Genomic DNA, 501,253 nt, shown 5'->3' on the forward strand with positions numbered 1-501,253 from the left:
GGGGAACACATGGGGCACATTAGCACATTAGCTAATATGACCACAAACATGTAACGTACAAAATGGCCTGCACATATAGACATGATTATGCTTTACTCGCGTTGATTTAATAATCATTCTATGGCTTCAGAAAAAAAACTTCCTGTCTCCTCCCAGTTAAACCCTGAGGTGTTCACGTAACCCTAAACTAAAACCACCAACTGCAAAATCCACCTGCAGAAATATAGTGATTTCACATGGTGTGTGTTTGCGGTGCCAACTAGAAATACATGATACACAATTTCACACTCACAATTACTGTGTGTCAACTTGCCGTAGAGACAATGTGAACAGATGCCTGTAATAATATAACGTAGAAATAAAATTGTAACTGTGTACTGCAGACATGTTTCTAAAAGATAATGAAAAAATCATCATCATTTTCTGACTGATTTTTTGAGGGAAAAAAAAAAAAAGAACAAAGATATTTAATTTTCAGCCAACAGTAAACTAAATAAAAAAAAATCAGTTTCCTGAAATGATGAAACAATTAAACATCAAAATCACTGATTTCTTTTTTCCCCATCAACTCATCTTTTAACTGACTGATTGTTCTCACTTAGAACAAGAATATTTGTGCATGTGTCGAGGGAGGAGACACTCCGTCGCCACCACCACAAAAAACAAACAAAAACAACCTTGTTCAATTCAATTGAGAACTGAAATAAGACAAAATGTCCTTTAGCAGTGGAACATTTGTGCCAAATAAAACACAAAAAATAAAACTTGTTCGGAAAAGCATCAAATTGTACTACATCTAAGTGTTTTATAGCAAAAATAGCCACATATAAGCCTCACATTTCCCACAGCACAAAACCAAAAAATCCTAAGACTGTTAAAAATGCAAGGATAAGGTACAAATTAAATTCCACAACACAATTCACAAGGACAGTATAGAGCATGTATTCTAACAGAGATGAACCAAAACAGTTCATCAGAGTGCAGAGTGGTAACACATCAAAGATGTCATTAAAATCCTACACCGAATAATAATTGATGATAATTATCACAATAAAAGGGGAAAACCCCTATTTCAATTTCATCCTTGGGACATTCATCAGATCCCAGGCAGCTAATTAACGGCGTTCAGACTAAAACATCCTTAAAGGGAGGATGACAAACAAGCGATACACCATGATTTACAATACTCCTCCACCACACAGAGAACATTGAGTAGAAAACATTTATCACACATGGAACTGTGTGCTGCGGGATGGTCCGTAACCTCGCTTACCCCCCCATGCACATGTTGTGGAGCCACACAACTCTGCTTAAAGGCTCCCATCATGCTTTGCACATAATGTTCTCTCTTTAAATCTTGCGCCAGTTGTTATTCCACTGTCAGGATGCAAGGCTGCGCAGAGCAGCGGCGTTAACATCACACCACGCTCTGCCCTCCTACACGCTATAAATCTGCAAACTCTACAAACATACAAACGTAGCAGGATTCATTGCAAGAGCTCAGACTCTCTCTCACACACACACACACACACGTAAAGTTAACATGGACAGTTTTGCCACCCACTAAATCCTGTGAGCTTGGTGTGGTCCATCAACAAATTTTTACCTAAATTATGATGTGTAGAAAACACACACCCCAAATCATGCACATTATCTCCTCCTGCTCTGTGATAAAAGTTGTCAAGTGTTGCTTGAACATACAGGAGGAGGAGGGTGATGATGGACGAGAGGTTTACATTCCTCTGTGCAGCTCAACCTGATAGTCACAACACTGTGTGAATGTGTTGGTTTGTTTCCCACCAAACATGATTTCTTCAGTAGCTTGATAGTTTATCTTACAAGTCTCTGGCTTCTATCTGTGGCCTCTTTAAAACAATTGTCCAGATGATATCTGGCTATAAAAAAAAACAGCGACCGCCCATGCGTAGCTCTGCACACTGAGTTTCTACTCTCCACTGTGTCTGACTGTGACACATTGTCTTTTTGGTTCAGTGCCTGTGCCTCAGGAGAGGGTTCACTGACTGTGGCCCACATTTGCTAGTCAAGCAAATAAAAAAGACCTCTGTCTCCATCTTCCTTCACTTTCTGTTCCAAGGGTAACAGCAATACTTTTATAAATGTTTTCCCATATAACACTGTTTGGAGAGATTGCCGGACCTTTGCTTTGCACAGTGGATGGGGATATTTTAATCAAGACCTTCATTTATTATTGCAAGACACTAGAAATAAACTTCCCCTGAGATGCAAGTATTTGGCACTCTTCTGATTTGTAACATCCATGAGCTTTCCAAAAACTTGGAAGAAATATTACATCAGTGGTCAATGAGTTGATGTTATGTGGAGGAGTAGTGGTTTTGAGAGTCTGTTTTATTCAAAATTTGGCTGAAGTGCATACTGATTGCAACACAAATACAGTACTCCTGGATTTTTACTTTTTTTTTTTTACTCTGTTTCTGACACTTTCATGTGATGGGTTTCCAAAACTGATTTTGTAAGAGACAAACACAATATATGACATGTCAAAATCTGGTCCAGTACATTTTCATCAGACAGTTCAGTTACTTTCTCCATGCTTTAGTCTTAAGTAATCAGTTCCATGTACAAATGTAAAATAATTTTTCATAATAACAATACATTGAGAAATATCTAACACATTTGACCTCATAATACACCAACAGATTTATATCATCTCAAGGAGTCCCTGAAGTGTAAAACATACATTGGACAATAAAAAAATTAGGTTACTAAAATTTAGTAACCTAAATTAAAGAAAAATTAAATATTACAGACTCACACACACACACTTATTACTATCTTCAGGCAATGTCTTCTCAAAGATTGCAAATAAAGAACTACTATATTATATTATATTATATTATATTATATTATATTATATTATTATATTCCATCGCAGGGCCCATATTCATATTATATTATGAATGTTCTCATAATGCATTCATGGTTCTGTGGCACCATCTAGCGGTTGAAGGCAGCTACGGCTGTAAACCACCAGAGGGCGCTGTCCAACAATCATTGAACCGTCAGCTCAATGGCTCTCCTCTCGTCTCTGGCACCGGAAACCAGGACAAACCGAGCCTGTTCTGTTGTGTAACTGCACGTTTTGTAAGTAGTTTCTGTTATTGTCTCTTTGACAACAGACCTATTGTGTCCAGCGTCACACGCACAGTTAGAACATTGACCGAATAAATGTTCAACTGTGTTTAGTTGAACTGAAGTTGCTGGTTTGGTCGTTAAAGATGAACAGCTGATGATGTCCGGCTATCTGGTTAGCTTAGCAGGCTAGCCTAGCCACGTAAACAATGGCCCGATGTGAGAGAGTTAAATGTCCCTTTGTGCCTTCTACGTGGATGTTATACCCGTCTATTTAACCGCTTATTGTATGACACCAAAGGCAGGAACTCGGAAATAGTCGGACATCCTCTTCTTTGCTCACTCAAATATTTTTTCACGCATAATAACTAGCTTAAAATAGCTATACATAAATATGACGTATTCGTTAACTACGTAAAGTCAACTCACCGCTGTCATGACATCAGTCGCATTGCATGACTTTTTTCAGTTTAGTTTATGATTATTACAATACGGAGCCAGTACAACGAAATGTGCAGCGTAAGCAACACAACAGGTGCAATATTCACAATGTACTTCGATGCATGTGAAAGAAACAATTCAATGGTAGACAATGTTAATTAAATACACTCATCGGCTGCAAACAGAAATCTGGTTTTCTGCTTCAAGGTTTCAATGTGTTGTGCCATGAGCGTCCAGAGATTGTCCTCTGCATACCTTAGTTGAAACGAGGAATTATTTTAGGAATTACTGGATATTATTTCTTTCCAGACCATTCTCTGTAAACTGTATAGATGGTTGTGTTTGGATTTCCCAGTAGATCAGTACTTACTAAAATGATAAGAATTACCCCAATGTGACCCAACAATCATGAACCAGGGTTTAAAAATCACTTTTCGTCCCCATTCTGATTCTCCGTTTCTCATCTTTGTCATCTTCATCATCTTAAACTTGTGCTTAAATTTATTGGGTTACTGTCGTGATTGGCTGTAAACTATTTTCATTAATAAGCAGTTGAACAGTTGCACATTATTAAGTGATTACTATTGAGTGTAGGGTAAGTTAACATTTAAACTTTTGTTGGTTAACTGGCGATGCATGGCACTCTCTGATCCAGTCATTGTGTCTCTCATGGATAGGGGCTCAGAGTGGACAGTGGGTCTTACTGCAGTGTCTAATAACATCTGAATGACCCCCTGACTGACAACTATGCCTGTAGAGGGTTCAGAGGACCAGATACCCTCCTCATTCTCCAGCCCAGCCAGTGCTGCCCTCACCCCAGGAGGGACAGAGGAGGATGGAGCTGCAGGAGGATCAGGAGGCTGCTCTTTACCTGAAACCACTCAGGGCTCTGAGGCTGCTGCAGCCTATCCTGCCAACACTGGACCCGCAGAAAGCAACAGTGGTGAGCAATGCAACACTCTGCACTCACAGAGTAAATATTGTGAATCAGACATGCTTAAGATTTTATGTTTAACGCATGTGTTGTCGTCTGTGGTGTAGCTGGCAAGAAATCTGGGGCCTTGTTGCAGATCAACCGACAGCGTATCCAAGCAGCTAGTGCCAGCTCAGGAGCAGATGAACTTCAAGGCCTTGGTGTTGCTGTGTATGATCATGACATCCTTGAGCAAGGTGTCCTGCAGCAGGTGGATGAGGCAATACAGGAGGCCAGTGATGCTGCTGCTAAAGCTGAGGCTGCGAAGGAGTACCAGTCTGTGCTCGATGATGTCAGGTAAAAGACAATAAGTGCAGTAATAACAATACTCCTAATTTATAGATCATGCTACTCTTGGCAATGTCAAAAATATTTTCGCTTGTTGTATTAAAAGTTATCACCAACTAAATCTCATAAAATTTTCTTTCAACAATCTCTGTTTCAGATCTGTTACATTATCTCTGAAACAAGTTAACAAGATTATTGAACAGCTATCTCCCTACGCTGCTTCCAGCAAAGATATCAGTAGAAAGATTGAATCTGTCAAACGACAGAAAGAAAATAAGGTAAGATATGCTATACATGATAACATTAACATTGTAATGTTACATAAGTTTTTTCTTCTTCTTCCTTTGGCTTGTCCCTTTAAGGGTTACCATAGCAGATCACCTGCCTCCGTAATGTTACAATCAATATGCATAAATTACATATTGATCATGACTGTAACTACGTTGATTGTATCTGTTTAATTTAGGAAAAACAGCTGAAGAAAGTTAGAGCCAAACAGAAGCGACTTCAGGCCATTCTTGGAGGAGAGGACACCCAAAGGGTTGAAGCTGAGCTTTTGGCTGAGGATGATGAAGAAGAGGAAGGTGAGCTGTTTTTATTTTTGACTTGTGATTTCATTTCAATTTATTGACAAAAGATACTGTCAAAGCATGAGCATGTTTAGCAGCAGAAAAATGATGATCCAAAGAAACAATGAAGACAGCATTAATATTAATTTGAGTTATATTGGCCAATAAGTTTAAACTGCAACATTTCTTGTTTACAGAATTGTCAGAAATCCTTAAATATTTATAACCCCCAATAATAACAATAATAACAGTAATATATAAAAATTAATAATACCACTAATTTTGAGGTGGTTATAAAAAAGCTCATTGGTGGCACTTATCACTCTCACTACCATCAAAATACAAGGTTGTTAAAAAATGGTACTGTCATTTTAAAAAGACTCTATCTATCTTTTGTGTTGTTTCAGAAGCTGGGCCGTCCACTCTGGGCAGCATGCTCATGCCAGCTCAGGAGACAGAATGGGAGGAGCTTATCCGGAAAGGTCACATGACTCCTTTTGGAACCCGAATCCCTCAGAAAGAGGCAAAGAAGGAGCCTCGGAAAGTGATGCTTGTTGAGAATTCGGCCTTTGACCAGTACCTGAATGACCAGGCCAAGTTGGCTACGGAGAGGAAGAAAGTTCCTCCTTTAAAGAAGAAGAGGCCCTCGGGACTCAGTCCTGACAAGGGATCCATGGTAAAAACCAAAAGATATATTTCTTCTCCCAAGGATAAAAAATTAAAGAAGCGTATGCGGAAGCTCCAGATAACTGCTCTGAAGGCTCATCCCAAAGCTCGGGCTAAGGTTGAGCCTCAACTCTCTAAACCAAAGAGGAAGCTTCATACAGAGGGAGGGGAGACTGAAAGTGATGGGTCAGAGTATCTGCCCTCTGATGAAGTTGTAGATCCTGATGAAGAGGACAGAGAAGCCATGGAGGAGGGGTTTGGGGAGGAGGATGATGAAGACTATGAGTTAAAACCGTACAAAAGAAAAACTGAAGGGAGAACGAAGAAGAAAGGCAAGAAAAAGCAGGACAGTGAGGAAGAATACTGCCCCGAGAGTTCAGATGAAGAGGAGGGTCCGAAAGGTAAACAGATGAGATGCAAAGACGATGGAGACGTGGAATACTACAGACAGCGAATAAGGTATGACCCTGCTCTTGCTGCTTATTACCCCCCACTTAAACAAAAATTAAGCCAAATAAAATGTTTGTTGACTTTGTTCCCAATTTGTGCAGTGCAGGTTTTTACTTGGAATAGTGGTCAAATGCAGAGATGGAAAAAGTTTTCATCTGTAAGTCTTCTAAAGAGAATGTCTGTAAATTATGAACACTAGATTGTACCTTTAACTTCGCGTCTCATTTGTAATAGCAGCAGTGCAAATCTGCTATTGTTATTCCCAGTTTGCTGAGAGACAAGCAGTTGTATCCTGCTGGCTCCATAGTGCAGAAGGCGAGTTAATCCCAGATGAGATTGGCAGCTGTTTCTTGACTAAGCAAATTCACTCCCCGCTCTTCTTCCCTCTCTGCTCTCACACTGGCCTAATTATCCTCCTGCACATGGTTTTATACACTCACCCACTCTAATGCTCAAATTAATGGAAGAGCTGCCCTAATGAGATTTCATATTTATAGCTGCCAAATAAATTGTGTTGGCATGTGTCCTTTTTCTGCACTACATTGATTGAATGTCAATTCAACAGCATAGACATGGCATGGATGGTAAGGCAAGCTTACATGAGGAATGATATTATTAGAGCTGGTGGTATTTGTAGTTGGGTGGTGGGGTGGAGTGGGGGCAGAAAAGTGTAATTAACTGAACCAATGCTTAGTCTTGACTTAATTAGAGAGTGTGGTCTCCTAGGCCCAGCTAAAGGACCAGTTTCCGTGGCATGGTGACAGGACCAGGCCCAAATGAAGATGGATTCTTATCCTCTGCACCTCACACCTTTCTGGGGAACTCGCACTACTAATTGTCTGTATCAATCTTCATTTGCTGCATGACGACTGTGCCTCTAACTGCCCTCTCTCCTGCACTATTAAAGTGTTCTCCTTTACATTTCCCTTTTAGTTGTAGATGTTCCACCGCTCAACAGAGAAAAAAAAAACAACTTAAAAGACTTGCTGTCCGTACACCTATGTAGACAACTTAAAATGTATCACTGAGGGCTGTAGGTTCAAATATATTACCTACCCTGTTAAGATTTGTAGGTAATCAAACCTGACATGAATAGGATTGCAAGGTGCTGTAAACCACAAATAGGTCAAAAATGTCACAAGAAAACCAAACTGAAACAGTTTATGTAACACTTTTTTGAACTCTAAAACTAAGCAGTTGTATTTTTACTCTTCGTCTAAAAATTTTGTCAGCCTGTGTTTTACCAATGTTGAGATCTTCGCAGGAAAAAAAAAAAAATCTTTTTATAAGATAGATGTGCTGTAACTACATTATATGTAATTATTGTGTTAATAGGAGATGGAAGCGACAACGTCTTCAAGAAAGGGAGGAGAAGAGGCAAAGAGGTGAGGAGCTCACGGATGACAGTGATGCAGAGTTTGATGAAGGCTTCAAAGTGCCCGGATTCCTGTGGAAAAAACTTTACAAGTAAGTTTGAATCAAGGATTTAGAGATATCTTACAATCAGAAATGTTCTTGAATGGATGGCATTTTAAGAAGTGATTTGTGACCAAGAGACGTAAAGATAACTATTGTGTAATTGATGTAACTGTGTACTTTACTGGTACTGGTATATTACTCTTTGTTACTACGTTACTCCCTTCACTCTACCATGCATGATGAAATGACACTAATTAAATAAACCTTGTTTGAGCAAGACACTATAAACCTCATCTATTGACTAAAACTAATTTTGTCTGTTTTAAAACTTTTTTAATAATAACTCTGGGATCACTTTTAGTATAGCTGAGTTGTTAAAGGAGAACCCAGATTCTAATTTTAATTAAACAGCAATTAAACTCACCTTATGTATTATTATTATAATAATAATAATAATAATAATACTAATAATCTAATACTGAGTTAAATGCTGTACGAAATTAACTTTTTGCTTCCAAGCCAATTTTTTTGATTATTGCAGCATTTGGTAGGTATTGGGAAGTTTGCTCACACTTTTGAAAACTTCAGCAGAATGCTGATCCAGATTTAAGTTTAAATTTGGTCTTTTCAGGCCACCAAGTCAATTGTTTACTCCTTGCTGTCCATGGTTTCTGTTATTGGCATGTGAAGTTAGTGTATACATGTACATCACATTGTCAGGTACCAGCAGACAGGTGTGCGGTGGCTGTGGGAACTTCACTGTCAGCAGGCAGGTGGCATCCTGGGAGATGAGATGGGATTGGGTAAAACCATCCAGGTCATCAGCTTTCTGGCTGGACTGAGCTACAGCAAACTGAGGACCAGAGGATCCAACTACAGGTACACAACACACACGCAAACAAACTGTGGCCAGAGACTGTGTGTCTGTATGGTATGAATATTTGATTAGGTGGATATTTGCTTGAGAGTGTTCGTCTGAATTATTAAACATGTTTCAATTATCAGACTCTTCACTTTCTTACTGCAGGCATCACAGGAAACACTGACACTCTGTATGTGTGTGCATATGTGTGCGAGAAAGAGTGTGTTTGAGTAGAGTCAGTGTCCTCGTGAACACTTAGAGTGAATTTTGGACTCATAAAGTGGAAGCGGAGCAGGTGTGGGGCAACAAATCAACCGTGGAAAATATGAGGAAGTAATTTGTTTTTTTACCCCACAAACGACACACATGCACTTAGAAGGTGGAGCTTCGCTGATGGTCAATACTCTGTCTGCTATAGACGCCCACAAATTGATTGCTTGCAAACTCAATTATGGTCCAGTATCAATAGCTTCCACCAGGCAGAGGTTCATACCAGCCCATTAGTGTCTCTTTGTGTTTGTTTGTGTGTGTGTTTGTGTTTGTTTGACAGAGCTCTTGTAAATCGTCACAGAGGAGCTGAGCATGTGGTCGTGCACCTCCTTTGAGTCATTTGTTTGGTTCAGAGAATGAGTGGTGCAGCAGAAATAGACTTTGTGTTTGGAAAGTTGGCTTCTGCTGTTTCATAATTATACAAAATGCATCACATATAAATTATTAAAAGCCTTTATTTTTTACACATTTCCATGCAGTACGACCGATTTATTCTTGTTACACATCCTTAATTTTGGGAATAAAGTCTCAACTGTGTGTTTGTTTTCAGGTACGTTGGTCTTGGACCTACAGTCATTGTGTGCCCAGCTACAGTCATGCACCAGTGGGTGAAGGAGTTTCACACCTGGTGGCCACCTTTCAGAGTAGCTGTTCTACATGAAACTGGCTCCTTCACCAGCAATAAGGTAGATGCATGTTTGTATGTTGGATTTTCTAATTCATAATTCATTTTTTTTCCCTCTGGGGGGCACTAGAGATCTGTGTATATAGCATTACCCTCTAACCTTCTCACATCTCTGCTCAGAATACATTGACAGAGATGCTCTACATGAAAACTCTTAAAAGCACAACATTTGAGACAAGGCAAAGAAATACACTGATGGTCTCGTTTTTGTTCTGCCTGCAGGAAAAGCTCATTCCAGAGATAGCATCATGTCACGGAATCCTAATTACCTCATATTCAGCTGTGAGAAATATGCAAGACACCTTACAGCGATACGACTGGCACTACATTATACTGGATGAGGGCCATAAAATCAGGAATCCAAATGCTGGGGTTACCACTGCTTGCAAACAGGTACTTTTAACACGCATGTGGTTTAATCACAGCACCTGAAGGGTTCAGTCAGTAATGGCAAAGAAAAGAAGCCGTTTACTGCCTTTCATTCTGATACTGTAAAATAAACTTCCCTCTCTCTCTCTCCAGTTTCGCACTCCCCACAGGTTCATCCTGTCGGGCTCTCCCATGCAGAACAATTTAAAGGAGCTGTGGTCTCTGTTTGACTTTGTCTTCCCCGGCAAACTGGGGACATTACCTGTGTTCATGGAGCAGTTTTCTGTGCCAATCACCATGGGAGGATACAGCAATGCTTCACCTGTGCAGGTACTGGACACTTTTCAACTATGGAGGTGATGAGTAACAGTAAGAAGCACAACCTCACATTAAGGGGACAGTTCAATTTTTTGGTTGTATGTGTAATCAGGGACATCAGGGACATCAGGGACAAAAACAAGTTTCAACCACGTAAGATATCTTAGTAATATTTGTTGCATTTGGATTTACCTAAGAGGCACAAACTTACCAAGCCAGGCAGCAATAGTTTAGCAGCTCCTGTGTCCCAACATTCATTTTCTCTATATGGACTATTTTGCAGAGTAAACACTTACAAACTCCTTCCAGCAGGAAAAGGCTGTGTATCAGTGTGATAAAAGGCAGAGCTATTCTTAAGATATTGTAAACTTAAGCAGGAGTGGATTTTATTTGGCAAACCTTTTGTTTAGTGGTTGAAATAGTTTGTGAGAGTAGGTGGGTTCATGAAAATTCCAGTGTGCCAGGCGGAGTCAGCGTTAATTTTATGTCAATACCTCACACAACCTCATTTCAAAAAACCTGTGCTGTCACTTTTGCATATTTTTATTAGATAATGGCTAAGGAGAACTTGGGTGTTATGACCTACATAATAAGTACCTAAGATACCTAATAAGTAGGATGTGCATATCTCGATCTAATGTTGAAGCTTAAAAGAAAGAAAGAAGTCAGAGTAATAAATAGGCCAAAAAAAACAACATGATTTATTTCCACTGTGGTCCATAGTGAATAATAGAAAGGCTAGAAATAAGATGCATACAACATAGCATCTTCATTTAATATAGAAACTAAAATACTAACCGTAGCACAGGGAGGGAGCAATGAGAGGCTAAAGTGTCACTTGATGACACTATTCATACAAATGCATGTACGCACAATTTTTGAGAGCTGGATGGAAGCAGGTCAGAAGAAGAGAGAGGAACAACAGAGCTATTAAGTGCAGTGCAGGATAATGTAGGTCCATGCAAAGGAACTTCAGTGGATCCCTAGTGTGTGTGAGAGAGGGAGAGGCTAAAATGGAGAGCCAGTGAGCTAAATTGTAGCCCTTTGTCATTAGTGTTCAATCGTTAATAACCCACTGACTGTATGGATTTAATTATTTAAGCCGGCTATTGATGCTTCTTCCGCTGTCGATAATAAAAACCTTTACTAATTATTAATGTTATTAAATGGTCAGAGAGGGCTAAGCTCTGCTGCCTTATTCTCCTCTTGAAATTGTCAGGGCAGCAAACAGGCCCTTGGCTGATGTTCCTGTGTATGCATGAGCAGATGTGTGTGAAAATGTGTGTGTTTTTGGGTGGGGCTGGGTGAGCATGTGGGTGGGGGATCAATTAAAGAAGCGTGCATTTGCACCCCCATGTGAATCCACTCAGCAGCTTGTGCAGGGATGTACCTGGATCATCTGTTGACCTCCTCTCCTTTTCCACACTAACCTCCACTGAGCCCTAAATCCCACCATGATATAGTCCCCTCCAGCTTTGCTGAGGCTGTCTTTGATCTCTCTGTGGACCCCCATTGGGTTAATGTTTAAAGGCTAACTGGACTTTAGCACTGACTCTGGATAAGGTGTAGCAGGTCATTTATAGTGGGGCTCCTAGCATGGGGTGGGGTTGAGTGTTTCGAAGACTCCCCTTCTGTTTCCTACAGAGCCAGCCAGTAGTAGTGATGAAAGAGGAGGGCTCTGTCCCTAGAGACCGACAGCACTCCGATCAATGTTTAATGGCTCTTTCTGCTGAGAGGGACAGTCTTAAGGGATGTGATGATAGAAGGCAGAAGAGGGGCTAAACGACAACTCTGCCTCAAGAAACATGCTCGCTGATAGGTGTGAGAGCTTCTTGTGAATCCTGCCTTTGTTTCAAAGCGGTTGCTGTGCGCTAAAACTGCTGTTGATTTTTCCAGGTCCAGACAGCGTTTAAGTGTGCATGTGTGCTGAGGGACACCATAAATCCTTACCTGCTCAGAAGGATGAAGGCAGACGTCAAGGCCAATCTCTCCTTACCTGACAAAAATGAACAGGTATTCATCACACTCTGAAGACATTTGACCCTGTTCTAAGTGTTGTACAGCCTCTCACGCCGGGATCTCTTGACTGGGGAGGTGTTTATCTGATTGGATGTGACTTTATGTGCCATGTCTAAGGAGTATTTGATGAATGTGCGTGGCCCCTGTCAGGTGAAGCCAGCTAATAAAGTCCTAGTAAAGTAAAAGGAGCAGGTATTCATTAAGGTGGCTAGTCTCTGGTCTATCCCCGTGGCTGACGCTGGTTGACTCCTCAGTCCACTTCAGCTCATTAAGTTAGTCCCTGAGGAGAGCAGTGGCCCCAAAAACACAAAGCTTCCCTCTAATTTCTCCTCTTCACACTGCACTTCATCAAGGGGCTTTAAAACGGATGCTCACTTCTCATTACACACTCGCATGTTTACACTTCCCTGTGTTTGTGTGTGTGTGTAGGTCTTGTTTTGCAGATTAACAGAAGATCAGCGGCAGGTGTATCAGGGCTTCTTGGATTCCAAAGAGGTCTACCAGATACTAAATGGAGACATGCAGGTAAGCCTTCATAGTTAAAGCATATTCATTTGTACTTCATCATCTGTGTGTTGAGGCAAAACTCCTTATTCATTTTTACTTCCCTGACTGTTGATATTTGTGTATATGTGTGTGCACTCTTGTATACAGGAAGATGATCATTGGTATTTACATTTCTTTGCCATGTTAATTTTGTTCAACTACTAACTGCGTGACTTTAGTATTCTTTAAGCCGCTCTCTTTAAGAGGGTTGTGCAGTTTGTCTTCTCACATTAGCCAGACCCTGGAGAGAGACTTGACCATTTATCACCACTGACCAAATGGATGTGGTTTGAGAGCTGGGAGTCACCACACCACAACACAACGCACACACACCCTTACAAACATATTCAGTGGTCACTCTCAGTCCATTAACCACCATTACTAATGCAGTGACCATTGGGCCTTCATCTAGGAACACAGCCTTTATTGTCCGTAAATAAATTATGTAACTCCTTCCTGTACGCTAAAGTAAATGAGTTTATTTGTTTAAAGGTGTAATGCTATAAAATGCACTAAAACCTATCAACTTTTCACACCAGTTTTGTGTCCATGAAAGTACTAACCTTGCCTCCATTTTCTCATATTCTTTTGGTGCCGTTTAGGTATTTTCAGGCTTGATAGCACTCCGTAAGATCTGTAACCACCCCGACCTTTTCTCGGGCGGCCCCAAGATACTGAAGGGAATCCAAGAGGACCAGCTGACTGAGGAGGAACACTTTGGGTTTTGGAAACGCTCAGGGAAACTTATAGTGGTGGAGTCACTGCTGCGTCTCTGGTTCAAACAGAACCACAGAGTCCTGCTCTTCACTCAGTCAAGACAGGTCAGGAAACATTGCTCTGATTCACTGTAATATACACATACTGTGTATTTGTGTGTATTTTCTGGCTTACTACAATCCATGTGCTTGTAAACCATGTGTGTGTGTGAGAGAGTGAGTGGGAGAGAGAGGCCCCAGCTGTTGCAGTCAATACCAATGAGATTATACCTCAGAGGAAACCTGAGACCCTCCCTGTCGGTATCTCTGTCCATGTAATATTAATCTGCTCTAATCCTTTTAGCGATAATCCAAACCTCAGCCCGTCTTTCCTTCTCTCTGTCTTTCATTTGCTCACTGTCTGTTTATTGTCTCCTGTCTTTTCCAGATGTTGCACATCTTGGAGGTGTTTGTGAGGGAGAATAACTACACGTACCTGAAAATGGACGGCACTACCACGATAGCTTCCCGACAGCCGCTCATAGCTCGCTACAACGAGGTAAGGATTAGTCATCCCTAATGGCTCTGAGTGTTTCCCATGAAAATCCTATCCTGAGGGACGAAAATGCTTCATGAAACCCTCCTCACCCTGAGGTGGAAACACTCATTGATGACAATCTGTTGTTCAAACAGAAAGATCCTTTATTGTCACAGTATTTAAATGCACATATGTTGTAACATTGCGAAACAATTTGAATCAGGGGAATTACTGTGTAATTTAAAATCAAATTTTACGATGTATAATATCAACTTGATTTTGTTTTACCTGTGGGCCGGCTCAAATAACCAAAAATGTATTTTATTATATTTTATTTTATTTTATTCACCTGGTTATGTGACCCTAAAGTGTTCAAATCAAATTGATTATACAACTATGGACAGTTATTATTCATTAATAACTGACTTTTGTTCCCTTTGCCTTTTATTTCCTTCAGGATAAATCCATATTTATTTTCTTGTTGACCACTAAAGTTGGAGGTCTGGGAGTCAATCTGACAGGAGCCAACCGAGTCATCCTCTATGACCCAGACTGGAACCCCAGCACTGACACACAGGTCAGACATGCATACACACTCACAATAATTAAAATAAAACATTTATGTGAGCATAGGGTTATTTGTAAGATTGCATTTCCCATTTTATTCGGTGGGTTTTAAGGTTTTATGTTTAAATTAATTGTGTTGTTTGCAGGCAAGAGAGAGAGCGTGGAGAATTGGTCAGACACAGCAAGTGACAATTTACAGACTGCTGACTGCAGGGACCATTGAGGAGAAAATCTACCACAGGTCGGCCAACGGTTGTTTTCATGTTTGGATTTGCTTCTGTACATGTGTTATACATTTAATCACAGAACTTAATAGGAAAGGAGAGATTTAAATAAATCCTTTGCTTGCTTTTGTGCTTTCTCTCACCCATTCTTCCATTTTATTTGCCTTTCCATTGACTTAACACATTCATGAATATTGGTAACCATGTTCATTGACATGACTAATTGCTCACATCACTGTTGTACTTCCACTATCCCAGTTCTCAGTAATTGAAAAGCTTTCCTGCATCATTAAATGGCCAATCTAGGACTTCTAAACCATCGCTCTGTTTGGTTTGTGTCTGCAAAGTGCTTTCAGAAAGCAAGTTGGAGGAACTGCAGGGATTCTATTTTGATACCTACAGTTGTGCGGTTAACTAATTTTCTCATCCATCAGCTAAACTACTCTGTGGTGGCACAAGGATTAAAGTTGCCTGCTGAGGTAAAATGCCAAATTATACACAAGCATCTAATTCTGTATTTTATATCTTGTTTTTCAGGCAAATCTTCAAACAGTTTCTGACCAATCGTGTTCTGAAGGACCCCAAACAAAGACGGTTCTTTAAATCAAACGACATCTATGAACTCTTCACCCTGACTGACCCCGATGGATCTCAGGGAACAGAGACCAGCGCCATATTTGCAGGTTTATACGGACAAATAGCCACAACATTAATACCTGTTTGTTTGTATATCTCTCTTAAGTGTATATATTTCCCACAAAAATAACAATAACAATTTACCATTCTTTTATCATAAACAGGTACAGGTTCTGATGTCAAGGCACCTAAGAAAACAGAGAGACCAAAGCCATCACACACATTGAACCATGCACATAAACACTCCTCAGCTACCTGGAGTGAAAGCGGTGCAGACAGCAGACACTCCTCAGCTAACATGACTGCACTAAGGGATGGAAATCCCTCTCTGTGCAGTACAAGCTCTCAGGGTAAACTGAATGTCCCGGCAGGAAGTCAAAGCACCAACCAGAATGCTGTGGATGTAAACCCAAATATCTCAACATATATGCAGCGCACAGGACAAAATAATAGAGAGTGGGGTGCAGCCAAAGCAGCCGTCAAGAACTCAAACTCTACCAGAGACTCTGCTTTGACTAGTCCGCAGAAACACAGGGAGAAGAGGAAGCACTGTGACTCCGCCAACAAACACAAACACAAGCATAAGAAACACAAACGATCTCATGACGCTCGGTTTGAAGGCCAACGCATCTCTCACTTGGTGAAGAAAAAGACCTTCAATAAAGCAGAGAATGAAGACAATGGTACAGGAGAGGAGAAGAAATCGGACGATTATGTCTTAGCGAAGCTCTTCAAGAAATCTGGTGAGGTTTTGTTTGTGCACCAGCCCCATCTGTTAAAGCACATATCGTTTCAGTCTTGGAAAACAATGAGACAATATTGTTGTTGTTGTTTTCTTCAGGGATCCACAGTGTAATGCAGCATGACTCCATCATCGAGTCCTCTAACCCCGACTACGTTCTTGTGGAGGCAGAAGCCAACAGGGTGGCCAAAGATGCCCTGAAAGCTCTTAAGGTTTCTCGCCAGCGATGTAGACAGTCCTTCAGTAGACCGCCTCCTCCACCTGCGAGGTACACAGTCATTCCTGTACTGGCATTGTTGTGAGCTTTACTTTTCTCAGTAGAAATAATAAATACCCCTCTCAATTGTATTCGATTGTTTAGAAAACGGTTTGGTCAAAAGAAGAATTCTCTTCTGGCTGCACCCTCTGTGCAGTCTGCCCCTCTGCCCACTAAATGCAAGGTAACAGTATTCTTATTAATAAAATATGTTCTGTGTATCGTACGCATTTGTAACGTGATGATGATTCAATCTGTTTCTTCCCTCAGGATGCTGCTGTCGTAAAAAAATCAGTGTCAAAGAAGCCTGGTTCAGGAGCTCTCTTCAGTGGGGAGTGTACAGAGAGCGGCTCAAACTCCACCCCACTCTCCTCCTCCTCCCTGCTGGCCAAGATTAGAGCCCGCAATCACCTCAGTATGCCCTCGTGCCAAAGAGAAGAAGAGGAAGACGAGGATGTGTCCGCCGCTCCGGGAAGGAGCTCCCCTCCAGCTCCGCCCACCCAGCATGACGAGCTGCTGGTCGATCTGCGCAACTTTGTAGCCTTCCAGGCGAACGTGGACGGACAGGCTACGACTCAGGAGGTGCTGGGGTATTTCCAACCACGTCTCACCAAGGAACAGGCTCCTGTCTTCAGAGAGCTGCTCAGGAGCATCTGTGACTTCCATAGGACTTCAGGTCAGGAGGGAATGTGGAGGTTGAAGGAGCATTTCCACTGAGTGAAACACAGAAGGAAGTGGAGCAAAAGACTCGACTGTGACTCATATGTACACATGAGCCAGTCGTGTTCAAGCTAACGATATCTTTGTCAGCATATGTCAAATGAAGAGCTGTATAAAAATGCAAAAAATGAGCCACACAAGGATCAAATGGATACTTTGTATATTGAAGATTGTTATTGATGAAGCCAGTTTACTGTCAGGTTAAGCTGATTAAGTCATTAGTTAATGATCTATTTACTGACAAATTAAGGGAAAACCAGTTGCAATGACTAATTTATTTCACCTTGTTTTGAGTTTCTGTTGAATGTACTTGTTCATACTTGAATTATCTTCTTTTTTATTGTTATTTGTCTCCAAGTTAAATCTAACCTGTAGTTCTGATTCACTCCATCATACGTTTACTTTCCAACAATGTCAACTCATTACGAAATCACATGTCATAGTGTAAATATGACCAAATCACCTCAGGGTTGGTGGATTTTTATCATGACTGACTTTTCTTTAACTGTGAACCCTAAAGTATTTGTTAATTCACTATTATTGTGGAGGGAGTTAATGCCAGGTGTAGTTATTTAGGAGCATATTTTATAAATATATGAAAACAAAATGAAATTCACTGAGGTGGCCTGCATATGTTATATGCAATAAATCTTTAAAGCTGCCAGTATGTTCTCTCTCTGTTTTCTTTGAATTACAGATTAGGAATAGAGTCAAATATGTAGTTGTTAAAGGAGAAGTAAATGATGAATTGTGTGTGTAAATGTCAGTATTTACTGGTAACGGTGCAGGGAACAATAGATATTGACGTTTAATTCAATTTCTTATATTAAAAGATGATGCTAACTCGGAGAGATCTTTTCACAATTTCATTTGAGTGTGGAGGAAAAAAAGATAACTGTTGTAATCATGTTGCAGTGGGACCTAAAACCTTAAAAAAGTTGTATAATTGTAACCAGTGGAGATGAGACGGTGTTATTTCATTTATTCATTTCAGTAATCATCAGAGGGAGGAGAGGAAAGGCGCTGACAGGAGACACACACACACACACACACACGCACGCACTTCAGGCCTGCACTCTTGTCAGAGTTGTCTAGACCAGATATTGGGATAAAGTTATCAACCGTTATTTGATTTCAATTTTCTCCACGCACCTCACCGAGGTCATAATAACAACTTTATTTTCAGTGGTGCATAAATTAATTACGCGCATTTAATAACTAAAATATCATTATATTCCCCCTTTAATAACATAAACGCTGCACGCCAGGGAAACCCTTAATAGCGCGGGGCCCTGTAACTGGCCATTATCCGCCTGTAATGATATTACAGAACCAATTACGCGCCATTAGAAGGGATTTTCTGCACTTTATGTGGTTTAGTTCAATCCCGCACTCCTCTTCTAAATTTCAGCTGCTTCTCGAAGCCTCATTTTGCCTCCACCTCAGAGACGCATGGCGTCTGCGCTCTTTCGTCCCAGATGCGCTTTAAAACTAATTGAAAGGGTCCCGCAGCACATCATTTATCTGAGGAAGCGTAATAAATCGCAGGACCCCTTGCTGTGAACAAAATCAAAAATTTGGCCTTGTGAGTGTTCAACATGCGCAACCCCTTGTAAAGTGGACCCCCTAACACACCCTGACGAGCAATTAACCCACCCGACAGTCAATCTAAAACCCAAAAGCAGTCATCCTCCTTTTTTTAATATATGAAAGAACCAAATAAAAAAGTGCAGCGAGTATGTGTGCGCGTGTTTATGGTTAGGGAATATGCCTGACTCTGGAATAACAATCACTGGTGATGAATTTTTTTGGCACCGGAGCAGAAGCTGCCGTTTGCCACCCTGGTGTATATCTCTCCCTCATATCCCACTCTTTTTTTTCCTTTCCTCTTTTTGTCCTCTTTTTCTTTCTGTTTTATTCTCTCTCTCTCTCTCTCTCTCTCTCTCTCTCTGCCCCACACACACACACACACGCGCGCGCGCACACACCGGGAGTTGGGGGATGACAGAGACAAAGCCATGATAATCCGATTAGGACCAATTAGACGTGAGATTCTGCGACACTAGCTGAAAGCCTTAACACTCTGTAGACAGTTACACAGTTATAGAGACATCTGGACACTCCCAGAGACGTGTGTGTGTGTGAGAGAGAGAGAGAGAGAGAGAGATGTGGACACTCCCAGACAGTGTCAGAGAGTCAGTGGAAGTGCAGAAGCCACTTCTCTCCTCACTCACATCATCAGCTTCTCATCAGCAGGTACATGCGCGCGCTCTCCTCCTCCTCCTCCTCCTCATCCCCATCTCTGAATCTCTGAGTCCCGCTCTGCCGCTGCGCTGTTTCTTCTTCTTCTTCCTCTTCTTCTTCTTGGGACGATTTCCTCTCTGATCAGACGTGTTTTGCACCTGCAGCAGAGACAGATCCGTTGAGGCTTTGCCCTGAAACTTTTTGTGTCTCTTCTTCCAGGTTCAGTTTTTGTCGGCAGCAGCAGCTCAGACTCAGACTCACAGACGCGTCAGGATGTTCTACTTCCACTGTCCGCCTCAGCTGGACGGAGAGTGCTGTCGCTCCAACACATGTAAGTTTACACTCGTATCTTTCTTTTCCTAATGTCTTTTTGTTTGATTTGCTTTTGTGTCTTTCTTTCTTTTTTAAGTGCGTAAGTTGTGTGTTTTGGCCGCATGTGCGCGCACAAAGTGTGTGTTGCCGACAATAGGCCCGAGCGGTTTTTCCCCCCGCTTTTGTTTCATAGTATATTTTATTATAATGTTAAAGTATTAAGTCAATAAATAAAGTTTATATTATATTTATAAAAGTGCTAATAAAAACCAAACCAGTGAGTAATAAACGACATTTCCCACAAATGTGATACTTAGTGATTGCATCTCTGGGAACATTTTCCCCTACCTTCACAATTTAAGTGTATATTTAAAGGGTTAAAGGGTGTGATTTCCCCTCTGCTGTGTCAATCTGCCGCCTGTTCCGCTGAAAGGCGCTGGTGGTTTGGCCCCAGGGCAGAGGAGGGCGTTTTGTCCCGGGCACAGATGTTGGGTGTCATGGCTCTTAGTCCGTCATGGTTCCCTTCTGACGCCCAACATCAGTGTTTCATACAACTAATGGACACAAAAAAAAGAAAAGAAAAGAAAATGTGCCAGAGGAAAAAATAAATCACAATGACCAATATTTGACCCATATGTTGTTGTTGTTTTAAATAATACAATTTACAAATGTATGACTTAAATATAAACACATGATGATGAACATTTTATTCAGACCATTTTCTTTCTGATAAACTTCTTTATTTCAGTGAATTCAAGCGGCTTTGGCAACCACGCCCCAGCTGATTTTGATGATGGATTTCTACGCAGAAAACAGCGCAGAAACAGAACAACGTTTACTTTGCAACAGGTAAAACAATATTATATAAGACAAAAAAAACATATGTACAAAAATAAGAAAAGCTCTTAAACTTCACTCAAAGCAAAGAATTTATTTAACTGCACTGAAAACAAATAATTAAGTTTATAAATTGAAGGACTTCAGGGCCTTATTGTTTAAGAGGCTGAAAGAAAATAACACTGTTCACACACTTTTAGTTTCTTTAAAACAAAACAAAGTATTTGTTTAATATTTTGAAGATAATGTGTGGGCATACATTTATGTGTGTGTGTGCGGTGATTTGGATGTGATGAAGGCCAAGTATTAACATTCAATGTGGCTCTTTCATTTTCAACTTTCACTTTTAAGGAAGGAAAGAAAGAAAGAAAGAAAGAAAGAAAGAAAGAAAGAAAGAAAGAAAGAAAGACGGAAAGGAAGAAAAGTTATAGATTTTATTTTTTTTTTAAATGTCTTTTTCTTGTGTGTGTTGACAGTTGGAGGCTTTGGAGGCTGTCTTCGCTCAGACTCACTACCCGGACGTGTTCACGCGAGAGGAACTGGCCATGAAGATCAACCTGACCGAGGCCCGCGTGCAGGTAAGGTCTGCAGCCACACACACACACACACACACACACTCGTGTGTCCTGGGCACGTTTGACCATGCGAGAGAGGGTAAATTAAGCCACTCTGTCATTCCTGCGATGCACTTTAATAACATCAACATAATGGTGAATATTAGATTAGCCTGATTAATCGGTCATTCATAATTAACCAGCGATAATGGTCCTCGCTAATTTGTCCACGTCTCAAAGGTAAGGGATACATCATCCGGTGCAGATCGAGCCACCTTTTTCACGACAGGAAACCACCATCATCAGCCTCTAACTCTCTCTGACTCTGACACACACACACACACACACCAAAGTAATAATGAAATAATAAAAAATAAAGCATTTTCCAATTTATATTCCGCTCCTGCCCTGGCGCACATGTGCGGTTACAAACTTGGCCAGATGTAATTAAGTTATGTGTCCTGTATGTAATTTCCTGCATTCCAGATTTGCTTTTGGGTTTTTGTTGTGCGCGCAGATCTAATTGTGGGAATATAATAGTTTGCCTTTTGTTCCCCAGGGTCATCTTACTATCGCTTAAACCCAATGGCGGCCCTGATAATGGAATCCGGCGCTGTAAATTAGGGATTGTAAACAAATTATTCCCCTCCTAATCCGATTACCGCATTCCTATTATTAAATCTGAACATGAATCCGCGGCACTATGCAGGGGATATTAAACTTACATTATTATCAGAAAATAAATTTCCTTTCTGTTGTAGTGTTGTTGCCCCCCCTTTTTGTAAAGTGTCAATGGGCCTCCCCCCGCATTAAGAGCACACCGCAAATTGAGATTAATGGAGCAATTATAGCCCATTCAGAGAGTGTGTGTGTGTGTATGACTTCTAGCTGGAAGGTGCAGGGGTGAGATAAGTCCATTGGTTGTATTGTTGTCCTGCCACCAAATCGTTGTCCTTTTCTTTATGCCGAATGAATGCATGAATGTGTTTTGTTTGGCTGTTGACATCATTTACACCTCGCCATACAATGGCAGGGATGCAGAGCACATGCACACACACACACACACACACAGGACTCTAACCTCCATTCACACACACATCATGATTAATGCCTGCCAGAACCAAGTCCTAATCGAATCTGATGTTGTCAAACAATCACTAAATAGGGAAATAAACGACTTCATCATAGCTGCCTCTCTCTCTCGGGCTGAACAACTGTCAGTGGGAAGTCATTAAAATATGATAATGAAAAATTGCTCAATTAAATGTTGTTATAGGCAATGACCTTCATTCAATTAAGATACAAGAACCTGGCTGTGTCTTCTCACCCAAGTGTGGATGGTGAAGTTTTGGAGATAAGTCGCTGACTGCAGTGTGTGTGTGTGTGGGGAGAGAGAGAGATATCAGAGTGCTGCTCTGATTCAAATGAGAAAAAAGATGAGAGAGATGTGTTTGAGTGAATCTGTTCACAAGACAATAAAGAAGGAAAATTATAAAATTGGCTGAAAAAAAACCTCTGCACAATAAATAGAAAATCCAACCGACACAGTTGAAGAGACGCAAACTGCCAAATGTGTCAGGAAATGCAGCATCAATTTTCCATCTTTAATTAGATATTTAATGTAATCGTGTGGTGTGTTTTTTTTCTTCATCTTTTCTTTTTCATTTTTTATTAATGCAGGTTTGGTTTCAGAATCGCAGAGCAAAGTGGAGGAAGACGGAGCGAGGGAGCTCAGACCCTGAAGGAGGGAAAGAGCAGATAAGTGAGGGCACTCCACCTTCTCGCAGCATCAACTCTCAGTCCCCCGTGGACCAAAGTAGAAAACAGAAAGAACCGCTGGACATGCAGCAGAGGTGAGGCAGGAGGGAGTGGGGAAGGTGTGTGTGTGTGTGAAGCAGATGGATGATTGTGGTGGCTGTTAATGTTGTGAAACAGTATCTTGTTGGTGGAAGACAGAAAGGTTTGCTGCAATCTGAATGCTTGAAATAAAAACTTTAAAATCTCCACACAGAATTAACATTGGTAGTGGAAAAAAACAAACCCCTGCATATTTGTACAAATATATGTGTGTGTGTGTTAAAAAAAGACAAGGATTTCTCAGTATATACTTTCCACTAGATAATTGGATACAGTATGTCTGTTTTCCCCAGTATCAACAGGACTGTGGGTCCTGGTGGCCCCTTCTTCCCATCCTGTCTACCAGGGACGCTGCTAAATTCTGCCACCTACGCCCAGGCCCTGTCACAGGTCGCCACGCTCAAAGGTAAATATGATTCTCATCGAATATAATTACAAATTGGTGATGATTTTTGTTTGAGGATTTGGGGAATTGGGCTTGTGAAGGGACGTTTGACTCCTGGGACAGGGCAAGGTATGTGATATAGGGATGTGTTGAATGCAGGAATTTGTGTGTGTTTGTGGAAATATATGAAACGAAAAATTCTAATGTGCCATTTTTTGCTGTTTTCCAGGTAACGGCTTGTGCTCCTGCTGCGTTTCTGACCCCATGGGTTTGTCCTTTCTGCCACCCTACGGTTGTCAGGGCAACCGTACAGCCAGCGTGGCCGCCCTGCGCATGAAGGCTCGTGAGCACTCAGAAGCCGTGCTGCAGTCTGCCAACCTGCTCGGTGCGGCAAACGGGCCCGGTGCCAGCGTGGGATTGCTGTCTGGGGTCAGCGTGAGCACAGCCGGGGTGTCGAGGCCCACGGTGGGTCCTTCCATCGAGGTGCCCGGCGCCGTGGGACGAGGGGTGGACAACTCCAGCCCTGGCCCAGCTACCAAGGGCCCGGTTCTGGGCAGTGGCTCTGACAAACACCTTCAATGCTCCAAGGATCCACTGGAGAAAAAGTGAGGCATTGGACATGGACATGGATACTCTAAATCTGTGTGACTGTGCCTGTTATCACTTCTCTCTCTCTGACTGAACTCTGGTCCAAGGAGCAACTAAGCACAAGTACTGAGTGACTCCAGAAATAGTCGTGGAAAAGACTTTGCTAATGTTTCAGTGTGTGGATGCAAAAAATAAACATTTAATTGACGGTGAATTATTGCTGTTAGTGAGAAATATTTGAATATTTGGGGCCTTGTTAGCCCCATGAAAGCACAAGTTTTGGATCTATATTTGTCGTCATGCACTCATGGACTCTATTTGATGGACTAACGTAGATGTGTGCAAAAAACAACAACAACAACAACCTATTTGATAATGTGAATTCAAATAATCCTAATACAGTTGCTCTTGTTTTCATTGAGAGGACAGATGCTTACAATGTGAATGTTAATGCATGTAAACTGTAAGTGTAAAAACTGTTGGCAGCACAGTGAGGACTTTGCAGGCGTTTGGCAATATTATAATATTTCTGCCACTAAGTCAGTAATAGGCTCAAACAATCGAATGTTGAATTTTTCCTTCTTCTATTTTTTTGATTTTAAAGTGAAAGTGCACTTTAATATTAATCAGCCATTTTCAGTGTAAATGTGTACATGTGCCAGAATACAGTACGTCCGTGTGTGACTCCGCCAAGGCAGGACGAAGCAGGGACAGAGCGGTGGTGTGTCCCCCGTCCACTCTGTTAGCACATCTGTGGCGCCAGCAGACAGGCAACACACTCGTCCTGTTGTGACATGTTTTTTAAAACAATTAAAGATGTAGCTGCTCATGTTCCTCTCCTGTTGCCTCTCGCTCCAGCCATCTGTTCTTATACATTATTTATCAGTGGGAGAGCAATTGTGACGCTTATTATTTATTTACTTTTAAGAATGCTTGCCCCCCCCCCCCCACCCCTCACTTCCTCTCTCTGAGCAGTTTTTAATAAACCCCATTAAACATGATATATGCTATTTATTAATATTGAATTTACATTTAAAAAGAATATAATCTATCACCACCTCAGGGCTTGATTCACAGCAGTTCATCACAGGCAATACATTCCCTGATTCATTATTCCTAAATATGTGTCCTCACCAGATTGACCCCTGAATAAATGATCAGCTGATCACACTGAGAATACTTGACCACAGAGCACAGAACCAGTAGTTGGGCTGATTCAATTTGCGTCCTTGAGGATTTTCGGGAAATTACTTTTGATAGTCAATAACACAATTAAGTAAACTACACAAACATTATCATGAATAATTGATAGTAAATTATGTATTACCATGAAGTACTGGTTCAATAATTGATGAGGCAACACCCTGGTGACACCGAAGAGAGAGATAATGTCAGACATCATGCCAGGTTGTACACAGAGTGCCGAGCCCTCGTCCTCTTTTTCACAGCGTTTATGTGAGCATGTTGTAAATACTTTACAAATACTACAATAATATGACACTTTCAGCCTCCTGTGACACGAGCACTTGTCGAGAATTATCATGATTTTTATTGTATTGCATTGTATTGTATTGTGTTGTAAAAAAAAAAAAAAAATTAACACAACACAATAAATGTGGCACCTTTACTTGACTAAATTAAGTCAAAATAAAGTTTCAAAATCTAAACCTATTATGGCCTATTTTTACACAGTGTATTTTGGTATCGTAAACACCACAGGCCTTACAAATATGATATATTTATGTCCAAAATAATATTAACAAAAACACCATTACCAAATATAATGATTTTGCTCATGTTGAGAGAAAACGTTAAGTCCTGTGACATGGCATCTGATGATAACACAATATCCACACACAAATCAGGCCATTTTCCCTAAAATGTACAAATGTGGACAATGAAATCCAGCCAGCCTGAACAAAAGATGTGAAAAACACATTCAGTCTTGACACAATTGAATACAGTAGTTGTGGAATTCAATCATTAGCCAAAACAAAGGATGCTGAAGTTATAATGACTCCGATCATCATTAAGTCCTGCATGGCGCCCATAATTCACATCTTTAATATTTCATAAACAAGTCAAGTTGGTGTTGACATTCAGCTGTGCATGTGGCATCCTTGATAATTTTCTGTCACCTAAAAAAAAAAGAAGTCCTGAGGCAGTTTTTTGTGGTGCATTGTTATATCAAATTAGCTGGAGAGCAGCCAGAAAAGCAGACAAACATGGTGAATATGGGCAACAACAGTTGAACTCTGTTCTTACTGTGCAGTTAATGGGCTTCTTTTGTTGCAGTAATGAAATATTTTCTTTTTTAGGAATGTGGGGAAATGTTTCCTGAACCAGAAAAGATGTCGCTGCACATGCACCCCGGCCACAGACAATACAAGGCCAAGAGAAAAAGGCAATAATATACTAAAGCAAGATGGCCACATACCTATAATTCTTCTGCTTGACACTTTCAGTGTCCTGGTGTCCACTACAGTATCATCCCTGCTTTTAATTCCTGCTACAAAGCTGATCAATACCTCAATCAATTAGAATCAATTAAGATCATCTCTGATTGAAGGTAATACAAACAAAGCATATCTTAATGCAGCAAGTAAAGTGCCTGTCTGCCACATAACCGCAGCTCTCGGCTCCTCCTTACTCAGCAGCACGGGGGAAGAGCATCCTCAGCGTCTGGGATCATCAGCGCTTTCAGCCGTCCTTCACATTTCAACTTTGCAGAACATTTGCACTGTGTTAAAAAAAAAAAATCAAGATAATGTAATTTAATCCAAAATCACAGCACAGGCCAAATGGACTTGCATGTGTGTTCTCAGTTTTTCCACTAGAGGGGCGTAGTGAGCAGGAAACTTGCCCTGCCTTCACACAACAGACTGTATCTCAAAGCTCAATGGGAGAATGGTGGGGGGGAGTGATCTGGGTAAACACGCACTGTGTAGTTTTTGCTGAGGGAAGTATTTGCAAATTACATTTTTATTAATCATTAATTAAAACTATTTGTTTTGATTTTTTTTTTTTTACAAGTGCTGAGTGTTGAAGGCCCAACAGTGAGCAGCAAAACAAGAGGATAATATCAGCAAGTAGCAAATTGTGAGGGGGATGTTTTCTCCATGAAATGTTTATTTCATGGAGAAAATCTAGACGTGATTTTTCAATGTCCAGTATGAAAAAAATTAAAAATAAAATGGCGGATTGGAAGGTTTGTGGGGGTGGAGAGATGTTTAGAAGTTTAGAAGGGAGGAAAAAGATTTGTTTAAAAAAAAAAAGGGATTACCTCAGCCTTTCCGAAAGTTTGGTGAGCTGTATGTGAAGCCATCTTTGTGTGTGTGCGTGTGTTAATGTGGGCGTATATGGAGGAGTGCGTCTCCATTAAGGGCATGTGTGTGTGTCTATCATCCTGCCAGGCTGGCCCTGCACCCGCCAAGAATCCCAGTAAACTATCTGCTATGGCAATCTCCTATTATAGCAGCAGAGCAGTAGGAGAGGAGGGGAGGTCGTGGAAAGCTGGGGGTACTGTCCTGCTGGGGGTTGGGGTGGGGGTGAGTGAGGCTGTAGCCAGGGAGATTAGACTTTCATCCATTGCTTATGTACTGTAATAATTGACTGTATACTCAAATCTGTGGCAATATTCCTCTCTCGCATTCAAAATAACGCTCGTTTTCAAGTGTGTGGTGGTGATAAGAGTCGCAGAGTGAGAACCACTTGTTGACACTCGTTTCTGTTCAACAAAGAGGGGAGGCCACTCCAGTGTGAGTTATTTATGTCTCCCAGTGGTCGCACCCAAACTACATTTACCCACTGACCCCCACCCATGCAGGCAAACATTAATAACTAGAAAATTCCGCTGCAAAATTTCGAGTGGGCCTGCTGTTCTTGCTGCCGATGTCGTCGGGTGCAGGACTTGTGCTGGTTTTGCATTTGGGTGGATTTAACCTTAAAAACTTGAAGTATTTAGACAAAGTGTTATTTTGGTGGAATCACCCTTTAAAAGAGAATTACTCATAAGCCCCTCCCGGTCCCCCTTTCCAAAAATGTGTTTCTAACACCTGCATTATAAAATCTGACAAGTGGATTGAACTTTTAAAACTTGACGTATTTCGACAAAGTGGTATTTTGGTGGAATCCACCTTTAAAACACCAAGTTTTAATGCAGAGAGAGAGAGACTCACAAGCCCTTCTCTAATTCCCCCCCTCCCCTCCTTCTTCCAAGCATGCAAGCACACACGCACACACCTGTGCCAAACTGTCCAACACCTGTATTCACGCACACACCTGTGCTTCTCCCAAACCTCTTAGAAACAGAGCAAACAGCATGTTTTGATGACGAAAGAGATAAAATTTTTGTTTTTTGGTAGTTTAGTATGTCGTCCAAAATGTGACAAAAATGTCATAGTTTAGTATGTCGTCCAAAATGTGACAAAAAGTCATAGTTTAGTCAGTCCATGCAGAAAGGCCCTTGTTCCAACCGGGGCTCGAACCCGGGTCGTTTCACTGCAAGGCTAGAGTGCTAACCACTACACCACTGTGTGACCCTCCATAGGTCAGTATTTAGTCCAAAATGTGACAAAAATGTCATAGTTTAGTATGTAGTCCAAAATTTAGTATGTCGCCCAAAATCGCACAAAAAAGTCATAGTATAGTATGTCATCCAAAATCAGTCAAAAAAGTCATACTTTAGTATGTCGTCCAAAATGTGACAAAAAAGTCATAGTATAGTATGTCGTCAAAATGTGACAAAAAAGTCATAGGTCAGTATGTCGTTCAAAATGTGACTAAAAAGTCATAGTATAGTATGTCGTCCAAAATCACTCAAAAAAGTCATTGTATAGTATGTCGTCCAAAATCACTCAAAAAAGTCATAGTATAGTATTTCGTCCAAAATGTGATAAAAAAGTCACAGGTTAGTACAGTGTCCAAAATCAGTCAAAAATGTCATAGTATAGTTTGTCGTACAAAATCAGTCAAAAAAGTCACAGTTTAGTACGGTGTCCAAAATCAGTCAACAAAGTCATAGGTTAGTATGTCCTCCATTGTACTTTTTTTTTTTGTACCATGGGGGACCTCACGGCTGGAATAAAGCGCCTAAAGGTCCTTCAGTGTATCCATATTCTCTGTTTTCTTGTTCATTACCTTTCAGGGGTGTGAGAAGGTGTCAAGAATTATACAGTAAATATCAGCTCATTGAAGTCAAACACTTTGCTCAAATGGATTTCCAACCTTTTTTCCAACACCTCACATTGAGTTAACACAAATTTCAACACAGATTATTCAAAAGAACACAGATACTGTAATGCAGGGTAAGATTTTTATGGACGAGAGCACCAAACACACAGTGAGCGACTGTGTTTGCTTCATCCGTCGAGTTCTCTAGCATATAAACCTAAATATTTAACTTTCCTCAACTGTTGTGTCACATCTACCCCATTTATTATCGTACCAAATGAATGAATGATATTTTCCATGATGTAAACCCCTGTAGTAGGTAGACGCATCTCTGCTGAGCAAAGAAGCAACTTCGACGTGATGCATTAAATACGAGAGCTATTGTTTTCGAAACAGCAGAGCATCAGGTTTTGAAAGAAAATATGTACCTATTTCAAATGAGCTTGTTCTGTCTCGACTTTGTTCTTTGTTTCTTGCTCAGTTCGTAATTGTTCTCATGCCCATATTCTTCTGATGTACCCAGTTTTGGCAGCATATTAAACGACACAGTGAAAAGTGCATGTGTAGACAAGGTAGAAATAGCTTTGGCCTCTGAATGAGGGCTGCTTTAGTTTCCCTCAGAACTTTTTTCAATGTATTCTTTGACATTAATTGTACAATAGATGGACAACAGATTTGCACAACAGCAGAAGAGCACAGACATTGTTACTATCATTTCTTCTGCTGAGACTCACATCTTTAAAAATAAGTGTTGTTCATTTTCGTAGACAAGTGTGCTAAATAGTATCACATAGAAGTAACCACATCAATATGTCAGTATTTCAGTACACATGCTAAATCCAGAAAGAAAAAGAAAAGCAAAAGATTCCAAAATATAGAAATGATTTAAATGCACAGGTGCCACCGCTAATGGTAATAAGAAATGACAGTTGAGTTCATAAACAGTCTTCTCTGGCCTGGAAAGCTAATGTGCATATGTGAATAACAAGCAACCATAACTGTGTGTCTGTGTTGCCCTCTGTGAGGACACATTCCTCACCGGCCCTGCTGCAGCCTTGTCATACCAAACAACATGTAAAAATGTGACCCATATGGTCTGCCTTTTCAGGAGGGACTGATTGAGCTGTATGGAAATCATAGCCCACCCACAGAATACAAATAAGGAGAACCATATGTGGGGAGATGAATTAGGTAAACTGCACAACATTTTTATTAGATACAATTTCACTTGCCTTGTGGATGGACTGCAACGTGAGACTCTGAAAATAAACTCTGAGCGACAGGAAGAAAATGATCTCTGGTTAACAGAGGGTAAACCTACTAAACCAAACTAACTGTAACTATTGCGTTTTGTATTTGTTTAAAATGGACCAGAGTGTGAGCGTCCCATCAGTCACATGGCGACATGAGAACTGACTGTTACCAGAAACTGTGCACATAAATGAAAAGTCAAACATTCAGCTAGAGTTGTGGGATTACAGTAGCCATCCTGTTAAAGGCTGTGAACAAATGTTTAGATTCATGGTTTATGGATGTGTTTGTGTAAAATCTAAATTTCCTTTCATTTACTATACCGAAGACGTTTGATTTTCAAATGTTCCCAGTCAGAAAATGTGCACACAAAATGAATAACTAAAGTCAAACTACTCTGGATATAGTATAAATGGACAATTACTGACAGATTTAGCCAATTGAAAGCTGGGGTGTGAAAAGTAGGTGACTGTAAAACTCATTTCCCACAGATAAGAAGGTAAATTCACCATATCCCTTTCATACAACTGTATTTATCCCTATAGGGCAAATTTTGTTGAGCAGACAATCAACATTATTCAATTATGTGGACAAATAAATGTGAATCTAAAACGAACAGATTCCATAGAAAGGAACCAAAAAGGGGATCACATTTCCCAAAACTGAAGTAATGCAATAGCATTATAGTCAATGTTACCATCAATATTATAGTTAAGTGCTTTCACAGACTAGTAAACTGTTCCTACATTTCTTGATTTATTTTGTGTTTCACAGATGTTCTTTATGTGGATGGAGACCTAACAGAAAAAGAAGCGAGTTTTGTTCATAAATACTCGTATTGTTAAACGACATCATCACACACACCTCTGTCAGTGACTCTTTACAGCAGCCTTCAGCAGATGTAGTTTTACAGTGTGTGTCGGTGTATGTCCTGCTTTCCTTTTTTTTTTATTGTCTTTGATCATCGAGTGTTTGTGATTTCTGTCTGACAGTGAGTCCTGCCTGCTAAGAGCTTCAAGATTACTAAATATATCACATTTTCTGAACCAAAGAAGAGAACAGTCATGTTTGTGGCTGAAAAATAAACGTTATGTCGTCACCTGGAAACACAACCTGACATAAAACCATCAGTATAACTTCAGAAACTTGATTTCCAGCTTGTTTCATTTTCAAGTGGCCACAGCAAGTGCTCATCTGATGAATGTCAAGGCACCATTGACTCACTGCAGACTGGTTTTGACCACAGGAGTCTCGGAGGAGAAGGGCCCGATTTCTTAATCTGTCCCGAGAATGGCAATTGTTAACCTTTCCTTTCATGTGGTCAGGAGGCTGCTGTCAAGAAGGCTGTGCAGCTCTGTGGAACCTAACCAAAAAAAAGAGCCCATTCATTGCAGCCACAGCCTTACAGAAAAGGACAAAATGTAGTTGAATTGGAAAGAATTCATGATATTAAACAGTAGATGGGATTGTAAAGTGCTCGGAGTAATCATGCCAGGCAACGGGCCACAGGAATGCAAATCACCTCTCAAGCCAAGAGTTAGGTTAGCAGGTGGCCTCTTCTATTCACTGAATGTCAACACTCCTTTTAGATGCAGCCCACATAACATCTGGGCAGGCCAGCCACTGCTTTTAATTAAGTGAAATACAGTCACTCAATGTTCAGCCATGTCAGAGGGAAAAAAAAAAAAGTGGGAAAAGTAGGAGAAGAAAAAAGTGCAACAGAACATATCCTGTGTTCACTGAAGGCCAACACAGTTGTGCAAATAAATATTAATCCTTAACCTAATCCCTACATTTCCAAGACCATTGAAAATCAGCGCGTAACCGGAGAGAATGTGTGAGGAAATAGCGCATTCTCTCACAGAGGTCTGGAAGTTGTGCTTATCCTGAACGAGAAGGAAATGTAACAGCTCGTTTGGTTTAATTTATGGTCTCCACTTTGTTTCCAGGGGTGAATCTTAGCTCTGAGCAGATGGCAAAACTCAAAATACAAGTGCAAAGAATGCAGGGAAGCAGAGGTGTGCCACGCATATCACATAAATCATGTGATGGATAGTATCTTCCACCCATAATCTGGAAGGGATTGGTTACAAAATGATATATATTTCTCTGCTGGTAGCCTCGCGATAATCACCCTTTTGGGGTGGGTTTGGAGGTCACAGCCCTGCTTTGCTGTTAGCACTGCACCACTAGCATTACCACTCCCCAAGAGCATGTCAACAGGCTCTGTGGGTGGACCCCAGTTTATATTGTCCTTCTCAAACATTTATAAATCTGAAACTGTAGTCTGGCAGCACGCCACGGAGCTCCAAATAGAAACAGAAAAAGAACAACCAGAATTTAAAAAGGCTGGAGGAGAGTATAAAAACCTCCAAGATATGCATTTCTGCACCTAGTGTGTGGGGTGATAGGGTGATGCAGCGAGAAGAACTGTGAGGCGAAAGACTGAGATATCAAGTGGTAAAATTTATTGAAATACACAGCACTCTATATTAAGATATACTTTCCTCAAAACAACAACAACAAAAAAACTGGAGTAAGCACCGAGTGTTTGCAGCTCTCATTTCACAGGAGCAGGAGACATGAAAGCTACGTAAAAGATGAGTGAGCAAATGAACAGTTAACATCAGGGTCTCGTTCCAAAAAAAGCACACAATCTTACAGGAGGAAACGAAAAGAAAAAAAAAAGAAAAAATAACTGAAACTCAAAAGGTAAAGCAGTATCGGTGCTGAGAGAGGGTGACAGCTTGAAAATAGCTTGGTGCAGCTTGGTTTATATTAGAGAACACTCACGGTTTGTTTTTTTTCTTTCTCCTGTTGACCTAATTTAACATGTGATGTTCTATCAGAATAACCCTGAGGTTGTGAACCTGTGTATCAGCATTTTGTAACACATGAATCTGTGTATGTGTTGTCTGTAATAGTTGGTCCATTATGAAAACAAACATATCATATACTGACCTCTAAAGTGTGCATTTATGGCACATTTTATCTTGGATAACGGGGAACAGGCAGAGGGAGAATAATCCTCATGTTATTATCATGACTCCAGTGAATAATTTACTCATTAAAAGTGATAATAATAGAGATTTAACAAAGACAGAGTATATGCCAATGGACACATGAGTTAAGAGATAACTGTATTAAAATCACTTTATCTAATCATTTAAATATCACAATATTCAGTGCTATTTAAAAAAAAAAGGCAAAATAAATTAGATAATAAAACTTTATATACACTATAATGTACATCACATCACACCTGCAGCAGATGTATTTTCCAGCGATTCCCATACCAGATCATATAAATTAAAGCTAGTCCACAAAACTAATGGCAACCACAAGACCTAACTACCATATTTCTGTATTTTTTGAGGATAACATTTGAGCTGTCATCAAAGTAAAGTACTGATATTGCATTGAGCTTGGTTGGTGCGCAGCATGGTTTTGGCACATTGTCAGGAAACATTAAATGGACCTATACATGGGAAAATTTAAGAGAGAGACAACAGCAGTGAGTTTTAAATAGATCATATCATAAAAAAAGGCATTTTTACTGCGGTAAATATGTGTAAAACACTCTGAGGATACTCACCAGGGTTTGCACAATTGCATGATTTGTTGCGTTCATGTGTGCATTGAGTGGGAACGAACATTCGCCATCGCAGTAGAAAGCGGCATAGCCCTCAGGTGCAATGATCCAATCCTTGAGAATAAACGGGAAAACAATTTGTTTCCTTTCTTTATGAAACAGGATGTGATTTCTCACTGTCACTACCAAAGAACGCAGGAGGGAAGAGAAACCGTTTACCTGCCATCCCAGATCTCGAAAGCTGACGTAAAGTTCATGCTTCTTGCAGGCTTGCTTCTGCTCACTGGTGTTATAATCTGAAAATTGAAATGATTGATGATGACATAAAACACCTTTTTGCTCACTTAGTGGGGGAAGATAAACATGGCAGTGACACAGACGACTGTAAAAGCTTTAAAATCATCTTCACAGCGGTACAAATCCCAAAATATGTCATGAGATCCAAGCATTAACGTGACACTTCCCAACAAGGAAGTGAATTTCACATTAAATGTATTGCTTGGGAGTGAGATGCTGAAGAGGCAAGATTAATAGCAGATTAGCAATAATTTATCCACCGTTGTGCTGGGTTATTCCTTAAAATGATTAATGATTGATGAACACAGTAAATGTACGACTAAGCACTACAGTCTACTGTTCTAATAAATTCACAGTGGTATTAACTTGGCTTAACGCAGCTGAAATGGATATCATATATATATATATATATATATATACATATATATATACATATACTGTATATATGTATATATATATACATGCCAAATAAAAAGATTTATCTAAAATAAAATGGCTGTAACAATGTAACACTTTTTAAGAAAATGTTTCACAGGAACAAAAGGGAGGTGTTTTTGCGAGAGGAAGCAATGAACAAGAAACTAATTGGGAAGAAATATCGCTGCTGACACTTAAGTTGGTTGGTCAATGCATGGTTAGTTTAATGGAATGTGTGTAAGTGTGTTTAACAGGACAAGCAATTCTCGCATAAAGTGCACACATACCTCCAGCTTTTGGAGTTTTTGCTGCCCGAGATGATTCTTGTTGATTGGTTGATTTATTGCGATTGTGACTCTTTTTCTTCCCACCAGCAGCTCTGACTGAGCGGAGCAATACCCCACTGGCCTTGAAGAAAGCAACCAGGAACGGCTGCTTGGACTGGGGCCCGTTTCTCCCAATGATTCCAGCAGATTTAATGTTGACACTTCGTCCTTTAAAAAAAAAGAAAAACAGAAGGTAATGAAAAGGTTTAATTCCAGACTGAAGACAAATTGAACATATTACAATCTGTTTTGGGGGTGTTTTTTATGACTATGTTTGCCGTGACTCTGAGTCAAGACATGAATCATCTTTGTGGAGTTACGGCTATACTATGTTGCTGATGAATAATAATCTGTCAACTATACATGTCACATTTATCCTGTAATCAAAAGCTGTTTTAATTAAATGCAGAGAATTATCTAAAACAAAAAATCCAGTGAGAGAAAAGTCAATTTCATAGAGAGAAAAACTGAACTCCACTTGCCATCTACAGTCTCCACACAGAGTTGCAGGCCCAAGTTCTGCTGTGGGTTCATCACCCAGTGGTTACTCGTGGCCGTAATGTCAAACACCAGCCAGCCGCCATCAGATGCCTGCACTTTTTTGGAGTCAAGCAAGAAAGTCTCTGCATCTCTGGAGGTAAAAGAGAGAGAATAAACAACATTTAAAACGACGCATAATCAAACAGCTGCTGCTATAATACACACACAACGAAAAAAACATGTAGCATGTCTTTGGATGAATCCAGCCAGTTACTTTAATGTTCGTCTCTGTGGGTACTTTTTGTCACAGTGGTGTCAGTGAAACAGATGGTGAGATGCATGTGGTCGCTTTACAGCTGCATTATAAACAAATTATAAAGCCCTTGTGTCTGTTTCAGTTTATGCTCTGTAAATAAAAAACATCCTGAGCACCTTAATGCTGCATAGCTGCAATGGGACATACACAAAAAAAAAAATAACCATATGCTTCTCTGCGAGCATCTAAACTGATTCCATGAGTAAGTTAGATGACAGCAGATAAACCCGGTATCACTGACTGATCACAAATGGAAGTGTCAGCCCAGTGTCTGTTGCAGAAGCCACAATAAAGTGCATAACTTTATTTGTGTCCTCTACTGAAACGAATAACACAACCCGCAACAATGTTGGTGTCAGGGTTAAAGTAATTAAGTCATTTTCCAGCACCGCTATTGTTCAAGATGCTGTGACATGTATTAAACTGCGGAGCTGTGCGGTAAAACATGTGCCAGCATTTTCAGCTTTTTGATGGGCAAACAGCTTAAGGAATCATGCATATCAGCCCTTTTGTAATTTTTACCATGGACCTGACATAAGGCATCAATCAGCTCTGCGTTGAACAAAAAAAAAAAGTCCTGCTTTGCAATTTGCAATGGATTCCCTTCAGGCAGCAGATCGGATAAGGCCTATTCAGTTTTTGTGGTTACATGCTGCTGGTGGGAGAGAACAAAGATTTTCCATGTGGCCTCAGTGTTTCAGGAACTATTGCTGCGTTTATTACAGGTGTAATAAAAACACAGCGTCGTGAAATTCACACACAACGACCGTCCTTATGAGTGACTTTAGCTGAACTTCCTCTTAGGCATGTATGAAATGTATTACAAGCTTATATCCTGTGATCATTTAATTTCTGTAGGTAAGAATTCACTATTCCACAAGCCACATCCAAAAGGAAAATACTGTTTACCCCTTTCCTCCCCTTACTCTGTGATTACTGGCTGTACTGTTCCATAGAAAGTGAGTTTAACTGAGTGGAGACCAGGGATAAGGGGAAACTAGGTAGTGCCATGTTTTAGTATGTTTTTAGTGCTCATTATTGTCTGTTTCCTCCAAATTCTATTCACATGGCACTATTGTCCATTTGTAACATATATTCAGAAAGATCAATACAGGACGTTGATAGAGTGAAGAGAAATGAGGTCAGGTCATTGACCCTACGAGGGGATGTTAAACCATAGGTTTCAAATTCCTTCCAATCTCGCTGTGTAAACTTAAAAGGGAAAGAAAATACATTTTGCTTGTTTATTTTGACACCTCAACGCTAAACACATGGCACTTCAGTGTTTACAAAACCTATAAAAGTATAAATGAAATGCCAGGATTTGGGAGTTAAAATCTCATACTTCACACTTCATAAACACCGACTTTGATTTAAGCTCATGACAAAATGGAACTTTAGTATTAAGTAGGAAGGGAGTAAGGGTAACAAAACTCTCAGCTGAATGTGAACATTGCTGTAAAAAGCCCCAATAAAGTTGGAAGAAACTTTACCCGAACTATATTAGAGGCTGCGTTTGAGCGGATTTTGTGGAAATTAACTGACAACTCTTGGCTATGACTATTAAGTTTTAACATTTCTCCAGATGTATTAAACAAAGATATGAAAGAATACAGCATGTGCGTCTTTACTAGCAAAAATAACCCCAACTCATATTAATTACTGATGGCTTTTAAAGTTTCGATAATCCACGAAAACAACTCTGATATTGTTGCTAAGCACTGCTTCTTTGTGAGCACTAACTGAAACATACTAGTCCCAATGTGTGTGAAAACCTAAACAGAGCCGTCTTCCCCTTTAAGATGGCAAAGCCCATTCACTTGGACCCTTTCAAAGCCCAGGAGGGCCATATCTCCCCTTCAATCACCCACACACATTTTTTGGCAAGCAAAATGTGGGCCCACTTTTAAATACACCCTTGAGTATTCAGCTATGTCATGGTTTAAACTTCCGGTATATTGTTAAGTCAAGCAGGTGGTGGGCATAACAGTGATCAGGGGAGCACCCGAAGGAGCCTCCCCTAATCTGGGCCCTCATGGTTTCATCTGGGATCCGGCCAGCTTGGCAGGCAACACAAGACGAGTGATAACTGATGGACCTTCTAAGCTTCATAAGTGGCTAACCCGCTAATGGGGCTCTCTTTATCCGAGGACTATATTTGTGAGGCAGACATGGTGCGAATGAAGGAGAACAGAGTTGGAGATAGAAGGACACTCTGTGCAAGTGGAAAGTTTCAGCCGCGCGAAAGACAACAATAGTTGCAGAACAGTGAAATAAGGTTACTGCACGGCATCAAAGCAGAGCTGAAGTAACAGCAATTTCTGTTGCAAACAGGTTGATGCTTGTAGTCTGTTTTAAATAACAGAGAACAGGCTTATTACAAGTCTTTTTACTACTTTATTTGATTTCTCTGGGACTTGTGGGTTTTAAGAGACAAGATTATTTTTTTGTCAAATGTCGGTAACGATTATCTGTTTATTCTCAACTAATCAGTCCCTTTTAAGTGTATTACTGTAAGATCTTTAACTGAAAAAATAAAGTCAGCAGTTGTGTAAAAGGCCTGATATTCATGACTTCACTAGCACTGGCCTGATTACTGAAAAATTATTTACTTTAAAGTCATTTTGTTCCTCATAAATATGCATAAAGAAACATTATATTGTTCCATTGTTTTTTTAAAGTATCACAACACAGAATAATTAGAAGCTGGTGTATCTGCGAAGTAACTAAAAAGAGTAGAAGAATAGAGCACCAAAAAGCACTTTAAAATTGTGTATTTACTGCTTGAGTGTTTGTGTTGTTAGTCTTTGGCACTTACTTGTTTGGATATTCTTTGATGACTTGATATATGGTGACCTTCAGAGTGACATTGTCGTAGCGGACGTGGCTGCGATCCTTATAGATTCGAAACTCTGCAGCAGTCACCGCTTCCCCGTCTGGGATCTGAGTCAGATCGAAACGGAACTCCTTGTAGTGTCTTCGTTGGTGAGAAAAATCTTTATCTTTCTCCACTAGGAAAGAAAAGAAAAGTGTTTTTGAATAAATTTCATTTTTTACTGGCAACAAAGCTCAGGCTGCTCAAAAATCATGGCTTCACCTCGTGAACCCCTACATGCGTTGCACAAAAGACAAAATATGCCAGTGTTAACGCGCAGAAAAGGGGTAATTTATTACATCTTCTTTTACATTCCAGGTCCAATCCAAACATTTTGACTCCCAACAAAAGCACTTTCCAGTTCATTAAATCAGTCAACTGAATACAGGTAGCAGTTCTCAGACAGGCCCTCTACTGTGTGCCGAGCTGCATTCTCTGGCCATGATGAATGGGCTGTCAGTTAAGAAAAACAGGCTGATTTCAATTAAAGACACTTTGGTCTGATCCTCAAGTGAGAGAAAAAAAAGCAGACAAGATTAATCAAGTGAACATCTATAGTCTAACCTAATTTCTGACCTCATGCTGACCTCCTTTATGTTTAATAAAGTGTATTAAAAGAGCATTTAATGACACTTTTCCTTCAAATCTAAATGAATTATCTTGTCAGCCCTACATTTCTTTTTCAGCGTTAACATACGCACATGTAAATGTAATCTCTAAATATTATGGAATGGAAACAAATAAAAGATGCTGTATAATGTCTTTCGCTTAAGTTAAACCTGCAGTGGAATGACTTTTAATAACTGCATCAAAGCGAGCACAGATTCTTTGATGTGACCAAAGTGTCGCGCGCCCCTGATCAGGGACATTTCGGACATCCGCCGCACTATCATGCGTTTCATTTCCCTGATATTTTTATCGTCGGCGAACGCCTGCAGTTACTTAGCACAAAGAGGTCAGAGATCACGTCTGACTTTTACCCACTGAGCGTGTTCCATTATATTAGCCACAGGCAGTAATCTGAAGCAGAAGTGCCACTGAGAGCATGGAGCATTTAACTCTCAAATAGCTAAATATTAAATAGTAAATGATGACCTCACTCCCCGGTAAGGGCGGTGAGCTGTGTGCATTCTTGATGTGTTGCATATTAACTGACTTTGGCTTGGAATCAGTATAATTATATAAGATTAACTGGTGTTTTGCATCATTACATCTTAACTTCTCTCACATTAAATTTCATGTACGTATGTGAAGTTTTTTCTTCTTCTTTTTTAAATGGCTGACTTCTTATTTACAGGTAGAGTAAGGCATATTAAACGGCATGAGGTCTCACGTATATGCTGAGGTCAGTAGCTGTAGTTGAGTGTACAGTACTAAAGACAGAGGCCCATTGAACACTTCACTGACAGTCCCCAGAACGAGAACAGAGCTTTCAAGGCTGACAGTGTACATGCACTGGTATACTGGTAAGTGGAAACAGATGGGCTCAGGCCAAGGTGAGGGATTACACTTCCAGAAAAACTTTGCACACATTCACCTTTACTCGTTTTATTTATATATATATAAATAAAAATGAAATCCTCAAAAACACAGTGCCTACATTATGTGGTATGAAATGTTTCATGCAATTCTGTATATCCCACTTTATGGTAAGTTTCCATGCAGTGTGCTTTATAATTGAATCCTCATTTAAGAACAATAACTACTGCAAAGAACATAAGCACGAGGAATACGGACGACTGCCTCCTCTTCGAGTCACAACCAGGAGAAATACAGGCATCAGTCAATATCACTCCCCCTTTTAACAACAGGAAATAATTAAGACCAATTTTCTCAAGGTCAGACAGTCATCAGATAAGTTTCTGTGAACTGCAGGGTGAAAGGTCGCAGCTACTGAACAAACACAATCATTATACTGATCAGCTGCTGCTAAACACAAAACTGCACAAATTGATAAGGTCAAAATGTTGGGCTTAATGCTGTTAAATAGTAAGTATATAGCACACACGGCTGAAGTAGATCTGAGTCCAGATACATAATAATAAAAAAAAGTGATATGTGATAATATATGACCGTTTTAGTTTTGTTATACAGTGCATTCAATCAGTGATTATTCACATCTGCATTATGTTTAACTATTGTTGATAAATTAGACTCCATGTAAACATTCTCACAACACAACAGACAGTCAAGGTTTATTAAATGTCGACTTGACTCTTGAAAGTTGACTTTTACACCATGTTCTAATATCAGCGGCACATTGTCAAGAAAACCTGCACAGCTATTAGTCTGAATGTTGATAAATTAATGACACAATCAGCTGGACATTTGTCATCTTAGTTGTGGACATTTGTCATTTTTGCTCACTGTGGAAAGCAAGACTTTGGTTGCATCTTTTAAATTGTTACTATTATCATTATTAGTATCATTATTATTATTATTATTATTATTATTATTATTATTGTTATTTGCTGGGGTTTTTTTTTTCATTATAATGAAATCTGAAAAGCCTTGCATCTAATTTTAATTTCATTTAATATTTGATTAATTCTAATAATGAAACCAAGATGATAAATGAGTATAAACTTAAAAAAGGCCACCACTTACCTAAGTTGACAAAGCTCATAACCATGTCAGCGTCATTGAGAAAGTTGGTGTCCTGCGCTGTGGTGAGTGCGGGACTGTGGCCTAACAAAGGGGCCGCTCGGTAAGGCTGAGCAATACGGGAGTAGCCGGCATGCTGAGGGCTGTAGTAGCCTTTCCTGGAGTGCCCTTGAGCCTTGGCACTGAAGCTTTTCGCCGCGCCCTGCTGCGCCCTCTCCTCCTCCTCTTCCACGGTCATGGCGTTGTACAGGTCGAGCATGAAGAGCGGTGCGGAGGACGCCTGCTTCCCGGGAGAGAAGGGCCTCGGACGGTGAGGCAAGCCCAGGATGGAGAGGATCTCTCTCTGGATCTCCCTGCGCTCGTGGTTGCGCAACCGCCTGTAAATAAAACTGGAGTGCACATGGTTGTCACTTAACCCGCAATGAGCGCAGGTCAGAAAACTCAAACAGCTCCACGCAAGTCCAAGTACAGCACGGTTCAAAGGTGTAAGCGCTGTCATCTTGACAAATGGCTCACTCTGGGGTGTGAAGTTGAACTACATCGCACTCTGGGAGAAAAACCAAGCAATTTATAATCGCCGCCAATTTGGAATCATAGACTCCCCATGTCTACCACAGGCACCACAGCTTCCACGCTGGCAAATGAGGAGGGTTTTTATTTATTTACTCTTTTTTTCTTCTTCTTTTACCAGTACACTTTTCTTCAACTGAAGGACCAGCCTACAGACAAGTCGGTGCTACTCTCCAGCGCGCAGTTTTCCTCCAGCAGTACGCGCGCATTCAGGTCCATCCGCAGTCTGTCTGTGCCACATCAAGTATTTATGGAGTTATGACCCCGTCCCTCACCTTATTATACTCCTCTGTGATGAAAAAAACACGTAGGTACGCCCAGAGCGACGAGGGATCACTAAGAGCTTCAGGTGGATGAAATGTGTCCAGAAGTGTCAGAGTGAACAGAGGAGCTCCACTCATGCACTCATACACTCATGCACTCATACACTCATGCACTCATGCCCCTGCTCGCATTTTTCCTTTTTTTCCCCCCTGAGTAAGAGAGAGTTAGAGAGAGTACCGGGGCTTTTGCCCTCTGAGTCCATCCCACACTCAACTTTTGTTTTTGCATCCACCTCTAGCGGCAGCAATAAAACTTCAGCCCACTGCCATGATGAATGTGGAGTGTAAAAGGAGACACTTGAAATCCGAGAGGCCGTTTTAAGCAGTGAAAGAATAATGACAGAGCCTTTTAATCACCTCAACTTATGGAAGACCGTGGGCTGCAGCTGCATTCACCGACAAAACACGAGTCCAGTTGTTTTTTTTATACCTTAAACGACAACATATAAATAATATTAATATTCACAATGTGTGGCTGCAAATACAAGGAGATGCCATAATCCGCACACAGCAATGGAGAGGTTAGAAAAATACCACAAAGATGGATAAGGATACTTCAAATGCAATAGTAACAACCACAGCTCCACTACATGTCGTCTGCAATGATTTCCAACTCCATAATTATGTTGCTTAAATCCCAAAACAGCAAGGGAGTACTTTGAGTAGAAAGGTTAATTTAAGGCAGAACCTTTATGCATAAAGCTTCATTCTCAGAGGAACATTAAGTAAATAGTATGTTGAAGTTAAGTACGCTGTTTTAATCAAAAACATTTAATAGTCAGAGGTCTCCCCGCGTGATGGGTGGCTGCTGTCCAACATGGAGAGGAAAAAAAGGAAGTTCCCACTTAAGTGAAATAACTCATGGACACGATATGTACTGCCACACAGCGACATCTAGTGTACAAACTCATAATAGTTATGTCCCCCATCCTCTCTCTATCTGTAGCCCATTACTCAACATAGGTTCGAATTAAAAACTGTCTTCACAGCAAAAGGCAGGATCACTTGAAAAGTAGTTTAATGCTGAGTTTCATCTGCAAGTTGTTTATTAAAATACAAAACATCTGGATTGTGGCTGTGTTTCCTGTGCATGGGCAAACCGTCTGACTTTATGAAGGATGATCCGATGTAAGCCCAGAGGAGAAGTGTCATTCTCTGCTATGTTATACTGCCATATTTGTGCAGTGTGTACAACACAAACACTGCTTCTAGGGAAGTAATTTTGTGTTTTCATGCTACCTGACGGCAAGCTTAGTTTTCCAACAGATGGGAGCCAAAGGGGATTCAGTTGGATGAATCTTCAATCCAGATTATGACTAAATCCCACACTCTTGGGGTGGGAATCACAGGGTACCTCGCAATATGTGATACATGGTCCACGATACCAATAATATCATGGTACAATGATTCTGTGATAATCAATATATTGCAAGAGAGTCATATTGTGATACATCACAATATTTAAAGCACATAAAGTCTATGTATTGAACGTTGATTGAGCGTCTGTTAACGTAGCTTTCTCTGCCATTATCCCACTGTAAACTCCCTCTTCTTTGGCCAGGGTTCCCTCATTTCATTTGAGCATTGAGCAGCGCCGCCATGAGGAGACATGAAGTAGTGACACCCGGTGAGTGAAACTGGCAGGGAAAAAAACTTCATTTGTTAATTCAAATATCGATATTTGCCCTGGGGTATCGATTCTCTTATTGCACAAGGAAGGATGACGATATATCACCAACTCGATATTTTGACCCACCCCTACCACACGCTGCTACTTTAAGTAAAAGGCTTATCCCCGCTACTTAGTCTAACCTAAACCCAGATAAAAGTCTGACTCTACACCATAACCCTCAAAAAGTGCTTTGACGTTGAGGATGGACCTAAATGTTTTTAAAACACAAAAACCCATGCACACAAATGTGTATTAACCAACACTTTGTCCTCACCATATAGATCAAACAATATCCTCTCTCCTTTTTGGATCTGCAGTCATCATGAAAACATCTCACAGTAGACACCTCATCCAAACTCTCCATCAGAAAGACAAGACTGACAATGTGATGAATTCTTGAAGATGATCGGAAGTTCACACATCATTAACGTTGTTTAATTCTATTTTTGTTTTTGTTTTTTTAAATATATACAAAAAAAGCATATCACAAATAGAATTACAAAAGCTACATGTCACTGCTGAAATACAATTATGACTCATAAATAACAATACAATACCTGCTACAGTAATGAAAAGTAAGCCTTCAATTGTTAACATTTTACTTTGTAAATGAAATAAAATGACACATGGATGAACTTATAATAGGGGGAGGTATTATTTATCTTATATGATACACAGTATTAGCTCACGTAAAAAGGCTTTAAGTGTTTATCAGTCAAACTGGATGCATCAGGAACACAGGCTTACAGCAGCTTATAACCAGCTACAGGAAATCAAACTCACAGTTTTGTGCTGAAAAATGACAAATTCTGACATAATTTATGGTGAAATCACTGAGCGTAGAAGTTATTAAGGATAGAAGTTGTGTTTGTCATTTTCTGTTCTCTGTTTAATAGCACCCATTCACTTTACCTTTGAAAATTGAGGCAGTGACATGCAACAAAGCAACACCAGGGGGCAATATGGTAAAATGTACCAGCCATACTGCACTGAAAGAGATCCAAACACTAATACATACATGAGTCCAAGGTGATCAGAGGAGAATTAACTGGAGCCAATCATTGTTAGTTCTCTTAACACCATTAAAACCTCTAAAGTTATGTTCAAAGACATGAACAATTTAAAAAAAAAAACACACACACAGACACACAAAAAACAAAGGATAAAATGTGACAGGAGTTTTGTTGACAGTCTGAGATCACACACAAGGTGTCACAAGAGGTCCGTTTTGTTTCCATGACAGGAGAGGAACTGTAAGGATGAGATCTTCCTGAGAATAGCTGCTTGTTCCACATCAGCTCTGGACTGGTGCCTGCAGTAACCATGTCAATAGTTTGGCCCTTTGCTGTAAGGATCCCGCCTCATCATGCCACTATAGCACATGGATGGATCACACACTCCAGGCTGGCCCGGGATGCCAGGATTACCACCCTTACCCTCTGCTCCATTTACACCTGGAGGTCCAGGATTACCTGGAGGACCAGGCTTACCATATCCCTGGGGACCCATTGGACCTGTGGGGATAAAATACCAAACAATTATCAGGCTAAAGCAATGGTTCACACCAGTAAAGTCAGACACTAATAATATATCTTTTGGATAAGTGTCACATAAATCAAAGGAGTTGTCAAACCAACAAGAACGTTCTTTTCGCATGTTGAAGTGGAAAGGAGAGAAGACCGAAGAACAGTAACCCTTGCTGTATCCCAAAACATCTAATTCAATCAAGAGCCAGAAATCTACCATGAGGGCCTTCTTAGGAGGTTATTTTTTTTATGTCGGTCATCAAATGCCCCCAATGACCAAAAGCGTTCATGAGGTGATATAGGGAGCAGGGAGGGGAACACTAAAGGCAGCAACATAACAATGGGTTAGTCAAAGGTTACGCAAAACATGATATCAGTGACAGTAGCTTTAATTCACACATGATTTTCTGTAAAAACCTTGGATTATTTATTATGACATTTACCTGGTGGTCCAGGTGGTCCTTGATCTCCCATCCTGGTTGGACCAGGATCCCCCCTCTCTCCCTTGAAGCCTGGTTCTCCTGCAAACACAAGTGTCCTTCTTAGATCTACCCACAAAGCAGTTTTCATAAGATTCTGTTGACTTGATGACTGCGCTTACCTTTGAGCCCGGTCATACCAGGACGCCCTGGCCGACCCAGGTGGCCTGGCTGACCCCTGGAGCCACTGAGTCCAGGAAGACCCCTGAGTCCCTGGGGCCCAGGTAGACCCGGAGTACCTGGAGATCCAGGCCGACTTTGGCATCGGGAGCAGCTACTCTGCTGGTTGCTCATCAACAACAAAGGCAGCTCGGCTAAGAGTGGCAATAAAAAGATTTCAGAATTGTCATGTGAAAACATACTGAAACACATCATTGGTCAGTGCCTGGTGATACTCACCCTGAAGAATATCTCTGCAGATTTGCCGGATGTGACTGTCCGACATGGCACTTTCCTGTGATGACGGATCATATGTATCTCCAGTAAATCTTTATTTATGTCAGTCAATCTCAAACATCACAACAAGAGCCAACAAGTGTCATGCAATGTGTAAATAATGCACATACGGATCTGCCCTCTGGTCCAGGTGGGCCAGCTGGACCAGTGTCCCCCTGCTGGCCCCGAGGGCCAGGTTGGCCTGATTGACCCGGCTGTCCAGGACGTCCCATTTGGCCTTCTTGACCTCTCTGCCCTGGATCACCTGCTGTCCCTTTCTGGCAAAATACAAACCCAGTGTTAACATGGCATATGACAACACAAGCTGTGTTCCAGAAAATGAATGAATGCATTAATCTTAACATACCTCTCCTTTTAGTCCTGTTAGACCAGCGGAGCCCTGTCGATCAGAGTCATGGTAGATCATTAAAAACTAAAGAAAGTAGGGACAACGTAGGCCCTGGATTCTGTTGATGTGCAACATCAAGACAGGTGTGTGACACAACCTTATGCCTCCTTCACTTCTCAAGATCAGCCCTCAAGATGAATCATATAATCACCTGTCTAATGACCTTTAAACATTTCCTTAGAATCTTGAAGACACAAACTCTCCCAGGAATAATCTACTCATTATTATACAGTTTATATTTTCGGTTGCATCCGGCCCTGCCTGGGTTCTTCCTGGCATGGAATGAACACAATAGCTTTCTCTCGGAGTCAACCTTGAAACTAGCTCAGTGTGCACAATAACAAGTTTTCAACAATTCGACTTTTAATTAGCAATGGCTCTATGTTTATAATAAATATATAATAAATCACTGACCAGGGTAAGAAGTTAAGTAACACATTCTAGAACGACAGGGAACATCAAACGCAAATGATGTGAATACAAACATCTTCAAAAACCTAAGAAGTGATAAAATATACACATGTTCACATTTAAAAATGAAGAAAATAATTATATAGGACAAATGAAGTGGAGTTTTTAACTTTTCTGAAATGGTCTATAAATGGCCACATGGTGGCAGTATTGACTGTCAAGATTTTTTATTTATTTATTTATATTTTTTTACCCATTTTCTATTTTTTCTAATTTTAACTACATCAGCATCTTCCATTGATCCTTATACACTGATTAAAAATGTCATCAGAACAACGGTCTGAATTTTGGACAATAACACATTGATTTATTCATGGTAAAGAAACAAGAAACTTCACATCACTGAATAAAAACACGATATGTGATTATTGTCATGTACATCATAGAGTTTACAAAATGTGGTCATTAACAAAGCTGATCAAAGAAACTCACTCGATCCCCCGGTCGACCATGTCCTCCTTTTTCACCTTTTAGTCCCTGGTGAGATTAGAGATTAGATTAGCATCATAACATCACACTTGTAATACAGAGGGTTAAAACAGTCATTTAACACATTATGTACATTTATAATGCATGTACTGTATAAGATTGCACCTATTATGTGGAAATACACTTTCAGTTATGGTTTTCATGACATGACATTTTTCTGGCTTGGATCTTGGATCTGTCTTTAGATCAGCAAACCTATGTTTATTATGTTGATCTTGATTCTAGTGAATCAAAGACAGCATTTTCCATCAAAAACAGGGATTTGCCAATTCGGACTTCTTTAATTACACACTTGCAAAAATGATTTGATTTGAAGTTCTACTGTGGCTTTAACCGACCAGTGGAAATGGGATTTTTTGAGGGTCTTTTTGGAACAAAGTTTCTCCAAGATTTGGTGCAGATACTGTGCAGGCCATGTTTGTTTTCTACCAGATATGTGCTCTTAACCTCTAAGTGCCAGTTATTGGTCTAGATTTAATACAAGCATTACAGAGGTCAGTCAGGTTATTGTGTGATTAGCCTCTGAGAATAACGATGTAGGGTGGCAGTGTGATTTTGGTCTTACCGTCACTCCTCTTTCACCTAGATTTCCCCTTTGTCCCTGGTGAACAGTAAAAACATAGTTTATCATTTTACAGATGTTTTGCAGCACATATTGCTTGTAAAAAACATGCTACAGTCCCTGCCTAAGAAGTGACTACAAATATAGCAATTGCTGTTATAGAAGTTGAGACTTCATGTCAACTTTTTAAAATTTCTTTGGACATACTACAACTTTTCTGTTGCACACTGAATTTAACTCAACCAGCAAGTGAAAACAATGCTGACATTTTCATAAAGGGGTACAGGAATAACAGAAGCGAAATAAATAAATTACCTTGCTGCCCTTTAGGCCTGGCATGCCAGGGTGGCCCGGCTGACCTGCAACTCCTGGTTCCCCTGTGTTCCCCTTTAAAATAATGTATTCATTTAAAGTATTTTAAGGCACCACATGGTTTATATTAGATTATTTGAATGGAAACATACCGAAGGGCCTGGCGTTCCTCGTATTCCTGGACTTCCACTTTCACCCTTATTCCCCTTGATAACGAAAAAAACCATGTCTTACATTACAGAGAACATACTGTGAGAATTGTCCAATTTACACTATATAACATTATTATTAGCTTTTCCTGTTTCATGTTTTAGGGTATTGCAACTGCACATTCGCCATATTGTTCATTGGAAGAACCACCAGTAGCGAGTCTAATGCCTGCTTGTCCTTAGGTTTTTACTTTGAGTGACACGCACCAATACACACACACTGCATTATTACAGGCAAATCGACAAATGAAAAGTGATGAGGAGACAGAATGTCCAGACCAGAAAAGCCCAGACTGCTTACATTTCCACTGACCAATGCAATAGTACCAGATTGTCCCTTAAATGACTAATGCAGGAGTGGCCATGAGTTGTGTTCCAGTGTATTTTAGAAAAACTAGTGATCAAACAAAACATGTTCATGCTGCTGACATACGCAACTTTCGATTAAGTTTCTTGTTATGTTTTTTCCAGGAAAATACAAAGTTTTGAACTAAAAAAAAACTGCTGTGCAATAATGTGCTTTGCATCCGTTGGTGGATGTAGGGCTTGTGAATACAGGATCACACAACATCCATACTTGTTGACAGCTTAAATGTACTACACTGTGCCAAGAGTCAGGATCATTCAGCCTGCAGGTTGTGTAGATTGAACTGCAAAATTCATTTTTTCTGGGTCACAGTTAGTGCCACTGTTCTCACAGGCCCAGCGATGTAGAAAGGAATTAACTTGTGATGTATTTAATGCACAGTTGATCCTTTTTAAAGATATGAAATAGTTTTATATTGTAGCTTGTCATCCCTAATACAACAGTCCAAGGAAGATCAAAGGAAATGTTCCAATAATCATAGCTGATTACCTTATGTCCAGTTGGTCCTGTCAAACCAGGTACACCAGGTAAACCCAGATCACCCTGTGGGCAGAGCAAAGAAGATTGTTTAGGTACATTTTCAGGTTCAGGATTAACACTTGAGTGTTCATCAAACGTTTGCACCAACAAGTCAAACAGCCGATAACTCACAGGAGGCCCAGAAGATCCTTTAAAGCCCTTAAGTCCAGGGGAACCTGCTTCCCCCTTAAATGAGAATCAGTCACATGTTATCATAAAGAAGGAACAAACTAACAGATCAGTGGCCGTTGCACATCTGCTGATAATGTCTTACCTTTTGTCCGTCCAGGCCTGCAGTTCCTGGTAATCCAGGTAAACCCTGGGAACGAGAATACAAAAAAACATGTATACTGTTAAGGAGACAAGGAGACTAAAAGGAACATCAGTGGGAGAACTATAACAGTTATTCATCCATGTGTTAATCCAGCCTTGAGAAATTTCCCAAAACGTGCTTTAATATCCGCTAGAATTTTATACTTCAGTTTCAGTGGTTAATAAAACAGCAGAGAGGTCTGCAGGTTCCATTTTACGTCCTTTCATAGAACGGAAATAATCACTTCACTGTGCCAGCAACAAATGAAGCCAAATGTTCTGTAAAAGCACAAGGTCACTAAACGTGTTTCACAAATTGTAGCAGCTGTATCCTGTTAATAGAATCACTCCAAAGCAACAATAATAATAATAATAAAACAAATAACGATGACATTTCATTTTAATTTTGCAGTCTAAGCTTCATCACACTGAACATTAGGAGAACAAAAGTTGAATCAGCGTGATTATTTACTGATAAATGCAGTGGGATAAACAGTTGCTCTTTAGATGCAGTTGGTAAAAGGACCACAGCAGACACAAATTTATAAATAAATAACACACTTAAGGTTTAATCAGTTAAGCGCAGTTAAACATAGTTGCTTTCTTCTGTGGTAAACACTTGCAGATGCTTAGTGGTTCCCTCTCAAAAAGAAGTTTGAGAAACATGTGTGCAGAGTAAATTAATTAAAGTGGCAGGCAAAGAAACAGCCACCCAGACACACTTGTTTATGTTAAAAAATACTGATAGGATGTTTAGACCTGCTATCAAACTGATTCAACTTAAGGAAGTACAGTACTAATGTTTTTTTTTTTGTCTTGGATACATGGCTAATTCTATTGTTCTGGTGGTGGTGTGTGTGTGTGTGGGGGGGGATATGGCTTACAGCCTTGTGGAGCAACTGACTCATCGCTGTGGATCCATCGCTAACTTTTGGACGGCACTTACAATCATGATACGTGGGGTGGCTGCCCAGTTGAAACACTTTCTTCCTAAAACAGATTTGCCAGAGCTGCACAGCATTCCCTGGATGAGTTACTTTCACTGTGTTAGATTATGGCCCAAGTCTGTTTGTTACATAAGAGGGTTATCCTGGGATGAACTTCAGGGGAAATACCCCTAATTTACTGCCTGTCAGGGGTCCTCTCTATTCTGCTGACACTATGTTAACACACTGCAGTCTTGCTGAAGTGAAAAAGCATGCATCTATTTCATGAATACTTTTTTATAGCCGATCATGCGAGATCTTTGCGGACCTTTAAAGTACCTCGCACGCATTGAACCATTTCACAGTGTGATAGACTGTTTAATTTACTTCATGCACAGCTTGCATTACATTTTGCATAAAATCCTCTATTCTAGGAGTCCAAGTGAAGATCTACAGCAATAGCATAACAGAAAATACCAAACTTTGACATCTGTGTGAACAACTCACAGGATGTCCTGCTCTTCCATCAAGTCCAGGAATGCCACTGGCACCAGATTCTCCCTTTACAGAGTGGAGAAATGAAAGTATTATTATGCATTTCATATTTAACTAAATTTCTATTTGAATATGCACATATCAGCAGCTAACTACTGAAGATGGCATAAAAATCCAGTAGTCTAGTGTTGTCATAGCCTTAAAATACACATTTTAAATGCACTTTGAGTCCTTGCTTAACGGAGGACAACATTTTGTGCTGCCATGTTTCTAACGCGGCAAGAAATGAACAAACCAGCCAAAGCATGCGTTTCACATTTTGAAGTTTACTACACAAGTGAAGAAGAACAACATGCTTTCTGGTATGTGAAGGCCACTGTAGTTCCCTGTGGGAAAGGGAGGAGTGAGAGGAGGAGTCCTCTGCTTGTCACAATACGCATGCAGTACTAACATTAGATGTCACTTATTCTTACATGCTGTGCTTTAAAGACATCTGCGTAAAACATGAAGAACAAACTCAACGTTCAGTTTTCAAATGGGTAGTGGAAGAAAAAGACACAGTCACTGGATGGCTCCATTTTCATGGTCGACAAACATGGACTTTTAAATGTGCCACCATTATTTCCCTGAACTGTCAACACCAACCTTTTGACCAGGACTCCCCGGAAGTCCTTCCTTTCCATCTCTCCCAGGTTGGCCCTGAAATGAAAAGACAGATTTTTCACAGAATTAAAATACAACAAAAGTTCTAGATTTTAACGTGAATGGATTTACTGTATACATACAGGCTCTCCTGAATAACCAGGTGGCCCAGGAGGTCCCACACTTCCTTTTTCACCCTTGGAATATCATACAAATTAAAGCAACGTCACTTCATTGTGTCATCTTCAGTCACAGACTGATTTGAGACATTTGGTTTGTCTGTGTCCTTACCACTTGGCCATGTTTCCCTGGTAACCCTGCAGGACCTGATGATCCTTCAGAGCCCTAGAAACAATATTTAAATGTTAATTTGATGTAATCTAAAAAACAAAACAAAAACATGACATTTATTGTTTGTTCCTGATCTCTTAAGATGTTCATTTAACAGTATCTAATATAGATAAACAATTGGATCACTCATCAGCAACTGATTAACCTTATTTTTTCTTGAAACATAAACATAAAAATGTACATTCGTATGTGTTAAATTCAGCTAAACATAAGGGAATTCACGTTTTCAGAAAAAAAAAATTGTGCTTTTTGTAAAGAAATAGTAAAGTTTATGTGTTTTTAAGAACTTTCTTTTCGAGTCGTGACAACCACTTGAGGCACTTAACACAACAGTTTTGCCACTTAAAACTGTCGTGTAACGCTCTGTGCATAATGTAGTCAACTCCTGATCCCGAGCTACATTGTCTCATCACTGGCTGCTTTGGGGACTTTTGTGGGGAACTGTATTTTTATTTTGGCCTCATGTGCAAAAAATATATTGCATCAAAAGTCCATTGAAAAGATGATGAATTAAAACATTAAGCAAAAAATCAATAAACAGGTCACATGAACATGTCACAACTTGCACTTAGTAATTAGCGTCACAGCGGATCTGTTTGCCATTGACTGACCATGCTGCAGTCAGGACAGTGAACAATGCTGCAGTGCATTTCCATCCTTGCACATGCTAGAACAAGACAATATGGATCTCAAAACTCTCGTCAGTGTTTGCACAAGTACTGCGGGTAAGTTCACACCGTGGAGATCAATTGCAGATCGGTGATGAATGAGTGAATACCACAGCATGTGGGTACACAAACAGCCACTTTGTCGAATTGGCGAACAGTCCCTCTTCCTCTTGTATTCCTGAATTATGTACTTAAGACCTAATTTAGCTGACAGCTCATGTTTCCATTCTCTAGATCCTATGCCAGGAAAATTAGACTGCACCCTTTGGTGGTCTTACAATATGGTAACTATTTGGAGTGTGAGTTTGTAAGATTGTATCCAAAGAAAATCTTTCGACTTTACAAGATAAGAATTCCCCTGAGGTTTCAGAGAAAGTGGCTCCCTGCTGACTGAAGACTTTTGTGCACGTATGCTCTTTAGTGTTCCTTTACTTGCCAAGACACGTTTTTACTTGACCACGATGAATGTTTTATTTCTGCTACTTCCTCAAGGGTTGCTACAATGGGTTTTTCCTATGTATTGTTGATTTGGCAGAGTTTTACACCGGATGCCTTTCCTGACACAACCTTTCCCATTTTATCCAGGCGTGGGATATACAGTCACTCAGGCAATTTGGGGCTACATGTGTTGCCCAGGGACACATTGGCATTTAGACTTGCAGCGCAGTGGAACAAAGCCCACAACCTTAGGGTTGGAAGATGACAACTGGTTGGAGTGACTGTATTATGTAACAGTAACTCACTCAAAAAAAGAGAAAGACATATTTGATCTTGATCAAAGACAGATCCGAAAAGCAAGCAAAAACTTTAACTGACGCACCCAACAGCTGAAAGTGAATCTCTAATAATGAGGCAGATGGTACGGGAGGATTTGCTCCAGGTGCAGACATGTCTGCATGCAGCTGAGACTGTTTTCAAATGTGACTCTAACTCTGACTCTCTCACATCAACTGTTCTCCTCTGGAGCAAAATGGCAGCTGTTGGCCACATTGATTACAAGGTAAGATGATGTGAGAGGGGTGATGCAATCTGGAGAGGATGCATTGCTTGTGTCCCGTATGTCAAACAATGACGCAAAATGTAGCACAGGGCTGTTCACTTAAGAGGCTGCGTTTTTCTGTCTGTGAGCAGCGTAACTCTAAACGTACAGGACAGATTTGGATGACGTCTTCTGGGGATGTAGGTTAGGCACAAGGAAGAAATGATTAAATGTTGGAATTGATCCTTCAATGGAGATTAGGATTTAATTTAAACTGTTGTTAACCTTGCATCATTGGGGAAGTCCATTCTTTGATACTATGTGGAAACTAAGTGGCCTTTGCAGTGATTTGCACTTCCCCTTCTGTGTGATTGGACAGCAAAAAAAAATGCAGATCAAGTTATTGATTTCTTACCATCCTGCTGCTCAGTTCCTGCTTTGTTTTGTCATCATTTATTACCTCCATACTTTTTAATGTAGGTGTCCAAACTCACACAAGTCTTGAATGTGACAAAAGTTGAGCTGTCAATTTTTGACAAATTAAAGACTAATTACAATGTACATTAAATGCATTTAGTGACAAGGAGTGAAATGCAAGTGAAGGGAAAAAACAAAGCAACAAGAAAAAAGTGCCAGTGTGACTTTACTAAGTAAAAGTGCAGAACAAGAGTCAGGAAATATCAACAGATTTAAAAAGTCTCTGATGGCCCTTTGCGCCCCCTCTGCAAAGAGTGCTTGTCCCACAGTATGGAAGGTCCCAAGGGAACTGGGTTTATATTAATACCATATGGTTTCCAGAATGATTGATGCACAAGTGTTTAAACAGCTCAAGCTGATGCATCGAACAGTGTTTTTCTGTCCATCCCTAAATTAGATCTCATAACAAAGAGGATTCACTATATAATATCACCTTACATCAGTCAACACAGCAGCAAGTGGATTCACGCTAAACACAAACAACATGGATCACTTTGTCAAAAACACATGATTTGATATCCCCACCTTCTCTCCTGGTTTCCCGGGTGATCCTTGTAATCCAGGCATACCCCTGGGACCCTGAAAGTACAGACTTGTATTACGACAAGAGATTTTTTTCATGCATTAGTGCCGCTCGCATATAAATGTGACCTTCATACCGTAACACCAAGCCTTCCTTGCTCCCCTTTGTACCCACGTGGCCCAGGCTGTCCCTGGCAGAGGTAACAAAAGGGAAACCAGCTTCAAATCTTCTAATCCTGATATGGAATTTATGGTTGAGGTAGAATCAAGTAACATTTTCTTTACCTCTACTCCTGGTGAACCTGGCAGCCCCGGAGTCCCTCTAATACCAGGGAAACCCTTAAATGTAACCAAAGCAGGATGGGAGAAAATTACATTTTGTTAAACATTTGGATCTCGTCAGCTGTGTCCATGTTGTCTGAGTGTCTCTAGGCTATGGGAGTTGATTTTTCTCTCTGAGTTTTTGATCATGTTATGCAGCAGAGTTTGTGGTTCACTTCTGGTTGATTTTCCCTCACACACACACACTCCCCACTGTGCAGCCACTATTGCAATAATCAGGCATGTTTTTTATCTACACATTGGAAAAACAGACTTATTCACCGCTGTGTGTTGAGTTCTGCGATGCGCTAATAACCACACGGATTTAACAAGCAGAAACTCTCATGACCTAATGGGTATATGAATTCGAACGGGTGCTGCTGTGACAGTTGTGTACTGTATGTTTGTATATTGAACTATGTAGTACTCACAGGCTTACCATCAGCACCAGCAGGTCCAGGCTGACCAGGTTTGCCAGCGCTTCCTTGTTCTCCCTATAGAAAGTGGACGGAGGCAACATATCAATCATATCGTCATGATTTCTATTTTTTTCACATGTTCTCATGAAAAAACTATTATACACATTGTCCTTTCTCAAGAAAAATGACAATTTGCCAGCCAACTCTGGCTCCGGCTTTTTGGATCTATTATTAAATGAAGTAATAGCTCAGCAGATACATGTTTGAAACCATGCACATTTTAATAACAAAAGCGTTTAGTTGCTCAAGGGGAATCTCTCTGAGTGCTGTGTTTGAAAGCTTTCCGTGGCAGGGGCTACTCTAAGCCAAAGCTGGTTTAATACCCTGCGATCAATTAAGAAAGGGATTCTAATGCTTGGTAATTTTCCATTCTGACTAATGTTTAACTTGGTGATCTGGGTTGTTTTCAGCAGCCATAGTACAGTACAAGAGGATCTAAGAGGACTAACTGTGACTCACTCACACAGCAAGCCTCAATTTGCCTAAGTGGAGAAGATAGGCTTTTAGGTGCGTTTCTATTTCATAAAACAGTGTGTGTCCAGCAGCAGAAAGAGAAATGTGTTTAAGCAGTCCACAGTGTTTAAGATCTTTGTTTGCATGATGTAATGACTGTCGTTAAGAGTTAATGTCTCGTTAAAGTGCAACTTCATGCATGTTCTCATCACATAACTATTAGATCACCTGAGCACACATTTAATAGAAAAAAACCTTTGCTATCTTCTCCAAACAGAAGCCAGTTAGGATTCTATGTCATTCCTGAGTTTATGCACACCAGTGCTACTGCTTAATCTAAACTGACCCCTGCTAAAGGGAGTAAATATTTAACTTTCAGCTCTAATGACTGACATGGTTGGTGTTCTTGTTGCAATATGTTCTTATCAGATATATAAAACAACAACAACATGACACAAGACGACAAACAAAACAATGAGACGATAGCGATCAACTGACCTTCACTCCTGGAGGTCCAGGTGGTCCAGCCGGACAAACGCAAGGTTCTTTAGTGGGTTCAGTGTAATCCGGACTGTTAGAGCACTGAAATGAACACATGTAATTAGTACATTTTTATGATTGGTCGTTTATTTGTTGATTATTTGGTCAAAAATGCCCAGTACAAGTCATAAAAACAACATGTCTTGTTAAACTGCTTTACTGTATTTATAATGAACTTTATGGTTCAACTAAAGTTGAACCATAAATATATTTTTCTTTTGAAATCAAATCTTGTGAGAGTTTGCCAAGGAGTTATAATATGTGTCTCCCTTGAAATAGAAATTGATAAAGAAGACGGTGGGGGGGCTGCTTGGCAAACTTTAGTTATATTTTATTTTTTTTTACCTTCTCATCGTTTCTCTTTTGATGTCTTTATCCAACATCTCCGACATCGCGAACACTAATTTGGCACTGGCTTTGTGGTTATGGCAATTTTCAAGGCAACAAAACAACGCGCCACTGCTTCACTAACACCATGTTTGAAGCTGAGCCATGGTTTCCTCTTCCAGCAAATTATGCATAAACAGATGCGCTTTAAAATGTGACATGCTGAGGTTGCATCTTCACTGCGACACTACTAAAACACAGTATAGTGGTGAAATATGAAGCAAGACACCTTCATTTCACGCCGCGCAGCATGAGATATGGAGGTGACTGATAATAAAAACACAGTGTGGCGCGTGTCAGAGCAGAAACAGATGTGACTGGACTGAGTAGGTGAGAAGAAGTCATCAATGTTGCTCTCAGACACTGCAGAGCCAAGCAGACACTCGGACTTATACTTACCACTCCAGGTATTTCACACGCAGTCTCTCGGTTATTCTGCTCCGGGTCACAGTAGATGCGAAGCTTCTGAATTTCAAACTGAACAAAGGAGAGAGAGAGAGAGAGAGAACTTCCTGTTAAAACCCCAAACCCAAACCTGATGGAGACAGTAAACAAGTTAAAAACAGAATAACTGGGCTGCTTTTACAGGATTTAGTTCCATTATATCAGGGCTTTGGTGCTAATGAAATGAAATGGCGATTGTATAACTGGAAGGATAAATGTTCTATTTGGGCTTTAAGCAGCAACATAATGCCAGACCTCCCTTGGTGGTTGAAAATGTTGTGTTGTAACTCTTTTATTCCATTACTTTGTATTTTAATAATGTCGGTTGTAATCTTGCTCCAGTGCTGCTTTATTTCGGTGTAAGCAAAATAAAACAGCACTGCTAATCATCACATATGATTTCTATTAATTCCAGCCAGTGTGACTGTATAAGTGGCGGCAAACATCAGTCTCACTGTGGCTTCATTTAACTTTTATCAGAATAAGAATGCTTGGTTTGGTTTGACGGTTCAAACTAATGATTTATTTTGTTATTCCGTTCAGGTTAAATTGTGAATTTCCAGTAACATGTCCGATTGTATTACAGCGCAGAAGTACAATCACTGTGTTAAGTGCTTTAAAACAAATGATCCCCATAACAGTGGGTCAGTACACACTCAACATATTGGCTGCCATGTAATATGAAATACCACAAATTACCATTTTCCACAAAGAATACTCTATTCCTCCATCGACTATTATTTCTGTTTCTGATTAAGTTATTTATTTGAAGTATATTTTATGTTCTGCCGCTAGACGGACTTAGAGTTGTAGTTTAAAAATGGAAGCATTGATTCATTTTAATTTATTTTAAATGTATTGTATTTCACTGACCATCATTATGACCACAAATGGTCCAACCAATGCCAAACCAGACTTAACTGCTAACATGTGCGTCTTGAGGTATTTTAAATGATCAATGTGCCCTATTGTTTTTTTAACAAAAGATGTTAAATCAAACGGACAATTTGACGAGAAAGATGTATTGCAGAACTGGGTCTGTCTGTATCATGACCTTAGTAGAGGTATTTGTTCCAATGTTCTAAAATTACAACACAGCACACTTTGTTGCACACAAATACAGGAATTCTGGTCAAATTATGCCAACTGAGACAAATAAAGATTAATAAGACGTTGGAGAGAAAGAAATAGAGTTGCACGTGTCTCAGCAGGCAGTGTGAGGTGAGGAACTCTTACTGTTCTGGTGCTAAAAGATAACACATTTTATTGTCATTGTAGTTATACAACAAAACATATATCAACAAACTTACTGGCACTGTTGTTTCCTTTCTGTAATATTTCCCAACTTGGGTTTTTCCATTGATGAAGATGCCAACAGGGGGCTCCAAGGACAGAGTGTCTATTACCGTGTCGTCGACGTAAAGCGTCACGTCCTCCTCAGTGACCAGCAGCCTCAGCTGGTGCCACTTCTCATCAAACAGCTTGTATAGCCATTGGAAATTAAACGGAAATAGGAGTTATTAATATGATGGTGGTGTTCTGACAAAAAACACTGAAAAGCCAAAACAGACAAAAAACAAAAGAAAGAAAAGAAGAAAACACTCGAAAGAAAAGGGTGTGTACTCTTTTGAATGAAACACAAAGCAGATGTGTGCAACTCCATCCAATTAAAAACACTGACCTACTTCTTTAAGGACAAATTTGTTCTCAAGACTTTCTGTTCATCTATTAACATTGTGCAAGCGTTGATCACCCAGGTGACATCATCAGGCTATTTTCTGCAGTACTACCTGTGACGTTACCTTTTCTGTCAGGTGGGAAAACGTAACTGTCTGCGTTCCACTTGGCGCTTCGCTGGTTGTGGTGAACATGACAGAGCGGTCAAACCCATTTAGAGTCACTGCCATTTGTGTCGTCCCATCGCGCTTCTGTATCCTCCACAGGTCCCACTCCTCAGCGGTCACAGACCCTTTATACCTCACCGTGGCCACGAACACATACGACGGAGGCAGGCCATCGGGGAAAAGAGTTCTGGATGAGTGGAGAAGATTTTGAATAGGCTACACCGGTGATGACCAAGAAAGTAGAAAAGCCAGATGATTACCTTGTAGCTTCGCTCAAGTCAAGACGAGGCGTCACTTCATACGCTTTGATGCCATAAAATGCTTGTGTTTGCTTTGCCTTTTTGGCCAAATTTAAATGTAACAGAATATCAAAACCCTTCTCGTCACGGGAATCAATGGGGATTTTTGCTTGACAAACAGTCTCTGCAAAAGAAAGAAAAATAGTGGATACACATCGAAGAGAGTGAAGAGGCAGAATGACAAATGCCACTGCTACTGCCAGGAAAGAGACATTTGATGTCAGAATATTTGGGCAGAAAATCCCTCTGATTTTCACACACACACACACACACACACACACTGATCACCAGTTACTCACCTTCACACAGTTTCTGTCGTATGACCTGTATAATCCTGGAAATAGCCTTGTAGTCCTCGACAGAGAAGACATAAGTTGAAGATGGCCTGTTCGCAATATCCCTCAACTCGGCCTCTTCTGTCTCTGAACCAACACCAATTGCAAACAGAATTACTCCTTTTTTCCTTGCTGCCTCTGCTGCCTTCAAAACCTCATCTTGAGACTTCCCGTCTGTGAGGACAACAGCGATTCTGGAAATGCCTATTGGGCCACGTTCAGAGAGGCCAAACAGTTTGTCTGTTGCAAACTTAATGGCTGTGCCTGTCCTTGTGTTTCCCCCCATGTAATCAATGGACTCCATTGCTTGGATGAGATCTTTGGTGGAGTAGTGCTTCCCCAGAGGTATTTCTAAAACGGGGTCATCGCTGTACTGGACAACTCCAACCTGGGTAAACTTCTGTCCAATGTTGAAGGCTGTTGTTATATTGACGAGCCAGAGCTTTACTATTTCAAAATTGACGTCTGTAACGCTCCACGAGCCATCTAAAATAAAGACCAAGTCACATGGTGCTGTCCTACAACCTGAGGCAGACAGGAAATAAAACATTAGCAGCGTATAATAATGGTTTCCATACATCACATTGATTTTGGTGTAATATTTTAGAACATTAATTCACCTTTGCTGGTTATAGGCATTTGACATTTTTAATGTATGGACAACAAGCATGAGGACAATGAAGAAAATGAAGACAGAAGAACTCTTACTTCTTATGTCTTCATCTTGAGCGGCACTAAACAAATGGAGAAGCATGAAGCACAGGCATCTCAAGACACAATGCATGGATGTCGCTTTGTAACCCATTATGCAGCAGTACCAATTTCCAATTGTGCACCTAAGGGGAAAGGGAAAAACATGCTTTGTATTGCAGGGAAAAAAAAAAGAAAAGGACAATGCAAGCCTTTGTGGCATTTTGTGAAAGAAGTAAATGTCTCGTTTATCTGCGACTTTGTTGCTTTGTGAGGTTTGGTTGCCATCAGTTTGGGCTCATCCTGTCCATTACCTATGTCAAAAACTCGCCCTCACAAAACTACCCCACTCTCTGCAATTGCACACATGAGTCATTAAGAATGGTGTGTGTGGGTGCTCTGAGGTATAAGACAAGGATGTTGGTATTTCAGACTCTGCAGAATATGAATTTATTCAAACAGTAAACAAATTAAGCATTGTGTACACATGCCAATTAGGAGCATTTGTGCTTTGAGGCCGTGTTGTCTCTCTGGACGATGCACCAGAGGTCAACATGACTGTTAGGTGAAGCTTTTTGATGAATACGTATGACTTGAGCGTGACAGTAGAAAGCATGCATACATTCATACATTTCTTTGCCCCCTACATGAATATTCATGTGACTTTGGTCTTAATCCATGGTAATGCACTTCGTTTTGCTCCACATGAATCATTCCGAACAGTCTTCTTGCTTTACAACATGAACAGGTCATGTCTGGTTTAATCTTTTTTTCATCAACTCAAACATGCATTTGGCAGAAGCCCTGTTATCTCCAGGCATTAGTACAGAGAAGTATGCACATACAAGCTCAACTACTGTAAGCATTGCACTCAGGTCAAAGCCTCAGTTAAGCATATAATAGACAAGACAGTCCATTCATTATTTGTAACTAAATCTATGATAGGTAGAAAAGGGCCTGTCAAATGTCAAATCAAATGTTTGTGACTTTGTTTTTTTATTTCCTTGACCATGTAGGGGCAGTTCAGTGGGACTGACACACTAATAACTTGTGTATATCACAGTAGATGAAAAACATTTTGGCATTTATTAACACATCTTACCAAGAGTGTCTGATCAAAATATTTGACTCTTCAGCTCATTAAGTCGTCACCCAGCTGGACAGACAGAACTGCAGATTCAGATGATTACATGATATTTAACATATGGTTTAGTTATTTGATTGACTTCATGTGTAAAAAAATAAATTAAAAAAAATAAAAATACTGACACTTTTCTCAACCTTGCTGACTAAATCATACATTCTCGCACAAATTCGGTATTTTCTAAACCAATAACATTCCTTATTTGCATGCGATATTCTTACATTAATACTGTATCATCCACAGAAATGAGGGCATTGATAATCATTTCTGGCTCATATATGAGGTGAGATTTAGGCACAAAAAGCACCCAGTTAGGGCTAATTAAATCTTTTTTTTTCATCATAACATTGTGGCATTCTGTCCATAAGTGCACACAAAAATGTCTTGAAAACACAGCAGCAGTTTGAAACTAATCTGTGGTTTGGTGTCAGACTGGTCCCAAACTGTGGTCTGCTGCTTCCATGAATTATGTTGCTGATGAGTCCAAAACAACATAGACATCAGCCACACATGATGACATGATAATAAAAAGATGATTCATACAATCTTTTATCTATGATACTAAACCATTGAAAGAAACCCTAGAAGGGGAAAAAAAAAACGTGGTGAGGACTCTTACAAAGTCAGTACTACTCATTAGCCACCTACCATGAACATGATTGAATGACACTGGGACTCACAAGTGCAAATCCCATCAGCCCATGTTTGCTCTTTGAGCTACATTCACTTCCTGTCTCCCACTGCGACCACAGACAGTGTTGCCCATAAATCCCTAACTCACTGGCTAACCACTGATTTATAGAGTCAAATCACTGCATCGCTCCTCCATGAAACACACTCTATCTTTCCTATCTCAGCCTCTGCTGCCGTGCACCTAAGCATTTTCCTGTCAAGCCTCATCCACCGCACGCTCGCATGGCACTGCCAGCTTTGTTAAGAAAACAAGTCGCCAAACCTCTGACCGCAAGCCATGAAACCCACGCTCACCGTTTCCTGTGGGATTATCAGCTGTTTCCTCAAATCTGCTGCCATTTGCCATTCACGGCTTGCCCTTGGCCTAAATACAGTTCACCCCATCAGAAAAGCTTCCCTCCCACACTTTTCCTTCCTGGTGGATAAAGCCAATTGTAATACCTTCCTTCCCTCGTGCACATAAAGTAATTCACTGTCACACTGCTGCTCAAAACACGTAGACTACAGCACTTACATCAACATCAGGTATGTCATTAGTAGAGTGAGATTTATGATACACACTGGCAAAATGTTTCATGGCATGTCTGAACACACTGGAAACTGGGGTTTTGGTAATTTGTTTGCTAAACAATGTGTACAGATGACTAATCTCTTTTGGTCTGGTGCCATTTTGTGTCAGCTCAGCTAAAACGGCTCGACTTGTTCTGATGTTTTGTGCCCTACAACCATTCTGTTTTCTAACTGAATGATCACTCAACCCATAATGATTTTGCTGTGTTCAGCTCTAAGGCCCCCCCACACACACACACACACACACACACACTACGTAACAATATCCGTGCTCTGTGCTGAAATGACTCCCACACGCATCTTAAAAGAAAGATTCCCAAACATATTCTGAAATAACTGTTGAATTAATGTCCGCACACCAAAACCAATTCATTAGTAAACAACCTATTATAACATGCTTATGAAGGACTTGTACATGGTTAATTATAAGGTTATTAACACGTCTTTACTGTGAAGCCTGAGATCACAGTTAAGTCAGCACACACAATTTTATCTTCTTAATCTGTAAATAATTAGTACGATTAAGCAGTATTGACTAATGCTGAGATTGAAGCAACGTGTGGAAGTTGTGTTATAACTTGTCTATACTTGTTTTAGTACGTGTTAACGACCCCATCATAAAACATGTATAAATCATTTGAAAGTCGTGAAATAGAATCAAAATCATGATTTTGTGATCTGACAGTGCTTCCCTTACACATTGGTCAGCAATGAAACCACATCTGACTGACCAGTACACAGACTGCCTGTTCCACTGTCAACATTAGAGGCCGCCGTCATCCCACCATCCACACACAATGACACAGTTATAGACTTTCATGTTCGTCTGACTTTGCATGTAGCTTCACCACGAGCTCAACATTTAGATTTGTCCCGTTAAGTCCAGGATTTAACACAAAAACTGTTGTAACCTAGAATAAAGTTCTTCTTCTCAGAGACACTCCCTTGAGTCGATGCTCACACAAACACAGGAGGACCAGCTAATTGTTTCTGTTCATTTTTGGTGTGAATAGCCTTAGTTCTTAGAACTGCCACCACCTCGTAAATTACAGCAACAAAAGAGAGGCATGTGATATGTATGATCAAACTCAGCGTTTGCATCAGAATATTTGTGCACTCTTCCTGTCACTGCTCTCTTCAATTATCGTTTGCAGTATTTTCCAGCACATGTAAAAAACTAAAACTGCTGACATCTTTAAAAGGGAGCAGTGGCAAATGAAGACCAGATATGCTGCAAACAGTCAAATAAAACACTTGTGGAAGGAATTTCGATTGGAAGAAACTGACCATTAGAGTCGTTTTCTATGTGGGATGTTTGAGGGTCAACATGGCGGCACATGGCCAGGATGTAAGCTTTCCCCTTAATTATGCTTTTATGTAACCCTGTTACATGACTGCATTTTTCTCATGGTGTTAGTCGTCATGAAAACAAACACAGTCGAAGGACGTGTTAAGCTGCAAGCCTATTTCTTCTGAATTTCTTCCTCACTGGAGAGCTGGAGGGGGCTGGTGGAAAACCCCCTCACTGGCAGTGTACGGCCAGAGTGCCTTTCCCCTCAACTGACTTTCCCAAACCCTGAGTATTTCTTCACCTCTGCTCGAGCCACATGGAATTCATTTACACCATCAGACAGTGAAATTCCGGCCGTGGACAGTGACCAAACACATGTAGTCAGAATGAAGGGAAGCAACTTTAATCCAGGAATAAAAACGCAACATTACACATGCTGTGCCGTCCTGTCATGCTTGGAGTTGGAATGGATGCATAGTGTTGCAAAATGAACAGGTGCATATGTGATGCAGGTTAGTGCCAGACCTCAGTGATCCCTGCCCTTACTGGAGCTGCACAGACACTTCATGGCTCCAATAGCAAAACTATAACTCTGGTATGTAGAATATTCGAGTACAAAAAGAAAGTTATTGCGAAAATAACCTTCACATAACGGTTGCTCTGGGTTGGGCCTTTTGTTTGTTTCAATACACTGCAGATTTCACAAGATTTACGAGTCTAATTTTAGCAGCAGTTTACTTACAGCTGGGTATGTTGTTCAGGAAGCTGCTGAACAAATGATTTCTCAAATTCCTGCAGACAGTATTTCACCTGCTCAATGTTGGGCGGACGGCACTGAATCATCACGGCAGTTTTAACCGTGGTGTGAGACCACATATTTTGTACCTTTTCTATTTGTTTTACAAAACGTTTAACTCCACTGAAAATGTCGAAATTATAGATATCCGTCACACATTTGGCAAGAGGAAGTTGTTCCATTCCAGAAACAACAACTGCTGTTCAGCGTGAAAAGCGGTTGCCAAGATCAGTGGGATTCACTGCTGCCAAGTTATTCAAGCAACAGGGGAAAAGCCAAGCCCTACCAGTGTTTTAAATCTGTAAATAATGTTTTTGTAAAATATTAGCTCATAGAAGTCTTATCCCTTTTTAGTCATCATGACCACTTTCAGATGCCTGAAGTCAAAAAGGTTATTGTTCATTGCATGCAAGCAAAATTCCTCATCTTTAAAAGAAAAAGTGCAGTGCTTTCAGGGCTGTGGAGCACAATCCAATATCCTTGCACAGGTTCAAAAAAATGCGTACGAAATATTCATTTGACGAGTAAAAAAAAAAAGTCAAGGGAAAATCTGGAGACGATTCCATTCATTCTTTGCATGACAGTGGAACTGATAACTGAGTTTAGTTAGTTTTCAGTATGCAGCTGCTGCTGTGCAGAGCAGGACAGATAAAGTTTGATAAAGTGCTAATTATTTCCACATCGAAACAGTTCTCACCGTAAAACACAGCACTATCAACTAAATCCACTGAAGTCAGACCAGCAGGTTCACTTTAAATGGCCACTAATAACCCCAAAGACTCCAACTGTGACAGTTGTCTCTTCATGCATGAACATCTGCAAAATACAAATCAGCATTTCTAAATTTCAGAAATACAACATGCAAAAAAAATTATAAAAATAACAAACAGACATCCAACAACCAAGAGAAGAGTTACCGGTAAGCGTCCAAGCCCTTGTCTGAGTCCTTGGTAATCCTCTCATTGAGAGACAGTGATCAATAGTGTTCACAGCTCTGGGTTTCCAGAAACTGAGCATGGGAAGAAGTGCACATGTTTCTCTGGTGAATGGCAGCCTACCTTCTCCAGCAGTTCTCTCTGTCTCCTCCGTTTCTGTCCTTCTTCCTTCTCCACCGCCCCTCAACCACTCACTCTGGACTTTTATTGGCCTGCAGCCACCCTCAATTACCATGGGTGGAAAGAGAAGCAGATAAGGAAAGCATGAAATGGTGAAGCAGACAGCCTATCTCTGACGCTCCAAAAGGAAAATAATTGTAATGAGCACAGCCTCCTTCCAAGTGCAGAGGGTTTGGATTGCGTGAGGGTTGCTCGGGGCATACCCAGAGAACATGGAGTTTTCTGGATGCAGGACAAACAGAAGTTTTACTATAATGAATCACATGTGCTGTAATGTTCATCGCAGCTTCAGCACGACCTGAGAAGCGTTGCACAATGAGCAATTACACTGCTCCTCCGTCAAGCCAACAACCAGCAAGGAGTGAAAAGCTATGCAGTGTGTTTTTACACAAACAGCTGGGAGTTTGTTTAAAAAAAAAAAAAATGCAGCAGTGAATCTGCTGTCAGCAGAGCAGGCAGATCTCCATTTGATCCTCACTAACAAGTTTTATCACGTTTGCACTCTGTGGCAGCGCGCTCCGCATCAACGAACAAGAGCCTCAGTGTTTCCAGGCTCACGTGAAGGCCTGCGAAATCCTGACAGTGTCCTCGACACAGGACTGCAGCACTATTTCATTCCATTTGAAGTGACGGTGATGCAGCGGCACAGAATACAAATGTCACATTAAACCTTTATTTATGCTGGACATCAAGTTTCAGTCAATAAAGCTTTGTGCTTTGGTTCTTCATGTGAAATTAGTGCCAAAGTCCTTGAGTGACATTTTGTATTAAAAATGACACAAATAGCAGCGACGTAACACTACCACTAATTATGTGATCATACACATGCATTCTTAATGCTGAGCAGCTACTTGTTTTGCCTTCAATCCATCATGCCGCAGCACTGAGCGATACAGTGTTGTGACACTTCTGAACACTTTCTTCATTTTGACCGTTGCCAATACCTTTTTTTTTTGTTAACATAGTATTTTGCATTGCGGTTTGGCGTCGTTTCTGTCCAACCTGGCACAATGAACAGCCATCTGTGATTAGATGACAGGTAGAGCTAAAGATGTCATGAGCTGTGGTGAAGGCCGAGCTGCAGGAGTTTCCACAGTGATGGACTGGTTGACCCTGAGTCTCAGCACACTCTGGTGGATCACACGGGCAAATACTGAGAGCCAAGGTGAGGCCAGGCTGCAGGTGACAACACATTTTCTGTTGCTACTTTTTTCTACTAGAGGGAACTGTGGTCACATAAGGTGACCCCGGTTACATTCAGTAGTGACTTAATGAAGAATACATAACAGTTAATACGTGACTAATTAATAATGATTGGTAAGAGGGAGGGAAATAAGGGCTTCTTTGTCTGTCGAGAGCCCTTTCACTTGTCAGAACTTACATCATTAACACCCTATTATGTTGTTGTGATGTTTGTATTCTTAAAATATTTGATCGATTCTTAATCATTATTTTTTTTTTTTAAATAAATAATTCTGTTATTTTATATCTGAAAATGATACAGTACAAATAAACATCACACTATTCTGTCTATAGTGGTGAAGCTGATGCTGTAAGCGGTTGATTTAAGTGTGTGCCATGGATTGCAGGTGTGCATGCTAAGGTGGATCCTGGGAGCTGAAATGTCCTGCCAGGATGTTTTTAGTATAAGAGGCCTGATCCTCCCAGCTGCAGTTGACTTCACTTCTTTTAATAAATGTTTTAAAATAGTTTGTTTAATGTGTTGCTGGTGGCTTCTTGGAAGTTGGGAAGAGGGAGTTTGGTTGTCCCTCGAGGCCTAATTGGAACTATCGGACGTTAATCTGGGTAATTTACCTCTGTAATTTATCGTTTTGTGTATAAATTTAGATGCATTTTTTTGACGTAAAATTTTGCACTTAAATTTGACAGTGATCCTGACAACATTAATGACTCGCAGGGTATTTAACTATTATTAACCTATTTTTCGGAAAGAAAAAGGTTGCATTCACTGTCTCGTATCATATTAGCACTTGCAACTGTTGTTTGACACAAACTTACATTGCATATTCTCAGCGGGTAAAGTTGCTCAGAGTTTTTTTTTTTATTTATGAAGAGGCAACACGATAAAACGCTGTTGCTGTCCAGCGGCAATTTGTTCTGTCAATAAAATAAAACATGTGACTGCAATAAAAATCTGTCAGTATAAACAATTCTACAATTAGACAGAACATCCCCAGCCCCTGCTCACTTTCACTTCTACAAAACACAGCCACACGTTTGGATTATTACGTACATCATGCAGCATTAACAGTATCTGGCAGTTTGTCTGAAATGTTTTAACGAACTGCCTGAGGAAAGCATAAAGCCTCTCTGTCTAATATGTCCTCTGATTCTGTGCCACCACTTTGAAACTCTGCAGCACTGGGGTTTTTTAATCAGCTCACATTAAGCATATTTATCATGATCACTGGTATGGTCTGCCACAGAGATAAATACTGAGCTCGTCTGAAGCAAGTGGTTGAGAGCAGAGAGAAAATTTGGAGGATAATCCTGTATTAGCAATATTTTCCATGACAGAGGTAGCCATAGCGTCCTTTGATGGAACAAAACAGAGCAGCATGGCACACATGATGCTGCAGAGGCGTGGAGGATGATGAGCCACAGTCAAAGAGCTTCAATGAATGGGAAAGACAGTGAGGACAGCCACACATAGAGCTCGCACTGTGTTTTTTTTCAGAGGGGTTTCTCCATTAGATTTGAGCTGTGGAAAACACGTAATAATTTTTACGCAACTGATTTAGTCTGTTCCTGGCAGCAGAGAGGCTGGAGCCCATCCCAGCATTCATCGATCACAAAGCAGGGAAATGCCCTGGACAGGGCGTTGACCGATTGCTCAGCCTAACCAGACAGAAAGGCATGGTGGCACTTCACTCCCTTGAGCAAATTAGATTCTCCGTTCCCATTGAGCAGCTGGTTTCTTATCTGGAAAAGTCCACTCCGGCCAGGAATCAAACTAAATCTGTGCCAAGACACAGCAATGCTACAGCAGCGTCCACCGAGCTGCCATGTCGGAAACAGTGCCGTTAGTGTCATTGTTTGTCCTCATTGCTACAACAAATAATGAAAACAAAAAGTAAAAACTAATGTGGGGTCGTTAACCTTTCTGTTGACATTTAAATCCATTTTTAATCCCAGAACGGAACTTTAAGATTTGAAAGCTCTTCCCACAGCACTTTTGCCTTTGCAGCGAGGACCCAGTGTAGAAAAAGGGCCTTTCTGCATGGAGTTTGCATGTTCTCCCCGTGTGTGCGTGGGCTATTCTCCAGGTTCTCACAGTCCAAAACCATGCAGATTTGGAGATTAAGCAAATTGGACACTATATTGACCATAAGTGTGAGTGTGAGAGTGAATGGTTGTTTGTCTATATTATCATATCTATATATATATATATATACATATATACATACATTTATCTATATTATCCTGTGTGAACTGTCTTTCACACTATGTCAGATAGGATTGACACCAGTGCCCCCACGACCCCCATGTGGAAGATAAAGTGCTAGAGGATGAATAAATAAATGAAGCTCTTACCACACCTTGGAGAAAAGCTAGAAAAAAACACATGTATATCATATGAGGTTCTGAGTCCAATACTTAAATAACAAAACACGATGCATCGTTGCACAACTGTGGTGAGGTAGAATTTGTGCATCAAGTGACACTTTTCCAGAGAGTGACTTTTATATAGTTTTACTGGTGACATTGCTCCTTTAGATGCATCGAGATTAGCATTAGGTGGTAAATAAAACAATATCTGAAATGTGCACCATCCCATCCATCCAGCGTCTACCTCTTTATCCTCCCAGGGTCGTGGATCACTGGAGCCAATCCCAGCTGCTACAGGGGGGAAAAGCAGGGTCACACGCTGGACAGGTCGCCAGTCCATCACAGGGCAATTTAGTGTTTTCAGTTAACCTCGGAGAATACCCGCACACACACAAGGAGAACGTGCAAACTCCATGCAGAATTTTAAATTCAACCAAATAGAAGGAAAGTGTAATATATTCTGTATGGTTAACAACACAATATAGAACAAAAATATCTCTCATTTTATAACAAAAATCTAAATAAAACAAAATCAATGAGTTTTGTGTTTTTATTATAAAGAACGGGTGTTTCAAGACAACTCAGAATGAAATCTATCAAATAAAAATGTTGGTGTTTTTACACAAATGTATTCTGTTACCACTCAAGTAGGTGTTGTCGTTGTCACCAGATGTTCAGTTCGAGTTTTGGTTGCATATTTACATGGAAATGTCAATTTATTTGAACAATCACATATTAACAAGAACATTGTATCGGGTTTTCCTCCTTTAAGCTCACTCTCACTGTCCAGACGCTTGTTCCTCTACGGGCGATTCCTCTGTCTGCGTGGTGGTGGTGGTGCTGATGCTGGCTGAGGTATCGCACTGGGGACGTTGACCTGAGGACATCCAGATGTGACACAGACACCCGGAGGCCCTCTGAGACCTGGGTGACCCCCGAGTCCAGGCTGACCTCTGTGTCCCCTCTCACCCTGCTTGCCTGGCTGGCCATTAAACGCTCTGCCAGCTCGCCCACGTTGACCTGTGATAGAAGAGGAAAGCGGTGTTTAGGCTTCAGACGTCCCTGCTGAGTAAGAGTAAGTTAACACGTGGTTGGTTCCAAGAAAAGAGTCTTTCCTGAGAAAACTGTTTCATTTCTGGCAAATAAGAGACGTCTATTACAGTCACACGTCTCCTCCATTTCTCTGAAACACAGACTCAGCTGAATATGGTTTGAACGAAGTTGCTCAGAACCAGGTTTGGAAACAGTTCAAGACTCATTTTAAATTTAGCTGAGTCAAATGACATTAAATGGTGGAAGATGAAATTACCCTGTGGTCCCTGATCTCCAGTGTAACCAGGTAGGCCATTACCCTTGGCTCCTTTGTCACCTTTTTCGCCCGTGTCACCTAGAAGACAGACAGACAGACAGACAGACAGACGCATACACACTCTTATTTTAACAGGAACGGCAGGCAGTTTTCCCAAGAACACATCTTTCAAGCTGATGAACACAAGTGTGACATCATGTTCACATGTTAGCCAATGCTGCTGTACAGTATTTTAATCAACAGTGTCATATATGTGGTTAATGATTATTTTTTTGTTCCCAGTGGTGGAATACGTTATTCATACCAAATGAAGTATTGAAACATCATGTTTCCGTTATTCTAAAACAAGCTCTGGTGAATTATAGCTAGTTCATAATCATGTTGATGAACCACGTTTGTTTTTCACACCTCTTTCTCCCTTTCGTCCAGTCTCTCCAGCTTCTCCATAGAATCCCTGTGCACCCACTTCTCCATCAACACCATCAATACCAGAGTCACCCTGACAACATCATCAATAGGAAAATACACCATTAATCTCTTGTGTGTTTTCAGTGCAAATATTGCATGACTTTAGATTCCAACAACCTCTGACCAGCTCTGTTAAAAACAAGATTTCTTTTTTGGTAAGTCGGAAAAACATTGCACAGTAATGGTACATCTCTTAAAACACCACAACGTGAGGCTTACTGGCCATAATCTAATGAAGTAAAATATTTATTATAATAATGGCTTTAAGAGCATTTATCAGTGTGACGTTTTCAAATTCGTCTCTACGCTATATAATCGCGTGGAAAAGGCTCCAAAAACCATTCAACACAGTTCAAGTGTCTAGCCTGTGACTCCTTATTTGTCCTCACAGAGACGTGGAAAGTCGTAATGTTTTCATTCCAGGCTTTTGTGCCAAATACTCAAGGCTCTGCTCGTCCAGTCTAGACCCTTGCACTGTGTTTGCATTTCATTCAGCCAGGGAGACAAACACAGACAATGTATGGAGAATTTACTGAGCACCACCAGCGTGTTTTAGCTGAAGGTCTGCAGGAGGAGGAGGAGCCACATGAAGCAACGGTTTTACAAATGCAAAGGCCCCTTGAGTGGAATGCAGGCTGATTATCTTTTGCAACATCATGACTAAAACTATAAAAACTCACAGGAGGTCCGGGGGGTCCTTTCTGTCCCGGGGAACCAGGGGGACCCTTGGGAACGTCCCCGTAAAGAGGGCAAACTGCAGCACATGTCCTCTTCACTGAGTTGGCAAAGGTGGACATCTGCTCCAGCACAACTTTCTTGCAAACCTCGATCACATGTTGCGCAGAGAGGGTCGGACCCTGTGTGACAAATCATGAGCACATCCATCAGTGGAGGTGACCCAAATGTTGCACATGCAGCATTTAGTATTACAGGGCAGGGCCTGCTGGAGCAGTGGCTGCCTCACAGAGGAAAAAACAAATGCATCCAACAATATTTCCTCAGGCTCATTGTGGATTTATAGCCACACTAAAAAAAATCCCTTGCTGTGAGTCACAACTGACTACATGTCTAATGAGAAAGTGTTTAAATGCATGTGTACTGGTCAGCAACATTTCAAGTGCACTTAATTACTCTGCTGTTTCTGTGCCATCCTTCGTGAAGGCAGATGTTACAGCCAGTTGAAGCATAAATTGAGGAGCAGTTCTTTCTATTACAATTAAAGTAAGTATAACTTTAAATGGTGACATCAGCAAAACAAACAAACAAACAAAAAAACATTCAAGGTCTGGTATTTTACTTACTGGTGGTCCTGGGGGTCCCCGAAAACCATCTGGTCCTCCTTCACCTCGATTCCCCTTGACTCCAACACTACCTGAACGTCCAGACAGGCCCGCCGGGCCACGCTTCCCCCGTCCACCCTGGGGTCCCTGCTCCCCCCTGTCTCCAACCTACAGAACAGGTTAACAGCTTCAGCAGGACTGAGTCTCAGGACACAGACATTCAGTCGCACATCCATCAGAAGGCAAAGGGAAATCAGCGTCCAGTGAACTGGAAGACGCATAAGTGTTCAAGTGAAATGTCATTAAGATAAGAATAAATACTAGTTAACACAAATGCCAAGAGGACACAGTGAAATGACTGAGAGGACAAACTTGTAAATGTTCAAGTTAGACAAAAATGAACAATGGAGAAATGTTTGATATTTTGATCCAGTGGTGGGTGTGACTATCACATCTACAGATGCCTGAAATATGTTGGGAATGTCATCTGATGCACTGGTATTAGATTTTTCTGACTATTCAGTCAGACAGTATCACAGCTCACCTTTCCTTTTGGACCCTTCACTCCATTTTCTCCCTATGAAAAAAAGAAATTTGTGTTGAGACAAAAAAAAAAAAAAATAGCCAGGAGGAAATAATGATGAAAGGAGATGATTAAATAAGCAGCACCTACCTTTGCACCTTTGACTCCTTGGGTTCCCTGGATTCCCGTGTCACCCTGTGCAAGGCGGATTTAAAAATACAGGGTTAGGAAACTTGCAATCCTGATACTTGCTATGTCAGGGTTTCACAGGTGTTCTGCGTTATGATTTGTTTCTCCAAAGGAAACATGAGCAACACAATCAACATACTGTAAGTCGCAGTCGCCTCTTGATTACCGATTGTTCACCTGTGCAGTGGATTTTGAAATTTGGATTCTGGATCTGTTATTGTTCCTGTGTCTTTACCTTCTGGATGGAATCATTCATTGTTGTACTTGCAGGTGGCACTTACAGCAGAAGTTGTCAAATCTCCAAAAAAAGACTTACTGATGTGTCTACTGCTCACTCGTAGACGGTGTTCTTTGCATTTGCTAATGGGCCACCAGGAACCTCTCAGTTCATTTTTAATTTCCAATGGGAAAATACATGTCTGGAGACCACGCGGTGGAGATCAAGACCAGTTTGAATTAGTGGTGTGATCCAACCCATGAGTGCATCAGCATGTGAAAACGATCTCCTAATCTATACTTCTGACATTCTACTTATTTACAACAGTAAACATCACAGACAATCTGGATAATTGTGAACTTACTTCCGCTGCAGTTTCTGTTTTTAAATCTGATTTGTTTACTCTACAGCATGTCCCCAAAACATAAACAGCTGAAAAGTGGTTTCTGGGGGAAAAGTTGCCCCTTTAATCAGCATGGGATTCTCTGTAAACACCAAAAACAGGTCCTGGGGGGGGAGTTCAGCATGAGTTGTGACACCCCCATCCAGATGGGCAGCACAGGAAAGACTTACGCTAATATGACAGCTCTTGGAGGCCACCATGAATTATTTATTCTACCACATCACTGTGGTTCATGTGTTTACAATCAGATGACACCGGGTGACAATATAGTGACCAAAGGAATGGCTTAGTGAGCAACATTAAGATATATCGTACGAGACCTTTCATGCTAAACAAGTTCCAAATGTTTGGAGGAAAACACCGTTCAAAAACAAAATTGAAATTTTGAGAGGGCAGCAAATAATGATTGAGTAGCTGCAGTGATGCAGCCATTGACTAATATCAATTTCTATCTTTATTGGCTGATGGATGAGGATGGATTACCTTGGCCCCTGCTTTTCCAGGTACACCCACATGTCCCTGTGAAGACATGACAAGATTTTAAAAAAAGAACACAAAGTGTTTGAAAGAGTTTAGAAAATTCATCTGGAGCACTTACAGTCGGTCCCGGTGGGCCAATAAATCCAGGTCTTCCTGGCTTCCCTGCAGAACCCTTGAAACCTCTTGGGCCCTCGAAGGATAAAACATTTATTAAACCGACCGAAGGGACTGCTTCATTTTTAGCTTTCCTTTAACATGGCAAACGACTTTATGTGCACAATTTATGTGTGTGTCCTGCGTGATTGCAGTGCCTGAAAAAGCGACTTACAGTTTGGCCTTGGGGACCCATTTCTCCTGGTGGCCCAAGGGTGCCTTTCTCCCCCTGTGAAAAACACAAATGGCAACAAGTGAATCCGGCAAAAACAACACATTTTTACATTTCTACACAAAACCAAACACGATCAGTGAGTTACCTTCCTTCCAGCTCGTCCACTTTTTCCACTAAGCCCCTGTGGACCCTGATACGCCTGCGAGCAAGAGATGACACTTACGTTGAGACATGCACACTGTTTTCATATTTTCTTACACAAAGACACCATTATATGCAAAATATAATACCTCTATTCCTGAATCGCCATCTCTGCCAGGTAAACCGGGATCACCAGTAATGCCCTAGGGAGACACTGTGATTAGTATAACACAGACTAATTATGTTATGTGACGCAGTACAGCATGTGAGCCGGAGGTGAATTACCTTCACCCCGATGGTGCCAACTCTGCCCACAGGACCTTGGAGCCCCTAATTTCCAGGCAAAAATGATCAGTCTTTGTATCAACATTAAAAAAGAAAACGTGTTGTTTGAAAATCTTCACATTATTGTGATTATCTTGTGACACATACTGGCTTCCCCTTCTCTCCAGGAGTTCCTCTCTCTCCGGGATCTCCCACAATACCCTGTCAAATTATAATCGAAAGCAACAGAGGTTCCAATTACACATTGGCATCGCGATGAGCAGGCAGCCTTCTTTAATAGCGTAGGTTATCGTTGTGGGTGAAGCTCTTCTTGCAGTGACTCATCAGTGTGCGATATACTTCAAGTCCTCGCGTCTGAGCCAAAATCCAGCCACATGTTCTAACAGTGTTTATGGAGACGGCACAAAAGCCAAAAACATAGCGTCTTTTCCAGTGTTTTGCCACATTCAAATGATTTACTGGCTGTGTGTGGTCACATTAGGGGATTTCGAAGGTAGAATTAAAAAAGTACAGAATTATAAAACTCTTGTTACACATTTGGGAATCCCGGTAAAACCCACCTGCTTTCCTCTGGGCCCAGGACGCCCTGTTGCACCATAAGTCCCTTTATTTCCCTAAATAGAAAAGAAAAAAAACAATGGTGGAGTTAAATTACAGTATTCAAAGACGAAAGAAGACACAGAGAGAATGAAATAGGAATACCTTGACTCCCAGGAACCCAGGAATTCCTTCATATCCTTTTTCGCCTTTAGCACCCTTGATGGAGGCCAAAATGTTAATAATACAGTAATTACATAATCACTTTCTAAAAGGATGCACCGCTAAGTGTGCAAGGTTAACTTACAACATCTCCTGGGTTCCCAGTCTCTCCAATGTCTCCGGGTGGTCCACGAACTCCCTGTCATTACAGTCAACATGTCAACATTAATTCCTTTGAGTTATTCACAAAGTCGTTAGAAAAAAAGTCACCAAACTTTGCCCTCAAATCCAATGAAATGTTTGGAACCTTATTAAACAGGAACCAAGTGGGGATGTTTACCTTGAACCCTGCCGCTCCTCCCAGTCCTTTCAGCCCCTTAGGACCTCTGTCTCCCTGTTAACGCAACAGCTCATTAATACACATGTGTAAGATTTCATGGTAAAGAAAATGATTAATTTGAGCGCAATAAATTACCACTTGGCCCCAGAGTCCTCTCATTCCTTTCTCGCCTTTGATTCCTTCTTCCCCCTGAGGATGTGTGAGTAAAGTTTCATTATGCCCATTGAGAACAAGCCAAACGTACAGTGTGTGTGCGCCAAGACAGTGCAGCATCTACCGTATGGACAATCTTACTTTTGGGCCTGGCTCACCAACGTTGCCATTGTCTCCCGTGACTCCCCTGATCCCCTGCAAACAAACAAAAACCTGCTTGTTTTTTCTTTTGTTTTTTTGGCACCAGCATGTAAAATGTCAACTTAAGAGCAGGCGGACCTGAGCAATTAAACGTTTAATGCATGGACATGTTCTTTAATAACACAACATACGGTCCAAAGTGAACAAAATCGAGCCCCCAGAATGTCTAGTGCTAATCAACACAATCTGTTTCAGCGGCGCACAAAACTGCACCGTAACAAAAGTTGTTGCTTTTTTTTTCCTTAAACAAAGATTGTTGTTTAGCACACATCCCTGCTAAAACCACAATTATTGTTTTTGAACAATGTAAATGAAAGGCAACGAGCTCTAAAATGACCACAGTTCGGTTAAATTGTTTTCCGTCGACACGGGAAAAACACGAAAAGTGAGAAAAATGTTGAGTTAGGTGACACTAATGAGCTTCTGTGTTCCAGACTGTGCGCTATGCTCACGAGCTCCTGGAGCTTTGTTTGTAGTGACAAATCTGCACATCTTAAAACACAAGCTGTAAAAAAAAACAAAAAAACTGCCGTTTCTGTCACACTAGTGGAGAATAAACACCGAACTCTTTCAGCAGGGTTTAAGACACATTATCAATACAACACCATGGCCCAGTACTGTTTGCACACATGCTGACTTCCTCGGTAGTAAAGGGATGAGTGTTTTCCAGATGGCTGTATTTCACTGTCAACAAACAGATCAAACTACACCAGGATGCCTTTGTGTTGTCAGTTTATTTTCTCACCCGACACTGTTTTTAACGCAGCATCAGCTGGACACAGGCTAACCTCAGAAATGGCCGACAGTACGGCGAGAGGCATGACCGTGAACTTTACGACGACTCTACGGCGGGGTATAGCCCCGAGGAGGAGAGAGACCACCCACCACCTGAGATGGCCAGTTGGTATCTGTGCCAGGAAATGCCCTCCGCCGATGCCAGCAGGGGCGGAGATCAACATGTCGGGGCGCTGTGTGATTCACAGCCTGGCAGGAGGTCAAAACTCTAACAAGTTACACAAGGCAGATTCCCAGATGAGCTACAGCTGCAGTTCACTACATGAATATGTAGCACATACAGCTCTGGAAATGTGCTCTGAATGCTCAGTACAAAGCTCTACAGGCACACATTTGTGTATGCTCAGTCAGCATGGGGGACTTCCTTAAGTGCAAAGGGCATGTTAAATACTAAAACATGTGAATTTAAAAAAACACGTCCTCTTGCACCAGGTCTCCTCTATCCTAACACTAACTAATAAGCATCAAAGAGATTAACAAGTTGTGAATTTAAAGTGGAAATAATCAGCAGTCTGCGGCTCCCCAGAGCATGCAAACGTATGTGTAGTTTTACTTAGTTCAGAATACTTTATGCTAATGATCATTTTCTCCAACAGCTCCCCTCTTTCACAATCGGGTTCCCCTGTGGTGAATTAATAAGCCCGATCCATAAAAAAAATCAAACCAGATTTCACACAACAGTCAAGCACTCACAGTGCCACTCGTTGCTCGACCCTTGGAGGGCATGGCTTATTGCTCAACCGCCTGGTTTTCCTGTGTGTGGGATTCATTACATTTGGCTCAGTGTCTTCCGAAGGAAAAGCGAAGCCGCGACAGTTCCTGTGATCCTCCGCCAGTCTGAGTTAAAGTCTATATTCTAAAACAGAAGATCCTGTGTTTGATGCAAATGGTTATTTCAGAACTACAAAAACAAATTTATTGTCACATCTGTATCGCCTTTGTGTGTCTCTTGGCCTCCTCCCTCAGACTTTCTTTTGCAGAGCGCACATGAGATTTCAACCTCTGAAAGGAGCCCCTGTGTTTACTATCACTGATTTGTTTCCATTCTGTTCCGTCTCTGTTGTACTTCCACTGCTACTTTTCCACAGCTTCAGTGCTGTCTCACAAATGAAGGTTTTACAATTGAGTTTGCGTTTCTTACATAAGGTTTTCATATTTGCAGGACTGAGAGGCGTATTGTGTTGTTTGTTTTACCCAGTTTCCTTGTCTTCCTTGCTCTCCGGGTTTCCCTGCAAGACCTATGTGACCCTGAATAGAAGAAAGAGAAGAAAATGTCACGTCAGCTTGACTTATCAGTTGTTCAGCCATGTTCAGCCAGGTTTCACAGTGCAGGTTCATTCACCTTTGGCCCTGGAGGTCCCTGAATGCCGGGTTGTCCGTGCACACATTTGCAAGATGCTCTTCCACCTACGAGACCGATCTCTGCATACCCCCCACACTGGAAAAAGAGATTGGTTTTAAAACGTGAAACATATCTGTGAGAAGAGGGAGGAAAACAATGTTGAATCATAGGTGACTCACCACACTGGAGAGCTCACAGCAGCCCTCCGAATAAGCCTGCTCCGGGTCACATGACACATCCATCTGCTGGAGGTCCACCTAGAAGGACAGCGGAGATCAATTTAAGGTTGTAATTCAATTCAGGAACTTGAACAAAAAAACACACACAAAAAATCCAAGCTGTCAACATACAGACACAGAGCGATCTCCTGCAGCTCGTTTGACAATGGTGGTGTATCCTCTGCGGAGGACTGGCCTGGATTCCTCAATGGCCTCCACACTGACCTCTTCACAGTCTATCAGCAGCTTCACGTGTCTGCCCTTCACACTCAGTGCCAACTTGTGCCACTCTCCGTCAAACAGTTTCCCCACACCGTGGAAGGTCCTCAGCATCTGGCTCCCACGGGGACCGGCGTAGAAGAAGTCTAAAGAGCGCGCGTCGCCGTGGAAACGCAGGCCGACTTGCTCTCGTCCGTCAGGGTCGCTGACCTGCCACAGGTTCCAGGACCGCTTCGCAGTGTCCTTGGTCACCTTAAATGTTGCAATGACCGAGTAGTCAGAGGGAAGGCCATCTGGATACACGTCACTGTGGAACAAGAGGGGGGGTGCTGGATAAAATCATACAGAGGCTGCTTTCTTCACAAAGGAACAGTCACAGGCTTTTGTGGCAACATAAGGGTTTTATTTGAGATTTCATGCTCAAATCCCCTATTGACATGTGATGATTTTTCGGTGAAAATAAATGACTTTATTTTTGGCATTCTGTGTTGATTTATGAGCAAAACACAAAAGCCACTAAACTTTTTAAATGTAATATTTTCAGGTAAAACAAAAGCTCTGTTAGGCTGCATTGCGCTATAGTGTTCATGCCGACACTGCTGTCCACAGAGTGAGGCTGCTATTTTCCCTACAGTAGGGAAACGGTAGTGTCTTTTACAATTGTCATAAAGTCAATGCATTTGTTGGCAAGCCAGGAATATGAGTGAACTCTGAAGCGTGTGTTCTGACCACAACGTTTTATGCTAACATGATTACGTAGTTGTATTATTCACGACATCAGAAACAAAAACTACACAACTTTCCTTTAGAGTCTCGTGTCACAGCGGATCATTCCCAGGCTGTACTGAGGAGGTGTTTTACATCAAGGCTGATGGAGGCGAGGAGGAGCCTCAACAGAAGTTACATACAGGAGCTTTATGTTCTCTAACAGGTAAATGTGGCACGGGTGTTAAAAGGTGTGTGCTTAGACCCACAAGTGACAGTGATGTCACAGTTTATTGACACATTTATTCCTCACCATAGTTTCACTATATAATAACTCATCTCTGTCTGACAGATAGAACTCAGGACACTCTCTCCCAGTTCTACTACTACACTGCGATTTGTTTAGACTAATAATTGCACTAATATACCAGCATTCAGTTTATACTTTCATATGTTTATATATGGTTCTACCATTTAAGGTACCATATATTCTTATGTTCTATCCCTGATGTCTAATGCTGCTGTAACAGAACAATTTCCCAGTCTGAGATCAACACATGATGCGTATGTATCTATAGAGTGAAACACTGTACCTCATGGTCTTGCGTAGATGGATGGAGGGGTTGACGCGGTATGCCACCGCCTCGGGTTGAGAGCCATCCACCCTCCTCACTCCTCTCGACTCAGGCACACGGAACTCTTCCAGGAGATTATAACCTCACAGTACAAACACTGAGCTTAGTTTCACATCGCAGTGATTAAGCATCAAAGGAGCTGGACAAGGTCGAAATCCACATGCCAGCACCAATATCGCCGAGTCTTTAAATAACTGCATCAATCACTGTCATTTACACTGCCGTCTATTCACAGGTATAATGAGGTCCTTTTTCAAAGCCCATTAACATGTATGAAAACAGTGTTTATTTTCCTCGGGTGAATTTGGCTTCTAAATTTAAAGGTTCTGCCGTAAGAATGAGATCAGCAGAACTGTGTTTCCTGTGAAGTCGACATGTGGATAAAAGCTGGTGCGAGTGATTCGAGTGGGGGGGAAAAAAAATCAGTCAATAACATCTCTACAACTGTGACCTAGAGTAGCATGTTATCATTTAGTCTGTCTATGCTGTCTGTAACTGAAACCCACAGTTTTGGCTCAGTGCAAACAAGTGTTTCTGTAATGCTCTGCAGTCAGTGGGTCAGAAATACTCGACTCTATATACAATTTCACCAGTTCACTGAGGGAACTACACCGGAGGTAGAAAATACCTTTTCACTGATGAATTTATGGTAACTCTGTTTCAAAGGCGCTCTTTGAAACTCTCTTCTCTCTCACTCACTCTCTATCTCACACACACACACACACACAGCTTAACCCCAGCATGACCCTAAGCGTGCAGACTGTAAACTGAATGAAGCAGCACTGGGAAATATGACACTGGGTTGTCTGCTGGGAAGACAAATAATAGAAAGAATAGACCATGAACTGACAAACACTGTCATCTGCTGGCTGTGGGGCTGTAGTGTTTGACCCAGGAAAGAGATTAGAAACATAGGAGCAACACGATTACAGAATGTTATAGAATGTGACATTAGACTTAACAATATATATTTTTTTCTGTTAAAGGAAAACATGACAAATGATTTCCACTCTGTTTTAAATGAGAATGCCAATTGTCTTAGTGCTGGTTTTCTTTTGGGTATGGCACTTTGGATGTTGACTGTGTTATTCTGCTTATCTGTTCAGATGATATTTTAACATGTTATTCATTATACTTGCAAATTTAAGTCTAACAGAGTATGTTTGGTGAGTAACGAAAAACGAAATGATAAAGGATAAATATATATATATACACAGAACCTGCATATTGTATGTCTGAAGATCCAGATTTATTTCTAAGCAGCGGGAAATGTGATCAATAGTATAGAGTCCTCAACTGAGCATGAGGGAATCCATATACTTACTTGGTAACTGTTGACAGTGGGTCAGTCCAAAGAAGACAAAGAGAGCTGCAAACACCAGCGAACCTTTCAATGCTGGCATTTTCAAATTTTGAATATCAGGGGGCGCTACAAGTGCCTACAGTATAGAAGAGGAGATAAATCAGTTATTAAATAAACAAGTATATAAAGTGGTTTAGTTGTACAGGTTATGCGAATGTGTTACACAACTCTTCATTTCAACTGTATACACTATAGCTGCAGAAGTAAAGATGAAAGAAACATTGAAGAAAAATAATAATTCTTATTTAAAATAATAAAACCAACCCAATGGGTAAAGATGTTTCATTTGAACTCATTTTAAAAATCAAATATTGTAATTATTTGATAGTAACCATCATATACATTGTGTGTATTCAAGTTATCATTTAAATTATACATACACTAATATGCCATGTCCTGTTTGCTGAGCAACACGACATCATAAGACAGTCTGAATATACTGTATATCATGAGCCACTTATTTTATACAATTAAAAGAGAGCAGAACATTTATTAGAAATACTCACATATTCTTGAACAAAATAAATAAAGAGTCCCGTGGCTCCTGTTTGGATCTCTCCTAGCTCCTGGTGTGAAGAGATATCCACTCTCTAAAGTGCCATCTCCGGGCCACTGCTGGAGCTGAACAGGAGGACCATTCACACAGGAAGCTCTGGATCTCACATGCGCCTGATCCCTGAGCTCCACTCCACCTTTGGTCCCCAAGGGAACTGTCTCTTCTCATAGGTCAGTTACACCTACAGTCAGTGCAGGATACCGCAGTCCAGCCAGCGCTGTCATCATATCAAGGTAATGCAGGTGAACACAGCAGGTGCTTTCAGACTAGTATCTCAAGCAAGTCCAGTCGCCAGCAGGTAACTACAGGAGATCAATGTAGAAGAATCGGTGTATCATGTTTTGTGCAGTGTTTTGGTGATGTTTTCATTCAAGATTGTGTATAATCTGCCGAGTCGCCCTGAGAGAAAGATGTAGTATGTCACATCTAAACACAAGACGCTCTGCAAACATTCCACCCCAGAGAAAACCACACCTGCAATCTAAAGCATCACACTGGATTGGGCTGCAGAGGAAATGTGGTTAAAGGACATGAAACTTTAAAGTTAAAACATTTGAAAAAAACCTGCAAAATGATGTATTTATAAAGCAAAGTTGATTTGATAAGATCTTTCTGACAGATGAGCCATTTTCCATTTACTGAAATCTGTGGGATGTGGTGACTTCTTATCCATTAGCTTGGTGCATTTTAATAAAGTGAAAGATGTTGGAGACAAAGAAGGAGAAAAGGCTGGGGTGTAATTTAACAATCTCAACATTTAACATGATTGACTTGTTTACCACTCTGGCTAAACTTGGTGGAAATAAATTGCTAGTTAATGTGTGAAAATAAGAAACATACAAGATTTGAAGGCATTTTGGTCATAAACCAATACATTCTCACCTGACGGCTGTGCTGTATGACAAGCTTAGGGATTCCTCCTCTAGAAATCTGGAAAAAATCAGTATGAATGTTTGTAACAAGCCATTGAGGAAAGTCATCGGGAAATATTTCACTGGTTGTTAAAATGTTGCTGTTGGCACGAGATATATCAGGTGATCTCCGAAACATCACAGTAATCCATCAAATGTCATTTTCAATAACTGTCAGGAAAGCATGTTACCATTTTTTTTTCTTGTCTGATACAATAACGCTCCAATACAATCATAATTACAGAGAACTTTTTTTTTCTTCTTCTTTACCAGAATTTAACAGACACCAATACTGATTAACAACAGGCTACGAAAGCAGTCAAGCAGAGAGGATTGCGTGGTTCACACCAGTTCCCTGGTGGCTTTCTGCAAGCAGGTTTATTACAAAGTAATGTTACAGTAACAATTTCAGCTCTACCGAAATTAAACACACATTGACATAGATGTGCACGACAACGTCTACGTGAAGTGGCACCTCGTCGAGGCCATTGCACACGCTGCTGCGCAGTGATCAAACGAAACGAGGAGAGCAGCTGCTGACTGACAAACAAACAAACAAACAGGACTTGAAAGCTTCATGATTACGAGGTTTCTGCTACTTGTTTTAAATAGTGTTTTTCAAAGGTTTCTGCAGTGCTTACAGGGGTTTTCTTTGTAGTATATTGCATTGCCCTTTAAATGCATGTTGGCAGTATTATCATAGCACTTAAATAGTTAATTGCAGTGCCTGAAATGGTACCATAATGTACCATCTACTCCAAACATCAGCATACATTAATTACAGTCTATTCAGTAACTCTCAGCACTATCCTGCGTGTTGTCCTTCATTAGTGTGTAGAAATGTAAGTTAACAGTACAACATAGTCATACCCAGGTTTTCTAGTGTTCTTCAAACCTCTACAGGTTTTTATCGTCAATAAAATAAAATACAACAAAATCAAATTGACATTTCTTTTTCACAAAAATAAAATACATGAAAAAAAAAAAACACTATCCATTCTCACATAAAATTAAAACCATATTGCCTCTCGACAGAATATCTTACATCTTCGCAAACAATTTAAATAACACTCAACACATTTGCAGTCTCTTAAGTTAGATATCTCCAGTGTCCTTTAGGTTTTTAGGGTTGTGTTTTCAAGGCCACCGACTATCGCTTGGATCCTTTGGCCAGTTTGCTCGTGGGAGTGGTTCTTCTTTGAGGAGTGGGGATCTTGGAGGGTTTTCCTCCGTGCTGGCGGGAAGCAGAGCGCGGAGTCGCTCTGCTGCTCTCGCCGACCGTCTCGGACACGTCCGAACACACGGACTGGATGTCCGAGATGTCAAAGTCGGAGGCGTCACTGCCTCTGCGGCTGCTTCCTCTGCTTCCGGCTTTACTTCCAGGTCGGCTGGAATTTTTTCTTGACTCTAGAAACAGTTAAACAGAAAAATATTCATTCTTGTTTTCATTTCATTTCATTTCAAACCATGATGTACTGTATATTATTATGTGTTTTATAAAGACATCGTTGGAGATGTGGATGTGTTGTGTCCCTACTACGTCCCTCTTCATTTTATAAATATAAATGGGTCATTTATTTTTAATTTACAAATACTTTCTGTCATTATAATAATAATTCCAACAATAGTACAGTTGTTTCGTACTCACCACCTAGAGTCTGTGCTCGAGCTTTCAGTACGGCAGCACTGATCAAGGTTCCCTCTTCGCTGGATTGAAATCCTTTACCTGACAAATAACCTGGAAGACGTAATTTGCTGCCTTGGACAGGTGTAATCTGTAAAGGACAGACCTTAATTTACTCCTTTTTATATAGAATTTGTAATGATTTGCAGAGAAATGTGCAGAAAAGATGCATGAATGAATGACAGAGTTAGTATTTGAAATACATGTTAAACCTGTAGAATTAGTAAAGCATCAAAGAGAGAGTTCATGCACGAATTTAACATCAACATGTTAATATCACAGCAGCATTAATGAAATAAACAGCCCAACAGTAAGAGAAGACATCAAATATTGTCGACCCAAGTGAAATCAAAGGAACTTAAAGATCAATATTTGTCCCAAGTGTTTCATGTTTCTCATCACAGAATAAAATTACAATCAGGAAGATTAAATAACCACACTCTGTTTTCATAGATATGCAGTAGTTTTCAGTTGGGTCTGACAGTTGTTTATGTGACTATACCTCTGAGGACGAAGTTTGGCTCCCAAAGGAGTCTGATGATTTAAGAGGAGTGGAGGTTTTGCTGTTTGTAAGCCAGGGCTTATCATAATTGCGGGTTATTTGTTGGGGAGTCTGGGAAACAATGGCAAATCAAAAGACAGATATGGATTCTCGAATCAAAAAAAAAAAAAATCACTAGATGAAAGGAGAACACACAAAACAACTGAACATGGAAATGATTGAATAACACAAACACAAAAATAATTAAGGCAGATGAATCAGAGTCAAATCACAGTGAGGGATGACCAATCTATGGAGTGAAAGGAGTAAAACCAAATCTGTCTCTCACGTCAGGGTGGATCCACTTACCTTGGGTGTACTGGTCGCTGCTGGGTTTGCTGGGCAAGGGCAGCTCTGACTGGAGGTGGACCTGTTTGGAGAAGCTCCTCTAGATGACGGCCGAGATCGCCGGCCTCGATAGCGGAAGCTCGCCATCACCTGGGTGGTGCCTTCTGGGAGGATGAACTTCTCTCGCAGCTCCAGGTTGGTTCTGCCTTTCGCTACAAAAATCACACTCAAGATGAGTCATGTTGGATAAATACAGATGAATATTTCTTTTTTTGTGGCGATGATAATAATGACGTGAGTTAACACTTCGGTTGGCTAAATATTTCCCAAAACTTTTCTGGAGGAGTCCTGGAAATAACCATGTAACGTTGTCCACAGGTGAGAAGGAAATTAATGTAAAAGCACTGCTCCATTTTAATGGAGTCATTTATTACAATGTTTATATAAATCGCCCCCCGAAGGTTAGCACTACTGTATGTCACACAGTGTTTTCCAGGGAACGTCTAACTAAAATAATAAGTACATAATCCTACTACTACTAACAACTGAAAAATACGATGAAAACATGTGACTCATGCAGTTCCACATCACATCCATTCTGTTAAACACAACTCCAATTATTGTGCAACAGTAGTGGACTTTTGTTTGTCAGCTGATGAAATGGTTTAAAAATATCTAATTCAATCAATGTGTACCTGAACACCACAATTGCCCAAATCAGAAAAAAAATAAATAAATAATCAACCTTCACAGCATAAACCAGACTTTGCACAAGTGGCTTACATGCAGTTCTAACCACTAACCGCTAAGCAACTGTCAACAAAGGAATCAAAACTGTTTCAGTTTCGTTGTGTGTTATGTAAAAAGTACTTTTTACAACTATATCAATATCTCATGTTTTTTTGATTGTCAAGCAAACCTGAAAACTGCAAAAGAAGCTCAGCTCATAAAAAGCTTGCTACATGCTCAGAGAGAAACCCGTGATATTGTGGGTTTTTCTCTGAAACAGTGACAGCAGGTGATGTGATTTACAGACAGACACAACCGCATGCATGAAAACCAGCCGGCGATGAGTGACACTTGATGATGAGTGGAGCGGGTTCCACGCGTGAGAACGCCATTCACCCACACACAGCTACGGTAGTACACGCCAGAACCAACACAAGCAGCACGCGCTCGGATGTGCAGACACACATACCACAGGTGGGTTCATGGAGCAAGGTGAGAAAGTGAGAGATTTGCCAACCTATAGGAGACTGAGTTATGGAAGAGTTTGATTCCGAGCGCAACATTTTGCTCCCGTGGTGATGAACTAGAAGAATTGATACCATGTTCAGCAGGAGAACGGTTCCACGGGGGGAAGAAGGGAAATTGATCGTTAATACAGAGGACAGCAGGAAACAGATGAGTCACAGACATGTCATACTGATGGCAGATTGGGTAGGAAAAAAACTGCCAAGAATTGATTTCTCTTAAAGGCCAAACTCTAAGAAAACTTAAATGAATATAACTTCAATTTACCTCGACAGGGGTCGTTCTTGACCAGGAACTCATCCAGAGCCATCCAGCCTCCGCCAACCCGCACCATCACCGTGCTGCGTAAAATACGCACCAGGCGAAGCTGCTGAGAGTCTCCGAACTACGTCAGGGGAAGGAGAGCAGAGGAGACGCGTGAAAACATTGACCTGTGTAGAACAGTGCAAGCTGTGCGACACAGGAAACCAGAGTGGTGCTGAGCATCGGATTTATTCCACTTAATTGATGTCATTTTGTGTTGAATAATCAGAATAATCATTAAATTACAAAAAAAAAAATGATACATCCATCAGAGATGCATTCAGTCCGCTTCTGATTTCCTTTCCATGTTGCACACCTTTTTACACGCAGAGAATTTTGACACAACACAAATGTTCTGTTTTCATTGTCAAGGACACAAATTATACAAAGGTCACTCCAACTGGTTTCTATTAGTGTGTGCTGGTGTGTGTGTGTGTGTGTATATGAGAAAAATGATTTTTTTCTAACCTTTTCTTTTATATTTTATAAAAAGACTTACAAAACAATGTCTCTATCTTTACTTTAATAACGATAGAGACATTACCTCACAATATATCTAGATCCCAATCAGGCTATTATGCATCTACACAAAGTAATTATGTGTGAATTTCGATGATTCTGAGATGTAATGTCTATTGTCAGTATGTGAGTTTCGTTTGAGCACAGAAAAAAAAGAAAGCACTTTATTATTCTACCAGCAGGAGGCGCTAGCATATAATAATATTTCTTCACCAAACATGAGCATGCACTTGAGCATGTTATGGATGTACATGGTTCAAGCTGTATGAGGTGACAGGAAACAGACGTCAGCCAGTTGGACGTGACCGTGAACATTAGCACAAACACACGATTAGCACGATCACAGGTGCATGCTTTCTGTCAAAAAAAACAAACAATTTCACATCAGGATCAAATGGACAAGCAGCAATCTCCTGCAGTCCGGGGCACTTTGTTGCATTTTCTACAACTACCACCACTCAAGATACTCAGGATGCATTTGACACTGATGCACATCAGATGCAGCTAGCTCCAATGACACACAACATGGAGGAATGGTTCAAATCATTTCTGTCTAATCCACCACAGAGTGACAACGCACACACGACCAAACACTGATGACCCTTTACTAAGTGCCTGTTACATTACACGGTATCTCTTATCAAAGAAAATCTTGCACTTGTATGATTATCGTCATGATTTAATGCCACTGGTGATTTTAGTGATCAAATACATTAAAGGTGATGATGATCTGGCGGGGAAAAAAAAACGAGGCACAAGAAACATTTTAAAAGTTAACCATTTACCAGAATACAGCTTTCCAACACTGCAACGTGTAGGTGGGGGGTAAGATTTTGATTTTCCCTGTTTGCTATTGTCTCATCGCCGATTAAGGAGTCATGTAAGCAGTGAACCAGACCAAACTGTCAAAAAAATTATTTCAATTCAATTTAAAGTGATACAACAATACAAACTAGTTCATTCGCCACTTCCAGCGCCCCCTGTCCCCTCAAACTAGCATTAATCTGATAAGCTTCAGTGAGCATGTGGCATATGAACCCATATCAGTCATGTATTTGACACTGAAACATGCAATTTTGTCAAAACATAGAATATTAACTTAGTCGCTAAATGAAAAGTATTCATTTCATTTTTTTAAGGCTGCCAAACATAAAAAAAGTAAAGTGTCAGCCAATTTTGCAGTAAATCATTCCCATGACACTGAAGCACCAAAGACACACACGGTAAGCATTATTCCCCAAAATGCCCAGCAGATGAATATATGCCCATGGACCAATAAAAAAATATGGGCTGAAATGATGTTGGCACACTTATATAGTATTCGCTGGAACTCAAAAGCGGATACAAACATTTATATTCAGTATACCTGGATCAGCCTCCATTTTAATAAAGCGAAAACTTGTAAATGAATAAACTAGTGCCTTTAATGCTTCTATCATTAGACATTTTAAATCAAAATTCCTGCCCTGATTGTATTCAGCAACAATTATATTATAGGACCGAATACACATCTTTTTTTAACTTCTACTTCTGAGTTCCAGTCTATAAATATCAGCCAGGAAACTGGGCAGAGAGTGTTAATTGTAAAGCAAAAATGGTACATGAAAAAGAGCGCAAAGGTATTGAACAGAAAGATAAAAACATTCTTATGTACCTGGTTTCCAAGGTAGAACTGGTGATGTGAAAAACAATTAAAAAAAAAAATAGGTAAAGATTAGAGGTTTTATCATCACTATTTTTCATCATAAATTAACACTTACCTTTACAAAAGACCTTCTAAGTTAATATGAGTGTGTATTAGATGAAAGAGACGAGATTTGGCTTCAAAACAAGGTCAACATCTGCTTACCCGGTATTTGTTGGCACCAATTTGCTCCACTTGGAACCGCTTTGGACATTTGCATTTGGCCACTTGACGCGTCACCTGCAAAGAGGGAACCTTTTCTTGAACCATGATCCTACAATGTGAGAATTTCTCAATTCCGTACACCAGAGTTCCCGTTACCTCATCTTCGATTTTGTCTGCATCAGTCAGTGGTTTGTAGGCCTCTTTGTTGGGATGAAGAGCGGCTACAAACTCGTAGTAGTCAATGTATCCGTCGCCGTCTCTGTCAAAAATGTCTGCCACAGCGCTCATCTCCAGACGACTGGTGGGAAATTCTATGGAAGAGTCATAAAGTGTTAAAAAAAAGTGGATTGTGTGGATGCTGTTCAGCAGTGCATTGACATAGTGGACACTTACTGGAGGAGAGGATGCCCTCTATGAACTCCTGTCGGGTCACTTTGCCGTCTTGATCTTTGTCAATGCGACGGAAGAAGTCCATGACACGAGACTTCTTATGGTTCATCCAGCGCATGTAGCGCTTCCGCCACACGTCAAAGTCAAAGTTTGCAAATTCCTTAAGCTGCAAAGAATAAATATGGTATTGCAATATGTTGATAAGAACAACCACAGAGCACTTAATGTGCAGCAAAAACATTGGATTAATAATGAGAGCAGATCCGGATGGAGCTGCATTACCTCCTCCAGTCTGTCTAAGGCATCATTGAGTTTCCTCCTCCTGTCCAGAGCCAGCAGCCAAACGTGCTGCCACTTAGTGACCAGCAGGTTGACCCGGGGGTCCTTAGTTTCAATGGGAGCTTGTGTTGCTGACGCATACATTGTTTGTGTGGGAGAACGTTTTCCTGCAAGTCAAAGACAAAAACCTTCACGGTGACTGTTTTCACACCAAATGGAATAGATTAGCAATTAGATCATTCCAGGTGCTAAAAGAAATGAAGAAGAGGATGTTGATCCATCCTGCAGTGACTCAAAACTCTGCCAGATGGCTCAGGTCATGCACTGTGAGGGGGTTATTAGAGGCATACATACTTCCAGTTCTTCCTTTGTCAAGGACTGGGATCTGAGATTGGTTTTGGGGTTCCACAGCAGTTTTCCGTTTGTGCGTCTTAGTGATTTTGTCAACATCTGGTTGCTTCCTGGTCATTTCCTCCATGAAAGCCTGAAGGGAACAACATGCTGACAGTTTTATGATGTCCTCTAAAGGGAGTAAACTATTGTATGCTATAAATATAAAACACAGTGTCCAAAACAGTTTGAAATGGTTTTAATCAGCGGTTTCACTTTTTCACCTGATGTTCGGCTATGAGACTTTTGATCTCTTCTATCTCCTGCGGCAGCACCTCCTTGTCCTTATCATTGAGGTTGCTCTCAGCCCACTGTAGCCAGGTCAGCAGATTCTCCAGCAGCTCCTGAGTGGTCAACATCTCACTGAGGGCTGTGGTCAGACGCTGCTGGTGCTGCCGGGCCCAGGCCTGCACCTGCAACAGCAACATTACAAACATTAAAGAAAACTAAAAAGAGGCACAGCAGAGGAACACATACCGTTCTGACATCATATGTACAGAGGCATACACGCCACCAACGTTAACAGTTGAAACAAAAGTCATTTGCATGTTTAGTATTTATACCTGTGTGAATGATAGCATAAATGCAGACTGACCTCTTCAAAGCGGGCTTTAATGATGGTGTTCCAGTGTTTGATGGTTGTGATAGAGTCTGGGTGGCAGATGGTCAAAATAGCCTCCCCCATACTGATGGATTTGCTCAGAGCCACTCGTTTTTCCTCCAGTTTCTTCATGAACTCCTAAAATTAGCATAATGAAAAGAGTTGGATCTAACTTCAGCAAACCAATAAAACATCCATCCACCATATGACTGATTTAACAATCGAACAAGGCTCTAGTGACGCAATTACAGAATCTTAAATGTTTACTCAAGCAAAAAAAAACAACTATCAAAATAGTATAAGCTTGATAAAAAATAAATGACTTGCCTTGTGTTGTTCAATAAGTGCCCGCAGTGCCTCCTCATCATCAGGCAGGCTGCCATGGAAACGCAAACTTTGCTCAGCCTCAGCCAGCCATTCCAGCAGGATGTGAACTGTAGAATGAAACTCCTCAGCCTGCAGACAAAAAGAAAACACAGATTGTGTCAGATTTAAAACTCACGGACTCACTTTACCTCTTTTAAAAGTGTGGTAACACGACAGTACCTGACACAGGGCCTGTTCCAGCCGAGCCTGTTTGGACACTGAGAGGTTGCACACTGTCTCCCAGCGAGTGCTCAGCTCCTGCATCTGCACTTTGACCCAGGACGAGTCATTGTGACTGCTCTCAATCAACTCTCTTGCTGAACGTTTGAGGGCCTGAACGCTTACCGTCCTCTTTCCCATCTCCTTCTGGAAAACCTGAACAGGACAATCAGGGATGGACCCAGTCAGACAAACACAACATACGTGCATATAGAAATATTTTAATAGTGAGAGATTACATTGAGTTCACACAGTGCTGAACAAGACTATCAGCTCCTTTTATATCATGACTGGGCAGGCAAGAGGGATGTTCATACAGAACACTATGGCTGAAAATGCCATTCAATCACAGCTGCTGCTGTTTCCTTCACCATGCAGCTCCAATTGTGTTTCCTGAATGCAGTCTGAACAGGGAACGCTACATTTAAAGACGGATATACAACAGAGAGAGAGAGAGAGAGAGAGAGAGAGAGAGTAGGAGTGGATACACAACGCCATACACTATTGGTAATTTCTTAGAAATCCACAGGGGTTTGTGGACAGGTTTTTTCCTCAGGCACATCACAGTATATTTATTCAACTACTAACAAAGTGCAGTGTAATTCAATCATATGTCTGATCCTTTTAATTTTAAATGACAGGAGACAAAGATATCTCCAACAGAGAGTGTGTTGAGTGCAGTTAACATCAAAAACATTGGATCTTTGCTGGACAAAAAACTTTCATGTTCAATAGAAAGCTACAACAATGCAGGTCCTTTTTGTGGTTTACATTTATCGTCTAACCCTCATGCGGTTTATGTGTCCTCTGTCTGCTATTGTGATAAGAAAAACTCTTTGAAGAAAGGAAAAGGGAGTGTTGTTAAATGCAGCAATGAAAACGTGTCTCCTTGCATTTTGAAACTGGGTTTCACTGCTCTGTCACTAACCAGTAAGGGGGGACGGGAAGAGAAAGTTTGGGTACATTGTTAAGGTCTGCAAAATAAGGTAATGGAACACTGCAGATGCCAACTGCCCAAAACACCAAAGAAGAGAGGAATAATTGGGATATTATGGTTTCTTGGTCTGGCATTGTTTTCTACCTTGTGGTTGTCTATCAGGTTGAGAACCAGGTCTATGTCTCCATGTACGGGCTGGTCCTCAGCCAGCTGAGGTTCCACTCTGTACAGCCAGTCGATGAGAGCCTGAAGAGCAACAGTAAACTGGCCCGAGAACAACAAGGCCTCCTCCAGCTTGTTTTGTCTGAAACAAACCATTCACAATGAACGAACAGGTCTTTAGAAATACTGCAGACAATGTGACCTGGAGCTGGTTGAGATTAAACACGGCAACAAATGTACTCATCCATACCTTTCGATTGATTTGCCACAGACTGTGTCCCATTTATCCCTCAGTTCACTCAGCATGTCATCCAGCTTCTGATTATCATCCTGAAGAGATGTCTTGTCTTTCAGGGCCCGTCCTGTTCGAGAGGTGGTGTCGTACACAGAGTGTTTGCTCCCCAGGGATTTCTGGAAGTCCTGGATGAAAGAAGAAATGTCATCATGAAGCTCACGTGTGCATTTGAGTTATGTTTTAAGGACACAGACTCTATCTCTATCATGGGATGCAAACTGTTACAGTGAAGGGATTAGTAGTATTACTACTGTTTGCATGTCAGATTGCATTGTAATCTGTGTGTGTGTATTCTGATTAAAAAGACCATGTTCTGTGAGAGAAACAAAAAGAGGGTCAAAACTGGGTCGCATGTAATGTAAGCAAATTCATGACTAACGCATTCTGTAGATACTATAATTCCTATAAATAACTTTAAATGATGCAATTATTTACTTCCAACTCAAATAAAATGAACTCAAATCATTCTGCATATAATGCAATAAACAGCTGTCGTATTATTCTGGCATGCAGAAAAAAGGTTTGGATATTGAGGTTGATTCTGTCACATAAATTAAACTCAGCTGTCAAGGGTCCACAATTTAAGCCTTTGTTTTCTTTTCCCAGTGAAGTGTGCTAAGACGACGTTCTGTCACCTTGTGCTGCGTCAGCTGCATCTTGATCTTGTCTGGCTCATTAGCAATTTCCACTTCTGAGTCCAGAGTCTTCTCAGATTCATCCAACCACTCCATCAGTTTATTCCAAGTTTCATGGAACTAAGGACGGATAAAGAAACAAACTCAGTGTAAAGCATTTCTTTTTGCTTTTTTTAAATAGGTAAGATTTCATTTGATTTATTACAGAGTCCTGTTTTATGTTCATATGATTAGATTTTCAGGCCCAAGGAACATACGAGACCAGTGCTTATAAAAAAAAACCACAGTAAGCTGCAGCAAGAATAGGAAACTGGATTTAAATAATATTGCCACAGCTTTCCAATGATAACAAAAAAGCCCCGACAGCAGTGAAACAATGTCTATTTCAAACGCAAAATCAATATGAGCAAAAGCAGAGCAGTACCTGTTTGGCTCTCTTCCTGCTGTCGTCCAGCAGTCGACCTCGCTCAACAGACCGCTGCACCAGCTTCTCCCAGCGGCCTTGCACGCTGAGCAGCAAGTTCTTGATCAGCACGACATCCTGCTTCTGGCTGAAGTACTTCAAATGTGTGCCTGTCTTGTCCAGCTCGATGATGTGGTCTCTGTGGGAGTTCACCTCAGTCACAAATATCTGCAGATATACAGAGAGAGGTTTCTGTCAGCGGTAAAAGGAGACACTGAAAGCAGGGGTCGGACCCCCACGGGGGGGGTTTTAAAGCTCCGCGGGGGGCCACAATGCTCGTTTTCATAGGGCTTCCAGCTGAATTACTGGGTCTGGTATCAGAGGTGAAGTTAATGATGGAGAAGGGAAGCAAATATTGAATTTTGCAACAAAAAAAAAAGACAACTCAGCAAATACATTCTCAGACCTCTCAATAATAATAACACAGGGAACAATGTGTTCCTACATTATCTGACAGTTTCAAATATCCAAAGAAATTTTTTTTTAATTTTATATCACTATGGTTCAACGGTCAAATATTCAATTCAACCATTGTTTTGTTTTTTCCTTTCTTTTCTGAAAAAGAACAAAATATAAAGCAAATTTTTGTAATGGGAGGGCGGTCTTCAATGTATACAATCATAAAAATATGTATCCCTCAAAACCACTGGGAACCAGTGATCTAATTCATGTGATTAATGTGCTTAAAGTGCTTTGCTCTGGGAAAACAAACCCAAAAAAAACAGATGGAGTCACTGAGTCACTGTTTGGCTCAATGGCAAAGCAGAATGGATGACGAGTGAAATAGTAAACACCACTGTTATTTGAAATGTGATAGTGATATTATTTATAACTTCTCACTGACTAAAGAAATAACACGCCATCAAAGCAGCTGAATAAAAGCAAAGTTGGATAAACGAACAGATTCATGAACACATAAAAAACACATTTCCCGTCTGCTCCATGAACAACATAATCCTCCTCCTCTGCGTGAAAACATTACCTTATGCTCATCAATCTGAAACATGATGGTCTCCAGAATGAGAGAAGCGGGCGAAACCATGTTGAGCGTCTGCTCGGCTTGGGTGAGCCAGTTGATAAAGTCCTGCAGAGAGTTGTGGAAATCTGTGGCCACCGTCAACGCTTCTTCCAGTTTCACCTGAAGACACAACAAATCATCACGGTCCACATGTTGTGCCTGAAATAACCTTGTTATCCTTTTATCTTTAAACAGAACGTAAACATAAAATCTGGCTGCTATGACAAGGGAGGGATGGAAAAAAATGATGTTTCTACACCTGACTGCAATTTAAACAGAGGAAGCTAACATCATCTGCAGAGACTGATGGTGATACAGAAATGTAGTGATGAGCTTTTAATTGAATAAGATCGATGTCCACAGAGTCTCCACTGCTGAAAAACATCCGTTTGCTAAAGCCAAGGCCTCAGACACAGACCTACAACATGACAACACATGCTGTGTTAATGACATCACAAACATGACACTGCACGAGTCGTAATCTATTATTGTGGAAGAGGCTTACTAAAAATGGCAGTGCCATTCAAGTCATCTATTGTCTAAAAGTATGTGTTTTACTCGTTGCTCCAGAGAAGTGTCACATTGCTGCAGAGAGTTCAGCCAGAAGCTGGGACTCTAAAGTCTACCAGACTTCACATTACCGGGCACAGGACCAAAGTCAATAGGAAAATGCAAACGCAAAGTGTTGCCTGCAAACGCACAGGCGACCCAGACTGAGGAGCTCTATGGTGAGAGAGTAGTAAGGGAGAGATGACTTATCTTTATGTCATGTAAGATGGATGTTGATGTTTACTTAATGCAGCAATAAAAGACAGAATATCTTGTTCTTGTTTGAAATAAGTTTTCAAGAAGAGCAACACAGTCTTTGATTTATCTTCGCTCTCTTACTTATTCAGCGTACTTGTCAACTCCTCACCATCTCAACATATGAGACAAGACCACTGTTGTTCTACACTGAGTCAGACAGCGTATCGCCTGCTGTGATCTAAAATGTGACCACATCCTGTGTGTGTGTGTGTGTGTCTTTACACCATTCATTATCAGCTCTGGGATTAGAGGCTTTCAACAACAGTGTCGTGGCTCGAGTGCATGTCAGCGATCTCTCGCTGGGATGTAAGTCTCGACCTGTGAGTCATTAAGCTGAGGGCAGTGAAAGCCTCTCAGTGACTCCATACCTTTCTGTCAGTGACCTTCCCCTGCACCGCTTCCCATTTCTCCTTCAGGTTCGCGAGGTCCTGCTCCATGTTGCTGTCGGGACCCTCGGGCGTCATCATGAGCAGCTGGTGACCTTTGTTCAACAGCTCCTGATACAGCTCCTCCTTCACCTCCAAGGCAGAACACAACTCCTGCAAGAGACACACACAATGACATGAGGACAGCAAAGCTTCTGTGAAACAGAGTGAAGTACAGTTCAAAACAGCGCCACTTTTACTTTTCGGGCCACTGCAGTGCTCGGTGTGTATGTAATGACTTTGTCCCTGCTTTGTCCAAATCCACTCCAAAAATGGTGAAAGAATGAACATGTCGAGGCACAGGCAGAGTCTCAGAGCCACACTCAAACAAACATTCAAACAGTGTAATGTTACTAATTTAATAAAAAAGTTATTGCTCGTAAGTAATCCCTCTGTTTTTTGGCTCCATTAAACACCGGTGCTGCTTTTAGAGAGAGCTCACTAAAAAGTGTCTGGATTTTCTCTATTAGAGAGAAGGAAAACAAAGCACGGAGACAATCTTAGATTAATTATAGTCAGACGAGCCTGAATCAATTCGAAACACTTTTAAAAGCTTTTTGTCCGCTTCAGCAGGGAGGTGCAAGTATATTGCTGCGTGGTTTAATTTTCACACTTTGGATAAAACACAGAAAAGACATAGTTGTCTCCTTACGAGCCCTGCCATCTGCATGCGGCCTTTCATATTGTTAAACACATACCAGATGGACGTTAAGCTGCTCCCGGGCCGTGTCTGGTAAGCCTCCCACAGCCTTTGATGCCAACAGCTGACGTTCTGTGTCTTTCAGCCATTGCTGCATATCTTCTATCTCACCATGGAAACCTTGGGCCTGCAACACAATACAACCTGAGTCAGGACAAAAGTTGTCACACACAGTCATTGTTCGCAATCTCTGGCTCAGAGAGCAGGATGTCTGAGCTATTATTCCTATATATAAGTCCTTAGATCAATTTATCGATCAGAAAAACAACTTATAAACTATTGCTTTAATTAAAAATGACTAATTTGTAATTACATATATATATATACAGATAGATATTTTAAGTGCTTTTGTCTGATAAATTCTCTCAGCTGATGGCTTTTCCCATTTGTGTGGTAGGGAACCTCTGGAACAAGAGTGGTTTGGAGCAAATTATTCTGGTCAGAGAATCGAACATGAGGACACTTTATTGAGCAGATCCAGGCATTACAGACAGAAAACATGCACGGAGGTTTTCTTCCTTCCACTTCAGCCTGTTATTCATCACGAAGCTTGTTATGCCTGACAAACCAACTCGACTCCCGATATAAGAGTGAAGCTACTGATGCACAATGTCACAACAACTACACCCTTAAATGTCAGCATTGAGAATAGAAACTCCAAAGGAATGAGAAGAGGATAAGAAAAAGAAATAAGCTTCATGACCTTAACTTGTTATGTTTAACGTTATTAAACAACACAAAATAGGCTTAATAACTTTTCATATACCTGAAGCAGAGCACTCTCCAGCTGCTGCTTCCTCTGCTCTGTCTTCTCCTGGATGGCTTTCCACTGCTGATTCAGGTTCTCCAGTTTAGTCTGCAGACTAGAGGCTTCCTCACCGGCGCTGGACTCCACCAGATCATTACCAGCTTTGTTCACGGTCTCTACTGTCGTTTTATGAGCCAACACATCAATCTGAAGAACCTGTGGACATAAAGTGGCCAGGAGAGCAAGATGTTGGGTGGATGGATTTGAGAAACAAAGCCGTACCAGACTCCAAACGTCATCGACATGTTTCGATTCAAGTTGATTTATACTGATAAGCACTTAAATCTGAGTAGAAGATGATGGAATAAAGTGTTTAGCCCTAATGGATTTAATGAAAAGTCAAGTTTTGATTGGGTTTACGATGGATCTGAGACTCATTTGTTCATCCCATAGTTGTTTACTAAGACTTCTCATTTAAATTTGTATGAAAGAGGAAAAAAAAACACTAAATGAGAAGATGTTTGTCATACATGGTGTTTGGCGAGCTCTATTTCGATAGCTTTGGGGTCTCCTCCAGCCTTCCTCTGTTCATTGAGCAGCTCCTCAGTGTGGCTCATCCACGCCAGCAGCTCGTCCAGTGCATGCTGGAACTGGCCCAGAGCCAGAAGGCCTCCCTCCAGTTTGTGCTGGATTAATAACAGATTAAACCATTGAATACTGCATCGAAGGGAAGCTCTTGACAAACAAACAACACAACACACGGCAAAATATTTATTGGCACAGTTTAAAGGTCCAGTGTGTAACATTTAGGAGTCTTTATTGGCAGAAATTAAGCCTTTTTCTACTGCAGCCCAAAAGGCCACCATAATTCCCTAACACGCTTGGGACAGGAATGGGTATGTGGAGGAGTCTTCTGTTTATTATAATCAGCAGTCTCACTATTAGATGTCACTAACTCTTACACAATGGACCTTTAAATAGCAAGTAATAGTTCAAAAGGTGATTTGATTTGATTTTCTGTTATTTCTCTTGTCTGACCTGTCGACTGATGATCTTCTCGTCCAGGTTGTCCCAGAGCATCTTGAGCTCAGACATCGGCTCCTGGATGGCGCAACGATCGGCCTCCTCCGTCACCTTCTTCAGCAGGAGACCTGCCTGGTGGTTGAGGCGTTCCATCTCAATTTGCAGCTGGTACGCCTCTCCTTTGTACGCCTGACCAAAACAAGCACAAACAAGAGTTACACCCACTCAGTCAACTCAGGAGGACAAAGTCATACGGACAATGCCAGCTCCGTGATACGATTGTACGCCAAAGCAAACTAAATGAAAACAGTTTATGGAGTTAGTTTTACAAACCCTGGTCAGAAGAGATTTGTCACTTTTAACACATCTAAAAACTGTTGCTGTTGACAGAGAAATACAAGACTGTACCTTGAGTTCTACAATCTGCTGCTTCACCGTTTCCAGGTCTGTGCCTACAGGTGACATTGAATCCAGTTTGCTCTCCATAATATCCACCCAGTCAAACATTCCCTGTACACAAGGTGAAACACCATTGTTACCGAGACAAAACAAAGCTCAGCGCACAGGGAGTCTGGTTTCACGCTTAGTTTCATGTTATGCAATAAATCTTACACTTAATGCAGCAAATCCATATGCTTGATAAATCAGGCAAACAAAAACAATAAAAAGTAAGAAACAAGACCTAAAAATGAACATTATCATCTTGAAAAGTGTGTGGTTGCAATCTTTACTGCTATAGTAAAATGTAAGCAGCTGTTTTTTTTTGTTTTTTTACCACACATGAATGAAAGTGTGAGCCACAACATAGAAAAACACTGCAGTTAGTGTTAATAGTTTCAAAAGTAATAGGGCGCTCATAAAACGATGATTTAATCAACTGCAATGAAAAGCACTGTAATCTGTGGCTTCATTAGAAGGCCATAAAAACAAGCAGACTCATAAATAGTGCATGGAACACATAAATCCTGTATGTAAGTACTTTTATAATATCCTACTGGTTAAACAATAAAAGCAAAAAAAAAGGTCTGGTGGTAAGTTATCAAAAAAAAAAAATCCATGAATTGGTAATAGGGCAGTATAAAAGTACCTGCAGGCCATCTTGAAACTGCACAGCAGCCTGCATGGCTTCTTCCAGCTGCTCTCCTCTCTCCTTCCAGGTCTTATTGAGATGTTCCCATGCTGAATTCACCTGGAGAAATAACACTAGTGTCACAGCACAAGCTTCAAGCAGGCAAAAAAACCCGGCAAACGCAGTTTTGAATGTAATCCATTACCTCATCAAGACTTTTCTTTATCACAGGTTTATCAGGCTCTCCACAGGCAGTCATAAGCTCCGCCCCTTGGTTTTGAACCACATCAAGCTCTTCCTGCAGCCCGTCAATCTCCTCCTTAAATCCCTGAGGCAATAAAATGTTGTTGAAATAAACATTCTTATGAGAAATTCATTGTCACAGCAATGTCACTTTGGAGATGTGTACCTCCACAAACTCCTGCTGCTGTTTGACGACCGAAGGATCGACTCCGGGCTCCTCCAGCTCCCTCAGCAGGTCCTCGCTGTCTTTGATGGTAATGATGAGAGCACTGTGGTCGCACCAGAACTTGTCTGCCAAGTCCATCACATCCAGCAGCTTCGACTCGCGCTCCTCCAGCAAGGTGTGGATGTCGTTCCACAGGAACACCATCTGGTCCATTTTGTCTTGTACGGCTGGTGAAAATGACAGTGAAAACAAAATGAATCAAACACACATCTCATACGTTCACAACTGACAGGTGTCGTGGAGAAATTGTTGTTTATTTTATTCATTTTTTTTATATCTCCCATACCTTTGGCAGACATGTCCTTGTCTGCCCCTTCTGACCGCGCAATCATCTCCCCGCCTCGCTGTCGCAGTGTTTCATAAGAAGGCTGCAGTTTCTCCAAATCCATGTAGACGGCCTTGTTTTCACTAATCTGCTCCTTAATCTTGTCCACCTCCACTGAGATGGACGGAGGCTGGCGCAGGCGTTCAGCGATGCGTTCCAGTGACTCCAGCATGGGGTCAATTTTATCATGGAACTGGTGGAGAACAAGAGAAGGAAATAATAATAAGAACGCTGTTTATGAAATACATGAATTATACTAAGAAACAAGTACATCAAACTAATTTTGCTTTGGATTGCCAATTTGAAGGGTTTTCTTGCATGTCCTATATAAAGAAAATGATCTACATAAGTATAATCCCTGTTTGAACCTGCTGTTATCAAAAAACTACTTTCCGTAGACCGTCTGTAAAGAATACAATAAAAATAACTAAAATAATATTTACATAATTAATATATACTGTATAAATATGACAAAATTCCTTGGAAAAACAGCAGCTTCTCACCTGAGTGGATTTGGAGATGGCTTCGTCTAGTGTGGCCGCTCTCTGCTTGACGTCGGCCTTCAGGTTGGTGTAAAGTTGGTCAGAAGCTGTGTACTTCTCTCTGATGGGCACTCCCTCCACTGGGCTCAGTTCAAGCAGCTGAGGCCCGGTCTTATTCATCTTGTCAATGTGGGGCTTGTGCTCAGCAATCAGCTCCCTCATTTGCTGGAGAGGATGTGAAATAATTAGTTTACTTTTTCCATCATTGTCACTGATAAGTGTTTGACTGGACATCTTCCTACCCTGAGTTCCTCCTGCTGCTGCCTGAGTGTGTCATACTCGATGGCAGGAGGAGGCAGCTGGCTGAAGGTGGTCATGGTTTCCTGAAGCCATGGCCACATCTCCTCATAGGTCTCCCAGAACTGACTGGCCAGTGACTGGGTTCGCTCCAGCTGGAGACAACGCTCCGAGTTCAGCTGACTCACGACACTGTACTTCTCCAAAAGAGACTCGGTCTTGGCCTGAGAACCAAAAATATCATTTTACTTATGTTAACACCTAAAGTGACTTGAGATTAAGATTTAGGCATTATATACATACAATTCTTAAAGTGGCACAATGTGCCCGTGAGCAAATCCTATAGTGTGTTTACTTTAAAACATTGCTTCAACTTTTACCTCCAAAATGTCTTTCTCCTCTGGTTTTTTGCTGCTCATGATGGCCTTTCCTGTTTTCACGATCTCATCCACAGCATCTTTGTGCCTCATAATGTCCATGGAGAAAATCTGGAGAACCGGTGGAGTAAGTTTGGTTGGATGTTACAAAACAAACCGCTGTTTACTGTGCTTCAATTAAATGGAGGCCTGTGTCTATCCCTACACACACACACACACACGCACACACGCACACACGCACACACGCAGTATGACGGACTAACCTTCTGTGCTTGGAGCTGAGCTGAGTTTTGATCTTGCTCCAGTCTGATCTCACCCATTGACAGCAGCTTTCTCTCAGCTTCAGAGAGCCAGGAGAGTTCAGTATCTGCTGCCTGTTCAAACTGGAAACACACAGATATATATATATATAATGTATCTGATATTGCCCATTCACAAAACATATTTTTACTTTTAGTAGAAGAGGAAGAATGACTGAAACTCTGCTTTACCTGCTGTGACTTGAGAATGTCAGCATTGATCTGGTCAACCTGCTGGGTGATGGTGTCACACACGGCTCTGTATCGCTCGTTATCCTCAGTTACCAGCTTGTCCAGACCCTCACGAGTGTGCCAGGGGATCAGATCCAGGAGGGAGCCGCTCAGCTCATTCAGCTTGTCCACCCTAGATTTGTGGTCTTTGGTTTCCTTTAGCAAGGCCTTGACAAACATGTATGAAAGACACCAGTGTAAGAATTAAAATTGTAAAGATGTTTGGTGTGAGTTGGTGTGTTAATTAAACACATTAAACTTACATTTTGTCTGTCTTGTGCATGGACGAGCTGCTCTCCCACTGGCTCCTGAGCAGCAAAAGCACTGATCTCAGCCTCCACTTTCTCCAGCCAGGAGTTCAGGTCCTCATGAGTGTGTTGTAGCTTAGATGAGAGACTCGAAACATGTTCCAGTGTCTTCAAAACGCTGTCACTCATGGAGCTGATCTCGGCATATTTGCTTTTTATACCATCCAGTTTACCTTGGATAACAACCACCTCGTCGCCTATGAATAGAATTTAAATAACATGTATTCATGAAAGGACTTTAGTGTTTCACTTTTCAACTAATTTTCTCATCTGAATACCCTGAATACGGCAAGAAACCTGTGATGTGTATTTCCTGATGGGAAAATCATAGCGTTTAGACATGCCTGTTGTTTGCTTCAGTAGCTCCATCCCATTGGAGATGGCTTGGTCAACATTCTTCTTCCTCAATACAATATCACTTTGAAGTTCCTGCAAACAAAGGCACAACTTGAAACCATTAACAGCGAGCGACACAAAACTCTCCAATGTAAACAAAAAACAGAACGGCACATGAACCAACTGAAACATGATTGGTGCAACTTAAATAAAAGGAAATCATATGGTTTGGCCTAGGGAGGAGTGTGTACCCGTTGTTCTGCCAGCTGCTTTTCAAGAACCTCTGCTTTGTAGTCCTCCACGGACACTTCACCCAGTCTGGTGTGCACCTCGTGGAGCCAGTTCATTAGAGCCACTTCATCTTCTCCAAACAGCTGGGCGTTTGCCAGAGCCTGCTGCAGCATCTCAGCTTTCCTTCTGCATCGCTCCTGGAGCTCTATGTAACCGGCCTGGGTGGCATCCAGTTTAGACTGAACAAACTCCTTATCATCCACTGAGCTCACAGATTTGAGCATCTGACCCACACTGACGGCCTGCAACAGGTCTTTACTGTGATTCATAATCTCCTCCTCTAAGGCCTTGACCGGGTGGAATGGGGAAAAACGCCATATATGACAAAAACAAACAAAAGACAAACAGAAAATATCAAACTGAAATGAAATGAAACAATGAAAAGACTCAACTTAAAGTAACAAGCACCAATGGAGAAAAGATGAAACGCGACTGAACATAAAAACATCTAGAAAACGTATGTTTATGGAGTAAAATGGTGTATATACCTTGTGCTGAGAGATCTGATCTTTCAGCTTTGATGTCTCCGTGCCGATCGGCTCAGAATTTGCCAAGTGCTTCTCTGTGACAGCGAGCCACTCGCTCAGGGGCTCAAGTGTCTCATGGAACTGCTGGGTGACCACCAGGATGCTCTCTAGTTGCTTTTGCCTGACACACAATGATATATCATCAATAATGATATAATATTAATGATATGAACCTATTATAAAAAACGTTTATTTTCATATATAAAATGAAATGGTGCCTAGGTAATAGATTTTGGTTGGCTTGTGATTGTGTGAAAACTTTTATTTTGACTTGGTTTTTTTTTTGTTGTGAACTGACCATGATTAAAGGAAACTGAGGTTTTCAGAAAAGTTCAATGATGAAATGAATTAGTCTGAATGACAGTATGCAGCTGGTAGCCTGTTGAATTAGTTTATAACAAATCCCTTAATATACAAGAAAATATCCAGACAGCTTTTAAAAATCACAGGAAAAAATGCGTAAAATGCTGTATTGTATTAATGCTGTAATCTTCTGAGATTGAAAACTCAAAACTTTTCCTTTGCACCTGAGGACATTTATAAAGGTGTCCTTATACAGACCTGTTTTCAGCTTTCTTGAGAAGAGCGTCCCACCTCTGCCCAAGGCATTCGATCTCTTTAGCAACCTTCTCCTTATCCACAGAGTCTGCCAGCTCCGCGACCTTCCCTCCCTCTTTTTTTATGAGCTCCACTGTCGGCTTTCGGTCATCCAACAGTCTCTGTAAGAGCTGTCGAAGGAAAACAAAGGCGGAGAGTTATTGGGCGCCTTCAACATGCTCTAACCGCAAGCAACGCTTGGTTGTGAAAAACAGTAAATCTAACAGACTCAAATTAAGTGTCTGTTAAATTGAAAGCTTTGTGTTCCACACTCTTGTTTAACAATGGATGTCAATTAAAGACGATGAATGGCAAAGTCGTAATGTTCTGTTGATTCACTTAAAATAGAAAGATTAGAAAGGAACTGCTGGTGTGTTTGCACCGTGCGACACCATCTTACTTTCTGCTCTTGTATCTGTGCCTTCACCACTTTGAACTCTGCAGAAGGAGGTTTTTGATTGGCCACGAGCTCTTCTGTATCGGTCAACCAGCTGAGCAAGGACTCCAGAGCATCCTGGAACCTCCCACAATGCAACAGGGCTTCGTGCAGTTGGGCTGAACGTTCAGCAATCTGCAGAGCACGTGGAGAAATAAATATAGTCACCTGTTTTAAACAGCTTCACAGAAACCCATCAAAAAGATTACATAACAACAAACAACAGGAACGAATGAGTCATTACACTGCCTATATGGCCTTTTGTTTGTAATACTGCCACAAATAACCTTTTTATTAAGCGTATTCCACTTTGTGTTGACGCCCTCCAGGTCATCCTCAAGCTTCTTGGTGCTGGTGCCTTTGGCAGCGTTTTGGATCAGGCCCTGACTGAGGGAGTTGATGTCTTGAAGCTGTGTCTGCAAAGCATCAATGTGCTCTTTCTGGAATGCCTAAAGACAAATGGAACATATTTGAATGACTTTTATAAATATCTTGAATGTCCATTAAAGTCAGTGGATTGTTGTTCTATTCTACAACAGAATGAAAATGTCACTCATTCTGAACAATTTCCCTTTTACAGTGGTTTTAAATTGTGTTGATCTCATTTAGCATTTTTCGAACCGGAAAACATAATAATAGATAAAAAAAGATCTTAATATGCTCAAATGCCATGGTTTGCATATTTTAATAAACCTTTGGTCAGGTGATTGCTTTTTTCTTTTTCCAGTATATCCCGACCTTTTAAAGAGATAACAGTTTAAACCTAAAACAGACTAATTGACAATGATCATTAGATGTAGTCCTTGGAGTTCAGCATTATGCCAGGTCAATTTTCCACTTCCTGAAACCCAATCCCTTGACGTGTGTTGTTATAATTCTGCTGACGTAAACACCTTTCTAACCAGTAAGTAGCTATTAAAAGGTCATGTCAGTTGTTAGTTAAAACACAGCTGTGCATAATCACACTTACAGACCGAACTGGTGAGCAAAACCTAATTCACCTATCATGTAATCAGATATGTAAGAAAAACACCAAGCCAGCAGCCAGGAAAAAGGCGTATCATCAAGTAAAACCTGCTAAACCAGCCAATTATCAAAACTTGGGAATAAAGAAAGTATCTTTTTTCGGCACCTGTGGGGAGAAATAATCCATTTGGTCGATTATTGGACAAGTGGCAACAGCATTCAGGATGGCCTCTATCTCCCGGTGCTCCCCCGTAAGATGGAATGCCTGTAAACTTTTGGGCAGACAGGCCTCCACTGACTGCAGAAACTCCTCCAGCTCGTCCATGTTGTATGTGGACGGTTCTTGTTGCACAGTACATGGTTTTGTTTGCTGGCGGCTGTCTATGGGCAGAGTTACAGAGTTCCTGTATGTCTCAGGCTCTGTCACCACCACACTGACCAACTCACAGTCTTCCTGACATGACACATCCTCTAACAGCTCGGCGGTCGATAGCTCATCATAGTCAGTCAAAGTTCTTGAATGCCATCCAGAACTGTCCTGCTGAGTCCTGTAGGCTGAACCTGAAGATGACCTCTCTATGGGGTATTTGTATTCTCCATTGCTCAGAGAAACCTTTCCACTGAGCTCATCCACACCAGATTCTGCCTTTTGCTGCTCCTGGACCAAACTGCTACTATGATAAAGAGACCGGTCGTCCCTCACAGGTGAGAAGGGGAACTCCTCCTGCCCTGAGCTGAGCGATCGCAGTGTTTTCAGGTCCCCTGACATATGCATTGCCTCCGAGGATGACAGGCTCCTTGTACTGGGGCCTGCTCTTTTGTGGTATCGATGAGCATGTCTCTCCCTCTCCACCATAGGACTGTACAAACCGGAGTCCTCTTCAGATGTCAGTGAGCTGGTCATACTCTGCCCTCTCCTGCCGTTAATCAGCCTTGGCCTCTCTGCACTCCCAGAGCACAAGGTTCCACTGCGGCTGGGATACTCGCCCAGATTCGTGGGGGCAAAAGTCCGCCATGACCGTCGATGATGAGGATGGTCCTTCTTATCTCCTCCCTGGAGTCGTGACTTGGGCAGCACAACATCAGTTGCCCTGATCGTGTTCCCATTGAGTTTAAGTCCATCAAAGACCATGCGATCATGCAGCAGAGTTGGCTTTCTGCTCCGCAGCTCAAATGAACTTGATGCGGAGAGAACCCCATTTCCACACAGGCTGCTGAGGTCTAATGTGCGGTGCGTGTAAGGTAAGGTGCTGGTGAAGTGCCGGGAGGAAAGGCTGCCTTTAGAGCCCGAATCTATCTGCTCATTGAGTCGAACAGTGTCATAAATAGATCTCTGGGGCACATAGCAGTCATCAATGTTCAGGTCCTCCTCCTCCCCCTTCCCCACACAGGAAGGGTTTTGTCTGAGGCAATCTGGTCTGCTCAGTGGTTTGCCCATGCTACAACAATTGCCACTACTACTCGGTACAATAAAAGATGATCCTTAGAGGTAAATGTTGCTTTAGTGCACACGGAGTAATAAAAAATAAAAAAAAGGAGTAAAATATGTCTAACCAATATTAAAAGCCACTGTGTGCAAAATGATTTAAAATAAAGTAAAAACAATAAATGGAAAATGTTCTCTTGTTTATCAAAATTAAATCTCCACAACACAAACTAAATTAAAAAATAAAGACTTTACCAATACAAATATAGTGAACAATATATATATATATATAAAAAATACTTTTTAGCAGCATCAGTTTTTCAATAGTCACCCATCCCAAACATATTCCTCTGGGTTTGCTCGGTCTATAGCCAAAACTTAATCATGAGCCTTCTGGTCCACAGTGTTTCTTTTCCCCTGAAAGCCCTGCCACATCCATGCGGGCTAAAGGAAAGTCTTCAGTGCAAAGTGAAAATATCCACAGACAAATCCAGCAGCCTCGACCAAAACTGTGGGTAGTTCACAGAGGAGAGGAGAGCTGGTACTCCTGGATAAACAAAAAAGCCTGGCCTTTCTCTCTCATCGCTCCTCTCGCAATGACAGACACCCTCCTGGCGGAGGCCTTCATGCCCCGCCCCCGCTCATTATTCAGACAACATCTGCCACAACTCCATTTGTGCTCAGAGCCGCTCCGCTACATGTTGATTGGTGGACACATGACCCTCCACCCCCCCTCTTTCTTTCTAATTCCCCCTTATGTCTGTATGTCCCATATCACTTCTCTTCTAAGCCATCTCTTGCATCCTGACACAATCCCTCACTTTTCTTCAGTGACTGAGAGAATGGGAAGGAGGAAGTAGAATGCACCGGCTTTTCTACTTCACAGACGGAACACATAACAACCTAGACAAACAGGCAGCAGCAGTTCCCACTCAAATGATATCACCCCATACAGAAATATAGCAGTTTTTATTTATTTTTTCTCACTTTCCTCATTGTTTTCCTCTGACGAATAGTAGCTGTGGACCCATGAAATAATTCTTAATTCCTGTGGAATGCTGTGGGGGGCACAGGTCCCAGGTAATACAACACCGATGGCTCTGCCAAGAGCATGAAGGGGCTTTTTATTTCCACTGACCGGGAAAGGCAAAGAAAGGAGGATAGAGGAGATGATAACAGGAATTTATTTTTGGTGCCTGGGTTGTTTACTGCCCCCATAAAAACCTGCACAATTGTAAAGTCTTTGCTCAGTTCTGCATGTGTGAACCTTGTCTGCCCATGTCAGACAGTCATACCACATAAACACAACATTAGTGCTGCAATTAACAGTTGTTCCCATTTTCAATCTGCTCGTTTTTCTTCTTAATTTATAAAATCATACATTGAAATAGGAAAAAGTAAATAATATGGTTAAAAAAAAACTGCTGTCAAGAACTAAAAGATATTTAGGTTACCGTTAGATAGGACAAAAAAAAGGAAAACCTGACATAAATGCCCCTCAGCAAAACAACATGCACACTACCTGTGTAGAAAGTGGCCCATAAAGGTGTCATGTTTCACGTCTGAATGTGTCATCTCAGTGAGTAAGAGACACTATGTGGCCTCAATGACACCTTTTAACCATGGACTTCAATGAATCGGGTGAGCTGCAGTATGATTCAGAAGGCAGAAATGTCTTTTCAAAATGAAACACACGCTGATGTAATGTCTGAGCAGAAGTGAGAAAAAGAAACCCACACCAACCCCCCATTGGTGTTGAGTCACTGGAACAGCCCTTTAGGTTGCACTGAAATATACAACGTACATCCGCCAGGACTTTGTCGAAAAATCTTCAACAGATCTCATGTGGAAAAATAAGAGTAAACACAAGAAGTCAGGCGTGTCACTTACGAAACTTTACCTAAAATGGTAAAAGCATAGGCACCACCTTTGTTTATTTCTCTCTCACCAGCCACAGAAGAAGCCCTCCTACCTACACCCAGAGCCACTGGCAGTGAACAAAAAACTAAATATGACAAACTCTTACAATGACTCATGCTGCAACTAAATGAAGAAACAATTCAAGTGTTCACGATTCTTCTTTTGATAATAAGTATTGGCCTAAGTGAGTACAAGGGGGATTTTCCACTGACAGCTGAGGTCGTACATGCCCTCAGTGGCAGGACAAAGAGAGGGGTAAAAACATGCACCATGACAACACTGCTGAGCAACAATTTGAATCAATCACTTTAATAGTTACCCCGCAAGTCCTTTGAACTATAATAAACACAACAAACCAACTGACACCTCCACCGTCGCAACCTCAACGACGTTTTAATCCAACTCAACAAGGGGTTTGGGTGTAGCCCTGCTATCAAAGTACATCACCCCCTTGAACGAAAACAAAATCCCTTGACCTACATCTTAGGAAAGATCTGTGTCATTTGCCAATGCTCATCCATTTACAATGTTTTATTGTAATATCTAACACTGCAAATTAAGTGTTTTGTAATTTAACCATCAAATACAGGTTAATCCTCTTTTGGAAAACTAAAAAAATAAGAAAATTGCATCTTGCTTTTGGTTCTCCCCGTGTTTGATCTCACACTGATTCCAAAATAGGTCTCCATAATTTTGGAAAGCATATGGAATGTCAGATGAACTGAAAACAAATTGTTAGGATATTATTGCAAAATGCCTGCAGCCCAGGGTGGTCCACACTTCCACAATAAACAATGGGCTCAAGCAATAATTGATAGCAAGGGGGGTGCTAATTCTAATTTTAACAGTTATAAAAAAAAATCTATTAATGGTGAAGATTTTTACAAGCAATTATTAAGCATAAAGGCAGAATTATGCAGCAGTTATTTAACAAACTTTTACAACCTTAAGGACAAGCATGAATAGACACTAAACAGCACTTTACCAACACGCATCTCTGTCATAATAGCCACATTAACACCACGCTACTCTGACCACAGAGCATGAGATAATGTCAGGCTGTGAAGGTTAGAATATCAGTGTTACGAGATTAGAATGCAGGCTCAGCTTCGTTAATGACCAAAGTGACACCCTGCTGGTGACCACCTGGCTGTAGGGTCCAACCCTCCTGCACCATCACTGCATATGGGCCGCAGCTCTTTTGTTAACAACAGATGCCCTGAATGAGGCAGCATTCCCCTGAGGATTGCGTCATAATATAGCAAGTGTTTTCAGTTGAGAGCCTGCTGATAATAATCTGAAACACTGCAAGCGTTTGTGGATGAACAGCATCTAAAATAGTGTTTGTATGTTTTTTCGGGAAAAAAGGGAGAGCACAAGAAAAGATTACAGCCTTTAGCTTGGTTAATTCAAATATGGAGGCATTTCTCAGTAACTGCTAATCTGAACTGGGGTATTCAGCGAAATAGAAACTTGAAACCTCAATAAATGTGAATATAACGATGTTACGCTTTTTATTATCTGAAAAAATGTGTGTTGATATCAGTGTGAGAACAGGCGCAAAGTCCCATGAGAACAATTATATCATCGTGCGATATCTCTCTACTGTAGCAACTCGTACTGATCTCCCAAGAGCACAAAACAGGTGCAAATGTAATGTGGCACAAACTGTTTACATTGACCTTTATGCTGATATCCTACACATACTCAGTCATAGAACTCATTCACTCATTTTAACCAGAGGAATGACAATAATGCAATTTCAAAATCTTTTTATAGGCCTATGCAATGAGAAAAATGTCAAACTGGGGACACAGTACCTTAAAGGCTTCCAGCTGGTGGTTGATGACGTCTGTCTCCATGCCAACTGCCTCCTGGGTTGCCTCCTTCTCCACCGCCATGCAAAGTTTATTTTCCATTTGGTGGAGTTTGTCGTACAGCTCCTCTAGTTTGGTGAGTGTACTTTGCACCTGCATCTCTCTGCCTTTGCCTCTGTCTAGCAGTTTCCCACACTGCTTACTCAGAGCATCCAGATCTCTCTTCAGGCCTAACAGGTCAGGCGAGGTTTCAGTTTCAAGCATCTTTTTGCAGCTGTCTCCGGCCTTGGCTGTGTTGGCCATCAGCTCCTGCAGCTTGGACACAAAGCTTTGGATGGCGACCTGCTGCTCTTTCAGAGTGGCCAGGTCAAGATCCACAGGAGCCATGCTGTCCAGCTCATCGTCGAGGTCTGTGAACTGGGTGAACATCTCACGGATGCTGATTTGGAACTGTCCAATACCCTGCAGTTTACCCTCCAACACTTGGCACGTCTCATCTAGTTTCTCATTTAAGCTACTGTAGTCTTTTTCGATACTGTCAGCCTGGAGTAAGAGATCGGTCACACCATCAGCGTCTGGGATATTTACTACAAGGTCCTTGGCCAAGCTCTTCATGTGCTCTACTTGGTTCTGCACTCCCTCTAAACTTTTTTGTTGAGCTTTCATGTTGGTCAAGTTCTTGTTGCTGTGACCCTGAACTCCCTGTGATTCATAGGAATCCATGTGCTTCTTAGCTCCCTCGAGCTGGCCCTTCGCCTCTCTGTAGGCATCATTAAATTCTTTAACTGTGTGTGAAATCTTCTCCAGAGACTCCCTCTTGCTCTGGAGATCCTCAACTAAGCTGTCCACTCTTTTGCCAAGAGTAGCCTTTTCCTCTTTTATAGGTTGTGTGTCTACAGTAGCCACCTCCAGAAGGCTTTCTGCAGCCGTGTCAAGTTGCTCCACCATCCTCCTGTGCTTGTCAACATCCTTCTGCAGAGCTTTAACTTGAGAAATGGAGCTCTCGGCAGCCACGGGGTCAGTGGTGAGTTTGACTCTGCCCTTACTCGCTTCACACTCCTGAATCCATGAGCTCAGATTCTCTGCATGCTCCTGATACTTCAGAGATTTCTGTAGAGCAGTTTGCAGTTTATCACCCTGTTCAGCAGAGCTTCTTTTTACCTCCTCCCAGTTAGAAAGGAGGGTGGTAAGCTGCCCTTGAAGTGCCAACTTCTCTGCACCATCGGTATTTTGCAGAAGCATGTCCCCTTCCCCAACAATTGTGTTATAAATCTCTTCATGTTCACTGAGTGCCCTCTGGAGTTTACTGTGCTCATCCAGGGATTGTTGCAGAACGTCCACTTTGGCAGAGATGGCCTGGGGCTTAGACTGGTCCTGGAGCTTCTCACCTAGCCATGACTGGAAGTCTTTGGAGGTCTGATGGAACTGCTGAGAGCTGGCAAAGGTTGAGTTCAGCTGCTCGATCCGTTTTGCTAAAAGTAAAAAAAAGCGGAAGTTAGTTAAGTGGTTTAAACATTTTACACAAAAAGTGAATTAACTAATATCATTTTGTCATCAACATCAGTGAGAACCAACTATGCTAGATTCCAATAAACAAGGTGACTAAAAGAGTGTTTACCAGAATACTCTACAAATACAATATGTTGTTCAGCCTGTTGGGAAATAGCTGTCATAGAATATAAATATTATCTAAAGTGATTCAACATGAATAGAATCATTTCCTCTTTCCAAACATTACAACACCACATTATTAGGTTAAGTAACAAGGCCAACCTGCTTTCTCCTCCAGCTGTTTGAAAGGCTTGCTGATGCTCTCCAGCTGCCTGGCCAAGTCTGCTTTTAGATAATCCTCTGTCACCATCGCTGTGAGCTCTGCGTTGATGGCCTCAGCCTCCTTCAGATTTTTCCTTTCCTCTCTCAGCTGAGCAGAGATGTTGTGGACGTCCTCCAGCTGCTTCTTCACAGCATCAGGCTGGGTGCTGTGGCCCTGATGGTTGGTGAGCTGATTCTCCAGCTGAGCGGCAGAGTGACTCAGAGTCCTCAGTAACTCCTGAAACTGTCCAGTCTTCACCACAGCCTGGTCGATGAGGTTGTCTCTCTGGTCCAGCTGCTCTGTGAGGCCTTGCCACTTTTGGGTGATGACAACAAGCTGCTCCCTCACCTGTTTTCCATTTGAAGGGTCCTGGTTGCCCGAGGTACTCAGGATGGCAGAGGCTGCTTCCTCAAGTTGCTCATATTGAGGTTTACGGCTCTTAAATTCATTCTGGAGAATCTAAAGGGAAGAAACCAATCAAGAAGAATCACTCAGAAAACGTTTTGTAAAATCCTTAAAAAACGCAAATAACGTGCACCATTTATACCTGAACTTGCTGCTTCTGCATCTTAAGCATGTTCAGGTCAATAGAAAGGGGCCCAAGGACACTCATCATCAGCTCCTTCTCTGAGAGCCACTGACTGAGCTGCAGCTCAGCTGTTTGGAAGATGTCCAAATTCTTGTTGGACTGCTCCAGGTGCTGCTTCCTCTGCTCTACAGAGCCGCTGATATCTGTCCAAGCAGCATCTGAGCAGGAGGGCAAAACAACCACACCGATCCATATTAGTCAGCACAAAAACAACTTTCCATCTAATGTCCTGCAGTTCTGCGAGCAAAGCTCTCACTGTGCAGGACTTGGCAGTGAGGAGAACGTGTTAATTTAACCTGCGTGGCAGAGATCAGGCACTGAGTCATACTAACTGTGGTGGGTACGACAACAAGGTGGATATGAAGAATGTCACTGGAGATATTTTCTACATGATGTGACATTTTGTAAAAGGTTTGATCAAACACCCGTGCTGAGATGAGGCTCAATATGTCGCCCAACACACTCTGACAGTTTCAGTGACATAATGTCCTGGGCCATCTGGACACAACACCTACCTATTTCTTCCAACATCTGCTTCCACTTTGCTGCCTCCGGGGAGTTTGGATGAGTCTTAATCAAGTTGAGGAGCTTCTCTCTGAGCTTCTGGAGCTGCTCCTGCCTCTGTTTCATGTCGCCTTCAAATGCCTAAGAGAATGAAAATAATTAGAAATGCTGAATCCTATGACTTCACCCCTGATCATGAGTCCTCACCACAGAACTAAATCAGCGAAGAATATGTGCAGTTTTATTTTAAGCATAATTAATTGTCCTTCAAAAGCTCAATTTAGTAAGCAACAACAGCACTACTGTACCTTCTGCTGCTCAAGCTGTGTCTTCACTGAATCTCTCTCTGTGGCTGCATTGTTCCACGATGCTGCAGTCGTCTTCATGTCCTTCAGCCATGTCATCATGTCCTCCGTGTCCTTGTGGGCTTCTTTTACATCGTGCACCGAGCTACTCAGCTCTGTCGCTCGACTCTTTAGCACTTCCCCTAGGCTTGCGTATCCCTCGTTGACGAATGACATGTTCTGCTGAATTCCCATCAGCTCTAAAGACATTCAAAATAATTCCATCAATTTTGCTTTCTGTGAGTAGAGTAGTGCTTCTGTATAAGAAGGTGTTTGATAACAACGGGACACTGTTGTTATAATTCAAGCAAACACTTACTGATGCAGCAGGCATCACAATAAATTATATAATAATAATAATACTCTTTAAAACAGTATTGAAAGTGTTTTTAAGAAAACGCTCAGCACAACTGTAAAACACATGAATGACAATGCCAGAGTCAGAATGAACCTACGTTCTCTACGTGAACATCCTCTGCTACAGTCAAAAGGAACTCTATAGTTCATAACCAGGACACACAGCTACAATGAATTATTAAAGCCTTTTATAACAGTTATACATGTACCGACACAGTAGACGAGTAGCAGCGTTCACATACACACATCATTACCTTTATTAGTTAGGTAGGAATGGCTCACCGGACAACCACCGTTAGTAATAGCTGATGCAAAGACATAAGACAGAGCTTGTGTAAAAGACAGGCACTGACAAGCATTAGTGATGAGACAGTACTCAGACAGTAAGGGAACCCAAACACCATGCTTCCCGTTCCACTGAATGCTTCACACGTATTAGTTAAGTGTGCTTATGTTTACCTGACTTGTTGGTCGTCTTTGTTTTGGCAGGAGAAGTGAGGGAAGTGATGAGGCTACACAGAGCTGATCCTTTACTGTTCAGGTCTTGGACATCAGGGTCTTTGGATGTCCATTCATCTAAAAGTTCCTGTTTAAAAAAAAAAAAAAAAAAATGACCAGACAGATAAATGATATGTGCACATACAGATGACAGAAAACATATACAACACACATCAAACTGATTGATTTTGTCTGCCTTTTCTTCTAACATTATGGGAAGAAATACATTTCTATGCTGAAAACACTATAATTCATTTCCACATCTTTCCTGTGTGAAAGCTTGCCATTTATCTGCCATTAGTTAGGTCTAGTGTATAGGGAGGACAAGACTATAATTAAACACATCCAATGCAAAACACAGGAAACAAATATGTGAAGAACAGCATCACAGTCTCTTGTTCCAGCATTTTAAAAGCAGTTAGACAAACTGTTCTCTATTTATGTCATGACTTACAGTGACTTTCTGCAGCTCCTTCTCCAGACTTTTCTCGTTGCCGCTTGGCTGAACAGCAGGTACTTTCTCATTTGTTTCCTCTAGCCACTTGGTGAGCACACTGGCTGCAGATCTGAACTCTCCCAACTGGTCCTGGCAGGATGATACCTCTTGCTCTCTGTAGAAGACAAGAGTCAGTCACATCACGTATTGATCGATATTAACGTATTAATATATATCATGGAAAGGGTGAGGAAGGATTATTCCTAACTTACTTTTCTTGGACAGTGTCTTTAAAGGTGGTGAAAATGTTTGAGATGTTGTCCATCTTGCTCTGGATCTGGGCTTTGTTACCATCAGGACTTATTTCAGTCAGTTCTTTGGAGAGCGTCTGCAGCTTCACCAAATCACTGGCATGTTCAGCCATCTCAGCTTTAGTACTCTACCAACAAAAAAATAGAAGTATTACTCAGTCTACACAAAAGTATAATATTCAAAGAATCTCATAACTAGAAATGCACCATTTGTGTACTCACCTGCATTAGTTGAGACAGCTCATTGAAAGTTTTTCCTGGACCGTCCGTCTCATGGAGATCTTGTAAACGCTTGACAACAAACTCCTGAACTTTATCTGCAACCGTCTCAAACTGTCCCACTTTTTCTTTCAGCTGCTCCAGTTGGGAAACTTTTTGCTTGTGTGTGGAACAAGCATCGGAGAAGCGCTGAGAGAGAGCATCCATTTTTGACTGCAGAAGCACGGCGGCGGACGGGTCTGCGGTCTCCACAAACTTCTTCAACTTGGCTTTCATGGCTGTGATGCTGCTCTGCCGACTTGCTATGTCCTGCTCTAATGCCTGAAAAAGACAGGGTTGACAAGACATAAAGAGAATAAGGAGCGTGTGAGGATTCAACAGCATGTTGTCAATTCAGTGTGGAAAAGATGAAAATAAGACGCACTGCTTCTTTGCTGAGGATATCTCCGATAGATGCAGAGTCCAGGGGAATTTGTTCCTTCTCTTTTACACTGGCCTCCACTCCCTCCATCCATGCCATCATTTCATCCAAACCGTCCTGGACACTCATGGAGCGAGTCAGAGTGATCTGCAGTTTCTCATTTCGATCACTGACAGACTTAGACAGGTTGTCGTAGCGCTCCGTTATGTCATCTGGAACACATGGAAGACATTGTGAAATGAACAATGCAAAAGTTTCAGTTTTTGGGTTACAGCCTCAAGGTTTTGGTTAGTGTAAAATATTTTTTGGAATATATATTCAGTGACAAACATCCTAACATTATGAGCAGAAAGGACCGCCTCTTTGCAAAGTTCTGGGTCCTGATTGGATAAAGTGTTTTATGATACTCATAGATTCTCCTAGATTAATTAATTAAGACCCTTGAGATTGAGAGAAACACTTAACTGACCAAAGACACATACAAACCTTTCAAAATATCAGTATTATGTGTACAGTTCAAAAGTACACTTTCTACTTATTTTTTTTCTCCTCCCTCACCTACTGTCTCCTGGATTTCCTCCGGGTTGCTCAGCAGATCTCCCTCCGATGTTATCAAAGACTCCGCTATTTTGCGTAGTGTGTCAACAGAAGTCTGATGTCCTGTCATTTGTCCTTGCAGGGCCTGTGCATCAGTTGGGTAAAAGAAAATCATATAAATTAAAATGGTATCCAGTTTAAATGCATGTCCTCTCGTTTCATTTATATATAACGTCATTTAGGTTTTGCATTTGGATGGACAACAAATGTATAATGTGCAAGAATGGACTATATCTATATAATATTGAATCATTCCACATACATAGATAGTTGTACCTGCTTGCCTACACTTGGAGAAAAGCCCTGGATTTATGCAGTGATTTGTAACCAAAGCCAAAAGCACATAGCTCCTTGGTTGGCTCAGAGGCGCCTGTTATCTTGGCATATCTACGCTGTAAGTCACTACCTCCCCACAGAGAAATGTAGAAGCGAACTGCAGCCAAAAGCATTTACAGAGACATCTCTGTCAGCCGAGTTTCTTATCGTCTAGTAGGGCTACGTAAGCTGCAAATAACAAGAATCAAACCACTCACATGTGGGTCTGAATTTGAACAATCAGCTAAAAATAGCTTTGTTGCTCTTAAGTCAGTGGAAACACTGTATATGGTAAGGCAGGTCTACTGTGCCACATCCTTGACTCCCAGTCAATGCTCCAAGTTATGCATATGTTACTCATAAAAAAACAACCTTTCTTTATTAAATTACTTGGAATATTCAAAAGATAGCATCTACGACTGTTCACGCAGGGTTTATGATGGTCAGTAAGGGAAAGCCGTTTTGAACTGGAAAACTATTTTCATTGCTTTACATGGAAAGACAGATAAAAGGGGCCCTTTCATCAGAACCCTGTGTGGCCAACACAGGATATAACAAGAGAGGCATCACTGAACTATGAAAAACTCACACCAAGATACTTAAAAAGACCACAACCAGGGATAAAGCTGTAAGACTAGACCTAGGTGAATCTGCCCTGACTTGCGGTGTTTCTTGCCTTGGTCTCTTCTAGCTGTTTCTGTAGTGTTTGAGGTTCGGCTGCTATGGCATCTGATTGCTGCTTCCTCGCCTCCTCCTCTGAAATGTTAAGCCACTTCAAAAGACCAGCGCTGGAGTCGTCGTATTTCTTGTACTTGTCAACCACGTCTTTGAGGTTGTTGCCAAGTTGATTGCACTGAAACAGAGGACATTAAATGATACTCAGTACAAAGTTACTCTGATGACAGTGATTACAGAAGATAGTGTGACAGCAAAGCAGTACAGAGAGTTTGTGAACTCCCTATGCAGACAAATGCTACCACCCAGTGGCAACATCGTGTCACTGCAGCCTAAAATACCTGTGAATGAAGTGCTTTGTATCGACTTGCTGCTGAGTCCAGTTTATCCTTGACAGTGGAACATGTTCCTGAAGTGTCCACGTCCAACAGTGGGTTTTTAGCTGCAGGGTCACCCATTCCACAGGCTTTAGCCACGTCCAGTACTTTCTGTCCTGAAATGGTGATGAAGCGAAGGTCCCCTTTGTGGGAAATCACGTCTTCTGAAAAGCTCTTCTGTCGCTGCAGTTTGTCACTGAGGATATTGAGGGAGGCTGCAGGAGCACCCAGTCCCTGAATCTCTCCCTCGGACTGGTTCAACCAGCCCTCAAACTCCTCACAGTCATCCTGGAACTTCTTCAGCTCCTCCTGCACACACTGCACATGCTTCATCTGCTGCTCAGCCTGTGTCAGCGAGGCCTCGTAGCGTCCCTTCAGTTCCTGGATGTTCTTCTGCAGTTTGTCCTTCTCCTCTGGGGACAGAACGTTGGCTTGCCTCTCTAGCAGAGCCTGAGCGGACTGGGTGGCCATGATTAGATCCTGTTGCTGGGACAGAATCTCCTGATGATGAGCCTGTGGGAACAATAGCGGTACAAATGGTGATATTATTTGGTGTAAATACTGGTCTGAATAAAATTTTTTCCATTCTTTCCTATTATAATTAAAATTTGAAGTTGTGTGTTTTCATAAGTAAGAGAGGCACGGTAGAGATGGTATGGTCACGTGCAGAGGATAGTGACTATATTGGTCAACGGATGCTGAAGATAGGGCTACTGGGCAGCAGGTTAAGAGGAAGATTACATAACAGGTTCATGGATTTTGTGAAGGACGACATAATGAGAGTTTATCTAACGGGAGAGGACACATGAGACAGGGCAAGATGGAATCATGAAGAAAAGGTGTTTTTATCAGAGTAGGAAATTGCTGCTTAATAGGCTTAAAGCTACAGTGTGTAAGTTTTGGTGATTTTTGTTTTTTAAATTGTTGTTTTTTTTCACATTAGAATTAACTTCTTAATCTTTTTGTGTGTTTCTTGCACACCATCTAGCGCCTAGAGAGAAGCCAACATCAAAGTCTGTACACTACTGTAGACAAATAATGAACAATACCTTGACCCTGTCGTACTGCTTATTGAGGTCCATGGAGGCGTCCTTACTGCCTCGGGTCTCTCTGCCAGAATCATTTTCAGTGGTCTCCAAAGCATTTCCGTTGGCATCATCATTCTCTCCTATCAGTCCCTTAGTGGAGGTTTGCTCTGGCAGGTTTCCATTCTCGTTGCTTAAAGGGTCACTTTGATCCAAGCCGCTCTCTTTTTCACTGCCAATGTTAGATATCCAGTCGAGAAGACCTTCGATTTTGTTCTTACTTTCTTCAAGTCGCTCAACAGCTGCTGCCTGAAAAGATAAATACATGAAATGTTTAAAATACTCATTAGAGAACAATGGAAGTAACTACTGTATATAAATCATGATGCATAGATTTTATAGAGAACACATATGAAAGTATTCTGACCTTTTCACTCTCCTGTTTTATGGCTGTGGTAACAACCTTCTCCAGATCTTTTCTGGACTCCTCAGCCCGCTGGTTGATGAGCTTGGCTTTGCTTTTAGCCTCTTCCAACTTGCTTTCAATGATGGCGATTTGATCTGGCATCAACTTGTTCCGGTTTTCTTCCAGAAAATTTTTAGTACTGGCGATGACCTCATTCAAGGCACTGGCATTTGTCAGTACGTCTTTTTGTAGAGCCTTAATTCATATCAGGCAGATATAAAGCACGAGAAGAAGTATTAGCATGGAATAAAGCAGCTTTCAATGGCAAACAGTCACATTTCAGAAAAGCAAAGAAAATCAAACCTGATGCTCATGCTGGTACTGCTGCAGATCTGTGACGCTCTCAGCGCTTTCAGTCTGTTGCTGATGACCAATCAGGCGGTTTTCAGTCAAGGTGAGATTATCACACATTTCCTCTAATTTCTCTGTGAACTCCTTGTGCTTCTCCAATAAAGACTGAAAAATGAACACATAAAGAAAAAACACCACAAGTAAACAACAGCAAGTTTCATGTGGACACACACACATGCACACTCAGTAAAACATTGGGTTTTCATGAATGCCTATATTGTAAACAACTCAGGGAAACGTGGGGAAAAAGGAACTCTAAACATGAGAAAGACGTTTATATGCACACAAAAGAAACATGCAAGATAAAAATCTTTCCTTAACCGCAATAGTGCCGAACTCTAATATGCTGTAAACATGCTCTTATGTCATTTGCCACTTTTGGTCTTGTGATGGTAATAAGCACTGGAGGACATTATACTGTGTGTGTTAGTGGGTTTGCTGTGTTCCAGCAAAGAGGGTGCATTTTTCCACTGTTAGTTGATCACTGCTGTCTTGAGGCCTGTAGAATACAACCACCACAAACGTTAGTGCGCAGGAGTGATCAAGCACTAGAGCATGCAAGACAGTTGTTACTCCAAAACACATTCACATTTAGAGCAATCGAAAATCTTGGAAGGAGAAGACAATAATTCCTTTCAACAATGAAGTAGCTGTGAAAAAGTATAAAGGTCCTAAAATTCACAGTTTTCTCTTCTTCTATTGAATAAATAATTTCACATAAGAGTAATAAAACTGTCACAGCCTACACTATGTGCATAAGTTACTAACTTTGTTTTGCAAAGCAAACATGTACACACTGTTGTGAAACCTGTGATCTTAAACGTCACTTTTCCAAGCAGACCTTCACATGGTTTTCCTGCTGTCTTTTGTCCAGTAGGACCTCTAAGGTTGTCCTCCGTGTAACAAGTTTCTCAGTTTGGTCCCGCAAAGCTCGCTGAGTGGTGCTGAGGAACTTCAGAAGTGAGCTGCTCTGAGTGGCACTCAAGAACTGAGCGTGCTCAGAAATAAAGCTCTGGATATCAAACGTGACATCCTCCAAATTATATCTAGCTTCATTTAGAACGTTGCTTTCTGTATCCTGGAACAAGAAAAGATGAATCCTGAGTGAGTTTCAGCAATTACTGTAGATTTGGAATGATTCTTTTAATTGGATGGAAAATGTACCTTGTTCTGCTGGATACAGTGTTTCAGCATGTCCACATCACATGAGTTCAAATCCATGCCCTGAATCTCAGATTCATTTTGGATGAGGCCAGCTAGTTCCTCAAGATCACTGAGGTGTTTCTGGTACATGGATTCCAAGTGACCCTGAAACCAAGTTTACAAGAGTCAACACATGATTTACGTTACTTGTTTGTTTTAATTAGCATTAATCACCACTGACCTTCTGTGTTTCCATTGCTTGAATTAATGAGTGATTCTTCTCGGCACACAGTTGGGAAACAGCGGTGAAATTTGGCTCTAATTGCAGATACACTGAGGCCAGATCTTGGTGGATTTGTATGGGGATGTCATCATCGGCAGAATTTAGGAGCCATTTTGCTTTTTCCACATCAACTGCCATACAGCCAGCCAATTTAGACAGTTGGGACTCTAGAGACTAGATACAAGAGCAGATTTATTTAGGGTCTACTACATGTATGTAGTAAATACATGGAAAAGTTGTGGATTATTGGATTTCACGTTATTAAATATTACACCAAAGAGAATACATTTGCCTTTCTCACCTGACATTCCTCGATTTGGAGCTGCAGCTCTTCCATGTTTTTTCCAGTGGGTGTCTGGATTAAAAGGTCTTTTCTCACATCATCTAAAATGTCAGCGTGATCCTGGAGTTTCCCAACACACTCTAAGAAATCCTGGATGGAAAACAGCTGTGCATAAAAAAACAACATAAAAATGGAGCAAATCAAGCCAACATCCAAGTATATGGTTAGCTTCACTGTGAAAGAACATAAAACAGCATACTACCTTATTTCTGAGCTCCACAACTTTGCAGGCATCTGAGTCAGTAGACAACTGAGATGGTTTGTGACTGAGATCCAGGTTTTCTTCTGCTGAGCCCTCATCCTCTGCCTCTTTGTGCTGCTGCTGATCTTCCTGAGATTCACCTCCCTGAGCACCGCTAAGAGTGTCCACCATTTCCTGAAGCACTGAAAGGTCCTGGCTTAAGGACACCGTCTTGAGATCTTGCAGTGTTTGCAGCTGTATATTTGGGTCATCTGGCTCTTCTGTCTTCTCACAGACTTTGTGCTGTATTAATACTGGGTTTTTGTGTTCACTGTTGTTCAAGCTAGAGGTATTTTGCTTTGGCAAATCCATGAGAAGACCTGGTTGACTGCTCTCTACAAGTTCATGAGCTGTGTCTCCCTCATAAATCTCTCCATCGTCTAGGATCGGTTCTTGACTATCCGGATTACTGATGATATTGCTTTCAGTGACTTTAGTTTCACCAACATTTGTGTCTGTTTTAAGCATTCCCTCCAGGTGATCTCCACATGTACTTTCAGCATTAGAAAACATCGATGAAGCTGAAGAGGCAAAAGCTGATTTAATGCTACTGAGTGACAAGTTATCAGTCACTATCTGTGGATTTTCTGAAGTTTTTACTTCTAATCCATTCCCTTCTGGTAGAATAACAGATCCTGACATTTCTCCTATGCTAGTTTCAGACGGTCCTGAGATGCAGTCTGACGATGCAGAAGGTAGATGTAAACAGCACACAGTTGCCTCAATTTCTTTATTTTCTGTCTCACTTCTTGACACTGATATCTGATCAGAACAGCTAATAAGGTCCTCATGTTGTCTCTCTAGGGAAAAACTCTCAAATTGTAACTCAGCCTCATCTGAACCACGGTGCTTTGAGTCCAATGGATTTTTAGCAGCTAGAAGTGTGTCACAAGAAACTTCATGATTGCTCAAATTTGATGCAGTTATTTCATTGGAAACAACAGGTAACTGAGAGGAGTTCTGTTGTTGAGATCTCACACCATTTTCAGAGAACGTGGGCTCAGAACCAACACTAAAATCACTTTCAGAGTGAAGCACTGTGTACTGAGGTAATGTGATTCGACTGCCATCATCTGCAATGTTTTTGTCGTTGCTATGGTCACCCCTAGAAACTGAGGTAATTGCACTTTCAACCAAATCCCCAGATGATGAGTAATACATACTTCGATTTTCCTCATTGTTAACAGGTGACTGAACAGCATTTGTGTCATTGTTCCATCTACTTTCCTCAGACAATGCATTGTGATGTTGAGAAGACTCATCTAACTCACTCTCTCTTAATGTCTCTTTACCCAGTGGGGAATTGTATCCAGTAAAGCAAGAATCCCTATGAATAGATGGGCTGTCCCGTTTATTAGAATGATAAGAGTGGCTTTCTGGATCTGGGTTGTTGTTGTTGGAGGTTCTGTCGATTAGTGTAGATGGACGTGACTGGATAGCTAGAGTAGCACTTTCTATCTCAACAGATGCAGTAGCTCTATCTGCCAGGTCGGAATTGATTAAGACCAGTGAGTCAGTGTCTTCAGCCAGTAAAGGCGATTTGTCTGTAGGACTGATACACGTCATAGTTTCCTGATTCCATGTGGAGGGTGAGCTCACCGGAGAAACAGATGGAGGGAGGGTTTGTAGATAATGACTCCTCTCGTCTACATTTCCTCGAGTCACACAATCTAATGTGCTAACATTCTCTTCAACATCCTCCTCCAGCACAATGTCTGTGACCTTACTTTCAGTCGACCCCTGTGTGTTCTCAGTTTCATTTATACTAATTAAATCCAAATTTTGATCAACAGAGATGGATTGGTTGCCTTTTTCTTCTGGGAACAAGTCTGCTTTGACGTCTACTTTGAGGATCTTAACAGCATCAGTGAATAATCGAGACTGCAAAGACTCACAAGTACTAACAGTGCAGTCTGATTTTAACAGGCGCTGCTCTTCTATTGAAGGAAAAGTAATATTTGAGATCCCGGGTCCATCTGACAGTATCTGTTTTAAAAAAGATACCGACTCCTCCTCACCTACTTCAACATTTCCCTTTTCATCTGCCTGTAGATTAAGCTGTTTCTGTATCGTTCTGTCCTGCAGGCCCTTACTGAGAGCACCACCCATGTCATGATGTCCCCCAGAGGTGACATCTAAACCCACCCTTTTCTCCACTTGTGCATCTGGTACATGGACAACATAGTCTCCCTCATATTCACCCTCTACCAAGTTGACAGTTTTTGATTCACTGCACACTGACTCAGCATCATAGTGTTCTTGTGTCTGAGAGATAGGCGTCACTGCAGACTCAGAGTCACACATCGTGGTTAATGATCCAACATATGTGTTTTTCACAGAAGTTAATGTGGAAAGTATTGGCATCTCTACAGAAGCTGGAATATCAAGGCATTCATTGAAAGTATCTCCAACATCTGTTTGTGAACTACTTTCACAAACTCTTTCTGCAAATTCATCGGGCTTAGTCTGGCATGTAGTATTTTGAGACATACTTTTCTCCTCTATGCCAGTGTCTGTGGAATCAGAATTAATTTTTTCATTGATGGTAATCCTCCAACTGTCTGAAGAAACATAATTGGGAGGATCAGATATGTGTTGTGGTTGTTCACCAAAGGGAATTCTCTCATTGTCAGAAGACACAAAATCATGAGGATCAAACGTGTGTTGTGATTGTTCACTGAGGGGAATTCTCCCATTGTCAAAGGACACAAAAACATTAGGATCAAATGTCTGCTGTGTATTTTCATCAAAAGTAATCCTCCCATTTCCTGAAGAAACAAAATCATGAGGGTCAAGTGTGTGTTGTGACTGTTCGCTGAAGGTTATCCTCCCATTTCCTGAAGAAACTAAATCGTGAGGGTCAAGTGTGTGTTGTGACTGTTCTGAAGGTTATCCTCCCATTTCCTGAAGAAATAAGTGAGGGTCAAGTGTGTGTTGTGTGACTGTTAAAGGTTATCCTCCCATTTCCTGAAGAAACTAAATCGTGAGGGTCAAGTGTGTGTTGTGACTGTTCGCTGAAGGTTATCCTCCCATTTCTGGAAGAGTTGTGACTGTTACTGAATAAGTGAGGGTCAAGTGTGTGTTGTGACTGTTAGCTGAAGGTTATCCTCCCATTTCCTGAAGAAACTAAATTGTGAGGGTCAAGTGGTGACTGTTCATGGTTATCCTCCCATTTCCTGAAGAAACTAAATCGTGAGGGTCAAGTGTGTGTTGTGATTGTGCATCAAAGTAATCCTCCCATTGCCTGAAGAAACTAAATCGTGAGGGTCAAGTGTGTGTTGTGATTGTGCATCAAAGTAATCCTCCCATTTCCTGAAGAAACTAAATCGTGAGGGTCAAGTGTGTGTGACTGTTCGCTGAAGGTGCTCCCATTTCCTGAAGAAACTAAATTGTGAGGGTTAAGTGTGCGTTGTGACTGTTAAGCTGAAGTTTATCCTCCCATTTCCTGAAGAAACTAAATCGTGAGGGTCAAGTGTTTGTGACTGTTAAGCTGAAGGTTATCCTCCCATTTCCTGAAGAAACTAAATCGTGAGGGTCAAGTGTGTGTTGTGACTGTTAAGTTTATCCTCCCATTTCCTGAAGAAACTAAATCGTAAGGATCAAGTGTGTGTTGTGACTGTTCGCTGAAGGTTATCCTCCCATTTCCTGAAGAAACTAAATCGTGAGGGTTAAGTGTGTGTTGTGATTGTTCGCTGAAGGTTATCCTCCCATTTCCTGAAGAAACTAAATCGTGAGGGTCAAGTGTGTGTTGTGATTGTTAAGCTGAAGGTTATCAATTTCCTGAAGAAACTAAATCGAGGGTCAAGTGTGTGTTGTGATTGTGCATCAAAAGTAATCCTCCCATTGCCTGAAGAAACTAAATCGTGAGGGTCAAGTGTGTTGTGATTGTGCATCAAAAGTAATCCTCCCATATCCTGAAGAAACTAAATCGTGAGGGTCAAGTGTGTGTTGTGACTGTTAAGCTGAAGGTTATCCTCCCATTTCCTGAAGAAACTAAATCGTGAGGGTCAAATGTGTGTTGTGATTGTTCGCTGAAGGTTATCCTCCCATTGCCTGAAGAAACTAAATCGTGAGGGTCAAGTGTGTGTTGTGATTGTGCATCAAAGTAATCCTCCCACTAAATCGGAGGGTCAAGTGTGTGTTGTGACTGTTCGCTGAAGGTTATCCTCCCATTTCCTGAAGAAACTAAATCGTGAGGGTCAAATGTGTGTTGAGATTGTTCAATGAAGGTGATTCTTCCGTTTCCTGAAGAAACTAAATCATGAGGATCAAATGTGTGCTGTGATTGTTCATTGACGATGATTCTCTCATTGTCTGGGGAAACAAAAACATATGTATTTTCATCAAGGGTAACCCTACTGTTTCCTGAAGAAACTAAATCATGAATGTCAAATGTGCGTTGTGATTGTGCATCAAAAGTAATCCTCCCATTGCCTGAAGAAACAAAATCAAAGGGATCAAATGTCGGTGTGTTTTCCATGACTTCTGTTTCCTCATCTATCATCAACTGTTCTGAAGGATTGCCCATGTTTATGTTGAGAGAACTTACATTATTCTCGATGGTGTTTGAAAATATCACATCTTCAAGGAAGATGTTCATCATTTTACTCAGCTGTTTATCGAGTATTACGACCCTCTGTCCTGACTGTAGATCAATGAAACTGTTCATCATTAGGTAGGAGATGAATAACTGCCTTGCTTCTGTGGGACTAGGGATGTTGTCAACTTTTATACTTTCTGCATCTTGATAGGACCCAGTAACTATTAGATGTTTATACATGAGCCAAGAAGAAAAGTGTTCATGGAGTTGATCAAGATCAGGGAACACATCAGGAATTTCTATAGCTTTCAAAACATCTGCTGTGTAGCTGTCAGTCAAACCATTCTCAATGGCTGAGGTGATGTCTAGTATCTCTGAAGTTTCTGGAATGTAAAAAGCCACTATCTTTTGCCAATTACTGAACACACTGCTTGTATAATCAGTGGTGTTTTGTTCATGGTAATGAAATGAGGTGGAAAAAGTTTGAATTCCACCAGAGTGAGGCAACACAAGTCCCATAAACTGCTGCTGATTTCCAAGTACAACGAGTGTGCTACTAGAGCTCATCAAATCACACTGCACGGCTGCATCCACCTTTAGCTTGTCACCATTCTGGAGGTTCCTAGCATCCTCTGACTTCTCAGCTGTTACATTTTGACCTTCTTTGGGATCACCAACACCTAACTGAGCATCCACCAGCCTTGACATGACCTCTTGACCACTTAAACCAGGAAAAGTAGACCTAAGAGTGTTAATATTTCTCCCTGTTGCTGGTGATTCATTTCTGCTGAGACACTTTAATATCAGCCTGTTGATCTTACAAGGTCCAAACTCTTCCTCAGGCTCTAGGGGTGGCACATTTCCAGCACATTTAGGATCCATCATATCCTGACAGGTCTGTTGTCTATGTAGAATCTCTATATAGACAGAAGCAGGTATTAAACCCGAATGAAAGGCCCTGTCCAGGGTAAGAGTGTCGCCTGTGTAACACATCTCCATTTCATCACAGATTTGTTTGATCTCTATCACCTTGACAACCAGGTCTTCACAAGTGGGCCTTTTCCTAGCTGCCGCTACATCAGAGAGGGAGACAGAGGAAAAGTATGAAGTCTGTATGCACCTATTTGCATCACTCATCTCTGAGAAGTCATCCAGCGTGAACTTGTATATGTGATCATGTATGGAATCATCACAGATCATGAGTTGGGCCTCTGGGAGAGTGTTCCAAGTTATATCATCAGTCAGGGAACTATTGGTTCCATTCCCAAGCCAACAAGTCTCATCAATGGGATTGAAAACCTGCAGAAAAGGAAAATATCACAAATTACTGAACTGTTTTAAACACCAAAACTTGTTTATTTGTGTAAAATTCAAATATCCAAAAGCAAGACAAACTCTATACTCACCCCGACACAAACATGGGCATATTAAAACATCATGTACAAGACTGCTTCAGGGGTTGCAACAGGAGAGTGACGAATAGTACACTTAAAGCTATCATGCATCTGTGAATGGAACATCTTGCAAAAAGAGAGTTGTTAGTCAAACCACACACTGTAGTGTTATGCAGTGTATTCGTTATCCTGTCAGAACAGAGATTATGGTGAAATGCCAGACCAAAGCCAAAGGAAATCGAGCATGTTTACAGCATATTTTTCGTTTCAGTGGAAAACATCTTGTTTTCTGTCCTTCCCTAATGAACCAGTGTAAGAGGAGGAAATACATGATGCAAAAGACAACTTGTCCTATTGAGTAAAAAGGTTAGTCATGCAAGTGGACATCAGGTGGCACTGTTCTCAAACACATAAGACACTAATGCAATCCACTTTACTAAACAGAGAGCGTAGAGCCCAACCTCTTCTGCAGAGGTTGTCTGATCCAAACACTGTTGGGAGAGTTCACTGAACGCCTGGTTGAGTGACTTCAGCTGCTCCTGGGCCTTCTCTCTTTCCTCCTCTGTCATTCTGTAAGACAAACATGATGAGGCAGAGAGTTTTGACAGTGGACAGCGTTGTCTGCATGTCAAGCACAAGAGCGTTTCTTACCTGTCACTGTGTTTGTTAAGCATCATTTGTGTGGCCCTCAGGGCTTCTGCTATTTGTTCCTTCTTAGTGACCATTTCCTCAACTGACACCTAAAACACCAAACAACATCAAATAAATGACTGTTGCTTCTGCATGACTGCTCTTGTGTTATTGTCAAAAGACACACAAATCTTCACACATCACAAAGTATTTACACATGTGCATACCCTGGCATTATTGTATTGGTATACTTATTTGAATCACATTGATAATTGATTAATTCATATAAAATGAGTCAAATATATACTAGTCACCACAGTAAATGAATAATGGTAATCTACTCCTTTAAACCTTTGTAATGCATTAAACATTGCAATGTATACTGGAGGATAGCCAGCCATATCTGGGTCATTTTGAATTTTGCATGTATTAGGACTTATCAATAATTATTTTTAAATAAAGAAAATAGCAAAAAAAAATTACTGTTCTATATTTTTTTCCAATATAAAAATGCAATACAGACATTTATGTCTTTCAGTTCTCATCCTTGAGTAGAATAGTTAATATCCCGATGGCAGCCAATATGACAATGATCCATCTTGTGTTACATTTTGAACCTCGACTTTAAAATGTATATTGGAAATTGCTATGGGTTAGGGTTAGGGTTATTATGTCTGAAAAATGACAATTACTGTAACCAGATTGTTCAGCCCTACTATGTACTATATAGTATGAGGAGTACATGTAAGCTAAGGAACAAAGGCCAGAAATCAGAACTGAACCATGACAAGAAAAGCTGTTATCATTTCTGAATCAGTGAGGTTGTTGTGAATCATAGGTGCTTGTGCAACATATTTACTGAATGAATTAGGGGTGAAATGATCAAACACATCACAGCTACTAACCATGTGAGTATAAACAGGGCATATAGTAAACCAGTCCTTGCTGAACAGTGTAACACATATGGATTACATGAATCAGAAAGTGGACTATGTTTTTATTAGAAATCATACACTGTGACAGAAAAGTCCCATACCATTTTGAATAGAAAAATACTCTTTGCCATTAAACTGAAGGATCACATAATGTACAACAAAACAAAAAAAGAACAATACATATTATTTACCTGGGGTTTATTAGACGCATCTGTGTTGGCATTGCTATCTTTCACAGCATTACCATCAGTGTTCAGGGTCTGTTTCGTCCAGTGCAATAGTTTGCTAACTTTATCACCGTGCTCTCTCTTCTCCTCATCAACAGATCTCTACAATCAAAGCAGATGGGTTTTCAACAAGATTGTTACTCAATGTGGGAACCTTTACAAGGGAGGGGCGCTGATGTACTACATTTATAATCAGACTAAAACATTGAACCATCGTCAGTTGCATCAAATATGTGTAAACCATAAAAGAAAGCGTACGACTGTGAAAAAAGGAAAAATCAAAGAAATTCCTATTTGCAAAGGTTTTGGACGAACATGTTTGCAATTGTTTATTGGTTAAATGCACAAGCATAGAGAAATGCTGATTTGGCTGCAGAACCAAGAACTTTTGAAGCCTCCAGTAGTCTTAGCCCTGTGTGGCAGTCAAACACACTTCTTTCAAGAGCCTCTTTGAATGTGATTCTTCTCTTGGTCTTCGGACAAGTGAGACTTCTAGTGTGAAACTTCTCATCCTTGAGCACAGAGGCAGTTACTTTGTCAACAAGGCCACTCTGAATGACCTCCTCCAGTGAGACTCTATCCTGAGTATCAGGATTTATCAATCCTCCAGTCAGGAGCTGATACTCAACACAGCGAAAACCAACATCCTTGGGCAAGAGTTTTTCTTGCAGAGCCTGGGAAATAGACAAAGTCTTTGCAGAACTTGGGTGAACAATGCCATTAAATGCTTGCTCAAACTGTTGGAGCTGCTGTTTCAGGGCCTCATCTACCAGACCTCTTTTGAGAGCCTCAGATATTGTAACTTTGTCCCCTGAAGAGGGATCACAAATACCTCCAGTGCAGGCCTGGGCCTCCAACAGTCTTAAGGCGGTGGTTCTATCAGTAAATCCCTGCTGGAAACCCTGAAGAACGGACAGTCTCTTCCTCTGAGCTACATCCCAGAGACCAGCAATGGGGCTGTTAACATCCTCAATAACGACCATTCTGGAAAATATAAGGTCTGCAAGCTCATAGATGCTAAGACGCCCGCTGCAATAGCTGTCAAGCTCAGACGCTTCAAGGAACCTCTGATTCAGAGCAGATTCCAGACAAAGCTGTCTGCCACTTTTGACATCAGTGATAATGTGCAGTGGGCTTCCACTAGTGTCAACTACGGACTTTTCCTGCCATTCACTTTCCTGCTGTGCCAGAAACAGATACATCCTCTTGTCAACGTGTTTCGCCTTGAATGCTTCATACGTTGACATTTCAATTCCACGACTGCTGCTGACGACAGACATTCTATGAGAACTCGTGGGAGAAGTGTCTGTTAGACGTCTCTCCCCGAATGGAAAAAGAAACACACCACCATCAATGTCATACACGCATTTCTTGAGTATTTCACAGTAGTATGCTTTCTGTCCAGTGTCAGGGTTGTGAAAACCTTTAGGGTTACTGACGGGATCATACAGACTCTTTAGAGTCTCCTTGTTCAAAAGACTTTGATCGACAGCATTGCTAGCCGACACCGTGACACCCACACCTGGGTTGATGAGTCCTCCAGTGGAAACCTGGACTTCAAGGATCTTCTTGCCCCTGTATCGATCAAGAAGTCTTTCCTCCATTGCCTGAAACACTGACAGCTTTTTGCCAGCGTGGATGTAGCCTCTAACAGCTTTCTCAGCCTCTATGAGTTTATCGCTCATGCCGGTCTCTATGACACCTCTCTCCAGAGCCTCAGCAACTGAGAGAGTCTGTCCTGTGGCCAAATCTGTAAGGCTTCCTGTAGCCGCCTGAGCTTCAAGAAACTCAAATGCATAGGTCTTTGCTAAAAAGCCCTTTTCAGCAGCCTCGAGGAAGGTTATCTTTTTCTTACTTGATTCCACATAAACTCCAGCAATGGCAGTTGGTTTACCGACGTATTGAGCATCATCAAAGATCTTAGATGTGACTGGAATTTGATCGGCTGTGCCACCTTTGAGTTCTGTTAGCTTCTGGGGAGTTGAATATATCAGAGTCTGCTTTCCATCACTGTCTGCTGCACTTTTCTCTGAAATGTTTACAGTTTCACTGATCTGATATATTCTTGTTTTGGTGACACGATGGATTTTGTGCTGCCCTTGATCCGTTTGTCCACAGAGAGCCATGTATCCATGTGTCGTTGTGGTCATGTGCCCGTCGGGGATAATTTGGCTCACATTTTGCAAAGCTCTCTTTGTTGTAGACCCATGAAGGATTTGGCTGGGATTGACTTCAGTTTTGTCTCGTTTGTCTTGTTTCAGTTCTTCAAGACTGTTTTCTTTCTCCACTGTTGTCATCTGTAGATGTAATATTGAAAGAACCTTTCAGTAACATGATGACTTCAGTTTATTGTAGCACTTACAACTCCAATATGTGTTCAAATACTGTATATTTAAAAGGTCCAGAGTGTAAGAGTTACTGACATCTAATGGTGAGACAGTGGCCTTTACATCACAACTCTCTCCTCTCTCCACTGTTCTTCATTAATTATTTGTATCAGCATTTGACTGCTTTGGAAAAGTGTTTTGCAGCCTCCATATACTGTCAAAGTTTTATGGTTACCAAAACTTCAAAAGGGATTATACACTTACACATACTTACGCAAACATACTTGGTGGTAAAATTCATTTCTATCTATCAATAAACTCTCCTATATGTTACACACTGGACCTATTAATACTTGCTACTGAATATGAGTGTTTTAAATAGGTTAAACCGACTTCATGCATACCTCGGAAGACATTTTCATTTTGAAAAACTCATCCTCTGTTCTGCATTTCCCGCCTTCACGTGACGATGCCGTCTTCTGAATCCCTTTCGCTTCTGTTTTCAAGGAGGCAGCCGTGTTGTCTTTCACATGCTGACGACTTGTTTCGTTGACTTCCTGTTTGTTCATCTTCTGGTTTTCGGTCTTAACCCCAACTCCCAGTGTCAGAGGCTCTTCACTCTCCCTTAGTGTCGGTTTGCACTCACTGTCTGCCGACAGCGGTTTAAACTTTGTCTTCTCATTTGACTTCTCATTGCAAAGGCTTTGTAAAGCACTTATTTTCAAACTGAGTTTAAGTCTCTCCTCCTCGAGCTGGGTAATCTGTGATTTTGCCTGTGACAAGTCGTGAGTGAGCTTGGTTTTGTCCTGCTGCAGTTTGTCTATTTTGAACTGCACTTGCAGTGGTTGGTCCGTCTGTTGCTTTGATTCCACTGTGGTCTGATGCAAGACTTCTTGTTTTAAATACTTGTTGAGCATTTCTGCTAATTCAGCGCTAAGGGAATTTGGTTTTGACGTCTCGTTGTCATTTGAGATTTGAGACTGCAGTAAAATGAGTTTCTTCTCTATTTCCTTCTGCACTAGCATCAGCTGCCTCTCATAGCCGTCTTTCTGAAGCTGCAGTTTGCTCTTCAACTCATCGAGCATTTTCTTGCACTTGTCCAGCTGTTCTTCCATCTGCTGGGACTTCAGCTGAACGACTGAGTTTTCTCTTTGCTTTTGCTCAACTTCGGTTTCGGAACTTTTTAGGTTTTGCTTCAGCATTCTGATTTCTAACTCCAGTGATGTGTTTTTCTCAAGTGCCTCAGCTTTCTCCCTGTTAAGGATTGTATTCTCATGTTGCAGATTTGATTGGAATTTGTCAGGATTCGTGATTGCTTCTTTGATATTCACTTTATTTTTTTGAAGCTCACTCTCCAGCTGAAGTATTTTGGATTCTTTAACTTGTCTGTCTTTAGTCTCTTTGGCCAGTTCATCCTTAGTTTTGAGGAGAGAAGAGCTCAACTCCGAGAGTCTGACATTCAAGTTCTCTACTTTCCTCTCTGCTGCTTTCTTGTCATTCTGAAGAGCATTAATCTCCTGCTTTAGATTTTCCGTCACTTTTTCTGAACTGCTGTTTAAATCTTTAATACTGTGTTTATGATTGAAAAGTTCTTTTTCTAAAGCCTTGATTTTGTTGATATGTTTTTGATTATCAGCCGATTCTTTTTGCAGCTCTGCATTGGTTTTCTTCAACATCAGGTTCAGTTCATTAATTTCAGCGTCTTGTCGGTTTACTTTTTGATTAACCAAATCCCTCTCAGCAGTCAAAAAGTTCTGCTCCAATTTCAGACTCGTTATTTCTTTCCCATAATTGGCCATATCTGAACTCCGTGTTTCTGTTTTGTGCTTCAGTTCAGTCATTTTCCTTAACTCCTCACTGTAATCCTGTAGCTTCATTTGAAGCTCATGCACGGATTGGGATTTCTTATTTAGTTCCTCCTCAATAATTCTGAACTGGGATTTGGTGGCCTCTACCTGACACTTGAAGATTTCAATTTGCTGATCCTTGCTGTCAATTTCGACCGTCATCAGATCAAGATTATCTTTCACGTTCTTCAAATTCATTTCCACCTCCGTGTTCACCTGTTTTAACTCCTCTACTTTCCTTTGCAGTTGTGATGCAACTAATTCCTTGCTTTCAACCTCTGCTTCAAGGTTTTTATATTTTAGTTTCAACGCCTGCTCAGCTTTCTTAAATGAGGTATTTTCCTCTTCAGCTGTTTCAAGCATCTGCTTCCAGCTCTCAATCTCACTCTTCAAAGACCTCACCTTTTTCTCATAAAGTGATTTCTCTTTCCCCAGTGACTCAGTCTGGATCTGAAGATCTCTAATATCACTAACATAGGAGACATTAATCATGGTCAGCTCACTGCATTTAAATTTCAGCTGATCTATTACTGCCTGCTTGGAAGAGACCTCTTCTTCTAAGTTGTTTATCTTGTAAATGTTATCCTGGTCCGTGAAAACTTTCTTGTGCAGTTCTCCTTGGGTGACCTTCAACTGCTCTTTAAGGCCCTCGACTTCTGTGCTTTGGAAGAAAGTGGTTTGTTCCAGTGAGGACTTTGCTCTTTGAAGAGACTTGATTTCCTCTTGAAGATCATCGACGGCTTTCTTCAGGTTAAGCGTTTCTTGCTGAAACTCGTCTGATTTCTGCCTCGTGTTGATCCTCTCAGTTTCCATGTCCACCTGAAGCTTCTTTAGTCTGTTATTACTGTCATCCAATAGTTTCTTGTAACTTTGGGCTTTCTCCTCAGCCATGTCTGCTCTTCTATGAACCAGGTCTAATTCCTCTAGTTTCTGCTGCAGGACATGGTCTCTCATGTTATCGTCTTCTACACGTGCAGGTGACTCAATTATCAGCTGACTGTGAATGTTTGCTTCAGCCTGGACTTGACTATGCAGGTTTTCCTCAGTATCTGTCTCTGGGTTTGTTTTTCTCTGAAGTTCGGGGCTCTGCTTCTTTAAATCCTCTAGTTTACTCTGAGCCAAAGACCACTTGGCCTCGGCCTGCTCAATTAACAGCTTTGTGTGAATTAACTCCTGCTCACCGGCAGCTTTGTCTTTGAAAGCTATCTCTAATTTGGTGCGAAACTGATGAACGTCATGTTCAAGGTGTGATTTCTGAAAGCTCAGGTCGTCAATAGTCTTCTGTTGCATCTCTACTTCTCCGTTCAGCTTTTCCAGCCGTGCTTGTCTTTCAGCCAGCATCGCCTCTTGTTCGTGGATCCGTTGTTTTAGTTGACTAATCTCTACTTCACATGCAGATTTTTGGAGCTCCATGCACTCTTTCCTTTTTATATTCTCTCCTTGTTCAAAAGTTTTCCTGTTCTATAATGCAAAAAAACAAGTCATCCACCGCTTCATTTCTAATTAGAAATTGTGAAACAGATTGTATGTGTTACTTCTTACCGGAGTACTGAAGCAATATTTAAACAATCTCTCCAGGCATTTTAACATTTACTACATTAAACTATGAGGACTGATGATGATTTTAATGATAAGACACAAGAGAAATTCTTGTTTTCCCACAGAAAGGTCAACAACGTGCTGTGAAAAAAAGTTTCTCCTCCCAGCAACTGACCAACACCAGCCATAAGGAGCTACGTGCACCACTTTTGCACATTTTCTTTGCTTCTGTCATGCAATGAAGCAAATGATCTTCCCTCACGATGAGACATACATAGTCAGAGATGCAACCCTTGCAGGAAGTCAAGAAGAGATCCACTACCTTTCAATGAGGTAGCAAAACAGAACCGAGCAATCAGGAACCATGCAAAGATACCAAAGTCAAGCTAAATCTATTTAAGCAACCACAAAGCCCAAAAGGTCTTAAATGTTCTGCGGAATCCTCTGCAAATGAAGAAAGCCGAGTTCTCTCACCTCTTCGTCTTCAGTCCTCTTCAGTGTTTCGCTGGCAAACTTCACATACTGAGTCATTAGAGTGACAAGAGCAGTGTAGCGGGTTCGGAGATCCATGAACTGTTTAAAAACAAGAAAACCAAGACAGACGGTAAGTATTTGCTATTGCACCAATTTCCTGTCGTACCAAAATGAAACCATATAATCACCTCCTGCTGAATGGCATCAGAAGAGCTCTGCATCCTCCGTTTCTTCAGTGGAGATTTGTGTTGGGAGTCAACCATTGCACTGAAGGTCATCAGCTGAAGTTCATAATCCTAAAAATATGCAATGTTACTGGCTTACTCTTTCTCAAACATTGCATTTTGCTGTTAACAAATAATAATAATAATAATAATTTTATTAATATAAAAAATCATAAATAAGAAGGCTGAGATGGAAGCTATTCAATGTTTACCTTAATGGCAGAAGAGTACTGCTCTGAGTATTTCTGACATTCATCAATTCTGCTCTGTTTTTGTTCAATTTCAGCAACAAGGACCTGAAAAATGAAGACAATTTTATGTATGTACACAGTATATACACACATACAAACACACACATACACAAAGAGCATATACACATCATTTCTACCTTCTGTTTGTTTAACAGCTCAGCCAGTGCCTTGCTGTCTTCAGGTTTGTTTTCTTGGGCCTTTAGCTGTGCTGCTTCCATTTCTCTAACCCATTCATCAAGACAACTGTAAGTGTCTCTATAGTTCTTCAGAGACTTGTTGATACCGTCCAGGTCCCGAAGCCTGAGAAAGAATTACAAACCACGATGAGAAATAGTTGTAGTAGTAATTACAAATGTATATTTAGATTATATTTATATTCATGGAGCACAAAAACAGTCACCTGCTGTCAATCTGGGAGTGAATGTTCTGCCACCGTTCGCTCAGCTGATCAGCTTTTTCCTTGTGCCAGTCGAGGTCAAAGTCGCGCTCATTGTGGGCCTTGAACATGCGGTCACTGATTAGTCGAGCCCTCTTGAGCTCATCCTCCATGTCATGGAACACCTCTTGTTTCTCGTCAATCTCTGTCCGCCATTGCTACATTCAGAAGGAGAAAATTAGCATTAAAAGGTACTGACAATTTTGTTTTTCTAACCTTTCTTTTTCCAGATTACCTTAAGAGTTGAAATGACAGTCTCAATGGATTTGACATCCGAGTTCATGGCGTCTTCCACATACAGTTTGGATTCATAAAACTTGACCAGCGCCTCTGCACTCTGGCTGTGCTTCACCACTAAGCTCACGGTTTTCAGTCTGGAAAAAAACAGGACGATGAACATGTCTTCAATTCTGCCACTAAATACCAGTGTCGTTCATTCAGGACAGTGAAGGGCATGTCTTACTTGTCCATATAAATGGATGACATGGAGTACACTTGGCTCATGCTCTGAATAAGGACCGTGAGTTCAGAGGAAAGCGTCGGTACAGACGGGGAAACTGCGGCTTGTCTGAGGAACAGCTCACACTTCTCCTTCATGACATCAAGATCCTCCTTCAGTTTGTTCAGCTCTGCGGTCTTCCTCTAAAATGTGGCATGTGGAAGATCACAGGTGAAATAACACAAGTGAGAGTGTTCTTTCATAAATTAATTTCATGATTATTGATATGTACCCCGTGCTCTGTGATGCGCTGGAGACTCTGCTCCAGGTCGTCCCTCTCCAGCGGTGTGCGGATTTGCCTGATCAGATGTTCTTCGTGGGCCTCCAGATGCATGCGGAAGTTGCGTATTTCGGAGATGTAATTATTGTACACCAATTCCTCATGTTCCTCTGTTGCAGAAAACAATAGTTTATTAGTTTAATTTTAATGAATTTATTATTAGAGCATATGTTTGTAATTCAAGCAATAACAGGGCAGGTTTATCAAATTTTGTTCAAGTTTGCTTCCCTATGAAAATAACAAAGTACACCCAAACACACAGGGAACTGGGAATCCAGCAAAAACTCCAGTCACAAATTAACTGAATATTACAAGTTTGCCACTAGGTGGCATCACCATCACAATGTAAGAGTAAATTAGTGCAACAAGAAAAAAAAATAATAAATTGGGGAAGGAGTATGCCCTTAAATATGTACACATATCACAATATTAAAAACAAAAATATTCTATTATATATAATAATATTCTATTCTCTGTATTTTTCACTCAGAATATTCTAGTCTAATCAAAACCCATGACCACATGTGGCAAGCAAAACAATAATCTCTTTAGAAACTCTTAGCTCACTGGAAAATAATTACATAATTCTCCAAGGCAGTGACTTGAGGCTTAAAAGGCTTAAAGAACTATGTGCTTCCCTCGAGGTTATGTGTTCAATAAACATCGGGAGCTCGATGTTGAGAAACAGGAAGCGCATCCGAGTCTTGCCTCTCTCTGCAGATCTCAGCAGTTCCTGGTAGTATTCCTTGCAGGCCGCGACGTCTCTCTCCAGCTGGGTGCGGTCCGCCAACGTGAACACCTCAGACTCCTTGCTGTCATCCAGGAATTCGTCGAAGTGGGACTGCAGGTTGCTCAAGACCTGCTGATGCTCACCAGGTAACATGGTCTTTATCTGGAACGGGTCAAGAAAATAAACAGGGAAATGAGACAAACAAACACTTGGTACGGTTCTGATTGTCATACACAATCGTGACTGTAAAAAGTAGGCGATCGAGAAGAGAAAACGATAATTCGACATACTGAGGCCACATTCCAGTTGCGGATGGCTCGTATGTCAGCCATTAGATAATGCCAAGAGACCACACTCTTCATGTTGATGTGTGAGTGGTGCCACAGGGCCAGGACATCCTGGTATAACTGCTCCGTTCTGCAGGAAATGCAAAAGGTATTAATAATGTAACGCGACAATGTCTGCCCGCCAGTACAGTCAGGTGCCTTTGATCTTGTGAGTTGACTTTATTTTTAGTAGGAAAGCATTTCACCTTGTTGCCTTCTCAATAGCCTCTTTGTTGGGGGGCGGCACAGTGAAACACACAGACGGCACCATGGCCTCATTCCCTGCAGGGTTGATGACTTTCCACTTGGCTCGGTGAGAGTTATTGGCCAATATGCACTCATCATCTTTGTAAATGGTGATCTGAAACATTTGGGATACAGACATAGCATGGATTGTGTTTTGGAATTTTGAAAATGAACTAAAATCACATGAGGCGTGCTATGTCACAGGGAGCAGTACCTCGATTTGACGATAATCACAGATGGCTTTTACGGGGAGGGAGGATCTCACGGGGCTTTCGGGGTTCCTGGGTCTGAGCTGCACAATATTTTTAGCCCTGCCCACTAAACCAGCTACAGTGCTGCGGTACTGAAGGAGCTGCTCTTTCTCATCCTAGGGACAAACAACACAAAGACAATGTGTAAAACATAATTAATCGCATGCTATACGTGCATGCGTTTCATCATCTGTTTACCATGGACTCCTGAATTAGGTCCTCCAGTCTGTGTAGGCTGCTTGATCGATCACAGCTGTATTTCCTTTGAATGGACTCCTGCAGGTTCCTAAGGTAGTCCATGGACTCTTTGGCGTCGCTAAAAAACTGCCCATGGGGAAATAATAACAAATTAGCTCTGTAAATATATTTCTGCCTTCATAAAAAAGGATAAACTATGATTTCATAATTAACCCACCTCAAAATAAACAGCATTCTCCTTCAGATGCTGTTCTACACATGAGCACAGTTGTAAAATCCAGCTCCACTGTGTCTGCATGGCAGCTCTGTATGCCTGGAAGAGAACCAACACAGGTGTAAAAATGCACAGCCAATAGCTGGAAGATTACATGCTGAAACAAGACTGGGCAATCTTTTAAATCATAGTGGCAGCTGTATGCAGGGTGGAGACGCTGCTGTTAGTCCAAAATTTAAGGATCTAATTGTCACACTGACAGCAGAAATGAGAACAGAGACGAAAAGTGCTTACTTCTATAGTTATCTTGGCCGGGTGGTTCTTGAACATGAGGCGTTCTGCCTTATCCTGCACCGACTTGATCACTTCCTCCTTCTCCTCCAGCTCCATCATCAGCTCCTGTATGAGGACATTAGGCTGAGAATCAGCTGTGGCAGGAGAGTCACTACATCCTCACACTTGGGCCACCATACAAAGAAAATCCCTTCACCCACAAGAGTTTGTTTTTCTGAAATGAATGTAGCTGTAATGCAGACAAGCCAGTGCTACTAAAACAGCTTTTTATAAAGGTGCTGTTATTGGCTTACAGCATGGTAGTCTCTTTTCTTGGAGACGTTGCTGTTGCGATCACTCCAATCAAAGGCGACCTCTTCTTCCTCCTTCTCATTCAGCCAGATGAGCTCCTGAGTGGCATGTGACACAAAGTCGTACAGGCTCTCCAGGTTGCTTTGTCGCTCTCTTGAACAGCTCTGAAACCAACAGACAGGCATACACACATTCAGGCCACATGTGCTCCACAAAAAGCCCATCGAACATGGTTATATGCTATATTACATGTCATTTACATTACATTACATTTACTATATGAATAATATCTGTACAGCAGCACAGATTGACTTTATTCAACTTACCAATAGTCTTTCATACTGTTTTTCTAGTTTGTTCAGTTTGTCTGAATACGTCAGTTTCAGAGGAATAGTCATCTGAATCTGAGAAAGGAAGAATATGTTTTGTTTCTTTTAGTTTCTCAAGATTCAATACATTTAGATATATCATTTTGATGTTTTTCCTGGGGGAAAAGATCCAACTCCACTTACTTCACTCAGTCTGGCATCTTTAAGACTAATTTGAAATTCTTCAATGGCTCGTTGGACACTTTTGTGAGTCTCTAAATGTGTTTCCACACTTGGTAAATCAGATCCCCACTCAGAACGGTCCAGCTGCACCTGTTTAACAGATTCAAATGTTCAGTGTCTCATTTTACACTTTTTATTGTGATACAGCATCATAAACAGACTGCTAGAGAGTACTCACTTGCATCTCTTCCACCCAGACCAGGAGGTCCTGAACATATTTCATGTTGACCTCCTCTTCTGTCATGTTGGAGTCTGCCAGTGAGGATTTCTGTAAGGGCTTGCGGATCTGCATGTGTTTCAACTGCCTGAGGCTGCCAGGGTCCATGACACCCCCACTACCCATGTAGCTCTGGACTGAAGACGGCTGCAGGCCAGGGGTCAAGGCAGGGGTCAAGGATGGTGTAAGGCTGGAGGTGAATGTGGACCCAGGAGTACTCAGACCTCCTGGGGTGATTGCGGGAGTGAGGGCCGGTGTCAGGTTTGTGCCAAAGTTCTGGGAGAAGCCAGAGTTCAGGCTTTGTGTAATGCCTGAGATCATAATTTTGGTTTGCTCTGTTGTCAGTGTTCGGCCTTTGCTGTACACAGAGGAACACTCAGCTCGCAGACTTAGCAGGTCATCCCGAAGTTTTGAAACCCTGGTTTGAAAAAAGAAACAACGATATTTGTTCATTTTACTGTTTGCTTGACGTGTCTTGTGTTTGCAGGGGGATCTACTTTGTACCTTTGGACTAGTTGATCTGCAAAGGGGAATTTTCCATCCAGGAGAAGTTGGATGTCCATCACCTGTTGTCTGAGGATGTTTTCACACTCTAACAAGTAACCAGCGATCTCAGCCTCGTGTAGGAACTGAATTCCAGACTCAAGACGTTTTGCATCCTTAGCAGAGAGGAAAAAAGGAGACAAATAATGTACACTGAGAGCTGTTTTGTCTTAATTATCTGGAGCCAAACACAGCAGAATCATCTTAGGAGCAATATGAGGATCTGTGCAAAATGTGGTTATAAGCAATGTTGGAAGCTGGATAATTTGTTACTGTTTTTAATTTTATTTCTTTTCTCTTTTCCATTTGATGTATGTGATGTATGCAGCACCACGGAGCCCAAAACAAATGCCCCCATGGTGACAATGAAGTACAGTATATCGAATCGCACTCACAGACTGTAGGGCTATCCGTGCCAATGTCAGCTTGTCGTCTCCATTAACGCAGTCTCGCTGGACCCTGTTGGCGATTTGCTGCAACATCTCAAGCCTGTAGAAAAGAAGAAAATGAAAAGAAGATGAGGATATGTAACAAAACACATCAACAACAAAGCCAAGTGTGGACACTATCGCCTGACCTGGATCCATAGGCAATGCTGTTATTGAGAAAAACTGAGCTGTTAAGTTGTAACGGCTCAGTGTGAACGCTGTCACCAGAGCCAAAACTGGTGAAGCTGCTGCTGCTAACAGACGAGATTCCTGTCGTGTAGGCCATCGCGCTTCACAATCACCGCGTCTCATCCACACCATTCCTCTGTAAGGCTGCACAGCCACAACCCACCCTGTACACTCTCCCTGCCTGCACTCGCAACTGAGGGAAAACACTGTCCAACTGTCTCATATTTATACTACCACAGCCAGGTGTGGAGCATGTAAAACGAAACCCACCCTGAAATAATATGCTGTCCTGAGGGTATAAAAATGAAAAAGCAGGTTGAAACACCTACACATTCATAAGATCTAAGAACATACAAAACACTGCCAAACTGCTGTAATTACTGTTTTTGCCTGGTTTTACCACACCTAACACCCATGCTGTAAATATGATGTGTTTGTAGGCAAATAATGCAGGAACTAAGACTGTAAACCTTACAGAGCATTTCCAAAATCCCTCAGATGACGTTTGAGATCGACTCTGCAAACAAAAACTTGTGGAAACTGAACACCAAGCACAAGCACTGCCACAAGAAAGCACAATACGTCAGACAACATTGGGACTCAAGCATGGTATGGCATAACATCCAACTATTGGTGAACATTTGTTGGACACTGCCTTATTAAAGGAACTGGACACTGGATCATGATTTCATTCACACACCTCCCTTTTTTTTTTTAGCTGTTATTACTGAAGTTTCATTAAAATCCTACTGATCCAATTCCACATATTATCTGTTACGGTGAAAGAAAATTCAAACAACTGAGCTGCAGTTCATTTAATCCAGAAACTCAATGCAATGTGTTGACATAACCATAAACCATGACATCAGAGCACAACGGTTTAGCGAGGGGATTTCTATTTTAATAAGGGAAATGACATACAACGCTAATCTTCAGCATTTGGTTTTAGTAGAACGCTTGCAATAAGACACCTGAGTGCTCTGTGAACAGCAGCCTCAGAAAATGTTGTGATGACTCATGTAGCATCTTTGCCTCTCTATCTGTGTTACTTTGCACAGCTCCCCCCGCGACGCTCATGTGGATGAAAAATGTCCTATCATGTTAATTTCATTTTTAAAAAATGTATAAAAACGCTGCAAAAATTTCTGAAATTTCTGTAACCATATTGTGCAGCTGTGGCCTCCTACATAGCGATTTTTAGCCGATAATAATAACTGGTTAATATGGACCTACTATCCAAACGGAAAAATCCAAAAAGGAATGTTTTAGGAGGATAATAAGCTGTGCTTGGAGCAGATAATTATAATGGGGTGAAATATGTAGAAAAATGGTCAGAACCTGTTCAAATTAGTGACGCCTGAGCTTTTGTCACACTCGGTTTACAGTTATATACCTATACCTTATCAAATGTAACTATGACTGCATGTAATGTGAAAATCTGACACCGTAAAATAACACAAGCAACAGAAACATTCAAACAAATAAACATTTGATTTTTGAAGTGTTGATGTAGTGGCTTTTTCATACCTTTCCACCTCAGGCCTCAGGCACTTCTCCCTTTCGAGCATGGCAACAATCAGTTTACCCCATTCCTTCTCCACATCATTGGGATGATGACCCGGGGGTAAGTGAATACGTCCAAACTCGATCCACACCTGCCAGACACCACAAGCACACTTTTGTTATCGCTGCGACGTGTCAGGCTGCAAACACTGATGTGAAATCAAAGCGACGCGCTCTGCTTTGACGTACCTCAAGCATTTTGTAGAGATTTTTGATCTTTGTCTTCTCGTTCTCTTTCAGTGGGATTTCATTTTCTTTAAACTGCAGATACTGTGTATAAAGTGCCTGTAAATGAAGGCAGATGTCAAACTAAACGTTGGGTTCAGAATAGATATTCAAACAGATATTCTACTGGTCTTAAATTCAACTGAATAAAAGTGCCTCCCCTGATGAAACCTAATGCATCTTTGCAGCAAATGGATGCTGCTGCTTGCTCATATCTATCAATATCACTTAAGGTCTCAGTTACAGCAGAGATGTATGTGGGTTTCTTTGAACAGGCAATTATTCTTCACCTTTCAGACATTAGATTTCACTTCTAAACTATCTGTAAAATGACAAAGCTAAAGAAAAAAAAAACAATGATAAAGTGATGAATATTAGACGCGAGGCGCTACCTTGAGTTCCACAGGATTGTTGGGGAATGATCTATCTGACATCATGGCCACGTTGTGTTTGATCCACTGGCTGAGGTATTTGATCATGTTCTGGTACTCCACCCATTTGATATCCACATCCTGTTCAGAGCAAACGGATCATTATCAATAAAAGACTTCTTAGCACATGGACTGGACGCAGGGACTGAAGCCGTGCACTTACATTAGGACTGATTCCATCGACGCCGTCAGGTACTTTGGGGAAGGCGTCGTACAGTGTTGAGACATACGTGATAACCGACTTTTCATCGGGAGCCTGAACATCTACGTCTGAGGGAGAAAGTCAAAAAACAAAAAGGTCACAAACGCACCACATGACCTGCTCTCAAAATCTACACTTCGCTCCACATGCTGTGCAGTGTCGTATCAGCTAAATCAAACATGACAGCGTGTGTGTGTGTGTGTGTGTGTGTGTGTGTGTGTGGAGCTCACCCTCAGGGTCCAGCAATCTGGCCACTCCCAGTTGTTCCGCGACACAAAATGCATTCTCTAAATTTGAGCGGTTGGTTTGTGTCGATACGCGACTCATGTCAATCAGGTCTGGCCTGCAACCCAAAGACGCACCAAGAGACAATCCAAGATATAAGAGCAGAATAACCAACAAAATAAATGCTGATCATTTCCAAATGTATGTTTTTTGGTGCGTTACAGTACCTGTATTTATGAATGATAGCGTTAAACAGCCTCCCGTCTCTCCACGAGGTCGTGAAGTTGTCACATCGTACACCTACGTAGCCGTCTGTCATCTGCTTGGACCAGAGCAGCAGCCTCTCCTTGGCCGTCATGTCCTCGGACTCTCCAGTCACATGGATCTCCGAGATCTGCCGGAGACAAAGACGTTTCAGAATGTACTAATATCGTCTCAGAGACACAGAAAACCTCACCCACGAACATATGATTAACTTAAAAACAATCAACAACATCTTTTTGACTCAGCAAAGACTAGAATGTGTTATGTTCGTTTATTATTGTGTGTGACCTGTGTTGAAATCTGTTTTATTGCACCCGTTTTCAGAAGAGTCCACCACTAATTTCACTGTCTTGTACAAATTCTAATGAAAGTTATACTAACTTTCCTGTACAGTGAGGATATTCCCATAAATACAATACAACTGTGGATGCCTTTTCCGTCAAGTTTCACAAGAATCAGAGACTCCTTATCTGACTCATTTACAGCTCTGTTCATACCAGGAAAAGTCAGCAGGTTTGAGGTTTAAGATATAAAGGTGTAATCAATTACCCAATAGCTGATAAATTAAGATAGTACAGACAAAGCTGTGTAAAACAGGTCAAGTTACACAATATGTATGGATGGATGGATAGAAAATCACACAGTCAGGCAACAACATTTTGAATAATTTAACACATTTTCTCTGAATGAATCAAAAGAAAAACAATAATTTTCCTCATGCATGACAAAAAAGCTTACAAAATGTATATCAATCAACTCATCAATTAAAGGGCTGTTTCACCCATTTTATCCCCACCCACCCCCCCACGTCAAATGAAGGATAAACTAAGATCATTACGATGCTGCTGCTGTGTTTGTTTGTCAAAGTTTTTTAAAAGGTGACAGAATCTTGATTGTAAAGAGCAGTGTCGGGGCTTTTAGTTTCTTTGAAGGAAGTCACTTTGACGTGGACTTTTTCTCAATTTTAGTCAGTGATATTCAATCCCAACTTCCTCTGTTATTGCAGGAATGTGAGACGTGTATCTCTGTAATCAAATAACACATTTATCTCTGGAAATGAGTAAAAAGCTGTATATTTTTGGGGTGAAGTGGCCCTTTAAATCAACAAATAACCAACAGATAAATTGGATAAAGTAGATCAGCGGAAAAATCCCACGTATTATACTATATAATATACTACACTAGCACTAGACGTGTATATACACTCGCCTGCCACTTTATTAGGTATACATGTTCAACTGCCTTGATTGCACACACATTTTTTAAGCCGAGCACATGTTAGCAACTTGATTCATTTGGGTATGTAGACATGCTCAAGAAGAACTGTATAAGTATAATAGAACGCAACCATTTCTAGGGTTTGCAGAAAATAGGCCATCAATGAGAAAGTACCCAGAGAGCGGCAGTTAAACTGATTAAACTGACCTATAACCACATGCACAACTTTTATTTTTAATATTTAGTAAAGCCAGATCACAAAAACAAACACTGGCAAAATAGACAAGCCAGGATAACCTCAACCTCGTTATATCATTCCTATACGTGTGTGTGGAATCAAAACAAATCGAGCTAATTAAACACTAATTATCAGCCAAGTTTGTAATGAGTGATGTGTGATGTTCATACAAAGTCTGGCAGTCAGTAATGTACAATGTTCACCATGATATGAAATGAAAGGAGTTATTCTAGTGAAATTAAGATTATAAACAAAAGAATGACACAAAACCCAAGCCAAAACTGATCGCTATCACTGATGCTGTACAACAGTACAACATCAATCAGCAGCCACATTCCTAGTGATCCCTGTAGTGTGAATACATGTTATACATGAATGGCTGTGAGCCCTGAAAGAAAACACCGCAAAAAACCACATGAACTATGCTGACAGAGAGATATAGAGTACAGTATAAAAGTAGGCAATTAGCTTTATTTTAGCATTTATTTTCACATCTGCAGTTTACTACCATGTTTTACAGTGTTCAAATTACAGTACAACCCGATCAAACCCCTTATTACTGTATGATGAATCCCATGTAATTGCTATAAATAACAGGTTCTCAGTTTACCTCGGTATGGGATGAAACACATTTGGCAGGAACTGGGAGACGTTCTACACAACCAGAGCAGGTGTAGGACCTCCGTCTCCTCCTCCTGTGGGCTTGAGAGCCCCATATAATCTTGGCAAACGTGTCCTCACTCCCAGGTCTGTCATTACCCCTCAGAGTCCGCAGTGTGTGCTCCACTGCTCCAAAACTTACAGCCCTTCTTAACTGGCGCTGGAGCAGCTTCTTCACTAGCAGACCGTCCTTAGCTGAGACACCTCTGGATACTGGATTGACGCCATGGAGCTTCTCTTCAACTCTGGACCCGCTTATGTCATTGTCTGACTGCTCTGTGGACAACTTTCCCAGCCGGTGTGCCAGTCTCTTGCCAACAGGTTGATTAGAAGAATCTCGGAGGATTGAAACTGGTACTTCACCCACATAAACACCTTTGCTGATGCTGTCCTGCCTGGATAGATGTATCTCCATCTCTGCTGGTTTATCCAGGAATTCCTGATTCTCCACGGTGCTCCTCCCGGAGCCATCCTGAAGCTCTGTACGGCCACAGATGGCCTCACTTGAAATGGCTTCACTTCCAGGAGATTCTTCAGGCTGAAAATCCACTGCTTTCTTCCTCTTCCGTTGAAAATAGCGGCCGCCCTTGTGCTGTTTCGATCGAGGGTTAATCGGAGCTTTCTTGGGGTCAACGTAGCATTCTTCTTTAGGGCCGCGAACACAGCCACAGGTGTTTCCCATGCCTGACGGTCATGAAGTATCAAACCCGGTTGAAGTATCCAGTGAGATCCACTTGATCTGCAGCGTCACTAGCCCACTGAGTCATTTCCACACTGACAAACAGCCCAGCAGCTAAATATAATGTTCGACAGCACTGACAGCAGAGTTGGCTTTTTACTTTCATTGACCTCTCACAGCAGAACAGGACAGCCTCTCGCTCTCCCTCCCTCTCTCTCTCTCCCTCTCTCTCTGTATGTCTTCCTTGCTTGCTCTGTTGGGACTCTCTGACGCTGGGATCCTTTTCTGACCTTTGATACATTTCACAGGCGTTGCTTATCCAACACAAACACCATAAATGCACACGCGGACGTGGCCCACGTGCTTATAGCTGTCAGATGAGCAAGAATGACTTGTGGACAGACCTGTTTCCACACCTGGTTATTCTGCTGCATTAGCTTACATGTCAGGGCCACGTCTTAGGTTTCCAAATATTTGTGTGGCTATGATGTGATGGGAGGACAAGGGGTTAAAACCGCAAAGAGGATGTCAGATAATGGCCACCTATTATGCTGTGAGAAACTTTGACTCAGCAAGTTCGGTTGCATGAGCCAGGAAGAGTCCCAGCCAATGGGGACGGAGGGAGAAAAAAAATAACAGCCTGCGTCAACAAGAGACAGCAGAGTGCTTTCACTTTGTCTTTTAATCAAGCTACATACAATGGTAGAGCCAGAGCTCTGTTACACAAGTGAACATGAAGCCACCACACATTTCCCTGAGGGTCAAAGTCACCTGAGATCTGACAGTTCAAACTGCTGCTTCTATTTATGACCAATCAGTGAATTTACAGCCTTAGTTGAAGCCTTTTTTTTTTCAACCACAATGGAATATATAATATAAAATATAGAAATAAACATGAAATGTGTTATAGAGGAATAAGTGACAAAAAACAAGAGAAACTGCACACATAGACAGAGACTGGCAATCAGGGCAAAACAAGCACAGATAAACCTGATAGCAGTGTAATGTCAACAGCTATACAAGCACAGCACATTACACTGTAGTGTTCTCTACAGCATTCCCCCACGTGAAAATGCAGTGTGGTCCCTTTTGTGAAGTATACAATAGAGAGGTTTTGTGTAATAAAATCAACCTCTTATCTATGTAGGCATGATTTAACAATGGAGAGCGTGTGAAATTCAAACCTTCAGCAGTGGAAGTCTAAACCAGCTACAAGCTGAAGAACAGCAACACACCCTGGCTGTCAGTGTGCATTTCTATGAGTTAATATTAAAAAAAAGAAGAAGAAAAAAAAGAAAAGCACATACAGTGTGTCCTTAAAGCAACCCCTGTCCTTAAGAGAGGAACTGATCTCCATGCTTCAGGCAATGCCAATTACATCAAAACAAATCAGGCATTTTTCAGTTCATACAAGTCTGAGTGCTGTCAGCAACGATAATATATGAAAGTCTGTGATGAAGCTGAACATTTTCTCATCGAGTGCGCTACTACTCTCACAAATCAAGAGAAAACAGGCCCGTTGCTGTTGGATCAACTGCTCAAGGGCTTGCGTGAGACTGACAGCAGCAGGTGATGGTTTCATCGCCGACGCTACCTGTCAGCGGTTCTGAGTCCACGCAAAAATTATATGGGCTACTTTTTCCTTCCTTGTTATATCACTGAGGGCATTAGTCACACTAATGTGTGCAGGCTTTTCTTTTTTTACTTTTTAACAACTGAGTCATAGCTACATGTGCCAAAATATTATTAATTAAATTTAAGACGGTCATAATTTAAAGTACAACTGTCTGCACGCAATCACAGACCGACTGGGTTGGCTTGATTTGTATCGCTCAAGTAAATAAAGAGTATTCCAGGTAAGAGCATTCAGAGAGAAACACAAACTTAGCCTAGAGCACACAACATTTTGGAAAACTGAAAGGAGTTGCAGTACAATACATGAACACAGCCACAAGGAGCAGCCTAATATTAATTAAATCATGTTCCAACTTGAGTTGGATTGAATATAACCATGAAGTGAGTCAAGTAAACAGCAGTTACAACATCCAGCATGATGCATACTGCACAGCTTTGACACCTGGTGGTTGAAAATAAAAATGGGTGTGAACTCTTGTTTAAAGCATCAATTTGGAGGCCATTTCACAAGCTATTATATAAGTCAATAACATTGATTTTTTTTTTTCTGTTGCTTGCATGTGCATAGAAATACGATGAACTGGTCTGAAAGTATCCAAAGCTTTGCAATAGATAAGATTATAAGACGTGGTGTTTTAGACACATTTGGAATCAAAAGCAATAGTACAGTAAGTGTAATACAAAGGAATGATGTAATCGATTAATAAAAGATCGCTTTAAATACCTGGCTGTTAAAACCGTCAGAATTTTAGAACTCACCTGAAAGTGCAGAATTATGGTCCAGATCAGTCCCAGGGTCAGTTTTGGGTTCCCATCTGTGATGTCATCGTTCCTGATATTTACAAGTTTGACCTGATGACAGGAAACATTGTTTATTTACAACATCTACAGTGTATTCAGTAAGAAATTTTACCAGTAAGTTGCCTCATATGCCTGTTTTTACATTCCCCACAAGGGGGCACAATAGTCATTGTATTGTGTGACAGTCACAGAGCAGTGTGGGACTGTGAGGTGAATGATAGATCATGAATATTTAAAGGTATAATGGGCCAGGAGTGCTTCATCCCCCACAAATGATGTGTGTGATAAGTGACCTTCTTTATGGAAAAACATAAAACATAATGTAAATTTTGAACATAGGAATGGATTTTATATAGCAATTATTCATTCTGTCCTCCAGTGCGAGCCTATTACCCTTAATAGCTGACATCCATCAGCCACAGGGTGAGATGTAAGGAGGTTTAAAGAATTATCACAAAGGATGTGTATATGTGTCTGTTGTGTGCTGTGGCTAAAACAACACAACCGCCAATTTGTGCCCATGTATGAACCCTTTGTCTGGAGCCTTTGCGTCACATCTGGCTCCAGCTCAGCGCGGCTGCTTTTCTTATCACGTCCCGCGTGTGGTGGGGGAAGGGGAAAGGAGGGAAAATCAGAGCCCAACCCCACTGGTGGGATTGGTGGTCGTCGCTTCTCAAATGCTGCCATTGCTATCGGTGTCTAATGAACTGAGCGAAACAGGGTTGGACCAGATCTGTCACACTATGATGCAACTTCCAAAACACAACGCAGCTGCATGCATGAGCTGTGGCAAATTCACCCTTTTATACTCTCACTGGCCACTTTATTAGGTACACATGTTCAAGGGCAGGAGGAGCTCAATGCATTTTATGTAGACTAAGCATCAGAATGTGGAAGAAGAGTGATTTGGGTGACACTGACTGTGTCCTGGTTGTTGGTGGCAGACGGGCCAGACTGAGTATTTCATAGCCTGCTGCTAATCTACTGGGTTTCTCAGTCTCAGTCTCAATCTCTAGAGGTGACAGCAAAACTGACAGAGAAAACATCCAAAGAGTGGCAGTTTCTGCGATAACAGAAACAGAAAGGCACCAGTAGCTCAAATAACCATTTTTGTTACAACCAAGGTATGCAGAAGACCATTTTCTGAACTGTGAAGCAGGTGAACTACAGCAGCAGAAGACCACACCGGATGCCACTCCTGCCACTCTATTAGAGTTCAGTGGCTGGTGAGTGTATATTTCAATATTCTGAGTGGACTTTTGGCTGAATACTGCATAAGAAGCCATGACAGCCTGGGAAAGGCAGGAAATGTGTTTCTGATATTACATCACCGTATAATAGACTTCGTGTTAAATCTGACTGCTGGCGAATTTCCTGTAATTTAATGCAGCAGACTGAGTTTTGAAAGGGGAATGAAAATGCTGGCTTAAATTTATTCCAGCCCTCAAACAAAAGTGTGCACGAGAGTTGACAAACAAAAAACATCTGGGTGAATTCTTACCTGCCGCCTCTTTAAATAATCCAGTGCTATTTGTACATTCTGGAGTCTGTGGAAGCGCATCCTCCCCCTTTCCCGAGGCTGTGGAAATAAAAAAGGGAATAAAAGCAGTGTAATTGGTAAGTGAGCATGTTTCTAAAACTAATGACATTTTAAAAGTGATTACTGTCATTGAGGGCACATGGCATGCTTCTAGGTTCTTACCAGCTGATCTGGTGAAGTGAACACACACACACACACATAAACTCTACCCACAACAAAAGCAGCCATTACTGCAAGTCCACTTCAAATCTGTACACACACAGTTCATTTACTGGATCATCCCTAGAACATTTTCCACAATTTCAACCTTCATTCATTTGCTCTGAACATGTTATGACAGATTAAGTAACCTAACCTGCTCGATAACCCAGTCTGACAAACACAGGTTCATTCAGGTCTCGGTGCTCTGAAACAGCAATATGTCACATGACCTCTTGAGGCAAATACACATGAACATTCAAGGGCTAAAGCATGAGGTAATGAAATGCACTCGATGTAGTCAAGCCAGGATGCAGCCGCAGCAGCAGCAGCAGCCATTGTCTCTAAACTGATGGTAAGAAGACCATGATGAGTCACGGTCTTCTCAGTATCAAAGTGACATCATCTGATAAACCCCGTCTTATTCATTTAATGAATCTCATTCACCTGTGACGCCTCCTTGAGGCTTCAAAGCAGTACGGTAGTCTAAAGCAGCAGATGGAAAAATGTCCTAATGCATTTTGAAGGTCGGTGTGCCAAATCTCTTACAATTGTATTTGTATCATGTATTAAAAAGAACATGCGAGTAGGAAGCTGCCTGGGTTTCGGGATCATGTGTACATTTCTCTTCATTACCTGATCATGTAAACATATGACCTTGTTTTCTGATTGAAAGAAGTGGCACTTAAAAACATGGAGTCACACATTCAGCAACAGTGGAAAAAAGGAAAAATACTTGGGTATTTAAAGTGATTTGGAAGAATATGTATTATTTAATACGTAAAACTACAAGGGACAAATCACAGTGGGATAGGAGGGTTGTTTCTACGGTCCTGTTAACTGGCCACAGCAAGTTTAGAATTAGTCTGTTAAAGGGAGTTGGAGGGGGTGAGCCACACGTACCCCCTTATCATCATCCACCGTGTCGCCATGCTGCTCAACTGCACATGCGTCTGTCCCACTCACCAACCGCAATGTCTTCAGAAAATCACGCTCCCTTGGCTTATCACCGAAAAGGCAACACATGGGGGAAGAAAGGAAGACATGGACAAACACACAGAGCGGCCAAATCAAAAAGGAAGTTAGACGATGGACGGATAAAAAGAAAAAAAAAAAAAGGACCACAAAGAGTTGAGAACAGATGATGGGGAAAGTAGGATGTAAACAGAACAAAAAAAAAATAGACACTTAGATGATAGTTAGTCACACTGGAGTCTTGAGAGGGAGTAACTGCTAAAGTTCCTCACACAGGAATGCATACAGCTCAACTATAATCAGAGCATGGTAACATCATGTACGTCCTGTAAGGATAAAAGGACGATATACTAACAGACAAATGACATAATACTCAAATACAGACGTGAATAACATGCACTCTCTAAAGATAACACACTATATGCTCTATGTGTGACAGACTGGGCACACATACAGTAGTATACAGAGTTGTAGATATTCTAATTTCCTTCACCAACAGTCTTCATCGCATTATACAGTACCAATTCAATAATCAGCATGTTTTTCCAGTTTTTCACACATTTTTGGTCTTATTATTTGACCAAAAATGAGAGACCAAAACATATCTGGTCTTTATTCTGTATTATTCCACCAAACCCCATTTCTTTAGGTCATATTTTTGAAATTGATTGAATCAAGGTGAAGCATTAACATCCCTTGGATAACATGAAAATATGAAGATGTTTCGAACTACAAATGAAATTTGAATATTTTACTACATTATATTATTATTAGGAATTGCTTACACAATGTTGATCATGTTCACTTAAGTCCAGCTGGGCTTTAATCACAGTAACAGTGCAGCTTTCCAAGCTCAAAATAAATAAAATGTGTATGTGTGTGTGTGTGTGTGTGTAAAGCTAAAATGCCCTATCCATGAGTCTCAAAAAACAAAGGACCTGCAGAACCCACTGTAACCATGTAGCATGGATGAGATTATTTTTTTACTTTTGACAGTTAGTGAGTTTAAAAGGTTTATTAGCAAGTTAAACTTGATTACTGACTGATTATTACATCAAGCAACTTAAAAGCTACTTCCCCACATGTTAGAGTTCTCCCCATGAGTTAACACCTTGGTAACAACAAGTCGTCAAGGGGGCTATGTTTTGTGTCCTATGCCTGTAAAGGCTAGATACCACTTATCTAGTTATCTTCACTTATTATTATCAGCAACACAGGAAAATTTATCACAATAATGATCATGTTTTTTACTGTTATGGATATCCCAGATTGACCAAAAAGGAAGACTAAATCAAAACTGCTTGCATTTCACAGAAAATGTGACTTCACTAGTGTAAACATTACAAGATCCTTCTACAGAATGTAAAAACCCCAGGATTCCCTTGTACCACCAGTACCAGTAAGAAGGAATGGAAATCTGAATGTTGTGTGTTTCCTTGAGACAAATCTCAATAGAAATTGAGATGAATAATAACATAACATAACATGACCGAGACAAGAGACGTAAACTCACCAATTTGTCTCCAGACAAAACCTCCAGCAGTGAGATCAGGTTATGTCCATCTCGCAAATCTTCATACAGGTCGTTTATATGCTTCCGTACCTGTACAGACACGAGGAAGAAAGCAAAATGTAAGAAAACTCAACATATTACATTTGAATCAATGCAATTGTTGGAAATACTGCACATAAAATCAACAATAGTGTTTTACATTGTTTAGGAAAAAAATTATTTTATTCACGGTCTCCAGCTTTATCCTCCAAATGAGGGCCGCGGGGCCATTGGAGCGAGTCCCTGCTGACAGGTCGCAAGGGCCTTAGGTTGTTGCTTTATATATATATATATATATATATATATATATATATATATATATATATATATATATATATATATATATATATATGTATTTTTTTCTTTTTTTATTACTCCACAGTTAAACTCTATACTTAAATACATGTAGGCCAATAATAGAATACTCTGAAGAATAGCAGGAGCAGTGTATCTTTCTGACCTCACATCTCACCTCTTGACTGAGACACTTTACAACTCCAGTCTCTGCAGCAGGCCTTTCGCTCCTTCCTGTCCTAAATACCGCACCTCTGAAATCCGCCTGCTGCCCGCTGACCTGCTTTCACACAGGGCTTTCAGCACTGTAATCCCAGATAGCAGACACAGCTGTGGAACCGAAATAGTTCTGCGCCCTTATGTTATGGGGTCAGCCGAGCAGAACCGCAACTATTACTCAGCACCCCTAGTTTCACCTGGACCATGCATGTAGCCTAACAATAAGCTGTGGAGGTCACAAAACAAAACAAAACACCTCACATTCAACACATCCAAACTAATCAAGTACACAGGCTTTAAACACGTCGAACAGAATCTTACTTTGCAAATCAAATTGACCTAACGTTGACATTGCTATGGAGAGAGATTGCCTCCAGCGCCACACACAAACCTAAAATATAAGAAATGGATGGATGGATGGATAGAACATGCAAGTGAAGATTGATCCATAACCTTCAAGTTAAGACTAACTTGGCAGATGCCATTAAAAGGTGCTATATGTAGGAAATGGAAGACATAAAATGACATGATGTGTGATCAGAAATATCGAATGATACTGAACCTAAAAAGCCTTACTACCCCTCTCACAAATGCCTCGACCAGAGGAGAAGAAAAACGAGGGTTTACAGTGGAGATGTGTTTAAAAAAAAAAGATCTGTTGCTGACATGCTAAAATGAACCAAACAAGCTCAAAGTTTATAAAATAAAAAAGACAGACAGGACAGTTATGTATATATTATATATATATATATATATATATAGGTAATTTAAGTATAATGGCAAATGTGGAAACCTACTTGATCTACACTCCTGTAATGTTTTGAACTGGGATTCCAGTAACCAGTTTAAATGATGTTGTTCATATTCTTAATACATCTCCATTAAATAACACATGTGTTGTCACTTCTGATGAAAGGTAACATGTTAGATGACCACAGGTTTATGCCTAACATACATGCATGTGTGAATGATTAGTGTGCTCCTGAAATATCAACGCTAATATTGCATGATTCCCAGCTAGTGAGTCAATTGTTTTAAGAAAGCATATTAGAAGAGACATGTCAGTGCTCGTCTGTCTGTTAATGTGTCCTTAAATTCCTTGGCGAGATAAACAAAAAATGTAGTAAGCAATCCAACTTCCCAAATCAACAAAATACAACCTGTTGCTGCAGCGGTGTAGCACCACGTGTCATGCGAAATGACTTTAATAATGAGTGTGGAGGGAGGAATGTTGGCATGTTAGGACAGTGGTAATTGTTATTTCAATACTTTTTTCTAATTGTTTATGTAAGAGGGAAATGGTTTGCTGTAGGGGGGGGAAAAAAGAGAGGTATCTCTTAAGTTGTTTGGGTTTCATCTCTGTTATAAGGAACACATTTGCCAGAGGAACACACAGGACACAAATCAATCAGCACACATTCATTCTTACCTTCAGCAGATGTTGGTTAATCCATTTTGTAAATGTCTTCTTCTGCACTCTGTCTCTTTCATCTGAGGAAGAGAGAAAAGGAAACATGCTTTATATATATACTTATATATTTATACTTTGAAATATATATACACAACACTTTCTAAGATGCCATAATAATAATATATAATACAATTTATTTGAGGAAAAAAGAAACTAGGGACAAAATCAATTATACTGAGAATAATAAATGTTTTAATAAAAGATGGACTTTCTTTTTTCAAATGACCAGAGTTGAAATATTTTTTGACTGTTGCACAGTCAGGACCTGCAAAGACCTCAAGTCCCTGTGGCTGAAAAGAAGCATGTCACGTCCCGAGACTGAAGTGTCATCACCCTCTCCAAACATGCTGACCACATTATGATTTTTGTTTCCTATCACCATAGCAACCCCACCAGTGGCATGTGAGGTCAGTATACAATTCAAAAGATAAAAGTTATCAAATAAAACCTTTTTCATCACGATACTTGTTTCTGGTATTTGTTTACCAGACAACCCTTTTTTTTTTCATTTTGGGTTGGCCTTCATCCCGTGTCAGTCCCAGAGACTGTATGTGAAAGTGAAATTAGTCTCCAGGTTGCAAAACAAAATTCCATCACAAATCCTCCTGATTAGTGAATTGACCAGGACCATATCAGTTTTTGAAAGTGTACGTTCACAGATGTCACCCAAAGCAACAGTCAATAACGCAGTGTGCACTCCCCTCTTTCACACCCCTCAATGTGTGACATGTGTGAAAAAAATAGAAACTGATCAGATTTACAGCAGCACTTGTTGGCTCTTTCAGTTCAGTGCTAAAAACACCAGCATTTCCCAGAACTTTGACCACTGGACTAACAACATAGAAAAGCTCCTCCTGATAATATGACTCCGTACAGAGTACAACACTTTACCCACTATTTGGAGTCAGAAATCACAGACGTCTCACAGTAAGCTCTCAAGCAAATGACGAGTCGCAGCAAGATAAATACTGACCCATGCAGCACATGAGCGTTACCAGGCGAGTCCTGCGCTCCTTCTCGGTGTTAAGCAGGTACACCATCCCCTGCACCAGCTCCTGAGGTCTGTCAGGAGGCTCATGGTTAAGGTAAACGGACGCCATGTGGATAAGTGACTGAGGAAGGAGTAACAGTCACTTTCTTCTTCCCTGCCTTCCTGCCTGCCTGCCTGCCTTCCAGCCTCTAGGGCAGCCGTGACTCTGTTCCTCATCAAGCCTACAGAACGAGTCCTGTCAGGTTTTCCATGACTACTCTGTGTTTTGAATTTTCATGCGGTTGTGTATTTATCTAGCAGCAGACAGACCACAGAAAAAATTGGTACTTCTTGTAAAAAGAAGATGAAAAGAATAAAAAAAGGAAAAGTACCAGATTTTCAGAAGATTTTGAATGATTGTGGCAGGATGGTACACTTCATTATTAATACCTGGAGCATTATAAACATGCTCAACTGTAGATTTTTAATTTTGATATTTTGTCTCTGATGCAGCAGCCAGAAACAACTGAGAATACACTTTAGAGAGAGGTGGAATCTTTTTGTGGTATGTGATTAAGCTTAAAACACACATTAGCGGGATAACAACGGTACAACGAGAGCTGAGTAAATGCAATCGCTGCAGATTTTTTTGCATTTAGCTCACCTAAAAATAGCCCACAAGTCAAATCTGCTGGGAATTGGAAAGTGGGTTGACCTGCCAATTATTCTGTATGATGGTCCAGCTCAAGGCGGGGCACGAAGCTGGAACGTCAAAGAAAAGACAGAACACGTTGGTCTGTCAGACTAAAATAAAACAAAAAAAAAATCACAACTACTAGAGCAAGAAGACGTTTAAATCCTACTTTTAATATGACGACAGTAGAGCGTCTGTGTCATCGGTGACACATCTGCCAGGACGGCTGAATCACAGAGCAATACAGTCTGCAGTAGAGCATCAATCAGGTGTAAGATACACAGACCTCTGGAGAGGAACTCGTCAATACACATTAGATTGGCTAAGCAAGTATTCAATGAAGCGCTCCAGCTTAGAGCAAAGGATGAGACGACTGTGAGCAAGCAGCTTTCACACACAGTCAAGCTACTGTGCTACAGATTACTGATAAGAGACATGCTCACCAGATTATATCAACATCAGACGATCATAATTTCTGCCCTTCATGTGAATGCTTAACTCATATAAATGGACAGAAGTGGAGCGTAGGTTTTGAAATGCAATGAGTTATTTCTGTACCTGTGATTCTCAAAATATATTAATTTAATTATAAGAGTAGGGTGCCCTCTTGAGGATCTTATGAGAATATAAAGTAAGCTCCATGATTACTCATAAAGAAATCAAATCATTCCAGATTATAGGCAGCAGCCAAGCCTAATTGAGTCATGGTGAGAGCAGACAAAGGAAAACAAACCATCTTTATTCCTCTAACAATAACTTTAAGATGATTCTAAATACAAAATCCTAATTTCTTCAATCTAATTTAGAGTTAAACTATACATTCACCAGAGGTGTGGGGACAGTGGAGTGTCTCACCAGCAGCTTGTGACCTTTGACTTTAATTGGCTGATGTCTGTAGGCTCACACAAGAGGCCTAAGTAGACACTTCTGTCTCATGTTACATTTGCACATGTTGACATTTCGTTTGCCCTGTAAAAATGTTTTTTGCCATTAACGCCTCCCTCACAAAAGCTAATGTACACGATGCAGGACGGGAAATGAAGTAATTTGGGGACTATTTGCAGTGTCGAACACAACAGACGGCATTAGAGCTTATGGACCTCAGCAAAGCAAATGTGCACGTGGCTATAAATAACCCGAGCAGAGACCATGCTGCCCCCACAACTGCGGGCAACAAAATCTGTGCCTCCGAGGTGACACTCGTCATTTCCTTACGCAACAACATAAACAGGTAACTGATTATGTCTGTGTCCTGTTTCAAAAGGGAGTTATTTCTCAAGCTTGTTTCTCAAAATGAAAACAATAAACCAGTTACCAGTTGTCGCAGGGTCTGTAGTTGTTCTTTTTGATTTGTAAATGTGATACAAGACGGTCAAGAAATATACGTAGCATTATATGTATGCATTTCAAGCACTGAACGAGATTCAAGGACATGGCAATGGTTGCGTGTCTGCAGAAACCGTAGCAACTGTGTCCAACAACACAAAACAACCATGCAGTAGCAGAAAACTCAACAGCACATCTCATCATATTTGTTGATAAGATTTTCTGAACAAGAGGATATGGAGGGAAAAAAACTTATTGTTCCAAGACAGAAAGAGTGTGGCACAGAGGACCGGGCAGTGACACCCTCTGGCGTCTTGTTACGTCAGGATGCCGAAAATATCCAAACGTTCTGAGCAGAGCAGAGTCAAAAAGTCCTAGCAATCAGAATCCAGCCAGTGTAATCCTCTTTGCCTCACATTAGAGGGAGGGGAACCAAAACAGAGTATGGAGGCTGAACTGAAAAACCCTCAACCTTTGAGCATTTGACAAGGACTTGCTAAACATTCTTGCTCAGGTTCACATCTCTGGTGTCATCACTAGCTCAGGAGGCAAAGGTACTCTCTGCCTCGTTTTGAAAACAAGGTCACGGATTATCAAGTCAATCAGACCATGCAAAATATAACAAATAGCAGAATGAATCTCAGCTGCACATGAATCACAAGCACATTGCAGGGAAAAAATGCTCAAATTCATATTTTTAATTTGGCCTTGTTTTTGAAACAAGACTGCAGGCAGCAGTTTTTTTTTATGGCTTCACAAACACTTTAAACTAAATGCAAACATCAGCATGCTAACTTGCGCTCAGTGACAGAACTGAGGTGCAGATGTGTAGGAGAAATAACCTTAGTTTGTCTTTAGCCAGCCGCTGGTGTTATTGTGAAGTAAGTTGGTCACAAACTTGGAAACTTGGAAAAGGCACCAGTGCCCCTGCAACCCTCATGTTGAGGATAGAGCAGTAGAAGGTGGATGGATGAACATGCACTTCCAGTTAAAAGAAAATCTAGATGTTTGCTGGATCAAGTCTTTATAGCAGTAAAAAGGCAGAAAAAGACACAATACAGCTTAAGCCGGGGACACACTAAACAACTTTCACAGTCGATACAGATTCTGAAAAGACTCGGCGTTCACACTGACCGACTGGTTTCAGCAGAAATATTTACGACGACTGAGCGGCTGGGGATCACAAACATAACGACTGCGCCTGAAGAGGAATCTCAGACTACATGACTTGTCAAACCAACAGAACGCGAGAGTGACAGATATTACCGCTACTTCCTGTCGCCTTCTGACACTATTTTACTGTCCCACCTACTCTTTTGTCATTGGCTGTTGGGTCAGTAATCAGTACACACTACCTGAACTGTGAACCATGGGTGAAATCTGGAAAAGCTTTTGAGTTCCAGTTTAAAGGCTCTTTACTGATCTTTATCAAACAAGAGTAGACCTTGGAATGAGTACCAACTGTTTTGGTAATAAAAATTCAAGATTTCTTTTATATGCAAAATATTTGCTGCTTGCAGAGATCAAGTTTTTCAAATGTGAGGCTTTGATGCTTGTCTACTTGAAGTAGATATAAATAATCAAATGAATAATGAGAATGAGTTCCATCTAGGGCTTCAACGATTATTAATCAATTACTAAATGAATTGTCAACTTTTTTTGATAATCGATTTGACTGGGATTTTCTTTTTAATAATTAAAAAAAGCTTTCTGATTTTTCAGCTTCTTGAATGTGAATACTTTCCGGTTATTTATAACAAAGAAATCATTAAAACGGATTCATTTTAGTTTGGGGACAAAACAAGACATTCGAGAACATCCTTGAAGTCCCTTGATCAATTATAGTGACAAGGTTAAAGTGGTTTGTTTACTGGTCAGTTTTATGCGTGTAATATTACCCATCACCACAGATGCCAACATAATGGGCACCTTCTTGTGCATTTTGACAATGTTGTCATTGTGGTGTCTCGGTGGGTGGGAAAACAAAAAAGAACAAAGTGAGACGATGAGCACCTGTACGAGAATTCTTGTCATTCTTTTTAAGTGAGAATACTACAGTCAGTCTACTCATGAGGGTAGGGCAGAGTCTGAAATATGTGGCTGGAACAACTCAGCAAATGAAACAGGTTGCCAAGCCTTAAAGCAGCCCTTCCACCCAGCCTTTACCTCGGAATAAGCCTAAAAAATAAAGTAAGACTGAAAAAAGAGTCTGTGCAGAGACCTTGTCTACAACTCCTTTGTGTAAAATGCTATTTTGTGTGACAGTAGGCAGTCTAAACATTGACAATAGACAGTGTGCTGCCAATTCAACATTGCTGAACTTGAAACAAGACTGAACAGTGGCTTATTTAGTTGTTTTTTTATGTGCACTCTTCCTAATAAATGCTACAGATATTCATATTATTACATTTTAGGCTCATAAGACGTAATAAACCGGGGGATGGAGGATGAAGATGAAGCTGGCATCTCTTATGAGATGGACTGTCTCTACATACAGAGGCACTCAACAAAGTCAAGGACAGGAAAGGGGGGATTATGACGGCTAATGGGACACACATTCACATTACTACACTCACAGTTGCTAATACTAGAATACTAGCCTCCATATGTGCAACAGCTGCAACTTGCATAGTTTAGTCCACTTTTTCCACACAGTGGTCGACCCTCACACTTCGATAAAGGGAAATCCTGATCAAAATGTATAATTTAAGGTGTAAATCTTTAAGTGTGCACATACAAAGGGTGCAGACTTGAAAAACAACATGCACAAAGAAACATCACCAATATCTACATTAAACATAGTATTATTCAACCAAGATTAATGGAATCTTGGCAGCATGTATAAACACATGTATAACAAATTAGCTGTACAGCAACAAAGCACAGCGACTACTGGAATCATTTTAAGAAAACAAAGCTTTTTGTGACCAATCCAGTCAGTGTGAAAACACAAGGTCAGTTTGCAAATAGCAGTGGTTTCTTGCATTAAAAGTAATGTCACTCGTGTCCCACTTCTTACATGTGAAAACAGAATGATTGTTTTCCCAATAATGTCCCAATATGAAGTCATCTATGTGATGACAACACATTTTATGATACTTCTTCGAGCACTAATGCAGAAGGAGCTACTAAATGTGTGGCCACTCGATACAAAGTGGAGACAGGAAATTAGCTTCCCGCTGCTATGGGTAACTTGGGATCGCTTCCCAGCATCTGCTACATTCACGAGAGAAGGGTGGTGCCGCTGGAGTGGGAGAGGAAAGGCTGCAGAGCATGAGTCAGGGGTGGGACAGAGAGTCAAAAAGATGATCTCATGTAAGAGGACCTCAGTCATGCTGGTCTTTCCAATCACCATGACAGCATATAAATACAACATTTAGAAAAGCAACAGTGAGCAGACACAGACATAATGTGACTGCATGGGACTATATTGATGCAACATAATTAAATGTGTACCAGATGGATGATGCATGCATTACACATTTAAACTATCCCATTATAAATCTAGAAATAAGACACTGTTTAAGACCAAAATACAAAACTATCTCTGTACACGGAGCAGTTAGAAGCTCTCTGATAGACCTGGTTTGGATTACACTGCTCATTTAAAATGAATCCTATTGATTAGATCAATACAGGCCTCGGCAACAAAAACAAACATTTTTTGTTTTAGCACAAGTAAGGTAGCCTTAGCACCCTGTGTCTTTAACATTGAAACCTTCACAAATAGATACTCAATCGCGGCAGACACACATATACAAGGATTCTGATTGCATAGAAGTGGAATTCAGTCCTGAAAACACACATTGCTGAAAGATGTAAAATGAAACTAGACACAGCTGTAGCTTCAAATCGGTGCTGCTACGTGATATTTTGAGATTATGGAGGACCAAGTCGAGTAGGAAACTGATCCAAAGATCTAATTAGCCATTAGCACTTAACAGTTTAGATTCTGGCTGGAGCAGATTACGTCACCCAACAATTATTGTATTGAAATCCTATTTTGTCATATTTTTGCAAAACACATCTATTGTTCCTACTGTCAAACCATCAAGTACATTGCAAGTGCAAATCAAAAAATCAAACCCCAACCACTGTAAATAAGAAACTTTCATAGTAGTGCATGAACAAATGTCCATTACTTTCAAACAATTGTCAACTGAATTCACACTATGTATCAGTTCCTCAGTATGGCAGTGCAGCAATATTCTGCACATAGGAAGTGATTTTTTTGTCAAGACAGACGGAGGTAATAGCAACATTGCACTATTAAAGCAAGATGACTGCAAACAGGTTGGAGTATGACTGATAATACATATACAAAAATTGTGACTCTGATATTATCAATGGGGAATCTTTATTGTATCCACAGGAAAAAACAAAGAAGCGGCCACAAAATGTTCCTGAATCGAATTGTACTGCGCAAAAAACCACCTGCCCCTGTTCTGCTGGTATATACACACAAATGCTCCCTCAATCAGGTCTGATAGTATTGTGTAACAGAGTCAGACAGCAAATCCATTTTGTCCTCCACATGTATACTCAGACGGGGCAAGTGCTCCGGTTGCCTGTCTTAGTCGGACTATGGCCTTAGCTCGATTAAACTGTGCATGTAAACGTACTGATTGTCTCAGAGGCAGAATAATATCAACAGCACTGCAAAAAAAAATCACAGGCATAAAGTAAATGTTCTCCAAATATGGTATGTGTATTCTGTCTTTTCACTCAACCGAAAAACAAGGGCCAATCAAACCTATGAAATGTGTTCCTGTTTGTTAACAAAAGGAGTCCGTGCTCAGTCTTTAGATGGCTACATTGGCTGGCTGTGAATACGTGTATCTGCAATCTGAATGCGATGAATGGAGGCCACCTTCAAAGTAGTAGTTACTTGACGGTTAAACCCTCAATGAAGAGCAAAAGAGAAAAAGGAGTGTAACCACCATCCACTTGACACATGGACAAGTCTCTGGAACGTGGACGCTTCTCACATTTAAAACAAAGTGCCTTTTGTACGCTAACAGACAGTTAGGCAGCCTCCTGCATGTGTGGGCCACTGACTGGGCCATTTGAATGTGATGAGTGGGCTGTCGACACAGAGCAGAGGGGTTGGGCTGGGCACAGCCCAGGAGGATGGACAAAGGCAGTGACTGTGCAAAAAAAAAAAAACAACACACACACAATGCTTTCTCACTCATGGCTGTGTTTGATAAGGGAATATAATACATATACAAAAATTGTGACTCTGATATTATCAATGGGGAATCTTTATTGTATCCACAGGAAACAACAACTGAGGTAATGAGGTATTAGATCATAAGAGATTTACAGCCAGATAGAGACCACGCCCTTATATGTGTTGTATGTCTGTCTATCCATGACCAGTGTGGAAGAGTCTACAAACTGGACCATTGCAAATAAGACCATGCCTATTGTATCCTTATTTTGTATGCAAGACATGAGCTTTAAGTCTTTTTTATTGGGACGGTTTATGAAAATGTCTCCCTTGTTGCAGTGTACTTTTCTGTGTGTGTCATCTGACAAAACTGTCAAGGAACCATAATAATAATTCAAGTACTGTTTTCTAATATTCACATATAATAATTCAGATACAACTATCTGTACTGCGAGAGTCTGTGTCTGCAGGTCTTATCTTCTGGGTGTATTCTGTCAGACTGCGAATTCCACGGTAATTAAAAATCATTTGCATCCACTTAGACATGCACTCTCTTTCCAACATCACAACCAGATTTATGCCACATTGCATGTCAAAACCACCGCAGAGAGAGCCGTCTGAAACACAAAAATAATGTATCTAATCCATTAAATATTTCCCCGATGCTTGAGGGTGATCAACTGGTGAACTCTACGGTTCCCATCATGCTGATGACCCACCAAGCAGGCTCTGCCAGAACGACATGACCACATACAGCCACTACCCACTGCATTTAACTGTTGTGTATGTGTCTAGTAAACCATGTCTTTAACGCATTCCTCAAGTTTGCAGTCTTTTGTAAACGCCTGCATTGAATTTCAGTCTGGCCTAAAGCAGTTCTTCCCCAAAGTGTGTAATTAACTCAAATACTTAATTAAAGTGGCATTCTTACAGCTGGTACAATAAGAGCTACATGCATCCACCTACTTTTTAACTCAGTTTAGGGTTAAGTTCACTAAGGGTCACAATTGAGGTGAACAAGTGCATGTGTCACACCTTAAGGAGCACATCACATGGCCATACATTTGTCAAGAAAACGGAAAGCCAACGCTCCTCTGTGACTTTTTGCAATGTTTTTTTTTAAAATGCAAGAACTGATTCTTTGTGCTAATTAAGAGGGACAAAGAAGAAGCTTCATAGTTGTCCTACATGCTGTTCTATTTACTGGTCTGTTTGGTTGTGTTGGTTGGGATACTGTTGATGATTTCCCCATGAAAGTATGTCTCTTTGATACTCGCAGCATCACATGAGAGAGGCTCTGGGCCCTGGAGACAAAAGACAGTGGTTTTCCTAGCACTCAGCACTTTCTAGCACCCTATAGAAAATGCATCTGCTGTGATAACACAAATGAGTTTAAAGCCACTTACAGTTACAAGTACTGTATGGTCTAAGATTTAAATTTCTATAGTTATCTTCACAATTTTCATATGTACAATTGTTTTTGTTCATTTTCTATGACTTTTCATCATCTTAAATAACACACTCCAGCAATATCTGGCACAAACACATGAGACATTATGAATTAAACTGACTTAACTGACTCCGAGTAAATAAATGTTCACAAATTGTCTCTGTTAAAATCTGAAACTTTTTGTCCTCTTGCATGAGGACAGCGAGGTGTGATCAGAGTTGCAGGTGAGTTTGCTACAAGTAATGATTAGCCAAGGTTGATCTCTACCAGGACTGCTCAAATAGCTCAACATTCCCTGCAGTACCGTCACTTTTTACCAAAGAAACAGTCAGCGATATCAACCAGTTAAATTGAGACAGAAAGCAAAACATGAGATTACATATAAAGATATGAAGAAATCAAAAACAAAAGTACATCTTACCCTTCCTTGTTATGTTCATTGTTCAAGCTGCAGCTAGCAGGGAGTCAAGTATCTCCCCAAAATCAATATATTATGTGAGAACTAATCACAGCACAGTTGGTACTGTCCTTCTGTACTTCCTTTACAGAAGGAAAAAGATAAGTGAGCTTGTTGTGTGTCACAGCTCCTCTGCCTAAAAACAAACAGCTACAGATTCTTACTGATGCTTCATCATATGATTCCGTTAAAGAGTGCAGTCATGGTGTTTAATAAGCCTCCTGCCACAGCTGACTGGCCCTCCTGGCTATAATGCTGCAACAGCTGAGAGAACACACTCATGACAAGCATTCATCACAGTCATCCACAGCATACTGTGTATTATTTAATGTTCTGCTGCTTTTCTTCGTTTGTTTGAGCGAAAAGGAAACCCACAAGAGTTGAAAACCACTGCCGTCAGCTTGAATCCAGCTCCTCTGGATTTCCTCAGGCCTGGCCTCAGTGAGCATGTGCATGATTATGTCTCAGAGCTCGAAACTGTCACACTGAATAACCCTGAGTAACATAGATGTCTTATGTGTGATGGATTTCCTCTAATTAGGGAGATGTAGCTACATGAAATGACATGCGCTACAGATATAATGCAGATATGTTATCTGCTTATCTGCTTTGAAACATCAAATATCTGTGATGTTTCAAAATTTTATACATTTTTACATGTAGACGCTTAAATGATCTGCCAATTTATACATTACATGATGACTTAAGGACGGGCAGTTTGTATTGTTAGTGTGGTTTATGCAGATGTACTTGAGTGTTGTACCATTACTTTGTGAAATTTAGATTTTAACAGATACTTTACTTGCACAAGACAAATTCCCTTTGGCAACAGTGAAGTTTATCTTATTTGATCATAAATTATCTTATCATCCAAACAAACACTTAAGACCAGGTGTCCAACTGGCGGCACACCACTTGATATCATGTTATAATAAAAACAACCTCTTCCTTTAAACACAGCACATGTGACCGAGGCACAGCTGCCAGCGAGGTGATACAATATGGACAGAATATAACACTTAATATATTTACTACCTATAATTTTATAATGGTTATAATAAGTGCATTACATTCAACTGGTTTAGTTACAGTTGTCCATGTTATTACTTACTTAATTTTAGATTTATTTCCCTGCTGTTGATTTATTTTGCATCATACATGTTTCTTTCTTTCTAAAATGAGCTCTTTTACTTTGAAAAGATGTGAAATGTCATAATGAATATCTTTAATGCACATCATAATGGAATATTTTGTTCTAATTTTAAGATCATATTGTCCACCCACTAACTTTTTTTTTCTATAGACGTCCATTGGCCCCCCAGGTAATTTGAGTTTGACAACCCTGCTATGGACAAATACATAATTTACATTAAAAAAGTGCAACTTCCTTAAACAACACACCTGAGTCTTTAATTGAAATTATATAATGAACAAATTAAATGACATATTCAAAGCCAATTGTTTTTAATGCAACAGTTAATTAAGTAATAATACTGTGATTCTCAAACGCGTTATACCAAATACCACCTGAGAAAATATTGAGCATTATCGGCAACGTTAAAATAAAGTGGTGTAAAAAGGTTGAGTTAAGTCACCTTCGGACTTTTCACAGGAAGCAGATTTATTCCCAAAAAGATCATTTGCTCTCTCATCAAGATCATTTGCTCTCTCATCTCCTCTTCCTCACATATACTTCAAACACTCATATAGTGAAGTTAAAATTAAGATTGAGTGAGACATAAGGTGACTCTAATTTATTAATTTATTTATTTTAATTTTCTACACACTCGAAATTCCTCCGCTCCACTCCGATCACCTCCCCTTGTAAATACATGAGAACAGTATTTCTCATATTCCTTCTAGAACCACCAGAGGAAGCACACGTACCGCTGGTGGTACACATACCACAGTTTGAGAACCATGGGTCTAATATATTAATTAGCTGTCATAAAAAATAAAAAAAAAGCCTTTTTCTTTCTTGGCCGGCCCTTACTATTCAGCCTGAACGTGATGACATGCAGAAAATAGTCCTACTTTTCCAGAGCAGGAATAAAAACCAGACACACAGAGAGGAGGGGGGTTCCGGGCTGACATACACCGAGCTGTCAAACAGCAAACACACCATTTCTTCATCGTCCCAAAGCCCCCACACACACACACCACAGTCAGCACTGACCCTACCTTTGTATTTTTCCAAAACGTCTTCGTACGCTTGGAGGTATTCCTGTTCGTCCGAGAGCACATAAGCCTGCGGCGGTGGGTACTGAGCCATAACCCGGGCTCCACAGACTGGACAGTCAGTCACCAGCAGCGGCGGACAGGGACACAGCGTGTGCGCGTGTGCATGTGTGCCAGTGTGTCAGTGTGTGTGTGAGTGATCGGCGCTGTTGTTGTACAAAAGGAAACGCCCTACATCCCTCCCTTGCCTGCGCTCTGTCCAATAGGCGACGCTTCCTGTCTGGAGTTCACTACATTGATAGGGGAGAAACAGTCGGAGACGCCGCGCTGCAAAAAATGTCTCTCAAAACAAGTCCCTGAACCCAACATGGTTCTTGGGAGTAGCTATGGGACGATGATCCTGACCAACATAAATGTAGTTCACAATATTAGTGTATAACTTGTAAATAAAAGCTTTATTATTGTTTTTATAGATTCGAAAAAAAGAAAGAAAAATGTCACAAATGATACTGAAGTATTGTTACAGAAGATGATTAACAATGATGTCTTGGAGTGACTGGAAAGATGCAGGCTCCTCCTTGTGGCACGTCAAATAAATCACTAGGACTGCTAGTAAGTGAGTCTGTATTTTCAGGTCCAAACATAACAAGTCACAATTGAGAGTTATGAAAGAAAAACACCATTATCAACATATTGTGAGTGTTTTTTTGTTTGTTTTTTTCTTTTTAAATCATTACTTACAGTAATATTGGTATAGTTTTACTGTCTTATCATCAGTGGCATCTACAGGGAAGGGGCAAAATTAACACCATTGCTTATCACAAAACCATGAATCTCAGTGTTTCAACCTCTTTGTGCCTGCAGGGAGATCAGTACCAGTATCAGTAAGGAAAGGTTGACTTTTTACAGTGTGTAAATAAATATATGCTGCTTCCCTGTCAAGAGTCTCTGCCAGATTTGAACATGTTTTCAGTTATTATTGTTAATGTCCCCATCATGTGTTATCACAGATGCACAGAGGAATATTTCATTGAAAACATTGGCCACAATAGCCTGTCTGTTGATTTATAACAGTGATATACAATATTAAGTAGTGCAGTATGATTATAAAACACATAAATGCAATAGTTTCTGAATGAATGATTCCCAAAATGTGGGGCACAGCCCCATAGTGGACCATAAGGGGACTGCGGGTGGGCCTTGAAGTAATTAAAAATCCAATTCAATTGTTTTCTTAGGTTTGTAATGAAGTTTACACAAATATTTAGAACAAATATTAACGGTTAATATATGGTAATATACCATATACTATGTACTGTATTTGTATGTAGTAGTATGCAGTTTAATAGTATTTTTTTTAAGTGATTCTGTATCCAAGAACCTTAGGTATATTTGAAAAAAAAATTCTACCAGTTAATGATATAAATAGAATGCAAGGAATATATAGTCTGTGATTCAATGTAATTGGTTGGGCTGCACATCTTTATGAGTGTGATACAAGTTTGAAAGGAAACAAACAAGCGTAGAGTTATATAATATAATATAATATATAATACCATTATGAGTAATAACAGCTGTAAAAGGTACTTTAATTATTATTTATTTCCTTTTTAAATGTCAAGTAGGGTGGAGGAGTAAAATGTAGGGATTGGTTATGGAAGTGGGAGGAAGATGATGTAGCATGAGCACAGCAATAAATTCTCCCATAGCTCTGGTCTCCAGCATTTAGATTAAACATGGGTCATAAACTGCTCATTTTTCCTCTCTTGTAACTGTGTGTGTATGATTTATATGCACTGTACATCACTAAGGTGGGGTCAACATAGTCTAAAGAGGACACAAAAGTTTGAGAGTGGTTGCTATGGTAACCTGATCCAAGTTTGGTGTTCATATGAAAATAAAATACAAATTTAGCCTTGAAAATCGCCATTTAAGCTCTTTGTGCTATGGACGGAAGCTGATTTAGATAAAATATCACTATATATCCCATATTCTTTTGTTCAACTTTAAATAATATCATAAATAAAATACAACCATTACATCACAATCCACACCATTACACATCCTTCTGTTCCGATTAATCTGAGCATGTCAGGTGAAGCTGTCACACATAATGCACCGGCTTATTTCCATATTTTTTCCCGGCTACAGTGTCTAATTATGTCTAACACACTCACCTGCGATCCGGAGCACTGCCCTCTCCGCCGGGTCCAGCACAGATCCTCCCTGGATCTTCCTCTTGGATCGCTCGTGTCTGGGCAGGTTCCATGGTAAAGTGTCCCCGGGAGCCGGTGATGCCGAGCCGGATTTGATGCTGTAATCATCGTCGTCTGAGAAATCCGCCGATGAAGACATGGAGCAGTGCAGGGAAGGATTCCCCGAGCTGGAGCTCTGCTGTGAGACAAAAGAAGGCGCTTGTTTAATGAGAAAGAACAATGCCACTTGTCGTGATTTCACCCTCAGCCACTAAAAAAGGAAAAAAACAAAAGAGAAAAAGCATCATGTTATTCCTCACCACCGCACGTCAAAGTGTAAAAATGGAAGCGGGCGAGGTGTTGACGCTCCGTGACATGAGCCGCGAGCTCACAATCACACAACAATCACACAACAATAACACATTTGAGTCCTATAAAGGAAATGTGGAAATCAATAGTGAATGGCTCCCCCGCCAGGTCAACAGTAAGACTTACCACTGTATACATGGGGAGCTGTCATGCAGCTGGATGAGAGGAGGAAGAAGAAAAACAATCCTATTCGTAAGCGTTATAAGATTCCACGGATCAGTCACACATTCCCTGTGTCAATTTTCCACAGCGCCACGCCCTTTGAGTGATGCTCCGTCCGACCACGACTTCGTCCTTTATCGGAGCATTAAGGATGTGAGGTGATGTCAGATCTCCAGAGGGCTGAGCAGAGATGGTGCGCTCCGTCTGTCTCTCTCTCTCTGTGTGTGTGTGTGTGTGTGTGTGTGTGTGTGTGGGCGAGGCAGAGCTCCACTGTGATGGGAGAGCCGCCTGCATGTGTCTGCGCGTCACACTCCCGACAGCCAACAAAACAGTGACGGCGGTGTAGCACCATCCTGCACAAAAGGTGATGCTGCCACTGGCGGAACTAAGGTATTCTTGTTCCTGAGGTGGCCAGTGGGGCTGAACATTTTTTTAATAAATATCTAATTGTGATTATTTTTAACCGGAATTGCGATTATCAAAGGGAACGGTATTTTTTTTTTTTTTTACATCATCATTGTAATTTTCTTAAGACCTGGGTTCACAACATGGTCAGAACAATGACCTTTCTGCATGGAGTTTGCGTCCTAAAACATGCAACATGGGGATTAGGTAACTTGGACACTCTAAATTGACCAGAGGTGTGAATGTGACAGTAAATGGGTGTTTGTCTCTATGTGACCCTGTGATGGACTGGCAAACTATGCAGGGTGTGACCCGCCTAACGCCCTATGTGAGCTGAGATTGGCACAGCAGGTGAACTAGCGTTAATTTGTTACAACATCAGCCAACTGACTTCCTGTCTTACCTTCCTTTGAGGGATTTGAAGGGCTGGAATGGAATTTCACGTAGTGGTGTTGGTGTCGCTCGGTTGCCAGGTTTGTACGCAAGACACCCAGTGTTTTCCACATTTCAAAAACAAATTGTAACATTAACCCCTACATATTTGAGAAGATGTAAATATTGCATAAGTCAAGTCATTTCGAGTCATTCTACTCACGTCTAAATCAGGTCTGAAGTCATGAGTGTCAAATTTAAGTCAATTCTTTTACCAACGTTTGTCAAGCAAGTCTTAAGCCCTTGACTCGAGTCACGTGACTCAAGTCCCCCACCTCTGATATTCTATGCGTGACTTTGCCTTCACCTATACACAGATGAATAATAATTAGGGGTGTAAAAGGAATTCCATTTAAACGGAAGTCTGGTCTCAATCGCGACTTTCAGCTCTTCTTCAATAGAACATGATGTCCTGGTTTAGAGAAAACTAAAGCTTCACAGAACATTTGTGACATTGTTATATATCAAGTGAAGCTTACTGGGAGCCATTTCTTTGTCGTCCTCACTTAAATGCATCTCCTTTTAACATAGGGTATAACATGTAATCCAAAGAAAGAGTGATACATGTAAAAACATGATACATTTATTAAAAAAATGAATTGCAAAACAAATGGATTGTGATTATTTAAATGCTTAATGATTTAAATGGGTATTTAATGGGATTTAAATTTGGTAATTTTGTCACCGGAGGGAGTAGAATGATTTCCTATTGGTGACACCATGATTCAATGACCTGCTCCTTTGTGCCTGTATTTGGCACAAATATTGGTTGGATCAGTGAAATTATAGGCTGGATTAATTAGATTGGAATGACACGTGGCCTGACTTGATCAATGGCCAAAAAGAATTTCCCCTTATGGCTCCAAGCCTGCTCATACTGTCCAGTAATATCTTATTTTGTAAATACACGTAGAGGTTTTTCAATCTTGGGTGGAAACGCAAAAATAACTGTTGCTCATAGGACAAACAAAAATGAACGACAGTTTCCTGCTGCACCACGGCACACCTGAGATTGAGCAACGGGACTAATCCAGGCAAACACAACCTGACGGAAAAGCAAAAGGGTGGGGTTTGAAATACCTCTCTGCTGACACTTTATTTGCTTAATTATAAAAACAGTATTTCAAAATGTGGCCTATAGATTGCAACAATCCTGTCTTGGCAATATTAAAAAAGACACATTTGGATGCGAGGAATGTCAGACAAGCTTCACACAGAGTGAAAGAAAAATAAATGTTAAGGTTTTAAATAGCAGTTGGATTCTATTTCAGATTTAGCACAGAGGTCAGAGTGAATCTGCATGAGCTGATAAAAGCAGCTCTCAGTCACAGTTAGCCGCCTTTTCTTCATTACATCACATTTCGTAATGATTTTTAATCAGGTTTCTAATTTTTCATGATTTCTTGCACAACTCTCCATAATTTGGGAAACGTTAACAGTTGTTTTAAAGGAATATGCCGAGCAAAAAGGTTTTCTTTTCTTTCTTTCTCAGACGACTAAGAACCAAACAGTACAGGGATTAGAACTGAAAGACTGGAGGCCCTCCCTATTCACTTAATACATGTGATTATCCTCTCCATTACAGGCCCTATTCTTTGTTATTGCACAGCATTCCTTTGCTCTTGGGGCTGTTGCTGTTAAAAATCAACAAAAGAAACATCATCACTTCTTATTTGACTATATTTGTCAGTAACATTGGAAAACAGCAGTAAACCGATTGATTTTGAAGCATGCTGATCCAGACTTGCACTCACTTCCACCGTCTTATTACAAAGTAAAAAAACCCTCCACTCACAACAACTCATGCCACTCATGATTCCCTGAAACTCAACATTTCTCTTCCTCTTGTCGTAACCAGTCACTAGTAGTGAAAACCTTTTGTGGTGATGCAATCGCAATATTATCAAACACAGATATGACTTTTGTTCATGACCACATTAAGGATTTATAGAAACACTATGGTTCTGATGACCGTCACTGTGCTTATATTTTGCCGTCCACTATACTGACGACTACATTTCCCTTGAGATGCTTGGTCACACAGAGTCAACTGATGGTGAGGTGCTTGTAAGCCGTGTACCACAGCGAACCTTTCTGCCTGTTTATATCTTAAAGGAGGTCTATGACCGAAAGCGTCGATCAAAACATTTCTTTTAGCTACTCCTGCTGTAGTGAACAATGAAATTGCATATTTTTATCAATTACAATCCCCTCAGTTCAGCAATACACTTGAACGTTTGATAGCGGGAAAGTGTTTCTGCTCACTTACCAAAGTTGTATAGTGCAAGGACAGAGGTTCAAGTCCACAGTGGGAGTGAAAGTTCTATCTTTTACAATGACCAATCAACATTATATTTGAGTTATGTTAAGGATAAATCACAATTCTTAATCTTGCCCTGCATGTTTTAGATGTTTCTCTGCTCCCCAGTGGGTCCCCAGGACCACGATTGAGAGACTAGAATAATTTAGTTTTTGTTGACAAAAATCAGAAACTATGATGATACATTAGTAGGAAACCTCCATCTTGTAGAAATTACATTTATATTTACCACACATCAGTGTTATCAGCAGTATTGCAACACTGAAACACAGCGACCCTGAGAAGTTCAGGTCACTTTGAATACAGTAGTCTTGTCCTCATTTTCAGTCCCGCACAACAGTCACATCCGGAGATGTTTGCAATATGGGCAAAAACTATCACTCTAAATACAATAAGTACTCATAATATTTGCAGATTAGAGCCACAATGAAAGCATGGATGTGGTTACGCCCTGTAACTCACACCACCTAATGTAAATATTTCCTTTCCAGTCCAGTCCCTTTACACTATATCGGCACCTGATAGACACATTAAAGGATGTGAGCTTGTTCTTATTTGGGAGCAGTGTAGCAAATTCACACTAAAGCTAGTGAATTTATCAACATGCCAAATTGACTGGAGAAGACAGGTATACAGCATTTCAACTGACAACAACAAGCAAAATGAAATAATCAGATATGGGGGGCGAAAAGCACAGTAGACATTATCGGCGGCTCTGTTCAGTTCATGCAGGTGAAGTGCAGTGAACCAGTGTGCACCCTGAAACTGAGGAAGTTAAATGGTACTCAGCCATCATTCATTCATTGTATAATATGCCTAAACCCTAAATTAACAGCATTGGTGATTATCAAAATGTTTCTGTAATGGTTAATACACCAGTATGTAGAAGCTCTTTACCTGAAAATATAATTATTATTGTTAGACATGATTTTTCAAACTTACTGTTTTACAAAAAACTGAACAAAATTATTATTATTTATTGATTACGATCTCGCATTTCTGAACAGAAAAATTTGTTTTAGTGGTTGAATGTTATGCTTGATTAATTTCTGACTTCTCAGGGAAGCCCAGTGAGTCGGCTCAAATTTGGGTAAAATGGATATGAAATGGATAAAAAAAAAGTACCGACACTGTAAGTTTTCATGTAATAGCCCTCACTGTATAATCCATCAACAGCACAGGGTTTAGCCTCTTGCCCTGTGTCCTTGAGCACATAACTTATTGAATCCTTACCAGCTTCAAAGGCACAGTGGTTTCCCTGTAGAAGGGAGCAAGCAGAATATAGCATCACTTAATCATCCGCATTAATCATGGTAGCAGTTAAAGAGGGTACCTACGGGTTTGCGTGTGGGCGTGACTTGTACAGACTGGTAAAACTCTGGCAGGACTCTCTTCTTCACTTTGCGTTTCCTTAGATTGGAGGGTGTATCTGGTTCACTTTCAGGAAGCTCGACCACTTTGTGTTTGTCCTCTGTCACTCGAGCATGTATGCTCCTTCTTGCGTGTCGTGGGCTGTGCCTGAAACCCTGGGAAATATGAATGAAAGCATCAAGCAGGCAGCACATTTAAATGTCAGCTTTCATCCTAATATGATAATGCCGAGATTTCGGGGCTTTGCAGCAGGAGCACTGTTATGTGACCTAGATTCAAGAGTGAGAAGTGTTGGGAGGAAGATGACACAGCAACTCTCATCAACACACAGGAAGGAAAAGGGAAACATTTCAATGTAATGCTGTGACTTTTCTAACAATCACCTCCTTCTAATGAGTATTTATTTTGACTTTAGAGCCATTTATTGTTAGTTTTAATATGAATGGAGATGATAATCGAGTTGACTGTTCTGCTGTTGTGTCCTTGAACATGATACTGAACACCGGCTACACAGCACTGATCCGGTAGGGATTCTGTGTCCTGTGGTTCAATACCTTCACCTTGGACCCTCATCTTTAAGAACTTTAGAACCACTGAGAATCAAAAAAGGAAGAAATACAATTCAAAAAGAAATACAATTCTACTTTAAATGCTCCTAATATTAAAGAGATTAGAATAAACTACTATCACTACATGTACCAGGAAGTTTAACTACCTACATAAGCTGTTTTATTATTTTAGGAGGAGATATTTGCGGTGGTAATTTAATATACACTGACTAACCATGGAGTGATGGCTGATTAGTGTATTTCACTTACACTCTTGTTTCACTTTATTCATAATTGGTTCCAGTTTGTATCTCTTTTCTTACATAGAACATTTTGCAAATGAATAGAGGAAACAAGTTTTGCAGGCTTTAAAACACCAGTTTTATTTTGAAAACAGCAAAACGGAAGCCGACATAGACTGAGTCTCTCCTTGACGCATTTGTGGAAGAAAACATGAGACATGATGAATCACACATTTCAGCCGCTTTCTACCGGCTCACTCTGATTTCATGCACTTCCAAGCCTTGTTGCGTTTGTTTCTAAGAACGTTCCAGAGTCTGGACTCACATTCGAGCGTATGAAACTGCAAACTCACCTATTTATTGATAACACATGCGCACTGACTGCGCACATAATATGGTGCCCCGAGAGAGAGATATATATATACACATATCATTTCATTTACATTTTAAAACACAATCGTTCCTCCAGGGAGTAAATGTCAATGACTCCAGTCCATTATGTAAAAAAAGTTTATCCTATACGTACCTCAGATCGAAAATGGTGCGTTCGCAAGCCAACTATACAGGGCAGAAAACAGATGAAAGAGTGAAGTGACGCGATCAACAGCAACGCGTCAGATATAATTCAATAGATTGAATACTTTAACATGTTTTAAATGAGGTTTAAATGCCGTTCTATACATTTGCAGTGGTGTTTGATGTACTGCGGGTGACATAGGAGATGCTGACTGACTATGACACTTGACAGAAGATAAACACAGACAGTGCATGATGCGTTCATGTTCAGAGATGACATGGTGAAGTGCAGGCAGGTTGGAGATATATATATATATATATATATATATATGTATACACATGCGGTACAGATTTGGCCTGATACTCACTGCGGCTCCTGGAGCGTCCGGAGAGGACAGATTTCATTGGATGCTTTCCATTACGCAGCCTGCGGTGCCAGCAGCAGAAAAACAAAATTGTTGCAATGGTCCCGAGCAAAAGCAGCAGTAAAAGCAGCGCACATTGAATACTGTAGGGCCTGAGCAGCACCAAAAACGCCGCAGCGATCATCCTAAGGCGAGATGTAGGACAGGATGAGCCGCAGCCTCAGACAGCAGCTGTCTCCTCTCTGCTGCCGCTTCAACACTACACTACAGCACAGTCTCTACTCTGAAGCACCATCCAAACCTCTATTATGACTATTATACACACTCCAGCTCTCATATTCATCAAGCAATGCACTGCAAACCGCGTCAAGAGTCAGAACAAGACAGCGCAGACTACTGATATCATTGTTGCGAGGCTCAACGCATGACTCAGCAGGGACGCAAGTTTGTATTTATTTATTTATTTATTTATTTATTTATTTATCTTGATGGTGGATTTTTTTTTTTCTCCTAACGGGGACAGGAAGAGTCAGCACATTCACCAGGGCATCGCAGTAAAGTGCTGCAGAGTCGGGCAGAGGCAGTTACGCACAAAACACTGCTGTAGAATGTTAATAATAATGGTTTACAAAACCTTCGTAAAGAACCACTTACTGATTTATAACAACAACAATCATCATTACATTATGACAAATATTTATTGCATTTCACTGGGTGTGAACTTGGTGCATGACATGTTAAATAATGAAGCATCTCATTTTGGGGAATGTGACATTTGATGACACAAATAAGGAGGAACTTTGTGATGAAAAAAGCATTGTGTTGCTGCTACCCATCTATTTGCTATTTCCACAAGTTCGAGGAATGTTGTAGTTGCCAGTGCAAACACCATTTCATGCCATTTTTTGCCACTCACACTAAAAATAGCAGGTATTCCCTGGATTTGTAATCTGAGTGAAGCCGCTACAAAAAGGAAATATATACCACATGTTCTGTGTAGGAATTGTAATATCATGGATGTGCCAGAAACAAATAATGTTATGGTTATTTCTATATTGCATCTTTTACTTTGGTATCATTAAATCCATTGTTTACATGATCCGATGCAGGAAAGAGTTGATAATATCACAAGTTTTCAAAAGCAACGATCGCTCCAAAGTTCAGGTCTTACCCAGGTCTTGTTCCCACAGACGCCGAGAGAGCTGAGACCAGTCCCATTGGGGAAAAGAGAATGATTCAGTATCTGTAACAAAAAACTAGAGCATCTAAGACAGGCATCATTTCTCTCTGCAAAACTTTGCAAACAAGTGATGGACGATCAAATCTGGGCAAAGAGATGATGTTGTCCTGTCCAGACAGAGACTGGGACACTGTAGTTTCACAGATATAAAAGTGAAAGGCAACAGTTGTTCAAACACCTTTTAGATCTTGGACATTTGGACTGTCTGTGAGAATAGACTAATAGTTACCCCCTGCCTGACAAGGGCAGCATCATGCTATCTTGCATAGAGCCTGTCGGAACCCTATTAGAAGAAGAAGAGCTGAAACCAATAAAAGCTCATGTGAATTGTAATTATATGTCACAATAAACATAATACAGGCAGATGTGATCACTGTAGTCAGGAGGAAACAGTTGTTTTAACTCAGTGTCAACAATATCAAAGAGAAAGAGAAATTACACTCAAAGTTTAAATTCAAGTATTTTTTTTATTATTATAAGCAATAGTAGAATTGCTAACATTGTGATTCACAACCCATACCAGATGGTGGCGGTAATGTGCCACATCGTTCTTTGCCAACCGCCTTAAAACATCAAAAGAAGAGAAGGACGCTTTAGGAGTGAATATTTCTCCTGGTGAAAAAAACCCACATTCAAACCTGGGATTTAACAGCTTTCTGACCAGTCTAGGAGTCTGGGACCAGGGTATGATTGAAATGTTGAAACTAGATGGATGTTTTTGCTGAATCTGTTTGCATTGCACTGAAATGCATTTAGCTTTTATTAATATGCTATTTTTCCCAACTTTCTCAAATGAAAAATGCAATATTTCAAAAATGTATATTAATTTTTTTTTTTCCCCATTCAGGATCATTATGAGTAAACCACAAATCCGCATAGAAACGAACTCTTTGACAATATCCAAGTATTGTGTTAGGGAGAATCAAATCAAATTGTACTCGGGGTCCCATAAAAGCATGGGCCAGAAACATGTGCTTCTAAGTGGGAGACCATAGTACAGAGTCCAAGCTAGTGACACATTTACTATGGTCAACTATGGTCAAACCATGCAGTTTGTTTGACAAGCCATAAAACTAACCAATAACGCCGTCCCCCCTGGACGATTCCGCGTAGAAAACGAGCGCTACAAACCTTAAGTGACGTCGTCAGACCAGGCTGTAGCTGAGTTTATTTTGATTTTGGACGTTGGTTGCTAGCGGCCACCCTCGTCAGTGGAAAAACTAGCAGGTAATATTATACCCAGCGTCATTCAGCTCGATTTCAAACGTCTAAGCTTAACTCTAATGCTACGTGAAACTATAACGTGCACACACAACCGCAGTTAAGTGGAATTAAGCCGTCACAACTGTCCACGTCCGAGAGCTAATGTTAGCATAGCCTGAACGTTTGGAACATGGGTTGCTGAATGTTAAATATTAAGATATCGCTACTGGTTAAGTTGCTGAATATAATATGTAATAAGTAACAATGCACGCCGATTGTAATAACGCAAACCTTTCAGGTGACAGGTGGAATCACTAAGCAACAGACTGGAATGTTTCTCGTTTGAATGTAAAACGAGTTTAAAATACCAAAAGTACAAGTTGTTACCTTTGTGGAATTACACATGATGACATTCTGTGTTAAAAAACTTATCTCAGCTCGTCCATGAACCACTTTTCTGCCGCGTTAACATCTTTCTCGCGTGTCCATTAGTGTTGCTGCTCAGCTGCCCGGCGCTCAGTGCTGCCACAGGAGGAGGAGGAGTGTATTGCAATTTCAAGGGGAAAGGGGAGGAAGGGATCTTCTGCCCTCATATTGGATTATAAAAACAATTCACTTGAATTGACTTGCATTGCATTGGAGTACGTCGTGATTGTTTTCCTAGCTGCTATTTGTCATTTAAGCAAACTTACATCACCATGTGTGGGATGTGTACTTATGTAGTAGCTGAGCCTAGGATGCTGTTCTCAGTGTTTGGTTGAATTTCTTAAATAGCCCCCATGTCTGATCTGATATTTATTTACTTTGATTGAACTGAGGAGAACATTTACATATTTTTGACTGCCTGATGCCAAAATCACAATGAACATTATTGTTGAAGTAGTTTTTGCCTGTTTGTTTTATTTGTACTGCACACTTTTTATGTCAGGGCTTTTAGAACGTTCATTACTCCTTTTTTTATTATCCCCACAGATCAATGTCTTCTCCAGCTCAAACAGACGAAGATGAGGTGGAAGAAAAAGAAGAAGAAGTGGAGTTTGTGTCAGTAAGTGGTGCATGTCAAACAAGTGGTTAAATGATGTTAACTTGCATACATTCCTAATTGTTCCATTTAGTTATCAGTTAATTTAGCAATTAATCAACTAGTTGTGTTAAATTACAGATTTACACTGGTAATCACGTGTACAATTGGTCGATGTCAGTTAATTGTTGCAGCCCAATCTTGAATTATCCCGATCACATTTGACTTGCTTAATAAAATAAGCTCCACACATGTATTTTTATGACTGTAGCAGCGATTCAGACAGAAGTCACCTTGTGTGTGTTTCATAACAGTAAATGGCATGGTGTCTTGTACTTGCTTCAGGAGGGCCCTTCAAAGCCAGTATTGGAATGTATTGATCTGCTGAGTGATAGTGAGGATGAGGGATGTTCTTCATTTGCAGGAGGGGTGAGTAGATACATAGAGCACTACTTTTCTGATTGGATATTAAGTGTCCAGACTAGAGATTTATGAAAGTACTGTTCCGTCTTTTTGTATCACAGTGTGAAGATGAAATCAGCCGCCAGAAAGCACGTGTTACATCTACACTGGACAGACTAGCGAATAGGGTGGAGCGAGAGAAAAAGGAACGAGCAGATAAATGTAGAGCTTTCAAGGTAAACTGATATCATCTGTTGCTTAGTCATTTGCTTTCAGGAGAAATCTCTGTCATCATTGCACTGTATTACCATTTGAAAGTAAAATGACTTATTTCTTACTCTTAACTGGACAGTAATTCAATAACAATATGTGTTGTGATATAATTTTTTTCATAGTCAACACAACAGAGGTTCAATAATATATCAATGTAATTTGAATGCCTTGTCCAGATCCCTTTTGAAACATAACATCCATCCAAAAAATTTACCTGTGTTCAGTACATATCTAAAACAAGAAAAAAAAAATATGTCTACTCTATCCCTGCAGGATTTTTCTAAAATAGGAATGATGTGATCACTTTCATAATTATTTGTTTTATTTAATAATGTAATATGATTAATATTTACTCCAATTTTAACTTAAAAATGTCAGTAGGAATTGCTGAGGGTTCTGTCTTTGGTATTTGGGGTCAACAGAAGTTAGGTGTAGTATCAACAGTGCCACCCTGTGGGCAGAATGGAGAACAAGCAAGTTTAAAAATAGCTGTGTATTTGATACATGATACTTTCTGACAATTTATATCACTTCTATGAGGAATTTGTTAAAAAGAAAATCTCTTTATGTCCTTTTTTCAGGAGAAACAAATGCTACAAAAAGCTCATGGGCAACAAGAGTTGGCTTTTAATTCTGCAAATGCAGTTGGTCTGGAGGCCAAGCGCTGTGTAGACATGTGGTTAAACATGCCAGGTAATCGGGATCACTATCACTGACATTGTTTTTCTTCTTGAAGCTTATTACTTTAAAACTGTAACTTTACTTTGATCTCATACCTGGCACAGTTGGTCCAGGTTCTGGAAGAAGAAGAAACACACCTGCCTTTCTCCCCAGAATCGGTTCCACTAGACACGTTTGTCCAGTGACTAACTGTGGCCGTGTTTTTGACCACACATCCCTCCTTGCCGGGCACTTGAAAAGGTAGTCTCGTTATCTTACTTCTTTCACTAAAGGTATATTATGTAAACCATTTTTTTCTTGGCATATTTTGACATACAATGTCTTGTGCGTAGGTTTGATCATTCTCCCTGTGATCCTACTATCCACCTGAAGGGAAGTCCACCTGAATTGTTTGCCTGTGTCGCCTGTGGTCAGCATTTTCAGACCAAAGAAGCGTGGAAGAAACACCTGGAGTCCAAGGTTTATACGCTCAAATCCCTGCTGTGTGAATGTTAGATTTGTACAGGTCACTCGTTTATTTATGGGCATATTAAGTATAGACTCAAATCTTTTGAACTGCAGATATCCTCATCTAGTGCTGATGCTCACAGCGTCACTCAGACCTATCAGATGATTGTTGGTTTTGCCTGTCCTGCCTGCTACTTCCTGTTCAACTGCCAAGAGGACTGCCTTCAGCACATGTCAGCGAGAAACCACTTCGCAGAGACTCTCCCTATGAACGGTTTGTTGAATTGTTTTATCTTCACCTCATACATCCAACTCTCTTATTACTAATGAAAGGCTTGGGCTGTTCTGCATAAATAAGATCGCTTGTACCTTTTCACTCTCAGAGTCCAGAGCAAGACCGCAGCCAGTTGCTGTCCCACAGTATGTTAAGAACCGTCTTGTTGCTTTGTGCAAGGACGTCGGGTTCAATGTCAGATGCTCTTTATGTCACAAAGTGCTGATATCACATCAGACAGCTCAAGCACACTTCAAGTAAGTTTTACTGAGACATGCGCTCTGTTTTTACATGTTTGTGTGTTAGTGTGTCAAAGTAATGTTGACTATCTCCATTTATTTTTTTATCAGTGTGCATTGCAGACAAGGCAGTGCAGTGGTCAAGGCTGACAAGTCAATAGTGCAGGTGATGAAACAGCTGCAAGTACAAGGGCAGTGCCTCGTCTGCCGTAAAATGTTCTTCAGCCAAGCCGAAATTGAGAGACACAAAGAATCAACTCAGCACAACGTCGAGATCAACCAAACAATGGAGAAAGCACTTCTTCAGCACTGCAGGTTTGATAAAGGTCAGGTCACACGGTGGGCTGAAGCGCCACACGGGGAAGCACCCGTTCACAAAAGAACGCGGAATAAAAGTGATTGTGAAAACTTTACAGGCAAACGACAGCGACTTGATCCGAGTGTGAACAGCAGCACTGCGACAGCATGGTCCTGCGAGTGTGGTCTGTCATTCTCAGAGGAGGCTGCAGCCAGACACCATATCCTGGCTGCAAACCAGATTTTCCATCTTTGTGGTGTGTGTGGCAAACACATGATGGAATCTTCAATTACCCGTCTGCATATGAGTCGCATGCACGGGGGAGCCCATCTGTCCAACTTTCTCTACTTCTGCCGCAAGTGCAAAGTGGAAATGCCCAGGTATGAAGATATCCTGTCACATGTGTCAGAGGCCCACAGTGGACACACCTACTACTCTGAACAAGAGGTGTCCCAGGACGTTGCCCCAGTCATCGAAGCCAAGCCCTCCACCAGCTATGACGTCTCCATTTCTTCATCCTCCAAGTCCATCATCCAGCAGAACACGGTAGAGCCATCTTCTTTGAAAGCAGAGCCGACCTGGATGTGTCGGATGTGTGAGGACGTCTTTGACTCCAAAGCAGCCGTACAAAAACACTGCAGTGACCTGAGCAGTCACAGCTTTCAGAGGTTCATCTGTGGACACTGCCCTCAGAAGTTCTTTAAAGAGTCCACTGTACGTCGACACTGTATGAACGAGCACGATGGGCAGATACAGAGCTCCCACTTCTGCGGCCTCTGTGACAGCATGCAGTACGAATCTGAAAAGGAGTTCTTGGAGCATTACAAGAGTCTGCACAGCAAGGACTACTACTGCATGGACGACGTCGTCGTCGTTCAGCCCGCAGCTGCTGAGAGAGCTAGACGGCTTACATGTCCGTGCATGAGCTCAGAAAAGAGCACCAAGGACATGAAAGCCACATACACGCAGTGCATGAAGAATCTGGCCGCCGACAAAAAATGTCAATATGTGTGCGCTCCCTGTGGTGTCTGCACGCCGTCCTACGCACAAATGAAGACTCACGTCCACACAAAACATGACGCCTTGAACCTGGACAAGACCTTCGAAATAGAGTGCAACGTTTGCCCAGAGACTTTCGAGAGTGTGCCAAACTTCCATGATCACCATCACTCCCGTCACTGTACGCTGGAGCCCTGTGTCAGCTCCTGGACCTGCAAGAAAGAAGTCAAAGAAGCTTCCACTTCAGACACACCTGACGCTGTGGAGATGAACGCAGAAAACAATGGTAATTCGGTTAATTTCACATCTTGTGACATTAATTGTCTACTACGTTTCGAATTTAGTTCTGTTAATATTGAGAGTGAAGAGGAAACAAAGGGAGTTTTTGAGCATCAGGGACACAAATGTAGTCTATATGCAGTCCATAGACAGTGTGTATCACATATCCATTGAATGAGCAAATGCAGTGTAGTAAAACTAGTGTGTAACTTTTAAATACAAACAAATGTTAAATGGAATGATTATCAAATGAGTTCACACAGTGCTCATTTGTATTATCACATTGCAACTGCATTTTCGTTTTATGTCAAGACAGACCGAGGCAGCAGAAACACAAAGACGTGTCCATGAAAAGTCTCAGAAGTGAATATTTCAGTACTTTGACTACGCTTCTTGCCTCCTCCCGCCCCTGCGTTGTTGTCATATACACACAAGCGCTCCCTCAGTCGGGTCTGATGATATTGCTTGACGGAGCCTATATGTAACTGACTGAACTATTTATAACATTAAGATTCAGCACATGCCTCACACACACACACACACACACACACACACTGCTGTACACTTGTACAATGACTTAATTGGGTCAAACATTTTAATGTTTTTAAAAATGAATGCCGATTTTAATTGGATGCTTGTGTCATTTCCTACAGGTGACTCGGATGAGGAAATGAAGGAGGAGCTGTCTGTGGTTGAAGAAGAAGTGAGAGAGTCAGCAGGTGAAGTGGAAAAGAATACAAATGTATTAATTCAGGATATAAGCGCACTTACTTATGCTAATGACATGCTTCAATATGCATATTAAAAGACATCAGAGTTTCTCAGTTTTGTTACAGTGTGGCAATTTGCTTTGGTGCATTTTTCTCTTAAACAAAGACCCTTTATAATCTGTTAATTTTTATTCACAGAGATGGAAGAAGCCCTTAAAAGAAGTCTTGTGGAGTTCTAACAGCTCAAAAGCTAACAATTCTTCATTGACATTGTATTCAAATGTTTTCTACACTATATTTGTGTTGAGAAAGTATTGAATAAATGTTGGTTGTGACCTTTCCTTAATTTTTGTTTTTTTAGCTGTTAATTAATTGTCCTCTTGTTTTGAAAAGACGCAACACCACTGTGTGTCAGCATGTGCTATAGATGGCATTGATGACACTGCAAGATGCCTTGGCTGAACTTGTGACCACAGCGTCTCGAATTACACTCCAGTGTGTTGCACGCACCAGGCTTCTTAAGTGCTGCCATACTGAGGGTTACGTGACGGAAGAGCCGAATCATTTAAAGTCAACAGCAACGGAGAGGCATTATCCTCCTGTGCTACACATGGAAACATGGTGTTCACAGCACACTGCAGTGAGGTTGCTGTTGCGCTCGTGTAACAATTGAGACTGAAGCCTCCCGGTTGTAGAATTTGTCAGATACTGACTACTAACCACAGCTAGAAATGCCTGCAGTTTTTAATGGGACAAGTTGTGTCAGACATTGTAATAACACTGTAATAGTGTTGTAAAATGACAGAGGAAGTTTCTTCTTCAGTCCTGATCAATAACTATTAAACAACAACTACCAAAGGTGACAAGACCCTGTGTTGAACATACAGTAATGGGAACAGTAAGACATTGAAAATAAAGGTTTTGTTTTTAATTATCAGGTTTGATTCTCAAACATATCTGTACGAACGCATTGCTCTTGTTTTAAACTATAGTAATTCTCTTTACTAATCTGTTACCTAGATGTTAATGAAATACCATGCTATTACCACAAAGTTACTATCAAAGTTTGCTTAAACAAAACTTAAACATTCACTTCACAAACAACATGACTAGGGGCTGAAACAACAATAAATTATCAACTATTTTTTTCATTATTAAAACAAGTTTTCTTTAAATGTTTTTTGTTTCTTTGCTCCATATAACAAAGAAATCATTCAAACTGAATCATGTTGGTTTGTAGACAAAAGATGAAATCATTTCAGGTTTGCAAAACACTGATCAACACAAATTTCTGACATTGTATGGACCAAACGATTACTCAATTGATCGAGATTAGTCGATCATTAAAATAATCGTTAGTTGCAGCCCTAACTGCGACAACATGACTGGGAGCCAGTGATCTGCTCTGGACTGATCGGGAAACTTCTGTGAGGAGTGGACAGGAGGACACAGCAGGAAGTTACTGTCCATGTTTGGAAATGTTCTCCTGGGTCTGCAGCTGCTATCAGACACTGCGCTGAGAGCCGAGCACACGCGCGCAGGACACAGAGGACTCCCTCTCACGGACACGGACTATTTCAGAGTAACAATAACAATCATTTATTATCAGAATTCCACATCATGGCTCAGGCGAAAATACAGGCGAAAATGAACGAACCCCCGAGCAGCAAGTTCAGCAGGACGCTGTCCATGGCTGATCGCTCCGGAAGACTCCTGGAAAGTTTGGATCTCCTGGAAATGAGGTACAGTTTGCGCGTAAATGGTTATTTTTCACGACACAACGTGTGAATCCAAGTATTAATAGAGAGAGAATATCGATCGCCGGCACCTCAATGCATTATATTGTAGATCACGTCATTAAACTTGTTTACGTGATGATCACGAAACAATAAGCGGATGTCATTATGAAGTATTGTATTTTTTTATTTGAAAAAACTATATTAAATGTCACTGTTTTTGTTGTGCTGTGATTTTAAAACGACAGCACCGTTATCTCTGCAGTGGGTGGATGTTGTTGGTGCCTGTGTGACTGCATTGTGTCTCATGTCCTTTTTTTTCTTTCTTTCTTTCTTTCAGGGTGGAGACTTTACGTGAAACAGCCTCCGCCATGGAGCAGGAAAGAGAGAGCATCCTGGAAATGATTCAGTCCTTACAGAACAGCCAAGAGATGCGGAACATCTGCGCCGGTGAGAGCGGCACAGCTTCATATAGATCAGATAGAAAGATCAGATAGATAGATAGATAGATGACTCAATCAAAGATATATTGGAACATAACTAGATAAACCAATCAACAGTGATGATATCACTGCTTTTAGAAACGGAGAGGAGAGATTAGTGTAATATAACATCATATTCAGGGATGGGACTTTTATCCCAGCGGAAGAAACATTGTGATCCAGTGAGGTTATGTTTCTTGAAAGCTGTGTTATATTTGGGTGGTGGACCTTAAGAACCTCGCCCCAAGACAAGCCTGGAATTTGCAGATAATAGACTGGATGTAAAAAATACAGTTTCCCCACCCTACATTTACTGATATGTACTTTAAGTTGACAATGGAGTTAAATGTATGTTATTATCAATCATATAAATCCCAATTTTCTCAAATCAAGTAAGTATGTCCACACTAAGTGTGTGGTGTAATCTTGTCCAATCCAATGCATTGATCCTGACCTCATTTACATTTCTGTCAGGTGTCAGTTAAACCTCTATTTTGTTTAGTGCATAACCTCTTATTATACTTACTATATCTTCTAATATAATAAAGTATAACACTTAGTTTCCTGCATGACACGACCTTGTGGATATTCCATTTGTTATTATCTTAACATGTACTGTATCTATATTATGGAGGATAACGTGAAAAGCAGAGCTCAGGAGAGAGACTTGATTCTGAAATGGGAGTATTTTTTAAACAACCTGCAGCTAAAGCTTAACAATCAAATATATTTTTCAGCAGTTCTTATCTATCAGCATCCCAGCATGTAACAGGACAGACACTTTTGTTGTATGTCCAAAGATGATGGGAGAGAAATGGGGCAGAAACATAGAAACAACTCCCGTTGTTGTAAGGCGACATTCAGCGATGTTCAGCTCCTGGGTTTGAATGTTTTTTTCTTGCTTTGTGTCTTCCAGGGGAGAGAGAGGAGTTAGATTTAACTGCAAATCGTATTATGGGCCGAACACTGTCGGTGGAGATCTCTATTGGTACAACCAGAAACTCCCAGCAGGAGGAGGCACTGCAGAAGGCCACGTCGATCATAGACGAAATAGTGAAAAAGCTACTGGACGACATGAAGAGCAGCCGACAGCGGCTGATGGCTCTGCACGCAGCCTGCGTGACGGAGGCACCGCCTGTCCCCATTGACCAAAAGTTTCAGGCCATCGTGATCGGCTGTGCCCTGGAGGACCAGAAGAAGATCAAGCGCAGGCTGGAGACCTTGCTAAGGAACATTGACAACTCTGAGAAGAACATCAAGATTATGGATCACCAGAAATTGGAGGTCCCGCAAGAAAATGGCAGTCAATAATCTTGTCATTAAAACACAGAGAGTGCGTCTTCAATGCCACTTCGCTCAGCAGCAACTGTTGTAGCCTGTACTCACATTTAAACGACTACATGTGGAGCACAAAGATCGGTTTCTACGACAACAGCAGCAGTTAATATGGCACATTACGCTGACACTTAGGGCCAAAAATACAGCAAAGCACGCGTGAACAGACACTACCATGCTCCCTTAAGGAATTTTATTGTTTTTATAATTATTAATAAGTAGGTTTTTTTTTAACACTTAATAGATTGATTTATTAGACTTTTTAATCCGCATTGTAATACACTGAACGTTTGTTCATTATATTGGAAAATCCGGCACCAATTATCAATTATGTCAGTAGATACCAAAGGTGATAGAGCAGTCTGGTGTATGAACAGCAAATACAGATGAAAATAAATAGATGTACATTGTCAGACATATTTATGGTTTTGAGATGTGCAATCACTACCTCTTAGGGCAGCACAAACCATATGAAGCTGTGGATTTTATGATTATATTTGCACAAACGTGTTATTTTAATGTTGGCTTGTATCAAAAAATGGCAAATAAAAAATAAACTCACAGCCTTTTCCTGTCATTGATGGGATTAGAGTTTTCAGAGAATCTTATACCACTGTCCTCTCTGAAATGCACGATAACAGTAGACCGCATCGTAGACGTGTAGAATTAACTTTCATAAGAAGGTACAGTAAGACCATTTTGATGTCATAATGTAAACTTTTGAACAGAAGTGCACAGTCATTTAAAATTAGACATGGGATGCCCAAGAAAAAAGTAGTTTTATTTATTTTTTACTTAATTCAGATTATGATCACCCCCCCCGAAAACACACTTAACATCAGGTGCACATTTTCTGTTGTGGCACACATATAACTGTTAAAACAAAATCATCCAACAATGAGTGTTTTGTTTTTGTCAAGACTGTGAGCGTACAGTACAGTAATTACACCGGTTTCTAAACGTGTGATGTTGGTTTATAAAGTGGATTAAACAGTAAGACACAGACAGGAACACCTGAGTGACAGCACATGAAGTATATGGTTAGTTTTTTAACTCGTGGTTCTTTAAGATGTTTTCCTCATCTTAATGATAAAGTGCACTAAATCCATTCAGTCAAAAAGCCCCCCCCCAAAAAAAGGCAGACATTACAAGTAAAGAGAAAGCTTAAGAAATGATTATTTATAGATTCACGGCAGTTATAAACCAACGGCAAGAGAAGGATTAAAATGGTTACTGGTGGTCATCGGGAGGGAATGTAAACTTGGACAAGGCATTGTGGCTTTGAATATGTGGAAAATAAACGGCTTGCATGCATTAAATGTGCCACTTTCCCCCACCAAAGAAAGAACTGTTTACATAAAACCACACAATAAAGTGAAATGTGACAATCTAAGGATTAACGGTTGAGACTACGGAGTAAAAAATCGGAAAAAGAAAGACTAAATTCAGTCCCATCTGATCTGCATTAGAAGCTGGACGCAGCTTTCAAAAACACAAAAATAGGCATGCAAATGTAATCCAAGACAAACGTAACGTGTAGAAGTAAAAAAAAAAGCAGTAGATTTAATGTAAGACTTCTCCCCACGTCGTCATGCATTTCTTTGTGCTTGGTGTCCATTTTGCCAAAAAGACAACATAGAATAAAGGAAAACACTAGTTATATTGAGAAATAATTCTGTAGCACCCCTCATTACGGAGAAGAAACCATAGCAACAGTTTGAAAAGTTATACATGTATTGAAGAGAAAATGGATTCACTCACAGCGATGCCAAAGTTTATGAAATGTGACTAAGAGCAGAAGATCATTTATGTCCAGTCCAGAACCTGGTGTTCAGAGTTTGATAAACAAATCTTTAAATAAGTGTAAGCACACAGTCGTTACTCATATTTGGTTATAGAAGCACATTCTATTCATTTCATGATACATCCAAAAATCAGAGTTCGTGTTTCATTACAGCTCGGAGAAAAAAACAAAAAAAACAACGGAAGTTTGGCACAATATCAACACTGTTGTGATTCATACAAAAATACTTCTGCACCGAGAAGTGACTTTGGATTCAATTAGTGTTTTTTTTTGTGTCCACACTTAAAACACTATCATCTGAACCATAAGTTGTTGACGATTAGAAAAGAAGCTAGAAAACAACGGGAGCGGCTACTAAAAAATGCATGCAAACCTATTGCACAGTTGAAATGCATGAATGGGTGACCGGAAGGAAATATTTTGTATTTTGTAATGTTTGCCGATACATACATGTGACAAATAATATGTATCGCAACATTTGAAACAAAAAAAAAAGCCACATACACTCACGGATATTATTATTTTTTCCATATATATAGCGTACCTGCGTTTCTCGCTGTTACACAACAGCGTACAAATGTCGACAGACCGATAATGTAGGTCCAAATTCATCCGTTAATGTGAGGGGATACAGATTATATATCAGATTAGTTGAAGTAGGATTTCCCAGTCTATATGGGCTTTGGTCTGTGAATGTGGCTACCTACACTGAATACAACAATTGTCCAGTCTAGTCTTAGTCACAATAGACTATAACGACAATGAAATGATTCTATCTAGACTAGGCTGCAACTTCCAAAAGGATTTTTACTCTTCTTGGTCCGTTGCTTGTTAGGTCGCAAAGTGATGACTTCTCTGCCGTTGGTGGAGTTCTGGTTGCAGACATTACTACTCGTGGTATTAAAAACACCTTTAAAATAAAAAAAGGTGATTTTTTTTTTTTTTATGAGTAATGTCACCGTACTAAAAGAGAAAGCTTGTAAAATGCACCATAAAAGGGTGATGTGAAAGACATTATTCTCTTACCTATTTTATTGCTTGTTGTGTGAACCACCTCCGTCTCCTCTGCCGTCTGCTGTTTGAGCTGCAGGAGGTACTTTTCAGCCAAGTACTTGAAAACTGTCAGGGAAGAAAGAAATGTGGCGTCAGTGACGTTAAGAACGAGATTTTTCTCGCAAACGAGACATTTTCAGTGACGCACCCTCGTTGACATTGAGGTCCTCTTTTACTGAAGCTCGATAAAATCTCAGTTTCAGTCTTTTAGCCAAAGCTTCTGCCTCCTCACTGTAATGGAAAAAAAAATCTTCATTTGATTAGTTTATCACCAAAGTCTTTTTTTTTCTTTTTTTTTTGGAGTAAAAAAAACGTACTTCTTTATAACCGTTTCTTCCAGGAGGTCAATTTTGTTCTGCACGAGAACAGTAGGAATATCTCCGACCTCTGCCTCCACCTTCTCCCTCCAGCTGTCAATGGCCTGAAATGACTCTCTGTCTGTCGTGGAGAAGACGAGCACACATGCTTGTGCACCTGAAATGCAAGAAAGTGCACCGTGACAATTCTTTTAACAACAACAACAGGAACAGGAAATGCTACAGGTACAGCGAAAGTGTAGAAGTAACATAACGGTCAACTCTGTAACAACTTATATTGTTGTTATATATATATATGTACTATTATATTCAGTTTTTTTGACATGTTAACAGAGCTTTGTGTGCCGGATTGCGTGTTCTGGTCAAACCCTGCACAGCCAGAGAACAGTCAGAGTTAGAGTCACAGTGGTGCTGGGTGTCTTACCACGATAATAGGCCTTGGTTATGGCGTCAAACTCCTCCTGCCCTGCGGTGTCCCAAAGCATTAGTCTCACCTCTTCATCGTTGACACTAAAACAACGAGCAGGTAATTGGGGAGGGGGGGGTAGGTTATTAATTCTCACAAATTCTGAAATGACAGATTTTGAAAGACAAAATGTTTGCTTTCTCTCAGGTTAATAGCATACATTTCTTAATCTTGGAAGATAGGAGAGTGTATTGACACTGAGCTGCCTGGGTGGGTGTGTGTACTCTACCGAGGCTTCTCTAATTGTAGACTACAACTCTAGAACTTGCTTACAGTATCTGTCTTTCCAGGAAGTCCACGCCAATGGTCTTTTTGTAGTCCTTAGTGAAGATGCCCTTGCAGTAACGTTGGATCATACTGGATTTGCCGACGGCTCCGTTGCCGACGACGACCACCTTGATGGCCACTTCCATGTCCTCCTCCAACATGGTGGCGATGGCTGGCTGGTTCTCTCAATTCCACTCGGCCCGGGTTGTTTTGATAAAGCGACACGGACACATGTACCACCTGAAAGTGTGAAATAAACAACATCGATTGACGTTCGGTTATTAAAAGACAGTGCTAATTAATGTGGGTTTGATAACGCAGGTAGAGGTAAGTATCGGTATCCAGGTATTCAAGTGATTTGTTGTTAGGGATGTACGATATTGGACATTTTGACAGTATATCGATAACGATATAGTGGCAGAGTATGTAATGTTTTTGCATTGAGGCAAGATGCATTTTTGGGTCCAAGACATCTCCGCTAGGAGGCAAACCAAAGGCAGTCGTGTGCAGTTTTCCATGTTCACAGCTACTATTTAACATACGAATCTCTTTTGATTTGATCAACAAGCAATTTTCCCTGCACACAGTGGCTGGGATTTTCCTTCCAACTATTATGTGTGCTCAATTTGAACAAACCGTTGTAAATGTTTTACATTTGTTTACTCATCCATTAGCAGTGGGAGCAGCAGACTCCACATGGTGGCTGCTTCTTTCACAGTGACATGTGTGTAAGCTGCCGAGTGCGAGGCTAAACACAATATTGTGAGACAGCTGTACCCAATGGACACTGACAACCCACTGTGAGACGAAGGTCCAACAGCTTGTTTGGATTCCAGTCACGCGCAGAAGAAGATATTATTCATTAACCATAATTTAGCTGCATGACACAGACAAACCAACGTGTTTATTTTTGTGTACTAGGTCATATTTGATCAATTCTACTTGTTCAACCGCTCGTTTACTTAAATATCTAAATCGGCCAAGTTCAAACTGAGCATCACAATGAGGAAGAAATTACATCTAAATGATGTGATATGGTCGTCTGTGTTTCAGGTAGTGCTGGGAGTTTCTCACACAACCATGGTCTGAAAAAGGTCCAGATTGTCCATTTTCGAGGGGAAACTGCATTGATGCTGACGGAAGAGAATCACCAGACTGGTTTGAGATGTTAAAAAGGCAAAAGAATCTCAAACGGCCACTCCTTACTCCCAAAGTATGCAGAAGACCATCCTTGAACGCAATACACATTAAACTATGACGCAGATTGGCCTACAGCAGCAGAAGACCACACCAGGTGTTACTCCTGCCACTTTATTACATCCTCTGTACCTAATAAAGTGGCCAGTGACTATCTATATGCAGTTTCTTGACAAGAACTTCAGGGTTTTCAGCTTCACTCCACCAGGTGGCTCTTTGACAATGTTCCAAGTGTTTACATACTGAACTGAGGAAAATGCCTTCTTCACTTTAAAGCTTGTTCGACTGTTGTTTTTATATTATGAATCACACATATGCATTATTCTAGCTAATCTGCTGATGTTTAGGTTTTTTATTTGATCTCAGGAGTTTCTGTATTTTTTTGTTTTCACTTAAGAAGTTCCAGTGTTTCTTCCACTTTGTCATCTCTCTTTCTCTCAAGTTGTACATTATTAATCCTCAGTCACAGACCGACTCACCATGACTTTACAAACTCTGTTACTTTACCCAGGCCTTGTCTTAAAGGGCACCAGGATAATTCATGTATATCACAATGCTTTCTAGTCTAACTGCCCGGAACAATATTAGTTGTATTTCCAATGACTGTTAACAAACTTTTCACAGTCCTGTTTTGGCCCAAATCAGACTGCCTCGACTTGGTCCAGATACTGTATGACCTGTTGAATGGTAGCTTGTATTACCAAGCAGCTGTTCATAAGGTCCGCTAAAGCTCAATGAGGGAAAAAAACGGTGGTGGTCAGATTTTCTTTTAGAGAGTGAGCAGCCAGTTTCTTACCTGTAAATTCGCACAACAGCTCATCCGATGTCCGCCAACATTAGAATAACTAAGCAGCCAGCGAACCCACCATCACATTTCTACAGCCTCTGACTTTGCTCTTCTCTATGGCAGCAGGAAGACGCTGGTGACTCCGGTGCTGCTGTTAACTAGCTAGGGTTAGCCATTTTCCCCCGGAGTAAAATAACCTTCTGCTACACCTGTTTGTACTACGTGTCTACTGTCTCCACACACCGAATGCTATCTGCATCGGAACGACAGACGAAGTTTGATTTACGTCGACAACTGAGTTAAATATGTGACGTTTAGAGGATGCCAATCACAATCTATACTCATCACTGTCAGTCCGCGAGCCAGGCTTTCGGCTAACTACGTTGCGCTTGCGAGTGGCTAACCAGGCAACTGGCTAGCTCGCTAATGTTTGTTGCTAAGCAGCGGAGCCAAAGAGTGCACACAGCACAAGATGGTCATCGTGGAACCGTGGCACGTTGGTAGTTTTTAAGTCACGACTGTACATTTTGAAGTCTTTCTCGTTTTTATCACTCACACAACGACATGCCATTGTTGTGTGAGCATTTCCTCCCACACAACGATCATGTTATATATGTGTTTTATCCCTGGACTCAAACCGAATGACACAAATTTAAGCTCCAGTTTATTAGTGAGCTAAAACTTAACTACGGCTAAAACTAACAGTACTGACGTCTACTAGTTACTGTATTATCAATTTTGAAGATGGGGTAGATGTAAACATGTGGATAAAATGTTCAAATGTACATAACTACTATTGATAGTTTCCTCACAAAAACAAAGACATATAGGCTTCCTCTGGATCCATAATAAATTAATTTTAGCTTAGTGGTAACGCCACATGTCCATGGTGCGTTTGTTTTGTAGTAGCAACGCTGCAACCTGCTGCGGTTACACCCAAGTAGTCGACCAGATACGAGTCATTAGAAGGACACCGTTGTGAACCACGACTTGATTTAAATCATAACCTTTTCGGATTCATTTCTGCCTCAAATGTATCGTACAAAGTGGAGAAGACATCCAGACGTTGTCAATCAGCAGGAAACCCGCCCCGGAGACGGATAGTGGCACGGGCAGAACAACCAAACGAGCGCCCATTTAACACGACCGTTTCCTCTTCCTGGGTTGGTGAAAAGCGTCATCGTTTACCCGCGTTTGTTGAACAGCCCACTTAGTTTGGCGGGAGTGACCTCACGGGCAGCTGTCCCAGCGCTTATTCGGTAATGTAACGATAAAATTACAGACTGACTATTCTGTCACTTGCTTTCGTGAGTTTATTTTAGAGCACAGTCGTGTTTAAAACTACTTTCCCAGGTGGACCTGAGGTGGTTTACTGTGTGTTAGCTAGCATATTCTCTGCGTCAGTGATGCGTGTTGTTGACAAATCCAAGCTCACTTCGATTATGATACTGTGTATGAATTAAAGACGCAATCTATTCGATTTTTAGTCGTCTTTTTACATTGTTATCTTGCTACATTGTGTAACATTGTGTAATGTTAGTTTCAACTCCATATTGGTACAGTAAAGAGTAGATCAGCCTAAAAACAATCGGACTGTTTATGCGTGGCTATTGTCCATATACTCTGGTCATTTGTCTTGACTGGTTATTAGTATTGCACATTTTGTATAGTTTTTAGTCACAGCATTGCATTATCATTTATCAGTCTGGGGTATTTTGTTGGCAGTGGCACCTTACAGTATGTTTGTATTTCATTTAAAGCTGCAACTAATGATTATTTTCATCATAAAAACCAGACAGCTTGTTTTAATTATTAAGGAAAAACACTCAAAGCAAGTAATCAATTTTCGAAATAGTTCATGATTAATTTAGTCATTGTTTAATAATTAATTGCTGCAGCCCTAATTTCATAACAAAGTTATATGAATTTACTCCAATGTATCATGTTTTATTTACTGAATGCCGAAACACAATCTACCAATTGCTAGTTTTTAATCAATTATTATTTGTTTCTCAAAATGTCAACGTGATCGTCCAGCATCTTGTCCAACCAGCAGTTTAATCCTAAAGATTACTACCTCTTATACAGGATGTGACTAAGCAAATTCAGTGGTTTGAGAAGTTGGAGCCATTTAATCTACCCTACCATTTCTCAAACTACCTGTATAGCTGAAACAATCAAGGTGTGCCACACACACTGTCATGATGAGGGTGATGGAGGTCATCAACCGTGTCCTTGGCTATATTTTCACTTGTAATGAAACTCATATAGATCTGTATGTTATTGTGTGTGCTCTAAAAATTAAAGTTTGTAGTTGCACCTCTACTGCTTAAAGGTCTGGTGATCCACTGAAGACACTTGGTTTACTCGCCCATCATCAGCCACCATGCAGTTTCATGGCAGAAGAAAGAAGTTCATCAGCAGCCCTCAAACAGAGCTCTATGGATGTGCTCTGCAGTTTTACGGGCAGCCTCCTCTTGAAAACATCTCTCTCACTGAATTCGAGGCATTTGCTGTGGACAGACTGAAATGTAAGTCATTTTTTTTGTCACGTTAATTAAGTGAAATTTGAAGTCTATAATTTGCTGTAAGCACCGTCTCCACTGTGTTCTTTTAATACCACTGCAGTGTTGAAGTCTGTTGAGACTTTGGGAGTGCGTCACGTGAAAACAACGGAAGACTACAAAAAGAAACTGGAGACTGAGTCTAAAAACCTGAACTTTCCTTACAGACCACCATCACAGACTGTGAGTATCTTTAACACGACATACACTCCAAACCAAACTGCATGTGTGGTGGGTTTAGCTACTGAAATATCATTATTACTTGTATTTTTTTTTTTTTGCACAAGTTAAAATATTTCTGTTAACCCATCAAGGATCAAAGAAAACCTCAGATTGGACTAAGTGAACACGAGAAAAGAAGAAAGGATCATATCTCTCACTTCATTCTCAGGCTCGCCTATTGTCAAACGTAAGTAAAGTCTCTCATTATTAAGAAAGAAAAAACATGCTATGGAGAATCATGGATATACTGTAAATCACATGTAATTATACTAAGTGCTTTATTCCATTGTAATTCTTAAGGGAAGATCTCAGGCGCTGGTTTATACAACAGGAAGTAGATCTTTTCCGCTACCGCTTCAATGAGCTGGAGGCAAAACAAAAGCTTGAATTTCTGCACAAAAATAATCTGCAGTATAATACGGTGAGTTTACTTTACCTTAATTTCATGTTTTCTACCTTGTTATAAAAGAGAAAATAATACAAAAAGAGTCATTCCTGATTGAAGAAAATGTTTCTATTTTGTAACCTGAGAGTTGAATATGAAAGCGACATCTTACCAATATGTCAATATTGTGCTTCAAAGTCCTAAATTAAGTAATTAAGTTCTCAGTCTGTAGTGGGAGTCAACCATTCCTCCATACAATGTAGTAATGTATTTTATCACTAGGTGGAGCTGTTTGATCATTGTAACTGCACTATGAAATTTAAAGGCTTTTCTTAAACATTGATTTTTTTTTTCAATCATAAATCTAAGAAAAAAATCAGACGTCCACGTGTGAAGTTTTTTATTTCTTGAAGTTTAACTTAAGAAAAGTGGTGCAGTGTTCTTCTTTTTTTTTTTACCAAAGCTAAAGAGGAAACATAATTTATCAACACATAACGTGTCAAACAATGATGAACACTTTGTCTCCTTTTGACGAATGACGTTTGATTTCCATGAGCTTCGACCTTCTTGCATATTAAAGCTGACGCGTGCCTTTGCTGCTCCTCGCTGAAATTCATCATCGTTGTCAATAATTTTTCAGATCAGCGCTGAAGAGAAGATGAGTCTGCAGGAGAAACTTATCAACTCCAGTTACAATGTCAGTGGAATCACCGTGAAGGATCAGGACTTCTACAAAGTGAGTTACCCTCCTCTCTATTGAGTTCACTCAGGCTGAGACATATTTAGTTTTATGAAAGCTTTAGAAGCAAGCCGTACAGAAAAGTTGAGTTTATAATTTAAAGTTTAAAGTTGGGACATGTACTAAGGAAGGCATAAGAGAGGAAATTAAACTATTGAGTTGCATTATGGGAAATGTACAATAGGTTGTCTCCTCTCGATTTAAAGGTACAGTGTGTAAAATGTGGCAACATTCATGAGTCAAGCTGCATTTTGAAGATGAATATCCTGTTGGAGAAACTATGAAGCCTTTATTTAGCATCAAAATAGAGTTCTCTGTGGAGCTGACCAGGCTCCTAATATAAATATAAAGGCTTATTATGGGGTAATGAAAAACAACAGTATTTTGAGATATTAACTAACATTACTACATCACTATTAACAAATCACAAACCTTGTATTCTTTTATTTTGATGCAGTGTAAAGGTTGGTCAGAGTTTTAATAAAACATTTTGGGGAAGAAATTATAAAACCAAACATTTGTATTTTCTGCCTTTGGTCTGCCGTTGGGTTTTGGAATAAGAGCTTTCTCATCAGTGTCTCCAATTGTTGGTAATCTCAACTTCCCCCAGAGTGCCAGTGTAGATGGGTAGTGAACTGTGAACGGAACGCTAAAAAAATTATGGATTGCATTAAAGCAAAACAGATTTCTCTGCTTAATTCTTTCTCTCTTTTTTTTTTAAATTTCTTTCATCTCCTCAACCTCCAGGGCCAGTGTTTTTGTCAGACAGAGTTGGATCATCTTTTAATAAGAAACGAAGGAGCAAATAGTGTTTTTCTTCCTGTAGTAGTTTAACTTAGCGGAGAATATCAACTTTTCCATATGAGTCTGAATATTGTGCATGTGTAGGTTGATATGGGTGCTTGAAATTTTAATGTTGTGTTTTCAAAGTTTGACAAGTTCTTGAATGTTGTTTTTCTTTCACCAAAATGGCTTATTGGCTGAATAATTTGCATATTAGATGAAGGAATAAATAAATACTAATAACTGGACCCAGAACCAGTTGTGTGTCAACACGGATTTGGTTGTTTATTGCAAAGTTCTGTCTCTTTTAATGTGGAGTATGTAAATATTCATATAAATCTGCCTGAATTTGACCTTGGAAAATGTATATGAACCTGCTGAAGAATTTCTTAAAGCAGTGCGAATGAAGCGCGTGATTGACGGTTGATCTTCATAAAACTTCCGAATCTAAGTCTACATTTTGCCTTTTCACAAAATGAAAAGAGGGTGAAATGTCGTGCCGTGCTGCTTGACACCGAATTTACGTTTGTTTGTTGCTGACCGTTTATTCGTTGAGAGAATGTTAATCATTACAGCTGATTTTACTGAACATCGCTGGACCGTGTAAATTCTTGGATCACATTTCGGAGCGGCCAAAAAGTATAAGGGCAAACGGGATGACCTTACAATCCTGACACTCATACATGCAAACAGAATATTAACATGACAGCTTTGGAATACATCAATTATTTATAACCCTTTTTCTCCCCAACTCCTCTTTTTCCTTTCTTTTTTAAAGGTTCCATTTCAAGACGCCCTGGATCTGGTGCGAACAAGAAAGGTGTACCTCAAAGCAGGCTACGTGTACATTCCACACCAGGACATCGTCGCCATTGTTATCAACGATTTTCGCACAAGGCTATCGAAAGCTCTCGCGGTAAGTGTTTACAACTCCTCACTGCTTTAGAAAGAATCTTATGTAAAAAAAAAAGCTCTAAGAAACATGGGAGAAACTGCAATTTGTGGAGTGAACGCAGAGCACAATCATTTCCTTGTAACATCAGAGACAACGTTAACATGGGATCGCAACAGCAGGTTGAGTTTCTGATTATTGCTTTATCTTGTGTCACTATTGCAACATAATCTGTCCATAGATGTGTCCAGGCCTGCCAAAGGACTTAAAATGGCTCTGTTGTCAGTCCTGACACAGTCATTTCCTCAGGGACACACACACACACACACACACGCACACTCGTGTGTACGCGTCTATAGTTTGGCTGGTCCTCATAACTTTAAATGGCTTTTAAAGGGTTAAGACTTGTTTTTATAGCTAGGGTTTAAATTTGGTTTAGGTTTAGGGTTTTGGTTGTTATGGGCTCAGGGTTGCGTAGGCACTAAGACTGCTGCATAAGAATGTGTATGCACAAAAACACACACACATACACAAAACAATACCACGCATCATAGCTGGTAAATATAATGTCACCCACGACAACCCTGACCTTTTAGTATTTAAAGAAAGAAAAGCTGCTCTGTAGATTTTAATCAACACCTTTCTGATTCATTACACCAGAGCAGCTCCTCTTTACATTGTATTGGGAAAAATCTTGAATCTTAGATGCAGCATAATTCTGTCTTGAACGATCATAAATTGATATAGGAAAGTCAATAATCTCCACTATCCATGAGGGGGAATGAAAGCAGAGTTTAATATATGTTAATTTGAGATTTTTCTCAAAGTACACAGGCTTTTTTTGTAAAGATCGGTTGGAGGGAGTCGTGGAGAAACATCAGCGTACACCGCAGCGTGTATCCCTCCCTCTTTGCTTATTTCAACAGGACTTTGTGAGTCTGCAGTCACAGGTGGACTTGTCTCTGCCAATAATGAAAAAAAAATAGAATTATTGTTCAACTCTCTGTCAAAATGTGCTGAAGGAGACAGCTGATGACTGCAGCACGTCTCTCTGTCACTCAGTGTCTTAGATTGTGCATCTCTATAGCCAGTAATTTGGTTTTCTCCCCATTTCTCTGTAGATGTTTGAAACTTAACTTAAAACAAAAAAACAGGTACATAATGTGGGTGCTGCTGTTAGAGGTTTCCTCAGAATTACTGTAGTATGTTGTTCTGTTCTAGTCTCGGTTAATATTAAATTACGGACTATTAACTTGTTTTCTAATTAAAATGAATAATCATTTTGTAATGGAGTCATCATGGAGTCCAACTGGGAGGTACCGAGAAATTTCCACCCAAAGTGGTTGTGTATCAATGTAAATCAATGTTGTGTGTACAGGAAGTATGGATGCTTTGTGCCCAAACTGCAAGTGTGCTTGTCCCTTCAGAGCCCTGAAGGAAAATGGAGAAATGCAGGGTTGGGATGAGGGGAAATATGTGTGCACACATGACATAAAATGGCTGGAGGGAAAGCTGGAGACAGCTAGTCTGAAAATGGTTATTTTCCCTGTGGGCAAGTTTTTTATTTTTTTATTTTTTAAGGCTGTGGAAGGTGGACTGTGTTCTGAATTTGCAGTATCGGCACACTTGTGCAATGCATTGAATGCCCTGGGGGAGGTGAATCATGATGTTTTGGGAGCCAGGGGCATTCTTCATAATACATGCGAGGAGACAACCAAGGTTCAGTTACACTGTGTGGTGGGGTCGTGACTGGAGAGAGGGCACAGACATGATCAACAACTGAAGGCAGTGGCACTGTTTGGTTTGTAGACGTGCAGGAAACTGACTCTGTAGGTGAATTACAGCCACAGACCTGTAATTATTTAGTGTACTGTTTGGAATTGGCTTGCAGTAAGTGAAATTAACGGAAATGATCCATCATTTTGTGATACAGAGCGGTCAACAACAAGCACAAGTCAACACAATTTGAGAATGAAAAGGTCCTCAAATGTCCTCAACAGCAACATGTGATACTTGCACAATAAATACAATAAATAAAAATCACATCCATGAAACTATAAATGAATTTCTAGAGAAATTCTTAGATTAACATGGAAGACCTTGCATACTTGTGCCCCTTTTTGGGTTTTTGTCTTGATTATTAGACCCCCGTCACTCTTTCTGAGCCAGTTTTATTCACATTTTCTACATTTTCACACTTAAAAGCGCATAAAAATTGTAAGCTCTATAAAGGTGGAAAAGTTGGCAGATCAAAGATGAATGTGAATGAGTGCAGTGGGAACCGATTCAGCGGATAAAGGATGAGGTAAAAAAAAATAGCAGAAATGGTGAATGAAAGGAGGAGATATGTTTGGACTGATGAGGGAAAACATAACCTCACCGTTGTGCAAAAAGCAAATATTTACAACAGTAATAGAAGGGAAGGAGTTACAAAACACCTTTTCATCAAACAATTTCGCTTGATGGTTATGCTTATTTATCCTTCCATCCATGTTCTACCACTTTATCCTCCACTGGTGCCAATCCCATGTGACATAGGGCGAAAGGCGCAGTACACACTGGACAGGTCACCAGTCCATCACAGGGCCACGTCTCACATCTACGGTCAATTTAGAGCGTCCAATTTGCCTTTGTCCATTGTCTTTATTTCAAGTTGGACCTTGTAATACATCTATGGTGACACCGGTTTACACAGGTCTTACACAGGTCTTATACCATGTACTTTTGGTTTGTGGTGGATAAAGTATATGATCGTGACCGACTGTGTTTAAAATTGCATTTAATCTGATTGAGTCCACTACTGCGCACTGATTGTTGCCTTGTGCATTGAAAACACTTTGGCACTTTGATCAAAGGTTTGTTTTTGTTCTGTTCTGTGTTCTGTGCTCCGTCTCTTGCCTTTGACTGAGCCTGTCGGTTTCAATCCATGCTTTTTAGGGTAAAGCCTTTGTTCATGACAAAGTGGTCGACTAAGCTTGGCCACTTATCTACTAAAATGTGTATTGGCAAACGGAATAACTCAGCTAGAAGCCACTACTAAGCAAGTTAGTTGAGAAATCCCTAATGGGTTTCTGCTCTGAGAAAATGCACTGCTGGGAAAATCTATTATAGTAGTCTCCAACAATCAGATTGTGTACTCTTTGTGGTGTTGTTTGGAGTTCGAATGTTGGAATAGTGGGTAACAAATCCTTGGTTAGCTTTAACCTGGTTATGGGGAACACAAGCAGGATTAGAAAAGAAATTATAGAAAGGCAAACTACAGGGTCAGCTTAGTCCAGTTCAGCCATTTTTCCATTTCCTGGTAATTATCTGGACCACTAACTGTTGGAACAGAAAAATGTTCAAACAATTTTTCTTGTGACTGTGCCATTATGACTGTTTGTACTACAATAATGGTTATTCTCCTCCACTGGGTACAGCAATGGGACATCATGGAAATGTGTCATTAAAAAGGCATGAAATTGAAAGCTGCTCCTCCGTATGACTCCAGCTCTTGGTTTATTTGTTCTAACACACATGATACCGAATATTAACATGTCTCCTGTGAATGTGTGAGGTTGAATTTGTAGCCACATTTTTAAAATTATTACGTTATGAAGTAAAGCTTTTTTAAGGAGGGACGTGAGTTCATCTCTAATGCTTAGTTTTAAAATGAAAAATTCAAAGTGCATGTATAGCTGAACTACACTAAATGGAGAATATTATTATTATTATTATTATTATTATTATTATTTTCTTGGTTTATTGATTAGTCATCCATTAAACGGTGGAAACTGTTTTTGATGTTTCCTAAAACTCAAAGTAACATACACATGTTTTATTTTGTCAACAGGTCTAGGGCTGCAGCGATTGTTTGATCAATCAATTAATAACCGATTACTGAATTAATCATTAATCGTCAGCTATTTTGATAATTGTTTTTTTATAATAAAAACAAGCTTTCAGATTTTTCAGCTACTTTAATGTGAACATATTCTGCTTTCTTTTGCTCCGTATAACAAAGAAATGATTTTGGTTTGTGGACAAAACAAGACATTTGAGAACGTCATCATTTCCAGGTTTGGTGAACACCAATCAACATTTTCTGACATTTTATGCACCAATAAGTACTCGATGAATCAAGAAAGTAATCGACAGATTCATCTACTCTATAATCTATAATCCCTAGTTGCAGCTCTAAACAGATATTTAACGACATTTAGGTTACTGTCATACAAGAGCAAAAAACCCAGAACAATTTCACAACAGGGTTTAATTCAGTAAGTGAAGAATCATCAATCAACTGATAATTTGTTGCAACCCAAATCAACATTGTACATTGTACTTAATCAGTTTTAACACTTGCTTCAGTCTTGTTCCACCTGCTTCAGCCATGGACCTCTATTTGAATCATTTTTCATAAGCATCTTTTCATGTTTGCGCTCAGCCTGCAACGGAAGACCATTCTAATCCTTCTATCTACACTGTTTACCATCACTCACGCGATTCCTGTCTCTGCAGCTGGCAGCACGCTCGCTACCCGCCGTGCATTCTGATGAACGGCTCCAACCTCTTCTTAACCATCTCAGGTAAGCACCAGGATTAATAACGCTGTTCCCATTTTGCCCGAACTCTGCTGAAGAAGAGATTTAGCAGGATTGATGTTTGGATCATTGAGGAGTGCCGGGGGCTTGTGGCCCAGGGTTTGAGTCAACCCAATTTGTCGCTGTCGACATTTCCAGATGCTGTGGGAATTTACAGTACAGTGCGTGGCCACATGTGCGCCATCAACTATTCCTATTGTTGAAACATGTTTGTCACGTCTCCTCCGATTTCTCATGCGTTTTATTATACACACAATCGCCGTGAGTGGTGCGTTTTGGGATAAATGATGATGAATGTATAGATTGCAGAGCTGATAAACCTGCTTCGTGTGGTCCCGTGATCGCTGTCTAAGACCGTAAGAGGGTTTTCCACCATACGGGAATGGAGCAGTTATAGGAGTTGCTCATTATGACGCGTTACGTTTGGTCAGAATACACAGGAACATACTTCGTTTCCATCCACTGCAATATTCAAATCAAAACGCCTCCAACTTCTAATACTAAAGTGCAGCAGCTTAACGTAAAAACCTTGTATGCGAACGCCATCAAAAGATAAAGTGAATCTGCAACAGCACGAGTTAGCTTTAAACGGTGGCTTAATAGCAGTCGACTTCAATGGACCTCAGTATCAATAGCAAAGAGGAATTACTTTTAGAGGGGACGGTGTTTTTATCTTTTTTTAGATAAAACTAAGAACATGAATATCGGGCTGGGGGGAGTCATGTTGCCTGATTGTTGATGGGGATTAGTGGTTAGAGGTTTTTTGAGATTAGCCAGTAGGCCACTAATCTCTGTGGTGGGGGTGATGTGAAACACTGTCACACAGGAGTCGGAGGACAGTCTTACGACAATTTAAAAACTACTGATAGCAACTCTTTCAGGTTCGTTCAGCTGGTTAAATCTTTTTTTTCTCATCGTTGGCTTTTATTGCTGTTTCTTGAACACACGTGCCTCAGAAAACACTTAGCCCAGATATTTCTCTGAAATTGCGTTGCTGATATTAAAGGACGCAGGGTTTATGTTTTCACGCACGTGTTCAAGTGGTTCATATTTTCTCTTTCTTTTTTTCAGTCATGCCTATGTGGGACAGGATTACAGTGTTCAGAAGAATGTGGGCAAAATCTCCTTGGAACAAATTGATTCAGTGAGTTGCTCTGACCATTTATTCTTGAAATGTCAAGTTCAGGGTGCCATCGTGCCTGGGAATAACTGGTGTAAAAAGAGGAGAGATGAGGTTGGGTTTGAAACTCCGGCGTGTTTGAGGCACCATTGCTTGTAATCAATCGCTTCACATTATGTTTAACATGTCCTATTATTGAAAGTAATTAGATATTTACTGGCACTGACAAATTATAGTAGTTATTTTTTGTGTGTCCTGCTCATTAATTATTGTCTTCCTCTAGCTTTCAGTGAAGTCCTTCCCACTGTGTATGAGGCAGCTCCACCAAGCTCTCAGAGAAAACCACCACCTCCGTCACGGAGGCCGCATGCAGTACGGCCTCTTCCTCAAAGGCATCGGCCTCTCTCTGGAGCAGGCGCTGCAGTTCTGGAGGTTGGAGTTCATCAGAGGCAAAGTGGATGCAGACAAGGTAATGTGTACAATAACACATACTGTACTCTCTTACGTTTTCAACCGAATATTCCGTGACATTTCGTCTTAATGCCATTCTCTCCAGTGAAGGATCTTGTTGAATTCTATATTTTTCTCCCCCCCCTGAAATCTAATCCAGTGATTTTGATTAGTATCAGACTGATACCGACACTGCATATTCTATTGTCTCTTCCTTAATTACGTCACGTCCCGTCCATTTGCATCAGCCACATCCACTGCGGCGGCTTGGAACAGCAAAACTTCTGCACTGTATTAGATCATGAGGTGAAGAAGAAGTCTACTCGCCAAGACAAGAGCCACTTAGGCATGTTAGCGTGTTAGAGGAGGTTCTCGCGGAAGAGATGTGTCTTGAGGATACAGAAGAGGAAGTCCCTGATAACATTTGGCAGCTCATTTTACCATCAGAGCATCACAGAGGGGAGCAGTCTGGAGTGGACTGTGATTGCCTTGTGTGCTGCTGGGATGGCAGTGTCACATGATGTTTCTTGGAGGAGCGAAAGCCCATATGTTTGAGTTTAAGTAACTGGGTGCTGCTGACCCAGAAGTCACTCTGTATGCAAGAATTAAAGTGACTTGAATCTTAGTCGAGCAGTGGGAGGTTGATGTGCAGCAGAATGACGTGTGCCCTTTTAGGCTGATTGAAGACCAGACGCTCAGCTGCATTCTGGACCATCTGTAAGTCTTTTACGGAGTACTCTGGGAATATGTTGAGCCCGAGTCTGTGTTTCCTGATGATCCTCCAGGTTTTAAGATCCATTAAATCATTTTGATTAGACTGATACACAAAGATTTGTAAAGAGGCTTTCCTGTTTTCACTAATTCAAATAATTACGAATTATTTGGCATTTGGCACAATAACAACTTGATTAAAAAACGGCAGAAGTGTACATGTAGCAGGTAATTTGCAGATGTGGCCTAAATTTATACTTTGCTAACGTCAGAGACAATAAAGATAATTAATTCAGCCTGCCCTACATCATTAATTTTACCCTTTTATCACTGTAAAATCAATGGCCTGCTGGCTGTTTAATACAGTAATTTTAATAACTAAGTTGGGCTGCAACGATTAATCAAGAAATGATTAAAACTTGATTTGATTTTCAATGATTCATTGAGAAAATAATTGACAAATTATTAAAATGATTGTATTTTCCCCCCCCCATAATAAAGTGATGCTGATATATTTATAGCGCTTTAACAATACCAAGACACTTTTTAATTGGATTATAGAATGAGTAAAATCAAAATGTAAAAAAATAAATTGAGTTAAGCATTTTCCTTTGAACCATGTAAATGTTAACATGTGAATAACAGGATGGTCGAATAGCGACGCGACACCTGTTACATGACGTTTCTACAGTAACAAGGTAGTGTCCCGTCCTTGCCTCCTGTTTCTTTTAACTCTCTGCTGTGCCAGTTATCAACCGAGGATGAACCTCACGGCAACTACAGTACACTGTATCCCTGTCTCCATTTCCCGCGGGGGCTTTGTACCCATGTACTTGCTCTCAGGGAAGGTGTGATGGGGGGGGGCTCTGCACAAAGCCCAGCTCTTGTTTCACAGCAGAGGCAGCAGAACGGTGCTGACCAGATCACAGCTTTCACAGTGATGTATGTGTTGTGTCAGGGACTGCACTTTGTGGCAAGCTGCACAAAGCCGGCTCATTAGTATGCGACTGGCACAGAGAAAAAGATGGGAGGCAGCGATGCTGAAAGGGAGGCCTGGAGGAAGAGGCAGTGTAATATTAGGCTAGAGGGAGAGCGAGAGAGAAAATTGACGAAATCATCTTGATCTTTCAATGAGGGATGTCTGTTTGCACCACATTCCAGTGTGTCCACCGCTCTGAACCCATGTCAACTTCCGGTTAATTAATTTATACCAACTGACACCATTTTTCCACATGTATCGGCTGGGTTTCCACTTGGGTGTTTTGCGGCTGTAGAGGAGAGTCATGAGATGACACTTCATTTAAACTCATTTATAAAGTTTGGGTACAAATGCACGCTATACTATTTAAATCGCTGGTATTTTCGGGACATTTCAAAGTAGCCCCCAGCTCCTCTTTTTGCGGTCTGCTTTACTTTGGGAAGAGGTTTTTCTTGAAGAGATCTAAGTGAAGGGATTTTGTGTGAGTAAATGTTTTTCTGTTCTTTTTAAAAAGGACGACGTTCAGTGAGATAGAGCCATGTAGGAATCATTAGGGACCAATTTAAAAGTACTCTGGAGATGCTGATATAGGCCTCAAATGTCAGAACTTAATGTGTACTTGTGTGCAGTAATTTTTTTTTTTTTATGGCTTTAGTTTGTGAAAGGACCTGTAGTGCAGATTAAAAGGTATTTTGGTCGCATCACTTACAAAAGAGATCGGAGCTACAGGCACACCAGTCACTGTGGACTGAGGCTAAGAAGCCATGCCAAGTTTATACACATGCACGCTCACACGCGTTCATAATCCCTTTGATTGTGTCCTATTTCTCCGTCTCCACTGCTGCAGGTTTTTGTCAATGTGTCCTGGAGTGTGGGGGGATGTTGCAGCTCATGTAGTCCCAGGAGCCAAAATGTGCACTAGAGGGAACTATGTGACTCTCCTCCTCCCTTTATTGCGTCTTACGTGTTTGTGTTCTGAATTTTTACCGTGATTTTCCCAGTTATGTTCGGTTTAGAGGCCAACTGTGGCAGAGTAGATCCAGGATTATCTAAAGTGTATTTGGAAAAACACATATTTAAAGCAGTTTTATCCACCAGAATTCTGTGCTGAGGGAGTTTTAGCATTGAATTGTGGTTACACATTATATTAATTCACACGGGACTGAAGTTCAGACTCTGTCACTTTTTAGATCATGTGAGATCCTTTTACGTCCCAATCACAGTATTTCATATACGTGCACTTTAAACACATCAGCAGAGGATTCATTTTAATAGACTAGCAGGGTATTAAATCAGAAAACAGCCTCTTAAAGTTCCTAAGAAGCTCTACATAATTAATATTTGATTTACTGTACTTAAATAAGTTTTTATTGGGTTTAAAAGTGCCTTTGCGGCTTGTCTCATTAGCAAGTTCAGGGGCTTTATTGCAACATTAATGTGTTATGATGGGTGCAGTCATGGTGATTGTGCTCTGCCACCGTTGAAGTGCACTGCGTGGATTTTACTGTTTGCTTTTTAGAGGCAGGGTCCCTGTAATTTATTTTTAATGGTTGCAAAGAGGCAGTGCACGTATTAAAGCAGTCCACTGCGGAGAGTTTTGCAGAATAACCCCCATTTAAAGGTATGTAGGAGTGTTTAGTTTGGAACACACTGGACGGATTACAGTATGAGGCTCTGCAGACGTCTGGCAATTTATTAGTACAGTTCACTTGTCCTTGACCTTGATGTTTTGATTATTGGGAGATCGTATAAAGATTTTCCACATATTACAACTGCTGCTGCTGCTGCTCTGAGGTCTTTGATAAACTGACGGTTCAGTTTTGTCTGACTGAATGCAGCTTGTTTATGCATTTCAATACGCCAGTCATAATTTGGAGGTGCGCTTTTATTTGGTATAAAAAGAGCCAGAAATGTGGCATAATTTATTTTCTAGATTAACTGTGGCGTAAATAGAATTTCAGTGTTGGAAACAAATGTCCATATTCATACTTTCTTATCATTCTATTGCCTTTTTATTATGCTCTTTCTCTCAAAAAAGAAAATTAAAAACTCCAGGATAGCTAAAACTATAACCGTATGTAAATCGTGTACCTGAATACTGGTTATTTACTTTCCAAATAAAAATGATGAAGTCCTCCATTTTAAGGTAGTAATGACAGATGCATTGCATTAAATAGTGGTACTTTATATTGTGATTGTGCGGGTTCTATTTACAGTAAAAGCCCAGTGTGTTAGAATCGTAGACATCTAATGGTGAGACTGCACCTGACTCCTTTTACCAAGTGCATCGGTTAGCTATGGTTGCCTTTTGCATACTAGAAATAATGTAAATACTTGCTGTGGTTGGTTTGTCCATTTAAGCTGCAACTAACATACTTATATAGAGTATAGTATGTCCCAATGTCTTGCCAGTCAACCCTCCTAAAGGTTTCACACTGGACCTTACTTGTCATATTATATCAAAGTGCTCAGGGCAGGGGGCAAAAGCATTGTGAGGTTGAGACGGCAGTATTACCATGGCCATATTTCACTTGCCTTGAGTATGGTGACACCGCTACAGCACGTTCTCTTTAATAGCGCTATATTTCATTGAGGAAAACACTCTGTCAAAACTGACATGATGTATAACGATGTCTCTTTTCACCCCCAACCTTGTCCCTCTTACACTCTAATCTTCATTAATGCCTTTTGGTTCTCTCTCTCTCTCTCCACTGTTCTCTCTCCCTCACTCTCTATCTCTGTATCTCTCTCTCTCTCTCTCTCTCGATCTGTAGTTTGACAAAGCATATACATATGGTATTCGCCACATGTTTGGCAAAGAAGGCAAGCGAGCAGACTACACCCCCTACAGTTGCATGAAGGTGATTTTGTCAAACTTACCCAGCCAAGGCGACCATCATGGTGAGTTGACAGCTGTTGGTAGAAGCTGTTTCCCTCTCTTTTTGTTTTGCATTCCTCCTATTAGGGAAACAAGTGAATATTATTTATTTACGTAGCATCGTTTGTTTTCGTTATGCTTCTGCAGGATGTCCATTTCGTCACAGTGACCCAGAACTGTTGAAGCAGAAGCTACAGGTCTACAAAGTGTCGCCCAGTGGAATCAGTCAGGTGGGTGTCTTCCTTACTGTCCTTTGATCGTGTGGTATATTTATGATTTCGTAAATCGTTGGCAAATGGTGCTGCACCAAAAACCGTCGATCGGAAAGCGCAGTTAGAAGTGGTCTGAGAAGTTTAAAAGCGGATTCACAAGCACTCTGCAGCATCGGTAACTTTCGGTAGGTTTTTTGGATACTTGGAAGGAAAAACAACAAATACTCGAAGTAGTTCACAAAGACTTAAAGTTAACCTACCAGTCCAGTAGAAACGGAGCCGCCATGGCATCACTTCGCAGCCCTTTCCGTCGCCTCGGCAGCACCGATGTTCACTCTGGTATTGGATCTTTTTCTTGGGCAGCAGCTTTCCTAAAAAAATGTCTTTGGTTTACAACCAACACCCGTCGCTGGCTTTTCTGCCATAACGTCGCTGCAACTGTCTCGTTGGATTTAGCGAGCAAGCCGTCTTCTGTGCGTGCGCGATTAGTGCGCAAAGAGGGGGGTGCGTAGGGGGTGGGAGGGGCGTCAGATAGCAGTTTGATTGGTGCATCAGGATCCAATGAATTGGATGGTGTTTTTACAGGACTTTCCGTTCCACAGCATTAATTAATGAATTAATTGGTTACCATCGGGTTGTGAAGAGGATTTTGAGCAATACAGTTAAAAAATGCTCCAGAAAATGCTCCCCCACCCTACCCAGAAAAAATAAACAAGTTTAGGGCAGGGGGCGGTGAAAATACTGGACAAATGAACACAATGACATGATGAAGGCACAAGATGAAAAGTTAATGGACCCCAGCGTTATTATTCCATGGCAGTCCTTCACGTAGCCACGCGTCTATTTGATCTGGGCGTCAAATGAAATGAGTCAAAGAGGAGTGAAGGATAAGTGAAAGTATGACCTGTTGGAGGCAGTACATGAAAAGTCTGGATCATTTTGATGAATCCCCCAATGCATCATTATAATAGTTGCTTTCAAAGGATGACCTAATATTGATTTATCTCTAAAAGACGTGGCACACACGGGGTCGTCAATCCAGTGATATTATGATGAAGTATCTTTGTCCAGATTTGATTTATTGTTTTTTCTAGTCCCTTAGAATCTGCTTGTGAATAGAAAATGAAGTACTAACATCATACTGGTGTCATATTTGCCCTTTTTGCCCCTCCCCCCAAACAAACAAAAAACAAAACTCGCAGCACAGCAAATGTTTGCCTTTTATTACCGCTCTCACTGATCCAACACCAGCCACAGCGGTTGAGCATGCTGGTGGCAGTATCATGCTGGAGGCAGCTTTCAGGAAAATAGGAAATAATGAAGCAGCCAGATGCAGTTAGCTTCTCACTCCGGAGTCTTTCTCCTGGTAAAAACTGAGGACCTTGGATTCATTTTTCAGCAGGTAAGTCACCCTGAGTGTGCTGTCACTCGAATACCACAGTGAGAAAGAGTGCGTGAGGCCTTTATGGCTCCCTCACACCCTGACTTTCAGCTTCACCGAGCCCCTGTATTTGAAGACTTTAGAGTGTAATTGTTAACGAAGGTTATAGGACCGGGGTATTTAAATTGCTCCGAAATAAACCTGCAGTGTGCTCTCATTACATTACATTAGCATAGCCAGTTAAAACAATTTTGATTTATAACACTGCACAAACTAAAGTCACGAAGCGTTGGCAGTATCTTGTTTGGATGCGCTACAGCACAACAACGGTGTTGAAATTGACGTCTTTGAACTCATCTCTTTGTGTCCTCCACCTCGTCCCGCAGATCCTGGAGCTGGTTAAAGGAATGCACTATCAGCTGGCGTGCCAGAAGTACTTTGAGCTGACACACAACGTAAGTGCAGATTGAATTTAATTTGGGCCACCTGTGTCAGAGACAACAGCTCAGTCCTTGAATCTCATGCATGACGGCTCAGGAGAGAGACCCTTGACTGTCATAACATCTGTCATTAGCTGGCTGTCATAGCCACTTCATTTTTATAGGTTGATTAAAGCATTAAGATCCTTTTTGTCCCCTGTGCATATGTATTTAATTTCATTTAATGGAATTCAGGTTTGGACGCTAGAGTCGTCTTCTCTTAGTCCTAGTTTAGAGAAGATAAGTAACTGGAAAAAAAAAAACTTCCTGACTCTAGCAAGATTGAAGAATACTACTCGGCCAATTTCCCCAAATTTGTGGAGGTATGTGCCTTGACCCAATGAGGATCCCATTAAAGTTTGGAGCGCATCCAATTAAGGGGGCGGAATAAAGGATTTCACCTTCCTTAAGATTGCAAGGGTGTTTAGTTAAGTGTTGGTGGACATACGGGCTCTTAGCACTCTCTCTACTCTTCAGGTATCAGTGTAAGACATCGGCGTAGTTCAGTCAGATGTAGGACAATTAATGATGTTTTTAGACAGACCGTAATAACTTGTATAAAAAGAGAGCATCACACTGGTCGTATAATCCGTTTTCTTACTTTGAAGTAGATGAGTAGTTACGTAGATTTCATTCAACTGTGGCCACGACAGCATTCACTGTCACAAGTCCAACATTTACCGTTCAACACATTCAAACATCTGCTTATGACACACATGACAGGTTTTCAATATCTGCTTTGAATTATGTCTTTTAACCCTTTAACACCGCGCACATCACAGACGCAAGCACACTTTGCATCACCGTAATTGTGTATATATATATGTATGTTTATATGTATATGTGTATATATATATATAGATATATATATATATACACATATACTGTATGTATATATATATGTGTGTATATATATAATTACATATAGTTTTATTCTGTTCGAAATTCAAATTTAACACGCAAAATCTGGTGTTCATGTACAACTACTATAAAATGTTTTCTTCATTTTAAATCATTAATACAATATTTTAACATGCAGTACATTATAAATAACTGCCAGATATTGGACGTTATTCTGGAAAAATGGGCAAAAACACTTACTCACAGTACATTTTCTGTCCCTTTTATGGATATGGACAAAAAATAAAGTCCAGATGGACATTTTGAGGGTTAAATAGCTTAAAATGGTCCAAAATGTTCATAGTTTAAAAGGTGTGAAATAATGACTGTATCAAACTTATATTGATAGTGATAGATATTCGAGTTTGTGATATTGGGATCGGGCATGAACAAGTGGTATTGTGCCATCCCTAGTAAATTCAAACATTCCTTTACTTTAGCCGCCATAAGCTGTTAGTCATACACATCAGTTCCCTGAAACTGAGGAAATCTGGGTATAATTAGTATGGGTTTTCCTGTTTTGTGCCGTTTCTCTCAAAAAGAGCATGTCCCACTTTTAAACCATCTTGTATGGAAATACAGACATTAAAATCCAGCTGTCTACTTTATGCGAGTACACAGTTGTAACCCTCGAACGCCTCGGCTTGACGGCAGGTCATTGACTCTAATGAAAGATGCAGGTGTCATGTTTGTTTACATTCATCAGTCCCCGCAAATGGCTAATGAAAAACAACGATGTTGTATTCTGCAGTCATGTGTAAAATGAATTATTCTGCCTCACGGGACAATTTATACATGTTGAATTCACATTATAAACACAGGTCCTCGAAAATCGCCAAAGGTTTTGTTAATTAAACAGAAAATCCAGGTCAGGACATTTTGGAAGTTTGTGAACACAGAATATTAAAAGTGCACTCATTTATATACATTTATAGACAATTGAATACTCCTCACTGTGTTAAACAAGGCGAGGGACCGCGTCACCTCCGTCACTGTGACGCGGCACAAATGAGACGCGTTCAAGCCTGATATTTCTCATTAAAAAAAGTTCTTCATGTTTGAACGTTAATTAACCGTCACGCGAGTCCCAGACTGCCGAGTTGAGTTTGAGGTAACTAATCTGCAAAGTCCTTGAAAAGTTCTTGAATTTGATGTTTCTTATGAAAGCAGGCAGAGCCTCTTGATGATGAAGGCAGCGATTTATCAGGAGTACGTTGAATCAGAATCAGCACTGATCACTGACGCTCCCAGGCCCCTGCAGGATACGTTATAATCGCACCAAAGTGCTTGGTGGCATAATTCCTTATATTAACTGTCAAAGTGGAAAGAGCAAAGTGAAATTTCTCATTACTGAGCTCAATTCAGCAGCTCATAGTTATTGTGCACAAATGTCATCATAATTTAAAATACCCATGCTTTCACACCGACGGGATTAATCACACTTAAGTAATTGTTTGAAAACTAAAGGTCACAGATGGGGGATTTGAAAGAGCTCAAACGTCGTCTCTTGACTGATTCATAGGTTGTTAAGTGTGAGCGATTTTTGACATTTCATTTCCTGAAAGGGCTTTTCATCTTTTCACTGTGCTCTGATTGGAATAGTTCACTTGGATTCTTATTTTACGAATGAGGCTGAAGATGTTTTCATTATTGATTATTGCGTACATTTTTAGTGAAATTAGCAAATACTTCGCCCTTAATTTCCCTGGTTTTTACGTGATCATCGCGTCAAAGAGAATTTAATGGTCATTGAACCTCCAACCTGGCACTTTTGTGAAAAATGAGACATGCAAATATTTCCTCTGGAATTAAACTCAAGTGTTCTGTCTCTTTTGAGCAGGTCGAGGATGCCAATTTTTCACTCAACCACCCCAACCAGTACTTCGTAGAGAGCCAGAAAGCTTTGGGAGGAGGAGGAGGAGGAGGAGGAGGCGGAGGAGGCAAGGACATAAAGCGAGAGATGGGGACTCCACAGAGGTCGCGGGAAAACTCTGCTGTCAGAGGCTCCACTGCGGCACCAGAGGCAGCAGCCAGTGCCTCACGGGATTTGGCTGAGATTCCAGAGGACCTGGATTCTTACTTTCAAGACGCATGAGGTTCTTTTATACATTTGTTTGTCTTTTCTATGAGAGCTGAAGGTCGGCCCATATTTTGACTTAAGTTCAATCTGTACCTCACTTGTGAAATATTAAAGCTGCATTTTCATTCATCTCTCACGTAGTTCTTTCATTGATTTGAAGGGGAACTATGCGGTATTTGTACTTTAATGTAACGGCTTGAGTTATTGTGATGGTTAAATGACTTGTTGTGGAGAGATTGTGGGGCTGTCTCCACTGACCACTACTAACTTTTAGCAGAAAACCAGCCAACTTTACTCTTCACACGTGTGCATTGCAACGTACAGATCACAGTGGATCTACAAAGGTACAAAAACATTTAGTCACACTAAAAGTTCTAGTATTTCACATATGATTAGAACATGCCAAGAAATGATTTTTACTTCATATCTATGTCGTATGCCTGAAACTAAAGTGGGAGCTAATAAAAATGTGACCCCAGGGGACATTATGGTATGTAGAACTACATAATTGTAGTTGATTATCTATCTATTTAAACTACACAAATTAGTTTACACAAATGAGTCTTGCGGGCCGGATTGGACCTTTTGGCGAGCCGGTTCTGGCTCTCGGGCTATACGTTTGACACCCCTGTTTTAGGCGGCGAAAAAGAAGCAGAGAAAACTGTTGTTGGATGAAGCATGAGTAAACATCGGAGCTGCTTTTTCCAAATGGTGAAAAGAAAAGAAAAAACACAGAAACAGCAGAGCGTCGACGGTGAGGAGCTCCACAGAGAAAAAACGACCAGCCTTGCAAAGTCCAGCGAATTAACATCCAAGCAGCATCGTTCATCTTCACATTAAAAGAGTTTTTCGACCTGATGAATCCCTTGTTAATATTAGCGGTGATGCCTCTTTGATTCAGCAGTTTCACCCTTGCGTTGTTCAAGTGCTCTGTTCGCCTCTTTGTTTTGGTCTCGGCTCAGATGGCTTATACGCAGTCTCTGTGCAGTGTTTTGGCAGCGGCGTGGTTTTGTGGGTGATGAGTAGAACATTTTCCAGCTGTCTCCCAATGTCATTGTATGCGCTGGCAGGAGGACGGATGAACGGTGGCAGGAGGACGGGTGAAAACAAACAATTTTCACAGTTGTATTATGCCGCCTTGAAATATTGCCTCACGGTGCACAATAAAATGTATTCAAAGCATACGTGGTCAGGAGACTTTTTTCCTTTCTCTTATTTTAAACTTCTGTCTGCTCAATAACTTTTGAAAAATAGTGGCTGTCTGTGTGTGTGTGTGTGTGTGTGTGTGAAGAATCCTTGGCTCTGCAACACGGTGGGTTGGCAGCGACCGCGTACTCCATACTGGCACAGTTTGATGCTCTCAACTCCACTCCCGCTTTGCATTTTACTAGATTACTAACTTTAGATCCAATTAACGCTGTACTCAGCACTGACTGAGCCGTCGTCATATCTCCGGATTACTGTGATTTTTGTCAAATGAACATGACTTTGTTTGGTTTGGATGCCACTTTGAGGTTAAAGGAATTCATTTGCACTGCGAGTGGATCCGACATGTAAGGATTTCGTCATTTGAACCAGACTTGACCCTTTAACACAGACTCGGTTACAGACACAGACTCCATTACCGCAATTACTTGACGATTTGTGCTTTTGGAAAAATCCCAACAGTTTCTGAAGGTTGAGAGGTCGCAGGTCAAAGCCAGCGTGTGGTTATTACGGTCATTCCGCTTGCGCTGTTGCAGGAAGACGGCGAATCAGCGCCTTGGTCTCCAGAGAGGAGAGAGTTGGAAAAACTGCCTGGACGTAAGTTTCCATTTTTTTCCACAAAGACTCAAACAAATGTTATTTTAAATGTTTTATACTTTAAATTTAAAGTTTCTTCATAATTGGGGCTAAATTCTAGTTTTCCTGCTGTAGTGCCACCATCAGGACTATGGCCTAGTTAAGATTGCCTTGGAGTGTTTTTGGTTTATTATTTTCATGCATGGGAATTTGGGTTTCCGTGGTAAAAACACTAATACCTGGCGAGCCCCAAAGGGGGCCGTTGCACCACGCCGTGTCTGGTTCATATTGTTGAAGAATTAGCTCTGACATGGAGACATGGATACAAATGAGTTTGCCAGGATGCCAAAGGACAAATTAAATGTCAAGAGTCAAAACCTCTTCTTTGTAATTCAATCGCTCACTTCTGAATCTAGTTTTATGTCCCGTGTGGTGTTGATTTTCCCTTCTAAAACCATTTATGCACATTTCACTGTGGACTCTGCGACACGTTGAGACTACACTTCATCTTTGTCTGACGTTTTACATCATTGTGCGTGGCCTGCAATAGAGCCGCATAAAGCTGGAATTAAATCAGGTCTTAAAATCCAGGCATGGTGCTTGACATGGAGAGGATTTATTCAGTATAATAAGGCAACTGGATAACAGCACGCAGCCGAGCTGCTGTCAGCAAGAGACCCTTGATGTTTAATATTTGGTAGAGCATGACTACGTTTGACAAAGCTGGCACTTTCTTCGTCTGTGGGCAGGCAGTTCACTGGGATGGTGTTTTTCTCCCCCAAATGGATTTATTGTCATTAGTCATGAACTTCCATGCTTTCATCACACAGTGCATTCTCTACCAGTGCTAGTTTCATGGACAGGCGATGTTCTGGGGGACGGTGCATTATGCGAAAAATTTGAATCCAACACCTCATGAGCCTCATGGAGGCTGGAGCGTGCGGTTAATCCGCAGTGTTTCTGGTGTCAGGTCGCCGCTCTGTGCACGCGTCTCAATCTGGAGCTCGTAAAGGCTGCAAACATAACCATCTCAAGTTGATTTGCATTGGACCCATAAACGGGGTAATAATAAAAAAAGAAGAGCTTAAAACTTGACACACCATAAAAAGGAAAAAAAGTTGGTTTTACGAGTTACACGGATTGAAACCCTAATGATATCGACTGAAACGAATGAGGATCGTAGTGAATTCTGAACATTGTTCTCAGTTGTGTTCAGAGCATGATGTCCCCGCTTTGTCCTCTCCCTGATATAATCCCACACAGGGGAACAAATGTCTCATATGTTATTTAATATGCCTCTCTGTGTAGCAGCTTTGGTTAATTTGTGGGATGTGGGGGTGTTTTCGGTTGTGCGTTTGTTTTGAAAGATGAGATAACACCACCGCACAGTGCATCCTTTTACGTCGCTCTCAGGAGCTGTGTAACAATGAGCACAATTTATTTGATAAGTGTCTTATTCCTTATTTCACATCTCGTAAACGGTTGTGTAAACACGGTGGAGTATTAGCTTTTCAGGGGGAGGAGAGCAGATCATTTTTTTTGTCGTCAGTAGATTCTTGTCAAATTAGCTGCAGTCTGTTTTCATACTGTGTTTGGGACATATTTGGAAGCAGGGCCTGTCCAAGCTGAGTTTCATCTGGGGCGGGCCGCCTCCATCCCACCACCTTTAGAGTGCTTGACTTATTGATACAGATGTAACACCATAAATTGCATTAATTATAGTTAAAACAGTGTCACGCGTGTTTGTTTTTTAATATCAGAGGGCATTGAAATCACATAGGTGGCATTAATTTGCAATTTCCTATTCAAAGTGAAGCAATTAATGTGGTTTTACTGAACATGAATTAAACAAGTAAACCAGTTTAATGACTGCAGAAGCAACTCCAAAATAAAACCAATTTGAATATCTATCTTTTTCACTATGTAAAATATTGAGATTTTAGATATTCCCTTGCTAAATGTTGGAAATTAGCACACGTCTCAGGATTTTGAAGTCTTTTTAACTGATCTACCGTTCAGCATTGTTCGGTTTGATTCTCGCGTCGCACGCCGTGCCCATGACTCTTCCTGTGACGACGCTCTCTGACCAGTCAGTGACCGGCAGTCTGTTGACGTCACATTTTGGAGCATCGCCAGAGCACGTACTAAAAAAGTACCAGGTACCAGGAACTACAGCTAATCGGAAAAGCAAAACACAAACAAACAAAAAAAAAGAGTAGATCCTGGCCGTGCTAGAACTGTAGAGTGGGAAAGCATCATTACTTTGCTTTTGCCTTGGGCCGGCTCTGCTTTGAGGAAATAAATAAAGGTTTTAAAAAAAAGTTTGAGCAGTTAAATGAAGCTTGGGAGAGATTAAATATAAAAAAAAACCAAACATTGTAAGGTTATAAAAAACTCTTGTAAACAACTAAAAAACAACTTTTTGTACATAATGGAAAGAAGGTGATATCTAATTCTTTAGTATCCGAGTTGACTGGAATGTCCATGTTCTGATTTTACCCTCCACCACTCCACCACAGCCCCTGTGTCCTGTTGCCAGGGTACGTATTGTTTTTGCAGCCTGAAGATTAATATTATGAAAAATAAGAGAAATCTCAACGAGCGTCTGATGTGGCACAAAATTGATTAGAGGAAGAAAAAGCATTGTTCAACTACAACAGTCTAATTTTCCCTTGAGCACTCATTCATCACTGGGAATTTACATCCATTCACAACATTGTCTTGATGGATTACTTTGCGACACTAGATCAGAGCGGTATGATTCCGCTGCGGCAGACGGATAATGAAAATTAAAAGTGTGTTTCTATTTGCCACATTTCTCCACCAGTGATTACCATTTATGTTTCATGTCCTCTTTGAATCATCATTCAGTCAAATAGAGGAAGATTATAGCGTTTACTTCATCATTTATTGTGTGCCGGGGATCCGTTATCAATTCCTAATAAGCACGCACACGCACTTTAAAGTATTGTCAATCAATCAATCAATCAATCAGTGGCGTTTGCTCCATTTGGAACTTCGGTGCAATCATACACGCGTAAGATTTAGACGCTGTTAATTCACACATAGTTCTGTTAAAATACTCAAAAATAAAAAAATATTTAGACAATTCATGATTTACATATTAATATTTGCACTTGCAGCTTTCTAAGCTTCACCTGCAGCCATGCTGTCGCTTCATATGGGACATGTTGGGAAAAGCTAGTCACTGCTTCTTCAAGATTCAGTTGTTTTTTTTAATGTTTTAATGGCGTTTAATCACTGGCACAAATGCAAAGGCTGTTTTTTTTTTTTACTGTTCTCCACACCGCTGATCAAACCGCTCAGTGAACACTGACCATCTATTTCAGGCCCATTTACTACCAAGTGTGCCTGACAGAGGAGGGAGCTTCCATTTACATCTCTCTCTCTGCAGTTATTTTTCCCCATGAGCTATTAAAGCTTTGAAGGCAGAATTTAATGAGATCACACTGCTGTATGTCCACATTTGGCTTGAGAATGAGTTGCATCTCATTTGCCTGTATCTGTGTTTGTGTATTGCTTGAGAGGGAAATGGCGGCTGCGTTACTGCACATACATGATCGCTGGTGTCACATCACAGTGTGACTTTGACCACAGTTCAATAGAACAACATGCTTTTTTCGTGTGTGTTGTTTTGGGTTACATCCAGACTGCACGACTGAGATCATAAAGCACATGTGCAGGCCCAGTCAGAGTGGATCGGTTCAGTCAGACTGAGGCCGTTGGCATTTTTTCACCCAGCACCCATGCTGTATAAATAAACGTGCACCCCTCGGCACGAGTCTTAAAAGGAGGTGTGGTCAGGTGCATTGCTATGGGGAGACAGCTGCAATATTTTGTGCTTGTTTCGACCAAAACAAGTCAGTGCAGCAGTGAGATTTCTCTCCAAACCTGTGCCAGAGTAAAAGAATAGGAGATGTTACTCTGGTTGGTTTAATGCTATGTATGTATATATACATACATCAGGTGCTTCAGGTTCAGTTATGTTATTCTTTTTTATATATATGTGTGTGTATATATATATATATATATATATATATATATATATATATATATATATATGTATATATATATATGTATAAAAAAGAATAACATAACTGAACCTGATATATATATATATATACATATATACATATATATATATATATGTATGAAAAAGAATAACATAACTGAACCTGAAGCACCTGATGCAGCAACCTCTTTTTTATTTCTGGTGTTAAACTGGCATAGGGGATTTGGACACTAAACTGAAAGTTTAAAGCTATTTAAAGCTGATTTTTGAGTTTGCTCTCTGTTATTATTTCCCTTTTAGATTTATTTGCAGCAGTCATTTCACTACAGGAGCCTGTACGCAGTGGTGGAACAGCCAGTCGGAGCAGCCACCCTCTCTATGAACTGCCCCATGATTGGTCAAAAAAAAAACTGTATCTTTAAATGATGTGCTTTAATCATCAGAATTAGCAAGTTACAGATCCAGTGTGGATCCATTTCACACAATCGCTCAGTGAAACAGGAAACAGGACCAGGGCTTATTCTTTGGCCCCCGCTATACAATCCATCAATCCGTGAAATATCCCATAATATACATATACATATATAAAAAAGTAATATATAATAATATAACGACATGTTTGCATTTGTTTGCAGTTGGAAAAATTCCAACTGTTTCTGAAAGATGAGAAGTAACATGTGTCTATTACGGTAATTTCAGCCAACATATCAGCGTCTTTAGTCACCACAGAGGAGAGATTTGGAAGAACACCTGTACATAGTTTCCATTTTCTGGCGTTTTTGGACATTGAGACAAATATTCAAACAAACGTTAGTTTAAATATGTTTTATACTGTTCAAATTTCAAATTTAACACGCAAAATCTGGTGTTCATGTACAACTACGTCGTTTTTAACATTTGAAATAAACATGCAGTAAATTGGAAATAAATTGTTAAGAAATTTTGAGGCTTCGATGTTAAAGGATTAAAGAGAGTAAATTGTATTTCCCAACATGTTTTAACCGTTAAACTGCTTTTATTTAGGTATGTATTCATATCAGTGTTATCCCTTGGATGAGTGATGCTGTGTGTGATCATGATGACTCACCTGCCGTGTACTGTAGCTAATTGGTTGAGGATAACAGATGAGAATGAGGGTGTCATGTTAGGGTTGGATGGCTGCTGTCCCTCTAAAGGAAGGAAAAAAAAAAGAAAAAAGAAGTTCCTGCCTCTCATTACCTGCGAACAGATTCTGTGATGCATATTAAAAAGACAAGTCTGCAAAAGTGTGACACATCAAAGGGGGAATTGGAAAGCAAAGCACCTTGTTAATGGAGGGAACTGTGGAAGCGAGGACTGCGCGGCGTTCGGAGGGGACATAATGGCCCTGACAATCAACCAACCGAGTGCCTGTCCTTTTCCCCCTGCAGGGGGTGATGGCTGAGTCTGAGTGCTGGAGCTGGCTGATGCTTCATGATCTGACACAGAGTTAGTGGTCTGAATAGACGGGGGATAAGAATCGGAAAAGATGGAGTATGAGGACGAGGAGTTAAAAAACAATCCCCCGGATTTCCTCTTTGACGTTGATAGATTGATGAGCTGGAGTTCACAGTCCAACTAACTGCCTGCACCCCCCCCCGCCCCCCCCGCCAGGTAAAGGGGCTGTAAAGGAGAATATTATCTTATCCATTTTCATTTGTGCCAATCTCACATAATCGCACTTCATAACTTGCCATTACTAGAGTTAAGGTGTAGCCGCTTCAATTTCACATCATCTCGACAAAACGGTCACCGCAACGACAGAAACGTCGTCGTGCTCTACCTTACGGGCACGGCAATCACACCTGCTTGGTGGGTAAAATAAATGCCATTAGATGAGATGTGAGGGGGGTTCTGATAAAAAGGAAAAAGAAATGCATCCATGTGTCTGTGTGACTTTCTTTTGCTTTTGTACACGGATTCATCACGAGGAGAAAACTGTGGCCAACTCCGGATGCCCTATTAAATCAAATCTGTCATTGAACATTTATTAAAGTATAAATCCATTCAGAAAATGACGTGTTTGAAAGGGAGAATAGTGAAGAACGGGACCTAACTCACTTTCTCGCTCTTACGGCTGCATCGGTTAATCTCTTTCTTGTGGTTCATGGCTTCAGCAGCCCTCGGGGAGGTGAGATTTTTTTTCCCCACATGCATTTTTCATCTTCACTTGCTCTTCACTTTGCAGAATTGTAATTTTCTCCAAGCTCCGTAATCGCCTGTAGTTTGATGTCTTATGCACCTTTGGCGTGCATAAGAGTGACTTCACAAAAGTCTCTCTGCTTTCACCATGACATCATTGTGACCTGGCGACACTGAGACTGGAATGATTCGCAGGGTGACTGATGACTTCTGTGGTGTTCAGTGTAGGGTCGCCCTTTAGCGGTGAGGAGGCTTTTTTTGGACCAGTGGCCCTTAAAAATGTGTAATGCACACTCAAATTAAACACGTGTGCAAAGCTGACCTTTCAAAAACATGTGTATTTTTTTTCAAATACCTTGCAACATTTCTTATTTCTTCCATTTTTATTCACACATTATCGTTTGAAAAGTACAGTGCATCTGAAGCAAGGGACTGTGAAACTGTCTCTGACAGTGGTTGGTGAATTGTTGCATTGCATTTGACCCTGAATGTGATGTGCACTACTCTCACTTTAAGACAAAGCGCTAATATAGTCCTAGGGGTTGCCACACTGATAAGTTGAGGTCAATGGAAGCTTATAATCGACTTCAGCAGCTTACTGCAGCAACCCTCTGGGCATTTTTCCAAAGAAAAGAAGCAACGGTGATGGAATAATTCAGTAATATCTGAGCTTTGTCTGAGGATTGTTTTTGCACAAATGATTGGGTTGTACAATGACGGTTGTACGTGGACAAAATGGTTAAACATATGAGCCAAGAGCAAATAAACTGGGAAAAGAGGACTTAATATGTACATTTTTATGTCATTTTATCAACATACTCATTTGTCAAGCAATGTACTCATAAAACCTGAAAACCCTCAACAACAATATTGTGTGACGTCTAAACTAAAATGGTCTGTATTTATACAGGAATGTTACAGAGATCTGGACGTCACATGACTCAGTTTGCTCACACCGCCATGTTGGCAGGAAAAGCTCCTGAAGCGACAGATTCTAGCTGTAGGAGTTTCCTGTGCACTTTAAATCCACAGAGATTGAGCAATATATCACAGAACCTGACAGACTGAATAGATCTCATCCTTGTCATACTTCGACGCTCCTCTGACGGACAGTATTCCAGACCTGCAGCATTAAATCTTCAACTTTTCTGATAAACTTTCCCTCATTCTCATCCGGAGAATGCTTATGTGCTGCAGTAAAAGCATGTCGGGTCATGGGGGGTCGCTGGTGCCAATCCCAGACAGGTTGCCAGTCCATCACATGGCCACATAGAGACAAACAACCATCCACTCTCATACTCATACGGTCAATTTAGAGTGTCCAAAAAGAATAAGATATTTAAGTTAATTTAACATCTGTAACGGTGCCGATGTTGGCATCCAGATTCACAGCTTCCTGGTCGGCAGTTAAGGGGAAACTTAAGAGAAAGTGTCTCAAAATACAGAAATGGCCGCACTTTAATATCAGTGAGAAGTGTAAAAAATGTGACAATCAAGTTGTGTTTCCCTTAAGTTTCCCATTAAAAGCTGACTGGGAACTCAACACAGATTCTGTTGAATATATGTGTATATATATATACATATATATATGTATATATGTGTATATATATATATACATATATATATATATATACATATATATATATATATATATATATATACACATATATATACATATATATATGTATATATATATATATATATATATATATACATATATATATACACTTGATTGTCATTTTTGTCACTTGCCGTCAGCTCCCAGAGCCCCACAGTCAACGATAGAGTTTAGCCATTCACACACATTCATTTAGTGCACCTATGTGCTGGATTTCTGCCACCACACATCATTCATACCCATTCACACGCTGCCAGCACAGCCACCAGCAGCAGTTTAAGGTTAAGTGTCTTGCTCAGGGAAGACTCCCCGCTCTACCACTGATTTACAACTGCCCCAATGAATCGTGAATGTACACAGAGGCGTAACAGTGCAGCATCTGTTGTGAATCGGAGCATCTTTCTTTGTACTAACTGTGTGAGAGTTGTCGCGTACGTTCCTTTGGAATCAGACTCCCGACCGATGAAAGGGGACAAAAAATGACTCCAACGTGACCTTGAGTGACAATCAACAGCTCAGTCAATAGACGACTGTTTCAGTGTGGGCTAAATGGATCACCTTGCCCTCTGAGCAATTGTTCATGTGTACTTTTTTTTTTTTTATCATCCAGATTGAATCCAACAAATGTAGTATTTCTTCAGCTGTGAAAAGAAATTCAATCTTGGCAATGCAAAAGAAACTCCACCGGGGATTTTTCGTGACTCGGAATCTTGACAGCTACATCAGGGCATTGCCTGTTGGAGGCACTTATCCGACACGGCATCTTAAACTGTAACTTATGGGGGGTACGGCGAGTGGAAGAAACAAAAAATGCTAAAACAGCCTTTCAACACCTTCGTCATCCAACAATCGTGCGTTCTCATGTCGCTTCTAAGCTGATTGGACAGCGGAAAAAAATAATAAACGAAATCCGAGTTTCCATTGTGGAACAGTGGGGAAAGGCAGAGGCTGTCGGACGCAGCGGTGAACGAGATGGAAAAGAGAAACCATGCGGCGCTAAAACCACTGCTGAGGGTGAGAGTGACGTTCACTTTCACCTGTGACGCGGTGCATCGCTGTTATTGCACAGAAACGACACGCAGAGCAAATTGTTTTGCGCACATCACAATTCATTATGTGACTATAAATCTAATGAAATGTTAGTTTTGGGAAGCAGAGGCTCGGAGGGGAAGAACAAACGTGTACTTTGTGTACTCAGCATGCAGCGAGTGGATTAGTTTGAAGCATTTAAAGGGAAATATTTAACAGAGCACAATCATCAGAAATGACCTTTGGCACTGAATGAGGTTAAATAAATAGACCACACGCACACACAGGCATATTTTTGCACATAGGCAGTAGATCAAGTGGAAAAGCTGTATATGAATGTAAATATGAACACCTTATCCTGCATGTATCCGTCCGCCTTCTCTGGTCTTTAGAAGCTCAGTTGCAGAGGAAATAATATGTTTATTCATAAATAACTTTTTTTCTGCAATCTGAATATGTAGACGTATTTAGCATCCTGCAAATGCATTATGCATAGAAACACAACCGCTGTGGGAAAAAGTATTTATACAGCCTTTTAATATATTTTTTAGGTTATTGGTTTAGGTTTCCCTGATAGAATCTTGAGCTCTTTTTGTGTTTTTATTTTAAACATACATCTTCACCAATGCTACAAATAAAACCTCTGGACTGGTGTCCTTTCCTCCAATCATACGAATCAAAAATTCTTCTGCATCAAACACTATCTCTCCCCCTCCAGACGATTTATACGCGACAACTTGATCAGTGAAATCCTGTGTTCGCTGCGTTCACTTAGCCGCTTAGTTTCTCCAAATGTGCAGCGCAACACAACATGTCAACTCTCATCAGCTCTCCAAAAATAGCATTAACGAGCTGAGGGGGCAGGCCTCTGTGCAAAAGGGAGCTAAGAACAGTCCTGCGTACAGCGGCACACACAACTTCCCAAAAAACTGCAGCTCAAGCTATATACAGTGCACATCCTCACCTTCTGTGAGATGGCTTAGATCCCAGTCTGCTGTCACAAGGGAAACAACATGAAAATCATCAAAAACACGTCAAGGACTCTGACTCTGCAAACCATTTCATCACAAGTGCTTTGCTGGTGAAGAGCCCCCTTTTGACTCGGGTGATTATAAGCCCTCATTTTCTATTCTGGCTCATCAAGCAGATGTCTAAACAGGCCTGAGTTTGCTCAGGTAGCTGTCCCTGGCTGCAGGAAATACAGTGTTAGACTTATTATCATGCAGTTTTTGCATCACTAAACATTTCTGGGTAGTCGCCTAGATCCTGACCCACTTTGGTGCCTTTGCGTTTCATCGGCATTTAGATCAAGTGATACGGAGGACGCCGATTGCCGCGCGGCGAGACTCAAGTGTGTGGAGTGGAGTGGAGTGTCACGGAGCAACTGCGTTGCATACACGCGCCAGAAGAAGGGGTGCATATTTTGAAACAATGACTCTGCAATGCAATTGAGCCGAGTCACAAAAAAAAAACCCTTTTCCATCCACAGAGATAAGGAACAAATCATCTTCTGTGCTAAATGAAAAAGGTCACAGTGTGCTCGCTTTACAGAACCTATTGCTTTACGCTACTGTAAATCATTATCAGAGATGCAGTGTTCATTATCACGACCTCTCACCAGACAGAGACTTGTAAAGTAGCTCTCTGACATTTGGCCAGTGCGCGAGCAGCGGGCACGGCGAGCTAAATGAACTAACACGCTCATGCTGGCAGCGCTGAGTAAACCATTTATAAGTGAATTGGGAACAGACACTCACTAGTGTTATTGTTGACAGCAGCCGCCAGGTGACAACACCTGTCAACCTCTCAAACTTTGCGTGCATTCGCTCAAAGCCTGGCCTGGCGATCATGACCCAGTTCACGCGGTAAATTATGATGCTTTTGATCTCCCGTGTCCATCTGTGGGTCCTGACCCAGCCTGCAGGTATGAGTGTTCTTTACCAGAGACGAGCGGCCATGGACATTTTGACACGCTGCAAAAAAAAACTTACGAGACTTACGCAATTTAACACAACGTTTTATTGTCCACAAAGAGTCGAAAGACCGCCTGTCGTCGTCCCGGCGCTTAGCAACCTGCAAGACAGAAAAGAAACAGTGAATTAGTTTCTTTTTCAGGACAATGCATTGACCAGTCGTTTGGACACTTTAAACAAGATGAGTGTTTAAGGTCATCAAGAGCTTAAAAAAAATTTACAAGCACACTTAACCCTCAAAATGTCTGGCTGGGCTGTTTTTGGACTTTCAATATATGGTAGTTATTTACAATTTACTGCATGTTAAAATAGTGTATTCATTTAAAAGAAAACAACATGAAGTCATGAGTTTTTGTCTCAATGTCCAAAAACGGAAATGGAAACTATGTACAGGCGTTTTCCCCCACTTTTCTTGGCAGTGGAGTTAGATGAGAAGATTGTAATGTATAAATGTCAAGCTTTTCCTTCTGGTCTCTATAATAATCTGAACAGCCTTTCTCTTTCTGACAACAATGCCGGAATGATTCCGAGCATGTTTGATAAACGACACTTTGTCCTCGGCGTGCAGCAGTTTGTGTACGCGGCGAGTCTCTCGGCACCGGGTCTGTCATTCTGGCTGGGTATATATCAAATGCAGTACAGTAATTCCCCGAGATCCACTAACTGTCTCTTTATGAATCCCACAGTTAGAAGCTGTCAGTGCTCGTCTTCACCCAGGGTGACGTTCTGTATGGAGATTGCAGCTTTCAGCCAGAAACAATCAGCTCGTCCTTGAGATGGAGATGGATGGAGATAAGGCCCTCACCTCACACTCTCACCTCAGCCTTTTCAAACAGGCTTTCATTGTCTTGTTAAGAACAAATAGGTGCAATTATTCCAGAAAATAAATCACCGAGCATGCAAATTGGCACGGAAGAGTGTGCTGCCATCATTTATTTGCTCACACAGCCGCTGACTGAATTAGTAAGTGTGGCATGGCGCATATCTAAGGATGTCTCCCTCGCTTTCTCTCATAAACAGATGGCACCATTACACGACTGCAGAAGTGTTTGTGTAGCCTGCACGTACATATTTTCCTCATGAATATATCAGAGTATGCTTTAAAACACCATTTATTAAAAGGTACATATCTATAAATGTGGTTATTAGCATTCTTGCAGAGAGATAATGGTTCGTCGAGTGAGTAAGGTCACAAAATTTGCCCAACAACAATATTGTTACACTCAAACATTGCGTCTTCATATTAATCATATAGACAACTGCTCTTCGCAACTACCTCTTGGCAAAGTAGCAAAGTAAATACCAGGATTTTTGAGCTACCCATCTGTTGTTGTTGTCCCCTCCCACACACACACACAACCATATGCTTAACGTTACTGTGAGTTTTCAGAACTGTTGCTACCGCATTCCCTGCAGACGTCGTGAACGTAAGCTCAGCTGGTCGAGGAAACATCGCTCTCAAATGTTTCTTTCTGAAATCCAACCTGAAGCTTCATGTCGACACCAGTCAGCTTTACTGAATGCAAATGTCCTCACCGCTCACATTCAAAGTGTTTTTCCACTGCTTTCAGGTTGAAATCAGTGTAGTATACAATGTGACCAGTTAGCAGAACTAAGAAGACAGTCAGAAGGTCTTCGTAATAAAGCAGCTGATGTTTTTCTAGTCTTTTATTATTGTGGCCCTGTTTGACTTCACCATAAAAGTGTGACCAGAAAAACATTCAATGCAGACAAATATATCCGTCTACTTTTCGAAAAATGAAAGCAAAGATGCCAATATGGTATATTGTTTTTTTTTTTTTTACATTGATTTTCATAAATTATTTCCATAGAAACTACTATAAATGTTGAAAAACCTTGCAAAGTAAAGAAAAGTGATAAAGGATGCAGTTTCTTTGTGTCAGAGACAGAATTAAATGTTGTTTTCCTCCTAATTTGGTGCAAAATAACACTTAGATAGATAGATACCATCTTAACTTACCGGTGTATCATGCGTCTGTCTTTTTTCCATCATGTTTTCTGTTCAGGTCAAATGTAGATCTGTACAAAACAACAAACAGAGAGCGTTCACTAAACAGACTAATGGTTGTTGTACCTACATGAATAATGACACACTCGGCAATCCAACAATCAAACAGCTGTCACTCTCTTTTTATTAAGCCTCAGGCTGCAGTGCAGGATGCTGATTAGACAAAAATCACTGTGTGGATCCATGTGTTGACTAATGGAGTGGAAATGTGAAGACAGCTGCAGAGTCCTTTAAACACTTTAGACTCCGATCTTTGAGCAAAACTAGGACGACAAAAATGAATAGTTCTTTTTCTTTTTTTATAATTCAGGGCTTTTGGGATTTCGCCTCTTGCAGGGATTCACGCAGGTAGCCGGCTTGTTATGAGCATGAATCAGAGAGCAATTCTGGCAAAGGCTGCATGAACATCACTGGCATACACAGTGTTTCCAGCAGCACTGACCTTTTCTCACATAAATGTGAGTTGTTTTTTTTTTAGGTTTTTTTTAAGAAAGAGATCAGAATAATTGGACGGAAACAGAAAGTTACAACATCTACAATCATGCCGTTTCAGCCATTGACTGAGAAAACCCTTTTGTTTCTGGCTGTGTCATGACCTCGCCATTTATGACTAAAGTGGGCTTGTAGTATCTAATTAATACAACCATCTGCCAGTGGCAATTTCTCACATGTATTAATAGTGCCATGCTGTTGCTCTTGAAGAATAGACCTATACTGGAGGACTAAAAAGATTATTAATGAAGTGTAAACTGAAAACATACTGTTAATTTTGCACGGAGTTGGCACATTAATTCCTCACGTCTAATAGTTTTATGGAGAACAACTTGGAAAACATACCAAACTAACTTTTTCCTGACCGATGAAGGACCCGAATATGTCTGATCGCAGAGATTCTCCAACCCCTCCGGGAGCTCCATGGCTGCTGTGCCTTCTGCGCTAGAGGAAGAAACAAAACAACACAAAAAAAGTGGCAAACATTATTCTGCCAAAACACAATGGGAGCAGGATGCACATCAGCTAACATTGCTGCAGAGTGACAACACGTTGCCACGTGATTGTGCAACTTAGCTGTGTTCCGTGCAACAATGCACAAATATCCACTTGACCCACTCAGTGCAGCTATTACTTTAACCACCATTGGAGGAAAATGTGGCCCATGTTGCTCGCGACACTGGTGCGTCATTATGTAAGAATATATTGGAGGGGAAAAAGAAACGGTATTTGTTTAGATGAAGTTGTGTGTTCAAGTCTGCAGATAGACAAAAAAAAACCCCAGATTGTTCCTCCTGAAAGTGTTCATTCATCAATTTGATGTAACTGTTGCAGATAGTTGTTTGTTCCACAGACTCAGAAAAGCTACAACATGCACAATTACTCCCGTAACTCTGCAGGAAGTCCCTGTACAGTGATAAAAATGTCTCTTCCCGCAGGGAAACGTGTTAGTGACCACCTTACCAAATTTGAGTGATGAAAAAAAGATGCTAAATTTTTTAAAAATGTGGTTCTGAACCATGTCAAATTAGGACTTAAGCTCACTATAAATGTTCACACCTAAAATATGCGGAAGAGAACACTGAAGAGAAACTACTGTGAACACAAAAATCCTATATGTTGCATGCTCCACTGTGCACAGACTGTAAAAAATGCAAATAAAATCAGCAGCATGCATTTTAGCTGAGTCATTGTGGGCTGTTTATTTCCTCTTCATGGGAGAAGAATATTTAAAATGCAGCACAAATGTGTTGTTAACAGAGTTAAAAAGGTCTAAACTGACCGTTTCGGACTGATAACGCTATCTAAAACAGTGGTATCGTGTGATCCCTAAATTTTGTAGTGGATATTGATGCTCAGTAAAAACACACAAGATAGCTGTAACAAGCCTCGGTCAATCCTCTAATTGTGCTTTAGAGTCAATCAAAATTACAACAACTTTTCTTTCATTATACAAGAGTAAAACATTGTCATCAACTAAGGAAAAATCCAAGCATCTTTGTGCAAGGAACAAACTTTTTTGCAGACTTACAGGAGAAAAGCAACGTCATCTGACGCTGTGTTTCTGTACTTCGGGATCAGCTTTATTCATAAATCTTGTTGTGCATTATCAGCACAACTGTGCAATTACTTCTGAATACATTTTAAAAAAAAAACAAAAAAAAACAAAACCAAAGGCACCTTTGGAAAAACATCAGTGGAAAAGCATGAATTATGAATAGGGTACCAGGGATCTATCCATGGGGATTAAGTGAAGCTGTGGCTTGCACAGCTATAAAACAGAATTAAACAAAACATACACAGTGATACAATAAGAATATTACAAGAAGAAAACAGGCAAATAAGTGGTGCAGGAGGAATAAAAAAATACATTTGTATGACAGAAATGAGGTATAAGAGGTTATATAGGTAACAATAAATATTATATTAACTGGAGACTTCAAGTGCTGTGTTCTGTAGCTACTGCCACTGTGAAACATACTAACATGAGTCATTATGCTGCTCTTCAGTTATTTTTAAACACACTGCAACTTTAATTAACTTATATTTCCTTTATCCTTTATTTAGTTTCAATTATTTTAATTGCATGTCTTTTCTCTCCAGAGTTTTTAATGAGCTGTCAGTGCCGGAACAAATGTGTACTGTAAAAACTCGCACCCTAGATGATGTAAATGAGCTTTAATGGTGGGAATTGCACTTCGGTCCTTAATGAACAGTGTGCTTGAAGTGAGCCACAAGTATCCTTCATAACACAATTGTAAAATATAAATGGAGAGATACAGCACTAAAATATAATTACGACTACTGCTCTCACTTTACTACCTCAGTCAAGGATCTTACGTTTTTGGCCACGTTTGTCTTGCCCAAGGAAGACATGTATAGAGACAAACAACCATCCATTCCCACACTCACGGTCAATTAAGAGTGTCCAATTTGCCCAACACACGGGGAGAACAGGCAAACTCCATGCAGAAAGGCTCTTGCTCCAACCAGGTCACTGACCCGGGTCTTCTTGCTGCAAAGGCAAGCGTGCTAACCACTACACCAACCGTGTGGCCCACGAGGGGACTTCCCTCTCTCACTGCATCCAGCTCTTCTGGGGGAATCCCAAAGTGTTCCGAAGCAGGCCTCCTCCCAGTGGGATGTGCCAGCAACACCTCACCAGGGAGGCATCCAGGAGGCATCCTGACCAGATGCCTGAGCCACCTCATCTGGCTCTTCTCAATGCGGAGGAGCAGCAGCCCAGACACCCTGCGGAGGAAACCCATTTTGGACAATTTTATCCGCAATCTCGTTCTTTCGGTCACTATCCACAGCTCGTGACCATAGGTGAGGGTAGGAACGTAGATCGACTGGTAAATCAAGAGCTTCACCTTTCGGCTCAGCTCCTTCTTCACCATGACAGACCGACTATCATTATAGACCATGACAACCCGATGCATTTCTGCTGAGGCCGCACTAATCTGCCTGTCGATCTCCTGTTCCATTCTTTTCCTCACTCGTGAACAAGACCCCGAGGTAAACTCCTCCACTTGGGGCAGGATCTCGGGGCATTCCACCCTTATCCAGTTTAGGACCATGGTCTTATATCTGGAGGTGCTGATTCTCATCCCAGCAGCATCACACCCGGCTGCGAACCGCTCCAGCAAGAGTTGAAGATCATGGCCCAATGAAGCAAACAGGACCACATCATCTGCAAAAAGCAGTAATCCAATCCTGAGCCCACCAATCCTCAACGCCCTGGCTGTGCCTAGAAATTCTGTCCTTAAAAGTAATGAACAGAATCCGTGACGAAGGGCGGAGTCCAAACCTCACTAGAAATGGATTCGACTTACTGCCGGCAATTTTGGAACAAGCTCTGACACCAGTCGTACAGGGACCGAATGGCCCTTATCAAGGTATCCGGTACCTCATACTCCCGGAGCACTCCCAAAGGGACACAGTAAAAACGCCTACTCCAAGTCCACAAAGCACATGTAGACTGGTTGGGCGAACTCCAACGTATCCTACAGGAGTCTGCCAAGAGTGCAGAGCTGGTCCACCGCTACACAAACCAGGACGACAACCACACTGCTCCTCCTGAATCCGAGGTTCGACTGTCCGACAGACCCTTCTCTCCAGAACCCCCAAATAGACCTTACCACAGGAGGCTGAGGAGTGTGATTCTCCCATAGTTGGAACACACCCTCTGGTCCCGTTCCTAAAGAGGGGGACCACCACCCAGGTTCCCCAATGTCCAGGCGATGCTGCAGATGCATGTCAGCCAAGACAGTCCTACAACATCCAGAGCCTTAAGGAACTCCGGGTGGATCTTATCCACCCTGGGCCCCTGTCACCAAGGAGCTTTTTAACCACCTCTGTAACCTCAGCCCCAGAGATAGGCGAGCCCACCTCAGACCCTGCTTCCTCATTAGAAGGGATGTTGGTGGGATTGAGGAGGTCTTCAAAGTACTCCCGCCACTGACCCACAACGTCCCAAGTCTCCACTGTACACAGTATTGACGTGCACTGCTTCCCCCTCCTGAGCCGTCGGATTGTTGACCAGAATCTCCTCAAAGCCGTCCAGAAATCGTGACGGTCATGACAGGTGGTCTAAATAAATGTATTAAGCACCGTAGAAGTGCAGAGTAAACTATTCGCAAATAAGAGCAAAATAAAAGTCCTATCCTAACCCAATCTCTCTATTTCTATTTAGTTACTCCTGTCAATTATATATGACTCACTTGTGACCGCAGCAGATTAAAAATAGATAAATAATAACAAAAAAAATCTACATTTTCATTAGATCCTGTGATAATTATGACTCACCTGTTATATTCTTCTCCACCGACTCACATTACGGCATGTTTCTTCATCTAGAAGGGGGGGAAACAATATGATAAAGTACATGTCAGTCCTGTGTATCAATAATTCACACCTTGAGAATGACACGAGGCTGCATGCACTGTAGTAGACATGCACTGTTCACAATACATACAGCACAGAACAGAACATATAACAGCCATATTCCATCACTGCGAAAAAAGTAAACCAATTCAATGTGTTTTAGAATATAATTTTATGAGGGGGGTTTTGAGCAAATTATTTGAAAGTTATCTCTGTCACTGATGTGATGTTTAGTTTGACGAACATTATGTTTAGTGTCTTTTTATTAAAATGTATTATTTCTTTTATCACAGTTTAGCAGAATTCCTTATGGTCTACTATCTAGTTAAGAGACTAGAAAGGGATTTTACTTCAACAGTGCATTTATGTGGGGTTAAACAGGGCAGGTTTACTTTTTTTTAAGTGGAGGTTAGCAGTTAATGGTTATATTAGCATTACGGTTATTAGTGTTACCTGTTTAGTGTTTAGTCTTCCTTTGAGTCCCGCGATCTAGACTCTTACTGAGCGCCAGGCTTCAGGTGTACTAATCACAAAAGAGAGTTCAAACGGCTGAGCGGACGTCAGCCTCGCTGTTTAAAGCTTGGTGCATGTGTCGTACAGCTTTGTCAGGTTAAATCACAGAAATGCAGAGAGAGGTTAGCAGAGACATTGATGAGTTGCAGAATCAAGACACTACTTACTGAGTGCGACAGGGCCACGCCACTCAGCAGCCAACATACTGTCACTGAGGGGTGAAAAACCAAATCTACATCTTGTATGATCCATTATGTTCTTCACGAGTGTATTTAAGACATTAGTATGATCATAGGTGAGGACTTCTTACCTCTTTAAACTCCGTATCATTCTCTGTGTGTCTGATTCATGACATAAAACATTAGAGAACGGATTGAGGAAAAAAACGTATCCACAGAAGTGATCGGAGATTCAAGGATGGCTGACGTATTTAACAGGTAATTCACTTGGGACAGGTTGGTGGGACTTTATGAAATGAGTTAGCTGTTATCTGACAGCACATGTTAGGTTTTAGAAAACAAAAGTGTTCCGTTTTAAGCTTCATAGCCACCTATTTAGAAAGTTACTTACACGGCGTGTGAGGTTTAGGTTATTTTTATTAAATGATTTATGTACAAATACAGATTAGACACAGGACAAAGCACGCATTAGAATTTACACACTGTATATCACTTGTTTGATTTCAATTCCCAACCAAAAAAAGGCATTTTGCACAATGACCTTCTCACATCTTGAGCCTCTTCAGACGTTCTCCGCGATCTTATCACAGCTAGATTGTGCGCTCAGTAAAGGTCCCGCACGCGTCTTCAGATCTCATCACAGACACACATGTGGTTTGAGGACACATTTGTCCATGGTCACATCCTGGATGCATCCAGGACACATTTTAATCCTACTCAGTGCGATCTGGTTGTGATTGGATCATCGAGGATGGATGTTAATACCAGGTCTGAACGGTGGGGGGGGGGCACGCCTTATGTTTTAAATCACAATATCACTTATAGGCAGAGGCATTGCAACAGGGCAGGCAATGCAGGCAACTGCTGGGGGCCCTGAGCTGAGAGAGAGGGGGGCCCTCAAGAACAGCAATGTCCACTGCAATGAAAACAATTTGTGAGACTGGGCATATACAGGAGATTCACAGTAACAAGGCTCCATGTCACTGTGTGCCATAACAGACACATGAACCACGAGGTCTATTCATGCATCAGGGAGTCAAAAAAAGAAAATGACACCAAGAGTACGTCAAGCACTCTTTAAACTGATAATGCACAAACGGAAGATTATAGATACTTCATTTCAATTTGTGGGTGAAGGTGTGGTTGGATTCGATGTAGCCCCTCCCCACCCCGCCCCCACCAAAAACTTGCCTAATTTTAGTCAGTCATATCAACTCAGTTTTATCATTAAGTTATCAGAGTCTGCTGTCCTGTATGTAGCGATCAGTTAAGGGGAAATAAAAGGACTAGTTTAGGTTTAGTTCACATGTGTTGCCTTAAATGTCGTTCTTCAGAACATTAGTGTTTTCAGAGCAGGATGTGGTTCTCTGTCCATGACCATAATGACAACACTTTTTGCAAATCAAGTTGGAATCACACAGGAAGTAAAGTTTCTGTGAACAAGTATTGATCTGCAGCGTCACAAATACCAAAAAAAAAAAAAAAAGAAAAAGAAAAGAAGACACATTTTAAAACGAGCCAAATATAAAGTCGTTTTGTGTTTGCCGGTCGAAATCACACAGGGTTACGTTTGTGATAAAATGTGTCAGACTGGAGAAGATCCACTTACACCAAGCTGTGCCCACAACCAGACCAGACCAATCAGTGAGCTGTGGGGTGTGTGTGTTTTTCTTTATTTTCGGACATACTACGTTGTTGAATTGACGGCCGTCTTTTGTCATATGGTGTGACAACATGGAATGTCTTACAACACGCTGACAAAAAAAAATATGGTGTTTTATATGAATTGTTTTTCTCCACATTGTCTGACACAACAAACCGAAAAGAGGGATTTACGTGCAGAGGTATGACTGGTCCATGTCCAACATGTCCCCCATGTCTCTTTGTTAAGTGATGGTGAGACTTTTTGATTCTGTGATTGCTTAATTCAACAAGGGGAGCATATATAAAACATTCGGTGTAGTTTTATCCCGGTATTACGTGGGGTTAGCGTGATAATCACTGCATTACTGGCAGTAAATGCAAGCCCACTAGGGGAAATGTAATGACAAAAAAATGTAATTGAATTCAGTATAATGTCAAAATTCGTTTGGAATAGAAGAGGGATGTTTTTTTTCCTTTCAATAAATGATGGTCCATTGAGGGAAAGCAATTGATACTGCAATGATATTACAATCTGTGAGGTTGTGTGCGAGTTGGAGTTACTTTAAAGACGAACGGAAAAGTTACAACCTTTCATGAGTAATTAAAAAAAAAAGAAAAGTATAAACAGTTTGAAAAAGTTTGGAGGTCACATATCAGGAGCACCTTCAGTATCTACCATAGGGATGTTTCCTGTAGCCCCCTCGTGTCAGCCGTAAAACGGGGGCTTTGAGACTGGGGCGGCTGGTCTGCCACTCTTCCTCTGCAAAAAAAAAAATACATTTAACCACATTGCAAAAAACAAAACAAAAAAACAACTGCTGAAAATTGAGCTCATGCCACAAAGTCACAGTGTGAACTCAGGTATCATATTGGTTATACCCACTCATAATCCATTTAACCAAAGACAAGGAAATTCAAGCGTGCAAATTCTGTCCCAGTGACTACAGAGGCCGCTCTCCACAGAAAATTAATTTCATAAGCTCTGTGCCCTCTGTTGGACCACAGCTGAGATTTGACTGTCAGCAGCTCCTCCCTTAAAGCCAAATTACATAAAGATGGCCGCCCCTGCTGCATGGCACATTGCACTGCTTCCAAATAAGAAAGTGTTTATGGAGCAGAAAATCAAATCATTGGCCCCTTGGTTTTGGTTTAGTCTGACCTCAACACCCCAGCGCACAATTCATCGTGCTGAAAATGAATGGGCCAGCAAAGTTGCTGCAGCAACCAGCTTATCGCCACTGTCATGGGATAGCCCTATAACTCTGTAAATAGAATATAAAATAAAACATTAGCAGGTATAAAAGACACAAAAGAAATGGTCATTTATACATTCCCATTTCCAGTTGTTGGTCTGGTCAGTGGTGTTTTTTTTTAAACCCCAGAAACAAAATGAAACAACAACTCCATAAATCTCTGTGATATTGTTACAATGGTTACTATTAAGAATCTCTCCTTGAAGCGATAATTTAGATCAGAGGTGTCAAACTGGTGGCCTGTGGGCCACATCAGCGCCCGCCACTTCATACCATGTTATAATGAATAACACAACGAAATGTCCCTCTTCTTCTTCTTCTTTTAAACACAGTGGCACAGCTGCCACAATAAGACATTCTGCTGCAATTGTTAAATTATTACTAAATGTATTACAGTCAACATTAAATTACACACCGGTTGTGTTTATTTCTCTGTTTTTGATATTAAGAGATTTATTTTGTGATAAAAAGCCTTGTACATCGCAGAGTCATTTGACTGATTACATTTATTTCCACTGGTGGAAAACCAGCATAAAAGTGGGAAATAAACTCTTCTACCTTTCTGAGCATTTTAGGAATACAAACTATTTCTTTGAAGCTGACAGCAGAGTTGTAAGCACAGCAGTAGTCACTCAGCCATAGTAGCAGTCTTTGTGGAAAAGGCCTGAGGGCACATATCCAAAAGGCAAAACACTCAACCTTTACAGCAGGCACTGGTCAGACCCCTGAGCTCTCACGGGCACATTTAGTGCTCTACCCAAATGCAGCTCATATAGCCAGGAAGGTAGGGAGAGGGTGAAGCGTGCAGGCGCAGCAGCCCCCCTGGGTGAGGAAGATTAGAACGAGTCTGGAACCACAAGGCTTTTCCCTTTGTGTCTCTGCTGTCAAACATCATTTAAATATCAGTGCTGCAGCAGAGATGTTGTTTGGTTTTTTTTTTAACGTCCGGGATGAATTTAAACGAAAGCTATCAAAATAGTTGTGACCTGTGTTTCCATTAGTGTTGTTTAGCTCACACACACACACACACACACACACACATGCACACACACGAATAAATAAAGACCTAAAATGAATGTGCTGAGTGTGCAGTAAGCTCCTCTTACCGTAGTTGTTGAAGGATTCATCACCGGTTCCATGTTCATATTCATAATATTCTGAAATGCTACAATCAAACAAAGTGGAAACACCACAGTGAAAATGATTGTCTTTCTTAAATGTGAAATGTGGTTAATGAAATGAAAAACACACACACACACGATGTTGTTGTGTGTAATCCAGTACAATGTGTTCGCCTCCAAAGCCCATTTCATCTAAATTGGGTAAATCTTAAAACACAATGTATTTATTTATTCTTTTCACTTTAGAACAAGTAACATAGGATATTATATTTGCCATGGACCATTTTTTCAGCTGCATATTCAACACATTTGATGCTCCAGTGAGTATTTACAGCAGCAGGATGGTGTGTGTGTGTGTGTGTGTGTGTGTGGGGCTAACTAACGTGGTCATGTGATGTTTTTAATAGAGTGTGAATGACAGTTGAGCTCCAGAATAGGGCACATCAGGCTACACCAGACTTTTGTCCTTGTTGTTTTTGTCTCTATTAATGGGATTTGTTGACAGAAAATCCATGTTCACAGTAAACAATGCAAGTAAAGCCGGAGACTGAACTCAAGGATCTAACGGTGAAACGTTGCGAGCAGCTGAGCACAGAACTCTCACATCCTGTATTAAAAATCAAAGTGGAGATTTTATAATTTGGCTTAATCCAGCACATCACCTCTTTGACTGATTGTTGTAGTTGTCCTCATAGTCTTCATAGCTCTCGTCATCATATTCCCCACCATATCCATCGTCGTAGCCCTGCATGGAAACACACACCGTCAGCACTCCACTGTCAGCTCATCTTTATCCTGTCTAACTTGTTAGAGATGAACATAAAACAATCAATACTTGGTTCCACGGGCAAAGACAATTACTTTGTGTCCGTAACGGCAGAGGAAACTGAAAAACAAAAATCATGTCCAGCAGAGATTATTGATTAAGGTTTGCCGGAGCCTTAATGGACACTTTCTGAGCCTTAAAAGCAATATGGATTCTACTACTGACACACAGTTACACAGGAAACAAGCGCAATGAGCTAACAAGTAACTACAGTCACATTCAATAACAATAAAAATGGATACGCGGCATGTGGCGCTGACATTTATGAACAGTTGGGTCAACGCTTCTTCAGCCACCTGTGAATATTGGTGACCACATAAAAAAACAAAGACGCTGTGTGTAAAACCCCGATGTATATCTTTTGTTTTTGTTTGCTGTAAACACTGTTGCCCTCATGAAACTGTAATCAGTAATGGATTTTAGTCGTGCATTAGTGTAAAGAGTCTTTCCTTCCAGTGTGCGCATCAGTTATGCAGGTAATCTGGTTTGGAACAATTCAAGTAGAAGAAGAAGAGGCAACAGCTGCCAAATATTACATCGAATATAAAAATAATAACACTGTTGCTGTGACCTGAGACTGTAATTACTATTCTGTTCAATGGCTTATTCATGACAATGGGAGCAACTAGTCTCAGTAGACCACAGGTTCACATCAGCAGCTTAACCCGAATAACACCATAATTGGACAAAGGCCAACGTGTGAGTGTGTACAGAGCAGCGAACTTCACTATGGTCTCTTCTTGTAATTGCTGGATCTTGCTCATTTAAGGGGATTTAGTGGAGTTTAAAATGCTTGTGTCTCCCTTTTTTTGTGATGATCTAATCTCTTCTAATCCCTTCCAAGCTCACTGTCTCAAATCGAGCTCCACCATGGTACATGCCAGTGTTCCCTTCCTTGTAGAGATGAAATACATTTTAAATCTGGAGAGTAAAACCCAGAGAGAGCTTCCATCAAGCTGCTTTAGGCCAGCTATTGGCTCAAAAGCGGGTAGATTAATGTGAAGGACATCAGGCACAGCAATGTAAAATAAATGCATTTATGATGGCTGCATATATATATATATATATATATATATATATATATATATATATATATATATATATATACATATATATATAAATACATATATACATGTACATATATATATGAATATACATATATACTCTCCTCTCTTGTTGGTTCAAGTCCTCTCTGGTTCCTGTGTGGCTTCAGATGTTTGAACATGCATTTGACTAAATTAAAGTTAGGGATTATGTCAGGGATTAAGTTGTTCAGAGGATCCAATACGTGTCCTTTTCTTACATGATACTTTCCCCTCAAAGGCAAAGTCAGAGACCTGCATATCTCAGTAATTGACCATTTTTATCCCAGCAATCCCATAAGACAAACTGTGCCACACTGGACCCGTAACTGTAATGGAATCAGTGGATTGATTTCACACTATATATAAACCTAAAGTTGAAATAGATAATGTAAAGCAAAATTTGCATTGTGCAAAAAAACCAACAACAGTGTACATGTCTTTAGAAGGCCGTGTGGACCAAATGTCAAGCAAACCTATCTTTGTGAGGACATTTTTTGGGGTTAGGTATCTAGTTATGATGGTTAAGGTTAAGGTAAGGGGCTTGGGAATGCATTATGTCTGTGATGTGTCTGCACTATGATATAAAAATGAATTTATGTGTGTGTGTGTGTGTGTGCTCTGCTCACCACGGGGATGGCTTTGATAAAGTCAACTATCTCCTGTAACACAGCAGTCGTCTGTTTTATGTTTCCGTGTCGGTAAAATGTTGCTTTCGATAAATGTAATTCTGTAATTCATCACCTACTGCTGAGCTTTATTATGCACTTGAAAGATTGCGGATCCAAGTAAACCCGTGTGAGGCCGGCGCTTTGGAAGTGTAAATAATGTGAATAGAAATTATTCTGGTACATAAACATCACTCCGGACAACAAAGGATTTGGAGGCGCGGCAACACAACTGTTTCTCTGCACGTCATGAATGACAAGAATCTGTAAGAGCGGATTTAAACAGAGAGTCTTTAAAGCGTGTGTTGTACAAACCGCAGGGAGTTTCTTGCCAACCATTTTATTGTGTCAGTGGACTAAATGCACGGAGCTTCACTTACAAAGGTTCCCACACAAGAATCAAGCTGAACAATGCCGAACTATAGATCAGTTAAAAAGATAAAAGAACAATCCTAAAAATGTGGGTTAATCTCCAACAATTACCAGGGAAATGTCTACAATCTCAATATTTAACAGGAGTCTGGTGTATTTAGCGACAGCATCACAAACCCTGCCGCTGTATTTCAGTCCAGTGACTGTGACAGACACGGAGGAAGTACTGAACAAATTGTTTTAATTAACTTATTCTAATGATGAGCTTTACAAGTCACTAGTCACTCGTTTGTGTGTGTCGCATGTAAAACGAGGTCACGGCAGTTGCATGCAGCCGTGCAGTGATGCTGGGACCAGAGTGGGAAAGGGCCATTTGTAAGGTAATATTAGCAATTACAACTTCAGATTTTTGGTTGGGATTCAACATGGCATCAGTCATCGTTATTCTGCAGGAAAACAGTCATCTTTAATAGATTTCGCTCCTCCTGTAAATAGAGTATGTGTAAAGTATGAATATTAAATAAACACTTATACTATTGCATCGTAATTTACCTTAGTTTCACAACATGTCGCTTTTGGGGTTAATGGCCAGTTCAGTTCTCAGTTTTTGAATTTCTTCTAAACTTATATTTCAATTATCCACATCTGCATATATGTTTATATACAGACTGTATATATATATGACAAAAATGTATTTTTGTTGAGCAAACCTTCAGTTGACTTATTTTTTTCTGTGAAACGATGCATAAATGATGTTGAAGCAATGGATATTTTTATTTGCCAAAACATTTAACACAAATTAAGAGCAGAACTGTTCAGAGTCGGTTCAAAATAAAACCCCACAGTGTTCAGCTGCTTTGTCTCTGCTGACCTTGGAATTACTTTGACCCGCTACACATGCTGCAATCAGAACGGACAACGTACAATGTGTAAACAGACAGGGTCCTAATTAATGAGGCTTGATTCCTTTCGGTTGACACTTATCTGTAAAAACAATTAACAGCGGTCCCTTTTAACAAGGCAGAGGAAATAAATCAAATGTTAACACGAGGGTGGAGAGTCCTGGCTCAGTGTAATTAGGACAGAAGGAACTTAAAGGCCCTTGGCTCTGTGCTTCATTATCAATTGACAACCTGTATGTCCCCTGACAGTGACTGATCTTCATAGGGAGCTGCCGGTGAATGCTTCTCCACACAGCAGATTGGGGAGGAAAATTAGATTCCCAGTCTTTTGTCTCGGTGAATGGATGCTTCTCTCCGCTGCTCTCCACCCGTTCAAATTCAATCAGCACGCACCTTTTGTTGTCTGTAATGCACTTAATGTAGTAGTCTGCCTTTTGAATACACTTACTCGTGTTTTGTCATCGCCGTATTTGAGAAAGGGGGCGAATCATTCCGCCACAGGAAACAATTAGTATGAGATTCAATTTTGATTGCTTTAGTGACATTAAACAATATCATGTTTGTCATGCTGGATTTATGGAGGCGGAAGAACAAAGTAAACTAATAAGACAAGGCTTTCTCACTATTCAAATGTTATTAGTTGCTGTGTTTGCAGAGTTTAGGACTGGATGCAGGTGCAGCTGTCTGATTCTTCCCTCAGCAGCAGCAGCAGCAGCAGCAGCAGCAGCAGCGACAGTGAATTCTACCGGAGTCTTTCTTCAACTAAATAATCAAGCTGAAGTGTGCGTCTTACATCTGTTTTAATAAATAGGAGAGTTCCACATGGAAAACTTCAATAATTAATCTAACAAATAAGAACTCAGCAGCATTTCTGAACCCATTGTTACAAAGCAATTACGGCAGATGTGCATACCATCCTTAAAGGTGTCCCGAGGAAACTGCTCTCCTTTAAGAAACATACTGAGCCTCACCAATCTCACGCATCTCTTATGTTCACAAAATTGATTATATAGGGAGACATTTTACCCCATTTCTAAAGGCTGTCCTTTTGCTTTTTTTCCCACAGTCGATAGATTAGACTTTTTCTTTTCTTCAAAGCCTCTCAAAGCTCTGTGTTAAATCACATTACGGCATTTCCCGCACAGCCGCGGTATGGTTGCAGGGCTCAGGTTTTAAAACCAAGCAATGTGTTTCAGTTTTTACCAGCAATTTGTACAGTTCATGGTCTGCTGTCAGGGACAGAAGCCTATATCACTCTCAGAATCCTCTCTTCCGTCATCAGCCCTGACATTAAAAAATAAGATTTGATCCAGATGGGATTTGATCTTTAACATTAAACTGAGGCCATGGTCCCAGTCTATACAAAACGCCATCAATCACATCTACAATCCCCCTCTGCACTTTTCACACTTACATGAAAAAAAAAAACCCCGTCATACTGCTCCTCCGTTTTGGGAATTAGTCACATTTACTTCAAAGTCACAACAACTTTAAGTACGACCGCGATTCTACACCAAACACTTTTCATCAGTGTGTCAAAGACATACTACGAAAAACAGTGCTGCACCAGATTACATTACGCACATATATCATTTTAAAAGAATTAATGACACAACTTTACACAGAAGACATTGGCTGATTGCTAAAATGATTGGAGAAATGTTTTCATCTAACGCACAGGACGGGAACAGATGGCCAATTGCTTTGTTTCTTGATGTGATGAAAAAACGAAAGATAAATGAACATTGACTGTTTGTATTTTCAATTCTATTTGCCTCACAATGTGTCTCAAAATACAAAATTACACCTACATGTACGGCGCATTACAGTGAGCCATGGACGAAGCTGAAAGACGGAGCCTTGAGCTTAGTCTGACCCCCATGTGAGTGCAGCGTTCTAGCTAGCGCATGGTAGCGTATCGGCCAGTTACACTATGAGCCCAATATTTTAACTGTCATATTTCCTCACATTTTTACTAGTATTATTGCTATAGGTCGCGCACACATCGGCAGGAACACCATCGACATTCAGCCACAAAGATCACAACATTAGCAGCACGTAACACCTCCCACCCCAAGTTTCCCCACGAGCGAGCTGCCTGGACTGCTACAGTATTTGGCAGATTATACCTCACCTATTCCTGTTTATTTGTCAGTACAACCCATAAAATGCAATGTCATAAAGTGAATGCAGCGCCTACCTTGTAACGTGAAGTTTTTATTTTGCCTCAAAATCACTTGATTTCATTCCGCACCAACCCCGCACTTGGTCGCGGCGCTTTCTCGCCATTACCATTACGCTAAAATAAAATGTAAATAAAATATTCCGAGTGTAATATACTGTAACGCTGAATCTATAAGTGTTTGCTTTAAGCTCAATAATAAAAGGCGCTTCACCTCAAATGACCAGACGAAACTGACCTTATAACCAGTTTATGGATAACTGCCTCCCTGGGGAGCTTAACACTTTAGCACCTGAAATGCTGCCAAAAGCCCACTCACATTCAACTCTATGAAACAGAGCAATCTACCAGACACCACATACATTATCTGCCGCGCACTCGTGGTGAAATCTCCGAATTGAAAGCCTGACAATCATCAATCTCTAGATTAGGAGGATTTCATTTGACAACATGTGAAGAATCTGTTACAAAAACTGCCTCAGCCCAGACGGATGGAGGCAACAAAATATTACCGACTTCAACTCGTGGAAATGTTTGCAACTCATTCCTTGGGGCTGATGCCCAAAATGTGCACACGCACGGAAACACCCCCCCACACTCTCTTTCACAGCAATCCACGTCACTTCTGAGTCATGGCTGTCTTTTAAGAGGCAACAATAATGGTCACTGTCACCGTATTAGTTTTACGACGCTGACAGAATGACACAGTCCATTCATCATTACAGTCTCCAGAGGAACCCCCGTGACGTGATGACCTGCTCCACAGCAGCACGTATTTATGACAACTTCACCCAGTCTGAGGCGTAAACAACAAGTCTGCCATTCATTCACTACACAGAGAGAGAGTGCAAACTACAGTCTGCATGGATATGTGCATGTGCTGGTTATGAAAAGAGCAATCCAAGCAAACTTATAGATTGTGCAATGTTAGTAGACATGTTTAAATAATGTATTGACTGCGTACAGTATAATAGCGCGAGGAACAATGAAAAAGCAAATACAGGGATACAGGGAACACAGCAGTGGCTACAATGGTTCAGTTATGTAACTGTGATACTTGCTGCGTTGATGAAGCTACAGAACCACAGCAAAACATATTACACAAATCTAATAGCTCTAAGCATTAAAGAGAAACCGAAAAAAAAACACCAATCAATTTTCATACTACTGATGTTGGATTTAAATTAGGGTTGCACAATATTATACACAATAGACTTTTTTCTACATGCACAATATCAGCATCGGTAGATATCGGCTTTAAAATGAATTATCAGCTATCGGCAAACGCGTCAAGATCTGCTGATGTGACTAATGACTAAAATAGGAAGCCGGAAAAGCTGCAACCTCCTTGACTTCTGTGTTTGATGCTAACTTGTTCTGCGCAATTAAGATATTTTATATGCCCATCTGCCACGACATTAGTATGAAAAATATTGTGTTAATTTCACTACAGATGAGACTGAGTGACCTCTGCAGTTGGGCAAATGGAAAGACGTATATACAGTATATCGGCATATCGGAGAGTGGCGAAAAGAACAATATTGTGTATTCGTAATTTAAATAATAAGCTTCAAATAATCAGACTGGTCATTTTTAAATTGACAAGGTCCTTTTTTAAAAAATAAATAAATATATATATAAATATATATCAGCTCAGAGTGGTAAGTAAGGAGACTATAATTTCAAGTTTGTGCACTGATACGAGGCAGTGGAAATTAGTCAAAGGAAACTGCAATGCTCCTGCTCCTTGTGATAAAGAAAAATATCACTGTGAGTGCGGCAGTGCAGCTAAGTGTTTTTAATATTTTATGAAGAATACCAGAGGTATAAGCCGTGTATGGTTTTCAATAGAGCACTCGTTGGTAGAATGCTTGGATCGCCGTTGTTGACAGTAAGAGCAAACTATGAACAGCCTTATTTTTTAATAAAAAAGTGGAAGACGTCTGCAGTGTTGGCGTTAAAGCCCTTCGCTGAGCAAACACTTGCAAATCTGTTCTGGACTTGTCAGGACAGGGTTCTGAATGGTCGAACAGAGAGTCACACGCGGTGAAAGTAAAGGATGCAGCAAGCTGAGATTTGTGGGAGAAAGATAAAGAGGAAGCGTTGGGTTCATAAATTATAAACTAAATGATGATACATGATAACTTCCAGCTTCCTTGTGCTTTCCGTCGAGGTTTTAAATCAATATCACCCCCTCAAATAGGTGCAATTATGGACATTCTCGCAGTATCACTTTTATGAGACAGACTGACAGTTTGACAGAGTCCATCGATCAATGGTCTCTGGAGAAATCTACAAGATACCCCCATACAAACTACATTACACTGCCTCTACACAGCGATATACACAGGATATAGCAACAAAGAAGACACATGTTTCTGGCGCTGATCTAATATTGTGCTTCAGTACACGACAGGATTTGTGTAGAGGAATAAGAGCAATAACAAGTGTGTTTACTCAATTACAAAAACACAAACCTGGACCCCGAAGAGGTCTTACAACATTCTGGAAACCTGCTCAAAGAAAATTGTGTAATGTAGTAGGAAAAAAAAACCACAGCAGCAACGTGAGATATGAGGAAGGAAAATGTTCAGGACAAACTCATCTTTCCATAATCCCCTCATCTCCATGCTCCCACCCTCCTTCCCAACCTCCAATTACAAAGAGGAGAAATGCCTCTCTTTCCTCACTCCTCAGGAATACACAAGGCTCTATATCAGAACTCAATTTGGTTTGGTAATGAGACTGCGCTTGTGCATTTCCCCGTGCAGACAGCCCAATCTTCAATTGCCAGCACACATGGGGCGTTTGCTTAGCAGGAAGCCTCTGAGGAAATAGACTGGTAAAAGTGTTGCCTTTCTTCATTTGGATGAAAACTTTGAGCTCGCCAAGATGGGCTTTTTTTCAAAATGACCTTGGAAGATTTTAGAGGACGAGCGTATGTCTAACTAGATTTACGCATTTTTTGCAGCGAAGAGAATAAATATTTGGGCAAAGTGCTGCCTATCGCATATTAGGACACATGTTGATGGACTGCTCAAACCTCCATACATCGCTTTACCTGTCCTGTCTCTTTAGTGAGCCTCTCTTAGTTAAATGACCATGCACAGCTCGCTGGTCATTCAATCAAATCAGGAAACAAACATAAAAAGAATATTTCAGATTTAAGGCGAGATCCTGGTCCATCATATCATCCGTAATTTGACTTTTACGACTGTGACACGGGGATATTTGTCGTTAGTTCTCACTAACTGTTTGCTAAAGAAGCCTATTCCTCTCACGTCACATTGTTTTCCCCTCAGTTTTGGGTAAAACAATTTTTGTTTTAGCTCTGTTCATAATTTTGGGGCTTTTAATTAGTTTCTTTGGAGTTTTATGAACAGTTCTTATGGGTTTCTCAAAGAATGAAGATTGTTTTGTTTCTTTTATATTTTATGCAGTCAAAATTTGACTGTAAGTGCGGTGGGCTTCATAGTGATGTTTTTTTATTATCTGCTGTCTCCAAGGTCAAAAAGTCACCACCACAGAGGTGTATTTACAACATCTAACCCTCAACAGCTCTGACTAATAGCCCTCATCTCAGACTGAAGTTTTTAACATTAAGAATCATTATCTTACATTTTCATACATAGTTTTATGACATTACTGATGTTTTAGCTAAAAATGAGTCCAGTAATGTGTAAAAACCTCACTATAAAAACCGTGTAAGATAAGTATTTTTTGGTTTATTCACACATCCACCGTATGCAAATGTTGAATATTGTTTTCTTTAAATGAGTAGCATTCATGCAGTGTAATGTGATGAGTGGGAAACATCCAATTATGCTGCCATTGCTGGTGTTAGGTAATTTATCAAAATATACTGGCAGAAAATGTTTGTGATATGAGTTATGTTGTGTTATTAAAGGTCTCATTTATATGTATATGGGATATGATGCAGATTTGTTGTATATATATATATATATATATATATATACATATATATACATATATATATACATATATATACACACACACACACACGAGTGCTTGAAATATGGATGAAGTAGATAAAAGCAATGCAGATGATTGATTACTTATCCAAAGTGCTGAAATGCAGATCCAAAGTCATTATAAGCTGCACTGTTTACCAAAAGAAAAGTTCATTTCATAAAAGCATGTTGTCGGATTGCCCTAATTTCTCAGACATGTCCCCGAACGGCTCGGTGTAAAGCGAGACTCATCCAGATCACATGAAAGGGGAATCAAACCAAGTCTGATTTTGACACAGCTCAAGTAAAATTACGGTCAGCTATACTTTGTGCAAAGAGGATTGGACTCACATATTCGTCGTATGATTCATGTGTGACTGCTAACAGCGGGACCCTGTATCCAGCGCTCCCTGCTGCCCCCCTGGCTCTCGGAGCTTGTGCCTCCCTCGTTAAAACAGTCGTGGGAAGTTTGCCGTGTGACGACGCTGCTGCTGCTGCTGCTGCTGCTGCTGCTGCTGCTGTCCCTCGAGGTGCTGCAGCACTCCTCCCCGTGCCTCTGTGGCCCCTGGTAAAGCAAACGAACAAACAAACACACACACAGACAGACAGACATGGCATCAACTTGCTGAGAGGATCTCATTTCACAGCATGTGTAATTAAGCCACAGCGATTTGAGTGAAGAAGTGCAGTTAAAACAATGTCTCTAATCTATTAAATTCTTCCTATCGCTGCACACGGCTGCCTCACGTTGTGGGTTGGTGGTAACCTCCACTGGTGCTGAGCTCATTCCTGCTTTCAGTTGCACGATGAAGTAATGTCACGCATGTTTTTGCACAAAATTACATCCTGATGTGCCTGACTCCACTCAGGTTGTAGTTAAACAGGTGTCGGTAATGCTTATTTAATATTGTCCAGCAGGGAGACATTAAAGACCAGAGGGCTTGTGCAAGAAGAATTCTTTTATTACCGTAGCACATACACACCCATCTATAAGAACCGGCCCACTGGCATAACGCACCAATGATAATTCAAATCCCAGATTGCATTGTGGAGAGATTTTCATTGACGAGTTTATTTTAATTGTCAGTGGCGAAACAATTTCTTTGGAAATGACTAAAAAAGAGATCTCTCATTTGTCTGAACATTTAATCTAGAAGTTGAGATTGTTGGGAATTTAATAAGCCGTCTCGGGAAAAGTTAATTTGTGCTTATTCATGTATGAGTAATTTGTCAAAATACTTCAAAATCAAGGTTAATTAAAGCCTGTTATATTGAGCCAGTTTGGCCCTAAGCTCAGACCCTGTCTTTGACTGAGTTTGGCTGAGTGTCCACTGTCCAGCAGCAAAGGGACAGCAGGGTGGATTTAGCTCTTCAAAGCTGTCTATTGTCTGCTAAGTTTACACTTTAGGTGCTGCATGATGTAGGTGGGCTAAGATGCTCTTTCTTCCTCTGGCACATCCTTTACTAGGTAGCCGCTCATTGTGTAAAAAATACAGACATTCAAAGGGGAATTACTGGTGCATATTTTTCACGGAGATTTACAGTAATCGCTTATCGGTCTGCCACGAGGAGAAAATCTGGGCAGGGAAGTGCTGGTGGTGACTTCAAATTGGGAGCATCCCATGTTTCTGTGGGTTTCAGAGCATCTGCATATGCTGCCTGAATTAGGCCACGCTGCCATAGCAAACTGTACCTGCACAGTCCCAAGGGACCACCACGGCTCAGGTAGATTACGGACAATTTACTCTAAAACGATCTATGAAGTGGAGTGGAAGAGGCAGGTGTTTCGCACTAGCAGCTTCATGCATGGCTAAGCCAATCAGATGCTGTGAAGCATTAAGCCCTCTATTTTAACAGTCTCAGCCCATGGAGCAAGTGTCTAAATTGACTTTTGCTTCTTTAACAGTGATGGGAGCACGGATCGACAAACAAGGTGTAACATGCAACGGCCAGAGAAAACACTTTAGAGAGAGAGCAGACCTCCACCAAGGCCGCTCAGTGTCCCACAGTGTGTCAGTACACTACCTTATCTTGTAAGGCTAATCATCAATATGGATCAGGATCTGCATCACTACTAAAAACCTGTACACCCATAGAGAACAGAGAAAACTAGGTCCTATTGGCTTTAACCCTTGGACCATAATATACAGAGGTAGTTTCTTATATCCTTTTTTTCACTTATTTTCACTTAAAAAAAAAAAAAGGTCTATTTTTTCTGCAGAACCGTTGCTACTTTATATCACTACTAAAAATGTGACGTAAAATGAATCATAACTTGAATATGTGACCTATAAACACACACCCCCAGGGTGTCCATGTAAGGAGTTGTGTATTATTCCCAGGGCAATTTACCAAGGGTGCACCAGAGATCCGTACCATGTGAGCACTAAGGGTTAAAAGCAATACAGATGTGTGTGTTAGAGCACCTGTCTTTATTTGAGGCTTTTAAAATAATGGTAAAATACAATTTTAATCTCTGAACTACATACAAATATTTGCCAGTGAACCTAAAACTTCTCCCAGTTTGTACTGTTTTAATGACGCTTATGTGCTACACTGACTGAAGTGTCTTGCCCAAGGACACATCAGCATGTAGACTAGCAGAGCCGGGAATTGAACCCACACAACCTTCAAGTCCAAAGATGACTGACTTTACCACTGAGCTACTGTTGACAAATGTGCATGTATGTCAAATATCCAAATAACAAAAAATGTGAATATTTATTCACCAAACTCCCAATTTAAATTGCAATACCTTTTTCTTGTTTGTTTGTTTTTTAAATTCAAGGTTCAGATCAATAATGACTGTGAAACAGATTTAAAACATAACGACGAGAGACTGCCACATGAGATACCATCAAAATAGTGATTACGCTTCATTTCTAATGAAGGGAAGAAAACGTAATGATTTGAATTCCTTCTGATGTGTATGCATTATATGACAAAATAATGGGACATTTAAATGACAGAGCATGATGAGCTCCGGGTCTGATGTACTGCATAATGTATGTCCTAAATTGCAGCCGTTGCAATTTGCTAAAAGCGTCGTTCCAAATTGGATTTTTTTGATTTAAAAACAATGTGTGAGTGTTCCGTACGCATGTAGTTTCTCTGTTCACTTCCTGTTCACTGCACACTCATGGGTGAGCAGCTCGCCACACCGGTCAATATGTCTTAAATGCATATTGTAAACAGTGTCTCACAGTACAAGCAGTTGGGATAACGTCTAAAGACATATTATGAAGTATTTTATGTAAGACTTTTGCATAAACAATGTGAAAACGTCAAAGTAAGAGTTCATCGGGCTAATTCCGATCATTATTCTGACCTTGTTTGGGCCATAAATGTTACAAAAGCCCATTGCTGAAAGATTTGATCCAATAATGAAACTGTACACATATTGATTGCATACAGCAATTAGAAATGGTGTTCAGAGTGTTTTTAACCTGTCACTATGACAACATAACAAACAACGTCTGAGCACAAATTCCAGCTTTTAAAACAGATGGGCTCTGAAGGAAAGATAGCCACATTTTCTCTCGCAGACCTTTTATTATGATAGCACCCTCTGTAATTTCCTCACTTCAAGATGCCTTGATTATTGTTTCCACGCAAAGACAAACAATCACTCACTTGGTTTAAAAGCAGCTTTTTACACAGCTTTAACTCCCACTTTACCTTGTAGATGCCGCGGTTGCCGGTCGTACGCTCCTCCCTTGGGCACTTCTCCCTCTGCTCGACTCGTCGGAGCCGTTCAGGAGAGAGAGCTCTCTCAGTTGCTCCTGTCTGATCTCGTCATTGTAGTCCTGTGGGAAGAAGAAACAGCACGTCTCGTAAAAAAAAACAACCAAAAAACAGCAAAAAACAGGGACATTTGTCTTCTGACTGCAACAGATGCTTGCAACAGCAGCAAATGTCATCAAATTAAAATTAACTTGACACGCTCAGGAAACACATGGTGTTCCTGAGCAGTGAATAGTCAATGAAGATGCTTTCTTTGGTTATGCTTGTACATATTTTTATTTTATTTTTTCCGTGTGTGCTGTTGACAAATTGCTTGCCGGAAAGCTCGAAGAGAAAATGATAACTAACAACAAAAACGGGCCAAGGTGTTCAAATAATCTCGGGGAAAATGTTGAGAAGAAAGATGACATAGAAAGAAAACAAAGCGGGGCCAAATTATTGCTGGCTCACACGTATCCCGCGATTGACAGTTCGGAATACTTTATTTGTTATCTTGTGATTCCGGACCACTTTTCTTAACCCATTATCACACACAGGATCATTACACCGCAGATAAGGGAGTGGACAAAAGCAGGATTCATTATCTTGTCATTGCTGACGGCTAAACAGCCTTTCGAGCCAAACTCAAGCTAAACATTGGATAAAAATGTTGTTTTACTTTGCTTTTTTTTTAACAACTGAGCAACCGTGGCTGCGGCTGATTTCTCTGGTTGTTAAGTGTATGACGGCCATTTTCTGTTCCCCCTGTTTTCAGACTGATCTAATATTGAGAGGACGTTAAAGGCAGAGATGAAATGATTTCAGCGTCGACTTTGTTCACCCCCCCAAATTAATCGCTTACTTTTACTCTAGTCTTTACAGCTCTGGACACCTTAGTGTGAGTATTAATTGAGCCAATACATTAAGTGCACATTGATTCATTAGATACTATTCTGTCCAGAGTGCTCTGATAAGTGAAAGACGAGATAACATTAATGGGTGTGCGAGATCTGCAAAGTTACATTAAAGCTACACTTAATCTAACGTTCTCCAGAATAAGTGTCCTTTCTTTTTTTTATGACTTTATATGTTTTTATAGCCCCATCTACATCCACTCTCATGAGAATAGCACAAAACAAGCAAGTATTTCCTTCTCTTTGATGTGCAAAGTAATTCCTCTTTCATTATCAGACTCAAATTCAGCAGCTTCAACAGGAAGAGCTTAATCTACCATTAAGGTCTTCCTGTATACGGTACATAATGTTTTTTAACAGCTTCCCTCTAATCATTAGGGATCATTAGACGCTTTGCACACGCGGACCCTGCTATACTCGCGCATCAGGGTCCTGTAGTATCCCACTTCACCATCGGGTGGGGGTACAAGTCTAGACGCAGGGAACAGGATGCATTTCTACCAGAGAAGAAGAGAACAATGCTCTCTCTGACACGTCCGGGTCGAGCGGCTCACAGCCGAGAGGCCCGTCGAGCAGGGGAGTCGGGGTGTCAGTCGAGGCTCGGATTACTACTTCTTCTTCTTTTGGTGAGCGGGGCTTATACGGGCAGAAATGCACTGTCAGCTAATGTGCTCTTTGTGCGCAGTTCCGAAATCTGGGCTAGACACGTCACACTCACACACACACACACACACACACGCGCGGTGCGTGTTGGTAGTATGCCAGGGCCTTAATTCCACATTTCAGCATTGGGTTAGGAGAGTGATTCCCAATCTGGATTAAGCATGTGACGTAGCGGGTACGCAAAAAAAAAAGGATTTGAAACTGGCATACGCCAAAAAGGATATGCATATAGGCTACCCTCTCTTTAAGAGATTTTACTTGATGTGTGCTGGGGGTGCGGGTACATGGCTGAAGGCGTGCAGGACTGTGAAAGGTTTGGGAACCACTAGGTTAGGCAATGATTAAATAACAATAATATAATTAGCACAACACGCATCAGAATGGAGAGGAAAGGTGATGTTAGTGACCTTGAACATGATATGGTTGTTGGTAACAGATGCGCTGCTCTGAGAATCTTCGAAATTGCTGATCTACTGGGATTTTCACTCACTATCGTATATAGGGTTTACAGAAAATGGTCCTAAAATCTCTGGGGGGAAAAAATGCCCTCTTCACGCCAGAGGTCAGAGGAGAAGGGCCAGACTGCTTCAAAAATGATACAGAAGCAACAGTTACACAAATAGGCACTCGGTAAAACCAAGGTATGTATATAGAAGGCCATCTCTGCATGCACACCACGTCAAACCTTGAAGCAGATGGGCTACAGCGTCAGATTATACCAGATAATACACAGTAATAGCTCATCTTTCCATGCACATACTGTTGTAAAGGAACCAGATTTGGTGAACAGATGAACAGATTCTAAAACTGTCATTTTTTCACACCGTGTCACTGGAGAAGGTGAAAAAGAGATTGATTTCCAAATGATTTGAAACACTTTGCACACGTGCCCCTCTTGTTAATGAATTAATAAAGCACGGAGAGCTGTGCTGGTTTGAAGGAGACTGGCAGAGTTTTTAATTGGAAAGCTGGCGGCTTACCCGATGCACAACAAATCTGCCAATGCCTGTAAAAGTTGACTGTTGACAGTGGCGTTAAGGTGAGTACACAGCGATAAACCCCGGCGCTGAGGCTTCTCAGGTCAGACTGTTTACTGACTTAGATTAATTCTGACCATGCGTGACCTCATGCACACACCGTGTCCTTCAAATAGACAAAGTTGGAAGTTTAAAGGGTCAGGACATAAAGAATGGCAAGGCCAGGTCTGAACTGAGTTCAGATTTTGCGTCTTGTGTCTCTTAGTTTTTGTGGTACAAATAGTAGACTGAAAAATGAATTCAGTATTCTTGGACAATGAATCATCTCAGCAAATTTGATTTAATATTGTCGAGCCAGCCCTTCCATAGAACCGTGCGTGTGATTTTAACGTACAAATACAGTTCCTTCCTGCTATATCTTGTATTGTATGGTTTAGGATTTTGTGTTCCAAAGCTTTGTGATCCACACTGTTGTTACCATTACTATAACAGCATCCTTATTGTTACATGCCATTTCAAATGAATGGATCTTCGGAGAAATCCTGGTCATCATAGAGGATGCAGCTAAGGAATAATTCATAATATAGTGTACACTTAAAGCTGAGGATATAGTAATGATGAATTAACGAGCATGTTCAAAAGTTAGATCATGTTAGATTATGTGACATATACCATATATCACCCTATTAAAATAAACAACCTCACAGACAAATGCTCTCAAATTGTTCGTATTGTTTCTAGTTTGAAGTGAATGAAGGACTTGCACTTTGTTACAGTTCAGACACGTAGGATATTGTTTCACCAACATAAATACAACACACGTTTTTCAGGCCTTAACATGGAATTACACTCCAGAATGGAATGGGAACAGGGAGACTAGGGCTGAACAATGAATTGAAATTTAATTAAAATCACAATGCAGCACACTGCAATTTCCAAATCGCAGGAAGCACAATGACCAATACTTAATTACCATTTTATGTTAACATATATGTAATAATATGTTATTGTATTTCAGTAGAAATAATTGCAATTCAATATTTATATCAAAATCCTTTATCCCTAACTCAGGCCTGATCTTTACACAGACTTTCAGACTTTGGACATTTTCAAAGCAATGGGATGGACGACTTTAAAAAGGCACATTTCATTTTCTGTCATCTTTAGCATTCTTTTCCATTCACACTTCACACGTCTATTGGAGGAGCAACAACAAGAGTCTCTGCACAGCACAGCGCAGCAGACGTGGTTCCTGGTCCGCGCATGGCGAGGACGCCAGCGACTAAACCGTATCTTTTTTTTCTGGGGGAATCTCTCTACTCATCCTCAGTTTGTGCTGCACTGCATAAAAACACTACTGGAGTCATAGATAGATTTTTCTTATTCTTCCAAACCACATGCAGCCATGCAACGGCAGCAGCTGCTGAGCTGTTAAGCATCTTGACATTTTGTGTGTGTGTGTGTGCCAAATTCTCTATTTTATGTATATTCATACATTTTTCAACATGAGCTACTTGTTTTATTACTTAACAAAAGATCTCAGTGGGGTTTGCATCTGAACTTCTTTCTTTCTTTCTTGGTGTTTTACAGCCCTTGCATTACTGCCTTCTTTCAGATTAAATCATCCATACTTCCTCTCCTTCTTTCCTACCATCATCCCAACTTGGATTTACTGAATTCCCTCCTGAAATATTACAGTGATGCTAATGGAATCCTGAATCAATCAATGAATAAATAAATAAATAAAAAATCCCCCAGTGTGATACTTTTTCCACACCTGAAATCAGCACATCATTTGTATAGATTATATTTAATCCGCCACTTTCAGAGTTAATGCAGCACAAATTGCACCTTCCTCATTTCCACAGCACGACTGGCGCTGCCTTGTAAAGAGAGCCTGCACACAGTCTTGACCTGTGCTAGGGACAATAATGAACGTAATGATGGGCATTAAGAATTCGCCTCTGCAAAGCCAGGCAAAACCTTTAACGCGGGCTGCTCCGGCTCAAATAAATCACCCTTAAAGTAAGAAACAAGCAGATGTGTCAGCTTTAATAACAGCCATAATTTGTTTGACTTTATACAAAAACAAATTACCGCCACATATCTTGTTCAAGCATCTGTGTCATCCCGTATCTGCCAAAACGCTCCCCGTTGCTTAAACCCGGGATGAGGGCCACAAACTCATTCAGCTGAAAGCTGGATTGCCTGTGCTTCTCCAGGATTTCTCCCTCTCAGCCTGTGTATACAGCAGCAGTCCACACATTTGGTTCATGTTTGCATTTTTCCTCCCCATTTCTCTTGTGCACGCTGTGTCACTGAGCCAACAAGACCCACAGCATTTCTCTCACAGCAGATCTGAAAGCTCTCTTCTCTTACTCATCTCAATGACTGATAAAGCCTGTCGTGGTGGCCCCCGTGTTCCGTTTCTGAATGAGTGCCACAGTATAAACTAATTATGCATCTTAAATTCTAATTGGAAATAGTCACACAGCTTGTTCCTATTATGACTTTTTTGAGATTTATCACCGAAGACGTGTCTGCACACCACACAAGGAGCATTTTCATATCGGATGAACACGAGTGTGGATTTATTTCTCCTAGTTTGTGGGATGTGAGCTGTGGGAGCTCAGAGGAAAAGTGGGTTTTGTTAAATTATAGAGACACTTATTCACAGGGTGACGCCACATTAAATGACTTTTACTTTATTAGAGGAGATGGAAATACATTTGAGGTTTTGTTCAAAGTTAGATGAGGAAAAACGAGACGTTCAAGCAACCTGGTTCAGCAGATTCAAATATGCTGCAGTACGCCCTTTTTGATGTGTCAAATGAATGGATTTCTCATTTAATTATGACCACATTACATTTACTTAACCTATTGGATATATGAGAGTTACATGTTGGCGACACACGCTCTTAAGCCCATGTAGTCAGTCTCCACAGGAGGTCTGATTGCTGATTCAAATCAAGTTGCTCCTAATGCACAGTGCAGCAATTTAAAAAAAAAAAGAGAAAGAAAGGTAGACAGCAGGACGCTCTTGTTCTTTCCACCAGAGGCAGAAAACATCTGTCACCAAAGATACTGACAGATGCCTGTTGTGTTACATTATGTGAAGGTTATTTGCAGTCACATTAGCTCCCTGAGGCAGTGAGCATGGCAAATGATCTTCACTTGTATGTGTTTATTGACACGTATAAAGCCTTCTTCTTTTTTTCTTTTTATTTTAATAATCAGTACATTTGTTAGACAATTATTGTTTCATTACTTATTTATGTAGGTTTGCACATTTTTGTCCTTAAAAAAACTGTTTTTTTAACCATAAAAGTGTCAGAATATCTTCCGAATAAGTGATTTTTGGCACATTTTCCAGAATAACTTTCAAAGTCTTGGAGTTATTTACAATTTACTGCATGTTAAAATAGTGCGTCAACAATTTTAAATGAGTCTTTGTCTCAATGTCCAAAAACTGAAACTACTGTATGTCCAGGCGTTTTTCCAACTCTCTCCTCTCTGGTGACAAAGACGCTGATTCGCCGGCTTCCTGCAACAGCGTGAGTGAAATTACTGTAATAACCACACGTTGGCTTTAATGTGCAACTTCTCAGCTTTCAGAAACTGTTATTGTCATAATTACGGTAACGCAAAGTGCGCTTGTGCAAACGTGTCATCGGCGATACACTCGGTGTTAAAGGGTTAATATTATGTGCACTGCAGTGCAGGCATAAAAATGTAGATCTTACGTGTTACTCGATAAAGGTTTAGCAAAATGTAAGCGCTTTCATGTATCATTTGTAATAAAACTATATTTAAATAAAATGCAGTTCTGACATCGACTGCCAAAACCAATAACAATACTGGCCATGGGAAAAACCATAACAGTCGACCTCTAATACAGAATAAGATCACATTATGGACACAGTGATGTTTTCCCTTTTTCTGACGTCTGCATGTTGACATTTACCAGCATTTTAGGGTATTATTTTCCAATTTCCTTTGACACTTATTCGTTTTGTTGCGCTCCAAACACTATTGGCATCCAAAGTAATGATTTTCAGCCCTTTTCGTCACTTGGTGAAATATTACTGAATTGGTTCTTTCTATTCATCATTGGCACTGCCGGCAGATTTTCACAAAAGATTCAAACATCCGCCTAAATTGTTGGTGCTGCATGTACACTAATTAGAAAGCACACAGACCTCGTGTTTTCTCACGGCACTGGAGTGAAGCAGACTCTGCGCCAGCGTATTTACATTCAAATTAAGATTCAAATGAAATATATCAAAGTGCCTGCAGATCTGAAACAGAACAAGGGAGCCAGCTGACACTTATTAATGGTGTGATTCGCACACGAATGTGACGCCGATTTGCGAGCGGATGTTGTGCTTTTATCACACCAAGGTAAAAAAGCAATTTCACAATACATGTTTTAACATTTCAACATGGTAGGAGGTCTAACATTGCAACGCAGCATCGATTTGGGGTTTGAAAATAATATGTTAATATAATAAAGAACAAATTCCACTAAAACTTTTTTGCCTTTTTCAGAACAAAATAGGCAACAAATGTATCACAGAGACATTTGGCCCCAAATTGTCCCCTTAAACAACCATTGGTCATTGTCTGCGTGTTAGCTTTTAGATGCCTTGAAAAAAACGACAATTTAGCGCACAATTTAGGACTGTTGCGCTATTACTTTTTTTAGCGTAACAGTCCTCAATTTAGCGCAATTCATAGCATAGCGGGCCGACGCGCTAAAATGCGTTAGCTAGAACCCCTATACTGTATATACCAGGGTACAAAAACCCACAAATTAAATAATAATAATTAGTCACCTTATCTTGCTCCATCTGAATCTAATTTCACTATACCAGTATGTGAAGTATTAAATAAGTAATAAATCTGCCTCTTGTAAAAAGCCTGTAGCTGACTGTGCTCGGCTTATTTAAACCACTGTATTTTAACATTGGTGATAATGGTGTCACTTCAAGAGCTCAGTAATTTCTCAGGTGGTACTTGGTATAAAACGTTTGAGAACCACTGACGGAGTACGTTTAATATATTAGAAAAGATTAAACGTATTGTGTTTGTCCGCCCGGATAATGCAATTGGGAGTCAAATTATTACTGCATGTATACATTCAGAAGGACCTGAGTCAGACTCAATCTGGTCTCGGGACTCTGGGGACGCACCACAGTTCCCACTGCCTGGAAATAATAGAATAAGCCGGAACAGTGAGGAAGACAAAAGTGACAAAAATGTGTAAAGTTCCAGGTCGGAATGGTACAGGAGACTGATGTTATGCTCTGTCAGCTGAAAGACGCTGTCAATCAAATGAAGACTTTCACCTCCTCACACACTACATTATGTTAGAAAACAGAGGCTGAGAATTGTGAATACAATTGCAACCTGTTCACTATGAGTAACCGCACCTGCTCCTGCACTCCTGCACCTGCACCTACACTCCTACGCCTTTGTTTTGCTGAGAAGTCTTTGTCCTGAAAATGTGTCATGTAAAAACAAATCGACAATTTCTGGCACTGTATTAAAATTCCTTAAGAGGAGGAGAGTGATAGAGGGAGGAGGACTGTAGCTAAACCCATTCTGTGTTTGTGTATAGTACAGGGGTGGGCAATTATTTTCTTCAAGGGGCCACATGAGAAACAAAAAATATTGTTGACGGCTGGGCCAAATTTGAATTCATTTTAATTTAATTGTAGCTCTTTTACCTAAAAAAGCAGTAAATTGTATTGTTTTGGTGTAAATTCGGCAGCGTACAAACACACAATAAACACAATTACTAACTAGTGTAGTAATTGAAAATATCATAATGAATACTATTATACTATACTATACTACTGTGGTGTAGTGCCGGATGAGTGTGAGATGATGATAACTCCTGAACTTAAACCGTGTTATATATAGAAGAAAGGTACTACGGACATCGCTCTTAACGTTGTCTTGGATATAGTCTGTCTCCGACTCCTTTGCGTGCTCTTCTTCATCAGATAAGTTCTTGTATTTCTCTTCCCGTTTGGTCACGTAGTAGCGATTCAGATCGTAATCCTTAAAAACAGCGACTTGCGTACCACAAACTAAGCACACGGCTTTACCTTTGACGCCTGTAAAGAAATATTTAGCAGTCCATGTCTTGTTTAAAACGCGCCATTCGGAATGAACTTTTCTTTTTTTAACGTGAGCCGACATTTTTAGGGGGCCAGGGGTGACTGGCTAGCGTCACCTGTCGCTGTGCAGACAAATGGTAAAAATGTCCCTTCTCGACATATTTGTGGTTTCATCCCGGAGCATTTATGTTAAAATTCTACGAACAGTGACGTTTGCAGACTCTGGTCCCCACTAAAGTCCAGAGAAGACCAGAATGTGTGTGGCAGTGCATCGGAGGAGAAGACAAAATGCCACATGCCTACTTCAGGGATTAGGTAAATGTCTACATGTTCATTGAGCAGGACGTTTAATACAGCTGCGTTTACATTTTTATACTGTGAAATAACCTTCACAGTCTACGGCCCCTGCAAACGCGAGTAGACCAGTATGAGAGTGTGCAGTGGACGCCTCCAGCGTCTCAGAGCAGAGAATGTTGCTCAAATGTAAATGATTTGAAACCGAAAAACTAAGTGACTTTTTTTTAATCATTCAAATTTGGTAAGGTGGTAAGGTGGTAAGGTGGGTCCCTGTGGAAAATGTGTGGGGTTTTTCTTTTTTCTTATCACTTTACAGGGACTTTAAAGAATTGAATATTTTAAAAGTTCATGGAGGTTGGAAGACTTGGAATGACGAGCCGCCAGCTAAACTGCATAAGCCTGAGGCTGAAAGGGGGATGAATGGTGGACACACTTCATTCCATAAATCACTTCCCCGCCGGTGCTTGTATACGGGGACAAAGACAGTTGTCCACTTGAACCGTAGTTGGATTTACCTGCACATGGAAATGTACTGACTGTCAACAAGTCATAGGCTCAACACTGTAAAAAAACATTCTGTTGTGGCAGGGAACAAAAATGTATACGTTTCAAGATCCTATGCTAACTTTACTGGTTTTCTGGCAGACGGCGGAAAGTGATTTGTATTTTGAAGGGATGTTAACCGCTCACAGCAGACGCAGCTGCATCGTCCTCCTGGCTCAGCGAGCAGACATGCTTGTGAGAACTTCAGCTCTGTATGCGAAGATGCATCAAGTCCATAAAGGAGACTCATGCTGCACAATTCCTCCATTAAGCTTGTCACATTTGCAAAGCCTGATTAATATTTACAGCTTTGACTCAGCGAGAGAACACAACATGCACATTAATTATTGCTAAGTTCTCTTAGGCTAGAAGTTGCTGGAGTCTCGTAAGTTGTTCCATACAGCACTTTAATTGCTGAATACATTATTATGTTTTTTCATTTTTAAGTAAGGGCCTGTAATGTATAGCAGCAGTCGTTGTAGTGCAGAGAGAACAACTTCACCAGTGTGTTTTACTTCTACGTAAATGAACCCCCGGACACTCTGAAGAGTATCTTCTTTCGAAGGAAGAAGCTGGGTTCTTTGCGTTAATAATCTGGTTAACTCTGCAGAAACCACTGACATCCACATATGACAGAAACGACAGTCGTGTACTTACTGGAACAAGGAATTTTTTTATCTCTTCCAAGGCGTGACTCATGCGGGAATAGGCCTCTCCAGGTGGAGCAAAGACTTCAATTAAAACGTGAAGATCGTTACTCAGATGAGCATATTTGGCCTCCCCGCTTTTCCTTAATTCTTCCTCCTAAAAAAAAAAAGAGCAAATGAAGGATTTATGTCGGATGAAAAGAAAAAATTGTAGTCTAATTAAGCATTTGCTCATTATTTTATTTCACTGTGTTATTGTTGTTTAACCAAAATGCAAAAACTGAACTCAACTCAGTGATTCATCATCCAGGGAACAAAAACAAATCCATATCACTGCAGCAATGCAACTCGTCTGATTCACAATCTACATCTGGGAAGATGAAATATTTATGACGCCGACGACACAGAACTCCATCTCTGTTGTTCATAGAACCTGAAGTGTCTCTGTAACGTTCCAAGTGCAACCTACAGTTACATTTATACAGTTTAAAGACAAAGAGACAGTTGAGCATTCATCTCCAGTAGTACACCTTTCAAAAACATGTTTTTAAAGTAGTGCGAAGCCTCACTTGCGCAGGGAGCAAGTTATTATGGAAACAGCTCATCTGACAACTACAGGGGAAAGAAAACGGTGTGAGTAATAGACGACCGAGCGTGGCTTTCTTATCCGTCAGTAGGGATGCTGTCGAATGTTCGTCTCATGCGAATGAAATCTGTGAAGAAGGGGTGAAACATGACCCACGACACACTACATGGTGGGTAACATGAGAGGAAAGAGAATAGCTGTCACTGTAAAAGGTGTTTTCTGACAAATCTTTTTCCACAGAAGACATCTTCAACTTGCCACAGCAGCAAAAATGCAGGTGTACTTAACCTTAATGATGCCAGCGCTCCACTCGGGTGCTTACGGGGACAATTAAATAGAACGAGGACATCATCGCCATGACAGTTTGTACAAACACTCATTGCACACAGAGGATGTGTCACTATGCTAAGTGATCTCCACCGGACTCCCGAGCGGTTGTAATTTTTGATTTTATTTTATTTTTTTTAACATTTCTTCACAACTATGCACAACCTTCTCCACTGAACTCGAATAATCAGGAGTGAATATCGGACGTGACAGGAGGCGGAGAGTGGACACATTCGACTTGCACTCACAGAAGCAGTCGCTGCGCTCTGAACAATTTAGAGAATATTCAGGCACTTAAGAAAACATTCTAGGATTTGCTCATTCCATTCATTCTGCACTGCAGCAGTTGGGTGTTGAGCATCCTGTTCAAGGACACCTTCATTCAGAGACGAGTCAGTGCTACTCACGCACCGCTCTTAACTAGCCAATGTGGGGATTCAAACACGTGCCCCTGCATCATTGAATTGCTCTCTTTTCTCGGAGGAAGAGAAGCCAGTTTTAAGGAAAGATGTCCGACGTGTGAGTCATTTCAAACCCGCCTCATTGAAATGTTTGGGAGATTGTTCTACGGCAGAAAGGGAGAGGGAGAGAGAGCGAGAAAGCTGTACGTCAGTCTCCATGGCTACAGTATGCCAGCTTGTTTGGTCAATCAATATTGTGTTTGCATTGCTGTAACTTTGGGAACTCGGAAATAACAAATTCCCCCCTCAACCTCACAGTGTTTGCTTTGACTCGTCTGAAGTCTAGACTTGGAGAGGTGAAATGAGGAATCTCTGATTAAGCTGTGCTGTGACTCAGCATCGTTTTAAACGGCCTAATACTTACATTGTATTGACCATGTGGTCTATTATGTGTGCATGTGCTGCGATACCACCTCAGTGCTGCATTGATGCACCCCCCTGAGCGACCGGGTGCCTGGCGTGGCAGATATGTGTGATGTTAATGTGCTTTTGCTTGGAAATGGGACTTGCGTTACAGTATCTCTGTGCCACACTGCCTTGTGACCGGCTGCTTTGAACGGCAGCCAGCCCTTATTCAAAACATCCGGCGCACAGACTGAGAACACAGAGTTAAATCCAATCACTACACAGCAGCACACAGTGTGTGTGTGTGTGTGTCTCCCATTGACCGACAATGACATGACATGCTGTCACAATGCACACTGTGAAACGCAATCACAGCCTAAGCGCTGCATGTTTGCATTTAAATAAACTAAACCGGTTCACCGTTCTTGACATTTTAACATGTCTTTACTGCATTTTTAATGTTTAATTATGTTACTTCTGCCACTGAGACAATCTCTCTCTCTCTCGCTCTCTCTCTCTCTCTCCCTCTCAATCAAAAACAATAACAAAAACCTAGTTTGACGGCACGAGGGAGCAGCATTGGATCATGAGCTTCGGCTCACTTCCTCTTCCTCATTAAGGTATTGGATCATCTCAGTCATTACAGCAGTTGTTTTTTAAACTTGTCTAAGTAAATCTCAGCTCCACTGAGGAGCAGGTGACATATGTCACAAATGTAACACGACCCGTACCAGTTTTAAGGTAAAAGCACTTCATAGTATGTCAGTTCTTTAACCCCTTAAAACACAGAGCATTTTGGCGGCTTTTTTTCCATGTTATATGTTTAAATGTACAGCACACAGAGGGTACAGTATAAGAATGTGCAATACAGAGCATCTTATATCCTTTTTCTCCCAGCACAACCTCGGCGATCTGATGAAAAAAACATCATTTTCACCAACTATAGAAACACACTTGAGCAAAAAGTACTCAAAATGTTTATGAACAAAAAGAAAAGAAAATGCAATATATAATGAATCATAACTTTGACTGAACAACACATAAGACGATGATAAAGCCTGAATATGTGTCCATATAAGGAGTCGTGTATTATTCCCATGGCAAATGATCATGGGTGCACAGATGCGTGCCACGTGAGCACTAAGGGTTAATGAGGGTAAGGCAATTTTTAAAATTAAGTTTAACTCACGGTTAATACACACCTAAAAGTGTGAATTGTGTCAGTGCTGTAAACCGCTGTCAACGTTAAGAGTTGCAGAAATCACGGTATATGTTACACCGTAAAACCACACTGATGTGTTTTAAACCAGCAGTAATGGCTTGTGCCGTGTTTGCTCCTCAACATGGTTTTTAAAGTATTGAAATTCAGCCGCAGCTTCAACAAAGAGTCTTTTGTCATGTCTTGATGTCTGAATCAGATGGTACAGTGATAATAGCGATGTAACTCTATCGCAGCACAGTGAGACCTGCTTTGAGCGCGAACACCACATCCAGCAGCCTGTCTGCGTACATGCTCGGATAAGTTTGGCTCCAGGGGACCACAAGTCAGCAGGATAAATGACTTCGGCAAAGAGATTCAGTACTCCGCGTTTATAATTGACTATTTCACAATATGCTATTAAGCTACATACTGAAAATTTCCATTTCCGTTTTCTTCTGCATACGTTAGTCAGGTTAAAAACGATTCATTTCACTCGAGGTTGTCGCTTATCTCCGTCGAGCTCAGATGTTATTTGTTCAGGTGTTCTTCGTTCTCTACTTTGGAAAATGTTTCTTTTTGAATATCCAGGGCCAACACAAATCAATATCTTTCTCACCTTGTCTTTATCCCTCATGGACCCTTTGCCAAGGATGGACATCTTCACTCCAGTTTCCTCCTGCAACCGTTTCATGGAATTTCCCCGTGGTCCCAGCAGCTTCCCAACAAAATTAAACTGTGACAAAGGGCAGAGAGAAGGAGACTACGAGTCAGTGCTTTCAGAATATGGTTCGAAAAAAAAGAGGACAAATAATGAAAAAGCTGAGTCATTGGTCCAAACGTCTTTATTTCCGACGCAGTCCCTCACTCTCTTAATGTCTCGGCTGTAAAAAAATAATTTGAGCCAAAGGAGAAAAGGTTACCCATAGGATATACTTACTTTACTGGCCATTAGTCATCTATTATCAATACAATCTCACATTCCATTTACCATTTATCATGTGAGAAAACGCTGTAATGTGGCCCGCAATAAATCAATATAATTGTGCTCTCTATGTACATGCACATTAAAAGTGAATAGGACTCTCATCTCATCTGAGATCTGGCAAAACGTAACCATCCATCCTTTTTTCCCTGAACTGTGCCTTGGCAAGTCCTGTCTCTTGTTGGTGTTTAGGATCATGCATGTTCTGCCAGGAAAACAAAAAAAAAGAAAGAAAGGGGACGTGGGCTCAAACCAATAATGTTCCTGAGACTGTTTAAGAGGTCAGTGCTGAGATAAAGTCAGAAATAATGAGTTTCTTCCCAGTGGGAAATTAAGTAATACTATCCAAATGACAAACTCTCAGATTCAAGCCTCCGGGCTTTGACTATCATTTCCCGCTCACTGTGCATCAGCCAGTGTTCATATTGAGGGAAGTAGCTTTAGGTTGTAGCAGAGACAACTCTGCAGAGATTAGCAGCGATTAATGCGAGAGGTGAAACTCATAACTGTAGTCGAATGGATTGTTTTTGAAGAAACTAGGAGAAGAAAAAAAGAAATCTTACCAAAGAAAGTGTCTTAGCTACTTTTAGACTGAAACTGTCACCTGCATTACATTGGATGGGAGGTAGCACGCAGTATAAAACGCAGTATATCTGGATGTATGAAGTCATACGGTGGCTGCGATGTGTCGTCATAGCACGAAGACATGTGTGAATTCGCAGCTTCATCAATGACGACGGCAGAGCCAGTGCTATTCACAAGTTAATTACTGATTTATGGTTTTCCGTTTGTATTATGGCATGTTGCACCATCTACCCCCGCACACCCAATAATTATACCTGTAGGACTTTGACACTCAAGTTGCAAGAAGAGTTAGTCAAACAGAGAGCTGCAGCCATGGGGTCAAAAATGCCAAATGTTACCAAACCTATTAATTCATTCATTTATTAATTCATTCATCTTCTACCATTTTATCCAGCAACTGATGCCAATCCCATAGCTGACATAGGGCGGAAGGTGCGGCACACCCTGGATAATTTGCCAGTCCATCACAGGGCCACATAGAGACAAACAACCATCCAATGTGTGTCCAATTTGCCTAATCCCCTAATCTGCATGTTTTTGGACTGTGGGAGGAAACTGGAGAAGCCAAAGAAAACCCATGCACACATGTGGAGAACATGCAAACACAATGCTTCTTGCTGCACAGGTAAATGAATCAGATAGATCTGACCAATATTTTGAAATTGGGAGGCAGTACCTGTTTTGAACACTAATAGCAGAAGTTTTACATATTTAATAAATCATTATGTTGAAATTGAGTGCTTAACCTTTTGTTATTAGACTCAAACTCATACGGGCTACTTATATACCCCGGTCTCAATCGCTGACTTTTGGATACGACCTTCAAATTAGTTATTCGGTGTTGGATGAGATGATAAAAGACCACCTCCAGTGCTGAACAGGTGGTCAGCCAACCACCACAACATACTCTGGGCCAACCCTAAAATGATATTAACCTTTTCACAAAACAGCCTCTCCCACTGTGTACGGCTGAGCAGTTCATAACTTCACTGCCAGCTGTGTGGCTGCTGCAACTCAACTCCTGCACGAGCACACTCAGCTCATGCCGTGCGCGTGATTAACGTCATGGGTAAATGTTACATCTTCGGAGGCACCAAGGACACGGAGATGGAACCAGAGCTTTCCCACTGCCCTTGCCTGCCCTCTGATGTGAATGATTAAGACACCTTCTGTGGACACCTTTTGTCACATGGATCGCTTTGACGGGTCTCTCCTACAGCCGGCAGGGAGCTTGGGAGCAGATGGTGGCTGCAGCAAAGTCAAGAATGTGCTCGCTGGGTGGTAGGAGAAGAGTGGCCTGTTTTCATTAAGCTAATGAATGTCTGGAGCCACTGTACTGCTCCACGGCGAGCAATTTGGATTTCAGAAAGGGGCACGATTCAGTGTTAAATGAGGTTTGAAATGATGTTATGTGCCCCCTGCAGTCTCAACACTGATAACTATGCAGATATTAGAGGGAAGGGTGTTGTCAATGCAACAATTATGAACAACATCATTTTGGATATTGAGCAAATATTCTGTGATAAAATGGGTGAACTAATCCACTTATTTGTGTTTGTGAAAGCGTAAATGACAAACATTTAATTGAGAGCTTTTGTGCGGGGTGAACTCCAACGTGCCAATCTGCAAACTCTAGTTTCACACAGCTCTTTGTTGTGTATCCCAGTATCCCCTAATGTATGTATGTCAACAATCCGGCTATGCACAGCAACCTCGTCTTACACAAAATGTCACAATTGACATGTACGGTGGCCTTGAGAATTAAAAAAAAGAAAAGACAGATTTTGGTCATTTCCAGTGTGCTCCACGCACCGCTCCCCAGCCCCGATAGCGTCGCGTCAGGAAGGGCATTCGTCAAATCAAATATGCGGATCATCCGCTGTGGCGACCCATAGAGAGGGAGAAAAATAAAGTCTTTTGTTTTTCTTTGAAAAGGCTACGTCCACAATGATTTTAAAGTTTACTCAGGCACTGTGAGCAGTTTTCCACTTGTATTTGTGATCTTGCCATTATATGTAGAATTTTGAGGATTTCCATCATGTAGTAAAACTTCTGCATCACTCATTTTGGTTTGAGACGCTGAAGAAGCTGGCATATGTGAACACAAGGGCAGTGGCAATTGTTGTTTGGTGACTAAATTGACTAGTAAACAAACCTAGTCCAATAAGTCCAATAAATACAAGACTTTAAGTGCTCACAGCAAAAACTTATAGTTAAACTATAGAAAGGTCCTGTAAAACACAGTAAAAACACACACGCAATCATTAAACCCAGGTCCAGTTTGATTTGTCCAACACGACAGCCAATGTGTATTTAGAGCGGTTTATTATGCTCTAAATGTACTGTGAAACTGGTGAATTGGTTCCTCAGTCCCATTATGTTTTATATTTGTACATATTTACAATTCCTCGTTTCATGTCAGGGGAATTCCACTGATTTCACACATCAAAGTGGGTTAACAGGTCCTGAGGAGAACGGGCCGGGTTACTCCTTGCATATGTGGGAGGTTATATGAAGCCTTTTGTGGCTTCACAGGAAGCCGTGCGAAATCTGATTAACTGCCTCGAGAGTCGGGGGTTGGTTCAGTCTGAAGACTTTCGGGACTGAAAATGAGAAAAAAATATACTCATAAATCTGGCAGTGGTGACGAGATGAGATAGGTTAAATAAAACAGCAAGGACGGAACGATGTTGTCGCCACTATGGTTTTATGTGTTTACTTATTTATGGGAAGTGTGGAAATATTGACAGTTTGGAACTGTAACACAGCAGAACCTAAAATAAAACAAATTGTCAGCTTAGACTTTGTAAAAAAAAAAAAAGTAAGTGCACGGTGGCCACACTTTAGTGCGGTGCACTGGGGCCAGTCAAGATTTGCAGATGTCCTGAGGCACTAACTGGCAGGTTAGCGAGCTGTGCTATTGGGGAAGTCCAGGTCTTGGCTGATAGGAGGATTAAAGCCTCAGGTAGTGGTATTTGCTTTAATGACAGCTAGGGATGACTGGGCTTTGAGTCTGTCAGAAGACTGTGTCCTGTGAGCTCCACACACATTAAAGGCGGCGATGAGTGGTTGTTTGGCGTGTGCCTGACAAGCAGAGGAGATTTAATGTTCACCTCGTGAGCTTTTCAGAGAGGGATTCAACTCAGCAGAGTGTCTGAAGAGAGAGGCTGTCTCTCTGTCGGGGTTACAGCTAATAATCTTCTGGGGGTTTTAAAACTTTAAGATGACCGTCTTAGCACTGGCTACTAATATTTAACAACACTGATAAATTAAGTGAACTCTTCTACTTATTTGCATTTCTGAAAGCATGACAGACAAACATTTAATTGAAGGCTTTTGTACATGATGAAATCTAAAATGTCAATGTTTAATGCCAGCTCTTTGTCATGCATCCCAAAGTCTACACAATGTAAAGCGTTGGAAGTTGATAAACTTGTGTTCTCTCTGTTAGCTTCTGTTACAGATTCTGTCCCTTTCTGTATTTCACATTCTGAATTTGATGACGTAAATTTGATGTGTTTGACTTTCGTTTGTTGTTTGTTTCTATACATGTGACATGTGAAGAGAGCTCCCTCCTCTGTGGCTCTTCCTGAGATGTTTTGTGGATTTTTTTTTGAGGGTCTAAGGACAGAGGATTTGGGGCTATATCATTAATTTGACTTGACTTTTGTCGCACAAATACTGTATACGACAGCTGAGCCACTAAACGTTGTCACACTGTGGCTTTGAAAGTAAAAACACATAATTGTTCGTCATTTTTCCTTGGGAAACGCTGCTTTATTCATACTTAAAATCCAACCACTGAAAGTTTACTTTTTCACTGCGAGTATTTGACCTTTTACTTTTGTGATACTGACATTGTATCCAGGATTTTTTAGGAATCACCATCACGCAGACCGGGTAATAACGGTAGAGAAGCCATCTCCCGTGACACAGATATGTTCAAGTGTCTGGAATCATTTACATGCAGATTGTATTGTATTCTTCTCACAGCAGTGTAATGAAAGTCCAAAAACCTCCTGATAAAGATTTGCATAAGGTGACAAAATGACCTAGATCCTCCCACATCTTGATCACGACAAACAGAAGCAGACTGCGCTAATAGAAACGTCACAAACCTCATTAATGTGTAAAGCCTCAAGTGTCGCCCAGATGGCCTCCACGGAGAAACTAAACAACGCAAATATCATGATTACTGTAAATTCTAACAAGGGACAAACAAACGTTGACAGACTGTGTTTGCAGCCCAATAATGTTTCCTGATAAAATCAATCCCTACAATCTACAGCTCTCTTTTGCCACGTATGGCCTTTAAATGACAGGTGACAAAACCAAGTTCCTTTCAAAACTGAATATCTCCATTAAAAAATATATCTATTGCGCAAGTATATGCAATATGCAGCTTTTTACCCGTGCTATTACTGTATGGGTACTGCATACACCCCGATTACCGGTATACAATAGCAACAATTAATTATTAATGTCAAAATGTTCACAAACACTTCTCCTCTTTTTTTACTCTTCCACCTGCAATTTGAATTTGCTTTAATTGTGCTGACTTGTTTCTTGATTTTGTCAAAGCAGATTTGTCCCAAAGCAGAATTGTGATGTTATCATAAATGGCGGTTAATTCTGATTCAGACTGTATGGAACACTTATCAAAGCAAAACACCTTTCCATAGGATAGGCTTTTTCTTCAGGACACTGACATCGCAGGGCAGACAAAAACGGAATTTCTTTACAGGCAGCACTTAACTGTTGTGCTACTTAAAGGTTACAATAACCCACGACTGATAAGCTCGAAACTGTGGCCTCCAGAATAGACAGAACACAATTGAGTGTGTTGCGGTTTGTGTATGTACCTGCAGACTGGAGCTAGAGCAAATAACCGACAGAGACAAAATAGCTCCATCTGTCACTTCTTGCTTTTTAACCACAGTACACCTCTCATTAAAAAGCAAAAAAAAAAAAAAAAACGTGTTTAATAACTTTACCATGCACATGAAACATGGTCCCAGCGCTGCACTCAGACTTGCAGATACTGAAAATCCATTTTGTGCCCCAAGGTTATGAGATGCTAATCAAGCTGTCTCATTAAATGGCTGAGTCCAAATTCTAGTTAAGTGATAATGAAAATGACTATGCTGATTCACCTTAAATCTTACATTAGTAAACAGAAAATGACTGTCCGTGTTTAAGTGCAATGTGCGATCATTTGTTTACATGTCAAATCTGATCACGGAAAGCGCAGGAGTCAAAGGGGACCGAACCCTAACCCCACTGTCTCTACTCCTGCATTTGACCCAGATCGACCCTGGTTTTTTTTTCAAGGTTTCATTACGCTTGTTTTTTTTTTCCAGGGGAGATTACAAACAGAAAGTGACGGTAATGTCACTGCAGGAACCCTTCAAGGCTACAATACTTTATCTTGACAGGCAGCAAAACGACAACAAATCTAAACGTGGAGTTTAAAGGGAGTACGGCACAAAACACACAACGATTCCCCAAAGAAGGATGTGTAAAGCTGGGACCAGACTGTAACAAGATGTCCCATCCCTCCAGGTTTTATTCAAATAGATCTGTGGTGTAGCGACGGCAGGTTTACCAATATAAACATGTGAATTTTTCCCCCTTTTTTTTTAGTATAGCATCATTGGAATTTATTTTATTTTAAATTGCACATAAAGCCTGATTTCCAGAAAGTAGTAAATACTATATTAGAGTTATCTTATGTTTTGTATCATCCAAAAAATTGATAATAAAAATAAATGTCTACGGTTTAGATGATGTTTCACTTCCAAATATTTGTGACAACAATCACATTTAGTGCACCAAAGCTCGCGAACACGTCCCTGGCTCCTTCTTCTTCTTCTTCTTCTTGTGAGGGCTGAACAATGAATTGAAATTTCAATAAAATCGAGGCACAATATTTGCTAAAGCCTTGAAATGAGTGTTGAAAATAACATTTCAGATTAAACATAGTCCTGATGTACATGCTGCGTATTTCAAGGAAAATTAGAACAATAATGTAAAAATGCATCCCCTCGTTCCCTCTAATAACGTGAATCATAGCGCAATTTCAGTCCAAATAATCGCAATTAGATATTAATTTATTCGTTCAGGCCTACTTCTTCTAATATCATCGTCACTAAATGCACCTTAAACTGAGATAATGTGTGAGGATGAAGCACAGAGGAGAGCAATAACCCACACTGAAGTGAGAGTTTTGAAACGCAGCCTCCATTATTGTCGGCACAACAACACTCGCGCATTCAAATGAGTCTATAATTGTGTACCACAAAGACACGTCCCATGAAAACTCTGTGTTTAACAGTTCAGTGTCATTAATCTTTCATGTGGCGCAGCGTCGTGCAGGACAGTTTTCCAAAGTGTTAATAGTTTGCATTAAATACAGATGTATGATATTTTACACGCTTTGCTCTATATCACCAGTGACACTAAGTAAGAATGGACTTATGGAAAATAGCAGTGAAACAAAGTGAGGTTGTGAAGTGAAGTAAAATTGATTCGTTTGTGCCTCTAGGTTGGAGCAGATGTTGTCGGAGTAAAAAATCAAAAATATTGATTCGTGAAAACTGGCAAGAAATCATGTCCTTGTTGTGCAAAAATGTCTCATAGCAGTTATATTGCAATGTTTACTGCAATTGTAGATTAAAAAAAAGCATTTTACTGCATAGTATTGTATTCTGTTTTCTCTAATTCAAGTGTTGTTACAGATTTGTTTTTGTTACACAGTAAAAACATACAGTATACTCCGTTTATACTCCGACACTTTCTGCCAGATATTTACAGTGCACACCATTGTGCTCCTCTTCCATCTCCCATTCTCTGCAGTTAACATTTCCTTATCCTCTTTAAGGGGGTATGTTATTGAGCAAATGCTTCATTATTAACTGAAAAGTGCAGTGTTACCAAGATGTTTAAGATAGTGACACTGCAGTCCTGTAGGCTGCTGACAGTGCAATTAGGTCACAGAAACTGTTGTTGGACAATTGCTCTATCCTCCTGAACTCACTGCTCTGCTTAAAGCCCGAACTACTATGCCCATTATTACCAGCGGTTCTGCATTTGTGCCTTTTCTCACACATCTGTCTGATTTTCAACACCAAGCTTCGACGATTTTCCCTAACCAGAAGCTGACTCATACCTGGGATGCCGAGCAGCGGCGACTGCTCCAAGGCGTGAGCTAGAACGTGATTAGACCGTGTCACTAGTTCTCTGCTCTTTATCACGGATGATGGATTGTCTAACGTGATTTTTCCTATTCCCGTAGCTGACGCTGGGCTTCTGCATGACGACTGGAGGCAACTGTCTGAAAGGCGGAACCACTTTTTTGTCCTGAGACAGTCCTGTGTGGATTGTCCTGTGAGGGAAGTTTGAGACAAAATATCTGGTCTATTGTTTATAGAATAGAATAGAATAGAATAGAAAATACTTTATTAATCCCTTGCGGGAAATTCTTTCGTCACAGCGCTCCAGTGTACAAAGGTAACGAATGTAACAGCAATTTTTTTGGAAATTACAAAATTACAAACTATAGGAAGAAGTAGGAGTAAACATAAGATTAAAATTACAAAATTAAAGAATACTATTAAAATAAGAATAAATTTACAGAGTTAAAAATACTATTAAAATAAGAATAAATTTACAGAGTTACAACATTTCCAGAATATACTTCACAACTTGTACTTCCCCCTCCCCCCATATTAACAATATATACAGAGGAAGTATAAGCCTATTTATCATATAGAGGAATTGTACAGCTTAATGGCCACAGGCAGGAATGATTTCCTGTGGCGTTCTGTGGTGCAGCGTGGTAGAATAAGTCTCTTGCTGAATGTGCTTCTGTGGCTGGTCAGCACATCATGTAGAGGATGGAGGGAGTTGTCCAGTATGGACCTAATCCTGGACAACATCCTTCTCTCTGACACTGCTGTCAGGGAGTCAATCTCCTCTCCAACAACATGGCTGGCTTTGCGGATGAGTTTGTTAAGTCTGTTGGCGTCCCGCACCTTCAGTCTGCTGCCCCAGCACGCCACAGCGTAGAGAATGGCACTGGCCACCACAGACTCGTAAAACATCCGCAGCATTTTCCGGCAGATGTTGAAGGACCTCAGCCGCCTCAGAAAATAGAGACGGCTTTGACCCTTCCTGTAGAGTGCGTCTGTGTTTTTAGTCCAGTCCAGTTTATTGTCCAAGTACACCCCTAAGTACTTGTAATCCTCAACTATGTCCACGTTAACCCCACGGATGGAGATAGGGGTCACTGGAGCCCTGGTCCTCCTCAGGTCCACCACCAGTTCTTTAGTTTTTGTCACGTTGAGCTGCAGATGGTTCTGCTCACACCACGTGACAAAGTTGTCCACCACACCCCTGTACTCAGTCTCCTCACCCTTACTGATAAGTCCAACTACTGCAGAGTCGTCAGAAAACTTCTGAAGATGGCAGGTCTCTGTGCAGCAGCTGAAGTTCGTGGTGTACAGGGTGAAGAGGAAGGGAGAGAGGACCGTCCCCTGCGGTGCCCCGGTGTTGCTGATCAGTCTGTCTGATGTGCAGTGCTGTGGTCTGCCAGTCAGGTAATCCACAATCCAGGACACAAGGGGGGGCTCCACCCGCATAGCTGTCAGTTTCTCACTCAGTAGAGCTGGCCTGATGGTGTTGAATGCACTGGAGAAGTCAAAAAACATGACTCTTACAGTGCTCGCCGGCTTGTCCAGGTGAGCGTAGACACGGTCTAGCAGGTAGATGATGGCATCTTCAACTCCTAGTCGGGGCTGGTAGGCGAACTGGAGGGGGTCTAGCAGTGGTCTCACCATGGGCCGGAGCTGATCCAGGATGAGTCTCTCCAGGGTCTTCATTATGTGTGACGTCAGTGCCACCGGTCTGTAGTCCTTGGATCCGCTGGGGCGTGGTATCTTGGGCACAGGAACGATGCATGACGTCTTCCACAGCACGGGGACCCTGTGAAGACTCAGACTCAGGCTGAAGATGTGTTGTAGCACACCACATAGCTGGAGGGAACAAGCTTTCAGAACCCTGGGGCTCACACCGTCAGGTCCTGCAGACTTGCCTGCATGGAGTCTCTTCAGCTGCCTCATGATTTGGTCAGCAGTGATGTGGAGTGAGGGGGTGACCTGTGGGGGAGGGGTAGGGGTGTTGTCTTGGAGAGTGTTGTCACTTTGGGAGCCAGGGGAGGAGGAGGTGTGTGGGGGGCCATCACTGGGGGAAGAGTGGCTGTAGGAGGGGGGAGGGAGAGAGAGTGGAGTGGGCGCTAACTGCAGGCATGCAGGAGAGGAGCCCATGGGAGGATGAGCCGGGGTCACCGAGTCAAATCTGTTAAAAAACAGATTCATCGCGTTTGCACAGTCCATGCTGCCCCCAACTCCTCTATTGCTGGTTGGTCTGAAGCCAGTGATGGTTCTCATTCCACTCCAGACCTCCCTCATGTTGTTCTGCTGGAGCTTCCACTCCAGCTTCCTCCTATACTTCTGTTTGGCCTCCTTGATCTTCACCTTCAGCTCCTTCTGGATTGTTCGCACCTCCTCTCTGTTGCCAGCTGTGAAAGCCCTCTTCTTCTCATTGAGGATGGTTTTGACTTCCTTTGTTACCCACGGTTTGTTATTTGGGTAACAAAGGACAGTCTCCGGTGGGACGATGGTGTCAACACAGAAGTTGATATAGTCCGTCACACACACTGTGAGCCCATCAATGTCCTCTCCATGCGGCTCACAGAGCGTCTGCCAGTCTGTCACTTCAAAGCATCCCCGCAGTGTCTCATAGGCCTCATCAGACCATCTCCTCACGATCTTTGTGGTTACAGGCTGGCTCTTCACCACCGGCACATAACAGGGTTTGAGGTGAATCAGGTTGTGATCTGACCTGCCAAGTGGGGGGAGAGGAGAGGAGCTGTATGCCTCCTTAGCATTAGCATACAGCAAGTCAATGGTTCTCTCCTCTCTGGTGGGACAGCTCACATACTGTGTGAATGTGGGGAGTGTAGTGTCCATGGTGATATGATTAAAGTCACCCGAGATAGCAATGAATGCACTTGGGTGCTGAGTCTGTAGCTGGGCTATGGCAGAGTGAATGGAGTCATTTGCCGACGTCGGGTTTGCAGAGGGGGGGACATAAACAGCCACCATGATTACCTGTGAAAACTCCCTGGGCAGATAATAAGGTCGAAGTCCAACAGCACAAAGTTCCATGTTCGGGTCACAGATGATCTCCTTGATGGTGATGTGAGCGGGGTTGCACCATCGGTTGTTTACCAGCACAGCGACACCCCCACCTTTGCGCTTGCCGCTCTTGGCGCAGTCTCTGTCGGCCCGTATGGTGTGGAAGCCCGCGATGGAGACGTTGTCATCAGGAATATCCTGGTGCAGCCATGTCTCTGTAAAACACATTATGCTGCATTCCCGATACTCCTTCTGGCTCCGGGCTAGCGCTGTCAGCTCGTCCATCTTGTTGCCCAGGGACCTCACGTTCCCCATGATGAGAGAGGGGAGACACGTCTTAAATCTCCGCTTTTCTAACCTCCGCTGTCTCAACCCGTCGTTTTTCTTCTGTTTCAATCCTCCTCTGCGTCCCCGATGCGTTTTTCTCCGTAGCTCCGCTGGAACCTCTGCCGGTCTGTCCGCTGGGCCAGCCGGCTTCAGGTCGATCAGCTGTTCTCTGGAGTAAACAATCTGATCGGCTTGGACTCGTTGTGCTGCGATGCCGGTTTGTAGCAGTATCACAGCGAGCAAAAAGGCAATAATATTAACAACCAGCATAATTAAATAGAGGGTTTTAAATAAAATAAAATAGTTTAAAAGTTAAGAAGTTTAACAAGAGAAAAAACGAATAAAATACGAAAGAATAGGAAAGTTACACGGAGCGACTACAACAGGCTGCACGCGTGTTGACGCATGCGCACTAATTTTTTTACTAATATTTGCTCGGCGATATCGCCATATATCGTTTGTACGTATACACTGTAAATAAAACACTATTACAGCGTTTCAGTTGTGCATAATTATGGCGTCTCCTTGTTCTAGCTGTTCCTTGCAGAATGTACAGTATGTAATAATAAATAAGTGGGTCTGAAATGAGCTTCAAAGACCAACAACCGCCACTAATACTGAGAATAACAAATGTAGGGAAAAACATACTGAAATAGAATTTGGTGAAATTGAAGATTTGACTGATTGACATACAGTTGACATTATGTTCATTGCATAGTTCAGTCCTAACTTGGCATGACACCTGTTGCTAACACTCTGGACATAAATCAAAGATAATGCGCATCTATGCGTATTTCCAATTACTTAATATAGTAATATTTGCTTCTAGTACTATGTGCCTGTTGTATCCGCTGTTTCTGCATTTATTCCTCAGTAGAGCTGAATCTATTCGCTTAATCTGATTCCATTGTGCTCATTCACATTTCCCTCCTATAGACACACAAACTCCACCCCCCTCAAACATACAAACTTTAATTGGATGGAATTTTTGTTGCGTTTCCACTAAAAGTGCGCTCAAAAACATGCCCATGTAAACCCACAGACTCTGAATCTCCTTTTCCCAGAGAAAATGGCTCAGCTGGAATTTCTATGGATCTAAAATCAATGCAATAGAGTGAGAACTTCCAGAACACTGCTTAATTACTTTCTCAACAACACTGAGCAAATTGATTTCTAGAGAGTATCCTGAGGGACTCGCTGCAGCTTTAAGTGCACCACCCCTGCTCCTGAGGCTCAGTTAAAAGTTCTGCTGCCCCCCCGACATCCTCTGTTGGTTAGTCTTTTTCCAATAGGACACAAACAAAACATTTAAAACTAGATGGGCACTCAGAGATCGCGGCTGCCACGACCAATTTTTTACATCAGACTTGGGAGAAAAAACATTTCAAATACATAAGTGTCTGAAAAAAAGTCAACAGGGTCTCTCTGGCCAGACAAGTGGAATTGTTTCGTTGCATAACGGCTCAGTGCTTTTTGTGCATGAAATGTGGCCGACAACATAACCAGACAGAAACAGGTGTAAACATAAGCTCTCGAGCAGAAGTAACAGACGTCATAAGACTGTCAGAGAGTCCCCGCACCCACACAGTTGCAGCAGCTGCGCGGTGCGGTGGCATGAAATGGCTGTGAGACGTTAAAACACATCGAAGTGGAACTCGTGACCAGACAGAAATGATTCATTTCGACTGAGTGCAAGAGCTGACAGCACGGTATGTTTGAGATTTTAGGAGAGGAGAGTGCCGGTGGTGACGTTCTCACTCGTTTGACCCTGCTGGTTTTATGATTGGACTTCCTGTTTGCAGGATATTTGGTGAAACATTACACCGAGCAGTTCTGATACAGACAAACTGATCTTTTATCATTATATTCACCAAACTGAAAAGTATGAAATGAAAAGTGCCAAGTATCGGTTATCTAATGCCTTGGTTCTCAAACTGTGGTACGTGAGCTTCTTCTGGTGGTACTTGGAGGAAAAAATCAGAAATACTGTTCTACTGTATACACCAGGGTATGTGAGTCGAAAATGAAACAGATAACCAAATAATATTAATTACAATCGCCTTATCTCTCGCTCCATCTTAATCTAATCTCACTATACCAATGTGTGAAGTACTATAAGAGGAAGAGGAGGATGGTGAGAGAGCAAATTATTGAACTGGGAATAAATCTGCTTCCTGTGAGAAGCCTGTAGCTGACTGTGTTTGTCCTATTTACACCACTGTATTTTATTGGTGATAATAGTCTTACTTCCAGAGCTCAATATTTTCTCAGGTGGTTGTTGTTATATAAAAAAAAAGCACTGATCTAATGTAATTAATCGCTTTGTTTTTAAGTTTTTAAAGTAAAACAGCCTGTATAGGTTAATGTCCACACTAATGATCGTTGCAGTATATTATGTATTTGCAGACCGATGACAAATAATCAATAAACTGTATTAACACACTGTATGTACTGCAGCATTGTGTGTCGCTGCCTGTTGCACGAACGTCACCGTGCAAAGACAGTGGAGCCGACTCCCTTGCTTACGCAGTCGTTTGATTCTTCATATGCGGCTGCATGTTGTTTCTCAGCTGCCCAATGGAGAAGCCTCATTAGGCCGCATTTCATTTGTCAGTACTGATATTGCATGAATCACTATACCATGTACTGTGTCATGGAGTGATTTATGGCCACGGCTCTTCGGTGCACTCTTTGGGGATTCACTGCTTTTAAAAGTTTTTTTTTTTTGTTTTTTTTTGATGACTAACTCAAAATAAACAGATACTGCCCAATGACTTTCTATTAGACTGTCTGAGTGCCAAAGGTATTTGTACAAAGGGTGAAGGAGGTGAAAGCAGACGCTCCACAAAGACTGACAACTAAATTTAGGGGAAGAAAGAAAATCAAACACAGCGCTGCTTCTCTTACATCTCGACATATTTAAATGACTCCGGCAATTTGATAACACAACAATCTCATTTGCTGTCTCTTCTTCCTTCCCACACAAAAAATAAAATACAGGACCCTAAAGTGGCGCAGTATGTTTCTGCAGGGGAATACATAACTGTAGTGTCACTTACCTTTGGATACTGTTGGACCGGAATGAGAACTCTTTCGGAGAGCTTGATATTTTTATTGCTGATGATATCTAGGTATTTCTTTATGTCGCCGTCTTTTCTCAATTCATCCCCTTCATGTTTCCCAATCTCTGCAGAAGAAAAAAAACAGATAAGATGATAATTAGTTTGTCATATAAGTGATAAAAAAAAAAAGTGTCAGTTGACATCTTTAAGCCTGCTCTGGGGCCGACAGCAGCGTGACGGCAGCAACAGTATAATGTTAGGCTGGGGGGCACATTAGAGGAAATTTAACTATGCATTGTATCACACTGTGAATATTTCGCTGATTATTCTTGTCCCTCAGCTGCAAATATGTTCACATTGCAAACCTAATGATATGTGATTATACTAATGACTCCTTTACATCCAGCTCTGTAATCTCATGATCCAGTAATTCAGTAAAAACAGTCATACTCAGCTTGCTGGGCCCTCTCTTCATTGTAAACTGAGATTTTTTTGGGCAGCGAGCAGCGTCTCGTCCCCCACAGAGCAGAGGACTTAAACAGCTGTCAGATAAAATACATAAAACATTTGATATTGGAGTCATTTTGGGTGGAGATGAATGTTCGTATTAAGATCATATTTGCAGATCATTGGTTCCAATCAAAATGCAGTATTTCTCCCTATAAATTACAGGATGGGCAAATTGGCACCATATTTCTCGGGCGTCTCCTCAACCTTACTACGAACGGCAAAACATGAGACATGGATTTAAAATAGGGACGTATTGGCCTCCGTCTGATACTGGTCACACCACTAGGTCACTCACGCTCACTCACTCATCTTCAGGACTTGATTTGATTATGATTTTACATTGTACACATTATATCACATGAATGCATGAGTGTAAAATGGGAAATAAAAGCAATAACAACATTTTAACTTCACTCATTTTGTCCTCGGAAGCAGAATAATTGTTACACAATTGGATCATTATTATCTTAAAATGCTAATTATGGCTCGGGGATTACATCAAACAGCTTAGTAGTTTGCTTCATAAATTTAAGCAATTTCTAAGATTGTATAAGACTGGTATTGGTATTGGAAAATTCTCAAGATAGTTATAATAGTAGACATAATAAGGTGGTATCGAGCCAGAAAAAACAGAATATTTCTGTGCATTTTATGGCAATTAAACACACACTATACATTACTGCAACACACTTTCAGGACAATAAAAGGTATTTCTTAACAAGGCCAAGAACACGTCACTGACCACATTTGAGCTGATTTATTGAGGCTCAACAGTTTATTGAAGCTGGAGTTCTTCACCTTTATCTGAACTGACAGTGGACAAAGCTGTGAGGTAACAAACACCTCTGGCTCAGACAAATACAAGTCTTAAATTGTTCGCTAAGGAAGAGGCTTGACTACATGGACTGAAGTAGACCACCCGCTCGTATTGAATTCAACCTATGGATTGCATTGAACGGTTCAGAATGCAACAAAATGATCAGTTTGTGTGGGAAAGTGTTGGCCGAATGATCAGTGGCTTCAGTTTTACACCGTTAGCTGCTCGAGTACGTGGAATGTACTGATAGCTTCCAGCCTCTCTGATTGGGCCTGATTGTCCGAGCAAGATTTCAACTGGAACACGCTGTCACTGCTTATTTGCAGTTTCTCTCTAAGACGGCTCTTACCGAAGCTTTTAAAGTGGTCTCAAATTCAGAGGTCATTCAAAATGGTGGTGTGCAAATGTCTCCTTTTGAGTTGATAAAAATGTAGCAGTCAGTGCCAGATGAAAAGAGCCAAAGGAAGGCTTTTTTCATTATCTCTCCAGACTGCATTCTGGATTTCTTTTTTTTTTTTTTATGCGGGCTAACAGATTGAAAGATCCATCCGACCTTGCCCTCACATCAGCTGGGCGGATTCACACTTTGTTATTCTTAATGTGACTCTTTACACTAGACAGGCGTCCCAGGATAACAGCCGCTAACGCAATATGGCTTGTGGTATGTGCTTTTGCCCGAGGACATACACGGTATCAAACACAACATGTGGCGTGCAAACGTGCGTATTTTTGAACTTGTTTGGTGTCTGCTGTATTGGGACACGCTAAAAATACAAAACGAACCCCCACCGAGGCTGCTCACATAACCACGGCTTCAACAAACTCAAGCGGTGATCGGGATCCTGATCAAAATCGAATCCATAACTTCCTCCACAAAACTTCATCGAAATCTGTCATTTACTTTTTGAGTCATGCTGCTCACAAACACACAAACACGGCCAAAAACATAACCTAATAAGCAGTGGGGGTCCTGGGGATGTCAGTCCACAACTTTTAGTCAATATCGCCAACTTCCTTGTGCCTTCATATTTGTTACAAACACACACGATCCCCAGAGGATGAACTGTAATATTTGGTGTTTTATTGCTCGCCGGCTTCCCTTCATATGCTCTGTGACCTTGGTTTAAGCCCAGGCAATAAAAGGAGTGGCATTTTCCAACCTCAGCGGTACTTTGTGCTCCGCGATAATTAGCTAAATGTGAGCGTGCTATTACAACGGATAGACGTCCCTTAGAAATGATAATTCTTTTAGAACTACGAGTTCTGTCAGGTGCAAAGGTAAAAGTAATGTCACATCATTATATCTCCACAAAGCCCACATGCACAGGAGCTTTGGGTGAATGGAGGGACACCAACGTCAACACAGGAAACAGTTAATGTCGATTTTTTTCTTCGTGTGACCACAATCTTTCTGTAACCTTATACACAAATGTAATTGTGACAAACCACTGTGTTTCCCTGCACCTATCTGATTTATTTTATAATCTTATAAAATTTTTATTTTAATTATTTATCAAACTATTGCATCAGAAAACAGTAAAAAAAAAAAACAACTGTAATTGAAGAGGCAAAGTAACAAATAAATGTTTCCATAAATGTTTCCATTTCAATCCGAGTTCTTGCTTTAATCAAGGACTTATTTCCGCCTTTCCTCTGGACTTCTGCATGTCAGAGAAAGTTTGTTAGACTCTTATTTTCATTGTGCAGTATTTAACTTGCAAATGGGTATATATATACATATATGTATATATATGTATATATATATATATATATATATATATATGTATATATATATATATATATATATATATACATATACACATATATATGTATATATATAAATGTTATATATATATGTATATATATATATATACTATATATACATATTTTGTTCATACCGAAAAAAGCAGCGATGCTTTCACAGCCCATGAAGATTACTATCCTCTATAACAGTCGCACAATGACATAAACCTTTGTTTGACTGCAGAATGCCTGTGAACTTGGAAACCGACTGTGTAACACAGACAAGAGACAGAGAGGGAGACAGGGAGAGGCAGATGAGCTTAAAATGTATAAATCGGGAGAAACCTTCACACTGTTATCACCGTTGTCAAATATATGGTAGCGAGCGGTGGGAGCCTACAGATCAGAGAAGCGACTATGTGCTTTGAGGGCTTGTGGTCTCAGCTCTCACACAACTCAGGATGAAAAAAGTGTCATTAGGGAAACTGAATGAGTAACTATTCTGGTGCTCTTGATCCTCTCTGTTCCGCTGCCCAAACCCCGTCAGGAGAGCTGTGCTCAGTGGCCAAAACTCCCAAAAAATATGATTTAACTTGGCAGCTCCAAGATGAATGTGTGCTAATGTGCAAGTTAGGAGAATATTGCTCAGTCTGTCATGGATTAATTATACAGACATGATTAGTCAGTTCATGAACTTGAAGGTAGTTTATCCAGGATAACAAGTTCAATATACAAAAGTATGTACTCCTAACATAGTCGACTAGAATCAGTCTCTATTAGGTTTGGACTATGATTACAAACTGAGGCTTTTGACGAAATACCAAATACTTTTCTCAACTGCTTAGGTTCAGGTGAGGGTAATCTATTCTTACTGACTGAACACAATCAAATATTGCTTTTAAGATACAATGTGCATTGAGTACATTTTTGTGCTGGACTGTATTTCACTGATAAATGACTCTTAGACATGTGCATGTAGTTCCAGCAGCCTACAATAAGAAAATCCAGGAAAGTGAGTTCCAGTCAGTATAAAATGTATACAGTTTAAGAGTAAATGGGAGTGGGAGGTGCCTTTCTGTAGCTTTGTTAATTTTGTAATATTGAACAGATGAAGAAGTGTTTTGTTTTTGTTTTTTTACTAATGAGTCGTAGAGCTGCAACAAACGATTATTTTCATAATCGATTAATCTGTCATAACCTACTGATATGAGGGCTGCAACTAACCGCAATCGATTCATTTGTCGATATTGTTTATTCTGTTAAACGATTTATTGTAGGTCCATAAAATGTCAGGAAATGTTGAAAAATTATACTGTTCTCAACATCATTCCGTTTGAATAATTTCTTTGTGAAAGAAACCAGAATATTTAAGTAGCAAAAAAAATCAGAGTGTTCTTTATTCGAGGCAGACCATTGCAACATTTTCAATAATTGCATTGGTCAATTAGTATTATTATCGACATATACATACACATAATATTCTCCTTTTGAATATGTTATTGAAATGAAAGCGAGAATAATTACGTAAAAATTGCCATTCCTTCTCATATCGCTAATCATATCCCAATCGCAAAAATAATCGGAATTAGATTTTGATTCAAAATCGTTCAGCCCTAATTAGTATGCGTCATTAAACTGATTGCATGCTATAAGAAGCCATGAAATGAATGCTGCTTTACTGCCATTAGTAGACACCTAAATAATTAACTTTTCCATGACTGAGGGCTATGTTCAGTTTATAGTGCCACTTCACAACAAGAGAAAAAATCAAGCTAATTACTGTATTGGTTATAAGGTCATTTCATTATCACTTGTCCTGCGTCAGTGGTGTTAGTAAGGGTTAGATTGGGGTGAAACCACAACACTAAAGATTGAACTATGAAGAGCACAAGCACAGAATAAATGTGTGCACATTTGCGTAAAAACCACACATGGAATACAACTGCATTGGAATTTCCATTTTACCATGTTATTTATATGCCACCACGGTAAAGGCTTGAAATGGCCTTCACCTTGGCAGATTGAATCTGTTGGGGATGGATTTCAAAACATGCAATTAGCTTTGGTCTTTTTTTTCACTCTGGACTAATGAATTTATTGTAGGTGCTTGGGGTTGGAAATACATGATGTACCAGTGTTTGGTCACATGCTGCTGATGTGTTTTTAAATGAGCTGCACTGAGGCAAGTTGCATTCAACCACTGACACAGTGATTAAGTATTAAATCATAAATCGAATTATTATAATGCCGTCTTTAAATGATCTGCTGAAAGTGCAACTGAAAGTAAAATGGAAAACTACTGGTTACACAAAATGTTTAATCCCTAAATCTTTTAATTATCATCTTTTTATTATAAGTAAGTAGAGCTTAAGCAGGATGAAGAATATCCCCCTACTTTACCTTTGGTACAAAACATGGTCCTTCATTTGATTATGATTAGGATTAAAACATGATTATTTATGTATATATGTACTCAGTTGTTCTGTAGGTGTAGGGTTTTTTGTTATTTCTTTTATACTGAACTGAATGCATGTTGTTTTGCTGCTGCTGCTGCTGTCAAAGCTTTAGCGCTATACGTTTTCAGTCATATATGAGCAAAACATGATTTTATAATCGCAGGCATTTTATTTTCCTCTTTTCACATACTTGTGTTGTTTAAATTATACGGACCTCGGGTCTGACAATAAACTGATTGAAAAACATTTATTGCGGTAAATACCTGGTGTCCTTCATTTCTTTATTTACAACTTTCCAGTCATATGGGGAGTATTGGAGAGGTACAGTAACACAATCTGATGTCTAATATCTATTTTCTGAGTGCTGAGGCTTTGGCTCATCCACTTATTTCTGTTTCTTGAAATGCTCATGACCTTGGAAATGAATCTTATTCAACCCGTGCACCATTGTAGGTCACTATTGATAAGAGAAATATTGTAATACAATGTTTTACTTTTCGGGAAATGTAATTTTTTTTTGTTTTTTCCCTGCCCTAGGTCATACGACATGAGGAGTCGGTGGATGTTGTCACTGCTGGATACTGAGCAGCCCCTCTCATAATGTATATGCTAAAAATGTGGGCAACAATTTGCAAACAAGAGAGCGAGATTAAATGAATACAAAGACATCACTGCACTCACTGGTGAAATATCATCCAAATCAAGTGCAAAAATGTAAGCCATGTCCGACTGAGCGGCCAACTTGTATGAGTCGAGCCAATTCTCCCACGATAAGTACTTCTTTATTGACTCTATCCTGCACTATGCATATTTATATCTCTTTAACAGTGAGACAATCCCAGTTCCTAACTAATGCTCTCCATTTGTAGCTGACTAAAGCTAGGCTAAACAGCTGCAGTGCATTACAACATTTACTGCTTCATTTTGATAGGACAGTTTATTAATTAATACATTGCAACTCAATTAATTGCCAACTTTTTTTTATTGATACATCAGGTTTTTTTTTTATTAAAATAAAAATGTCTCTCGTTGGAATTTTGGCAAATTAAATGTGAATATTTCCTGGTTCGTTTGCTCCTCTCTGACAGTACACTCAGCATCTTCCAGATTAAACATGACATTTGTGGATGTCAATTTGAGGTTTAGGACTCACGTCTGGTTGATTAGTCACATAACAGATAATCAACAGGTAATTGATCATTAATCTATCAGCTGAAGCCCTACATGTTTTTTTTTTTACAAACAAAATGTGTCTTGTGCTCTCCAGAGTGTCTTATCTTGAGCACCTCATTGGCCTTTACGTTTATAAAATGAATTGCATGCAACATGTAAAGAAACAAAAGCTGAAACTAACTAACGCCGTGATTAACTACATGTTATTTCATCTCTTTCTTTAAGTACATTTCCTCTTTTGGTTAAACATGAGAACCATGAGGACATGCGGCTGAGTGCTTAAGTGAAAATTTGAGCTCAAACTGTTACGAGAATGGCTGAACACAGGGAGGAAATGAAACCCAGGAAAAACTCAGATATGATTTAGATTAAAGGATGTTTGGTGCTCTCTCACACACACACACACACACACTGCAGTTTCACGTGAAAGGCAGACTCTGACCTGCAGGTCAAAAAGGTCTAAACTCGTGACTCATGAACAGACATCGTTGATAGAAATGGAAAACACTAGAAGACAACAACAACAACAACATTTTTATAAAGATTTACTCCCTTTACCTCCTCCTCCCCTGTATCTAGTATATACTCATCTTTTATTCAGAAAGTCCTATGTCCTTCAGATCTCATAAAGATTTGTTTCTACTGCCTAAAAACACTGAGGGCATTTGAGCTTAGCAATATTCTTCTCAACAATTTAAAAAAAAACAAGAAATGGAAACATACAGTGGTACACATTTGCTTCTGTATTTTAAATTAACCAGTATTCCAACCTCACTGCATCCTTGTCAGCTTTGCTTTTGCTTCACTTATTAGGAATCTCATTGGTTTTTATGACAGGACTGAACTATGTGGCATGAAGGCGAGCACTTTGAAGGAAACCACTGGGATCAATTAAAGGCGTCTTCTTTTGTCTCTAACTTCAACCCACTATTAAAGTAAATCTGCAGTTTTTTCATTCAAAGGCAAAGCTAAGGTCAAATCCTGACGACAATGACCTGCATGTGTCGATCTGAGCAAGACTTAAGAGAACTACACTGCCATTAGCTGAAGCAAGTCCAAGAATATGTCATTTAAAGTTATTCAAATCATCTTGAATGCCGTGAAACAAGAAGCTCACACATCCAATCTGAAAGAAACTCTCTTCCACCCAAGAAGAGCTGAACAGCTTTAAATCTGCTTAAAGAAAGACACACGACTTCAAAGCCATCAAGTTAAAAAAAAAAAGAATAAAAAAAACTAATTCATTTCCTAGATATGGGGCTGATAACTGCAACCAAGGTAAATCCATGGCAGGCTGTTTATTGTGCGTGATGGGAATAATGCAGGATTACATGCTCTGGCTTTTCAGTGACAAATAGCTGTGGATCTATAAATCTGTGGGCGTAGTTTATCATGCTGTCCCTATGACTGTATTATATAAGCACAGACCGACAAAATACGAGAGCAATTGTGTGAAAGTGGCTAAAATTATGAGTATTATTTCACACGCTGTCCACAGCTGATTATGTTGAACACTATCAGAGTTGACACAACAACTCAGCAAACTGACAGTTTATTATAGGGAATGTTCACTATTGTGGATGATGAATAGGGCTTTCTTTCTTGACCTTGCAAACATAAGACTATTTTTTGTTCCCTCATGTATGACAGTGTATTGTCTTTTTGTTCATGATGTTTCAGAGTTATGGGCAACTGCGAGTATAGTGTACAGATATGTAGTTCACAAAAAAACATTGCTTTGCCTGAATACAATCAATATATAAATTAAGAACGTCTAAAATGTCATTAGGCGGATGCATATACGAATGGAGCGAATATCTATATCTATATATACAATGTGGTGGGTATAATGAAAGCAGCATCTTCTGTTTATATCCTGGCATGTGAAACAGCCTTGAGTAAAGCTGGCAAAGTGAACTGCGTGACAGATGATCCCATCTGCATCACAGTTAGCGAAAAGCGCGGGTCTGTCAGGTGTCTCATCGACACATTTCAGTAACAAAGCTCCAGGGGCAGAGGCTCCGGAGCACAAACACCAGAGTTGTCCAATCAGAGTTGTCCCGTTAAGCGAGCAACTGGGATTGCGCAGACTGAGGTACCTGTGAGGACCTCTGAGTACCAGCCAAGCTCTCTTTCCACGAGGCCGTAATATAATGTTTATGCACACTGCAAACACACTTTGAGACACATTTGCTTTTGAATGTTCTAGCTCACTTCTTTATCATGACACCATATCTCCAGTGCTACTTCAGTGCACAATAAAACATAAGCATATGACAGTGCACATAGTTTTGAGATGGAAATGTCCCATCACTCACTCGTACAGTAGTCTCTAGACCCTGTAGCCAATGACACTGCATCCATGTGGAGGACATCAATAACTGCAACAGCCAAACCTGGCTGCCCAACCCAAGCTTCTGGACAGTCAGCAGTGCACTACTGTCCACCAGGGACATTACATCCTCCCATTCCTCAGCTCCCTACATACCAAAGCCCACACCTCTGAAGACACACTTGTCAAAATAGAGATGCACTCAATGTGCTGAAGAGTCTGAAAATGACAACAGTCTTAAGAGAACAGCACTGCTCCCTCTCTCAGTATAAAACAGTCGTATGCCAACCATTGAGACCTTTCCAGTTTTGGGGAAGTACTTATTCCCAAGACCAAAATCAATTCCATCGTCCAGTTCCATCATTCCATCAAAAAAGGCCCAGCAGACTGCAGATAGTATACTTTCTGCGGTAACTGTGGAAGTATGGTCTGCCAGTGGTGCTGCTGAACAAGTTCTTCACTACAGTCATTGAATCCGTGCTGTGCTCATCCATCACGGTCTGGTTGAGAGCAGCCACATAATAGAAGAAACAGACTGCAGCGAACAGTAAGGAAAGCAAGGGGGGAAAAGAAAAAAAAAAAAAAACCTTGGTTTTACCCTGCCCACCAGTATTTGTACTCTTCAGGAACCAGAAAGATCAGACCTCTGTAAACCACAGACGTGAGTGGTGTCTTTTACACCACCTCCCTGATAACGAGCACATGAATATTCAACTCTACATATACTTGTACTCAGACATCATACATTTATATTCCCCTATACATGACGCACACTATTGTTATTTGCAGTTCTGCAAACTTGCACTTTATGCTATACTGTATGTTGCCCTTTAGGTAATAAACATACATATATGTATATATACATATATATATACTTTATATACAATGCGTATGTTGTTAATTGTCTGTGAATAGAGGGTACGTGCTGTTTGAGAGTCACCACCAACTGCCATCACAAAATTCCCTGTGAGCGACTGTGAAAGTATTTGTGAAAATGAATCTCATTGTGATTCTAATTCTGGTCGAGCTGAGCCGACTTTGCGGGTGATGCGTTTCCCAGCCAAGCAAAAGTGACATGGTCTCAGTATGTAAATGGACGAGACTGAGGCTACACCTGCAGTATACAGAAGTACTTTGCTATAATATGCTGCAAGAGCAAACTTGATTAAACTGCCCTGTTGGAAGAACTGTGACAGGCGGGTTAAATGAAACATAGTCGCACATCTGTCTCACCCTTGAGGTCCCCTCTGTGACCTTGTTATGGTGCAGGACTGTGACTGCCAACTATTACATTTCATAAATTATTATTTCATTAGTTGTTTCAACCATTAAATGAAGAAAATTGTGTCAAATATTGATCGGTGTTTCCCCAGCCTCATAATTACAACATTCTAAAAATGGTTTGTTTTGTCCACAAACCAAAGAGGAAGGAAACAGGACAAAGATCATGTTATGGAAGCTGACATTGGAAAACTGCCCTATTCTCTAACTCCTATTATCAAAATAGATCAGTTGCAGCTCCATTGCAGACTTTGAAAATGACTCTTAAATTTATTTGCCTTTGTTGAGCGGTTATCCTTTAGAATCAATGGTTCCTGCAACAAACTACATTGGCACTTACACTTCGGATACTGCTGATATTGGCACTTAATGTCAGTTCGTGCAGCTTTTGTTCATTTGACTATTATACTTTATTGATTGTAAATTACAATGGGGTTTTTTTTAATCTACGCTGCAGAGACGACATCTGAAAATACACCATCGATAATTCAGGATTAAGAGCACCCTCCAAATTTCAGTTAATCACACAGCTGAATCATTTCACTCCTGGCTGCTCTGTGTTTGTTTTATGCCGATGATTCTTCTTCTTGTTATTATAGAGCAGTGGGGTCAAACAAACAAACAAACAGCTCATGCTGTGACTCACTGGCTTCTTTCAGCCACTTTACTTTTCGAACGTTCTTTCTCCCTGACGCTGGAAAACGTTGTTGTTGTTTTTTTAAAGAAAAAAGTTCTGAACTGAAACCAAAACAAAATGAATGTGGTAAATAAAGTCAGGTCACTGTATTTGAGCAAAATACGATGTAATAGTGTTTTCTGTTGCAGTAGTGAAGTATAATATAACACTGAGAAGATTAAACACACACACACACACAAACAAAATACAGCTTTACCTTCTGCAAGGAGGCGCACCGCGTGCGCAAAGGAGGGGTCCAGGCTGCTTTTCTCCGCCGCCAGTTCAGTTAAATACTTATTTGGATGCATTGTTATCACCGGATGTGCAGGTACAGGTGCAGGTACGACTGCAGGACTCCTGAGCGTCGGAATGCCACTAAAACCTTCCCGCCTCTGCTCTTCGCTGCTTCGCCCCGCCAGTCTGAATGAGCACCAGAGGTGGAAACCCGCTCCAGATGGATGAAAAAAAAGAAAACACAAGTCCAAGAGACGCTTGACTGACTACAGGAGGGTGAGTTGTGATTCAGAGGTGAGCGTCCATCTCTGCCACCGTTGACTGCTTGCTGCCTGCCTGCCTGCCTGCCTGCCCGCCTCGGCTCTCCGCCAGACTCAGTGCCGGATCTGCAGACCGCGCCGCTCCATCCCCGCCCCTCAGCAAACTCCATTGGCCACATTCTGAGTGGGACTGGCGCTGCTGGAAAACAAAGACGGTCCCCGCTGAGTGCATACCAATTGGCCAGTGTGCAGTGTATTTCTTTTGACTGTAATTGACAAATATTTGAATGTACACTCACAGTAAGTTACTGGCTGCTACTTGCAAATGATTGTATGTACATGTGGTATTTTCATGTGGACTGTAACTTCACGGCCATGCCATATATTGACTAGCAGTATGTTCCTGTATAAATACTATATTTTAGTGGCTTGCACCGACATTTGGAAGTGCAGGGGGTGAAAATTGAAAGGGCATCTACTGCACCATTATAATTTCCCACATTCTCACACAGGTATACAGGGACATCCTTCACAGCACAGCATTGGTTTCTATTACTGAGATGGTTCATTTCTATACAGCACTGAATATCATTTCCTCTCTAAGGACACCCTTTGGGACACTGTCGTGTAGGGACAGTGTCCCAATTGGAAGGGTACCCATAGGAAACAAAAGTTACAAGGGCATCTTAAAGGACACTCACTCATTTCTACCACTTCATCATCCACATGAGGGGGTGCTGGTGCCAATCCCAGCTGACATATGGGGCGCAAGGCGGGGTACACCCTGGACAGGTTGTCAGTCCATTACAGGGCCACACATAGAGACAAACAACCATAGAAACAATCCATTTTTAAATTTAATATTTTGCTTTAGAGCCAGTAGCTTTTATCATGTTTTTACCACTCTAGAGGGAACTTTAGCGCGCTGTATATTTGTCCATTGGGGTACCAGGGGGTGTATAAAAACATGGTTCTACTAAATAAATCACAAATAATGGACAGTATAGTATTAAATACAGTAGTATATGGTGAATTATCACAGACAAAGCCTGTGCAATCATTGAAAGAAGAAGGAGAAGGGGATGCATTTGGCAGGGGCTGAAACTGGTCCCTGCAATAAGCTTTAGTTGGTTTATGTGGGGCTTAAAGACTGCCTTATGAAAAGGAAGCAAGAAATTCCAATGTGTGTAGGGGGAAAATACAAAATAAACATTCATTTTGAAATAATGTCTGTAATTTCACATGTTGCTCACATTATGTTGCAGCAACTTATCAGCATCTATTTTGAAATCGCAAATTCTGACCTTTGCAAATATTTGTATTTTATTGCTGCTTTTTCCTGAATTGTGTAGCACTTTGTAACTCTGTTTTAAATTGTGCTACATAAATAAAGACTTATTTACGTAGTTACTTACTTACCTTCTCAATATTTTTGGACAACAAAGAAAGTCTTCTTGCTGGAGTGTAAAAAACAGAAACTACTACTCATGATGTGTCCTGAAAATACAAATTATCTTGATCAATGAACTTGAAGAAATCAAGACATGAATGAATACTTTGAAAATAGAATGGTTAAACATCAGTAAAGTAACTGAAATTATCTGACGAACAAAAACGACTAGATTATAGTCTAAAACAAATCTAAAGAAACAAGCCAGGCCCAATATTTTGTTGTCTCCTCTGAGATTTGGTTCTGATCTCTGTCAACCACCAATGGTTGGCAACCAATGTGACCTATACCTGAACCTTCAAGTCCTTGCTGTGTGCCCACACTATTTAACCTTTAAAAGCCACTCTGAACTTGCTATTCAGTAGCAGCCACCATATGAGAGCACATTACATCAATATAATCCCATGTCTTTAGTCAAGGGATTTTGGAAGTCTATGAGCTGAAAAACATCTCATCCAATTACCCTCATTTCTAGGTCTCTATTAGAGTTCACAGAGTTCACCACAGAGTATCTAGTTTTCCTGTCAGACTGAACAATGCACTGTTTGACCACTAGCTGTGCCTGAGGGACAAAAACACTCCTGTTCTGGCCTCTGTGTCACTGTCCATGGTGCTGAACACCACACACCTACAGTACACGACTGTGGATAACAGGCACTTATGAAGCTGTACTTTTTTTTCCATTACATGAAAATTAAATGGAATTCATAGGAGTACACGATAATCACATGTTTAATGTGTTACTTAAAATATCATGCCTGTCCCAATTCCAGATAAATGGGAGGGTTGCGTCAGGAAGGGCATCTGGTGTAAGAATCTCTGCCAAATCAAATATGCAGATAATCTCCTGTGGCGTCCCCTAGAGAGGGAAAATAAAAAAATAGAATGTTTTCTTAGTCTGTTGTTTAATTAGCTTCTATGTTAAGAAGCTAATTAAGATATGATAAGATGAGTAAGATGTTTTTGCTGTTTATATTTGTTGGCTTCTCAGATGGGCAGTACTGAAAACCCACCATCAAAGTCAGAATATTATAAAAAAAATTAAATTCCTACACCGTAAATTATTTGAGATGAAATACAGTAGTTGTGGCACAAAGAGGTCAAATCAAGAGGAGCCATTACTGCCTGTGAAGTAAATTACATGACAACTCCTTAAAGAAGTTTTATTGTCAAGTGAATTCTTTAATAGCTCCTCATATTGGCATCCTAAATGAAATGCCTCTCTGGTCCCCGTAGCTATGATATTGATTTATATCCTAGTCATCTACAGCACAGGATGCTGGCTGCCTGACTTACTGACAAATTACTTTTGAACAGAAGAGGCTGACCAATTCTAGCTCCACTTGACCTTTGGAGATGATTGTCACCACACCGACTTAATTTTGGAATCAAATATCTGATCAAAGCACAAGGAATGATATAACTTCAAAGCACCAAAATGTAATTATTCTCAATCCATAGCTGCAGTGACAAAGTGACATGTTTTTTTAAACATGAATATTCATTGCGAAGGTGCTTTCAGAAAACTGAAGCTCTCAGATATATATATATTGATTTGAATTAGCCGATTATTTTCTCTAGTTCTTTAGTTTGCAATACCGATTGATTAATTGACTGACGTGATTCTTGTCACGTATAAAGAATTTGCTGAGCCTAAACGGGCTTACAAGATATGATAAACCTTCCTTTGCAAACTCAGTTTTGTACATAAACATTTTTAAATCTGCCAACCTTCAGGGTTAGGGAAAGGACTAATTTTCAACGACTCAGGATCACAGACGTCTTGATACATTTACTTTAATGTAAGTCGAGACAACAATAATTGCTTGATTTTATTAATTTGGATTTTTTGCCTTTTTTCTTCACATTTAGTGAGTAATTTGCTTCTAATTGTTTCCATGCTAGGTTATGTGAGGTGAATATATCTTCAATGTCTTTATTACGTGGGATTTACTTCATCTTCTTTTTCATCAGTTTTTTTTGGCATATTAAAACGATTCCACAGTTGTATCCATTTCACATTTATGTGTTATTGACCTAGCAATCCAACTATATTACCCTCATATATTGCCCTGAATGGCCAGAGTAGGAGCAAATTTATGAACACCTAAAAAAACAGTCTTTATATCCCCATATATATATATATACTTGAAGCATAGTTTAATATGGGGGAGACACGTGCACCACAGAGCTGCAAACAGGTGGAATAACCAATATCTTCTTGGCGTATTACCAATTAAGCCTAGAACCAGTATTGATCATCATTTGCATGTTTTTAATTAACATTTCTTTTCTCTGAAATGAGTGAAGACTTTAATTTCAGTTTTTACAAAATCAGCGTCTATGCCGCTGTTGGTGAATTGCTTGCTTCAAACACTCACTGATGTAATTTCACTCAATGATTAATCAGCTTGCTGCTGTTTGAGTGGTGACCCATGCTGATGTTGGTTGTGACTGTTAATACGCTTTTATCTTGTAATCTCATATAATGGCTGTGGGTTTAATCTAAAGCTGGTGGAATAAAATTAAAAGATAGGAATGTGCATCAGAAGAACAACATGAAAGATTAGTGCCAACAATGTTTCTATTATACAATATAGTAATTGTACATTTATCACATGGATTCTTACAGCTCTCTAGTGGTCAAAGTGTCTCATTACACATTTCCCAGATGTACCCATGTGATGCAGTGTGAATTATTTTTTTTGTAGTATTTTAGGTAAGTTCTCATTAATTACCAGGATTTTAAATGCATTAACTGTAGTTGCCTTTTAATCTTGTTTATTTGTAATGTAACTTAATAGTGTTTTTTAATTGTTTCATTACTTTGACTTGTGTTTAGTCCTTAACTTGCATTGTTTAGGGTGAAGATCTGACATTTAATTTATTATTAGTGTCCCTGTCTCCATCCTCTCAATAAGATAAATGTAATCACCCATGACAAACTTACTCAAGGCACATTTCAACAAGAGATCTTGTTGAAGAGATCAACAACATACACAATCTTTTGCTATGGGACAAAAACAAAAGCGATAAATCAACCTTTTTTTTTCCTCTTTACCCCTGCCTTTGTCAAACTAGGTACTAAGGTATCATTAAATGTTTGTTTTGAAATATAACTTCTTTAAAAGAACTGTGAGATGGAAAAATGTTAGGACAGACTTTTTGAATTATTAGATTTTATATGATGAGCCTTTTGTTAAGCATCCATCTTTGGCAGCCTACAACCACGCAAAAAAACACCCCAAAAAATAAAACCTGAACTATGGCTTTAAAGAGGGTTACAACTAAATGTCAGCCCAGTTAGGGCAACACGATATGTTTTATTTTGAAATGCCAGACCGGAAATCTAATCGGAAGACACGGCAATGAATGGGTGGAACACTTATGCCAAGTCCTTCAAAACCACGTGACTATGGCGGAGCGTTTTTTTCCGCGGGAGTAAATGTGAGGATTTGGAAAGGTAGGAAAAAATATAGATGTTTAATTGTCACCTGTGATTTTCATGCTGACCGAACAGAAAACAAGAAAGTGTCCCAGAGTAAACGAACGTCCTTTTGTAGCGACTGCTGGCTCAAAGAATTATAGTAGTGAAGTCAGATCAACTCTTCCTGACAGATCAGAGAGAATCAACTGAAAGTTGCATCATGTCAAATAATCATTCAACCTATAGTAGGTTCATTTTTATGAAGGTTCCATGCAATGTTACTTGATGATTTAAAGCTGGTGCAGCCAGAACATGTTGTGCATTATTGTTATACATATTAACTACTGTTAGTGGCAGATATAAATGTTGTTGATACTGAGAAAGAAACCAGTTATTTACGAGAGTTTTTCCTTCTAGGAACTGAAAAGTTGAAATGTCTTTGCATGGAAATCAAGTGAAAAGAGGAGGAAAAAGACATTAATGACTAGAGAATAAGCACCCAGAGAGTGCAAACCTATAACTCCAGATCCATGTCTTGATCACTACCAAAATCTAATCATTTATTTCCTTGTGCCACAACCAACATACCTTGAAACGTGACATTTCATTGTTATGCTTCTTAACAACACACATATAAACAAAAAGACAAATGCCATCAAAAATATTCATTAATATCCTTGGAGTTAAAAACAATAATACATCATGTAGGTCAGTCATGAGAACGTGGACCAGTGCTGGATTTAGCATGTTAGAGTTCACCGAGCACTTTAAATCCACAGAGATCGACCGATACATCGCAAAACTTGACAGACTGAATATCTGATCCTTTATAATTCGCCTCAGCACAACACCTATCCACCACCTTCACTTTTATGATTAAACCAGCTGGCGAAGAGACGAGTTGCCAGATGTATTGTCTGTTTTTAAGTCTAGTCTAGTATAGTATATTTATCTATAATAACAAATAGGAAAAGTGTAACTAAGCCTCAAGCGTGCTGGGAAAAGTCTGTCTGGAAATGAGTAAACCACTATTTCTGTATAAATAACTGTTGTCAAAACACTGTGTTTCTTTTTCCTTCAGTAACTTCAATATGTCAGGAGTTGTAGTCGTACACGGAGGAGCGTGGGCCATACCAGATGAACTGGCCGAGGCCTCCGTTAACGGAGTCAAGGCTGCAGCACGTAAAGGGATCTCTGTGCTGAAAACAGGAGGAAACTCAGTGGATGCTGTTGAAGCAGCGGTGAGAGCTCTGGAGGATAATCCTGTGTTCAACGCAGGTACACAAAATGTTCCCTAATCAATTTTGGAGGCTGGTGTAACAGCAAGGGATCATGGGACTGCTGCTCATTCATTAATTTAATTCCAGTAGGCCCTGCATAGGTGTATTCCTGCTTCACTATACTCCATTTGAAAACAGCTACTGTAAAACAACAAAGAATTCCCCCACATGTCACACACTTCTTCAATAATTTACAAATCACCTGTCTGTTGAGCACTGTCTCCATCTGCTGGTGGTGATGCCAACATCATCTAGGCTCCATAAAGAAACTGGATGATTATGGTCAACAGGGGCGATGTCATCCCCCAGATTATGGGTGCTCATCTTCGTAATCCAACAATAATCCAGGATGAAGTCTGTGGAAAACAAATTTACATAGATTATGTCTACAAATGGATCTCTCTTGTCTGGTACTTTATACGTTGTCAGTGAATCAGTGTAGGTCAGCCGTTAGCATGGTGAACTTACCTTTCTCACACATTTTTATGTTAGTGTATCAATCATTCACATTGTGTTCTTTTGCTGCTTGTGTGCAATGTTGACACCACCTTGTGGACATGTGAGGGTGTAGCAGGCAACACGAAATTGAATACATGATATCTGGAAAGTATAGTTTTTACTTCATGCAACAGCATAGCTTCATTCTACCACCATTTCTGTTTGTAATTGCACAGTATTGACCATTCTAGAACAAAGTTATTGCTTGTGTAATATTTAATTATAGGGCATGGAGCAACACTTAACGCTGATGGAGAAGTGGAGATGGATGCCATTATCATGGATGGGAGAACACTTGCCAGTGGTGCTGTGTCTTGTTTGAAGGACATTGCCAACCCAGTGTCGCTGGCGCGAGCAGTGATGGAAAAGGTTGTCATCTTGTATACTTCAGCCTTTCTTAATATCTACGCATTGATATTGATTTTACCTCTCGAGAATGTCTCTAATGGCAAACAGCTTTTGTGTGTAATGAGCTGAGTGGCTTCACCCATTAGTGAGAATGTCATTACAAATACATTTTCTATTTCAACTTTTTCATACGCTTGTGCTGCCATGGAAAATGTCAGACTTCCCACATCATGTTGACAGGCAGAGGTGCAAACATGTTTGCAGACAGCATTGGTATGGCCACAGTCCCCACTGAAACACTGGTGACTGAGTTTGAGAGGAAAGAATGGGAGAAACACAAGAAATATGCTACTGGAGTGATGGAGGATTTTAACTCTCAGTGGTGAGAATCTACCGCATTTGACTTATCTTGACTCTTTCTTAGGCAAACTTACATTTTTCTGTATGAATTTTTTACAGTGTACATACTTTTATTTACTTCTAAATAAGCCCATTTTTATACCAAACATGGCAGATGTACAATTTGCATGTTTTTCTCTTTTACTTTGAGTGATACATTATTTTCCTAAATCAAGGGCCCATGATACTGTTGGAGCAGTTGCCGTGGACTGTGCTGGTAATGTTGCATGTGCAACATCAACTGGAGGAATCAGAAATAAGATGGTCGGCAGAGTAGGAGACTCTCCAGTTATTGGTATGAATTTATAAATTTACTTACAGCATGTGGTTGCTCACTCTCTCAGCTGCAGTCAAAATAAAACATTTTAATTTCACTTATTACACAACGTTGGCTATTTTTGTTGTCGTTAACTCACACTGTACTAGTGCCCATTTTTGAAAGTTTTTTTCCCCATGTTGGCATTCTAAAAAGGTGCTGGAGGGTATGCAGACAACTTCAATGGTGCAGTATCTTGTACAGGTCATGGAGAGTCCATTCTTAAAGTCACACTGGCCAGACTCATTCTTTCACATGTTGAACAAGGTAAAATACTCCTCGTTATCAGTTTAACAAAAAAAGGATTTTCATACATTTTAATTAATATCTTCTTCCCCTGCAACACAAACATGCAGGTAAATCGGTGGCCGATGCTTCACAAGTGTCTTTGCGGTACATGGGAGAGCGTGTTCGAGGAGCTGGTGGTGCGATTGCAGTTACTCCATCAGGGCAGTGGGCAGCCTCATTTACCACAGAGCGGATGGCTTGGGCAGCTGTGGAAAATGATGTTCTGTGGTATGGATTAGACCCGAATGCAAGATTAAATGAGAAATTGTAGAAATAACAATTTCATACCCAAAAACATGGGTGTTGCATGTAGCCTAAGAAAAGTGTTTTCTTCTGTATATTGTTTGTAGTTGTAAAAAGTTAGGTTCTCTTACTTTAATTATGGAGACACAGGAGCAACTAGTCCGTACAATTAAAATTACCTAGTTATCTGTGTTGCATATCACATAAACAAATATTGGATTTGCCTGATGCCTTCCATCAAATTGATTTCAAGGTAGTGTGTAAAATGTTGTGACGATGTTGCAGGTGAATACTGTATGGCTTACCTCACCCATCGGTTCCCAGTGTGTTGGAGAACCCAGGTAGACTTTGGTTATCATCAAAATTAAAAAGATGTTTAGTTTATCCATTGTGGGTTATTGTAAAAACATGGATGTATACAAATATTGGTATAATTATTTTGTCTCCAATTTCTGATTAGATTTCCCTTACATTTCACACATTGGATTTTAAAACACATGTTTTATTCGTCAGCACTTGACTCAGGGACTTTAAATACAGCTGACCCCTATGTTTCAGCTGTGTATACCAGGAATTGCTGTGTCCTGGATGAACGGACAGGTCTAATTCCTCACACTGTATAAAAATAAACACCATTGCTGTTTGCAAGGACAAAGTGCTGCTGTGTTTGTGCGACTTCACTGCTCTTCAAGCACCATTAAGCTGTTGTTAACAACAGCCTCACGATGATCCTCCACCTATTTTGACCTATTTGTTGCCCTGTCTATGAAACAGTGGCTGGTTGATGATTTAGAAAACATGCCTATTTTCTTCCACAGTAAATTGAATTGCTTTTTGTTTACATGGTATATTTCACTGACTGAAGTGGAGACAGGAGAGTGACATTTTATTGTTTTATAGGTCTTGACACCCATACCTTTCATACATTATTTTTTGATGGACACAGTTTTCATTTAGTTTTCGCCTGCCATTTATAGAAATGTAGATTTAAATAAATTGTTGGACTTGTAGATGTTGAGTGACGGTTTTCAAGCACCAAGTATCTTAAATATTATTCATCGAAATCGTTGATTCCTGTCATAGTGTTATTTCATAGACTTTTGTTATTTTACTTTGTAGTTCCTACATGGGGCTGATCTTACAAATGCTAGAATGTGAGAATCAAATATAAAAAAATATTTAATTTAAATGTAGTGTTGACTGTTTTACTTTGTTACTTTAATATATGGAAATGGGTATTTCACCTGAACAACATGGTACTGCTGAATCAGGTAGGTCTCAACATACAAGGAATTTACTTTGGCGTTTTGGTGCAGTTACAAACGAGTGTGGTAGTATACTAATTTAAAGCTTATATTTAAAAAGAAGACCAGACACTAGACATATTAATTGTGGAGGTTGTGTGAAATAAATGTGTGTAGGAGCTGCAGGAGAGAACAAATGTGCAAATGGTGTGAGCGTTATGATTTTAAATTGTCCATGCTTTCAACCGCAGGTTCTCCTGCTGTAGAGCAGTAAGTTGTTCTGCTGTCGCTGCCATGAAACTGTAAACACAAACCACGTGACAAGCGGCGCTGCCTGTCAGGGGCTTTGCAGCACTGGGGCAAAACACGGCGGAGTTGGAGGAAGTTACTGGGAGCAACTGTGCTAGCATGTAACCTTACGCGAGTTGGATACGGCATTGCAGCAAGAGAGGAGTAGGAGTTTAATATTTTTCTAAACCCAAATGTTCTAAAGTATTCTAAATGGAAACCCTGGACCAAATACACACGAGCTTGCCCGCGCAGCAGTTCTCAGTCTACTAACAAACTTGGCATTATAGGCCTATGCTAACGCCATTTAGCTAGTCGGAGTGACAGATTTAGCATCGAGCTGTGTAACTCAGTATGCACATATGTCGTTCTGCGTTTGTTAGCTTTTCTGGTAAACGCATTTTATGAATGTATATGTAGTTTTTTACAACAACAATGTTTGCGTTTAAAACAACCAGTTCCCATATGGCAACTCCCATTAGAAGTTAGCGTTATGTTGCCAACAACATAACGTTATTAGCCGCGCTACCACGTTAGCATGGTAACTAGCAATCGACTTCGTGGCAGAGTATGGCCTCACCTATTCACTGTTTTGATAAACATATTAAATTAAATTGGGTGATATTAAATCAATCATTTTATAGTTTCGAATCGGTCCATATGAGAGTTTAGTAGCTAGCGCTATTTGTGTATGTGCTGCTGGGAACTGGCCTACTGTTGTGCTGTACTTATTTATTTTTTTTATCACTGTTTATTTGCACAGTATTTTAACGTTATCCTCCTTGCTTAAGTGATAATATGAATAGTGTCATTGCACTTTGACTAAATTATTACAACCTCGCCTGCGGTACACGATAATGGTTGATAAAATAACGGACTACTCCCAGGCAATAACATCGAGGCTAGCAACGTTGAGCCATCGTTAATCCGGGTGGTATCTACAGTTGATGGAGGGATCTAGAGGTCCCTCTTTACCCTCAACAACTTTATTATTTGTCCTATATATCATGTAACCTGGCAGCATCCTCTACAAATCATAAAGTATTATAAACGTTTGTTTTTACTGTATGCTTTTCAGTAGTTATAATAACAAGTTGTTTCTTCCTTACATTATGTTTGTGTTGTTTTCATCTAGGAGGGCAGCAGCATTCATGGATATTGTGGACACCTTTAATCATTTAATACCCAGTGACCAGTTGGATGACTCCCTGATAACAGGTCAAAATTTGGACTGTGGAGCCAGTAATGAGTTTGGGACAGGACTTGGACTTGAACATTCGCTGAAGAATATGCTCAGTGATAAAGATCCTATGTTTGGTTGTGCAAGCTCTCAGTTCAACCTGCTGGACAATGAGGACCCTGCGTTTTCCGTTACCACTGCCACAGGTATGTGAACAGACAAAAGAAATTGGTAGAAATCTTATGTGCATGTTTTTCTGAATCCAGTCATTGATTAAATGCTGATAACTACAAAGCCATCTTGTGGCTGCTTAACAATATTACTCAATCAGAAGTAACTTATTTGAACAAGCTTTTAAGCATGAATTGCATACTTGCTCACATTATAATCATCAATCAGCAGCACCACTTTCCAATCAGTATTTTATCACTGTGTTCAAACATAAAAATCATGACACAAATTGGTTGGTGAATATGTTTTGGGGAGTCGAGTGTAACACAGTTATTTGTTTCTGTGCCTTTCATTTGTAAATGACATAGTAATAGATATATACATTATTCTCGTAAATATGCAACATTTTTGAGTAGAATATTTGTCTTTCATATTTATATACAAGGAGACACAATTTTTATTATTTTTTCGCCTTCTATTAGCAGGCCTTGATAGTTTAGCACCTGCAGGTCTCACCAGTAAAGTGACAGCTGCAGAGACTACACAAGTCAAGCGTTCTGTTGGGAGGCCCAGGAAACGTCCAAGTAATTTACTTTTAGGTAAGTTGGTCTTATATTTCTGTTGGCGCCATATTAAATCATTAAACTAGAAATGTTATGAGTGACACATTTTGCCATGTTTTGCTGCTTCTTGTTGAAACAGAATATAGTTGTGATCCAGAACCTGCCAACACATCCACTAAAACCATGACCCGAGGACGACCAGGAAGTAAACCAGCTAACAGGCTACAGAAGTCATTTCTCATTGACAATGGAGTTAAAGGCACCCAATTAAAGAAAGAATTAATTCTGGGAGGGCGTATAAATATTAATAATCTTGATGGTGGATTATGGATGAGTCCTTCAGTTGTACTGAGACGATTGACAGTTACAATTGGGGGTTTCAAGATTGAGTTGCTTCCAGGACCCTCTTATCCACAAAACGTTGATACAACCCAATCTGCTCCCTTTGATGATGGTATGTCATATGGTGGTGATGTGGGTTTTGCCGTGTTGTCAGATGATACTGTTAATATGCAGAATCCCATATCTGAGACCGTGGCAGTGGTGGATGCAACTGAGAAGAGCACTGCTGATGATTTAGCCCTTGGGCTGGGCCCATATGTGAATCCTAATGATGTGCAGACTTCTAATGGAACAATAAAAGGGAGCCCCTGCACACAGGAAACAAAGCTTGACAATCAGATTGTTGCTGTTGTGCAAAAGATAGTGACAGAAGAGAAAGAAGACATCAAACAGCCACAATCCAATGAGAATAACAAAACTTCAGTATGTAAGGTTGACAGTAAGGGAAAGCAACCGATTGTGGCCAAAAATCCAAACAATCCAAAGTCCAAACAAGGACTGACCATAAACAAGGATAAGGATTTAGTTTCATGTAAACCAAGCACCACAGTTAAGGAGCATAAAGTATCTCCTACCTCACCATCAAATGTCATTCAAAGAAGTGATCTGCACAAAATCAAATCTCCTAAGGAAAAGAAAGACATGTCACCACTGAAAAGGCCCACAGAAAATGCCCAAAGTGAGATTGCTACTAAAGTGCTAAAGGTACAGGGTACAGGAGATGGTAAATTGAAGCCAAAATTACCAAAGTCACCAAGCTCTGTTGTGAAGAAGAGCCCACCATCAGCCAACCGCGCTGGGGATCATCAGACGCCAAACAAACATTCTGGCCCCAAAGTTGAGATGGCTCATCCAGTGCACAGTTGTCCAAGTCAAACGTTAAAAACACCTGATGAAGGAGGGCAGGAAAAGTCCAAACTGAAAAAGCTGGAAAAGATTCTTCAAAGACAGAAAAGTAAAAATCCAAGAAGCATCTCTGTGGATGAGCCACAGCTGTTTATTCCAGATAATGCTCCTGTTGCGAAGAAGGAAACCACTGAGGAGCAACCCGCTAACAGTGACACTGTATGGGATGGAAACAACTGTTGTGGTCTGTGCAAGCAACATCACAATAACATGTAAGTGTTGCTTTTCACCCTAAAGATAGTAAAGAATAGTGCAGTGTAAAAGCATTATTAGAACAATGAGTAAAATATTGTTTTGCATTTACTGAGCACAGCATGCAGTATTTGAACAGTTCCATAGACCTGTCTGACTCCAGCTCTGTTCTCTGGTTAACACGACTTAATACTTAGTTGCAAACACACCTTAATTAATTGTGTACTTCGTCTAGGTTCATGGTTGGCTGTGGTCGCTGTGACGACTGGTTCCATGGCGACTGCGTTGGTCTCGACCTGTCAAAGGTACGTGAAATGGAGGAGGAGGACGAGATGTATGTCTGCTTGAAGTGTTGTGAAGAAGAGAGCAAAAAGGTGGAGCCAGAGCCCCCAAGTATAACCAAACCAGAAGTTCCAGCTAAGACAGAGGCTCAGGACCATAAGCTGCCTCCCAAATCCAGACCAGGAACCTCCCAGATACTGGCATCTGGAGGTGTCAGACCAGTAAGAAAGGTAAATACTGTCATTATTAAACCATTTTACAAATATTTTACTTTCAACAGACTTTGTATTTGTTCCCTCAGATAATTCATCCTCTGATATTATTCATAGCCAGTGTAACCACTACACAATGCAGGAGGACTACACATGGGTGTGTGGTTAACACAGTGTACTCACCAGTTTACATTTTCCTGCACATAAAACTAGAGCTGCAACAATTAGTCTATATAAAGTAATTTTGGTTACTAAATGAATGTGTACTTTGATATGAGATCAATTGGGTTGAGTGTTTTTAAAATAAAAACGTGAATATTTAATATTAAAGAACCCCACCCAAAAAGACATATGAATATCTTTGGTTTGTGGACAAAACAAGACATTTGAAGATGTTATTTTGATGTTTACGAAACTCAAGGGTTACGATATGTCGTATTTTTTCATTTAATTTCCTGTAATATTAATTGGAATTTTTCTTTTAATTCTTTCTTAATATAGGATCCCGAGAGAAGGCATTCTGCAGATGCAGCTTATAAAACAGGTTTGTAACTATTAATTTGCATTACACAAGATTAAACAGGTCCTTTCAAGTGATTGATTGTAAGATAACAATTTATGAATGATGATAATAGAATTTCAGAACAGAGTTGATTGATTTGCAAGTATAACTAAAAGCAGCAGTAACGTTGACATTATTAAAGTCACTACATCCATTTAATATCTCTGCAAATAAATCCAAAGTGTCAGTAGAATAAATAATGTAACATACATCACAATACTGCATGAAGTTAAGAGAGAATAAAGAACACAGATCTCAGTCGGTATCAGTCTCTCCTCCTCCTCTCTGTTCTCTTCTTTCCTCTTTGCAACTACTGTGATTCACTGCCTGCAGGTATTGCTGGTTCAGGGAGAGAGAAACTGTGCTGTGTTGTATTACGATTTGTGGCAAATCAACAGGCTTCATACAAGCAGCTTCTGCAGTTTGACATAACCTCTTAAATTTAATTTCAGCTATCTTGTTGAACTCTTACTATTTTATAATTGTTGTGGTGACAGTGTTTCCTCACCTGCTCACTAGATATTGATATTCTGTTTGTACAGGCACTCACCTGAAACATGAGACAAAAAGTAAAACAGCTTCAAAGAAGCCTGTGTCTGTTGACGCAGTCAGGAGAAATGTGCGTGATTCGCTGAAAGAAATCCTGACACAAAGGTAAGTGTTTCATTATCTAAGACTGGATATTAACGTTGTACTCCAAGCGTTTTTGTTGAAAATGTGACATCAAAAATGCGGCACTTTCTGCTTTTTAGACTGAAGGAGTCTGATTTGAGCATCTCAGTGGAGAGGGCCTCTGAAGTTGCCAAGAAGACAGAGAGAGAACTTTTTCACTTGTTTAAAGATACAGACAATAAATACAAGAACAAATACAGAAGCTTAATGTTTAACCTCAAAGATTCTAAAAATAATGTAAGTACCATTTCAAAACAGATTCATGTGTACGGTGTTTTGCTGCTTTGTTTCAATTTTCTTTTATATCAATCGTATCACTTAGGTCCTTTTTAAGAGGGTTCTAAAAGGGGAAATTTCACCTAGCAATCTAATTCGAATGAGTCCCGAGGAACTGGCCTCAAAAGAATTGGCTGCTTGGCGACAAAGGGAGAACCGACACGTAAGTACTTCGGCACAGATACGTATCTGCAAGAGTCCTTGATAATTTTGCTATGGAAATGTATCTCCATAACATGTTTCTTGTGTGTGTGTTTGTATTTGTTTTAAACTAAAGCATACAAATCCTTTTTTTCCCACAGACTATTGAGATGATTGAAAAGGAGCAAAGAGAGGTAGAGAGACGACCCATCATTAAGATCACACACAAGGGTGAAATTGAAATTGAAAGCCAGGAACCAGCGAAAGCTCCAGAGCCTGCTGATGTAAGAACACATCAAATATTACTCTGCGTCACATATACAAGCAAATAAGGATGATGTGTTTTACAGATTATTTTCCCAATGTTTCTCAGCTGGACCCTCTGCCCAAAGTGACAGAGGTGTCAGTAGAACCTCTGAAAACCTCAGAGAAGAAAACGGAGACCACCAAGAGAGAAGAGAAAGACACTACCAACCAACACAAGTCACATTTATTTGACCTGCACTGCAAAATTTGCACTGGTAAACCTTGATCTGAGCCAAAAATGATCTACAAAGATATGTCTACAAATGTTTTTGTGTGATTATCTTTCAAGCCTCAAGCCATGAATTAAGAATGACTGAATTCATTCTTAATTCTTTGGTTTCATTAGGTCGAATGGCGCCCCCTGTGGAAGAAGCACCTACCAAAGTGGTCGCTACTACAGTTGTCAGAAGGCAGTCCACCAAAACGGAAGAAACTAAGAGCTCAACTGCATCCACACTTGGTGATGACTTGCACCTCAGTGTTTTGGAGGAGAGCTTTAGACATGCCCAGTCGGGCCATGAAGCAAGGTAGACCCTTATTTCTGACACCCCGTGGCTCTTGTGTAGAACTTCTTTTTGCAAACCTTCTGTGTTATATTTGTCACAGGTCAGATCATGTAACTGGGCGAGATGAAGAGGCCTCTTTCCTTTCCAACTTGAAGTCCCTGTGGCGAGGTTTCATTCACATGCACTCGGTGGCAAAGCTTGTAACAAAAGCTTTCCCAATCTCTGGCATTTTGGATAACTTGACCGAGGTAAAGTGGGAGCAACCTCACATTAGAGTTAAAACAGCTGTTGAAATATCCTTGACAGTAATATTCACACTCCATCCCCCCTTTCAATAGGACCTTCCAGATAGCATTCAAGTTGGAGGTAGGATAAGTCCACAGACAGTGTGGGATTACTTGGAGAAGATTCGGGCAACTGGAACAAAAGTGAGTTTTGGGAGGTTTTCCTCGGAAGATGAATATAGCACCCTTCAGTCACCTGTTAAATGGTGCAGGATTGTGTTGGAGCACTTTTAGCATCAAAAGTGTATAATATAACTTAAAACATACATTTTAACAATAACAAGAAGTTCTGATAAAGAGCAGCTCCAGTTTAAGTTTATACTATTAAAATCTTTGTAACGTGATGCATTTAACAGCCGTTTCTTTAAATCGTCATTGTTTGGAAGATTTTACTGACAAATGTTGTTTTTTTTAAATCTCATTAAAGGAGGTGTGCCTGATTCGCTTCTCACCTGAGACCGATGAAGATGAGATTTCCTACACTCTTTTGTATGCGTACTTCAGCAGTCGTAGGCGTTTTGGGGTGGTGTCTAATAACCGGAAACAAGTGAAGGACATGTATCTCATTCCGTTGGGTGCTACTGAAAAAGTTCCACATCAGCTTGTTCCCTTTGATGGGCCAGGTAACCTGAATACAAGACTGATATACAGATGCATAATTATTTTTTTTCCATATTTGATCTTTTAAACTTAATTTGTCTCTTTGATAGGTTTAGAAAACAACCGTGCCAACCTTCTTCTTGGACTCATAATTCGCCAGAGACCTAAAAGGGATTTTCTTACTGTGGATGTGAATGAAACGGTCAGGATTATTCCTGAAATCAAGCCCATCACCGTTTCCACTAAAGAAACCAGAGCAACAGAGGAGGACGAGAAGTTTTTTCTCTCTACCTTGATTACTACTCCTAAAAACGAGAAGGACAAACTACTTAACACTACTGAGGATGTTGATGAGCCAGTCACAGAGACTTTTCAAGAACCATCTGCATCGGAGGAAACCGCCAATCAGGAATCACAAAAACCTCTGCGCTTTCTTCCAGGTGTGTTAGTTGGCTGGGGAGGAGAATTGCCACCTCTGCCAGATGTTGGAGGAAAACCTATAATAATGGCAGATGACAACCCAAAGATCCAACCATCTCCAAAAACAGATGCATCAGCTGGAAACACTAAAAGTCCAACAGCTGCCACACCACGAGAGCGCTTTGTCATCAAAAAGAAAGAGGCTAAACCTGCTAAAGCTGAACCTGAGCTCTCCAGCCCGACTGATGTATCTGCTGCAAACAACTTATCAGGAAAAGATGTTGCTATGGCGACCCATGGGGCTCATATCTCTCTCAAAGATAAGCCTCCAGATGTATCGACTGAAGCATTCCTGGCAAGCTTGTCAGCATCTCCAAGTGGGACAGAAACTAACAGTGCTGCCTCAGCAAACAAAGGGGATGCTGGCCTTTTGTCTGAAGCTGAAAAAGGACCATCTGAAGGGAATTTGTTGTCACAGTCAAAATCCCAGGCTGCTTCAGATCCCACAAATAGCTCAAAACCTCCTTTAAGTGGAATATTGAAAAAATCCTTAGCATATTCCAGTGTGATTGAAGATAAAACAATGGTGCTACAAAAGGATGAAGCCAGCAATGCAGCTCCTTTAAATCCTAAACCCGTTCCTGTGTTGAGCTCCACTAGAAATGATTCAGTTACACCATTTCACCAAGGATATTTACAGCTTTCTCAAGCCAAGAACAAGCCTGAGGAACAAACCCAGACAGTGATTACATGTAAAAAGGAAGAGCCTGTCATGGCCAAAACTGGTACTGCTGTAACTCCAGTACTATGTCATCCTGAAGTGCAGGAACCACATGCAGAACCAGTTTCCCCAGCATTCAACAGTGCAGCTCCAGTTCCACTACAACAGCCTCAGGTACTTGGCAGCTTCGACTACTCAAGCAGCCCACTACCTAACACAATCTCCGACGCAAACATCCAGGATCAGAACCATAGTTCACCAATGGCTCAGGATAGTGCTTCACATGTTCCTGGACTTGAGTCACAGTACCCTGAGAGTTACTCTCAGCAATCTGAGCAGCCACCATCATCTTTGGCCAAGGACCACAGGAGACTAGAAGAGCAATACAGTGACCCATGGGAGAGGCCACGGAACACAGAGGACAGAGAGCGGCGGCACAGCCACCACAGGGACTCTCATCATGGAAAAAAGAGCCGACATCACGACCGGGAGCGGGAAAAAAAGCACGATCGCAGCCATGATGACAAGCACAGAGATAGGAGCAGACACCACGGACACTCAGAGTATGGTGAGAAGAGGAAAGAGAGGCACCACAGTGAAGAATACAGCAGTCGCCACAAGGACAGACATAGACACAGACGAGACTCTGATTATGAGAATGGACGGAGAAGTTCTAAAGACAATTATTCATAATTTTTTTTTTTTTAAAGCAGAGTAGTGCTAGAAGGACTGCTATCAGCTTAATTGTTTATTTTATACATCATTATGCAGCTTATAGGCCATTTCTTATGTTATACAGCCAAAATGAGATCATTTCAGTAGGACTGTAAAGGTTGTTAAAGACGCTTCAGACCAAGAAGATAATTATGATGAAGCATTTTAAACTTTTTAAGCTTTTTATTATACATGTCATGTTTTGTACTAAGCTACTGTACTGACTGCAAATAAGTAAATATTTTCAGTCCTGCCGTAACATGTGAGGACCATTAGGTTAGAGGTTTAATTTTCAGCATTTTGAATGAATGTAACAGTAAACATTTCACAGAAGGTAGATCTAAACAGCGGCATCGCCCCCCAACAACTTTTATTTCTTTTAAGTTTCTTAAATATTTTAAACTTACTTTCTATTGAAAAGTATGTACATTTTGGCTCGTAATATACTTTAGAGATGACGTGTGCCTTTGCACTGTGTGTTTATGTACAGTTCGTAATAAAGCTAATCCTTTTTTTTATTGTTGATTATAAAAACTTGTATGTCTTTTTATCCACGGCAACAACAAAAAAAAAACTAATTACAGGGGCCTGTTTACATTCAAGTAATATAATAATCTACAAGTTGGTAATAGGGTGAACAAATAACAGCAAGGTTAAGATTGTGCCACTAACTTTTCAACTACAAGGAGTTCATTCACACTACTACAAACTGTCCCCATAGACATTAAAACCCTCGCTACTATTGAGAAATTTCAACGGCTGGGTGTCTTCAAACAAATATATATTCCTAAGATTCCCTTCAAAGCCTTTTGAAAACAATCCAGAGGTGATAACGGATACATTTCTGTGTAGTTCAAACCCTCCGAAGTAAAGATGACCCCTGTAGTTTAAGGCCACATAACGCTCAAATGGGTCCACGTCTTCATAAAGAATTCTCCTACTGTTCAGGAACACCTGAATAACGGTGCTGTTTAAAGACACGGATACGTTGTGCCATCGATTGCAACACAGCGTAAGATTTCTGAATATGAACGGGGGGGAGAGTCTCTCTCCGAGATTCACGGTCATTTTTAGGAGACCACTCTCGAGTCCAACTGCGAGGTAGTCGTCGTCTTCGTGTTGGGCTTTTCCCATCCACATGATCAGACCGTCATTTGAGTTTGTGCTGAAGCTGAAAGAAACCTGTGCGTTTTTCAGGTTTCTTGTGTTATATCTCGAGTCAAAGTATTTAACATACGAGTTGCCGACAAACTTGAGAGTGTCTGTGGACGTTTGTGCATCACAGTACCTCCCTCCCCTTCCTAAGGGGCAGATGCAGTGGTATGAGGTTCCATTAGATGGGACACACAAGGAGCCATGTTTGCAGATGTTGTTTGCACAGCTTACAGATTGGTTACACACAGAGCCAGTCCATGACAGCGGGCAGTCACATGTGAATAAGTGACTTCCTGTTGCCCTGCACTGACCCCCATTTTGGCACACCTTGTACCCACAAGCGGTCCCATCCCAGTCCCTTACATTTGCTCCACTAACTGCCCCCCTCTCTGTTAACTCAAGCTCCTGGTCGTTGATTACGAGTTCTCTTACGCCACCAGTGAAGCCCACTGCTTCTCCCGCAGTTGCATCAGTGGAGACGAAACTCAGGGTGGACACGCCCCCGACAAAGATGTCTGTGGCAACATCGAGAGAGGTCATCCCTTCAGTCACGTTCTCTCTCACCTCCTTACCATCCAGACTGAGAAAGCCCCGGTGACCGATTCGGCCCGCTATCACGGTGTGCCAGGTACTTCCGTGCAAGTCCACTTTGTCAGCAGACTGCAGAATGCGAGTGCCGTCCCCCAGATCATATCTAAGCTGGACAAACCCAGATTTCAGGAAAAGGCAGAGAAAGTCTCCTGTTGGGAGAAGAAGAAGAAAAAAAAAAGGTATTTTCACAGGAAAGTCAGATGAATATATACACAGTAATGTGCAAAAGTCAGGACACCAGCAGCTTTGTCAAATTCTGTGCTCTTTGCCATTTGGATTAGAATGTTGTGACATTCTGTGTGTTGGTCACATATTAGCAATCTTTCAAGCATGTAATGCTGAAGCATGTCTTGAATAAACCTGGGGTTTCACAGCAGATATTTTTCTACCAGAAATAGGATAAACACAGTTTTACCAATAACAATGAGTGTTTTTGCCTCAGTTTAAGAACGCCAGCGTTGTGCTATTATTAAAGCGTAAGGGTAGGTCACACTAAATGCCACTTCTACCGGTTTTTTTTGTCCTATAAATGTGTTATCTCACTACAGCATACGTGTTTTCCTGTATTTTCTGGATAAGGTGATAGAGAAAATTGCTAAAACAACACAACTATTGTTGACTAAGAGTTCTGTATATATATTTTAGAACAACATTTTTACTTTTTATCTTATCTTGAGAGTCAAAATGAGACCCAGTAGATTCATGTTTTGATTTCCAACAAATGTTTTTGATGAACTGATCAGTTTAATTCCCCTGCCTTACATGTAGTACAATAGATAAACAGACAGACAGACGGGGAGGTAGAAGAACTTCTTTTCATTCATCGTAGTGTTTTGTTTCTCATTATAAAGCTAATTATGGAGCCGGGTGTCCTCACCAGCTTGGCCACCGAGGTGCTGCGCAGTGTAGACAAGGATGCCATCGGGTGACAAAGGCTGGAACTGCAGCTGCACAACAGTCCTGTATCTGATAGTCTGAGGTGGGAATGACATCCACGACGACAAGTTGCCGCTGAAGAATGGATCACTGATGGTCACAGCTGAACGTGCACAACATGAGAGCAGTTAAAGAATTGAATAGTGAGGCTCTTGTCTAATTACATGCATCAATTACATATGCAGCGCAATGATGGGGTTCAGAGATGCAACCTTTCTCGCAGTAAGGCCCCGCAGTCCCCAGGGGACACTGGCAGGTGTATCCATTTGGGAGAGGGATGCAGGTGGAGCCGCGGGCACACAAAGGAGGAGGACTGTGCTCGACATCACACACAGACACGGTCTCTGAACAGAGAGCTCCCTTCCATCCAAATGGGCACTGGCAACTGCAGACGGACACAGTCAGACGCTACAGGGTGTTGTATGTGCGTTATTCCCGCTTGTTTTGTGTACCTGATCATATGAAGGCTGTTGAGGTTTCATCACAACACTTGTACACATCACATTATGCAGCACTGTTCAAGTCACCATGTGTTATTTATGAGTGGAGTCATTATAAATGATCAGAAAATAAATTCAAATGTGTTCCTCTGTTCACTCACTACACCGATGCGCCGGAGTCAACACATGTCCCTCCGTTCCCGCAGTGAATATGAACACACGGCGTGACGCCACACTGACCCACACTGCGTCCAAAGGCCGGGTGTCCCACAGGCTGTCCCAGTGCTTTGAACGGTCTGTCCCTCCTTGTGCGAAACTGCACATCAAAAATGCACCCTGTGAAAAAGAGAAGAAGAAAAACGACCACATGACCCTGCCAGTCAATAGATGTGATTTGGGTCCTATGTTCACACGTGTTTTTGTTTTCCTGCTCAGATATTGTAGTTCAATACTAATTCTAAAACTTGATAGAACAAAGTCTCAACACAACTACAATCCACACACATGACTTCAGAGGTTTGAAATCCTTGTTTTTCTCCCCGTCATCATGCATCCTCCTCATCGTGTTGACTTTTCCACTTTGGTAATTCAATTTTATCAAGACAATATTTGCTTTGGCCTGTACCTGCTGAGCACAGGGCCTTCTATAAATACAAGGCCTGAGCACAAGCCTTGTAGTCATCTGCACATGCAGACTCCCTTCTCTCTGCTGCATTAGTCATTGGCATAAAGAGGATGCAGGGGAAATGTCATGCTCATTCATGAATATTCATGGCATGATGCTGTCTTCTTGGCAGACTCAAGTGATGGCTGCCGTGCTGCAAACACAAACCATCGAAAGGCAAAGCTGATTTATAGGGAAGATAATATAAACCGGCTATTTTAATTTGTAAGAGAACTGAGTTGGAGTCTGACAATTAGCAGTGAAATGTGGAGGGAATGTGTCTGTTGCAGGAAAACGTTTTCACAGGTGGTTTAAAAAATAACGGGATCCATCCATCTTCTACCGCTTTATCCTCCACATGAGGGTTGCAGGGGTGCTGTGCCAATCTCAGCTGACATAGGGGGAAAGGCAGCGTACACTTAGAGACAAACAACCATCCACTCTCACATCTATGGTCAATTTAGGATGTCCAATTTACCTAATCCCCAAATGTGCATGTTTTTGGACTGTGGGAGAGAACCTGGAAGAACACCATGCACACAGGGGGAGAACGTGCAAACTCCATGCTGAAAAGCCCTTTATCCGACCGGGTCTCGAACCCGGGTCTTCATGCTGCAAAGGCAAGAGTTCTAACCGCCGTGTGGCCCCTAACAGGATCCAAAGTGTCAATATTGTCTTAAAGAAATTCTTCGAAAACAACTGCACCATGAAATCAGAACTTTAACAAACCCACTCATGTCTTGTTATTTAATCAAGAACATAAATTGAGTGACAGTTTCTTTTTTTTGTTCTCTTTCCCGGCAGCCGCAGACCCTCCTGCGACACCTTTCCACAGGGGAGTGTGGATCTGTTGATAACTGGGACTGAAGTGCATTATCAGTGTGTTCACTGCCAGCCATCATGATTAGGGCTCCAGGAAGGTCACACAGATCTGATTAGACGTTCATGAGTTCTCATTACACCGCGAGCAGAAAGGTTATGGTTCCACCAGCCCCGCCTGGCTCAGGTAGTGCTTACCAATACCTACTGTGGACTACTGGCAGTGCAACGCAGTGTGGGCAGATGAACAGATGCTTTACCACAGATGATTTGATTTTTGCCGGTCTATTTGGTGAGCAGAAAATGAATTCTTTCATGATAAAGAAGTGCACACGCGACATCACTGCAGCCTCTTGCTCACCTCAAATGGATCTGCCACCACATTTATAATAACAGGCTGAATTTTGTTATGATGATATTCATAGCGGTTGTCATTAGAACGGTTATGGCAATCTTGCTCCACGGCACTGCACATTAGCTGGCACAATGGATGTTCACCAGGACACATTCCTACACCTGCGAGAGAGACCATAAATGATGCTGATGATGACAAAGTTTGTTTGCATGGCCCCCCGCTTCAAGTGACTTATGAGCGGTGGCATAGTTTTGCACTCGACACACAACTGTATGGGGTGTGAAGACATCACAGGGTGCAGACACAATCAACTTCAGAACCGTGTTCTGAAAGTGTTTGAGAGTGTAACTCTCTTTTCATTACACACCTTCGCCTCTGCTTACAAAGAGACAAAGATCCTGAGAGAAACTCCAAACCCCAGTGCTCTAACCGCAGACAGCAGTGTTGGGATGTAATGAAGCTGTAGCAGTCTTACCCTGAAAGCCCTGATGGAACCTGGAGCCAAGTGGCAACAGTTCAGGGGTGTACTCATTATATCCACCTACAAAGAGCTGGTTGAAAACATTGAGGCCCACCAGGGGTCCAGGAGACGATCCCGTCCTGTTACGTTGACCGTTAACCTGTGGAAGACATGATCAAATGCCAGAGTCTTAAATTTGTACATGTCCCTGGGTGGGAGGACAATTTATTTAGAAAAATACCTGCAATTGAGGGTTGACAGAATGTACGACCTATAGATAGATACTGCGTTGTTCAGTTTGTACCCAAGTATTAACCCCGATAAAATAAAACAAGTTCAATTACAACAAAGGAAACACCTGCTTAACTATATATACATTTAATATTAAAGCAAAGACTTTTAGATAAAAAAAAAGGTTTGTAACAACGTAACGTATATAAATAAGAAAGAATCTGCTGATTAGTATGGGTAGACCCACACTCCCTGTGCTATATAGTACATTTCCATGCTTTTAACCCTGAACAGACTCGGCTAACTCACAGCATCTCACTGAAGATGGAACAGTTTCAGAACAGAAAGTGATCTCTTGTGTTTCAACCACCACTCACCAGCTTAGACCAACAGCACCAGAAAGGATAAATCTATTTATTTTTTTTTTATGTATTATTATGGTGACCTACATTGCACATTTATTTCACTTCCCTTTATTTTGTTTGTCCTCATAAATCACGTAATGCACTTTAACTGATGTTTTGCCGCAGATGGTTTTTGAATGACACTGTGCGTCTGTGCTTTCTTTACATTGATTTTGCTGCTTCTATCTTTGTAAAGCACTGAATGAACTTGGTGTAGGATGGAGTGCTGCACAAGTGAATCTGCCTCGGTCTTTGGTTCTGGTTCCATGTGTTCTAAGGTGAATCTGATCCAAAGTGAGTGAGGACAACAGTGTTAAAAGGTGGAATCGTTTAGTTTACTTTACATATCTCATTTTTTTTTTTACCCCCACTATCTTTATGTCATGTACATTATTAGTAGTGTTTCTCATCGTCACATTACCTTCAGCCATCCTGTTTTCTTGGACCTCCCGAATGTGACAGTGTGAACGCTGACGTGGTGGTTCACCGGATTACTGACTATGGTCGCCACACCTGATCCAAGGTTAAATCTATGAATAACTCGGCCATTTTTCAGTCCCAAAGCAAAGAAGTCATCACCGTCGCTTCCTGCAAAATAGACACATGAAAAGTTAGTCATAAACACAGCAGACTCAAAAGGTATAGCATTCCCTTTAACTCAAACTGCAAAACAAAAGTGCTTTCGGTAAAAACGCACATCAGAAGCAACACATACAACAAACTACTTATAATGATTTGCTTTAATTTGACATTTACAGGTTTTGCATGTATGATGTATTTTGCTTTTCTACTTCAAACTGCATTGCAACTTGATCATTTTCCTTCCTCGGTGATCAAAGATGCCTCTTCATTAAACCAATTATCATGCAAGGTGCTCACATCTCATCCGTTCTATATTGTTCCTTTGAATATGAAGCATTACCAGCAGTGCTGTTCCCTCTGCTGACAACTGTTTCATTATTCATATTTCTTGTTTTTGCCTCCACCTTGAAGAATTGTTTCTCTCAAGGGAAAACAAATGCAGACAATCCTGAAAATCTTTCCCCCCCTCCTCCCCCCCTTCTCCTCCTTTGGATGAAATATGCTGGTAACAATAACACAGTGGTTACCTGCTACCAAATCTGACCCCACAGAAGGGAAACCCTAATTTAAAGAGACGGCTACTGACAGCCTCATAGTGCACCTACACCTCAAAGTCTCTTTATGGCAATTAACTCCAACACTCTGGAGATGCTGGTCTTGTGTGTTTACTTCATCCTTAAAATAGCAACATGCTTCTTTTGAGAGTCAAGAACAATAAGACTTTAGCTGGAAATGAATTAATTGCTGGACCACGGGAAGACTCATTATTATGGTCTCCAAATCTGCCAAGAAAGAAAGTCCTCAGGGAATCGCCTTGATTAGAGGCTCTCAGAGGAGAGTGGAAATCTATTAGATGGCACATTACCATACACAGCGGGTGAAACCTCTCGATTGCATTTCTTTTTAAATCTTTAATGAAGTTTGACATCTTAAATCCATCCAAGGAGCTTTCCTCTTTTCATTTGACAGAATGATTTCAAATTGCGCTGCAGGTGTCAGGGATTGGCCTCACCTCGTCCTTTATGCCCGGCGAACAGGATCAGGTTGTCTTTCACAGCGGATGAATTGTTGGCGAGCATGAACCTCAGCCTGAACTCGTAGAAGAAAGTGAGGCTCGGGATGGAGGAATAAGCCACAAAGGAGGTGTATCCAAACTCGTCACTTCCACTGAATCTGGCGCGAGTTATATTGATGGCTGCAAAAAGAAACACATTTTCCAACACGTTTAAAGGATCATGTTTGTGCTAAAATGAATTAGCAGTTCTGAATCATGATTTCCCCCTTCGCAGGTTACCAAAAGATGGCACTATTGCTACACAGCACATACTAGTGGGTTGTTGGGAGTGAAAAAAAAATAAAGAAAAAAAAATAAAAGAAGAAGCTATTAGATGATGACCTGTTTTCAAATACTATCGCCTCCTCAGACCTTTTCTATTTTCATTAGTAGCTGTTTAGGAAGGGTTATGGGCAAGGAAGCATCACTTCATAGACAGTGTTCATAAGCAGAGCACAACATTCCCAGTGATTCAGTTACTGTCTTTAGTTTACTTATTCAGAATGCCTGGTTGATTCAATAATGTTCACTCATGCATTCCATCTCAGCAAACCCATCCACTTGATTTTACACTGGTGGGGGCCTACTCAATGTGAATTCATTCACCACTTTGCAATTCTATATGTGTTCAAATTAACATGCTCTCCCCCTTTCCCCGTATGTGCGTGTGTGTGTGCGTGAGTAAGTGAGTGAGGATTCAAACACAAAACAGCTCCTCTGCACCTGAAACGCCTTGCATATTCCTCTGCAGCCCCAGGCGATGTCTATGAGGGGTTCACAGCCCGCCCCCCTGTCCCCTTATTCAACTGTCCTCATCACTGTTTGGCTGCTAAATTATTGATAAACCTGAAAATGCTTCTGTTATCACTTCTGCTCGGGCGGAGGTTTATTTGCTTAGCTGTGCCGCGATTGAATTGATCATATGTTCGGTTCGGCCATAACACCATGAAGACATAAGGCAGCGTTACAAAATGAAACTGTTAATAGTGGACAAATGTTGTGCAAATACATCTAATATGACGATTATCACAATAGAGGACCAGGAAATAGTACAAAAAATTGTACAAATACAAAAATAAGCTGAAAACAGCTCTGCTTCTCTAAAGAAACAGATTAGTACCAGTACATTTTGTTAGAAAGAAGACAGGGAAGGGACAACATCGGATAAAATACAATGAATAAACAGCTCTACCTTTAAAGTGTGTGAATATATTCTGAAATAATACCACACAGTACTTCTTCTCTGCAAAGCATTTGTGTAATATGGTGTTCAGGAGGAAAGAATAACATGTGGCACCATGGTGTGAAATGCATTCTGCCAAAAAGAAGAAAGAAAAAAAGAAAACAACCTGCATGTACATCATGCTCATCTCAGCAGCCACAGAGCAGCTGGGAAGACAACACATCTCTTGAAATGCTGCATACAGTATATATTGTTATGTTATATTCTTTGCAGTCCAGGAACGATGCAAGGTTAACGAGAATCCCAATAAATCAATACTGGACTAATGTGCTGATGCGGAATATTGCTGCAGCGTTAAAGCATGCACATTAAAATCATTTTCAAATGGAATGGAATGGAATGGTTAAAAATTTGACTCTGGAATGTACCAAAGAATGCAGAACATAAAGGGGGGTTGTATTTCCTCGGGATGCCCAATATGGCATATATAAAAATGGTTGTAGAGGGTGCAAGCATAGAATTCAAAGAGGTAGCAGCCTATTCAGTCATTAGTCACATCGGGGGGATCTTAGCAGGTTTGCCAATACCCATTAATACATTTTAAAGCCAATTTATTCACATCTCTCCTATTGTATGATGGTTTGCGCTCAAGCATCGCCATCTATAACCAGACACCCCCCACCCCTATATAAAATAATGGATAAAAAGCCCATCCACTGACATCATTGCCAGTTACTGAAATAGTATAACTTACTTAATGTCGAGAGCTTCACTCATCTTTGTTTTCTCAGACTAATTTTCAAATGTTTACACAGTCTCGCCACAGAGCCTCTATCCAAGTCCATCCAAAAACACGGTAGTGCCAGAGTAATCAGGCGTGAGGTGAATCGTAACTGTAAAATACCAGACCACATTTGGACAATCCGCATTCTCCATTAAAGGGCCGTCAACTCTGGGACGCATTGCCAAGCGAAATGAAATTAATATCAGAAATAAAAGTGTTCCCAACAGAGGTTAAGTGTGGCTGAAAGAAAAACGGAGCTGTACCCATTAATCATTTTAGATATATTAGGGGTGATATGACTTGCAAGTTGTGTTTTAGTGTACGATGAAGTGTAGTTTTATCATACTTTATATTGTTTTATGTTTATCATTTGACAAGTGTTATTGTGTGTAATGTAGTTTAGCTTGTAGTTGTTGTGTTATGTCATTACAGCATGTACTTCTGTGTTTTTTAGTGTAGTTCTAACGCGTTTGATCATGTTATACTGTTCATGTAAAAAGAGTTGCAAACCAGCAACAATAGCTATAAACTAATCTATGTACAGCACATCAGTTGCATTATTTGTATTGGAACTATGTTACTGTATTAAAGTTCTAGTCTTCTATACCGATATCGTGCCAATAATATTGAGCTAATATCATGATTTTTGCACTGAATCCTGGCCGCCTCTGTAATTAGAGAGATATCCACACTTGATGGTACTGTTCTGAATATTTTAAACACAGCATATTGTTTTCTGCTGTTTTTTCCCCCCCACGTTTAATCCAAAATATGACACTTAAACACGAGGCGTGCGCACTGATGATTCTGAGTGAAGTTATCTTTAACACATTAGTATTTCACGACCTCGACTCTTCACATTCTCCTGCTTGTTCACCGACCGTCCTTATCTGTTAAAAAAAGCAGGTGCTGGAAACCAAGGAGGTGAAAACTTTCAATTTAGAAAGAAAAAAAAAGAAAAAAATCACATCACTACCTCAAACAACAGGAGACTATTTTGTCAAGGATAGCACACATAGAGGAAAAAGTTGAAAAAGGCAAGGGACACTTCTCTGATCACATCTGATATCATCAGGATTAAAATGCAGACATCATCTGTGCACTTAGTGCGACACTGGAAGGTTAAGATTGCGCCGTGTGGTATGTGGATGCTGGGAGTCTGACAGGAGCTGTGGCACGGCTGAGTGACTTATATGCCAAGCACCCTGCTGCTCCCCCAGCCAGTGAAGTCAAACAAAACCCTTTGTTTCCGAGAGCCGCAGCCTTTTGTAGGCCCTCGTTTTTAATAGTGTTGCTGCTTTGAAAACGAAATCTTTTGAAGCATCGCTAAACAGAAAATCACCGCTCGCTATCATTTGTCACAACACATCCGCACGAGGCAAACTTCCGACGACAGCCACTTTTCATTTACATTAACGCTTGCGGCTCTGATGATAAGCATCTGCGTGCTTACCTGCACACCAGTGCAACTGTTAGGAAGGAATTAGCAAGGCACTATTTGGAAATTTAAACTAAAAGTCAATGATAAAACCATTTTTTATGATACTACTAATACTAATAATAGAAGGAAATCAGCATCCTCATCATCTTCTATAATCTATCAAAGATTAAGCAAGATATTTTAGTCTGGAACCCCCAGGATGCTGCTAGCATGCATTAAGAGTCAAATGCAACAAGAGGAATGCAGTGGTTCATTTATTCTGTTAATCAGCTCAACAACTACTGCCTGTAATTATTATGACTTTGCTTAGATTAGCCTTAGATTAGCCTGTCAGCAGTTTATGACCCTTGATTAAATCTTTTTTTTTTTTTATAGCTGTGGAGTTGTGGGATACAAATAAGGCCATGTATACTGTAACTCACAATGAAAGATTAAATAAGAGTGAACACACACACGTGGGCAGAAGGGATATACTGTACTGTATACGGGTGATAGAGTATTCATATGTCTGGTAATGTGATGGAACATCTACGCTCCATTTCTACGACTGATTATACTTATGTTTGGAAATAGATCAAACAAACTAAAATAGTATTTCTTTACATTACAGTGCAGTGGTATTGCGCTGTTTGTACGATAATAGTGTATTTATAATTTTGTAAGTGGCTAATACAATCTTATTTCTATGGTAATCACCAACTTGCTAATATCAAGGGGAAATGGGGAATGACGGATTTTCATGTGATGGTATTACACTGTAATAACTGTAGGATAGCGATGCAGCTAACAATATACAATACATTTATAGTCTATTCTTGATTAACGGCGTTATCGTTTGGTCCATAAATTGTCAGAAAATGTCAGAAAATGTTGATCAGTGTTTCCCAAACTTGGAAATGATAACTTCTCGAATCCTCTTGTTTGGTCCAAAACCAAAAGGATTCAGTTTTAATTATTCTGTTGCTATATGGAGCAAAGAAACCAGAAAATATTCACATTTAAGAAGCTGAAAACTTGTTCTAATTCTTTAAAAAACACATTAAAAAAAAGGATGAAACGGTTATAAAATAGTTGATAATCGCTTAATTGAGTAACTGTTTCAGCCCTACTCTAGGGTTATCTTCTTATTACCACACTATTACATTGGAAATGCATTGAAAATAAGGTTTGCATGCTGTTACCGTACTGTAATGTAAAGTGCTACAGCAGATTATGAAAACTATTGCTGGAGGAAGATGCGTCTGCTCTATCAGCAGATTTGAGTTCAGCTCCCAACAGATGATCCTTTCACCGTGTCCACGGCTTTCTTTCACTTCCTCCTCTTACACTGACAAATATAGGCTATAATTATCAGCGTGGAGCGCTTTCGTTCGCAAACACCTACGTTCATCACACAGTAGACCTTGTCTTCCGTAAGGGCAGAGACACACAACCTCCAACGGTGACTTTGGGATACATGTGGCTCCATGACCGCAGGGGTTGTGCTTGCAGGCATTGAACTGGCACAGCCGGCCCGTGTAGAGCGGGGGGCACTCGCAGAACCAGTCCTCGGCGTCACTAGACATGTGTACACATAGAGGGAGACACATCATTAGCCCAGAGGTGAAAATGAACCGTGACTTTATAGCAACATGTGCAGATGCTTTACAAGCTCACACCGTGGCCTGCTGAACACACGCGGAGCACAGTGAGGATGATGCACGAGTGTGCAAATATGTGAGGGGTAAATGTGTCCAGCAAACCAAAGGAAAACTTTGTGATGTACAGTCTGAACTAGAGCACGCCAATGAATGCACAGAAAACGGAATGAAAACGGAAGCGTCCGGATGAAGGACGCCACAAAGCACACGATTAGATTCATAAATTGTCCATTTAATGTCGCCAAGTTCCGACTTTACACGCCCTCTCTCGCATATGGCAAGAGGAAAAATAAGGTGATATTACATTCAAAGTAATACTCAATTCATACTTTATAAAAAGCTCTAAGATGTGTGCGGATTTGAAAGGTAAAATATCAGCGAGGAGGAAGCAGTGGTGGGATTTCAAATCTATAAATTAATAATGTGTTTTGAGCAGCAGCACTGCGGGCTGTTATTTTGCTCCTTGGAAAAACTGGCTCCTCGAAATGAAATATTTACATTCTGTCACCAGAGTTGAACATTGTTAGATATGATTTTATTGAGGTACAGTAGGACGCTCTAATGCAGTAAAAGGTCTTGCTTAGGACGATTAGCAGTCTGCTAATATCAAGCTCAAGATGTTCCGTGGCACAAGTTGCACACTGACGCTGCCAACTGTGACCATTGTTTTCGCAATAACAGTCGCACACAGACGATAATTGTCATGCACGGAGCAGAACAGGCGTCGCCATTTGAAGAATGAAATATTAAACGGTGCACCTCCTGCTGGATTTTCCATGTTTCGGGGCTTTGAGTGCTGCTAATTTGTCCCTTTGCATTGTCACTTTCTGTTTGTGACACATGCCTTGAGTTGCTTTTCCTGCAAATGCTCCAGTTTCCTCACGCAGGGAAAAAAATAATAAAAATAAAATAAATATACAGGTGAGTTCCTCTCAGCGAACACTCTAAATTACACTTAGATGTAAGTGTGAATGTGTCTGTCTGTGTAAGTGTGAGCGTGTCTGGGCTGTGACTCCATATCCATAACTCCAGCACCTAATTAATTAAATCTTGACCTGCAATAAAGACCTTAAGATAACGTTAAGGATGAAAGTAGAATGCGTTAGATGAACATCTAACATATATCTTCTGGTTGTGATTCAGGGAAACGTTTGTGTATTTCTGGGCATTTTTCTTACACAGAATCACAGTTGAAGCATGAACTGGGGATAACGTGCGTATTGCTGACACAACACACGGCTCATTATACAAAGGGATCACAGCGCAATGGAACAGTGAAACCACTCACTTTCTACACAGGGCAAAAACAACAACAACAACAACAACAATTCTCCTCAGATGTGTGGAAAGCAGCTTATAATGATCAGCACCAACAGGAATCATGTTGACGTCACATTTGTTTTCACACGACAAGTCCACATTCTCATAGAAACAAGAGGTTAATGGTGATACTTGTGAAGAGGAGTTGGGTGATGGAAAGGAAATCAGACAATAGAGGAGAGACACAGACCAGGTATGGTTGTGTAACAAAAATAACATTAATAACATTAGCGATCATCACTGTCATCTTCATTATCTCTATTTATGGCATTTAAAAGAAGTGTATTATCAATTTAATTATTAAAGGTAAGGTATGGGGCATTTTAGATTATCTCCTCAATCTACAATATGTCATTATTATTATTACTACAGCTGTGTTTGACTATAATTTATTATCTCATCAGCAGCGAATATCATTTGGCAGCGACTCAAAGTCCTTTGAAATGCTGGAATTCAAACCAAATTAGAACGAGGGAAAAATATGATTTCTTGGTGTCAGATGGGGCAGGTTTTAGTATTTTTAATTTTATTTTTTTTAAAACCTGCGGATCTACTGGGATTTTCATGCACAACCATCTCTAGGGTTCACAGAGAACGGTCCGAGAAACAGAAAATATCTAGTGAGCGGCACTCCTCCAAATAAAAATGTTCTCCAACTCATCGAACCTTAAAGCAGATGAGCGACAGCAGCAGAAAACCACACCGGTTGTCGGTGTCCTGTGTACTGTGTACCTAATAAAGTGGCCACTGATTACTGATCGCTATATAAGTGAAATGACGAGTCAAGCAGATATTTCTGTCTCTAAAAAAAAATAAAACAAAATGAAAAAAAAACAAGGTAAAGTGTAAATAGATGAGGAGAAGAAGTACGGGTGAAAACACTTGAGTTTTTAATTGGTCTAATCAAAAAAGATGATATGTGGGGTGACAAAAAGGTTATTTGAATTTCCCCGAAGCAATCATTCTGATTACTACATTGAAATAATGTTTGCAGACTAATCTGAATATGTGAAGTGCAGATAAATAAAGTTGATACTTGCCATATTTCGCGCCATTTGAAAGCCTGCAGTGCCACAGTGCACACACGGGATAAATTATTAAGAGGGGGGTAAATTTTTTATCAATGAGTACCAGATAATGTCATAAATGATTGATCGGTTGGCGTATGATATCCCTGTCATCGGGAACAAAAAGCTGTGTGGCCACATGCATCTCTCAAATTTCATCCCTTGTAAGTTATTTACATAACACTTCTTTTTCAAGTGCTTGTTGGTATGCAAATAGCCCCGATGGAGCTCCGTTGCCTCGGCAGTCTTCAGTGCTCTGACAGAGTTTGGTCCACTTCATCCTTTGTTAAAATGAAAAATAAAAGCACTCGTTTAACAAAAAAAAAGAAAAAAAAGATTTGTAGTGGGTTCCTGTCTTGGTACTGAAACACCATTTGTTTTCCAGTATTGTAAGCAGCCAGTTGGACACAGTTGTATAACGGAGAGACTCGACTCAATTATTTGTCATTGGAATTCTGTTACGAGCAAAGGGGGACGGAGTGAAATTTACACATGGGCAAACTCAAGCACCTGTTGGAGCGGACAACTGTTCGATATTTTCCCGACCTCTTCCGGGGACCCTTGGATGGGTGACTGTCTGTTATGACTCGCCTTCACAGACTCCTTTGAAACCTGCTGCCACAGAAAGCTACACTTTGGATGACACTTGAAATAAACCCCTTATACAAAGGTGGCATGAGGAAACTTTTCCTCAGAGGGTCAGACAACACTTCTACAGTCCGAACCTAGAACACGCTACACTCTGTGGAAACACTCGCATGGAAGACGTCTCACCCCCCCCAGACGTACCAGTAGATTTATGTGTCTCACTGTTTTAAACATCTGACAAAGAAGAGGGGGGGAAAACATTTGTTGTGTAACGGTAACTTAACCCTTCTTCACTTCTTTAATTACACAGGTTCAGGCCAACGAATTCTTGTGATCCTCTCTGACGGATGAGACTCTCCCGTAATCGCAATTACTGAGTCTGCGTGACGTGATGGAGCGGTATATCACACATACTAAATATTATGCGGCGACAGTGGCTCTGCTGCATCACAGCAGGTGGACTCATTAGTGACTAAATTATATATTGTACATATATATATATATACATACATATACACATATACATATATACACACACATATACACATACATATATACATATATATGCATATACATACACATATACACACATATATACATACACATATATACACATACATATATACATGCATATAGATACACATACATACACATATACACACATATATACATACACATACATATATATGTATAAATAAATATATATATGTATATATACACACATATTCATAAGAGATCACACTGTTCCCACAGACCACAGATGGCTGTGTCTGGTGTAATAATGTTTATGGTTTGTCATTTCATCATCACAACATATTAATAAATAATACTATTTTTGCACCTTTAGTCTGAACTGGTAACCGAGATGGGAAACATATGACGTCTCTGCTGTCCCGCGTGTCTTCCGATCACCGAGCATTATCTTTGTAGAGTCTAAGGGTATAAAACGTACACGGCGATTCACAACTTTGTGTCAGATAACAAATCAAATGTGCTGCACTAGAGGTTTTACTCAGCCAAACGTGATGAAGATTTGAACTAGAACAACCTCTGAATACAGAGCTGTGTTAGTGTAACTTTCTCCTGACAACCTTATGAATACAAATAAATTCTAAAATGAAATACAGGTCTCCTCTGCCTACTCAGTGGTTAAGGATACAGCTGGGGATTTTTCAGTATTTTTCTTGTTGCCAGAACATTTCTTAAATTCCAACTCATCTCATTAAGTGCTGCCTGGGTATTTGAAGCTTTAACTCACTGTTGCCCAGAAACTTGGCATGTGTGAAGTTTTTTTTTTCTCTCTTTTTCTTATTCTTTTGAAAGAGTTGCATCTTAATTGGTAGCCATTGGGTTAGGGGCTGGGTGCCACCAGCAGAATAGGAAAGTCAGAAAGTTTTAAGTGACTAACACGTTATTAGAGCCCAAGCACTCAATGGTGTGAGGACAGAACTTGGCACCCTTTAACTTTGCCCTAGATTCATGAAGTTCTGGAGACGTGTTTTTTAGGCCAAGACCTAAATAAAAGCACATTGGAGCCATACCCAACTCCCAACAAGAGATCGGCAAAAATCAGCTGAAAAGGATGTCTAACACTATTGAGACTAACAATTTCTGATATTGTTACTTCACAGTTTCCCAGGAGCAGAAATGGTATAATTTCTTCTCCATTGCTATTTAAGAAAGTAGAATATCCACCACCTACATTTGCATGAATCATTAACCATCCCCAGAAGAACTGACCGCTACTTTATGCAAAAATGCAAGGACCATTAAGATTTTTGCAATGCGTTGCTCTTATGCAAAGACACAGCATGTGCATCACTCTGATGAGCCCAAAGGTGCAAGGACCCTTCAATGTTGCTTCCAGCTTTGATTGGAATTGTCCTTTTAAATTGAATCACTTAAAGCCCACATAGACCGGAAGCTCCAATTAACGCTGCGTTTGTGTGTGTGTATCTGCGTCGTTACCTCGTTTATGAAGCCCTAAAATTTCAGAACAAATAGTTCAGCCCCTGCTGAGAAAATAGTGTTGTATTGTTTTCCTGGGCTCTGCGAAGCGGATCGACACTTCCGTAATTTGATGTTGTCATCAAAAATCCTCACCACTCCTCTCACCACCGTAGCGCCTCCTGGTGCGGGCACTAGTCCGGGCACATCCGGTTGCGTACATTCAACCGCAGAAGAAGAAGAACTACTCTCGTTGTAGCTACTGAGATGCAGAGCATCCACCGTGCCAGAGGGGGAGCTGTGTATCTGAGAGCTGGCCTATCTATTACATCACTTCCAGGTACCTGGCCAATCACAGGACAGTGGGAAAGCTCTCGTTGGCTGGCCAATCACAACACAGTCCACATTGTGGGGGTGGGATTTGGTCTGAAACAGCGCGGCTGACGAGAGCGTCAGTGAGGAGATATTTTGATCGGCTTGTTTGCAGCGATTAGGAGGTTTTTAATCATGAAAACAAATTAATATATGTAAGTAGACCTCCATAACTAACATATATGTGTGATACAAGCATTCTATGTCACCTTTAAGAAAATACAAAAACAGAAATCTATCTATCTATCTATCTATCTATCCATCTATCCATCCATCCATCCATCCATCTATCTATCTATCTATCCATCCATCCATCCATCCATCCATCCATCCATCCAGTTCCTCTAATACTTTCACTTGCAACTTCATCATTTTAATCCATTACTATCAATAATGTTTAAGATTGTCAAACCAAACCTAAACAGAAACTCTTGTACGGCTGTTTTAAATGCACTTGTCCTCCAAAATCCAAAGACACCGAAACAGTAAACCCCGGTAATGAACAACTTTAATGTGGGAATATTCTTCGGGGACTGGATTCCCACAAAGGATGATAGCTATGCTTGTTTTCTCATGGTAAATTAAAATAATTGCATCTTGGACCTTGGAGTTATTTTATAGGTGCTTTGAAACAAGTATATTTGGAGCCCTGATTAAGATGAAATTGGTTTCACAAGTTGCAGGCGGGCGAGATGGAGCAGTGGGGGAATTTACTGTGAAGTGAAGTTTTGTGTGTCACTGACGCCGGTCTGTTCACAGAACCAACAAGCGCTGACTTCACTGCGGCCAATTAGCGGGACGTAATTCTGCCCGTGGAAGTTCTGCACCGAGTGTGTTTGTGTTTATATGTTAATGTGTGTGTGAGCATAAGTCAGTCATCTATTTAATCGCTACTCCAGATCATGTCAATCTGTTTTTTTTTGTTGTTTTTTTGCAAAGACAAAACCTTGCAATTTCATTCCGTTGCAAACTTTTAAGTAGCTATAACACCTATTTTTAGATTCAACATAAAAAACATATTTTCTATGAAATGCAGTGATGACATTTTTACGTTCACCAACCTTTCATAACAGATGTACAGATATCCGCCTACCAGCAAACTCACTAATGAACACAGTACATGTTGTTTGTTTATTCTATACAAACAGCAACGTGAAATAACTACACAGTGGCTGTTTCACTGGAGGTTATGTGTCACACTATTGCTTGGGTGCAGCAATTAACATTAATATTACGTACAACACAATGGCTATATCAATGACAAAAAAAGAAAACACAATATTTCTCAGTGCAGATGTACATAATTACACATCAGACATATTAAAACTTCTCATTTTACCATTCTCTCTCTTCCCATCTCTTAATTCTTAAACGCTTATAATTCGAAGCTGATCTTTTTCCCCCCTTACACCTAACATGGTCTCAAATCATAACCCAAACCACAGACAGGAAGCTGCCATCTGCTCCCACAAAAGCTTCAATGCCAGGCATAGAGGCGAAGTGGCACCATTGGCATCAACACAGCAGCAGGACATTCAGTGTCGCTGAACAGAGGATCCAGGGGCAAATGTCTTTGTCCTGCCCCCTATCACAACTGGTCAAAAGATCCGCGTGGTTCTGCATTATATTCTATTTTTGTAATCGTGCAATTATGGCATTAGGACACGATGCAGGTGTTTTCCTTCCGATGAAAGATTTTCATTTTTCCGTGTCCTTTTCACTGTCGTCACAAAGCAAACTGCAGACAATGCACGGATCCCCGTGCGCCTCACGAAAAACAATTTCCGCTTTAAAAATTCCATCTGCTGCTTCTACAGTGGGTCTAATGACATGCTATGTGCAACCTGCAGCTGAGGTTTATAAATGACACCGGTATTGGACATCCCAGCGCTGGCGCTGAAGAATAAAACAGCCGTGGTCCTTTGGTGCTGATTGCCTTGGCTTCTCACGCTGATGTCACCTAAATACCTAATGTGCACACAGAATGCATCGTTCACCAACCACAACCCTCCCCAGTTTAAAATGGACATTTCTACATGCCTTATTGAACAGAAACCCACATGAAATGGGGGCCAACGCTGAAATCACCGCACCTGAACTCCCCATCAAAGGCCTTATTCGTCATATTATATTGTTGCGGTGCCACGAGCCGACGACAGATTGAGCAGAGCTCTGTGAACTCCCGGCGACCCTGCATGCCGGGCGGTTCAAGAGAATACTGCATTAACGCGTATTCATCACAGAGATAATTGCGAGGCCCACTCTTTCACACATGACAAGCCAATGTGACCACGATGCCACTGCCTCTTAATTGGTATTCTCAGACCTATTCATATTCCAATATTCACTGTGCCCTTTTTCATTTCCTTTTTAATAAATGCGGCTGTTAATTGACAGTGTCACCACACAATGAAGAAGACATTTAGGGCTTCTATTTTCCGAATTATCTAAGGTGAGGAGGTTTTCTACGTAGTTAATGCACACTTGAATAAGAGAGCCAGTGTTGCTGGTGAGTGGAGTGTGATGACAGTCTGATGAGCTGCACCATAGGTAAAGATAAATTTGGCCCAGCACAAGAGACTAACGTTGTGCCAGGGATTTCTGCTGAATGGAAATGGAAAGAACTGGGAAGGAGCAGGAAATGACAATTTTACTCCAAATATAAACTCTGCCTTGCTCTTTTTTTTTTGGAATTGTTTACACCAGCGGTTCTCAAATCATGCAGCATTCAGACCCATGCCATGACCCAATTATTTCAGCCACTCTATTTTGTATTAACAAAAACAGCGCACACACATACTCGCGACGGAAGTAATGGGATATACACTATTTATTGGTATTTAATTCAAAATGTGCTACATGTTCAATTTTAACTTATAGCCATATGTGTGATGTCGCAGGCGCAAAATGACGGGTCTTATTTTTCCTGCTTAACGAAGCACAGCTGTACAAATAGCAAAAATACAAGCAAGACCAAAATAACAACAGACCTGTTCTGTCTGAGAAGAATATCATTTACATATCTGCATGTTTTCATTGCCACTATTCTCCCAGTTTCAGTTCCATGGAATCACGGAAGTCGAAATGAAAGCGCCAAAGAACTGTCGCAGTTCAAACGATGTTGTTGGTCGGTGTAACGTTGCCCCTGTGTGCGTCAGAGAGCTGCTGCCTGTGTGTCTATGTAAAGAGGTGTCACAGCAGAAGCTGCTCTCGTCTCAGTTCATGTCTGTGTCGGCATTAAAAAAAAAACAAAAAACCTCCAGCTGCCTGTTCTTATCTTTTTTTTCTCACATCCTAACCACTGTGAACCAATCATTAATCGGATTTGTCGTAGTTCCAGCTACAAATGTCAAATAGTCTGAGTACAGTGTGCATCAGAAAACAATGTTTCCTGGATTTTTGCCAAACGTGGAGGCGGCGCCTCGCGGTAGAAAGCTTGGTCGAGGAGAGAGAGTTCCTGCGGCTCAATGTCTGTCTGTGGAGAGTCACTGGTTAACACTATATTCATATCATATTATTATATTTATCTGTGTTAATTCAACAGGAACATAATCGTCCGCTAATGAATTTTCTGTTTAGAAGTAAATGATATAATTAGAAATTGAACTTGTACATGTGACAAAGTTATAACACTGACATTAACATCTTTCTAATTTATTCTGGTGGACGTAACACATGCAGATGACAAAATCATTAAGTCCAATATTCACTGTGGGGAGTTTTGTAACCACAATTAAAAGGAAGTCATGTCATTCATTAAGAAAATACTAATTATGGAGTTTCTTCCTGTGTGGATTCAGTTATGTGAGTATTTTAATAACTGCTGTCAGACTTTTGGCACGTGTGTTCACATGCAGGAGCTGGCCTGAAAATAATGACCCGCAGTAACATGACAAGAAAACAGGGGATTCTCAAAAGCGGACTCCTCGCAGCAGTGTTGCTGGACATCAGCACCGAAGCATCTAAAACATTTATCTGGTGTTACCGATTTCACTCGTATCACAAACCCTCGGGGTCCTTAACTTTCATCATCGCTGCAAAAATAAATAAATAACAAAATCAGCAACTTGCAAAGCGGCAGCTTTGGTAACAGCCTGTGTGTCGCTAACACATATTTGGCAGGCAAGGGACTCGCAAATTCCAGGCTTCACCACAAATTCCTGAATCATTGCGAAGAGCGAGATAAGACAAAGAGAAGAACTGCAGTTTTTTTTGTTCCAACCATCCTTTATGATTAATAATAGGATTTACACTGATTTTCTGCTGATACCCTTATTTCATGGTGCACAGTTCGCCCACACAGTTGACCTGCCATGACCTACACTTAAATGAATCCACTTAAGATAAGGTAATAACTGAACAGATCTGCAGTATGAAACGTGAAGGGAAACTCTTTCAATTGCATGACTCAGCACATGCTGCGTCACAGTGGCATGAGATTTGTTAAGTCTAACAAATATCATGTGTGATGTCATGAGCACTTCCATAACCCTAATCTACTCAGCTGCTGTTCCTAAGGTCACTCCTGAGCTGCGTCCCATACGTTGCTATTACAGATTGAGAAAAGATATTTGAGGCACTCGTCTCTATTCTTAGCGGCTTTCAAGTTCAAAGGGTGTTTAGTGATGTTTAATTAGAGTAAAAGGTGACCTGGTACCTGACACAAGTTCCTCCATTACGACAGGGAAGGTGTTGGCAGACAGGCGGGTCACAGTTCTCGATGTTTCCTCCTCTCGCTCCCTCGCCCACTAAGTAAATCTCCTCTGAGTTGACCTGAAGCTCCCCGATGCAGCCAATGAATCTCCTCGCTCCCTTCGCACCCCTGTCATGCGTGTCCCAGTGGGACGAAACGTCGCCGAGAAATATGGGCCCAAAGGTTTCCTGTAAAAACGCAGGAGGCCAGTGATCAGCGTTTTAGTCCAGTGACTCATTATAAAACCATGAACAAGAAAGATAAACACTAGGGGCTCCTCTTGCTCTCCAGCTTCACGTGGATGAAGCATAACATGCGAAGAACCTGGAGTTATAATCATTTATTTTTCACACGAGTGAAACATGATAATATCCATCTTGATTCTCCAAATAAAACCAGTTGCAAGCCGTCTTTGATGTGCAAGGTAAAACTGGGTAGAATTAATGAACGTGCATCTTATTCTACCGTAACGGTCAATTTAACAAGTGCGGCATAATTGTGTGTGTTACCAATGAAGAAGTGCATAAAAAAACAAAAAAACCCTGCAGACCGTTTAATATTAGCACTGAATTATATGTATTTGGTTCACAGCAGCGACCTCAGGTTGTTCAGATGAACACTGATTACTACTTTCTAACTCGGTTTACGTAATACTCTCATCCTTATGACACGCACAAGGACATTTATCACAACTCCACTTCACATTCTTTCAAATAATTCAACAAGGTGAATTATTATCGTATCGTATTACACTGACTGTACCCTGTAGCATTTTCCATTACCGAGCTATTACCTGGACAAAACCTTGTAAATAACATTATTGTAATAATATTACCAGACCATTGTTATTTCCAAGCTGAAAACAATATCTGAATTATGACGGTATTACCACATTTTTACCTCCCTATCTCAACAGTGAAGTTTTTTGTTTTTTTTTTATTACAGCAATTTGTCGTTAAACATCAATCTAAATATAATGATTACATTTTTAAATCTCTTGGATTATCGGTGCTTAGTGTTTGCTGACTTTCTGGATATGAAAGCACCTTTGGATCAATGTAAGTGACAATGTCAAGGCTGGACAGCCTGCACAACTGCACAGGGTTAATGACACTGTGTGAACACATCAAATGACACGGAATCTTGACATTTCACGGAAATCATATATGAATTTCTATGCATTCATTATGGCGCAGGAGGATCGGCGTCAGACAGATGCAGCGGAGGTGTTCGGAGGGCGGTCGGCGACGTGTTAGACCACGTAATCATCTAAGATGTTGACATAGTGCAAGCTTTAAAATGACATAACGTGCCTCTATATTTCAAAGCCTATACAGAGACATGGATGACAAGGCTCTCAAGGACGTGCATGTCATAAAAGCTCAATAGGTAAGTAAAAGGAATCTGCAATGCTGAAGCTTCAAATGACATTCTAAGCGCCCTTTCAACACCATAATCTGTATTTTCATGGAAACAAATATCTATGTGGCTTTGGAGCTACATGATGGAATGGCTATGTAATGGCTTCAAGTGTGTTTCTCATGAAATGAGTCCATGTGAAAGAGTCCACTGATGTGATATTCACGCCTCTGTAAGTGCCATATGCAAATGTACGATCTTATCAGAGGGCAGCACTATAGTAAATGTGGCTTTTATTCAAAGAGTTACAAGTCTACATAGTCGTATTGTGTACTATGAGATGAGATTATTCTTCAGATTTTTCAAGGAAAAAAAAAAAGTGTTAAATTCAAATCCGTCTATGGTTTAAATCAGATGGAATAACGTTTTTATGATCTTGGAGTGCGAATATGTGTTTGTTGGTGTTAAAATTAAAAATCCTTCTAGAGTGAGACGGTTTGATGAGGAACTCAACCGAAAATAACATTCTGTGATCTCACTCATCACTGAACAGTTAATGCAAATAATTTCCCAGGATTCTCACAAAAAAAACCATCCTGATTTTGCAGCCCTAAGCATTTGTTGTGTACAGTAGAGTTTGCCTGTTCTCTCTCTATGTGGACGTGTGAATGTGTGCGTGAACGTGTTGTTCGTCTGGTGACCTGTCCAGGGTGTACATGTCACCTGGGATTGGCTCCAGCCCCTGCGTGACCCTCATGTGGAAGATAAAGCACTAGCAAATAAGTGAGTGAGTGAAGACAAATTAAAACGTATTCCTTCAGCTCATGGTTTAAAATTATTGGTAATAAATAAACTACCTAAATTAGACTTGTATAAACCCTGGTTAAACTTAACCAGCAACCAGTGTACAATATACATGTAGAAGAAATAATAATAATAAAAAAAGAAGACACAACTTGGCATCTCAAATTAGAAGATCATAAATCACTGTGAAGGTCGGGGTGGCATGTTGAGCCTGTGGGAAGGTTAAACCCAATCTCTGCATCTTTGGAAGTAAAAAAAAAAAACCAACCTATTATTAATTTAATAACAAATATAGCTGTTGTTCATCAAATTAATGAGCCAGAGTGAAAAGACCAGACTGTGATTAACAGGTGGGAACCAGCTTAGTCCTACATACACGCTCGCGCTGTGGACTACGCTGCCTTCGAAAAAATAAATGGTTAGTCTACTCATCATGTTGAGGTCACCCGTGCTACTCTTAAATAAAGCCGGAAATAAATACTGTAAATGCCAAACACAAGTTCTGACATCCATGATTTAGCTGCATGTTCACTGGCAGCAGGCTGTTGCTCATATACCTTAAACTATTTAAAGTATCCTGTGATAGTTTTTCTGATATATTAGATTATTTGTATCAATGTGCCGGCATTTTTGAAAAAAAGTAAACTAAATTAAGGTTTAAATGAAATATGACATGCTGACAACAGACGTTGCTGGATTAGAAAGTCTTCTGTCTATTTCATATTCAGATGGGAACATTGATGGTGGACTATGCAAATGACTCAAAGACAAAAACAAAAGAAGAAAAAAAAAGCTGAACCTTCTTCAACTTTTGGCAGCATGTAGGACAACCAAACCTCGCGTGTATTTTGCTTTGAAATTTGAGTGTCGTGTTGCTCATGAATAACATGACAAAAGAAAGCAACAAAATGAATGTAGGCAATTACCTGCTGTGCAGCGACGTAGAAGAAGGATATGAGCCTTTAAACTTACTCAGCTGAGTGAGTCAAACCTGAATTTCTTGATTATTTTCAAGCTTCTCTCAAGCTCATGGCATGTTTCTCAAGCCCTGCAGCCAACCCCCTCACCGACACTGCACTCGTTCATGAAAAGAACAGGATAACGTTCGATTCCATCTCCTTTCACGTTTGCTCGTGGACACTGGAGGTTTGCCGCATTCCAAATCACGTACTGCATGGACTGTAGTTTTTAGGTGACTCGTAGGGTAACAGTGATTACGTTGACATGCACAGTTTAATCGAGCTAAGGCCATAGTCCGACTAAGACAGGCAATCGGACAACTTTAAGTATACGTGACTAATGGCTGTTATCCTACAAGTCAGTCCCCCATCAGTTACCTGTTGACCTTTACGTCACAGAAAAACAAACGGCGAGCGGCGAGATGGACGGTGAGATGAATCGTGCTGTGGTTCTGTATGTTTTGTACGTGCTGGAAATGTTAATCGTGATACAAATTAGATTGAGCATGGTTCTTGAAGGAAGATGGCGCCGTCATACGGTTCTCAGCAATAGAACTGCACATTATACATCATCTAAATCCGGGACAAAACCCGGGAAGGAAATTTAGGTGCATGAGCAGTCCAACCCCAAGTCCGACTCCAGTCCAACTAAGCCTGTACATGCAGGAGTGCACTGGTGCACTTTTATTTACAAGGCCATGCTTGGGCTACTGCCCTCCTACATCTGCAATCTAATCCCACGGAAGTGTTGATTCTTCTGGTTTGTGTTCAAATGATCAGTTGTTGCTGTCTGTTCCATGGGCTCTGCTCCTTCTACATGGAACATTCTGCAAAAAGACTGGAAAATAACTGAACTGATTTCTTTGAAAGCTTTTTAATCCTGGCTGAGAGCACTTGAAACAACCTCCTTTAATTGTAACTGTTTTGTTTTTTTTAATGCTTTTAATTGCTGTCTGTATGTTGTATGGTGAAAAAGAGGTTTTAAATCTAATCGGACTATGAGTCACATTATCCAGGTACGTCAGTCCGACTAAGACTGGCTCAATGTTAGTCGAACTAACCAGATTATTGTCTTAGTCTGGACTTTTTACATGCATGTAAATCATGGATTAGGCATGCAAAGCGTTGATTCTTAGACAGTAGGTGGGCCAGATTACCTCTGACATGGGATGTGGCACATACTCCTCGAGATGCTCAGCTGTGCCATTGTCTGCAGCTATTTCAATCATACATGACCCTCCATGTCTGCCAACAGGGAGATTGTATCTGTTGCGGGGGAGAGAGAGAGAGAGGGAGGGAGGGAGACCAAGGTTAGCACCAGTGTGTGATAAACAAAATAAATCCAGCAAAGCATGAAAAATATTCCGATGGAGAGACAGATGAAGCAGTCACAGTAATGAAGCTGCTAATGTGGCCACTGAGACTATACTTTAAACTGACTATGTGTGACAACATATACATCACACACTGTTTTATGAGAAACTTTATGCGCTGGTAGATTTGGTTTGAAGGCACTGGTGCATTTCTATCCAAAAGGTACAGCTCAAGCCCAAGAGAGGGAACACACGTAGAGAATGGTGTCCACAGCTGGATTCAAATAATAACACAAACTAGATTTCTGCACTTTTTTGCTGTGGTGACATCTTTTCGCTGTTGTGCTCCTCCCCGTAAATGTTCACACAACAGCGCGTGTAAAGTCAGACTACAATACAATTACAATAAACCAGTCAGAATCTGTGTAATTTACACAATCAAACCCAAGTAACATATGATCTTTTTATATTATAATAATAATGCAAACAATAATGAGGGAATAAATCAGTCAGTGGTGCCAAGTGCTCATTATGTCATTCAGGATTAATTAATAATAAAAAATGAGGTCACAAGCCACATATACATTATAAACCTAATGAGAGGGGATACAATTTCATCATTTGACCCTCTGTGTCTCCCGGGGGAAATATACAATCGTAGTAGTCATTAATGTTGCAGCCATAATGTTAAGTAGCTGGTCTACTTGTGTCATATTGCAGATTTGGCAAAGTCAAGTGATTCCCTCTCTCCAATTCATCACTGGCTTTACACAAACAACAACCGGTACAAAAGCAGCTTTTGCACATCATGCAAAAGATGGTTCTCTCCACAGCACGTAACACAGATCAGTTAGAGAACAATTCTACACAACGCACTTTCATTCAAATGGCTTCGATAAACACCAGAAACATGTTGCTCGTCCACAAATCAGATTCGGCCGAATGAATTCATCCGTTCTTCTCGATCGTTCCTCTGTTGATGAGGTAAAACCCTCAAACGTCTGTTTTAATGGCCAGATGGAAACAATCAGGGCAACTGCCCTCGTGCTAATTTAAAACAGCCCTCCACGATGTCTCCCTGAGGCCATCACACTCAACTGCAGGTAAGACTAATTACAGGTATGAAAATCACCGCTGCTGTTTTGTACACACTCGCTGACAAATGAAGGCACATTTAAGGGCGCAAATGTGAAACGCAAACCTCGCCGTCTTGGGCGTGTTTCGGAGGTCATCCTCCTGATGACGACGCGACAGTGAACAGTGATCAGTGATCAGTGAGTATTGATTGAAAGATCACGGTGCCCCGTGGTTTATTCCCAGCGAAGAGATGAAACAATATCGCAATGCAGCAAACAAACTGAGAGTGAAAGTGAACTGAGGTATAAAATATCAAAATATTGCAACATCACAGCGTTGCTGAGGGCATCTGAGGCGTATTTTGGTGCTTGGTAGAGTAGGTTTTTATTTGGCTGGCTAATGCTGTAAAAGACAGTTCCTTGGAGACATGAAGAGTATGCTCACTAAGCAAACAGGATGATGTTGCTTGATAACTCTCGTGTGCACACTGAATGCTCCACCAGGCTAATTTGCATTGGCGTTGCTCTAAGGCAAAGACGGCTATTTATAAGATAAGACGACTATTGTAGGACTTCTTTACTCGGTGTAGTAGAATGTGGCCCACAGTGCCGCTACATCATCATCATCAACATCACCACTACCATCTCACAGACATATAAACACAAAACCACATTGGATTCTGTTACACAAACATTTAAGTGAATCAAAAGGAAGAAAAAAAAAAAACAACTAACACAGAGATGAAGCACTGTGCAATTTCTCACTGAGTTCCCTAAACACCATTGGCTGTTTTGTCTCACTGGACCACTGGAGGTAAACAAACAAAACATGTGAATATTTCCGTTTCTCTAAACAAACAAAACCACAATATATGCTGTGATCTTTTTTTTTTTTTCCTCTCTTACTCAGTCATCATTTATGCATTTCTTCATCTGGCTAATGCTCTAATCATAAGCGATTTGTCATCTTTAACGTCCCCCGTCTTACAGCGCGTGTGACTAATTCGGCGTAACTGCGTCACTGCAACATTCCAGAGGATCATCACCCGCTGAAATATGATCAGCAATGTTGAGGGGGCCGACATGGCACCTTTACACAAATGTAACTGTTAAACCTGACTGTCGTATGTGTATGCTTTTACGATCCTATTTGAATTTGCCTCCCTCGCTGTCCCCTCACTGCAGAAAATTAATAACGAGCAAGGATCATGATTAAAATATTACACTATTGCATAAAACATCTGAAAGCGTTGGCAACAGATGGCAGTAAAACATCACACAATGCACTGGTGCCCTTGCAACAGTTTCCCCTGGCTGACAGGAAAGTTGCCACTCTTTTAATGCTTTTTCAAAATCATATTGTAATGGTAATGTGGGCCACGGTAATGGTGAGTTAATAATTTGCAAGTCATTTGGTGATTCATTGTCAGGAATCTATTAACGCTTCAAGCAGAGAATACACTCAGCAGGGCTTCATACCTGAGAGCAGCTAAAATGTAAATGGGTCATACTTTGTTAGTATCATGAAATTCTTTTTCTCTTTTTTTTTTTTTTTAACTCAACAGGCAGTTAAAGTTAAACATCAGCCATGACTGAAGAGAGACAAAACAAACAATCATGTGCTATTATTCTGAAATGCCACACCACACATCGTTTCCACGGCACAACATGTCAGGATGAATCCGTACGTCGTGTTGTTGTTGTTTTTTTTCTTCCCTCCCTTGAATCTAACGCGGCCTGTATCGCATCATATCTACACCCACAGTGACAGTCGTGCCTGCTGTGGCTCTGGTGCAGTGATTTCCTCACAAGGAGCACTGCAGCATTTGCTGCATGATTGTGCTGTGAATGGCAAGCCTCAATTAATTTGGGTAGCCTGTGTTCTATCATTAAATCTCCAGCAACACAATTAGACAGCACGCAGCAAGCCTCCCGGCATTGTGGGGCTTCACAAAAGAAATTCAAAGTGAGCAGGCATCGCTGCCAGTTGCTTCATCAATGAATCTTTTATGGCGGTACTTCTCCGCGCGGCGCTCTATATACTCCGGCTGATACACACACGTGTGGCCTCAGATTGGCCATTGTGTTATTTAAGAACAAAACGCTGCGTATAAAGACGTCACTTTTCACCTGGCTGCACCTGTGGCATGGCACGCTCCCCAAAAAAAAAAAAGAAACGTTTCCCAATTAATCTTCCAGTGGAAAAGTGCTAATGATGGATTCCGCCCATTGTTAGTGTATAGTTCAGGGAAAAAAAAAAAAAAGCATTATCAATGAGCATTTACTAATTACTTTTCTAAACTGGACGGGGATTACTTTACCCTTCACTCAGACCAACACTAATTACAGCCGCATAGCACCAAAATACACAAACAACAACAAACCGCCCTAGTCTATTGTTTATCCATCCATAGTGACGAGCATGTTGATCGAGGTGTTTGTGACCCGGACAGAAGTTGCAGTCGGAGCGATGAGCGTCTTCTGTTTTTGAAGTTAATTCAAAGAACTCCCAAGACTTCCAAACATTTCTATTGTGAAATTCTTTTCTTCTCGCAGCACACTCTCCGTCTGTCTACTTCCTCTAAAGCAGCTGTTGCTAGGCAACGTTTCACACCCACCCATGTGTATTTTTACATCAAAACAGTATTCAGTGGTCAGAGAGAAGACTATGTGAATCACCAAACAACCATTGGGATTCTATTAAAAAAAAAGTGATGAGTTTTATTATATTAGTGTGAAAACAGACTGAGCTACAGATTCTCAACACATAGCTATAGTGTTATAAACGGTAAAAGGTAAAAGACATGGATTTTTTTTTTTTATCAGACAAGAAGGTTCTAACAAAAATGTCATAGGGTGCCTTATAAGAAATGTAGGTTCCTGTGTTTTTGAATCTTGCTCCAAATGTGATGAAGAAAGAACTGCTTTTACACAGATGTGGGAGGTTTTGTGTTTGGCTGGAATGTGATTCACAGTGTGCAAATCTAAAGTCCACATCACAAAAGACGCAACTTTAATTATTTCTAGATGATTTGAGACTAAACTTTCAGATTATCTTGTTATTTGTCATCGTATACTTCCTACATCATATTAGTGATGATAAATTGTGAATAAAGTCACACATTTCTATGAGAATAGGAAACAAACGTCACAATATCCGCACTGGTCTTTGGTTTGAATAATCATTCCCTTGCTTGACATGACCATATCTTAAAGTGTCTGTATTGATGAGACGGTTGCTAACAACAAAAACGATAAATCCCCTTTCAGTTTCACAAAGAATACGAGTTCAAAAACTTGCCTTTAAGCACGTATCGCGCCGCCATTTACACGCAACGCGCGGCGGTCGAAGCTGCGTACTTTACCGAAACACAAAGGCTTTGACTGATTCAAATGAAAGATCCAGTCATGTGTTCCACAATGAACTGAGATGAAAAAAAAATTTGATTCACGACCACAAAACCCTTCTTGTGATTGAATTTGCACAATCAATCCCTCAAACATTCATGCTGAGACACACTTCTTTGACCTTGGCACATAAACCCATGAATCCGTGGCTCCACAGCCAAAGGAGAAGTTACAACAAGCATTAATTCTAGCTTAAACCACCTTCATACTGTTGTTGTCATCACAGCCAATGATGAACCACATGCACATTCATATTAACAATGTTACAACGTGTTGAATGTATTCTTTCTATGCCTTAATAGCGGCTATTTTTTTTCTGCTAGTATTGTTTTCAATGAATGTCAACAAATAGATAACAAATAGGCTGAATATTAATTTACTCCATGGCTTAAAGGAGTAAGTTAAGATACTAATAATATGACAGCCTCTGAAAAACATCGCCATGAACGCCAAAACCACGAGTTGCTTGACACAACCTCTGTCATAGAAATATTTCCAGTGAGTCGGAGCCACATTAAAAACACGAGACAATACTTTACCTTTTTACCAATACCTTTGACTGAAAAGAAGAAAGAAAGGCATGAAAAAGTGGCATACATTTGAATAATCATATTAGTCAAGGACAGAAATGTGATACTGCAGAAAGCCCTTTGTCATCCTTGTTGATTTTTTGAATGGAAATGACTCCAGCAGTGTATCCTCAGTGCAGCGGGATTCAGCCAGTCATGTACCAGCCTCGCAAATGACCTGGGGAGCATTTGAGAGTCTGCCACTCTCAAACTTTAATCGGAGCAGTATTGCCCCAAACATCCCCAAAGGAAAACTCTCCTCCATCAAAAACCAAGCCAAACATGTCCTATGCCCAAAAGAAATATTACCCAGGTTACCTTGCACTCCCCTTTTGTGAAATAGTACCGATACTATAGTATTTGTCTCACCAGCTTTATGGTACATTTGAATGCAATGAAGAAATTAATATAAAAAATGAAATTTTCACTGGAAATAACAAAATGCACCAGACTATCCTTGAATGCCTAACCCTCATAAAATGTCTGTCTGGGTTTTTTTTTGTGTGTGTGTGCTTATTTTAAACATAAAAGTGTCAGAAAAATGTCCTCCAAATAATGATTCTGACAATTTTTCCAGAATAACTTTGAATATCTGGCAGATTTTTAAAATTGACTGCATGTCAAAACAGTCTATTAACAATTGAAGCCGAAGAAAAACCAAAATAAATGGAAATTGATTTTAGATTTAAAAAAAACCCCACTGCAGTTGTACATGAGCAACACATTGTGTGTGTGTTAAATCTGAAGTTTGAACAGTTTATATACGTTTTTCCAACTCTCTCCTCTCAGGCGACAAAGACACTTATTCTCCGGCTTCTTGCAGCAGCGCGAGTGAAATTACCGTCATAAGATGCTGCGTCTTCTCAGCTTTCAGAAACCGTTGGAATTTCTCTGAGAGCACAAACGATACACTCGGTGTTAAAGGGTTAAAAAAAGAAAAAGATGTGTATCTTAGCTCAGCTCAAACGTGCAGCTTAAGCTAAATCAAATATATAAGCTCTCCCACGCTCACTTTGAAGACAGGCCTACATTATTGCTCGTCATGTAGACAAGATGGAGTGGTGTTAGACTGTCAAACAAACTCTTCACTGTGGCTTGAAGAGAACTGAAAATCCCATCGCTGCCTTTAATGTCAAAGATTGAGCTGATTGAGAAGCAACAACAGCTGTGTGACCACCCACTGCAGGGATTTTAATTTATTTTAAATAAACTCTCCTCATTGTTTAATGTGTTGATGGTGCTCATCCTCATAACGACTGCGGCAATTATGTCATTATCACAACCACAGCTCATAGAGACGCAGCGTGGAGAAGCACGGAGAAGGTGAAGTGGCGTATTTCCTCACAGTATGGTACTGTCAGTTGAGCAGACGTGTCATACACTATTTTCTTTTCTCTCGACAGCGCTGCATTAGTGTAAGAGGGAAGCTGTTACATGAGCAATGTTACTGTATTCCACTGGTGTGCGCAGACATGTCACGGGCACAACCTCATTATTTACGTAAAAATAAATTAGATTGGCCTCACTGACAACAATGGTGCCGCAGACTGTGTTTATGTTTTGATCTGCTGCAACACCCACTGCCATCCGCCCAGCGATACAGCTTGTAGCACTTCAACATATGATGCCAGCAGAGCGAGCAGAGAGCAGGTAGTTGCATCGGAAGCATTGGAAATAAAAAAAAAAAGGATCCTGGACCTAAAAATCCAATCCAATCCAAACCCCAACAGCAGCAGCTGACCAAAGTGCTGTACGGGAGTATTAAATATGGACATAACGGACATAACACGCCAGTGGACACAACGTCTCACCCAGACAATGCAGAGTCCCATTGATTTAAAATTTGACAGTGAAGGGGCCTGGCTTATGTGTATTGGCGATCCATGCCTCAGTGTTGTTCACACAGCTTACTTGCACTCTCAGAAAAAGTCTTGCAAAGAGGACAATTTAGGGTCTGCGGTCATCACGAGTTAAAATAGACCTGTATGAAAGTGGAGAGAACGCTGACAATTGACTGTGGCATTACATTACATTACATGTCATTTAGCAGACGCTTTTATCAGAAGCGACTTACAATAAGGGCATTTCAACATTTAGGTACAAACAAGAGCGAGAAGGAAGTAAGTGTTTCAAGTAAGCCAAACTATAAAGTGCAAGTCATAAGTGCGATGTACAAGTAAGTTTTTTTTTTTTTTTCCCTGTCGTCTTAATCGAGGTAGAGTCGAAAAGAGATGTGTTTTTAGCCGGTGGCGGAAAATGTGGAGGCTTTCTCTTGTCCACATTGTCCACACGAGGAATGGGGAGCTCGTTCCACCATTTGGGAGCCAGGACAGAGAACAGTTGTGAGTTTGGCGAATGCCTCTGCTCCTCTTAGTGAGGGGGCAGCAAGCCGGTGTGCTGATGCAGAGCGGAGTGGGCGGGCTGGGGTGTAGGTTTTGATCATGTCCTGGATGCAGGCTGGACCGTATCCGTTTGGAGCGTGGAACGCAAAGCACGAGAGTCTACAGCTACAGGAAGCGGATAGAGGATAGAGAAGGAGGAGAAGGAGATGAATTTGTGGTCGGTAGAATGGTGAGATCAGGAGGTGGGGTGGAGAAAGAAGAGCGAATGTGGCAGACATGATGATGGGCATTAGCTAGTGCTCTCTCTCTCTCGCTCCCTTTCTTTGTTGCCTTGTCGTCTCCTCTCATCAAGTGATAATTCTCTGCTGCTTCTCTAAAGAAGACTCACACTCAATCCCACCTGTTGCCGACACATGAAAGTTAAAAAGGTTCAATGTTTAGGGAAATAAAACAGTGGGACAGTCGTGTATGTGGATGAGCACTGCAGAATGGACAGTCATTAAGAAAAATGTCTCAAAATGCCTGAGCGATACAAATAAATTAAGTTTTGGATCATGCTGCAGAGAATTCAAAGAGAAAGCTGGACCCGGCATTGAAAGCAGACTTTTCTAAATTCAGTCCTGGCCTGAAAGACTAACCAGTCATTAGATCAAGATAAAAGAGGACCAGAGTTCCTAATAATAGCAAACTAGTGTTGACAGTTGATAATAACAATGTGGGACTGGTGGTTTAAAAGAAGAACATGCGAGTGCTTGAAAGAGGAAGAAGGAAAAAGAAAAGGAAGGGGGGGGGTTGGTTATAGTGACATCAGGCAATTTGGATTTTTCCTGCGTGGTCACTGGAGCTTAGATTATTAACAGTTCAACTCAAATGCTGCCCTGCACTGCGTAGCTGCTGACAGCAGCAAGTTGCAGCAACTGAATTCAGTGCTGCCAACTATTATCCCAGGGAAATAAGTATTCACTACTCAGACATGACAAGATGATGTCATGTGTTCATTTGCATATGAATGAAATTGCTGAAGCGATCGAGAATAAACAGAGGCAGAGCTCCGCAGCAGGACTTCTCTCATTTGTCCCACTGGCTCATTCCACCCCACAGTTCATCAGTTGTAAGTCTGCGTGTGCTCCTCAGAGACAGAGGATCAGCTGTGCATGAGGGGAGCATTGTGTTCGAACCCATTTGGATGACACAGGGAAGTTCTGAAAATGCAAATGCTTGTGGATCAGGTTCAACATTTGGTACCAAATCTTTTGCGGAGGCTTAGAAGTTGTTGTTTTTTTTGTTTTTTTTTAATCTCATAATCACGATCAGGAGCTGTGTTGTTTGCTCGTGGCTTGTAAAGGAACAATTTGATCCAGGGTGGCGTCATAAAAGTTAAATTGTTAAATCCAGTGACATGCTGGCAGAGATAATTGTTTCTAATTATGACTCTGTTATCTAAGTATGCTATCATCATCATCATCATCATCATCATCTGACTCGAGCTTTGTGTGAGTTGTGCAGTTATGTCATTTTATGTCTTGTAGGAATGTGATGCTGGATTTTGCATCATGTTACGTATTCAATCTACCTTTGACCACCTCTTAATCTCAAATAAGGAATTCATCCGCAAGGGTTTTCTGGCAGAGAGGCTGAAGAGATAATATAAAGATTTACACTTACTCTATCACTGAATGTACTAAATTATTGAATGCTCTTGCTATGTTTGCTATGTGTTTCATTTTAAAATTGATCCGAAACATAAAAAATACAACTTTATATATGTTTAAACACATGTGAACATGTAGTCATTTTAGTTTGACGGACATTAACATTGTGTACAGATTTCCCAGTGATTTGTGTGGGTTGGACCTTTGACATTCGACCTCAATAATATGGACAGGGGTGCGTGTGGTGTCTTGGTTACAGTGATGGAGGTCACTAATCTAGGTTTGCCCTTCAAGACCTCATCCTCCAGTGACTCTTATACTAAAGTAAGGAAGTGTGCTACTACTGTATGTGCAGTGCAGCTTATATGAGATAAAAATGTCTGATTGAATTCACAAGTGACTTATCAGAGGTTTAAGGTTGCTTTGCTATAGTGTAGTAAACTGTGTTGAACTGAAACCCTATAGTTATTATCTTCGATCTCTCTGTGAACTGTCTCTGTGTGACGCACTGGGTGTTATGCATGGCATGATTACTTAAAGGATCTGTATGGAAAGAAATCTTATGAAAGATTTCTGACCCTAGAGAGTCAACACATCAACAAAAGACGGCGTTTAATGATGTTGGGAAGCAGCATGGGATCATGATAATTGTGCGGTTCTCTTGTGCGTTGCAGGGAAAGCCTCTTGGCAGAAAATAAAAAAACAACAAAACAACACAATGGCTATTAGTAGTAACTAATATTTCCTTCCCGGCTCTGACCTTTCATAGGGGGTTTGTCCTCAAATGTATAGCAGAGACAAGTAGATGATGAATTTAAAAGGCAACCAAAATCAAAAGATCTGTCGCTGTTACTTTACTGTAAGTAACGACTCAACAACATGCTGTAAATGACATTTGTCTCGTCGTTTTAAATTATTTTTAATATAGAAATGTTTCATATTATACCTTTAGGTCATAAAATGGCCATGCTATGTTATCAGAGACTAAGAAAACATGTATACTCTGGTCAGTTTATTCTCAAGTTTATTGTAATTTACAGCCTTCAAATTCTGTTTAAATGTTGTGAGCTTGTGTTTTGTGCCTGTTAAGCCACCCACTCACCACCACCAAACCAAAAAAAGCTTTGACGTCTGGGTTGCCAGAAGAGTTAGCCAAACACGGCAAGCTGCAGCTATGGGTCTGAAATGCCCAGCGTTAAAGAATCTACAAGGCCTTGCTTCACGGCCCAAAAATGTTTTGAGTAGAGAAGAGGCAACCTTTGCATCGGAGATGCTTTTGAAAAATTAAGACAGATATTTTCACAGTTTAGCAATGGAGGTTCAGACTCTCTCTCTCTCTCTCTCTGTAGACCACATTGGTGGATATACAAAAACTACTGTTTTGGTGCCTCATCTCACTAAAACTGCCTGTTGCTACGACACTGCAATGAACCAAATGGGTTCATCCATCCATCTTCTACCGCTTTATCCTCCACATGAGGGGGCGCAGGGGGCGAACGGCGGGGTAGGTCGCCAGTCCATCACAGGGCCACAAGACAAACAACCATCCACTCTCACACCGAGAATGTCCAATTTGCCTAATCCCTAAATCCCCCAAGTTTTTGGACTGTGGGAGGAAACTGGAGAACCCGCAGAAAACTCACGCACACATGGGGAGAACATGCAAACTCCATGTGGAAAGGCTCTTGTTCTGACCGGGTCACAAACCTGGGTGTTCTTCCTACAAAGGCAAGAGTGCCAACCCACTATACCAACGGCGTGACCCACTAAATGGATTTAATGTTCATGTTATGTGCATGAACACAGTTTAACAAGCACGCGTGAGTGAGTGCAGGTCCATGTAGATCAGCCTTTCACTTTGTGCAGTATCCTCAAACTACCTGTCAAACTATACCTGTCAAGCCACGAAAGCCTTGAGAGGAGGCACGGCAACACTTTGAACTTGGATTGCTGTACCTGCTTTAAACCCGAGCGGCAGCAGTTTTACCTATGTTACATAAAGCCCCATTTAAATAAGTAGTAACAGTAAAAAAATAAAAACAAAGTATTCCTGCTGCTGAAACTCAATTACATACAATGGGACACAAGAAACAATTTGTCTCCTTGTCTCAGACAATGATTTATTGAAGTGAGTTCCAGACAAACTGAATACATGTTTGCAGTGTGTGTGTGTGTGTGTGTGTGTAGAGTTTTCTGAAGCAGACAGCTGGCTGTTAGAACCCACCACACCAAAACCAAGACTGTCAGTGGACTGGACAGTTTTCTCTGTTTATGTCTTTGACATTTTGACACATGGCAGGAAGTACACGGATGTTGACGCACTGAAGTTGAGATTTGTCTGATGGTGTGAACTTCCATTACGACTCTCTATCACCGTGGCAATCAGCACTCTGATTGGCAAGCTCTTATGCGTGATTTGAAGCATGTGGAAAAAAAGAAGTAGAAGCGCAAATTGTTTTTATTGATGAATACATTTTTTAAATAATCTCTCATTTTGTTTTGCCTTTTGCTTGAAGGAAATAGAAATGCCATTTCATAAAGTTGAACCCGCTGATATTTGTGTTCTGTCTTTGACTTTCATGTTTTGCAATAATGAATTTATGGATATTGAATTTCCATCGTTGAGGATGACCCATGTCATTCAGCAATTTCACTCCCTCTGACAAGAAGGTTATATTTTTGTCTGCTTATGAGCAGCATAACTCAAAAGGTAAAGGACAGATTTTGATCACATTTTCTAGGGGTGTAGGTTATGGCATGGAAGAATGGAATTATTACATTTTGGTAGTAATTCTGGATGTGGAAAGTTGGCAGCCTTGGTGACGGGCTACACACTCTAAGTGCTCTCTGTAGTTTCCTTTCCTATTTTCACAAAACCACATGTATCATTCCTGTTTTTCCTCGGTTTCTTAAAAGACCACAGGCAATAACACACAGCACATTACACCCAACCCTCATTAGAAACATGAAACAACACTGACTTTGTCAACTGAATATGAGAACGTGAGGCGACTTACCGGACTGAGATTGGCGTCCATCTGTTCATGTTGATGCTCTGGCTTGCAGCTACATTCAAAACGCGACTGCCACCACATCCAAGCTCAGCCATCAGAGTTCCATCTTGAAGGAAAACATGCAGGAAACGATCCCCCAAATTCTGCTCCTGAGCTGTGATTGTTAAGAAAATGTGGTTAGCAAAGAATCGAAAGAAGGATTTTGTGATTTTTAACATGATATAATGTGTAAGCTAATACAGACTATGTCATTAAGCTGAAATGAAAGTGAAATACAGGTTTCTACAAGACAGTGGTGAATATCATGGGATTCTCTTTTACATAATCATCCAACATCGTTCCTGCTCAGCAGCAAACACATGTGCAGTTGTGTTTAACAGTAACAAAACAAGAACTAAGCCAAAGGTTTGACATTTTAGCCAATTCACAAAAACTAAACTAATGTAGTACCTACCTTAATAATAAAATACAACTGTTCTAACAGACACGTCAGTCTGAACTACTCCACACCTTAGAAGCACTGACACCCTGCAACAGAAATCTGTTACTATGGTAACTATACATAACAGTGATCAACAGCTTTAGTTTCAAATTTATATTTGATAAAACACAACACATAACTCTAACAAGTCAGTGATGGACAGAACTAAACAAAAAGCAGATCAAATCACAAAAATCCAATTACTAAAACTGAAATAAGACGGAAACTTGATGAATGTGAGGTATCAAACTGAACACATGTTGTTGGCTGGGATCAATATTCATCAATCTGCGGGAGGATCCACATCTGTGGACAAATGCCACTGAACGGCCAGTGAGTATGCCTCTGTTTCTAGAGTTCACATTGACGTGTGCTCCACATAATATGCTATTAAACACACAGGACACAAAAAAGTCGTGTCGTCCAATCATGGCTCCGGTTCCCTTTGAGCCTCTGCTATGTATCCAAGACGGTATATGATTTTTACATTTAAAATTAATAGCAGGTACAAGCACAGGACACATAGGTCATTTATATAGAAGTGGGTGCAGTGGCTCTCGCTTTTTTCAGAAGACAGAAGCATGACCTCCGTCGGATGATTAAGGCCAGAAACTGTTTATATTGTGGAACAGGAGGCAGTTATTATATATGCCACTTCCCAGATTGGTACATGTAATATGCTCATTATATCATGATTGGCTGCCGGGTAAGCAAAGACTCGAGTGAGATGGTGCATTGAAGGAGCGACATACAGCTGCAGCATTAATCCTCCCACACAAGCTACCAGGAGTCTTCAGAAGGGAGGTGGAGAGAGAAGGAGAGTGCACATCAGTCCCACACCACTGTCAGAGTAAACATGAGCAGAGGGCAGACAACATAAGAATACAGCTCTTTGAGTGAGACAGAGCTAGAAAGTGAGAGCCTGCCACTGTCAGAGAAAACATGGTTGCAGGGCAGAGGACAGGACAGGAGCGGCGCGCTGTTAGAGAGGCCTAAAATGTAGCACTGCTTTCAAACAGGGACATTTCAGCTGCACGGGGAAGGGGTGGGAGGCACAAACCCACAGGGAGTGATACTGAGAAGGGGCAACACAAACAGAGTTGACCCCCCCCCCTTTGTTTTCACTGATAATTGAGCCAGGACATTTAGAAAGTGGGCTTGTGTGGGTCACCGGGCGAGAGTGGAGATGTACAGGTTGCAGACACAGTCTTGTCTGTTTGAAAGGCTTTGCATGTGTGTCATCTTTTTATTAAGTACAGGCGAGGGAGGAGGATTTGGGCACCAGAGGAAGATGGCACAGAAACTGCAGCTTGTTGTTTCAAGGCTGCATAGCGACTGATATGAAAGCTCCCAACAATTCCTCCAGGGTGAGATGAGCGTTCACAAAATCCCCATCTCTTTGTCAAACGGAGGCTGTGCTTAGGTTACAATGCTGCACTCTGATAATGTGTCTATTAAGCTGACTTTGAGGTGTTCCCTGTCTTAAGACTCAACAGGGATGCACTTAACAGTTCTATATTACTAACCACTGTTCCTGAATGGACCACAGGAGGGAATATCTAGATCAGATGACTCACCATTTATCATCCTTCTTCTGCAGAGCGATACGATTGCTATACCATGTTCAAAAAAAAAATCACTATGGACAGCGTTATTAATTTAAAGTTGTTGTCCGGCCAGACACGCTGTTTATTATAATAATTTTCCCATCAGTACTTTTTTGTACACAGTGTATACACTGTAAAGATATAGTGAAATAAATACTATATAAAACACATTCAACATGTCCCTGTAACTAAATAACAAGAAGACTGTCTTTGGTGCAATGTAGTGACCTCATGTCATGTTAACAACACTAGTCATAAAACTTTAATTACAAAAAACATGTCTTATGGAAGACACGTCATGTCAAAGCTCAGTTGTTCCGTTTACACCGACGACTGCCGTACAAATACAGCAAATCAATATGTTAAAGTACTCTGATGATACAGTTTTACTCACCTTGCTTAATGACCAAAATAAACACTGCTAAAACTGAACACTGCCCAAATCAAACAGGTTCTGTCTTATAAATACTTGGGTGTCACGATTGGCCAGCAGCTGTCATGGAAAGACCATATTGAATTGATTCTGCCAAAAGACAAAACAAAGGCTTCATTTCCTCCTCCGACGCCTTAGGTCTTTTGGGGCAAGTAAACAAGTTCTTCTTTTGTCTTATACCCGTGTGGTAATGAATGTTCTGCAGTACTGTAATACCACATGGTACACAACAGTCTGCCCACTGCTGTGGAATCAAAAGGGCTTCATGAAATGAAAATCTGCTCAAAGACTGTACTGCAGGTCAACCAGTTGAAAAACTTTATGAATCGTCCTAACACAACAACATGTTGAGACTCTGACACTAACCGTGTCCTGAACCATGAATACAGACAGAGGTTCAGGGTTCCACATTTCAATACTGTTAGACTACACAAAAAGGCCTTTGTACACCAGTCAATCTTGAAACTAAATATGGAACATTTTGCAAACAAACAAAGCTGCTGTGATGCAGGATTCAGGCATACGTATCGTATCGTAGCGTATCGTAGCGTAGCGTATCTCTACTTTGTAAACTAATTACAATACTTTGTCTAAAATCACAGCAACTTGACTCCCTCTTATTCAAATGCTGGGCTGCTTGAAAAGGAAAAATGGATCATATGTCACCTATTCTAAGATCTCTGCAGTGGCTCCCTGTTGATTTCAGAACTAATTATAAAATTTAAACTCCGAGTGGCGCAGCTCCATTGTGCATCACTTCCTTGTATGTCATCACAGGGCCGTCTCTGGTGTTGAGGCGGAAAAAGAATGTCATGCTTCCAATTGCTAAACGACTCTGACAGTGTAATAATAAATCCTGAACTGACTTTATATTTGAAATGAGGACACCTGCTAATTCATAGAAATAAGGCTTTATAATCAAAAATTGACTTCCATTTCCTCTCGACACCAGCATTTTAGCGATTTTGTGATGAGGTAAAAGGGAACTTTATGAAAACAGTTTTCTGATGGGATGAGAAGCTTTTCGGCAAAGTTTGCAAATGTAATTGAAACACCCATCAGATGCAGTCACACTGCAAAAATAGGTCTGCGTCGTATTTTTATTTTTTTTCCCTCTCCTGTGCCTCAAAGAAGGAAAAACATAAAATGCAATTTTGGGAAAAGAAAGAGGCAAGATGCAATGTTTAAGGCTTTCATTTTATGCTTATTTTCAGGAAAAGAATGATTCTGACTTCCTGGCAAACAGCAAGTCTCTGCAAGTTATTTGTGTGATTCTCACAAACTACTGAGCAGCAGCACATGAAGTCACCTTGAACAGATGTGTAAGCCTGAGGCTCTGAGGCCACCAGTAAATATGATGTGTAGACAGTAGTGTGTCTGTGTTCACAATTCTTTAATTATTGAACACAATTTTATAATATCCATCCATCCTATAGCGTTTTATCCTCCATATGAGGGTCGCGGCACAGGGCGAAAGGTGGAAATCTGAGCAATATAAAGGATATTATTTTTGTAACACTTTCAATACTACTATACTTGGGGGAAAAAAAACAAACAACTTTAACTAATGGAGCACATTCCAAAAATAAAAGAAAGCACATTTGTGTAGATAGATGACAAGATAAAACATAATTATGCTCGGCACATAATCATCTACATTACTGGCAAACTACGGATTCAGAGGAGACCAGCTGGAGTTAATGAATGCAGCAGAAAAGACAACAAAACCCACCCAGACAAAACTTCCCTCTGCAACGATGAGCTTTTGACTCCTTTTCGAACCAGCTGTTCCCACTTAGCACCATAACTCATTTGCTGCCAAATGTTATGTACTATAGATGTCAATGTTGCCCCATCTTTTATTTTTCTATTTCTCTTCTGTAAGGATATTGTTCTGCAGTGTCCCCACGGCCCTGTTATGCTGCACCAAGCCTAACAGAGCGTTCGTCCTTTTGTCAGAGCCTGTCACCTGTTTTCTCTTTCTCTCTCCCTACCCCTTTCTCTCTCTCTCACCCTACCACCTTGTATTTCTCTCCCCGTGCTGACAATTGAAGTCCGGGGGGGGCGGGACTCACATGTTTGCTTCGGGGAGAGGTGTAAAAAGAGGAGAGGAGAATATGGAGAAGGTCTGGCGGAGATATTCTCTCATCTCAACGCATGTCTTTTGGTTGTCTTCTGATTAACTTTGTCTGTTTGATCTCTGGAGTTTTCTTTTCAGTTCCTTCCCTCTGATGTGAAGACGATGGCGCGCTTTAAGCCAGGAAGCATTACCAGATAAAAGGCACTGTGCCCTCCTCTGAACATTCATCTCTCGAGTCTCACAGACTGCTTTCTGGTGTACACACGCTGCGGAAGTGAAAAATTGTAAATATGATAGGGAATAATAAAAGGGATGGATGCCAAGTTAATTGAATTAACCCATTTTAAACATGAACACGTCTCAAGTCAGGGTGGCGTTTACGTTCATGTGTTAATGTGGGGAAAAGCTGCTGTGTGTGTTGTCGTGTGACTCCACCGGTTTAACAGGGCAGTCGTTGTTTTTCAAAACAACTCTTCAGAATAAATCTGCAAAGACTCAGACAGGCAATGACTTAAGACCAACGCGGCTGATATATGACGGCCGTGGATATACGAGGCAACTTAATGGCAGATGGAGGTGACATGATTTTGTTAGCTTGACATTAGACGCACTGTAATTCACTTGTCACACCACACCCTGTGACTAATGTTAGATGTTTTCCCCCCCTATAGGAGATGAGTTTGTTAGCAGACAAAGATTCCTTTCAAAACATTTGCCATTTTTTGTTGTTTGTTCCATTTCCACAGTCCCTCAAGGGCAATTAAAATTACCAATATTTGGCTTTTGGCAAAAGAAAATGTAGGTAATCAATTGCTGAGGTTTTCTGGTGGAAATAATAAACATGACTGAAAAAAACCATACATTTCTGCGTTTCTATTCTTACATTACCTACGCATATAGAATTAAATGGAAGCACAAATTAGGTTTGATCAGTCTAACTGGGCACCTGTGTCAGACACCACACCATTTATCTGCAAATTAAAACCACCACTGTCAATGTATATTAAAGGCTTAGCTAGCTGACCTTCCATGTGCACCAACCTTAAAAAAGCACTCATTTAGAGTCCTATTAGTTTCTACGAGCTGACTAATTAATGGCTCCTTTAACACAAAGATTTAAGTCTTTGCTAGAACACTAGCCATCATGGGAGGCCAGTGTCAGCTCAGAGAAGTAAAGCTTGTATTACTCCAAGGAAAAACGCACTGTTTAAGAACATTTTAACAAAATACAATCTGAAAATCCTCGGTCAGTTCTTACATATCAAGAGAATAAAAGATTTTCAAAATCAAACGATTAATCAAACCACTAGCACATCATTGTACACTCCGAGTTCGAGTGAGGACATTCTCCACCACTTACACCTGCTGCTGCTGCTGCTGCTGTTCACTACACTTTGTAAATTAGTGAAGGCAGAAAATCCACACTTTGATCAAAGGAGTGGAAGCACGGGTGAGTTCTGCCAATGAAAATGGGAGGCCGTGAACCTGTAGATAATGCATCAGGGGTTGGTTGAGGTTATAGTGGAAAGATAAATCTTGTGATGTCTGTGCCATCTTGGTGCAGAGTAAATAGCCTGTGATCACCACACAGAGCCAATCGTGTTTCGACCCGCACCCGATTCCCCGTGGTGTCACGCGGGAACAGAGATAGCTTCACTAGATCAAGGTGGCTGCATTCTGTCAGTGCCAGGAGCCGCAATAGTGGTCCAACACAATTCACAGTCGGAGGGTTTTTCTGGAGTCATTAGCAGAACCACAGCTCGAGGCACTCGTGCAGTGGCTTTAGCCCTAAGCTTATTGTCGCAGAATGTATGCATACGGTACATACTTTGAACAGATGTATAATACACATAAAGCTGGATCACTGAAATAGAATTCTCATGCCTCAGCTTTCTCAGCCCCTTAAAAAAAATACCACAAATCCAGTGGCTCTTTTTCCTCACAAAACAATGCTCCATTGTTATCGGGGTCTACTCGGTGGCTGCATGGCCTACCTATCCAAATCTCCTTCAGTAACACGGGGGAACCTGCATCTCCCACTATCTCCCTCCCTGTGTGTGTGTGCAGGTGTGGGAACAAAAGAAAGGGCATATGTACAATACAGAGGTCACGGTCAGCCCAGTCCTTGTTCCCCATATGAGGAGCCAGCTCCTGCTTCCTTCCTTCCTTCCTTCCTTCCTTGCTCTATTTCTTTGAACCTCATGTTGCTGTCCTCAAGTTCAAATATAAATATCGCATATAATTTAAAGTCATGTTTATACATGGTGGTGTCGTGGTCAGCATTGTTGCCTCACAGCGAGAGGGGTACTGGTTGGAATTCCAGTTGGGTTAAATTGATACAACCTTTTCAACTATAGGTGGTTTGACTGAGGGTTTCTCCAGGCGGGGGTACGGAGACAAACAACCATTCACTCTCGCATTGAAACCTATGGAGTTTCCAATTTGCCTAATCCCCAAATCTGCATGTTTTTGGATGGGAGGAAACCGGAGAACACTCCTGTCCAAATATATTCACATTAGGTATAAGATTAATTCTAAACTGAGTGTGAATGTCTGCTGACCTGTTCAGGCTGTACCCTGCCTTTTCACGATAAGACTGTTATTTGATCGATCTCTTGTTTTGTGTAATGATGGTGAATATCTTAAGAGCAATGAAACACAAGTGCACTTGAAAAATAATGTTCAGCTCTTATAATACTGTTGTGATGATGAGAGATTAAACAGACTACGCATCAGTGGCAAGTTCACCCTCTGAATGTTTGATGAAAACGCCTCAGTAGCATTCCCACTGGACACTCATGTGTCAGTATCAAACTTGCAGCATTTTTGATAAATATGTGATTGGTCTGCTTTCCAGGCTGTGCCACTATTGGCACTGGAAAACAGCCTTGCTTGTAGAGCTGCCACCCCCTTTCTAAGCTTACAGGCGTTTCTGTTCCTACTGACAATCACAATTTACCAAAAAGCACAACCAGTCAGTTTCACAAATCTTCCCACATCCCAACAATGCCATGACTGCTGAAACAACCTAATGACGCAAACCTGTTTTCTTTCTCCCACAGTGAGAGGCTGATCCACCCTCCAACAACACAACCAGACGGACCCACTTAAAACTGGGCCAATATGTCTAACAGATCATAAACTTGTACAAATAAAAACGTGTTTCAGGCTATTGTAAACATTTTTCTGATGATATTACACAAAGCACTTTCATTTTGAAGAACCAAGGCCTTGTGAAAAAGGAATGAAGCAGCCTTTTAACAAACGGCATAGCACATTAAACATCTGAATTTAATTACTAATGGAACATAACTAGAGATTGATATACAATCTCTTTGTAATTAGCGAAACACTGAAGGAGGATATTAAGGACAAGCACATTTCCCTTTCCCATATCATGTCTGGACAATATATTGCAGTGCAGACTGGCTCGTCTCTTCACAGCTACACTTTGAAGCATGTTATTCTGCAAGTACTTTTCAACTGTAGCTGCTCTGTGAACACTTTGACCGCAGGATTTTGCTTTTTAGGAACAATGCTTCTTTATTTTCCTGTGAAGAGTCTGGAGATGAGACCACTGACACCACTCTCATGTCTGTCCTGAACACCGAGCCAGCAGTCTGTTAGCAAAGCATAAAGAGTGAAAACAGCCTGCTCGCCTCAGTCTGCAACAAAGCCAAAAAACTGTCCGGCGCAACAAAATGAAAACAAACAACTTCCAAAATGATGCAGTGATCTTTTTTTAAATCGAGTATTTCATAGAGGACAATGTGATGCATCCCGACACTGAGATATTAGCTCTAAAAATGTTGTATTTATTTATTGCACAAGGACAGTGCACTGTCTGCTATACTAGTAATAATAATAATAATAATGAAACCTTTTTAATAAGGACAACTACATATGAATGCAAAGACATTATGCAAACACTTGAACACACTCCATCCACCGAGTTGCAGAGATTGTAAATGTGCAACAAAAGAGATAATACTCACTGTAGAGAAGGGTGCCCTGTGCAGATCTTGTCTTCACTGTCAGACTGAGTGAAACGTTGGTGTCACTGGCAGTCGCAGGCACAGACGTCTGGAGAAGGAAGGCGAGAGGCTGCAGCTCCAAATAAGACGTGCCATCAAACGAGGGGATGTATACTGTGGCAGCTGGGAACAAGGATCAAGTTCAAATTGAGAGTGAAAGGTCAGTAGAACCACAGTTTTAAAAAAAAACAATACAGTTACACTTTAATCTGAATAAACTCTGTGAAGTAACTTTTATTATACAAGAAAGTTATGAATTGCCTGGTGTGTGCCTGCCTTCACAGCACTGATAATGGGCCAGCGAGCAGAGTCAGCAGAGTCGTGTCAAGTCTGTGTGCTCGTGTGTTATTTCCCACTGGATTACAAAGGGGTATAACTGTATAGAAAGGGGGCGGAGGTACCCACTCAGGTCCTCAACTTCACACGCCAGTGATGATTTGTTGTCTCTTACACAAAGGACACTGTACACTTGGTGGACAGCTCGCTTCCCGGGTATATGACAGTCGATTCAAAATAGGCCATCGCGGCTTCAGCTCAGGGGATTCTACTTTCAATGTCTGGCTCTCAAGGAAAAGTGCAGTTTATTCTCAGAAGAGAATTCATAATGTACATGATGTGGTCATGCTTGTTTTTTTCTTTTACCGTCACTTTCTTTGGTGCTCTGATGTTGGCAAAACGGGATTTTAAAAGCAGACGTGAACGATTGGCTCCAGTTAAACATGAATAGAAAGTAAAAGAAAAGCAACATGAAGAAAATGTAACACAAATGTTGAGTGAAACTCAACTGAATGCACAGCATTGGTTTAAAAATGAAGGACAACGCACACTTTGGCGTGTTCGTTTGTGTCTGTTTATTGTGGCTTTATACTGCTCTGTTTTTTTAAGATGTTTTTGGTCTGCTGGACGAGCCGAGGTGTCAGTGAGTTTCTTTGTGGCAAAAGGAACAACACAATTCCTGGTTTTATCGGTAATTCTAATCAACAGACCATCAGAAAATTGGCCTTAACGTGCCAGAGTCGTAAAACACGTACCACAGGTGGAATGTGCATTTGACAGTAAGGAGTGCTCGGGGCGGCCTGGACTTGAATAAAATGCTGACTTGGTCACGTTTAATGATTAGTCACCAGACCAACAAAGGAGAAAGTTTTTAACACTGCCATTTTTCAAATAGTCATAATCCTGTTACTGTTGCCTGTGTGTTCTGCAGTTTATGCTCTTTGCGCAACCAATCAGAGTGTCCGACTGCCGCGCGCTGCACAGGGAATTATGTGACTCTTACATGACAGACAATAATTCAAATTACAAAGAGGAAAAAAAAACTGAAAACAACTATGTTTCTGTTCTTGTGGAAGAAGAATTATCTCTGCGATGAAAGTGATGAATCAATCCTGTAATGTTTGTTGGCAATTTGTGAGTGAGGCAGATTAATTACAGCGAACACACACACACACAGACACGTGCACACACAAAGAGCTGGCAGCAACTCGCCAGTGTACTGGCAAACTATGAATCTGACAACCCCTCATCGGGTCCTATTAATGTCAAACACAATCTGAAAGCCTCAATGCCAAAAAAAAATCACTGTTTTTAGTCCTTTTTTGAAATTATTATTTCTCCTGACTACAAAAAAAAGTCACTTTGGTTCTCATTTATGAAAAACATTACCTGGAATTTATCTTTAGTAAGACGATTTTTGTAAATCTGATCATGTAAATCTGATCCCCCGCTGCCATCAGGTGTTGAATATTGTTTTAAACACACAAATAAAATGTGTGTACTTATCACAGAGATGCTGGGTTTAGATTAGATTAGAGAAGGTGAAAGAGAAATACTAAAAAGAGAAATAGCAAAGAAATAGGCAACTTCAAAGCACATGATGAAAAAAGGAGGGAACAATTCATTTTGTCGTGGGGCTGTTGAAAAGACATAAAAAGGTACAAAACTGTGCTCTCAACTTTGATTCTATCATTCCTTTCTGGCCAACATCTTACACCCCAGCGTCAGATATAGTACGAGAAGTAAGGACATGAGGTAATGAGCCATAGAAGGAGGTCATGATCAATACAGACCAAGTCTGAATAATTTCCTGCCTCACTAGTTTTGGCTTTAATGCCTAATTCTCTACCATGCAGCCACTCACTCTGTAACTAATTTTTTTTTTTGTGTGATCACTTAGCTTTCAATTGAGTGCTTACACCTTGACAGAATGTCTTTGGCAAGGTCCACGACCTACTGTGACTTCTTTGATGAGACAATCTATCAAAGCCTAAAAGTCTGACATGCCCATATGAACTGTTTTTTATCTTGACATAACCTCTCATATGGTTGGCTTCTCGATATCAAACACTCACAGAACCAGCAGGTAATCCTGACCTGGATTACAGCTCACCCCCACCAGACGGCGAATCCCCAGGAACCGGCAAATTAAAGAGCAACACTCACATCTCACACTTGTCTCTTATGATCTTATGATCAGGCCACACCTAAGATAAACCCGCTGAACGGTTTTGATTGACAGCTTTCGTGGGTAATTCACTTCAGAGGTGTGCTGACATTTTGAGTGTAATACTACCCAAGGAGAATTTCCCAGTAATGCACTTGACAATATAACCCCTGGCATTTAGGTGCACAGGAGAGAGGAATTTGAAGCTTTAAGTTTACGTGAAAATGTTACCAGCACAAATCCCCGCTGTAGTCTTAAATCCAGCGGTGACAGCGCCGGGATCTGCGGGTCATACACGGCGTATAAAATATGTAAGTGTTGATGAGCGTGAAGAACACTCCCATTATTTATGTATTGTCTCTAGACGGTACATAAATCAAATTAGTTATAGATTAGTAGACTAATCTATGGCAGTTTATCCCAATAAATCATAATAATCTTTGGAATGAAGCGCAGCAATGATGCTTTGTATCAGAACCTTCTGTTTTTTCAGCATTAACATGTATAGCTATATGTATATAACTATTACTGCACAATACATAAATACACAGACACAACCTGGCTAATTTGCTTATTTAGGATGTGGAGGCAACAATTTAACTTCAGCTTGTACAGAGTGTTCATTTATATAGTCTCTGAACTACTGACTGTACACAACAAGTCAAATGCTCAACTATTAGACTATATCTCATTATGTATTAAGGTTAATTACTTCAGTAAGAGAGCTTCTTCAATTATAACATAAGAGGGTGTAGAGGCAAACACAAAGCCAGCAATTTATGACATGTCAGCATTTCATCTAGGACACAAACAGATCCACATCATTAGTCACTGGGTAGGATGATGTATCTATAATTAACTAAGAGCAGGGCTGCGCTGTTTTATTCTTCTCTCGTGGCTGTTAGTTAGTTCAACAAGATGTGAGGACAAGATTGTTACTGAGATTCTTAGACTCTGTCAGCATGTAAAGCTGCCTCTGGACTCTATCTGTGGGCTATACTGGGGTTGCAAAGCACACGACTTGGATGAGTGCTCCTATGAGATTGCACTCGGAGAGAGTCAGCTGCCTTCGAGGAAGAGTGATTCTTCAAACTCAGCAGAAATCACTCTAAAAGGCCAATACCTGTATTTAAGGGAGAAGCTATGAGTGTGGCAAGTTGAGGGATAAGCAGGGACTAAGTTTATGGTCAGGGAAGGAAAAGGCTGAGGGGAAAAACCCACGTTTTTATGAATGATAAAAATAAAATGACACATTTAATTGATTGTATTATCACACCAGTGGCGGTTGCTGGTCTTTGAAACAGGGGAAGCTCATTTCAGGCCCAGTTATTTATACATATATTCCTTCTGCAATCAAACAACTAGAACAAGAAAATGTGATGCTATAATAGTGGTTTTTATTTACAGTGTATACGAACAAAAAGGCTCCGCTATCGTGTGTGTTTCCGCAACGCTGAGAATCAAAAACTGGTTCCGCCTTCCAGAGAAGCCGAGCTTCTGTGGAAGTGACGCTTTTGCCGCGTTTGTCCAATCACTGTCGAGCTGTGCGAGAACAGTTGAAGCTGAGCTTCAAGTGGTTTTAATGCGGAGGCTGCAACAGGAATACGGAAAGAGCTGATTCTGAACCAACTAGTGACTCGCTCTAATCACGTTCTAGCGCACGTTCAGTATTGAAATGTAAATACAACACAGTACTCGGCGACATTTTATAGGAACTTCTCTTGCGGCCTTACAGCAATCGCACTTCATGCATATACAAAAATCTGTGTTATTGAAGTTCAGTTTCAGATTACACATTGTCACACAGGCAACGTGTTCATGCAAGTGGCTAATGGGCTGTTCTGCGGCACCTCAGTAATTACCCTCCTATGAACCCAGACGCTTCATGGCTGAGAAATGAGAGAATCAACAGACAAATGGATGATTCCATAAATGAACCGTATTCCCCTCTCTCTAATACCTATTTAGAAGTTGGCCAAATCATATTTAATAATTAGTTCAGCAAAGTAGCATCTGTGTCATGTGAGCAGAGGGGGGCACTACTTTCCTCAACGAAGCCGTCTCCCACAGGGGAAAACAAATGAGAGTGAGGTCTTAAAAATAGCAGAATATTTTGTTACAGTGCCCGGGGAGACAAATAACATTTCGCTGGCTTAAACACCTGTAAATTAGCATTTTTAGCACATGGAATATGTGTCAGATAAAGGTGTCAGGTGCATGCAGGCTGCCCAAGCCATGTCAGTGATTATTAACAATTAACTTTGAGCAGCATTCTGTCAGAATTTTCTGTAGTTTCCAAACAAGTAATACGATGCTGCGACCAGGCTAAACTATGTACAAGAGTTGTGAAGATGAGCATTAATCCAGTTACTATCATTGGAACCTTTTGTGACACTAATGAGAACTTCCTTTGCTTGAAATACTCCCCAGGCCCAAAATGTACAGCACACGAGACATTTAGTGGTAACTGTTAACTCAAAATTATTTACATGCCATGAATGAAATTATAGTTAATGCAGTATGAGTTGCAAAGGAAGAGAATGTGTTCTCTCAAGAGTGCAAGTTATGAAACCAAGGACAAGAACAATAGGCTTTCTGAGGTCGGGATTCAGTCACGATTGAAATTCAAGCCACTTCACATAAGTGGCAATTATGCAAGATTTTTCATATACTGAACATAGGCTACATGTTAAATATATAACTTTCCTGTTCATGCATCATATAAAGTACTACCAAGAGTTACACCCTGTTTTAAAACTATTAATTTACTCAATTTTAGACAGGGATAAAAGACAGCTCTTTGGTTTTTAATCCATGTCAACAGACTTTGCAGAATGAAAGAGTGATATGCCCCGTTATGAAGCTCAGCTATGATTGGACAAACACCGCTTGCCAGAGGGCTCCAGTAAACAACTGGTTTCGAGATAATTTGCACGCTCGTCATAATGCATGCGTGTCTCCTACACAGCAGACATACACTAACATAGATGCACTGTAACACATGTAATTCACTATTAACATATTCAATCTATGTTGATAGCGTTTTAATTAATGTTGGAGGATTAACCGTACTGCAGCCAGAATGCAGTGGAGTGAACACGGGCATCACCGCGCGGCATCTGAAATGTCTCAGTTGTGTGCAGCTCAGCTCGCCTTATCAGGCAAACAGAAAATGGAATTAATTCAGGACTCTAATGCTCCTACTGTTGTCACTGGCTGATAATGACAACAATAGGATAACACGGGACGCTTTTAACTTCACTGTCAGGACATGTAACGCATCACAAGAGAGTCGCAGGGAGACTTCAGTGACTACATCTTAAGTGCACCGAGAAGTCTGCAAAGGAAAAAAAAAACTCTTTAGTATGTGTGTGCCGTAGTGCTGTCTAGTGTTGGGAGTGGTTGGTACAAAATAAATATTTTTGGTGGGGACAAGGGTGAGGAGTGTAGCTGAATGTTGAGTATGTGCTGCAAGGTCATATTCTCATTCTCAGCTAGTGCTGGAGGTTAACATGGACACACAGCGACGGTTCAAGCTGCTTATATGGATCTTTCATTTCATTAATCATATCCTGAATAATTCACATCACTCAAAATTCCTAATGCAGTTGACTCTATTCTCTCACAGAGTGAAACCTATTAGCCAAAGAGGCTCAGCATATATTAACCGACATCATTTGTTGGCTGGCTTTTGGAGATACCATTGTGGAGGTCACAGTACAGTAGGTTCATGTGTGAGTTTTTGTATGTGGTGTATAAAACCTGAGAAGCAACAATGCAAGCCTACCCTTCTCACAAAAAAATCCAGTGAAGTGAAGCGGGCAGTGACAAGAAGGCAGAGCTCCACCAGGAAACTGCGGCTGGTGACATGTCCCTCCGTTGCGACAGAAACCGTCACGGCAAACCTGAGCTCCATGCAGAGGATGTCTTGGTGTTTGTGTGGGAGCTGCCACTGTTGTTGTGTTCACTCTGTCAGTGGTGGTTGATTGAGTTGTCAAAGTTGTGGATGTTGTTGCAGACGCTTCAGTGCCATATAAAGTATATCTGTGAAATTAGAAAACAGTCTGAGTTCTTTTAAATGACCAAAACAATCGAATTCAACATTAGACTTTGTGCTTTTAAGAGTAACAAATGTGACCTAGAGGCCAGTGCAGCCGTTTCTAATCAAATGTGGAAAAAAAAAAAAAATCAAAGTGCAGTAATTTAATGAGAAGACTGTTTAAGAAGGAAAGGGGGAAATTCAAGTGTTAGTTGTCATAATAAGTGCAATGTTTGCGACAGTATGTGACAACTGGAGTTTGTCTTAAGATGACAACATTTGCAAAACATAAACATGTATTAATGATTGTTATTTTATCCTCAAGCCAAGAAAAAATTAATCTTACAGATAATGGAAAAATGACAGGTGAATATTTAATCAAAAGAAAACATTGTAATTATTAAGGTCCGAGCACAACAGGCTTCTTATTTTTCCTTCCCCAAAAAAATGAAAACCAGCTTTCATCAGGTGACTTTTTGTCATGTTACACGTACATGAACAAAACTTGGTCCACATGTTAATCATGTCAGGACGGAATCATCTTGGACTGAACGTCCATTTTTGGGTGATTTTGGCCATTTCGCACCAGTGATATTTGAACAAACTTGTCCATTTTTTTTGTTTTTCCATTTATTTTTTGGTGTCTAACTCTCATGAGTATGTTTTTTTTCATATAATGGTGGTATTCATTTTATAGTCACCTATTTCTACAATTTTTGGTATTTATTTCTTAGGTGAGCAAAATTAGCATTGACGTCAGTCAAATGTGGCATTTCGACCTCTGATTTTAAAGCATGTGTTTTGTACTGTATGGACAAGGAGGAAACAATAAAAAAAGTATAATTCCAAAAAAAAACAACAACTTGAAATGAAGCCATTGATCAGTTACCTGCATTGTTCAATGTTGCTGCCGGTGATAGCATCAGACGCGTGAAAGCTCCTCATTGTGTTGACTTCAATTATCTCCATGCAGCCAGTGTAGTTATGGAAAGGTTTCGCTTTCTACAATGAGAACAGTTTATACAAGTGATTTATTATCTTATTGCAAATGGTGTCATTTAGGTTTATATTATTCAGTAGGTAGCAGGAAAAGTGTCTTACCTGATGGAGTTGATAGTGTTGCGGCAGACCACCTGCAAAGACATGGTTTGTGCCTTGTGTTGTGTGTCCCAGCCAGTAATTATTTGCCGTACTTGTGATTTTCTTGTGGCCAGAAAGAGTAAGCTCTGCCTCACAGGGGGTCAGGTGTTGTCTGTGGAAGGGAGAAGGATTTGTGGTCTTGATTAGAAAACAGCCGATTCGAACCGAAAATCAAACGCTACATTCTGATATGTGGTCTATGAACAAATGGATGCCTGTAATTGCCTGTATGTTGATGTTGAAGCAGAGTTTCAATGTGCATAATTGTTTTGTTTACTCCAACGATACATTTATTAATCACAATCCTTTTCTGTGGCGCTATTGCTGATCTCCAACATTTATGGACCCACCCCACAGCCATTCATGCATTTCAAAAACCAATTCTCCATTTTCAAACAACAGGGGAGCAGATAATTACCTAAGTGCAGATTTTGCACTAACCATCTGCAGCTTGAGGGTACTCAGGCCACAGATACACAGCCTTCTCTCCATTGTCCCCTGATACCCCTTGTTCCCCGAGTGGAAGTTAGGAGGTCCATGAAGCAATCAAGTCTGATTTGTTAAGCCTGTACTTTGCAGGCTGTTGCATATGCCGGCTAAACACTTGGGGCACTAACTCCAAGCTGCATAAGTCCTTTCTCCAGAGCCAGTGTGGAGAAGCGGTTAATTTAGAAGCAGTCTGCCAGAGCGGCCTGGCCAGCAGCCAGAGGGCACTGTGCTCACTGTCCTTGAGAAGTCAGCCCCACTGGGTTTCTATTTAACATATTGAAAAGCGTCTTTGACGGGAAGATATATTAAAAGTCTATAATGAGTTAGGCGGCGACGTTGAGGATGGCCATGGTGTTGTAGCTCTGGGTCAAATCAGACAAAGATGGACGGACTCGACCATCAGACAATTACAAAGAATTTGCTTTGTGACACTAGAACCCATTTTTTCACACTCCCAACCCTCTAGTTATGACAGCTCTTTTTCTTGCCATGTCTCCAAGGGGTTGGTGCAGAACATTATGATTGATTCATAGTGCTGTTGTAGTTTTCTTTCAGGAGAAAAAAAACAAAAAAAAAAACAGGGGCGGAGCCTTGTATCACCTTAAACACGACTGGCCTTTGTGGATGCACTTTTATATTTAGGGCAGTGCAGCTTTCTGCCAAGAAACATGCACCCTTCCAAGTCTGCTTTGTTCTGACAGCGAATCATTTGCTCACCTTTGGCAAAGTAAATTGATTATCACCTTCAGACCCTTAACTTTTACCTGTCGTCTTCTCCTCTGATAAAATCTAATCTTCACAAAACCTTGATTTTCTAGTTAATCCTGTCACTTACTTTTAATATTAAAAATTAATCTTAGAAATAAGATAGTTAATTGCTATTATGCTCAAACGGAACCACAAATGAAATTGCCTTTTTGAAATCGCAGTGTCACAATGTCCCTGTACTCTCTGTTTTAATGCAATGTAAACTCATTTGATATGAGAGGAACATTAGCCGCTTTGTTTCCAGCTTCCAGCTCATACATAATAAACTTTGTGTCTTCAAAACCAAACCGCAATCCTTGTCATGTCAGAATATAATGGAAAGGGCTGGCAGCGAGATTGCACAGATGGACACAGGAACAATGTAACTCGGGGGGTGGGGGTGGGCACACACTCACTTTAAATCATTTAAACATTGATTTTTGTGCTCCACTCTTGCTTGTTAATCTTTTTGTAATGAAAAAAAAAACAACACACAAATGAAGACTTAAGAATCAGCCAATAAAACATGCTCAGTGATCACTAAGGCATTCTAACCAGGACATTGTGTTTAAATGTATAAGCTCATTTGTAGTGAAACCCAAAATCTCAGACTTTATACAAATAATTGTTTCACATCTGAAATAAGCGGCCACAATACGGTTGACCTTAACACCACCTTAATTGGTATTAGTATAGTTTTTGAACAAAAAACGTGCATATTATTACTGTGGACATGCCTGTTTTGAGACTTTCTGTGTTAAGTAATGTATTTGCTTTTTAAAACAATAGCTGCAACTCTATCACTTTAAACAAACTGGGTATAGATTGACCACAACACAAATCAGAACAATCCCAATAATAGCAAAACGGAACATACCTGATATGAACAAGGTGAACTATGCCATCATCGACACGAGTGAATGTGCTGATCCTTGTTGCCTCTTCCTCCTCATTACAGCAGAAGGCATACTGAATCATTGGAGATGGAGTTTATAATTAAGACAACAGCGACACTTCAAACAGAGACTTGTATTAACGTAGTTACTATAAACAAACAATCATGCATAATATTAACGTCGCCGGCGTTTCACCTGTAAGATTCCACCTGAGATGAAGAGTTTCATGAAGAAATCAACGTTAGCAGGTCCTCGGTCCACATAGAATATAGTTCCCTGGGCCGCACGGGTGTGGAATCTCACAGCTATGTTGTTGGTTGTGCTGAGGTCAAACCCCTCAAACTCAAGGAATGAATTCCCAAAGTAGTGAACATAGCTTGACTCTAGAAAATAAAATAAAAATGTAGAGGGAGCTGAAATGGGATGTGGGGAAAGGGTAAACAAAAGCAAGACTGCAGTTTATGCATCTTTACCAGAAATTCTGCTGAGAATCTTTATTGATCCCCAAAAGAAGAAATCAACCTTTCACTCACTTCCCCCACGGGGACGTCAGTGAGATAGACAAGAGCATCCTCAGAATTATTAAAAATTCAGAGTTGAGCAAAGGACATCCGATCACTTTGAACATTTGCACACTACTCTTATGTCACTGGATGTGACCTGTATCCAACAAGTAACCTTGACTATATAGTGCACAGTGTGCAGCACCTCAACGTGGCAACGAGAAGGACAGAGAGGAGAATAATTATTTTGAAAGCATAACAAAAGGCCTTCGTAAAGACACACTGTAAATTGCTTTCTTTGTCAAAATGCTGAGGAGCATGCAAACGCCTCTGTATTAGGTTTGAGAGGAGTCTTGGTAGAAATACAAGAATTACAAGTTTATTACATGGCCCATTTTTAGTGGAATAATGTGCTTCAGATCATCCATGAGAATGGGCAATTACGTTGTATTTCAGTAAAAGTTCCAGTGCCTGCCAGCTTATTGGGGGTAGTGACGCAGACAGACTTAAAAGACTGACTCAGACTGCAATTGAAGGCAAGCATTAGGGTTGCTCATGCTCAATATATTTCTCATTTGAAGGAAGTAGTGCAATTTGTTGCAGGGAAGTCAAAGGGGAGAACCTGTTAAAATGAAAAGCTTTCCTGGATGCACCTGTCTCATGCTCTGTCTGTTCTTATCTGGGAAAAAAAAGGGGAAACATTATTGCACTAGAGAAATCAGTAACACTCCTTTTAAAGTTCTTGCCAGGATTAATCAGGGAGCTACAAGTGAGACCTTTATCAATATTTGTTACACATCAAGTCCTAATAGACCAGACCCCCCCTTTTGATCTGACAGCAGGCCCCCCTCAGTGCATCTGGCAAACAAGCTAACCTAAATACCCCCATATTCTCTGGAGAGCAATATGACCAAATACCCTGAGGAAATTCCCCTGGAAAAAAAAAGGGAAGAATTATCAGGAGCAGGCTCACTGTGATCTGTGAATTAATGAGGATAAATGCGCACAGCAACTCTGCTGCCCTGTCTTATGCTTCACCACTGACAATGGGGTTTGCCAATGCTGATGATGGAAAATTACCCCTCAGAGACAAAGCTATTCATTAATTTTAAAGCCTTGTTTAGTCTGATGTAGTCTTTGATGCAGTCTGAGGCTGCTGCCAGGAGGCAGTATCATGCCTCATTAGCAGTTAGCTTCAGTCTCTCCTTCAAAGGTCTCCTGTTTTTACCACTATACCTTACAGTCTCGCACCAGATTTCTCCATCCCCAACTCCCAAGTAAGTTGTTGAAAATCTAAATTGTAAATGTGGATAATACAAACTGCATCTTAATTTCTTTCCCCTCTCGATATCCTGGCATGCACAGTAGCATTTCTTTTTCTCTTCTTCCCCCCACTGTTAACATAATGCTGACCAAGGAGTTTGCCACTAGTGCACTCTGTTCAAAAGCTTTTCTTGTCTCACTGAGGAAAAGTTGTCTCAGTGGGAATATTCTGTGATATAAATCTTTCATTTGCGATATAATTAGGCCCACACTTAATACGCGTCCATAAAGGAGGTGAGAAAGTTAATATGAGTCATATCTAATGTACTGTTGAGAGGTGGAGTGCAATGTTGCGGCGCGTTAAAGCACAATACATTCCATTGGAGAAAATGTGAACTCAAGATCAATTAATATGAGCATAGACTTTGGTCGGTGAGGCTTAATTGATATAGACTTACTGTCCCATTTATCTTAAAAAAGCCAGGGTGTAAGTCCTGTTTTGTCCCTGATTTATTGGATAAGGTAATAGACTGACTGATTGAACTTGTCACAGGACAGAGATAAAATGCTGCCAGGGATCATTCTGGGACTGTTTCATTTGCAGAGCCCTGGGGGAAGGCAAAAGGTCATTCTGTTTCCAAAATGATGGGGAAAAAAGTAAGTAACATAGTAAGATTTAGTTGAAAAATATTATACTGCTGAAACATAGAGGAATCAAATAAAAATAGATTTCTCTTTTTTTTTTTTTTTAAATCTGGTGTCTAATTACATATTTGTCATCTTGTTTTAAAAATATCTGAGGGGATTAATCCAACACACTGCGCTGATAGTTACTGTACTGGAGCACACACAAAGCCATAAACTGAAGCCAAATATGACACACTTTGAATTTGCTTTTTCATCTCACACAGCCTTTTCTTCCTCATGAATATGCATAACTGCTCACATCATGCGAATGCCATTATGACTCACGAGCAAAGTTTTGTCACTTAATATATCAAAACTGCTAAAGGCGCACTAATGAGGTACTGCCAACTCAATTATGAGCAGACTATACATGAAAAGGAGCACCATAAACTAGTGCTTAACAAACGGAGGTTAGGGAGGTGACTGACCCAAACCCAGGTACTGCATGTTTGAAATGACCCAATGGACACGTTCTCACTCATCAAGCAGATTTCTGAGGCTTTTAAGTAATTTCATTTCCGCTGTACACATGGCAGCAAAAGATAACAGCTTCACCTGCACTGCAGTGATCACTCCAAGGAGAGTCAACCTAATCATGGCTTAGCTGCAGTAAGCCTCCCTCCACCATACAGGTCTGAGATTCCCATCAGCTCTAACGCCGTAGAGCTAAAATACTGCGGGGCTCAGCATAGCACACACAGCGATGAAGAAATGGAAGAAGACAATCGCCTTCATCTGAGGAGGTCTGTGACTATCCTTCACACTAAAATGAAGAACTAGAACCCAGATTGAGACCAAATTCGCATGTTCTCTTGAGAGTGTCCTCTTCTGTCAGTGTATTTACCATTTCCTCTATGTTTAAATTTTCATTGATTTGGTATATTTATGTTGCAAAGCAGACTTAGGTTTAAAGGAGCACTGTCTGAGTCTATTTCAAGCAGCACCAAGGGCACTGCATGTGTTTAGATGGTGACCTAGTTAGATAAACTCACGGGCTTCTGGTTCCTCTTACTTTAAAACTTATTTACTTTGATTATGCACTTATATGTAGAACAGTAAAGCGATGTGTTGGGTGTGTGCAGCGGATGCTACGGTTTGTTTTTTCCTTTACCAGTGTCTTGTGTGTAAATCTCACCGTCTCTCCACCAATGCAGTATGAGCTGGATGAGGGCTGGATCAGGTGCAGAGAGGAGGACTCCATTATGTTTGGCCCACAGTGATTTTCAGAGTGTCGCACTGAATTGTTTCAAGCTTGTCTGTGTTCAATAGGTCTGTTTTACAGCTCTGCGAACAGTTTCAAAGGTAAACCTCATCTGTCAAGGAGTAACGATCTGCCCAGTGCTCTAAATTCCTCTTCTCACAGAGATGACTGAACCCAATACCAATAAGGTCTATCACATTCTACTTTGTCTCTGTTGCTTGAGTGTTAAAGGATATAGCCCCAAAATAATGATTGGACTCATTACTCTTTGAAATCATTGTTGCAGTAGGTTGGTCATATAAATCCAGCTTTTGCAGTATTTTTCTTTTATTACAGCTGCACAAAATATGACTCTCAATCAAATCAAATGTATCATTGCCTGCTATGTTCCAAAGGCTATAAATTCCCATTTGGGGAACCAGCTCAGTGGGAGTCTCCTTTCATTTGAAACTGGCAAAGCTTGTGCAATAACAATTTCAGAAAGGAATAAGAAGTAAAAGACCAAGGAGAGAATTGGCTTAAACTTGGTCAAAGAAAAAAGCCAAATTAATTTCATAGGTTTAGTGTCACTGCCTTGCACATCATATTCATGGAGGAAGTAGCGTCGTAATGGGCGCTAAAACTTGACGGGGGAAACATTAATTCAAGATGACACATGCAGTGCTGTATTTGAGTTAGTTACGGGTGATTTTCTTCACAGCAAAAAATAAGTCAGCGCTTCATATTTATATACATATTATTCATGATCATATGCTGAAGTTAAATGACTAATGGTCTGTATTTACATAGCACTTCTCCAGGCTTGATGACCACTCAAAGCTGCTTTACAATACAGTTTTACGTACAGCATATTTATGTGCAGCACTGTTTTATGTCACTTCACCACACGGGATTCAGGAGCAATTTTGGGGTTAAATGTCAATTGCCCAGTGACATATCGCCATGTAGACTAGTGAAGCTGGGGATTGAACTGTTAGGTTGGAAGACAGTTCAACCACTGATCCCCCCCAACCCACCGAGTCAAGTTTAAGAAAAACTGAAGCACAAGTGACGCATGGCAGGTGTATGCAAATTGTGTCTTTCACAATTAGAAATTAAACATTGGGTCAGCATCAAATTAGAGAGAGTATTACGCAATTTATAAGTGTAAAAGAAGAATTGAAAGAGGAAGCTTTACAGCTGCAACTATATTTTATAAGTATTTACTTGAGTACCTTTACTGAAGTAAATACTAGCTAGCAGGATCATGGGCCCTCCAAAGGTCTGCTACAGAATTACAGAATTGTATTGTATATATATATATATATATATATATATATATATATATATATATATATATATATATATATATATGTATATGTATATATATATATACATATATAAATATATACATACATATATATATATATATACATACATATATATATATACATACATACATATTAAATTTGTGTAAATAATAGAGGATTGCTGAGGAATGCTATAACTCACTCATTGACTTACTAAAACATGGAAGGGGGGCCCTTATCTGCTCCATTTTACAGATTCACAAGCCAACAAACCTTTTAGTTTTATCTACATGATGAAATTATTATGCTTGCTATTTTTTTTTTTTAGAATTATTATGTTAATATGTAACACACGTCATTAAAACATGACAGAATAGATGTTTTTTAACCATCTCAATAAATAAATAAATACATACATACAGTATAGAGTTAACACAGTTGCCTCTCATTCACTGCACTTCCTGTTCAGTGCACATACACAAGCACAGAGTGGACCTTTACCTGTGGTTTGCTCAGCTGTTGGTGTTGGGCTGAGTGTTGGTTTTGGCACTTTAAGTGTGGAGCCACGAGTGATGTTCTTGACTACAGTCGCCAAGGGAACAGCATCCGTAACAGGAGGCAGGCAACTGACCTTGTTGATGCCATCTACACAGGAAAATGCTTCTGGACACGGATTTGACAGGCAATCGTCATAGTTTTGCTCACAGTTCTTCCCCTGTGTATGAAAAATAAACAGCCTTTAGATATGTGATGATGAGTAATGTTTATGAAAGGAAAATAAAGATAGTGAGTGTGACAGTATTTGACAAATGTGAGGCTTTTTAAAGGCATCAGCAATGTGATAAGTGTAAGGAAAATCTTACATGTTGGTCATGTGCTCAAAAGGGGAATAAAAATGATTTGGTAAGTAAAAGTAAATTAGTATTTTTATTTTTTTTATATTTTTTTTTACAATTCGAGGGCTTGAGAGTTGAGGGTGCAAAATGGGAAATGTTAATTAGAAAAAATAAAAAAGACTGAAGTTGGGAAGTAAGGTGAGGGAGCCTCACCACAAATCCAGGACGACAGAAACAGGTGTAGCCATAGCCTGGATCATTCTGCATGCATATCCCCTGGCTGCAGGGCTGTGGAAGGCACTCATTAATGTCATCCTCACAGTGAAGGCCTGTCCAACCTGCCAGGAACAAAAGCCCACAGAGCGCCGTGGTGAGCCCAGGCTCTCCCACTTCCACCCTCTGAAGTGAATATCAATCAGATTCTCCTACATTGATTTGCTTCTTTTTGGGTTCACACACACATACACAGACAAGAAAAGGCTTTCACTAAAGAGTAAGATGCCACATACATTTTAATGAGCCCAGTCTCTTTTTTTTTATCACTTTTTTTTTTAGTACTGTACGACCACAAATGTCTCCCTCGAGAAAGCGGGTGACTTTTGAATGGCTTTGAGGTACAGAAGCTATGCAGATATTATGCTAACCTTTATGTAACATTTTATGCGGCTCCTTTCAATTCGATATGGACAAACCATATACATATGTATATATACATATGTATATATACATATGTATATATACATATGTATATATATATATATATATATATATATATATATATATGTATATATACATACATACATATATATATGTATATATGTATATATATATGTATATATGTATATATATATGGTAAACTGTGCTCCACCACATCTGAGGCCTGGAATGAAAATGACAACTTCTTGTTCACTTGCCTTGCCATCATGAGCAACAGCAGCTTTCTGTAACCGGTCTTATGACAGAGGGAAACTGATTTGGTTACCTCCTTTCAAAGTAAATTAAGGACCTCACAGGATGTCTGAGTGACTTACCTGACCTGCAGTGGCAGATGAAGCTATTAATAAGATCTTGGCAAATGGCTCCGTTGTGGCAGGGAGCCGAGCAACATTCGTTAACATCCACTTCACAGAACTCCCCCATGAAACCTGGTGGACAGCTAAGAAAACATATACTTTAAAGCAGTGAGGCTGTGTCACAGCACAGTCCCTTCCTTGTTCTGAAAGGTTTGTTCTTCCATTATTTAGCAAAATGTACAACTCTTTGCAGTCAGCTGTTGCTGTATAAGTCCCAAATTTCAAATTTCGGGGAACATTTAGCGGCTCACATTTGTGACTGTCATAAAGATGCAGCGGTTGCAAGACACCAGTAGGGACACAAATACATTTTCTTAGACATGAAGTGTACATCTGCATGAAAAGCACAATAGGTAGAGGGTGACAGTATTCTCTTCATTGCTGTAGAAACAGAAAAAAACACTTTAGTGCCATGAGTCAAGTCATGTATGCCATCAATATATCAATAACAAATGTAATTTTTTGTTTTTCTTTTGCCATTACCTTGTGCAGTCAGGTTTGTCATCAAAATGACAAACTTAAGCCAAAAAGTGAGTTAAATTTCATTAATTTATGATCTTAAGCCAGGGAGATGAAGCCAAATATAATGTTCTAAAAAACACCTTTTTTTTTTTTTTTTAACTATTTAGTTATTTCACAGTGAACAAAACTGAGCATGGCATGCAATATGAAAAAAAAAAAACATTTGCTAAGTTAGTAAGATCACTGCCTGGAAATCGCAGGCTTATTTTTCAAAGATCTAACAGAATGATGTCATTCAGTAATGCATAAAGCCCACAGGTAAACACAGTGGAAATGTGCAGGTGAGGCAAGGGTTTTCTGAAGAGTTGGCAAACTGCAAAGGATGAACTACATTCTGAGCAAAGAGAGGTGCCACTCGATTATGCAGATGCCATCCCCACTGGCTCTATGTTTTGCAGAGGAGCAAAAAAATCATTTCCCAGATGGACAATGAGCCTGATCATGCATCACAGTTGCCTGAGGTCAAGGACAACCAAGGTCTGCTGACTTGTTTGGACTACAAAGTCACAGTCACCTGGTGCCAAACTCACCAAACATCTCACTCAGAAAATAAGCAGAACAATCAGATATGAAATGTTCAATAAATAAATACAATGAAGCACAATCTCCAACAACATCTGCTGTAAGATCTGCAAGGCACAGTTAATTTAATCATGAAACACAACAACATCAAGCCTTTCATGACTGACCATCATGGTGGAGAGAAGGTGGAGAGCTTTTGAGGTATTTCCTGAACAGACCCAGAACTGAATGTGCTCCACTTCAAACACAACATGCAGATGAAACGGCATTCGGAATTGTGTTTATTGTGGATGTAGTTTGGCCAAGAAACTACTGCATGAATCATTCTGAATGTATCAGCATATGCTCTAGCCTGACCAGCCTGGGAGAGAAGAAAGGTGAGACATCCCTTAAAAGGTTAACAGTGTGTCCACAGTCATTAGATTATTGCATAAATTTTATTCTCTAGTGCAATGATTCCATTTTATATCCAAATCTAATTTAATACGCACACGGTATACACAGTCCCCTGCGTGTATTTATCTGTAAATACAATACATAAAATCAAAGGGGAATCTTAAAAGCCACGCTGAGGAAGTCATGTGCATTAATACTGCATGTAAACACATACATGCAGTATATAAACCTAAAAGCATCCTATTTGGTAGTTTGGGACACAAAATCATGCCAGTGAGCATACAGCAGCACATTAGCACAGGGTGAGACAAGGTAATTAACTGTAAGGCATCCAGGGAGCAGTGTCCAAATCTGCACACACTTACTACATACACTTTGTATTCAGACAGGCTTTGCCACTCAGGGGATCACACGTCAACAATTAAAAAGGCAAACAACCTGGGTTACTCCTGCTGTATGGCAAATTAACTAAACACAGGCCCACTCTTTGGATCACTGTTGCAATTAATTAGAGGTGAGCGAAAATCCTGAAATAGTGACAATTATGTCAACTGTGGAATTTCGATTTGGTTTTTATCATAATCATTATTTTTAAAACATTAACCAGGTGTAATGACTCTATATTTATGAACTGGCTGTTCCTTCACTCCAGCCCTGCACACATGCTTTACAGTTATAAAGGTGACACATTTACAGTAAAAACTATTACAAATAATCATCTTTTCTCTGGCTTGCTTGATTAATATTCATGTTAATTAAATACAGTATAAGCTGATGATTTTCCCTTTTTTCTCATTTCTTATGCAGAGAAATATTTACTTTCCTTTAATTGCTATAATTGAGTCAATAGAAAGTAATTCAATTAAGAACGTCACTATTTAAAAAAAACATAATGTAAGGATGGCTAAACTGATTAATGTACAAGTAGGCAACATGTAAATAGAGAGAATAATGTGCAACGGGACAAGCACAAATCCTTGTGGCACACCATATATGACACTAGTGTGATCCAGTGAACAGCTTAATAAAACAGAGTGTGACTGTGTCTAATTTTGATTATTTGCATGTGGTTAATGTGTGTGGTGATAACACTGCACTGAACTCTCACAGCACTTGCATTGGAGGCAAGCCAGTCTAAAGCAAGTCATAAATCATTTCCCACTTTTGTCAGAGAGGTTTCTGTGCTGTGGAAGTCTCTGAAGGCGGATTGATGAGGTTTCAAACAGATTATTGGATAAAAGGTGATCTATGAGTTGCTGAACCAAAGCTTTTTCAAAAAAAGTTTTGAAAAGACGGCTGTGGTCGCATAGGTACCAATCAAATCAGAGTCCGGGTTACAACATTTCCACGAGAGGCCTGGTAACCCCTCGTTTTAACAGATGACGGTACAATTCCACAGGAAAGTGAGGCGAGTGAGAAAGATAAAGTGAAGCCTTCAAGTAAGTTAAAGTAAAGCATCAAAAATAAATCATAGACTTATGCAAAAAAAATATTTTGCATCAGATGAAGGGAAATGAGCATGCGTGAGGCAAAAAGAGCATATTTATACTTGACACAGACCATGCATGCAGGCCAAGATGTTTTTTGCTTGGTTTTTCTCCATTTGTGCTCCAACTTTACTGGATTTTTGTGGTTCCTATCGGATCAGAAATTGGATGGAACATTTTTTTGGAGTGATCCGTGGCAATTACAAGAGGCGTATGCTCAGTAAGTTTTTTGGGTCAGTGGGATGCCTAGGTTTCAGAGGGGTAAACATTCCACACAGTAACTAACCAACTAGATCTGACACACACACTGTTTGTCAAAAGTAATGTGTTCAACACATTTAATTAGATGCATATTAACATCCTCCCATTATTTAGTCAATCTCTTTGTGTCAGTATGTCACAAAACAAGTAGAAAAATCATAGCTACTGGTCAATAAAAATATGAAATGGCAAATGCAAATGTTTGTCATCAATTTCTATCATGTTAAAACTGTGCTGACATAAAAACAGCGATGTCGAGTGGGATTATCATTAATTATGTGGCTCCACAGCAGATACGCACCAACCTCCTCTTGATTCACAGGACACTTGTAAACTAGTGTAATTTGGAGGTGATGCCTCATTTACGCAAGTCATCCGGCTTTAGCCAGGTTTCACATAAGCCCATAAAATCAAGACGATGGTGATTCATCATGTAAGCAGCAGTGATTTTATGTTAATAAGGTCAGTGTTTAAAGTACCATTCTGCAAAGTGGCGGGGGATGAAAAAATAATGGGGGCTTAATGTGGATCACATTATTCAAATTTTTTTTTTTTTATCTTTTATTTAACATCCCAGTGATCAGGACAGCAATTTCACTAGTTGTCAAGTGAATGGTTATCAGTACTTTGGGGATTTTTTTTGGCAGGAGCCAAAACAAAAGTAGCTTTATCATTTCAATGAATAAAACAGGTGATGCATCGGCGGGACTGTCTAAGTAGTAAAAAGTAAAAAATGACAGTGATGATAAAAGTTGACATCATTTTTGGACCGTAAATGGTTGCTTTTATATTCAATTGTGTTTGTTTTTTTAGTCCACTCAGTGCACTTAGCATTAAAGGTCACCTTCACACAGTAACACATTTATACTTGGGTTCTCCCATATATAGAGCACTTACCTACACTGTCATACCTCATTGACATATAATCAAAGGTAAATCTAAGGTTAAAGTTCATGTCCAGGAGGGCCAAGAATTGAACTAACAACCTTTCAATTAAGACTGAAGAGAGAAATTGAAAGAAATCGAAATGACTGACAAAATCGAAACCTGTCACTGTACAAAATATTAACATCCACTGACGCAAGATGCTCAGATCTTGTGGACAAGACAAGTAACCCTGGAAGCTGACTTCTGCTGTCTGGACATGACTTCACTTCTTCAAGTGTGCTTTATGTAGATGTTCAATCTGCATCCCTAATGCTTTGCTGCTAGGAAGGTTGTAGGTTACAGAATCAGAAAAGAAAAGTATTGTTTTCCAGTCCAAGTTCGTTTGGGAGGAAGTTGCTTCAAGGCAGGGTTGGAGATCCTGGAAAATCTGTTTGAGCAGGTTACATTTTGATTTCAAAGGCCCAAGCCCCTTTTCTATAGACTCCCCTCCGAAGCTACGCCAGCAACGGTGACACTAAGATTTTGGATACTTGTTCAACTGACAACATGATGATGAAAAATAACAAATACTCTAACCGGTCAACCCACTGGTCCACTAGAGACAGGGCTACCAAGGCATCAATTTGTAGCCCTTTCTGGGCTTTCAGTTATCGCCGCCATTCAAACGCAGCACCGATGTTCACTCTGGTCTTGGATCGCTCAGCCTTTTTCTTGGGAGTAGCTTTCCCAAAAAGCGTCTTTCATTTGCAACCAACACCTGTTGCTGCATCTGTCTTGTGGGATTTAGCAAGCTAGCATAAGCTTTATATAAGCGTTGTCTTCTGTGCATTCACGATTAGTGAACAAAGAGGGGGAGTTTGATTGATGCATCACGATCCAATTAATTTGTTCGGGCCGTTCAATATGATTGGATGGTGTTTCTACAGGCCTGTCTTCCACAGCTGACAGACATTTTTGTGAAAATACATTAATTAATTGGTTACAACTGGGTTGTGAAGAGGATTTTAAGCAATACAGCAAAATAAGCTCCAGAAAATGATCTCCCACCCTACCTTTAAACCGTTTTTATAGTAGATATATGCTTTTTACTATTGCATTTAACACTCTGACCACTCTTTTTTGTCTGTCATTCCTAACCAGACACAAACTCACCTGCATGTAAAGTTGGCTCCTTCACCGTCGATGCAAGTGGCTCCGTTGAAACACAACGAGACATTAAAAGCAGCCTCCGTGCAGATGTTTACGTCGTTCTCACAGGTCTTTCCTGTGTAACCGTCCTGACAGAAGCATGCATATTTATCAATGAGATCCACACATGAGCCTCCATTCAAACAGGGACTGGCAGCACAGTCCTGGAAATGAAAAGACATCAATCATTTACAACAGCGAGGCACTGCACCAATAACGCTAAATATTATGACAGATGCAATCATGGAACACATATGTGGTTACAAAAGGGGAAAAAAAACCCAGATCAGATTATCAGATTATTCATTCAGCTAGACGCTCGCAGTGTTTTATCTCGAGTCGAGCACATGCTGTGGTTTAAATCAATTAGACATTAGACTAGACAATTTGGTGTTTGCACAACGCTTACATGAGCCTGCTAAATCAAATGACTTATCTTCTAGAAAAAAAAAAAAAGAAGGAAAAAAAATCAATGGAGTTAGTGATACCAAAGGCCACACAGAGATTGCAAGTCTTATTCTACAACACACAGCTGGTTGATTCATCAAACTGAACTCACGTCAATGTTTGATTCACACCTGGTGCCAGTCCATCCAGACTCACAGAGACAGGAGTAGGAATAAATCCTGTCCTTGCAGCTAAAAGGTTAAAAACAAACAGGTCACGACTGTTTCATCAGAATAACTGCCGACTATTGTTCAGAACTGTCGCCACTGTTCCCCCTCCAAGAGCTTTAATGACTATAATTTAGAGACCAACAAGACAACCTGCAAGTACATCACATTAGCCCATGTGACATACAGTGTGTCTCCACTCAATAATAATATATTTAAAAATACTTTCATTTGGTGCCATTTCTGCACAATTAGCAAAGTTTCTATTTCAAACGTCGGGGAGACAAATCTGTACCTTCCATGGAGACAGGGAGCCGACATGCATTCGTCAACGTTTGTCTCACAGTGGAGCCCCACGAAGCCTTCAGGACACAGGCAGTGGTATCGATTGGGCGCGTCGATACATCTCCCGCTATTTTGGCATGGGTTTGAAATACACTCGTCGATGTTCACTTCACATCGTGCCCCTATGAAATGAAGCATATTTACATGTTAAACGATGCGTGTTTACATGTTTCAGTGGTGTGAAAATCCAACATTTCTTTGAAGGGTTCAATTTATATTGTTGTTGCTGACAGCCGTGGTAATAATAGATTATTTTCACCAGGCTATTTATAATAACTATATTTAGTATTATAGTATAATAATTATATTACCAACAATTTGAAAATGATGACGGTGCTAATATGAGTGTTAGATTAGTATAAATAAGTATGATACTTATATTACCAATAATTATAGTATTGCCATGATAAATAAACAGTGAATCAAGCTTGCAGTGTGCTTGATTCTCAGAGACATATTTACATGTTTATATGTGTTTTACACTCATTTTTATGTGTGCTCATACAATGGCAATAAAGATTTCTGATAAGAAGTATTACTGTTGTTATTAATGATGATCAGGATTATTGTGTATGTGGTGATATCGATAATAATGACAATGACAATATGTTATGAGTATTAAACATATATATATATACAATGAAATCGCCTTATCAATTATTGGTGCAGGGAGAAGGGCTGGGACCTGATAAGTTTGGAATTCTTCCCACTCCCCTTTGAACATTAGATTAATGATTAATCTAATCCTTTTTTTTGTCATTTATATTTTATGTACATGTTTCATGTTCAAAATAAAATAAACCATCATCGTCGTCATCAAAAATCGAAGAAAAGCAACCACAAGGAAGAGACAATATATGTGCTATAATTTAACAAAGCATGGATTACACCATGTCAAGGAATAATGATCTGTAAAACTGTGTATATAAACAATCCATTATTTTCCATATTGAACTACCCAATGTATGCTGGGCTGTACTCTTTTCCATTTACCAGAATAATCCGATTCTACAATAACTGTAACCTTGAATATCATTTTGGCTGCACGGCACAGAAAGTCTTACTCTCGTCCTCTGAAATCTGAACGCAATGAATTCATTTGAAGCCGCACATGGAAAGATTTTCTCATCTTAAAATTAAAATACATATTTTCCTTCAGAGTGATACATCAAAACGTGTGTGACTGTCGGGAATGTAAGTGTACGGTTTGTAGTTAATAGACTATATCGCACAAACTGTCAGTGCAGTTCTTCATGAGCAAAATAAGTCTCCCAGCAACAGAGAGCTTACGGTCCAGATAAAGCTGCCTCACCAGTATGACATGTTGACATGTTTTCCTCTCTGGTCTCTTTAGGAACCTTTGATATAAAGGATCAGAGACTGGCAGTGATGGTAAACACAAGAGTGTGAAAGACCTTTGGGTTGTATGGCTGGAGTTTTTCACCTCAGGTCATCACTTTCTCACACAATTATTGTTCCATTAGTGACATAACACACAGCAGATGAGTTAGTATGATGAAAGACGTCATTCAGTTTCTTCCTGGGATGGACTTTAGTTTTGTAAGGAGCAAAGATGTTATTTTCTTTTTGGACCCAGTTTTAAAATAGATGTTTTTGGAGGTAAGAGAGGTAAGGTTGAGATGGTTTCAGTTGTGTGAATATACTGGACAAAGGATGTGTTGAAGACAAAAGAAAGACCACAGAGAAGGCTCATGGATGGAATAGAATGAAACGGGGGCGAACTCTAAAGAGCGATGCAGAAAAAAGAAGATTTCAATGTGACCGTGTATGCAAGTAAAAATACACACTCTTGAACCTCAGACTAACCGTTAACAGCACATTCTAAAGTGTTTTTGTCGTACAATTATTCCTCACTGAAAGTAAAAGGACATTAAAATGGAGACAAACTGATTATCCAACACAGCATTTAACGGCCCATCTCTTTTCAGGAGATGTCACCATGGTTACTTCATGGTGTATCACAGCATTTCTTCATCTTCACTAGAAAGCAGCCAAAATGAAAATATTCACATTGAGGTCTGAGGATCCTTTTTTTCTTTTGTGGGATCGTTTCAATTCATATTTGGACAGCTGTGAGCAACAAAGATAGGAATCCATCCTCCTCCGATATGCTGGGTGACTAAAGGAAGACTATAAACGTCTTTTAATTTGGATGAATCACTACATTAAAACCACTTCAAATGTATTTAACCAACATTTTTAGTCATTAATAACTCGCTGGGGCAAGAAACCTAATTGTGCAGCATTGCTGGCCCATGTAAAACTGAAGTGCAGCCCAAAACTCAAAGAAAAGTGTGTCATATAATGCATGAGCTGCATATTTGTTACAGCTGTGACTACATCGTACCATGTCCAGGAACACGGCACAATCCTAGATAGAAAACTGCGCTACACCAAATGTGCTGACTCAAATGAAACACATGAATTATCTGCAGAACAACTTATATATATATCTTGACTGTCCGTTGGTCACACTACATGTAAGTCAGAAGATTTACTAAGTAAGCCAACTTTGTTCAGAGAGTTGATGGTTTTTTATTTATTCATGCACACGCCACAAAAATAGCAACAAGATCATGGCAGAAACGAAAGGGAGGGGAGAGTTCAAGCTGGACGGAAAACACCAGACAACACAAACTGTCAAAATAACACTGATGAAGTTAACCCTTTGTGCTCACACGGCACAGATCTGTGCCGCAGGTGCACCCATGTTAACTCCTTATATGGACATCCTGGGCATGTGTGTTTATAGGTCACATATTCAGGCTTTAAAAAAAAGCAGGGTTTTTCCATCCGCTTATATTATTCTTATATATTCGTCATTTTACATCCGATTTTTTGTAGTGATGTAAAGTAGCAATAATTGTGCAGAAGTCACAAAAAGAGACTGTTTTTATTTTCTTTATGTTCACAAAAACGAGCCAAGTGAACTTTGAACTGTGACGTATTTCCACATTTCGCAAATTAAATCCGATTTTAAAATATTTTAGTACTTTGCTCAGGCGTGTTTATAGTTGGTGATTTTTTTTCATCAGATTCTTGTCGGTTGTGCTGAAAACAAAGATATAACACATTCTATATTGCACATTCTTATAGCCTCTGTATATACTGTATGTTTAAACATACATTAGTAATGGAAAAAAACAGACAATACTCTGTAAGGGTTAAAAACTTAGCACATAGTAAGTTAATGAGATTAATAGGAGGTCACTTTGTTTGCAAATATTTAGAAATGTTTCAATACACGCAACCAAGTACATTATTTTACTCCTAAACGGCAAAACATATTTATATTTTTACGGGAATCAAAAAGTGAAACATTATGAGATGCTCAATGTTAGTCATCTGGTGAGCTTTTGTTAGGAAATCCACTGAAAATGGGCGCAATCATTTATTTATTGCCTTCCAATGTTTTATCATGAAAGAGAATAAACAAACAATCTATTGTGCTCGCTCATTACAGTCTGTACAACAATTCCTTTCTTGTATCACACTGAAAATCTCAGTTTATGGCTGCATAGGTGACAAAACTGCTCAAAACCAAAAAATGGTAAGAGGATTGCAACAGATACAGCACTATGAATAATGTAGTTGAGTGTGATTATGAAATTAAGCTAAAATGAAGTAAAAAACAAACAAACAAAAAAAAACAGAATAATCTTTTATGTATTTTTCATTATCCATAAACTGATAATTACATGTGATGTCTTGTTTTTATTTTGTAATTATATTGCTTCTAGTCTGGGCTGCATTAATCCAAAATGTTACTAAAAAATAAACTGCAAATCAGACACAATTACACATTACATGCTGCAGAATAGTAAACAAGAGTAAAAACTAAAAATGACTGAAATCTAAGTGTTAAACCCCAAATCACACATGTATAAGTCATGTACTAACTCCGTCCCATAAGAACGTCTCCGTTTTAAGTGCTACAATAAATAAATGTGTTGCGAGACAGTAATAATAGCAGAGAGAGCTTATTCCATTCAGTGCGAATGTACATTACATCGCGAACGCAACAGATCCCTCCAGAGCTTCAGTGGCACATAATGTTGACACTTTATTTATCAAGTTCATCCAGCAAAAGCCTGAATTTACTGAAGCCTTAACATCAAAACAACACTGTGGGGGCCAAAACATCATCATCCAACAATGTGCTGACTGAGGAAACTTGCCACAATGTGCTGATTGTACTGTACCATCACTCAAGGGAACGTTACGCCTTAATGATGGGTGAAGAGGAGAAAACAGAAGGTGAAGAATGGTGTGCTTAAACCATGATTTATATAAATAGGATGACCCATTAATCATGTCACTGTAATGACTTCTGACCTCAGGACAGAACATGGTGCCTGTGTATAGTTTAATCATAGATTATTACGACTGAATGCAGGATCTTTTTCACCGATTGTCTTAAAGGTCCAGTGTGTGACTTTTAGGAGGGTTTAAAATGAAGTATAAGTATGTATATCTTGGTGTTTATCATGTGGTTTTTCACAGCCAGAGAATCAATCTTTTATATGTCATTTAGGCAAGGACTTTGAATGCCTTTCATGTTTTGAAGTGTAAGCTCTATGTACACGGCAGAGAGAGTGGGCGAGCAGATGAGTGGAGGGATTTGTGAAAGAGTATTTTCATCCTCTCCGGTGTGAAAAGGCCACTGTATTCCTGACGCACTCGGAAAAAGGAAGGGGTGAGTGAAGGAGTCATCCATTTATTGCAATCTGCAGTCACAATTCTTATTCAGTGGCCCCTTGCATCATACGGCAGCTGAGATGTCAGCAGCTGCCAGTCTTACAGAATGAGTGGAGAACAAAAGTATATAAAAATAAAAGTCTAATTGCATTAAATCAAGCCAGTACAAAAAGGTAGCTTGACGACACTTTTTAGAGAGGTTAAACACAAGATTACGGCTGTCAGACGTGTCACAAAAGTGAATACAATTATTTTCAGGATTCTTGCCTCAATAACTTCTAAAACCTTAAATGTTGTACATGTAAAAAAAAAAAAACATTACATTTAAAAGACAGGGTAATAGTATAGATGACTTCTTCCCCTGTGTTCTTGCACTTTAACAGGAGGCTAAAGCTAAAAACTCAATATGGATATTGATGCAGGTGGTAATGAAGTGTCATCACAGCCTAATCCCATCAATGAAAATGTGCAGACATAGCTATGAACTGATTTATTGATTGGCAGCGTCAACTGTTACAGTCCAAACGAGTTTTGGCATGAGATAAGAAAAATCCTCAACTTTCCCAATGGCGCTAGCAAATAATACGATGATACCATCAAGTGACACAACAGGTTGCACACTGTCGTAGTGATAAAAGAAGAAAAAAAAAATAAACCTCACATACCATCAAGGTAGAAATAACATTTCAATCTATTTTAATCAGGCTGCACAAGCGTGGCGTGATGAATCACGGCGAGATGGCAAATGCACAATATGACTGGAACGAAAATAAGTTGCTCACACAGCCACAGTGGCATCACACAACCGGATGCGTTCCCGTGAAAAGTTGCAGTGCTGTTACACGAGTTACCAGAGCAAATATTTTGTATGAGTTCTATTCGGTTTGAGCCGATCCAGACTGTATCCTCTGGCCACTTGCTCTCTTGGGGAGCCCTGTTTCCTCAGATGAGCTTAGAGCAACAGAAAAAGTAATGACTTGTACTATGTGGTGCGTAGGCCTAATAATAAAAGCTGCTTCTGTGGGAATTGGGCCATACGTGTCAGGTTCTGTTCTCCAGAGAAGCAATACCTCAGAGATTTACTCTCCTCTCTCAACTGGGGAAGGATAAATTGATGATACAGTGTGGAAGACAAATGAAATTAATCTTCCCAGTATCTGACAGGAATTGGCTTTAGATGTGTGTACGCGCGCACACACACACACGCGTGCACACGCACGCACACACACACACACACAGAAATACCTCAATATCCTTCTGAGTGAAAAATAAGACAAATGGATTGAAGTAAAGTAACAACAGCATTGTGAGACTAAAGGCGCTGGTAAAATGAAATAAAGGCAACCAACAAACAGTGAGAAGCTTTCATCAGATAAAACAGGTGACATTAAATTTTATCTCTTGTTAGTTTTTACTCAAAAGGTGGCACTCTCACAATCTGACAGAGACAGGCAAGCTAATTAAAAGCAAGCATTTTTTTTTTTTTCTCACTAAGCTAGATCTGTGTCAAAGTTGCCTCAATAGCGTGTGGCCACAGCAGTCATGATAAGCTTTTTAGACTCATATTGATCTTCGTGTCACCCGAGGGCAAAAGAGCTACCTGAGTATCCAGAGCGACACACACACTTGAAGCCTCCGGGTGTGTTGATACAGATGCCCTCGTGTAGGCAAGGTGAGACTTCACACTCGTTCACATCCAGGTCACAGAGCGTGCCAAAATAACCAGCAGGGCAAACGCAACGGAATCTAAAAGGAACATGTGATAACACTCAGTCATTAGGAGGAAAATCCAGGTTGTCAAATGGCAAATTAGTTCTGAGAAGAAGGGATTTCCCTGTAAAAACTCCACACACTCTTGCAGAATTAGGTGTGTGTGTGTGTGTGTGTGTGTGTGTGTGTCAGTGTGTGTGTGGAGACAGAGATTTTTCATTCTTAAACTCTCCATATGAAAATTAACAGTATGACAAGACTTAACTTTCCCTAGTGTCACTTAATTTGAATTGTTTAATGACTTATTACTAAAGGGACGAGCACAATCTGTGCGCTATATTCAATTCACATCCCCCTCTGCAGCTGTCAGTGGATTTAATATCCCTGGACACACACTTCAGATGTTTGGTGTGAGGTGGATATCCAATTTGTAGGTGAGATCATTAAAAAAAACCATGCAATTAAACACCACTGTGTAAAACACAAACTGTTGAAATGCGATTTTTCGTTTCTAAAACCGTTACATCAGTTCAAGTTTCAGCAATATGCCGCGCTGCTTTTTTTTTATTGCGACGTGATACTACGGACTAAGTGTAATTTGCACATTGTAAAGTCTGTGATAGCGTTGCTCTACCAATTACCACTTTTTTTTAATTGCAATCTGTTGCACCAGTGCCAAGATGGAGTCACGTTGGTCAGAAACAGTTTAGTTACTAACAAAGCGACACACAGCAGAGTCACAGCATCTTAATGCAAAAAAAGAACACACACACACACAACACGGACTCAGTGAGAATACTGCAGAGCCTGAGCCATCACCACAGCACAGATGGACTTGCTCGGCTTGTTGGGTCAGGGAGACGGAGATAGCGGCATGTAAAGTGCTCGTGGTGGGCAGCAAGGTTAAAGCACACCTGATGTGAACTCCCTGGACTGTGCAGTCAGAGGAGCGCTCTGAGCAGGGCCAGGTCACATGGGAGCAGAATCATGACGGGAGACAAACTGGAGACAAAACATTTAGGGCTCAAATTGGCCCAGGGACTTCTCTACCCATCTGTCTGACTGAGCCTGGAAGCCCCAGGGCTCCCATTAAGCACAGCAGAGAGAAGCACCAGTGGAGTAAAGCCCAATCTAGATACATGATGTGTTCTTGCTGCATTCACTCTCTGTCTTTAGAGTAGCAGCTTATCTGTGTCAAGGATGAAGACAAGCGTGTTATATAAACTGGAACACATTTCGAAGGGGAACACCACAACATTGCGTGCCGTCTTTGAAGAATGCCCTGGCTCCATTTTAGTGATATGTTTACATTTGAAAAGCATACAGTGCATGAGGTGTGAAGTCAGAGAAAATTACGCTCACCCATTAACAAGGTCCTGACACCTGCCCATGTCGTGGCACGGGCTAGAGAGACATTCATTAATGTCTTCTTCGCACTGGAGGCCAGAAAATCCCATCTTACAGTCACAACTGGGAAAAGAAAAATCATTAATATTGATATTTAGTCCCACACAGAAAAAAGATCCATCTGTTTCCAACTGGCACGTGCACACAGTGAAAGGAATCAATAGGAATTCATTGATATTAATTATACATCATATTTAGGCCGACTGCACATGTATTATTGGAACATAGATCTGGAATTGAACTGTTGAAACCAAAAAGCCATCATAAGTGAGCAACAAACAATATTTCTTACATTATTCTAAGTATTGAATAATGTGGAGACCAATTGGATTTTTTAGCCTAAAGTGTTCTTTCCAAATGACTTTAAATGGCCTGAAATATGTAGAGGAATCAAGGTTTCTGGCAATAGAACTCCATCAGTACAAAACCTGACATTTAATTGCCTCCTCAACAATGAAAAGCTGGTTATGGACAACACTCTTTACCTGTAACTATTGACCTGGTCCACGCAGTCACCCTGGTTTTGGCATGGATTTGAGCTACATTCATTGGTGTCAATTTCACACCAACTTCCTTCAAATCCTGAAAGATAGATGAGATGGTCATGGATCAGCAAGCCCAACTTCACCCTGAAAACGTCAGGACCGATGATAACAAAGGCCCCAGTGAATGCCATTTTAATGGAACTAGTAGCCCCTGTAGCATATCTCATCTTCCAGCTCTCAGCACTCTTCTGTTTCCCCTTTGAGAGTGAGTAAGTCTAATAATACTTTAGTGCCACAGACAGATTGGTCTGAGGGTTAGTGGTTTGGGGTTTGGCGTGAGTGTGTGTGTGTCTGCGCACAACCGTGCACATGTGTGTCTATGTGTGAGAGAGGAAGTGAGCGAGTAGAGGGACATCTTGTTAAGTTAGGGTAAGAGGGAGAGGCTAAGCCCAAGAGCTCTTTTGCTCTTGTTCATTAGGGGGTTGAGGGGCAGGATGGCTAAGCAGATCAGCATGGATGTTTTGTTGTACTTCTGAAGACAGCCTGGGAGCCTGTAATGTTCTGCCTGCTGGAGGTTTTCCCTCTGGTGCTCGGACTGCCCCATAAAATGGTTTTCAGCTGAACAAATCACACTGCATGACATACTGTAGTTTCATGAAGCCATATGAATTTGTGAATGTAATAATAAGAAAGGGTGTGTGTGTCGGGCTTACACAGAACCGCATGAAGGCAAATCTTAAAAGCAGCTGAAAACCTATGTGTGAAACATTATCATTTATTAAAAAATCTCTGAATTATGTGAAAACCAGAAAAGGGAAAATTGAATCCATCTTCATTTACACTGTGCCCTGTTTTCCGCATTGTCGTATAATGGACTGCAGTATATTAAGGGGGACAGAATATTAGGGTCACACCTGAATACAACTCCAAAATGTAATTATCACCTCAGTTAAATCAGTTTAAATGACAAACATAACAGAAGACTTGATTCAATTTGACTTGACATATCCACCAAATAAAAAGCACACTGCCATCTCTTGTGTGATATATTAGTTAAATTGAACAGGATCATTTCAGGTCTAAAAGATCCGGAAACAAAGAAGACATTTGGCTCTGTGTGACAGGTTCTGTCACTACATCTGTAAAGTACTGGATGAGCAATGACACACAAATAAGCAATTCTGCAACCAAACTCCTTTAAAATCCTGACAAACACAACTGCGGCGCTATTCCCACATGGGTACCATCTGCTCGCCATGATCTAAAGTGGTACAAGTATATAACAAGGGGTTGATAAAACTGGATTCTGATGAGTGTGAGTGTTAATACTTTGTTATCACATTATGCCAAGCCTTTACAGTTTGAACAACAGATATTTGAAGTATGAGGAGTTTTGTCTTTTGAAAGTAGTAATTCCCAGTTGAGAAATCACCTTAAGAAGCATTGACAATGATGAGGACTGTTTATTTTGTGTTTGAAACATCTGTTGTAGTTGCACAGTTTAGAGATTTTCTTGTTTCTTAAGACCTACTGCAGAGTTGTGAGGGTTCCCTGTACAGTTTGGACTGATACAACACAGTTATGGACAAAGACACACACATCAGCGTGTGTGTCTTTGTCCACAATGTCGATACCACCACAATGAATTTGAAATGAAACAATCACGATGTGATTTAAGTGTGGAACAACTTGTGTTTTTTTTGTGCAAAACAACAATGTACCACTCCTGTCTCTCTCCGACAGGTTAATTTTGTTTTCTTAGTCGAACGATGGCCTTCTTAACCTGCGTTGACATAATCTTTGGACCTTTGGACATTGAAAATGTCTGTGAAAAGCCACCAAATGCAAATTCAACACGTTCAGTCAGCTGCAGACCTTTATCTGCTTGTTCTTGACAAAGAGTAGTGAGATAATAGTCCATACCTGGCCATGAAACTGCTTATCAGTCAATCGTCCAATTATTTCTGAGCCCCTGAAAATGGACAATGTATAAAAATACTTATAATTCCTCATCGGTCAATGTGAGTCTTTCGTTCAATCCCTCAAATTAAAGCTGAAAGTGCACACTTTAATCACATCTTGAGTGTTTTATTTTGGTCTCTGTCTGAATATATACACACATACACACATATATATATATATATATATATATATATATATATATATATATATATATATACGTATATATATATATACGTATATATACACACATATATGTTCTCTAAATGCAGCCATTTTGTCATTATAGCACTTTCGAAATGTACTGTAAACAACAGTTGGCAGGAGATTGTACAGATCATACATTTCTCAGTTCAGATGGTTGCAGTTGGAGAAGATTATTTCTGATTTGCTCACAAGCAACGCGCAGCAAAGACCCCCAGCCAAAATCTAATCGGGAAATGTGATATGTGGCATGTACTGTAACCGTTCCAAATAAGAAAGCTGCGGTTGTTAAGGTTTGCCTGTACCAAATTTATGAGCAATTTCTGCATTCTTAGTCATTTGAATAACTTAATACATGCTCTAAAAGGAAGAAAGCCAAATTTTCAGGTCAACTCTTGATGCCAAAAAACCACAAGCTCTGTGGATCTTGCAGCGTAAGAAGGAGAAGGATTCCATGAGACCACAGAGCACCTGGTGAATTATGGGACAGCACAGGTTTCACAAGCCGCTCTGTCAGTCAACGCAATGGTGGAGCACCTCAGGGACTATTTCAAATGTCGCTGCGATGTAATACATCTTCTGCCACTAAGCAGTGACTGGAGGCTTCTCTTTGACAGAGTACAGAGAGGGATACACAAGGCACATGCTTGCGTAGTCATTCCATCATCTGTCTGGAGCTTCAGGATGTGATCACTGCTCCTGCCAGTGAGTGTCTCAAAGGAGAAGAAATTGTGGGCAATCCCGAGTGAATTGTGGACCAACTTTGATGGACGCTTTAACTGAAACATAAGGGATGTCTTCATTTGAACTGTGTGCATTTGGTTCGATCGGCTACATTTCCGACGACAGTCTTCTTTCAAAGTTACTGTCAGTCCAATGTTAACAATATTGCTCAGAAAGGGCTAATTCATAATGAATTCAATGCTTTATTTGAAGTTTTCTGCCAGTTGATGTGTGTCAGGTTGTGGCTTATTGAGCTTCTATTTAGCCACACATTGTAATGTGAACAAACGCAACCTCTGGGTTATGTATGGATTTAATATCTTGATTTGACCGTTTTAACTAAACTACTGACTACATGACTAAATTAGGCTTTATTCTCTAACATTCTGTATGATTTCAGTAGGAAATCACTGCCCTTGAGGATTTATAGGTATTACATTAATGCTACGAGCACTGTAAATAGCATATGGTTGTGCATAATTGACTGCAGTAATGTAAGCTTGCCATTAGAGAGAATGACCATGTTCCTGAGAGAGAAACCTAACCCTAACCTTGACATTTCATTGCATTTTTTTTTATTTGATTACAGATTAGCTTTCATTTTGTGCTAAACACACACCAGACACAAAATCTGGCACCTCACATTTTTAATAAAAACAGTCACAATTGTAAAATACATGTGTCAACTGGAACACAACAAAAACACAAGCAAAGAGATTTCATATCAATAACAGCCTCATTTAGCAATCACCATTTGGCCCGTCAACAACAGTATTCACTCAGTTTAAAGGAGCAAGAACTTCCTTGTAATACAAGGGAAATTATTAACCAACACTATAAAGTACTGTATGTGTTTCTCATCTTGATGAGCCAGTACAGTGGCAGCTTCCTTTGCCACAAAAAAAAGCTAAATGTAAAACAAAAGTGTGGTCACATTGACGTGCCATCGCCACAGATAATCTGATGGGACTCTCGCTGTATCTTGTTTGTTTTGAAAACCCTACATAATTTATGTGTTGTCTCTTTGAAATGCGGCAACAAGACATAAATAGAGATAGTGATTTGAGCAAGGTTGTTCAACTACGTAATATAGCCTTCACAAAAAACAGTGGACTCCAGAGGCAGACACAACTCAATTCCTGCTCAATAATTAGATCTGAGCAATTAAAAACAACTGCATATCAGTCATTTGCATGCATTGACCACAAACTGGGTTACTTGAGCAAGTCATTCAAAAATAGAAATATTTCAGCATGTAAACACCAGCCTGTGAAGCCAATTTACCCCACTGTTACACACCTGGACCACCTCTTCAGCAATGCTAATGGTGGCACAAATGATTAAACACGGAGATTCTTAAATTCTGTTTCCTGTACAGCTGCTACAGCACAAAGTCTATTTTTATACGTTATGTAGAAATGAAGCAACTAACCTTTTCCTAACAATTGTGAGTGCAGGTACTTAACCACTGGCTTAGATAATGCTCACAGTTTACCCCAGCAGTTGTTTCCCTTTTTTCCTAGTTATAGTTGTCTTAAACTATTGGTAGCTCATTTGCAAATGCCATCGCCCATCTGTTCCATAGTTTCTTAACAGCTTTATTGAAGATATGGCATGATTACGCACGATACTCTGCGTTCCAATATTACCGTAAGCCAAATGACAAATGAATGGCTTGTTTACTAAGTACACATTTATTATCTATAAATGTGCATTTGCTGGACGATCAGATGGTAAAGCAATTGTGTGTCTCGGTTATAACATCTGCACATCATCACCGTGACAGTGCGCCCGTGTGCTCCACTTTGAACCATTTCATATTGTTTCTGAAACAATAACATCAAACGAGACGACAGTGGAGTGTAAAGGGAGAGTACGAAGTGGAATCAGTCCTGTTTGTTTGCAGAGCAGTAAAAATGTCAATCACGTTTCACCTGCTCTTGACACGTTTGTGTTGTAGCCATCAAATAACAAGACAAGACAAGTAATGCGGCCTTTGTTGATGTAAGATTGAGATATCAATCTTTGACCCTAACTGATTAACACTGGCTTATGCTTTAAGGGATTTTTTTGTATGGTACACAGTATATATATGTGTATATATATATATATATATATATATATATATATATATATATATATATATATATATATATAAATATAAATACACATATATATGTATGTATATATGTGTGTGTGTATATATATATATAATATATATATGTACATATATAAATACACACATATATATATACATATATATGTGTATGTGTGTATATATATATATATATATATATATATATATATATATATATATATATATATATGTATATGTATACTGTATATTTAGTTACTGTACATTCTGAGCAATTGACTACACCACTAGTCATAATCTACTCTGACTTAATACAGATGCAGATGCACTCATCTAGATTGTCTTTGGTTGTTACTCTGCACTTACAGTATAGTGGGCTTCATGAGATCGAGTGCATTGGGGACTGTTTTTCACTGCAAGATTTGCCTCTTATCCCACACACAGGCCTTTAGCCATTTATTGTTAGCTATTGCATGGGATCCATAACCTGGCAACTTTGCCAGCAGCAGACATTACACAGGTATTACACTTGATGGCAGCAAAGTAACCGCGCAGTATCCATATATTTTCATAGCCCCAATTTGGGTTTTTTTTTTTGTCCCGCTGTCAAGTATTCACAGGTTAAACACCAATTTGTTAGAAGCTGGTAATGACAGAGAATTGTTTTAAAGGGAAATTCTTTGAACCCACTGATCTGTTGTGGCTGAAATAGCGGTCTCAAAGCCGAACTAGATGAAAAGACACATTTTGCCCAAAACAACAGCACACGTAAGGGGCATGCCCTCATACAGAGACTGAACACCTGCTACATTTTAATATTTGTTGCCTCCCCGTGGCTCACTTTCAAAGCATTATTCAAGGTAATTGGGGCCATACATATCTTACACCGCCTTCGCTAGCATCAGCATTGTTTACAAAGCAAATGCACTTGCACTCTTCGAAGTGACCTGTGATCAGGAGCGTCATTAGAACATTGTTAGCTTGAGACAGTGAAAAGTGACTCTCATTTCCTACAGCGATCCGTGGGCGCATGCACACATACTCGTCCGGTAACACAGGTAGGCTTGCACACTTTCACTTCGCACATGAGCAGAGCAATTTTCTCTGCAGAGGAAAGCTTACGTCCTTACTACTTTTATTATAGCAATATGCAGATGTGGATTCACACCTGGGATTGAAGGATTTCAGAGTATATACATATACTGTCCTAAATGCACATGCTCCATGCAAATAAGGGCCATGATGTACTGTATGTATATGCTATGAATTTGTAATACATTCTGTGAAACAATCCCTCACAAGTGCTTTAAGTGCTTTCATCGTAGAACTTTTACCATTGCTTTACTCCAAGTTAGACTAAATGCCACTTTGTATTCACAACCCAGGAATTCTTTGAACAAAAATCGGAATATTTCATTGTCATTTCAGAAAATTATACATAAAAGGGAATGAAATGGGGTCATGGTTGAGGTTAACTAAATCAAGAGAAATGCATTTAGAAACTTTAAACATAAAACAAATGAATGAATATTATAAAGTATGCATGTGTGACCATACGAGATTAAAACAAAACAATGTAGCCAACATTTTTAACAATGCAACGACGTGACATTGCAGAATTTCAAATGGCGGCTATGCCCCGATAAGGAGGAATAGTAATAATAGCAGCAGCTATTCAGTGAGATGCAGAATTTGTAAGTCTGACAGCATCAGAAAAGTAGTTCTCCACAGCCTTGTGGGTCTGGCCTTGATGCCGCACAGCCTCCAGCCCAAAGGAAGTCGGCAAATATTTATGGAAAGGCATTGAAAGAGTCCTAATGCAAAACGTTTTTTTTTCCCTGCACCCACTCTGCCGTCTTCACCATATACTGTAGCACCTGTCTATCTGCAGCAGAGCAGAGCAGAGCAGAGCAGAGCTCTAAAACACAGTGCCTTAAGAATGCGAGGACCAAATCCAGCACACGTGTAGAAGGAAATTGGGACTGAAGTGTGTGAATATGTGTGTGTAGAGGATCCAGGTGAGGGCATCAGAGACACGCACCCATATGTATTAAAAGTAGGAGACAGATGATGTCTGTATGTGGAGGGGAGTGGTGGTGGTGCATGATCATCACCCTTTCTTACACATGCTTGGCTAAGCAGTGGTAGGTCAGCAGTTAGTACAATATAAAGATGATTCAGGACACAACCCTGGGAGACAGCAACATTGACGAGGATGGGAGGATGGGATGCTGTGGATTCCAAATGATTGAACTTCTTGTTTAAATAGGCCAATACTCTGTCGCATAAATGTGCTTGAAATCCCAGTTTTGGCAGGTTTCCACCGAGTGGAACGGTTCAGTGCAGTATGGTATGCGTATGTTTTTGCGTTTCCATTAGGAATAGAACCAAAATAACCGGCACCAACCATTCAATGTTTCTGTACCCTTCCCTTGGGGTACCAGAGTAATGGAACTGTACGGATGGAGATAGACCCACGACGAGTTAGCTGACTGGGCAACAGAAAAGCATCACTCCCTTATGACCGGTGTTTCTTCAACACTCGTAGTCTATTCTCATACGAAGTTTAACATATTGTTGAGACAAGCAGCCACAAACTGAGCTAAAAAAAAAAAAAACAAGCTGGTACATTGTTGTCCGTTGGGTTGTGTCGAAACGCAAGCCTGAGTGAGGGCTGTACTGTTCCAAACCAAACTGTGCCATGATGGAAACACAGCTTTTGTCTTTCAGCACGATGCCGTTAGTTCTGAGTCTGAAGTGTCTGAAATGTGTATGCTGTAAATTGAGTGTATGATTTTTTTTTTCTGTTGAGTGTGTAATAGTTTTCTCCCTCTTTTACAACTTTAGCTGTGCTGCTCGTCAATCATAGCAAGTCCAGAAACATGGTCCAAGTGAATAACCCCTGTACTCCACATGCCCTACAGGGGAAGGGTGCAGATATTCCCAAATTACAAATCTCAAGAACACTTTTTTTGATTTGGCACCAACATTTATCAAAGAATCGTATTGGATTTTGGTGGTAAAAGGTTATTGGTCAAATTCATGAAATGTTTGAGAGTGTGAGCGAGTGTCAGTGGATGGACTTTCATTACATATGGCAAAACATCCACTTTGACTCAGTGAGAAAATGATTTGAATTTGGATGTCGGTGCCCAAAGGCCAAGATGCTGTTTCTGGCCATAAGTCAAGAATAAAATGCAAATGCAGAATGCAAAAAAAAATATGAAACTAATATCTTCAGGACATTCTGGAAATGAGTCTGGTAGTAAACTGCAACTTAAGGCAGAGATGAAGCAGAGGTTTCAGATTATTTTCAGAATAATTAAATGTTTCTATAATTAAACACTGTTTCTAAATAACCTCACCTGCTGAGATGGGGAAATTATCAATTGGACACTTATTAATTAGATACAATCAAATTAAAGTTAAGCAATAATCAGTTAACAGAGTAATACATGTGTATTCTCTTCTGTAACTAATTATTTGCTATGAATGGCAGATTCATGTTATTAGCACTCACTTTACTATAGGTAAAAGACAATGTCCTATAAAATCATTTAACTCCATTCTTTAAATGGGGACAGTTTACATTTATAAAGCCTAAAAATAAACCGTGTAATTGTTATCTATGCAAAAGCATATAAGTTTACATTTTTACTGTGTGCTCATTGACCACCTCACTTTCATGGGCCATTATTCTGTGAGAGAGAGATTACTTTGATCACAGTTACTGGACTTTTGGGGGAAAAGGTGATTAAAGGGGCTTACTGTCACACTATATTAGCCAAGTTACAGTACGGCTCCATAATTTATCTAAATATATGTTCTTTATGGAAACTGTGTTGGTGGGATCGTTTGTGTGCCCCATATGGAAGAAAAATAAATATAATAAAAAAAATATTAAATTATTTTGGTTTGTGGTAAAAAAAAAAAAACGGCATTTGAGTACATGCCAAGATTTGGGAAACACTGATTAACGTTCATCAATATTTTCTGGCATTTTATGGACCAACCAACTAATTAGTAAATCGAAAAAATGATCAACAGATTAATCTTTTATGACAACAACCATTAGTTGCTGCCCTAATGCAAAACACTAACACTCTACTAAAGTATCCCAGCCGGGATAATTGTTTAAAAAAGATATTCAATCTTTGTGTGCTTTACTTCTAAATGAAATTCTCGTTGTTAATCAACAGTGCATCGTAATAACATAATACAGGTATGAAGGATAGCAGTGAATGTGTTTTACAGTAAATGCATGTAAATGTATGTAAGATTATAAGCTAATTGTCCTTCATTTTAAGAAGCAAACTACGAAACAATGAGCTCATTTGACTGTGAGAATCCAGGCCTTACATTTGCAGTTGAATACAGTGACGGAAACAAAAAGGTCAGTGATATTCTCACACATCTGCTGTGGCATCTGGTTTACAAATTGAGAAACGTCTTTTAGAGCTCATATTTCCTACCTCCTCTATAAAACAGAATAATCACTGAAGGGACGATCTGCTTTTCCAACACGTCTGTGGCTGCACACATCCTCAACACATCTTTTTCAATATCATATTAGGTATGTGTCAGTTGTGTTGTTGGCACAGCTTCACAGATGCTCATTAACCAACTGTTTTGTGAGACACAGTCTCAATCTTGTGGAAGGTGAAGGCTAGTGTAGCATGCCATGCAAATAAAGGGGTTTGTTCTCCATCTGGCAGGAGCACCTCTGGGGATATACTGAGCCATGGAGACCAAATGATTTTTGCATGAAATGGGACCACACAGTGTTTTTGAATTAATTCATGATACTGCAAGAATCATATTTCCCCACTTGCAGTAGAGGCACAACGGTTATTCTCCGTGTCAAATAACTCACTTTTAACAATTTTGTAATCATTGTTGGGCAGTTTGGGTTTTGCAACTACAGAATATACGTCCCTATGAATTTTAGGGAATTCCATTGCATTTTTCTTCAGCATTGCTGTAGTGCGCTGTGTCTGCAGCGATAGCCTCAGTACGTAGCTTTCCAGGTTTGCTATTTCCAGGTCGGCAATCATTCAGCTGAATTAGGCATTCAACTAAATCACAAATTAAGCTTATTTTAGCTTTGTTGTGTGAGCAATCCAAAATAGCAAGCTTTAACCTACTGATTTTAAGATTGCATCACATTGTGTAAATGTCAACTTTAACTTAATACAGTTAATTATATTTGTCGGTCTTCGGTTTCATGTGTTGCTTTTCTCTCAACCACTTGGGCATTGTGCTGCTATGTCACAGTGTAAGTCTATTAAACTACTCCGACTTATGGAATATGACACTGGCTATTTAAGAATATTTCTGAAATAATTAGTATGAAGCCACATGAGTGCACGGGCAATTAAACATGTCACGACTTTGCGTTTTGCCCTTTGTGTTTCCATATTTAGTCGTAGTTTAGTTGAAAAACTGCAAAAGTGGAACTAATTATTTACTCGTGTGTTCAACAAGGGCACTCAAGTCTATAGATTGTGTACATAATCAGTAAATGCCATATTCTGTGTCTAGTTATGCTTCGCATTCTTGTGTCCATTTGTTGTTTTTGTCAGCCAGTAACCCTTGCCTCATCCTTGACCCCAACTCCTCCATTTTCAGGTTGCTCTTCTATCAGTTTTGGCACTCCCTGCTGAGGCTCCTCATTAAGAAGAAAGTGGAGCATCTGTGCTGGTCAGACAAGATGACTAGGCCTCCTGGCCAGAACCGCAGTGGAGAGTCACGGCTAGGAAGAACAGAAATATCCTTCAGGAGCCATCTACAACCAAGAGGGATAACTGCTTCCCTCATATTTCTTTCAAAAAAGATTCTTTCAGCCGACTCTCGTCTAGTTATTCTGGCCTCCAGGTTCTCACCGAGTACCTTTGTAGACAAAACTCATTTCCATTGTGTCTGTGTTTTACAAACCACTTTAATGCTTCTCCCAGTAGGCACCCACAAATGACTGCCTTTTAGTTCCTATTGAATTGTTGAACACTAAAGTTGCCACATCGCCCTTTTTTGTGACAATGATATAGTCTTTTGAAGTGTCTGAGGAAGCCTTCACTTTACAGTCTTTACAGAAACTTTTAAGAAAAGTGATCGTTAAACCCAGTGTTGAGCCCCTTATCTTTATAAGAACTGGATATCATCACAGGACCGTAAAAAGGCTGTAAAATATGACAGCAACCATCCACTTTAAAAGGTATGTCCATTGTCTCCTGGGTATCTTAACATTAGATTCCATTCCCTCTCCAGTAAACAACAATATACCGCTGCACGCTGCTAGAATCTAAACGGAAGATCAGAAACATAGATTCATATCCAAGATGACTTCAAGTAGTAAATTAAAATTGTAGCTGCAGACTCAAGGACATAGCATGTTCCTTTTTGTGCGAGTAAAGATAGCCTGTAAAACTGCAGACCATAGAAATCACTCCAGTCCAACCTTTCATCATCATTATATCACTCAGTTTCACAGTGAAAGGCAACAGAGATGTTGAGCTCCGACTCACCACCCTCACTGGTCCAAAAGGTAACCGTTATCGTAACCTAGCAACAACAAACTAATTGGTCCGTTCGGTTAATTTTGGTCTAGCTCGAACATTGGTAGGCATAAACTGAAGCTGCACCGCTCACTGACTTTGCATAAACCTGATCTGGATAAAGGAAGATCTCTTCCTGGGTAGACCCTCAGGAGAATCTCCAATAAGACTCGATATAACTCTTCAGGGAGAGCACTGGCATGAATGAGAATCTACCTCAACCCATGTCTTTATTGTTCAAATAATCCAACGTCATCATGTGAAAATGGCACGTAAATATCATGCTTTAACTGTACCTCAATAAAAAAAAGTAATAAATACAATGTATAATAAAAAAAGGAGAGCAGGAAATCACTCACACACATTTCCACTCTGAGGCAAGTATGGCTTGATCTGTTAAGAACCATTTGTACATGTTGCTGCTAGACTCTTATTTTAAGGCAATTACATAACAAAGGTCTTCAACTGAGTCATGTACCATTTCATGTGATATTATTTTTAATTGATCTTCTTAATATAGTACATTTTCATACCATGCACGGCTACTGCACACCTGACAAAATAGCTCATTTGCACAATTTCATTTTAATGAAGAATGTGTAGTTGGAGTTAATTTGACATCAAATTATCATTGATAATGTTTACTGCGTTTTGTCCATCTTGAGTGAGTGGGATGAGACTTGGTTTTACTGCTATTACCAAGTAATAGCAGTAAATCTGGCAGACGCAGGCTGACAAATTATAATTTAATTAGGTCTGGAAATAAAGCAGGACCTACACAATTTCCTGAGTGGTGAAGTCTATAAAATTGTTGTATTAAAGCCAATGATTCTGTGTTTGTTGAACACTAGCCATGTACTGTGGATTTATGGTGACTAACAATCGAGAGTCGTGAAGTGAAAATGACCAAGCTTCTGCTAAACTCTATAGTGTAAAGTATGCAAGCAGCACCTAATTTCATATTCCTCTACAAGGAAGACGAGCAACGTCTTTTCACCTGTGTGCTGATCGAGCAATTAGGTTTCAGCACAACCTCATAGCATTTTGACCGGCAACAGCAAATGAGACTGTTAAGTTTATTTTTTAATTTTTTTTCTAGATAATCATTTTTAATGATCTGATTTTTGGTAAAATATGACCATCTGCCCACATGCCAAGCATATGATAAACAAAGTAAAATTGGTTTTAAGGTGAGTTTGATTGATTTGCCATCGTCAACTGTAAACACGTTTGTGTCATAATGACACGTAAGTAAATTTGGGTTTTACTGTGTTTCAGGTCTCAAATTTACAAATCCCAAAACTAAAAGAGCTAGATAAAGATCGAAAGATAAAAGAGCTGATATTAATATTTGTAGATCAACCCCCAAAAATGATTGTAATTACTACAAAACCAAATTTCCAGACAACATTATGCATTTCCCCTGATATAACCTATTTATTTAGCCAATCGCCATATTACAGCTATTTAAACATCCAGCAACACGAGGTAAACATAACTTTGTTGGCTGTATCAATCCATTTAAATCTTCCCCGTAGGAAAACCTTTAAAAATCAGACTACAGTTCAGCACGATTTATGCCCAAGGAAAACACCATTCATCTCTGTTGATAGAGTAACTTTTTGGGAAGCATCATACATTTCAGAGAACAGATACAAATGATGTACGATTAACTGCGATGGCAACATTTTTCATCTTCTTGCTACAACGTTTGATCTATGATGCGTGTGTTTAACTTGTGATTTTTCAATTGTGCCTTGTGTAATTTTCAAAGTACTATGTATGTACAGTAATCCATTGAACAAAATGCTGTAGTGACACTTGGAAGTGGGTGAGAAAGGACTATGAGAGTGACGCTGTGGCGGTGTGTTCACTCACCAGCTGGACATCTGCAGGAGGCTGTTCCATTGAAGCGTGTCAGGCAGGTGGAGTTGTGCAGGCACGGATTGTGAAGGAGGTCACAGGGGTCATAAGGCTGGCTGCACAAGGGGCCACTGAAGAAGGGGGGACAGGTGCAGGAAAAACCCCCAGGCATGTCTGACTCTTGACATTGAGCTCCATTTAGACAAGGAGCAGAATCACACTCATTCACATCCTCTGTACAGTCCACACCTGTCCAGCCTCGTGAGCACAAACACCTTGGATACAGCAGAGAAGGAAAGTGGTTTTTAAAACAAAAAAAAACCCTTTGGCACATTTTAAAATGAATCCTAAATAAATAAAAACTTACAACTTATTCAGTATTTTTCTCAGGGTTCGAGGTTACACATTCTGTCTGACAATGGCACTATTATGAAGGCTCTTTTTGGCTTTTGGCAGATTCGCTTTTTCCGATGCAAAAATGTTCCAAATGACACATTTACTACATACAATCACACACCATGTTACAATGAACGTGTATGCAGTGCACTCCAGAATCCTTGTCTGAGACAGTGTGGGGAAATTTACAGGTTAATTGCACTACCGGTCAGGGACGGCTTTTAATTCTAGACAGCTAAATGTAGGACAGGGGAGGTGAGAGCAGGGAGTGGGGATTAAATGGAAATATATGTATGCAGAGAGAGCGAGAGAGCGATGGGGACAAGGAAACAGAGAGAGAATTCAAGTGTGTGTGTGTGTGATTTTTAAGGATCTGCTCTTAAAGCAGGTGGCTATTCCACTTGGTGGCAGTGAGTACCTGAGCTCAATCAAGCATTCCACCTCACATTCCCTTCCATCCCCCAACTTTTCCAACCTCAAGCAGTTTTACGCCTCCCAGTGAGAGGGGGCACCAGCTGAAGCAGATACACCAGCTTTTTCCTCCAATGAGTCAAAGATCCCCTGAAACCTTTTCATGCTGTGAGCCATTGATTGACTCATTTGTTTTACCTGCCATCTGCAATTCATTATCTTTGGTGCCAGTGGAAGGACATATTGCGATCTCTCAACAGCTTCTTTTCCCTGCATTTCTTAAGTGACTGACGCAGCTCATGAGGATAGCTTCCTCGAGCCAGCTTGCACACCTACTTGTAGCTGTTGAGAAGGTCTGTGCAGGTGGCGTTGTTTTTGCAGGGCTGTGATAAACATTCATCAATTTCTTGTTGGCAGAACTCTCCCTCCCAGCCCGAGTGGCACACACACTCATAGCTCTGCAATCCAAACCAGAAAGGGAAGCACTATTATATCAACACTGAAATATCTTGTCTTGGTATAGTAATACAAGATACTAAGAGCAGAAATGTACTACTGTGCGTGTATATACTGTATACTGGACAGTACATATTCATCATTTTACTTTTGAATAGCAAACTGCTGTGCCATTTGCTTACTTATTTATACCGATTGCATGTAAGAAAATAGTCACAGCGGTGCTGAATATACATGCATTTATTGAATTCATCAATTTTCCATAGAAAATAGCAGCATAAAACCTCCCACACAAAACTTGTCTTTGCTGTTGAGCCGGGTTTGTCTGAAATTTTTCCAATCACTGCTATGCAGATGTATTCCTCCTACCACTCGCCCGCTGGATAATGTGCAAGCCTGTTTTTCCTATGCCCTTTGAGTTATATTGCACCGTACAAGGCTTTATTTCAATCATGCAATGTTACCACCGCATCTTAGTATATTTTGCTTCCACAAAAACAGTTTCACACTGTATATGGCCTCCATCTCCCACGAGTGAAATATTACACAGTTTGTTGTTTTCTGCCCATAAAAGTAAATTAAACCCACAATTAACTGGTTCCTACAAATTTCACGCGGGAGCCGAAATCAATCCGTATTTAGTGTGATAATTATTGGTATAACTTCTCTAAAAATACATTTTCATGGCACTGGTTTGATATAAATTATTCCGATACAAGATGAAGGTCATCATGTGGTCAGGATTCCTCATTGGCTGCATCCTGTCTAAAGGTCCTAGGTACTGCTGTTTGACTGCATGCTAATCTGTATTTCATACACTGGAGGGGAGCCGTTAAACTTTGTCTGATATAATTTGTACACCATGGGCCTAATGGTGGTGGTGGTGGTGGTGGTGGTGTGTGGGGGGGGGATGCCGTCATCTCATGATAAATTAGATACCTCCAGGAGACTCCTATTCCTTACCCCTGGCAATAGAACATAATCTCATTTTTGCTGCTAAGTCACCTTCAGGGACTGCAATTCTCCAAAATAAGGTAAAGCTCGATGGGACACAGTGTTCAGAGGAGAGGAATAGCTGCACTGTAAACAAGCGCATGTGAAGAGGTTTCCAAAAACTGTCCCTATTTGAATAATGAGCTGAGGTTTGTGGTGAAACAGTACAGCAACAAAAAAAATAAAATCAATTGGGTTGAAATTCATTATTACCCTCCTATCGTGACCAATTCCTTTCTTATGTCCTTTTGTCTTTGGATTAAGAGTTTTGGATTTTATCCTGGAAAAATATATTGAAATGTTTTAATCAGGTATTAAAGCATGGGAGAATTTTGCCACATTGAAGTAGAATTCATTGTTCATTGACTGTGCGGCTGGAAATAGCAACTTCAATCACACCGTGTGTGTGTGTGTGTGTGTGTGTCACTTTGTACCAAGTGGAAGACAGAGCCCAATTTGTTTTTGTTAAATAGAACTCATCATTTTAACTAATACAGTAGAGTGCACATATTTTCAATGGTCTCATTTTACACCTGAGCATTAGGTGCGAGCTACATACTATATGTTATTTGTCTTTGTCAAAAGGAAAAAAAAGAAACGAAAAAAAACCTCAAAGACTTTATCTATGACACATCTGTTCCACTACTGCAATCTGTTAGCAAATAAGCAGCTGTTGGAAAAAACACCCCTGGTACTCATTGCACAGTTTGTGAGCAGAATGCAGCTCCCTAGGTCTTTCTGCAGCTGCAACAGATCAATGTTATTGGCTTGAACAACACTTGAATAACTTCAGAACTAAAGCCACGTCTCGAAAAAAAAGAAAGAAAAAGGAAATGCATCTAAAAATGTCCTTTTAAGCTCGAGTGTGTGCATCTGTATAAGTCGACATCGGCGCTGAAAGACCACCGCACACAAAACACCGAGAACAAGTCACTTTGAAAAATCGCTTGAGAGAATCAAGTGACCTTGCGGCCCAAAGGGAAAGCATCGCTGCCCTGTTTGTTCTAAATAAATTCATAAATGAAGCCATGACTATGTAAGCTGTAAGTAAGAACCTATGCCGTAAATGTGATGCATTTTGGTAGGATGATGACAAAGTGGCCATTTTCAAACCACTCATATCAGCACACATATTCTCCTGTCTGTGCCCACACATGCGTTTCAAAACAGTGACACACACATAAAATATTGCTCTGGAAATGGATGGTGGGGGTGTGTGTGTGTGTGAGTGACAGGCAGTGTCAAAACTGCCCACACCCAAATCTCCAAACATACTGTAAATGACACTGACACTAGTAATAGCTGCGTTTTCTGCGTGTCCATCCCAATAACTAAGCCTTTTTAAGGTGGATTAGATTTCTGAAGATACGTTTCGTAATGATTTTTTCGTTTTTGTGTAATATGCTGCACATTTAAAACTTGGCATGATTACCATATTTAAGGAAGTAATTGGTCTAACAAGAGACACAATAATGATGTACATTTATTAGACATCTTATTCCACATAGACACCTGGAACTTCAAGGCGAGCCGCATCTCCTTATGCTGGCAGAATTTCCCAATAAGACCAATAAAGTGTGCCAGATTTGTCTACCAAACACACACCTGTTCATTATTGTCCTGTAGTAGACCCCAGAGCCGCATAAGCATATTTTATTCTTTTTAATGATACACCACTATTCGTGTTATTGCACAGTTGTTTATATTTTACTGCAATGGGGCTGCTTTTAAAATTTAACTGCATGGCTGCCATCAAAGGTAATAGGCAGTACCTAATGTGATTCAGGGCTGTCAATATTTTATGAAAAACTGTAGACTTTTTCAATGAGTAACTAACTGGTAGTTTACAGGGCACTGGATTATTCTGAGGCCTATCAAAAGCCAATAAAATCACTTTGTTATATTACCAAACAAAAAATGTGTCTACTTACCAGATGGAGGTCCTTGCAGACAGAGTTGGTGCTGCACAAACTGTTCACACAGTCATCTATGTCTTGCTCACATCTCTGCCCAGCATACCCAGGACTGCAAAGGCAGTAAAAGCCATCTACAACTGAAAGAAGATCAGTAGAACAGTTACAGCAGCTTGCATCATGAATTAATTCACTCAAATCTCAGTAGGCCCCACATCTCTACACAGGTAAATGCTGATTATGTGCATAAAGGATAATCACCCACTGTGATTCAGGTTTTTAATGGATAACACTATTATAATAAACGTCCTCTGCTATATCAGTCAAACCCGCTCCTTCTAAATCTATGCGAGTTCTGAGCTCCATACCATCAGTATGAGACACACTAACCAATGAGTCCTCTTCTGTGTCCCACTCCTTCTCAATAACAGCCTCAAAAGCCATGTCGTTTGTTTCCACACTCCAAATACAATGAAAGAGAGGAAGGAGAGTCCATTTAAGGCCATTCTTTATTCAGATATTACAAATGTGGCCATTTCTTCCATCAGAAGTTTGCATGTCCCACATCTAATAATGTATTCCTTCCTCTCTTTAATTATTAATAACATTAAAGAGGGATGCATCATTCTGTTTCTCTAAGACAACACTAGTGTACAAGCAGCCAGTGACAGAGGTAATTGCACTTCTTACAGGAGTGAATTTATTACTCTCCCAGTCAGGGTCCCAGGATTCTTCATTATCCCAAAGATTTACCACGTAATCTATGCTGTCACTCTGTCTTGGTGCGTGTAGCTGCTATTACTCTCATTAAATGCTTTAGGTCCTGGGTGGCAGCAGCATTACTCATCTCAGCCACTGTGGCTATGCCACGCTCTCCCTGGTGGCTGGCTTGCTGCCACTGTGCACTGGCCAATAGGTCCTAGAGGCCTGCCTCTCTAACCTAAGGCAAACTGGCTGCACTCGAGATTAGTGAAGACAGTTGGCAGAGGTCTACAATGAAGGATAGGATGCTCTCAGACAGTGATCCACTGCTATCACCCTTTTGTTCTGGCATAAACCAGTTGAGCAAGATTACAGAAATGCCACGAGAGCTGGAGGGCGACTGGTGAAAAATATTTCGCTTCTGAGAAATTACTCTGGTGCAGAGTAATTGCAGACAACAAGTATGTAATTGCTAACAAAAACAACATTCTCTTTTAATATAAAACAATGAAGTTAAATGATGTGATGAAGAATCCTCATCAGTGACATGTTTTACATTCGCTTGAATTCTTTTAGGATCAAACTGGATAATCATATGAAATGAAAAAAAGGAAAAAAAAAATCTGTCTTGAGCATTAATTGTATTAATATTGGCATTTATCGTAAATGATCCAAGTTCCAACATTGATGTTTAATTGAATCCCTTTCACAGTTGTGTTTGGAGACTAATCAAGCCTTGACCAGCAGGTAACGTCTTAGATCCTCACATCAGATTAAATAAATCCACTCTCATAACAACCCTATTAACTGCACTGGTGACCTAATTACAAACTGCCTGTCAGGCTGTAAGTGAGCAAAACTAAATCTGACAAACACACTGCATGTGTGTACGTACTTGTATGTATATCTTTGTGAGGACCAAACAAACATGTAAACGTATTTGGGGAAAGTGAGGACATTTTGGCAGGCGTTGGTTCAGTTCAGTTAAGTTAAGTCTAGGGTTTAAAGTGTTAAAGGAATACTTCACCGATTTGCATTATTACTAGACTGGGGTAGTATGTTTTGTGCTTCCCAATCTCAGTTTCCTCAGTGTCACTGGTGGGCACGTAACTAAGAAGAGAATGAAGATGTTTCTCGACTCAAGGCAAACTGAGGTTGGGAAGCACCATTTAAAAAAAAAAAATACACCTATTCTAGTACAAAGCTAAATGCAAATCGGGGAAGTATGCCTTTAATGAAGGGGTTCACACTTTGTTTTGCACTGTTGAAATCTATGCTATTTCTTAAAAAGACCAGCAAACCTGCAGGTGTGTGTGTGTAACTGTATCTTTTTGAGGACTAGTTTAAGTGTTTTAACTGAAATGTTGGTAGAGTGAGGGTATTTTGGCCAGTCCCCACATTCTGTCACATGTTGAAATGGCTTTTTAAGGCTTCAGACCTGCATTGCAGGGATGCATCATCTCTACGAGTGTCCTCGCTAACATATAGCTGTACAAAAATATGTGTATCTCTGTGTGTGTGTGTGTGTGTGTGTGTGTGTGTGTGTGTGTGTGTGTGTGTGTGTGTAGCGCTTTGATGCCTTTTTGAGAGTCTGTTATTAAATATGGTGGCAAGACAGGCAGTTTCATACCATCGTAGCAGAAGCCGTGAAAACAGGGGCTAGAGCTGCACTCATCCACATTGATTTCACAGCGGGGGCCGGCGAAGCCCCGATGACAGCGGCAGCGGAAACCTAAAGGGAAGCGGTCCTGATCCAGCTCCTCCACACACACTGCACCATTCTCGCAGGGATTACTGGCCTCACAGGGTAAGAACTCACAATTATGTCCTGGTGTGAGGCAGAGGAACATACATTTTAAATCCCTGCTCTCAAGATGTTATTATGCATAAAAAGGTGTAAAAATAAAAGGAACATGCATGACTGAAACTCATTACAAAGCATGTCACCAGACAGCGGATGTATGTAACAAACTGTGTATATATACAGTAAAGGGCTGGTTTGTTGCATTTCAATTCAGTTCAACATTCTATTTCAAAACATATTGAAACCACTTCCAGTCCAATCTTCCCCTGACCATTTCTTAGTCAACTTATTGTGTGTCATACCCAATAGCTACTTGGGGAGCAAACACTACAGACGGACAGAAAATACAGGTCATGGTGAAAGAAGGAGTGATATCAAAGCTTCTCTCTCTCTCTCTCTCTCTCTCTCTCTCCTCTCTCTCTCTCTCTCTCTCTCTCTCTCTCTCTCTCTCTCTCTCTCTCTCTCTCTCTCTCTCTCTCTCTCTCTCTCTCTCTCTCTCTCTCTCTCTCTCTCTCTCTCTCTCTCTCTCTCTCTCTCTCTCTCTCTCTCTCTCTCTCTCTGAGAATCAGCAAAGCACTCTAAGGCAATTTGAAGATTTTGGTGTTTTGAAACTCTCTTGAAAATTAAATAAAGCAATGTTTAAGCTACCAAGCCCCTTATTTTATCCACTACAAACTGGATATAATGGATGAAGCATTGCCACAGCGGCAGAAATTAATATAGATTTAAAGTTAATTTGAGCAGATTAAGACTCTTGTACACGCATGGTCATGGTGTCAGAATGGTCTAGATTTGTTGCTAAAAAAATACTTACACATATTAAATACAGGTTGTTTTGTGCCCTTTAACTACTAGAATTTGATCTTATGTTGTGTTGTAAACAAGCCATGCAAGCATCACAACACATTACAAATCCAGCCATTTACTTTTCAATCTTTCTGTATTTGTGGATGCAAACGTATATTTAGAGCGGTACCAAGAGCACACTAAATATTCTCTCACTATTGTGTGGTTAAATATTGAAAAACAAACTGCAGATGTAACGTTCCTATTTACATTTTGTACATTTTTATTTTTCTTAGCACTGAACAACATAAAAAGTCATCATGAGACTAGATTGTGATTTTACAGTAGCTTTAGCTCTCTTTTTACTGACAGTGACACGTACAGTAGCTTGATGGAAGTCCCCACCACAGCCTACAGCACTTACTTTATCGAGACAGTTGAAAATAACAGTATGTAAAGTTAAGTTAGTTCCTCAGTCTTCATTACCTTTAAATGGAAGCACACACTGGCAGAAGTAATTACCCGGCTGGTCAAAGCAAGAGGCGCCGTTCTTGCAGGGAGATGAAGCACACTCGTCAATGTCAAGTTCACACCATAAACCTTTGATAGAACACAATACAGAGGAATAAATATACAGTCTTACATTGCAGAGGCTTAAGTGTCAGACAGAATAGACCTGGTACTGTTGTCTAAGGCATTTGCACGTCTGATAAACCAACTCTTTTGCTGAGAAACCAGCACAGTCAGTCAGACAGTTTTATTGTTTGTCATTGTGCTCTGCAGGAATTATTAGAACGTATTATGAAACAGCTGAACTGCTGTCACTCTCTAACTTTCACTGGTGGAGATGTATCATCTTCGTTTGAACCCAGGGTCATTATTCATCTTTGAACTCGAAACAGCTGGCATCACAGCACCACATGTGGGGGGGGGAATTATTCTGCATGACTTGACGTATTAAATCACACTGCAGCACTATTTTAAGGAGCTGCTGAAGACTTTAAGACTTTAATTCAGATGGTACCCGTTGTTACTGACGTGATTGCGCAGCAACAGATTTTTCAAGTACAGGTCAATTCATCTCCACCAAAATGAATGCAGCAGCACTGGCTCCTCTGTGACCGAGGCGGGTTATAATGGCAGATTAAATATTTACCATTATTTTCAAACATAATTAAACCCACCCGGGACGCAGAAGAGCAACAACGATTGGAAATCTACTGCATCTTACAGGACCCGTGGTGCAGATGAAGGCAACAGAACCTCCTAGCCTCTAATTGAACTCTGCTTTGTGACTGAATTGTTTTCAAATTGATTCAGAAGACAAAGTCCAAATTTCTGACATGAAACTTCAGCAACAGGCAGTTATCTTCCTTGTATCTAAGCACAGATATCCATATATACTGTATTCTGTTCAGTACTTGTCTTACAGTGTGTGTGTGCATAGATACAAGAGTACCATGCTCACAATTTACACAGAAGTACAACTTGTAGATATAAATCTTTTATTCAAACTTGGATTTCTCATACAGACTTTTTTTTCCAACGGCTGAATTACAACTGCAAACGCTGAGAAACAAAAGTGTTTTGATGTGATAACATACAAAGACATGCTTTACCCAAACTCACCTGTGAAGCCAGGCATACAGGCACATTCATAACCGTGAAGAAGGTCAACACATGTGGCATTGTGCAGGCAGGGAGAGGATAAACACTCATCTATGTTGACTTCACAGTAGTCGCCTGCAAAGACATGACATTTAAAATAGGCGGTGGCTTCGTCAACCTCCCCACACATTAGTAAACTGTAATACTGTATTTGCCTTTTAAATTTCACTAGCAGCGACACCTTGAATCTCTCGTGTGTAGTATTTCATAGACCGTTCGCACAAAATGTAAGTTTACCACTTTTTTTGCAACACGGGTACTGATATTTAGTTTTAAATATTCAACAACAGCAGTGTGCTTCATATTTGGAATTAGTGAGTGTAATACAAAATTCCTTCCTTCCTGTTTTCTCTGAAAAGAAATATGCAAATTAGATAACAAAAAAAACCCTCTTAATAGGTTTTGGACTATTTTACAGACTTGTCTTTATTGCAAGTGCTAAAAGGAGGCTGCTTTCTAAGAGATGTCGTAATGAGCTGCATTTCATGTTCACAGCGTAATCACGTAATCACTTTTGTGCTGCTCCGACAACACAATGGAGAATGGAGTGTGTTTCACGATCTAATTGATTCCTTATGCAGCATGGATGTGACCCTACGTTTAGCACACATTAGGTAGGGTCCTCTTAAAATAACCTCCATTAGGATATACTGTACCGCATTATAAATACCTTCTGCAACGTAAGCAATCAGTTGCTCAGGTAGTTAGTCAGTGTATTTTACCGGAGCAGATTATAGATAATGGTTCAAATTACCTTTCTACAGTTTTCTGCGACAAAACATTCTCTACCGGAGAATTTCATGAAGTTTCTTCATTAACTTTAACGTTTCAAGCTCGGGCAATTAAAGCAGCTTTGCAGAGGAGATGTTCAGGACGACATGGGAATTGCTATATGATTTGTGATGTGTCATTACATTTCCTGGTTAAGATAATAAAGCAACCGCAGGGATGAACTCTGCTCTGGCTATTTTGGACAACTAATGGCAACAGTAATTCAAATAAAAATACTCAGACATGATCTTTATTAACGGTTATTGACAGTGAAGTTCATGATTTTGTGGTATTTAGTGCAATCAATGACTTAGAGCATGAACACTCATGTTTAATCTACTGTGGCTTTTCCAATAAACAATTGAAACTTTTCACGCAGTTTGAGCTCTTTGCATAAACACATTTCCCCTGTGGGCTCTCCGTTGTTCCTCTGTATCTGTTCCAAAAGCTTAACGTTATCGATAGACATCATGGTTGAACGGAGTGTAATGGAAACGTATTGGTCCCTAAAAGCGCGCACATTCAGTCAGTCAAGAGCACAACTCTCAAACTCTGCAACAGAACAAGAGGAATTACTATACTATATATACAGTAGTTACATTTTTGGTTGGCAGGGAAACAAAAGGTGATCAAAACCTTGTCAAGCAGACACTACAAGATGCATTTCAAGTGCTGAACCATGCTTGGTTGACCATACAGAGTGAACGCCAGCATGGACAAAAAACTGCGTTTACTGTTATTTAATGGTGAGAGGTCACATCGAGCGACTCTGAAAATGTTTGTGACGCGTTTATAGCCTTTAGGAGAAGTTTAGAAAAGATCGCATGAGCTACAGAGAGAGCTACTGTTAAGTATCTAGTTCTGTCTGATTCTTTTTTTTTAGATTCTCAGAGGGACTGGCTATCAACAAAAGCTTCTTACAAACTGACTCCAAACCCACCGTTCAGGCAGACAGTCGGTCTGAACTTTAACAATTCACAATTCAGCAACTGATGCAATGTTGTGTAAACAAACACGGCCAAGGTAAGAGACGCACAAATTACCTGTGACTCCGAGAGGACACTGGCAGTGGAACGAGTTCAGCTCGTCAACGCAGGAGCCTTCATTTTGGCAAGGTTGGCTGAGACACTCATTCACTTCAATCTCACAGTTACGTCCTGCGGAAGCATGGGAAGTGGAGCTGCAACGATTAATAACTCAATTCTTTATCATTTAAGTGTTATAATTCAAAGTGATCAGATTTGTATTGCGCCATATAAAATGGATTCATTTGAGATGGAAGACAAATCTGGATATTTTAAAAAAACATCATCGATTAATAGAGATACAGTATATACTATTATGAAAACAACTCGGATTGCAGCTCTAATGGAAAGTGCACAACATGTACTACACTGCTTTTCTGAGTAAAATGTCCCTTTAATTCAAAGGGATCAAGTTCAAATAGCTTCAAATAGCCTTCGCTTACCAATAAATCCGGGTGCACAGAAGCAATTGTAGCCATTCAGGGTGTCCTCACAAACACTCAGGACTCCACAGGGCCGTTCTTCACAATCATCAATGTTTATCTCACAAAACTGGCCTGTTAAACCTGCAGAGAAAGAGGAGCCGTCACTCTTTACATCTCTACCGCTATAGATCGTAGATCTACAGAGAAGATCACACTCTGACTCCTTAAAAAATATATATTTTCTCGTTCTCTTCAGCAAAATAAAACAGGGTTTCCTGCTGGTGCGTAAATTAAATGATATGCACTCTACTATCAGTTATGAATAAAGTATCCAAGGGCAACACTTTTGAGAAAAGCTTAGTCAAGGGTGACGCTAAATGACTTTCAATATGCAATTAAAGACGAAAGTAATTAGAGGTCCTTGGAGAAGGTTTTGACCAGGGATAACACTATGGAGTGTTTTATTTTTAAGAGCACACACACGCAATGAGGACAACACAACACAATTTACTTTTATGTAGGAATAAAACTAAGGTAGCAATGACTGAAAGCTACAGCCACATTAAATCATGTCTGCGCTCTTGATATATATATATTTTTTGTAATTATAAATCAAAAACATCAACAACTGCCAGTCATATACAGTTTGAATGCAATTAAACACCAGTGCGTTGCTTTGTAAACAAGCCAGTTCTTCACTTGGATCCTGGATCCTAAGCGGGTCAAGAGAAATTCAAGCATTTTGCTTTGAAGTCAGCACATAAACTGATGAACTGAGCCCTGGCGTACACATTCCCTAAGTCGGTTATGTTTTGTTGCTGAAGGCCAAACAGATTAGACTCCCACAGAGCAGGAAGCTGCAAGTGAAGGCATCAAACCAGTGGAGTGCCCACTATGCACATGATTCATTTGAGGAACTGCCTCATCTTGAATCGGGATGGTGAACCTACCTGGCAAACAATCACACTTGGACCCTCTTGAAAGACCCACACACAATGAACCATGTTGACACAGGCCGTCAACACACTGGTTCGCAAGTGTTTTCCGCAGTGTGGCCCAGTGTACCCGTGTTGACACACACATCTATAAGTATTTGCCAGCGCTTTACACGGGAGAGCCCCCTCAGGGTTGCAAGGATTTGACACGCATTGGTTCACAGATGAGGAGCAGTCATTGCCATGGTATCCTCTAAGTTGAGGGATCAAAGAAGTGATTGATGTGTTGTGCAGTGTACAGTATCCTCCGAACCCTCCCACGCCTGGCAAACAGCATGGATTGTGATTTCAAGAAATGCCGTCATCGCCAGTGTTTTTCCGTCCCCGCTGATTGGCATAATCCACCCAGAGCATAAACAGTGTATTGAAAAAAACAACAAAACAATGTGTGGTGGTTTAATTTTTCATTTTAACTAATGTGTGTGGATTTGTACATTATGTACTTTCACTAACTGTAAATGCTGTTTTATAACAGCAGAGTAATCAAATGCACTAATGTGTTTTAACATGTATTAACTGATGTTTAATGTGGCAAGAAGATCACAAGACAAACTTTGGTTGTCATAATTACATGGCATGGCTACATTTCCAGACGGAATTACTGCAATAATTCCAAGAGCACCACCAAAAAATGTTTGCCGGTATTATCTGTACATACCTGGACGACATATACACAGCAATTCTCCAGCGGTGGTGAGAGAGCAGGATCCTCCATTTTTGCAGACGTCAACAGCAGCCGACGCACACGTTCCAGAGACAATTACCGAGCAATTCTTGCCTGAATGGTAAGTGAAGTTTGTTAATTGTACTTGTTTGTGCCATTTAAGATTAACACAAGAGTTAAAAACAGAGATCAACATAATGACACGTTTCACTAATTTGTCACACAAATTAGATTGTTCCTCAGAGAACAGCCATTAACGTGATGAACTAGCATCGCGTGGTACGAGTGCGTTCTGCGAGGCGGCCAGATATACCACAGCACGACTGCTAAATCTTTGTAGTCGACAGTGTCTATCACAGTTTGCGCTCACAGCCAAAGGACAGGCACGTTTATTTTCTTTAGTTTCCATTTGCAGTGTTTTAGCAGAGGTTACATTAAAGTTGAATTCATATCACACTATAGGACCAGGCAATAACTCAATAACAGTATATGCAGCAATAAGACTTTCTTCAATATCAATATAACAAAGGTTTAATATAAATGGGAATAATGTTTATGCACTGTGCAAACATTTGTGAAACGTTTCTGTTTCTTCAATTCTCACATTTTATAGCGATAATCATTAATATCAACTGATTTCAATACTTTTTATTGTGCTAATGTCTTTAGCCACATCGGCCCAGCTCTACCACACTATGTAAAAAAATTATTTTTATTAACAATATAAAGATTATCAATATTTTCCCCCTTTTCTTTACAGTCTTCAGAGGTATATAAAGTTTATGTAAATTCAATGTATAGTCAATGTCTACGGAGAGAAGAGAAAGAAATCCATTCCTTATGCGTCAGAGAGTGGAAACACTGCTTAAGTGTCATCACATTCATTAAAGCCTGAAAATGATGACACAGATAACTCACCAGTAAAGCCCAGAGGACAGACACACTCATAGTCTGCAATCAGGTCAATACATGTGGAATTATTGGCGCAATATCCATGGACACATTCATCATAGTTGATTTCACAGTGCGACCCTCCAAACCCTGGCGTGAAGAAAAATGACAAAACCCCATCATAGGTGCCAAACATAAAAATACACAAATTAAGCTCAAACTACACCCAAAAGCAATAGTTTTTCATGAAAATTTACCTGAGCTTATTATAAGTTAACACGTAGGTTGTTTTTTTTAATGTAAATTGTTTGTCAGCGTTATTAGTATTTCTGGTGCTGATGAATTCTTATGTTTGACATTTAAGAATAAATAAATAAATAAATAAAAGGTTATAGTCATGAAGTAAAAGTAAGCGCTGCCAATTTCTGACATTTTAGTTCCCCATAAATATAGTCCTCCACATGGTCACGCTACAAAATGACTATCATTAGCGCTGTCACACGCTGCAGCTACAGGAGACCCATGACTAATTCCTGGCTATCAGCACCATTGATGCAGGTCAAATTCTCATCATTTCTCAAACTGACCATGGAACCAATCTCTCTCTCTCCCCAAGTCATAAAATTTGGCAATTATTCTGACTTCATTAAAAATGCATAACAGGCTTCACCTGCAATCAAGGTTTAATCAGAGTGAAAGGCAAGATGTCAGCTGGACCAGGAAATTGTCGGAAAAAATGGCTCAAATGTATTCCCTCTTACTCTGCGGTGACAATTTCTGACGGAATGACTTACGTAGATGTGTGCGAGAAGTGTTGTTGAAAACTGTCAATGACGGTAGCAATTGGCATCATGTGCTCAGCAGTCGCTGCCGAGTGCATTCAGGTTTTCATTTAGAAACAAAAAAAAAACCCCAAAACAAAACACTGGAACTACTGAGTTCACTGATTAGCTCCTGCTCTTAAGCTCAAGTCGCACTCGGCTACATAATCAGCCGACTTGTTTGGTTTGGAAAAACAGTTAACTTTCAACCCGCTACAACACTCGACACTGCAGACAGTAAGACATGTGAAGTAGGCTGTGAGAAGCAGAGAAGTCAATGTTACATTTCATGAGGAATTCGACGACAATCGCTGCACTGAATGAAATGACATCTTTTCATTTAGAGTAATAATTTATTTATTGCTGTGCGTCGAGTTATTTTGTTTCTTCTTTTTTTTTTATCCAGGGAATGACGTTTCAAATCCACCGCGTGCAGTAATGAGTTCTTCTGTGGTTTCAAAACGATCCAATTTCTTTTGCAATTGTTAAAATGAAAAAAAAAAACAACAACAGTGGAACAGGGTCATCATTTGGAAACTTGAGACTGGAGTCGAAGAGACATCTTACAGACTTACTTGGTCCCTTTTGAGAAATGTAATTGGGTAATGTTCTTAATTAACTGCAAGGGGAGACGTGGTAAGGTTTGTACATAGTATTATAAATTATATATCTAGCTGTCATTTCAAGATTAAATCCCTAAGATATGCATTCACAGAGTTTTAACATAATTTGAATACATTTTTCTTTGTTTGGTTGTTAAACATCAGGACTAAGTGGAAGAACTTAGTCTAGAGTGTCTTATTTTAATCTACTTAATTGTCCTTTTCTCTAAACAAATATGCACATACCATCAAATATCATCAACATTAGGATTCCCCATGCAAACCAGGGTCATATTTGCAGGGCTGCACACTTTAAAACCAACGACCTTTTCAGATATCCACAAAATCTTATTGCCTGAATTGAAAAAAATTGTATTTTAACTCACCAGCTGAGCAGAGGCACTGATACAGGTCAGTGCCGTCCACACAAATGCCACCATACTGGCATGGGTTCGACTCACATTCATTGAGATCTACTTCACAAAATGATCCTCCAAACCCTGTAGGTCATACAAAAAAAAAAAAGTTATTGGAATCTGCCGGGTTACATTCCTCGGCCAATTAGGATCAGCATGACTTTGTTTTCACAAACAGCTCGTTTTCTAAGCTTGTATTGATTAAAGGAGGCTCGCTGGGCTCATGTAGACTCGGCTCAATGGATCATTTAATCATGTTTAATAAGAGTCAGCTATTGGAATTCTGATTTATTAGTTCAAACAAGCCAAAGTTAGCAATTGTCAACACCGACATCACGGTCAATCTGTGCACAAAGGAAAACACATGGAACAAATGCATCACTGCACACCCATGCAAGTGCACACATGCATGCGACAAACATATTGCTGGTTTCAGTCACATTAATGCTGTTGCTGCTCAGGCTGTAAAAAGGGTTATCTTCTCTCACTTAGCTATTATTTCACATTGTCAGCCATGGAATAAAGAGTGCACAGGGTTTTTGAAGACGCTCCTCATAGACTGTAATGTAGAGATATGAATATAAAGTGGAGAGTGAGCATGTTTCCTCCAAAATAAAACTGTGGCATTACACAAAAATACAAGAAACAACAAAACAATTCCATTGCTGCTGTATTGCAAAAAACAAAAAAACCTTCTAGATGACAAGAACTCTCATGCCAGGAAGGGCTTTTGATGAAACAACAGCTTTTGGAGCGCAAATACATTTTGTGGCAAAAATAAGTCTTGCACTGCAAAGCTGTTCCTTTGAAATAAATGCTAATGTAAAGCAAGAAGATACTGCTGTCAGAAACAGTTTTGGCTGCTGTAAGTATGCAATTAGCACCTTGCAAAACCAGCTATTTACTTCGAGAGAGTTCAATCACTTACAAATGCAGGAAGGAATTATTCAACAACTTTCTGTTTATAATTAAATTACCTCATCAAACTCAGTTCAAGGAAGTGATTTCATGTACTAAATACGAGGTCAGGGGCCACATGGCAGCATCGTGGCTAGCACTGGGTTCACAACCTTGAAAATGTATTCAGACCAGGACAAGGCATCCGGGACAACCTGTACCCCGCTTTTCTCCCTGTGTCAGCTGGGATTGCGACCCCCATGCGGAAGATAGAGGCGGTAGACAACGAATGAATGAAACGCGAGGTCAAAACATTAATGCAGTGAGGACATACAGCATGGCGAGGGAGGGTATGAGCAACATGCTTCGCAGCACATTAGGTTAGGAAATATAATAATACGGGTGCCCAGCGTGTTGACCTGAAACATCTCGACAGCATGCCGCCGTTTGCCCTTGAAGAGTGATCTGCAGAGAGCAGTTTGTCGCAGGTTGCTTTCATTTACATAGGAAATCACTCACAATCCTTCACTTTGACATCTGGCGAGCATAAGTGCAACAGGAGTAATGAAGTTACCGTTATTGATTGGGTTACATGAACTTCTATGTAATAGCTATTCATTTGAAAACAGATAGCAGAGCTGGTGGGGAGTAGTTTTGACTGAATTAAGACTGGTTTGGCAAGCAGCATGGTTGTATTTCAAGTACCTTAACTTCATCCAGGAATAAGCGACTGTGCATTTGCACTGTACTGTGCTGGCACTCTTGTCAAATCCAGCACATACAGATTGGCTTGTAATACTTTGAAGCTTGGTTACCCCTGCAAGCCTGGCAGATCTAACTGGTCAAGCCTCTTCCACTTCTCCGGTATTATCCTTGTCACTGCTGACAGCTACTAATCTGATCACACACATCCTCATGTAGTGGAATCAGAGAGACTTGACTGACACAAGTAATATTTTTTGCAGCAATTGTCAAAACATGTTGTGCATAAATGTGCATTATTGTCAGATGCTACAACGCTGTAAAAACAAAATAATATGCCCCTGGAGTTTTATGATGTTTTTTTTTCCTGTTGAGAGGAAATGCATTAGATGCATTTGTGTGGAGTCTTCCACTAAATAAAAAAACAAAAAAAAAATCATTTACATTTAAAGACAGCTCAATATTTCCTGAAGTACAGTAAACCCCATGAATCAGCACAAGGAAATGGACATTATGAATCATATTTCCACTCTTGCTACGTGCCCATTTTCAACCTTTACTGTGTGGCTGTGTGTAAAAAATGAATCACCTCTTCAGGGTCTTTCTCACCTCTTTCACATGTGCATGAGACATCCTGTCCATCACTGGTCTCAGTGCATGATAGTGTACGTTCACTGCAGGCTCCAAATGAGCATAGGTCAATATCCACGGAGCAATCTTTCCCCTTGAACCCTAAAACAAAACAAAGCAAAATGAAAATATGGACTTAAAACTACACAAGGCAGTAGTAACCCACATGATGCAATAGACACCCATTCTTTATTTATTTATTTATTTATTCATTCATAGGGGCATTGATTATCCCCCATGAACTGACAGAGACCAACCCAACTGATCTATATCACATTTATCTGCCCCAGCAAATGCATGTCTGCATGTCACTGATAGACACCTATGTCAATATCTATTGTTGTTGTAAATAAAGCACCGAAAGATGGTGGTGACTGATGCTTGTACTTGTGCGACTGAACATGACCTAATGGGAAAACCCAAAAATAGATCCCTGTGTTCCACATGTTTCTGTTTTGTTCCTCCATTAGGCACTGTAGGTTAAAAATAATATTCGAGATCATGACACGAAAATGAATGTAGATAAATGTAAAGTGAATACAATTAAATATCAACAGATAGCTGTGAAGAGGGGAACATGTGTTTAACCTTGAGTAATACATTAAATGCTGGAACAGAAATTAAACAACTGAAGTGTATCCAAACCAACCAAAATTTTGATTTGAGTTGTATTTCCGTTTTTCTTTGTTTGTTTGTTTGTTTTCCTTTGCTTAGTTTGCTTGTGTTGCTTAAATGTGTTTAGTTTAGAAGCTGGTGCCAATCCCAGCTGACATAGGGCAAAAGACGGGGTACACCCCGGACAGGGGGCCAGTTCCTGTGTTCATGTATGTACTTATTAATTCCTTCTATTCACTAAACAAACAAACAACATCACATTACATTACCAATTCCCATTTTGCATCAACTACAAAAACATACATTCCCAAAATGGAAATGCAGGGTGAATGGAATCAGAACTTTTGGTTTAAACAGTAAAATGTTCCAAACTTTATATTCGCACTAGCCTCAACAAGAAGAATGTGTCCAAATCCACATCACATTCATCAGTGTCTGCAAAGTAGGTCTTACACACTGATGCAAATTCACTTGACAATAACAAACTCAAAACAATGTTCAGACTGGTTAATGTTTTAATTTGTGAGCACTCGCCGTTGTCTTTACACTGTAATCTTTATTGAGAGCATCGCACTTTACGTCAACACATCTCTCTCAATGTTTGATGACCTTCCAACTACCCTTTTCCCATTATATTATATATGGCCTTTGGGTAGTTAATGGACAGCTATTGCCTCCAACAGAGTGTTTCGGAAGTATTTAATAACCAATTGTGCATGCAGTTCACTCCGAGGTTAATGTTGCATGAAGGAATGTCACATTTACAGTGTCACCATTTCCAAATGGGACTCCCTCTTCTGTCTGAAAGCGACGAGCAGTTCAGCCCCACTCTGCTGCGGAGAGTGAAAGTCATCGCATCTAAAATGCACGGCAACACGACATAAGATGACGTTTTGTTGATAACACTGCAGGTATTTACTCGTGTTTTCATGTACAGCAGTTATCGGTACCAGTCATGGGTCATAACTCTGAAAACTAATGCTCATCAGCGCATTTAACTATCAACAAACAGTCAAAATCCCGTTCTTAGATCTGTTTAATAAATCAAATGAGAGCTAAGGTTATTTAAGATTGAGGGCTTTGTTTTGTGTACTTCATTAACACCACTAAAGAGGTCATGTTTCTTTGTTAGGAGCATAAACACTAAATTTCATAAAATTGGTTAAAAGTGAAGGGCACCTTAGAACAACTATAAAAACAATGGTTTATGTGCACATTTATAAGTAAAACATCAGAGAAATATAAATTGAAATAGAATGTGTGGGTGGGGTAGAAAACCATTAAGGGCTTATTTTAAGACCTCACCTGTAATAATGGCAAAACCCAATAACAATGCAAAATAAACCTGAATATAATTTAACTAGATAATATTATGAACAACTATTACAAGATTAAAACCCACAAAATAAAATAACAAAAAGGATGTATTCAAAACTTTAGTCATCGGAGCAGTTTTGAGTTTAAGTTTGTATCTGGGCAAAGACAGAGAATCAGTCAACTACAATAATGTGGCTCCACAGTATATTATTGAATATTGTCCTCAAGATCTGTGGTATATTGGTAGGTACAAGTTATTGATTTGTCTAAATGAATATTGGTGTAAAATTACAAATAAAAAAAGGCTTTGAAATGTTTTGGTAGATTTGCACTCATGCATTTCCACTTAAAAATAAAAGGTACATAATTGAAAAACATACATCTTAGAAAACATGGACCGTACATTTCTGTAATAAAAGCATTTTATGAAGATATGAGTGGCAAGTGCTGGCTCATTCAATATTCCAGTCAGAGAGGTATGGACATGTCAGACGATATAAAGTTATACATCATAATAAAATATAATGTCTAATTTCCTTAATAATTCAATGAGACTTTGTAACCTTGCTAAAGATAAAACTGATATGATCTTTTTTCATCAATCAAAATCCCCAGAAATGGTGTTGATGTAGCTTTAACAGTTTCCTCACCATCAATGGATAATTTAACTGATTCAAAATTATAATTTATTTTCCCGACAAACATCACTAAGTTATTTTTTTTTAACATTCATGCAGATAGTTAGTATGATCTTTAAATAGTATTTTGCATTGAAATTGGTTTGTTTTTGTATTTTTTTTGGAAGGAAAGCAAGCAAACCTGACAGACCCTTTTTGCAATTGCATTTCCAAAATGATACAGCGATCGCAAACACCTGTCTATAAATCTGTCAGTGAAATTACAGCACTAATGGAGGCTTTACTGACACACTGGTGTTCTGGTTTAGCCTAAATTAAATTTGCACAAAAGGCAGGGAAATAGTAAGAGCAGATTATTAACAGTGATGCATTTGCTTTATCCGTAATGTCATAAAAACACACCATCAGACAGCTGCTGTACATGTTTTCAAGCAGTAAATGTTTTAATGACTACACCCACATTTGGGTTGATTTATTGTGCAAGGAAATGGAGGCTGATTAGGCTGAGGCAAAGAGCACCAAAGAGCACAGAGGACAAAAGCACCAAGCTCTGTGATCACAAAATACAGATAATATGTTTTCACTCTCAAAGCTAAACCAATAGCCAACATAACCTTTGTTGTTCTTCTGCCTTTGTGAACTTTCTTAAGAAGAAGCGCAGCATTTACCAACACACATGCCCAATGCCCAAGTGAAATCTGTGTGCTTCCAACTCCTACTTTTGAATATTTCTCAGTAAATCTGCATGACTGAGGTTGTTTACTGTGAAATGTGACATTGTACTTGCAATGCTGAGTGGGCCGGCTACAGCACTGTGACTTGTACAATCAAGTGGTGATTAAGTATTTTATTACCAGAGGGCACAGTGAAATCATTTGCACACTGACTAACGCAAGGCCTGCCTCTATTATGGACTGATGATGGTTCCTTTCTGGTACATGAGTTAGAAAATGTCTAACACATGTATATATGTGTATATATATACATATACATATACACACATATATACATATACATATATAAAACAGGTTGTCACTTGATCAAAGGACAACCTGTTTTACATATATATATATATATACATATATACATATATGTATATATGTGTGTATGTGTATATGTATATATGTATGTGTACATATACACATACATATATATACACATAGATATATACACATACATATAGATATATACATATACACATATATATACATATATATACACATACATATATACACATATATACACACATACACACACACACACACACACACACACATCCATTATATGGACACACATATATATATAAAACGGGTTGTCACTTGATCAAAGGACAACGTCGGGCCACACAGCGGAGCAGTGGCTCGCACTGTTGCCTAGCAGCAAAAAAACAAAAGGCCCTTTGCGCGTGGTTTTCTTCCACAGTGCAAAAACATGCAGAGGTTCATTGAACGTTCTAAATTGCCCGTAGATGTGAACGTGAGAGTGAATGGTTCTTTTTCTCTATGTTACCCCTGCAATGGACTGGCGAGCCGTGCCAGGGTGTACCCCATCTTTTGCCCCTATGTCAGCTGGGACTGGCGGTATAGACAATGAATGAATGCATGAATGAATGGATGTGTTGGAGAAGATAAGTTCTCATGCATCATTGCTTCGCAGGAGAGGAAACTATTTTTGTTACAGTGTTGAGAGACACCAGAGAACACAATGTGACAAAACAAAGTTCTATATTTATAACTTGCATTAAAACTTTCCAAGGACCAGTGTAACTGATAATTCCTGTCCAACGGTAAACAATCAAGTACATATATAAATGTATGAGAAATAACATTCCACATATTCCCAGAGTACATTTATACTGGAAATGAATAGCATGATATTTTTGTGAACATGCTCAATAATACACAAGTAGTTGGTACTTACCAAAGGGACAGTGACAAATATAGTCATTTATCAGATCCATACACGAGCCTCCATTTAGACAAGGCTGCGACCAACAATCATTTACACTCTCAGAACAGCTCCTTCCTGCAGGATACAGAGAGAAACAAATAAACTCTACTTAATGTCACAGGGAATACAGCTTAAAATATGTTTCCACTAATAAATTTGGCTGTCACTGTGAACATTAGATAATTACTCTAAGTTATGGATGAAGCTTGAATACGTGAATAGTTTCCGGAAACCCAAACAACATTGAGAACATGAGCGGCACAAATTTCTATGCATTTTCTTAACAATGAGCAGCACCTGTTTCATTAAATGAGGCATTATTTCATGAGGCACTTTCTTCAAAATATGATGGGATGATTATGTCTCCAGCATGTTGCTGCTTCTGTGTACACATAAACGGTGCAACCTCAATTTTACTGTCCTCTGGGTGAGAATTACCTACAGAAGTGATTTAAGATTTTACTGACAAACTTGAAGCCACACTCGATCTGCCCTGTGGCAATATTTCAGACCTGTTAGTTCTCGGTGAGCACTAACAGCCAACATCCTCAGGCACGAGTGTACAATTTGCCATGCTGTCTACACAGAGCATAATTGTACTTTTGCCATAATGACCCCATACACTGGCAGGTGCCCTGTTAATCATATAAGAAGCTCACATAATTAAGGCGGACTGCTGACTGTACCTGCAGCCTAAATACACTGTACACGGCACACTTTAAACTACACACCAACTGTTATGATACTGAGCCAGCTGCTGATGCCAGCCAGTACTAATTTACCTGCTTACACATTATGGCACACATTCACACATGGTGAAGATGCACTAGTCGGTGGCTGACATTAATTATCTGACTGCGCTAAATGTCCGACATCCATCAACTCAACTATTCATTGTCTGATTTTGGTGTAATAATTAATCATTCAGTGTTATGTTCAGACGGAAAAATAGTCACGATGTCAATCACGGTAATGTTTAACAGATAATTTTAAACCCGATTAACATTTGATGAAAAATGTGATTAAAAAGTTTAAATTTACCTTTATCGTGACATTATGTGACAGTATAATTGCTCCTTAATTCAAGTGAAATACATCACGACAACATGCGGAACAAACTCAAACTGTTAAAGCAGAAGAATCGTATTCCATCTCTTGCAGTGCTATCAAAGAGCAAAATACCATTAGAAGACGGCTCATTTTTAATTCAAATACTGTCAGTCCAATTTTTAAGTGTTATATATCTGTTGCTAATATTGTGCTTTGATCATCTATTCCATATTTTCCCATCCCTGGGTGTAATTTTCAGTCTGAAGAAGCAAATGCAATGCATCAGATTCCCCTCTGGGAATGAATAAAGTATTCTAATTATAATTCTGTAATCTATAGTAATTAAAATTCACCATGCACTGTACTTCAATATGTAAGTTGAGCTGCGTGTTCGCCCTGACCCCTGGACCCCTTTTATTAAACATAAAATGTGACAGTACTGAGTGAATACTACGTACAGTATTTCTCCTTCAAATACTAAAGAAAGGTTCACTCACGAATGGCTTTACTACAATCTCTGAACAGGCTCTCCCTCCTATCAGATGGTCACATACCCTCAAACCCTGAAGGACAGAGGCACTGATAATCACTGATTAGATCCACACAGGTGGCACCATTTTCACAGGGGAAGCCGTTACACTCATTTGTTTCCAGTTCACAGAGTGACCCTTCAAATCCAAGCATGCAACGGCAGGTGAAGTTATACTGCTGGTCCAGGCAAACGGCATGTTGGGAGCAACGATGACCAATGCAGTAATCAATGTCCTCTTCACAGAAAACGCCCGCGTATCCCGTGGGACAAAGGCAGCTGGCAACACATTACAAAGCATTTCTTTAATATAAGAAATGAGTAAGAGAAATCATTTGAACCCTGAAGGGGGAAACAGTAAATGTCACAGCTTTTGCAATCATTGACATTCTGGCACCAGAAAGGCCCCGCAGACAATCAGGATTTTCAACACTCACCTGTAACCGTCAATTTCATCCACACAAGTGGCTCCATTTTGACACCAATGTTGAACACAGTCATTGACATTTATGTGACAGTTGTGGCCGGACCAACCAGGCTCACAGATACAGCTGTAGCTACTGGCCTTATTCAAGACACAGTGTCCTCCATTGGCACAAGGCTGTTGATAAAGCACAGAGCGGTTAGACGCATACAGCCACAGAGAGATATGCTACTCCATATGCAAAGGTGAAAATGCTTCATCTTGTAATGGTAATATCTTGGATAGCACACATTTGAGTCATTTCACAGGAAGAAAAAAAAAGATTTGCTTCACTGCAGCCACTTTACACATTCATGAAACAGTTCACGCTTTATATCAGATTCAATCAGTGTCCCATGCAGCTCCAATGTCATGTCTTACAAGACAAAATCAATGGTCATTAAGGGGCTAAATCTCCTGAGAGTTCCTCGTAAGGAAAATATATAGCTGTAGCTGGTACATATGTGTTTATACGTAGGAGAGGGAAAACAATGACAGGGGAAGAGCTGGCTCATGGGAAGGTATGTAATTCAGACATGGTGGCATTTCTGTAAGAGGGCCAGCACAAGATTTGCTCCACAGTGAGTGATCATCTCCATCTGTCATGCGAAGGAGCTTCCTCCTTTGTGGTTTGGCTGTGTGCTTTAAATGCATTGGGCCGATTCAACCATACATGCAAAGAATCCCGAGCGTTCAAAAAAATACAGACACTGCAAATCTTCAGGAGCCCCCAGCAGGTGACAGAGGCCTTTTCAGTCCCTTGTCCCCCAACGCATACACAAAAAGCAAACCCCCTGGCAAACAGTGACTCACTTCCAGCTTTGGTGTTCTCTGCCATAACTGTTTGAAAAGATGTGCAACATTAGTGGAAAAACACCCGACATAAAATGTGCCCCATTTGAACATGCAGCACAGAATACAGAGTGATTATATGTATAGTTAACCCGTGTATTCACTTGCTAGGTGTTTTCCAAAACTTCAAGTCCCGCGGAAGCAGCGAATTATCCTCATTAGTCAAGATTTTTCTTAGGTGAACCAATATACTGTTCAGCATCAACGCCGCTACTGTGGATTTATGGATTATCGCATTTGCTGTCAGTCTTTCTGAGGGATTTATGCATATGTTTATCCCCGTGTAGAGCAAAAGATTATGTCACATTTTAACAAATACAATAGTGAATTACTCTGGATGCCAGAATTATGTCTCACCATCTCTCAGCCGCGCTGCAGCTTCATTATTTCTGTATTTCACTGTCTAAGTGACTGATCCACACTCATTTTCTTGAAGTCACATTGTATTAGTTTTTTTTTTTGCATACGCAATACAACAATCATCGGCTGTGTTTAAAAGTGTGAAGCCGACCAGCTGATCCCCCCCACCCACCCACTTTCTACTGCAAAGAAGAGCAGCAGCAGCTGAGAGACTGCACATGATTAATGCGATTAAAAATATAATATGTTATATTCGGCCCTTAATCAATCGCGATTAATGCCTTAACAGTGACAGCTCTGGTTCTTATATGCGTCTTATTCAAAAAGCGAGTGTGGAGCCTTCTGTAAATAATGAATGAAACCTCAGTGATTTGCCTGCTATGGTTCCCTGTTATTACAATAAAGTTACAGCAGTGTTGTGCAGATTACATTACAAACTTAAAACTTTGAATAGAATGAGATCATGTAGACATAGACAGAAGATAGAAGATAAAGGCACAAAGTCAAATGCTTAAGGTTTAAGTTAAAATGTTTACCCACTTGAAAGTTCTGAGGGCAGGGCACACGACAGGTGTATTCAAGACCATATGGGACATCCACACACCGAGTCTTGAGTGGGCATGTGTTGTTGGGGAGAACACACGCATCGATGTCAACGTCACAATTCATTCCAAGAAAACCTGTAGGAGAAGATTTCATATGATGTCAGTGTAACTCATAATGCCTGACCAGCAAAAGGTACCTCAGTAATATGTATGTGTATATATGTATGTATGTATATATGTATATATATATGTATATATATATATGTATGTATGTATATATATATATATATATATATATATATATATATATATATATATATATATACATACATACATATATATATATATATATATATACACATATATATACATATACATACATATATACATATATATATACACATATATATGTATATATAAATAAACTAGGCTAAACTTGTGCTCCATTAAGCAAAGTCAATGTGCCACTTCACCTCCTGTTATTCATTTAGACACAGTTTAAATTGTACCTTTAGTTTGAATCCACAAATTATTAAATTGTGCTTTCTACTTTCCACTGCTTGTTTTAGTTTAGATGACTCACTGTCATCTCATTTGAATATTAATATAATTGTAACAAGGCAAACACTTATCAAGTCGTTTGCATCTGATATTTGTCATGCCCAGACAGGATTGGGAAAATCCAAGTGAACCAACCAAATCAGAAGATTTTCAGATGAAACTGCATCAGTGTGGCTTACACAGTACAGATGATGACGACACAATGGTACATCAGTGTGTCAGTGTAGAGCTTAAAGAAAAGACCACGCACCAACGTATACTTCAGCAATGTCACAGGCCTTTGTTTGGTGCTCTGGTTTTGAACCTTGGAACCATTTCCATTCTCCTATATATATATAGCAGATGAGGCATCTAGCTCATAAGAAGAAGAGGCTTAGATTTACTGAGATAACAGATAAGATTTAGCACCAAGGCTGCAAAGCCAGCATGAGCCCAATGGAATTTCGTTACCATGGCTCTTTGGCTTCATCTCGTACTGGTTTACTCAGGGAATTAGAGATTCATGATCAAGAATTACGGCTGGCTGCTAACGCAGGTTTAGAGGAAGACGAAAAGAGCAAGCAATGGCCCTGGCTGGAAAGACAATGCATCAGCGTGTGTGCACAGAATGAATATCCATCTCGTGTTTAACATAGAGGATACAGCAAATACCAGTGATCAAACAACTCGACGCTGAATCGCAATCCTCTTAAAGTTTCTCAGCATTCACCATGAACAATGTGGATTCATGATATTTTCAGGAGCATGAATACAATCGTTACTGGTAAAAGTGAGCCACAAACAGGCAGCCCAGTGTGGATGGGTACAATGGACATGCATGCTCTGAGCAGGTGTAATGGGCCAGCACACTGTAACAGTTGAGGCCTCTGCGGCGCTGTGGGTCTAATTTAATGTGACATATGTGATGGGATGTTCCCACTCAATAACCCCCCCACTGCATAGACATTAGTCCGACCCCCCGTTTCTACAACAATGCTCTCATGTGCTTGATAAATGGGGGGAAAAGTGCATTTCTGTTAGAAGGATAAAAAAAATAGTTTGGACTGGTTATAGGAACCACATAATCTTACTTACACAACTGGTGTAAGAGAACCTGCTCAGTATCAGTAACACGCTGACATAGCTAAATACTATTTATAGTGCCATGTGGTCGGCATCATCACCTTACAGCAAAAAGGTCACAGGTTTAAATCCCACTTCTACTGAAGGCCTTTCTCTGTGGATTTTGCATAATCTCTCTATATGCACACGTCTTTCTCCAGATACTTCTGCTTCCTCTCACAGTAAAAAGACATGGAAATTGGGGTTACACTGGGTTAAATGGAGACTCTAAATTGACCGTAGGTGTGAATGTGTGAAAGTCTGAAATGGTTGTTTCTCTCTGTACGTTTGCCCCGTGATGGACTGGCAACGTGTCTACACTGTGCCTCGCGCCTTTCACCCCTACATCACCTGAGATTATCTCCAGCTCCCCCACTACAACAGGTTGAGAATACATACATTACCTCACGGCATTTTGCATAGTAAGGTCGAGGTCTTACAATCCTATATAGAGAAAAAGAAACTCAATGGAGTAAGCCCTTGGCATCAGTGAAGAGAAAAGAAACTCCCTCCTAAACCACAAACAGAATCAGACTCAGACATGTGTCGCGATCTGCATTTAATGGTTATTTTTTAATTTAGAAGGTTCCGGTCTTTGTAAATTATTATTGTGTCTCTTTCTTCAGTTTCCTCCCTGAGTTCAAAGACATGATTTAACTGATGTAGAAACTTTTAATTCCCTGGAGGCACAACTGTTTTTCTGTCAATGTGTTCATCATGAAATACATGATGATTGGCAACCTGTCCAGGGTGTGTCCCATTTCTTAATGAATGCTGATTGAGTACCAAGATAGATGGATGGCTGCTTAAGACTGATTCACCATACGATTAAAATGCAACGCTGCCTCCGAATGTCAACTTACATAGTGAATTAAACGCGCACCGCTTTCCGCATCTGATGAGGCGAAGGCGTCATTTGCAATGGAATTGTCCTTTCATGTTTAATCAAACATGAGTAAACAAACCACGTTTCATTAGCATCGACGTTACATTCCCCTTAGGCTACAAATCCTTTTCTTAGAACACCAGCTTGTGAGAAAAGCGTCACCTGTCCGCTAAGATGGTCCGCTCCCACTCCGCGTTCTGTGTGTGCTGCAAAACATTCCAATAAAGTGGACGAAGAGAAACTGCCGGACACACAGACTGTGCTGTGCCAACAGAAGAGCTCCAGCAAGTGGTCCATCAGCTGACGTCCAGTGAATATAAATTCAGACGCAGCCGGTGAGGTACAATGAGCAATTACAAAAAAATTATATTAATGGGAGTTTCATAATATAATATTTGCACAATTTGGGTGGCATTATAGAGCTCAGGCAATGAGCTTGGAGATTTTTCTCAGCTGTCAATCACAGGCCAAGACTGTAAAATGATACTGTGGCTAATTTGAATTTGAAAGTCTTGTTGCACCTATAGCTACATGCTACAATGGAGGATGCTATGATCAATGTAGCGCTCCGAGAGGTTGGCTCGTCATGATACAAGGAATTTCAATGCTTTTCTTAAACATGTTGAAAAGCAGCTGACACACACATTTATGTGTATATTCCGTTTATGTAATGATTTATTTATTTTACCGTACCGCTCATGGACAGGATGTGTCGAGTCTATGGAGTCTAATTGCCTTTAGTTTACAGTTGACGGTGAAATCGCAGGAAGAGCCCTGCAATCTGAACACACTGCCTGCTAACGCAGAGTCTGGACGTCGTACAACCTACTGTACGTACCTGTTGGACACTGGCATTTGTAGTGTCCTAACAAGTCAGTGCATGTGCCGTTGTGCCGACAGGGGCTGGAGTCGCACTCGTTGATCTCAGTCTCGCACATTGTTCCTGAGAACAAAAGAGGGAAACGGCTGCAATTAGCTGCATTATAAAGCTCTAAATGAGTCACATCATGTTGCATAATTCATTAGCTGTACATTGCACTGTGAACAACCAAAACAGTTTTGGCAAACACAGACACGTCTGCTTTCTTTTCCGGAGGCAGTTTTATTCACACTATTCTTTATTTATACTGCTCTGTCAAATAGATTAACTTAGCTTTGAATACATTATGTAAAACACGCTGAAATGTGTCTTATGACAGTGAGCTGGTATATGTGTACGTCTAATATGGTATCAATCTTATCTAAAGTCTTAAAATCAGTAAATACACTTCCTAAAACATTCCCTTAATGATTGTCTGAACCCGTTTGATCACCTTCCCTGTAACAAAAACAAAAACAAAAGAACAATTAGACCAAAGATATTCCTTCACTAACATGCTGTACAAAGTCAAGCCCAGGGGAAAGCACACAGAGTGTCCTGGTTGGATTCACTTTTAAAAATAAAATAAAATAGACACTTAATAACAGGCTATGTCTTGTCTGAAAAGAGCAAATGAGGTGCGGGATGCAGTTTGCTTGAGAGGAGACTGGTGGTTGCTCAGCTGCCTCAGCAGCTGCTAGTTCTACCACTGCGATTGGGGGTGGGTGTCTTCCAGTGCAGGTTATTAATTTAAAACGTCCTATCATCAATAACAGAGCAGCGGTGACACGCAGTGAAAGTCCCTTCTTGACAGCGGCAACCTCATGCTACAGCGCAAACGCTATGATTGATTTCACCCGCAAAGAAGTTGCTACAGGTCATTATATACAAAATATGTCCCGTTATAATCCAGGAAACGCCTGTGCTCGTTTGTTTCCCTGTAGCTGCTTTTTAGGAAACGTTAAATATGGTGATTTCAGACGCAGCATATTTGTTTTGCTATATCTCAAAAAAAAAAAATGAAATACTAAAACACCGTTTGTAAAAGGTAAATATGAGGAGATTTGTGCATTTAATAAAACACCAACATGGATACAGACAGGTACATAGGACTGCAGGGACAGGATTAGATAAAGTTTATTGTCCTTTAGAGGAAATATTCCTTCACTTTCCGTAGGATTCAAAGTAACAAACAAAAAGATCTTGTGCACTGTCCTAAATAAACGTCTGTTTATTTGTCACTTTGAGAGCATTTTTAACCCACAGGTTCCTCAACAGTGACGTAGCATATAAGTAGCATATTGTTGGCGTCTTGATCAACAACTCCAAAATAACCTTTTAGCATCAAGTAATCTGAGAGACAGCTCGATATACAGTGTCGGAAAAAAAATACAATCACATGCTTCACAATGGTATAGGAGAGAACACTCCAAAAACAACTAATCCAAAAGAGTTGGACAATTAATACAACTAGTATGCATAGCAGCTGCAGGCACTAATAAACCTCAGGTCATCTGTTGCATATTAAACAAGTGAGTCTATTCTTGGTCTATGTATGGTGAGAGGAGCTCAGGACAGAGAGTAAGGTGTGGATTAAACTCAACATTTTTTCTCGTAATCCTGCCTGCTGCAGCTTTAAAGCCAGTTGATTTGTCAGTCAGTCAGTCATCATCTAACCGCTTTATCCTCCACCAGAGGGTCGCGGGGGGTGCTGTGCCAATCTCAGCTACATCGGGCGATAGGCGGGGTACACCCTGGACAGTTCGCCAGTCCATCGCAGGGCCACACACAACTAGAGACAAACAACCATTCACTCTTACACTCACTCCTACGGTCAATTTAGAGTGTTCAATTTACCTAATCCCCACATTGCATGTTTTTGGACTGTGGGAGGAAGCCGGAGAACCCAGAGAGAACCCACGCACACACGGGGAGAACATGCAAACTCCATGCAGAAAGGCCCTTGTTCCAACCGGGGCTCGAACCCGGGTCTTCTCGCTGCAAGGCGAGAGTGCTAACCACTACACCACCGTGTGGCCCCAGTTGATTTGTTTTGTTGAAAAAAGATTTAAACGCAAAGTGCTTAGATTGTAGACTCCTACTGTATAGAGCTTTATACTGCATGTTAAAGTCCCCACATCTCATATTATACAAAAAATAAAGTGTACAATAATTAGACCAATAAAATATACGGCAATGGTTTATTGTTCCATAAAAAAAAAAAAAAAAAGGAAAGCTTTCCAAAATGAAAGCCGAATACCAGTGCTCAGGTAATGTACCCTGAGTTATGGTCTAGTACTGTGGGGTTTCTGCGTAAAGCTGGAAATTAAATTGGCCCTTCTACGCCGCATGGCTTGAAATTCCGAAGCAAAAATCCCAAGATGTTCAAAATGATGAATTCTATCAGTCACTAAGACCTGCCATGGCGTAAGAGACAATTTTCCATTACTGAGGTGGCAACAGATTTCAGCTTTGAAGACAGGGGGGAAAAAAAAAAATCTTGTTCATGTAGTGCTATGTAAGGGCTTATCTGAGTGACAGGTGAGTGTGTCAGGACTTAAGGCTATAGATGGGGAAATATGCTATGGGCCACAGCCTGAATGCACTGGGGAAGGGAAACAAAAAAAAAACACATTCAGTGGTTGTTTAAGTAATAAAACAAGGTAAGAACAATGCTGTGCTGTATCATCACAACCTTTCTACAGCTATAATAATGTTCGACAAACAGTCCACAATGTCTTTTTCAAAGTGTATATTTCCTGTCAGGAAACATTACAGATAATCATTTGCATGAAACAAAATTGGTGTAATATTGTCAAGAGATGTCAAGGAAAAAAATAAAAATCCTCCGTTTTTCCTATTTCTAATTAACATCTGCGACGAGCACTGCTCCAGACATGTTTTTTTTATTATGCAGTGAAATAAAATAGCTGTCCTAAAATTGCATTACATAAAAAGGATGAACCTGTCATCACCATATGTTTTCTGTCGTCTTTTCTGCACCCCGGGTCTTGTGACACGCGTGTGAAATTCCCAGCAGAATTTGTTCAGTCTTATTAAAGCATGGTTAACACAAATTTGGCTTTTCATTTATGAAAGGGTCTTTTTTTTTTTGAGATCTAATGTTCACTTCGTCTTGTTTTTTTTTTTTTTTTTTTTTTTGTTTTATTTGGGAACAGTTGTCACTGATAGCTTAACAAATTTCAAGCATGTTGTGAGCTGGCAGCTAATTAGGAAGCAGTTTGCCTGAGTACTTGGATTAAATGCAATCAGCAGCAAGCCCTAGACGTGTCAAGTACTGGTAAATAAATTTTAAGGTTGAAAAAAAAAAAAGCTTAATCAAGAAACGTCAAGTAAAATTACGGCTGGCGATTTACTCAAACTACAAAAACTATTTCATACAAATATAAGATACTTTATTGATCACAATAGGGACACTGGGGTGGTCAGGGGTCAGTTATGGAATAGAAGCATTGGAGCTGACTGTGAGTCCAGTCTTTGAAAACATTCATCAAAGCCGATGTTTGCAGACATTGCAGTTTGAGGTAAACCTAATGATTCAAATGCTGGTCTGCTGACCCTTACACAATCAAGGTACAGCACGGGAGCTCACTGAAGGAACCCTCATTTGATACCTCTCTCTCTTACCTCTCTTTAAGAAATACTTCACAGAACTTAGGGGGTCAATAAATATGGCATGTTCTAAAATGTATGTGGATATTTTGTTAAAACGTATGTCTTGCCACACGTCTCATTATCTTCATTAGATTGTCTAATTTGTCAATTTGGCAAGGAACGGCAGAGAACAGAGTTATCATGTGAAACACATATACCAGTCATTTACAAATAAAACACAATTGCATTACAAATAAAACACATTGGGCTCACGATAATCCATTTCTAATATCCATTTGGCCTCAAAATAAACATAACAGCAGGAGTATTACCTGTGAATGATCTCAAAACTCAAATGACAGCAGGTTATCACAACACATCAGCTCAAAGTCAGTCAAAGATTCTGCATGTTGAGAGATTTTCACATGATAAGCGTTCAGGTTTCCATTTCTAGTTTTGACCAATCCTGTTTAAGCAGGCTTTGCTATCCCGCAGGTAAATGGTCCGTATGATAAAACAAGATGACCCAAAATACATAAGCTACGATCTGTTTTAATTGACCTACATCCATATAAAGAAAGCTGGTGATTGAGATGAGACAAAAACTGCTTGTATAAAAAATATCCAGTCTTACACATCTGTCTCTCAACTGCCGCTCCAGGGTTGCTGGTCTTGCCCCCAGAGCTTAATTCATCATCAGATGATATAGCTCTTAAATGAACAAAGCAAAGAAAGCATCCCAACATGGTATAAACCCCAGCTAATTATAACTAACAAATCCTGCCAACAAGCAAAGAGAATAAATCAAAGTCAATCATAATGATAATCAAACATTTAAAAGAGAAAGTTTTTCTAACAACTGAAGCTCAACGGTAAATACATTAACTGATGTTTCTGTATTAGATAAAGGTTTTTTTGCCCCTACATGTACATTTTAAATTGGTTAATCAGGAATTAAACTAACAACAAACCACTGGAATAATATGTCAGATTATACGGTTGCATTAATGTAAGCCATGGTCTGTAAGGTTTCTGTACGTCATTGCACCAATGCTGCAAAGAAAGCATTTCTCTTTCTGTGTTTTTTCTTTTTTTTTTATGACATACATATTTCATGGGCAAATACGAGCCAATCGGGAACCAGCATTTTTTTTGTGTGTGACAAAGGAATATGTGTGTTTATTCTAGCGTAGTACACATTATGCACTTTTGATGGAATACATGGGTTTCACAAGACTGTCCTCTAGTTTTTAAGCAATATTTTATGCCATCTGCCTTAACACACTGACAAAAGGCAAAATAGAAACATTTATAATTCATGGACACCTCTCTGCATGAGAGCTCTCTCTGTGTCAAACGTCCTGTATGTGAAGCGCACTCTCCACATCCTGATGGTGTCAGAAAATCACTGCTTTCACTCCCTGCGTTGCATATGTGCGTCCCATCTTTGCATGACAATGCGCACATGTAATGCACTTGCAGTGTTTACATGAAAACAAAGTCTGCACATGTCAAAACAGAAACGCTCTGTGTGTTTCCCAGTCAAGCCACAGTGGGTCAATCCATTATGAAGACAGATGACACTGAAGCAGAGTTATCTTACCTGTGAAGCCAAGGGGGCATTTGCAGGTGTACTGTGGGGGAGATGATGGCTGACTTGTTGTGATGCATGTGGCTCCATTCAAACAGCTGTTGGGTTTCATCAGACAGGCATTGCCTACATACTGACAAAACTCCCCAATCCATCCGAGGGCACAAACACACTGCGGCAAAAGAGAACAGTCAACTCAAGGGTGGTAACATGAATCCAGATCTATTTGGATAGCTAGATACTGTAGCATTATTATAAGTGTTTTTTTTTTCTTTCTGTTCAAATGAGGTGAATTAACCCTTTTAAGGTAAAACATAAACAAAACATAATTAAAATGAATTTAAATTTTAAATCCAGTGTTCTGGACTGCATTGTAAATCTACCAATCAAATCATCTTAACCCTTAACCAAGCTTAAACTGAGCGCATCACTGACGACACGTTTGCACAAGCATACTTTGCATTACTGTAGTTACGCGACGTTTTGTGCCATTGGAAAAATTCCAACGGTTTTTGAAAGCTGAGGAGTTGCAAGGTGTGGTTATCACGGCAATGTCCCTCGCGCTGTTTCAGGAAGCCGGAGAATCAGTGTCTTGGTCGCCAGAGAGAAAATAGTAGAAAGTACACTTGTATAAAGAGACAGAAACACTGAGAAACTCAAAAAAGTTTATTGTAAATATGTTTTATGCAAATTAAATAAACCTTTTATTAAATACACCTTTTTGTTTTTTTCCTTATTTTATCATGTAGTAAATTGTGAATAACTGCCAGATGTTGTAAGTTATTCTATTCTATTCTAACAAAAGCATTTGTTACAGGACATTCTCCTGTCCATTTATGGTTAAAATAAACAAAAAAAATAAAATAAAATAGTCCAGGTGAACATTTTGAGGCTTAGGTGTTAAAGGATTAACATGAATTGTGTTTGTCTATGAAAAGCATCTTCATGACTGGGGGAATTAAATGAGCATTCGGCCCTTAATGAACTAGCCAGTGGTTGTCAAGCTCAAGGGAAAGTCAAATCAAACGAGTAATAAAATTAAAATTGTTCATATCAACATGAAGCATCTAAAAGTAGATTTTGGATTAACAGCCTCAGTGGTCTAATGGAACAAGATTGATGAAGAAAAATTTGGAGCAAATTAGACCAGAACTGGTATGTCCAAGCAAAGCATCCACCTACAACGAGTACTGCTTTAGAATTTAGAATCTGTAGCAATCCTATTTTCTTATTTTATATATGTTTATGTATATATATATATATATATATAATATGTCATATTGTCGTACATTTTTATGTGAGTTTACAGTGTCATTGAAAAACATATACATCCCTCACACAAGAGGCTTTTCTACTGAGACAAAAGACGTATTGCAAGTGCTGTGTGAATCATGGATCTGCTTATGAATGTGCTCACCTCCTGTTCATTCTGTGACCCCATTAAGGTGCAGTGTGAGTCATATTTTGTGGGCTTTAGAGTATTTCATTAAGACCGAACCATCGAATTACTTACTTGATATCCGCCAATTACACTCAAACACAATCCCTCATTCAGGCAGTTGATATTGAGCAGCCCGCAGTAGTCAATTATTTCTTCACAATTCTTCCCAGAAAACCCTCTCAGGCATCTGTTGGGAAGAGGTCGGTGTCATCAAAATCAATTCCCCCTGAGCTCTGAGCACTAACAAGCCATACTTTGTTCTATTTACAGGATACACGCGGTTATATTTTCGTTTTTCTACATGAGCCGTTTGTGATATGAACCTGGGTAGAGAACGGGTGTACAAATTATACCCCCAGTCTTTGTGACATGGATTATTAAATGGGTGGCATTGGATTATCAAGACAAATTAAACATTTTTACTTAATTATTTTCCATACCAATTTTCCTTGAATGTATCTTTGATTTTCAAAGTAACCTTTAGTAATATATTCATTTGTTTTTTATTTATTGATGTCTAAAGGAGGTACAGATGATGAAGCTTAAGATACACAGATAATACTGTGGTGATTTTGCTTATATAAAATATGTATAGAGCAGTCAGCCAACACTGCATTTCGAAGTCTGCTCGACAGATGCCCATTAGGGCTTTTGAGTAAACTGTAAATCCTAATCACATTCAGAAATAAAAAAAAAAAAAAAACAATAAAAGATCAATTTTTATCTACTCACAGCGGGACACACATTTACAAGATCACTCGATCATCCAGAAATGGAACTAAGAGAGTGGCCTGTGTGTGTATATCACCTGCAGAAATAGTCATTTCCCCTGGATACGCAGGTGGCATTGTTGAGACACGGCGATGGGCTGCACAGGTTCTGCTGCTGCCTCTTGCATGCTGGGACCACATTACCATCTGCACAGACACATTCAGAGTCCTGCATGCAGAGGCAAACCAAATAAGGTCAACTGTCAGCTTGGGGAAAAACAGGGTCAGGTTACACCAAAAGCCGCATCACTCACGTCACGTAACGCAGAAATGAAGGCGGAATTTACTGCGAGTGCTTTGATTGAAACACATTATTTGTAACTGATAGATATAAATCTAAATGGGCAAGTAAATAATATGACTTTTATGGGCTACAGGTATTTTAAGACACTAATAAACGCATGGTAATGTTCAACTCTGAAGGATTTGAATTTCAAACGACGCTTGCGGGAAAGACATTTATGACAAGCAGCCGCATTATGAGGCATTATTTTTGATAAATGTCCCTTTAAGACTACATTCATAGGCAGTTTGTGAAAACATGGCAAATTGTAAGGAACAAAACAAAGGGCAGAGGAAGACAATTAGGCTATTACTGCGTTTTCTCGAGTGTGTCCTCTTAAACATCAGAAACATGACTCTGCCTCTGTAAAATATATGACCACAATAACATTTTCAGGGGAAGGTGAAAATTACAGCAGGCACCCAATTACAAATGCTTTGATGAGAGCCTTTTCAAACTGACACTTAAATATGCAGTGGGACATTCAATCAAAACACTAGAGGTGGCACACACTCTTTCCCTGAGCTCATCTCGAGGAGGAAATATTAATTGCTATTGCCGCCTTCAGAATGAAGCAATTTGATCGTCTTTTAAGGAACTGTATTTATTTCCATGTGCCATTTCTGGTTCACGTCCCACTGAGATCCAAACCAATAAGGGAAATGAAGTTCTCACGCGCTCCGCAGCAGTGCAGCGTCGGTCCTCCCGACACGCATACGACATGCAATCGAAGTCGACTCTGGAATCGCAGTCGAGGCCCCCGAAGCTTTCAGGACAATGACAAACAAATCCTTCAGGACCGTCCTCACACAGGCCACCGTTTCTGCAGGGGTCCGGGTGACAGGTGGCTTTCTTCTTCTCACAGGGTGGCCCTGAGAGAAGACAGACAATACCACATTGCTGCACTTTCATCAGACTTCCGTACTTTGCAAGAGCTATTACACAATAACTGCTTAACTCTGTGATCCACAAAGCGGCTGAAAAAGAAAGGGAAAATGAACATGTATGAAATTGCTTTGAGGAACTTAACCAAGTTTGTCCCTGAAAAACACTTATAATCCATGTAGGAAAAGGGCGAGTCACACAGGGCACATACTGTATGCTTACAGTTTAACTAAAGGCAAGTGCTCATTGTACCAATGCCATCAAAATTCATCTGTGTACGACTGCTAGCACATCAGCAACTGGCCTAACTTCTCAGAAGTTAACAATGCTTCAATTATTCAACCACAGTCACAGCTTTTAAGATAATTGCCCTCTCATTTTGATTGTTCCCTCTTCTATACGCCAATTACGTTGGATGCAATTCATGTCTTTAAGTCATTTTCCTCGCATCAGAGAACATAACAGTCAATATTTTGATGGTATCTCATGTGGCGCCAACAACCCATCACATTTTTTAATCTATTACACAGTGAATATTGAACCGAGGCTTGAGCGTCGTTCGGCTCTTCCAAGGACACATTGGTCACTCTGGCTTAGAACCAAGAAAACTCCCGTCTGTGTTTGATTTCCTCAAGACACGAGGCTTCAAAAATGAAGCCAAACAATGAAATTGTAAGGGATACATTTTTGATCAGCTTTTTTTTCTATGGTTTTCTCTGAAAGCTGAAAACAGGGAGATTAGTATGTTCCCTCTTTACATTTATTCCTGCTTGCTCCCTCAGATGGAGAATCGCCTCCACCCCAAGATGTAGAGTAAGAGACTTAATGCGATGTGTGCCATTCTCGTCCGTCTTAAAAGACGAGCGTTTTGTAAAGCTTTCAGTGGCTTTTCTTCCTCAAGGTTTCCAGCGCGTTAGAACGGATAGAGACATGTTCCTTTAATTGAAGAGGTCAAACAAGTGATCACAGTAAGTTTTGATCTGTGAATACTGAATTGCGTAATGACAAAACATGCATAACTGTGTACATATGCATGTATCCATGTACTGTTTGCTGTGTATAGCAAACCCCAGTACAATTTGAAATATAAAATAAATAATAAATGATTTTAATGCAGATTTTGACTAAACTATGTCAGTCAGTGCTGTTGCCCAATAGGGCTAAACAATATAAAGATTTCTTTGTCTTGAGAGGAGCGAAAGGAAGGAGAGAGAGTGAGTTAATGGCCTAAATCCTGCTCCAAACTAGTGGTCAGAAACCTAAATACATATTTAAATCTATAATATCTATAACCTAAAAAAAATTGAGTATCAACCAATAAAATATTGATGTATTTTTGTTTCTATATTTTCTCACATTTTAAAATACAACAACAACGTAACTCATTCATTTAATTGAATCATTATTTAATTCATTCATCAACATATTTTCACAATGAGCATCTAAATCAGAGACGGGGTAATGCCACAGTGACAGTGTATGCAAAGGATAAAATTAGACAGTATTCACTGCAGGTTCAAGGTGAAAAAAAAAAAAAAAATCATGTTCCCTGGAGAGGGTTTTCATTTTTGTGTTCTTCACAAGGTGCCAACACATTTATCTTTCCGGCGACTCTTTCTTTGCATATTTTCCTTAATCCCCATGCTGATACAAGTGCTCATGTCCCAGAGGCCCCTCGTAGCCTCCTCTGTGGGCATCAATCTTACTGTGTACAACTTCAGGGCTTGCATTTGCCTCAACTCATTTTCTACCAGAAATTGACTTTTCAAAACTGGTTCAGTAAAAGTTACATCAGTACAAACTAATATATATGTTTAAAGAGGGGAATAAGGGAAAGAAAAAAAAACTCTACCTGCTATGTATATTTATGGTGCAGATAATGACTGTAGCACTCGAGAGAGAATTCCCTAGCATGTAATCAATCTGGTTTAGATCATAATGCACATCTTTTTACTTTTATGATCATCTCTATTTGTGCTGGCATTCACCTCTCTCCTAGATCTCCATCTCCAACCCCACTATTATTACAGCCAGTGTAATCTGCAGTAACCGCACACACATAAAGAAACAATTCATTTGTTTTCAAGGGTAACAACTGCATATGTATGCTGTATTATGTAGTTGAAATTAACCTTACAAAATTGATAATGCTGTCAGAAACATTTCAAAAACAATTAACACCTAATACCAAGTGGAAATGGCCCCATAAAGATGGGAATACTTGGCAACAAATGCCCTGGAGGTGCAGCAGAGGCGAGTCAAATCAAAAGAAAATCTCATTTGAAACGTCCCATGAGTTTGGCTCATTATTCTGTGCGCATAGACTTTGGCCTGTGAGGGCAGCCAGCTCTGGAGCAGCCACTAACTTCCAGTTGATTAATGAGGCGACTGCAGCAGGGAGGTGGCGGAAGCACAAGCTCCACAGAACTCCCAAGAAGCTGATGGGACAGGAGGACCCCATGACTACGTGAAAGCACCCAGTGGAGTCTGCTTACTTGAGAGAGCGGCAACAAAACCATGGTAAATTAGATGAAGGCTGCAAAGGCAGCAGATGTAATTCACAAATGTGTTTTTGATAGGAATTACATGAATTATACTTCTTGTTGTTACAATGTGTACCGTTTTATTTGGTTACAGTGGTCCAGCAACTTATTGGGCATTCAGTTCCTTTTTATGTTGTGGTTTTTTTTTCCAGCAGGGAATTCATTGCATTTTTTTTTTAACACAGCAAAGTGTAGGCTTTTTTCAATGCAAATCAACTCATATAAGCTTTGTTGACTGTAGTATGTGTCCTTAATCCTGATTTATTCAATTCAGCATGCATTTGAAACATGGGCTGTGAAGCAAAAAGCAAAGCAATATTGCCATTTTAGACACTCTTGTCTCTTTAGCTCAAAAGGTAAATAAGATATCTGAAATGTATTGTACCTCCGTTAGCCCACTATAATAAACAAATGCTAGGGTATTCTGAATGGCCTTAATCTGCTCTTGTAAAAATGGATGCCAGACAGCACTGGAAGTAACCTTGAAACCACATCTCCAAAATAATAAGCTTGAGAGCATGGGCTGGACTTGAAAAGGCAAAGCTATGACACTTCTAGTATGCTGCCAGGACAAACTGTTCTCTAAACAAAAAAATGAATCAGTGCAAGGAGCCACCTGGAGTTTTATGCTCCAAGAGTTCATTGCAGGCTTGTTTTTTTTTTGTTTTTTTTACAGCAGACAGTCATATCCGGGGCAGCCTGAGGATTATCCAGGTCTTGTAACCCATTTGTATGTAAAAAAATCATTAACCTAAATCTATGTTACTGGGACTTATTACCCCCTGTAAATATTGGGCGAAGCCATAATGTCTCCATTATAATTTACCAGATCAGAAATAAAGAAGAAGAATATGCAGCGTGTGATAAAGAGCAAAGTCCAGTTGCTACTCACTCGAGGTCCTCGTTTTGGGCAACGATGACCTGGATGAAAGAGAGTCGACACAGACACAGAGCAAAGAATGTGGCTGTTGGAAAAAGCAGAAATGCCGTAGAAAAGAGGAAAATGCAACTCCAAAATGTGGCACAGGAGACTTGAGGTGGTGTCTAAGCTTTCACACAGGACCTATGATGTTACAGCTGAACCTGTTTGGAATAACAGTTAAAGCTGTAGTGTCCGTCCATCCGTCCGTCCGTCCATCCATCGTCTACATGCTTTATCCTCCACAGGAGAGTCGCCGCCGTGCGGCCCAAGCTGTAGTGTGTAACCTCATAAAAGGATTTGTGTTACAATAAGCCCACCAGCTCCATGACTCTCATTATAGCCGTGTTTTGCTTACATGTTGCCCACTAACATCACCACGCTGCACGCAGGGTGATAGGATTTACGTCACGACTGAAGCAAAGTAAAATGAAACCGGAAGACGGCAGCGACTGGTTGGATGGGTATGAACCTTGACCTTTCAGAAACCTTGGGGGAAGTGGGGAACGTCTGATGTCACTACCCACCTCGTTGGCAGAAAACACAGAGAACCACCCACAGAAAGTTTCCTCCTAATCCTCAGAGTCCTGACTCGAGCAAACCCACTGTGTACAGTATGTATGTGTATGTATGCTGCAGCAGGTGAAGGTGAGTGTGCGAAAGCTCCGATCATGTCTGCTTTTACATCCAGCGGCTTGTTTCTGAGCTTTGGACCGTAACCGTGACGCGAGCAGTGTTTTTGGATGACAGAAAGTACATAGTGGAGCTTTAAGGGGGAACGCCACAAAATGATCCCTGCTTAAATGTCCCGTCCCGTCCCAAAAAATATATAAAATAAATCCTACCTTGTAAAATCATGGAAGGAGTAGATGGGATAAAATCTACTAAACAAAGGATTTTAACAATTTTATAGAATTAGTTTGTGAATACTGTAAAATCACAGTGATAATGAATAAGTGTATTTTGTTGTTGTTGACTTATATCCTTCTACAAGAACATTTTCATTTACTTTCAAAACAAGAACACAAAAGAAAATACATGTATGCATACATAAAAAAATAGATCTATTGTTCAACACAATCAAGATTTATAGTTGTAATGTATTTATAACTATTCGTAGGTTTGGCTGTACCTTTTCTCCCCACAGGCTTACAAAGGTTGGCCACTATCAAACTCCTAAATTTTTTATAGGCCCCAGAGAAACAATAAACAATAAATTATAGTTTAAGTGATTGCTGTAAACCTCTGTTTTATCAACTGTGACATGCTCAGTTAGCCACCAGCTCAGCCCAGGCTTTTTACTGCCACTGCTTGTAACATGTGGTATTTGATTTGAAGTGGCTGCTTCAAACTTCATAACGACAATATTAACATTGAGTGGGATCACGTTTAATAAACCTATAAGGAAATGCTTATCTTTTCATGATATATGGCTTTCGTAGCCTTTATCTTTGACCTTTCTAAAGATAGTTGCCCCTTTGAGGCTCATGACACAATTCTACATTTGGAGGTGAGATGCAGTAAATTCCTTCTCCCTGCCTTTAGTGTTGAGCATAAGGGGACTCAAAACAGCCTGATTTTGGCTATCAAAGCCTTTTAATGATGATTAAGAGCTACTTACCAGAGACTCCTGTGTCACAGACGCATTTGAAGGATGCAGACGACTCTCGAACGCATGTCCCATTTTCACAGATTCTGTCACAGTTGTCTTTCCCAACAATTTCTGAGCAGTTCACCCCTGAAAGAAATTCAAAGTCAATTGTCTATTGACACGTAGATACAAAGCGAATAAAAGAAAGAAATACTTGAAATGACATGAGAGTGCCTGCACCGCTCTATTTATGTGCTATTTATTTCAATTTCTAATGAAGGAATGAAGATTAAATGATAATTATAATTCTGCAGCAGGATCACGAAAGAACTCATTTGGAAAACAAGTCGTTTCAATATTAATTGTGTTTGCATTACGTGTGAGTGTAAGGGAGTCTCGCAGATGAACATTTACTTGATGTGTCCGTTAAATGTTTAATTAAGAAGGCCGCTTCATTCAGTTTTAAAAGGGTAACAGACAACTTTTCAATTTGCGCCACCCCAGTAAATCTGCGAAAAGCATCAATCAGAATAAAGTAAATATACAAACATGGTTTCTCAGGGGAGAATAAATTGCAAACATAGCTTGGTATATCGAATATAAAGTCATTCAAAAGTAACTTTACAACAAAGGTCAAAATATATAAAGTGATTAGGTTCCAAGTGGAATAAGTCACAGGAGCTACAAATGGGATCAGGGGTTTTGTCCTTACCTGTAAAATGTGGAGGACAGAGGCATTTATATGTCCTCTGGTTTGGTTCTGTGGATCCGTTGCTCAAACAGACTCCTTTGTTTTTACAGGGCTTGTCCAAGCAAGCATCAAACTTTTCACAAAACCTCCCGGAGTAGTGGCGGTGGCATTGACAGTAATACGCACCTTCCCAGAGGTGTGTTTGACAAATACCGTTCCCCGAACAAAGTCGAAGCAGAGGAGAATCCTGACAAAGCTGCATTTTCACAGATACATTGAGCCTCAAGCCAAACTTGCACAGCTGCGTATCTCCCTCATGCAGAGCGATGAAGTAATGATGACCGGGGACAAGCCACTTCGACTCAACTTGCACATTTTCATTTCCATTGTGGTGGAAAAGGGACTGATCTGTCATCGGTCCATCTGTGGAGCAGCTTTCAAAATCGCGTTTTGACACATTGAGGAGTCTGATGCCGTATGACTTCAGTGATTCATCAGCAGACATCAGCAGGTCGTCTCCATGTTGCAGCTGAAGTGGACATATCTGTGGAAAGCCGAGGAGCTCACCGCTCAATCCGTCTCTACCCGGAGACCCCCAACACTCAGACCCGTCTCTACAGACGTGTCCTTTGAGAGTCCAGTTCACCTGGACCGTGCGTTGCGTGAGGTGCCATTGAAGTGAAGCGTGTGTGTTGCAAACTGTTTGGCAGTGAATCATGTGGACAGCCACAAGGACGGCAATCAGGTGAGACAATGATGTCACCATGTTTCTTCTCTCTTAGAGTCTTTAGGCAAAAACAATCTGCTATTTTAGGACCCAACTCGAGTCATCTGGTACCTGGAGGAGGGACACTGTCGTAGTTCATGAGATGCTGTTTCACTTTGTCCACATGAGCAAAACCTGGAGAAAACAAGTGGTGATTAATGATATACAAAAGGAAGCTGATTGCAACAAGAATAATACCGTCCCATTTTATCAACAAGAACAAGGTTATAATAGTTTTGGATTTTTCATTTTTCATTCATAACAGTTTGAATTCGTTTTTAGAGCAGGTTTACTAGTTGTTTTTTTTAATTAATTTTAGTGATAGTTTTTTTGTAATATTTAGTAGTTTTGGCATGTGCAAGATTGAAAAAAAGTCTTAAGTATTGTGTGTCATAAAAACCCAGCAAAATATGACATTTTTTAAAATGTAGGATGAACAACCATCCCTGCATTAAATATAACATTCTACAAGTAGACTGGAGTGCAAAATGTGAACATAACAAATAATAAATAACGAATTATAATACTAATAATAACAACAACAACAACAATAAAACATTTAAAAACCCAATAAACCCCTCGACAAAAGGTTTGATTCACTTGAACCAACTCAACCCAATTAACTACATAATAATAATAATAATGTCCAACATTGTAAACAAAAACTAATTGAAAACATTTTATTATGAGTGAATGAAAAGGCCATCTGAAACACAAATACTTTCAAAATTGAAAAGAATAATTACACTTCATACATGAACCCAAAAGGATTATGTACGAAATGAAATCACAAATATGAAAAATATGCACATTTTCACCACAAATTGAGTTCATTTCTGTAAACACACAGTTGAGTTTCAGTTATCAGGTTTTTATTTTTATTTCAGTTAACAAAAGTTTTCTTATACTATAGTCACATAGTATACGACTATAATAATCTTGATATAGACCCCTGACTGCTACTATGGAGATTCTGCATCACTGTACTGTAACTCCCAGACTTGTAGTGCCAGCAACTTCAGCACAGCTATCACAGCCATGTGGAGTGCTGCTGACCCCCAACTTTGTCACAGCCGCCTCGGCCTCCCTGAGGTTTCTATAGAGAGTGACAATGTCAGATAAAATATTCTCTCTCCTGCCCGTGCCCGATTCCTCAGTGTCAGGCGGTGAGATGAGTTAAAGCAGACAGTGCTGTCTCTCTCCCTCAGGCCCTTTTCATACGTGTGCCCGAGATAAAACAACAAAGAAGAGAAGCCTCACTGCAAGTGAAAAACTCTGCCCCTTGATCAGCTCACAAGGGCTGATATGAATAACTGTGGGGTGATAAGTAATAAAATGCTGAATATGGAACACCAATAACAATAGAAGGGGGAGTGATAAAGTGAATGAGATTGCATCTATTGTCAACGGGGCTGTGCGGGCACCCAGAGGACCTCATTTACGTGCGACGAGGTTGACTATTGTGTTTCGCGGAACAAATCGGAAAGCTGTCACCTGATTTCTCAGGGAAGGAAAAAAAAAAATCTATTAAAATTCAAATAAAGAGCACTAAATGTTTGATTGGTTTGTATATTCATATTTTGACAGGGTATTTGTTATCTGCCGCAGTGCACGATTAAAGACATCTAATAACGTATCTATTTTTTTTCCATTTAAAAGCGGTTTTAATCGATGTTTTTATATTAGGAACGAGTCCACTGGCTGGGTCTCACATGGAATTAGCCTCTTGTTATGACAAACCTGCCAAGGAAATTATACCCTCAGCTCTGCATGGCATTTTGATGCGTCTTGTTGAAATAGCTACAACTTTGCTGATTTTGTTTGCTGACATGCATCCCTCTAATCAGCTTCATGTTCTGCAGGCAGCAGTTTTTTTGTTGGCGAAAAAGCTCAAATGTACGCTACCTGCTCTACGCCATAGAGAGAGTCTGCAAAGACCAACAAAGAAACACGGGGTCATGTTACTGATGAAGCGGAATCATCCAGTAGCCTTGCTCATTATGTTTACTTGTGCTGAGAGCATGCCGCAACTGCACATTAATAAATTGTAAAACTCAGAACATCTAATAGCAAAAAAACAACACTTGTTAATCAAGGTGGTGTTGAATCAACGTCACCTCTCCAGGTTTGCGATTCAAATGTAATTAAGTGAAAATGATGATTGTAAAAATAATTATAGTGTTCAATTAAAGGAAGAAAAAAACACCTCCAGTGAGAGATTCATAAGCACATTTGTACACATTTGCCATTTTAATGACATTTCCTGTCGACTACTCATACTCTGTCTTCCGGATGTGTCAGAAAACAATAATTCCTTATCAGATATAAACTTTAAGACTCAGTCAATGGTGTTGTCTTGATAGGCAGCAATAACAGTGAGTGACAGAATAACAACATAAAACTGAAACACAATTTAACAGATCAGGAATAACAACAATGCATCATCCATGGCCACTAAAATCTGACCTATAAGCAGTCCAAAACAATACACGTATAAATAAAACAGAAACAATAAATCAAAAAATTTAAGCAGGGAATCATGACTGATGTAGTTTACAGGAGCTGGCCACTGCATAATAGCATCACATTACTTCCTGTTTCAAAAAAGTTAGCTGTGATAAAAAAAAGACCATCTTGTATCACCATGCATGTGACAGAAACCTGGCGACGTCACTAAGTCGCATGAGTAGTAGCACGTCAATTTTACAGAGAAAACTGTGGCCAGGAAGAAGAAAAATAATAGTTTATCTTCCCCCAGATCTTCCACAGAAACTCGGCAACAACACAAACCCTTCACAGTCTGCTCAATCCAGTTAATACATGTGATCGTATAACAACGTTTTCTGTTTGGCTTCAATTTAAAAGCAAGATTTCCACATGCAGCAGTGTGAACCATGAATGCAACTTACACTCTAAATCATTTTTCTGAATTATGTAAAGGTTCCAATTCCTTAAATAAGAATACCATTAAATACATAACAAGCCAATAGTTTGTTCTGGGATATTAAGACAACCTAAAGATACCAATCATTCAGGATTGAACTGTGAGCCATACACAGCAGTGGTTCATGTAATAAGGGCCTTTGGGTCACAAGCCAGGTCATGTGTATGTGGGAGGTCAACGGCTGTCTCCCTCAGCCTCCCGCTTCATGCATATCGCGCAGGTGTGTGTGGAGGGTGTTAGATTGAGGGAGCTCTGCAAATCCTCAGTTGAGTGAAGATACAACACATGATTACATCAACGTATGAGCCCACGTCTCACTTGTCGTTTGTCTGACACTAAATAGACCATCAGTGGCTGACAGGTTTGAGTGATTGTTAAAAATTCTGATGAAAACAAAAATAAATAAATTCATTTTCGAAGCAATGAATCTTCTCGTCAAAGTCTGAAGTCTTCAGACCAATTTTCCAAACCTGTATCCAGTCAATTTAAGCTTTCACATCACCGGTGCTAGTCTGCTGAGCAATAGTGTAGCCTTTTTGTTTTCAGACCGAGGTCGATTTTTGCTTTAAGTTTGGAGTGCACATTACTGATGACATGACAATAGGATATATAAATATGCAAATGATCTATGCAATGTGTGACATTCTGCAGTACATACTAAATTGGTAAAATGGTGAAGTTTATGCTCCTGAACCAAGCAGAGTGTTGGCTGTGCCCAGGTATTCAGTAAAATGACGGAGGCTAAATGCTGATGCTGGTACTTTTATTATATATTATATATATTATGTATTAATCACATTGCAAAGTTGCACTAAATGTGAATCGTGCGTGGAAATTCTACTCCGAGTTATTCACAATTTCATAAATGCCATATTACGCCACATATTTTGCCATAATTCACTTTACATTTATTATAAATCACTCCACATTGGTCCTAAGCACTTCATATTTATTTGTATTTGTTTTATTGTTTTTTTACCATTCAAAATTGAATAACTCACATTTATTATAAGTCACTCCTACATTGGTCTTCAGCACTTTATATTGTTCTCATTTGTTTTTTACTTGAATGGGTGGGAGTGTGGGTGTGTGCGTGTGGGTTTGGGGAGGAAAGGTGAGCGTGTAATTTAGAGGAACAGAGTGTAATTCTGAAAAATTCAGAAAAATTCTGAAAAAAACAAACCAGGGTTTAAAATACAACTACTGTAATCACTTTCTAGCTTATAGAAAATTGATCGATACATTATGAATGTGATCAGCAGACAAATCAATACTTGAGGCACTTAAAAGAAAATAATTGGTTGCAAATTCTATTAACGTAAAAATATCCATTTCACATAACAGTGTGTGCCAAGTACAGTTTGAACATAAACTAGGCCACACTTGTCATCTAATCAGAGAAATCCAATGTTCTTTTTCTCCACACAAGTAGCAAAGTTTGGCTCATTAAAGCGCTCTTTGTGATGCACAGACAGTGATGAAGATGCTGGCGAGTGAGTGAGGTGCAATTGCTAGTTGCAGGATAATAGCACTTGTGCAGGCTGGAGAATGTACAGGTGTAATTTGGAGACAAACATGGCGGGGACAAATGGTGCACGCCTACTTGTGTATGGTAATTTCTCATTATGAGTCGATTCAGAACTTCTCAGACGCTGACAGCTGCAGTGACGGAATGCGGTTGGTGTTGCGTCGTACACTGTGCGGCTGTGCCGTGCTTTTGTTTGTGTGCTCAGCAGCAAAAAGAAAATCTCTCCACTGATAACTGCAGATGTGGTAAAAGCAGGGCTGCGACGGTTACGTTCAAAATGTATTCCAGTTGCTAATTACCTTCAAAAATGTAGTTAGTAACTTATCCAAGTACCACAACATTAAAGTAATGTAACCTACTTTCTTTCACCTTTGGTGAACACAAATGCATATAAAGACGATCAGTTTTACTTCAGTATTTACAATAAAACAATGTGACCTTAGAAAATGAAGGGAGAAACAAAAATGTGTATTTTAATTGTAATCCCACTAATAATCCCCATTATATTTACTTCCCTTTGTATCTTAACTATGTAACCCCCGTTCCATGTATTCCTATACTCCCCAGGCCTGAGTATAAGGTTGATGAATGCTTAGGCTCCAAGTTAACAAACCAACGTGCACAGAGCAAGTGGATCAAGGGTTTGTCTGGATCCACTGTTGCTAGTTTAGCAGTAGAAAAGAAACTGCAGTTAAAAGCACATAGATCAAAAGTGTTCTGTATTTTGTGTCCCAAGTAATCGTGGACGTGATTGATTATGCAATGAACCAATCAGAGTGATGTCTCCCAATGTAAGAAAGAAAGAAAGAAAGAAAGAAAATACTTTGTACTTGTACTTTGTATGCAATCAGTTCATCTGTGTCACAGAGTGTATACTTGCTGTGCACACGTGTATGTGGAGGTACTTTAAAGTGTGCCCTTGAAATAACAGTGAGAAACTGCATGTGATCCCAGACCAGATTTTCGTTGGTCAAAGGCACAATTGCTTTTTATTGCCTGGCCACTTGTCATTTTAAGACCAACACACCCATGAGCACTCAGATTGGCCCAACAGGGGTGATGGACAGGAAAATAGTTTTTAAAGACCAGTCCACAGAGAGGAAGGACTCACAACATTCTGTGAAGTTATTTCACCTAAAAAAAGCCTCAGTGCGAAACAAAACACAGGAACAATAAATCAACTGACAAGAAGCACATTTTTCTGTCCAGTCACCCTTACATGGTCTGATTTGGTTTCAAAGTGAGTTAGAACAGATAGAAGTAAAATTAATTTATCATTAATTAAGAGAACCGACATGTTAACTGATGATTTACAGCAAAAAAAGAAATGAAATAGAACTAGTTCCATTCCAAAATGTGTTTTGATGGAACAGAAACATTACCACAACTTGCACAGGCGATAAATCTGACATCCTGCTGCTTAGCTTTGGAATCTGTAAACTTCTGTTCATTATTCAGTGTTGTGCCATCAGCAGGATGCCACAGAAACAATACTGAGCCACTGATGTCACAGCAAAGCCACTGGAGGACTGATTAGCAAAACACCAGCAGGCTGCTGGCCACAGCCGCTGTCAGAGTGATCGCTTGTGCTTCCCGGGTGGCTATCTAAATCATCACTAATCAGTTATAACACTGATGAGCATCCGGGATCTGCAACCCTGAAAACCAACCCCACATCAATTTCCCTACTCTAAATGCAGTAATTGATGCCAATGACAAAACCAATTTCAACTCAAATTTTGATGACTGTTTCCCTAAACTGCAAGAATAATGGACAGAATGAAGGGAAAAGAAAATCACGTCAATCTGAATTACGTCCCAGATCATTCACAAGAGTTAGCGTGTCTATTGTGTCTAAAGAAATGTTTCCATTTTTCTGTGACTGTTCTGAGTTTGTTCTCCGTTACCTCAAGGAAAATTTCAAGGAGTTGCAACTGCAGGGAGTCTACAATACCATAATACCCCGTGCAAGGTTAACTCAGGCCAGAGCCAGCAGCAGCACAGCTTCACCAGCAGGACTTCACTTCTATGAATTTCTCATTTTTTGTTTGACAAAATAAATTCAGCCACATCGTTTTATGTAACAGTCGGAAATATTTCCTGTCCATTGTGCTCTGAAGGAGGAAAAATGTGAGAAAGTAAGGCTGTGTGAGTCTGTTTGGGGGCATTTCTGCAGCGCTTAGGTTCAAACTGCAGTCTCTCAGCTGCTTGGAATCCTAATGGCCCTGTACAGTTGTAGCATGGCACAGCACGACACTTTATGCTTTTACATTAGCGATAGTACTTGGTGCTTTTTTTGGTAAGGTTCCAAGCGAGCTGAGCCGATACTAAATGTGATGGATGTTACACAGAGTGTAATCACTGGAAGAGTCACTGCCGGATTGCAGATCAGTTAAAAATACTTAAAAATCCCGAAAAACATGCGTTAATCTCCAACATTTAGCAGAGGAGTCTGGTGAATTTAGCAACAGCACTGCCGAAAGCCGGCGATCATGAGCCAAATCACAGCCCCTTCTCCTGTACTGTACTTTAATTCAGTGTCAGAAGGAGTCAGAAGACGCTCTGGTCATGCAGGAAGTACTGAACTTGTCTTTTTGGGCAGCCTGTGGCCTGGGCAGCCCGTGGCCAAGTGGAAAGGGAACTTGATTTGTGACCAGAAGGTAGCAGGTTCAAATCCCCACCTGGCCAAAAAAGGGCTGGGATACCCCTGAGCAAGGTACCAAACCCCCAATGCTCCTCAGTGTGGGATGGGTCAAAATATAGGAATACTTTCCCTAGGGGGATTAATACTAACTTTAACTTTAATTCAAATGATTCAGTACAACTGTAAACAACTGCTTTCTTTTCCCATCACTAGTTTGTGCGTGTCACGCGTAAAACCACATCACAACAGTTTCGTGCAGCCGCGGTATGGCGACTCCATCCACGTTGAGGAGGTACTATAAAACCTGGAAAACGAACCAAACTGTATAGAGTTGTGCCGTGCCGTGCCAAGCCACGACTGTGCAGTGAAAAAAGCGCCATTAGGGTTCTGCAGATCAGAACATTTGCTTTATGACTTCTTTCCACAGAGAGGGCAAATCTGTGTAGGAATTAACAGAGTTTGCCTCACTAAAGTCAGAGAAATGCACCATCACCATAATCTCCATAATCTGAAAACAGCTTTTACATGAACTAAATTTCAGCACAAATGGAGCAAAGCAATCAGAGCCCCTCACTGCCTATAAGTGATATTGTGAACTGATGAGCACTTTACAAGAGAACAGCGCTACACAATCATAAAAGTACGAGTTACCATTATTTAGATCAATCTCCCTTAACCGTTGTTGCTTTCGAAATTATTCTACTTTGATGTGCCACTAAAACACAATCAGATACACTAGAACAAAGCACATTCAGCAGTACTATGGTTAATATATTAGTACTATGGTATAATGCAGATATGTTTGTTCATTTTGTGAAATAAAAGAAAGCCGTGTCTATTTATTCGCTCTGTCAAGGAGGTGAAATTTCAAGTCCCATGTGTTTTGTTCGTTTGGTATTTCGGATGATATCTCAAAAAAAGCTGTTATCAGATTTCAATTACATTTGGTAGAAGGTTTGGCCAAAAGCCAAGGAACAAGTGATTAGTTTTCTGGTGCCAATCCAGATCCAGATGCCTGATCCTTCTCTTTCGTTCTTCTTTTTGAAGTATCTAACACCGGGGGATCAATTTCTAGAAGTTCCACAATGATTTCTTAAATAAAAACAGCATGTATCTCTGTTCCTGTCAAACTGTTTGGATCAGTAATAAAGGCTGCAGCCTGTATTTTATTTGTTTTAAATATATACAAATGTCTGTTCCATGGCAGCCATATTCGAACAAGTTTATATAATACTAATGAAAGGCTATCAGCTCAACATGACTCACTCGGTTTCTCAGTATAGCAGTCTTTTGTTTTGCTGTCTGCCGTGACACAGAGTGATTATACATCATGACTGATGGGGAGAATGTGGAAACATAACAGCTACACAAGTTAAGTGAGATGGCAGCGGACCTTGTGGTAAGGAATCATCCCGGCTCTCTGGAACATGAACGAGGCAGTGGGTTATCGGAAAAACAAACGTTGAAAGAGAGCGGTTGGAACGCGGACGCCGAGTCTTTCCTTCAAAAAGCTCTGCCGTTTCACCTGAGGCGTGGGGTAAGGCTTGGAGGGGAGCGACAGTCGCAGCGGTTTGGTGACTGAAGTTACACACTGGAGCTTTAATAATCATGTCACAAGGATAACGCATGTTTGTGTTTTTTTTTTCCCCAAGGAGAAACTGTTGTGAGTACACTTTTGGCATTTTTGTCAGATTGATAACTGTATTCTTCCCAAACCTACACGTGTCCAAACCAAAACGAAATCACAAAACAAGAAGCTACGCACCCTTGTTGAAGACATTTGTTCTCTTGCTGCAACACATCTGTCAACCTACACCAACTACAGACATCATGTTGAAAGATCTATTGATGCCCATTACCACCACGGTTGATCAACATTAGGCACCAACTGTGTTATGACACCAAATAATTTGCAGGCCCTCAGATCTACCTCACCAATCACATGAAAAACGACAAAGCAGACGGTTTTAAATCACAGGAGCATGTAAGTCTCTGTCCCACAGTCTAATGGGATTTAATAGATTATTCAGAAGGTGCGCCACCTGCTGTGGCCGGCCTGTTTGAGTGAGGATGTAACTGAGAGAGACAGACTGGCCACAATCCTGCTTTTCACACATTCAGAGCTGAAGCAGGTCTGCAGCCACAGGGTCTTTGCATTAAACAGCAGCTTAGCGTCCCTCTGGCCCCCACACCAGGCCCAGGATTTACGGCGGACGTGTAATCTGACTAGTAGGGTGCACACACATGGCCCATCTGCTGCTATGGCCTAAGTCTCTGCGGAGCGACATTCACACTGGGAGGATGGTTGACATAGGTAGGATGCGCACGCTCACCATTAAGCAGAAAAGGTGTTCCGCCCCGGGACGGCGACGAGTAACATCTTTTTGGAGCGTTTCTTATTCAGACTTGAGACGCGTCTCTCCCTGGGGACGTGACAGCTGAGCCGCCTGAGTGCACCGAGGAGGAAACATGTTACTAAGGAAATGTGATCAGAGGGATGAAGGCGTGCCTGCCTGCAGAGGAGACGGGCCTGGGGGGCAGGGCCGGGGCGGGGATACAGCCTGCCTGATTGATTATTTAATTAGGCTTAACTAAATATTCATTAGCCAAGCCAAGTCATTATCCTGTGTAAACAAGTGAAGCTCAAACAGTAAATGAAAATGATTTTATATAGGCTACCTGAGGGCTCAGAGGAATTTAAAACAAAATTGACTGGACTGGCTAATCATTGTAATTGGACCATAGCAGAACAGGATTTGGAGAAAAAAAGAAAAAGAAGCATTTTATAAAAACCAAGACCCAAAGACTATTTAACCAGTTATTTCACTGAATTGTTAGCTATATCATACATTAACTGCAATCATTTGTTATGCATCAGCTGTCTCCATTTGGGTGGATAATTAGATGGAGATTACACTCTGATAACTCATGCAACCGCTATGAAACTTGAATTTTGGAGTTTGTCACCTTTCAGTTTTGGATTAAAGGAAAAGTTTAACATTTTGGGATCGAGAAAATGTTTTTCTCGAGTGAGGCCTGGAACTCAGAATAAAAGTAACAATAAAGATTCTCCTGAGGTGTGAATGATCTCCACAGAACAGAATATGATGTCAATTTTGTGAATCACACAGACAATCACACACTTGTTTAATCTGCAACGAAAAATTTAAATAGAACATCAGAAAGTACACACTAATGTCAAATCCAAACAAACAACTAAATACATTTGCAGCATTGTTATTTGGCATAATTTTCTTGACATAAACCTCCTTCCACACGCGCACATACACTCAGCCACAACAGCATTCCGTCCGCAAAAGATAGCGATTCCACGGTGGGACTGTGGTTATGTAATCTGTGATGTTTTTAAAGCATGTCTGTGATGTTTTCCTAGTGAATGTTCACACTGTTCAGCAGCGTTCCCACCAGGGAGCTGCACTGCAATCAGTCTTGCAGGCTACTTGTGGTTACCGAGCAACAGCGTAAGTAAGGGGTCAAGTGCCTTGCTCCAGAGCAATCCAGTGGTCGACACCAAGGGAGGGAAGATCGTTGGCCATTTACATTCCCACATCGGATTCTTTCAAGCGGGCCAGGATAGCGCTCTGTGGAGTGTCTGTTAGTATCCATCCACTTCCACAGGCAGATAAACTTCCAGCATGTCTAAGAAGGTCAGTCATCTTCCGTCAAGTAAAAAAAAACGGCTAACTTTTTTTGGGAAAAGCAACAGTCGTGGTGGACTATATGAGCTCAAAATGATAGATCAATATGCCGTATTGATTCCTTTTTATATGTACTCCATTGCCTTGTGTGAGCTTCTCTGTCTTTTACTTATTCTGTCTTTTATCCATTATTCTGTACATCACTTTGGTCCACTCTGTTTGTTTTGAAGTGCTATGAAGTTGGATTGGATCTTTTCAAAATAAAAGTGCTTGTTTTAATATGCAACAACATTCACAATAATAATAATAAAAAAACATATTTATGATGCAAATTTAATCTATTAATTAAAAAAAAATTAAAGATGAAAATTACTTGTTACAACTTGATATTGTTTGGAGGGCCACATGAAATCGATTGGAGAGACCACTGCTCTAAATTGTTAATTAATTTAATTAAAAAACATTTCTCTTCCTCACGCTCTACAATAAAAAATGAAATTGTTTCTATGGGCTCACAACAGCAACACTGACATGATTCTCTGACCCACTTTTAAGCCCCACCGTGTGAGAACCACAGAGTGCAATGACAGATGTTTTCATAAAGGTCACTAGCTTTTGTTACACCTTACTTTTTATGATTGTTTGTTCACAGTAGGACTCGGAACATATTTCATTTTTTACAAGTCGTAGTAGTAGTTGCTTCTGTGGTTTATGCTCCGTTACCGATTCTGCCAACAAAGGCTCCGCACATAATGGTCTCGCCAGTAGTCAGTTTCAAGTCATTTCATGATCAATTGTAAGAAGACTCGTTCTTATCAAAATACATCATTGTGAAGCACCTGCCTGACCTTAAGATTTGACATATTCCATCTCCTATGCTTATCCTGGTGAAAGACATTTAGGTTCTCGTACTTTGCTTTGCTTCCCCACTGTGACTAGATTAACGAGCTGCCCTTTAGCGTGTAGCATTGGCCATATTTCCTGCAGCTTTAGGTATCTTCATTAGATAGAGAAATATTGACCTTCTGTGCTTTTTATGAGAATGTATAACAGAGGAAAAGCAAGCATTTATCTATATAGGTCTGAAAACTATTCTCATCATTCCATATCTTCTGGTACGGTATCAAGCACCCAGCTGCTATTTTGTGATGTACTTTGATCTTTTATGAGGAATCAGTCTTATTACCTCTGACCCCCCTGCTCACAGCAGTTCTCCCAAATGAGCTCAGGTCCAATGAAATGAGTAAATGTGAAATAATAAAGCTGCTCTGCTTTAACGCTGTCTTTAAAAAAAAAAAAAGGTGTAATTTCTTGGGGTGTTAACATCAGTAACAGTCTGAGATTGAGGCAAGTTTTATTTACTTTTTCACTCAAACGATACCATTTCCATCAATAGTCCAGGGTTTCTTGATGACGTACAGACACTATTTCAATATGCGTTTGGTGACGTGAACGCGAGATGGTGCTTCTTACAAGCAGTGGTGGAAAACTAAAATGGAATTTCTCGATCTTAAATGGACTAAAAGTGGGAAAATAAGTTAGACTTCCAAGTGAATTCAACAACAATTGATGAGCAGTTATTTCTGGTCTTTTTTCTTTTTATTTCCTGCTGTAGGTTAGAGAGTCTGGTGGCGTGAAAGACTTCACCGGAGCACATGCGGCTGACTCAGCGACTTGTTAATCAAGCCCACGTTTATGCACACACATTCAGCTGCATGGATGGAACCCGCGAAGAGATACTCACGTCCCTATTGAATATCCAGTAGATATAATTAGACTGCTGAACAGGAGCTTGCTGGCTGAATTATGAACACAGGTTCAGTGTATGTTCGCCACACAAAAAACAGAACACCACCAGAGCTTTGACAATCAGAGCTTTTTTGTGTCCCGTTTGTAGCGTACATGGTGATATGATGATTTTAGCGATTTTGTCAGGTGCTCAGACTAACGAGCAGTGAGAATATAAAAACACGGCCTAACTACCGTCAGGATTTCCAGCCCAGAATGTCAAGTATGAAAACTGTTGCATGTGAAAATAATGAATATAGCCAAACATTATTGAATGTCATGGAATAATATTCATCATCTAATTACCGATTCCAAATGCCATGCTATAATTGTCTTAAAACTCTAACTGTTTAAGGTGACAATGTTAAAAATATCAGATTTCATTATTTCTTGAGTAAAAGAAATGTATCAACATTTACATGTAGCGCTTATTCTGCCCAAGCTATTCGACCTTTCCTGGTCTCTTAACTGCCTGCTGCAGTGCTCTGGGGTAAACGCTGTCGCTGTGAATGTAGCGTATACCCATTTAATGCATAAGCAATATATTATCCTGCACTTCCCCTAACTGACCTACAAAAATATATTCCCATCAGGTTTGGGGGAAGGAAACATGTGGAAAATGAGTAATTGTTGCAAATGGAGGGGGAATGAATGTGTGTTTACACAGTTAAGAAAATCTTAAAAGGCACACAACAAACACTTCTAATCACAGATGTACCGCAGAGATGGGAAATGTTGCCCGAAGCCTCACTCGGTCTCATAAATAGGACAGAGCTTCTATGTTTTCGCCACATGCTGCATAAGTGGACAATGTCAAAAACAACGAGAACGGCAACAAACGAGTAGCATCTTTATGACAAAAATTATGCACGGTAACTACACGGAAATGTAGCCTGTCTGCAATTATATTTGTTTATAGCCTTTTAGGACGCATCTGTCATAGTTGTTTCGGGAAAAAACACAAATACAATTGCAGATTTGCACGTTGCTATTTTGACTGATTACTGTGGGCTGTGTTGATGGAGTAGAGAGGGCGCTCGAAACAAGGACACAGCCATCTTTACCTCTGGGATTTTAATATTAAACATAAAGGATGGCAGATTATTATCCCCCATCACCTTGCCTTAAGCAATGATATCCTGTGCCATCGAGTACCTGCTGTGTCACATACGAGTGCGATTGCAGGTCCTCTGAATGCAAACTGTTTGTGAGGCAAGTCAATTAGGGGAGAAAACACATCTCCATGGAGAGCGGCTTGCTCCAGTTTGATAACCATTGAATCAGTCTGTGTGAAGTAATGTGCGTTTAACTTAATGCCATCGTCGACTAAATAACTCTGTTTACTTTGAGCGCATCCTTTATTGTGGATTAAGTCCGCAGTGAAAATTTACAAGGGCAAGATATTTCTATCTAATGGAAATTGCTGTGATGAAGTCTTGATGTTAAAGAGACATAAATTCACAGTGAGTGTTGTTCACTGTTATCAGCCAAAATGATCATGCCATGTCAATTTAAAGACACACTATTTGCCATTAATTTGATTTTGCAAGGTTAAAGTTTGTAGCATAAAGCATTCACGGCCTCATTGATTTAGTTCATGTAGCTGCAGGAGATAATATTTTCAATCTAACAAAGGCAAACACAGTGTAACGAACATGCAGTACATAAACAAGCTGAGAAAAATACGGTAGATAACGGGTAACAAGGAGACAGTACAATGCTCAGAAGTCCCTTCTTCTTTTACAGCCATCAAAAGTTACTAGTGAGCACAGCAAATAGAGATAACAAAAAACGGATATTGTTATGGTGTGACTGCAAAGTGCAAGGAAGATTACAGCATTTACACAAATCTGAATTCATTGAAATTGGTTTGTCCAAAAAGACATCATGTACCTGCACATTATCTTTGAAACAACATTTCCCCCCCCCACATGTTTTTGTCATGGATCCACCAGGAAGAGCTCATACCCTTTTATTTTCAATAGCCCGTTTCCATGACAACATCATCACAATCCTGTTGCTGACTTCTTTCTACATTACAGCAGAGACTGACATGACATACCATGGTCCATTCGATCCACTCAGTTTTTAAATTGAAAAGATTCCTTCATAACCAATAAAGGATTTTTACAGCGACACATAATATTTATTGAAATTCACAGCCACAGAGAAGAAGAATAAAATATTCATATTTATATTTATTTTGAATCTTAGACCAGAAATGCACCTGTGAAGCAGCTTTAAGGCAATCCCCGTTTTAAAAGAAAAGGAAAAACCGGGGGATAAGTTGCACAATAGGATGGGGGCAGATATAGCGCGATACCTGACTGCTGTGACTACAACTAGAATAAGAAATGTAATATTCTTAACCACTTCAGCAAAAACTTGTTTTCACAAACTTTATTTAGCAAGTTGGCTGATGGGTTTTACACTAGTTAAAGGAACGCGTCAGATGCATCATATTAGAAGTATCAAACTTTGTTGTGTCCTAAGAGGCTATATGAAATCCTCAAAGCCGGCAAAATCAAAAATCATCTGAGAAGTACTAGACATCAGTTACTGAGCTCTGCACTCACATGAAAGTCTCAGTCCATGCTGGGAAAGTCGGAGAAGTAAAAGTGTCACTACCTGTCTATACTGGCGTGCTTTCTGGCAGCATCCTCAGAGTCTCTTCTCTACCCAGTCATTTGGATCCAAGCTTCATGACACACAGGGAAGGCACTGTACCCTAGTTTCCTTGACACAGTGTCTTATCTGATGAAACCATCCCAGAAATAAGAGTGCACTTCAGCGAGTAAGTAGTGGGAAAGAATAATACAAAATCCAATATTTGGATGAAAATACTAATTACAAGATGAGCAGTGGCAGCGCGGTAATTGGTCGTAAATGTGGGATGGAGAATGCCTACAGTGCTCGGCTCTTCCTCAAGTTGTATTATCAAGATCTGCCATGATCTGTCCAAACGAAGGAACTGCATCGAAGGAACTTTGAATTGTGTTGAAAAGATTGGAGGTTGAGGAGAAGAGTGAGAATGAGGAATGAGGGCAACTTCGATCTGTGTTGGAGAAATTCAAATTGCGAATGCGGACTTCAAAGTGTGATTGGGAACTGTGGAGGGCAGCGTTGCACCTCTGACTTCCATTTCTATGGAATGTTGGTCACTTAAATACACTGGTTACAATTGCTTATTTTTATTTCCACCGTTCTAGTTCCAAACCTTGTAAAACTATTTTACGCCCTTACTTTTTGTTACGTTTTGGCAATGGCTCCAGAGTATTAAAAAAGAAAAAAAAACATATTACTAATGGAATTCAACACAACAGAGGAGGCAACACCATCAGTCACTCATAACCCCAAACCTGCTCTGGGTCTGAATTTAGATTGGTGTAGTAGCTCCTATCCTCTGCTGCTTTAGGGGCTATTCTCTTTGCCACACTGTTTTTGCATTGCAGGCAAACTCATACCAAAAAGCCTCGAGTTTATTGACTGCCAAAATGTAGTGAAATATGTTGTTATTTCTAACAATCTCTCTTGGTTTTTTTTTGCTGTTGCCTGTGCCATCCATGTTTATTCATTTGTACAGAGTTGCAGTAAGTGATGCGCTAAAGATATCAATTATTGAGCTGTGTACTTCAGACATCAACGTATATATCATTTTTACTGTGGTACATTTTTAAATGTACTTGAATGGATTGGAATTGTGAAGGTAAGAAGACACAGAAGTCAATTATGGGAACTCACTCAAGGTCCTAACCAGTGGAATTTGCCTCCGTTGGCATGTTCATATATTAGCTTGAGATAAATAGTTTATAATTTGGCATTTGAGTTTAGATATCTGTCATTTTAAGGATGGAAAAATCGATGGAAAACCGTGGTTCATATGGCCAATTTTTGCAATATAAATAATCAACAGGTTTATGGTTTAAACAGGTTTTTTTCTTTACCTGTGGGAATGTGTTTAATCTGCATAAATGCCTGCAAAGCACCAGGGTTTTTATTGGCTTTGGGTTTGGGTTTGGACCAGGGTGAACGTACACATTTATTCTTCATTTACTCTACTTATGCCCAGATGTGGCTTTTCCCGAGCAATGCTACGAGGCACATGCATCTTCCAGCTGTTAGCTGTTTAGCATTTGTAGCGGTCTTTACGTTCCAGATCATATAAATGATTGATTTATGGAGGGAGCAAAGAGAGGAGTTAAAGATGCTAAATAGTAAATACTGTAAGATTGAGTTGGGGGGGGTTCCGCATTTGTTTCTGGCACATCCATGTCGATGATGTCACAATTCAAGCACGGGTGAAACCACTGGCAATGGTAATGGTGTTAATTGCCTTTTTAGCAGCTTCACCTGGGTTTAAAAGTGCTTAATTTTAGTTTAGAAAGGAGTTTTAGACAGACAGGAGTTGGGATTTTATCAAATTTGTTATCTACAATGTTTCACCTTTCACCTTTGTCTGCAAATGTTTTGCAGATCTATAAATAAATCCCACTTCTGCACATCCAAACTTGTCCGTAACAACTCTTCACAGATAAATTGCACAAACTAAATGAAGTCCACCTTTGAAGTGTTATATATATTTAATACCATCCATAAGCAATTATCCCTGACACATTTATCCTGACCTGCACATCCAATATAGCAGTTCAAGTTCAGACTCTCTCATGAATATTAATTCATGTAACCCATTAGCATAGGGGTTTCTGATAGCCTTGAGTTGATGAACACACACTCCCCCCCTCCCCCCCCTTACTGATGAAATAGATTTTCTTTCCCGCTTTCCTATTAAAAAAAAAGTGGAGAGAGGGGAAAAAAAACAATAATTGAAGACAAGTTGTCGCTGCAGGATCAGGGGGAAAAGGATCAAGCACACCATCCTTTGACCTACTTATCAGTAGACCTGGCATCCTTCCAACTGAATCATTACTTTTGTAGCATGATCAGAACCACACGTCACCACTGTCCATTACCCACAAGTGTCTTCAAGTCACTCCTGACTTTTTCAGTCTAGCTATAATTCCCTTGATATATTATGGGATGGTAATTGGATGGGGAGTAGCCATGACTCAGAGAGGCTAGAACATGAATCAAGTTGGACAGAGCATATCTCTGAACCCAGTGACACCTAAGAGGTCCATGCTCCGAGAGTCCACAAGCATGCACATTTTTTTATTTCCTGTGACGCATCAAACTTCCGTTGGGCAAGAACAAACGGTGACAGTGATGTGAGTTTATTGCCATTAGCCAGTGATCGATTGCTTTTTTCATCTTTATCTGCAGCTTTTATATAATATGATATTTTGGGATCCTTGAAAAAGCAGAATACTAGGTATAATGGGTTTATTTTCATTGCACAAGGACAAAAATCCTGTCATTAAAATGTAGGGTTTTGTTTTTTTTAAAGGGTACCTTAACGCCCTCTTCTGAGGCTAACTCTGCCCAGTGGCTGGGACAGCGAGCCCCATGCAGATTAAACAAGGGGGTGATAAAAGTGTGCACCAGTCATGCAAGTGTAAACTAAGAAAGCCAACGCAACATTTGAATTCAGTAACTGGTGCTTGACCAGAGAGGCAGTCGATACGCCAATGTGTAATTTCAATACTTTACACTAAACTGTGAGGACTTGCACCTGGGTCTGCAGATAACATTACTTGATACCCATATACACAGGTTTTCACCTGAAAAAATTTGTGGGGGTTTTTGTTGTTTTTTTAAACTGTTACTGAGTCTGGGACTATTCAAACACAAGGACTACGATGTTCATTACAGGACACAAGTGTTTGAATCAGTTGTGCCTTTGTGAGGTATGGGAGGCTGTCCATCTTGGAAGTTCCCTTAGTCAGCAGATTGGTGTCTTAGATGTAATATCCTGTTTCCATACGGCGTGCTGCAGGTTATTTGTTATATTTCCCCTGGCACATCATACAATATGGTGTCGGGATGAAGTTGTGTCTGCGGGGCAATATAAGTGTTTGTTTACACAGAATATGCAGCAAAATAGTGTGTGAAATTAGAGGTTGGTGGTTCAGAGATGACCAAGCTACATTTTTATTTGTCAAAATAATTAGGATGCAAGGTTCGGTCTAATTTCTCTTCTCCTTGCTCAGCACTAAAGGGGTTAGGGGCCTTTTCAACATTGATGTGTGTGGAATTTAACTCGTGGACAAGTCAAGACAAGCTACTGTTCACCATTATGTATGTCTGTGTGATTCCCAGAAGACCTGTATCATCAATGGCATGAGTGAACTGAAAAGTGAATTATGTAATGCATGCTGTATATTCCACACGCAGCTGTAATTCTATCAATAATAATATCAATAACATGGTTTAACTAGTTTGTATGCCCTTGAGACTCAGAAGTGTTAATCACAAGCTATCCCAATGTCAATAGTTTATCCCACTCAGTCATTTCACAGATGTGGGGATTGAAAATATATAAGATTATAGATAAGATAACATTTTGAAATACTATTATTTTGACCCACTTATCCCTCAGACCTTATTTGCACAGACAGCAACATTCTCTGCATCTGTGCTTGGAGGGAGAGAGTCATCCCACTCATTGCATAATCATTTCTCTTTCTCTTTGCTCGCTATACTTAGCCAGCAACCTGACACGCCTCACGAGCGAGACCCACACCTCCATTCACATGGTTGTCTATTAAGTTTAAGTTTTTGCTTTTGATATAAAAAAAATACCTACATTTTTAAGATTACATGTTACGATGTGCCAAGCATGCACATACTGTACCGGAGGCGATTGTTCAAAGACAGCAAGGGAAGCTCAGCTATAAATAATCCGATATGTGTTGTTTTTACAGTTTTATACTAAAGCTGTGCTAGAAGGTGATTAGAAAGTATCAATAGTTCATTCAGAATCAGCCATTTATCTTGGATGACAGATTGTCTTATGTGAATTTCGTGAAGTGGCCTGCACATTAAATTCACTTGAAGCTTAGCGTCAACTGTTCATTATGGGATGGCACAGAACAGGTTTATTTTCCCCTGTTTCAAAGACTGGCAAGCACCACTGTACTGTTCAGAATCTGAGTCAGAATGTGCGTGTACGTACTTAAAAGTAAAAGAAAAATTCCCTCTTAATACTTTCCAATGTATGTCCATAAACTATAACATTTTAATATGTGAAAATAATATTTTGTTTCATATAGGATTCCATCATGTAATTTTGCCCATTAGATACACATGGATTATAATTACCCATTGCCAGAAAAAACAGCCACATAGGAGCTGCAGACAAAGTCCTTAATCGCGGAGGACAAATTGGTGCTAATGTTTTTAACTTCAGTTTTAGATGTGCATTGATGAATACATATTTTGATCACAAAACATGTACATTCAGCTACGTTTCTCTTGCAGATTGCAGCTATAATGACATGATGAGCAATCAACAATCCACACGCTGTAGTAGAACTCAGAGGCTGAATAACAATGCTCCCCTAAACCAAACACAGTGTCAAAACAAATCAGGGAACGGACATTAATACCCTGTGGTTGTGCTGTTATTTGTTATTTTCCAGGTGAAAATTCATATAAAAAAAATAAGTACTCCAAACAAACTAAAGCACAGCATATGAAAAGTCAATGTTGCATTGCATTTGACTGATCGAGGTGCAAATGTAATCGGGAAATATAAGGAACGATTGTTTCTAAATGAGTAAAAGGTTAGGAAAATTGATTTTATTTCCCTTGATTTTTTTTTTATGTACTCTTTGTTTTGAGAAATATCCTTGTATTCTTGATAAAAAAAAAAACAAGTGTGTACGCTGCTGTGACTGGCCAAAATACGCCACTAACCCCCTCCTCACATGACAACTGCTGTTAAAAAAAAGGTGCAGATTAGCTGACAGTTGTTTTATGTTAAGTGGAAATGAAGCACAAATGATTGAGGGAGTACAAGGATGTGAAGCAGTGTGCTGGCAGTACTCCAACAACAGACTGGAAGCTGGCTTTGTTAGGTATGGATGCAGCAACAATGCCAAAACCTTGACGTGCAAAGGCAGTACACGGCTCTGGCTCCTCAGTTCGAAGTTATACACATTATGTCTTAGCTGGAGGCAGACGGGCGGACTGGGGGATTGGTAAGTACTGTCAAAGTTCACAGTGGGATACACAGCTCTTGTGTCAAAAAAAAAAATTTGATTGTGTCCCTGAAACCTGGGAAAGACACCCTTGAATCATCCCAATCTCAGCATTTTTCCCGGCAATAATGGTAGCAATTGAAATGGTATAAAAATAACACTGCGGATACAGTCTGACCCTGAATTCTCGCCCATTTGAGGTAGACGCTCACGCCATTGCATGTTGATATTCCCTTTGTTGCTAATGTGGCAGGGAGGTCACGAGGGTCCTCCCCACTAGATTTCTAATAGCTTTTAGATAATGCGAACTAAACACTCACAGAGCTTTTGAAACTGCATCCAGCTTACAAGAGGTTGAGATGCAGTAGCCTTTGGAACATAGGGCTCAACCTTTCCATCCAATCAAACCACTGACCTATATTTAAGCTTTTAAAGGTCAAGCTGAGTGCCTCAGAAAGGCTACTGGCTTTAGAATTGGCACAATGATTAGGATGATTGATGAGGATTAAAAAATTTAACTGACATTACCTTTAATAATGTTGCTTATTTGGCTTAAACACTAGACCATAAACTCCCTGAAAGAAAAAGGAAGGTCTCCAGTTTTATTGGGCTCAGCTCTAATGGCTGTTTTGCCGTTTTCAGATCACAGTGATTCAATAATAAGGGTGTGTTTTGAAAGCATTTTAACCCTTCACGCTCGTGTCAGAATGAGCACTCAGGCACACCATCTTATGAAATACATAGACAGCAGACTCCCACTCACTCTGCTCCCAGTGCCTACAGAAAATATCTCCCGTTCCTTTGCTGACAATATGAACTGCTGCCATTCGATTTCTGTCTTTGACACACTGAGTAAACAGATAGACACTGAGCCCTGTTCCTGCCTCAGGCATCCAGCGACCAAACTAAAACACGACAGCAACAACAACAAAAAGTCATTTAATGTACGATCAGCTATATGTAGTATAGTTAAATAAATGTGCTCACCCCTATATGACTGTAGTGATTTAAAAAAAAGAAGAAAAACATACACTGATACACGCTGATCTACAGTAGCAGACCATTTTCTTTGTTCATTAAAATGAACAAAGCAATTAACTTAACTGAATTATTGACTTAAGATTGGGCGAAGGCCAGAAATGCTAAATGAGCCGTTCACTAAATGATGTGAACATGAGTTATGAAGAGCTTAATGTCACCTTGCCCATTGTTGCCAAGTTCAAATATAATATAAACTGAGGTGGAATTACATACTGTCTCTTTATGTGGGGTAGCTTCTGCAGAAAAATATCTGAAACAATAAAAGGAAATGTGACAGCTGGGCGAAGTAGAACTGTAGCTCTACTTATTGTTTTTTCTTTGTGGTCTTAGGATTGCAGTGACTTAAAGACCACCATGTCTTTTTCTGGCTTTGAGTGAAATGTCTTCACATAATATTTTCATTACATTAAAATGGCAACAATTTCGATGGACTCTCCTGTTTTCCACTGCAAAATCATATTTGTATTCTCCTCAGATTACATCAAGCTCCATCAAGTCAACACTTCAGTTTGTCCAGTATCTTCTGGAGTAATGGCTAGCTGGGAAGACAACAGCCATCTTAAATTCTAAGATTAAAGTGTGAGGTATTTAACCACTGTGGGTCATTACCCTTTTTGAGAGCCGTGATGTAAAACATGCAGGTTGTTGATCCTCCAGCCAACACTTGGATCAGTGGGGGTTCCACAAGTCATTTCCCAGTCCGTTTGTACTGACGGATGTCGGGTGAATCACCATCAAAATGTCCAGTGCAAATACAGCTCTCAAAATAGATGGATAATCTGGATAATCTGATTGAGAATCTCCACAGCCATTTATGTCCAGTCCTGAGGTTTATGACCAAAATACTAGCAATACGTGTCACTATGCTTGTACATCAGAACATTATTCCGTGCATGTTTATATGCTGACGTTAGAATTAAGCTCAAAGCACTGTTGTGGTTTAAAAAATGCAAAAAAAAAAAACAATAATAAAAAACAAAATGACAGCCTTTCCCAGTTTCTGCTCCGAGTCAAAGCAATCTTACAAAACTGCATGTTTGTACCTCAGAGGTCAGCGTGTGAAAAACACCTCACCGCTCACATGCAGCAATTATGAAATGAACAATGACTATGATTGAACCCAATAGCAGAGAGAACTCTGTTTTATGGTTTTATGAAGCTTGTGAAATATAGCCACTAACATCTACTAACATCCATGATGTATTGTGGAATAACCTAATACAAAGACACAATTTCCATCATACAAATTCAAATTGCAGTAAACATGACATTTTTGGTCTGATTCTACATCTAATTTTAAGTATTGATTCACCTCCTCACTAATTGTTATGAGGTCTGTGATTGTGACTGGTTGATAAATATGCGCGCGCATTAGAAACATTGTGACCTTTTGCAAATATAAATGTCCCTCACAAGACTTTATAATTGGCTGCTCTGAATACCATTGGGAGGGAAATGAATGATAACAAGCAAGTATCCTTGTCCCTAAACAGTGACGTGATTTTTCAATATGCGTCTTTGGCCGGCATGAGATCACAATAAGTCCATACACGAACACACCACACTGTTCAGTGCTGAGGTTAAGCAGAGCACTTTCACGTGCAGGAAATGAAAATGTGATTACCGAGGTGACTGCAGTATCCTGGAGAACTGCGTCTTCTCAGTACACAAGTGACAACAAACGGCTCAGCCCCTGAATATGACTTGTCATAACCCGCAGTACAAACCAACTCGTCACAACCGTGATCAGGCATTGGGAGGAACATAACTGGTTGTTGAATACGTTAATGAAAATGATTGAAACACGATCTGGAATGATTTTTATGCTCTACATTTACATTGTGTACAATTTCTAAGAATGAGAACAATAGTTTTGTCTGCTTACTTTTGCTCCTGAGGAGTTTGTGGAGCATGCTGCTCCTGCAGTATATAGCCACACTTGAGGAGTCTGTTTTTTGTTGTCAGCATGATTCCTTTCACTCCTACATAATTCATAACTCTGTCCTTCACTTTCATATAGTTCTACTTGAATGCAAGTCAACCCTGTGCTCACAACACAAGAAAGAACACAGTGACTCCAAATCTGACTATTGCTGTAGAATACAGTTGAACTATTCGCCTTGTTCACAAGGTTGATAACGCAGAGCTGAGAGGATAGACCACATGTGATTAATACTACTTGCAGCAACAATCCTTTATGCTCCGACTTATTAATATTATAGTTTGTCATTGTGGGGATATCAATTCACTTTCTTGTTGGGAGTTAGACCATAGTGATGATGTAGGGAGATTTTGGCCACAGTCAACCTGGCTGCTTCTCACCGTTTCCAGTCTTTGTGCCAAACTAAGCTTTCCAGCTGGTGAAGATATGGCTGTTCATTTAACATGAAAGTATATATGTAAAACATATGAGTCGTAATTGTCCGTCCTCAAACTCCCGGCAAAAACAAAAGTCTAATTTCCCAAAAGTATTCATATAAGAAAAACAACTAGAGTGGGTGAGATTAGTTTTTGTTGTGATGAAAAAACAACAGTTGGCTTTCAGCAACATCTGATAAAAACAAAAATACACATATATATAAAAACACAAAGCTTTACAATTCACGGCGAATGGTAACATCGGAAAGGAAAAGTTCACAGTTCTGTTCTCCCTTTAGAAATCGTTAGAAGCTCATTGAGGTCAAAGGTCCTGTCTGTCTGAATGTGCTCACTCTGTCACTGCATGCGTCTGTGTTTCCAGAATAGGTCAAATCGTGTTGCCATTAATATTTCAAAAGTGCTAAATGGAAAGAGATGTTCATATGGTCTCAGCGTCCAAACAGCTGTCCCCCTTTCTAATAAGATGATGAGAGACAATTTCCTACATCACACCAAGAGGATGGTCCCCATCTATTTCTTGTTGAGCCATTTATCTTGCCAACATTGATGAATTCATTACGGTGACAATTCCAGTCGCTATAATGAAATGCCACCCAAAGTTTGGCCCCTGGTTGAAATGGAAAGCAGAGATATCTAGCCCAATTATTGTATGATTTCATTCTTGGGAGATAAATCTTTCCTCTGTATGCTCATATACTGCAACTCAGCCTGTGCTGAAGGTCCCTTTGACTTCTAAATGAGTTTGGAAGATCACCCCCTTCAGCAAACCCTTGTCTTTAATTGTGCCCATTAAAGGTTTGGACAAAGATTGGTTATTTTTATTCAATCTCATTATGGGCCAAACATGTATCTGTAGCAATTACATTTTTTTTTTTTGTCTGTATTTGATAAAGATTAAATGATTTTGTAAACTCATTCATACGACACCAATGGTGACAGTGCCTGCAATTTGTTTTGTTAATTATTCCAATTAATTGACCCAGGAGTGGACATGAAATATAATACAAGACACATAACTGAAATCCACCCATAACACGTAGGAATATGAGAAAAAAAAAAATTGTATTTCATCTAAAGATGCTACCTCTTACAAGCCGCTGTCACTCTCAACTGCCAGGTGCTGTATTAAAATTGATAGGTTTTGTGTCGCTGGATTATCTCGCCTACATTCTCCCCCCCCCAGGCTTAGTTGTAGGTCTGTGACATGGGCACAGGCATTTAGTGTGACTCCCAAGTGTCACTGGCAGCACAGCAGGACCCTGCAAAGCTCCATGAAACACCATCTATCATTGTCATAGGACCAATCATCCATATCAGCAGAGCCTTTCTTTCAGCAGGAGCCATGACACCCTTTAAGCAGTTTTCTCTGACCCTGTTCTGGTATCTATAATTTTCCTTTTTTTTCCCCTTCTCTCTGTGATTTAATAAATCTAAATACCATGATGCATTTTGGTACCAATTTAATCCATAATAATCCAACACTGATACTCCCCATAACCTGAGGGCAGAGTTTAAATGAAGCCATAACCGCCTGTGAGATATCATAATAGTGGACATAAATGATGGGAATGGTATTGAAATTGCAATTGTTTGAGTGACCTGCTTATAAGAAACTGTTTGCATGATAAGGGTTATTGGGCATTGTAACTTCAATACTTGGCAGCTGTTGAAAGGTATTGCTCTAATGAACTCCATGTAATCAGAATCATGACAGGAAATGAAAGCCCCTGAGGGGGGGGGGAAGCTTCACTCCAATACTGAAATAAGGGTACTTGGGTAATAGGGGTTTTTATGTTTAAGTGTGATACGGTCTGAAAAGGACTTACCATGGCTGCAGGTATAGATGACTGGTTCCTGTATGTTGATTTAATCAAACTGAACCACTCCGCTGATTTGCGATAAATCACATGACGGGATGATATTCTAAATAAATGATACAATTTTTAACATACATTTTTAAGATTGTGTGCTTTCCAATGTCAGTTCCATTGTCATGAGGCTATAATCCCACACACTCTCTTTCCTTGACAGCGTCTTAAAAATAGCTCATAGCAATGTGTGTTATTTGTGTCGGGTTGATATGGTCAGTCCATCACAACCTTCAGGGTTGAAGGCTGATATGTCCAGTCATTTAAGGTGGAAATGCTGGACAAAATAAAAAATCTGTGTGGTTTTCAAGTTAAAACTCACCACCTATGGTGCCCACTGAGCCAAGACGTTAATTTCAAGCTGCACTGGCAGTACACAGTTTGTTTTGGTCAGTTAAAAAAAAAAAAAAATCTTCCTATATTCCTTGTATGCTTGTGTATCACATTGCAGAGCCTGGAGCTCAACCATGAAATTCAACAACAAAATGTTAAATTACTGGTCAATCAAAACTCATCGCACATACCCATTCTGACTGCACTGACAGTTGTTAGGCACTCCCAGGCCTTATGGCGCATGCTGAGCTCTCTGTCCACACTGCTTCCCCATGTTCCCGGAGCTTGTTAAATGCAGATTCCAACAAGACAAACCCGAGGCTTTATTCTCATGGTGAAGATCATGAAACAGGTTGTTAAATCATTCAGTTTCATGGAGCTCATCCCATTGCCTTACCCTGCGACGTAGTGTCGTTGCCTGTTCTGTGCAAAGATCAGCTTTGGCTACACATCTGGAAAAAATCCACCTGCGCCACTGGAGCGAAGTTCAAATCAGGGCGCACAGACGTGTCTCTCCCCTGACCCATGCTAAAACAGCTTACAAGCAGGATCATGCATCATTTTCTTTGGTTGTCCAAGCAGCAAATGGACAATGTCATCATATGTGTTAGTCATTTGAGAAAGCCAGTTACACGTGTCCCAACAAAGACGGAAAATAGTTCCTACTCCCAGGATACGGGTGTTCTGAGGCATGCATGCATTTTCTGCTTTGATGCACAGATATTTGGCACCTCATGTCTGTGTTTTATTTTAAAATAAATTAGCAACATTTACATTATACATTCACCGAGTTGGGTCCCCTTGGATGGGGATCTTGTATATCAATCATAAATGAGCACAGGGCTGCAGAGGACAGCTGTATTGCCCCGAGCAGTGGAATAACTGCTCCATGTGCTGTCCTTTTCTTAGCATTCGCTGAGAGGGACCGTGTTGGACAGCAGTGCAAGAAAACATCCTCCAGCCTAACAGCCATAAACAGGATTGATGTTGGCGACCAAGATGTTTGACTTTATCCAGCCGAGCTTGAGAGGGATCATTCGGCTTCATTGAACTGCGCTGAGGTTTTGATGGAATTGTTTTTGCCACAATCATTTCTTTTACCTGTTGGGAGCCATTATCACTGGACGCAATGTAAAAGGGGGAATCAAATGAAACCAAGTATTATTACATCAACAGCGACACTACAAGTTGCCCTCGAGCTTGTGGAAGCAGGATTTGCTCTTCAATCACAGTTTAGATTAAACATATACTGTACCTTAAAAGAAATTCATAAAGGGTAAATGTAGTAAAGCGGCTTTTTCCTCTCTTTTTCCAGCTTCTCGCTTTAGGGGTCACCACAGCGGATCATCTGCCTCCATCTTGTCCTGTCCCTTGTGGATGCAAATGGAAGAAGAATTTAGTTCTTTTTTTGCCACAGTGCCCACCAAAAACCCAGAGTTCCATAGTGCCAATGCAGGCAATGTGGACCCGCTCAAGTTTCGACACAGGGTGCCATTCACCCTGTTGTAAGTTAAAAGTACCAGTAAAGTGATCTTGGAGACATCATTTGAAGTGAAATTCAGTTAAATAGCGCTATATTCTGACAGCAATCACTGATCTAAAGTGTTTGGTCAGCATTGGTTTTTCTGTCTTGGCGCTTTGACAGAAAACCTTTACACTATCCAATCAGGAGCCCTTTCTGCCTGTGAGGTTAGACTGTGTGGTGACAGACCGCATGAGTCTGTTTCACATTTGACTCGCACATCAATTCAATGATGCTCACATTATTCGAGGGGCCTAAGAGGCATTTGACTCCATCGCAGTGTTTATAAAAAAAACAAAAAAACACTGCATATTGTATTTGTTGACCAGTGTGCTGGAAGGTATCAGAATCACACAATATTGGATCATAATGTGCGGAACACTGTTTGCACTATAGCATGCATCTGGTCCTGTAAATTTAGCCTCCCATTCCTTGGTGGCTACTCAAAATGCATTGCAATCATGGGACCTATTGTCTCTTATGAGTTGGCTGTCCATACTATTATAGGGCCACCGCCATCATACTAAACAGCCTGTGACAGTCATTGCATTTTGAATCCAATCCCTTATTTCTCCAGACTGAAGTCCATCTGTATTTAGTAAATAGCCAAAAACAGACCCGGATTTCTTCATCTCTGTTGCTTAGAGACAAAGGGCAAGAAATTCAATGTGATAAAGTAACATGGACGGCTGATACATTTGAATTTGCTCCCTCTTCCCAGCATTATTCTTTAGAATAACCTTGTTTATGTTTGATATTAAAAGATTTTGAAAAGTGCCATTACAAAAACTATCGACAGTGGGACTTTCTATTATCTGATATTGACGTCTCTGCCAACTGAAATGTGTTTGGTGTTTGAGGAAAAAGGCAGGTGCAGAGGTTTGGCCAGAGTCCTGATTGATTTTCTGTTTTGTAAGTGACATTTGCGCAGTGTGTGTGTGTGTGTGTTATAATATAGCCTCAGTCTGGCTCAGTTTCCTCACTGCTGGGCAAACTGTGCGACAGGAGTGTGCACAGAAATGAGCCTGTGGTACAATATGTGGCAGTATCAGCACACATCCTGCTCTCAGGCATCCCCCAGTCTCTGCATATCCAAAGACGTTGATGCTACACAGCTACAACACTTAGTTACACAAGTAAAATAATTGATCAAGTATTTATCCTACAACTTGTGCTCACAAAGAAACACAAATGAATGCATTATTTCTGTTCCTAGTGTGGCTTTGTCAAATTCTATTCTTATTCTATTCAAGTTACATTCATCATCGGGCACAAAAACTGGAACAGAAGAGCAGTAAAATAAGAGACTGCAAATTTAAATGCATGGTCCATTTCCCCATACCTCTCATGGCAGCATTTGGATATCAAATCTACTCAGTATCACACCTTGAAATGACTGCAGTGTTTTACAGAACCTCTGCATTAACACACTCACTGATTCTCCGACTCCTATAGTTCTCACCAACTGTTTATATCTCCATCTCTCACTCTTATCACCTCATTTTAATATTACTTAGAACTCACACAAACAAAAGCTCATGCATTTTCGCTGACATCTCATTATCACTGGTGCACTGGATACATAGAGGATAAAGAGGATGACGGCCATACATAAATACATAAGGCCAAACTCTATAAATGCATTTTGACATTGCTGATTCTATTCCCCGAGTGTCAAATCTAATCACTGCATTACAGTAATAAGTTATGCCGAATGCTTCAAGCTGGCTGGTTTGTAGGTCTGCCCACCCATTGCCCATCAGTTTGTGCTATGTTGTGTGTGTAATATAACAGTTCATTTGCTGACTAAGACAAGCTGATTCAAAACAGATAACCAATGGAATGCCTTCATATTAAAGCGGGATGGCACTGTTGTGGAGATTTCTATCACATCTCGCTGAAAGAAACCAATAAATAAATAATCAAGTATTAACAGGATGAATCACACAGCGGAAAGGAATATATATACTTTTTTCAGTAATAAGCCAAAAGAATAATACGTGCAGATGCGTCAGTGAGGGCAGCAAGTAGATCAAGTCATCAAGCGGACACCCATAAAGAATGAATACCTCTAACATCTAACACAGACTGACGTGTTTACCCTGAACCCTGAGTCATGAACACTACAGTATTGTGCTGTAGCTGCAACCTTGATCACGATTGCACCACATGATGAAAAGGGATTCTCATTTGGGAAGAAACGGCCTCAACTGTACCAAAGCTTTGTTGGTATTTGTATTTCCAGTCATTACTTACTATTTTAATGTAATCATGCCCTAAATAGATAACCAGAGCTGAAATGAGTCAAAATGTTGTGGTGTGTATCAGTTGCTGAGAGGATAATGAATAATTAACAGAAGCTCCATTTAATGCTAGGAGAACGGTGCAGAAAATGCCCACCCACACACCTAAAGTAATTTATGCCCTACATTAATATATATTGGAAAAAGCATCCAGACACATTAATATAGATGGGTATTTTCTATATGGGTCAGTTTAACTGCTGAAATGTCATTAATGTTACCTGGGTTTATGAACATCACTGTCTAAATTCAAGGGCTCCTGCAGTTTCAGCTAGGTCACGTCGCATTTACAGGAGGGATGCACGGAACGATCCAGATACTGGAAAATGATACGGATAATTGGTAATAGTGAGTGACTTTCTGCATGTGTTGAAGGATAAACAATTGTTTTCACTTCTTAATGACTTTTGTACAAAACACAACATGGATGTTTTGTATTGCAAATTATTGTCCAGTTGTGTTAATTGGACAATAACTGTTCTGACAGTTTTGGTGCTGCAACCTTATTTATTTCATAAATTAAATTTCATCAATTAAATCTCCATTATTTGGTATGAGCAGTCACTTAATGTTAATGTCTAGATTGGGACATGCATTACTTCGGCAATTCAACCTGTATTTATTTGTTACAACTTAGATTACTCTATTACTCCATGTTTTATTGTTCCAGAGATGAATATTTAATGCTTTAATTATAAAGTTAAAACAAGAAGCGAACACGTGTTTGACGCGTCGTGTTTGTGCTTCCAGTGACCTGCAGTTTAGCAGATTTCACAGTAGTTAATAGCCGCTGGAACGCTAGCCAATTTCCAGACACAATCTGTAAATATTGTCACTGGTGACAATATTGACCAACTGTGAGTCCCTGTTCTTGTTAAAAGGACACAGCAATCGAGAGGGAGCATGGTGGAAATATAAAAAAAAAAAAAAAATCACATGTTTTTTTTTGACAAATCACTGAATGACATGTGCTTTCAAATTCTGCCCTTCTAAGCATGTGTACATGCCTGACCTAAATCACCATGGCAGCAAATCAAAACATTCGTAAAGCAAAGGGAGTGAAAAAAGGCAGCTTGAAAGAGTTTGACATATGGAAGCTTTGAAATGACTGAAAAATCCAGCACACTCATCTCATATTTATATGATATGCATGTATTCAATTGGTATTTTAATGAGGAACTATAAAGAATTCAAACTTGTCATTTGTCAAGTCCATTTTCACTTCCTTTCAGCGATTGAAACAAAAAATGTTGGTGACCCACCGTATTGTTAATTGCAACTTATAAAAGCAATTTAGAAATAATAATCAATGAATATTGCTTAAATCAGTTGTTGGTAGGACAGCTCCCATTCGTTTTAACTTCAACACATTTAGACAGGAACTGTAAATAAATCTGTTTAAATGAACTTATTAACAGCACTTGCAATGATGACACATTAATATACAACCTTTCTATTGGGGAAATCGTCAACTTACGTCACTTCTTCTATGATGTTTTACCAGAACAAACATTTCCAGACAGCACACGCCACATGGCTGACTTTGTTTGCCAAACAGGAAGAGACCACACAGGAAGTGGCTGCACCATAAATAGGCTTTAACAGGAAGTGATGTCATGATGCAAAATGGTTAAAATGCTTAGTTTAAACAAATATTAATTAATGGAAATGCCACAAAAAAACTATGCAGTGACCATTTGGAAACATGAAAACATGAAACATAAACAAATGATCTACCAAAAGAAAAATACACCTGGGATTTAGAAAATATTGTTGTCAATTTGTTTGTCTCCTCTCTGACACCGAATGTCTTTGAAATGATTCACAAACACTGAACATAAACACAAACAGCCACATCAAAACATTTATTCAAGCGCATCTATAGAGTCATGTACACCACTCATCACCTCCAGCCCACAAGTAAAGATGAGTTGGTTTACATTAAAAATGAATGTCCCATTATGCCTCCAGGGCCACTGTTCCTGACCTTGGTCCAGATACGAGCTGCGCTGTGTCCTTGGGGAAGGACCCGTGCCACCTGGAGTTACTCGGCCGACCTAGATCCTGGGCAGCAGTGGTAGTTCCTGCTGTGACTCACCTTCTGCCTTTTGGTCTCAGCATTCAGCAGGAGAACTACCAATTGTGCATGCTTCAGGAACTCTTTTGTGCGGCTTATTGTGTCTACAGTATGAACGCTTATTAGCTACAGCATATACGATGACCTGGATTTATATGTTACCTTCAGAAAAGCCCAATTTTCACCAAAGTGAATGGAAAGTAATGCCTCGTACTCGGTGCAAATATTGCTGATGAGAAGCTCTTTGAAGTGACATCTCTTGCCCCCTGGATACACTGTATAAAATGATGTTGTTCAGGGTTACATATAAAGTCCATAGAGTGAGTCATGTTCAAACAATTATGTCTTATTCACACTGATTAAACAAATGACATTCATTTGGAGAAAACACACATAATTGCTCAAACAGTTGCATAATAAAAATGACGGACCCGCAGTCGTGTAATGCACATTATTTGAACGACTGGATGACCTGAATGTAACTAGCAGTCATGAATATAAATAGAAATAAAATGAACATGATATTGTGTCACTTTTTATTTTTCAAATCGCAGCGGCAGAGCTCATTTTAAATACTGCCATGCAAGTCCACCTGTAGTGGTGCATTATCATTTATAACATGCAGTTTATGCTCAGGAAAATACACAAAAATAAAAATAAACACAGTGGAATGCAAAATGCAATATTTCTGCCTGAAGAGCGGCAGAGCAGAAATCTTGAATCTCAACTTTGAATAGCTACTTGAGTAAAGGCCATCAAATTACCTTCTGCCAAGGCATGTACAGTGAGCAGTGAAATGAAAACAAGCAAGGAGATGTCATGAGGATGATCAAAATAAAGTGCGACATATATGGAAATCTGGTAGTGAATACATTTCCAATCAAGGGGTTCTATCTCTTAGGCTGCAAAAAGATATTGCTTGAAATATAAACATCTTCACACATTTTTGATCAGCACTGTTAAACACAACTGTGATGAATCACAGCATCAAAATTGCCACTTTTGATGCTGCCAACTGAAGGCCATTTCTATTTTCTCTTTTTGCTGTAACCTGGGATACCTTTGATTATTCACCAGTTCTTGTGAATGGTAGATTTACTTAACCTTTAGAGCTAATGCTGCACGGATTCGTGCCGCAGACGCACCCTTGGTAAATTGTCGTGGGAATAATACACAACTCCTTATATGGACATCCCGGGGGTGTGTGTTTATAGGTCACATCTTCAGGCTTTAGAAAATGCATTTTTTGTCGTTGTTGAGTAAAAGTTCTGAGTCATTTTATAACTTTGATGAAACCCAAGGTCGCTGTACAAGACAAACAATCAACTTTAAATTGCATTTTTTTATTTTTTTTACAGCAATAGTCTAGTCACAAATGAGACCGTTTTCTGTTCATAAAAACGAGCCAAGCGAACTTTCAGTTGTGACAGATGTTTGTTCACTGTATACAGTTGGTGAAAATGAAAAATAATAATAATCATTTCATTCTTATAGCCTCCATATATACATTTTAACATAGTTATGGAAAAAAGCAGCTTAAACAATCTGTGTTCTAAGGGTTAAAGCTGCCGTATGCAACTGATTTTTTTTTCTTTGTTTTGTCTGAATAAACGCCAACAATATAAAATGATTTTGTATGCCGTGCACTTCGTGCTCTGTCAAGCAAAACTACCAGACCTGATATTTGGAACGAATTCACTTCTGAAACTTTTCCTGGGGCACTTTGTGTTTTCAGGCGTCTTTAAACACACAAGTTGGAAGCTGTCTGAAATCAGTGGCAGCTGTAACTCAAACTGTTTCCCTTCCCTGTGACAGACAATGATTCATCTAAGTTAAACAACTTCAAACATATTTAAAGAATACAGTAATAAACACAATATAGGGTTACAACATGCTCCATATTATACTATTTACCACCCAAGTAAGAAAAACATCACAAATAGTTTAAAGGTGTAATATGCCATTATAAAAGAGAAATGTTTCCACGGCGTTTTAAATCACATTTAGTTGATTTGAAAATGATGGAGAGAAAACTTCAAGAAGACTTGTTAAGAATTTCTAAAAGCACTTCCCATTCTCTGTACTTCTTCATTGGAGAGGGCACTGAAGTGGATAATTAAATGTAAACTGCCCAGTGCAATTTGTCATGTCATGTGAAGGACCCAAGGCATTTTCACAGGGAGCAGATGCTACTCAGCACTTCTCTTGCAAAATCTTTCATGTGGGTCACTGTTTCCTTTTCTGCTGTCCATGCCAGATGGCCAAGGTAGAGGGTTTTGCCTTTCAAAACCCCCCTTTGTACACATTTTAATAGCTTGTAAATGTAACGCTAACGATGGCCCAAAATACACAGGTGCCTCTGAGCAAAACAGTTGACTCCCAGTTAGACTAACCACCAAGCAGCAATGACTGTTGTCTATCTATTCTTAAAGGGGTCTTAATAAGTTATTTTTCCTGACACTGTTTTATTTAGCAATGTGCTAAATTGTCACATTTAGTCCTTAGTAAACGGTCTAATTGGTTTTATTTGTCATGGTTTGAATTATAAATTGCTTCAGATCCATTATGGAGTGAGATACCGCAAACAAATGAAATGAATTTCAGTACACAGAAATGAAAGAAAGAAATCACTCATCATCGTCATCATCATACATCTGAATGTGCACACTATAAAAATGAAACCATTCATTTTTCAGATATCTTGTTTGAATTTATTGATTTAAGTCGCGCAAAGACGGCATATTTAAACGTTCCCATCTTCTTCAAAAGCAATCGAGATTATGAGTCTTACACAGGGATCTATAAATGTTGCTGCTGTGGGAGGGCACTAGATTGTGAAAATGTCACACTTTCCAACACTCACAGATGATCACATAATCAACATTGCACCAGATGTGCAGAAATTTAAATGACACACTGTGCCATGTCAGTGAATAATACAGTACGTGTTCGAACTCCTCTCATATTAAATGAGCTCTCGCTCATCTTTTATCCTGTTATCTTTTAGTCATTAGGCCTCGCAGACCTAATTTGTCAATCGTGCCATAGCAAGCCCCCCCCCCCATCTTAATGATTGGTGGTCTGGTGCAGGCACAACATCTGCAGTTATTGATCCGGCAGAGTCAAATGCCGCTCTGATCTATATCCCAGTAAGGCCTTATCAGTGACATACAGGGATTTTCTGTGAAGCCTTGTATCCTCTGAAGTTTAATGCCTGGATGCCTGAGAAGATACTGTATTATGCAGAAATGTAAAGAACAGTGGAAATAGCAAACAGCATATGGTAATGAAATCACTGTGAACTGAAGTATTTTTATTTTTTTTACTTTACAAGGTAACATATTTCTTTGCATGTTATTGTCCACAGTGGATATGGATGTGGTAATCCAGCTCTTGCACATTTTTATACTTTGCAGAAATAAACTGTAGAACAGATTCTTCTGTTCAAATGATTTGACATACTCACAATGTTTAAGGCAGAGGTCTCAGAGCTCGATGCCCCGTGGTCCTACACAATGACAATATTTTCATAGTAATACAATGATACATTACGTTTAGGGCTGCAGTGACTATTTGATTATATTGATTATTAATCAGCATCTGTTTTGATAATCAATTCAACAAGTTTTCTGATTTTTCAGCTTCCTAAATATAAATATTTTGCTCCCTATAACAAAGACATCATTCATCATTAACGTGGTCAAAACAAGAGCTTTGAGAACATCATCATTCCCAGGTGTGACAAAGAAAACATTATATCGACCGAACACAAAAACTCCTTAAGACTTGGAAGATAATTATATGTCAACTTTGAAATGGTAAAAATGATCAAATCACTAATGGTAAAAATGATCAAATCACTAAACAGTTCATTCCCCCCCTTTTGTGACCAGACTAGAAGTTCACTGGCCCCCAGGTCATTTTCAGTTTGAGGCCCCTGGTTTAAGGGAACTGCGATCTATACTTTGCAGAGGTACAGTGGAGAGTGTGTGTGTCTCAAGGTAATACCACGTGTACTTGTATGCAGTATAACACAGTCTCATAAAAAACACTTTGGTCAGGTGAACCAGTGATGATACATCCCATGGCTCGCACAGAAGGTCAACTCACAGGCTTTAATTCTCTAAGACGCTTCTTTGCCTGTCAAGTCTTTTGTGCTTTGAGTTGGCTAGCTTAGCAAAAATTGACTGCCTCTCGTGCTCCGTCCTGAAAGCTCTAGAAAGTGCATCATCAGGAAAATAACGCAAAATAAGCTTACTGATTTATGACTTTTTTTATCTCGCTAGGCAAGCCTATTAGTCAATGTATATTTTGCGTTTTCAAATAAAAGCTTTTCAAAGTGACACTCTCTGTGGACGCACGAGATGCAGCTGCTTCCACGGCACTGTCAAAATAAACAAACAAAAAACTCCCTATGCTCTTGTTCTTCCTCGCTGCTGCTCTGCGATACTCCTCCCATCTCTTGCCTCCTTCCGCTGAAGGAATCTTTCCATTGATTATTTCGTTACAATTTTATTGCTGAATCCTGAAGCTGCCTCATGAGACGTGTAAAGAAAGGTCATAGAAACCTTGAAACATCTCTCCACCCCGACGACCCCTTTAAAAGGAGGCTTATGTGGCAACAGAGGTTAATAAGCACATAGGTGCAAGAAATACTCCACAATATAACTGATAAATGATTTTTAAACATCAACATTTTTTTATATACCTGCCCTGATTCCAAATGATATGCCTTCCACCCAAAGTTATTTTTTGAGATTTTATTTTAGTTCCACACTAGCCAAGTCATTCATGAATTACAGCTTGCCATTATTTGCCGGTTGATCAAGCAAATCTGATTTTGGACAAAGGAAGTCTGGGTGGATGAGAAATGAGCAAATAGTTACTGCACATGCTGCGATATCTTCCGGGCGGGGGGGGGGATTAGACAGATGATGAGATTTTGGAAGCAGATTTCTTTTTTAGGTTTTTCAAGATACCCAAGTCTTCATAAATGCTCAACAGGATGTGTCATCGCCTTAGATACGGACATGGCTATTACAAACACATTGTGTTTTCTTCTGTTTCTGCTCGTGAAAAGTGTTACATTTCATGGAAATATAAATTCTAATTTGCACCGACCCCTTTAATTACACGTCACGTAAAGTAAAACTTAAACACAGAAACTTGTATGAATGAGTCATGAAAAACGCTGCATTTAGAGAGAATTCCCCATTTCCCTGCGCTGACTGACACCGTGGAACTCCATAGTCATAACACACTATAGTATTTCCATTTTTGTAAGGCCAATGACTCACTGGCATCGTGATCCGCAGTTTCATATAATATATTTATGTGTCTCTGCGATTCTTTTAAGTGTGGCCAAGTTAACACTTGTAGCTCACCTAAACCCCATATCAAACAGCAGCAGCTGCAGAGAAGCCCCAAGCCACCTCAGCTTAATCCAATTTGACTGGCCATCACTGTGGGCAATGCTGGATGGAACATTATGTGAGGTGGATGGAGCTTTTTACTCTGCATTAGTAGAAAGGGATTTATCAGTCCACTTTTGACTCAACTGTGAGAAAAATAAATTGTATTTATATAATAATATGTATTCTGTTATATCCCAGCACTGGGTAGTTTGTGTAATGATGAATAATCCAGTATTAATCAATATCACAAAATTCAGTATATTTAGCAGATTAGAAGACTATTCTTCAATAGTCTTCTAATCTGCTAAATATCAAAAGTTCAATATATGGCAATACCATGTTGATGCATTAAAAAAGTTTAAAACCGCCAGTTAATAAAATAAAAAATTTTACTCAGGTGCAAAACCCAGTCTTTATAATCTGACACGTGCAATCATTACTCTTTGGAAATATTATATATAATATAAATATATATGTATATATTATATATAATTCATATAATATATACAGTATATATCTTGTTGGCCTTAATGCCAAACATAATGGGAGGGAATCACAAGTCTGTGTTTGCACAACTATTTATAATAAGCCAACAAACTTGTTCAAGAGAAATCTCACAATTGCAAAATCATTTACATTTTGCCATCTTTGACCTTGACATTTTTTAAGTTGGCAACACTTTTTTTAATTTCTGTCGCCTGAACACTTCACAGGCTGCCGATAATTTGGAAAGCGGTGAATTGTCTGAGGAGTCTGAGTTCCAGTGACAGAGAAGGTGCAAAATACGCTTAATCCATGCCAAACTTATCAGACTGCTGTCACTTGCAGTGCTGGCCAGGCAGCCTTCTGCTTTGCACGCTCATTTGGCAATTAAAACAAAAGATGTTGACTCTCCAGATGATATATATTGTCTCCCTTTATATTTTTATGGAGCATATATCCTTCCTGCTGCCAAAATATCCAACAGACTTTGCGGTTGCAGCTCTGTGAGAAGATATATGAGATGCAGAATCACTGTGGCTGTGTAATGCACAACAAATAAATGAATAAGAAAATAAATAACAACTCCATAAAAGCAAAAAAAAAAAAAAGAAAGAAAAAAAAGTATAATGTTGCTCTTTGACAGCACTGCAGATACGGGTCATTTATTTTAATACAATTAAAGCGAGTGTGTTACATCTTCTCGCGCTCCGTTCTTCTCCCTTTGATAACAGATGGGAGCATGGGTCAGGAGCACGCACAGAGCTGTCGTAACTCACTCTCAGCACAGTGCAGTCGTCAGCTCAATCTGAACAACAGAAGTTTGTTTCATGCAACATTTGAGTGGAATACATGGACCGTGTTTGATTACTAATTTAAATGACAATTTTTAAAATCAATTTAAAAAAAGAAAATCAGAATCTGCACATACATTAAAGTTGATATCAGTATAATTTGTATCAACAGTCTCTGCTGCTGATGCTTGAATAAATGACATTGTTCAATAAACACAGAACTAAACTTATAACGTGACACAATTGTTGTATTTCTTTCCTTTTTGAACTTGCCCTCCATAGACATCCTTGTGTTGCAGCCAGAAGTGATGGCTCTATTGTGAGGAATGGAAGTTATTTGTTAGGGACTGCATGCTGCCTGAACCCGCCATCCTAACACCACAAACTATTTGACTCAATCATTTACTGGCCTTGACTATCATTAGAAAAAGTTACTTTTATGACACAGTTTGTAAAATATAATATACATACAGTAGTTTATACAACAGTTCATTTCTTGACATAATCTGTAATCGGTGCAATCTGATCTGAGCTGTTATTTGTGCTGAGAAAGAAAGAAAGAAAGAAAGAAAGAAAGCAAGAAAGAAAGAGAGAAAGAACATGGGAGTGAAAATAGAGTAAAAGGCAGCTCGTAGTGATTATGTAACGTTGTGCAGACATTTCATTTGACAATGGTGTATTAAGGAGCCTCTATCAGGGTTTTGCCTTTGCGTTAAGCCTCCCCACGTTCACTGAGATCAATTGGTTGAACTAACAGCAAATTATATTTCTTTAACGGTGAAATAGAAACATAATCGTGTGCCCAAACTGTGAGGTTTAAATGCAGTGAGCTTTGGTGGGCATTGCACATGTAAAACTAAAAAGCTTTGGCACCCTCTGCTGTTAAAGTGATTTCCAAATGGCAGCGATTTACACACAGACCTGCTGTAGTGATGCAGACAAGGCAGAGGTCGGAAGGAAAGCCTGACAGAAAGGACAATGAAAAAGTAGGTCCTCTGTGTGAGATTTCAGGGCATTATTATGCTCTAATTAATCCCACTCTTGAGGTTTCTTTATTTTTAGGCAAAATTCATCAACCCTTGTCTCATATTTGACTCACATGAAACCCACTGTCTTATTTATCACAAGACACTGCACAGCTCTGTTTAGATTCCATGTTGGGGAAAATAATAAAAATGTTTCTCTGGTTGATTTTTTTTTTTTTTTTGTTCCTAGCTCTCCCAGGTGATGATTCCCAAAGGCGCAACAGACTAATTGTTGCAGTTGGTTCTTCCATAATCACCTAATACCTTGCAGCTTTTCTCCTGCTCCCAGGAGTACCTTGGCTGATATTTGTCGGGGGCAGCGCTTTGCCCACACGGTGCCAAGTGTGCTCCGGTTATCCGGGGTGACCCAAGACAAACATTAATTGGTGGCACTGGATCCGGTGCGCTGTACCTGCTGTGAGCCTGTGCCACACTTCAGTGTGGCAACCCCATCATCCCTCCCGTCTGATATCTCCTCTGACAGGGCCAGCAGCACCGAGCTCCTGGCCATCATTTATCATCCCAGCAGATTGGCTCATGGAACGCGGAGGCAGACTGACGGGTCATCCTCATGCTGGGGACCTGGCTGGAGTAAAGCCACGACAAGTTGTCTGCATGATTGGAGAGCTGAAAAACGGAGAGGAGGCCTTGTCATTAAAGAGAGAGGAGGGACTCTTCTAATTCATCTCACGAGTCATCTCTGCGCCGTATAAGTGCTTCAGACAGCTCTGATATCATATTAGTACACCTGCACCGGCCCCAAGAGGAAAGAACGGGACTTCATAGAGGTGTTCCTCACCAACTCCCTCGGAGATGTACACAGGAGATTACCCCATTAATATATCCCACTATTCACAGGAGGGGGGCGGGGGAGCTCTCCTCCAATGCACATCTGTTGGATACCACAGGTGGCCTCCCCTCCACACAGAAGGGTACCCTGATGGGTTGTTTTTTTTTTGTTTTTTTTTTCCAGAGCTCATCAGCTCCATTGAGGATGTCTGGTGGGATCCGTTGGCGGCGTTGACACCTGCAGCGTCTGAACAAGCTTAATATGCTGGTTTTCACCATTTTGAGTACAGCGCCAAGTAATGCTCTGCCCATTTTTCATCGCCACTCTAGTCAGTTCATTGCGAATGCCTCAAATTTATCAAATGACAGTGGTTGACAGTGGCTGTCATCATTGTGCAAATTATCTACACGAAACACCCTTTGTCATTGTTGAGATCTTTGGCAAAAGTAATAAAAACATACACACGAGCACGGACTATTGTTTTTTTCCTGAGAAGACCAAAGTGAGCGCGCTAATCAATGATATCATGAAGAGACGTGAGGTGCTCCATCAACCGGGAGGTGACTTTGTGGACTCATGGGGATATTTCCTGTAACCGCGACATGTTAATAAGCTTAATTTCATCGCAATGCTTAACTAGGGAATATGTCTCCCCTGAACGTCACCATGGATACTGAGCCTTCTTCACTGTTAATGAGGCAGACATGGACTGTTTTGCTTTGATGACAAATTGAAGTATTGGCTGGCTTTTATCTGCTGTGGAAGAAATATGGTCTCAGACACAAGTCTAGATTCCACTGTCCAAGTTTATGGCAGCAATATAAACTATATTTTAAAGTGGATTTTTACTTTAATGGAAATTACTTTTGCATCTCAAATTTTGGCATTTAGCCTCTCAGCTGTCTCACTGTTACTCATCTCCTGAGATGGTTAAACTCTGACAGGTCCTCTTGCAAGGTATGTAAATTGTGCCAGATATTATTACAGGTTTAATAATCTGAGCTAGTGCACAAACTAATTTGAACAGGAGGGGATTTGTGACAAAATATAATTCAATTTTTTTTACAATTCACATTAGACAAGACACTTTACGAAAACGTATCATTAGTAATTGCTAAACCTTTTCATGCACCTACGCTGACTAATATTGCACCTCGCTGTAAGACAACGCTGCTGTAAGACATTCTCTGAGGAGTGTGGTGCGATTTTAGTGGACTGCTAAGGTTGTGATGACAGAGGCACAGTTTACCATGACCATTCATGCTGCTGATAGCTGCTCTCCGAGCAGATGTGATCAGCAGAGGCAGTGTCTCCCTGCAGCCCAGATTGACAGGCCAGACCAGACTCATGAGATGGATATCACGAGGGACAGCTGAGCTGCAGGAAACCAGCGGCGCGGACAGTTTTCAGCCGTCCTCAGTTGCAGTGGACGCGTTTATCCAGGCAATTGCTCCTCAGACAAGGTGGACTCCGTAAAACTCACTGTGAAATGCACTATGGGATGACAATTATGATACAGTTCCCTAATGTAATCAATTATAGCACACGACGAGCATGTTTTTTTCGTTTTATGAGGTGGAGACATAATGTGGGAGATGTATTGTTTGCAAACAAAAGAGGTATAAATTCAGACAACACTGGTCAGAGGTGAAACTGTGAAACACTCAGTGGGCAAGTTATGTTAACTTTAAACGCACACAGTGTACACTGCTATCGCAATCACATTTAGTGTAATGGTATTAACATATTGCCTCCAATGTGCCTCTTTTATCTTATCTTGTAACAGCGTATTGTTTCATTTTCTGTGTAAAGTCTGCATGCATTTTAGTATTCGCTCATGTGTCACACTCACAGAGCATTATCTCTCAGAATGAATCTTTATGATTAAGAAGAGCCCGTGCAGAATTCAAATCGCCAAACCATATACTCAAGGTCAGAGTAAAAATAAATCCAAAGCGAGAAAAGGAATCCATTTTAGCGGATCAAAAGAGAGAGATCGTTTTGATCGAGGTGTCCTTATTCGGATCAGTAAAAACCATATACTCCTGCATGCATATTTCATCCAAAACCACTTATGGTGTTCAATTGAACGAGAGTTGCTTTACACTTGATGATCGCTCCATGAACGTGGAGACGAAGCGCTCTGAGGTGGTAGTTTTTCATTTATTGTGCTCCACGAAACTCCCTAAGACAAGCAACTGTGCCCCAAACCTGCTGTGATAGCAGATCACATGTCAAGTCACTGATTGGACACTCTTGTGCACAGAACAGCAATCAGTCATCAACGTGGTAAATTGATCAAAATTACATTGGGAAATAAAAGTTGTGGATTGGGTGGGACTCCTACTGTAATTCTAATACCTGGCAATGCAACAACCTTATGTGCCCCTTTCTGGAGACATTATGTGCAACTATAATTGACCATTTGCTACGCGCCTTCTCCGAACAGCTGGTCTGCATGGGGAGAGGAGTAATCGTCTGCATTAAAGAGTTTGAAGGATTCCTTGATAAAAAAAACAACAACAACACAAAACTGTGTGTTTAACTGCCCCCATGTACTTCCATCACTGAACCAAAGGAAAACCCAGACTTTCTGAGTTGTGTTCAGAAAGTAAGGAAACGTCAGGGGAACTAGATGCACCAGGTATTATTTTATTCCTGTGGCTATTAGGAACCTGAAATGGCTTGACTGGCATCTCTTGAATCTTTTACACGGTATGTTATTATTTATTTATTTCTCTATTTATTTATTTATTCCTGTCCATGTTCATTATGACAGATTTACCTGTGTTCTGTCCGGTTGGATTCTGTCATTGGTTTTGGGGGAAGGAGTGTCTCTGTTGTTGTGTGTCTTGTGTTGTTGGCATCTGGTGGCGCTTTTTATGTGTCTTAGACGTCCTGCTGCTGCACACGAAATTTCCTTTTCTAAGGACAAATAAAGTGAAACTTGAACTTGACCAACTGTATATATATACGTCTTTGGAAAAGCCTTTCTGCCATGTGGCACTGTGCTGTTCTTGTTGCTTTGTGAAACTTTGAGTCCACATGCCCGCAGACATTTAGGTCTTCAACCATTCAGGTGAACAGCCGTGTACAGTTTGAATACGTAACAGAATTGCGATTGTTCCATCACCGGCAAATAGTGAGATGCTTAAAAAAAAAGTTCCTTATCATTTAATTTGAATGATTATGAAAGAATTTCATTCGCCATTGTCTGCTGAGGAGGCTAATTATTTTATCATCCAAATTTTAATTAGCTATATCTCCGAGCTGTCCACGGAGCTACAATAGATAGAGCAAATGGTGTACGGGGCCTTTCATAGGAGGAACTATGCTTCACATAGAATAACACAAAGGAAATGTGGCCTGTATAGGATGAATGAGGAAACAGTGCTTCTGATGATAAAAAAAAAAAGGAAAAAGTTCCAGCCTGACACTGCAATACATTCAGTACAGCTTTAGGGAATGTCAGTATTACTGCGTGAGACTTTCTCACAAGGCAGGCAGTGCATTGCCTAAACTTTTAAGCTGTGAAAGACTGATTGCTCTCGTATCATCAGTTAAGAGAGGAAGGTTGATGAAAAGGTTTGTGGAAACACTGTAGGCTCATCAATAAATCCAGCCATGTGTCGTTCACATCAGTCGCGTGATGCCTGAGAGCAGAACTTAATTACTTTACAGCAGTAGACCAGACCGGGGGCCTTAAAATTAAGGTGACAGAGATTCATGGGTCATGATAGATTGACTACAGAAGACAATGGAGCATGCTCTCACCAATGACAAAATTATGGGGTTAAATCATATTCACCCTGGTTATTAATGACTAAGCAGCTCTTTTCCAGGCATCTTCAAGACTGTCTGTGTTTTTTTTTCTGCACCACCCCCTCACTTCCTCGTTGCAGGGTAAAATAAATTATAGACCAGTAAATGAAAATGTGGCGGGCGATTTGTCGGAAAGATAGTTTGTTATTGTGTGCATACAGAATTGATAATTGCCAAGGTGACCTATGATCTCCTTGATTAACAAGGACACAGCTTTCCATCCTACAGGGCTATTTCCAGAGCCCTATGTCAGCATTATTCCCCTGCCTTTTTCTACTGAATGAATCACACTCGTGTGTTATGAGTCATCTTTATTTTGCTCTCTATGCAGTAAAAGAAAATCATGTGAGTGATAATGATTTCTTTCTTAATTTACTGGTTGGAATTTGTAACAAGGGGAGTCGTGGGGTGGATCCACACCTTAATTGGCATGCGCAGAAAAAGAAGGAAAGACGTTTTTCATGTGCTATATTTGCAAAATAGTTCACAGATATAGGTTAATGTTTGTGAATCCACAGACATTACATTGCCAAAAAAATGGATGGGGGGGGGCTTGGTAAGTCCAAGGACTGGTGGTTGAAACCATGTTCAAAGGAAATGGATAAAGGCCCTGAGGATTCATGCAGTGCACAATTGTCTCTGACGAAAAAAAAACAAAAAAACAAAACTACTGCTTGGGAAAATACCTTGATTTAAATTCACTTCTAAGCCCAAGCATGGAAAAGGAAAATTGGACTGTGAGTGGAATGTCAAGCACAGCTATAGTCACCAGACTTGCATATTCCAGGTCACACATGCATGACAGACCTTACATATATTTTTTTCCCCTGAATGACAAAATTCCATTTGAAGAAATCATGCTTGTCGGAGCTCAGCGGTCTCAATAAAACTGCACCGCGAGCATCGGCGAACTTCACAAACATGCTTCCTTGCATTTGATTTGCAGCCATGTATTCATCCTCCCCAGAATCGTCCAAATTATGCCCAGTGTCGTACACACGCAATTAAATATGAAAGCGAACGTATGAATATTTATACGGAGCCATATGGCATAACAGCAAAGTGTGACAGGAAGATTTGGTCCAGTTTGTTGGATGTCAGCATTCTTTCTTTCTTTAAATGGGAGGCAAATCCCTCTGAGTTGACAGCAGACTGTTACAGCCAAATTCAAAAAGACCAGAGACATAAAATAATGACATATGCCGCACAGAAAACACATGCATTGTCTAGGGGATTATTTTATACTGTTGATGCTTGGTTTCTTCTTTTTTTTTCTTTGACTGTTTGAAATAATGCAAGTCCCATTCCAGCGTTATAGCGGGACTTTGTTCTTAAATACACATAGTGAGTTACTACATTACGGATTAAAGATAGCTTTTCATGTCACATCAAATATGCAGATGGTTATCTCCAACGATAAACAAAACAACGAAAGGATTTTGACTTTTTAATCAATGAATGACAAAAGCGTATGATCAGAATCCCATTGCTCCACAGTATGATTTTGCGTATCAGCCAATGAGAGCCTCTCCGTTGTCTCCCAGCCTTCCTATGGTACAGACCTATGAAATTGCATTTTTCCAGGTACAGTGTTGTGTGTTGATGCATGTCTTGGCATGCACCTAGTTCTCATCATGCCTCTGTCCTGGCAGCACAAGTGTTTGTGTTGATTTTTTTTTTTTTGGAGGAGCCAGGATTTGTGATTATTTCCATCTGCACACCCTTCATCTTCCAGCATTATGTCAAACTGCTGAAGCGAGACACCGTAAGTTGCCCTGTGGTTGTGAGGACTATATTCAAGATTTAGAGGCTCTGCTCGTTCAATGGCAAACACTGTGTGTGTGTGTGTGTGTGGGTGACCACTTACACCAGTCTGTACTTACAAGTTATTTGAGTAATGATTAATTAAACATGGCTTCCGCACCGTTGGAGCCCTTGGACTCGCCTGAAGCGTCGTCGTCAGTACTCTGCACCACATGCCTGGCAGTTGGCAGACTGTTATCAATAAACCAAAATGTTTGTGTTGTCAGCTCTTTATCAGACAACACGTCGCTTTTGGAAAAACCTACGCAGTCAAACAAAGAGGCCGCCGCCAACCCCCCCAAATTAAGCCTTAGTCAGATAAGCACCGTGTATTTATTTTATTGCTGTGTACATTTTATCGCTTTGGACACGTTTGTGATTTTAATGGCGCACTTGTGGCATTTTTGCTTTGTCAAGTTCAAGAATCATTTCTCGTGCCTGACACAACAGGAAGCAGCAGCAAAGGATTAAAAGTGGTGCAGCCACCGCGCTTGAAAGAAAAAGATCTTATCGCCCCTATAAAGCACGTTTACACTGTTGACTAACTGACTTTTAGATTCCTCCGATTACTTTGAAGATGCTGCGGGGGCAGAAGAAAAAGATAGAGTACGTGTAGACTGGAAACATCATGTGACACAGACCTTGGCCTAATATCTCTGAGCAGAGATGTTCCAAGACTATTCTTCATGAGAGTATCAGAGTGCACCGTGTCGGCGAACCATAGATTTTTACCTCATTAATCAAACAAGGTTATTCTAAGTTTAAATTCACGCCGCAGCAAGTGAGGTAATGCTATTTGTAAAAACATTTGAGTCCACACGACATGCCATTTAACATGTAAAATCTAACAGTTGTGTTCTTTTAAATGCAAAAGTAGATCTCTGAAATGTAGATGAATCGCTTAATTACTGATCTTGTCATAATGAGCGAATTGATTTCTGAACGTGAGAGAATGTGTTGCTCCATCTACGCCTGCGTTGATGTTTGCAGGGATAAACCAAAAGAACGACGGTCAAATTCAAAATGGGTTCTTCCGCACGAGAATTCATCTTGATACATCGATCCCATGTGCAGAACGTGCTCACAGAGCCACCATTATGCATTATTATCATTATGCATGATGCATATTTTTGACAGACATTGATTATGCCATAGAGTTAACATACATCCTCCCCCTATGCACTCACTTTGAAGTGTTTATGATTGCCATACAAGAAGAAGTCCAAGAACTGCCCCCGGCACTTAACCTCATCTTGACTATAGCACTCTGCAATATCCGCAACAGTTTTTAATTAAATATGAAGAAAAATGAGAAAACAGCCCTTGAAGGAAAGCAAGGAAAGTGGCCACACTTTAATTTGTTAATAGAGCAGTACACCATTAGTGGAATGATTACACTGAACCATAAGACACGAGCCTGTGTACAGTGATGTTACAGCCAGTTGACAAGATGCATGAAGCACGTGTGCTGCAAGCAAGACTTCTTAATTAAAAGGAAAGAAGAAAAAAATCAAACATGTTTGTGGTGTAGACATTTCCTCAAGTGATTGTGCATTTCTTTCCATGTCGCTCTAAATACTTAGAGTTTTTGTGTTTTCTATTTTAAGGGGAATTGCAAGACAAAGAGCCCGTTTACAAACGTTCTTCGACGGTCATTTTTTTAATAAGACATTAAGTAAGTCTGTGTGGCTGCACTTGGTCTCAGCAATGCTAAAAGCCTTGAATATGCTCACAGTGGCAGTGGCAAGCATACATTCATGAGATTGAATGATTTTATGTATTTATAGCACCTTAGTTCTGCTCATTTGCCTGCTAACATTTGCTAATTAATAAATATATAAGGCTAATGGGTTTGCCATTGAGTTAGTAAGCATATGGTTATAAAACGATGTGTGTTGGTCAAAATTAAATTTGATTAATGATGGTGCTGGAGGTGAAGTGGTGTCATAAAGGATTTCAACATTTAACGACCATGTGAATCATGTCACACAGTGACACACTAGTTGGGTTTAGAAATGTGGGAAACCTAAGTATCGCAGTATAAAACTGGTAATTGAAAAACACCTACTTTTTAAAAAAAACCTCTCAAATATCGCCTAAACATTTGAGGTGGTCGATATAAAAGTGAATTGCAAAAAGTATGATATTGTACATTTCACTTCAGAAATGATGGCGGGGTATGTAGTTGCCCCGCCCGCCTTCATCGTCTGTTGAAAACAATCAGAGCGTCAGCAGTAGCGCCGATCGAGATCACTGTTCCAAAACCATGGAAAGGTAAGAAAAGCTTTCGGCCGTCTTCCTGTTTTTGTACACAAGAATCACTAAACCTGATAGTGTTCCGTAATCTGTGGTGGCGAAAAAGGCAGAGACACCACCTCAGCATGGCAATTTGCTGGAGAGATAGCAGTATCTCTGGGCATTTAGGGAATGTTTAACTTCTGTGATGGCAAATGGTGTAATAACTTTTCTCCAAAACAGCACAGGTGGATAAAAAAAACAAAAAAAAACGTTCAGTCCTGCTCATTTGGGTTTTTACCCATAATTCACCGAGCTGAGTTTCCTACATGGAGGAGTCTGTTATCACAAACATTCGGACGACCTGGTGGTGACTGAGATGAGCTGAAAGTGTGAGTATATGAGAGCTCCCATGCTCATGAATATTAGTGTGTTGGGGAACCGGCATGCTCGTACTGTACGCTCTGGTGGGGAGGCACAATGAAAACCTATAATTTACCCGCGAGCGCGATAGTTCATTTATTCTTAAAGCGCTCACACTTTGATCTATCCCGCTGGTTTACATCAATAAACTGATGTTTATCACGCGATCAATAAACTGTTTATCGCATGAGATTTCGTAATGGACACGACTGCCGTCGTGCCGTAGCACAGCCGCTATATCAGGGAGACGTATGCTATTCGGCAGCCGCACACGTGCAGGGATGCAGACACACACGCAAACAGGAGCAGGTGATAATAGATCTATTCTTTATGCGAGTTCATGAATAATTCACAGTCCATGTTCTCAAACACATTCTTGAGTTGACAGAATAATGTGACAGTCTGCTACTGCTATGAGATGAAAAAGATCACAAATGTTTTAGAGATTCCAGCGGGAGATAAATTGATCTGCTGTTATTACTCCGCTCCAACCACACGCCATTTTTCGGATGTTTCGGAAAATCCAAAAGGATTTATGAATGTATGTCTATAAATATATATGATCTGCCCCAACTATCAAGTCGGCTTGTGATTTGACATTCTGCCGGGTTGATAAAACAAAATAAGGTCTCTCTAGATTATAATCTCAAACCCAAACATTAAATGTTATTCATGATATTTTATTTATTCTTTTTTTTTAATCTCACATGAGGAATCTGCGCTTTAATGTGAGACATCACATTGTCATCGTAATTGCACAATGATGCATGCACCATTCATTCCAGTCTAGACCCGA

At 40.3% G+C, this 501,253-nt stretch overlaps 15 protein-coding genes and 1 long non-coding RNA gene across 35 annotated transcripts; 8 read left to right on the forward strand and 8 right to left on the reverse strand.

Annotated features, from left to right (window-relative positions):
- Positions 1–3,060: 3,060 nt before the first annotated feature.
- Positions 3,061–18,028, forward strand: ercc6 (excision repair cross-complementation group 6). Its single transcript, XM_044045944.1, has 22 exons — positions 3,061–3,123; positions 4,230–4,495; positions 4,594–4,822; positions 4,971–5,091; positions 5,280–5,397; positions 5,790–6,507; positions 7,834–7,965; positions 8,638–8,796; positions 9,600–9,735; positions 9,957–10,127; positions 10,257–10,433; positions 12,318–12,434; positions 12,870–12,965; positions 13,589–13,807; positions 14,130–14,240; positions 14,677–14,796; positions 14,933–15,027; positions 15,548–15,693; positions 15,811–16,389; positions 16,488–16,656; positions 16,750–16,828; positions 16,915–18,028. Exons 2-22 carry the CDS (start codon positions 4,300–4,302, stop codon positions 17,359–17,361), a joined length of 4,335 nt encoding a protein of 1,444 aa, XP_043901879.1. The 5' UTR covers positions 3,061–3,123; positions 4,230–4,299; the 3' UTR covers positions 17,362–18,028.
- Positions 18,029–19,559: 1,531 nt separating this feature from the next.
- drgx (dorsal root ganglia homeobox) lies at positions 19,560–25,808 on the forward strand. The gene is made up of 7 exons (XM_044045234.1): positions 19,560–19,620; positions 19,828–19,939; positions 20,669–20,769; positions 21,234–21,335; positions 22,992–23,164; positions 23,462–23,574; positions 23,783–25,808. Exons 2-7 carry the CDS (start codon positions 19,882–19,884, stop codon positions 24,160–24,162), a joined length of 927 nt encoding a protein of 308 aa, XP_043901169.1. The 5' UTR covers positions 19,560–19,620; positions 19,828–19,881; the 3' UTR covers positions 24,163–25,808.
- A 7,209-nt stretch (positions 25,809–33,017) lies between these two features.
- bmp5 (bone morphogenetic protein 5) lies at positions 33,018–42,554 on the reverse strand. The gene is made up of 7 exons (XM_044045186.1): positions 41,475–42,554; positions 38,811–39,003; positions 35,679–35,827; positions 35,158–35,364; positions 34,376–34,452; positions 34,160–34,270; positions 33,018–34,042 (listed from the first exon to the last, which is right to left on the reverse strand). The coding sequence occupies exons 1-7, from the start codon at positions 41,968–41,970 to the stop codon at positions 33,893–33,895; spliced, it is 1,383 nt and encodes a 460-aa protein (XP_043901121.1). The 5' UTR covers positions 41,971–42,554; the 3' UTR covers positions 33,018–33,892.
- Positions 42,555–44,425: 1,871 nt separating this feature from the next.
- col21a1 (collagen, type XXI, alpha 1) lies at positions 44,426–66,723 on the reverse strand. Of its 5 annotated transcripts, XM_044046524.1 has the most exons (30): positions 66,390–66,519; positions 66,170–66,288; positions 60,997–61,124; positions 60,253–60,813; positions 59,915–60,077; positions 59,613–59,841; positions 59,121–59,291; positions 57,766–57,843; positions 56,938–57,021; positions 55,939–56,001; positions 55,472–55,525; positions 55,324–55,377; positions 55,190–55,243; positions 52,481–52,534; positions 52,333–52,386; positions 52,193–52,246; positions 51,560–51,613; positions 50,089–50,133; positions 49,947–50,000; positions 49,785–49,838; positions 48,872–48,925; positions 48,723–48,794; positions 48,411–48,446; positions 47,789–47,833; positions 46,844–46,876; positions 46,608–46,754; positions 46,441–46,495; positions 46,164–46,355; positions 46,006–46,083; positions 44,426–45,550 (listed from the first exon to the last, which is right to left on the reverse strand). In XM_044046524.1, exons 3-30 carry the CDS (start codon positions 61,091–61,093, stop codon positions 45,363–45,365), a joined length of 2,877 nt encoding a protein of 958 aa, XP_043902459.1. In that variant the 5' UTR covers positions 61,094–61,124; positions 66,170–66,288; positions 66,390–66,519; the 3' UTR covers positions 44,426–45,362. The 5 variants fall into 5 exon arrangements, 4 of the variants coding, with proteins under 4 accessions (XP_043902459.1, XP_043902461.1, XP_043902460.1 ...); XM_044046526.1 differs by lacking the exons at positions 66,170–66,288; positions 66,390–66,519 and adding an exon at positions 66,531–66,723; XM_044046525.1 differs by lacking the exon at positions 66,170–66,288.
- A 3,970-nt stretch (positions 66,724–70,693) lies between these two features.
- zmp:0000000760 (collagen alpha-1(IX) chain) lies at positions 70,694–83,087 on the reverse strand. The gene is made up of 27 exons (XM_044045076.1): positions 82,957–83,087; positions 82,412–82,526; positions 81,046–81,169; positions 79,661–80,054; positions 79,490–79,567; positions 79,311–79,406; positions 79,163–79,216; positions 77,114–77,167; positions 76,955–77,008; positions 76,820–76,873; positions 76,625–76,678; positions 76,483–76,536; positions 76,341–76,394; positions 75,928–75,981; positions 75,781–75,825; positions 75,645–75,698; positions 75,500–75,553; positions 75,355–75,408; positions 75,145–75,216; positions 75,030–75,065; positions 73,888–73,932; positions 73,759–73,791; positions 73,236–73,382; positions 72,615–72,791; positions 71,875–71,965; positions 71,467–71,544; positions 70,694–71,177 (listed from the first exon to the last, which is right to left on the reverse strand). Exons 2-27 carry the CDS (start codon positions 82,488–82,490, stop codon positions 70,960–70,962), a joined length of 2,307 nt encoding a protein of 768 aa, XP_043901011.1. The 5' UTR covers positions 82,491–82,526; positions 82,957–83,087; the 3' UTR covers positions 70,694–70,959.
- Positions 83,088–84,250: 1,163 nt separating this feature from the next.
- On the reverse strand, positions 84,251–180,350 carry dst (dystonin). Of its 7 annotated transcripts, XM_044045314.1 has the most exons (101): positions 180,110–180,350; positions 178,942–179,000; positions 178,584–178,615; positions 177,234–177,422; positions 172,191–172,407; positions 157,724–157,785; positions 155,743–155,832; positions 154,158–154,256; positions 153,018–153,095; positions 151,475–151,567; positions 146,249–146,415; positions 146,027–146,139; positions 145,758–145,864; positions 145,556–145,675; positions 145,128–145,223; positions 144,903–145,030; positions 143,154–143,247; positions 142,720–142,874; positions 142,177–142,633; positions 141,960–142,088; positions 141,774–141,851; positions 141,450–141,611; positions 141,157–141,261; positions 140,866–140,961; positions 140,649–140,774; positions 140,414–140,566; positions 140,160–140,314; positions 139,918–140,044; positions 139,606–139,789; positions 138,850–139,007; positions 138,582–138,760; positions 138,354–138,492; positions 138,083–138,276; positions 137,820–137,982; positions 137,644–137,727; positions 137,396–137,503; positions 137,208–137,306; positions 130,985–131,122; positions 129,880–129,968; positions 129,690–129,798; positions 121,237–121,389; positions 120,895–121,128; positions 120,492–120,776; positions 119,407–119,955; positions 119,067–119,243; positions 118,037–118,160; positions 117,482–117,690; positions 117,061–117,378; positions 116,800–116,966; positions 116,546–116,702; positions 116,053–116,179; positions 115,848–115,898; positions 115,201–115,436; positions 114,904–115,033; positions 114,347–114,546; positions 113,760–114,258; positions 111,990–113,458; positions 106,145–106,306; positions 105,822–105,992; positions 105,386–105,552; positions 104,786–104,945; positions 104,258–104,584; positions 104,015–104,099; positions 103,626–103,867; positions 103,324–103,530; positions 103,096–103,215; positions 102,836–102,943; positions 102,461–102,679; positions 102,180–102,383; positions 101,638–101,869; positions 101,292–101,518; positions 101,088–101,210; positions 100,901–101,002; positions 100,222–100,323; positions 99,829–100,002; positions 99,321–99,476; positions 98,809–99,006; positions 98,041–98,169; positions 97,286–97,456; positions 96,075–96,230; positions 95,054–95,260; positions 94,630–94,749; positions 93,950–94,119; positions 93,682–93,841; positions 92,562–92,756; positions 92,343–92,471; positions 92,010–92,153; positions 91,639–91,827; positions 91,379–91,508; positions 91,028–91,191; positions 90,749–90,911; positions 90,512–90,666; positions 90,356–90,430; positions 90,161–90,178; positions 89,292–89,408; positions 87,952–88,069; positions 87,629–87,742; positions 86,452–86,642; positions 86,104–86,214; positions 85,566–85,692; positions 84,251–85,324 (listed from the first exon to the last, which is right to left on the reverse strand). In XM_044045314.1, the coding sequence occupies exons 1-101, from the start codon at positions 180,154–180,156 to the stop codon at positions 85,068–85,070; spliced, it is 17,259 nt and encodes a 5,752-aa protein (XP_043901249.1). In that variant the 5' UTR covers positions 180,157–180,350; the 3' UTR covers positions 84,251–85,067. The 7 variants fall into 7 exon arrangements, with proteins under 7 accessions (XP_043901249.1, XP_043901250.1, XP_043901252.1 ...); XM_044045315.1 differs by lacking the exons at positions 89,292–89,408; positions 180,110–180,350 and having other exon boundaries at positions 178,942–179,336; XM_044045317.1 differs by lacking the exons at positions 89,292–89,408; positions 180,110–180,350 and having other exon boundaries at positions 87,677–87,742; positions 178,942–179,335.
- LOC122781582 lies at positions 126,094–126,838 on the forward strand. The gene is made up of 3 exons (XR_006361815.1): positions 126,094–126,115; positions 126,246–126,314; positions 126,791–126,838. It is a non-coding gene; the product is annotated as an uncharacterized LOC122781582 (long non-coding RNA).
- LOC122781580 (desmoplakin-like) lies at positions 131,093–136,660 on the reverse strand. The gene is made up of 2 exons (XM_044045322.1): positions 133,752–136,660; positions 131,093–133,317 (listed from the first exon to the last, which is right to left on the reverse strand). The coding sequence occupies exons 1-2, from the start codon at positions 136,605–136,607 to the stop codon at positions 131,350–131,352; spliced, it is 4,824 nt and encodes a 1,607-aa protein (XP_043901257.1). The 5' UTR covers positions 136,608–136,660; the 3' UTR covers positions 131,093–131,349.
- A 419-nt stretch (positions 180,351–180,769) lies between the features above and the next one.
- Positions 180,770–187,350, forward strand: znf451 (zinc finger protein 451). Of its 3 annotated transcripts, XM_044045325.1 has the most exons (13): positions 181,074–181,405; positions 182,354–182,426; positions 182,748–182,831; positions 182,927–183,040; positions 183,659–183,770; positions 183,863–183,998; positions 184,091–184,217; positions 184,320–184,479; positions 184,589–184,736; positions 184,830–185,044; positions 185,135–186,301; positions 186,948–187,013; positions 187,203–187,350. In XM_044045325.1, the coding sequence occupies exons 2-13, from the start codon at positions 182,358–182,360 to the stop codon at positions 187,241–187,243; spliced, it is 2,439 nt and encodes an 812-aa protein (XP_043901260.1). In that variant the 5' UTR covers positions 181,074–181,405; positions 182,354–182,357; the 3' UTR covers positions 187,244–187,350. The 3 variants fall into 3 exon arrangements, with proteins under 3 accessions (XP_043901259.1, XP_043901260.1, XP_043901258.1); XM_044045324.1 differs by lacking the exon at positions 181,074–181,405 and adding an exon at positions 180,770–180,862 and having other exon boundaries at positions 184,830–186,301; XM_044045323.1 differs by having other exon boundaries at positions 184,830–186,301.
- A 1,073-nt stretch (positions 187,351–188,423) lies between these two features.
- Positions 188,424–191,165, forward strand: bag2 (BCL2 associated athanogene 2). Its single transcript, XM_044045646.1, has 3 exons — positions 188,424–188,746; positions 189,081–189,190; positions 190,139–191,165. The coding sequence occupies exons 1-3, from the start codon at positions 188,625–188,627 to the stop codon at positions 190,531–190,533; spliced, it is 627 nt and encodes a 208-aa protein (XP_043901581.1). The 5' UTR covers positions 188,424–188,624; the 3' UTR covers positions 190,534–191,165.
- A 1,674-nt stretch (positions 191,166–192,839) lies between these two features.
- On the reverse strand, positions 192,840–197,583 carry rab23 (RAB23, member RAS oncogene family). Its single transcript, XM_044045648.1, has 7 exons — positions 196,458–197,583; positions 194,471–194,704; positions 194,156–194,241; positions 193,732–193,888; positions 193,563–193,645; positions 193,388–193,480; positions 192,840–193,271 (listed from the first exon to the last, which is right to left on the reverse strand). Exons 2-7 carry the CDS (start codon positions 194,623–194,625, stop codon positions 193,138–193,140), a joined length of 708 nt encoding a protein of 235 aa, XP_043901583.1. The 5' UTR covers positions 194,626–194,704; positions 196,458–197,583; the 3' UTR covers positions 192,840–193,137.
- A 42-nt stretch (positions 197,584–197,625) lies between these two features.
- Positions 197,626–217,935, forward strand: prim2 (DNA primase subunit 2). Its single transcript, XM_044045647.1, has 14 exons — positions 197,626–197,707; positions 198,784–198,979; positions 199,077–199,195; positions 199,327–199,421; positions 199,535–199,655; positions 200,260–200,355; positions 201,920–202,057; positions 206,534–206,601; positions 207,688–207,760; positions 208,020–208,205; positions 212,651–212,777; positions 212,902–212,984; positions 214,734–214,802; positions 217,567–217,935. Exons 2-14 carry the CDS (start codon positions 198,835–198,837, stop codon positions 217,819–217,821), a joined length of 1,575 nt encoding a protein of 524 aa, XP_043901582.1. The 5' UTR covers positions 197,626–197,707; positions 198,784–198,834; the 3' UTR covers positions 217,822–217,935.
- A 12,492-nt stretch (positions 217,936–230,427) lies between these two features.
- khdrbs2 (KH domain containing, RNA binding, signal transduction associated 2) lies at positions 230,428–295,555 on the reverse strand. Of its 7 annotated transcripts, none has more exons than XR_006361914.1 (13): positions 295,188–295,555; positions 283,980–284,107; positions 269,447–269,563; positions 265,921–266,067; positions 255,700–255,827; positions 252,373–252,586; positions 242,681–242,763; positions 242,004–242,062; positions 240,321–240,404; positions 237,231–237,277; positions 233,268–233,361; positions 232,383–232,441; positions 230,428–230,501 (listed from the first exon to the last, which is right to left on the reverse strand). XR_006361914.1 is itself a non-coding variant. In XM_044046686.1 (11 exons), the coding sequence occupies exons 1-9, from the start codon at positions 295,276–295,278 to the stop codon at positions 240,310–240,312; spliced, it is 1,062 nt and encodes a 353-aa protein (XP_043902621.1). In that variant the 5' UTR covers positions 295,279–295,555; the 3' UTR covers positions 233,349–233,366; positions 237,231–237,277; positions 240,308–240,309. The 7 variants fall into 7 exon arrangements, 4 of the variants coding, with proteins under 4 accessions (XP_043902621.1, XP_043902619.1, XP_043902622.1 ...); XR_006361913.1 differs by having other exon boundaries at positions 233,268–233,366; XR_006361915.1 differs by lacking the exon at positions 269,447–269,563 and having other exon boundaries at positions 233,268–233,366.
- Positions 295,556–300,298: 4,743 nt separating this feature from the next.
- On the forward strand, positions 300,299–304,368 carry si:dkey-103j14.5 (isoaspartyl peptidase/L-asparaginase). Its single transcript, XM_044045184.1, has 7 exons — positions 300,299–300,377; positions 301,423–301,619; positions 302,346–302,488; positions 302,686–302,849; positions 303,043–303,161; positions 303,339–303,449; positions 303,539–304,368. The coding sequence occupies exons 2-7, from the start codon at positions 301,433–301,435 to the stop codon at positions 303,739–303,741; spliced, it is 927 nt and encodes a 308-aa protein (XP_043901119.1). The 5' UTR covers positions 300,299–300,377; positions 301,423–301,432; the 3' UTR covers positions 303,742–304,368.
- Positions 304,369–305,295: 927 nt separating this feature from the next.
- Positions 305,296–314,813, forward strand: phf3 (PHD finger protein 3). 2 transcript variants are annotated; one of them, XM_044045627.1, is made up of 16 exons: positions 305,296–305,410; positions 306,381–306,631; positions 307,079–307,195; positions 307,299–308,619; positions 308,835–309,111; positions 309,595–309,637; positions 310,198–310,309; positions 310,408–310,564; positions 310,650–310,766; positions 310,906–311,028; positions 311,118–311,265; positions 311,397–311,577; positions 311,657–311,804; positions 311,895–311,984; positions 312,268–312,463; positions 312,551–314,813. In XM_044045627.1, the coding sequence occupies exons 2-16, from the start codon at positions 306,397–306,399 to the stop codon at positions 314,272–314,274; spliced, it is 4,989 nt and encodes a 1,662-aa protein (XP_043901562.1). In that variant the 5' UTR covers positions 305,296–305,410; positions 306,381–306,396; the 3' UTR covers positions 314,275–314,813. The 2 variants fall into 2 exon arrangements, with proteins under 2 accessions (XP_043901562.1, XP_043901561.1); XM_044045626.1 differs by having other exon boundaries at positions 305,356–305,410; positions 307,082–307,195.
- Positions 314,476–461,065, reverse strand: eys (eyes shut homolog). Its single transcript, XM_044045628.1, has 50 exons — positions 460,936–461,065; positions 450,742–451,621; positions 450,060–450,176; positions 444,767–444,963; positions 443,847–443,977; positions 443,111–443,225; positions 441,610–441,769; positions 436,371–436,475; positions 432,980–433,119; positions 431,202–431,365; positions 430,790–431,043; positions 429,156–429,260; positions 424,645–424,767; positions 422,407–422,520; positions 420,625–420,747; positions 419,701–419,820; positions 418,066–418,188; positions 417,641–417,754; positions 415,788–415,901; positions 414,645–414,758; positions 413,199–413,396; positions 410,885–411,006; positions 407,841–407,962; positions 406,713–406,972; positions 393,303–393,399; positions 392,773–392,880; positions 391,301–391,446; positions 384,932–385,103; positions 384,582–384,660; positions 383,987–384,186; positions 378,717–378,841; positions 377,899–378,023; positions 377,351–377,564; positions 372,102–372,289; positions 371,888–371,979; positions 369,736–369,886; positions 369,524–369,636; positions 368,383–368,639; positions 362,114–362,275; positions 353,521–353,671; positions 341,301–341,409; positions 336,986–337,209; positions 326,779–326,951; positions 321,945–322,127; positions 320,772–320,938; positions 319,731–319,875; positions 317,579–317,753; positions 317,190–317,362; positions 316,919–317,080; positions 314,476–316,190 (listed from the first exon to the last, which is right to left on the reverse strand). Exons 2-50 carry the CDS (start codon positions 451,484–451,486, stop codon positions 314,998–315,000), a joined length of 8,964 nt encoding a protein of 2,987 aa, XP_043901563.1. The 5' UTR covers positions 451,487–451,621; positions 460,936–461,065; the 3' UTR covers positions 314,476–314,997.
- Positions 461,066–501,253: the final 40,188 nt, after the last annotated feature.

The sequence above is a fragment of the Solea senegalensis genome, linkage group LG15 (assembly GCF_019176455.1).
Source record: "Solea senegalensis isolate Sse05_10M linkage group LG15, IFAPA_SoseM_1, whole genome shotgun sequence".
In the NCBI taxonomy this organism is placed as follows: Eukaryota; Metazoa; Chordata; class Actinopteri; order Pleuronectiformes; family Soleidae; genus Solea; species Solea senegalensis.

Excerpts from the sequence above, each read along its gene's own strand:
- ercc6 (XM_044045944.1), top strand. The coding sequence starts at position 4,300 with ATGCCTGTAGAGGGTTCAGAGGACCAGATACCCTCCTCATTCTCCAGC. Across the intron at positions 10,128-10,256 it reads TTACCACTGCTTGCAAACAG|TTTCGCACTCCCCACAGGTT; the intron begins GTACTTTTAACA and ends CTCTCTCTCCAG. Across the intron at positions 14,797-14,932 it reads ACCCCAGCACTGACACACAG|GCAAGAGAGAGAGCGTGGAG; the intron begins GTCAGACATGCA and ends TGTTGTTTGCAG.
- drgx (XM_044045234.1), top strand. The coding sequence starts at position 19,882 with ATGTTCTACTTCCACTGTCCGCCTCAGCTGGACGGAGAGTGCTGTCGC. Across the intron at positions 19,940-20,668 it reads GTGCTGTCGCTCCAACACAT|TGAATTCAAGCGGCTTTGGC; the intron begins GTAAGTTTACAC and ends TCTTTATTTCAG. Across the intron at positions 21,336-22,991 it reads TGACCGAGGCCCGCGTGCAG|GTTTGGTTTCAGAATCGCAG; the intron begins GTAAGGTCTGCA and ends TTATTAATGCAG.
- bmp5 (XM_044045186.1), bottom strand. The coding sequence starts at position 41,970 with ATGACAGCGCTTACACCTTTGAACCGTGCTGTACTTGGACTTGCGTGG. Across the intron at positions 39,004-41,474 it reads TATGAGCTTTGTCAACTTAG|TGGAGAAAGATAAAGATTTT; the intron begins GTAAGTGGTGGC and ends TTTCTTTCCTAG. Across the intron at positions 34,043-34,159 it reads ATGCAATTGTGCAAACCCTG|GTCCATTTAATGTTTCCTGA; the intron begins GTGAGTATCCTC and ends TCCCATGTATAG.
- col21a1 (XM_044046523.1), bottom strand. The coding sequence starts at position 66,489 with ATGCTCAGTTTCTGGAAACCCAGAGCTGTGAACACTATTGATCACTGT. Across the intron at positions 50,134-51,559 it reads ATGGAAGAGCAGGACATCCT|GGTTTACCTGGATTACCAGG; the intron begins GTGAGTTGTTCA and ends TCTCGTTCCCAG. Across the intron at positions 48,795-48,871 it reads GAGGAACGCCAGGCCCTTCG|GGGAACACAGGGGAACCAGG; the intron begins GTATGTTTCCAT and ends ATTATTTTAAAG.
- zmp:0000000760 (XM_044045076.1), bottom strand. The coding sequence starts at position 82,490 with ATGCCAGCATTGAAAGGTTCGCTGGTGTTTGCAGCTCTCTTTGTCTTC. Across the intron at positions 76,537-76,624 it reads CTGGGAACCCAGGAGATGTT|GGTGCTAAAGGCGAAAAAGG; the intron begins GTAAGTTAACCT and ends GCCTCCATCAAG. Across the intron at positions 75,982-76,340 it reads CTGGGCCCAGAGGAAAGCAG|GGTATTGTGGGAGATCCCGG; the intron begins GTGGGTTTTACC and ends ATAATTTGACAG.
- LOC122781580 (XM_044045322.1), bottom strand. The coding sequence starts at position 136,607 with ATGGAGCTCCAAAAATCTGCATGTGAAGTAGAGATTAGTCAACTAAAA. Across the intron at positions 133,318-133,751 it reads AAATGAAAATGTCTTCCGAG|ATGACAACAGTGGAGAAAGA; the intron begins GTATGCATGAAG and ends TTACATCTACAG.
- dst (XM_044045314.1), bottom strand. The coding sequence starts at position 180,156 with ATGGGACTGGTCTCAGCTCTCTCGGCGTCTGTGGGAACAAGACCTGG. Across the intron at positions 137,983-138,082 it reads CACTCCCAGATTGACAGCAG|GCTTCGGGACCTGGACGGTA; the intron begins GTGACTGTTTTT and ends ATTCTTTCTCAG. Across the intron at positions 137,504-137,643 it reads AGTACTCTTCTGCCATTAAG|GATTATGAACTTCAGCTGAT; the intron begins GTAAACATTGAA and ends GCATATTTTTAG.
- znf451 (XM_044045324.1), top strand. The coding sequence starts at position 182,358 with ATGTCTTCTCCAGCTCAAACAGACGAAGATGAGGTGGAAGAAAAAGAA. Across the intron at positions 184,218-184,319 it reads AGAAACACCTGGAGTCCAAG|ATATCCTCATCTAGTGCTGA; the intron begins GTTTATACGCTC and ends TTTGAACTGCAG. Across the intron at positions 186,302-186,947 it reads GATGAACGCAGAAAACAATG|GTGACTCGGATGAGGAAATG; the intron begins GTAATTCGGTTA and ends CATTTCCTACAG.
- bag2 (XM_044045646.1), top strand. The coding sequence starts at position 188,625 with ATGGCTCAGGCGAAAATACAGGCGAAAATGAACGAACCCCCGAGCAGC. Across the intron at positions 188,747-189,080 it reads TTGGATCTCCTGGAAATGAG|GGTGGAGACTTTACGTGAAA; the intron begins GTACAGTTTGCG and ends TCTTTCTTTCAG. Across the intron at positions 189,191-190,138 it reads GATGCGGAACATCTGCGCCG|GGGAGAGAGAGGAGTTAGAT; the intron begins GTGAGAGCGGCA and ends TGTGTCTTCCAG.
- rab23 (XM_044045648.1), bottom strand. The coding sequence starts at position 194,625 with ATGTTGGAGGAGGACATGGAAGTGGCCATCAAGGTGGTCGTCGTCGGC. Across the intron at positions 194,242-194,470 it reads TTCCTGGAAAGACAGATACT|TGTCAACGATGAAGAGGTGA; the intron begins GTAAGCAAGTTC and ends TCGTTGTTTTAG. Across the intron at positions 193,889-194,155 it reads AACCAAGGCCTATTATCGTG|GTGCACAAGCATGTGTGCTC; the intron begins GTAAGACACCCA and ends CTTGCATTTCAG.
- prim2 (XM_044045647.1), top strand. The coding sequence starts at position 198,835 with ATGCAGTTTCATGGCAGAAGAAAGAAGTTCATCAGCAGCCCTCAAACA. Across the intron at positions 199,196-199,326 it reads ACAGACCACCATCACAGACT|GATCAAAGAAAACCTCAGAT; the intron begins GTGAGTATCTTT and ends TAACCCATCAAG. Across the intron at positions 212,985-214,733 it reads CGCCCAGTGGAATCAGTCAG|ATCCTGGAGCTGGTTAAAGG; the intron begins GTGGGTGTCTTC and ends CTCGTCCCGCAG.
- khdrbs2 (XM_044046684.1), bottom strand. The coding sequence starts at position 295,278 with ATGCATCCAAATAAGTATTTAACTGAACTGGCGGCGGAGAAAAGCAGC. Across the intron at positions 269,564-283,979 it reads CGGTCCAACAGTATCCAAAG|TTTAATTTTGTTGGGAAGCT; the intron begins GTAAGTGACACT and ends CCTTTGTCACAG. Across the intron at positions 255,828-265,920 it reads TAAAAAAATTCCTTGTTCCA|GACTACAATGACGAGATCAG; the intron begins GTAAGTACACGA and ends TTCTTCCCACAG.
- si:dkey-103j14.5 (XM_044045184.1), top strand. The coding sequence starts at position 301,433 with ATGTCAGGAGTTGTAGTCGTACACGGAGGAGCGTGGGCCATACCAGAT. Across the intron at positions 301,620-302,345 it reads TAATCCTGTGTTCAACGCAG|GGCATGGAGCAACACTTAAC; the intron begins GTACACAAAATG and ends ATTTAATTATAG. Across the intron at positions 303,162-303,338 it reads AGGAGACTCTCCAGTTATTG|GTGCTGGAGGGTATGCAGAC; the intron begins GTATGAATTTAT and ends CATTCTAAAAAG.
- phf3 (XM_044045627.1), top strand. The coding sequence starts at position 306,397 with ATGGATATTGTGGACACCTTTAATCATTTAATACCCAGTGACCAGTTG. Across the intron at positions 311,578-311,656 it reads CAGTCGGGCCATGAAGCAAG|GTCAGATCATGTAACTGGGC; the intron begins GTAGACCCTTAT and ends TATTTGTCACAG. Across the intron at positions 311,985-312,267 it reads TTCGGGCAACTGGAACAAAA|GAGGTGTGCCTGATTCGCTT; the intron begins GTGAGTTTTGGG and ends ATCTCATTAAAG.
- eys (XM_044045628.1), bottom strand. The coding sequence starts at position 451,486 with ATGGTGACATCATTGTCTCACCTGATTGCCGTCCTTGTGGCTGTCCAC. Across the intron at positions 419,821-420,624 it reads CTGTCCTCTGGGCTTTACTG|GCAAGAATTGCTCGGTAATT; the intron begins GTGAGTTATCTG and ends CTTACCATTCAG. Across the intron at positions 393,400-406,712 it reads CTCCTGCAGATGTCCAGCTG|GATTTGAAGGAAGTTGGTGT; the intron begins GTGAGTGAACAC and ends TCTATCTTTCAG.